This window comes from Pinus tabuliformis, chromosome 7 (assembly GCF_031772625.1).
Source record: "Pinus tabuliformis cultivar Carrire ecotype Pingquan chromosome 7, CPIR1, whole genome shotgun sequence".
Classification (NCBI taxonomy): domain Eukaryota; kingdom Viridiplantae; phylum Streptophyta; class Pinopsida; order Pinales; family Pinaceae; genus Pinus; species Pinus tabuliformis.
The window spans coordinates 1,787,800,000-1,788,376,715 of record NC_142293.1 but is presented as its reverse complement, the minus strand read 5'-3'; the positions used below and the strand labels follow the sequence as shown (position 1 = coordinate 1,788,376,715).

At 39.8% G+C, this 576,716-nt stretch overlaps 1 protein-coding gene across 2 annotated transcripts; it reads right to left on the bottom strand.

Moving 5' to 3' along the window:
- Positions 1-142,798: 142,798 nt before the first annotated feature.
- Positions 142,799-505,390, bottom strand: LOC149255503 (thioredoxin reductase NTRC-like). 2 transcript variants are annotated; one of them, XM_089460503.1, is made up of 10 exons: positions 504,839-505,389; positions 500,580-500,793; positions 500,265-500,370; positions 499,818-500,083; positions 473,498-473,777; positions 418,368-418,475; positions 322,913-322,999; positions 322,627-322,731; positions 176,768-176,898; positions 142,799-143,428 (listed from the first exon to the last, which is right to left on the bottom strand). In XM_089460503.1, the coding sequence occupies exons 1-10, from the start codon at positions 505,173-505,175 to the stop codon at positions 143,368-143,370; spliced, it is 1,695 nt and encodes a 564-aa protein (XP_089316629.1). In that variant the 5' UTR covers positions 505,176-505,389; the 3' UTR covers positions 142,799-143,367. The 2 variants fall into 2 exon arrangements, with proteins under 2 accessions (XP_089316629.1, XP_089316630.1); XM_089460504.1 differs by lacking the exon at positions 142,799-143,428 and adding an exon at positions 148,132-148,279 and having other exon boundaries at positions 504,839-505,390.
- Positions 505,391-576,716: the final 71,326 nt, after the last annotated feature.

The following is a 576,716-nucleotide window of genomic DNA, read 5'->3' as shown; positions in this document are numbered from 1 at the left end:
TTAAATGATTTCAGATGCTTTATCATCGAGTCTCCATCCTTCATTCTTAGGCTATACATATTTTTCTGTAGGACCAGTTTATTCTCCAAAGACTTAGATTCGTACAAAGTCCCTAAATTTCCCAACAAAGCCTTCGTCGAAGCTTCCCATGATACATTCAACAATATTGAATCTGAGATACACAACCATATTGTGCTCTTTTCCTTCCAATCCAACTTCGCCTAGTCTTCAGCTAGAATTTCTGTTGGTTTAGTACTTGGATCTACTACGATTCACTAATATTTATCCACCAGCAAATCCTCCATCTTGAGTTTCCACAACTCAAAACTCTGACCATTAAATTTCTCGATCTTTATCTTTCCACTACTTTCCATCTTCTTTTACCACAAGAATCAATCCCACAGATCTCCCACTGAACAGGGTCTATCACAGGCCTGAGCAAAACCCTTCAGCAACAAAGGCATCCCATTGAAGCCAAAAAAACTTTGATACCAAATGTAGGTTTTAACCCTGTACAAAAATTACTTACATACGAATTCTAAAAAAATAAAATAAATAATGGTGAGAGCATAAAACATAAAACAAATATACACAAAGATTTTTCCCTAGATCCCAAAACCAGGACTACTAGATTGATTTTCATATATTCCTTTAAATGTTACAATACATATATATACATGCCGAAGCATCCATTGACCCCAATCCATTAACCCTGGATTAGAACATAATCGTAGTCCCCTTTATCAGAGCTACAAAAATACCATGGAAAAAAATCATCATGCTCATAACCAAGTGTGAAAACCATGCACAAAAACATAGGTAGGTTTTCCCCCCTAATATAGGGTCCAAAAAAAAATTCCTTGGGGCACTACGCTCGGTGCAACAAATAGGGGGGGATATACGTGGGGCTAGTCATGGAAAGGATATAACACACCCCAAACAAACAAATAATGTGCTAAACTATTAGTAGGAGAATAAACTGCGTCAGTTAGGAAATTACAACCTTTCAAATATGAACTAGCCAATTCATGAGTATACCATGATGTTTTGGGTCTCAGTCCCAACACCATGAAACATGGGCATCCATGAGACTATGCCCATCATTGTGTTTTGTTCAATACTCCTTGACAAAGTACTCCCACCTGCGCTTGTTGAACTACCATAAAACTATGCGCCTAACTGCACACCACTCTAAGTTTGAGCACCCTTTTTCGACCCTCATACAGTCTAAGCAATTCCACTACTGCTAGTATTTCCTCCTCCTTGACTACAATTACCCTCTACACTAGTCATGTTAGTGCGTTGAGTGCTTACCTCCTAGTTTGTAGATGAACAAGGGGTCGTGGGATCGACACCAGACATAGTCTGACTCTGTTGTTCTGGTTCTGAATTTTCTATACTGCATGGACTTAGCTTTTCTCCTTCTCCTTCCTCTATTCATGATGTTCTGAACTGTGTCTCTTCGTAGGTTTGATCACCAAAACTAATCCTTTTCCTTTGGTGGCCTTTCCTAGCCCTTCCCTTCAGGATTCTTCTTCTATTGGTAGGCATTGACGTTGATCACCTCCTCCTGTGTCACCCCATTGAAACCTCCTTCCTATCCAAAGTTCCACCCTCATAACTCTCTTGTTCCTTCCTATCCCTTCTCCCTTCTATGCGCAGTTTTGGTTCCACTGTCAGCTTCCACCATCGTTCTCTACCTCTTCTCCTTCCCTTTCCCTTAGACCATCTCTTGGTTCTCCCCCACGTCTACATTCCCATGAGAAAATCCTGTCACACAACCATCCCAATGTCAACAATGGAACCATTTGTTGAAACACGACATTTTGATGGACCTAGGATTTTCTATGCAGTGGATAAAAAAAACCATGATCAACATCAACCCTTTCAGAAACACCCACAGAGTGGTTAAAGTCTCACCTGAGATGTTAATGGGTGACTTTCAGAACGAGGCTTCACCAGTCTGACATGATTTTTTGTGACTTACAACATTGGACTCCCAACAACAAACACTTTACCATAACCCCAATATTGCATGCTACGTAGATAAGCCCCCCGACTTACCCGAAAGTGCACAAGTCGAGACCGATAGAGCGCGAGAAGTTCTAATGGTTTACACTTTCAAACATTAGGGTTTATACCAACACTTACCCAATATTATTCCCTCTTACAGACAAACAACCTTATCTATTAGCCCAAACTTCGTTACAACCATTCATCCCCTTAAGCACATTAATAAGCATTGAAAATAGTAACATACCAGTCGCCATACAAATGTTTAGACCATTAAGCATAGTTATGAGTGTTCAAAACTAATATAAACTCATTTTAACATATAGTAATCCAATACGCATAAGTAACATTATACATTCAAGCATCGATACAAAACATAGGAGGAAACACATCCATCCATTGGTTTATATTAGCATTAAAGAAAGAGGTGCTCTGTGTTGAGTTATAATCATCAGACCAACAGGCTCACCAACCTTTCAAAGACATGTTGTATACAAACATAAACAAAATTCATATAATAAACTTTAGACACACAACTATAAAAGAACGATAGAATAAGGGTGCTTCATAGCTAATGACTCTAACAAACCCGCCTATAACTCTGGACATGCAAACATTACACGGGCATTACATGTCCATAGAAAAATTCAATAGTTATGCTTCCTCCTTCGTTCAATGTCCAAAATCCAACAACCAACCTACATTCTATCCTCAGCAACCCGCTTTATCCTCATATGGAGGCCCCTTGAACATTCTTGACCCTCTACCTGATTGCTCCAATTGTCTTGCAAACCATTAAGATATTTCCTGATCCATCTTTCAGCTAGCCCAATGTGTGTATTACTGGCCCTTCAAAATATATTTCTTCCTATTATCTGGAAAAATATCGTTCAGTAGATAGAACAAGATCTCCCTAGGTTTAGAAACCAAGCCTAGTAAGAGTCACAAAAATAAATGAAAACATTCCCTAATCTATCATTGAATTACAGATATGGAAACAATGCAAAGCTCATAAATTTTTACGAAATGCTTGTTCATGACCCTCACCATTGTCCTTTTTAGATTTCAACCTTTCTCCCTTGATGCTTCAAGAGGAAACATACAAGGACATAACCAAACAAGAGATCAAAGCATAAAATATATCAAAGATTCAATTGTAAATCATGTAAGAGATCTAGGAGCCTTACATTAAACATTAAAACATATGCATATGGGAAGAAACAAGTATTTTTATTAATCCTAAAGAGCAAGATATTTATAACCATATGCCTTGATGTTGGGATCTCCAATCAACAATCTCCAATCATCCTTTGCACAACAAGGCTTCACTTTCAATCTCAAATGGGAAGCATAAGGGCATAAGTTAAGTGCTAAAAAATTCAACCCCTTCTCCTTTGAGTATCATTATATTTACAGGAGAGAAGAGGAAGGTTGGAGATCAATATCTCATGGGATGAGATACACATAGGGAGGAGTAGGTTCCATGATAGGTGGGATTAGTTCCATGAATCCTAGGATGAGGTCAAAATACGTAGGAGCTCAAGTTTAGGTGGTTGAGGATAAGATTCCTCAACAAGACTTCTAGACTTTACTTTTTATTTTCACCTACTTAAAAAGGATGTCGCACTTTTTAGTGGATAAGAGTGTGACACCCTACACAAGTGATAATGACTGGATTTGTGATTGCACAATTTATTGCTAGGAAAAGTGCGACACTACTTGAAATTAGGGTTTTAAATCAATGTAATCCAAGGTTCTTGTACTTTTGCAAATGGTCTTTTCTTCAACTTTGTAGGGGATTGCTGAGAAGAGTTTTCCAGATAGCGAGAGATCTGGATATAAGTTCTTTTGTCTCAATGCGACAAAATAATGTGTAACACTGCCACACAGCTCCACTTTTCCCTGTCTCTTCCTCCTATAAAATATCTCCAACCTCCAATCTTCCATGACATCCTTAGTCGGCTCCATCCTTTTGCAAAATCCTAACTACCAATATTCCCCTTTATGCATCTCCCATCCTTGGGTGCTACTACTACCTTTCTACGTGTTGTCCACATGCGCCAGGATCATCTTCATGTGCCAACCCTTACTGCGCAACCTTGTACTTGAAAAATTATACAAAAATATTTTGGGCTCTAACAAGAATGACTTTGCATGTGTCAACTTGCTATCTAATCCTCTTTCTAGCACCAAAATGTTAATATGGATGACCCTCATCAACCACATGGGTTACCTAGATAAATGGCCCAATTATCCTTCCTAGTGTTGAAATGGAAATCCCTCTTATTATTGAACAATTGTTGTATGGAATATAATACGTTCTATTATCATATCTAATCTAAACTAATCAATGTATATGGAAGAAATGTAAAGAAAGATGGGGTGGATGTAGAAATGAAATATAATAAATGCAATATGCTAAATTAGTAGATTTCACTAACTAAATTCTAATTAAATGAAAAAGTAGCAATATTTAGAAATGAAATCAATAATAGGGAGAATAATCCAACTCTATAATTAGAAATAAACCCAAACCTAGTCACCTCGACTCCCTTCCAAAATGAAACAATCCAATCACCAAACTCTCTTCCCTGTCAAAAAAGTAGTTAATAATCAAGCTAAAATCAATTTCATTGGATATATGGTTGTAGAGAGAATAGTCCACCCACTAAAGTACATGCATAAAAATAGACTTTGAGAAAGTGAAAATATTCCACAATAATGAAGTAGATCAATGTTTCATATCTAATGTTATCAAGCATAAGATAAATGAGGAAAAGGACTTTAACAAAAAAATAGTCTAGAAGTTGGTATGCTCACACCGGCAAGCACCAAGAGAAGTGGAAGATAAGAAAATAGTCTACAACCAAATATACCTATGCAAAAGTATAAACATAGCTTAACTAAAAAAAATATTTTTATCAACATTTGAAATAACTAGCAATGTCAAAAAGATAACCCTTTGTTGACTACAATGGTAAATTTTTTATAAGTTTTTTGGTGGCTTTTGGCCTTGCAACTTATTGACTCTTTAACTACCCTAGATGACTCTTGAGTTTCTCCATCTTTCAACTCTTTTCAATCTTGTTCATTCTCACTTTGGCTTTTCAAAAAAGTTTGTGCCAATAAACGCTTACTAAAAATAATACATTTGCCATTTATGCCCACACATGTAAGAATATAAAAATCAACTCCAATTCAGTAAAAAGAATCCGTACCACTTAGATATCCACCTCCTTATTATTGATTGCATATTTCCAATACATTAATGCTTAAACATTCCTAACATTTTCATTCGGTTGGAAATTTCATTGTCTTTGCATTCATTCCTTGTCTAGAACTAGTATTTATCATTATCTTCATCATCCCACTTTGTGCATAGATCTTGTTCCAAAATTGGTGTTTTAATATGTGGAAGATTATTATTATGGTCTTAGATGAATGCAAGAGGTGACTACTAAACAACAAACCCAAATAAATCTTCCAATGAAGCTCTCATACAACAAATTTAGCCATTAAGCACACAATAAATGGATATATCTTCAAAGAATGTTAAATGACTACATATGTTAGAATCAAATGATATTGTAAAGGCTCAATTTCACAAGAATTCATTGATGCATCACCAGACAGACTCATGCCTACAACATGAAACATGAATAGCTTTTGTGAGAGAAATTAACATGTCTGAATGCAACAATTTTAGCATTGTTTGACATTGAAACAACCTCTTAAATGACAAGTAGATAAACTATAATTAAAATACATTTGCTTTATTACAAGCATGAATCCTGCTTCCTTGGACTTGAAATACAATATGAAGCACTTGGAAGAGATGATAAAACATAATCAAACCTAGATATTCCTATTTTTGAGCACACATGAAAATCCTAATGAAAATACAAATGTAGAAGAATATATGAGGGAAGGTTGAGCAATATGATTCACAAGATCTTCTGGAAAGGAAAACTTTTCTTTAGCAAAAATCCAAAAAACAACCCTTACTTTTTTAATATCATTTTCCTCCTTTATAATCTTCTCTTCATCCTTACAACTACTTGATTGTTAGTTTTTTATTCTTTGTGTTAAATCAATGAAGGTCCATTTTGAAAATATGAATTTAGGGATTTATCCTCCAAATTATGCCCCACTTTAGATATTCTTGTGTGTGTGTATATCTATAGATATCATTCTAAAAAATTATTTAGTGATGGAGCCAAAATGGTCATGCAATTTTTTGAATGATATCTATAAGGTTAGCCATAGAAACCATTCCCAACATATTCTTCACATTTCCATCTTTCCAATGAGCTCTCATTTGCTCGATTTGGATGTCAGAAGCTCAATTCATGGCTATTGGAAGTTCATGTTTCAACAACCATTGATTTTGTTAAAGGCGGATCATTAGTTGTTGATATACAAGTCCATATTTTAATCCCACATGCATAGTTGTAATATACTTCAACATATTTATCATGGTAACCTCCCCATATTGTTCACGTATTAAGTATAAAGAAGAATAGGACTTTGTGCAATTTGTGGATGGTGTAAACTTTTGTCATTTTTTCGCCTAACTCATCGCCCAGAGAACTAAAAATGAATTAAGTGTTATGATATATGAAAATGAAAGGGTGTGCGGCAAGAGTAAACATATCAATGTATATACATGGGGTGTAGAGGAGTGAATTAAGTGTTATGATATATGCAAATGAAAGGGTGTGCGGCAAGAGTAAACGTATCAATGTATATGCATGGGGTATAGAGGAGTAATGAAGTTGTTAGATACGGAGGCAACTAGCATAAAAATGGTATAAGAAAAAAAATAGGAAAATGGAAAATGGAAAGGCCATAAAAATTGTATAAGAAAAAATAGAAAAATGGAAAATGGAAATTCCAGATATAGAAATATGGAAAATTATAGAATAATATGAATTAATTAGAGGAAATTTTGACCTTCAATTTAATCAAGGAATGTTGATCATCAGAGAACTAAAAATGAATTAAGTGTTATGATATATGCAAATGAAAGGGAGTGCAGCAAGATTAAACGTATCAATGTATATGCATGGGGTGTAGAGGAGTTATGAAGTTGTTAGATGCGGAGGCAACTAGCATAAAAATGGTATAAGAAAAAAAATAGGAAAATGGAAAATGGAAAGGCCATAAAAATGGTATAAGAAAAAAAAATAGAAAAATGGAAAATGGAAATGCCAAAATATAAAAATATGGAAAATTGTAGAATAATATGAATTTAAAAGAGGAAATTTTGACCTTCAATTTAATCAAGGAATGTTGATCATCAATAAGAAATAAAACTTGCATTCTTCCTTTCGTAGTTTTGTTCACTTCAAATGTTTGAAATTCCCTCTCATTTCTTACACTTAGGTGGAATTGCATTGACACTTTGATTTTTTTTTTTATTATTATCCCTCACGTCAACTCATGAATCCTATTCCTTCATCCAACTTTGTACACATAAAACCCTTCACCACTAGTGATATGAACATAACATCATTCCCAATATACGATGCTTATGAAATAAAATATAATACATTATTTCAACATTCATGGTAACTAATTAAACGAATCATAAGAATAAAAACTAAGCATAATTGGTTAAAAACAGAGTTAAATGCCTTATTGACCAAAAAAAAATTAAGCTCGTACAAATAGATTTTATGAATAAAAAGTGTGATATTTCTTTCCCTACCACACATGTACAATGGCTTCTTGGTGACCTTCATTCAGTGATAATAAGGGAAACAATACTTGCCATTTAAAAATGTCTTGTTTTTCTCTTTTTTTGCTTTTTGACTAAAGGAATTGCCATCTAGGTGGGTCGTGTACTCACGTGACACAGCGCTGATTCTCGTCGCTACCACGGTAACCTCTGGCTGGAAGTCAAGTAGGTGGCACACCAATAGGATTTCAGACTAGTGACCATTACACAAGGAGTGCCTTAAGAATGCGCCCATTCATAAATTGTTCTATTCCATGTGGGCCAAAAAATTCTTGTCAATTAACATTATTTTTAATAAATTCTTGTTGAATTTTAATAAAACATAACAATTATGAATTAGCAAACGAATATCCCTTACAAGCAGTGGATTCACATTTAAATGAGTACGAGGAATGTGGTATTACATTAACTTTTTTCCTAACTATCACTTTATATTCCATATTGATTCTCTTACATACACAATTTAATAGAATAAAGTCAACAAAATAAAACTGAACCTATAGAGTATCATATGTAGTAAAAGAAGGTTGTACTGAGCATATGGAGGGATGGACAATAGAGTTATCTTTCTTTGCTGAAATGAGAGAGTTGAAATCGACAACTAATGATGACTTATTCATTTTAACAATTCTAATAATGTCTTTACCACTACCTTAAGAGAGATGAAAGGTGGAGAGAAATCATAGACTTCCCATGAGCCATCTAGAAAGCCAAGAAAGAAAATCTAAGGCTCTATTTAATTTATTGGTAAAATTATGATAATTATAATTATTCCAAGTATGAGATGAAATAATAGCTTTATTCACTCGAGGAGCGAGCCAGTAGAGATGAAAGCTAGAAAGAAAGCACATGTACATGATGTTCCCATGAGCCATTCATAGAGCTTAGCAACCAAAAGCTAAGGCTATATTTAATGATTTGGTGTAATTGTGATAGTTATACTTATGCCAAGTATGAGATGAACCAAGCGATGAAACAATGGCTTAGTTCGCTCGAGAAGCCTAATTGAGATGGAAAGAAACATTTGAGCACAAAAAAATGACAAATTAAGATGTATTGACAATTTCATTGTGTTGAGAGAAAATTGGCAAGAAACACACTCAATCTAGATGGGATGAAAAACGGGATGATTGACAATTAGTGTTAGATTGTTTCACTTAGTATTAAATTGTTGTCATCCAAGGAGATGAATTAAATCTAATCTAAGACAAACTTATAATCAATATCCAAGTGGAGACTCGATATTTTATTTGACCTAGATGTTTAAGGATGAGGAATTTTTTGTTGCCTAATTTGACCATGACAAGGGATTAAGATTTTAAAGGATGAGAAACCTTGGAGACCCACTCAATCATCTTTCTAGGTGTCAGATTGCTCCGGTCCAAAGGTGTTTCAAGGTGTCAGATTGTTCTGAACCAAGGGGCATGAATGAAAGATACTCTATATATACCCAACATAATGCCAAACAGCGAGAGCCAATCTTCAATTCTCTATCAATGCCAACACCCACACCCAGACCAGGTAAATGTCACTCCCTAAGAGGTACATGCGATGAATCTCATATAATAGTGATGACCTTGAAAACCATGAAATATCATAAACTACCAAGTCAATACTCTAGTAGTCTCTCGTTTGTTTGTATCTATACACGTGTGAGACATGCATTACTTATGGCAAAGAGATTAACACGTGCCCATTTGCCTCTCCGTCCTCTCCACACATGCCTTTCATGTCTCATGAAAACTCCTTATCCACCTATCCATTTCCACCTTCCTCTCGAGATTGTACTTCCTGTACATAATTTTATATCCTACATATTTATTTTGTACTTGGGAATACAAACATATTTTCAGCCAAACATAGCTTGAAAAACACTTGGGCAGAAAATTATTTATTTTGAAAGTTGTGAAAGGCATCTTTTTGGGAAAGACAAACGTAAGAAAGTGGGTAGTTATGTTTAGATTCAAATATATATAGCCTTAAACATAAAGTGGGCAGTGATGTTTAGATTCAAACATTAACATATTTAAAAAATATATATGGCCATAAACAACTCATATCCAACGCACTTCAAAGTAGGGATGAACTTTTCACTAAAGCTTTTCATTTTTCAATATCCAATAATTGGTTTGCACCAGAAATTTTATGCTGGGAGAACAGATAAATTCAATTATCGAACATAAATTTTATTAAATTTGGATATAGATTTTATTAAATTTGGATTAATCAATATGATTTAAAGCAATACATTATACTTCCCATTGGGTGATTGATCAATGCATTAATGCTTATGCCACATGGACATCGTGATTCTTACTCTAGACTTCATTCCCTCTTCACACAGTGTGTGCTTGTACAATTGATGGTAATAATACACATAGGAGTTAAAGTCTAGGCTTTACAGTAAAAGATGAAGAGAAACATTTCAATTTCATTGCCTTGTTCTAAATGATGGCTAAAGCATATGAGATATTGAGAGCCTATAAGGATGTCAATATGTAAGAGGAGTGGGAGATTATTTAGGTGGAGGTAACTTTTTCAAGGGTTAAAGAATTGATTGATTAATTATATTTTTTCCAGGTGAAAGAGTTAAGTTTTATCATGTTAGTTCAATTTATTTATTTATTTTATTTTTTTGTAAGTGTGGTTCACAAACACCTTGGTCAGTGAGTGGTCGCTACGTCCATGGAAAAATTTGGGCTAATCGTCCCTCGGCCTACTGGCAAGACCTAACCCCAAGGGCTTTAGGCAGAATCGACCCTATGACCTCCCGATGGCGAGGCACGGTTTTTGACCAACTGAGCTAACCCTTGGGGCTCATGTTAGTTCAATTTTATTGTTAAGTTGGTTTCAATTCTTACTTATTTAGGTGTTTTTTATCTCGACTTTATTCCAATTCTCTATTTTTTCAACTTAGTACCTTTGTGGTGTTGGGTCTTTGTTACCTATGACCTCCCAATGGCGAGGCACGGTTTTTGACCAACTGAGCTAACCCTTGGGGCTCATGTTAGTTCAATTTTATTGTTAAGTTGGTTTCAATTCTTAGTTATTTAGGTGTTTTTTATCTCAACTTTATTTCAATTTTCTATTTTTTCAACTTAGCACCTTTGTGGTGTTGGGTCTTTGTTGTTGATTCTTTTGCATATAGTTGAGGAGTTTCTTGACTAATGGTTGTATTTCATCCCTTGTCTCTAGATTCCTATGATAATAGTGAGTTGGATTACCCTCAACCTTTTGTTTGCTTTCCTCTTTCTCTATCCCAGGCCTTGTAAACATGTAACTCCCCTTTTCAACATCTCATAATTAGTGGTCAATGTCTATTGGTCATATATACAAAGATTATTAGTGTATCTCTCTCATTGGTTTTAATAATCCCTTGCTTTTAGTTTTCCTTTATCATTATGGCAGATAATACAAATAAGGATATTCATAAATCAAGCAATCTTGGTCTAAGGTGAAGGGGTATAACCAAGCCTCCTCCCTTTATAGGAGCACCAATATTCAATCTCGCCACAGAGGGGTGGAGAGACTTTCCAATCATGCTAGGTAGAGCTTTAGCCTTGGCTATTCAAGAAATTATGAATTTGGTTGACGTAATAATTTGCAAACTCCCAAGCAACAAATCAAGAAAAAATTCTAGGAGTAGGTCTTTGATTTTTACTTCTCAAGGTCAAGGGACATGAAGGTTTCTAGAGAAATGGAGTTCTATTAGCTTGCAAAAGCACTCATTAGCTTCTCCATCAAAACAAGGAGTACTAGTAGGCCTAATCTCTAGATTGATGTAAGCAGTTCGAAGCCAAATTTCTTCTCTTATGGTCTTTGGTCTTAACTCCAAGGTGATGTATTGGGAGCCTAACAACAAAGAATAAGTTGTGGAGGTCATTAGCACACTAGTTTCTCATGGAAATGGATACAACTATATCTTTTTGTAGAAGAACAATCTAGACACAAGATGAGTGGTAATTCCAAGCAGTAAGAAACTTCTAGCTATCCAAGTTCATCCAAACTACCTCCTATTTAATCATGTTGTCTTTTGGTTTCCTTTGAAGTTTACTTACCTATCTTTATGTTTCTTCAACTTTATTTTGATAGATTTGAGGTCATGAAGCTCAATAGCTATAATATATGTAAATGGACTAGTTTAGATAATTTGGTGATGCTTTATGAATGTGTTTTGAGGTTTGGCTTCCTCTATGGTAGGCCTCATACAACCATGACTGTAATAATCTATGTACGATATTATAGAAGCATACTAGATTATCCACACAAAAAAGAAAACTATAAAACTTGATTTTGAATGTGTCAATATTAATGTCCCTAAAGAAAAAAGTTGGATTCCAATAATTTGAAAATTGGTTTTCAAAAGAGTGAATTTAATTGTGAAAATATGAATTTCAATTCTGAAAGTGTAAAGTTTGGAATATAAAAATGCTAATTTCAATTATAGAGTTGTGTCAATATTGAATTTCTATATCGTGTATTTGGATTTCAATATTTTGAATTCATTTTGATTGTGCAAATAATATCTAAATGCAAGATTAATGTACATTAATCAACATTTTAGTCTTTTATCTGAATGTATAGTATTTTTTTTTCATGACTCACAAAATTGACAGCTATGCTAAGCCTGTACTTGTGTGACATGGAGTCATTTTTCATTGGTACCACTATAACCTCTAGGCACAACAATGTTGCCTCACATGTAGCATACATGGCTAATCAAGGTTTTAACTAGAAACATCGCAAGAAGTACCTTAACAATGCACCCTATCGCCAATTGACCTATATCTTAGGAGTTGTGCGTGCATATTACTATGAAATGCATTGTTAAATATATCAATATTGAAGAGATGCAATAAATAAAAGAAAGTGATAATGACCATTGCATTCCAAAGCTGTAATTTTTCATAAATATTTAGATAATCATATAATAAGGGTCTATATTAAAAAAAATATGATAATGAATTAATCATTTTTACCAACTTCCTAACTTGAAATATAAACCTTATAACTTGCTTATTATAGAAAATGTACTAACAGGACCTACATCTTGCACCAAGATAGAAGAGGGAAATTAACATTCAATAGTTTTACCTAAAGCAAGAGATATTACTTAAATTTGCATACTAATTTATGAGTTCTTACACGATCCATTAAAAAATGGAAAGTATAATAGTTTTTTTATTCAAATAAAGTCTCATTCATTAGCATCTCATTCTCTCCATTATGTTTACCCTATTCTCATTCTACCTCAACTGCGTCAAATCCTTTTTTATTTATTTGTATTGTCTCTCCCCTCCATCTTGCCTTTGGTTACCATGCCCACATGGTGCTATTCACATTGTTGGGCATCCTTTATTCTATTCCAACAACCCACTATTGAGTGTTTTTTAAACAATTTTTGTACAAAACTTTATTTTCTATTTTTTCTTCTTTTTTTTTGTGAACTTCCACCAGTGAACCCCTTCCTTGTTTGTTTCAATAGAAACATCTAAACCCTTGTAAACATTTCCCTCTTTTATACCCAACTATGTTTCACAATGCAAGTCTTATGATATTAATATGGGCATTTTTCCTTCCATAACATTTTCTCTTGCAAGGAATTCATTCTAGTCTTGTTACAAAGAAGTCCAATGTATTGCTCCTAAATAGTGTGGGAAATATCCCTAAAGTATGCTTCCATGACTTCATATGTGGGTTAAATATGATTTTTTGTTTTTCCTACACTATGGATGACCAAAAATTATTCCTTGAATGCTCATTGTTTAGAAAGGATGTGTCCAAATTGTTTAGATATTATCCCAACAAGTTATCTTGGGATGCCATTATTGTTCCTGTTATGAAACTAGCTCAAGAAAAGTTAGAAAAGATAGATCAATGCCTTAGAATTCAACCTCTTCGAGGGGGCAACCTCCTTTACATTACATAAATGAACAATTCTTGGATGATACAAATGAAAAGACCTCCTTTCTATATATAGGAGTCTAAGGGGTCATAACATAATTAGAGCTGACATAACAATAATAATGTAAGGGCACAATAATAACAATAGTGGGCTTCTATGGGGCACAATAGTAACAATATGGGCACTACATGGGTACATCAATATAATAAGTGGGCTGTACTAATAACAATAAGGGGTTACACTAGTAGTATAGGGGCCTAACATGCCCCTCTCCTTCAAAAAGCATTGTCCTCAATGCTTGAGTAGTTCTTGATGCTTCTGTATAAAATTCTTGTCCTCCCATGTGGAATCTTTAGCGGGTAAGTTCTTCCACTTGATGAGATACTCTGAAATTGATCGATTTCATAGCTGTCAGGTTCGTGTTTCTGTGACTGATCCAGGTTCCAATATGACTTTTCCTTCCTCTTCAATTTCTGGCAATATTATTTGAATTGGGATCTTTTGCAACTTTTGAATAAGTGGCCATACTTCTTCGTCCTTCTTCCATTCATACCTTTCTTCGTTTATCCAATCTGGTTGGATAATAAAAATAGCACAAAACAATGCTTCCACATCCTCATCCTTGAAGAGTCTTCCCATTTGGTAAGGTCACCATTTTTTAAGTGCATGTAGTATTGCCAAAATTTCCTTTTCATAAATAGCTTGCTTGAGATGTAGCAGTAAAAATACCCATTCACCTACATCAAAACATTTTTCACTACGATGTTGATCTACCTGTTGTTTCGTTTGATTTTGCACTGAAGTGGCGTTATCCTTTAAAAGTTGGAGAACTTGTTGTTGATGCTCAATGTGATCTTTCACTGCTTGAACCTTTTTCTTCTTGATATGTCCTTCTATCTCTAGAGTTTGAGGAGTGGTAATTTCTTCCAATCCTTTACAAGATATGGTTGGATTCATTTCTTGATGCTTGATGTGATCTTTCACTTCTTGAACATTTTTCTTCTTGATATGTCCTTCTATCTTGATAGTTTGAGGAGTGGTAATTTCGACTAATGAATTACAAGATATGGTTGGACTCATTTCTTCTTTCTTGATGTGATCTTTCACTTCTTGCACCTTTTTCTTCTTGATATGTCCTTCTATCTTGAGAGTTTGAGGATGGTAATTCTTTCCAATGCCTTACAAGATATGGTCTGATTCATTTCTTCTTTCTCTGGGGTGGGGTCCTGGCGTATATCTTCTTCTTTTGATGTTTCTTGATCCTTTTCTTCCTCCTCTTCATATTCTATGTAAAATAATTTCTTCTCAGTACACTTATGACCTTTAGTGCATTTGCTATCACAATTGTAACAAAGCCCCTTTTCTCTTTTTTCTTCCAATTGTTGTGGTGTAACCCTTGTAGGTTGTGGAAGGCTAGGAGAAACAACACTTCCATATTTATAGTTGTGAGGGGTATGCTTCCTAGTTTCCATAATTTTGCTTTCCACTATGTCACAAAGCCCTTTTACTCTTTCCAATTGTTGTGGTGTTGCTCTAAAGAAGGTGTTGCTCTTTGTATCCTCATAATGTGCTATCATTTCCTCCGTGAAAATTGACCATGTAACAAGTTGTTTACGAGAACAAAGCCCTTCATACCATAAAAATTGATCTGGTTCTAAATGTGAAGATGCAATACATACCTTTTGTAACAGTCGTACACCATGTAGATCAAAATATTGCTCCATCTAAAGTATCCAATTTACCGGATCCTTGCCATCAAACTTCGTCATCTTTCTTTTTCTTGATTTTAGGAGCTTGATATTGCCACTGATGTATCTCTGTACTTTCGGATCATCCAGTTCTGAAATTTCGACCTGCAGTAGCCCTCTGTGTCCTCTTTCCAATGCCACTAGTCTGATCCAAATTGGATTCTCCAAGGAAGAGTTATGTGAAATCTCCCACAGTGACCTGATTATAGACTAGTTCAGTATAGTGAACTTGTATGACATGCCACGCGTCACTGTTTCGACCTTTGGCTCTGAAAAGTATATACAAGAAACTACAGTCCGTCCTCTTTCTGTACCTACTTATGAAATTTCAATCTGATGCTCAGAGAGAAAGTTATGACCATTTTCCCCAGGTCACCTATTCGGAATGTAATTCAGGAGTCTGCAAAAAGACCAACTTCCTCAGATCATATCTCCGCAAATATAGCGCGAAAAACTTTGAAATTCGGACCCGAGGTTCAACACGATTTCTTCTCAAATAGGTTTTTTTTTTAGCTTCTGAGATGTCGCAGAAAAAAAGTTATAGCGAAAATGCCACGATGACCTATTTGGAACAGCGAAACCCTAGAATCCAAAGCTCTGATACCAAATGTTATGAAACCAGCTCAAGAAAAGATAGAAAAGATAGATCAACACCTTAGAATTTAGCCTCTTCGAGGGGGCAACCTCCTTTACATTACATAAATGAAAAATTCTTGGATGATACAAACGAAAAGACCTCCTTTCTATATATAGGAGTCTAAGGTGTCATAGCATGATCAGAGCCGACATAACAATAATAATGTAAGGGCGCAATAATAACAATAGTGGGCTTCTATGGGGCACAATAATAACAATATGGGCACTACATGGGTACATCAATATAATAAGTGGGTTGTACTAATAACAATAAGGGGTTACACTAGTAGTATAGGGGCCTAACAGTTCCCCTCCTTTGTCAATCACATTCTTCCATGATGAAATATATATTTTTAATTCTTTATTTTTTCTTTGTTACAAAAGTATGTTTGCATGTAAGCTTGATAGTTGAGGTCACCTTATTGGACATTTTGGAGGATTATCAACCAATGAGTGCCATAGATTGATAATGTTGAAGAATCAAGGGCAACTAGGTGTAGTGTGATTCTTCTTTGACTTGATAACAATTTGTGGAGTATTTTTACTTTTCTTGTTAGCATAATCTTCTTCTTATTATTATTAATGCATGTTTGTATACTTCATCAAACTACTATAAAACATAAGAACAAGAACACAAGAAGTGGCTCTCTATCAGGGCCAAAACCTCTCTTCTCTTTAGAGGAAAACCCTTTAGTAAGTTTCTCTTATTGAAGCTTATTATTGATCAATGCCAAACCCTAGACCCCTGACAAGAATATCCTCCAAGCACAAGTCAAGTCCTTTCTCCTTTTTGCACTTTGTTCCCCAGCACTTCCTTCTTCTAGCACTTCGTTCCCCAGCACTTCGTCCTCCTCCTTCTGGCACTTCGTTCCTCTTTCAACTATTGGTAAACCTTGTTGCACTTGCTCTAAAAGAGGTAACTTTGATGAGACCCTTTCATTATGATGATACCTTTCTTTTCTTCACCAACCAACGAACTTGTATGACTGTAATGGGAGGGTTGTTATGACAACAAAGACAACCTCTTTACCTTCACACATGTGACTATTTTTCTTGTGATGTTGACCTCTTCCTTCTTTGCTTGAGAGAGTTCCTTCTACGCTTGAGTGAGGGGCCTTATAGGAATACTTAGATTTACCGACCACTGAAGTTATTTGACTGTGATGATATTTTTGTAATGACCATAGGAAGAGGCTCTATTTCTCGCACATGTGACTGTTTTCTACCCTAGAAAATAGTCCTCTTAACTTTGTTATAGAATTCACCTTCTATACTGCACTAGAGGCTCCCTTTCTTGTCACTTGATCACCCTTTACTCATTCCTTTACTTCGCTGATTTCAGAGGTGGATTTCGTTATCTTTGGAGGAGTGTACAACCTCTATATATAGAGGATTGTCCCTCCTTTATGCCGACTTGCTATCTATAGCTCAGATTTCTTCTTTGGAGGTGTCTTTGCTTTGGAGGAGGTTTGACTTTGCTTGGAGGGTTATTCTTTGACTCTTATACAAACATATACATGGAGTAACGTGCCCTTAAGGTCTTCAATCATTTTCTTTTGACTCCTTGACTCACCTATAGCACTTAACATGTGCTAGACCTATTTCAATGAGCAAGAAACTCATTGACATATATTATAAAAACAATATTTCTTTTCTTGAATAAGTACAAATATCAAAAGTACATTTATGAAGACCAAACCTAGATACATTTCCTTCAATAGATAAGAGGCAAGCACTTTTCATCTCAAACAAAGGCTTTATATTGCATAACTGAAATGTCTTCAGTGATTTGGAATTTGAAGTATTGAATCCTTTCCAAGTATCTTGTAGTTTCCATCTAACAAGTGTGGATCCACAAATATTTTGAAGTCAAAGAATTCATCCAATTAGATATGGGACAAAAGAATTGTGCTTCTAAATAACCTATAAGTGTTTGTTATCTCTAATTGACATGGGAAAACCCACAAATGAGTAGACTTCTACACCATACTAAAAATACCAATCTCTTATTACATTTTCATTAGAAGACATAGTATTTTATACCATTGGATCAATAAAGCTAACTCAACAAAATAATGGAGAAAATTTCAACGCGATCCTAAAATCTCAAAATTGAGCACAATGATAGAGATAATTAGAGATAGGATCACCACTCTTTCTCAAGAATAGGAAACTAAGAAGGAATCAACAATAATATCCTATGTTCACACAATAATAAAGTGACACAAATATTTCTATATTAATATAGGTGTCTGTGTCATATGTCAATCATTAAAAAATAAATATCATTTCTCCCAACCATAAAAGCATTGACCTCCATTGATTTTAGGAGAGAAGGAAAACATTGAATCATATGTGTTGAGAAACCCAATCATCCTAATGCAAATTATGACCTTACTTCACAATAATAAAGGGAGAAATAGATCCCTAATGAGTTTGATAAATTTTCATGATGAAAATTTGATTTGCAACAAGTACAAGCTAAAAGTTGAGAACAATATTTATAGGACAACTAGGTAGAATTTTTGTTTCCAATGTTGACTCGTGATATCTATTAATGGCATGGATGCTCAAATGAACCAAAAAATCATGATGGAAAGAATTGTGAACCTAGTGGAAACCTCAGGTGATGAACAGTGTCGAATTGGGTTGTGAACTAGTGAGAAGAGGACTAAATCTAAACTTATAGGTGATGAAAAACTACATAACATGTGAGAATCTTGAATATTTTTATATTATCTTGTTGTAGCAATGTCCCAAGGAAAGAATGGATGATTAGAAAAGAAAGAAAATTCTAAAGGATGAGGTTTAAAATAATTTTATAAAACTATTAAAGGAACCTAGAACTAAAAAATTTGAATAGAGTGATGTAGTGGATAGGGATGCCTAATAAAATATAAAGAATGTTTTATTTATTTATTTTAGGATCAACTTGATGTGGTAGTTAAAGTGTACTACTGAGAAGATAATTGCTGTTATCTTTATGCAACATGAAAGTATTTTTTAATGCATCATATTTGACATGTTAATCACACTAATAAGGTCATTCAACCAATAAAATACAACAATCCCTATTAGTCACATTGTAGATGATTTTATGCATAAAATTTAGACAAAAACACATGAGACAATGCATGTGTACCTAATTTCAGAAGAGTAGCCATGTTCCTTCCATTCAAATTGAAATAAGAAAAGTTCATTTACAAAATAAGAACAATGTTAATTAATTACTAAATATCTAATGCAAAAAGGACATAAATTTAAAATCTATAAATTCCACATTTACCCAAGCTAACTAGTCCATTGGGGTAAACATGTGACAAGAGGCTACTATGATGTTATTCAACTCCCCATGTAAAATCAAGCAAGTGGAATCGAAAAAAAAAAAAACCGTTATGACCTTCCACACATGCTACAGAACCTTTAGGAGACAACCAACCTGTCCAGGTGACCAACCCCTGAGACAACTTGACCTTTCACTAATCTGGATCCTCAACTGCTCCCTAACAATCCATGCATGCGATTGAGGCCTTCCATTCACTCCCACAACAAGGCATGCCAATGATTGTGGACTCTTTCACCAAGTTCTAAGCCAACGACTCTAGATTCGGTGCCACTTTTTCAGGGCCAAGACTCAAGCCACTACTCAAAACTTCATGAAACCTTCAAAAATGATTAAAAACAATGGAATAAGGCTACTGATGCAATCATCGGTACAAGTAATTGATTTGATCCCTACTATCCATCACATTCATTTCATCAAACATGTCACAAATATGTAATATGTACGTCATAACAACAGATTTGAGCATAGGGGTCTCATACTTACATGAGATTCATAGAGAAGCATTGTTTCTCTATCACATCAGCTACATTATCATCTATTATGTAATATATTCATTGTATATTCATTTTCTAATAAAAACATGATGAGAGCCATACATCAAGTCTGTCATAAAACATACTCATAAGCAACATATAATCAACATAAATAACAAGGATATAATGGCCATATGAATCACATGTGAACCAATACATTTACACATGAAATACCAAGGAGAAGTATCTCTTATTAATGAATTCATAAGCCAACCAATTCAGGGACTTCCATGAACCACTTGACCATAGATTGGGTTGAACCAAATCTTTCTTTCAGCCAATCACCCCTATGCCATATTCCAAGCATGAATGTTGGACTCACAACAAAACCAACCAGGTTTTCTCAAGCTTTACCGCAATCCACACCGGATCAATACGCCCTAAAAAGATGGATGCCTCTGTATCTCCCCACCTACACTTTATGACTCCTATTCTCTAGGATTTGTTGTATATCCTTCCATTCACTGGTTGAGGATTCCTAGGCCTAATCGAGACTCTGTCCTCCAATATTTACCATATATCCCACCATTCACCAGTCGAGGATTCCTAGGTTTGATCGAGGGCACACACCTCTAGGCTTTACCATATATCCTTCCATTCACTGGTCGAGGATTCCTAGGCCCAACGAGGTATAGAAAATGGCTTTACCATAGTCCCACCTTCTTAGGTCCAGGGATTCCTAGGCCTTGTGTTCTTCTTCAGAGACCACCTCACTTAGTTTCGAAACCATCCAAAAATCCAACTTAACCAAATAAAAGAGAACCCATCACACCATGGCTATCTGAAAATGGCAAGGCAAGGTGGAAAACCACTATCACACTTAGAAAAACCCATGCCAATGAAAACAAGAGAACCAAATACGCACATGCATGTACCATGCATGCCAAATCTAGCAAGGAAATCACACATGCAAATTGATACCTGCAAGTAATCATGTTGTAGACGCTTGATCCTGCTCTTCCTTGCTTGATCTTTGCTTCCTTTTTCCTTCTTTTCTCTTCCTTTTCCTTTCTTGATTCAATTCTAGTGTGCTCCAAGAACACTCTAAGTTTCCAAGAGTGAGAGAGAGAGAGAGAATAGAGAGAGAGCTCTAAAACTAAACTAACAAAAGGTACCAACTGATCCTCAGAAGCCTTTTTATTAATGAAGCCTCTATTTTCTTCAAATTTTCATTATTTTCCTCCTCACATGAAACCTGTGACCTTTCACTTTCCTTTTCTCCTAATTTCCATTATTTTCATAAATAAAATGCCAATTAATGCATCATGCCTTTCCAAATTCTTTTCCTTTGCCAATTTCCTTTAGCCATGATAACCGAAATGAACACCCACTAGGGTGTTTTTCCCAACATTCATCTTGGAATAGATGTCCCATGACCTTGGTCTTATTTTTCATTTATTAAATTTACTACATGGGTTTTTAACCAAGGCTATTACAGAACCCTCCCCGATGGGGTAACACCATCGTCAATTTTCAATGACACCTATAAACTAGTAAACCGTTGAAAACAAAAACATGCTGCCTATGGAGCTTTATAACACAGCTCATTGTAGCCTTTATAATGACATCCTATTGAAACATGACAAACATACCGTTTACTGGAGCTTTATAATGTTGGGTTGTGTTATATTCTTTCCACGACTAGCCCACGTAGTTAACTGGGGGGTTAGAGCAGGGGGGCGGGGGGGGGAGCCCCACTTGTTGCACTGATTGTGTAGCAAGGGGGGGGGTCACAAAAGGTTTGAGGCATACTCGTAACCCCACTTTATGGGGTCTGGGGCATCACCCTAAAAATTTTGGTTTTGGACCCTATGTTAGGTTGGCAGACCCACCTATGGTTTTGTGCATGATTTTCACACATGTTTTAGGACGCGATGGTTTTTGGTCCATGGTATTAGATGCGATGGTTTTCGGTCCATGGTGTTAGTGTCGGTCATGATGCCCTCCATCAGTGATCAAAAAACTCTTTGCATATGCATAAGTAGGTGTCTCATCAATGTCAGTTTTGCATCCCATTAGGCATGCCATAAAACTGATGGAGGAGCTGGTCCTTGTTCCCTTCTTGGCTTTGCTGGATCAGGTCATATCAGTTAATGAGCTTGTGTCACACTTGTTTTGTTTTGTCTTGAAGTCCAAAGTCTTAGGTCTAGGGTTTCAGTCAAATGTCATTGCAAGATCATGAGTCAGAGGTCCATGAGTCCCCAGCAAGCCAGAAGGAGGTATGTAAATATGTTTCATTGATATTTTTCATCATGTACAACTTATTTATACCTTGGATTTAAAAACCCTGTTTTTAAACCCAAGGTCATGTCAATTTTGTAAGACAATAAGGAAATTTCAAAAATTCTTCAAAATGCCGGCAATAACCCTGGTCTCCTCGCCAGAGTCCATCAGATGGTCTACCTGCAAAAAGAACGGAGCTAAAGCACCCAAAAAGTCAAATTCAGAACAAAAGAAAACTCAAAACAGTGTTAAAAGAAAGTGTCAAGGCAAAACATTAGAAAGTGGGTTTGGTAAGTAAATTTTTTCAAATTGAGCTTATAAAGAGTCAAATTCCCTCTCAATACCCTCATTGTGCATCCAAAGAGCTTGCAAGAAGAAGTGATAGGGCGAAGAGGCGAAAGGAGGCAAAGTGCAGAGAAATTGAACCAGTTTCAGGTGCGCGACCCGTCAGAGGTTGTGCGCGACCTGTTGGGCGGTGCGCGACCCGTCAGGCGCCTCCCAGCAGTGTTAATTTGTAACGGGCGCGACCCGTCGGGCTGTGCGCGACCCGTTGGGTGCCCTGCGCGACCCGTCAAGCTGTTGACACCAAAACCGCCCCAAATTTTGTCCAATCGCCCTCTAAGTTGCAAAATCGACCGAGGTAGGGTCTATACACTTGATGAATTGATGAATGGTGAATGATGAGCTTTCATTTATATGTTTTTATCACTAAGAATGCAAAGAAAATAGATTTTGGTGATTGCTTGTCAATGTAGGCATAATGCTAGTGTTTGGTGTTTTTTTTCAAGGTTTTAATTCCCATTTATGTTCCCTCCATGTTTCCCCATTGATTTCACAATTGTCATCATATGTCTCTATCTTATTTTATTTGCAAAGAATATGAAATTTTCCTCCTTCCAAGTATCAAACCCTATCCCTCCCTAAACACATTCCCAAAACCCTAATACCCTCCATTGTGATATAAAAACACACACAACAAAAAGAACAAAATGCTATGAAAGAAAAACAAAATGATTATGCAAAAAAGAAAGCAATATGATGATAAAATGCCAAAACAAGAGATAAAGAAAATGTGGCTGTGTATATAAACAAAAGCAAAGGAAATATTGCTATGTATATTTGATCAAAAGTAATGTTGCTGTGGTCCTAAAAAGCAAAAACCATGTTTTCCCTTCTATCCCCTAATATCTTTGTCAATGAAACCCCTTTTCCCTTTTGACAAAATGTCAATGAAGCCCTTTTCCCCTAGCATCAAATGTACATGAACCCCTTTGAAAAAACAGAGTGTGCCTTATGATGTACATTGAAAGGCAGAAATCAAATGAGCAAGTTATCTATGCTGTCCCATCCCCCTGTTGAGCATACATGTCATTTCCCTTGGTTATTATTATCCATGTTTCCCTAATAAAAACATTTCTTTGCAAATGATTTCCCGCTGATTAAGATGAGATTATATGTTTGACAGTTTGTGAATTGTCCCTTGAAAATTCCCTGTTTTCATATGTTTCCCTTTCCTTATTAAAAAATCCCCTCCCCTAACATTTCCTTCATGATTTTTTCCCCTTGAAAACAGCATACAACTCAGCATTTTTGCAGGCAAGGGCAGCAGTTTACTTTGTCTATTTTCTCCACTTTGCTCAAAAGCACCATGTCAACCACCGAGACCTATGAGCAAGGTGATGACCAGTCTTCTTCTACAGAGGTTGAGGTACAGCGGAGGCCTCGTAGGGGGGGGAAAGGTGGTCATCATAAGAGAGAGGAGCCCACCTCATTGGCAGAATTGCAGGCCTGTCCTTTGGCAGTGAATTGCTTTCGGTATATGTCATGTTTTCAGTTTTGCGAGAGGCTTGCTCAGATCCAGCACCACAGGGAGTTGGCCCGCTTATTTGTTTTTCACCTTCATGATGGGCAGGTCACTCTGGCAGGAGTGAACTTTGTGTTGTCTCCGGAAGTGATTTCAGAGGCTACCGGGATACCAAATGTGGGTGAGGTGTGGCCCAAGCGCAAAGTGTTGGATTTTGTTCATTTTGAGCCATATGTCATGCCAGCCTTCATGAGACACTTGTCGGGGGTCTTTCCTTTCAGATTTCTCAAGAGGGAGTATGCTCCAATCTTGAAACTCATCATGCATTACTTTACATGTGAGGGCAGGTTTTCACAGGTGTACTCTTATCACATCCGCCTGTTGATGCACTTTACCCGAGTGAGGATGATGAACATCCCGGTTTTCTTCTTCCAGAATATTCAGAGGATGGTGCCTATGTTACAGAGGAAGACCCCAGCCCAGCAGTTTAGGAGTTTATGTCACTATGGTCTCATCCAGCTCATTGTTTCCCATCAGTTGAGTCAGCAGGGCATTCCATGGGAAGAGTTCATTTCCCATGAGTTCTTCACAGCGCCACCACAGCCACAGCCGGAGCCAGAGGTCATTTATGAGGAGGGAGGGCCATCTCACCAGCCCGAGATCATTGTTCCGAGACATGTTGCTTCCTCACCTCAGGTCACTTACCAGAGAGGCCACAGGGCCTTGTTTGCAGCAGCTCGACGAGTACTTTCTCCACAGCAGGTGGAAGGGGTCTCGTCATCATCTTCAGGGCAGCGAGTGTTATCTCCACACCAGGTGGAAGGGGCCTCGCATTCTTCATCAGCAGAGGCAGTGCGGGAGGGCAAGCAGCCCATGGTTGAGGATGAGAGAGCCGGTGATACACATGATGATTTCATTGACCTTGATGCCCGCTCTCCTTCTTCAGATTTTTATGAGATTATCAGACAGAGAGAGGAGGAGAACCTCGTGTTGCAGCAAAAGCTCCAAATGGCTCAATGGACCATCACTTATCTGGAGCAGCACAACAAACAATTAGAAGAGGAAAAAGAACTTGATGAGCTATGGAGGATCCGCAGTGATCGAACTTTGAACCGTAGGAGGCCCGGTGACCCATTGCCTGCTGACCGGGAGTCTTTTCTCATTCAGGAGAATGCTCGCTTGGAGAGGCTGTTGGAGAAGGCCAACCAGGACAAGAGGCTGCTAAGGAACATGAAGAATCATTATTGGGCGAGGATGCATGTTTGCAAGGCGAAGATGAAAATGTTCCAAAGAAGGTTGTCCGAGGCCCGCAGGAGGAAGAAGAAGACCAACCCACTCCGTATCTTGGCCGAGGCTTCTCTCACTCACCATGATACTCATTAGCCTCTTCCTAGCAGCTAGCATAAGAAATTTTGAAAGTTTTGAGGCATTTTTGGCATTTTTGGGAAATTGACAGGTTTTTGCCTTTTAACGGGTCTCACCCTGTGCGCGACCCTACATGGGGGCAACTCAGAACGAGGAAAAATCAACATTTTTGGAATTTTCATGCAAAGTTACACCTACCTGTGGATGGACTTCAGTTTTTATGGAGATTTGGGCCTCCAAAAGGTCAAAATACATGCAAATTTTGACTTTCTGCCCCTATTTTGAGTTGCAGAAAGCTGTCTTGGGAGAATTGAGTTTTGAGGGGTCAAATCAACTCCAAATTCAAAAATTCCGGTGGGGTTGGAAAGTAGACTCGCAGACCTTTCCAATGAGCTATCTTGCACCTAATTTGGACACCGGGAAGGCCCCCAAACAGGCCTCTCAATGTGCGCGACCCGTCAGGCACATGTGCGCGACCCGTCAGGGAATTTTGCCTGTTTTGACCAGTTCGGCCAGAAAAACACTGTTTTCACTTGGTTTAATGTTTTGGGCATGTAAATGATGGATTTTTGTGTAATTTTCATGGCTCTATGATGCTTTTACTCTCCTTGATCACTTCTAGAAGATTCTTGAATGTAAATGGTAAAAATTTAATGCATGGATAGGTTTCCTAAGTTTTAGAGGCAAGTTGTTTTGACTGCCTATTATCTAGTGCTCAGTTTAGAATTAGTTGAAACAGCTCCTAGGAAGCTGAGCTCGACCCCTAGAGGTGGGGAAGGAGTTAGATCATCTATATTATGCCTTCTCTTGCTCATTTTCATGGTTGGACTCTTGAGGGAGAAGCTATCATTGTACTATCACTTGTATCTCTGCAATTTTTGGCTAAGGAAGACCAGGGTTTTGCAGTCATCTTTGGGATTCTTGTGGACTCATGTGTTGATGGTGTGTTTCTTCATGTTATTGTAAGCTTTGTTATGTGATTCATTTCCTTTCTATACTGCTGCATATTAAACAAATGAAGTGATAAAGTCAGAATTCATGTTTGCCATGCTCTGCTTTCAAATTTGTTTAATTTCTATGTTTTCTACTGTCTAAAGAGAATTCAAATCCATTGTTTGCTCTCTTTAGCCTTCTTTTCTTTCTTCTTAATCATCCACTTCAGCTAAAGACATCAATACAGGTTCCTACCTTGCCCCAAAGACCCCCCTGCAGAAACTGTGTCCAATCCCCGCACCCTAAATTGCAGTTCCTCAATTTGCCACCAAAAACCCCAAAAACCCCCAAATCAACCTTCAAATCAGTTTACTAGCCTAATATCAGTGTTACCTTGATTGGTCATCTCTTCCCATTGAAAATTTACCGAGATTGACCGGAGAGAGCCTTCTCCTGCCCCGTAGGGCTAGCTACGAGGCTGAATGGTTTGATGTAGCTTTGAGATTTGCCTTTTCAGCCTGAGGTGAAATTTCAAACGCTAACATACTGGCGACACCACTGGGGAGAACAAACTGATCTTTTGTTCATTGACGTGTTATTTCATAGGTCTTAGACGGAGCCTGAAGTTACGCCAGGTAGCCTTCGAAAACGCTCTTGTTTTACATCAGCGCAAGTAGATAAACGCTGCTTCAGTCAATCTCCGTGAGCTTGTGAATATAGCATTGCTTTGACATCTTATCCCCATGTATTTGTTAACTCTGAGCCGTGGATGATAGGTTGAGAGTTTTCACAGGCTGAAACGCTTTTTCTTTCCTAGTCATTCTGAGAAAACAAGCTGGCTACAGCTCCTAAACCCCTTTTCAGATCTCATTCATGCCCGGCTATTTTTGAGTATCTTGAAGATTTAGAATTTGACGAAAGTTTTGAGTTGTCTCTGTTTAAAACAAAATCTGAAAGTGCACTTGCAACTCTAGTTCCTAATCCTGATTTTGCAGCTGCTATTGAATTTGAGAGGCATAACAAATTAGTTGAAAACTTCATTTTGAGAAATCTTCAGTCACGTGTACAAGCTACTACTCTTGCTGATTTCCTTGAAAATATCTCTGGTCATATTGGATCTTCTATCACGGCGCATGAACAGACAAATCCTCCTTTTATTGTTATCTCTCCCATAGTTACTCATCCTCCATCTACAGTTGTTTCGCCTTCAGCTTCACATACTGCTTCTCCTCCTCTTACTCCTCATACTGCTACACCTACTCCGCCTGCTACTCCAAGACCTACCTTACCTAGAAAAATGGCAGCCCGGTTTGCCCCACTTGCATTGCCTGCTAATCTTCATGATATGCCTGTTGATTACCAAAGTAAAATCCCCATGTTTGATGGCACTCCACAAAGTATTACAGCACAGCAACATATCGATAAAATGTCCACTTTCTTTGATCTATATGAGTTAGATGAAGAAGATGTTACCATGCGGTTGTTCGTGCAAACATTTGCCGGAGAAGTAAGAAAATGGTTCAGAGGGTTGGCAGCTAACAGCATCACTACCTTGGAAGCTCTTCAGAATCAATTCTTGGATCGGTGGGAAATCAGAAAGGATCCGCTTCAAATCAATGCCGAATACAACAACCTCAAGCGTAATCCGGGTGAGTCAGTTCAAGATTATATAATCAGATTCAATTCAGTTTATAATGCTATTCCCGATGATTTGAGGCCATCTAGAAAATCAGCACTTCTCAAATTCCCGGATGGTTTTGACCCGGAGATGGCTTATTCACTGAGAGACCGAGATCCCCCTACCTTGGAGGACATGCAGAAAATTGCTGTCAGCGTTGAGGCAAATTTGAATGACAAAAGAGCAAGGATGAAGGCAGAAAAGCGAGTTACAATCAAGGAGGAAGCATCCACATCAAATCAGGTTCTTCAATCAGTTGAACAGGTGAAGAGGTTACTTGAAAGGGTCACAATTGACAAGCCGGAACCTCAGATTCGTAACCCAAATTTCAGAGGTCAGCAGCAACAATATAGGATCAAGCAGCGTGAAACAAAGGCACAAGAAACAGCAGTTCAGCAGCAAATGAAACCACCTTTTCAGCAGAACTTTGTTAGTCAAGAATCTGAAGATGAGGGTGATAATGTTGGCGAGGAAAATCATTTCTTTACCCCTGATGATATGCCTACATATATCACGGAAGAAGATGAGTTGGTAAGTAATTCCGTCTTTCCACAAGATGAGCATTATATTTTGTCAAATGATATGATACTAGAAGAAGAATCTGAAGAATATCAAAGAGGGTACTTGAATGCATTATCAGCTCAGCAAGGACAGCAAAGGCAATTGAGAGATCGGACTATTCCTATAAACCCTGTGCAGAAGAAGAAAGACATTGCAGCGAAAAATGATTCAGTTTCTTCAAAAGGTAAAGACATAGTTGGTCCCTCAACAATCCCATCATCATTAGCAGCTAAAGTGGACCAGCCATCAAATGCACCAAAGGATAAAGCTGAGAAAAGAGATAATCCTGCAAAGGAAGGTGAGAAGTTTCCAGTTTTCAGTTTGGAGAATGAAATTGCAAAGGTGAAGATATCTATTCCTTTAACGGAAGTCATGAAGAATGCCACTTACCGAAGCCAAATTTCCAAGTTGCTGAATTTTGACCCAATGCTAGACATGGTGAATGTACAAGATGATCATCCGAAGTTAATCTTTGGGCCAGCTTTGAATGGTGAGTCCCCCGAGAGTGACATTCCTCCGTTTTACATTAGTTTGCGATTGCATGAGTTTGTGCTGCACAATGCTATGTTTGACTCGGGAGCTTCACATAATTTGATGCCGAAAACAATCATGGAGAAGCTGGGGCTTGACATCACAAGGAAGTACCATGATTTGTATTCGTTTGATTCTAGCCGAGTAAGATGCATTGGTTTGATCAAAGATTTAGTGGTGAGTCTAGATCAAATTCCAGCAAAGAATGTTTTGATGGATGTGGTGGTGGCGGACATTCCTCCACGATTTGGCATGTTGTTGTCGAGGTCATGGGGAGCCAAACTCAAAGGTACGATTCAGCTTGATTTTTCATATGCTTCAATTCCAGTTTTCGGTCAAATGAGGAAGTTATATCGGGAACAGAAGATGAAATACATGATCACTAGTAAGGAAAAGCCCGTGAATCATCCTGTAAATTATGTACAAACAGATTTAGAATCTTTTGTTTTGTTTGCGGAAAATTTCAATGAGGTAGATAGTCAGTTAGTTCAAGTAGAAGACATACCAGACATTTCAGAAAATTTCAGAGAAGTTTTGAGAAAGGAAAGGGAAGAAAGGTCTGCTGTCATAAGGCCAATTGCAGAAATAAATGGGCAGCAAAATGGGCAGCAAACAGAACATGAAACAAAATCAGATTTTCAGCACCTAGAAGATGATGAAGAAGGTCTTTGGACAATGGATTTTGATGGTGCAGTGGGCAGCGATGGAGCTGGTATAGGTGTGTGGATTCGTAGTCCATTTTTAGTCCCTAACCAAGTTCCAAGCAAGGTACGGGTGTGTTCTTACAAATTGGCTTTTGATTGTTCGAATAATGAAGCGGAATATGAGGCCCTTATTGCTGGTTTGAAAATCCTTCTGAAGTTAAAGGCAAAGAAAATAGCGGTATATGGCGACTCCGAACTAGTTATCAAACAAGTGAAGGGGGAATTTCAAGCCAAACACCCACGTATGCGGGCTTATCGCAATGCTGTTCTAGACATTTTGAAGCGGTTTTCAGAACATACCTTGACATGTGTGCCCCGGATTCAAAATGGTGTTGCGGATGCATTGGGAAAGGCAGCAAGTAATTTGAAAATACCAATGAATTCAAGCAACAAGTTCGAAATCTATGTGAAGCATCGTCCTACAATCCCGGATAATCAAAGGTGTTGGCAAGTCTTCCAAGATGACGAAGAGATCAAAGACTTCTTGCATGGAGAAGGTAAATTTGAAGAAATCTCAATAGATCTGGAGCCTGAAGGAGTGAATCAAATGGATGTTTTGCAGCTGAAAGACAATTATATTCCTAAAGGGCTGATTCCTTTAGAAGAACTTTTTGATCAAGATGATGTGGCCCGCAAGCCAACTTTGATGCCAACAGACGAAGGTGTGGAAGATGTGAACCTTGGGACAGCCGAGAATCCAAAGATGGTGAAGTTATCAAAAGCATTGCCGCCCAAGGTAAAGAATCAATACATTAGATTATTGTCATCGTTTTCTAATGTGTTTGCTTGGGATTATTCAGATTTAAGGACCTATGATACAAGCATTATTCAACACACTATTCCCATAAAGCCAAATCAAAAGCCTTTTCGGCAAAAGTTGCGGAGGATCAATCCCAAGTTGCTGCCTTTGATCGAGAAGGAAGTCAATAGGCTCTACAAGTCTGGAATTATAGTCCCTATTTGCTTTTCTGATTGGATCTCCAATCTAGTGCCTGTGAGAAAGAAGACCGGTGAAATACGCTTTTGCATAGACTTCAGAAATTTGAACAAAGTATCTCTCAAGGAAAACTATCCGCTGCCCAAAATGGACCACATATTGCAGCGGGTAGTGGGCGCTTCAAGGATGTCATTGCTAGATGGATACTCCGGCTACAATCAGATTTTAGTGCACGAAGATGATCGTGATAAGACAACCTTCACTACACCTTGGGGAACATTTCACTATGCCAAAATGCCATTTGGGTTGAAGAACGCGGGTGCCACATTTCAGCGAGCTATGGATATGGCCTTTGCCAATGAAAAGGATATATTCTTAGTTGTTTATCTTGATGATCTAACCGTGTTTTCCAAATCAGATGAAGAGCATTTGTTTCATTTGACTAAAGTGTTCCAAAAATGCAGAAAATATGGCATTTCCTTGAATCCGAAAAAGAGTCTTTTTGCCATGAGTGAAGGCAAGTTGTTGGGACATATCATTTCCAAAGATGGTATTCGAATTGATCCTGCATGGGTGGAGGCAATTCAGCAACTAGAGCAGCCCCGAAACAAGAAGGAAATACAATCTTTTAATGGCAAATTAAATTTTCTGCGCCGCTTCATTCCTAACCTTGTAGAGCACCTTAGAGAGATAACCAATATGCTACGGAAGGACAGCGAGATCAAATGGACCGAGGAGGTGGTCAAATCTTTCAATTTAATCAAGGTAATCTTGTCTTCAGCCCCAACCTTGATCAGCCCCGATTATACTCAGGATTTCATTTTGTTTTCTTTCGCTTCTGAGCATACATTGGCAGCCGTATTGATGCAAAAGAGAGAAGGAGTTGAGAGGCCAATTGCATTTTTCAGCCGAATCATAAGAGACGGGGCGCTGAATTATAATATCATTGAGAAGCAAGCGTTGGCACTGATTAAGGCTTTGAAAGATTTCCGGGTATACATACTCAACTCTCATGTATTGGCATATGTTCCTAGTGCGGCCGTAAAAGATGTCTTGGTACAAACGGAGCCGGAAGGTAGGAGGGGTAAGTGGATTGCTGCTCTTTTGGAATATGATGTTGAAATCAAGCCTACCAAGCTGATTAAAGGCCAAGGTCTCGCAAAGTTGATGGCTGAAACAAACCTTCATGCCCTTGACATCAACTTGATTGCTGCCTTATCCGATGGTGAGGAAGAAAATTCAGCGATTCAGGTATCGGATATTTTTATTACTTCTCCTTGGTATGCTGATATAGTTTATGTGCTTCAAAATGTATCCGCACCTCCTGGAATGTCAAGAAACAAAGCAAGAACATTGAAGCTGAAGGCTGCTAAGTTTTGCATTATGAAATCTGCACTTTATTGGAAAGATCCCGGTGGCATCTTGCTGAATTGTTTGGTTGAAGAGGAAGCAAAGGCAACAGTAGAGGATTTCCATAAAGGCGACTGTGGAGGTCATTTGTTTTGGAAAACTACAGCCAATAAGATCTTGCGGGCTGGTTTCTATTGGCCTTCTCTATTTTCTGATGTGTACAAAGCGGTGAAAAGCTGCAATGAATGCCAAATATTCCAAGGGAAGCAAAGGTTGCAGCCATTGCCTCTCAAACCGGTGGAAATCAGCGCACCATTTCAGCAGTGGGGCTTAGACTTTATTGGCGAAATCCACCCAGCATCATCCGGGCAGCATCGATGGATCTTAACTGCCACCGATTACTTCACAAAGTGGATAGAGGCAATTCCCACTCGGCAGGCCACGGATTCGGTAATCATTTCTTTTCTTGAGAATAATATCTTGTCACGTTTTGGCTGTCCATTCAAATTGATCACAGATAATGCAGTGGCATTTAAGTCCAAGAAGATGGTTGATTTTTGCTATAAGTATAACATCAGCTTGGGGCACTCCACGGCTTATCATCCGCAAGGTAATGGGCTGGCCGAATCGTCAAATAAGTCACTAGTGAACATTATCAAGAAGATGCTGGAAATTAACAAGAAAAGTTGGCACAAGAAGTTGGTAAATGCATTGTGGGCTGATCGGGTAAGTCAAAAGAAGTCAATTGGCATGTCGCCATTTGAAATCGTTTATGGAATTGATTCAGTTTTTCCAACATCACTTAGTGTACCGGTCGCGAGATTGCTTCAAGAGGCGGGTGAAGATCCGGATCCAATGCAAAGGCGAATCAATCAAATGATTCACTTGCAGCAAACAAGGGAAGAGGTTCTCCAAAATTCTTTGAGGTTGCAAGAGCGCATCAAGAAAATCTATGACAAGAAGGCAAAGTCGGAAAACTTTCAGCTGGAAGATGTCGTTTTGAGATGGCATGCCCGAAATGAGGACAAAGGTAAGCACGGTAAATTCGATAATTTGTGGAAAGGTCCTTATAAGATTGCTGCATATCGTGGTCCCAATGCTTTACTTCTCAAAGAGATGAATGGTGATGAATGTCCCGGTGGGTCGGTGAATGGCTGGCTTCTGAAAAGGTATCATGCTTGAGCAATTTCTGCTCCAATCATCCTCATTGTAATTACCGGTTTCCTTTCATATTACAGCAAGTGTGAACTGATCTCTCATCCTTAGTTTGGGGCCCGCGGTGAAGGCTATAATTCTAAGGATGGTGATTAGTTGGTGTGAAGTTTTCAGATTGTTTATTTTCTGCAAAAGTTAGTTTGTTTGTGTCGAAGTCCTTTGAAAATTTCAGTTCATAGTCAAGTCCAATATAGTCATTTCAAGTTTGGTCACGTGTGTACAAGTTGACTCCATTTCCCAATGGACAAGGCACTGGTCTGCTCTCCCAGAGGTCTAAGGTTCTTAGCACCTCCAAGGAGCTACCATCCCCATTGGAGCCAATGTTAGTGTCGGTCATGATGCCCTCCATCAGTGATCAAAAAACTCTTTGCATATGCATAAGTAGGTGTCTCATCAATGTCAGTTTTGCATCCCATTAGGCATGCCATAAAACTGATGGAGGAGCTGGTCATTGTTCCCTTCTTGGCTTTGCTGGATCAGGTCATATCAGTTAATGAGCTTGTGTCACACTTGTTTTGTTTTGTCTTGAAGTCCAAAGTCTTAGGTCTAGGGTTTCAGTCAAATGTCATTGCAAGATCATGAGTCAGAGGTCCATGAGTCCCCAGCAAGCCAGAAGGAGGTATGTAAATATGTTTCATTGATATTTTTCATCATGTACAGCTTATTTATACCTTGGATTTAAAAACCCTGTTTTTAAACCCAAGGTCATGTCAATTTTGTAAGACAATAAGGAAATTTCAAAAATTCTTCAAAATGCCGGCAATAACCCTGGTCTCCTCGCCAGAGTCCATGAGATGGTCTACCTGCAAAAAGAACGAAGCTAAAGCACCCAAAAAGTCAAATTCAGAACAAAAGAAAACTCAAAACAGTTTTAAAAGAAAGTGTCAAGGCAAAACATTAGAAAGTGGGTTTGGTAAGTAAATTTTTTCAAATTGAGCTTATAAAGAGTCAAATTCCCTCTCAATACCCTCATTGTGCATCCAAAGAGCTTGCAAGAAGAAGTGATAGGGCGAAGAGGCGAAAGGAGGCAAAGTGCAGAGAAATTGAACCAGTTTCAGGTGCGCGACCCGTCAGAGGTTGTGCGCGACCCGTCAGGCACCTCCCAGCAGTGTTAATTTGTAACGAGCGTGACCCGTCGGGCTGTGCGCAACCCGTCAAGCTGTTGACACCAAAACCGCCCCAAATTTTGTCCAATCGCCCTCTAAGTTGCAAAATCGACCGAGGTAGGGTCTATACACTTGATGAATTGATGAATGGTGAATGATGAGCTTTCATTTATATGTTTTTATCACTAAGAATGCAAAGAAAATAGATTTTGGTGATTGCTTGTCAATGTAGGCATAATGCTAGGGTTTGGTGTTTTTTTTCAAGGTTTTAATTCCCATTTATGTTCCCTCCATGTTTCCCCATTGATTTCACAATTGTCATCATATGTCTCTATCTTATTTTATTTGCAAAGAATATGAAATTTTCCTCCTTCCAAGTATCAAACCCTATCCCTCCCTAAACACATTCCCAAAACCCTAATACCCTCCATTGTGATATAAAAACACACACAACAAAAAGAACAAAATGCTATGAAAGAAAAACAAAATGATTATGCAAAAAAGAAAGCAATATGATGATAAAATGCCAAAACAAGAGATAAAGAAAATGTGGCTGTGTATATAAACAAAAGCAAAGGAAATATTGCTATGTATATTTGATCAAAAGTAATGTTGCTGTGGTCCTAAAAAGAAAAAACCATGTTTTCCCTTCTATCCCCTAATATCTTTGTCAATGAAACCCCTTTTCCCTTTTGACAAAATGTCAATGAAGCCCTTTTCCCCTAGCATCAAATGTACATGAACCCCTTTGAAAAAACAGAGTGTGCCTTATGATGTACATTGAAAGGAAGAAATCAAATGAGCAAGTTATCTATGCTGTCCCATCCCCCTGTTGAGCATACATGTCATTTCCCTTGGTTATTATTATCCATGTTTCCCTAATAAAAACATTTCTTTGCAAATGATTACCCGCTGATTAAGATGAGATATATGTTTGACAGTTTGTGAATTGTCCCTTGAAAATTCCCTGTTTTCATATGTTTCCCTTTCCTTATTAAAAAATCCCCTCCCCTAACATTTCCTTCATGATTTTTTCCCCTTGAAAACAGCATACAACTCAGCATTTTTGCAGGCAAGGGCAGTAGTTTACTTTGTCTATTTTCTCCACTTTGCTCAAAAGCACCATGTCAACCACCGAGACCTATGAGCAAGGTGATGCCCAGTCTTCTTCTACAGAGGTTGAGGTACAGCGGAGGCCTCGTAGGGGGGGAAAGGTGGTCATCATAAGAGAGAGGAGCCCACCTCATTGGCAGAATTGCAGGCCTGTCCTTTGGCAGTGAATTGCTTTCGGTATATGTCATGTTTTCAGTTTTGCGAGAGGCTTGCTCAGATCCAGCATCACAGGGAGTTGGCCCGCTTATTTGTTTTGCACCTTCATGATGGGCAGGTCACTCTGGCAGGAGTGAACTTTGTGTTGTCTCCGGAAGTGATTTCAGAGGCTACCGGGATACCAAATGTGGGTGAGGTGTGGCCCAAGCGCAAAGTGTTGGATTATGTTCATTTTGAGCCATATGTCATGCCAGCCTTCATGAGACACTTGTCGAGGGTCTTTCCTTTCAGATTTCTCCGGAGGGAGTATGCTCCGATCTTGAAACTCATCATGCATTACTTTACATGTGAGGGCAGGTTTTCACAGGTGTACTCTTATCACATCCGCCTGTTGATGCACTTTACCCGAGTGAGGATGATGAACATCCCGGTTTTCTTCTTCCAGAATATTCAGAGGATGGTGCCTATGTTACAGAGGAAGACCCCAGCCCAGCAGTTTAGGAGTTTATGTCACTATGGTCTCATCCAGCTCATTGTTTCCCATCAGTTGAGTCAGCAGGGCATTCCATGGGAATAGTTCATTTCCCATGAGTTCTTCACAGCGCCACCACAGCCACAGCCGGAGCCAGAGGTCATTTATGAGGAGGGAGGTCCATCTCACCAGCCCGAGATCATTTTTCCGAGACATGTTGCTTCCTCACCTCAGGTCACTTACCAGAGAGGCCACAGGGCCTTGTTTGCAGCAGCTCGATGAGTACTTTCTCCACAGCAGGTGGAAGGGGTCTCGTCATCATCTTCAGGGCAGCGAGTGTTATCTCCACACCAGGTGGAAGGGGCCTCGCATTCTTCATCAGCAGAGGCAGTGCGGGAGGGCAAGCAGCCCATGGTTGAGGATGAGAGAGCCGGTGATACACATGATGATTTCATTGACCTTGATGCCCGCTCTCCTTCTTCAGATTTTTATGAGATTATCAGACAGAGAGAGGAGGAGAACCTCGTGTTGCAGCAAAAGCTCCAAATGGCTCAATGGACCATCACTTATCTGGAGCAACGCAACAAACAATTAGAAGAGGAAAAAGAACTTGATGAGCTATGGAGGATCCGCAGTGATCGAACTTTGAACCGTAGGAGGCCCGGTGACCCATTGCTTGCTGACCGGGAGTCTTTGCTCATTCAGGAGAATGCTCGCTTGGAGAGGCTGTTGGAGAAGGCCAACCAGGACAAGAGGCTGCTAAGGAACATGAAGAATCATTATTGGGCGAGGATGCATGTTTGCAAGGCGAAGATGAAAATGTTCCAAAGAAGGTTGTCCGAGGCCAGCAGGAGGAAGAAGAAGACCAACCCACTCCGTATCTTGGCCGAGGCTTCTCTCACTCACCATGATACTCATTAGCCTCTTCCTAGCAGCTAGCACAAGAAATTTTGAAAGTTTTGAGGCATTTTTGGCATTTTTGGGAAATTGACAGGTTTTGGCCTTTTAACGGGTCTCACCCCGTGCGCGACCCTACATGGGGGCAACTCAGAACGGAGAAAACTCAGCATTTTTGGAATTTTCATGCAAAGTTACACCTACCTGTGGATGGACTTCAGTTTTTATGGAGATTTGGGCCTCCAAAAGGTCAAAATACATGCAAATTTGACTTTCTGCCCCTATTTTGAGTTGCAGAAAGCTGTCTTGGGAGAATTGAGTTTTGAGGGGTCAAATCAAATCCAAATTCAAAAATTCCGGTGGGGTTGGAAAGTAGACTCGCAGACCTTTCCAATGAGCTATCTTGGACCTGATTTGGACACCGGGAAGTCCCCCAAACAGGCCTCTCAATGTGCGCTACCCGTCAGGCACATGTGCGCGACCCGTCAGGGAATTTTGCCTGTTTTGACCAGTTCGGCCAGAAAAACACTGTTTTCACTTGGTTTAATGTTTTGGGCGTGTAAATGATGGATTTTTGTGTAATTTTCATGGCTCTATGATGCTTTTACTCTCCTTGATCACTTCTAGAAGATTCTTGAATGTAAATGGTAAAAATTTAATGCATGGATAGGTTTCCTAAGTTTTAGAGGCAAGTTGTTTTGACTGCCTATTATCTAGTGCTCAGTTTAGAATTAGTTGAAACAGCTCCTAGGAAGCTGAGCTCGACCCCTAGAGGTGGGGAAAGGAGTTAGATCATCTATATTATGCCTTCTCTTGCTCATTTTCATGGTTGGACTCTTGAGGGAGAAGCTATCATTGTATTATTCACTTGTATCTCTGCAATTTTTGGCTAAGGAAGACCAGGGTTTTGCAGTCATCTTTGGGATTCTTGTGGACTCATGTGTTGATGGTGTGTTTCTTCATGTTATTGTAAGCTTTGTTATGTGATTCATTTCCTTTCTATACTACTGCATATTAAACAAATGAAGTGATAAAGTCAGAATTCATGCTTGCCATGCTCTGCTTTCAAATTTGTTTAATTTCTATGTTTTCTACTGTCTAAAGAGAATTCAAATCCATTGTTTGCTCTCTTTAGCCTTCTTTTATTTCTTCTTAATCATCCACTTCAGCTAAAGACATCAATACAGGTTCCTACCTTGCCCCAAAGACCCCCCTGCAGAAACTGTGTCCAATCCCCGCACCCTAAATTGCAGTTCCTCAATTTGCCACCAAAAACCCCAAAAACCCCCAAATCAACCTTCAAATCAGTTTACTAGCATAATATCAGTGTTACCTTGATTGGTCATCTCTTCCCATTGAAAATTTACCGAGATTGACCGGAGAGAGCCTTCTCCTGCCCCGTAGGGCTAGCTACGAGGCTGAATGGTTTGATGTAGCTTTGAGATTTGCCTTTTCAGCCTGAGGTGAAATTTCAAAAGCTAACACATGGTATTGGATGCTTCAGCATGTATAAATATGTATTATAGCATTGAAAGGAACATAATGAAAAATCAAGCTGGTAGTCCCGGTTTTTGGATCCAGGGGAAAGTCTCTATGTATATGTGTTTTATGTGTTATTCTCTCGCATTGTTTATTTAATGTGTTTTAGAATTCGTATGCAGGTAATTTATGTACAGGGTTAAAACCTACATTTAGTATCAAAGCAGTTTTGGCTTCAAGGGGACGCCTTTATTGCTGAGGGGTTTTGCTCGGGCCTGTGGTAGACCTTGTTAAGTGGGAGATCTGCGAGATCGATTCTGGTGGTGAAAGAAGATGGCGAGAAATGGAAAGATAGAGATCAAGAAATTTAATGGTCAGAGTTTCGAGTTGTGGAAACTCAAGATGGAGGATCTGTTGGTGGATAAAGATCAGTGGATCACGGTAGATCCAGGTACTAAACCAACAAGAGTGTCTGATGAAGAATGGAAGAAGTTGGATCGAAAGGCAATGAGCACAATATGATTGTGTGTCTTAGATTCAGTATTGCTGAATGTATCAGGGGAAGCTACGATGAAGGCTTTGTGGGACAAGTTAGGGACTTTGTACCAATCTAAGTCTCTAGTGAACAAATTGTTCCTGCGGAAAAAGCTGTATAACTTGAGGATGAAAGATGGAGACTCGGTGACAGAGCATTTGAACGCATTTAATACTATGGTAAGTTAGTTAGCATCTGTTGATATTAAAATTTTAGATGAAGATAAGTGCATCAATTTGTTGTGTTCTCTACCAGATTCATAGGATAGTTTGGTTATTGCAATAGGTAGCAATGCAACTGCCTTGCAGTTTGATGAAATAGTCTCATCCTTGCTGACGAAGGAGATGAGACGGAAAAATATGGAGATCCAGAATGGTGATGCCTTGTCTGTACGAGGACGATCCCAGAATATAAACAAAACTAAGTCATCGAGTGGGAGATCTAAATCTCCAGGAAAACTTGTAAAGGTGGTGTGCTGGAAATGCGGAAAGGAAGGGCACTGCAAAAGGGATTGTAAATCTAAAGCTCCTGATAAAGGAAAGGGATCTGATGATGCTCCTTTTGCAGAGGTGAAAACCACCTCAGACGAAGGTGGGGATGTGTACTTGGCTTCTTCAAGTACACATGTAGATCATGAGGCATGGTTGATTGACTCAAGTGCATCCTTTCACTTCACTCCCCATAGAGAGTGGTTCTGCGAGTATCAGAAATACGATGGTGGTGATGTCTTCTTAGGGGATGATAGGAAGGCTAGAATCATTGGTCGTGGAAAAATAAAGTTGAAGTTGAACACTTTCGGGTGTTCTGCATATTCCTGCATTGGCCAGAAATCTGATTTCTGTAAGCAAGCTGGATGATGCAGGTGTAAAAACAGTGTTCGAGAAGGATACCTGCAAAATGGTTTGGGTAGCACTGGTATTGATGCGGGGAGTCTGAATTGGAACTCTGTACAAGCTATAAGGTAGCACTGTTATTGATGGGTGCAACAGTTCCATGGTTCCTGAAAGTGGAGCAGAAAATCTAGTGGTCTCTGGAGAGAAGACCATCTTGTGGCATCAAAGGCTTGGACATATTAGAGAGCAAGGCCTTCGAATACTTCATGTTAAAGGTATGGTAGAAGGTATGAGTAACAAATCTCTGGATTTTGATTTCTGTGAAAAATGTGTATATGGGAAGCAGAATCGGGTGAGTTTCCCCTCTGGTAGTAAGAGGGCGAAATAGATATTAGAACTTGTGCACAGTGATGTGTTTGTACCTATGAAGGTTCCATCACTGGGTAAGTCTATGTACTATGTATCATTTATAGATGACTTCTCAAGGAATACATGGATATATTTCCTTAAGAAGAAATCTGAAGCCTTTGACAGGTTTAAATAATTTAAGGCTCTCGTGGAAAATTAGACAGAGAAGAAGATAAAGGTGCTGAGGACAGATAATGGTGGAGAGTTTTGTAGCAAGGAATTTGAAGAATTCTGTAAGAAGTGTGGTATAGCATGATAGAAGACTACTCCATATACACCTCAACAAAATGGAGTTGCAGAAAGAAAGAATAAGACGTTGATGGAAAGGGCAAGAAGCATGTTCAGTGGTATCAGGTTAGGACAGGAATTCTAGGCAGAGGCGATGGATACTGCATGTTACTTGGTCAATAGGTCACCTTCATTAGTGTTGGAGGATAAGACTCCACAAGAGGTATGGACTGGTAAGAAACCCTCTCTTTCACATCTGAGGGTATTTTGATGTGATGCATATGTACATGTTCCAAAGGAGAAACGAACCAAGTTGGATAGTAAATCTGAAAAGTGCATCTTTATTGGGTATAAGGATGGTTTAAAGGGTTATAAGCTTTGGAACCTAGTCACACGGAAGGTTGTGTATAGCTAATATGTGGTGTTCAGAGAGGTGAAAGATGTTATTAAACATGAATTCCAACCAAAGGAACCTGAGAAGATAGAGTTTGAGCTTAAGGAGAAAGAATCAAACTCTACAGCAGAGGATGAATCAGAAGATGAAGAGCCACAAACTCCGGGTGTGAGAAGATCAGTTCAAGAAAGAAGGCAGCCATAAAGGTATAGTCCATCTGCTTTCTATTCAAATTTTGCTTTATATATTACTCACGATGATCCTAGAATTGTGAAGGAAGCAGTAGATTCAGAGGATGGAAAACTTTGGAAAGAGGCCATGGTTGATGAAATTGCATCTTTGCACAAAAATGAGGATTAGGATCTGGTGGAGTTGTCGGCTGGAAGGAAACCCATTGGCAGCAAATGGGTGTTCAAGAAGAAGACAAATATAGAAGGAAAGGTGGAGAAATACAAAGCTCGGTTGGTAGCAAAAGGTTATTCCCAGGTGCCAGAAATTGATTTTGGTGATATATTTTCTCCTGCTGCCAAGGTAACTTCTATTAGATTACTTTTATTTGTTGTTGCTGCTTTTGATTTTGAGGTAGAACAGATGGATTTGAAGACAACATTTCTTCACGGGGATTTGGAAAAGGAAATATACATGATGCAACCTGAAGGCTTTGCAGTGAAGGGTAAGAAAGAACTGGTGTGCAAGTTAAAGAAGTCTCTGTATGGGTTAAAACAATCACCAAGGATGTGGTATCAAAAATTTGATACATTTATACGGGGACTTGGCTTCACCAGAAGCAAAGCAGATCACTGTGTGTATTTTAAATTAATTCGTGACCGTGTTATTTATCTGGTCTTGTATGTGGATGATATGTTGCTGGTTGGAAGTGACAAAGAAATTATCCAGGATTTGAAGACCCAATTTTCCTCCAAATTTGACATGAAAGATCTTGGTGTTGCAAACTATATTTTGGGCATGGAAATTAAAAGAGATCGAGGAAAGAAGAAGCTCTGGTTAAACCAGAGGAAGTATGTTGAGACAATACTGCAGAGGTTTAATATGCAGGATAGTAAACCGGTGAAGGCTCCTATTCCTATAGGTGTGAGGTTATTTGTTGAACAGTGTCCCAAGACACAAGAAGAGGAAGAGGACATGTCTCGTGTTCCATATGCAAGTGCAGTCAGTAGCATGATGTATGCAATGGTCTATACTAGACCAGACATTGCACATGTAGTGAGAGTATTGAGCAGGTTGATGTCAAAACTAGGGAAGGAGCACTGAACAACAGTGAAGCAGGTTTTCAGGTATTTGCATGGCACTAGTGAATGGTTTGTGCTACCAAGGAAGATCAGGATTCGATAATATGTTGGATATTCATGGCTTTGTTGATGCAGACTGGGTTGGAGATCTGGGTCAGAGAAGATCTACAAGTGGGTATGTGTTTAACCTATTTGGAGGTGCAGTCAATTGCATGAGTAAGAAACAATCTGTAGTGGCACTATCAACTACAGAGGCAGAATACATGGCAGCCACTCATGCAAGCAAGGAAGCAGTTTGGTTGCAGAGATTGTGTTCAAGTATGGGGTTAGTACAGGGAGCTATAAGGATAGACTATGACAGCCAAAGTGCAATTTTCTTGGCAAAGAACCTCGCATATCATTCAAAGACAAAGCACATTGATGTTTAGTATCACTTCGTGAGAGATATGATAGAAGACAAAAAGGTGTTGCTGGTAAAGGTGGACACTTTGAAGAATACTGCAGATGCATTTACAAAATCTGTGAGCTCTGAGAAGTTCTCTTGGTGTAGAGAGACAATGGGCGTTTTAGGGCTGGAAAAATGACTAAGCTCTCTTGTGGCCCCCTATGGAAAGAAAACAACAAGTGGGAGAATGTTCGGTTGTGTTATATTCTTTCCACGACTAGCGCATGTAGTTAACCGAGGGGTTAGAGGGAGGGCAGAGCCCCACTTCGTTGCATTGATTGTGTAGCGATGGGGGGGGGGGTTCACCGGGCATTTGAGGCATACCCGTAACCCCACTTTATGGGGTCCGGACCCTATGTTAAGTTGGGTGGACCCACCTATGGTTTTGTGCATGATTTTTGCACATGTTTTTGGACGCGATGGTATTCGGTCCATGGTATTGGATGCTTTGGCATGTATAAATATGTATTATAGCATTGAAAGGAACATAATGAAAAATCAAGCTGGTAGTCTCGGTTTTGGGATCCAGGGGAAAATCTCTGTGTATATGTGTTTTATTTGTTATTCTCTCGCATTGTTTATTTTCTGTGTTTTAGAATTTGTATGCAGGTAATTTCTGTACGGGGTTAAAACCTACATATAACACAACTCACTACAGTGTTTACAATAACCACCACATACACTTATTCACATTTTCTTCAACCAACAAATAATCCTATTGTGTATGGAGATTTATAAATCCAGCTCGATACAGTATTTACAATGATATACACATTTACAAATATGCACATTTTCTCTAACCAACAAATAAAAGGATACGATGCCAACATCTGCAATAAGGGAATCCAGAGGATCACACCTCCACCATCAAAGTAATACCAAGATTCACCTCCTTCCCAGGAAGTTCAGAATCCACTTTCAAAATCAAATCTACATCAAATATCCAACGCCATAATCATGTGCCACTTGTCCTCTCAGTTACCAACTCATTGTTCCACTGCACACTCCAATGTGCATCTGATTCCATCTAGCAATGCTAATGAAGAAAAAAATTCCATTCTTGACATTCCATTCTCTACTACACAATCCCTTGGGAAATCCGGTCACCCCTTCCATATATTCACTCACCTTCCAAGTTCCTCGACATCCCTATACCAAGTGATCCATCCCTCAGCAATGTTTCCTCACATCAGAAGGTCCAAAAACCAAGGCATATCCTTGCCTAAAAACCATCATACCAGTCATAGCATGTTCATGGAAATCAATGGACACTATTGGGTACCATTGCCCCACAATGACCCTACTTCTGAATTCTTTACAACATACTATTTCTTGTTCCAATTCCTTTTTATGCTTCTAGTTCCTTGACATCCAATTCCAACGACCCAAACCAGGCATTTTTCCATGCTTTCCTATACTAAGCACATAATTTCCATTAGACTCAAAATGAATTGAAATAAATCCAAATCATACCCCATTGGTAGCTCGTCAATGAGGTACACTTGCAATTTTGTTTACTTCCTATCACAACAAGACAAACTAACTCTTTGATCAAATCAACATGTATAAACATATCACATATGGTTAGCTCAAAATGCAACCATCATAGTCAAAATCATAGATCACATGTAACCATCATAAACCAGAATCATAAATCATATGCATAATTAAAACTGAAATAAAATACTAATTCTTATATTTTAATCGATCCTTTCCATATACACACCGAATCGGTTGCCAATCCCAACAAACACCCGGTGCCTTTTTTTTTATTCAATCACATACACATACACAATGTACATCACAACACATACATCAACACACAATAGTGTACAACACCACAGAATGCATAAATCTACACCTGAAATACATCACAACACATACACCTACACCAAGTGTACAACACAACACAACACAACACATACTACTACATCTGGTGTACAACACAATACACATAGGTACACATATTACAACACAACAAATACACATGTCACGATGCCATGACTACACAATGCACATAAGTAGTACCACTTGTACACAACACAACATATACAACATGCACACAATACCACATGTGCACCAATACCACATGTACAACATGTATATAGTACCACTTGTACACAATACCACCTGCACAACGTGTACAGAACATTACATGTACATGGCACCATTTGTACAACATTTATGCAATGCCACATGTACACAACACCACATGCACAACATGTACAACACCACATATACATAGCACCACATGCACGACATGTACACAACACCACCTACACACAACACCACACGTACAATATGTACACAACACCACATGTACAATCATACACACAACACCATATATACATAGCACCACATGTACAACATGAACACAACACCATATGTAGATAGCACTGCATATACACCATGTACATAGCACCATATTTACACAACATTGCATATCCAACATGCGCACAACACCACATATCCATCATGCGCACAGTACAATATGTACACAACACCACATATCCAACATATACATAGCAGCATCTATACCCATTACTGCATATGCAATATGCACATAACACCATATATACAACAGGAACACAACACCATAGGTACAATCACTGAATATAAAATATGAATAACATATACACAATAGTACCACTGGAAATCCAAAACCACACTATCTCTACCAAGAAACCTTGCTTCCAGTGCCTCCTTGCCATCCATGCTTATCCTAGCATTACACATATCACATTTTTTTCATTCCACTTATGTATCTCTCAGCATTACTAGTCTATAACATAAACGTAGGTATAGTATAAACACATAATATCAACTCAAATCCACATGATACTGACCTCATAAATTTGTTGAGGTTAATCTTCCCACTTGATTCCCCATAAGACCAAGAACATCTTTCGTGCCATTCATCTACATAAGCAATCATTCCTCCACAAGAATGATCCTTGACAACCCTGTCATATATATATATATATATATATATATATATATATATATATATATAGTAGCATAAAACAATCACAATCTTGTCAGACAATGACATACATACATACATGCATACACTTATACATATAAACATTATGTTAGGTCCCTATAATACTAGTGTATCCCCCATATTGTTATTGTTGTACCATTACATTATTATTGTAGAAAATCTTGTAGATTCACAAGCTCATGCAATTTACTAAAGCACATGACAAGAATCTACTTCTACTCTTTACAGTGGAAGCCCATAAAGATTGATGAAAACAATAATATCAAGAGGAAGACAAATCAATGGCACATAATGTTGGGTGTGGGATCCCCCAAGGTAAGTTTTGGGGCTTAAAGCCCAGATTTTGACCAAATCTAATGTAAAGACTCTGCGTTTTGTGGGCACGGAGCGCGAAGATTGTAAATGAGTCATAGGGTTATCCGCCCTCATTTTTGTAATGTAATGTCGGCTTTAGAAATCTATGCATGGTCCGCGAACCATGGGATTATATAAATAGATTGAGGCTCTAATTTGTAAATAACTGAATGATAGTCATGAATGAAGGATGAAGAATTGAGTCTTATCTAAGTGTAGAGTAGAGTCTTCGGGTCATAGAGTAGGAGAAGGATCTGCAGTTGAGTGCGTAGAGGCCTAGTAGTTCGCAACTGAGTGCGCGGACCCCTGCAGCTGAGTGCGCAGGGTGAGTCGAGTCTGTAAAATTTGGAGAAGTAATAAAGAGAAGTTTTACATCATTTTTGTGTATCTTTTTCCTGTTTTGTGCATTAAATGTATTGGATATAAATTGCAATTTCATTGTTTATATGTTGCACGAACTAATATGATTGTGTTGATAAAGTGAATATAAGATAAAGTATCTGCTTACATGAAGATAACTAACTATTATAAGAAGATAAGTAAGATCTGCAGTGTAACTTGGGAAAGTAGTGCAGATCACTGCTTTAGTAGCGCAAAAGCACCTCAACCCTTGGTTAGGGCTGTGTGAAGGTAATTATAACAGATTGCAAAGGCCTTGTAGGTCAGGATAGTGTGCGAAATGACCTGCTCGAAGGTACTCACAGTTGGACTAAACCAACCCTCAGACATCTCAAGGGTGTGGAAACTTAGTTCTAGTATCCCCCCATATTGCTTCGGGTAAGACCTCAGTTCGCGTTTTGCAAGCTATTGCCAAAAGGTCCAGTAGTGTAGGGATTTGTTTGGCTAATTAACTCTAAACCTGGGTCAGGCCCCCTCAAGCCAACAAATGGTTCCATTACCAGGACTGGAATTTGCATAGAGATATATGATTTCGTATCATTGGAATCCAACTAATAAGGAAATTAAAGGTTGGTTAGATAGAAGAATTCACAAGTTCGCGGCGCAGGAGAACAGGAATCTGTGACTAACAAAAGAAGAGAGGTTAGACTGCTACTCGTACATAAAGATCCACGAAATCTTTTTCACATCTTTCCCTACTAAGTTGTACGAGTGGATTATGAAGCTAGCAGATAGCCAAGGAAGGTGGAAACTCGACAATCCTATTGTGTGGACCCTAGAGTTGGTGTGCAAATTGGAAGCATCAGAGGATAAGATTGCATGTGTTGTTGATCACTGGATTGATCAGATTATAGGAGGATTCATTACTGAGTTCGCGGTAGATACTTTAGTCAGCTATAGCGAGGTAGAGCGACGCTTTCTCAAAGGATCGTGAGGTAAGTATGTAAAGTCTCTGAATACTTGGATTAAAATGTTATTGTGTGAAAAGAGGGTTTTGAAATTACCTTGATGTCTAGAGCTACACAAAGTGGAAAAACCTATGGAAACGAAGGAAGTAAGGGATTAGAGAATAGCCCTTTGATTTCACCTACACGGGGGGATGAGGAAGAGCTCGCAAAGGTCTCGCCGCGAAGTGTGATCCATTTGATAAGGCAAAGGATTCCGCGCATACCACCCCCACCCACATCACCACCAGTTTCACCACCTTCACTTCCATCTTTGCTCGTAACACCTCTGCCACCACTGCGAGTCAATATGGCAAGCGCGATAAAGTTTCCTGTGTTCAAGGGAGTAGGAAATGAAGATCCAAACCAGTTTTGGTTCGTGATAAGAGCCGTATGGGAAGCGCAGGGAGTTACAAATGATAATATAAAGAAAGCGACGCTGGTCAGCGCTCTGCAGGATCGCACGCTGACATGGCATATGAAGCATTCTAATGACAATCCGAATGCGGGAATCACGGATATCCAAATTGCGCTAAATAGAGAATTTAGCAGACTGAAGTCAGAAGCATAGTCGACAATTGGATTCAAAGAGATCACAATACTACCAGGCGAGACTCCTTGGGAGCTGGATCAAAGACTGAAGTGTACGATTCGCGAAGCTAATATGACTTTGATGGATGGACAACACCATGAATGGTTTGTAGCATCACTAACACCGCATTTGAGGAACGCACTATCACAACAAAGGTTAACGACTTAGGTAGAGGCTTTAGAGATCACGATGAGGCTGCATGAAATCCCAATGTAGGACCCTAACTTGGGAGTTCAGTAGATCCATGCACAATTGAAAAACTTATGCCTTGAGATACAGAGTCTGAAACAAGACAGGATAGCTTGACCAGAAGTGCGCGAAGAGGTGTGGTGCGTAAAATGCAAGGGTTAGAGTCATGATAAGGACCATTCCCTGTGTTCACGAATTACCTCATGGGAGGAGGACCGATGTCGTTAAGGCCGGAAGTGCAAGCAATACCTAGCGCGACACCTGCTTTGTGGTGCGTGATTTATCAAATAGGAGGAAAGCATGCTACGGACAACTGCCATTTGTTACAGAAGTACATGCAGAATTCGCAACAATTGTTATATAATTTATGTATATCGGTTGGACATGATGAGCACACTTGTAGAAGCTATGAGATGATGATGGATAGAACTCCCACCTATAGAGTTTAGGCTGAAACTCAACCCCTAGACCAAAACGCAGGAGTGGCGCGAACTAGATTTCAAGGGCGCGGACGAGGTCGAGGTGGAGGAGGACTTGGAAGAGGTCGCGGACAACTGATATGCTACAATTGCAGAGGGTCGAGACATTATGCTCATGATTGTACGAATCTAACGCGCCCATCATGTCTGTATTGTACCTTGTTTGATCATGAGAAGGAGGATTGTCCTACACTGATAGCTAGGATACGTGACAATGGAGCGCTACCACCTCCCCCGACTCGGAACCTGTAGATAATGAGTTTTGAGCCGCACGAGGAAGATCCAAATGTGAACATTGTGCTCTGAAGTGGAATCACGATGAGAGTGATAAAGGGAAACAACCCGAAGATAGTACTTGGGTTTGCAAAGCTCCGACGAAAGAAGCAGAGTTTGATTTGGAGTGTGCTAAGAAAACCTTCATGAAATCTAAGAAGAGCTTCGATGATGCCTCCACTTTAGGAAGCAAAGATAGACCGGAGCTGGAAATGGACCCATATATGCTTACAACATTCTTGGAAACATGTATGAAGCTACAGTGTGATAGTAAGGTTGTAAAAGGATTGCAGGAACTCATTAACAGATGTATTGGGACCGCACCAAGAGAACCGCACATAGTCCGAAAGATTGGAAAACGCAAGACTAGGACAGGGAGAGAGATGAGGCTAACCACGCAGATTGGAGAATATGAGATGGACCAAGTAATTCTAGATTTAGGATCTGACGCAAATGTTCTGCCGAAGCAGACATGGGAGCACATGGGGAGGCCTACGCTGCAATGGTCTCCTATTTAGCTATGAATGGCGAACCAATAGAAGATAATACCCATGGGATGATTACAGGGAATCATTGTGGATATTGAGTGAGCGAGTGCGCTAGAAGACTTTGAAGTAATAGAGATTGTTAATGACAACAATCCCTACTCTGTGCTCGTAGGAATTGATCTGGCCAAGGATATGAATGGGGTGATTAATCTGAAGAAGCGCAAGATGATTTTTGAGAAGAAGTCTTTGACCATAGTTATACCCTTGGACCCTGCAGAAGGATTGTGCTATACAGAGCCAATGCACGACTATGAAAGTGACAATGATTTGGACTGCATCTACAAAATAACTGCGCGAGAGCAAGACTAGGTAAATCCCATCACAGATGGACGAATATCATGGGACCGCGAAAGCTCCTATACTTCACATTCGGATGAGGAGATAGAGCGATGGTTGAATCAGTTACATGAGGTAACCATGCTAAACTATAATATGATGACAAGATCGTTGCGCTGCATATCAACAGAAGTGAGGGATTTGCCTACTTATGATGGGTTAAGTGAGGTAGATACTTTCCTAGACAAGTTTGAAAGGGAAGTGCTAAAAAAGCAACGTTTCTAGGCCTTGAATTGGGTATTGTGTGCTACACCTGCGAGGTGGTGGGGTACGCACAAAGGGAGTTTTGAGGACAGGCGCGAATGCAGAAGAATGATGCACACGTGGTTTAGGAAGCCTAGAGTGCGATTAACAGATAAATGCAATGGGTAGGATAAACCGTGCGCACATCTAGCTAGGTGGATGTCGACATATGGAAAACAACCTACACAGATGCACATGAACTTCGCGTTGGGAGATATGGTCAATAAGCATGTGTTGGGGGGGAAATGCATGAATGGTTCCTCAAGTTGGAATGATAGAGTGTGGAGAGAATGAGTGCATAGAAGGTTATCCATGCGAAAGCATTTAAAGAGGTGTACGAAGCGCTGAACAAGGTATATAATGCGCAACGAAGTGATTGGGACCTGCACGTACCAGTAGTTTTATGGGCTTATAGGGCGATGTGCAAGAAACTGATGGAATAGACACCTTCTAGGTTGGCCTATGGAGCAAACGTTGTAATGCCGATGGAGTCTATCATGCCTAGTTCACGCATAACAGTGCCCATGGATATGATGGATCGCGGAGCCTTGGAAGAAGGGATCACACAGCTGGACAAAGAAGAAAACTTGGGACCTGATGAAGAGATCTAGTAGTGTGATCTTAGGCTCTAAGAACTCATGAAGGAAAAAGTTCGATTGAGGGAGAAAAGTGCCACGGCGGAAGAAGTCAAGAATCTTGAGGAAGGAATAAAGAAGGACTTTCTTGATAAGAAAACTATGGTGATAAAACATGATGCGCATGATTACGTTGACAACTTTGGGGACTACTGCCATGAGTTGATCAGTGTGATGCCTTGGATCGGGCCATATATTACTAAAGGGGTCACCGAAGGGGGCGCGATGCAGATAGTAAAGTTAAAAGGCAGAATTTTCCGAGGAAAAGTGATTGATGGTCATTTGATGCCATATACAGGTGGCCCAGCCACCTGACTAACCGTGGGAAGCACAGTCTTAGCGCTCTAGGCAGTTTAAAGGAGGCGTGGGACTATAAACTACTCTACCCGAGAGCTGCGCAATGACGGGACTACGTGCAAGAGCTAAGTGTCACAAGGTTTGCGATAGCGCAAGGGTAGCTATGCTTCCACATGGGTTGGCTGGAAAGTGACCGTTATAGTCACTATTCATGATGTGATGCTTGGTTTGAGAGAAAATGGAGTGGGTGGTAGGCATTTCAGGTAGGATTTATGGGCTAGATTTGGGAAAATCTACCGCCAAGGGAACGGTTGAATTTGAATTCAAAACGCGCTATAAATTGCAAAGGGCTACCCAACAAACAACACTTGGCCATTTGAGAATTGATCTATTGTGTGCCCAGAGATCGATGAACCCAGATCTGTTTGATTTTTTGAAGTCAAAGGCGTTGTTTGAGCACTTACCTGAGACATTGAGAAATTTGTGGAACAACAGTATGACCACACCAGAGGAAGCCATGGATATCGGTGAAATGACCACTGAAGAGGCTACATAGGACATGACAATAAGAGATGCCCCTAAGAGTGCCAAGATAGTCGTGAAAACCCATAAATCACCATGCATGCCGAGACTCAAGAAAGATAAGCAACCCATGGTTCCAGTGTGCGTGTCCCCTAGAAACCCGCTGCAAACTAGACTAACCATGGAATAAAAGGGGGAAGTAGTTAATGTGGAAAACGATGAGGAGGAGGAAGACCTTGAAGAAATCCTAGTTGAGGAGGAGGAGGGTGAAGAAATGGAGAAAGAAACCCAGGGTACGGAGCCTCTAACCAAGCTACTAGCGTATGTTCCTCCGCGAAAAGGGAAACCAAGTGTACCTAAGGAACTAGATGAGAGCAAGAGCTCTCTGCAGACTCCGCTACTACCTGACGATATCATTTTTGAAGGAGTGCACTTGGGAGGGGTGCCAAGTCTAAATTTTGAAGACTGGGATCTCGAGGACCATGAGAATTTCCCACACTTGGAACTGCATAGATCATGAAGCTGAAGAAAAACACTACGACATAAGTCATAGAGTTGGAGCCGCACAAGTGGTTGCACAGAGTAGAGAAAGTAGGGTTGTTGAACTTGCTCTAGGTGTCGCATAACCATCGTGCCCCAGTAACTATCTTTGTCATCAGGCAGCTACTCTGCTTGGTGCATGATGGATTTTTGTGGTTGGAGGAGCCCATCCCCATCATGGACCACCTGATTCATAGAATTACTCGACTTCCTTGCAAAGGGGGGGACCTAGCATATATTTCGGAGGATAAGAGCAATGACTTGGCCATCGCAGAGGCCATGAAGGCAAAATTCAAGCTAGAGAAGAAGAAGAGAGGGTACACGATCTCCAATATCAACAATAAGTCAGTCAAACTTATGACCCAAATATTGGCTGGCAAGGTTATGCGGAAGTGCCGCCCGGATGAGGTGCCTGCGCTAGTGATAGTACTTTCCACGCAATGTGCAGAAGGGGTCCAGTTTAACTGGTTCGAGTACTTGTGCAAGGAGTTCCTGGAGAATTGTCGCGAGGCACAGGAACAGGGGAAGACCTTCCATTATGCATGGCTTTTGCTGTCCATAGTGCTGGTGGCTTGGGAATTACCTGAGGAGAGCCAGTTCCCCACAATTGCGCGGGATCTTCTGGAGGCAGCGAAGTACACTTTGCTGTGGGCCACTAAAAATGCATGGAGAATCAGAGACAACAAAACATTCTAGGTGTTCATGGAGATGAACATCAGAATGGGGATTAACTACAAGTTGTGGTCATCACCTACTATCTACAATAGTCTGTAGAGCTTCATGGATTTCAAGGCAAACTTCGACCATGAGTATGTCAGGGCGCACAAGGACCTCGCGAAGAAGTGGAATGAGCTCCTGTACCTGGCCACAGAGGATGTTATATTCGCTGTTCTTGAGTCATGGCCACCGGAGTGGCACACCCTAGCCATTTCTTTGATAGAAATATAAAATTATGCTACACAACGAAAGAAGAAGGAGGAAAAACTATGGATGACGTAGTTGTCAAAGAAGAGAAGAAAAGAGGTGTTGCACTAAAAATTGTCACCTTGACATTCTGCAATCTGTGTGAGTCCATTACCACTCATACTTTCCTCCTTTACAAGTCTAAAGCCTCAGTTCTTCATATCAAGCCTTGAAAGTAAGAGAAAAGCCCTAAAAGTCTCTAAAACTCTGGTTCCACACTTTCTCTTAGTCTTACCTACGGTCCCGCACCTAATGGTCATGTTCCCTGCGCACCTGATTGCTATGTCTCAGTGTTATGGGTGCGGACCCCTGTAAAAGGTAAAAGGCGCGAGTATATTCTAAAAAAAACTCACTTTCAGTCATTTCTAGAAGCTTCTGGAAGGAATCTTGAGGTGGCAAGTTTGCTCTCTTAAGGTTCATGCATCCCATACCTTAAGGAGCTAACCCCTTGATGTGAGGAGCTTATCCCTTTGAAGGAGGACTCTATCCCTTCATAGGTGGACCTGTAACGTCCTCCTCTGCACTATAAAATGAAGCATTGGGTTGGTTATTAGGGAGGTTGAAAGCTGAATATTTTTGAGATGAAATGTTACTGGAACTTAGTCTTCTCAGTTGAGTTTTTATGAGGAGAGATTACATATCTCTAAGATCTCATTTGGAGGAGTGCAAGGCTTGTAAAAGTAAAGGAAACTCCTGTTTCGGACCCCAGGAAAAGCTTATTCAACATCAAGGGTGAAAAGGTTGTAAGGTTCTTCTACTTCAAAGTTAATACAAATAAGTTTGTTTTTCTCAATAAGCTGTTCATTAATGGTTTATTTTATGGATTCCTTGATCACCATAATAGACATGATTTGCGATATTTGCTATGCAGGTGCTATTTGATGTTTGCTTGTTTGTGATTGCAGGTCTTTAAAGATAACTCTTTCGGATGATCGAGGGATGACTACAACGAACAAGCGTTGGATCCAAGGTAGGATCGTAACACCTCTATAGTTTTTATTTGTAAATTGCATATGTCTAGAGAAAGATAGATTTGTTTGTCTTTTTGTTGCTAGATTATCTTGTGATACTAGGGAGATTGGTCTTGTCTACAAGAATGATTTATCCAGCCAACAAATTGGCGACTCCGCTAGGGAACTAAATTTGGTTTTTGGTTTTCCTTTGTCTTTGACTTGAGAAACTTGTTTTCGTTTCTGGTTTTTGATTGATGTATGTTGGCTTGGGTAGTTTTTAGAATCTAGATTATTTTTTGTTTTTTTCGAAGTTTTCAGGGGACCGCACTTTCTCTTTACAGACAGTGCGGGCATTTCCACACTTTTCCTTTAGTAAACAAAGCAGTACTACACCTAGTTCTACTGGAAGCCTGCAGACCCTGTAATTTTTTTTGAAAAAACTAAAATGTTTTCTTCCAGTTAAGTTTAGGTTTCATTTAGGGTTTTTAGTGTCTACCTAGATCTGCATTCTTTCTGTCAAAAATCTCTTGTGAGTGAGTTCCGATAGTATTTTTGTTTTGGATGATTTTCTAGAAGTTTTGCATGCTTGGAGTGGTTTTCACTTTGTCTCTGTAGTGACTCAAAGATTAGAAGCTTGAGAAACCTTAGATCACCCTTGTGTCTTTTCATCTTCTTGATGAGTCTGACTTGGTTGTAAAATCTATCCTTTGTGAGAAACAGATTTAGTTTTCTCCTTGAAAATCTTTGAACAAACTTTGTTAAAAGTTTTGAATTTCATTTTCACAAAAGAAAACATATCTGGATGTTTTTTGATTGATTTGTTATTCTGAACAAATGAATCCTTAGTTTACTGAACAACTAAGAAAAATGTCCTAAAAAAGAATTGAAGCTTTTATTTAATTAGATTTTAAAAAGTTTTTAGATCTCAAAATTAGTTTTGTAGTTTTGAGTGTTTTTCTAAAATTGTAGATCTCTTTTGAAGCAAATTGTTTTTTGTAGTTTCGAGTTTTGGAAAAGGAAAGGGATTTATTGTGATCATTAATTAGTAGTCTCGTTTTGAGTTCTTATTGAAAAATACAAAAGTATTTTTTTTTTTTCATGTTGAAAGAAAGAATTGTTTCTTAAAGAATTGCATTCTCGAACTCTTTCTTTTAGCTAGAATTTCATTGAAAGAAAAACAAATTGCTTATCATTTTAGGTGCATTTTTTAGTGTTTTTGGAGTCAAGTCTTCACACCATAAAAGTTTCATTTGCATACCTATTGACTTAAAGAACAACCCATAAAAGCAACGCTTAATTAAAATTGATCTAGTAATCTTTTTTATTTCTAGGGCTCTTATCACCACTATAGCTTAGGCTAGTATCTTGGAGTAGGGAGTAATTAACTCTCCAAGATAGTTAAAACAAACAAGTAGATACATCTTGCGATAGGAAATAAATCCAATTGTAATTGATACATTCTGGGAAGCTTCTCTTAAAGGACTCAATCACAAGATCATGTCCGAACCTTTGAGACAATCAAGTCTGTTTCATTGGGAAAGATAGAAGATTTGCGCGTATTAAAAATGGTAAACCTCGGATTAACCATTGTCGAGGAGCCTGGGGTCACTTGTTGGTAAACCTCGGATTGATCATTGTAGAAATTTTGAATAATTTAACACATATTCAACAGAGATTATCCTGATCATGTACTATTGCGGAATACATACACAATACATAAGCTCCTCTACGTTGATCATCAATATAGCAGCATCAATAACAATAAAACATCAAGAGCATTCACACATTAATACAGTATGTAACCCGGGGAAAGCATCTCGCTAAAAACCCCACACTATCTGTATATTAATGATTGAGACCATGTAACATTACAAAGTACAATGCTTATCACAAGCAATCCAGTACCAGCTCCACCTATTACACACAATACAGCTCAGATCGGATCTCCAAATCTATTCCACTGCTTGCCTGCCTCCACTGCTCAATACCTGCTCAAGAATGAATGAGAATGGTCTACCAAACTCGTATTTCACCTCCAAAGAATCACTCACAATGTGTAAGACGTGAGCATAAGCTACAAACTGGGCAAATACATGAGAAAACTCATTGGCATACTCAATCCTTTGATTGTGCAAGATCTGATGCACAACTATAGTCACAATTGATAGCAATCTGATTCTCTAACACCTATCCCTGTTGAACTGAACATGCACTGACATGCAACTGAGTTAATTGATGTATTCTATAGTTGTATTATGAGTTAATAATTAGTTTAACAACTCATCATTAGTCTATCTGCAGTTAGACTAACTACAACTAGTTTAACCAAGTCAAACTGAACACAACTCCATCAACTCCACAATCAACTCCACCAAACTCAACTGATTGAGTTCTAACTGAAGTCATGCATGCAACAACTCAACTGACTCATAAGAAAAGCGTACTTCCTTCTGACAGCTGCATGGGCCACATCTTCAGCTCAAACTGAAGTGCTCCAAGAGAATAAGATCAAGTTTATAGTCCAAATATTATTATGAGACAATAATATTTGACTTTTCTATTTTTGACAGCCAGTCTAAAAATAGACTTTGATCACCCACACTGTGGTCACCCACACTTTGGTCACCCACATTGTGATCACTCACACTATGGTCAAAAATAGAACTTGCGCCATAATTTGCCTGCAGGCCCACTTAGTGAAGGCGACTCTTTTCACTAAGCTCCATCATGTTGTTTCAATCTCAACACTCCCTCTCGACAAGATATGGATTATCAGCAACCCCTATCCTGCCTCGGTGGTACTCGAATTTGCTCTTGGTGAGAGCCTTCGTCAGAATATCAGCATCCTGATCCTCTGTTGGAATGTATGAAAGAAACATGATCCTCTGCTGCACACAATCTCTGATATGATGGTACCTGATGTCAATATGCTTAGATCTATCATGAAATACAGGATTAGCCGAGAGTTTAATGCAACTCTGGTTATCACAGTAAATCACAGTAGGATCCAAATGAGAACTGAACAAACCAACCAGGATCTTCCTCATCCATATAGCCTCGCATGCAGCCAAACTTGCCACCATATACTCGGCCTCCGCTGAACTGAGTGCCACGGATCTCTGCTTCCTGCTGTACCAAGAAACTGCTGTCGATCCAATACTAAAGACCCCTCCTGATGTGCTCTTTCTGTCCATTGGGCTCCCTGCCCAATTTGCATCCATGAAGCCACATAGCTTCACCTCATCCTCGTGTCTGTACCACAAACCATATCCCGATGTGCCTCTCAAGTAGCGTAATACATGCTTGCCCGCCTTCCAGAAGAGCTTGGTAGGCTTAACCATAGCTTGTGAAAGCTGGTTAACTGCATAGCATATATCAGGTCGCTGTTATAGACATTTTTGTGCCCTACAACTCCAAGCATGAAATGTCCATAAACCAAGGGCTCCTAAGTCCCTAAAAGTGTTGTTCTAACCCCTAAAGGAACAAGGTCAACAGATTACAGCTTCTCCCAGAAGTTCTCCACCAGAAACTGCTCAGAATAAATCAAAACAGGATCATTTCAGCTGCTCCACTGGCTAGGTGCGTTGCATTGCACCTAAATACACTGTGAGGGTGCATTGCATTTCAAAAGTCCCTTCTGTGGGGTGCAATGGGCGAGAAATGACAAATGGCAGTGTCATTCCGCGAGGTGGAGAGACAATGGAAGCTTCCAGAATCTTCTCCTGTGACACTTGCCTCACTGAATTCGACCAAGGATGAGTAAGAGGCCTTCAGTCTCCAAGTGGAAGCAAGAACTGACAGAGAGAAGACACTAATCAAATCACAAGCTGACTCATCCTCCTTATAGATATCTATATATGGATCCCTCATCCCAGAGATCCGGAGGCTGGAATTTTGCATATTGTAAGGAATTGTTGTTGGTTTTTGAGACAAACATCAGAGTATTGGGTGATCTATGCTTTGTTTGAGGTGAAGAGGGGCTTCTTTGCTGGGAGGTTGATGCTGGGTCAGGAACCACCTGTTGTAACTCCTCCTAGATCTTTTCTTATTTATCAATAAAAACTATTTGAGTTTTCCTCCATGCTTTTGTATCATTGATGCTTGTTACATTTGTATGGTTAACTTAAATCTGATCCTAAGTTGTTTATGAATATAGATCCATGTCTTTGTATAGTGTTCTTCTTCTGTGATCTTACAGGTACTTTGTGAAGCTGGGCAAGTAAGGGAGTAGGTAGCTGGAGACTATCAAAGAAGAGAGGGATTGGATCAAAGGATTAGCGCAAGACACAGGTTGGTTCTTTCTATTCCTCTCTATCTATAGTTCATAAAGGAAATACAAAAGTAGTTTTTCTCTGTTTGTTTCTAAGGCAGCTGTCACACCTTAGTGGGATAGAGCAATTCTAAATAGACACTTTTCCCTGTAACAAAATGGCGACTCCACTGGGGATCGAACCCAGAATCTCTGGTTTCGCAGACCAGCGCAGGTACTGGGGATCTAATTAGTTCGTTTGTTTATCATTCTTTGTTTGTTTGTTTCATAAACTTATATGTGGCATTCGAACTGCATTTTCCATAACAAATGCAAAGTAGACATCTGCTGCTTCAATCCATTCACTGGATCTGTTTATGATTTGAACAACTGATTCACAAACTATCTGATTTCCCTTGTGATAGCTCTTAGATCCTCTTTAGATCTACCCCTGATTGTTGAATTACTGATTGCTTTTACTCGGCCAAAAACCAAAGACTGAACTGCAAACTGTGACCCGGAACCCGGACAGATTCTCGTTTCTGGCCCAGCGCTGGTACTGTTAAGAGATCCTGAATTTCAGCGCACTTCCCGAAAGGGCAACCTGCGCTGCATTTCAGATTCTCTGTGTTACAGGTGCGTTGATCAGACTAGCCCCGTGCAGCTGTGGTTCTTGTGCTTCATTCTTTCCAGTTCTATCTCTGAATTTTGCTGCCTGTGATCAATATATGTCTGTTTGAAGCCTCTTTTCCTTGCTGTTATTCCGCCTCCTTTGTACAAAAGAACTATAGATGTTTTTGTGTGTTTGTTGAGTCATTTACAGTTTTCCATTGCAAAAGTAGAATAGTTGTACTGTCGTCCTTTGATTTGGATCTGTCGTAAGTGTCGATTTCGATCATAGGAGAAAGTTTGATTGCTGTTGATGGTCGATTATACTGTTACTATTACCTTTGGTCTGAATTTGTGATTTTCTAGTGTCAAGAACAAGTGTTCATTTCAAAATCGCAAGGTGTCGTAATCATCTCTATTTTTTGATTTCAAAAAAGAGCTTGTTTATATTTGTCGCTTGAAAAGAAATTCAGATTTGTACATCAACTTTCTTTTTAGCATCAATACTAAGAAAGTCGAAAACAAATACATGCATGTGCATTTGCATATAGACAGTCTGTTTGGCTTGATTTAGGAAAGTGCATTTACAGTGTGCTCTTTGCTCTTTGTGAAAAGATTGTGTCTTTGTTTTCCCCTAGTAGCTAGGATTTTCATTGCACAAAAGAGATAAAAGTTTTTTTATCATCTTTAGATTGCATTTTAGGAATTACATCTACATCTCCTGGTGAACCCAAAAGGCAAACTTCATAAGCAAGATCAACTTAAAATAAATTCAATGAATCTAACAACGCTTTGGAACTTAACGCACAACATTTAGAGGTCTAGGCTAGAGACATATTCCGGCGTCGTAAAACCTGGTAACTGTTATGCTCACTGATGGTTGGGTGATTCCTCCACTTTGAGACGATAAGTGCCAGTACGGACTTGTGCTCCCACGTACCGTCGAGTATATTTTGGGAGACCCCTATAGGCTTAAATCCTTTATCCATAGGAAGCCGTGTCTGCTGCCCTATCGATCGCAATGCACTGAACACAGCATTCGGGAAGATTGACTGCCGTACCGTAAAAAGTATCCTGCAGTATTGCAATTGGTTTGGTACTCCCTCTACCTAGACCTCCAGAGCAGTCCCTTTCGTTCCTTTTCAGACTCCTTAATGGAAAAGGTCCATCTAAGCACTTGTCACTTCAGGCTCATTAAAAATCGAAGGAGATTAGAGTCATCTTTTGTTTTTTCTTGACTCTTAAAAACTGAAAAAACAAGCTGTGTCAAAGCATATAAAAATTTATTTTAAACGGAATATTCATTACCCCTTTCCTACGTTGATCTTGGGTTGAGAAAATGGAGTCAACCAACCAAGGAATTCCCCTTGGAGGAAATCCTAGTCCCTTCTCCTCTTGGGGAGATGTTGGTGCACCCCATATGGCCACATTTTCGCTTCCAGGACTGACAATTGGTTTGCCTGTATGGCTCTTCTCAACCTCTGTCGTTCGGAACACCATTATTCCTGAACAATTGAATCAGCAATTAGACAAGTCTAGAGTTGACCACCAGCCTTCTACTTCCTCTAATTCTTCCTCTCCTCCTTCCTCTTCGCTTGATGGGGCTGGTAAAGCCAAAAGTCAAGTTCCTAAGGAGAAGAAGGAAAAGAAGAAGAAAGAGAAGAAGAAGAAGGAGCCAAAAGCGAATGGGGGCAAACGAGTGTCGTCTAACGAAAATCCACACACTGCACCGACCAGGCCTAAATCGCCATGTGTCATTTGCAAAGGAGACCACTTTCACAGAGATTGTCCTTGCATCCCTCGGATCTTAAGGGACTGGTCTCCTCGTTTTCACAACCCAGTGTCGTCAACCTCTGATGATCATGTTGAAAACACACCGTCAACTAGTGAAAGTGAAGCCCCAGGACAAAAAGGAAAATGTAGATTTCCTTGTAAACTGTGTGAAGGCGATCATGTCGTCCACCGTTGTCCCTTCTTAGACGAAGCTAAAAGAGTTTTGGATGATCATCTGGTTTCACCGTTACGACTTCCTCCTGGATATAAAAAACTCTTGCCGAGTCCGTCACTAGTTGAAAATCCGACTGACCCGTTCAGGTGGTCGACCGAAGCATCTGTCATTGAAGATGAACCATCTGAATCCACACCAGACGAAAGTCAAAAGGTCAAGGCGGCAGTTGACCCGGTCTTGCCTTCAGAGATTCCATCTTCAGATAATACAATCACTGAAGAGAACAAGGATGACACCGTCCAAATTCTTTTCATAAGCACAGACTCCAACAAACATGGGGACAATTTACCCGTTCCTTTACCACAGGAAGGAAGTTCGTCAGAGTCGTACCCAGCCGTCTATTCGGTCCCACCTCCAAGCAACCTAGTTGTCTCCTTCGACTGGAATCAACTAGGCAGACCCCGTTTACCAGCTAGCGTACCATTCTGAATTATTGTTCAAATATATAGAATGGTTATGGCTGGTACCATCATAGATGAGGGGGCTTCTGTGAGTATCCTTTCCTCAAATACTTGGAAAGCGCTTGGTTCGCCATCGCTTTTGCCTGAGATGAGAAATCTGAGAGGCTTTGATAAAGGAACCAGTCGACCGTTAGGGATCCTTCCAGATGTGCCCATAACATTGAGAGGGAAAACCGTTCACATGAATGTAATGGTAGTTCAAGGACCCCTGGATTACAATCTACTCCTTGGACGAGACTATATTTATTGCATGGGAGCAATTGTCTCCTCACTCTTTAGAGTAATGTGTTTTCCGTACGAAGGAAGAGTGGTCAAGCTCGTGGACCAGCTTTCATTTCCCGGATCATATAGAGCAAATAGTCATATACCATCCCTGAATGGTCTTTTCACGCAAGAAATGTCTCAATCTCCAGTTCGTCCTCCCGATGAGTGTGAGTGATTCAGAGGGATATGACTGAAACCCAGGGGGCATGCACCCTGGTCTGCTTCGGCAGGAAAACTTCGAGTATAAGGTAGGTTTCTGTGGGAGAATATGACTAGTCTGTACCCCCGTCCGTGATTGGAAGAGGGGGTTATTCTAGAACAAGATTCTCTTGTCAAAGTTATGTGAGTTGGCGGGCATCGCCGCTCACCTTTGTTTATCTCGGTAGACATCGCCGAAGAAGTGTTTTGTTTGCATTGTGAATAGAACAATCTTTGGGTAACCTGTAAGAGGTAGGCCTCTCTCGGTAAAACAAATTTTTTAACGGAATAAAGAAGGGGTAACCTTGAAACTCTGTTTTATACCTGGGGGCATGCAAACCTTTTGGAGTGTAAGCAAAGAGTGATCATTTATCCGTTTTTTGGATTAGTGGTTTCCTAACTTGCATAAAGAAAGGATGTGGGGCGAAACTCTAAAAGTTTCCATTTTTATATGAGACATTCTTATCACAAGACTGGATTAATCGAGCAGTTTTAGCACATAGTTCAAGCTCGTTAAAAAATAAACATAAGACATGAGCAAATGTTTCTACCCGCGTTTAAGCTCGTTAAAAAATGAACTATTCCTCGGTAAATAACCATCGTGAATGTAGTACTTCAGCCATTAAAGCCTTGGTCATGTTTGCACCGTCACCTCCACTTTTTCATTGGTCGATCATTCACCTCCATTTGATTGTTTACCCATTTTGAGGAACAGCTGCGAAGAGTGATTTCACTAGCTATCCTTGTGACACTGCCGTGATTGGAAAATTCCAAACCTTACCTGGAATCAGCTGCTACCCGTTTTATCACTCGTTCCTCAAAAGACGAGTCTCCTTTAAGCTCTTTTCAACTGACTCGTAAAATATGAAAAGATTGCCGAGTCCTTGGCCTTCCAGCTCGTTAAAGGGACAGGAAGTGCTATCCCTCATCTAGATTTTAATCTTTTTGGACCTGAGGGATTATTACACAAAAAGATCGAGCGCTTGTTTTGTTCGGCTCGTTAAAACTATCGAAAATTCATCCCTTCTGTATTGTTTTATACTTTTTCGGACTTAAGGGATTAGATGACGAAAAAGGAATTTTGGAGTTACCTTTACGTTCCTTTTCAGACTCTCTAAAATTGAAAAGGACCGAGTTATCTTTGTCGTTAAACTTGTTAAAAAGATTAATAGCGACAAACTTGTCTTTAGACGAGAACGAGTTTCACTATCGCTAGGCTCGTTAAAACATAGCGATGGGTTTGCCCGAAGGGCAAATTATAGAACAAGCATATGTTATCCTCCTCAAGCTTGACAAAAATAGAGAGGTACTGGTAGCAATGACTGGGAAAAAATTGGGAAGAAAACTCAAAGAAACTTTGTTGGTAGCAAGTCGCTCTTGAACATGACACTTCCACTCCGTGTCCGAGTCGGGTTGGGTTGTTTCATTCACCGGTCACATCACCATGGTCACGCCATAACATCCACATTTGGGGTTAATGCTACCAATCCATCACATCAGTGTCGCCGATATGTTCAAGAGAAGTCATCCAGAGAAGTCACCTGTGTCTCACCCACTACCATACATTATACTCCATTCTTTCATGACCGCCACCCTGAACATTATATCATCAGATCGTTTTCACTTCCATCAAAATCATTTGCTCCGTTCCGTGTCATTGATGTGGGATTCATTAAGGCCCTCCTGTGATGGATCACTTCTTGTCGACATCAGCTCATTATCCAAGAAGTTTGATCTAGGAACACCCCATTCAGTACTTTGAAGCTTGCATGCCTCAATGGCAAGTTTCTCACTTCCGGCGACAGGTTTACATCAATGACCTTCGACCGAAAGATTTTGCGTGGTGTTCGATGCCAAGTCCTTTATTCACACCACGTGAATTGTACTGCAGTACCTTGAGGATCATTATCATTATCGGTGATTCCTCTCACGCTTGTTAACAATTTACATCATTGACTGGTAATCAAGCGATGTCTTTCCATGTTCGACTTCAAAACATTTCTCACATGGATCGACTTGTACTTCGAGTAAATATCGGACGAGATTGAAGACCCCGGATCTAGTTTCATCCATCCGGGCTACGATATATATTCAGGGAAATAAAGACATCAAATGTATAGCATTGCAGCACAGATAATCATCCTACCAAAAGGATGATGGCTCTATCAGAATCATCAGTCTACCCTCAGACGATTGTCTGTCCTATGTACATGAAAATGAATTTATAAAGCTGAGCATGGGAATGCTTGCCTCAGCTAGATCATGAAAATAATATGAAGATAATGTATTGTATTGTATCTTATTACAGGTCTCCTCCCAGCATTGAAAGAACTTCGGATCCTCATAATAAATCATTTCACCCGACACCAAAAGGTTAACGGCCTCATACTTTAGGGGGCAATTGTTATAGAAATTTTTGTGCCCTACAACTCCAAGCATGAAATGTCCATAAACCAAGGGCTCCTAAGTCCCTAAAAGTGTTGTTCTAACCCCTAAAGGAACAATGTCAACAGATTACAGCTTCTCCCAGAAGTTCTCCACCAGAAACTGCTTAGAATAAGTCAAAACAGGATCATTTTAGCTGCTCCACTGGCTAGGTGCGTTGCATTGCACCTAAATACACTGTGAGGGTGCGTTTCATTTCAAAAGTCCCTTCTGTGGGGTGCGATGGGCGAGAAATGACAATTGGCAGTGTCATTCCGCGAGGTGGAGAGACAATGGAAGCTTCCAGAATCTTCTCCTGTGACACTTGCCTCACTGAATTCGACCAAGGATGAGTAAGAGGCCTTCAGTCTCCAAGTGGAAGCAAGAACTGACAGAGAGAAGACCCTAATCAAATCACAAGCTGACTCATCCTCCTTACAGATATCTATATATGGATCCCTCATCCCAGAGATCTGGAGGCTGGAATTTTGCATATTGTAAGGAATTGCTGTTGGTTTTTGAGACAAACATCAGAGTATTGGGTGATCTATGCTTTGTTTGAGGTGAAGAGGGGCTTCTTTGCTGGGAGGTTGATGCTGGGTCAGGAACCACCGGTTGTAACTCCTCCTGGATCTTTTCTTGTTTATCAATAAAAACTATTTGAGTTTTCCTCCATGCTTTTGTATCATTGATGCTTGTTACATTTGTATGGTTAACTTAAATCTGATCCTAAGTTGTTTATGAATATAGATCCATGTCTTTGTATAGTGTTCTTCTTCTGTGATCTTACAGGTACTTTGTGAAGCTGGGCAAGTAAGGGAGCAGGTAGCTAGAGACTATCAAAGAAGAGAGGGATTGGATCAAAGGATTAGCGCAAGACACAGATTGGTTCTTTCTATTCCTCTCTATCTATAGTTCATAAAGGAAATACAAAAGTAGTTTTTCTCTGTTTGTTTCTAAGGCAACTGTCACACCTTAGTGGGATAGAGCAGTTCTAAATAGACACTTTTCCCTGTAACAGTCGTGTATTGACCAAATACATCAACGACCCCACCAACTGTCGATAAACAGTGGCATCCACTTCTTCTCCCGAAGTGGCATCCTCCTTCCTCCAACCTCCAAGAAGAGGAGTATCAATAGGCTTGCAGCCATGCATGTTGAACTTCTCCAGTATCTCCCGAGCATACTTGCCCTGAGAAACAAACAGTCCACCACTGCGCTGCCATATTTCCAATCCTAGGAAATAGTGAAGGAGGCCCAAGTCCTTCATCTCAAACTATGTAGCAAGATCCTTCTTGCATGACAGTATCAACAACTCATCACCCGTTAGAATCAATCATCAACATACAGTACAATGATAAGCAACTTACCCTCCACCACAATCTGGTATAGGTTAGGATCCGCCTTGCTCTTGGAGAATCCAAGTCCTGTGAAATAGCTGTCTATCTATGTGTACCAAGCACGTGGTGCTTGCTTCAACCCATACAACGCTCTCTTGAGCCTGCACACATGCGACTCACTGCTGAAGACCTCAAAACCTTCGGGTTGCTCAATGTACACCTCCTCCTCAATGACTCCATTGAGGAACGCAGTCTTCACATCCATCTGATGAATGTGCCATCCCATCTGCGCTAAGAGAGCAAGAATCGTCCGTATGGAAGAATACCTTGTGATAGGTGCAAAGGTCTCCTCATAATCGATCCCCTCTATCTGTGAAAAGCCTCGGGCAATAAATCTTGCCTTGTACTTCTCCACACTCCCGTCAGTTGCCTGCTTGACCTTGTAGATCCATCTCGAACCCACCACTGATTTCCCTTCCGGTCTAGGAACAATCTCCCATGCACTGTTTCTAACAATAGAATCATACTCTTCCACCATGGCGTCTACCCATGCGGGATCCTCCACAGCTTCCTCGAAAGAGGATGGCTCAGTCACAACACACTTGCTCATCAAAGCCATGTATCCAGTGTACCGATCAGGTGACTGTCTCTGCCTGCGTTGGGCTGTAGGTGGTCCTACAACTTTCTCTGCATCTTGAGCCAGTCGCTCAGCTTCTGTCAAGCGCTTTCGCCCTCTGATGGTTGGCGCTGCATGAGTGGTCTCTTCCACTCCATGAACCTCGTCCTGTGGTTGATCCATGTCCTGAGGCTCATCCTTAGGAACTAATAGCTCCTCATCTGCATGCAAGTGTAGCTCCCTCTCAAGCGAACACTTCATGGCTTTCTCCTCCTGAAATTTTATATCCCGTCGCACAACAGTTTTACCACTGTCTGGCAAATACACACAATAGTTGTGGGGCGTATCAGTGTACCCCACAAATATCCCAACCTCTGCGGTCGGCTCCAACTTCTTCCTGGCATCCTTCGTCACATGCATGTAAACGTTAGCACCAAAAATCCTCAAATGAGAAAGATCAGGCTTCTTACCAGAATAAGTCTCCTCAGGTGTACTCATGCCAAGTATCCTATGAGGACAACGGTTCTGCACATAAACTGCTGTATTGCATGCTTCCGCCCACAAGTGAAGGAGTAGGCCCTGATCATGCAACATTACCCGTGCAGCACCCACAATCGTTCTGTTCTTCCGCTCATCTACCCCGTTCTGCTGTGGGTTATGGGGAGCTATGAGCTGTCTACGAATCCCTTCTGCCTTGCAGAAATCCTTGAACTCATCTGAGATGTATTCACCACCATTATCGCTCCTAAGAGCCTTCACCTTCTTCCCTGAATCCTTCTCGACCAGTGCTTTGAATTCACATAACTTTGAATATGTCTCACTCTTCTTCTGCATGAAGAAGATCCAGCACTTACGAGAGAAATCATCAACAAAAATCACATAATACCTGTGTTTTGCTGTCGAAGCAACTGAGAAAGGTCCACATACGTCTGTGTGAATTCTCTCAAGGATTGTCGTGGCGCGACTATCCTTCTCGTGAAAGGTGGATTTCACAAACTTCCCCAAAGTACACCCCTTGCACTGATCTGTCTGCGCAAGTGTGCCTTTAGGAAGCCCTATAGTGATCTGCTTGCAGTATCTTCAAGGCTCCATGGTGAAGGTGACCCAATCTCCTGTGCCACAACTCACCATCATCCCGGCTCACCAATCCTTTGCCTTGCCTGCCATTGTTGCTCATCCATCTACATGCAACTGATAAAGGTTCCTCACTCGAACCCCTATCTTCCGGGTCTCACCAGTTGTCTTGCTACGCAGGAAAGCCTTTCCCTCGCTGAAAAAACATCATACCCCTTGTCTTCTAACATCGCCACTGAGATGAGATTCTTCGTCAATCCTGGAACATGCATGACTTCCTTCAATACGAAGGGTTTACCAGACTCCCTCTCAAAGGAAATGGTACCGATACCGGTCGCACTGTATCTACCATCATCGCCCATCTCGATGTGCACTCCAAGATCTTTGTCCTCCAGATCAAAGAAAAAATCTCTATCTCCCGTCATGTGAAAAGATGCACCACTGTCCAAGAACCACACTGATCCCATCACACTTGAAACCAAGCATGTGATCAATGAAAAATCAAGCTCAAACTATCAGGCTAGAGCCTCTCTTGTTGAAGATCCAGCAGCCTGCTTGTTCTTCTTCTTCTGCGGACAATTAGTGGCATAGTGTCCGTGCTGGTGACAGTGAAAACACTTCACCTTGGACATATCCTGCTTCTTGCCTTTCGCACCGAAATGAGAAGCTTTCTTGTTCTTCCCCTTCTTTGCTTTGGCAGCCAAAGTGCAATTCTCTTCATCAGATACCTTTGATGAAGATCCATTCTCACCTTTATTGTTTCTGAGTTTATCCTTGAGCGCCAGGTCGCTCTTGCTTTGGAATAAAATTTGCAATCCGTTGAAAGACTTTTTCAACAACACTGCTGCAAATTCGAATTTCCACCAGCTCCAACTCAACCGCTTCCGATCTAGAATTCGTGAGAACACAATATTTCTCGTACAGAGATTGACTGTATGGGCATTCACCAGATATCTCACCTTCCAAAAGAAGGATGAATCCAGAGGCTACCTGGCCCGATTACAGACTCTGCCTGAAGAAATAGAATGTAAACACTTCCTGAATAGTAGATCTGATGATCAATCCTCGCTTGATATCCTGTAAAAATCTCTTCTACAAATCAAGCACCTCTGATACCATGTAGAAATTTTGAATAATTTAACACATATTCAACAAAGATTATCCTGATCATGTACTATTGCGGAATACATACACAATACATAAGCTCCTCTACGTTGATCATCAATATAGTAGCATCAATAACAATAAAACATCAAGAGCATTCACACATTAATACAGTATGTAACCCGGGGAAAGCATCTCGCAAAAAACCCCACACTATCTGTATATTAATGATTGAGACCATGTAACATTACAAAGTACAATGCTTATCACAAGCAATCCAGTACCAGCTCCACCTGTTACACACAATACAGCTCAGATCTGATCTCCAAATCTATTCCACTGCTTGCCTGCCTCCACTGCTCAATACCTGCTCAAGAATGAATGAGAATGGTCTACCAAACTCGTATTTCACCTCCAAAGAATCACTCACAATGTGTAATATGTGAGCAAAAGCTACAAACTGGGCAAATACATGAGCAAACTCATTGGCATACTCAATCCTTTGATTGTGCAAGATCTGATGCACAACTATAGTCACAACTGATAGCAATCTGATTCTCTAACACCTGTCCCTGCTGAACTGAACATGCACTGACATGCAACTGAGTTAACTGATGTATTCTATAGTTGTATTATGAGTTAATAATTAGTTTAACAACTCATCATTAGTCTATCTGCAGTTATACTAACTACAACTAGTTTAACCAAGTCAAACTGAACACAACTCCATCAACTCCACAATCAACTCCACCAAACTCAACTGATTGAGTTCTAACTGAAGTCATGCATGCAGCAACTCAACTGACTCATAAGAAAAGCGTACTTCCTTCTGACAGCTGCATGGGCCACATCTGTAGCTCAAACTGAAGTGCTCCAAGAGAATAAGATCAAGTTTATAGTCCAAATATTATTATGAGACAATAATATTTGACTTTTCTATTTTTGACAGCCAGTCTAAAAATAGACTTTGATCACCCACACTGTGGTCACCCACACTTTGGTCACCCACATTGTGATCACTCACACTGTGGTCAAAAATAGAACTTGCGCCATAATTTTCTTGCAGGCCCACTTAGTGAAGGCGACTCTTTTCACTAAGCTCCATCATGTTGTTGCAATCTCAACAATCATGTCGAGGAGCCTTCAAGGAGATTGAGCTTTGTTACTCTGCCCTTGCGCGTAGATTGGATCATAGACTGTTCCCCCAGTTGTATTTGTTGCTGTTGGTAACCTTAGTGTCCATAAACGTAAGATTATTTCCTAAGGTGACGGTGAAGGACGGGTCTCACTGTACCTGGAGCAAACGTCGACTAGACTCACTTGGACTCTCTGGGGGGTTCTCTTCACTCAAGATGGTTTTGTGAAGAAACTTGTGCCAGTCTGTTTCATTAAGCAGGTTGTCAGGGTAATTGTTCTAACCGCCCTTTCTGTATTAAAATTCTACGACGTTGGATTTCATCACCAACTAGTGTTTTTAGTACGGGAAGTTACTGTTTGTGTGTGGTTTGAACTCTTAGATTTTTTAGATGTGTGGTTCAGTTGTTTGTTTCTTTAGAGACTTTAGGTGCTTTTATTAAAATTTTCTTTGTTTGCTTGTGATTATTTTCATCCTACACCCAGAGGTTATTCTCCTTGGTCGATCATGTCAAGACAGTCATCTATGTTTTCCCAATCACCGAAAACATTTATATATGGCGGTCCTACTGTTCCTTTGGGGTACCAGTCACTTTTTGGTACTTTTTCAGGAGCAAATCCTCGACCGAATGAACATCAGTTATCACCTGGTAATAATGGAACCAAAATGTTGAATGTAGAGAAAATTCTTATGATGTCTGGTAGTATTCCAAATCCTCAACCTCAAGGTCGTCAGTTACCGCCTGGGGGTCAAGGTAGTCAGTTACCGCCTGGGGGGAAACCCCAAGGTAGTCAGTTTCCACCTGGAGGGCTACCTCAAGGTTTTTAACCTTCAGGATAGTACATACCCCAAGGTCAACCCTAGACTCAATGTGTTCCTCAGGAGGCCTATCAACCCCAGATTCACTACATGCCTCAGGGTTATCAACCTCAAGGTCAGTACCCAACTCAAGGTTTCCAACCACCTTCTGGTCAATAATTTTTACAAGGGGCTGGAAATATACTACCTAATTATCAGCCCTACGTTCAACCAGGTTATGGTCCTCCATATGCACAACCTTTTATGTGTCCCAGAATGAACAAGGTGTGGGATCCATCTCAAACTCAACAGACTTTGCACCCTAATGTGCAATTACCTTATCAAGCTGGATAGCCTTTGTTTTCTGGTCCAACCCAGCAACTTGTCCAGCCTACCTTTCAAATCCCTACATCTGGTTTAGTTCAGCAGCCTGAGCCTAGCTCACCTCAAACTTCGCCTCAAACTACTGCTGCAACTACTGCAACTTCTGTTCAACCTACCACACCTATTTCTAGAGTATCTATAGCTCTGATTTCTACTATCCCTGCATCAGTGCAAACTCCTCAAGTCTCTATGCCCCAGTTAGGACCTACTGTTTAGACTTTGATCCAGATGTCTGCAGGACAAGCTAGTCCAAGTATGATTGCCACAATTCAACCGCAGTGCACTTATCAACCGTACCAGGGATAGTATCAATTCGGTCCTATTGTACAAAACCCAATTTATCAAAATCAACCGTATCCTCGCTATACTTATCAACAGCCTCAACAACCCCAATTTGGTCCATTTAATCCTAGTTTTCCAGGAGGTTATAACATTCCTAATGCAAATCCGATTCTAGGTTGTCCTGGATATCCTCCTTCTGGGGCTGGTCTTTCTACTCAAGTTTTTCGCAACCCTAACTGTCAGTTACCATTTATTGCAACTTTGGATTTACCTAATTTGTCACGCCTTACAAACAATATGATTTACTATCTTCTGTATTGGCCACCAATGCCTAATAAGTTGCCCAATGATATCCTGAAATTTGAGGGTAAGTCAAGGGAGGATCCGTCAAATCACGTCATGACTTATCACCTCTGGTGTGCATCTAATTCAATCATTGATGATTCAATTCATTTGCGTCTTTTTCAACGAACTCTCATTGATCTTGCCGCCAAATGGTACATTGAGTTACCATGAGCCTCTTTTAATAATTTCAATAAGTTAGCCACTTCTTTCTTAACTCATTTTCAGTTGCCTGTCAAATACAACAATGGCACAAAACTGTTAAATTCACTAAAACAATCCACGACCACATATATTTCTGATCATATTCATGAATGGCAACGTAGAAGGTGTTTAGTGAAAGTTTTCATTCCGGATCAAATTTTAGTGGAATGGTTCATTAAATCATTATTACCTAAAATCACTGAAGATGTAGCTAAGGCAGGAGTTGTCACTGAAGAGCAAGTCATTGCCCAGGCTCAGTACCTTGACCTTGTTTATACACAGTCAGGTACTTTACATGAAAAAATCCCTGATCTTCCAAAAACTACAACTCCTTCAGGGTCTCATGTTGCTGATGGTATGATTGGTTCAGTTAGTACTAAAAGTAAGAAGAAATCTTCAAAGAATTCTTCTCCTATTATAACTTTACCTGATTCCCTGAAAGGAGATTCTTTCGCTGAAGTTTTTACCGACGTCCATGTCATAGATTCATCTACGACCAAATGCAGTAGTAAAGAGAAGGGGAAGAACAAAAACAATCAAAATTCAAAAGATAAAACAAATAAAAATGAATTTACTGACGAAAAACAAAAACCTTGCTATCCTTGTTTCATTTGCGACGAGGATCATTTTACCAAAGAATGCCCACATCGAGCAGAGTTTTCGAAATTCGTTAAAGGTTCTCAAATGCCTGTTATCTTGAAGGATCCTTCTCCTACTTAAGAAAGTAAGGTGGTTGCTTCTTCCTCAAATACCTCAAAAGAACCCATTATGATGATGTCTCATGTTAGGATTGCGACACGATCTCAAGATTATGGTAGTAAAAATCCTGTTGATGGTAAAGAAGCAGAATCTTCTAATTCAAATACATCAACGACACCTCCTCCTGGTTCCAATCCATTACAGATCGAGAAACCCAACCCTAACTTAGTAATCAAACCGCCTACTAAAGGTATATTTCAAAAATTAGCTTTCAATCCACATGTGAGAGCTGCTCAGAATTATAACATTGTTGAAGACTTAGCCATTGCCCCTTCAACAATGTCGGCTTTGGAAGTGCTGCAATCATGCCCAGCACAATGTAAATTACTATTGTCTGCTATAGGAGCTATTGATATACAAGATTCGAGCCTAATAATCTTCGATTTAGAGAATAGTGCACCCCGTCTTCCTCATCAAATGGCTTTCCAGATTCTAGTGCTAGTTAAAAACAGACCTTGGTTTCAGACTGTGATTGATGAAGGGGCTTCTACGTGTATTATGTCGATCCATTGTTGGAGATCACTTGGTTCTCCCACACTCAATCAGTCTCTGACAATTATAAAAGCTTTTGATGGCCGAGGGTTCCATCCTTTTGGTATTTTGCAAGATTTACCTATAGGGTTTGAAGGCAAAACCGTAAATCTAGATGTGGAAGTGGTTGATGCCCCTCTAGATTACAACCTTCTCTTGGGTCGCAGTTGGTCTTATGCTATGACTGTTATTGTTTCATCGGTCTTTCGGCTTATCAAGTTTCCTCATAACAGAAAGATCGTTACGATAGACCAACTGACTTATTTCTCATCTGACCCAGCCTCTACAGATAGTGTTCAGCACATCAGTAAAACGACTATCCCTTACCAAGATGTTGGTGTAGGTTTGATTAAATATTCTGGTTTACTGGGAACTTTTTCCTTCCCTCCTCCTAGTGTATCACCTTCTATTGCAAATATTCATATGATTTCATCGAAAACTGTTACTTTTGATGATCCTCAAATCGTACCTTCCGATTCTGAGGTGGATTCATTTCATGGCGTGATGCCTATGAGTCCCTTTGAAATTACATATCAAGATTTACAGTGGTTTTCTGATTCCTAACCAATCTCGAGGATAGTTTGTTTCCGTGTCAACCTCGTTAAAAAATGAAACCGGATGTCTCGAGGATAGTTTGTTACCATGTCAACCTTGTTAAAAAATGAAACCGGATGTCTCGAGGGTAGTTTGTTACCGTGTCAACCTTGTTAAAAAATGAAACCGAATGTCCTGAGGATAGTTTGTTCCCATGTCAACCTTGTTAAAAAATGAAACCAGATGTCTCGAGGATAGTTTGATCTTGTGTCAACCTCGTTAAAAAATGAAACCGGATGTCTCGAGGATAGTTTGTTCCCGTGTCAACCTCGTTAAAAAATGAAATCGGATGTCTCGAGGATAGTTTGTTCTTGTCTCAACCTCGTTAAAAAATGAAACAAGGGTTGGAGCATAGTTATTTGTCTTGTGTCAAGCTCATTAAAAAATGAATCAAGGATTCTGGAGCATAGTTCCTTGTCTTGTGTCATGCTCGTTTAAAAAATAAAATAAGGGTTATGAGGATAATTCTTTTACTGTGTCAACCTCATTAAAAAATGAAACAACTCCCTTTCCAAATCGAGTCTTTGAGTCTTTCCAAGAACTCTAATGTGAACTTTCATTCCATCCACCTCATTAAATGCAATGAAGCTTCGGGGGCATGTACCTCGATTTGAGTCATTATGCTGGGGGCATGCGAATTTATAACGAGCATAGTTTTTCGTTTCAAGCTTGTGTAAACATGAAACCGAATCCAAGCAGAGTTCTCTGTGGTTCAAGCTTGTGTAAAAATGAACCCATACTCGATTTACATCTTGTGATTGCCGTTTTTATCCGCTAAATTCTATTAGATGAGCCTTGGTTGTTTCATTCCATCGCCAACATCTCTTTCACTGATCATATGCTTTCACTTGGTTGTTGTTCCTTTCCTAAGGGACCGTAGCAATGCGTGGTTTTGTTAGCCAGCCTTTTAACCATTACATGTTTTGAGCAGTTCCACCATTGCCGGAGCTAGTTGCTACCCTTTATACCACTCGTTCCTCTAGGATGAGTCTTCTTTAAGCTCTTTTCTGACTCGTAAAATATGAAAAGATTGCTGAGTTTTTCCCTTTTAACTCGTTCAAAGGAATTAAAAGGGCGGTCCACTTACAACTCTTTTTTGACCATATAAACATGAAAAGATCACTGGAATTTTGTCATTTCAAGTTCGATATTGGTTGTGAAACGACGTGTCTTCGATCACTTTTTTACTTTTTCGGATCGGAGTCACTAATTATGAAAATTACTCGTTGATCGTAATGGTCAAGCAGTTCTCTCAAGTATTATTTTATACTTTTTCGGGCTTGAGGGACACAAATTTACAAAAAAGGACACCCATGGAGTTTTCTTAAGTTTTTCTCCTGACTCCCTAAAATTGAAAAACACCAAATTTTTCCGATACTAGACTCGTTAAAATTTAACAGTAAAGGACCTGTTCAATTTTAAACAGGAACGAACCACTCCTTCTTGGGGTTCAAATTTTAAACTAAGTTGGACTCATCTAAAGGATGAGCTTATAAACAAGCAAATGTTATCCTCCTCAAGCTTGTCAAAAATAAAGAGGTAATTGCCAGAAATGGTGGGGGAAAAGAGAGAAAAATGAACCTATTTGTTACACTCTGTGTTTTAGAAAAGTCGTTAACCACTCTTGAACACGACACTTTTGTTCACCTAGGTTGGGAAATCCTTTGCCTAACAGTTAATCAAATCATATTGAAAGTCTTTAGCCGGTTTTTGGGCATTAGCTTTGGGTCAATTGTCACCAAACCATATGTAGTGTCATTATGTGTTCAAGAGGTCAGTTCAAATAAACCATTCATTTGCAAAATATCTGTCATCCATTTTTGACCATCCCTGAGTCAGTCCTTGCCAATATATTTCTTCAAAAATTGATCTATGATTTCGTGTTGTGGGCTTGCCTACGAAGAATCACTTTCTATCGACTTCAGCTCATTATCTAGGAAGTTGATCTAGAAATCGTCAGTACCTTGAAATCTGCATGCCCTAATGGCAGTTTTCTCGCCTTCAATGATAGGTTGCATCATTGACCTTCGATCGAATGATTCTATGACATGTTCAACCTCATCTCATTTATCACATTTCATGGATTGTACTGGGTACTTTGAGAGCCATTGACATTACTGGTGGTTTCTCTCACACTTGTTAACAGTTCACATCATTGACTGGTAATCAAGTGGTTTCTACCATGTTCGACTTCGACACATTCATTCACAAGGGTAGAATCGTACTAGTTCGAGAAGCGGAAATCAAGATCCTAGATCTAGTTTCTACCATCCAGGCTACAAGGAATTTTGTTATTCATTATACAGTGGACTATTCATAAACATATGGCTACGTCCATACTGTGTCTACACATGTCTATACTCTTGAAGTATTACAAAATCATTCCTGTATCAGAACAATTTAGTTAGTTTTCTAGTCAGTTTTTATCTGAGTATGGAAATGCCTACCTCAGCGAAGATATGTCTACATATATATATTTTGCATTGAACGTTTTTACAGGTTCTAACTGGGGTGTCCACAGGATGATCCTTGAAATGATAAAGTACTTCACTCTTCATAGATGACAAACTCTATCTTCATCTATTACAAAGTTCACACTTTAGGGGGCAATTTGTTGCACTAAAAATTGTCACCTTGACATTCTACAATCTGTGTGAGTCCATTACCACTCATACTTTCCTCCTTTGCAAGTCTAAAGCCTCAGTTCTTCATATCAAGCCTTGAAAGTAAGAGAAAAGCCCTAAAAGTCTCTAAAACTATGGTTCCACACTTTCTCTTAGTCTTACCTGTGGTCCCGCACCTAATGGTCATGTCCCCTATGCAGCTGACCGCTCTGTCTTGGTGTTATGGGTGCAGACCCCTGTAAAAGTTAAAAGGCACGAGTATATTCTAAAAAAACTCACTTTCAGTCATTTCTAGAAGCTTCTGGCAGGAATCTTGAGGTGGCAAGTTCGCTCTCTTAAGGTTCATGCATCCCATACCTTAAGGAGCTAACCCCTTGATGTGAGGAGATTATCCCTTTGAAGGAGGACTCTATCCCTTCATAGGTGGACCTGTAACCTCCTCCTCTGCACTATAAAATGAAGCATTGGGCTGGTTACTGGGGAGGTTGGAAGCTGAATATTTTTGAGGTGAAATGCTGCTGGAACTTAGTCTTCTTAGTTGAGTTTTTATGAGGAGAGATTACATACCTCTAAGATCTCATTTGGAGAGTGCAAGGCTTGTTAAAGTAAAGGAAACTCCTGTTTTAGACCCCAAGAAGAGCTTGTTCAACATCAAGGCTGAAAAGGTTGTAAGGTTCTTCTACTTCAAAGTTAATACAAATAAGTTTGTTTTTCTCAATAAGCTGTTCATTAATGGTTTATTTTATGGATTCCTTGATCACCATAATAGACATGATTTGCAATATTTTCTATGTAGGTGTTATTTGATGTTTGCTTGTTTTTTATTACAGGTCTTTAAAGATAACTCTTTCGGACAATTGAGGGATGACTACAACGAACAAGTGTTGGATCCAAGGTAGGATCGTAACACCTCTATAGTTTTTTTGTAAATTGCATATGTCTAGAGAAAGATAGATTTCTTTATCTGTTTGTTTCTAGATTATCTTGTGATACTAGGGAGATCGGTCTTGTCCGCAAGAACGATTTATCCGACCAACAAGAGGCAGCAACAGCAAAGGCACAGGATGCGTGGGACGCTGCGAAAGAAGCAACTGAGTAGTAACAGGCAGCAGAGAAGGAGCGTGAAGGCCATAAGTTGCCCTCACTTGAGGAAGAGCCTGAGACAGAGGAAGGTGGCACAGACCCAAAAACAACATCTACACAGTTGAAGCGCCAACGCCTGAGAGACTAGGTGGGGCTGTGAAAGAATTCGAAAGCTTCTAAGACTTCTTTTGACCAGATCACCCTCAACGAAGGAGATCTCCATGATATAGGGGAGACGGTGCATGATGTCACCGCGGAGGCCCTCTGGCAGTTCGCAGAGGAGAATCAGATCGTGTTAGGGGCCCTTCGGGCACAGATACAGGAGTTGCAGGTGTGCACTCCTCAGGTTGGTACTCTCTCGACCAGCCTTGCAGTAGGAATGACTGTGGCTGAGGAAATGTTGCACGCCTGCATGACCAACACCATAGTGCTACCAGAGGGGACATTGGTTATAGAGAATGAGGCCAATAGGCTTATGGTCAGTGTGTCGAAGGGAGTAGGGATCAACATGGTTGTGCTCCCTCGGGAGACACTCTATGTCTTGCAGGACAGAGTGACTGCAAAACTATGGGATAGGGAGGGTCGTGCACTACAGGTGTTGAGTGAGAAGAAAATTAATATGGAACAACTGAGCCTACAGCGTGACGAGGTAGTGGCGCAGAACTGGCAAATGGTGCAGGTGGTTGAGGAGGCCTGCTAGATGGTCCCTGAGTTGGCCATCTCAGTAGAGGTGCATCCAGAGGTTAGCAGTAGGGGTGTGTGAAGTGCTAGAAGAGATGGCTAAGGTTCAGCTGGAGCTGAACCTTCAGATAGTAGAGATGCAGTTGAAGGCACAACCTTCAACTCCTCCAGAGGTGAGGGAACAATGCACCAGCGCCATTACATCAGGGATGGAGGAGACCAACAGTGTAGTGGCGGACTGCACCAAAATGTTGGAAGAGTTGTTCGAGGTCCTCACCAATTTGCAGGAGGACCTGAACATACAATGCTTAGAAACAGAGGCGCGCGAGCTGCAGCAATAGTATGATGATATCAAGGGACCGCGCAGACGGTGGCCCTTACACAGAGGCTCGTGCGGATGCAATAGGCCAAAGAGCTTAAGGAGCAAGTTGACGCAACGTGACATAAAGAATCAATTTTGAAGGCGCGCGTCTAGCATTGGATCGATGAGGCATTCATCATTACAGCCTCGATCGAAGCCAAGCTCGTGTAGATGCAGGTAATGCAGGAAGAGATACAAGGAAGCAGTTCAGATACAATAGTCTTTGAACAACGCATCCAGGAGATACAACAGGCAATCACTCAGTGTGTTGCCAACTTTGCAGTAGTTCATGCAGAGTTTTTCGCACAAAGATCTCCGCACCGAAAGAGTGACTCGAGCGCAAGTCACGATGTTTGTGTTGGGGGCCTGTTGGGTGCGAGATCCCCCAAGGCAAGTTTTGGGGCTTAAAGCCCATATTTTTACCAAATCTGATGTAAGGACTCCACGTTTTGTGGGCATAGAGTGTGAATATTGTAAATGAGTCATAGGTTTGTCCGCCTTCATTTTTGTAATGTAATGTCGGCTTTAAAAATATACCCATGGTCCACGAACCATGGGATTGTATAAATAGAGTGAGCCTCTAAGTTGTAAATAACTGAATGATAGTCATGAATGAAGGATGAAGAATTGAGTCTTATCTAAGTGTAGAGTCGAGTCTTCGGGTTGTAGAGTAGGAGAAGGCTCTACAGTTGAGTGTGCAGAGGCCTAGTAGTCCGTAGCTGAGTGCACGGACTCCTGTAGCTGAGTGCGCAGGCTGAGTCAAGTCTATAACCTTTGGAGAAGTAATAAATATAAGTTTTACATCATTTCCGTGTATCTTTTTCCTGTTTCGTGCATTGAATGTATCAGATATAAATTGAAATTCCAATGTTTATATGTTGCGCGAACTTATATGATTGTGTTGATAAAGTGAATACAAGATAAAGTATATGCTTACACGAAGATAACTAATTGTTATAAGAAGATAAGTAAGATCCGCGGTGTAACTTGAGAAAGTAGCGCATATCGCTTCTTTAGCAGTGTGAAAGCACCTCAACCCTTGGTTAGGGTTGCACAAAGGCCTCGTAGGTCAGGATAGTGTGCCAAGTGACCTATGCAAAGGTACTCATAGTTGGACTAAACCGACCCCTCAGACATCTCAAGGGTGCAAAAACTTGGTTACAGCATCCCCCATACTGCGTCAGGTGAGACCTCAGTCTGCGCTCTAGAGGCTATTGCGAAAGGGCCGGTAGTGTAGGGATTTTTTGGCTAATTAACTCTGAACCTGGGTCAGGCCCCCTCAAGCCAACACATAACACAATAAATATCCGGGGAAAGCCAAAACTCAAAACCCCACTATCTATATTGCATTAATCAGAAATCCAAGATGATAATACAATGCTTGTTCTCACAAGAACAATCCTAGCACTCAATAAAATTAATTTCCAACTCACAAGAAAACTCTTGGCCAACACTTAGCCAATTTGCAACTCTCCAAGTACCTATTTCCTTACACAATTCCTATGGCTAATTAGCCGATCTTAAAGGGAAACCAGTGCATCCAAAACTGTGCAATCCCTTCAAGGTTAAGTTCCTGATTGCATGCACGATTTGTACAACTCAAAAAATTATACAACAAATAGTACATTGTCCCTGCACTCTAGTCTCAAATGGGTCTTTCTTAGAATTGGCATGCATTAGTTTCTGATGAGGGAATCTTCTATTAATTGGAGTAGCACTAGTTGAGTGCACAAATGCATCAACTGACTATTAACTCACTATTAGCTCCTCAAATAGTTTGGAACTAATTTAACTGGACTTAACTCAGTAAACTAAGTTAAATAATTACCACTCATACTTAACTCATCCTGGACCCCTATAATATAAGGAGAATATATACATGACTTCAAAAAGACTTCCAACTCGAAATTCCTAAGTTAACTAAGTCAACTCACTCTAATTAACTATTACAAGTTTCTATGAGAATATAATTTGATTTTAATTCTCAATTTAATTCAAGGACAAATTAAACTGGAATTTTGGATTCTATTTTTATCATTTCTTGCTGCTATTTTCAACACTCCCTCTCAACAAGAAAAGAATTCAACTCGATCCTGATCCTAAACCTTTGGAATGTTCTGCATGCAACACTTCTCTCTAGTGTTGTTTCTCTAGTAACTCCATAAACAAAAAAACATCCAACATGAATCAGAATGATGCCTCTATCATTAAAGTTACTAACTATTATTGCCTTTGTCGACTGAAAACTCTGTGCTTCTACTGACTTTTCCTTTCTTCATTGTTGTCAACCCTTCTCTATGCTTCTTCAATATCTAACTTCTCTAGCCTCTGTCACTTTGATCTCTGACTACATAAATCCCACTGATTCCTCCCGCTACTATGTACTTTGGGCTTCCATAGCAAGGTTTGATCCATGAGATAAAACTACTCAATGGACCCTACCCAATTTTAGCCTTCTTGGGACTATCACTTCACATCGCCCCACCACACACCTAGAGGTGTGGTTGATTGTGATCCATCTACCCACTTGGCTCAAAATTTCCCCCTAATGGAAGTCTCTACATGATTGGATTCCTCCACTCGGTCTCCTCTCGACTTCTCCTCAATTGTCTGAGACTTCTTCTAAGATTGCTTCTTCTCTGCTTAAGTGGATATCTCCACTCGGTCTCCTCTCAGATTATCTAGTCATGGCTACTCATAACTTCTTGAATATGCTTCAAAGGCTTCTTTTGGGGCTGCATGTTGAGAGGTAATTTACTCTCCCTCTCAACCACCAAGTCTCTAACCCTTGCCTTGCTCCTCAAGGATTTTCATGCATCTTGAAACTCAAGAGCATATAGGTTCTTGACCCATGCATGGATCTGTTTCACCTATCCTGTGGTGATGCATATAAGGAAAACCTTACCCTTACTAAAAACCACATCATAGCCACGGTCTTCCAATACTACAACTGAAACAAGATTCTTCTTTTGGTCTAAAAAGGAGCAGATTAGTAATGTTGTAATAATTCCCCATTCAGAATAAAACCCAAGATTCTTATCATTTCCTTATCAAGTGCTTAAGGATTCAATATTTTTTCTTAATTAACTGATTCCCATGAGGGTTTCTTATGTAAATGTTAGAAATAATTTAACATAAAACATATGCTGAACAACAAAAAAATAACAGAAAAGCACATCAAAATACAACACACAACAATCACATGATAAATGATTTCACCCCTCTCGGGCTACATCTCCTTGGTCCAGCTTCCAATGGCTTGGGCCTCTCTATTATGCTCAAATTACAACAAAATTTTGTTTACAATGCTCCAATGCCTCTGAAACCTGTCTCAATGAGTTTAGAATCCTCAAAAATGGCCATCTAGCCTCTTTTTACATCCCATTTGGATAAGAACTGAAGAAGTTATGACTTATCCTAGTTCTCCCACTATTTGTTCCACAAAATGCTCCAATTCTGACCAGAAACCACATTTCCGCTCCAAAATCCGCTGACAGAGCGAGAAATTCTCCACACCGCAGGCCATAACCTATCAGTCGTATCATAAATTGCAATCGGTGAGTGTTTGCAAGTGAAAGGTCTTGTTAACACAACAAAATGTTGCGATTACAATATTAGCAAACCTAACAGGAACTTAAATTGTTACATATAAAATCCCGCGTTCAGGGTCTTATCGTTCATCGCAATCGGAAATCGGCAGGGGAACATAATCGGAATGGTAGACCCGCCTAGACATTAAACTACAACATATGAATTATCACATCCGGGAACCCAATTGCAAATTGAAATTTGCACTTTCAATCGGCGGATACCAAAACTGATACCACTATGATATCAACAGACCCGCCAGGCTATTAAATATAGTGTATAACATATCGTGTCTGGGGAAAAATTGCAATCGATGTTATTGCTGGTGATACACACACACACACATATCGATGGGTACCGGGTGCGATATGAAATTGTGATATTCGCATCGCAACCTTGACTGTGTCGGGGGCCGATTCTTAACATTATGTGATATGCAATTACGATCACATCGCATCGCAACTTGCTCTATGCCGGGGACTGGTTCTTTAACCCAAACCACTTACCACTACGATATGTGATATGCGAGATCCAACGGTGGGATGCCACTTGGAACCTCCTCATTCGCTGAAGACCTTGCCACATGATCCCAATCCTGCCATGTAGACAAGTCAAACGTGAACTTTGACTTGCTCTAAATTCTGCATATGAACCCAAATTGAGTGTCATTCACACCATTGGATTCAGAATGATGAGCTCTTCGATCTAAAGTTGAGTTTGAAAAAAATATGACAGTTTGATTTTTGAGCATAATTCTTAGCACCTGATCACTCCTCCCCACTGGAAGCCTTTTGGAACCCAAAATATTTATATTCATTTATTGAACGAATGAGGGTATTGTTCCCTCACCATCCCTAATTCAATCTATTTGGCCTTTGATGGATGTGTTCCTTTGTGACCCACCCAAAGATAATCAATACCTCCCCTTTTTGTTGTCCTTGTCCTTCTGTCAAGTATAGCTTCTTGCTAAAGCGCATCAAGGAATTCTGGAGAAAAGTCTTCAATAGATGTAATTTGAACATTCTTTCCTTGATCTTCAATCAAAGGAGGCTCATACAATCTCAATTTTTCAACATTAACAACAAAGCAGATTTGCATATATGAAGGTAAATCAAGCTTGAAAGCATTATTACCAATATTTTCCAGAATTTTAAATGGACCATAACAGATTGGTTTCAACATTTTACCTTCACCTTGAAGCTTTTCCTTGCTAATGTGAAGCCAAAATTCATCACCTACTTTAAACTGATGATCCACACGATGCTTATCATGTATTTCCTTATACTTACCTTGACTCTTTTCTGGTTGTTCTTGAACTGTTTGGTGAATCAACTAAATTTTCTCAATGAATTACTTTGCTCTGTCTATGTCACTATGTTCATCTATAGCTACATCTTTCTCGAATGAAATCCAAAGGCGATTTAGGCAAATGGCCAAGACATGCCTCAAAAGGTGAAGTTAGAGTAGAAGAGTGTTTTGCTCAGTTGTAAGCATGTTGAATATAATGCAACTGTTCATCCCACAACTTAGGATGTTTGATGCAATATCCTCTTAGCAAATGAATAATTGTCCTGTTAACCACTTCAGTTTGACCATCTATTTGTAGATGGAAGGTAGTACGTTTATTCAATTTGGTGTCCATCAAGTTCCATAAACTTGACCGAAAATTCCCAACAAATCGAGAATCACGATCACTTACAATAGAAGTAGGAACTCTAAAATGAACCCATACATTTTGAAAGAAAATTTGAGTTGTTTGTTCAACTATAATTTTATTTTTACGAATCATTAATATGCACATCTTGTTGAACCTATCCACAACTACATATAAATAATCATGAAATTTCCTTAATAAAGGAAGACCTCCTACAAAATCCATAGAAACACTCTCCCATGGGCGTGAAGGTACTGGAAGTGGTGTGTACAATCCTAGCTTCCTATTACTAGGTTTACTAATTGCACACAATGAACAACCTCTAACAAAATGTGACACACTTTCAAGCATACGAGGCCAATAAAAATACCTTTGAATATTTGCCAATGTTTTACTTACACCAAAATGTCCAATAATAAGAGAAGTGTGTGCGTCCATTGTGATATTTACCATCTCTCCACGTGGAACACAAAGTTTTCCCAAATGATACAATATATTATCATGCACATGGTAGTCTAATTCCTCAACTTGGTGGCCTTGACTCAAGTTTAAATATACCTCTTGAAAGTCAACATCATGTGCATATACCTCAACATAACTTTCAGGCAAAACATAATGATTCTTGAGTAAAATGGTTGCATTAACAGTCGGTCTAGAAAGCATATCAGCAACTCAGTTATAAATATCTTTCTTGTACCTTATCACCAAGTGGAATTCATGTAAAAATCCCATCCAATGAAAATGCCTTGATCGCTACAATTTTGTTTGAGATTGTAGATATTACAAAGGTTGATGATCGGTGTGAATAATGGTTTCTTTTCCCATCAAGTAATGCTTCCATTTCTTCACACTTTTCACCAATGCATAAAGATCTTTATCATACGTAAGATAATTAATAACAACACCATTAAAATTTTTAGAATGAAATGAAATGGGCTTACCATGCTGTAAGAGAACTGAACCCATGGCGTAGTCACTTGCATCTGTTTGTATTTCAAATGGTTGTTTCAAATCCAACAATGCTAAAACTGGGGTTGAAATGATCTTTTGTTTTAAAGCATAAAATGCATTTTACTGTTTGCCTCCCCACTAGAAGAAAACCTTCACGCAGGTCAAAGCATGTAGTGGAGCTGCTATGGAAGAGAAATTGGCAATGAACTTCCTCCAATATTGCATTGCTCCCAAAAGACTCCTTACTTTTGTGACTGATATGGGTATTGTCCAATAAGAAATGACCGAAACTTTAGAGGGGTTAATCTTTAGCTCACCTCCTCCAACTATATGGCCCAAATACACTAAGGAAGTTTTCCCAAATTCACATTTAGACATCTTCAGAAATAACTGTTCTTTTCTCATGACATCCAAAACTTTCTTCACATGATTGACATGCTCTTCTCGTGATTTGTTGAATATCAAAATATCATCTAAATAGACAATTACAAACTCATCAAGAAAGGATCTTAAAACATCATTGATAACTCTCATGAATGTAGCTAGAGCATCGCAAAGACCGAAAGGCATAACCAACCACTCAAACAATTCCTGTTTGGTTTTAAAAATAGTCTTCCAAATATCCTCCTCGACTATTCTAACTTGATGATATCCACTTCTCAAGTCTAATTTAGTGAAAAAAATTTCGTTCCAAAACTGATCTAGCAAATCATCTTTTCTGGGTAGTGGGTATTCATTCGTTATGTTAATTTTATTCAAAGTTTGATAATCTACACACATGCGCCATGTTCCATCTTTCTTGGGTACCAAAATAATTGGTGAACCACATATCGAAGTAGAGGGACGAATTACACCTTCATCTAACAATTCCTGAACTTTTTTCTTAATGTCTAAACTTTCCAGAATTGACATTCAATACATACCAATATTTTGGAGTGGACAGTCTTGTTGTAGCTGAATTTCATGTTGAATTCCCCTTTTTGGTGGCAATCCCTTTGATTGTTGAAACTTGTCTCCATATTGTTTGACCACATCAACCAATTTATCTTCCAACTTCACATCACAACCTCCAAAGAATTCATGCTCCATGTCATTATTTGCTTAATCATAAGGAGCACGAGATTCTTGCTAGAATTGACCAGCCATTTCATTTGCCCTACGCTTTCCAAAGAAATATTATGCTTTCTGTGATGGGCTTTCACAATATACTCCACTCCATCTTTGAACAAATGATATTTTTTCTCAAATTTATGGAAAGCAACTTTCCTAACATACAAATACGGGCTTCCCAACATAATCCTAGAAATATCTAATGGCACAACGTCTAATTCGACTTCATCAACAAAATTGGTAGTGATTGCAAACCTGAAAATGCATTTCCATGTGACCTGCAAATTGGCATCCTAGGTTATCCAACCCAATAGATAAGGTTTATGATGAGGCACGGTTTCCAGATTCAACTTCTTGACCAAGTCTATAGAAATTAAATTTTCTTGGGATCCACTGTCAAACAGTGTATCAATTTTGGTTTGTTTGGAAATAACTCGGTTATGGAACAAATCTATTCTGTTTTCCTCATTTGAAATTCCATTTGAGTTATTTGCTACGTTTATGCTTACCACAACTTCCTCTTTGCTTGTCTTTGCCACAAATTTCCCTTTAGTGACTGTGGTTGCAATCTTCATTTCATCACCTGAGTCAAAACCCAAGTATTGTTGTGCAACAACGTTTGTCCTTTGCTTCGCTTTATATTTATATTTCTTCGATCATAATTTTGGATGAAGCTTCCAGCAATGCTCTTCATCATGGCTCGCTTTGGAACAATTATTTCACATGGGTTTGTCCCCTTCTTTCCTAACAGAAGCATTATTTTTCTTCTTTCCTTTTAATTTCTTCTCTTTTTCACCACTCTGGAATGGCTTCTTCTTACCTTCTTCTTGTACATTTTTCCCTCTTTCTTTGAGGTGTGTAGCTTGAACATAGACCTCATCAAGGTTCGTGGGACTAAACATAAGAATGGTATGTCGAAGATAGATATAAAACCCTCTTACGTATTTCAACAAGGTATCTTGTGACTGTAAGTCTAGTTCTAGCATAAGAGGTCTTCTCCTAAACTCTTGAGTATACTCTTGCACATTTTGACCTTTGAATTATCTAAAAAATTTCCAATTCATTATATCTTTTTGCATATGAGCTAAAGGGTAGAACTTTCTTTTTATAGCAGTAATGAAATTAGACCAAGTAATAGAGATATTACCATGTTTTTGATCTTGTCTTGAGTCCTTGCTTCCCACCAAATGAGTGTTGCACCCTCCATTCTCAAAGAAGCCAGCTGAATTTTGATATCATCCTCTTGAAGGTTCTGAATTCTATAATACACCTCCAACTAATGAATCCAGTTATCCAACTTATTTGCATTCACTTCACTATTGTACATAGGCAACTTGAATTTAACATCAATCTTTAGAAAAGGTGATTTACCAGTTCCTTTTGCAAAATGATGATGGGTATGAGTATGGGTTGTCGTAGTGGAAGAAGGTGAAGATGCTTGTGTAGTAGAAGATGAATAAGATGGTGGAGAGGGTGGAGGTTTGTCTCCATTCCCATTTCCTCCTTTTCCATTACCTCCTCCTAAAGAGCCTTCTCCTTTGGGAGGTTTGGAACTTTCTCCTTGCAATCTGTTGTTCCTCTCTTCATAGAGGACCTTCACCATCTCTGTCATATCAAAGAAAGCCTTTCTGAAGGTCTTCTCATTCCATGTCATGATAGGTTCTCCTTCATGAGACTTGATCTCTGGAGACTCAACTACAACTTCTGCAACTTGAGGATGTACTGGTGTAGAAGACTTTGGCAACCTTGCTCTTCTTCCACTTGACCCAATTTTAGGGCTTTCAACCATCTTTGCTTCACCTCTTTTGAGCTTTAATTTTGTAAGCATGACATAAACTTGCAAACAATTAAATCCTTCTTTCACAAAGCAAATCTAGCAAGAAAAAACCAGTGCTCTTATACCAACTTGATCTGAAATGGAGCAGATAAGTAATGTTGTGCTAATTCCCCATTCAGAATAAAACCCAAGATTCTTATCATTTTCTTATCAAGTGCTTAAGGATTTAATATTTTTTCTTAATTAACTAATTCCCATGAGAGTTTCTTATGTAAGTGTTAGAAACAAATTAACATAAAACATACGCTGAACAATAGAAAAATAACAACAAAAAAAATCAAAATACAACACACAATAAGCATGTGATAAAGGAGTTCACCCCTCCTCGGCTACGTCTCCTTAGTCCAGCTTCCAATGGCTTGGGCCTCCCTATTATGCTCAAATTACAAGAAAAGTGTGTTTAAAATGCTCCAATGCCTATGAAACCTATCTCAATGAGTTCAAAATCCTCAAAAATGGCCATCTAGCCTCTTTTTGCATCCCATTTGGATAAGAATTGAAGAAGTTATGACTTCACCCAGTTCTCCCACTATTTGTTCCACAAAATGCTCCAAATCCGACCAGAAACCACATTTCCTCTCCAAAGTCCGCTGAAGGAGCGAGAATTCGTTGCACCGTTGGCCATAACTTGTCAGTCGTATCGTAAATCGCAATCAGCAAGTGTTTGTGGGTGGAAGGTCTTGTTAACATGGCAAAACGTTGTGATTGTGACATCGACGGACCTGACGGGAAATTAGACGGTTACATATAAAATCCCACGTCTGAGGTCTTATCGCTCATCGCAATTGGCAATTGACACACGAACATAATCAGCGATATGGTAGACCCACGGGGACATTAAACTGCAACATATGAATTATCACATTCGGGAACCCAATCACAAATCGCAATCAACGCTTTCCATCGGCGGATACCAAAACCCATACCACTGCGATATCAACGGACCTGTCGGGCTAGGAAATACAGTGTATAACATATCGCGTCCAAGGAAAAATCACAATCAGCATTATCGATGGTGACACACACACACATATATATATCAATAGGTATTGGGTGTGATATACGATTGCGATATATCGCATCGCAACCCTGACTGTGTCGGGGGCTAATTCTTGACATTATGCGATATGCGATTGAAATCGGATTGCATCGCAACCTGCTCTACACCCAGGGCCAATTCTTTATCCCAAACCACTTACCGTTGTGAGATACAATATGCGAGGGCCAATGGCGAGCTTCCACTTGGCGCCTCCTCATTCGTTGAAGACCTTGCCACATATTCCCAATCCTGCCTTGTAGACAAGTCAAACTTGAACTTTGACTTGCTCTAACTTCTGCATATGAACTCAGATTTTAATGTCGTTCACACTGTGGAATTTAGAATGACGAGCTCTTCGATCTGAAGCTGAGTTGGACAAAATTATAACACTTTGAATTTTGAGAATAATTCTAAGCACCTAATCATCTTTAGTCCTAGAGCATACATCACATTTGTGATCCTGAGAGGGGAGACAAACTACCTCTGAAAGGTAACTGTACTAATTCCGGTAGCTCTATACCTCTCATCAACTCCAAACCCTATGCTATGCTTGAGGTCTTTCTCCTCAAAATCACTAAAGAGATCTCTATTCTCCTTCATATGGAATGAGGCACCATTTTCAAGATACAACACACCTCCCATGGAAGTATTGCCATGCATGCAATGAGAGTGAAATCAAGTTCGATTTTTGAAGCTAGAGCTTCACCTGCAACTGCTACTATCATCTCCTTCTTGCTTGCTTTCTTCTATGGGTAGTTCTTGGCATAGTGCCCATGCTCATGACAGTGAAAACACTTGAATTTCACCAAGTCCATCTTCATTCTGCCCTCCTCGACTTGGGATTTCTTTCACCTGTCCTTCTTTTCCTTAATTGCTAAGGAAAAATCCTCTTCCACTTCATTGGAATAGGTCCCATCTCTAGTGTTCCTCCTGATCTCCTCCTGCATCAAATCCGACCACAGTCGTTCCCAATCTGGCAGCTTCTCCTGGCCATTGACAGAGTCCTGATAACTATGCCAACTCTTTGGGATTCCTAGAAGAGCAAGACTCACCATATCATCCTCGACAATAGTGATTCTAACATTTCCAAGTTCATCACGACATTGAGTGAACTTGGTCAAGTAATTTTGAATTGAGTCGCTCGCCTCCATCTTGATTTTTTGAAGTTTATCTTTTAGTGCCAAATTCATTTGGTCACTATTGTTCTGGAAAAGGTCCTTCAATGCTTTCCACATAGAATGCGAAGTTTCCTTCCCATGGAGACTTGAGACAATGTGGTCTCGAACTCCCTCAAGGATTATCCGCCTCGCCCTTGCCACACACTTCTTCCATTCGGCCAGATTTTGAGCATCCGATGTTGGTGGCTTAGGAATGTCCTGATCAATGAATTCCTTCAAACCATTTTCTTCGAACACAACCTCCATCTTATCCTTCCAGGCTATATAATTTGAGCTGGCATCTAAGGCATACTTGAGCCGAAAACCGTACAATGCCATTTGTCGATCTTGAAGTATGTATTGCAAATTCAAATTTCACCTATAACCCAGAACTCAAAACTTCAAAATCTCCTCTAGTATATATTGTTCTCAGCTCTGATACCATGTAGAAAATCCTGTAGATTCACAATCTCATGCAATTTACTAAAGCACAAGACAATAATCTACTTCTACTCTTTATAGCAGAAGCCCATAAATATCGATGAAAACAATAATCGCTAGAGGAAGACAAATCAATAGCACATAACACAATAAATATCTAGGGAAAGCCACAACTCAAAACCCCAATATCTATATTGCATTAATTAGAAATCGAAGATGCTAATACAATGCTCGTTCTCACAAGAACAATCTCAACACTCAGCAAAATCAATTTCCAACTCACAAGAAAACTCTTGGCGAACACTTAGCCAATTCTACAGCTCTTCAAGTCCTTATTTCCTTGCGTAATTCCTATTACTAATTAGTTGATCAGGTGCTCAGATTTATGCTCAAAATCAAAGTGTTAGAATTTTTTCAAACTCAGCTTTAGATCGAAGAGATCGTCATTCTGAAACCAATAGTGTGAACGACACTCAAATATGAGTTCATATGCAGAAGTTAGAGCAAGTCAAAGTTCAAGTTTGACTTGTCTACATGGCAGGATTGGGATGATGTGGCAAGGTCTTCAGTGAATGAGGATGCGCCAAGTGGCAGCCTGCCATTAGCCCTCACATATCGCAATGTTAAGTGGTTCGGGTTAAATAGTTGGCCCCCCGTGCAAAGCAAGTTGCGATGTGATGTGATCACAATCCTATATCGCATAATGTTAAGTATCAGCCCCCGACACAGTCAGGGTTGCAATGCTATATATCGCAATTGCATATCACACCCGGTACCTGCCAATGTGTGTGTGTGTGTGTGTGTGTGTCACCACTAATAATGACGATTATGATTTGTCCCTGGAAGCGATATGTTATACACTACATTTCATAGCTTGGCAGGTTTGTCGATATCGCAGTGGTATGGGTTTTGGTATATGCCGATGGAAAGCTCCGATTGTGATTTGCGATTGGGTTCCCAAATGTGATAATTCATATGTTGTAGTTTAATGACCCGGCAGGTCCGCCATATTGCTAATTATGTTCCCGTGCTGATTGTCGATTGCGATGAGCAATAAGACCCCCAACATGGGATTTTATATGCAACAGTTTAATTTCCCATCAGTTCCGCCGATATCACAATCACAACGTTTTTTTGTGTTAACAAAAACTTTCACCCGCAAACACTCATTGATTGTAATTTATGATACGGCCGAAAGGTTATGGCCTGCGGTGCAGTGAATTTCTCACTCCGTTAGTGGATTTTGGAGCAAAAATGTGGTTTCCGGTCGTATTTGGAGCACTTTGTGGAACAAATAGTGGGAGAACTAGGATAATTCATAACTTCTTCAGTTCTTATCCAAATGGGATGCAAAAAGAGGCTAGATGGCGATTTTTAGGATTTTGAACCATTCAGAGGTATTGGAGCATTGTAAACACACTTTTGTTGTAATTTGAGCATAATAGAGAAGCCCAAGCCATTGGAAGCTGGACCAAGGAGACGTAGTCTAGGAGAGGTGAACTCCTTTATCATGTGCTTGCTATGTGTTGTATTTTGATGTTCGTTGTTGTTATTTTGTTGTTGTTCAACATATGTTTTATGTTAAATTATTTCTAACATTTACATAAGAAACTCTCATGGGAATCAATTAATTAAGAAAAAATATTGAATCCTTAAGAACTTGATAAGAAAATGATAAGCATCTTGGGTTTTATTTTGAATGGGGAATTAGTATAGCATTACTAATCTACTCCATTTTAGATCAAGTTGGTATCAGAGCACTGGTTTTTTCTTATATATTTTCTTTGTGAAAGAAGGATTTAATTGTTTGCAAGTTTATGTCATGCTTACAATGCTAAAGCCCAAAAGAGGTGAAGGAAAGCTGGTTGAAAGCCCTGAAATTGGGTCAAGTGGAAGAAGAGCAAGGTTTCCAAAGTATTCTACACCAGTACATCCTCAAGTTGCAGAAGTTGCAGTTGAGTCTCCATAGATCATGTCTCATGAAGGAGAACCTATCATGACAGAGAATGAGAAGACCTTCAGAAAGGATTTGTTTGATATGACAGAGATGGTGAAGGTCCTCTACGAAGAGAGGAACAACAGATTGCAAGGATAAAGTTCCAAAGCTCCCAAAGGAGAAGGTTATTTAGGAGGAGGTAATGGAAAATGAGGCAATGGAAATGGAGACAAACCTCCACCTTCTCCACCATCTTCTTCATCGTCTACTTCACAAGCATATTCACCCTCTTCCACTATGACAACCCATACTCATACTCATCATCATTCTACAAAAGGAACTGGTAAATTACCTTTTCTAAATCTTGATGTTAAATTCGAGTTGCCAATGTACAATGGTGAAGTGAATGTAGAGAAGCTGGATAACTAGATTCGTCAGTTGGAGGTGTATTGTATAATTCATAACCTTCAAGATGATGATATCAAAATTCAGTTGGCTTCATTGAGAATGGAGGGTGCAACACTCATTTGGTGGGAAGCAAGGACTCAAGATGAGATCAAAAAAAGTGGTAAGATCTCTATTACTTGGTCTGATTTCATTGTTGCTATAAAAAGAAATTTTTACACTTTATCTCATATACAAGAAGCTATCATGAATTGGCAAAATTTCAGACAATTAAAAGGTCAAAATGTGTAAGAGTATACTCAAGATTTTAGGAGAAGAGCTCTTATGCTAGGAGTAGACTTATAGTCACAAGATACCTTGCTGAAATACATAGGAGGGTTGCATAACTATCTTCAACATACCATTCTTATGTTTAGATCCACGAATCATGATGAGGTATGTTTTCAAGCTACACACCTGAAAGAAAGAGGGAAAAATGTACAATAAGAAGGTAAGAAGAAGCAATTCCAGAGTGGTGAAAAAGGGAAGAAATTAAAAGGAAAGCAGAAGAAGAATGCTTCTGTTAAGAAAGAATGGGATAAACCTATGTGCAAGAATTGTTCCAAATCAGGCCATGTTGAAGAGCATTGCTGGAAGCTTCATCCAGAATTATGACCAAAGAAATCTAACAACAAAGGGAAACAGAGGACAAAAGTTGATGCACAACAAGACTTGGGTTCTGACTCAGGTGATGAAATGAAGATTGCAGCCACAGTCACTAAAGGGAAAGTCATGGAAAAGACAAGAAAAGAGGAAGACGTGGCAAGCATCAACGTAGCAAATAACTCCAATAACGTTTCATGTGAGGAAAACAGAATAGAGTTGTTCCATATCTGAGTTATTTCCAAACACACCAAAATTGATATGTTGTTTGACAGTGGATGCCAGACAAATTTAATTTCTACAGACTTGGTTAAGAAGTTGAATCTTGAAAGCATGCCTCATCATAAACCGTATCCGTTTGGTTGGATAACCAAGGATTCCAAGTTGCAAGTCACACGGAAATGTGTTTTCAGGTTTGTAATCACTATCAATTTCATTGATGAAGTCGAATTAGCTGTTGTGCCATTGGATATTTCTGGGATTGTGTTGGGAAGATCGTATTTGTATGATAGGAAAGATGTTTTCCATAGATTTGAGAGCAAATATCATTTGTTCAAAGATGGAGTGGAGTATATTGTGAGAGCCCATTGCAGAAAGCTTAATCTATCTTTGGCAAGTGTAAGAAAAATGAAGCAACGAGTCAATTAAAGCAAGAATCATGTGCTCCTTATGGTCAAGTAGAAGAATGATACAGAGCATGTGTTAGGTCCCTATAATACTAGTGATTACCCCACTACTATTGTAGTTGTATCCCTTATTAATATTGTTGTGCCCCTATTTTCCCCATATTGTTATTACTGTGCCCCATAGAATCCCTCTATTGTTATTTTTGTGCCTTTATATTATTATTGTTAGGTCGGCTGGGTTATATTGTGACTCCTTAGACTCCTATATATAGAAAGGAGGTTTTTTCATTTGAATCATCAAAGAATCATTCATTTGTGTAATGTAAAGGAGGTTTCCCCCTTGAAGAGGTTGAATTCTAAGGCGTTGATCTATCTTTTCTATCTTTATGTGAGTTGGTTTCATAACATTTGGTTTCAGAGCTTTGGATTCTAGGGTTTCGCTGCTCAAAATAGGTCATCGTGGAATTTTCGCTATAACGTTTTTTCTACGACATTTCAGAAGTGAAAAAAAAAACCCATTTGAGACGAAATCGCACTGAACCTTGGATCCGAATTTCAGAGCTTTTCGCGCTATATTTGTGGGGATATGATCTAAGGAAGTTGGTCTTTTTACAGACTGCTGAAATACATTCCAAACAGGTGACTTGAGGAAAATCGTCATAAATTTCTCTCTGAGCATCGGATTGAAATTTCGTAAGAAGGTACAGAAAGAGGATGGACTTTAGTTTCTTTTATATATTTTTTAGAGCCAAAGGTTGAAACAGGGACACGTGGCACGTCGTACAAGTTCGCTCTACTGAACTAGTCTATAATCAGGTCATTGTGGGAGATTTGGCATAACTCTTCCTTGGAGAATCCAATTGGGACCAGACTGGTGGCATTGGAAAGAGGACACAGAGGGCTACTGCAGGTCACAATTTTAGAATTGGATGATCTGAAATTACATAGATACATCAGAGGCAATATCAAGCTACAACAAAGTGAAAAAAGGTGTGTAGATTTTTTTAATTTTTTTTTCTAAATCTTAGTTTGAAAAATTATTTTAAAGGAATTCAAAGGGCATAGTATAGCATTATTATCGATAATTGATGCCCCAAGGAAAGAAAATGCAACACCTAGTAAGCAACCTGAAAGCTCTAGCATGACTCATGAAGAAGAGGAAGAAATGCTACATGATATATCAAAATTACAAGACCAAGTGCAACAAATTTCACTCTCACAAAAGCTAACAAAAGCTAAGATAAATGGCATGGAATCTAAGATAAAGGGTGTGGAAGCTAATATTTATGATTTGAAGATAGATTTGAAGACAGATTTGACAAATTTTCCACAAGCAATACTTACTAATGCTGAAAGGGTAGTAAAGGAAACTCATGATGCGAACAAAAGAAATGTTAATAATGATTTCATAGACTCTAATGTTGGATCGAAGACCCACCATATTCCAAAAATTGATATGAGGAAGTTTGATGGCAAGGATCCCGCAACATGGATATTACATATGGAGTAATTTTTCGATCTCAATAATGTGCAAAACACACAAAAGGTACGTATTACAACTTTATATTTCGAACCAAATCAGTTTGTATGGTATCAATGGCTTTACTCTCGTAAACAAATTATCACTTGGGCAATTTTTACAGAAGAATTGATAGCACATTATGAGGATACAAAAAGCAACACTTTTTTTAGCCAATTGATAAGTCTCAAACAAAAGGGTTCAATAATGGAGCACATTGAGGAGTTCCAAAAATTGAACATAAGGGTAAAAATTATTCCAGAGCATAGGATTGATGTGTTCATAGGGACTTTAAAGGATAATATTCAACATGATGTTTGCCTTTGGGAAGCTGATTCATTAGAGAAGGCATTTATGTTAGCAAGAAAAATGGAAAGAAAAATTATGGCAACCAGGAAGCATACCACTCACAACTATAAAGATGGAAGTGTTGTTGCCCCTAGTCTTCCACAACCTATAAGGTTGACACCACAACAATTGGAAGAAAAAAGAGAAAAAGGGCTTTGTTACAGTTGTGATAGCAAATACACTAAAGGTCACAAGTGTGCTGAGAATAAATTATTCTACATAGATTGTGAAGAGGAAGAAGAAAAGGAGCAAGAAAGGTCAAAATAAGAAGATATAATCCAGGAACAAAGCCTAGATAAAGAAGAAATGAATCCGACCATATCTTGTAATGCATTGGATGGAATTACCACTCCTCAAATCATCAAGATAGAAGAACAAATCAAGAAGAAAAAGTTAATAGTGTTGATTGATTCAGGAAGTACCCACAATTTTATTCATTGTAAGGTAGCAAAAGAATTTAATTTCTTCCTATATCCAGCACCAGAGTGTCAAGTGATGGTTGCAAATGGAGGAACAATAAATTTCTCTGGAAAGTGCCATAATATCAAGCTATCCATGGGAGAATATGTATTGACTAGCCCAATTCTTTCCATTCCAATGGGAGGTGTTGATGTTGTACTAGGAGTCCAATGGCTATAATCCTTGGGTACAATAGCTTTTAATTTTCAAGAACTTTTCATTAAATTTTTTGCAGAAGGAAAGGAAGTTAAATTAAGGGGTATTGCAGGGAAAACGGGAAAGATAATCAGCTCTAAAGGTGTGACAAATCTTCTAAAAAAGGAACAAAGAGGTGTAATTGCACAATTATGTTCACTAGATGTTTCCACATCGAAATCATCTATTTCTCCAGATCTCAAAAAAGTCCTAGACAATCATTCCAAGGTATTTGAGACTCCCACAACTCTCCCACCTATTCGTGATCATGAACATGCTATTTATTTGATTCCAGGAAGTGTTCCTCCAAACATCAGGCTATATAGATATCCCTATGCCCAAAAGAGTGAAATTGAACGTATGGTTGCAGAAATGCTAGAGGCTAGTATAATTCAACCTAGTCAAAGTTCTTTCTCTGCTTCAGTAGTATTGATGCACAAGAAGGATGGATCATGGCGCATGTGTCCAGATTATAGGGAGCTCAACAAGATCTCTATTAAAGATTAGTTTCCCATTCCTATCATTGATGAATTACTAGATGAATTGCATGGATCAATTTACTTCACCAATTTGGATCTTCATTCAGGATATCATCAAATCAGAATGAAGACTGAAGACATTCTAAAAACAACATTTAGAACTCATGAGGGTCATTATGAATTTTTGGTCATGCCTTTTGGCCTTACCAATGCACCTTCTACATTTCAAGGTTTGATGAATTCCATTTTCAAACCCTTCCTTAGAAAATTTGATTTAGTATTTTTTGATGATATACTAATCTACAGCAAGTCTTGGAAGGATCATGTTGAACATGTTGACAGGGTGCTACAACTATTGGAGGAGAAACAATTATATGAAAAAAGATCCAAATGTTTCTTTGGAGTACAAGAGGTGGAATATCTGGGTCATATTGTATCTCATGAAGGAGTTAAGGTAGACCTTAGCAAAATTAAAGCCATTAAGGAATGAAAAATCCCCACATCCACAAATAATCTGCAAGGATTTCTCGAGTTGACAGGGTATTATCACAAGTTTGTTAAGAATTATGGGAGAATAGCAGCACCTCTAACAACATTATTGAAGAAAGATGCATTTTCATGGACTCCAAAAGCAACAAAGGCCTTCGAACATCTTAAAGAGGCAATGTGCCAAGCACCGGTCTTAGCTACACCGGACTTCACAAAAACCTTTATTGTGGAATGTGATGCTTCAGGAAATGGAATTGGTATTGTTTTAATGCAAGATGAAAGACCCATTGCTTTTGAAAGTCGTCCAATCAAGGGAAAGCTTTTACACAAAGCTATTTATGAGAAGGAAATGCTGTCAATACTACATGCACTTAAGAAATGGCAACCCTACCTAATGGGAAGACACTTCAAGGTAAAAACAGATCTTGAACGCCTTAAATACTTTTTAGAATAAAGATTATCCTCTGAAGAGCAACAAAAGTGGGTCACAAAGATGTTTGGTTATGACTTTGAAATCATCTACAAAAGAGGGAAGAAAAATGTGGTGGCAGATGCACTCTCAAGAAAGGATGAGGATGTGGAAGCATTGTTGTGTGCCATTTCTATTATCCAACCAGATTGGATAAATGAAGCAAGGGAGGAATGGAAGAATGATGAAGAAGTGTGGGCACTTATTCGAACACTACAACAAGATTCTAGTACATCTCATACATTTAGCTGGAAAAATGATTCATTATGGTATAAAGATCGCTTATACCTCTGTAAGAATTCCCAACTCAAACAAAAGATTCTTATGGAATTGCACACTTCTCCCTTAGGAGGGCACTCAGGATCTTTAAAAACTTACCACAGGGTTAAGAAGTAATTTTTTTGGGATTGCCTTAAATCAGATATTCAAAATTTTGTGGCGGAATGTTTGGTTTGCCAACAAAATAAAGTTGAAACAATTAAGACCCCGGGTCTATTACAACCTTTATCCATTCCAAGCCAACGCTGGGAGGAGGTTTCAATGGATTTTATCATAGGTTTACCCAAGTCTGAGGGAAAGAGTGTCATCATGGTGGTAGTTGATAGACTTACTAAGTATGCACACTTTTGTGCATTATCACATCCTTTTAAAGCCAGTACAATTTCTACTGCATTTATGGAAACAATTCAAAAGCTACATGGAAACCCAAAGATTATTGTAAGTGACAGAGATCCCATTTTCACTAGAAATTTTTGGACAGAATTATTTTCTTGTCTCGGTACTCAGTTAGCTCATAGCTCATCTTATCATCCTCAATCTGATGGGAAAACTGAGATAGTAAACAAATGTTTGGAAGGATATCTTCGTTGCTTTGTATCTGATAAACAGACATAATGGGTCAAATGGTTGCCTCTGGCTGACTGGTGGCATAACACTTCCTTCCATACAGAAACAAAAATGACCCCATTTATGGCACTTTATGGATATTAGCCACCATCCATCACATCATATTTAAGAGAAAATTCTAAGGTTCAAGCAGTGGAACATCACATCGAGCATCAACAACAAGTCCTCCAACTCTTAAAGGATAACCTCGTGTTGGCACAGAATAGAATGAAACAACAAGCAGATCAACATCGCAGCGAAAGAAGTTTTGATGTAGGTGATTTGGTATTCCTACGGCTACAACCATATAAACAATGTCCCTCAAGAAAGCTAAGAAGGATAATAAATTATCACCAAAGTATTATGGTCCGTACAAGGTGTTGCAAAAGATTGGTACTATGGCATACAAATTGGAGCTTCTTGCAGCTTCTCAAGTGCACCCAGTTTTCCACGTTTCATGTTTAAAGAAGGTTATAGGCGACAAGCTCCCAGTTCAAACAATATTGCCAGAACTTGACGAGGAAGGAAAAATTATATTGGAACCGGAAGCAGTCACTGAAACAAGAACTCGACAGCTACGAAATCGATCAATTTCGGAGTATCTCATCAAGTGGAAGAACTTATCCACTGAAGATTCCACATGGGAGGATGAGAATTTTATACAAAAGCATCCAAAACTACTCAAGCGTTGAGGACAACACTTTTTTGAAGGAGAGGGGCATGTTAGGTCCCTATAATACTAGTGATTACCCCACTACTATTGTAGTTGTATCCCTTATTAATATTGTTGTGCCCCTATTGTCCCCATATTGTTATTACTGTGCCCCATAGAATCCCTCTATTGTTATTTTTGTTCCTTTATATTATTATTGTTAGGTCGGTTGGGTTATATTGTGACTCCTTAGACTCCTAAATATAGAAAGGAGGTTTTGTCATTTGAATCATCAAAGAATCATTCATTTGTGTAATGTAAAGGAGGTTTCCCCCTTGAAGAGGCTGAATTCTAAGGTGTTGATCTATCTTTTCTATCTTTATGTGAGCTGGTTTCATAACAGCATGAATCCTTTGCAAGCTGTGACATGAAGTTCAAAGCTGAATTGGTTGATGTGGTCAATCAATATGGAGACATGTTTCAAGAACCAAAGGGATTTCCACCAAAAAGGGGAATTCAACACGAAATTTAGCTAAAGCAAGACTGTCCACTCCCAAATATCGGTATGTATCGAATGTCAATTCTGGAACGTTTGGAATGAAATTTTGGATGTCATGAGAAAAGAACAGTTATTTTTGAAGATGTATAAATGTGAATTCGGGAAAACGTCCTTAGTGTATTTGGGCCATATAGTTGGAGGAGGTGAGATAAAGATTGACCCCTCTAAAGTATCGTCCATTGTGAATTGGCCAATACCCAAATCATTCACAAATGTAAGGAGTTTTCTGGGAGCAGCACAATATTATAGGAAGTTCATTGCCAATTTCTCTTCCATAGCAGCTCCACTACATGCTTTGACCAGCGTGAAGGTTTTCTTCTAGTGGGGAGGCAAACAACAAAAAACATTTGATGCTTTAAAACAAAAGATCAGTTCAGCCCTAGTTTTAGCATTGTTGGATTTGAAACAACCATTTGAAATACAAACAGATGGTCAAACCAAAGTGGTTAACATGACAATTATTCATTTGCTAAGAGGATATTGCAGCAAACATCCTAAGTTGTGGGAAGAACATTTTCATTATATTCATCATGCTTACAATTGAGCAAAACACTCTTATCCTCTAAATTCGCCTTTTGAGGCATGTCTTGGTTATTTTCTTAAATCACCTTTGGATTTCATCTTTGAGAAAGATGTAGTTGTAGATGGACATAGTGAAATATACATAGCAAAGAATTTCATTGAGCAAATTCAGTTGATTCACCAAACAGTTCAAGAACAACTAGAAAAGAGTCAACGCAAGTATAAGGAAAGACATGATAAGCATCGTGTGGTTCATCAATTTCAAGTAGGTGATGAAGTTTGGCTTCACATTAACAAGGAAAGGCTTTAAGGTGAAGGTAAAAAGTTTAAACCAATTCATTATGGTCCATTTAAAATTTTGGAAAAGATTGGTAATAAAGCTTTCAAACTTGATTTACCTTCATATATGCAAATCTATTCCATTGTTAATGTTGAAAAGTTGAGATCTTATGAGCCTCTTTTCATTGAATATCAAGGAGATAATGTTCAAATTCTATCTATCAAAAACTTTTCTCCAGAATTCCTTGATGTGATTCAGCAAGACATTATACTTGACAGAAGGAAAAGGAAAACAAAAAGGGGAAGTATCGATTATCTTCAGGTGAGTCTCAAAGGAACACATCCATCAAAGGCCAAATGGATTGAAGTGGGGAAGGTGAGGGAATAGTACCCTCATCTGTTCAATAACTGAATATAAATATTTTGGGGTCCAAAAGGCTTCCAGTGGGGAGGGTGATTAGGTGCTAAGAATTATGCTCAAAAATCAAACTGTCATAATTTTATCAAACTAAAATTCAAATCAAATATCTCGTCATTCTAAATCCAAAGGTGCAAACGATGCTCAAATTCGAGTTCATATGCATAAGTTAGAGCAAGTCAAAGTTCAAGTTTGACTTATCTACAAGGTAGGACTGCGATGATGTGGCAAGGTCTTCAGCGAATGAGGAGGTGCCAAGTGGCAACCCTCCATTGGCCCTCGCATATCGCATATCGCAATGGTAAGTGGTTTGAGTTAAAGAATCAGCCCCTGACACAGAGCAGGTTGCGATGTGATGCGAAGGCAATTGCATATCGCACTCGGTACCCACCAATATATCTATATATACATATACATATACATATACATATACATATACATATACATATACATATATATACATACATATATATACATATATATGTGTGTGTGTGTGTGTGTGTGTCACTGCTAATAATGCCATTTGAAATTTGTCCACGAACGTGATATGTTATGCACTATATTTCATGGCCCAACGGGTTCATTGATATCACAGTGGTATGGGTTTTGGTATCCACCGATGGAAAGCACCGATTGCAATTTGCGATTGGGTTCCCGGATGCGATAATTCATATGTTGCAGTTTAATGTCCTGGCTGGTCCTCCGTATTTCTGATTATGTTGCCCCGCTGATTGCCCACTACGATGAGTGATAAGGCCCTGGACGTGTGATTTTATATGTAACAGTTTAAGTTCCCGTCGGGTCCGCCAATATCGTAATCGCAACATTTTTCTATGTTAACAAGACCTTCCGCCCGCAAAAACTCACCGATTGCAATTTATGATACGGCCAACAAGTTATGGCCCGCGGTGCAGTGAATTTCTCACCCCGTAAGCGGAATTTGGAGAGAAAATATAGTTTCTGGTCGGATTCGGAGCATTTTGTGGAACAAATAGTGGGAGAACTAAGAGAAGTCATAACTTCTTTAGTTCTTATCCAAATGGGATGCAAAAAGAGGCTTGATGGTCATTTTTGAGGATTATGAACTCTTGAGATAGGTTTCAGAGGTATTGGAGCATTGCAAGCACACTTTTGTTGTAATTTGAGCATAATAGAGAGGCCCAAGCCATTAGAAGTTGGACCAAGGAGACGTAGGCCAGGAGGGTGAACTCCTTTATAATGTGCTTGTTGTGTGTTATATTTTGATGTTGTTTGTTGTTATTTTGATGTTGCTCAACATATGTTTTATGTTAAATTGTTTCTAACATTTACATAAGAAACTCTCATGGGAATCAATTAACTAAGCAAAAATATTGAATCCTTAAGCACTTGATAAGAAAATGATAAGCATATTGGGTTTTATTTTGAATTGGGAATTAGTACAACATTACTAATATGCTAAATTTCATATCATTAGCCCATCTTAAAGGGAAACCAGTGCATCCAAAACTGCACAATACTTTCAAGGTTTTGTTCCTGATTGCATGCACCATCTGTAAAACTCAGAAAATTATACAACAAATAATACACTATCCCTGCACTCTAGTCTCAACTAGGTCTTTCACAGAATCGACATGCATGAGTTTATGATGAGGGAATCTTCAGTTAACTGGAGTAACACTAGTTGAGTGCACTAATGCATCAACTCACTATTAACTCACTATTAGTTCCTCAAACAGTTTGGAGCTATTTTAACTGGACTTAACTCAGTAAACTGAGTTAACTAATTACCACTCATACTTAACTTGTCCTAGACCCCTATAATATAGGGAGAACATATACATGACTTCAGAAAGACATCCAACTCAAAATTCCTAACTTAACTAAGTTAACTCACTCTAGTTAACTATTACAAGTTGCTATGAGAATAGAATTCGATTTTAATTCTCAGTTTAATTCAAGGACAAATTAAACTTGAATTTTTGGATTCTATTTTTATCATTTCTTGTTGCTATTTTCAACAATTATTGTTATGTAGGTTCTAATAATATTGTGACCCCTTAGACTCCTATATATACAAAGGAGGCCTTGTCATTTGTATCATCCAAGAATTGTTCGTTTATGTAATTTAAAGGAGGTTTCCCTCTCGAAGAGGATAATTTTTAAGTTTTTGACCTATCTTTTTGTGAGTTTATTGCATAACATTTGGTATTAAGCTTTGGATTCTAGGGTTTCGCTTCTTCAAAATAGTCATCTTGAAATTTTCACTATAATATTCTTTCTACGAGACTACAAAAGCTGAAATTTTTACCACAAGGAGATAAATCTAGTTCAGATTCGTGCAAAAATTTCATATATTTGTTCGCTATATTTTCAGATATATGATCTGAGGAAAATAGGGTTTTTGCAGGCACCATAATTCTTTCTCAAACAGGTGACCTAGGAAAAATCAGCATAACTTTCATTTCAGGAATCGAATTTCAATTCTGTAAAATGTTTCTAAAATTGAACGAACTGTAGTTTTGCATATATCAATTTCAGAGCAGAAGATTGAAACAGTGACATGTGGCATCCCGTACAACTTTGCTCTACTGAACTAGTCCATAATCATGCCATTATGGGAGATTCGACATAACTCTTTCTTGAAGAATACAATCATGATTAGACTTGTGTCATTGGAAAGAAGACTAAGAGGGATACCACTAGGCTGAATTTCATATACTAGAGATCCAAAATTACAAAGATACAATAGTTTCAATATCAAACTCCTAAAAAGAAAGAAAAATGTGTGTATTTTTTAAAACTTTTTGCGTAACGTTTGTTTGAAAAATCAGTTTGAAGTGATTCAAGGGGCATATTGAAGCATATATATCATTGTTTGATTCCAAAATGCCTCAAAAAAAAAAATGGACACATCTAGTAAGAAACTAGAAAGCTCTTCTATGATGCATGAAGAAGAGGAAGAAATGCAGCATGATATATCAAATTTACGAGACCAAGTGCAACAAATTTTTCTCTCGCAAGAAGTAACAAAAAATGAATTGGGAGCCATGATGAATGTTAATGTAGATGGTATAAAAAGGGACATGGGAGTTAAGATATATGGTATAAAAAGGGATGTGGGAGTTTTAAATGATGGTTTAAAAGCATACATGGAAGCAATGATGAATGTCAAGATAGAGGGGTTGAAGGAAGGTTTGACAAAGCTGCTAGAAGAAAGGAATATTAATTATAATTTTAGACACTCCAATGTAGGGTTTAAGAACCATCACATTCCAAAGATAGAAATGAGGAAGTTTGATGGCAAGGATTTGATAACTTAGATACTACAAAGGGAGCAATATTTTGATCTACAGGATGTGCAACTATCATAAAAGATACGCATTCCATATTTATATTTAGAACCCAATCAGTTTGTATGGTATAGATGGATTTGTTCACATAAACCACTTGCCTCCTGGTCAACTTTTACGGAGAAAATGATAGCACATTATGAAGATACAAAGAGCAACACATTCTTTAGCCAATTGATAAATCTCAAACAAAATGGTTCAATGGCGGAGCACATTGAAGACTTCTAAAACTTGAATATTAGGGTAACCAATATTCTAGAGGAGCATAGGTTCAATGTCTTCATAGTGACTTTAACAAATAACATCCAACATGAGGTTCACCTTTGGTAACCTGATTCATTGGAGAAGGCATTCAGGGTGGCAAGAAAAGTTGAAAGAAAAATTATGGAAACAAGGAAGTCTACCACTCACAACTATAAATATGGAAGTATTGCTACTCTTAGTCTTCCACAACCTACAAGGTTTACACCACAAAAATTGGAGGAAAAAAAAGTAAAAGGGATTTGTTACAATTGTGATAAAAAATACACTAAAGGTCATAAGTGTGCTAAGAAGAAATTATTCTACATAGATTGTGAAGAGGAGGAAGAAAAGGAACAAGGAATATCAAAAGAGGAGGGTATACACCAGGAACCAACCCCAGAGAAAGAAGAAATGTATCTGACTATATCGTGTAGTGCATTGGCAGGAATTACCACTCCTCAAACTCTTAAGATATAAGAATATATCAAGAAGAAAAAGGTAATAGTGTTGATGGATTCAAGTAGTACCCACAATTTTACCCATTGTAAGATATCTAAGGAATTGAATTTCTTCCTATATCCAGCACTAGAGTGTCAAGTGTTGGTTGCAAATGGGGAAACTATAAATTGCTCTGGAAAGTGTCATAATAGCAAGCTAACCATGGGGGAATATGTATTAAATAGTCCAATGCTTTCCATTCCAATGGGTGGTGTTGATGTTGTACTAGGAGCCCAATGGTTACAATCTTTGGGGACGATAGCTTTCAATTTTCAAGAACTTTTCTTGAAATTTTTTTAGGAAGGAAAGGAAGTTGAATTAAGGGGTGTCGGAGGGAAACTAGGAAATATAATTAGCTCTAATGGCATGAAAAACCTTCCGAAGAAAGAACAATGGGACGTAATTTCACAAGTATTCTCACTAGGGGTTCAAACATTGAAATCATCTATTTATCTAGATCTCTAAAAAGTGTTGGACAATTATTCCAAGGTGTTTGAGACTCCCAAAGGCATCCCACCTATTTTTTATCATGATCATGTGATTCAGTTGATTCTAAAAAGTGTTCCTCCAAACATTAGGCCTTATAGATATCATTATGCCTAAAAGAGTGAAATTGAACATATGGTTGCAGAAATGCTAGAGGTTGGTATAATTCAACCTAGTCAAAGTTCTTTCTCTGCTCCAGTAGTATTGGTGCACAAGAAGGATGGATCATGGCATATGTGTCTAGATTATAAGGAGCTCAACAAGCTCACTATTAAAGATAAATGTTCCATTGCGACCATTGATGAATTGTTGGATAAATTACATGGAGCAATTTACTTCACCAAGCTAGATATTCATTTAGGATATCATCAAATTAGAATGAAGACTAAAGACATTCTGAAATCAACATTCAGAACTCATGAGAGTCATTATGAATTTTTGGTCATGCCTTTTGGCCTCACTAATGCACTCTCCACATTTAAAGGTTTGATGAATTCCATTTTCAAACCCTTCCTTGGAAAATTTGTGTTGGTATTTTTTTATGATATACTAATCTACAACAAGTCTTAGAACATGTTCACAGGGTGCTCAAACTATTGGTGAAGAAAAAATTATATGCAAAAACCTCCAGATGTTTCTTTGGAGTACAAGAGGTGGAATATTTGGGTCATATTTTATCTCATGAGGGTGTTAAGGTAGACCCTCACAAAATTAAATCCATTAAGGAATGGAAAATACCCACAACCATAAAGCATCTTCGAGGATTTCTCGAGTTGACAGGGTATTGTCGAAAGTTTGTTAAGTATAGGAGAATAGCAACACATCTAACATCATTACTTAAGAAAGATGCATTTTATTGGACTCCAGAAACAACAAAATCCTTTGAACATCTTAAAGAGACAATGTGCCAAAGCATCAGTCTTAGCTATGCCAGACTTCACAATTTCTTTTATTGTGGAATGTGATGCTTTAGGAAATGGAATTGGTGTTGTTTTAATGTAAGAAGGAAGACCCATTGTTTTTCAAAGTCATCCAATCAAAGGAAATTATTTACACAAACCTATTTATGAGAAGGAAATGTTGGAAATACTACATGCACTAAAGCAATGGCGACCTTACCTAACGGGAATACACTTCAAGGTAAAAAAATATCATGATAGTGTTAAATACTTTTTGGAACAAAGATTGTCTTTAGAAGAGCAACAAAAACAAGTGACAAAGATGTTGAGTTATGACTTTGAAATCATCTACAAAAATAGAAGCAAAATGTTGTTACAGATGCACTCTCAAGAAAGGATGAGGATGTGGAAGCATTGCTTTGTGCCATTTCTATTATCCAACCTGAGTGGATAACCAAAGCAAGGAATGAGTGGAAGAATGATGAAGAGGTGTGGTCACTCATTCAAAAGTTGCAGCAAGATCCTAGTACATCTAATACATGTAGCTACAAAAATTACTCATTATGGTACAAAGATCACTTATATCTTTGTAGGAATTCCCAACTCAAACAAAATATTCTTTTGGAATTGTACACTTCTCCCTTAGGAGGGCACTCAGGATTTTAAAAAACTTACCATAGGGTCAAGACGAATTTTTTTTGGGATGGCCTTAAATCTGATATTTAGAATTTTGTGGCAAAATGTTTGGTTTGCCAACAAAATAAAGTTGAGACAATTAAGACCCCAGGTCTCTTACAACCTTTAGCCATTCCAATTTAGCGTTGGCAGGAGGTATCAATGGATTTTATCACAAGTTTACCCAAGTCTGAAGGAAAGAGTGTCATCATGGTGGCAGTTGATATACTTACCAGGTATGCACAATTTTCTGCATTATCTCATCCTTTTAAAGCCAGTACAGTTGCTACTGCATTTATGAAAACAATTCAAAAGATTCATGGAAATCCAAAGATTATAGTAAGTGACATAGATCCCATTTTCACTGCAAATTTTTGGTCAAAAATATTTTCTTGTCTTGGTACTCAGTTAGCTCATAGCTTATCTTATCATCCTCAATCTAATGGGAAAATTGAGACAGTGAACAAATGTTTGGAAGGATATGTTCATTGCTTTGTATTTGATAAACAAACACAATGGGTCAAGTGGTTACCTCTAACTAAATGTTGGTATAACACTTCCTTCCATACTGCAGCAAAAATGACCCCATTTATGGAACTTTATGGATATCATCCACCATCCATAATCATGTTTAAGAGAAAATTGTAAGGTTCAAGCAGTGTAAGATCACATAGAGCATCAATAACAAGTTCTCCAACTTTTAAAGGATAACCTCACTTTAGCATAGAATCAAATGAAACAACAAGCAGATCAACATCACAGTGAAAGAGGTTTTGATGTAGGTGACTCGGTATTTTTATGGCTACAACCATACAAACAATTGTCTCTCAAGCAAGCTAAGAAGGATAATAAATTATCACCCAAGTACTACAGTGCTTACAAGGTGTTGCAAAAGATTGGTACTATGACATACAAATTGGAGTTGTCTGCATCTTCACGAGTACACCCAATTTTCCATGTATCATGCTTAAAGAAGGTTATAGGTGAGAAGCTTCCAGTTCAAACAATGTTTCAAGAACTTGATGAAGAAGGAAAATTCATATTTGAGCCTGACGCAGTCACAGAAACAAGAACCTGACAGCTACAGAGTCGATCAATTTCAGAGCATATCATTAAGTGGAAGAACTTACCTGTTGAAGATTCCACATGGGAGGATGAGAATTTTATACATAAGTTACCATAACTACTCAAGCATTGAGGACAACACTATTTTGAAAGGAGAGGGGCATGTTAGGTCCCTATAATACTAGTGTATACCCCATATTGTTATTGTTGTGCCCCATAGAAGCCCAATATTGTTATTTTTGTGCCCTTACATTATTATTGTTATGTAAGCTCTAATTATATTGTGACCCCTTAGACTCCTATATATACAAAGGAGGTCTTGTCATTTGTATCATCCAATAATTGTTCATTTATGTAATGTAAAGGAGGTTTCCTCCTTGAAGAGGATAATTTTTAAGTCGTTGATATATATTTTTGTGCGCTGGTTGCATAACACATTAGCATTAAACAATCATGATTTCTGACGACCCTGTTAGACAATGACATACATGCATACATGTATACATATATAGACATCAAGATAATCATGATCACAACATAATTACCAAATAGCATAAGGTCAAGGTTAAGAAAACTCCCTTTATCTGTGCAAAACATGCACAACATTGAGAACAACAGTTCCCAACTTAGCCAACACATCTAACACCTTAAATCCATTTACTTTACCTTTCCTGATTAATTTTATCATGATTTTCCTACCACTATCAATTTAGATCAATGGACCCAACTAATCCAACTGACTATCATACTCTTACCTTCAACTGCCCTTATACATGCACCGAGCATCATCTGGGTGTTACATTCCCTGTTGGGTTTCATTCAGATCTTCCCAAGCTCCATTAACTTCCTCCTTCCCAAACAAATCCCAATACCCTCAAAACATAAAAGGCAAGAACACGAAATCCAATAAGAATAAAACCATGAAAACCAATAGCAATACAACATCACAAATAAAGTGGCAAGGCCTTGCACTAAACACAATCAAGACCGCAAATCAAGCGCAAAAAATCACAAAAGACCAAAAGAAAAAGACTAAAAACAAACACCATGACTCAATCCCCATGGTTCCCAAGGAAATCTCAACTCGAGCCTTCTTCAAGATTTCATGACAATCTCTTTTCCATGCAATCCCCTGCATCATACTTCCATAAACAGATAACTTTCAAGGTATAAATAAAAATAACATCATACTAGTTACCTTACCTTATTGTGCCAAGCACTTTGCCTTATAACTGAACACATCCATGCCATCTCTCAAGGGACTCCAATTCCTTGACGAAGCCAACTATAACTAGAAACTAGCTAATATAACTACCAAATACATGTTCATGGCCATAATACATATTCACATAATGTCAGATGAAATCAAATTTAAGAATATTTTCTGTATACAAAGCACTTATTCATTTGGAATTGTGGTTTCCAAACATAGATAAAGGAATTCTCACCCAATTCCCTTGTTTTACCTTTTACTTTTCTGCAATTGATCTTTACTATATTCTATCACATCACCTAGCTATTAGTTATATAAAAAAATCAACTGTTATCTTGTCATGTTAATACCAAACACGTTTCCCTACAACTGTTCACACATGTCAGTCACAGATTCCAAATATCAATACATCATGTCTATTAATTTGAATTCAACCTTTACCAAGACTGACAACCATGTCATAATTTGATATCAACTTATAGTCATCAATCATAATACTACAACTAGCACCTGCTTGCATTCAAGTGCATATCAACTATCTCAGCACATAATGCGTTAGTACAACCATCTTGAAACAAGATCATTCATTCATGCAATCTTACAGACACATACTCATATCATGCAATTAATCAAACATTCAAGCAACAGATAGACAACATGATAGACACCAAACACTCAAACACCAAATAGATGACATAATTAAACATTCAAACACCAAATAGCCGACATAAGAAAACTCATACCTTAATGTATATCAGGGGAGGATATCTTGTCTACACTATCAATCTAGAATAACACGATATAACTTCACAACACTTCAACTCAAACATAAATAAGGTCACGATATCCATAACAATAACTAGCTAATATGTTCACATCATAAAAACATAAACAATTTCCATTCATGCATAAAATTCACATATGCATAGTCAGTCTAAATTAGTATGACATAATATCACAATATATTAACTCATACTTGAATGTCATAACCATAATCATCTGCATCTATCAATCCAAGTTAGCACAAAACATGATAACATCAAGACCTTAGTGGCAATAACCATAATCATCGAGCATATGACCACAATTCATACAACAATAGGTAACTATCATTCATGACTATCTGACACGTGCATATGACTACATTGATCAACTAGCATTTATCATACTTGTAACCATAACAAAAATAGAATGAAAAGTATATAAGTAACCCTAATTCTTATAAAAACCATTAACCACATACTTGCATGCCAAACATACAAACCTATATGATGATATGCTCTTACTCGAGGTCCAGTGCTACAACCTTGCTTTGATCATCTGCATCTCTTGCTTCATCTCAGCCAACACACTAGCATCATAACATATCAATAACACCATGATGATACAAAACCACAACAATGACCATGAAAATGCATCTCTTACCTAATATACATGCATAATCATGACCATGACAATGCATGCGTAAAACATATAGACATTGACATGCATAACAAATAAATATACAACCGACATGCATTCATGACAAACAAATCCTAACAACAACATCATCAACTCCTACATGTCAACACAACTATAAAAATGACCACTACCATTCATACATAACAAGCGCATATACAACCTACATACATGCATGACAAACACATTCCACCCATCAAGTCCAAGTGTTGAACCATGCTCTGATACCACTATGTAATACCCTCCTCGCACATTTACCCAAGCTACCCAGTCCACTAGGGTAAACATGTGACGAGAGGCTACCATGATGTGATTTAACTCCCCTTGTATAGTTAAGGAAGTGGAACCAACAAAACTAAACCATTATGACCTTCCACACATGATACAAAACCTTTAGGAGCCAACCAACCTTTCTAGGTGACCAACCCATGAGACAACTTGACATTTCACTGATATAGACCCTCAGCCTCTCCCGTGACAATACATGCATGCGAATGAGGCCAATCACTCCCACAACAAGGCATGCCATCGACTGTGGACTTTTTCAGCCAGTTCTAAGCCAACGACCCCAGATTTTGTGCCACTTTTTCAGGGCCAGGACTCAGGCCACTGCCCAGAACTTCATGAAACCTTCAGAAATGATAAATAACAACGGAATAAGTCTACTAATGCACTCATTGGTAAAAGTACTTGATCTAACCCCTAATAGCCATGACAGAAATTTCGTCAAACATGTCACAAATATGTAATCTACAGGTCATAACAACAGATATGAGCATAGGGGTCTCATACTTATATGAGATTCGTAGAGAAGCATTTTTGCTCTATCACAATAATTGCATTATCATCTATTAGGTCATATATTCATTGTACATTAATTTTCTAATCAAAACATGATGAGCTCTATACACCAAGTTTGTCATAAAACATACTCATAACCAACATATAACCAACAAAAATAACAAGGATATAATAGTCATAAGAAATCAATTTACTTTTGGACACATCTCACACTCTTAATATTTTCTAAATTCAGTTTCATGTAATGTGGTCTTGGGATAAATTAACTTTGTTGTGGAGTCACTTGATAAAGAAAAATCTAGAACCTCTCTTAATTTTACATTTTTTTTGGATGGCATTTTCTTATTCATGTTGTATGGTTGACTAAAATTGCTTATAATTCTTCCATACATTCTTGTGAAAGACAAAATCTAAATTCTGGAAATGGCAATGTTGATCACTTTCTTAAAATTTGTTTAACCACAATTGGACAAGTCTACTAACATAATAGCCATGCTAACCTATCTATATCACTTTATCTTTCATCTTTCATTTTCTATGATTTGGATAAATTTGGAGAAATTTACATGGTGTTGTTTCATCTAAAATCCCACACTTTCCTTTCAATAATTGAGCATGGTGTACCAGTATTAATAATTATTGGAGTTATTGCTCATTTTGACATATTGGTAAAAGTTGGCTTACACTCATATTTCCAAATTTGGGATCATTATAATATCAATTTCAATGTTTTATCACACTTTGTTCACATGATTTAAGGAAAATTGATTTGTTCAGATGAATCACACAATCAATCAAGTCAACTAAAGTAATTGCATCCTCCCACATTACCTTTTCTTGTTTTAATTGACCTTTACGTATACCCCCATAGGGTAGGAATCCTTCCCTTAGTTTAAAATGGGAGGTAATGCCACTAAGGTGGAAGAGGGTGATTTGTCTAGTAGTTTCCTTTGGGTCCTCACAAATTGTGCTTGGGACTTTTACACCTAGTAAGAACTTGAGCAATTTGGAGGGGAAAACCATTGCCCAACTTTGGCATGTTCTTTCCATTTTAATTATGAGTAAAAAAAATGAATTGTATGTGAAAATACTTTCCCATCTTGGATAGTCTTTATGTGTGGCATTTGTGTTGAAGTAAACTAAAGTTTGTGAGAAAAACATTTCCTAACTTGAACAATTTTTTTGCATCACATTCATGTTCAAATAAATTTTAAGTGTATGGGCAAATTATTGCCTACCTTAGAAAGTGATTGTGCATTACATTCACGTTGAAGTAAATTTGAGTATGGATCACACAACTTGGGTAAGTCTTTTGCATTGCATTTGAATTTGAGTATCTCAACATACATGGAGAATTCAATGTCCAAAATGGGAAGCCCAATTGCATTATATTTGAACTTATATAAATCAATTTGTATGGGAATTACAATGACCATACTGGGTAAGTCATTTGTGCATTATTTCAATAAAGAGTAAACTGATTGATATGGATAATTTTTTTCATTTCTTGTGTTTAGTAAAATTGATTTCTATGGACAATTTGATGCCAAAATTGGATAGTACTTTTCCATCTCATGGATAGATGAGTAACTTAAATGTTATGGTTAACATATTTGCCATCCCTTTGGAACCATAAATATAGATGAAGGAAACAACTTGTATGGACAAATAATAGTCCATAATTTGACATTCTCTTCCCTTCAATTAATAATGAAGATATCCAGTTGTTTGGTAAAGAAATAGTAGTACTTTGAAGCAACAATGCTAAATTAATTATGGTTTGATGAAGTGGATTCACTGAAACAAAATCACTGCGGTGTTGGGTTTGATTTTTTAATCTTCATGTTAGCATTGAGATAAATAATTATTTGCATAATGTTTGGTTTTGACTTTGAAATGTACATTTTGAATTGATGAGTGATGTATTGAATTGAAGTAAAACAATTGAACCCTATGGGCATAACTCATATGGTATATTAATGACAATGGTTTCCTTTAAAGTTTAGCCATATTAATGATTGCAAGCTTTTAGAATTTATAATTGTTTTTGTAGTGTAATTCCAGCATAATTATCTTATGAGTCAATAAACTTATAAGTATGTTGTAGATAGTGCACTGAAGACAACAAAAAACATATTTCTCAATTCAGGTATGCATTGTGGTTTTCAAATTGTTGACAATCCTGATATGGATTTATCAAACATCTTGTCATGAAATGAATGAACATTTTTTATCTTGCTTGGATAGCTTGAAAATAAGATGAAAAGGTATACTAATGCTTCCAACAATTTGTTGACATGTTGGCTATATGTATATGCATATTGTCCTACTGGACAGAGAATAAAGTTCTGTAAGCATGCTAATGTTCTTAGCATCTTGATGTATGAGTTGATGATGCATGCACATGAGATTGTGAACATCTTGTTGGTAGTATATTGCAAGTACTTATTGTTATGGAAATTAAGAAACATTTCTTGAGGAGTTGAAATATTGATTGATTTGTATAATTTTTTAAAAACTAATTGTTATTTGATGCTTATGATGATAGTTTTGTCCAACCTTACTAATTCATTGTGTTAAGATAGAGAGCTTGAAATCATGTGATTACATGTATTGAGATAAATAAGCATTTAATTATTGTTTTCATGATAAATTCCTTGAGCATCAAATCTGTAAATATTAGTGCTTAAGACTCTTGAATGAAATAAGAATAATTTGAACTATTAAAGCCAATAATTATGATTTGTTATGAATGATATACACCTTCTAATCCTTTGATGTTATTGTTTAATGATATGAATTGGATCATTATACTATTTTCCATCAATTTCAATGATTTTAGAGTGGGAAAAGTGGAGGAATCAACTCATTGGATCATTTTATCGATGGGGTCCAGTTTGGTAAATTGGGGTCTGAAACTTTCCAAAAGCATTTTGAGAGATAAAATGGTGTTTTTTTGGGTAAAACTTTTTCGGTTTTGTGACACACCCTTTTTTTCCTATTCTACACACAATAATTTTCCAACAACACACGAATCACCTCAATTAGAGTCAGTATGCAAAAGCTACGCCACTTAAAAGTTGACCTTCCTATTTTAGCCACCATAATTCAAGAGGATGCCACATCAACCCCCATTATTCATGGGAAAGGGGCTAGCCACATGATCATGATGAAGAATAATTTAGAAAAGACCATATTGTAACTCTAGTTAAGAGTTGAGGGAGTCAAACCTAACTTCTAGTATGCTACCAGTCTATGTTATAACCGAGCCACTAGGAGAAAAAGGGGTTCCATTCTTTTTTAGTGCATGTGTTCCATAGACGAGTATAGCAGGCAAGAGGGTGTTGTTATGAGTACAACAACCTCCTCATTTGATTGTTTTGTTTGTTTAAAAGAAAGAAAACAAAATGAAGACCCTATCTAAAAACACTTCATTATCTTTTATTAAAATAAATTCCTTAAAAAATGATTAAAAAAACAAGAAAAAATTAATTAAAAATAAAGCTTTCCTTAAATAAGAAAAAAGTTAGAGGTTGTACCTATTTATTTCTTTGAAAATAAAAAGACTCAACTGCTCGACCTCCCGACTGCTCGTCCATCCTGACCTATCTTAGGTCAGGAGTCATAACTTCTTTTATTTTATTTCTATATTTTTCCTCTTGACTTCGTCAAAGTCCCAACCTTGGTCCAATTCAGGGTCAAAGCAAGTAATGTTAAGGTAAATTATGATAGAGACTCTTGAATACTCAACATTCGACTATCTCGGCTATGAATAAAGTTTTTATTACTTTATACTCTTTCTTGATTCAAGTGTTTTTCTTGTTTTTATTCATTTTTTATATATTTTTACGAATAAAGCTATAAGTCGTAGGTCGTGATTTCTTTGTAAATTTCGGTTTTGAATAATTTTTCTCTTTGAATCTCACCTCCCCGGCCTTGTCTCATATTGTGAGAAACGGTTACAATCATGTTGCATTTATGAGAAAATTTGTTCACTTGTTATTAAATTTAAGTTGTGCATTTTACAAAGATTTACCCAAATTTCCCCTTTTTTCCTTCAAAATTTTACAAGTTTTGTTTAACCCTATGACTTAATATTTCACTGAAGTTGTAATATGAAACTATAAAATTTAGCCAAAAACAATAAAATTGTGATTCATAGTGTCTTAGTCGTGGTTATTATTTATGGCTCAAAAGCTTGTGATCATTAAATTAATTGTTTTATGGTAAAATTCTCAGTTTTTCTTGTAAATTCTTCATACAGGTCACATAATGGCTAAAATGAAAAAGTTTTTGCATCTAGACAAGTTGTTTAAGAAATTAAGGAGAAGCTAAAAGCAGTGGATATTCCAGGACGCAGGTAATCCTAAACCTGTTCGCAGAACTCCATTTTCAAAACCTATAGATCAGTTGTGCACTGCATAGCCGCCTGTTGTACTTCCTTGATGAGCTTCTCTGTAGTGGGGCCTTCCACTACGAGGCCCATTGTTCTTTCTATCTGTTGGATGCCCTTCAATTTGTTCTGCACTGACAGAGTGAGCTGGTTTGCATCCTTCATCTAAGGTTGTGTTCTGGTCCTTAGAATGGCCTCTTTTCGATGCAGCTCCTCAATTTTTGTCTGTAACTGTTTGTCTTCTTGTAAGCGCGTGAACTGCTAGTCTGGAACCAAAGTGCATGCAGTCGACCTTATTTTGTCAAACTGTTGCTGCTTCTCCCTAAGGTCCATGCCAATCTTCTACAGGGTGGGGTCCTCTTGCAAAGATGTCCAGAGCTCCATGGCCTGCTCAAATAAATCTGTGCAGTCCTTGACTGTCACATCCAATGTGGCCATACTTTCCTTGATCGTTGCTTTGTGATAATCCCGAACTTCTGGCGGAGTTATCAACTGTAGCTTCAACTGCAGCTCCAGAATCTGCAGCTATAATTCAAATCGAACTCAGCCGATTTCATCCTTGGATTCCCTTACTGCTGCAACCAAATTCTGTATCTTCTCTGCTAATTCTTCTTCTGCAGAAATATTGAGTTCAGGAAGCACATTACATGCTTGTGTAATCGTTGCTTCTAATTGTTGGTTGTGCATAGCAAGTTCCTCCTTTTCTTCAACGCTTGTGTCTTTTCCGCAAATATTTGCTGGTTTTTGGTTTTGACTTCGTTGATCACCAACAGTGTGCATTGTTCCCTTACCCTCAGTTCATCAGAGACACCTTGGTGCAATTTTTATAGCATCTGGATAGGGAATGTCGCGAGATTGACACCCATATCCTTGATCTGTGACAGTTGGGTGTTTGCTTCCTCTTGATTCTATGGTTCAGACATATGGTTCAGCTCTTGGTGCAACACAATGCCGATAAACTTAGTTTCAATTCTCAAGATGCAAAGTGTTCTAATGTTGGCCATCCTGCCAGATTTATAGGCAAATTCAAATTCAAATCCAACCACTCCCTTCAAATTTCTATCATTAATGCATCTTTGGCGGAAAATTTCCAAAGATTTCCCCATAAATGCGCCCTCCTCACTCATTCTAACGGAAATTTGGTCATCCAATGATCTACAGTGCACCCAACGACTACTTTTTGACCCGACTGCATAACAGAAACCTCCATGGCGTAGCTCTCCTCGACACCCTATTTTCTTCCATCGTGCAACCCCCTTACTTTGTCTTTCCAACTTTCAGGCAGTGTAAATTATAGTCCTGTACCTCCTTGCAGCTGCCTGGAGTACTACAACTATCCCGCCATCATATAGTCATTGCAAAGGGGCAGGGTCCCCCTTATACAACTTCAATCGAATGCCATTAACTCTTTCCAGAAATAATTCTCCATTTAGCTTCGCGAGATGAATTGCACCACCATCTGTAATTTCCTTGACCACATATGGTCCCAGCCAATGCATTTGAAACTTTCTAGGGAATTTTGTAAACTTTTTGTTATATAACAAGACCAAATCATTAACCTGAAAGGTGCACTGCCTATATGTCGATCATACCATGCCTTTTCGCGCTCTTTTTGCACCTGTTGGTGAAAGCCTACCAAAAACTGATCCTCTTCAAACTCCATCAGCTGCGTGAGACGCTCCTCCATAGTCTCACGATCAGCCATATCGGTCAACGCTGTTGTTGAGGATTAGAGAAGGTATGTAATTTCCACTTATTTTGTTATATTTTCCTTTAATTTATAACTTCTTTACATTATGAAATGGGCATATGATGAAGGATTATGATAAAGTTTAAGAGATTTGTAAGTAACGAAAAAATGACTAATTATCACCTTTTTTATGCAGAAAATGAAGAAAATGGAAGATCGCCATTTCAGAGGAAAAGAAAAGGCAAAACCAACTGTTTTCCCTTTGACAGGGAATTGCATCCAGACGAGGCAATCCAGATAGGAGCGCATGAGCCGGGAAAAGGAAGAAGAAATACAAAATCGGTGCAAAAGGACGAAGAGATAACTGAAGGACAACGATATGGTGAATCCCTCAAGATCCTTTGATCCTGAGGGATCACTACCTTAAGAATATCTCTATCTTTGGTATTTTCACCTAACCGGTATAAAAAGGGATAGCGCTGCTAGCCCACGGGAAGGATTATTGCGGTTTTATAGAATTTACTGTTACAAACTTAACTTTGATCATCGACTCTCTTTAAAGAGCGATTACTATAACTCTGTTTTCATGATTAATACATAAACTTTGTTGCTGTTCCATCTTTGATTCTGGAGTAACCGCAGCAGTGCATCCCTGGAGGCTAAGGGCTCAACCCTAGTGGATCACTTACTTTCTGTACATTATTTTCCAATCCCAAGTCGTGTGTGGTTTGATTTCTTTTACTTGCCTCATTTCAGTAATCTATTGTTCCTTGTCATTTCATTTACTGGCTCTGTTATATTTAATTCATACTCGAATAGTAAGGTTATCTCCTGCAACTGAAATGTTATGTTGTTCATTCTGAGGTCGTATCGCATTACTGTTCCTTTATAGATTGACATTACTGTGTAACATTGTTGTTCTTTTACAGATTAACATTACTGTTCATTTATAGCGTAACATTCTTGTGCATTTACAGATCGGTATTATTGTTTATTTAGCTACGATTTACCTCTAAGTGTGACTGTTGTTCATTTGGATTGTCATTCCATTGTAACTACAATTTTGGTTTCTTCATAACTGTGATTAATATTTATTGTGCCGAAACTCATATTACTGATTCCATCATTATAGATTCATTGTGTGTTAACATTTGATTTAGTTAGCTATGTGTTTACACTTGATTTAGTTTGTTGTTCAATATTTCGTAGACTTACCTTAGTTTGTTGTTCCATTCTTGGGTTGCTATTCAAATCATTTTTTAGTTAAAGATTGTTGCTTAATTCCTTTAGATTACGATTGCTGTTTAATTCATCCCTGTAGATTAAAGCTTTGTTTTTTAATATTTTCAATAGCTTAGTTGTTGTTCTCTTTTCTGTTAATTGAATTATCATTTCAAGTAATTGCTTTGGTGTGAACAGAACGATCTGCCACTGTACTGAACATTGACTATTGCTGTCTAGTTCCCAGATTGGAGATCTTCTTTTTTATTTCTTTTCATTTGCATCAGTTTACAAAGGGAAGAGTTATCATTACTGCACCCTTGACTGATGAAGTGTTGTAGTTTCTTAAATGAATGACTTAGTTACAAAGCATTTCAATTTCTTACCAATACATCTAGAGTTTGTTTCTAGCATTTATTTACTATTGCAAAAAGCACTATACTACTAGCATTACTCTTGACAAGTGACCACCTCAGACTAAGTACACTCTTTGAGGTAACAAATCATACCTGGATTGATAATTAATGTAGGGTAAATAGAGGTTAAAAAGACCCTTTTTACTACTCGACATTTTGGAGCCGTTACCGGGGAAGAGTGTAGCCATTTGTTTCTTTTGAGAGTAGTGTAAGTACCTGCTAGGAGAGAATTGGGTTTTAAAAACGGAAGGTAAGAACTTGCGTATGGAGCATGTAACAGCCCTGCTCCCCTGCCCGCTTTCCTGCAGATTTTTGTTATTTTGGGTAGAAATCAACATTTGATTTCTGTGCATGACTAAGTAGAAAAAGCCTGAAAAGAATCCTAAACCACTACCCAAGCCTGATAAAGCTAAGGGTTCGGTGACCCTTGGCCGATCGACCTTTATAGATGAAATTTTTAAAAAAGCATACTCTCAGCCTTTAGTAGGACCTAGCAAAGTTGCTTCTAGACAACCTACTAGTTCCCTTCAGGCCACAGGATCACCATCTGTAGCCTTTTCTGAGGTGCACAACCAAATTGAGGAGCAAGATTTTCAAGAAATTGAGAATTCTAGCCTAAAAACATTGCAAGAAGGGAACCTTAGTAATCTCTGCGAAGGGAGAGGAGAAATAGGGAAAACTAAAGAACCAAGATCTCCTCTTGGAATAATTCAGCCATTAAGCAGCCCAGATAAGGGAAGTGCTATAAAAATCATCCAAAACGAAGTTGAAGAACCTCAAGAGCAAAAACCCCCCCAAATATTAGGAACTCTCATCATCCTAGACAAAGGGAGTGATGTGAAGGCCATTCCTGTTAAAGCCATTCCTGTTCCGTCTAACCAGCCTAAAAATACCCTCCTAGAAATCTTGGAAGGTTATTGGCACATCTTTGACCAAATGGCCCAGAACCAGAAAACCCCCAAAACCTCTGCACTGCAATATCCCATTGTAGATACTGCAGTCAATGCACCTATGAAGGCAATTCCTCTCCAGCATATCCCTATATTTCATGGCCTAACATCAGAAGACCGAATGCATTTTTGTTTGAATTCGATGTGTTGCGCAAGGGATATGACTATACCACTGATCCTCAAAAGCTGAATTATTTCCCTCTACATTAAAAGGGGTTGCTTTACGATGGTTCATGGGATTAGGTGGAGGTGTCATAAACAACTGGGATCGGATGAAAGGTGCTTTCTTAAAAAAATATCAGGATTATTGTAGGTCTAGAGAGTTAAAAGACGAATTATTTTAGATGGTAGCTAGACCTAATGAGACACTAGAAGAATATGTTGAATGTTTTCAGTATAATCTTCAAAGATCTCCTTATGCATCATTACCCTTACCTGACAATGTGCTAAAAACAACATTAATTAAAGGCATGAAGGAACAATGAATTAAAACACTGAATATTATGGGAAAAGGAGACATCTATCAAGAAGATTTTGCTAACATCATTGATTTATGTATCAGGAGCTCACGAGGCAACATAAGGCTAAGATCAGCAGAATATGATAGGTTTACAAGGGACAACAAGATCCCTGGAGAAGGAGTAACTTGCACAAAAATTGGAAATTTACTAGAAAATTTCAAAACTAATATATTGGGGACTCTGACAACGCAGCTCAATATTATGCAAGTGAAACAGAAACAAGCAGAAGTAGAGAAAAATCTGGCAATATTCTATCCCAGATGCAGAAAGAAACACAGCCACAAAGAGTGCCCATTAGATGCAGTTCAAGTTTGCGCCATTTGTACAAAAGACCACTCTACGGAGAGTTGCCCCTCACTTCCTGGTTTGAAAGCAGTATATAAAGAAGCGGAAGAAGAACTAGAACTGGTGTACCTACTTAATCAACGCCATTAATGGTAGTCGCGACAATCAGGTATGTTCCCCGATCCATCTTCTTCTTTCCAACCTCCATCATATCATGCTCAGCAATACAATACAATGTGGCAAAATCAACCTCCCTTCTCAAATTGGTCACAACAACCATTTCCTTCATCATCTCCATGGCCAAACCAAACAAGCCAATCTAATTGGCCTAATTTTCCCTACGCTCCACCATATTGGCAAAACAATGCATATCCAACACGATGGTCCCCTCCCACTTGGTAGATTCAAGCCTGGCAGAAAAACTGGCAAAGACCGATGAATCAGCTAGTAGGAACCATTCCACTCCCTCAACCTACACTGCCAGCACTACAACAAAACCCCCAGTCCAACTTAATACCGCAACTCCCAGCCCAACCCAACCTGAACCCAAATAAAGACCAGTTCAATCCGTTCAAATAATCGAAACACCAGAACTAGAAACCGATCTAAGGGAGTGCAACGACCTTTAATTAAGGTTTGGGCACATTATAGAAACCGAGGGAGACAAACAGGCCCAAGTTGAAAATCAGTTACCTGCAAAACAACCATTACAAGAAGAAGATGTAGTCAGACAACATACTCATGACCAAGCAAACACATCTTCTCCCCCATTCCCAAAACGATTAATCATACCGTGCCATATAGAACATCCTGACTTTGATATTCTGGGAGAACTAAAGAATTTGTACATAAAAATCCCACTCGTCCAAGCTATCCAAGATATCCATATATGCGAAGACCATCAAAGAACTATGTATAAAAAAACCAAGGAGGAGAATAACAAATAACCCAACAGTTCAAGTAGTTGGCACCCTATCTGATCTGTTATCAAGAAGAGAAGCACCCGTCAAATACGAAGACCCAGGAAATCCAATAGTGACAGTGAAAATCAATGGACAAACCTTTTCAAATGCCTTAGTTGATTTAGGGGCTACAATTAATATTTTAACAACCACCACTTGTCAAAAACTGGGCATTACATCAGTAGAACCAACTTCCACCTTATTAGAACTGGCTGACCGATCAGTGGTTAGGCCAGAAGGCACACTACATGATATCATGGTATTCATTGATTCCTAGGAATATCCCGCTAACTTTCTGATAATAAACCCCAAAAACCAACTCAATGGACATCCATTAATTTTAGGCAGACCGTGGCTTGCGACCACTAATGCTTACATTGGCTTTCGACAAGCCAGTATGACCATAACTAGAGGAAGGAACATCAAGAATCTAGCCCTATACCCTCCAACCCAGCCAAGTGTAGTAATAATAAAAACTAACAAACATCATGTATCATACCTTACCGAAAACATTAGATCCCCATTAACCATAGAAGATGCCCTGGATTTTAAAGATCAAACAGAGGATGATGTTATTAACAACTTCATTAACCAAGCTGAATCCAGATCCCACATACAATGTCACATTTTAGAGGCAGCATTTGAAAATTAATTGGAAGAAGATCCTCTCAAAGACACTCATGATCAAACAATACCTACTACGTCTGTTTCAAATAGTAAAACTATAGAGATTGAGCTAGGGAAAACCTTAAACACAATAATAACCTGACTCTTGAACAAGAAGAAAAGCTGGTCCAACTACTGAGAAAATATAAGGAAGCTTTTGCATGGGATTATCCGAACATGAAAGGAATCGATCCCCAGCTATGTACGCACCACATTTATACAGAAAAGGATGCGAGACCTATTCTCCAACCCCAACAAAGACTTAACCCTCACCTGAAAGACATTGTGAAAGCTGAATTACAAAAAAATTTGGATGTAAACTTTATTTATCCGATCTCCGATAGAAAATGGGTCTCTCCACTAGTAGTGGTGCCAAAGAAGAATGGATAGTGGAGGATTTGTGTAGATTATAGAGAATTAAACAAAGAAACCCAGAAATACCACTTCCCCCTTCCATTCATCGACCAGGAATTAGATACATTAGCATGAAAGAAATTTTTTTCTTTCTTGGATGGCTTCAGTGGGTACAATCAGATTCAGATTGCCCCTGAAGACTAGGACAAAACTACTTTTACCTGTCCTTGGGGAATGTTTGCCTACATAGTCCTACCCTTTGGCCTATGCAATGCCCCTGCCACATTTCAAAGGTTTATCCTCAGCATCTTTTCAGATTTAATAAATGAAGGGCTTGAAGTATACATGGATGATTTTGACCCAGCACTAGACACATTGGAAAAGGTGCTGCAACGATGCATCGCCACCAAGCTCTGCTTGAGCCATGAAAAGTGCTATATGATGATGACTAAAGGACTCATCCTAGGTCATTATATCTCAACAGATGGAATATAGGTAGATCCGGCCAAAATTCAAATAATTTTGTTAATACCTACTCCTACCACACAAACAGAGGTACGCAGTTTTCTTGGATTTCTTGGTTATTATAGGAGATTTATAGAACACTTTTCTCAAATAGTTGCACCTCTATACGCACTAGCAGGAAATGTTAATTTTGTTTGGAAATATAAATGCAACCGTGCTTTTGAGGATCTGAAAAATCTTATGTCAACAGCCCCAGTTCTTAGAGGCCCAAATTGGGACCTGCCATTTCAAATTTCAGTAGATGCTTCAGACACAGCTATTGGAGTAGTCCTTGGGCAGGAAGAAGACAAAAAACCATATGCAATCTATTATATTAGCAAGAATTTGTCTCCTGCTAAGCTAAACTATACTGTTATTGAAAAAGAATTTTTAGCTGTAATACATGCTGTAAATAAATTTAGGCATTATATCACTGGATATCCTGTTGTTTTATATACAGATCACTGTCATAAAATATTTAGCAAATAAACCAATTACAAAAGGTAGAGTAACAAGATGGTTTATTTTATTGCAAGAATTCGACATCACAATAAAAGATCGACCTGGGAAAGAGAATCGTGTAGCTGATTTTCTCTCACGAATGCCGAAGCCAGTGGACGCAGCAGCAGTCGAAGATCAATTTCTAGATGAACATTTATTCACTATTATTGTCAAAACACCCTGGTATGCTGATGTTGCAAATTATTTAGCAGTAGGAAAATTACCAAAGCATCTGACCCCCAATGAATGAAAACAGATTATGCAGTGTAGTACTCGATTTTCTTGGATTAGGGGCTACCTATTTCATATAGGGGCAGACATGCACATCAGAAAATGCATCCATGAAGATGAAATATTTGATATTCTGAAAGCCTGTCACGATGAACCATGTGGCGGACATTTCACAGATCGAAGAACTAGTCACAAATTTCTGCAAACAGGGTATTACTGGCCCACAATCTTCAAAGACGCAAAGAAATTTGTTCAAGCCTGTGATAGTTGCCAAAGAGCAGGATGCCTTGGACAATCCGACGAAATTCCTTTGAACCCACAACTAGTCATCAAACCATTTGAGCGTTGGGTGCTCGATTTTGTTGGTCTGATCAACCCATCATCAAACCAGAAAACATATATTTTCGTAGCAACTAAGTATGTGACCAAATGGGTTGAAGCAGAGGCACTTCCAAGAGCTACATAAGACTTTGTCATTCATTTCTTGTTCCAAATATTTGTGCGATATGGCCTCCTAAGAGACAATCACGGATGGAGGACCACAGTTTGCACGTAATAAAATTGTTGCAACATTAAAAAACTATCATATTCAACACAAGATTACCACTCCATACCACCCACAGGCAAATGGCTAAGCAGAGAGCACGAACAAAGTAATAGAAGCAATATTAATAAAAACCATTGCGTCACACAAATGCGATTGGGCTACAAGATTGTCGGAAGCCTTGTGGGCATACCAAACAATGTGGAGAAACACCACCGGTTATTCACCATATCAACTAGTATTTGGAAAGGAACCCATCTTTCTAATAGAGTTCGAAATATAAACATTGAGAACAGCACAAGAAGTCGGTCTAGATTTAAGTGAGGCCCAGATTAATAGAATACAGCAAATCAACGAGCTAGATGAAATGAGGCTCTCCGCGATTCAACACACTTCATTAATCCAACAATAGAGAGAAAAATGGCACGAAGCCCACATCAAAAGAAAGTCTTCTGTGAAGGAGATTGGGCACTCCTATACGATCCTAGGTTTTAAGATTTTCCGAGGAAACTTCAAACTCGCTCGCTGGGACCGTATGAAATCTAGAAATTGCATGATAATGGTACCATTACTTTGGCTACCATTGACGGATTTGAACATACCTTAAAGAAAATGGCCACCGAGTTCGACTGTACCACAAAACGCTTACTCAGGAATCCTTCTACCAGTGACTCTGGGAAGACTCTGACATGCAGATTCTAGCTGAGGAAGAGAACACTTCCTTGCCTTCGGTTCACTAAGTAATTTGATTGCTTTTAAATCTTGTACATAACTTTTTCTGTTCTATTTGTGTAAATTTCTTTTTGTATAGATTTCTGCATTTCTGGAATTTTTTTGCATTTTGTTGTTCCTTTCCGAAGGAACAACACTTTCGCCGTTTCGCTCTTCCTTTTTGAAGGAACAACACTTTTGCATTTTACTGTTCCTTTTCGAAGGAACAACATTTTCGCCGTTTTGCTGTTCCTTTTCAAAGGAACAACACTTTTGCATTTTGTTGTTCCTTTTCGAAGGAACAACACTTTTGCATTTTGCTGTTCCTTTCCGAAGGAACAACACTTTTGCATTTTGTTGTTCCTTTCCGAAGGAACAACATTTTCATTGTTTTGTTGTTCCTTTTCGAAGGAACAACACTTTTGCATTTTGTTGTTCCTTTCCGAAAGAACAACATTTCCGCCTTTTTGCTGTTCCTTTCTGAAGGAACAACACTTTCATGTTTTACTATTCCTTTCCGAAGGAACAACACTCCTGCACTTTTGCTATTCCTTTCCGAAGGAACAATGCTTTCATTTTTTGTTGTTCCTTTCCGGAGGAACAGCTCACCTGCATTTTTGTTGTTCCTTTCCGAAGGAACAACACTTTCATTTTTTTGGTGTTCCTTTCCGAAGGAACAACATTTCCGCATTTTTGTTTCGCGCTTGCTTTATTTGTTGTTTCGATTAAGGAATAGCTATTGTTCCTCTCAAGGAACAGCTGTTGTTCCTCTCAAGGAATAGCAGTTTCAAGTATGTTTTTCTTTTGCTTGTTGTTCCTCTTAAAGGAACTGCGGTTTGTATGTGAAAATATTCTTTTGCTGTCCCTCTAAAGAAACAATAGTTGTTCTATCTAAAGAACACCTTTTGAGTGCATTTTTCTTCTCTTTTTGTATGTGTGTTTCACCACTTAGAGGATTTTTTTGTGAGTGATGGTCATTTAAGGCACAACGATACATTTATGCAAGAATACAAAAACTAGAGGATATTGAAATCAGCAAATCAAAGAAAAATTGTTATCTTTAAAGAAATTTCTTTGAATTGATCAGAGAAAAGAGGAAAGGGCACAACTATTTATATCACTTTGCTGTCATTATTTTCAATAATACCAATGTGATTGATTACTTTTATCATGATGGTTTTTCTCCCATAATTCTCTTTGATCATTATTATTGAATAAGAATAAGGGCATATTTTTCTCTATTGAGATGTTTAGACTTCTTCCACAATCCCTACTCTTAAGGAGTGTTGAGCCACCCTCTTTATATAAATAGGAAAAGTGCTATGTATAAAAACAAAAAAGGGAGAGAAGAAAAGAAAAGAAAATGTATATCTATATGATTACTAACATCATTTTTCAGATGAAGGATAGGGGGTCTCATCAAGAGCCATCCTACCATAATCATAAGAAAGAAAGTGAAGTGGCATTCCCACAATGTCTACCACATCAGGGATATGATCCAAGAGGCACATCAGAAAAATAAAAAAGTCCTTGGAACAGGAGGTCTCATCACGAGCCGGCCTACCCACCTTTCACTCCTTCCTGGTGAATGGAATTGTGATTCATCTGGTTACCAAGCCATCACAATGGCCTTCATTCTGACATTACGCAACACTTTCCTAGGCATACACAAAGGATTATGGTTCCAAGGGTGAAATAAGCAACTCTGTCAAGGTTATGGACACCTGTGGGCAACAAAGCTCTATTGATGGTATTGAAGTCATATTTCTTACACACCAATAGTCATTATAAAACCCTTCTTCTTATATCTTTATAGTGATTCCAAATGAGATTATGTATATAACCCCTTCGAACCTTTGATACATGAAAATAATTTACAAATCAATCATGACGGTAAAAGTCGATAATGACTGCCTAAGAACTTTTATTCATGTTAACTGTCCTATTCTCCATTTTTCGCATCATATCACGGCATTTCCATATTTATTAGCGATTCTATCATACGCCTCGATTTCGGTAATCTGCTTATTTTTGTAAACATGTCATATATCTATACGTTGTTCCTTTATTCCACTGTATGATTGTAGTTCAGTGTGTTGCTCCTTTATTTGACGGCCAAGGATGACCTCTCACATTACAGGGGGGGGCAGGTGATCTCCATAATTCGTTGGCATACGTGTCAACCCATTATTCGAAGGTATAATGACTTCACCAAAACTTGGGAATAGCAAGTCTAATGGTATTTCGTTTCCCAATATGCATGGCTTGTTGTTCCAATGCCATTTTTGTGTTTTACTCTACAAAAATTAGCAATAAGTTAAAAATTTGAACAGCTTGTTGTTCCATCATCTTCTATGTGTTTTCTTAACTGTGAGCTAAAAATTTGAACAGCATGTTGTTCCATCGTCGTCTCTATGTTTTTACAATGTGCTAAGCATGAATAAGATGGGAGGAAGATCAATTCGCAGTGAGCCATAGGTGTTAATGGTCTCTGATGCTGCACGAGAAATCCTAGCAAGGGCAGAGGGATAGCTTACCTTAACCGTCTACAACAATCTAGCGAGACAGTGGAAATCGAGTTTCTACAAAATTTGCAGGAAAATCATTCCATCATGAGAGGGAGATAGATAGCAGTCACAGATGACATAATTGCTGAAGTTTCAGGATTGCCAACCGTTGTACCTGTGTGGACTCTTAAAAAGGTGAGACTGCGAGACGCCATAACCATCTTCCAGGACAAAGGGCAGAACCTTACTGTCAAAGGGAAAGGAGTCCTACCGGCAACCCTGGGAGAGCTGTGGGCAGAATTGGCGAGAATTATTCAAAGCTACATCACTTGCGATGGCAGGAAAGACGTGGTAAGACCACGCCATCTCAAACTTTTAGCAGTGTTAAAGCAAAAATGTGCTATGAATTTGCCTGTGTTCTTAAATTTTTTATTACATGATGTTGCACGAAGCATGAGAAAATCTCGCCATGTAGAGTCAGTGGTAAGCCATCATGGGTTAATTCGATTGATAGTTAGTTAAAGTTTTTCCCAATAGTAGAGTAGTTGGGAAGAATTGATTTTTTTGATAGATGGGGGACTGGCTTTGCCAACCCCAAAATGAAAACATATTGCCAGCACATCGAGCAGACCACTGAAACGAAGACAACCGGTCAGATTGGTAAGGAGCAGAGGAATACTGGGAAATTCCCAGGGAAACATTAGCCATCCCGTGGAAATACAGGATTCAAAAGATGAACAACCCCCACAACTTGAAGGTGGGGAGAATGAAGAAGAATTGTAGGAAAACGATGAAGAAGAACCAGAGGAAGAGACGGAGCAATCCGGCCAGGAAGAAGGGGAGGAAATAGAGCAACGCAGTGAAAGTCCACTACAAAACCCTCTGCAAGAAGATGAATTGGCCCAAATTTTGGCCAATATGGGCAAGTATGCCCAACCTCACAGCCCACTCAACCCCCATACGAAAGAAGGGCCGCAGAAGCACTCTGTTCATGATAAAAGTGCATCTGAGGAAATGTATGACGAGGAAGAAGAAGAAGAGGATCACTCTGCTCATGATGAGAGTGTATCTGGGGAGAAGAGTGTCGAAGAGGAGGAAGAAGAAAAATTTGTTCCTAGTTAGAATACACCTGAAGAATTGCATGACGAAGAAGAGGCAGAAGAAGAAGCTTCCCAGGAAACAGCAGAACAAATCAGGGTTTCTACCTTTGAAAAATCTGACAGAACACTGAGGAGGTGTTCCAAGAAGGAAACATGGAAATTGGCCAAGGCGAAGGTACAATGCCTGAAGTACAAAGCCCAGGCCTGAGAAAAGAAATGGTTGTTCCTTCTAAGAAAACAGATGAAATTAAAAAATTGCGAAAGGAACAACAGAGATTGCTTAACGTAATTAAGCAACTTCGACAACAAATAAGAGTCTTAAAAATGGGGAAGAACTCAAAAGGAACCTCTGGGGCAAAATGTGCAACCACCCAGGAAAAACCCCATAAGAAAAAGACCAAGAGGACTCAAGTCAAACCTGTTATTTAGAATCGCAAGGAACAACATTTGGTTGTTGCAAATGCAGAAGCACAAACGGACAACGCACCGGCCTGTGATAAGGAAATCCAGACAGAGGCACTGTCCTCTAGTGAGAAGGAAACTCAAACCATAAAGACTAGATGTCACAATAAGGAGATCCAAGTAGATCTCTAGCCCAAAATTGTCATGTTGGATAATGACCCGAGGATAGTAACTCTGCGAAAAGATTTGGCACAAGCCCAACAAACGATAGAGAAATTCACAGAGGAAACTGTTCCTCAAGAAAAATATCAGAAGTTACAACGGCAGCTAAAGAACATCAATGCATCGAAGAGCCAAGCCTTCGATGAATGGTGAAAGGCAGAGGAAAGAGTCAAAAAGGTAACCCATAGACTAGACATAGTTATAAATCAAATGGATACCTTATGTTCTCTGTATACTGATGTTCTAGCGTGTAGGGCACCCGCCAAAAACTATGCTTTGTTTTTTATGGAAAGATATTTGCAATTAAAAATTAAGGTTGTCAAGGCAGGAGTGCTTATAGAGATAAAAACCATTGATGACTTCATAAACTATTGTAAGCATTACGGGGTGAAAGTTCAACGATTGTTATGTGAATTTTATTTGCACAATCTTGTGTTAGATGGAGAAACAGAACAGAACCCTAGCCCTTTGTGGGTGATGTCCAACTTCAGGCATTTATTTCTTTTGGTGTTAATCAGATAAAGCGGCTTAAAGCCTACAATGTCTCCCAAAGACAGGAGAATGGATTAGATCTATGGGTAAGGGGTGAACCTAGACACCCATTGCAATTATGGAATAAACATAGGAACCTAATGAGAACTCATGGTGTGATCTAGACATTGGGACCTATTCACATAGCAGTCATCCAGCAAGGGGTAGAATACTTCTTAACCATCAAAGACCTTTCCATAGTAGCAGCCAAATTCTAATACCAGACTTCAAATCGGAATATCCAAAACAGAGAACCATTCAATTATGAGAACTTTAAGCTAGCTACTGACCACTTGGGTATCTATGGTGACCTCATTTTGAGAGAAGGCCCGTCTTGGTTAGGCTATAGGTTTCGAAGTCCAATCATTTGGTACCCTGCACTAGGATATAGAGCCTTATATGAATTGCCTGAAGGTCAGACGGGGCATATTTTTGAAATCTTAGCTAGGAATCATGGTTGTAGCCCACCAACTGAGAACCCTTCTCCAGCCTATTCCCTAACCGCCTTGCATGTCAATTACAATGTTTTCATGAGGGCATGAAAAAGGGTAAGCAGGGGGGGTGTGTTGAGCATTAGAGAAGGTATGTAGTTGCCACTTATTTCGTTATCTTTTCCTTTAATTCATAACTTCTTTACATTATGAAATGGGCATATGATGAAGGATTATGATAAAGTTTAAGAGATTTGTAAGTAACGAAAAATGACTAATTATTACCTTTTTCTATGCAGAAAATGAAGAAAATGGAAGATCGCCATTTCAGAGGAAAAGACAAGGCAAAACCAACTGTTGTACCTTTGACAGGGAACTGCATCCAGACGAGGCAATCCAGATCAGAGTGCATGAGCCAGGAAAAGGAAGAATAAATACCAAATCGGTGCAAAAGGATGAAGAGATAACTGAAGGATAACGATATGGCGAATCCCTCAGGTTCTTTTGATCCTGAGGGATCTCTACGTTAAGAATAGTTTTATCTTTGGCATTTTCGCCTGACCACTATAAAAATGGACAACGCTGCTAGCTCAGGGGGTGGATTATTGTGGTTTTATAGAATTTACTATTACAAACTGAACTTCAATCATCGACACTCTTTAAAGAGCGATTACTGTAACTCTGTTTTCATGATTAATACATAAACTTTGTTGTTGTTCTATCTTTGATTCTGGAGTAACTGTAGCAGTGCGTCCCAGGAGGCTAAGGGCCCAACCCTAGTGGATCACTTGCTTTCTGTACCATTATTTTCCAATGCCAAGTCATGTGTGGTTTGATTTATTTTACTTGCCTCATTTCAGTAATCTGTTGTTCCTTGTCATTTCGTTTACTGGCTCTATTATATTCAATTCATACTTGAATAGTAAGGTTATCTCCTGCAACTGAAATGTTATGCTGTTCATTATGAGATTGTATCGCATTACTGTTCCCTTACAAATTGACATTACTGTGTAACATTTTTGTTCCTTTACAAATTAACATTATTGTTCGTTTATAGCGTAACATTGTTGTGCATTTACAGATCAGTTATATTGTTTATTTAGCTACGGTTTACCTCTAAGTGTGATTGTTGTTCATTTGGATTGTCGTTCCATTGTAACCGCAATTGTTGTTTCTTCATAACCGTGATTAATATTTATTGTGCCGAAACTCAGATTACTGATTCCATCATTATAGATTCATTGTGTGTTAACATTTGATTTAGTTAGCTGTGCATTTACACTTGATTTAGTTTGTTGTTCAATATTTCATAGACTTACCTTAGTTTGTTGTTCCATTCTTGGGTTGTTGTTCAAATCATTTCCGAGTTAAAGATTGCTACTTAATTCCTTTAGATTACAATTGCTGCTTAATTCATCCCTATAGATTAAAGCTTTGCTGTTCAATCTTTTCAATAGCTTAGTTGTTGTTCCCTTTTCTGTTAATTGAATTATCATTTCAAGTAATTGCTTTGGTGTGAACAGAACGATCTGCAACTGCAGTGAACATTGACTATTGTTGTCTAGTTCCCAGATTGGAGATCTTCTCTTTGATTGCTTTTCATTTGCATCAATTTACAAAGGGAAGAGTTATCATTACTGCACCCTTGACTGATGAAGTGTTGTAGTTTCTTAAATGAATGACTTAGTTACAAAGCATTTCAATTTCTTGCCAATACATCTAGAGTTTGTTTCCAGCATTTATTTACTGTTGCAAAAAGCACTATACTACTAGCATTACTCTTGACAAGTGACCGCCTCAGGCTGAGTACACTCTTTGAGATAACAAATCGTACCTGGATTGAAAATTAATGTAGGGTAAATAGAGGTTAAAAAGACCCTTTTTACTACTCGATAGCTGCAATCCACATACTGAACACAATATATTCCATGGGCATCATAGCCTCTCGCCCATAAACCAACCTAAACGGGATTTGGCCCGTCAGCTTTTTACAAGTAGTTCTATATGTCCACAGGACTGCTGGTATGTGTAAATCTCAGTCATTTCGTTTCGCATTGCAAACCTTCATTAGAGCGCTCTATAGAATTATGTTGAAGGCTTCAACCATACCATTAGCTTGAGGATGATAGGGTGTACTCTTCTGAGGATAGATCTGGAATTCTTAATATCTTAGGACAACCAAATCTGGACATGATATACTCAAAAATAAACTTTGCAGCGGTGGTTGTGCTACAGTCCTTTGCCGGTTGTGCTTCTGCCGATCGCATTAAGTATTCAGTTGTTGTAATAATATATCGCACTCCAGTCTTCTTCCCTGGTGACTAGATCAAACCCACAAAATCAATCGCCCACTTATCAAATGCCTGCTAAGTGATCTGTGGATTCAAAGGAAATTCATCCCTTCGCGATGGTCTCCATGTCCTTTGGCAAATATCGCATGCCTTACAGTACGCTTTTGCATCCTTATGTACCGTTGGCCACCAAATTCCTTGGCGTAAGATTTTTTGTGCGGTCGCTCTTCCTACATAGTGCCCCATGCCACTCCTCCATGTGCCTCTGCAAGGATGCTTGTTCGTTCAAACTTCAAGACATATCGGCGTAGTATCTCATCGCAACCCATTTTATATAGGTCTCCAGCAATCACAGAAAATTCAATCGCGCGAACCACCAATTCTTTATTTTGTTGCATAGAATATCCCTCTGGGGCTGTTCTAGTTGTTAAAAACTAGATTATATTAGAAAAGTGATCGTCTGTGACATGAACAAAAAAGATCTGCACATCAGGCAATCCTTCTTCCAAACTAGTAGGCTCTTCTCCAAACTCAGTCCGGGAGAGATGATCAGGACCAACATTTAATCGTCGAGGCTTCACAATGACTTCAAAATCATACTCCTAAAAGAGAAACAACCATCTGCATATCTTGTCCCCCAACACAGGCTTATTGACCAAGTATTTGAGAGCAGAATGGTTAGTATACATTTTGATATGTGCTCCTAATAGATAGTGCCAGAATTTTTGTAGCGTGTACACCATAGCTAGTCCTTTGCGCTCTGTAGTTGAATAGGTCTTTTCCGCCTTAGACAACTTCCTACTTGGAAATGCTATAGGATGATCAATATCGACTTCTCCAATTTGGGTCAGCACCATACCTAGCGTAATACAAGAAGCGTTCACATGCACATGAAACTCCTTCCAATCCAGGAATACTAGAATGGGAGTGGTGACCATTTTGTCCTTCAGAATATCTAAACTGTTTTGACACTCTTCATCCCAACAAAATGTCGCGTCTTTCTTCAACAGTTTCTCCATGGGCGCAGTGATTTGCGCATATGCCTTAATAAACTTTCTATAATACCCCGTATGGCCTAGTGTCGCACGTAGCTGTTTTACATTCTTTGAGGCCTCCAAATTGACAATAACTGTTATCTTTGCAAGGTATACCATCAACCCCTGCTTGCAAACCACATGGCCTAGAAATATTCCATAAGGGACACAGAAAATGCATTTCTTCAAATTTAGGGCTATCTGATGTCTGCGACAGGTATCCAACATAAGGCGCAGACTTGCAACATGGCGCTTTACCAACCCAAATACAGTTGAATCATCAAAGTATACTTCAAGAAACTTTTGGATGAATTCCTTAAAAGCTACAATTACTACTCGTGAGAAGGTCGCAGGTGCATTCTTTAATCCAAAAGGCATTACCGTATATTGAAAACATCCCCACTCTATCACGAAAGTGGTCTTGTTGCGGTGCGATCTTAATCTAATGGTACCCCGAAAACCCATTAGTGAATGAATAGGCTTCCTACCCTCCAACGTTCTCCAAGACTTCATCTATAAATGGCGTTGGGAACGGGTCATGAATGCACGCATCATTGAGCTTCCTTAGATTGACACATATCTTGATTTCATCCCATTGCTTCTTTTCCTAGACTACCATAGGACTTACCTAGTCTGATTCTTCCACTGGCTCAAGGATCCCAGCTTCTAGCATTTTGTCCATCTCCTTGCACACGTTTTCCTTATATTTGGGATTCAAGCAGTAAGGTCACTATTTTACAGGCTTTGCGTCAGGCTTCAAAGTAATCTTCATTACTCCCAGGTCCCCTACTATCCCCTTCAGGTCTAAGAACTTGATGGGAAATAAGTCCTACTATTTGCATAGCAATTCCGCGACCTTATCAACTGTATCCTCATCCTAATAGTCGCCTATTTTAGCAAACTTCGGCTGCGCTTCTGACCTAATGTTTACCTGTCTAGTCTTCAGAGGTTCTACTATGTCTGGGATTGTTTCTTTGGGTCCTTCAACTTCGCGTTGTCCCTCAGATTCTGGAATGCTAATATTTCTTGTATCTTCTTCTTCTTCTTCCATAGTCACATTATAGCATTCCAGCGCATGGCGTAGCTGCGTATTCCAATCTGGTTGAACCCATTTTATCGGTTCCTTAGGAATTCTAAAGATCGCAACCTTAATTTCTTGGAGCGCTTCATCAATACATTCAAATCCATCCTCAAAGCTGAAGGTTAACAAGAAACTCTCCTTGAGGATATCCCATTCAGTTGTTCCATGGCGTAGCTCTGTTTCCAGGTACCAATTCATTGAAATGGTATCCAAACTATGACAAAAAAATGTGCACCCATTCAGGCTGAGGTTCCTCCCCACAAGATTTAGTCCAATGCGGCACAAATTGCCTTTTCTAGTATATTTCTCCACCATACGAGTATTGGCGTACCCAAACCTCAACTTCATCATTCTCTGGTATTCTTTCCAATCAACGAAGCTATCCTTATGTGTATCCCACCAACGAGCAGGCGTAGCGCGCAACATTAGATATAGTGCTTGGAATTGATGCTCTTCTGGCACCTCCCTTTCAAACTTATCCAGAAACAAATTAAAATCATCTAAACCATCATAATGAGGAATATTTCTTACCTCCGTGGATACACATCGAAGCGATTTGGTCAACATGTTGCAGTGCAGCGAAGAGACTTCATGTAATCTGTTCTCCCAATGCTCAAGCTCTTCATCAGAATCTGTGCAGGAGCTATCTCTATCCCATGTAATTCGTCCATTAGTTGCAGGATTGATAAAGTCCTCATCGCGCGCAGTGATCTTATATATCTGATCCATATCGCCCTCCTCTTCATAATCGCGGACTAGTTCTGTGTATCGTGCACCTTCATATTGATATAAGGGAACAATTACCTGGAGTTCTTCCCTCTCAAATCTCATTCTGCGCTTCTTAAGTTTAATTATTGCATCCATTCGAGGGCCCAATCAATGCCCAATAGCACAGGGTAAGGATTACTATCATCCACTATCTCTATCACGTAAAAATCGACCAAAGTGCTTGCTGGGTCTCTAGCATAGTCCCAGTAGGCCTATCTGTGCAGAACTTGATGTACCAACTCAGTGCTCTACCTTGTAGTGTTGTGACTAGATGAGCTTTCTTCATATTGTCATCAGTGATTTGTTGGGTCATCCATACAACATCTGTGACAAACCAGAATTGTTCGGGGTCTTCGGTTCCCACACCCTTAAACACAAGTAACTTCATTGTATTCGCCATATTAAATGATGAAGGTGGGGGTGGAGGCAGGGGTGGAGTGGATGGATGAGGTATTCCTACGATACCCTGACTTACAAGTTGTAGTGCACTTCGCGATGTTCTTAGCATATTACCTTCTTCGTCATTATCAGAAGATCCTAATATCGGACTGTATTCAGAGCCTGCTTCTTCATTTCTTTTGAATTCTCTTCTACTTCGCATAGTCCTAAACATCAATTTAAAGGCATAACCCGCTTTTCGCATAATAAAATCTTAATCACAGTCTTCAGAGATTTCAGGTACTTACCTCTTGGGCCCTTGAAGAACCTGTGCTCTGCTTCACTATAGCTGACGAATGTGTCAATTGTGAATTCAATGATGAATCCTCCCAGAATACGATCGATCCAATGGTCGACGACCCGTGCAATTTTATTTTCTGAAGCTTCCAAGTGCTTCACCAGTTCTGGGGTCCACACAATAAGGTCATCAAGCTTCCACGTACCCTAACTATCCGCTAATTTGGACAGCCACTCATGCAATTCACAGGGGAAAGAGAAAAATAATATTTCGTGTTTATCTGTATATAGGTATCTATTCAGCCACTCTTCCTTCAACAAGCGCGGATTTCTGTTCTCCTGGTCTGCAAACGCGTGCAGTTTTTTATCGATCCACTTCTCAATTTCTTTCTTAGTGGGGAACCACTTATCACACATCCCTTTAGCAAGATTCTAATCCTGGCAATGAAACCATTTGTTATCTTGATGGGACCTGACCCAAGTTCACCTTTAATTGTGCCAACCAACAAAACCCTAAATGCTAGCCATTTTGGCAACAACTCACATAGCGCAGGCTGTAGTCTCACCCGAAGCACTATTGGGGGTTGACAAAATTAGGTTTCTGCATACAAAGGTCAATGTGATAGGTTCCTAGGGCTTATTTCTATCTTCATGAACCCTAACCCTTCCGAAACAGATAATTACAATAATCTACTTAAACAACTTCCAGATCTTTGTGAAGGCCTTTAATCATTCATAACATGCATAAATAGTATTGATCTATTATTTTCGCGCACCACATACTCATTAATTCATATAAATTGCATCATAGAGCGGACATATAGAAACTTGCAGAAGTAAGAAATAATACACAGATGCACAAGAATTGGCTCAAAATTGTCTTTATTAATTATAATCTTTCAAGTACATACTTTTTTCCCTACACACTTAGCTACAGGGGCCTGCGCACTTAGCCTGCGGACTTGCCAAGGTCTCTGCACACTCAGCGGCAAGAGCCTACCCCTTCGCCTAAGTACAGGAAGTAGACCTTTCCTGCCTTAGCTTTCTTGCCCTTACAATGATTTCTATCTATTAGATCTCCCTTTAGACTTGCTATGACTCTTCTATTTATAGCCTTGCTTTTACAATACCATGGTCTGTAGACCATGGGCGGGTCTCAAAACCTTCCTAGCGCCTACCCACCTAACGGACTCAAGCTCCTTTGACTCTGACTATCTTCGCACTCTGCTTCTAGATTTCGCAGAGACTTTACATCTTTACAAAAATAAATTACAAAATTTACCCCAGGGACCCCATCCCAACAAAAGGATCTTTAAGGTTTTGCAATCTAGGGTTTGTAGGTTGGTATTTAAGGTTTCTAAACCCTAGATTAAATTAACCTTAGGAACAAAAACCCTAACCCTAACTATTTGTTCCCTTTAAAGAATCCCTACTTCTTGCGCAGATATCTAGGGATTGCAAGGAGAATCTGGGGTATGTGGTAAAAGCCTAGCAAAGGTTGAATTGAATAAACTCTAGGGATGATGTTTCTGCTAAAAACCCTATTAAGGCTTAGATCAAGAAATATAGAGTTTGTAACTAAAACCCTAGAATTATACCCTTCTAAGAAACCATAAAAACCCTAGATTGACATAATTGACTTCATGCTCTTATCTTTGTATATTTTGCTTGGTTGTACTTGTGTAAATTGCAGGCACATAATGAAGAAGCAAGATGAGAAGGATGGAAGAACAAATCAAAGAAGCACTCATGACTCCTTGAAAATGATGAGCATGATGGAAAGAGGGAACTGTAAGGACCCTAATGGACATGATATTGAAACTTCCAGCTGATGAGTTCATTCCAGGAACACATTGATCATTGAAAGATAAAGTGTGCAAAGAGATGATGACTTTAGAGGGAGAAAATATCAGAATTTGACAATTCTAATATTGATGATCTGCTTGGGATATGACTTGGTTCCCTAGTGGAGAGTTAGTTTGATGATACTGATCAACACCATATATGGTCTCCTGAAGAAAGAGAGTTGATAATGACAACCCCAAGGAAGAAGATATTGTAGTATGTTGATTAGTTCATTCCATGGGCACTTTGATTGAAAAGTGAAAGGCATGGAGAAGGACTTTTGTACAATATGTGGAAAGATGTTGATCTCAACGGAAACAAGCATAATCTGATATCTTGACAAAAGGCCATCATGTTGAGGTAATTATAATATTTATATTTTGGTATTGGTTATTTTGTTGGTATATGGTTTTACTACCTAGAAGAATGTTGCAGAAATGCATAATGGCAGCTGAGACAAGTGCATCAACAACTACTTGTTTTGAACTCAATTCATTGAATACATGCATTGAGTGGATGGCTTTGATAATCCTTGGAGGATTATGTAGTCAAGATGTCTACATCATCTTGAGATCGAAAGGTAGAAATACAAGAAGATAACTTGATGTGTGTGTTTCGATGACATGAAGATCACTTTCATTAGGGAGCTACAACTAGCTCTACTTTGATTGGCTCAGTATAATGCCTCTATTGATGATGACTAGAGGAAAGTGATATGAAAGATTGATGGCCTGAATCATATCACAAATTGGCTCCAGAAAGATAAAAGCTTTGTATGATGAGACATAAAGGAAAGGAGGAGCCATGCAGCTATTCGAAGATCTACATAAAGAACTAGTAGTTGATGTATTGATGAATACACGCTAAAGGAACTTTTGGTTATGACTTCCCAATTGAAAGGAAGTAAGAAATCCTCCATATGCTTGAGAGGGAGTAAGAAGTCTCCTTAAATATTTGAAAGGGAGAAAGGATCTATTCCTTGATCAAGAGGGATTGAGGATCTCCTCTCTGGTTGAAAGGGAGTGATGATGGACATTATATTCTCTTCTTCATGTGTCATGCAATAGGTCAGGACTAACAACTGTACCTCTAGTGAAGGCCATGGAGGGAGAAGGGGGATCAAAGGATTGGATAAGCATTTAAGATTGATATTCCTTGAGGACAAAGAATCCAAGATAGGAAGTTGACTGACACTCTTTGAGGATCGAACAGGTATCCAAGACAAGAGTGGTCTAAGAGGATTGGAATTCTTTGAGGATAGGTAATCCAAGATAATAATAGTCCTAAAAGGATATACCTAGTGAACACCCTAATGGGGTATGTTCTTTAAGAGATAGTGTGGTGTCTCACGTAAAACCTCCCAGCTTTATGCTATGATATAAGTAGAGCTTGTCAGTTAAAGACCTTACTATGTTGACAATGTTAGTTATGATGTTGATGCTTAAAGATGGCTTATCAATACGACTCTTCTAGAATATTTTAATTTGAAAGGTACCGGGGTTACAATTATGAATACCTCATAGTTGAGAGGGAATGTTGGAAAACGTAACTAGTTTCGGTCTTCCTAATTTGTACCATTATGTATTTTAAGTAAAAAACAAAAGAGAAAAAAGATATTATTATTTTTCTAGACAAGCATGTTCTTCATGCTTCTATGTTTTTGAGTCAAAAGAGTCAAAGTCCTATTTGGACCTATTGTAAAGAAACAGGTAAAATATGTTTTAATATGTAGTTTAGGGTCAAAAACCCCTCTAGGTGCCAAGCTAGCCTACATGTCAAATCAGCCTTACCCCAATGGACATGTTTATTCACACCCCTTTGAACTATATAATAAAGGGAAGATGGAGCTCATTTGGACACACACTTGATGGATTATGGTTTGAAATATCGCAAAGAAGGGCGGAGAAGAAGTGAAGCTCTGAATTCTAAAAGAAAGGATTTCTTCTTGAGCTAGGATTTGTGGAAGATGTGCCTTAATACATTTCTTCTTGTTGGTCTCTTGCTAATGTATCTATTGGAAAGGAGGAAGGCTTGACTTGGCATCTAGAGGTGGAAGTTTTATGTGGTTATGGGTCTTGGATATCCCATTTGATCTTATTAAATAAGGAGATTTTTTTTGGGATTTCCCCTTGGAGGGGTTTTGCCTTGGCTTGTAGCCTATATCTTATATTCTTTTTGTTTTTGTGATCTTTGTGTTCATGTTATGGTAATTGTTTGACGAAAGAATCATACGAAAGATTAATAAAGAAGCAAAATAAATTCACAAGTCATTATAGAAAGGAAAATCTAAATTAAACTATAGGGCTCCCTATTTTCCAACAAAATAAATCCTCATAGTGTAGATTTCAGATTTTTAAGTATAGTTTTATCAGATCTATTGTGATTAATTGTCCAATGGATATCATGAAAGTTTACAAATTATTTAACATGGTCGTGTTGGGTAAACACAAGATTATGACATTGAATATATATATATATATATATATGGTTTGGTAAAGGTTTTTTTGTCTCCATTTGTTTGTTGCATTAGTATGAGTATGCAATTTGAACTTCCATAACAAGGCAATTGGCTTGTAAAGCAGTGGACTTGTGTGAATCTTTTCTCTATGGCATTGTCTTAGGGAAATATATTCATGCTCAATGCTTGGTATTGATGTTGGTTTATGAATGAGAATATGCATGGATTGCTTTGTTCATGAATTGTGGACATGGTCAAAGGTGGGGTTGAACTCTTGAGGCATGATTAAAAACTTATTATTGGGTTAAAAGTGGTAGCCTTGTGTCAGGCTCTATATGTTGTGAAGTGGAATCTTGTTGATTAATTGTTTCTCTAAGCCTAGATTATGTTTTAGCTTTGCTTTAAAAACATTTTATTATGTTTGGTATGATTTATTTGTTGGCACAACAAGAGTGTGCACAACAAGGGTGTGCTACACTTAAACAAATAATCTAGATGACTAATTGCTAAAGCAAAAAGTGGATACTCATGGGCCTATTTGGAATGATTATAAATGGTTTTATGAGAAGCCATTTATAAACTAAACCAAAGAGCTTTATGCTAAGACTCTTAACATATTTAATGACAGATCATCTTGACAAGAAGTGTTTGAAGACAACAAAATATGATCAATTAGGAGTTGTCAACATATATGTCTCATCCTTCCTTCTCTTGAGACTCAATAACCCTTTCAATTGGTCTATCATAATATTTTTGTCGCAAAGGCTTCATTGCATCGCATTACTCTTACAACTAGATGTGTGCTTTCTCATAATATTGAATAGTTGCATGTTATCTCAAAGCACAAAATATGCTTTTTGTTTCTCATCTGCGTTGAAAATGGACCATTTTTGAAGATAAATGGATGGTTTGGTAAGCAAGCAGGAGAATGTAGACCATGAATACATCAATAAGCATTTTTCTTTCTTATAAGTGCAAAAGTCGTGAGCAACCTTGCTTATTTTTCTTTCTTATAAGTGCAAAAGTCGTGAGCAACCTTTCATGAGGTGAATAACTTTAACATTAAAGGTGGTCTTATCTTTTAATACGAAAAACTCAACCAAAGATTTTAACTTTCGATTCTTTCATGTAACAAGCTTGGTGGAGATACATTGATTTAACGTAACACATTGATGCATTGAAAAGAAAAAGGGGAAAAAATAAAAGCAAGTGTCATTGCTAGGTTTGAACTAGAATATGCATTCTTGCATCAGAAAATTTTAATAGGCTTTCTATTTCACTCTGGAGAAAAGTATAACTTCTAGTGGCACAATAGAGATTTAAATATAGTAAAATTTTGAAAATATATGTTATATAGTACTATGTTTCCTTAATGTTATTATGGCAAAAAAAAATTCGAATTATAAATTTTAGTCATTTAACCCATATTCCCTGCGAGACCAATTCTAAGTCATTAAGAGAACAAAAGATTGGCTTTGATTCCAAAAAATAAGAGTTAATGCTAGCGCTTACTATTTTTCTACTACAATTTCCAATTCCAGTCTCCTGTACCACTACCAATTTTCACTCTTAGCATTCTCCTCTATGATTGTGACTCGTGACTTGCTTGCTTGCATTTTATGGGGATCATAATTTCACACAATCAACACTAGCAAGAGCACAATGATATTTCAATGCCATTTATCATTTTTACACAGCATTTTAATTTAATTTTAATATGTATACAATTTACACTTGTTATGATCCATCTTGGAGTTTGGCTATAAGTTTGTTTGGGTGGATGAACAAATGTGTAGATGGTCATATATACCCCTACAACAGGGAAACCATTCCAGGGCATCATATGTCCAAAAAGCAAGAAATGGCATATTCCCCAAGGTAAGAAAAAAACATAAAAGAGAGGATTCGTATGACTGATATATGTTTAAATAAATGCTAAAAATTAAATAAATAAAGCTTAAACTGAGACAACAGAGACACAGCTTTTAAAGTCATGGATTTTTTTTGTATTTTTTGTTTTTACATTTTTAACAAATATTTTAAAATATGTCGTTTCAGCATATTCTAAAATTTATGAAAAGTGTCATTTGTGACTTAAACTTTGGCCTACACTATAATCAAACAAGAAATCAAACAGGCATGCGTATGGTCATCCATCCAACAATTGGAGATGGTTTACCACAAAATTCAGAATTTAAGCTCCAAAGCAATCATCATATACACCTAAATTTAAGATCAATGAGGCAGACATTGCTTATGCATTTTTCACATCATGAAAATTTCATGATAGTCTAACACATCTCATCTCTTTAACATAGCCTATATCATTCAAATAGTTATCACAATGATTTCTTCATCTTGTAACCGATGTTCTTTCTTATAAGTACCCTGGAAATAAGAGAAAAATGAGCATCTGAATGTGCTGCCAATGGTAAACATTGGAGACACATTTTACACAACGGAAGAAAGCAATTTTCTTATAAGACTAGAATTTTGAGTCATTTTGTGACAAAGCTTGCCAGTAATAAACCTTGAACTAATCTACAAGAAACTTCAAAATCCTGTACCGAATCTTGTCCAGCTCTGTGCATCATCACTTATTGGCTTCGATGGATTCTCAGTGTTTTGTCTATGTTGCCATCTAAGGTACCATTGGCAGAATCTTAAACTTGAGGAGAGAATCCTCCGTAAGAAATTGGGAATATTGAGTCATTTTGTGACAAAAGCTTGCCATAATCATAATCTTAAGCAACCAATATATAGTGAAATTAAAAAAATCTATGTACATACTTTCCTAGCATTGTGCAACATCACTTATTCGCTGCAATGAATTCCCGGTACTCCCTCTTCATTTTAACTCCTGCAATTTGCCTGTATTACAATAGATAAGATACGACATATTAATTGCTACACATGCAACATTTTGAAATCCCATGGTGATGTAAACATACAATGTTGCCATTGACCATTTTCAATGTTACTTGTTGCTGAAAGAGTACACAAAATAATGGACAAAACATATTAAAAGCAAATATCAAAATTCGAACGTGCAAAATTGATTTTATTGTCTCCCTCGTAAGTTTCGTACTAAACTCTATACAGTCATTGCTGAGTAATAAACAAAAAAATTTACAGGTGAATTATAGCATGAGCATGTGTCATTTTTGTTAGTTTTTAAAAGAGTCTGCGTACATACTAATTAAACAGAGTATGAGGCCATATTGTACTTTTGAATCAATAATAAAACTGACCGCTAATAAATCTTACGGTTAGTGTGAGGTGGGCTGCCACAGGCTTTTGGAGCACACCCTCTCAAATATATAAACATTTGTTCCATCATGTATAGCACCTTAATACAATAACGCTGATTTAACCATTTGACACCAACATTAACTGCATGTGGGGCACATGTTATTGACATGTAATGTACAATCCACGTTGTTAATTTTTGTGTAGCATCGGGAGATATTCCTGCATGGCTAAAAGGTCTTGAAGTCGCCCTAGAAGAATTATATAAATTTTATTATTATTAAATCAGGTAGACCATGGGGTTGACCAAGGGCCGAAGTTTGACCACACACTGACTGTTTGACTAGCATTGACTTATGTGTATTTTGGCTAGTTTTCCCAGCATTGACTTGCTGAAGTTTTTGACCAGGTTTGACTAGCATTTGACTTGGATTATTGACACAGATTTCTAGACAAATTGCTGATTTGTAAACCTTGCTGAAGAATAATTTCTCCTAAGAAAAGTTGTTGGGTTTTCTCCCAAGGCTGGGTTTCCAAGGTAAAATTATTGTTTCTCTTGTGTATGGCTATCTTTCTGTCATCTTTACTGTTTCCACTGCATTTACTATTGAGATTTTCTGAAATGTAATTATTCAATGATAGCAGTGGCATAAAATACTAGTTGAAAATCATTAGGAAGTAATTACCTGGCAGAAAATTGTATTCTACTGCACTTGCCATAGAATTTCAACATGGTATTAGAGCTTTGTTGAAAGAGCAGCCATTAAAGTAAGCCTAAGAGACAGTAATCAACAACTTGATTGGATTTTAGATCTCTTGTCAAAATGGTGCCAAGTCTCAAAGTAGAAGACAAGTTGGATGGTGCTACTAATTTCAGATCTTGGAAGACCAGGATACTTCTTATCTTGGAAGAAAATGACCTTCAGGATCATGTGAAGGAAGTCATTCCAGAGCTAGAGGGAACTAAGAGGAAAGCCAAACATAAGAAGAAAGAAGCCAAAGCTAAGAGAATTTCGATAGATTCTATAAAGGACCACTTGATTCCACATGTTGCTGAGGTGGAAACTGCCAAAGAAGTGTATGATGCATTGGTGGGATTGTTCCAAAGTGACAACACTAGCAAGAAGTTAGCCTTGACGCATCAGCAATGTAGTATCATGATGTCCAGATCAGATTACGTTTCTCTTATCTTATGAAAGTCTCTTAGTTGAGAGATGAACTTGGAGCTGTTGGAGATACCATTGATGATGCAGAGTTTGTTTCATTGACTCTCAATGGATTTCCTTCCTCAAGGGATTCATTTCTTCAAGGAATTTGTGCACAAGAAAAGTTGCCCAAGTTTGATCAACTATGGACTAATTGTATCCAAGAGGGGGCCAGATTGTTGTCCAAGGATAGCTTGTAGAGACCTTAGGATGAAGAAACTCAAGCACTTTCAGCTCATGCAAAGAAAGGAAAAGGAAGAAGAAATTTTGGAAAGTTTTATAAGAAGATTACAGGTATAAGGCCTGCTCTAGTTCAGGATCAGAATAAGAAGGATATGTCAAAAATCAAGTGCTTCAATTGGCGAGATTTTGGACACTATGTCCCCCAGTATCCTCAGAAGAAAAGAAAGGAAAAGCAGCATGTATCAACAACCGATGTTGATGATGATGATGATCATCACCCTCAAAAGAAGACAAAGGAATCCAAGCTTGATAAGATTGTAGATGGACTTTGGAAAGAATACTTCTTTTGACATTCATTAATGATTTTTTTTTCTCATGAAGGTCAAGGATGAGGTCTTCAATGGGATCCAAGAATTCTGGGCTCAGGTTGAAAACTTAACAGGGAAGAAGATCAAGGTTTTGAAGTCAGATAATGAAGGGGAGTATACTTCCAAGGACTTCATAATTTTCTGCAAGGAGGCAAGGACTAAGAGGGAGTTGACAGTTCCCTACAACCCTTAGCAATTTCTTCCTTGATCAAGAGATATGTACTTCTAATAATATTTTTTTTCTCCTTTGATCTTTTTGTCAGCAGCTTGTCCTTTCATTTTGTATGCTTTAGATACCAGAAATGATTGCTTGCTTATGATTTTTTTCCCTTTTCTATGGCCTCCTGAATGGGGTTTGTGGAAAGTAAGAACAAGTCCATTGTGGAGGCTGCCAAGGCGATGATAGCATTACAAAGCGAAGTTTGTGGCAAAAGGGTTCTCCTAAAAAGAGGGAGTGGACTACAAGGAGACTTTTTGCTCTAGTTGCTAGATGGCCAGGTTCTTGTATGGCCTAAGGGCTCGAGCATAGAGTGATTAGTGTTCAAGAGGAAGGATTGTATAGAACGTTAGGACATCTTGGATTGTGCCAAACGACGGAAGGAGCTTCCAGTTCAGAGGGAGCGGACAATCAGGCAAAGTGGAACGAGAAACCTCCCAAGAGGATGTCATGGGTTGAGATTGCCAGATTAGATGCTTAGAGATGGGAGGTCACGGGGAGCAGTATGCCTTCTATGAGGGGACCATGCCAAACAACAGGGTATGCTTTAATAATAGAGGAGCAATAGTGGAAAGAGGATTTGTTTCTGTGACAAAGGGAGCAGCCAGGATTGCCACAGAAAGATTTGCTTCAATGTCAGATCGAGCACCCAGTTAGGGTGACCAGAAAATAGTTGTGGTGATGGATCCAGTGAAGGAAGCTAGCTAGTTTATGGTTGAGCCGAGACATGTGGCAAAGCATGTGTTGAGGTACCTGCATGATATAGTTGGACATGGTGCAAAAGGAAGCAGTGAAGCTCCAATACATATCCATAGACGAGCAAATTATGAACATTCTCACCAAGTATATGTCTAGAGCGAAGTTTGTATACATCATAGACAAGCTAGGTGTGATGCAGAATGCCTCCCTTATTGAGAGGCAGTGTTGATGTTTTTGTAGCTTGCAGAATAGGGAATACATTCTCCCATAAGTTCATGCTAAATTTGACTAGGGGAGAATGATACATTCACCTATTCAGCCATGCTAATTTGGCTAGGGGTGAATGGCCCAAAGTGTTGATACTTGCGGGATTGGAGCAAACTTTCTCCCATACAGCCATGTTGATTTGGCTAAGGTCATTGTTGATTTGACTAGGTGAGATTGGTACATTCACCCATTGGAGCCATACTAATTGTCTTGGGGTGAATGGCCTTAGGCAATTGCGGCATAGGGCAGACATTCTTCCATTGAAGCCATGATGATTTGGCATCGATAGTGTCATGCTAATTTGACTAGGGAAGAATGATACATTCACCTAAGAAGCCATGTTGATTTGGCCAGGGGTGAATGGCCCAGGGGCAAAATTTCTTCTAAGAAGCCATGCTAATTTGGCTGAGTCATGCTGATTTGACCAGGGGAGAATGATACATTTACCCATGGGGCCATGCTGATTTGGCTAGGGGTAAATGGCCTAGGATACTCACATTTCCTAGTTCGAAATGGAGTGATTTATATCTATAAACTTGCATGTGAGGAGACACTACATCAACATAGCAAGCTCATGAACTTTTTTTGTGTAGAAGAAATTTCAACTAAGGAGAAACTTGTTTTTAGCTAAGGAGAATACCTCCCTCGCTAAGAGGGAGTGTTGATTTTTGTGTAGCATCGAGAGGTATTCTTGCATGGCTAAAAGGTCTTCAAGTCAGCCTAAAAGAATTATGTAACTTTTTTTATTAAATCAAGCTGGCCCAAGAAAATCAAGTCACCCCAGGAAAATCAAGTCACCCCAGGAAAATCAAGTCGGCCAACCAGTAAAGGGATGTGTCCCTTGGGTTGTGACACCCCATACAACTTGTATAAATAGACAATGTGACATCTCATTTGATGACCATGCAAGAGCAGGCTTTCTCTGTCCTCATCATTATTTCAATGTTGCATTAATCGTTATCGAGATAATATCGGCACGAGGAAAAAATCGGAAAAAATCGTAATTATCGGGAAATAATCGGAAATAATTAGGAAAAAATCGTTTGGTACAAAAATATTCATTTTTTTCATTTTTTTTCAATTTTTTTAGTATCTAAACCATCTACAACATAAAATAAATACATTGACACATAAATATGATAAAAGAACTAATATATAAGATGTTTAATATCATTTCTAGTGCTAAAATCACACATAACATTGAATCATGTCCTCAATAGTAAGTCCTAACTCTTGAGTCCCAACTCAACCTCAAAATATCAACAAAAAATATAATAATGTATCTCATCATGTCATAATGTCATATACAATAAAATGAAGAAAATAACTAAAGTCTAATCCTATTGATTTCCTCTGCCCCTCTTGCGAGAAAATGCCATAGCTTTCACTTTCCCTCTAGATGTAGATGCTGGTGCTGGTGGAGTTGGCAGTGGAGTGTGCTATGCTCAGAAGCTGAAGAACTAGAAGTAGGAGCTATAGGAGGTAGACCACATCCTCTACTGGTGGCAGGGGTAGCCCGGGCAGGTGGTGTCACCTGGAAACATTACAATCTCCCAATCTTGAAATCCTGAAAAGCTGATAAGTCTGCTGCATTTTGAATGAAATCTAAAATTCTACTTTCTCCATATGAAATCCAATGAGGCTGGAACCACTCTCAAACATCCTGAGTCATTTCATGTTAATGTTAAAAATTTAAGTAAAAGAATGAAAATGAAGATTAAGGAGAACATATCAATACTAGGGCCTAGACTTGATCATTAAGTTGCCCCACTCAAAAATTATTTGTTTCTTTAAAAAAAATTGCATTTCGAACATTTAGCATCCCTTATAAAACCTCGCTGCCCCGACTATGCAAATGATTTCATAAAAAAACAAAAAAACATTACAAAACCTCACTGTCGGAGACCCGCACGATAATTTCGATTGTTATCGCGATAATTTCATAAAAATCGTGCAAAAAAAATTACCCGTGATAAATTCGTATAAAAATCGCGATAAAATCGTTTTATCGAAAAAATTGCGATAAAACAATAAAATCGCGATTTTCACAACACTGCATTATTTTATCTCTCTTGGACAGCTGCACGTGTGAGAAGAAGGCCGCAATGACCAAATCTTTGATTGAATTTGATTGCAGAGATTGACTGGATTTCACTGCAGGGTGTACCGAATTTGACCATAGGCAAACTGCAGGATTGACCACAAAAGGACCACACATGCAGGTAGTTGACCACAAGAATTTGACAACAAGGCCAAAGTTTGATCATATGATCATTGTTTGACCAGTGTTGACTTATGTGTATTTTGGCTAGTTTGACCAATGTTGACTTGCTAAAGTTTTTTTACCAAGTTTGACTAGTATTTGACTTGGATTATTGGCACAAATTTCTAGACAGATTGTTGATTTGTAAACCTTGCTGAAGAATAATTTCTCATAGGAAAAGTTAGGTTTTCTCCCAAAGTTGGGTTTCCCAAAGTAAAATTATTGTCTCTTTTGTGCGTGGTTGTCTTTCTGTGATCTTTACTATTTCCGTTGCATTCACTGTTGAGATTTTATGAAGTGTAATTATTCAATGATAACAGTGGCATGGCATAAAATACTAGTTGAAAATCATTAGGAAGTAATTATTTGGAAAAAATTGTATTCTACTACACTAGCCATAGAATTTCAAAACACATAACTATGCAAGATAAGTATACCATCATACCCATGTATATTTATTTATGTGACAGTTGACATTATTCTAACATTTCCCTACCATCAACACAAAAATCTTTTAGCACATTATTCTAAAAAGCCCCTCAACACAAAAACAACAAACTTTGTTGAAGAACAATTTGGAATTGACTACACCTGCTCTCTTGTCATTCTAGAATGATTTGCAGAATTGCCACCACACTTATTTAGAAAATAGAAATTGCAACTTAACGACAAAATCACCTAGATAACAATCATTGGTTTTCCCTCTACAAGTTTGTGCTCACTCTCATATTGAATGTAAAACTCACGTCTTGGCCAAGGCTACAAATTCCCCTCGACGAACACCAATAAGCACCCCATAAATGCTCCCTATACTATGAGGCCTATTACCCACTAACATGTAGGGGTAACAAGAGAAAAAATTTCCCCTATGATCCTTATCACAGACAACAGTTCCACAGACAAAATTCAGGGTTCTCCACAAAGAATTGAGTGATGATGCTCCCCACAGCTTGCCGAGCTCACACACGTGATTATTATGCTGCTTCAACTACACAAGGTACACTATTTCATTGCTTCATATAAGTGTTAACGCATTATGTATTTGTCACAAAAGTGGCAATCATCTATTGAGTCAAATAATGAGATCATGATGCTCTAAATTTGTGACTTTTGCCTTGTTTCACCTTAGCAGTTACCATTGTCTCCTAGATAAGTGTTTTCTATTGAATTATTTAGCTTGGGAGTTACTCCACAAGCCCAGGAGTTGGGGTATGTGAGGATTTTGGTCACAAAAGGCTTTGTGGGAAAAGAACCCAAGTAGAGGGGTTTTAGACCCAAGTTGGGGTTTAAAACCTAAAAGGAAATTAAAAAGAACATTAATATTTCCTAAGGTTTAAGTGGACAAAACCCCTAAGATCTAGAGGGTTCCTAGGAGGCCTAGGAAGGGTTATTTAAAGAGGCCTAAGGGAAGGCTAAAGGCTTCAAGTGGGAGGAGCTCATTTGATCGAGAGGCTAGGAGAGATGTAGACCAAGAATAGGTCAAAGCTAGGAGGCCGAGTAGGGCTAAATAAGGTCGAGTTTGATCATGTCAAGGGCATTCGTCAAGAGGAGTGCAAGTCTCAAATGCCACAGAATTAAGGTGCCAAGCCTAGCATGGATCAAGCATAGGGATGGTTTTATCTCCCTAGATCTAGCTTGGCTGAGGAGGAATTGTAGGCTAAGCTTACAAGAGACGTTTTGTGCATAAGGAGGTGCGAAACCCTCACAGATCTAGCCACAGATATAGTGATCATTAGATTAGGGTCAAGACCTTGCAATGTGTGATTTAGCACTGTCTTAGGAGGCCAAGAATTCTGATATGTTGCAAGAGATGAGCCGCATGAGTTAAGGTACAAGCGCAGAAGGATTCTGAGATGGGTTTTGTACATGTACCATTGAAGAATGTAACTAGGTTCGGTCTTCATAATTGTATTTGAGTCATAATGAAAAGTATTTATCAAAAGAAAGAAAAAGGAGATTTTATATTATTATTATGACTTATTAAAGCATGGGTTTCATGCTTGGGTCATCATTTTATAGGTCAAAGTCCCCATTGAGGACTTCTAGGTTTTATATTGAGTCATTAGAGTCATTCTCCATTTTATGAGACCCTTCTTGGGCTTTTGAATCATGTAAAAAGAATTTTTATTGAGTCAAATAAGTCATTTGTCACCTCCACACCAAGTCGGCCCTTACCTGATCAAGTCGGCCTACATGAGGGTAATTCGAACTCCAAAAAAGGGTATATATACAGTGCAATTCGATTCCTTTGGAAGACACACTCTCACATGTTTGAAATAGAAGGAGCAGAAAAAGTGTGAAATTCCAAGAGAAGGAGGAGAATTGTTGGAGAAGGATAAAAGTCAAAGTTTCTGGGTTGTCTCTCTCTCACATGTGTGAATTTGTTGGGATATTGTTGGAAGTTCAAAAACCTGCATTAGGATCGAAGTTCTTCTGCTGTTGGGTCGAAGTTCTGTTGGGTCGAAGTTTTGTTGCTAGGGAGGTTGAAATTTTGTTGCTGCAAGATCGAAGTGCTAGGTCAAAGTTGTTGTTGGAAGGTCATCATCTGCAAAAGTAAGGGCCGACTTGGTGATTGGAGGAAGTTTGTGTCTAGGTCAAGGAGTCTTGGATCATCTCGTGAAACTAATAAAGGAAGAGTTGTTGACTAGGTTTTCCCTAGATAGGGGTTTCTGCCTGGATGCCCACCTACATCTAGTGTCTTTTATCTTCGTGTTATAGTTATTGATAATTGCTTGATGAACTAAGTTAAAAGAAGAACAAAAGAAAGTTAATAAGTATTAAGAACATAAGAATATCACAAGTAATTATCAGCATAAAGAAAATATTTCTGCCTTTCTGATTTTCCAACATGGTATTAGAGCTAAGGTGAAGAAGAAGGAAAAAGGTAGCTTGGAGATCTATTGAAAGGAGTTTTAAGAAATTTGAATAAGGGTCATTAGGGAAAAGGATCATATAAGAAGTCAAGCCTACTATCTTCAAGATCAATGTCTAACTCAATGAAGAGAGAAAACAAATTAGAAGGAGCATCCAATTATAGGGCATGGAAAAAGAGGATAGATCTCATCAGAGGGAGTTGCCATACGAATGCAGCAGTGGCAGTAGCAGAGCCATGGGCAACAGTACTATTGATTTGGGGTAGCATCAGATGTGCTCTAGCCATGAAATTTGGTGGAGAGGCTAAGGCACATGAGATCTCCAATACCCAGAAAGGGTTTGGGCAGATTCTAAACAGTTTGAGAGATATTAAAATAAGAATTAATATAAAATTGTGTTAGAATGGTCCAAAAGTCATGGATCAAGCCAGATCTAATCTTAGCCTTTGATTAGGGACTTAATCTCGACCGTTGATTTGTCAACGAGAAAAGTATAAGAGGAGGCTTGAGGGTCACTTGGAGAACACACCAAGAGATCAAGATTTCGACTTTCTGAGGTTGGGTTTGCTGAGAAAGTTGAAAAAGTGATCTGGAGTTGCAGCTGAGGGGCAGTGAATACAGAAGCGAAGAGGCAGAGACAGTGTCGGGAGGATCAGCGTAGCAGCCAGGAAAGTTGACGCAGAGGGCAGAAGTCGGAATTGCCAGGGACAGCCAGAACAGCCGGAACTGCCGGGAACAGCAAGGACTGCCGAGAACTGCCGAAACAGTTGGGAAAGATGACGCAGAGGGCAGAAGCCGGAACTGCTGGGAACAGTCGGAACTGCCAGAACTTCCGAGAAAGCTGACGTAGAGGGCAGAAGTTGGAACTACCGGGAACAGTTGAACTGTCGGGAAAGCTGACGTAGAGGGCAGAAGCCGGAACTGCCGGGAACAGCCGGAACTACCAAGAACTGCCAGAATTGCCAGGAAAGCTGACGCGGAGGGCAAAAGCCGGAACTGCCGAGAACTGTCGGGAACTTCTGGAACTATCAGGAAAGGTAATGCAGAGGGCAGAAGAAGCTGACATAGTTCCTAGAGGCTGACGCTGGGTTTTTTGTGGGGCAGATTGGAGCTGAGGAGTTGTCGAAGTGTTTATCTGGGGTTTCAGCCGGAACATCTGTTTCCGAAGGAGAGGTACTACTGCTAAGATTTTTCTCTATTGGGTGAGTCGAATTTGGCACCCAGATTGTATTCTGAAATTGCTTAATAAATCAAACCCTCAGATAGCTGCATCGGTTTTCCTACATTGGGTTTTTCTGGGGACATTAGTCCAAAAATAATGATGTCATTTGTGTGCTTGTTTCTGTTTCCTTCAGTTGATGATATGTAATGTGTTGAGCATGTACTTGTGTTTATTTTTAGTATTTACATGGTAAATAACTTGTTAATTAATCAGAACAAGTAGGAAGGGATAAATCAGAAAGTACATGGAGGGTTTCTAACTGTTAGACATAGAAACTTCAACATGGTATCAGAGCGTGGTTGCAGATCACAAGAGAACTGAGGACATCGGCCGAGCAGAGCAGCAGCAGCAGAAATCAATTGTCCTGAGTGACAGAGCTGATCCTTGCAGAAGGCAACAAAGGAAGGAGTGACGCAGAGGGACTGTGTCATCATTCTAGGCCAGAGAAAGACAACGCAGAGGCTAAGGGAGGCAGAATGAGGCTCACGCAGAGCCAAGCAGAGGCCAAGAGGGCTGACGTAGTTGATTGGGGGCTCTAATTTGTCGGTGTCGGGATTGCGCAGAGCCAAGTGGCTCAATCCTTCAGTTGTTGGGGTATAGGAGGCTATGGGTAAGTTGCAGAGTGAAGCTGGTGGGGTACTATAGTCATAACAGTACCTAACAAGGCAAGACCAAGGGGAGGGAGTTGCTGTCGAGGCGGATTTCTAGCCAAGGAATCCAGATCAGTGGTGCAATTGCACAGACGATCGGAGAGGGGAAACTTGATGGTTGGTAGAAGGATTTCTAGGAGGGAAATCGGGACTCAGAGGGAGTCTAGAAGAGAACTTTTAGACGGGAAGTAGAGAGACTCGAAGGAGTCAAACAGAGAACTTCCAGAGGGGAAGTAGAGAGACTCAGTAGGAGTCGAACCAAGAACTTCTAGGCAGGAAGTAGAGAGACTCGGAGGAGTTGATAGAGAAGAGTAGAGAGAAGGCCATGAATGGGATGAGGGATTAGGATAGGTTGGACAGAGCGCCCAACTTTGTGGTCTGGAAGGCCAGGATCCTGTCCATTCTAGATAAACATTGTATCAATGCCTTCGCCTTGAGGGATGACAATTGTGCCATGAGTACTCATGTGCCACTTGAAAAGAAGTGGGGAGACATCGAGCTGTAGTCAAGCAGACTACAGGCGATGAGGGGCAGAATCCTCGAGGTACCCAACCACTTGGATTATACCTTGCTACAGGAGCCCCGATGAGGAGTAGCAATACTGGCAGATGTCGGTAGAGACGAATGAGGATGGAGTAGCAGAGGGAGCGATAGTAAAGGATTCCCAGGACAACACGAGGCTAGCAGGCTACAACAGTGCGAGAGGCACGGGAGTGTTGCACCAGTGCAGGATGGCATAGAGAGGTGTGAAATGGTGCGAGATGCAGGGAGTTGTTGCAGCAGCGCAGAGGTCAGAGAGGGAGCACTTGTCAGCGACAGAGGGAGCTTCAGCATCGGGAGTGTCTCTAGCTTGATAGAGATGTCAGAGTTGGGAGATCAGTTACTTACTTCTCAGTAACTGAGTTGCAATGCAGCAGTTAGCAGTGGCGGTGCTATGGGAAGCACGATGTAGCATGATGAGAGGGGATGTAGTGCAGACGCATCAGTGGCAGTGGCAGGGCCATGGGCAGTAGCACGAATGCAGAGGGAGTTGTCGTACAAATGCAGCAGTGGCAGTGGCAGTGGCAGGGCCATGGCCAGTGGCACGAATGCAGAGGGACCGATGTCGGATGATCAGAGTAATACTCAGTAAGGAGTATTGCTAGAGCACAGTCATTGCCAAGAGGGAGTGTTGATTTGAGGTAGCATCGGATGTGCTCTAGCAACGAAATTTGGTGGAGAGGCTAAGGCATATGAGATCTCCAATACCCAGAACGGGTTTGGGGAGATTCTAAGTAGTTTGGGAGATATTAAAATAATTAATATTTTTAATGGAGTCCCTAAGTCTAAACTTAAGGAAATTAAAATATTAATGTGAACTAATATAAAACTGTGTTAGAATGGTCCAAAAGTCATGCATCAAGCCAGATCTAATCTTAGCCATTGATTAGGGACTTAATCTCGGTCGTTGATTTGTCAACGAGAAAAGTATAAGAGGAGGCTTGAGGGTCACTTGAAGAACACACCAAGAGATCAAGATTTCGACTTTCTGGGGTTGGGTTTACTGATAAGGTTGAGAGAGTGATCTGGAGTTGTAGCTGAGGGGCAATGAATACAGAAGCAGAGAGGCAGAGATAGTGTTGGGAGGATCAACGCAGCAACCGGGAAAGCTGACGCAGAGGGCAGAAGCCAGAACTGTCGGAAACAACCAGAATTTCCGGGAACTGCTAGAACAGTCGGGTAAGCTGACGCAGAGGACAGAAGCCAGAACTATCGGGAACAACCGGAACTATCGAAACAGCCGGGAAAGTTGACATAGAGGGCAGAAGTTGGAACTGCCAGGAACAGTCGGAACTATTGGGAATTGCCGGAACAACCGGGAAAGCTGATGCAAAGGGCAGAAGCCGAAACTGTCGGGAACAGCCAGAACTATCGAGAACTGCTGAAACTGCAGGGAAAGCTGACGCCAAGGGAAGAAGTCGGAACTACCGGGAACAACCAGAACTGCCGAGAACTGCCAAAACTGTTGGGAAAGCTGACACAGAGGAAAGAAGAGGCTAACGCAGTCCCTAGAGGCTGACATTGGGGTTTTTCATGGGGCAGATTGGAACTAAGGAGTTGCCAGAGTGTTTATTCGGGGTTTCAGCCGGAGCATGTGTCTCCGAAGGAGAGGTACTACTGCCGAGATTTTTCTTTGTTGGGTGAGCCAGATTTGGCACCCAGATTGTATTCTGAAACTGCTTAATAAATCAAAACCTCAGATAGTTGCACCAGTTTTCCCGCATTGGGTTTTTCCGGGGACATTAGTCCAAAACTAACGGTGTCATTTGTGTGCTTGTTTCTGTTTGCTTAATTTGATGGTTTGTAATGTGTTGAGCATGTATTTGTGCTTATTTTTAGTATTTACATGGTAAATAACTTGTTAATTAATCAAAACAAGTAGGAAGGAATAAATTAGAAAGTACATGGAGGGTTTCTAATTGTTAGACTTAGAAACTTCAACAAGTACAAGATGCAGCAGTGCAAAGGATGTTGGGCGGGGAGGCCAAGCATCAACACAAGTACCGGTGCCATATAATCAGAGTAATGCTCAGTGTGGGGTATTACTAGAGCACATTCCTCATTAAGAGGGAGTGTTGATTTGGGGTAGCATCGGATGTGCTCTAGCGATCAAAATTGGTGGAGAGGCTAAAGCACATGAAATCTGCAAAACCCAGAAATTGTTTTGGAAAAATCCATCCGGATGAAGAGATATTAAAATAATTAATATTTTTTAATGAGTTCTTAAGTCCAAACATAGGGAAATAAAAATATTAATGGGTATTAATAAAGATAAGAATGAGAAGCTTCCAAAAGATAAGGATCAAGTCTATTTTAATCTTAGCCATTGATTAGGAACTTAATCTCGGTCATTGATTCATCAACTGGAAAAGTATAAGAGGGGACTTGAGGGTCAGTTGGAGACACACTGAGGGAGACCAGTGAATTTGATTTCTGGAGCGGGGTTTGCTGAGAAATTCGAACTAGAAGACTGGATTGCAACAAGAGGTAGCGAATACAGAATAAAGAGGTAGGAACAGTACCAGAAGATCAGCGCAGAGATCAGAGAGGCAAACGCAGAGCCTCTCAGGCAGACGCAGAGGCAGCACGACTGCGTAGTCACTAGAGGGCATACGTGGGTGACGCAGAGGGTTTGGGCATTGTTCAGAGGCCAGCAAGGCTGATGCTGAGTCTGAGGGAGGTGCTGGAGAATTTATCTCTATTGGGTGAGCCTGTTTGGCACCTAGTTGTACTCATGAAAAGCTGATTAATAAAATCCTCCTCTGCTGCACCAGTTTTCCCGCATTGGGTTTTTCCGGGGACATTCGTCCAAAAATAACTGTGTTGATGTGTTTGATTTTTGTGCATGTTTTGTTTCTATTCTATGGTGTGATATCTGCAGTAGAGTTTATTTTAATATTTACTAAAGCGATTTCGTAAATAACTTATTGAAGAATAAGTAGGAAAAATAAATCAGTTGCTGCAGTAATAGAATTTTCATAAGGTTGGTCCCTCCAACTCGACTACATGGCATCACTGCAACATATACCGTGTATGGCCTCATCATGTATCATCATCATGTGAATCACTGCATAATACTCCATCCAAAACAACATCTCAGTCGTAACCAAGACATCTATCTAACACAAACTCGGTGCACTACATGCCCCCATATCATCGAACTAGTTGGGTAGCTAATCCAATTGTAGCGCTCAACTCATGAGAATGAACCTCCTCAGGTCATCATTGGTTGTTTCTCAGCATCTTGTCACAATCCCAACTCGATCAAGAATCCATCCAAGTGTAAAATAAGCCATGCTTAGGTCCATGACATAGTCCATCATCTCATCTGCAACATGTTTCCCATGATGTTAATGCCAATGTGTTGTCATACAGTCACATTCATCCAAGCATCATCAACCTATCAAGAAAAGAAGCCTCATCTCCAAGGCCCCTTGTAAGGGTGGTGCAGTCCTCCTAGATATCAAGGACCTGCACACACCTATCTCCAAGGTCTATCTATCAAGAAGGAAGGCCAAGAAGTTTCCTCCCTGACTCTCATCCACCCATGTATTCGATTGATACTACATCCTCAAATACTTGTGCACAGCTTCAACCTCCTCATGTGTACAGCCAAGCTTCTCAAGCTTGTCTTTCGTCAACTGAAAGTCATATATGCCCATGGCATACCTGCAAAAATCCACTATGCCAGCCGGATCTCTACCTGCATAATCTTCCCCAACCACTGCCTTTGAAGAAGTACTCGAACTTCCTTCATCAGCAACTCCATGGTGAAGATCCTCCGTAGAAGATGCACCTGTCAAGTGTCTCAAGATGTGTGAAACTGTCTTTCCACCTTCATCTTTCCTTCTAGCTCTCGCAACAAAATCAATTATCTTCCTTTCCTTCATTGTCTGAGTCATACATCCAAGTCCCCTTTGCTCCACATAATCATGCTTCACATTTGGATCCTTTGGATAGAAAGTCATCGAAGCCATCCTTGGTCTATATCCAAAGCAACTCCTTATAGTCATTGAAACCAGAATAGTTTGTCCTCCAGCTATAATCAAGAGAATGTATCGGTCCACCATTGGTATGGCTTGTGCATCTTTCAGAAAGTCCTACCCTAGCACCATAGTATGATCATCCAAGTCAATCACCCTTAAGTCCAACTTCCCAAACCATGAACCCACTCTCACCTGAGTGTCCTTCAAAATACCTGTTACGGATTTCATGGTAGAGGTCACTGCTTTAAAAGCACTCGACTCTCTCCCCACTTTAGCTTTCTTCCCAAAAGATGTTGTTTCTTTCTTGCTAAGGAAGTTGTGAGTAGCCCCCGTATCCACCAATGCAGCAAACTTCTTGCCATGTATGGTTACCTGCACAAAACTCAGCCTTAAGGCATCACCATCCTCTCTAGGCTTGATCTTGCATCTTATCTTTGCAACCTTTTTCAACAACTCAACCTCAGAAGAGTCTTTCAACTTATGTTTCGATCTGACTTCCTTCTTAAGGTACTTTAGTTCTCTGTTTGGTTCATCTAAGCAACTCGATCCTTGTCTAGCTTGAGCTCCATCAAGCTTTTCCTCCATTCTTTCTGCTTAAGTGCACCTACTTGGCACACATTGACTTCTTCTATTCGAAGTGACCCAATCTTCCGAACATCTTCCTTCATGGTTTGGTGATAGTCCCCAAGTTTGTCAATGTAATCAAGCTCATCTTGCTCTATCACAACAGGCTTTCGACCAAGAAAGTCCCTCTTGATTTCGTCCTCAAGTCCCTTGACTTTTGCCTGTGCCATGGTGCTTTTCTCCCTTAGTCGAACTCGCTCATCCATGAGTTCTTGGAGTCTTTGATCACCCTGTCGTATCTTCTCATCAAGTTCATTGAGTTCAACAGTCCTTCCATGAAGATTACTCAAGTCCTTCCGCATGTCCACTATCTTGTCTCCCATGTGTATCAAGAGTTCCCACTCTTGCACAAGAGCTTCATAACATTTTTGCGTCTCGTCTTTCCAATAATCTGTCATGTCTTCAAGCTTTTGAAATGCTCTTTCAACCATCTTCATTTGTTCGGCAAGTTTTCAATACCTGCTTTACCCTCAACGGTCATCAACTTCAAAACCCAATACCAACTGCTACCAACAGATATCAACTGTCACGAAGTTTTCACTTCAATCTTCAAATCTCAATTCATCTGAATCAAACCTCTGATACCAACTGTCACGCCCCTATCTTGGCGGTGGTCTTTCAACCGCACATAGGCAGGTGCGGCATCGCTACCCACTTTCTTTTCACCAATACTAATGAGTACGAGCTATGCCTAACATTCAACACTTAGTTATTTTCCTTCAATTCTACTAAGCTTTCATCATTTTACATAGTAGAATTAACATTCATCATCATCATATAAATATGCACAGCGGAAATACTTTCTTTTAATGGGAGGGGCAACTCCCAAATTAGAGTCTGTGCAATAATAATAAAACAGTCTTTTACAAATATTTTTACATGTACAGCCTTTGCCAAGAAACCCCAAGATTCACCTTAGCAAATCTGCCAAAATACAACAACTTGGCCTGCTCGTGTTGGGTCGCCCACCTCACCGGGTCGGGTCACCCTTCCGTTCAGCAGCACCCACATTTTGTCATTCAGGGTGGCCCACACCCCTGTTGTGTCGTGCATCTCACCCTTGGGCAGAGGCGCCCACCCCACCGGGTTGGGTCACTCTCCGCAGCTCATCTGAGCAGAGGTGCCCACCCTGGGTCGTCCTCCACGGCTCAGCGCACTTCAGTACCCGTCCGCAGCTCATCGCACCGACAGCTTGCCTACAACTCGTTGCACCGGCAACTCACCCTCAGCTCGTTCGCACCGAAGTTTTCCGCAACTCGTCGCCGAGCAGGAGCGCCCACCCCGCCGAGTTAGGTCACCATCCGCAACTCACCGGGCAGGTGTGCCTGCCTGCAGCTCGTCCGCTAGGCAGGAGCACCCACCTGCAACTCATCCGCCAAAATAGTCCACTCGAACTATGTGTTTTTCTATTTCCTTGGCGCAATACTACGGCCTTTGGTCTGCCTACACCTCGCCCTCTTCTTTCGCTCTTTCCTTTACTCGCCTAAGTGCTTAACCCAATGCTTGTTCACTTGAACTTGGTTGCTCTTCCTCCATCAAGTTGCCACCAATATACATGAACTCATTATGTTTCAAGGTGGGTTGGCCTACCCAAGCCGACCACATAATCCACCCATGAAAAATACCAAAGAGTGCATCGGCCAACCGACTCTACCACTTTCCGCACGCCGGCCCGCCAACTCATCCGTTCCGCACGTCGACCCACCAACTCGCTGGTTTTTCGACACCTCCTATAACTCGTCGCACGCGCTCCCCATACTTAGCCAATTTTCCAAATCTCGCTTTTTCGACTCTCCAAGTAGCTTGTCGCACTATTGCAACTCATCGTCGCACAACTCACCATCGCACAACTCGTCGTCGCACACTTGTCAGAGCACGTTTAACCGAATGCACCCGCTTGTCGTCGCAAACTTGGCTCGTCGCATTTAACCGAAGTTATATCTCCACCATCACTCATCGCACATGCTCAGCTCATGGTCGTGACACCTAGACTCACACACAGCATGATGCCTCCACATGTATGGTTGGTTTAATAATACATCACAAACTTCAAGAGGAGCAAAATCACACAATACCTCATTTGTGAAGGCCTTGATGTTGTAGGGAAGGCGACACTGTTGGCTGACGCGGAGATGTTGTCCTTGGTGAGGCCACCCGATGATGTACAGTTGTGGGTGTGGTGTGGTCGGTAGACCCAACCACTTCACGACCTCTACTGAAATGAGGTTCTTTTGGCTTCCGCTATCGATAATGAATTGCAGCGGATAAACCTTCACCCACATCTGTGAGTGGAAGAGTCACTCCCCCTCCTCTGGATCTTCGAGCTCAATCTTCTGGATCTTGGTGGTGGCAACGATGACACTGGGCTCCGGATCAATAATCTGCTTCCTTTCATCATTCCTCTTGTTGGGTTCTGACTCAGAGTCTAAACATACAATTGATTTGAAAGCCTTCAACTCAACCACAAGTGACTGTTTGGCTCAACACTCACTTGTGTTGTGAGTGGGGCTCTTATGGACCTCATACCATTTCTCTGTGTCCCTCTTTGTCTTCGTGGTGTTGTATTTTGCTTGCGGCTTTGGCGAGTTGTCCTAGGTCACCCCACCTTGGCTTTGTCCTTTGTTCTGCAGTTTGGGGGCACCTTTTCCTTGCTTCGGATTCGCAGATCCAAAGTCTTACTTCTTCTATTTAAATTTTTGCTCGATCTTGACAACGTATCGATAGGTGGCGCCAAGCAATGAGATGTCCAGGAACTCCATCTCGTCCTGGATGTACTTGTGTAGACAGTCACGGTACTTGAGTACCAAATGTCACTCACCTTGATACCCAACTTCGTGCAAAGGGTATGAAAAATATTTGTGAACTCTGCACATCTTGGTCCCTTCCCTATCGTAGCATGGTCCACTTTATGTATTTATCTTCATAGCTCCCGATCGGGTAATATTGTTCCTTGATGGCGTCTCAGAAAGAATTCCAACTGATTGTCGCTGAAAACAATGAGGTTTCCCTCTTGTCCTTTTGTTCACAGTAGGTTTGCCACTAGTCCATGACATGTGGGGCGGCTTTGAGGAGTACAAAAGTAATCATTTTGCAATTGGAAAAGTCATGAACCGAAAAATATCCTTCCAATAGATTTAACCATCTATCTACAGTGTTTGCATCTATTTGGCCTTCAAATATGGGAGTGTCAAAATTGACTTGTACCTTAAAGGGAGTGGCACCACCAAAGTGGTTGTTGGATGAAGATGTGTCACTTGTGGGTAGACGTCCAAGGATCTGGGAAAATTTATCCATCATCGCATTCCTCTGTCGCTCGAGGGCTTCCTCGAGCAATATTTTGAAAGGATCTCCTGCACCCTCGTCTTTCTTTCCTTTCGCCATGGGAGGTCATTGAGGTTTGTGAGACTGGTCTTGCAAAGGTTCAACCAGTTCGAGCCCTAACTCCTAATACCATGACCTCATTGGGGACATGCAAAGAAAAACAAAGAAAGAGCAGACCGCTCGAATACCACGTATCCAGACTTATGTAGGAACGCAACATAATACAGATATAAACATAAACACAAATATGTAGCAGAAATAAATCTTCATTTCATTAATATCAAAGAATTGAAAGGTGTTTATAAGCAGAATGGAAATAAACTAGCTCGGGCGATGGTAGTTTATCTCTAAGAAAACTTGTGGCGGCTACATCAATATGAACTATGTTACAATGAGGCTTAAGGGAATTTTTATTATTGAACAACAAAGGGAAACCCTAACCCCAAGAGATGGAACGCGAAGAGTTTGTGGGCCCCGTTGGGGTTAGTTGGGCAACCAACTTCCCAGGGCCATAACTTGGTCATATGGTCTCCATTTGGCGCATACAATACCTCGTTGGAAAGATCTCTCTGAGTACTACAGGATTTGCGGCAGGCCCCTCCCTATTGCTATGTGCCTGCTGCGAACCTAAAAAAAAATGACATTTAGGGGGTCAAAATAGCGTCGAAAGTTGAGGACCCAAAAAACTGCTAAAAATAGTAAATGTTGCTATAATCAAGGAAATTGAAGAAACCGACTAGAGGTTTAGGTGGAATAGGTGGGTGGCCACAAATATCCACTTAGATCAACATGTCATGGTACAAGGGTAGCTATAATGAGGGAAGCCTACACTTGGGTACATGAGTGTAGGAGGGAGCAAATTGTGGTACATGAGTTACCATAGCCTTTGTTTTTCCACCCTTCTTCATATGCTTTTTGCTTTGATTGATTTTTCTTCATAACTACTCAGGCCTCCAAAGGATGAGAGCATGACATGTAGGATATAGCAGTAGGCGCCCCATTTTAAGGTGGGGCATTTCATTTCCCACCAGGGGTTGGGACAATCATGGTTCCTTCATGTGGAGGGGGCTCATCTGAGGCCCATGGGAACTAAGGCGATGGCCATAAATAAGGGGTAGACCTCATGTTTGGCTTTTGTCCATGTGCTAAATTTATATGTCCCGTTTTTTCCACGTGCTAAATTTGTATGTCCCGAACATATTTTGCATTTTGTGGTACATTTCTTGTTGAGAGTAGCCAAATTATGCTTTTTCTTTTCTTTTTAGCTGCATCAACTTCTAGGGCATCATTCTAGGCCCGACCCAAAGTGTGGACAAAGGGAGGGGGAGGCTAACTCTATGTGGACCCGATGGAAAAGTGATGAATGAGGTTAAAATGAGTGGAGGGAGTGATGTATATGGTGTTGGGAACAAGGTTACTTGGGAGTGGGAGTGAAAGCGGGGAGCGGGAGCAGGAGCAAGGAGCAACATTTTCAAAAGATCCCGGTTCGGGAGCGAATTTTTATATAATATATATTTTTATATATTTTGATGCATATATGTCAACAAAAGCATGTAGAATGATGAATTAGATATAAAAAGCATAAAAACATAGATTGAACCATATAACATCAATCATCTAGAAGTTATAATCTTCATCAACCACGTCCACAAGTTAGTAACATACAACATATCGAGTCTCATGATTCATCAATTTTAAAGTTTCAAGCTTTCAAAATTCAATACATAACATTTATCATTGATCACCAAAACTATATAAAAATTCTAACATGAAAATGAAATGATATGAAACGACTTTCAACTCTCATGAAGCATCATATTCATAATTCATTACCAATGAGTTATAATTGCCAACTTCAAACTTCAAACTTAAATTGTCATATATTGTTTACAAAAAATATCATAATAAATATGAAAGAGTCAACAGTTATAAAAACTACTAGAAACTAGAAAAGACAAGTAAATCTATTATCTATTGTTAATGCTTGGGCCTCCTGCCGCCACGAGAAATGTCTAATTTCTAAGTCTTATTGGAAAATTAGGATCTTTGTCATTAATATCACCCTCTCAGAATTAACATAAGATAGAAAAAACATAGCATGTCAAGTCAAGATTTTGTTTGAGTGATGCGTACATTTTTAGTAGGGTCATGATAGAGGAGTTCGACAACCAATGTCACTAACATCAAGGTACATAGAGGGATTGGTGCTCTTGATTAAATACGAGAACCCTAGTACATGACAAAATCCAATAGAAACATTGCAATCCCCCCAATCCTGAAATCCTGAAAAATTGATACGTCTGCTGGATTTTGAATGAGATCTAAAATTCTACTTTCTCCATATGAAATCCAATGAGGTCGGAACCACTATCAAACATCTTGAGTCATTTCATGGTAATGTTAACAATTTAAGTAGAAGGATGAAAATGAAGATTAAGGAGAATGTCACTTATGAAGATCAAGGAGAATGTCACTTTTACTTTAAGAATTTAACATTACCATGAATCGCATATCAATACTAGGGCCATAGGCTTGATCATTAGGCTGCCCCAATAAAAAATTATTGTTTCTTTGAAAAAAATTGTGTTTGAAATTTTTTTGCAAAAAGAAAATTGCAAAACAGGCTAGGGAGCGAATTTTTTTTAGGGTGCGCACTCCCGAAATTCGCTCCTTGCAAGAGCAATTTCAAGAGTGTGCTCTGAGAGCAGGTTCAAGGGAAGGGAGTCACTCCCCCGCAACCTTGGTCAAGAAACGGGACCACGCTACCCAAATCGGAATTTCCCAAATAGTGTTAGCCCTAAAACTAATGGCCAATAAAGGAGATCCCATGGGACTAGGATACAAGGCTAACCAACAAATCAAGCAGAGGAGACAAGAGTACAGATCTAGCCCACTCTTTTTGTCGAATCCCCCCCACCAATCCATGCCCAAAAGTGTACATGATAAGTAAGCAAAATCACTCAACTGCACCAATGAAAAGCCATACCTTCGAGGTCGGGAGGCCCACCTTCAAACATATGATCATAACAGATGGGTGAGGGACCACATAACAGGCTCAGGTGGCAGAGATAATGGCACATCAAGCTATCTGGTGGCTGTAAGGGGCTGTTGGCTGCCAGCTGAGGACCATCTAGAAGAAAAAAATCCTATCACCCACAAAGTGGTGGGTAACAGACCTACGCAAAAGTACCTTCCCAATCTAGAAAATTCAACAATCCTTATTATAATGGATGTATAACTAAAGAAAGTACTTAACTAAAATCATCCCAAACCTTATACAATTAAATGCATATGCATTAAAAGGGTACTTGCAAAGAAAAACAAAGAATATATAGAAATGGGTGGAAAGACACAGTGTCAAGGAAAGGGTAACTCAATGCATGAAGAACTCCCTCTATAAACACACCCATGGAGATTATCATTACGTGTAGCCTTGCATGTCAAAGACACCATTCCAATGAAGTAAACCCTAAGTCATACCATAGTCACTTATGCTCACACCTTTATTGGCTTCTTGGGAAATACTCTAATCCTTGGGTATTGTTACCCACCACCCATGGGTAGTGTATATAGGAGAGAAATTTTCTCCTAAATGTTCCTCAATCGACAGCCACTAGATAGCTTGATGTACCATTATCTCCGCCACCTGAGCCAACGATGTGGTCCCTCACTCGCTATGATTGCATGTTCGAAGGATGGCCCTCTGACCTCAAAGGTATGGCTTTTCATTCGTATAGTTGAGTAATTTTCCTTACTTTTCATGGGCACTTTTGGGTATGGATTGGTGGTGGGATTCGGCAGAAAGAGTGAGCTAGGTCTATACTCTTGTCTCCATTGCCCGATTTTGTGGTTAGACTTATATTCTAGAGTCTAGACTAGTGGGATCTCCTTTGTTGGCCATTAGCTTTAGGGTTGGCACTACATGGAAAATCCCAATTTCGGTTGCTTGGTCCCGCTCCCCGATAGCATATACATCACTCCCTTCCACTTATTTTAGCCCCATTCATCTCTTTTCCCATCTGGGTCGACATGTGTTCACTGTGTCCACATAGAGTTAGCCTCCCACTCCCCTTGTCCACACCTTGGGTCAGGCTTGGAACGATGCCCGAAGTTTTATGCAACTAAAAAGAAAAGAAAAAGCATAATTCAGGCCATTCTCAACAGGAGATGTACCACAAAATGCAAAATATGGTAGGGACATACAAATTTAGCACATGGGCAAAATCCAAGCATGAGCCCTACCCCTTATCCATGGCTCACCCTGGTTCCTATGGGCCCTAGATGAGCCCCCTCCATCATTAAGGAACACGTGATTGCCCCACCTCAAAAAGGGGTACCTACTACTTCATCCTACACATCATGCTCTCATCCCCTGGAGCCCCGAGCCGTTATGAAGAAAAATCAATCAAGGGAAAAAGGCATATGAAAAAGGTTGGAAAAACAAAGGCGGGGTAGGTAATGTACCATGATTTTCTCCCTCCTTCACTCATATACCTAGGTGTGGGCTTCCTTTATTATAACTAACCTTGTACCATGGCATGTGGCTTGGAGCATTCCCCTGATTCCCACTCTATTCCATCACTATATCATTTGCCACCTACCACTTGATGGATGTACCATGGACATGTTACCCCCTTTAAAGGTTGAAACCACCTAATAGGGTCCTTGATTAACCCCTCATTGAGCTTGGAGACACTTGTGCATGCCAAAGGCCACTATGGAAGGGCATGCCACCATGAAGTGCTCCAATGATTCCATGACTTGTAAGATCTTTTACTTGATTATTCTAATGATTTGTTGTATTGGAGGGCAAGGGGACGCATTGAATCTTATGCAGGATTGCAAGTAGGTCTCCATTTAGGGTTTGATCTCCCTATACAGGGTCCTAACCCACCGAAGGGCCACATTGGCACTTGTAGGGTGAGTTTTGCGATCCATGGGCTTCCACCATAGTAGAGAGTACTTCATAGATCCCCAACACCACTCATTGATTGCTTGCATTCCACCTTTTGGATGAGGATGATGCACCTGGTTCACCATGTCCATCCAGCTCCACACTTGCACCATACATTTGGCAAATGTTCTAGAGTCCAAATGAGGATGTGTCTCACTGTAGGAGACAAAGAGAGGGCTTATGTCATCATCCTGGCCCTTACAGATAGTTTATAGGCATTATCGATCCACTTGGAGACCCATGAGGATGTCCTTGTGCCCCCACACCCACTTGGGAGCACCACAGTTGCTTGGAAAACAAGGGGCCAACCCCTTGTCCACTATGTTGGGAGTCCATTTCTCACCATGGCACACTTTAGACTTCATTAGGCCTTCTCAGTCGCCCAACGACTCATCCTATTGATCATTTTTCCCTCTTGAGAGGCTTATTTTTATGTTATTGAGCTATCTTGGTGGGCTTGTCACCAAGGGATGTTATTATTACACATTAATTATTATTTGGGGCTTAATTAGACCAATTAGGCAAATTGAACTCATTAGAGATGGTATAAATAGATGGGAGGTGATTCATTTCTCTCATCATCACTTAGATTGGATTAGTATCTCTTATGAGATTTTCGCAATTTTTGCTAGGATGAATTTTTGGAGCTTTTCTTGATGCATTATGATGTTCAAATTTCACTATTGTCTTTGGAGCTTCTCTAATGCAAAGTTGATAAATGGATATACTCTCTCTCTCATGTAAGTCGAAATTTTGACGCTATTCTTGTTATCTTACTGGTTAACTGCATGTATGTTGTTATCTTTATTCTTGTATGGGTTAAATGTAGTGCGAAATTCTTTTGGGAGCATGAATAAGTGATTAAATGCATGCATTCACCTTTGAGAGATTGGGCAAATGTTCCTACAGGCACCTCTTAGGTTAAAAACCTCAAAACTGTCTCCTTTCCAAATTTGATTTATAAATCTCTATTAATCTAATTGTTGCCCTTGGAGAGGCTAGCAAAGATCAGTTACGGCTCCTTAGCTCACGAAATTTCATGATCTATGTGTATCTTAACTCCATTAAGCCCAAGCAATAAGGCATTGATCCTTGTATCCCTTTGGTAGTGAAAATAACATTTACTTTCTTCATTTCTTCCAATTCTAGGCCTAACCCAAGAAGGTCTCCTAGGGCATCACACGAAATCATTTGTAGCCATCCAAAACCCTTGAAAATTGGTCCACTATTGCATTGTAGTTTTCTCAAGAGGTCCTCCAAATTTCAAGCAATTCCGACGGTAGAATCCCGAGATATAGTAAGCCCTAGCCACAAGGCCATTTCTTGCCCTAGGTTGATTCTGGGTTAGTGACCTCATTAGGATCATTGCATATAAATCTCAAAAGAAAATTTGTCCTTTGATCCTCTTCTCTTCCCTAATTAGGTCAAGCCCCTCCTTGGTTGATCAATTCCACTTCCTTGACCTGATTCTGGTCCACTTGGTCTCGTGTGGTCCCACAACTTTACGACTTCAACTTGGTGATTTGGGGTAGCATCGGATGTGCTCTAATCACGAAATTTGGTGGAGAGGCCAAGGCACATGAGATCTCCAATACCCATAAAGGGTTTGGGCAGATTCTAAACAGTTTGGGAGATATTAAAATAATTAATATTTTTAATGGAGTCCCTAAGTCTAAACATAGGGAAATTAAAATATTAATGTGAATTAATATAAAATTGTGTTAGAATGGTCCAAAAGTCATGGATCAAGCCAGAATTAATCTTAGTCGTTGATTAGGGACTTAATCTCGGTCGTTGATTTGTCAACGAGAAAAGTATAAGAGGAGGCTTAAGGGTCACTTGGAGAACACACTGAGGGAGACCAGTCAGTTCAATTTCTAGAGAGGGGTCAGCTGAGAAATTGAACCAGTGGTCTAAAGAACAGTCAGGAGGCAGCAAATACAGAACAAAGAGACGGGAGATCAGCATGGGCAGAAAAGGAAAACGCAGGGCCAGAGGGAGCCACGCAGAGGTAGCAGAGACAGTGCAGAGCCAACAAGGCCTGCGTCATCCACGCAGAGGCTGCAGGAGTGACGCAGAAGGCCAGAGAGGCTGCACAGAGTCTCAATAGGCTAACGCAGGGGATTTCAGGTCATGCAGAGGTCAGTAGGGCTGACGTTGGGTTCAAAAGAAGTGTTGAAAATTTGTCTATCTGTGGGTAAGCCAGTTTGGCAACCTATTGTACTAGAAAATTGCTGAATAATAAAATCCTCCCTTGTTGCAACCGGTTTTCCCACATTGGTTTTTTCCAGGGACATTAGTCCAAAATAACTTTGTCATTGTGTTGATTCTTATGCATATGGTTGTTTCTGTATCACGGTGTGATATCTGCAGCAAGTATTTATTTTAATGTTTATTGAAATAATTCCATGAATAACTTATGGTGAAATAAGTAGGAAAAGTAAATCAGTTGCTGCAGCGATAGAATTTTCACATGGTATCAGAGCAAGTAATCAAGACAGAAAGGGAAAATCAGTCATGGGTCGAGACCACGATGCAGAGGCATCCACCTCAGGGGACTCATGCAGATTTTCAGAAGATTGCACAAGAAAAAGAGATTTTGATTTCTCTATGTTGGCTTTCAGGCTGGAAGAAGAAACGGCGTGCATGACTAGTGTTACATCATCAGAAGTATGGTATATAGACAGTGGAGCCTCGTGGCATATGACGGGAATCAGGGAGTGTTTCTCAGAATATCGAGAAGAGAAGATGAACTTTCAAATCACCATGGGGAACAAGGCAAAGTGTACTCTAGTAGGTAAGGGTACCATAGTTTTTCAGATAGAATTGGGGGAGCGGTTCCATGTCACAAATGTGTTGCATGTACTAGGATTGGGGATGAACTTACTTTCCGTGTCACAATTACAAGGCACGGACTATGACGTCTACTTCATCAAGGAAACGGTATACATCAAACACTCAAGCTAGAAAAGGAAAGCACAGATCGGGATCAAAAGTAATTGGTTGTACAGATTACAACTAGAATCACCAATGGCACTAATAGCCAGTCATGGAGACAAGGACATGAACGAACTATGGCATAGAAGGATGGGTCACTTGCACCATGGAGCTCTGAGAATTCTCAGGAGCAATGTAACAAGAGTTTCGGATCTGAGTACAGAACGAGATGATATATGTAGGGGATGCGCTCTAGGAAAATATGCCAAGGCGGCATTTCCTAGGAGCAAACACAGGGCCAAGAGTGTACTAGGATTGATACACTCAGATATCTGCGGACCTATGCTCGTCAAAGCTCTCAGTGGTATCGAGTCTTTCCTTACCTTCATTGATGACCACTCGAGGAAAACTTGGATTTATTTTCTAAAAACCAAAGATGAGGTTTTCTGTCGATTCAAGGAGTTCAAGGCTCTGGTGGAGAATTTGATTGAGAAGAAAATAGAAGTTTTGCGCTCAGATAATCGTGGAGAGTATGTCAATAAGGACTTCACTGATTATTGCGCTAAGGAGGGCATCAGAAGAGAGCGGACAACTCTGTACAATCCGGAGCAAAATGGGGTGGTAGAAAGGAAAAACAGGACTATTGTAGAAGCGCTAGGGCCATGCTATGATCAGGACATGCCAAAATTCTTGTGGGCAAAAGCATGCACATAGTTGTCTACGTTCAGAACAGGACTCCTCATCGGGCATTGGGCAAGATTATTCCAGAGAAAGTCTTCACTAAGAAGAGGCCTAAGATCAGTCATTTCAAGATATTTGGGAGTTTAGCATATTGCCGCATACCCGAAGAAAAGAGGAAGACGCTGGATCAAACTGCAGAAAAGGGATATCTAGTGGGATATAGCGAGAACGCTAAGGCATACATAATCTATCTTCCAGGGAGAAGGAAGGTAGTAGTATGACGAGATGTAAAGTTCATGGAGGATAGAGCTTTCAGAAGATCTCGCGAAATGCCTTCCGAGGAGCAGTCGAAAGAGGATCTGTTGGCCATGCCTCTTCAACCAACAGAAGTGAAGAATACTTCCTTAGGACAAGAAGATTCTAAGGATGATGAGGAGGAGCAAACAGAACCACCTGCTGGCAGAGGAAGAACTAGCAGGGAACTTCGTCAGATTCTGCGTGATGTAGAGAACTTCATCGGTGAGCTAAGGAATAGTAAGAGGGAGCGAAAATAGCGAGACAAATATTAGGCGTTAGTAGCTCAGGATGGAGAGTTTGCCAATTTCAAGGAGGCAGCGCAACATCAGGTCTGACTAGATGCGATGGTAGAGGAGTATAACTCCATAATGGTGAATGATGTCTGGGAGGTGGTGTCAAGGCCTCAAGACAGATCTGTGGGAGTTTCAAGATGGATCTACAAGATCAAATATGCTGCGGACGGCAGTGTTGAGAAATACAAGACCAGGTTTGTGGCTAAGGGGTATGCTCAAAAGGAAGGGATTGACTATGAGGAAACCTTCGCCCCGGTAGCCAGGTATACATCTATTAGGACCGTGATATCTCTTGTAGCCCAGATAGGATGGGAGATCCATCAGATGGATGTCAAGATAACATTTCTGAATGGGGTAATAAAAGAAGAGATATACATTGGACAACCAGAGGGCTTTGAAACTCATGAGAAGAAGTCTCATGTATGCAGACTGAAGAAAGCCTTGTATGGGCTGAAGCAGGCACCGAGAGTGTGGTATGGTCGAATAGATGGCTAGTTGCAGAAGATGGGGTTTGTCAAGAGTGACGCGGATCCAAATCTCTACTATTTGATCATAGAGAACGAGCCGCTTATCATAGTATTATATGTGGATGATCTCTTTTTGACAGGATCATCCAAACTCATTGAGGACTGCAAGAAGAATCTAGCCACAGCGTTCGTATGAAGGATCTAAGACGAATGCACTACTTCCTAGGGTTGGAAGTTTGGTAAAAGAAAGGAGAAATCTTCCTTGGGCAAGGGAGGTATGCTACAGATATCCTGAAAAGGTTCAGGATGGGAGACTATAGACCTATGGCTATGCCAATGATCACCAACTGGAAGAAGATTGATGCATCAGAAGGCAAGGATGTCGATCCCACCTATATCAGCAGCTCATAGGGTCCCTGATGTATCTGGTCAATACCAGGTCCGATATTTGCTACGCTGTCAACACCCTCAGTCAATTCATGGTGGAACCAAAGAGGTCACACTGGGCAGTAGCCAAACACATTCTCAGGCATTTACAGGAACAATTGATTATGGGCTCTTATACACCAAGGGGAAGGATATCAGTTTGAGCGGATTTACTGATGGAGATTGGGCAAGAAGTTCAATGGATTGGAAAAGTACCTCTGGGTACTGTTTCAATATTGGATCAGGAATGACCTCATGGTGCAGTAGGAAACAAAAGTCCGTGGGTCTGAGCTCATCTGAGGTAGAATATATCGCAGAAAGCACATCTTCGTGTGAGGCCATATGGCTTAGAAAACTGTTGGTGAACCTATTCAGAAGAAATATGGAGGCGACCAGGATCATGTGTGATAATCAGAGTTGCATCAAACTCTCTGAGAATCTAGTGTTTCATGATAGGTTGAAGCATATTGATATCCAGTGTCACTTTGTCAAAGACTGTGTCCAATGAGGAGCTGTACAGTTGAGCTACACTCCTACAGGAGAACAGGTGGCAGATATCCTCACCAAGGCCCTTGGAAAGTCAAAATTTGACTACTTCAGGGAAAGGATGGGGATGGTAAAGAACCCCTTTCAAAAGTAGAAATGAGTTGTTAGCAACACGAATGAAGAGGGAGTTGCAATGCAAATGCAATGTTGAGAGAAAGGACCAACAACAGCACAGATGCAGAGGGACTTGCAGTGCAGATGCAGTGTTGGGAGAAAGGACCAACAGCAAAACGGATGCAGAGGGAGTTGCAGTACGGATGCAGCAGTGGCAGTGGAAGGGCCATGGATAGCAGTACAGGATGCAGCAATGCAAAGGATGTTGGGCGGGGAGGCCTAGCATCAGCACAGGTACCGGTGTCGTATAATCAGTGTGATGCTCAGTGTGGAGTATTACTAGACCACAGTCCTCGATAAGAGGGAGTGTTGATTTGGGGTAGCATCGGATATGCTCTAGCCACGAAATTTGGTGGAGAGGCTAAGGCACATGAGATCTCCAATACCCAGAAAGGGTTTGGGCATATTCTAAACAGTTTGGGAAATATTAAAATAATTAATATTTTTAATGGAGTCCCTAAGTCTAAACTCAGGGAATTAAAATTTAATGTGAATTAATATAAAACTGTTTTAGAATGGTCCAAAAGTCGTGGATCAAGCCATATCTAATCTTAGTCGTTGATTAGGGACTTAATCTCAATCGTTGATTTGTCAACGTGAAAAGTATAAAAGGAGGCTTGAGGGTCACTTGGAGAACACACTGAGGGAGACTAGTCAGTTCAATTTCTGGAGCGAGGTTAGCTGAGAAATTGAACCAGTGGTCTGGAGAGCAGTCAAGAGGTAGCAAGTACGGAACAAAGAGACAGGAGATCAGCACAGAGGCAGAAAAGGCAGACGCAGGGCCAGAGGGAGCCATGCAAAGGCAGCAGAGACTGTGCAGAGCCAGCAGGGCCTACGTCATCCACGCAGAGGCTGCAAGAGTGACGTAGAAGGCCAGAGAGGCTGCGCAGAGTCTCAACAGGCTGACGCAGAGGGTTTCAGGTCACGCAGAGGTTAGTAGGTCTAATGCTAGGTTCAGAAGAAGTGTTGGAAATTTGTCTATCTGTTGGTAAGCGAGTTTGGCACCTTGTTCTATTAGAAAATTGTTGAATAATAAAATCCTCCCTTGCTGCACCGGTTTTCTCACATTGGTTTTTTCCGAGGACATTAGTCCAAAATAACTGTGTCAATGTGTTGATTCTTGTGCTTATGGTTGTTTCTGTATAACGGTGTGATATCTGCAGCAGTGTTTATTTTAATGTTTATTGAAATAATTTCATGAATAACTTATGGTGAAATAAGTAGGAAAAGTAAATCAATTGTTGCTGCCTGCAGTGATAGAATTTTCACACAACTCTACAAAAATCACACAAAGACCAAGTCTCCATAAGGATTTCTAGTCCTAGGAATCATCTTTACAAGATACATTCCCAAACCCTAGCCTCGAGAATCCTCTTAGCACTTCCTAGAGAGCCTACCACCTTGCTTTCCAAGCATGAAAGCCACACAATTGAGTCTCTCTTACAAATAGGCCTTGGGAATCACCCTTTATCCTCTCATTGACACATCCATTATTTTGATTCCTCTTATACCAGGTCTCCTCCCATCGGTGAATGTCCATAAAGAGCAGAGAGCCTTAGCTGAGGTGACAGTTGGCTATGGCTCCATTGTTTCCCTTGGCTTAGTAGTTGCCCTATAGGATCCCCTCCTAAGACCCCTACTAGTTTGAGCGGTAACAGGGACCATTACGACTAATAACGTTCTATGATGGTCCTTCCATATCTAAATTGGAAAATTGCAAAAAGCCATAAGCTAATATGAAGTTTGCAGATGATACCTAATGTGATCTACTTACGTGGCTTTTACATTAAACATGGCCAACTTTTTATGTTACAATGACTCTTGTATACATGTTGGTTGGTCTCACTTGATTCTTGTAGCCCCTACATGTTGATGATGGCACAGACATGACCCTTTGCAGGACACTGATGATCTTCTCCCACACTTCATTTAGGACATCACTTACCCTTTGGAGGGTGTTGGGGCCTTGAGATTACACGATAAGTTGTTAAGATGCCCCATCTTTAATGATGGATTTTAAACTCCCTCATGATGATGTTGCACTTGATGATGATGATTTGACGCTTTATGATGATAAGAGATGACTCTTGAGCGAGACATTGCACTTCTTGGAGAGGAGACATGATTCTTCGAGCATCATTACCCTATTTTGGAGGAGGCATCACCTTTAATAGCTTTACTCACGTGTGACCTTTATGGAGCATTTATTGAGGACAACTTGGTGATTAAGCATTTATTCTTCATTGTAGAGGCATTTTTGGGGGTCAGCCTAGACCTATCCACCTTGTATCATAGATTTTCCATATGTTTTAGGGGATTTTAGTAGATATTAGCTATTGTAGAGGCATAGTGCTTGGTTTCCTCAAATAAATAGAACAAGTGCTACCCTCATTTGGATCACTGCCACTTGTGGAGAGTCGAGAAACACTACTACTTGTCTACTTTTATATTGTTATCTTAGCTATGGCCGAATGGCTTATGTGACTTTTTGGAAAGATGAACTATAATTTTTCAAGCTTTATGGATGGTTCATGGCTAAAATTTATGGATGAACAATGATTTATTTAGTAAATGTGTTTTTAAGTCCTTGTGGAATTATTTGTTGAGTGTATTAAGCGCAGATGTACTTATCTAGTGGTGAGGGTGCATGCCCTTTTATTATGCTTGGATGGATCCTATCGTGTAAACCCTAGGATGAGTTTGAGTAGAGAACATTTCCTTTATTGTTTTAAAAGCTTGTAAAAGCCATAAGAGGATCATCTAGGGTTAGTAGTGGACAAACCTAGTTATAACCCTGTAGGAGGATCTTCTAAGGTTAGTCGTGGACATTCTTAGTTATCATCCTTATTCCATGCTTTAACTTTTTCAAGAGAATCATTGGTTTGACTCCATTAGCCCAAAAAACTAGTGGTGATGAGTCTGTCCCCATAGTCAATAATTAAAATTAACTTTTAACTTTTTCTTTATGCTTTAGGGTTAGATTAGGGTTTGTGACAGTTATACCTTAGTTTTCGGCCATAGTTAGGTAGATTTATAGGGTTTGTGAGCATTTTCATGGTTAGAAATAGATCTTATCATCATTATTGCATTGCTGATTTAAATTTCAGTCCTTCAGGGCTTGCTGTCTTGCATCTTAAGGCCTTTATGTGCTCTTTAAAATTTCAGAAATAGTTGGTTGCTAACTAGTTTCCATTGGCTATTTAATTGTCAAAGGGCTGATTTGTTTTGCTACTGTTCTAACTTGATATATTGCTGAATTATACTATCTTTCACACAAGTTTTACAACAGTCATATCCTTTTCTTCTTTTGATAGTGTTTGGGGTACCCTCTTGACCTATTTTAACTCGATATCTTTAATTGTCTTGTAAATTTCTCACAATCAAATCCAGAAATTGCTTTGAATGAACCACCTTGTTCTCACCTTGAACATCTAATCTTACTGGTGGTCTTGTGAGTAGTTAGCATAGCAGGCCTGTACTAGATTATAACTTGCATAAGGATTTCTTGAAGTTTCTAGGGAAGCCTAGCTTGTGCTGGATCCATCCTTCACCAAAGAGAGGGAAGTGATCACCTAGGTGACAATGGTAACACTTCCATGTTACACTTAGCCTTTTGTGAGAGGCTTTGAACTAAGATGTTAGATTTTGTGATAAAAGGAGGCCTGAAGAAACAAAGTTGAGCTCAAACCTATGTAAACAGATACTTGAAATGAGAAATCATAACATTTTACAAGATACATTTCCTGAAAATTTGCATAATTTTGTAGCAACAAATCCAACTAAGACTCAAGAAAAATAATATAAAACACCATTTGCTCCTTCACTTACTTCAGTTTTTCTTTATTCTTGAAAAATTGGATGCAGGGAGTTCCCATTATCCCGGCAGCCTCAGCAATTTCTGGATCCTCTTCTATGTCAATTTCAACAATATGTACTTCACTGTCGAATTCATCAATCACCTGCCATGAAATGTAATGTCAGAAATATTATTGAATATTCTGAACTAAATCTCTGTTTCACACTTTTTTTAATGCTTCATATGTTACTCAATCAAACAAATAATTACAAAATTGAAGAGAGAGTTATTTCAGACAAACAACAGGAGAAACAAGGAATTCCAGCCATAAAGGCCAAAAAAGCAAGCATATCAGCTGGAACCCACAATAGGAAGGGACTCAACATCTCTACAGAAGATACTAAGCTTGACTTTAACCAGTTTAGCTAATTCCTGCTTAAGAGGCAGAATTCCCCTAGGCCAAGGTAGATGGTTATGCACTAAGTCACCTAGTTCAAGTTCAAGTTGAAGTTCAGTAACCTTGAAGCTCAACAAAAGTTCAATAGTGAAAATTTTGGTAATAAAATTTGGCACTAAATTCGACGAACAGTAAAATTTGGCAATTAAAAAATATATGTTATAAAATTTAATACACTAATCAAACATATATGATATAAATAAAAGTAGCATGCCAATAATATGAAATGGAAATGAAATTAGAAATATAAATGAAAATAAAAATAAATTTTGAAATTTACAAAATATGCATAATAAAATTCGATACATTAATTAAACACATGATAAAAATGAAATTAGCATCGCAATAGTATGAAAATAGAAATGAAAATAGCATGAAAATACAAACAAAATAGTGGCTGCCATCAAAATCTAACTGACGAGCCCCGGAAATGGGTAACTATATGGGCTCATTTTGCCTATTATTCTCATTTAATCCACCATTCTCCATAGTTTTATGCATGCTTTTGAATGTATTTATGTTAATTGAATGAATGGGAATAGTCACTTTACCACAAAGTCTAATACGTGTTTATTGCAGATTTTTGGATATTTTTGGACCAAACCCAAGCATTTATGAGCAGATTGGCAGCCAAATTCGAAGAAACAAGGCTGAGGATTTATAGGAGGGGTGTCTCCTGCACTAAATGGCCCCTTCCTCGAGTTCTCCACCAACAGCTCGGAGTTCAACAGGCCACCAAAGATGATTTCAAGGGGAAGCCGAGCAGGTCTAGGAAAGTGGTTGTTATCTGCAGTTTTGGGCAGCCAAGTTCCTAAAGTTTAGGAGAACTGTTGGGAGTCCTCACTTGCATAAATAGGAAGGCTTCAACCTTAGTAGGTTAGCCATTTGATAGTCTATTTTCGCACTTTAGTGCAGCCTTGTAATCAGCTCATTTTCGAGCTTCTTCTTGCAGACAATTTTGTGATGTAACTATTATTTTTTGGTCAATGAAGATGAATCCAACTTTGAACTAGTTCTGATCTTTCCTAGGGGGCTATAGCTCTTGGGGTTGGGACCAACCCAAGTGCCCAGTACCTCCTTTGTGTACTTATATTGTTTTTATTGCATTCATAGAATAATTTCTGTTATTTAGGTTAAATCTTGCTTCGTTACTTAGACTGTTTTTGATGATTAAGATAGTTGTTCTTGCTTCAGGTTGATTTGATAGTTTGGTATCAGGAAAGATCCACAAAAAGGCTACCAAGCAGTCCTTGATCTCCTTTCTCCCTCCTTGGGACCATGAATTTAGACCAAGGCACACTTGCTGCCACAAAAACATTGTTTTTGTCTTCTAATGCAATTGCAGTGTTAGAGTTTGAGATGGAAAAGTTGATATCAGTTGTGTTTTCATGCTTAGATCTGTTCTTACTCAGTTTCCATAGCTTTCTTGCATTTTTATAAAGTTTTGTTCATCACTTTTCTGGTTTCTAGGTCAGAATTAGATCAAAATAGATAAAACTTTGTTTTCTTAGTCTTTGCTTGGGTTAGTTTTGGAAAGTAGTGTGCAGAACACCTGTAGGACACTCCAACCTATCCTTCCTCTATCATACAACTTGCTCCAGTCCCTCTCTCAAGATTTCCTTCACTCATTCGCCATACTTTCCCAACTTGCCCTAATTTCTACATTTTGTGCAACATTGCTTCCTTCACCTTTGAACAAATCCAAACATCTTCATCATGCCTGAGCTTCATTTACTAGGTCCTAGACCCCTTAACATCCCTATCCATCCTTCATTTCCACTTTCCCACTGTTTTTCCACCTTTAACCCTCTAAAAATCACTTTCAACCTGTTCCTGTAGAACTTCCTGTAGAATTTCCTATAGATCCCCTGCAGCCTCTTGTAGAAGTTCATGCAAGAGACTTTTCGAAATATGAGCGCAGTGGAAATCTCCAGAAGGGTGCTAGGGACCCCTTAGGTCCTCTCCATACCTTTCCAACCTCTTGCAAACGCCCACTCCATTTCCTTTCACCTCTAAACCTCTGCACAATCACAAATAGTTAAAACACAAGCATAATAATTCTGTATAAAATTGCTCAAAAATACAAAACGATGATTTCTCCATATTTTCCTTCAGAAGTAGCTTAAACACATGCATTTTAACTTTTCAAGAGTCAATGGCATCCAGTTCAGTAGTTTACATCTCTTTTCTTGCACAAGTAGGGTTAGTCGGTAAAACTAGGGTTTGCTAGAGTTTGCGTTTCCTTTCAGCTTTCATCTTCTTTCTGTAAGTAGACTAGCCTCTTTTGAGTTAGCTCTCTTCCATCACAGCTAAAAGCTTCTTCTGAGAGCTCATAGAAGTTGGCTTAAGCTCCTAGCGAACTTGTGCCAGCTGATCAAGTGATAGCCTGCAGTAAGAGCTAGTACTTGTGCATATAGCATCGTTGCTTCCAAGTTTGTTACGAACTACTGGGTTGATAAAAGTAAAGTAGGGAGTCCCAAAAGTTGCAGCATCATTGCTGCAATACTGGAGCTCACCATCTTTTTGGCACCATTGCTGGGGAAGCATCAAAGTATTTTGTGATTACTGCTTTTCTTCTATTTTCTACTACAACCTTCTGCTAAAGTAGTTTATTTCAGCAAGAGTAGAGTAGTCGTTTCATTTCAATTCTGCAAAAGTAAATTAGACCATTTCCTGCTTTCATTTCAATTCTGCAATTTCATTTTAGCAAGCGTAGATTAGCATTTACTGCTTTCATTTCAATTCCGCAATTTCATTTCTGCGAACGTAGATTAGCATTTCCTACTTTCATTTCAATTCTGCAATCTCATTTCAGCAACATAGACTAGTCATTTTCTGCTTTCATTTCAATTCTGCATTTTCATTTCAGCGAGATAGATTTTAGTTAGTTGCAGTTCAATTTATTTCAGTTTTTGCAAGTACAAGCAGAAAAAAGAAACAAAAATCACCCAAAAAAGAGATTTCCTTTCATGCCTCGTAGGAACAGAGACAATTCAGGAAAATTCCTACGCAACACCCCCACCACATCACTGAATCACCCTTCTCTCTTCTTTGGTGGCAGTGATCTAGAAGAACTTATAGGTGAACCTCTAGAGATATACGAAAATCCTATAACAGAAGAAGAGCAAGAAACCATTCCTCCTGAGACCCTGGCTGAAAATAGAAACGGTAGAAGAAATGGGGAGAGAATGGAAGGTGCCTTTCCCATTCGAGAGACCAATGGGGACACAAAAATGAAAAACATAAGTCCCTTAGCCTTACCTTACTTCCATGGATTGACTATTGAAGACCCTGATACATTCTTGTTTGAGTTTGTTGTCTTTTGCCGAACTTATGACTATGCAGAAGACGAGCAAAAGTTGAAACTTTCCCTCTACCCTCAAGGATGCAGCACAGTCACTATGCTGGTTCATGGGGCTACCTGGAAACAGTATCACAACTTGGGCTCAGATGCAGCAAACCTTTAACAACAAATACCGGGACTACTGTAGGTCAAAGGATACAAAAGAAGAAATCTTTCGAATGATCATGGGAAGTGATGAATCTTTAGAAGACTATTAAGAGAGGTTTCAACTCAATTATAAAAGGGCCAGGTGCACACTTGACCCCGAATCTCTGAAGTTGGTTATGCGCAGAGGAGCCCCTGAAGACCTTCTAGATACCCTCCATTTGCTAGCCGGGGGAGACATCTATCAGCTACCTTATGATGACATAAAGACTGTGTTTAGAAACCATTCTAGGGCAGCCAAAAAGAGAGGTAGGGGAAGTCAACTCTTAGCCAGTACCCCCTTATCTAGTTCATTCCTTAAAAATGAATTTGCAAGTCAGATAGAGGATTTCAAAATGGAGATGAGACAGACTATTGCCATGCAAATGGATACCTTGCAAATCCAAAAGAAGCAAGAGGAAGCCAACAGGGCTTTGGCCATCTTTTGTCCCAGGTGCACTAGAAAGTATCCTAGGAACGAATGACCATTGCACTCTGTAGAAGTGTGTTTTGTCTGTGATGAAGACCATCTTACAAATCAGTGCCCTTCTTTGCCCAGATTTAAAGCTATGTACCAAGGGGCTGAAGGAGCCACTGAACCACTCTACTTCATGAACCAAAGGAGGCCACATGGACCCAGACCTTACCAGCAAGGAATGCAAGGGACATCCCAGACTTATTACAACCCCAATCAAGCCACTTCCATGCCTTCTTGGGGTCCCCCTGCTCATCCTTCCTGGTCCACACCCCCTCCTTGGTCGTATCCATCTCAATACCATACTCAACCAGCTGCTCACTCGTTTCATTCTCATGCTCAGCCACAACCTCAGTGGAATGCACCTCATCAGGGGTGGAGGCCCCAATACAACTCTCCTCCCGCTCTTTTGCCTCCACCACCTGCTCAACCACAACCATTACCTCCTGCTCCTCCAAGACAACCCCAGATACCTGCTCAACTGAACCTGAACCCCAATAACAGACAGGCCCAACAGGTATATACTGGAGAAACAACATGCCCTACCTATGCTATGGAGATTCAGGAGATCAACCTACGATCTGGGAAGGTCCTCCCAGATAGCCAACCTCCTCCTAAGGAGGATGAGGAAGAGAAACAAGAAAGTGAACCCAAAGCCATTCCACCCTTTCCTGAGAGACTAACTGGAACCATGCAACCAACCTCAGAAGAAACTGAACTTCTGGGAGAACTTAAACAGTTATGTGTGAAAATACCACTTCTCCAGGCCATAAAAGATGTACCAATCTACAATAAGTTGATCAAAGAGAAGTGTTTCAGGCACCCAGGCAGGCGCAAGAGAGATGCCCCAACTATCAATGTCATAGGACAACTGTCTGACCTGATGTTGGGACAGGTAATCTGTCCAAAATATCTAGACCCTGGGAGTCCTGTAGTCGATGTCCACATCAATGGCACCATAATCCCCCACATCTTGATTGATCTAGGGGCTACCATTAACGTAATGACCAGGGACAATATGCTCAAACTCAACCTTCAGAATTCCTTAAGAAAGACCTCAACAATACTGCAGTTGGCAGACTGCTCCACTGTGACTCCTGAGGGGATTGTGGAAGGTGTCATGGTCCCCATTGATTCCTGGGAGTACCCTGCTGACTTCTTGATTCTTCAGCCAAAGGCAAAGCTCACTGGGTATCCCCTCATCTTGGGAAGGCCTTGGTTAGCTATTGCAGATGCTTACATCAGTTGTCGAGCTGGGAGCATGACCATCAAGAATGGGCATATGTCCAAACAGCTATTCCTATATCCTCCTGCCCAACCTCTGCTAGAACATGACTTATCTCTCTGGTTGGAGGAGGAAGATGAGGATGAAATCTACTCTGCACCATTGTGCATAGTGGAAGCCACCAAGGGAGGTCCTCAAACCGAGGATGATCTTATTGAAAATTTGATTCAAAATCCACCCCCCAGTGTGTTGCCATTAGAAGAGTTGGTGGAAGAAACCCAAGCCAATGCTTTAGTTGATCTCTGTGTGGCTGATTCGACCTCTCTCCAAGTTAAGAATGTGGAATTTGGCCCTGAAAGAACCTTGAAGATCAACTCATCCCTATCCACCTCTAAGGAGAAAGAGCTGTGTAGCTTATTGAACAACCATTTGGATGCTTTTGCTTGGAGCTATAAGGAGATGAAAAGAGTCCACCCTTCAGTCTAGACTCTATACTCATCACATTTACATTAAAGAGGATTGTAAACCAGTGAGGCAGCCTCAAAGGAGGATGAACCCAGCCCTTAAGAACATTGTTAAAGAAGAACTGCAAAAGTTGCTGGATGCAAGGTTCATCTACCCCATCTTCGACAATGAATGGGCTTCTCCTTTGGTGCTTGTGCCCAAGAAAAACGGGAAGTGGAGAATCTATGTAGATTCTCGAGAACTTAACAAAGCCACCAAGAAGGACCATTTCCCTTTGTCTTTCATAGCTCAAGTGTTGGATGGCCTGGCAGGGAAAAAGTTCTTTTCCTTCCTAGATGGGTTTAGCAGGTACAATCAGATCCAAATTAGCCCGGAAGACCAAGATAAGACCACTTTCACTTGTCCATGGGGTACCTTTACCTACTGGGTCCTTCCCTTTGAGTTGTGCAACGCTCCTGCCACTTTCCAGAGAGCAGTACTGAGTATATTCGCTAAACTAGTTCATGATTCAGTGGAAATCTATATGGATGACTTTACCCCTTATGGTTCTAACTTCCAAGAAGCTCTGACTAACCTGAGGAAAGTTTTAGCCAAGTGTATTGAAATGAACCTGTCCCTCAGTCCTGATAAATGTGAATTCCTAATCATTGAAGGGACCGTGCTAGGTCATAAAATTTCTCAGCAAGGTTTACAGGTGGATCCCAACAAGATTGTTATCATCCAAAGGGTCCCGCCTCCTCAAAAGGTAAGAGATGTTCAGAGTTTTCTAGGCTTAGCAGGATATTATAGAATATTCATTAAAGATTTCAGTAAGCTAGCCTCTCCATTGTTTGGTCTTTTGGGAAAAGATGTTGAGTTCATATGGACAGACAACTATCAAAAGGCGTTGGATGCTTTGAAAGGTAAGCTAATAACTGCCCCAGTTTTGAGAAGTCCAAACTGGGCCCTACCTTTCGACATTCACACAAATGCCTCAAACAAAGCTATAGGAGCAACCTTAGGACAAGTTGAAGAGAAACTACCATATGCCATATATTTTGTCAGTGAAAACCAGTCCAAAGCAGAGTTAAACTACACTGTAACCGAAAAAGAGCTCCTGGTTGTAGTCCACTCCCTAAACAAGTTCAGACACTACATCACTGACTATCAAACATTCGTGCATACTGATCATGCTGCAATTAGGTATTTGATGAATAAACCTGATGTAAACGCTCACATCATTAGATGGTTACTTTTATTGCAGCAATTTGATTTGACCATTGTTGATAAGCCAGGTAAGGAAAATGTTGTTGTTGATTTTCTATCTAGATTAGAACTACCTGTAGGTGAAAAAGGGATGGTGGATGATCAAATGCCAAATGAACGCCTATTTGCTATTTCAGTACTCTCTCCATGGTTTGCTGATATAGCAAATTATTTGGTTTCAGCACAGTTTCCGCCATACCTATCCTCAAAAGAGAAGAGCAAGATCGTGAGGAAAAGTGCCCCATTCACATGGATTGGGGGCAATCTTTTTAAACTTGGCCCAAATCAAATTTTGAGGCGATGTGTCAAGGAGAAGGAAGTTTTTGACATCCTCCTAACCTGTCATGATGGGCCCTGTGGGAGCCACTTTGCAGCAAAGAGAACCGCCTTCAAAATTTTGCAAGCAGGGTACTATTGGCCCACTCTTCATCAAGATGTCAGGAGATACATCAACCAATGTGACCAATGTCAAAGGATGGGGAAACCTACTCCAAAGGATGAGATGCCCTTGCAGCCTCAAGTGACTTTCGAGCCATTTGAGAAGTGGGGCAGGGACTTTGTTGGTCCTATCAACCCTCCTTCAAAACAGAAGTCCTACATCATTGTGTGCACGGATTACCTGACAAAGTGGGCGGAAACAAAGGCAATCAAAGTAGCAACAGAAGAAAAAGTAGCTGAGTTTTTGAGGAAAAATATCTTCTACAGGTTTGGCTACCTAAGAGAATTAGTCACAGATCAAGGAAGTCAGTTTACCTCTAACCTGATTGAAGACCTGCTCACTCATCATAAGATTAAGCATAGAACTTCCACCCCTTATCATCCGCAAACAAATGGGCAGGTGGAAGTTACTAACAGAGCCTTGGAAGGGATTTTGACTAAGGTAGTGAGCAGCAGCAGAAAAGATTGGGCAGATCGCTTGGTTGAGGCCACCTGGGCCTATAACACTACTTGGAAAACTACAACAGGTTTCACATCCTATGAGCTGGTATACGGGAAGAAGGCTTTGTTGTCCATAGAATTTGAATATAACACATTGAGGATGGCAGCTCAGCTGGACTTAGATCTCAGCCATGCACAACAAGAAAGATTGCTTCAGCTGAATGGATTAGATGAACAGAGAATGCAGGCCCTTCTCCACTCAGAGGTAGTCCAACTTCAAAGAAAGATATGGCATGACCGGCACCTCAAAGAAAAGCAATTTCAGGTAGGAGATTGGGCATTGCTACATGATTCAAGATACAAGGATTTCAAGGGCAAGCTGAGGACAAGATCGCTGGGACCATGTACAGTAGAAACATGCAATGACAATGGTTCAGTCCTTATTTGGACCATTGATGAAGAAGCCATCCCCATGCTCGTCAATGGGCATAGATTGAAGATCTACAAGAAGCCCCTTTGCAAGCAAGAGTTCATTGAGACTCTGGGTAAATCAGTATTAGTAGTGGAGTAGGTCCCTGTCTCCACTCCACCTACACGATGAGAAAAACAAAAAAAAACAAAAAAACAAAAAAGAAGAAAAAATAGAAAAAAAACACAGAAAAATGAAAAATGAATAAAAGATCCCTAGGTGAAAACCTCTTGGAGGCGCCCAGGGCAGACAGTGAGGGTGAAAACCTCCTAGAGGTGCCCCAGCTGTCTCAGACTAAAAAAAAATAAAAATAAACCTAATTTCTTTTGAATAAATTGCAGGTTGCAGGAAGGTCATTGCAGGTTTTAGGAGGATCGCACAAGACAAAGACAAAGGACATGACCAGGCTGCATGCATCCCTCACAGTCCATTCCTCCATCACCATTACCCTTTCCCAAGATTTGGTCTCATTTGGTATGAAATTTCACATCCTACAGGAAACTCTGTATCTTCTACAGGAGGATCCTGTAGAAACCACAGAAAACCCAAAATCAATTTCAGAAGAGGACCTGAAGGTTGGAAATTTGTCTATGAGGCCTGTGAACCTCCCTGCCACCATCCATCGCCCTATGTCACCTTTTCCATCTCTGTACACCTTCATTGCACTCGTTTTTATGTCCCTGCACAGTCACACACAAAAACTCTGTTTCCTTCATGCTGCAAACAAAACAAAATTTTTAATGACAAATAAAAGCAACAGCGTTTTCACTCACCCCTACCTGATACCTTCTATCTATGATTCTTTGTCAGCCGAGACCTTCTTCAGCAATTGTAGCCCTACTCAGATATTAGCTTGAATTTCAGAAGGAGAAGCAGTTACAGGAAATCCTACAGGATTCCTATAGCAGCTGATCCCTCTGAAAAGCATACTCCAGAGACAGGGTTAGCAAAGTAGGGCGTATGAATCATGCAAGGAGCTCTGTTTGAACGTGAGATCATCAGCAAAAGCCCGAGGCCGAGCATGCAGAGCGCAAGCAGCAACAGCAGTGAAGAAATGGGTTCCAAAATCCGAAATATGCATAACACGGCCGCGACTGAGCAGGTAAGTGCCTAAACCTATTCCTCGGTTGCATGAATCATATTTCAAGGCTGCATGACTATGGGAATGGTTACGATTGAATGGAATCGGTGGCTAGTTAACTGGCCACCCTCGTTCAGTTACACATCCTCGTGGAATTCAAACGAGCCCTGTCAAATTCAAAACTGCCGATCAGATACGCAGCCAGCACGTGTGGTATGTCCATTCAGGAGAAAACATTTGGGACTGGTAGTGGTGGCAGCGGATAACGGGAGTAAGGGAGGTGATGGTGGTTAGACGACATGCAGAAACATTATGACATGACATAGGACCAACGGTCCGAATGGGGATAACGTACCCATCCGGCCACCTCATCTCCTCACCATGGATCACGCCAACAGTTAAAAGACAGCTCAGTTGAAACCTTCGCCACCCTTTGTTCATTTTGCATTCACGACATTCTCGACTGTAGTACGCACCTACCACTTCCAGAGCAACTAACCAGTGATCCTTCGCCAGTTTTTTGCCATTTTTTTTAAAACCTCCTGCCTATCGGGCTCTACAGGAGCACAGTTTCATTCTACAGGAGCTGGGAGATTTCTACAGGAAAGGCAGAGAACAACTCTACAGAAGGAAAACCCTGGATTTTCGTCGAAATTCAAGCTCAAAATGAGGTAGGCTCATGAAAACCTCTCTGCATATGACTTGTCTGAGTAAGGTGGTGAATTAGACACGACATTAGATTTAAAAGAGAAAGTGAAAGTCTGCCTGCACATTGAAAAAAGTGAAAGTCTGCCTGCACATTTTCGCTGAGTCTACACAATTTTCTGTTTTCTTCTCTGCATTCGAAATCTCCTCATCCTTTTTCAAATTCTACTGTAAGGAAGATGCATGCAACAGTAGAGGCCAGCCTGTGTGTGTGAAAGAAAAAACGAATTTGCATATCTATCTACTTGCTGAAAAGAACTTGTATCATTATCCTTTGTTCTGTAGAAAAAAAAAATTATTTTCAAAAATAGAAAGCCAAATTTAGGATAACAGCAGTTTAAAAACAGGGGAATTATTGCAATTTGATGTTATAAGGAGAAGCACACGGGAAATTCCTTCTTTGATCTCAGAAAAACACAAAATTCAGCTATCCTTTGTTTCAGTGTTGACTGTTTTTCTCACCTGAGCATATTTTTTCTCTGATTAAAACACATAAAAGAAGCACTCAACACCATGCCAGGGGGATTCATGATAAAAGAACCTTTAAACTCTAGCAAATTACATGAGCACCTTGAGGTGGTGGCCCTCTTCACCAAGGCAAACTAGATATCCTTCTTTGACAAAATTCAGGGATATGATGAGGAGGTGACTGAAGAATTTTTGATGTCCCTAAGATCACATTCGAAGACACATGCCACAGTTAGTTTTAGGGGTTTGACCTTAGAACTTACACCTGATTTCATCAGTAGAATTACCAGTCTCCCACCGGGGCTCCCTTGGAGCAAAGAAGAGAAATCATTGGGACAAGTTGCTAAGAAGACATTTTTTCTGTCTGAGAAGCATCCTGTAGAAGATAAAAACGGGGTCAGAAGGACAAGCTTGCCTCCTCTCTGGAGTGAAGTCAGTTACCAAATAATGAAGTATATCACATGTGAAGGGAGGTTCAACATCATTTATGGTTATCATTTCAGGTTGTTACATGAATTGAGGTATGGGATGGACTTGCCTGCAGCGAGAAAACTGAGCATCTCATATTTCCTCCTTCACTCTTTAATTGAATGTGGTACAAAGCTAAATGCAGGGGTCCTAGATCAGTTGGCCCACCATGGGCTCATCAAACTGTTGGTGGAAGATGCCTTACACACCTATACTATCCCCATAGCTTGGGAAATCTTCAGAAATATGTCTAGGGATGATGACATCAGAACTTTGACTGAGGACATTAGCCCATCCAGCAGTGATGAGGAGGAGCAAACTGAAGAAATTGAGAAGAACAATGATGAGGGAGCACAAGACATTCAAGCAAAGGGAAAAACAGAGGAAGAACAGGAAGAAAAAGAGGAATTTGACAAGACTACTGAGCCTAAGGCAGAAAAGGAGACAACATCAAAAACAGAGAAGGGAAAAAGGACAAAGGTTGGGAAGAAAAAGGCCAAGAAAGCCCAAAAGAAAACTACCACAGCCAAGGCAGGTGTTATAGACATTTTTGTGCCTTACAGCTATAAGCATGAAATGTCCATAATCTAAGGGATCCAAAGTCCCTAAACATGTTGTTCCTACCCCTAGAGGAACAAGGCTAACAAATCACAGCAATTCACAGAAGTTCTCCACCAGAAACTGCTCAAAAACAAGTCAATTCAGGATCAATTCAGAGGCTCCACTAGCTGTCTGCGCTGAAATGCAGAGATTACAATGGCTAGGTGCACTGCAACGCAGGTAGAAGCACTACCAGGGTGCGCTGAGCGGGAAGTGACAAATGGCAAGTTCATTCAACGAGGTGGAAAAGACCCTGGAAGCTTCCAGAATCTTCTCCAATGACACTTGCCTCAATGAATTCGACTAGTGATGAGTAAGAGGCTCTTAGTCTCCAAGTGGAAGCAAGCACTGACAGAGGGAGAGGACACTAGTCAGATCTCACGCTGACTCATCCTCTCTCCAAACATCTATATATGGATCTCTCTTCCATGAGGTCCAGGAGGCTGGAATTTTGTTGTTGCAAAGAATTGTTGTTGGTTTGAGACTGGAATCAGTGGGTGCTTAATGCTTTGAAGGGAGGTGAAGATAGGAATTTCATTTGCTGGGAAGGAGATGCTGGATTGGAACTCTCTTGGTTGTATCTCCTCCTGAACCTTGTTATTCATCAATAAAGCTATCTTGGTTTCTCCTATATACTGATGTATCTTTGATGTATGATTGCATTAGTATGTTTAGTTTATTTCTAATCCTGAACTAGTTATGAATATGAATCTATGTCTTTGTGTAGTGTTCTCTTCTTGTGATCTTGCAGGGACCTGTTGAAGCTGGGCGAGCGAGAAGGCAAGTAGCTGGGAACTCTCAAAGAGAAGAGAAACCGGATCGAGGGACAAACGGAAGACACCGGTTAGTCCATCCATCTCTCTTCATTCTTAATTCATAAAGGAAGAATACTAGAATAGCTGTGTCTGTTTGTTGCTAAGGCACTGTCACACCTTAGGTGGATAGGATCGACCTGCATAGGCATTTTTCCCCACAACAAATTGGCGACTCCGCTGGGGAGATCTGTTTAGTCATTTTACTTGTGTCTCTATCATTGTTTGTTTCATAGACTCAACAGCAACAATCGAACTGCATCTGCTATTCTCAGATGCAAAGTAGACAGCTGCTGCTTTGATCCAATCACTGGATTTGTCTATGATCTGAACAATGGACTCACAAATGATTTGATGATCCTTTGTGATAGATCTTAGTCCTCCCTCAAAGCATCCCTTTGATTGTACCTTGCTTGTTGCTTTTATTTGGCCTGAAACCGTAGATTAATCAGCAAACTGTGACCCAGAACCCAGTGAGGAACTCTCGTTTCTCCTTCAGCGCAGACCCTATGAAGAGGTTCTGCATTTCAACGCAGGTCCCGTGAAGGCTACCTGCGCTGAATGTCAAAACCTCTGTGTTGAGGGTGCGTTGATCCAGTTAGGCCTTGTGCAACTGGGGTTCTCTGCTCTGTTTTGCCTTGTTTTGATCTCTGATTTTTGCAGCCTGTAACCAGCATAGGTACCTGTCTGATAACTCATTTTCTCTGCTTAAATTCCGCCTCCTTTTGTACAAAAAAACTGAGTGTTTTTATGTGTTTGTGGCGTCATTTACAGTTTTCCTTTGCAAGAGTGAAATAATCATCCTGTAGCCCTTGATTCAGATCTGTTGATTGTGATCTTAGGAGAGAGTTCATTGGCTGTTTACGGTTGATTATACATTTACTTTTGCTTTTGGTTTGAGTTTGTCTCTTTTAAGTGTCGAAACAAGTGTTCATTTCGAAAGTCGTAAAGTGTTGTATTCTCTTCTACCCTTTCTGATTTCGAAAAAGTAAACTTGTTTGTATTTGTCATTTAGAAGCAAATTCAAAGTTGTACAAAGAGCTTTCTTTTTAGGCATCAATATTAAGAAAGCGGAAAACAAACACCTGCATTGTGCATTTGCATCTTGATAGTTTGCATGCTTGATTTAGGAAAAGTGCATTAGAGTGTGCTGATTGCTCTTTGAGAAAAGATGGTGTCTTTCTTTTCCCTTTGTAGCTAGGATTTTCATTGTTGAAAAGATATAAAAGCTTGCTTATCATCTTTAGACTGCATTTAGGAATTGTATCATACATCCCGTGGTGATCCAAAAAGGCAAACTTCTAAAAAGATCAACCTAAAATAAATTGAATGAACTTAACAACGCTTTGTAACTTAATGCACAACATAGAGGTCTAGGCTAGAGACGTGTTCCGGCGTCGTAAAGCCTGGTGACTGTCGATCTCGCTGATGGTGGGTGATTCCTCCTGAGGGACGATAGCGCCAGTACGGATTGTGCTCCCACGTACCGTCGAGTATATATTGGGAGACCCCTATAGGCATAAAACCTTTATCCTTAGGAAGCCGTGTCGGCCGCCCTACTGATCGCAATGCACTGAACACAGCATTCAGGAAGATTGACCGCCCGTACGTTAAAAAGTATTCTGCGGTTTTGCGAAAAGTTTGGCACACCCTCTACCTAGAACTCCAGAGCAGTTCCTTTTGGCCTTTTTCAGACTCTATAACGGAAAAAGTCCATCCGAGCATTTGTCACTTCGGGCTCGTTAAAACATCGAAGGAGACTAGAGTCATCTTTAGCTTTTTCTCGACTCTTTAAATTTGAAAAAGCAAGTTGTGTCTAAAGCGTCGTTAAAATTTATTTTAAACGGAACAATCACCCCTTCTTCCTGCATTGATCTTTAGGTTGAGAAAATGGAGCACACCAACCAAGGAATTCCCCTTGGAGGAAATCCTAGTCCCTTCTCCTCTTGGGGAGATGTTGGTGCGCCCCATATGGCCACATTGTCGCTTCCAGGACTGACAATTGGCTTGCCTGTCTGGCTTTTTTCAACCAATGTTGTTCAGAACACCACTATTCCTGAACAGTCGAATCAACAGTTAGACCAGACCAGAGTTACCCACCAGCCTTCTACTTCATCTAATTTTTCCTCTCCTCCTTCCTCTTCGCTTGACGGAACTGGTAAAACGAAAAACCAAGTTCCTAAGGAGAAGAAGGAAAAGAAGAAGAAAGAGAAGAAGAAGAAGGAGCCAAAAGCGACTGGGGGCAAACAAGTGTCGTCTGACAAAAATCCACACACAGCACTGACTAGGCCTAAATCGCCATGTGTCATATGCAAGGGAGACCACTTCCACAGAGATTGTCCCTGCATCCCTCGGATACTAAGGGACTGGTCTCCTCGTTTGCACAATTCGGTGGCGTCAACCTCTGATAGCCATGTTGACAGCACACCGTCAACTAGTGAAAGTGAAGCCACATGACAGAGAGGGAAAGCTAGATTTCCCTGCAAACTGTGTGAAGGCGACCATGCCATCCACCGTTATCCCTTCTTAGACGAGGCTAAAAGAGTTTTGGAAGATCGCCCGGTTTTACCAGCGCGACTTCCTCCTGGATATCAAAAACTCCTGCCAAGTCCTTCACCAGTTGAGAACCCGGCTGGCCCGCTCAGGTGGTCAGCCGAAGCACCTATCATTGAGGATGAACCGTCCGAATCCATACCTGACGAAAGTCAAAAGGTCAAGGCGGCAGTTGACCCGGTCTTGCCTTCAGAGGTTCTATCTTCGAATGATACCATCACAGAAGAGAATAAAGACGACACCGTCCAAATTCTCTTCATCAACACAGACTCCAACGAACAAGGGGGCAATTTTCCCATTCCTTTATCGCAGGAAGGAACTTCGTCAGAGTCATACCCGGCCGTCTATTCGGTCCCACCACCAAGCAACCTAGTTGTATCCTTCGACTGGAATCAACTAGGCAGACCCTGGTTGCCAGCAAGCATACCATTCAGAATTATCGTTCAAATATACAGAATGGTAATGGCTGGCACCATCATTGATGAGGGGGCATCTGTGAGTATCCTTTCCTCTATTGCTTGGAAAGCGCTTGGTTCGCCAACGCTTTTGCCTGAAATGAGAAATCTGACAGGCTTTGATAAAGGAACCAGTCGACCTTTAGGGATTCTTCCCAATGTGCCAATCACATTGAAAAGGAAGACCGTTCAAATGAACGTGATGGTCGTTCAAGGACCCTTGGATTATAACCTACTCCTTGGACGAGACTATATATATTGCATGGGAGCCATCGTCTCCTCACTCTTTAGAGTAATGTGTTTTCTGCACGAAGGAAGAGTGGTCAAGCTCGTGGACCAACTTTCATTTCCCGGATCACGCATCGCAAATAGTCATACACCATCCCTAAATGGTCTCTTCACGCAAGAAATGTCTCAACCCACGGTCCGTCCTCCCGATGAACGCGAGTGATTCGGAAGGATATGACTGGAACCCAGGGGGCATGCGTCCTGGTCTGCTTCGGCAGGAAAAACTTTGGGTATAGGGTAGGTTTCCGCGGGAGAATATGACTAGTCCGTACCTCGTCCGGCATGGAAGAGGTGTTGTTCTAGAATAAGATTCTTTTGTCAAAGTTATGTGAGTTGACAGACGGAGTCTCTCACCTTTGTCTATTTCGGTAGACATCGCTGAAGAAGTGTCTTGTTTGTTGTGCAAATGAAACAATCTTTGGGTAACCTGAAAGAGGTAGGCCTTTCCTGGTAGAACAAATGTTTTATCTGCAAATTGAGGGGTAACCTTGAAATCGTACTTTATACCTGGAGGCATGCAAACCTTTTGGAGTGCAAGCAAGGGGCGGCTATTTATTTTTTAAAATTTTTAGGTCCTCCCTTTAAACCTGTAGGTCTAACCCTTTAAACTCGTAGGATTAGTCGTTTCCGAACTTGCATAACGAAAGGATCCAGAGCAAAGCTTTGTAAGATCTAAGCTCCATAAAAAATAGCATCTTCAATGAGACATTCTTATCATATGACTGGATTAATCGAGCAGTTTTAGCACACAGTTCATGCTCGTTAAAAAATAAACGCAAGATCCGAGCAGTTTTAGCGCATAGTTCATGCTCGTTAAAAAATAAACATAAGACTGAGCAGTGTTTTTCCGCGTTTAAGCTCGTTAAAAAATGAACTATCTTCCGGTAAATAACCACTGTGAATGTAACATTATCAGCCATTAAAGCCTTGGTCGTGTTTGCACCGTCACCTCCACTTTTCCATTGGCCGATCGTTCACCTCCATATGATTGTTTACCCATTTTGAGGAACAGCTGCGAAGAGTGATTTCATTAGCCATCCTTGTGACACTGCCGTGATTGGAAAATTCCATCCCGTACCTAGAATCAGCTGCTAACCCGTTTTATCACTCGTTCCTCAAAAGACGAGTCTTCTTTAAGCTCTTTTCATCTGACTCGTAAAATATGAAAAGATTGCCGAGTTTTGGCCTTCCAGCTCGTTAAAGCGACCGGAAGTGCTATCCCTCCTCTAGATTTTAATCTTTTTGGACCTGAGGGATTATTGCACAAAAAGATCGAGCGCTTGTTTTTGTTCGGCTCGTTAAAACTATCGAAAACTCATCCCTTCTGTATTGTTTTATACTTTTTCGGACTTAAGGGATTAGATGACGAAAAAGGACTTTCGGAGTTGACTTTACGTACCTTTTCAGACTCTCTAAAAATGAAAAGGACCGAGTTATCTTTGTCGTTAGACTCGTTAAAATCATTAAATAGCGACAAACTTGTCTTTAGACGAGAACGAGTTTCACTATCGCTAGGCTCGTTAAAACATAGCGATGGGCTTGCCCGAAGGGCAAGTTATAGAACAAGCATATGTTATCCTCCTCAAGCTTGACAAAAATAAAGAGGTACTGGTCAGCAATGACTGGGGAAAATTGGGAGAAACTCAAGAAAACTTTGATGGTAGCAAGTCGCTCGTGAACATGACACTTTTCCTCCGTACCACAATCGGGTTGGGTTGTTTCATTCACCGGCCACATCACCATGGTCTCACCATACCATCCATATTTGGGGTAATGCTGCCGATCTATCGCATAAGTGTCGCCATATGTTCAAGAGAAGTCGTTCAGAGAAATCAACCGTGTCCCATCCACTGCCGTACATTATCCTTCATCCTTTCATGACCGCCACCCTGAATCATATGTCCTCAGATCGTTTTCACCTCCATCAAAATCATTAGCTCCGTTCCGTGTCATTGATGTGGGATTCATTAAGGCCTTCCTTTGACGGATCGCTTCTTGTCGACATCAGCTCATTATCCAAGAAGTTGATCTAGGAACACCCCCTTCAGTACTTTGAAGCTTGCATGCCTCAATGGCAAGTTTCTCACTTCCGGCGACAGGTATACATCAATGACCTTCGACCGAAAGATTTTGCGTGGTGTTCGACGCCAAGTCCTTTATTCACACCACGTGAATTGTACTGCAGTACCTTGAGGGTCATTATCATTATCGGTGATTCCTCTCGCTCTTGTTAACGGTTTACCTCATTGACCGGTAATCAAACGATGTCTTTCCATGTTCGACCTCAGAACATTTCTCACATGGATCGACTTGTACTTAGAGTGAAGATCGAACGAGTTTGAAGACCCCGGATCTAGTTTCATCCATCCGGGCTGCGATATATATTCAGGAAAGATAAAGACATTGACATGTACATCATTGCAGCAGATAATCATCCTACCCAAAGGATGATAATTTCATCAAAATTATCAGTGTACCATCAGACGATTGTCTATTCTATGTACAGAAAAATGAATTTATAAAGCTGAGCGTGGGAATGCCCGCCTCAGCTAAATCATGAAAGCAGTATGAAAAATAATGTATTGTATTGTATCTTATTACAGGTCTCCTCCCAGCATTGGATGAACTTCGGATCCTCCTAATAAAGCATTTCACCCGATAAACGGCCTCATACTTTAGGGGGCAACTGTTATAGACATTTTTGTGCCTTACAGCTATAAGCATGAAATGTCCATAATCTAAGGGATCCAAAGTCCCTAAACATGTTGTTCCTACCCCTAGAGGAACAAGGCTAACAAATCACAGCAATTCACAGAAGTTCTCCACTAGAAACTGCTCAAAAACAAGTCAATTCAGGATCAATTCAGAGGCTCCACTAGCTGTCTGCGCTGAAATGCAGAGATTACACTGGCTAGGTGCACTGCAACGCAGGTAGAAGCACTACCAGGGTGCGCTGAGCGGGAAGTGACAAATGGCAAGTTCATTCAACGAGGTGGAAAAGACCCTGGAAGCTTCCAGAATCTTCTCCAATGACACTTGCCTCAATGAATTCGACTAGTGATGAGTAAGAGGCTCTTAGTCTCCAAGTGGAAGCAAGAACTGACAGAGGGAGAGGACACTAGTCAGATCTCAAGCTGACTCATCCTCTCTCCAAACATCTATATATGGATCTCTCTTCCATGAGGTCCAGGAGGCTGGAATTTTGTTGTTGCAAAGAATTGCTGTTGGTTTGAGACTGGAATCATTGGGTGCTTAATGCTTTGAAGGGAGGTGAAGATAGGAATTTCATTTGTTGGGAAGGAGATGCTGGATTGGAACTCTCTTGGTTGTATCTCCTCCTGAACCTTGTTATTCATCAATAAAGCTATCTTGGTTTCTCCTATATACTGATGTATCTTTGATGTATGATTGCATTAGTATGTTTAGTTTATTTCTAGTCCTGAACTAGTTATGAATATGAATCTATGTCTTTGTGTAGTGTTCTCTTCTTGTGATCTTGCAGGGACCTGTTGAAGCTGGGCGAGCGAGAAGGCAAGTAGCTGGGAACTCTCAAAGAGAAGAGAAACCGGATCGAGGGACAAACGGAAGACACCGGTTAGTCCATCCATCTCTCTTCATTCTTAATTCATAAAGGAAGAATACTAGAATAGCTGTGTCTGTTTGTTGCTAAGGCACTGTCACACCTTAGGTGGATAGGATCGACCTGCATAGGCATTTTTCCCCACAACAGCAGGGACCCAGCAAGAAAAAGAAAAGACACACCCTGAGATATCAGTGACACAAGTAGAAACAGTGGACATAGACAAGGCTACAGGAAGTGAAGGAAAAGAACAGCAGAAAGAAACATACCTGAAATGTTGGCAAGGGAAGCAGCAGCTGTGCTTGCTGCCTTAAGCGCACCTACAAAACATAAGGGAAAAAGAAAAAGGCAAACCTTCATGTATTTTAAAGCCAGAAGAAGCACAAGGATCAAAGTGGGCAAACCCCAACCACCATCAAAGGAACCAATTGTCATTGAGGACACACCCACTAAAAAGAAGGAAGAGTCTCCTTCCAAGATATCCATCACCTATGAAAGAGGAAGCCCCAAAACCTCCACCTAGAAAGAGAAAATCAATTTGATGGACTCAAAGGCAGTTCTACAGGAAGCTGAAACATCTCTACAGGAAACTCTAACCAAGTTAAAAGAAACTGAGAAATTGGAGGAGAAGGCAGCCAAACAGTCACAGGAGGAGAGCAAGGCCAAAGAAATACCTGAACCAAGCCCTCAGCCTAATTTGGGCTCCTTTTACAATCTGCTAGAGGGTGGGAAAATCATCCCACAGAAATTTGTTGTACCTTTATTCTTCGAATTAGAAAAAGAGAGGGTCAGAACCCACACATGGATGCAAATCACCAAATCTAAAGGAGTTGAGGACATAGGCCACATGGAGGACAAGCTAAAGGAATTAAGAGGGGAGTTGGCCATGGTAAGGCACATAGAAAGCAATAAAAGAGCCCAGCTACAGGAAGAGAATGAATTGCTGAAAAAGCAGTTGCAGCTACAGGAAGTTCATAAGGGAGATAGGCTGTCCATTTTGGGAGGGCAGCAGCAGCAAGAAAGTCCTCCAATAGACAAAGAAACAAACGAGAAATAGCAGAAAGAGGGAGAGCCACAAGCTGATGTTGAGATGCTAACGAAACTGCTACAAGAAAAAGAGTCTCAGGCAGCAGAAGAAGTGCAGGTTTTAAAACAGCAGTTACAAGAAAAAGAAGCCCAAATGGCCTGCATGGCTAGCTGGGCAATAGAAGCCTTGCAATGTAGGCAACCTGCTAAATCCTATGCATTATATCTTAAAGACCAATGGTTGCAATTTCAAATTAAAACATTGGCCCAAAGGGGCACCATCCCATTCCAGAATTACAATCAGTTTATGCATTTGTGTGACAGTAGCTCAGCTGAAGATAAGGCCAAGTTAGCAGAATTCTATTTACACAACCTGGCACTTCCTAACATGAATCTATGGGACCCAAACACTGCATTAGGAGACCTACAACTCATGGCCATGGTTTTTTGGTTAAGCCATGAGGAAAAGAGAGCAGTAGAGATTCAGAAGATTATGACCAGGGAGCTAAGTGAGCCACTCATGATAAGGGCAGAACCAGAAGATCCCTCAAGTCTCATATATGCCCATCGGCACCTTGTAGACAACTCTCACATTGCACCTGACTATGTTGAAAGGCAAGCACATGCCATTGCTCACTTTGAAGATATGGAAAGACTGTTTGGTGATAACTGCTTTCATGCTTGCACAAGAAGATGGAATACATTGTCCCATAGTCTGAAAATAAGAGAGTATCACTCCCCAACCAGAATGAGGGAGGCTATGAGAAGAGTACCCCTATACAAACAATCAATGCAGAACTTGAAAGTCAACTGGATTGGCCTTAAGTTCAGCACTCCACAACTGCTAGGGCTATTAGAAGGGGTTAAGGAAGAAGAGGAACAAAAGCAATGGGAGGAAGTGGACAAAAAGACAGGTTTTCATGATAGAGAAGAGGACATCACCTTAGAAGCCTGGGATGTCAGAGAGACACTCAAAGCAATCAAAGATGATGAACTGAATTAGCTGCTCAGAGGATGAGCAAAACATTCAGCAAGGGGTGATGATGAGCCCTGGAAATGGGTAACTATATAGGCTCATTATGCCTATTATTCTCATTTAATCCACCATTTTCCATAGTTTTATGCATTCTTTTGAATATATTTATGTTAATTGAGTGAATGGGAATAGTCACTTTACCACAAAGTCTAATACATGTTTATTACAGATTTTTTGACATTTTTGGACCAAAACCAGGCATTTATGAGCAAATTGGCAGCCAAATTCGAAGAAACAAGGCTAAAGATTTATAGGAGGGGTGTCTCCTGCACTAAATGAACCCTTTCTCGGGTTCTCCACCAACAGCTCGAAGTTCAACAGCCCATCAAAGATGATTTCAAGAGGCAGCCGTGCGGGTCTAGGAAAGTGGATGTTATCTGCAGTTTTGGGCAGCCAAGTTCCTAAAGTTTAGGGGGACTGTTGGAAGTCCTCACTTGCATAAATAGGAAGGCTTCAAGCCTTAGTAGGTTAGCCATCTGATAGTCTATTTTCGCACTTTAGTGCAGCGTTGTAATCAGCGCATTTTCGAGCTTCTTCTTGCAGACAGTTTTGTGATGTAACTATTATTTTTTGGTCAATGAAGATGAATCCAGCTTTGAACTAGTTCTGATCTTTCCTAGGGGGTTGTAGCTCTTGGGGTTGGGCCCAACCCAAGTGCCCAGTACCTCCTTTATGTACTTCTATGTGTTTTAATTGCATTCATAGAATAATTTCTGTTATTTAGATTAAATCTTGCTTTTTTACTTATGTTGTTTTTGATGATTAAGATAGTTGTTCTTGCTTCAGGTTGATTTGATAGTTTGGTATCAGGAAAGATCCACAAAAAGGCTACCAAGCAGTCCTTAATCTCATTTCTCCCTCCTTGGGACCATGAATTGAGACCAAGGCACACTTGCTGCCACAAAAACACTGTTTTTGCCTTCCAATGCAATTGCTAGTGTTAGAGTTTGAGTTGGAAAAGTTGATATCAGTTGTGTTTTCATGCTTAGATCTATTCTTACTCAATTTCCATAGCTTTCTTGCATTTTTATAAAGTTCTGTTCATCACTTTTCTGGTTTCTAGGTCAGAATTAGGTCAAAATAGATAAAACTCTGTTTTCTTAGTCTTTGCTTGGGTCAGTTTTGGAAAGTAGTGTGCAGAACACCTGTAAGACACTCCAACCTATCCTTCCTCCATCATACAACTTGCTCCAGTCCCTCTCTCAAGATTTCCTTCACTCATTCGCCATACTTTCCCAACTTGCCCTAATTTCTACATTTTTGTGCAACATTGCTTCCTTCACCTTTGAACAAATCCAACCATATTCATCACTCCTGAGCTTCATTTACCAGGTCCTAGACCCCTTAACATCCTTATCCATCCTTCATTTCCACTTTCCCACCATTTTTCCACCTTTAACCCCTAAAAACCACTTTCAACATGTTCCTATAGAACTTCCTGTAGAATTTCCTGTAGATCCCCTGCAGCCACCTATAGAAGTTCATGCGAGCGATTTTTCGAAATCTGAGTGTGGTGGAAATCTCCAAAAGGGTGTTAAGGACCCCTTAGGTCCTCTTCACACCTTCCCAACCTCTTGCAAACGCCCACTCCATTTCCTTTCACCTCTAAACCTTTGCACAGTCACAAATAGTTAAAACACATGCATAATAATTCTATATAAAATTGGTCAAAAATACAAAAAGATGATTTTTCCATATTTTCCTTCAGAAGTAGCTTAAACACATGCATTTTACCTTTTCAAGAGTCAATGGCATCTAGTTCAGTAGTTTACATCTCTTTTCTTGCACAAGTAGGGTTAGTCGGTAAAACTAGGGTTTGCGTTTCCTTTCAGCTTTCATCTTCTTTCTGCAAGTAGACTAGCCTCTTTTGAGTTAGCTCTCTTCCATCACAGCTAAAAGCTTCTTCTGAGAGCTCATAGAAGTTAGCTTAAGCTCCTAGCGAACTTGTGCCAGCTGATCAAGTGACAGCATACAATAAGAGCTAGTACTTGTGCATATAGCACCGTCGCTTCCAAGTTTGTTACGAATTACCGGGTTGATAAAAGTAAAGTAGGGAGTCCCAGGAGTTGCAGTATCATTGCTACAATACTGGAGCTCACCACTAACCCTGGGCTCTCACCTGTGAAATTGATGGCGAACCTGTAGACTGTCACACTGAATGAACCTTGGTCCTTAAAACCTATCAGTGTGTCACCTATGGACTCGATGTCAAGTTTGTAGATAGTAGGATGTCTCACTCAAATTCCAAATTTGGCCTTTAGGAATGAAATCGCTTGCCACTTGCTCAAAGGATGGTATGGTAATATGGTGAGTAACTGGGTTTGGAGTGCAACACCAAGCTAGAGGAATGATACCATAAATGGAGGAAGGAGGAAATCTACACCATGATCAATTAGTATTAGGGTTTGTTTTTTATAATAATTTTTAATCACAAAAAATAAACTCCAATTCGAATTTGAAAAATAAACCTCAACAAATGCAAACAAATTTCGTCAAATTCAAATGCATTTACGCCGAATTTACTCAACATTGGATTCGAATTCAGATTAGTTTTCCAAAACTACACAATTTTATTCAATTTGTCTTGAATTCTATGAATTTCAAATTTCTGCCTTGAAATTCTTCAAACCCAATGACTTAGGTTACACATTGAAAGTAATTTTAACCAATGCTTCCACAAAAATCCAATTGCAATAAACCAAATTGTTTGAAATGAAGATTTCCAATTGACCTTAACCATTCAAGTATTCCCTTAGGAGAGGACCTTTTGATAGGAGAGACATAGTAAAGAAGAAAAAAATTCAACTTGAAACTGTGCCAAAAGGTCTTGGCAAACTTGTGTTTCCAACATGCTCAACCATTTCATCCATACCACAAAGGGTGTAAGCAACTTTTTCAACCTAAAGTTTAGGAAGCCCAATCTTAATAGCCAACCATTGTTGAAGAAGAAGCCATACCCATATTTTTTGTTTGAGAGAAGAATCGGATTTTAAAATGGATCAACACCTCCTCAACCAACACGCTTTAGGGTCCCACAACCCCCACCTTTTGTTCAAATGGGGAACAAGATCAAATGGGTGATGTACCCGTTACCCACCAAAAGTGGGCGACCCTTAGGAGAAACTTTTCTCCTATTCATCTCTTCTGACCAGTAGCGAGCAGCCCATGAGAACCACTGGTAGTCGATGTGACGTGCCATTCATATCTCTACCACCTACATCAGTGATATTTTTCCTCCCTCATTTACCAAGAGCACATGTTGGAAGGTAGGCTTCTGATCAAAAGATACTTTATTCATTTTACAATCGGGTGGTTATGCTTGTTTGTATTTGGGAATTTTGACATGGATTATCGGGTAACTTGGAAGAAAGAAACGGTCTTGGTTGTGATCTTGTTCCCTCACCTTAATATGGAGGGATAATTTTCAATCCTAGTCCAGTGGGACCTAAGGGGCAATACTTGGGAAGCCACGATTGATATAGCATAGCCCCATCTTTCCCTATTCCATACTTACCACTTTCCATCTTACATTACAAGCCCTTATTCCACCTCCATCATTTGGGTTCCACTGACCACTGGTTCATTCGGATTTGGCACCCACACATTCTCATACCTAGGTAGGGCCTGGAAATGTACCCTCGGAGGTTGATGCCACTAAAAGAAACATAAAGAGAATATGTTGGCCACCAAAAAAACAAAAGAAAAATCACAATGCAAAAGATGGTTGGGACATTCAAATTAACATGTGGGCAAAAGCCATGCATGAGCTCTACCTGATTCATATGGCCATCACCCAATTCCTGGGCCAATGTTGCCCTATCTCATAAAAGACAACGAACCCTTGCATGTCCCAACCCCTGGTGGAAGATGAAATGCCCCATCCTAAAGGGAGTAATAATTGTTATACACCATACAAAGCAAGCTTTCATTCCTTGAGCTACAAGCAGTAATGCAAAGAAGAATTAAGAAAAAATAGAAGGCAATAAGAGGGTTGGAAAAACAAAGTTCAAGGTAACTCATGCATCCACGATTGCTCCCCCCTCACATCTATATAGCCAGAATGAGTTACTCCATCATAATCAATCCTGTTAGTTTTTGTAGCATCGGACAAGTGTTCTAGCCTCAATTTATGTCTAAGAGACTACATAACACAAGATCTCCAAAACCCAGAAAAGGTTTCACGAGATAAGCTTGTGAAATGCCTTAATTAAATTAATTAACCGTCATTTAAATTTTCCTAAGTCTAACTTAGGAAAATTGGTTAATTAATAGGACTTAATTAAGGAAAGTTGAGAAATCTCTAGAAACTCACACGAATCGAGTTTGAAATGATCCTAGCCATTTAAGAATTTCGAAGAATATGATTGAAGCGCAGTTGCGGGGAAGAAATGGTTAGATTGGCCAAAAGCAGCCACCGGAAATTGGGAAGCGACAGAGAAGTGAAGAATCATATATGTTGGGATTTGCAAAGCCGCAAAAGAAGGAAGCGCGGGCCATATTTTGAAAATATCAAAGTTGATAAGGAAAAAAGCACCAAAACTCATCAAAGTGGACCCGATCGAGACTGGGATCAAGGAAGCTACATGCAAGACCAAGGTTATTTGGAAGCAAGAGCAAAAACAGGGAGTGGGAGCAGGAGCGACATTTTCAAAAGCTCCCGGTTTGGGAGGCTATATATATATCGATGCATATATGTCAACAAAAGCATGTAGAATGATGAATTAGCTATAAAAAACATAGATTGAACCATATAACAACAATTATCTAAAAGTTACAATCTTCATCAACCACGTCCACAAGTTAGTAACATAGTAACATACAACATTTTGAGTCTCATGATTCATCAATCTTAAAGTTTCAAGCTTTTCTAAATTCAATATATAACATTTATCATCATTGATCACCAAAGTTGATCAAGCTAAGTGTAACCATTACAACAAATAATATCTAACATAAAATGAGATGTTATAAAATGAAATGAAATGAAACAACTTTCAACTTTCACGAAGCATCATATTCATAATTCATTACCAATGAGTTATAATTGCCAACTTCAAACTTCAAACTTAAATTGTCATATATTGTTTACAAAAAATGTCATAATAAATATGAAAGAGTCAACAGTTATAAAAACTACTAGCAACTAGAAAAGACAAGTAAATCTATTATCTATTGCTAATGCTTGGACCTCTTTCCACCACGAGATATGTCTAATTTTTTAGTCTTGTTGGAAAATCAGGACCTTTGTCATTAATATCACCCTCTAAGCATTAATATCCAGAGGTATCTTTGTCATTACCTCTGAATCTGTATAGGGATCTTTGTCATTAATATCACCCTCTAAGCATTAACATAAAATAGAAAAAAAATAGCATGTCAAGTCAAGATTTTGTTTGAGTGATGGGTACATTTTTAGTAGGGTCATGATAGAGGAGTTCAACAACCAATGTCACTAACAGCAAGGTACATAGAGGGATTGGTGCTCTTGATTAAATACGAGTCTCATACCCTAATACATGACAAAATCTAATGGAAACATTGCAATCCCCCCAGTTCTAAAATCTTGAAAAACTGATAAGTCTGTTGGATTTTGAATGAGATCTAAAATTATACTTTCTCCATATGAAATCCAATGAGGTCAAAACCACTCTCAAACATCCTGAGTCATTTCATGGTAATGTTAAAAATTTAAGTAAAAGGATGAAAATGAAGATTAAAGAAAATGTCGCTTTTACTTTAAGAATTTAACATTACCATGAATCACATATCAATACTAGGGTCATAGGCTTGATCATTAGGTTGCCCCACTCAAAAATTATTTCTTTCATTGAAAACAAATTGCATTTGGAATGTTACTGCAAAAAAAGAGAGCTCCCCTAAACGCTCACTAAAAACCAGGGAGCATTTTTTTTCAAAGAGAGCGCGCTCCCGACTAGTTCCCGAGTAGCTCCCGAGCGGATTGCGAATTGGGAGCGGGTTCATGGGGGGAGGGGCGCTCCCCCGCAACCCTGTGCGAGACCAGATCACGCAAGCGTAATCTATAAGTGTTGAAATGTGTAACTAGGTATGGTCTTCATAAATGTGAAATGTATCCTTGATTCTTGTATATTGTAAAAAGAAAGAAAATTTATTATTGTTATTTTCGTAGCATGGGTTTCATGCTCAAGGATGTTTTGTCTAGACTCTAGAGGTCTTGGAATTCATCATTTGAAGAATCTATAAGAAGAGGAGATTTGTGGGTTTTCCTCTCAGATGGAGAGGTTTCGGCCCTGCCTTGCAGCCTACATCCTATGTTATTGTGTATTGTTGATCTTTTTGTTTTGGTAGTTATTTGATGATAAGAACAACATAATAATAAGGGAAGAAGTTAATAATCAAGAAAAAATAAAACTACATCACAAACAGTTATCATGTTTAAGAAAAATCAAACTAATTGCAGCCCTATAGATTTCTCAACATGGTATCAGAGCTAAGGTTGACTAAGGGCATGTTGAAGATCACTACATCTTTGAAGAAGTCATTGAAGTGGTTTTCTATTGCAGCAAGTCATCTCAAGCAAGGCATCAAAGCATTTTGAAATCTCTTATCATCTATCAAGAATCGCATGAACAAAACTTCTACAAAGGACAAAGGGTTATTCTCAGCAGTTACAGGTACGTTTGAAGATGAAAATATATGGGTAATTAACAATAGAGCATCCAGACATATGACAGGTGAGCACAAACAACTAAAGACCCTATCAAGAGGAAAATCTTCCTACTTTGTTGAACTTGGTGACAAGAAGAGCTATCCTATAAGAGGAATTGGATCAACCTCGCTAGAGCTGGAGAATGGAGGAAACATTCATCTCAACAACATTCTATTCATACCAAGTTTGCAAAAGAATTTACTTTCTATTACATGTCTAGAAGAAAAGGGAGATAGAGATGGAAAGGTTATGATATGGGATAAAGGCTCTAGCAACAACAATGCAAAAGTCATTGGGATTCATGAAGAAAGTGTTGACACCTCTCTCTCAAGCTTTGGTTCACATTGAAGTAAGTCCATGTGAATTTTGGCATAGAAGGTTTGGACACCTTTAGTACAAAATCTTACCAACTCTAAATTCAATGTTGAATGGCATCCCTGAACTTAAGGAGGATCATGAAGGAGTGTGCAAGGGATGTGCATTAGGTAAAAATGCTAAGAAACCATTTGGAAGCTGTGCTTAACGATCAAAAGAAATCCTAGATCTTATTCACTCTGATGTTTGTGGTCTTATGTCTAAAATGTCTCTTGGAGGTCATCTATATTATGTAACTTCCATTGATGACCACTCAAGGAAAACACGGATTTTTTTGCTGAAGTCCAAGGATGAAGTATTCGAAAATTTTCAAGAATTCAAACCAGGAGTAGAAAATCTTACAAAAAGAAGGATAAAGGTACTGAGATCTGATAATAGAGGAGAATACACTTCAAAGGAGTTCATAGCTTTCTGTAAGGAGGTTGGAACCATAGTTTTAAAACTTGGAACCGGTTATCGGACCGGTCCACCTAATAAACCAGGTTTCAAACCGGAACCGGTCAAATCGGTACTGGTCAGATCTCAATGAACTAGTTTTTAAAAAAATACATTAAACAATTAACTTTTAACGAAAAAAACTATTTTTAAGATTTAAAACCATGATTCCAAGCTAATAGAGACAAAATATGCAAATTTTGTTCATCTATATACCATGTAAAGGTGAATATATCAAAATGGCACCGAGTGCAGTACATATCATCGACAAAATACATAAGCAATGAGGCTCTAATGGCCTATAAAGTCCAAAAACAATGCTACAAGCTATGAGGTCATTGGCCTACTACAAGTCTACACATGATCAATCATCAAATTCATCACCACTACTAGACACGGGCTCATCAACAGGAGCTACATAGACATCATCTAGATCAAAGTTTGAGGATGCCTCAACCTCATCAGCAACCTCAGCAGTAACACTGCCACCAATAAAAATAGAAGTGGACCTAATGGAAGCACAAGTTGGTCGAGTTGCACGACTAGTGCCTTCCATTGGTTGTTTGTCGTTGCTTGATGTGGCTACTAATCCTAGTTCTGATGGCACTACCAAATCTGTTTCATCCCCCCTAATGCCATGTCAATATCAAAATCAGCATCACATTCAGGATCTTCTGTCTCCTCCACCCATTCTAATGTTGGATCAATATCTTCCAACACAATGGGATCTAGATCAACTCTTTTGTTCAACATTTGGTTGCGCCTTAGTCGAAGGTTGTATTGCACGAAGACACAATCATTTAACCGTTTTTGTTCCAAACAGTTTCTCTTCTTCGTGTTTATGTGCTCAAAAACAGACCAATTGTGCTCACAACCTGAAGCACTACAAGTTTGGCTAAGGACTCTAATTGCGAACTTTTGAGGACATTGGGCGCCAAAATGACTCCCACCAATATGCTGCAAAGAAAAAGATATTAATTAGTAACTTAGTTCATTTCATTACTTATTTACAAATTACAAGTATTTATAGATAATTTGAATTGTAAATATGTAAACAATTTAACTTGAAAAGAAAAACAAATTGGAATTGCTTACCTGGTTCAACCACATCTCTTGCCATCTTTGCCAAGTTTTTGCCAAAGGTACTGACTATGATACTAAAAAGAGTAAGTTGTTTATGTATTTCCAACTGATCTGCATGGCTAGGGACCATGCACTCCAAGCAATCAATCAATCCATCTCTGACCTCCCCAACCTGCAGATCTCATAGCCGAACTTTATAATGATACTTTGGGTTCAAAAAATACCCCGCTACATGTATAGGATGATGGAGTTGATTGTTCCATTCGTTATCAATGATCTCCCATATTCGGCCATATTTAGCTAACTTATCCTTGTAAGTTGCCCGTATCTGCTCCTTTCTCTGATCCATAGCCTCATAAATGTAGCCCATGACCAATTTTTCCCCATCCATCATCCTTAGCACCTTAACAAGGGGCTCGGTAATTTTCACAAGCTCTGCAAACCTTTTCCAAAAATAATTGTCAAAAACTTTATTTTTGGTGTCTTTGTCATCTTGTTTATGAGCCCACCATGATTCAATCAAATCATTAGAAGAAAAAAATTTCTGCAAGTTTTTTTGTTGAGAATTGAGACAATGTAGCATCAGGAAGTGAGTTGCAAATCCCGTAATTGCAGGCTTAACAAGCTCTTTGCCCCTAGTGTTTTTCCTCATTAGGCTCAATACCCACAAGTGGTTGTAGATGGATTTTGTAATGCACTTGGCATGCTCTACAGTGTTTTTTACCCACTCCACTTTGCCTATTTCAGCACATGGAGTCCAAAATATGGTCTTATATTTGGACTCAAGCATCTTTCCAGCAAGAACATAGTTTGAGGCATTATTTATGATGACCTACACAACATTCTGCTCCCCCACTTCCTGAATAATCTCATCCAAAAGCTCAAATAGAAGGGTTGCATCCTTCACCTTATCAGATGCATCAACTGATCTCAAAAACATGGTTCCTTGAGGGCAAGAAACAAGGAAATTAATGATAGTGCGGTTCTTTCCATCGGTCCATCCATCTGACATGATGGAACAACCTATTTTGAGCCATGACTCTCTATACTTAGCCAAATACTCATCAATGGAAGAAATCTCTTTTTGCAAAAGAGCTCCCCTCAAGTCATGCATAGTAGGGCCTTTGAAGCCCTTTCCTGCAACTATAACAGAGTCCCACATAGCTTGGTAATAAGGTGAGCGAGCAGCATTAAATGGGATATTTGCATCATACCACCATCTAGCAATGTATTGATAAGAAGATTCTTTGCATTGTTTTTTCCAATGTTCATCCAAAGTGGGTTGACGACTTGGCTGGGAGGAAGTGGGATTAGCAGAGGTAGTGGTGGCAGAGGATGAGAAATAACTTTGGATGTTTGTTCTCTTTGTTCCTTTAGATTGTTGGCCAAGAGCAGGAGGAACATAGTGAAAGGGGTCATTGGTGGAAGGGATAGAAGAGGAGTCTTGAATCTCATAATCATCATACCCACTCTCTTTCATGGCTTGTAATAATTCCCTCTTCCTTGAAATTTCTTCTTGGATGGCCTTCTCCCTAGCCTTATTCTCCTCAAACTTTTCAAACTTGGCAAGATATTATGCCCTAACAGGACCTAACACTTCCTTTGGTGCTTCACATGGCTTTACTTGGCTTCTTATCCCAGCCAAGTGTTGTTTTAGTCTGAGAATACCGCCACCTCCAATAGATTTATTGAAAATTTTGTGTATCATTTTTTCATCAATCACATCGCAATGAGCCTATGCAATGTCCTTGGATTTTGGAGCCATGTTGGCTTGAAATAATTAAAATTTGCAAAGAAATCTGCCATTAAAAAGAAAAATTGCAGCTAAGAAAAATGGAAAACCTTGGATAAATTTAGGAAAGAAAATGCATATGTAGCCTACAAAATTTGATAGCGTAGAACTAGAGATTTGATAGCATAGAACACATAAAAATATTTAATACACGGACATCAGTGAAATGAGGAATCCTAAACTAGAAATGCAAACTAGCTTCCAAAATAGCTCCAAGTCCAACTCCAAACCTCCAAAATGACTACTCAAGCAAAAACTCAACACTCTCCAAGCTCCCAATCAAACTCACAAAAACTCCAAACGAGATGTGTGAGGCAAATGAGGGGGGTGAGCTCCTTTTAAAGGCTTGGAGGGGGTGTTTTTGGAGTGAAACAACCCTTATATTCCCCCTCAAAACGCCTAGGAAGCTTTCAAAAAGAGTTTGTGTGGGTCCGTTATCGTCCATCGCGACCTTGGCAATGAACCAGCCGGTTTATGACAAAATCAACCGGTTTGATAATAAATCGATCGGTCGCATCATAAACCAGCCGATTTGGTCTGGTTTTTGTGATTTTTTGGCGAAGTCAGCGCCTAAACCGAGATTTTTGCCTGATTCGACCTGATTGCCTAATGAACCGGTCGGTTTGACCAGATTTCTGTTCATGCCAGCCGGTTTTTAAAACTATGGTCATGATAAAGGAGCTCGACAACCAATGCCACTAACATCAAAGTACATAGAGGTCTTGGTGCTCTTTATTAAATACTAATTCCATACCCTCATACATGACAAAATCCAATGGAAACGTTGCAATCCCCCCAATCTTGAAATCCTAAAAAGTTGTTAAGTCCGTTGGATTTTGAGTGAAATCTAAAATTCTACTTTCACCATATGAAATCCAATGAGGTTGGAACCACTTTCAAACATCCTGAGTCATTTCATGGAAATTTTAAAAATTGAAGTAAAAGGATGAAAATAAAAGATAAAGGAGAATGTCACTTTTACTCTAAGAATTTAACTTTACCATGAATTGCATAGCAATACTCGAGCCATAAGCTTGATTATTAGGGCCATAGAGTTGAATATTAGGCTAGTCTAGGGGGGAATTAGAAGTGGGCCAACCAACTGAAGAAAAAAAAAAGTATATATATATAAAGTATAAAAAAAGGGCATTTTTTTTACGTTGGCTTGCATAGGTACTGTTGACCTCTACTGGTCAACTACCCATGCAGTGCACCCCGTTTTTCTTGACAGAAAGAAGCAGCACCTGATCAGCATGTCTGTGCCATCCTGCCATCATCAGCAGCTTGATCTTTTTGATTGTAAACCCAGTCTGCATGTATTAATTGTAAATAATCTTAGCAGACATGAGTCATGTATGTATTTTGCCTAGGTGGACCTAACTTTCTGATGATAATCTCCGTCCCGGAAGGTTTTTCGTCTCACCGATCCACGGATCGGCAGAGTTTTCCTTCAAACCTGACCCCAAAGCCGGGATTGATTTTGTCATTAGAACTTTAGGAGGATCCTAGTGTGTTGATCTGCTAGATTATCGTGGTGTCGCAGAGCTGGGTGATTTATGAGGGTCTGTATTAAGTGGGCTTGTCCCCTTGAGATGTAAATTGTAAAAGTCATGATGTAATGTGTCCTGAGGGTCGAGAAATGTTTTAAATCCCCTCATGAGTCCTAAGTCCTAGGTCCTAGGTGATGTTTCCGAAAGCTTAGTTCAGTGATCCATGTTAAAGGAATTAAAAATTAAAAAAAATGAATAAAAATAATAAATTAATAAAAAATTAAAAAATGAGGCAAAAACCCTAACTAATAAAATAATAATATTTTAAGTTAATAAATCGACGGATGAGATCAAGAGATGTCTTGATCCTCATCAACGGTCGAGATCATTTCTACATGGATCACTCGAACTAGCCCTTAGGATCATTTCCTTTATATAGGGTCTTAGGGGGTCATTTCAAAATATCTGACCTGTGAGTTGGTACTGAAAAAGCTCTCTTGTAATCTGGTTTTCTGATTAATAAAGAAGACTTTGGGGTTCAAAACCGGCTGGTGTTACTCTCTGGAATTGCTGTGAGATTTTTAGTTTTCTACATATTTCAGTTTTCAGCAGTTAATAATAGCTTGTTTTCAGAGTATTGTGAGTACAGGTATCTTGCTCACGTACTAGGGTTTGAATGCTGTAGGGTTTCTGGAATAATGGCAGGTATCTCCATTATTTCTTGAAATCTAGCAGCATCTCTTGCCCTCTTTACTGATGTTTGCTTGAGGTGTGCAGGAAATCTCTAGGTGAAGGGTATTTGTGGGCGTTTGGGGAAGTTCTGGGCTGAACCAGCCGACTCCCACAGGTTTTTCTTTGCAGAGCCTAGCTGATTTTGGCCCTGGGTTAATCATTAAGAGTTTATTTTCTGTTTTACATGAGAGAATTTTCTTTCTGTTCACAGTAAAGTTCAAATATTATCTGATGTTCGAAAATATTACTGATGTTATAGCTAAATCTGGCATTTCAGGGGCCATAATCTGTAAATTATTAGGCTGATTTAGGGTTTTAAATGTTTGTTTTATTCAGTTTTCACTAGGGTTTTGATTTTGTTCACTGCAAATATTTTTTTTTTTTTTTTTTTTTGATTTTAGGTTAGTTTTGAAGGGTTTTACTTTAAAATTTTGTGTATATCTGTCGGGTTTTGTTTTCTTCTTGCAGGTTACAGACTTGAGACAAGATCTGGAGTTTTCTCGGTCCTTTGGGTGCTGCGTTGATTTATTGACTATTTGTTTGGCTGGCCGTGGAAGCATTAAGGCCCAGAAATCACGTATTGAAGGGAACATATTTCGATTCAAGGGTTCTGCTGTTCTGTTACCCACGTAAAAAACGTCAGGCTGCCTGCAAAATCTGCAAATGCTCAGAATCGACCCGCATGCACTTCGATTTGAATAGCAACGGTGGCCTCAAAACATATCCACGCATTTTATTGATCACCGCTGGAGAAACGTGAATGCAAAGGCGTTTTTTGCTGCTATCTGGTGTTAGAAACCCCCTTCAATTCCTTCAGATCACCAAAATACTCTGCAGCGGCAGCGATAATCTGCGGTTTGAAGGTTAAAGGCATTCAGCGCATTGATAAATCTGGCGAATTCTTTGTTCCCATATCACCATTCATAAATCAATCTGAGCGTGATTTTCTGGGCGGACTAACCGGTCTTCAATCCCATTTATCGACGGTTCGTTTTCAAAATCGTGCCCAAATCTCCAGTTTCGGTGGCCAGACTCGGTGATCGTCCAGCGAAATCCCATTTCACGCCATTTCATTCACGCATAGTATCAGAGCCGCAGACTATTGCTCAGCGTAAAAAGACTCGGACGATTGCTCTGCGTTTTCCCTTTAAATACCTCCTTCTGGTGCCGGAAACCACGAATTTGCAGACTTGGATATCGAAAATCGTGAGAAGATATCAGTGTTTTCTCGAGGGTAAGAACTTCTTCTCTGCGGTACCTCGGTTGCAGTCTTCCTCATGATCCGCGGCGTATGGTAAGGGCTCGTCAGGTATCATAATGTGTTTTCGATTTGAAACCCGCAGTTACTTTTTGGTTAGGGTAGTCACGTCTTTTTTTTTTGATTTCTTCCTTAGGATTTTTTTTTATTTGTATTTTAAATAAATTTTAGAAGCGTTTAGCATAGTTACGATTTTAACTTTAGATTTTTTTTAATTTTTTTATAATCGTTTTCTTTTTTATAGATTTTTTTTATGAAAATTAAAAAAGGATTTATTTGAATTAATTTAGGTTTAGTTTATGTTTTAGATTTTTGTTTAGTTAGATTTTATTTTATTAATTTAGATTTGTTTTAATTAACTTTTAATGTGTTAGTTTTATAGCTAGAATTTAGAATGTTTTAAATTAGATTTGTACATACTTTAATATTAAATTTTTTGAGGGTTAGATTTTTATTTTTATTTTTCATTTTCATAAAGTATATAAAAAATAAAAAGGGTTTTAGTTTAGATTTAGAATTTTTGTTTTAGTATAAAAAAAAAAAAAAAAAAAAATTTCGAAAAAAGTATAAAAAACAAAAATTTCGTGGAAAATTTATTTTTTCCTGATTCAGTTGTTTTCATGTTATATCTTTCATGCTGAATTCTCAAGTCGAGATGCGAAATTGATATCTGGTTAATGGTTTACGATTCGTGGTGGTTTAGAGCATTCATTCTTTCAGTTGCTAGATATCGTTTTGGTCATTCTAAGAGCATTGTGAATTAGCTGATGATAGATGATTGCTGTTCATGGTCCATATTTTTATATCATCTAAACAAGTAATCGTTTTAACCATAATCTCTTAAGGCACTGGTCTGCTCAATTAATCAAATCATTTTAGTGCTTATCTTAATCGTGTCTCGTGTCTCCCAACCAACTGGTTGACAATTGTTCTTCATCATCTCTCAGGGTCTACCCCCCTTAGCCGCGAGAGACAGGCTTAAACGGAGGGATCGGGGATCAGAGTGACAGCCCCCGGTCTGAGCGTTGTCGTGTCAATTCGCGTGACAACATTTTTTGGCGTCGTTGCCGGGGACAGAGTTTTTCTGTTCTTGGGGTTTCATCGACATTCAGCTTCTCATCTTCTCATCTCTCATTTGAGCTAGCAGATTCAAATATTTTATATCAGCAGCATCTCTTCGGTTTTGTTTCTTGTTTGGGTGGCGACTCCATTTTTTCTCATTTTTCCCAGACAAGAAGCTTCCCTCATATCTGCTTGTGTTTACTTTTTGGATCTTAGAATCAGAGTCATTGTTCAAGTGGCGACTCCACTTCTTTCATCTTTTGATTTTCTTGAGCAAAGAGCTAGTTCTATCATCCATCTGATCCCTTATTATTTATCATGGATTATTCATTTAAACAATGTCGTTTTATTCACCATCTCCATGATTTTCCAGAAGAGGCCATTTTTAAATTACCTATTTTTTCAGGTGGTGGTCCAATCGCTGTTAGAAGGCATCTAGGCTTGTTTGATCGCATCATGATCATATATTGCAGATCCCCTCAATTTAATCATGAAGATATCAAAATGCGTCTATTTGTCCTTTCTTTAGAAGATGATGCTTTGAATTGGTTTAACAGTTTTCCTAAGGAATCTTTCACTTCTTTAGAAGACATTATTGATGCTTTTAAAGATAAATATGGTCATCCAAACAGCTTGCCTTCTGCCTCTAAAATTGTGCAGCAAAATGAAAGTAATTTAATAAGAGGTCCAGCTGAAAGATCCCAAGACGATTCATCATGTCAGAATGTGTCATCCACCGGAAATATTGCAGTTCATGATAGTGAAAAATCAGGGACAAATAATAGTGAAAGGGAAGAACAAAAGCAAATTATACAAGATCTAATGATGCTGGTAAGAAACATGGAAAGCAATCAAACTAGTCTTATCAATGATGTTAAAACTTTAGGCACCCACCTGGAAAAACGTAATAGGGAGTTGGAGGTTACGCAAAATCAGCATGCTAAGGAAATTGAGGCCATGAAAATTAAATATGAAACAGAAATTAGAAGCATGCAAAGCAAGATGTCAGTCTTAGAGGAGAATATGGTGACCATGAAAGCTGATCATCATAGGGAAATTGACTCTATGACATTCAATCATAACAATCAGTTGGCTGACATGCAAGCGAATCATAAAGAAGAAATAAATTTCATGCAACATTGCTTGATGGACATAGAGGAAAAGAATGATAAAGTAATAAAACACATGCAAGAGCACCATGCCATGCAAATCAGTGCTATAAGGGATGAATGCTCTAGTCAGATGGATGCCATTAGAATACAAGTTCAAAAGATTCAACAATGGTCGGATGATAAGAGAAACCAGGAGCCTTCTCATTTGCCGCAACAAGTTCCATCTTACTATGAGGAGGTCATTAGGTGGATAATTGAAGGTGATCCAGATAAGCGTAAAAACGATAAAAATCAGATGCAGGACACAAAAAGACTTAGCATGCATATCTTACACACTTCATCTGATAGTTTCGAGACAGAAAGTTCCAGCTCATCAGTAATTCATCCTGCCAGAAAGAAAAAGCGCAAGAGGAAGAAAATGAGAAGAAGATTTGACGCATCAGACGGCCGCGAGCTGCTTGATTTTCGGATAGGAAAAAGTCCTACCATATGCAAAATTGGACATGGCACATCCGACAAGCAGCCGACAGATTTGCCTGAAAGCAGGCAAATGCTCAGTATGCACTATATTGAACACATCTGATGCCGTGGGGCATTTTTTGTATTGTATTTCTAACTCTACTCCTCGTCTTTTCAGCGTTTCATTTCTGTTTTAGGATTAGATTTACTTTTCATGTTATTAGATAGTTAATAAATGAGGAGCTTTTATGTGCTTAATGTATATGCTGATTTTTTGGATGGACGCTACTTATTTTTTGTGTTGTATGGATGCAGATTTTGGATTCTCACATTCCTGCAAGCAGCAAAGTGTCCCCAAGTAGAGCCAGATGTTGACCTCTACTGGTCAACTACCCATGCAGTGCACCCCGTTTTTCTTGACAGAAAGAAGCAGCACCTGATCAGCATGTCTGTGCCATCCTGCCATCATCAGCAGCTTGATCTTTTTGATTGTAAACCCAGTCTGCATGTATTAATTGTAAATAATCTTAGCAGACATGAGTCATGTATGTATTTTGCAGTGTTGATAATATCGGTATCGGGAAAATATCGGCGAGGGCCCGGAAAATATCTTATCGGAAATATCGGCGAAAATATCGGCAAAATATCGGCAAATATCGGCAAGCATAAAAAATGCATAATATATTCATTTTTTTCAGATTTCTAAACATATAAAGCAATAACAACATGAACTAAACACATTGGCACATAAATATGAAGAAGGCATTGATATATATGATGTCAAATAGAAATGATACATCAAACTTCAAAGGCGATACCAAATCCTGCTGATCCCTGATAATTGTCCAATCAAGGACTCAAACAAAATAACATCACATATCCTGCTGATCCCTGATAGTGATAATTGTCCAATCAAGGACTCAAACAAAACAACATCACATATATAAAACTTTAAAAGTATTTCATCATCATGAGTTATAAACTTATATGTAGCAAAAGTTGCAAAACAAATAAAACTAGCAGCTATCTATCTGAGACCATTGGCCTCTCCCTAGCAGCTTTCTTTCTGTCTTGTTCAGCAATTGCTTCACGAGCTTTTTGTATAACCTCTGCACTAGAAACCATACAAGGCATCACATCTGCATCATATGCAGAGAGTTTAGCCAGATGGTATTTCAATCGTGTAATCCCTCCTGACATCTTGGTCCCACACAAGTTGCATGATATATATGCCTGATTTGCCCCACCAACAGCCTCCCATACTCCCAAAATGGGTCCAAGGCTTTTGGCATATTTGACATTTGTAGTGAACTAATTCAAACCTAGGGCACAAAAAAAACAAAAAATTGGCATTAAATGAGTATAACTATACAGTGCCCAGCAAACACTCAAGAAACTATTTTAATTTTTAAAGCAGGCTATTGACAAAGGACATAGACATCTGAAATTTGAATTTGATATATCATATTAGTACTAGTTTTAAGTTAAAACTTTTAACTTTTGATTGACAAAGGAGATAAACACCTAGAAGCATCATATATTAGCACTTAGATTGAGGTTATAACTTATAAGGAAGGTGATTGGAGGTGATATTAGTAATTTAGTACTAGTTTGAGGTCACAAGCAAGGGGATTGACAAAATTCAAACACCTGGAAGCTATCCCTGGTATCAGATTGAGGGAAGATAAGGCAATTCTTAAGCACAAGCAATAAGCTCTATGCAGATTTTCTGCTCAGAACCTTCATTTGACAGGCTGGGCATATGGATAATCATTTATATGGTGGTTATACTCTTTCAAGGTTTGATCTATGTCTGAGTTTTTGGCCCTCTGTGCTCAGCCCTGAAGCCAAGATAGACCTGAGTTTCAGCCCCTCTAAAGGCCTCAGTCTCGGCCTTCTGTAAGGTCTGTTATAGACCTGAGTTTCTGCCTCTGTGGAAAGCTGTTAGAGACCTTACTTTCGGCCTCTGTGAAGCATGACCAGACCTCTGTTTCGGCCCTGAAATAACACATAATTACAGCCTATACCTGTGACACTGCTTGACATTCGGACAGGTAGATAATTGATGGAACACCTTGTCTTTTAAGCAGACTTTTGAAGGTATGCTTGGTTTAGTTTGAAGATATTCTTGGGAGCATTTTTAAGGTATAGCAATATATTACCAAGTTACCAACACTGGAGCATTACCAATACTGGAGCATTCGGTATGAGAGAGCCGCATTTATAATATATATTACCAAGTTATATATATATGGAAGAAAATCATTTACGTTCACATGTTTTACCCTTAAAGAAGTTGGATTCTCTCTTTCCGAAACGTAATGAATGGTGCACAATGTAAATGAAAGTGCTTCTACGGTTCTACCTCGAAATTTCTTTGGCAAAAGAGTTGAGGATTCAGATAAATCCCTCTTGCTGTAATACATGAAGTTTGAACATACCGAATCCACTGAAGTTTGAACATTAAGATAGCAATAGCATACCTGTAAACCGGAACCCTCCTTCGCAGCCAAAGTTCAAACCCTCGGGCCTCCTTCGCAGCGTCTCCAGCAGCCAGCTCTCACGAAAACGAAATCGCATTGACGTGAAACAAAATGTCAAAAACCAAAAACCCAATTTATAAAGCCCGCCGGCGATATTTACCATCGTCGCGCGATATTTATGAAAATATCGCCGAAATCTCGCAAATATCGCGCGATATTCAAAACAGGCAAATATCGCGATTTTTTCGGGGCGATATTTCGGCTCGCCGAAAATATCGCGATATTTACGAAATATCGGCGATATTATCAACACTGGTATTTTGCCTAGGTGGACCTAACTTTCTGATGATAATCTCCGTCCCAGAAGGTTTTTCGTCTCACCGATCCACGGAACGGCAGAGTTTTCCTTCAAACCTGACCCCAAAGCCGGGATTGATTTTGTCATTAGAACTTTAGGAGGATCCTAGTGTGTTGATCTGCTAGATTATCGTGGTGTCGCAGAGCTGGGTGATTTATGAGGGTCTGTATTAAGTGGGCTTGTCCCCTTGAGATGTAAATTGTAAAAGTCATGATGTAATGTGTCCTGAGGGTCGAGAAATGTTTTAAATCCCCTCATGAGTCCTAAGTCCTAGGTCCTAGGTGATGTTTCCGAAAGCTTAGTTCAGTGATCCATGTTAAATGAATTAAAAATTAAAAAAAATGAATAAAAATAATAAAATAATAAAAAATTAAAAATGAGGCAAAAACCCTAACTAATAAAATAATAATATTTTAAGTTAATAAATCGACGGATGAGATCAAGAGATGTCTTGATCCTCATCAACGGTCGAGATCATTTCTACATGGATCACTCGAACTAGCCCTTAGGATCATTTCCTTTATATAGGGTCTTAGGGGGTCATTTCAAAATATCTGACCTGTGAGTCTGTACTGAAAAAGCTCTCTTGTAATCTGATTTTCTGATTAATAAAGAAGACTTTGGGGTTCAAAACTGGCTGGTGTTACTCTCTGGAATTGCTGTGAGATTTTTAGTTTTCTGCATATTTCAGTTTTCAGCAGTTAATAATAGCTTGTTTTCAGAGTATTGTGAGTACAGGTATCTTGCTCACGTACTAGGGTTTGAATGTTGTAGGGTTTCTGGAATAATGGCAGGTATCTCCATTATTTCTTGAAATCTAGCAGCATTTCTTGCCCTCTTTACTGATGTTTGCTTGAGGTGTGCAGGAAATCTTTAGGTGAAGGGTATTTGTGGGCGTTTGGGGAAGTTCTGGGCTGAACCAGCCGACTCCCACAGGCTTTTCTTTGCAGAGCCTAGCTGATTTTGGCCCTGGGTTAATCATTAAGAGTTTATTTTCTGTTTTACATGAGAGAATTTTCTTTCTATTCACAGTAAAGTTCAAATATTATCTGATGTTCGAAAATATTACTGATGTTATAGCTAAATCTGGCATTTCAGGGGCCATAATCTGTAAATTATTAGGCTGATTTAGGGTTTTAAATGTTTGTTTTATTCAGTTTTCACTAGGGTTTTGATTTTGTTTACTGCAATTTTTTTTTATTTTTTTTTTTCGATTTTAGGTTAGTTTTGAAGGGTTTTACTTTAAAATTTTGTGTATATCTGTCGGGTTTTGTTTTCTTCTTGCAGGTTACAGACTTGAGACAAGATCTGGAGTTTTCTCGGTCCTTTGGGTGCTGCGTTGATTTATTGACTATTTGTTTGGCTGGCCGTGGAAGCATTAAGGCCCAGAAATCACGTATTGAAGGGAACATATTTCGATTCAAGGGTTCTGCTGTTCTGTTACCCACGTAAAAAACGTCAGGCTGCCTGCAAAATCTGCAAATGCTCAAAATCGACCCGCATGCACTTCGATTTGAATAGCAACGGTGACCTCAAAACATATCCACGCATTTTATTGATCATCGCTGGATAAACGTGAATGCAAAGGCGTTTTTTGCTGCTATCTGGTGTTAGAAACCCCCTTCAATTCCTTCAGATCACCAAAATACTCTGCAGCGGCAGCGATAATCTGCGGTGTGAAGGTTAAAGGCATTCAGCGCATTGATAAATCTGGCGAATCCTTTGTTCCCATATCACCATTCATAAATCAATCTGAGCGTGATTTTCTGGGCGGACTAACCGGTCTTCAATCCCATTTATCGACGGTTCGTTTTCAAAATCGTGCCCAAATCTCCAGTTTCGGTGGCCAGACTCGGTGATCGTCCAGCGAAATCCCATTTCACGCCATTTCATTCACGCATAGTATCAGAGCCGCAGACTATTACTCAGCGTAATAAGACTCGGACGATTGCTCTGCGTTTTCCCTTTAAATACCTCCTTCTGGTTCCGGAAACCACGAATTTGCAGACTTGGGTATCGAAAATCGTGAGAAGATATCAGTGTTTTCTCGAGGGTAAGAACTTCTTCTCTGCGGTACCTCGGTTGCAGTCTTCCTCATGATCCGCGGCGTATGGTAAGGGCTCGTCAGGTATCATAATGTGTTTTCGATTTGAAACCCACAGTTACGTTTTGGTTAGGGTAGTCACGTCTTTTTTTTTTTATTTCTTCCTTAGGATTTTTTTTTTTATTTGTATTTTAAATAAATTTTAGAAGCGTTTAGCATAGTTACGATTTTAACTTTAGATTTTTTTAATTTTTTTATAATCGTTTTCTTTTTTATAGATTTTTTTTTATGAAAATTAAAAAAGGATTTATTTGAATTAATTTAGGTTTAGTTTATGTTTTAGATTTTTGTTTAGTTAGATTTTATTTTGTTAATTTAGATTTGTTTTAATTAACTTTTAATGTGTTAGTTTTATAGCTAGAATTTAGAATGTTTTAAATTAGATTTGTACATACTTTAATATTAAATTTTTTGAGGGTTAGATTTTTATTTTTATTTTTCATTTTCATAAAGTATATAAAAAATAAAAAGGGTTTTAGTTTAGATTTAGAATTTTTGTTTTAGTATAAAAAAAAAAAAAAAAAAAATTCGAAAAAAGTATAAAAAATAAAAATTTCGTGGAAAATTTATTTTTTCCTGATTCAGTTGTTTTCATGTTATATCTTTCATGCTGAATTCTCAAGTCGAGATGCGAAATTGATATCTGGTTAATGGTTTACGATTCGTGGTGGTTTAGAGCATTCATTCTTTCAGTTGCTGGATATCGTTTTGGTCATTCTAAGAGCATTGTGAATTAGCTGATGATAGATGATTGCTGTTCATGGTCCATATTTTTATATCATCTAAACAAGTAATCGTTTTAACCATAATCTCTTAAGGCACTAGTCTGCTCAATTAATCAAATCATTTTAGTGCTTATCTTAATCGTGTCTCGTGTCTCCCAACCAACTGGTCGACAGTTGTTCTTCATCATCTCTCAGGGTCTACCCCCCTTAGCCGCGGGAGACAGGCTTAAACGGAGGGATCGGGGATCAGAGTGACAGCCCCCGGTCTGAGCGTTGTCGTGTCAATTCGCTCGACAACATTTTTTGGCGCCGTTGCCGGGGACAGAGTTTTTCTGTTCTTGGGGTTTCATCGACATTCAGCTTCTCATCTTCTCATCTCTCATTTGAGCTGGCAGATTCAAATATTTTATATCAGCAGCATCTCTTCGGTTTTGTTTCTTGTTTGGGTGGCGACTCCATTTTTTCTCATTTTTCCCAGACAAGAAGCTTCCCTCATATCTGCTTGTGTTTACTTTTTGGATCTTAGAATCAGAGTCATTGTTCAAGTGGCGACTCCACTTCTTTCATCTTTTGATTTTCTTGAGCAAAGAGCTAGTTCTATCATCCATCTGATCCCTTATTATTTATCATGGATTATTCATTTAAACAATGTCGTTTTATTCACCATCTCCATGATTTTCCAGAAGAGGCCATTTCTAAATTACCTATTTTTTCAGGTGGTGGTCCAATCGCTGTTAGAAGGCATCTAGGCTTGTTCGATCGCATCATGATCATATATTGCAGATCCCCTCAATTTAATCATGAAGATATCAAAATGTGTCTATTTGTCCTTTCTTTAGAAGATGATGCTTTGAATTGGTTTAACAGTTTTCCTAAGGAATCTTTCACTTCTTTAGAAGACATTATTGATGCTTTTAAAGATAAATATGGTCATCCAAACAGCTTGCCTTCTGCCTCTAAAATTGTGCAGCAGAATGAAAGTAATTTAATAAGAGGTCCAGCTGAAAGATCCCAAGACGATTCATCATGTCAGAATGTGTCATCCACCGGAAATATTGCAGTTCATGATAGTGAAAAATCAGGGACAAATAATAGTGAAAGGGAAGAACAAAAGCAAATTATACAAGATCTAATGATGTTGGTAAGAAACATGGAAAGCAATCAAACTAGTCTTATCAATGATGTTAAAACTTTAGGCACCCACCTGGAAAAACGTAATAGGGAGTTGGAGGTTACGCAAAATCAGCATGCTAAGGAAATTGAGGCCATGAAAATTAAATATGAAACAGAAATTAGAAGCATGCAAAGCAAGATGTCAGTCTTAGAGGAGAATATGGTGACCATGAAAGCTGATCATCATAGGGAAATTGACTCTATGACATTCAATCATAACAATCAGTTGGCTGACATGCAAGCGAATCATAAAGAAGAAATAAATTTCATGCAACATTGCTTGATGGACATAGAGGAAAAGAATGATAAAGTAATAAAACACATGCAAGAACACCATGCCATGCAAATCAGTGCTATAAGGGATGAATGCTCTAGTCAGATGGATGCCATTAGAATACAAGTTCAAAAGATTCAACAATGGTCGGATGATAAGAGAAACCAGGAGCCTTCTCATTTGCCGCAACAAGTTCCATCTTACTATGAGGAGGTCATTAGGTGGATAATTGAAGGTGATCCAGATAAGCGTAAAAACGATAAAAATCAGATGCAAGACACAAAAAGACTTAGCATGCATATCTTACACACTTCATCTGATAGTTTCGAGACAGAAAGTTCCAGCTCATCAGTAATTCATCCTGCCAGAAAGAAAAAGCGCAAGAGGAAGAAAATGAGAAGAAGATTTGACGCATCAGACGGCTGCGAGCTGCTTGATTTTCGGATAGGAAAAAGTCCTACCATATGCAAAATTGGACATGGCACATCCGACAAGCAGCCGACAGATTTGCCTGAAAGCAGGCAAATGCTCAGTATGCACTATATTGAACACATCTGATGCCGTGGGGCATTTTTTGTATTGTATTTCTAACTCTACTCCTCGTCTTTTCAGCGTTTCATTTCTGTTTTAGGATTAGATTTACTTTTCATGTTATTAGATAGTTAATAAATGAGGAGCTTTTATGTGCTTAATGTATATGCTGATTTTTTGGATGGACGCTACTTATTTTTTGTGTTGTATGGATGCAGATTTTGGATTCTCACATTCCTGCAAGCAGCAAAGTGTCCCCAAGTAGAGCCAGATGTTGACCTCTACTGGTCAACTACCCATGCAGTGCACCCCGTTTTTCTTGACAGAAAGAAGCAGCACCTGATCAGCATGTCTGTGCCATCCTGCCATCATCAGCAGCTTGATCTTTTTGATTGTAAACCCAGTCTGCATGTATTAATTGTAAATAATCTTAGCAGACATGAGTCATGTATGTATTTTGCCTAGGTGGACCTAACTTTCTGATGATAATCTCCGTCCCGGAAGGTTTTTCGTCTCACCGATCCACGGATCGGCAAAGTTTTCCTTCAAACCTGACCCCAAAGCCGGGATTGATTTTGTCATTAGAACTTTAGGAGGATCCTAGTGTGTTGATCTGCTAGATTATCGTGGTGTCGCAGAGCTGGGTGATTTACGAGGGTCTGTATTAAGTGGGCTTGTCCCCTTGAGATGTAAATTGTAAAAGTCATGATGTAATGTGTCCTGAGGGTCGAGAAATGTTTTAAATCCCCTCATGAGTCCTAAGTCCTAGGTCCTAGGTGATGTTTCCGAAAGCTTAGTTCAGTGATCCATGTTAAATGAATTAAAAATTAAAAAATGAATAAAAATAATAAAATAATAAAAAATTAAAAAATGAGGCAAAAACCCTAACTAATAAAATAATAATATTTTAAGTTAATAAATCGACGGATGAGATCAAGAGATGTCTTGATCCTCATCAACGGTCGAGATCATTTCTACATGGATCACTCGAACTAGCCCTTAGGATCATTTCCTTTATATAGGGTCTTAGGGGGTCATTTCAAAATATCTGACCTGTGAGTTGGTACTGAAAAAGCTCTCTTGTAATCTGGTTTTCTGATTAATAAAGAAGACTTTGGGGTTCAAAACCGGCTGGTGTTACTCTCTGGAATTGCTGTGAGATTTTTAGTTTTCTGCATATTTCAGTTTTCAGCAGTTAATAATAGCTTGTTTTCAGAGTATTGTGAGTACAGGTATCTTGCTCACGTACTAGGGTTTGAATGCTGTAGGGTTTCTGGAATAATGGTAGGTATCTCCATTATTTCTTGAAATCTAGCAACATCTCTTGCCCTCTTTACTGATGTTTGCTTGAGGTGTGCAGGAAATCTTTAGGTGAAGGGTATTTGTGGGCGTTTGGGGAAGTTCTAGGCTGAACCAGCCGACTCCCATAGGCTTTTCTTTGCAGAGCCTAGCTGATTTTGGCCCTGGGTTAATCATTAAGAGTTTATTTTCTGTTTTACATGAGAGAATTTTCTTTCTGTTCACAGTAAAGTTCAAATATTATCTGATGTTCGAAAATATTACTGATGTTATAGCTAAATCTGGCATTTCAGGGGCCATAATCTGTAAATTATTAGGCTGATTTAGGGTTTTAAATGTTTGTTTTATTCAGTTTTCACTAGGGTTTTGATTTTGTTTACTGCAAATTTTTTTTTTTTTTTTTTTTTTTTTTTTTTTTTTTTTTTTTTTTTTATTTTAGGTTAGTTTTGAAGGGTTTTACTTTAAAATTTTGTGTATATCTGTCGGGTTTTGTTTTCTTCTTGCAGGTTACAGACTTGAGACAAGATCTGGAGTTTTCTCGGTCCTTTGGGTGCTGCGTTGATTTATTGACTATTTGTTTGGCTGGCAGTGGAAGCATTAAGGCCCAGAAATCACGTATTGAAGGGAACATATTTCGATTCAAGGGTTCTGTTGTTCTGTTACCCACGTAAAAAACGTCAGGCTGCCTGCAAAATCTGCAAATGCTCAAAATCGACCCGCATGCACTTCGATTTGAATAGCAACGGTGGCCTCAAAACATATCCACGCATTTTATTGATCACCGCTGGAGAAACGTGAATGCAAAGGCGTTTTTTGCTGCTATCTGGTGTTAGAAACCCCCTTCAATTCCTTCAGATCACCAAAATACTCTGCAGCGGCAGCGATAATCTGCGGTGTGAAGGTTAAAGGCATTCAGCGCATTGATAAATCTGGCGAATCCTTTGTTCCCATATCACCATTCATAAATCAATCTGAGCGTGATTTTCTGGGCGGACTAACCGGTCTTCAATCCCATTTATCGACGGTTCGTTTTCAAAATCGTGCCCAAATCTCCAGTTTCGATGGCCAGACTCGGTGATCGTCCAGCGAAATCCCATTTCACGCCATTTCATTCACGCATAGTATCAGAGCTGCAGACTATTGCTCAGCGTAATAAGACTCGGACGATTGCTCTGCGTTTTCCCTTTAAATACCTCCTTCTGGTGCCGGAAACCACGAATATGCAGACTTGGGTATCGAAAATCGTGAGAAGATATCAGTGTTTTCTCGAGGGTAAGAACTTCTTCTCTGCGATACCTCGGTTGCAGTCTTCCTCATGATCCGCGGCGTATGGTAAGGGCTCGTCAGGTATCATAATGTGTTTTCGATTTGAAACCCGCAGTTACGTTTTGGTTAGGGTAGTCACGTCTTTTTTTTTTGATTTCTTCCTTAGGATTTTTTTTTTTATTTGTATTTTAAATAAATTTTAGAAGCGTTTAGCATAGTTACGATTTTAACTTTAGATTTTTTTTAATTTTTTTATAATCGTTTTCTTTTTTATAGATTTTTTTTTATGAAAATTAAAAAAGGATTTATTTGAATTAATTTAGGTTTAGTTTATGTTTTAGATTTTTGTTTAGTTAGATTTTATTTTGTTAATTTAGATTTGTTTTAATTAACTTTTAATGTGTTAGTTTTATAGTTAGAATTTAGAATGTTTTAAATTAGATTTGTACATACTTTAATATTAAATTTTTTGAGGGTTAGATTTTTATTTTTATTTTTCATTTTCATAAAGTATATAAAAAATAAAAAGGGTTTTAGTTTAGATTTAGAATTTTTGATTTAGTATAAAAAAAAAAAAAAAAAAAAAAAAATTCGAAAAAAGTATAAAAAATAAAAATTTCGTGGAAAATTTATTTTTGCTTGATTCAGTTGTTTTCATGTTATATCTTTCATGCTGAATTTTCAAGTCGAGATGCGAAATTGATATCTGGTTAATGGTTTACGATTCATGGTGGTTTAGAGCATTCATTCTTTCAGTTGCTGGATATCGTTTTTGGTCATTCTAAGAGCATTGTGAATTAGCTGATGATAGATGATTGCTGTTCATGGTCCATATTTTTATATCATCTAACAAGTAATCGTTTTAACCATAATCTCTTAAGGCACTGGTCTGCTCAATTAATCAAATCATTTTAGTGCTTATCTTAATCGTGTCTCGTGTCTCCCAACCAACTGGTCGACAGTTGGTCTTCATCATCTCTCAGGGTCTACCCCCCTTAGCCGCGGGAGACAGGCTTAAACGGAGGGATCGGGGATCAGAGTGACAGCCCCCGGTCTGAGCGTTGTCGTGTCAATTCGCGCGACAACAGGTACAAACTGCACGGAACCAGTACTAAAACGGTCAATTTCGTTACAAAACTGGTCGGTTTGGTACCAACTTGGTCTATTCCGGTTCGGACTGATTTTTGGCCAAAGACGGTTAGTTCCATTACAGAACTGACCGGTTTGGTACCAAATTGGCCTTTTCCAGTTTGGACCGATTTTTGGCCAAAAATAGTCAGACCGGCCAATTCCACTGGTTTCGGTCCAGTTCTGATAACACTAATTTGAAAATATCATTAATAGATTTGGTTGTCCTAAAAGTCTCAACAGTGACCAGGGCTCACATTTTATCAATGAGATAGTTAGTTCGTTGCTCCATAATTTTATGATTCAACACCACAAAAGCAGCCCTTATCACTCGCAAGCGAATGGAACTATTGAAGCCTTTAATAAAATCCTCGAGAATGATCTCACTAAAGTTTGCTCCACGAATAGGGACAGTTGGGATGAGCGGGTTCCAGCAACTTTATGGGCTTATCACACTATAGTTAAGTGATTGCACAAGTATACACCATTTCAACTTGTTTATGGATGGGAAGCAGTGGTTCCAGTAGAATTCATAGTCCCCAATCTTTTCATTGCTCAAGCCACCAAAATGAAAGATGATGAGTCCATTTATGAACGATTACAGGAGTTATGGCAATTGGATGAGCATTGGTTCCTTGCAAACTTTCATCACATTGTTGAAAAGAAAGGAAAAAAGCTTGACATGACAAGCACATTAAGAAGAAATCATTTTCAGTTGGAGACCAAGTACTACTTTATGACAGCAAATATCTTAAGCATCTAGGTAAATTACAAATGCATTGGCTTGGACCATTTTATGTTGCGGAGATTCGAGACTCTGGAGCTATCAAGCTTCCTCAACTGGTTGGTATCCTTTTACCTAGTTGGGTGAATGGCGCAGCGATGCATGCTTGAATCCCTACTATGGTTTGTAAAATTATTTTGATTTTGAATGCTCTTTGAAAGTGCAGTATTAATTAATTTAGAGTTCAGTCAGTTGCGTCAGTCTTAGTCAGAGTCTATGTATTCTTTGGTCTTGTGTTTAGTTGCGTCAATAAAATTATTTCCACTTAGTTGCGCCCCACGACAACTCATTGTGGTCGGGGAGGTGTCATCGTGTCCTCTCTGTCAAATCATTAGTCATAAATATGCATCTATTCTGCCATTTAAGTCTCGTCCTTCCCTTAATAGTTGTATGTTACATTTAGTAACATTTCCAATATAATTTAGTTAATATCCCAATCTTGTCAGTCAATGATTTAAATTCTATGGGCAAGTTGAGTGATTTTATTGGTCTTTGTGCAGATTTTCAGATTCCCATTGATTTGCTCACGTATTGCTTCCATTGGGTAATAGTCCAATCTTTTCGAAGTCCCGCCATGTGTTTTATATAGCCCCTGCCTCTTGCTATTTCTTTAGCATTGCACTTGTGTTTTCATCGAGTTTCCATCTTGGCTCCTGTTTCTTCTGCATCTAAGTCTCCACCTTGTTGTCGACCCCCTGTTTATCTTGTCTACACCCGTCACTCGTCCTCAATGGGTCATTCTACAAAACTCGTCATTATCCTGTTCCCTTTTGACCCTCACATTCACACCACAGACGACCTTTTGGGGAAATATGAGAAGGCTACCCTGGTCGACCATGATTTGTCTAACCTCTTTCCTGCACTCTGTTTTGATGCCTTCATGCAACTAAATTCGCGACCCCATACCCAAGCCTCTCATAAGATTAAGCAAGACTTTCGCACTCTAAACTTATCAGCCTTGATGACACTCCGGGACCTGCCTGTCTTTGGCACTAGATGTGAGGTTATGCATTGTACCAAATTCCTGATCAGTAGACTTCATAAGGGTTCCTTATGGCTGGATAGGGAATACCCAATTCATGTTGATGATATCTATAGGCTCACAGGCTTATTGGTCTATGCTAAGGATGTTTCTACAGCGTTTCAGAGGGTTTCCAAGCGTAGCAAGAAGGCAGTTGATTAAAATCTCTATACAAAATATGGCACCCAGCACAAGGGGTGTGGCACAGTAATTGATTTGATTAATAACGAGCAAATTAAGTTTTCCTACTATATTATTTTCGAGAAGCTTATGCGACATTACACAAAAGGGGAATGTTCCTTGGATGCTATCTTTGTCATCGAGGTCTGCAACAATGGCATACAACTCAATTGGTCAAGTTTCCTGTTAAATGAGCTCTTCGAGGCCTGCGAAGATGTTCATAAGCGTGCCACATATTTTATCTTTGGCTACTTAGCTATCCCCTTGGCTATGATGAAATGGCGTCCCCCAGAAGGCCAAGCCTTTGCTGAAGTTGCAGATGGAGAGCCATATGCTTATGCATATGCTCCTTGGAGAACTGTCGTCGACTTTGCTAATATGGAATAGAATGAACAAGATTTTGCAAAGTGGTACAATAAGATGGTCGAGGTCACACACTATATACCTAGGGTGTCATTTCCTATGATGACTGAGGGTGAACGCATCTACTCTTTCGAGGGGATGATGCCACGCAAGACTGTAGATGACACTTCGTTATCCTCTAAGAAATGTCACACGGATTTTGAGCAAGACCTCCAGTCGTTGCTAAAGAAAGCCCAGGAGTATGTTTCATTAGTGTACAACACTATGTCTGAGGTAGGTTCTATGGTCTATTCCGATACACCAATCTCTGTAGTTAATCATGTTTTTGTTGCTCCACCTACCATGGTCGAAACCTTTCCCATGTCCACGACTTCAGCTGCGATTTCCCCTGGGTCGTGTCATCCAAATCCCCAGCCTACATCCTCTGGTGTCATTGATCTTACTAACAAAGGCGCCCCTAAGACCCATGAATCTGATCCCATTCATGAAGAACAACAAACCCCCTCCAATCCTCACTCCACTCATTCGTCACCTCACACTACCTCGAAAGCCACTATTTTTTATTGTCTCGATCACAGAACTACCCTCGACAATACTAGAACTGCTGCTATGGGAACTGATTCTTTCTTTGTATACCCCGTTATTGTCCCTAAGACTACCGCCACTACACAGACTTAGGCAGAGGAAGTCATAATCTCGGCGATACCTTCACCTATTGTCCCTCCACTAGAGCCCACTCCAGTATTTTCAATTGAGCAAGTCACCACATTTGCTACTGACCCTGCAAATTGTCGCGAAGTTCTTTCCTTGGTTACCCAGCAATAGGATCTCATTCCTCTACTAATTAGACCAATTCTTGCTCAATTGTGCATGGAAATCCGGAAAGAACAAAGACAAGACCAAGAATCCTCACACCACGGCCATTCTGAAAAGTCGGTTGCCAACAGACAAACCCTGCAAGCTTGATTCCCACCCTCTAATACTCTTTCCATTGATGACCTCCAGAACTGGTCAACATCTCACATGTTTCAATTTATTAGAGCTTCGGCCACATAGTTAGAAGACCGCCTTGCTCTTGCTGACTCTAGGTATAGTGAACTTTTTTTGACTTACGAGCAATAGCGACAACAAATCGCTTTGGTTATGTTACCGCTCAAACTAGCAGGGATCCTAGAGGGGGCACTTGCTAGGTCAAGAGCAACAATGAAGCTAAATCCCACCGTCACCACAACTAAAGCTTCCTACTCTTTACGGAATTTCACCAATGGGAGGAGACACAATATATAAAGAATCACTTATGAAGGATAGATCAACTAAGATGGATGATGACCCTTTCCTAGGAGAGACTCAAGAGTAGGACTTGCTTGCCTTTTAAGCAAGGTACAAGGTTCTCTAAGATAGGGGAATAGGGATTTGAGGGCTTGGCTTAGCGAATGTGACTTGTAAAGGAGTTTCCTAAACCCTAAAATCCTTATGGAGCTTGGTTTCCCAAGTGGTTTTTGAAGAGTTGACTTTGATAAGACGTGGGACCACACGAGACCAAGTGTACCCAGGTTAGGTCAAGAGGATACAATTTACCAACCAATGATATGCTTGACCTAATAAGGGAGGGGAAAGGGATCAAGGAATGAATTTTTAATGGAAGGCAATGCAAGGATCCTAGTGAGGTTTCTAGCCTAAGGGAAACCAACAGCAAGAATTGGTCTTCAAGCTACAACTTGCGATATCTCAAGATCCCACCATCGGAATCTCATGAAATTTGGAGGGCTTCTTAAGGACACACCAACGCAGTTGTGGACCCAAAATCGAAGTATTTGGATGTATAGATCATGAGATAATTGATGCCCTAGGTGACCTAGAGGACTAGACCTAAAGGAGGAAATGGGAGATGGAAAATAGGTTTAAGGTGATCACCTTTGGGTGGACCAATACCTAATACTTTGGGGAGATTGGAGTCAGGTAGAATTATGACTATGGACCTTTGAATTTTCTAGGTCAAGGAGGCCTCAAAGACAACTTCGTTTTGCACTAGGGAAGCAACAAAAGGAGTTCCAAAGACGTTATACTTTGTTTTGCAAGATAAATGGTTTGTTAAGATGAATTTCAGTAATGAAACATCCCTAGGAACATTCATTGATTATACATGGCCCACACATGAAACATTCACTATCCAAAAACAAAATTTCTGCAACTTCGCATGAGAGATGCAACAAATAAGCCCTAGTATAGCAAAATCTCAGCAACAATGTACGTGACAAAATTAGAAGGAAAGAATAACATTTAAAATTTACTTACATGTAAAAGAATATATCCAGCCATCCAAAAAATTGCCATCAAGAAGCTCCAAGACATGAAAATTATCCAAACATCAAAATTCATTCCATGCTCCAAAAATTCGTCCTCCAAGAAAAACAGCGAAAATCTCTCAAGCGATATTAGTTCCAAATCCAAGGGACGATGCTAAAATGAATCCTCGTCACTTCTATTTATACACTTCTAATGAGTTCGATTTAGCTACTTGGGCTTACATTAGACCCAAAAATAAAATAATGTGCAAAACAACTAACTTTTGGTGATAAGCCCACCAAACTAGCTCATAAACAAAAGAATAAGTCTCTCAAGAGATCGAATGATCAATAATACATGTTGTTGGGCCTTCTAAGAAGCTTGATGAAGTCCATAAGTGCCATAATGATGAATAGGACTCCCAAAAGTAGTGGACAAGGGGTTGGTCCCTTGCTCTCCAAATCAGTGTTGAAAATATCGGTATCGGCAAAATATCAGCGAGGGTCCAGAAAATATCTTATCGGCAAATATCGGGAAGCATAAAAAATGCATAATATATTCATTTTTTTCAAATTTTTAAACATATAAAGCAATAACAACATGAAATAAACACATTGGCACATATATATGAAGAAAGCACTAATATATATGATGTCAAATAGAAATGATACATCAAAGGCAATACCAAATCCTGCTGATCCCTAATAATTGTCCATTCAAGGACTCAAATGTGGAGAACCAATACAAAATAACATCACATATATAAAAGTATCTCATCATCATGAGTTATATGTAGCATAACAAATAAAATTAGCAGCTATCTATCTAAAATCACTGCCCTCTCCCTATTTTACGGGAAAACATGATAGGTTGTTTGCCAGGCTTGCCCCTAGTAGTAGAAGGCCCTGACCCTGCTTTTGCAGCTAATGTCAAATAATGAGTGCTAGGTATGGAGTTGTGCTCTCCTATATCTATAGCAGATGGTGTTGATGTTGATGCTCCCACAGTGTCCTCCTCCTCCTCATCCTCCTGCTCCTTCGAGTGCTGCTCCTCCTTCGAGTCCTCCTCCTCTTGCTGCCCCTGCTCTAATGGATCATCTAGCTCTAACCATGAAGGTGACTCCTCCAAGATGGGCTCCTCAGACTCCATCCTCCACTGAAACAATACATCAATATTGTCTAAGAAAATGGCATCTGGATCCATTGGTGCTTCTATTTGCCTCACTCGAAGTCGGATGTTGTAATGCACATACACTAAATCATTAAGGCGTGCGAACTCCAACCTGTAAGAGTGTCAAAAAACTAATGAGTCTTGACTCTTGACACTTGAAGGTCATAAATTAAAAATTAAAAATTACAATAAGTGTAATTGCTCAACTGAACGTTGGAGCTCAAAGTTATACCTGTTGTACTTTTTTGTGTGTATTTTTTCAAAGTTTAAAACATAATTAAACTTTCAAATAAAAATTACATAATTGAATTTAAAAAAAATAGAATTATAAGTAAGGAAATTCTAAATTGAAAATTCTAATTTCTAATGAGTGATGACTTGTCACTTATGTGGCATGAAGAGGGTCCTTTCCCTAATAGCATCATCAAAGCCAAATAGGCCAACACAACCCCGATAATACTGTATCTTGTGATTGATTTTGCTATGAAGCTCAGGATCAAGTACCATCCTATGAATACAGGAATGGAGCCCTTCCATCACCTCGCCATCAAAATCAAAGCCGCATTTGTATGAAAATGCGGGGTTGAAGAAGAGTGCTACTGCATGAATGGGTCGATGAAGCATCCCTGTCCACCGACTATCAATCATATCCCATAACATCATATGCCTATCAAGGCCAGCAGAACCCTTGTCAACATAATAAGAAAGAATGGCCTCCTTGGCCCTATCCATGGCCTCATACAAATAAGCCATTGCAGGCTTCTCCCCATCTACTAATCTGAGAACTTTTACTATAGGTTCACTAACTGAGCATGCTTCTTCTACTCCACGCCAAAACGTCTTAGAGTACACCATTTTTGCAATGGCTTTCCCGTCCTGTCTCCTGCTGTATCTACAATTACGCCAGTCATCAGACACAAACATTTGCTTCAACTCGAACTGACATCGAAGCAAAGACTGAAGAGTAATAAAGTTTGTGGCAAAACATGTGATCGCAGGATGCTGCAAGTTGCAACTCCTTATTTCTAGTGAACTTCCTCATGAGGCTAAGAACAAAAGCATGATTATAAATAAACTTGGGGACGCTCCTAGCCATATCAACCGCCTCTTTGATGAAAGAGAGATTCCGCATATCCTCAAGCAACAAATCGAGACAATGTGATGCACATGGAGTCCAGAACAATGTGTGATGCCTCTCCATAAGAATCTTGCCAGCAGACACATAATTAGCTGCATTGTCTGTTATGACTTGCACCACATTCTGCACACTAATCTCCCGAATGAACCCATCTAACAACTCACATATCATTGCTACATCTTTGATATGTTCTGATGCATCCACCAATTTAATAAACATTGTACCTTTAGGACAATGTACCAAGAAATTTAGAAGGGTCCTATCGTTCCTATCTGTTCAACCATCAAACATCACTGTGCATCCAGTGACTTCCCATGTTTTTTTCAACTCCGCCAATCTAGAGTTGATGTCCTGCTTTTCTGCTTGAAGAATTGGCCCCTGCAACTCCTCATATGTAGCACTTTTGTACCCTGGGCCCACAGCGGCAATAGCATCACTCATTGGCTGCCAAAATGGAATGGTTTTGGTGATGCTAAGAGGTAAGTCACTCCAGAAAAGACACCTACCCATGACTCTATCTGCTTCTTGTTTCTTTTTTTTAACAGGCAATTTTATGCCAGGTTGTGATCCATGTCCTGTTCGTGGAACAAAAAATGATGACCTTGCACTAGCAGTATCAAGTGATGATGTGCTAGCTGTGGAGCCCCTCTCACTACCCTCGACATCAAAATCAGGAGAAGATATCTCGAAAGATCTACCTGCACGTTCAGCCTTGTTTCTTTCTGTCTCTTCCTTGTTTCTGAGTTTTTCATCAATTGCCTCAAGAGCTTTTTGTATAAGCTTCGAACTAAAAATTGTACAAATCCCAACATCATGTCTAGTAAGTCTAGCCAGATGGTATTTCAATGATGTAACCTCTCCTGTCATCCTGGTCCCACACAATTTGCATGTAAGATATTCCTGATTTGTCCCACCATCAGGGTTCCCATACTTCCAAAATGGGTCCAAGGCTTTTGGCATATTTGAATTTTGTAGTGAGTTAACTCAAACCTAGGGCACAAAAAAAAAAATTGGAATTAATAAGTAATAACCACATCATTTTACAAAATAATTTTTTTGCTACATTATTTGCAACGTGAATTCAATGAAAAACCATAAATGACAATAAGAGGGTGTATTTGAAAGTTTAAAAAAAAAAATGGAGTTTGCTCTCCAAATATGGAGAAAACCCTTGCATTTGCTCATGGGCATGAAAATCTAGCAAATGGAAAAGAAAAAACAAGAAAAATGATTGTAGGCAAATAGGCAAGCAAGAATAATCCTAAAACTATCAAAAAATTCATTAACATAGGGGTTTATTTGAACATACCTATTAATGGAAGAAATGAAATTGTCTCACTATTCTTCAAGCTTAGATCAACAAAATCTTCATTGTTGGTGGCGATAATAGCTATTAAACACTCAAACCCTCTTTGGCAGCAAGCACATAGCTCTCCCCTTCCTTTTCCAGCAATCAGAAATGAAAATGATTGGAAAAAAAAAAACAAAATTGGACTTTTATAGCCGCGGCGACAATTTTTGCTGTCTCCCGGCGATATTTTAGGTTGTAGCGTGATATTTCCCCGAGATATTGTTGATATTTCAGAAATATCGCAATATTTTCGAGGAGACAAAATATCGCGATATTTTCAAGGCGATATTTCATCTCCCCGAAAAATATCGCGATATTTCCGAAAATCAGCAATATTTCGGTGATATTATATACACTGCTCCAAATAATAAACCTGTGGCATTGCCAATGGGTGTGAGGGCACACAAGTAACCTCATAGGTCTCCAAGTAGATCGAAGATGCCTATAGACCATCTGTAAGGGCTCAAATGATGGTGTAAGTGATGCCAAATAAACATACAAGTCCTGGGTCATCTGCCAAGTGCATGGTACAACTGTGGGGTCCGCTGGGCATCGTGAACTAGGTTCAACTTCCTCGTGCAATAGGTGAATCTCGAGCAATCTCTGAATGTCTCCGGGGATCCATGGACTGTTGCCTACTATTGTGGAGGCCCATGGCTCTCAACACATACCCTACATGTGCCAATGTAGCCCTCTACGGGGTTAGGACCCCGTATAGGGAGACCAAACCCAGAATGGAGACCATCTGCAATTCTACATAAGATCCAATGTGTCCCCTAGCTTTCTAATACAACAAGTCATTAAAGGAAATCAAATTAAAAATCTTACAAACCATGGACAACAGGGGGCACTTCATAATGGCATGCCCTTCCACAGTGGGCTTTGGCATGTGCTAATGTTTTTAAGCTACAAATGGGGTTAACCAAGTATCCTATTAGGTGGTTTCTACTTTCAAATGGGATAGTATGTCCAAGGTACATCCTTCAAAGGGTGGTGGCATGTGATTAAGAGATGAATGGAGTAAGGAATGAAAAGGATAACCCTAGGCCAATTGCTGGGGTACAAGGGTAGCTAATAAAAAGGAAACCCACACTTGGGTATATAATGTATAGGAGGGAGCAATCATGGTCAATGAGGTGCCCCGGCCTTGATGTTTCCACCCTTCTCTATATGCCTTTTGCCTTTTATGACTTTTCTTTAATTTAACTATTCGGGGCTTAAAGGATAAGAGCATGATGTGTAAGGTATAGCAGTGGATACCACCTTTAAGATAGGGTGGTTCATTGCCCACCATGGGTTGGAACAATCATGGGTTTCTGAATGATAAAGGAGGCTCATCTAGGGCCTATAGGAACCAGGGTGATGGCCATGATGGTGGGGTACAGCTCATGTATTGGCTTATGTCCGCATGTAAATGTGATTGTCCTGACCATCTTTTGCATTTTGTGGTACATCTTCCTATTGAATGTGGCCAATTATGCTTTTACTTTTGTTTTTCATTACATCAACCTCCGGGGCATCATTCCAGGCCAGACCGAAGGTGTGGAAAAGGGGAGGGGGAAGGCTAACCCTATGTGGACCTAGTGGAGGAATGTGGATCCAGGCGAGAGAAATGATGAATAGGGTTATAATGAGTGGAAAATAAGTGATATATGCGAATGAGGGAGCAGGACCACACAACCAAAATCAAGGTTTCTCATGTAATACCATTCCTAAAACCCAAAGGTCAGTAAAAGAGATTCCACGGGACTAGGTTCCAAGGTTAACATCCAAAAGAGGTATAGGGGACAAGAGCACAGACCTAGCCCATTCTTTCGGCCAAATCTCCCCTTTAATCCATGCCCAGAAGTATCCATGATAAGCAAACTACAATACTCAATTACCAAATGAGAAGGCATATCTTTAGGTTCGAGAGGCCCATCTTCAAACATACGATCATGACAGATGGGTGAGGGACCACATGGCTGGCTTAGGTGGCAGAGAAACGGCACAACGAGCTAGTTGGTGGTTGCAAGGGGCTGTTGGCTGCCAGCTAAGGACCATTTTGGAGAAAAAATTTCTCCTAGGGATATCACCCACAAAATGGTGGGTCACATCTAGCTCCAACGGGGATGTGATGTCTCGAAAAGTGGACGAAGCTACTCGAATGGAAGGTCATGAGAACTCCAGCAATTTCTTGGTTACCGCAAACCTGTTACCTGCACATATAATAGATGAAAGATAAGTGGCAGCATACTTTCAAGGTGTCTTATGATCGCACATGCTTGGATTAGACCCATAAAATCGACCAATAGAAGTAAATCTAAATGCAGCTAATCCATCATGAGAGGCAATGCATCCTACTCTAACATGCATAACATGCAATGCCAAGTGCTAGGTATAATCATAGACCCAATGCAACCAACAAGTAAATTGATCAATACAAGAATGCATGCTTCCATGATTATTGTTATAATGGACTCGACAATATAAACGGGAATAATGGTATGAGGGGTCACGAGGGCAAGGGGTGGGAAAACAAGAGACCCATATGCCATAGAAAGGAACCCTAGAAGAAGGAAAAGACACCAACCGAAAGGATTGAACTTGTTCCTCTAACCAAGAGATAGAAATGTCAGTGATCTAGTATATGAGTCTTTGATAAAGAACTATCTCGGGCCTATTATCCTCAGGGTAAGGAGTAAATGACTTAGACATACTTAGGTCATTGGGAAAACAAAAAGTGGACTCATCATTGTATTTGGGGAAAAACCATGATTCTTGTTTCTTCGTAGGGGAAAGTAGCTCTTCATCAAGGCTAGGGGAATGAACATCATCACAAACATCTATTTCCAGGGCAGGGGCATAACAAGGGGAGGAATGCTCAAACATGAAGAAAAACCCTGTGACGGTGGCATTTCCTAAGGAAGCATCTTCCTCAATTTTTTCTATATTAGAGTCATCAGAATTTCCCACAATTTTGGAAGGCTCTTCTTTGATTGAATCATCCTAGAACATAAGAAGAGACCTTTCCAATTACTAGGGAGGGCTTCATAAGGGCCAACATTGTTATTCAGAAGGGGCAGAGCATTTTCTTCTTCCCTGAGCTCATTATTATGGATTTGAGAAACTATGGGGTCTTCATTTCTATAATCATACCTAATTCCCCAATCAATAGCCCAAAAGTCACTATAGATTCTTTGTTTATTTGACTATCATGATCTTCCTCAGAATCCTCCCATTCTTCACTATATATTTGGTGTTGGTTAGGATGCCATTCATTCTCTTCTTTAGACAGGGAGGACTTTTCCTCCTTCATTTGTTCCCGAAGAATGATCTCCAAGGTATTTACTACATGATTTTGATAAAATGCCCAAAGAAGGTCATCGGTAGGACTCATTTTATATTCACTCTTCGTGTTACAGAGCCTTTTTGATTGCTCACAATAGTGGGAAAAAATCTCTTGGGAGTTATATGTGGCCATTAATTGCCTACAAGACTTTTCATATTCCATCATCCATTCTTGCAATGCCTGAAGGCTCTCGGGGTTGAGATCTTCTTCATTATCCTTAGAGGACATGCTTTCCAATTCATGAGTCTCTCCTTTGGCACTATCCTTAACGTATGCATCAATCACTTGATCTTGATGATTTGGAGAAGGATCAAGACACTCTTCCTAAGGCATAAAACCATATTCAATAACTTCCTCCTCTCTAAGGGCCACATCCAACATTTGGCATATGTCTTCATGAGATTGGAAACCCAACCCTTCATGTAACAAGAAGTGTGTAGTCAACATTGGAAGAGAAAGAATGATTTTAAGTTCACATGACTCAAGCCAATCGGTATTTGGGGAAATGGATAGGACAAATAATTCCATTTGGTCACAACGTTGATTTATATTTTGCTTTGAAAGATACCTCATGAACCTTACAATGTGATTGGCTGCAGAATGTGGATCCCCATCGAACATTGGCATATTCTTCATGCATTCCGATGAGGGATACAGCACGATCCCTATCACTTTTACGGCGGGAATATATGTGGTCAACATGTTGCTGGGTCCTTAATGACATGGGAGTTGTCGGGGTGAATGAAATTGCCTTGACAAATACTTGCTTCACCCTACAAGCATTGAATTTAGAGATCAATGAAGAACTAGGGCTTCGTTCTTCCAATGGAGTCGCCAATAATGATATGTCAATATGTCATACGGGAAATATACACATGTTTCATGTCCCCGGCAACGGCGCTAAAATGTTACCGCTCAAATTAGCAAGGATCCTAGAGGGGCACTTGCTAGGTCAAGAGCAACAATGAAGCTAAAGCCCACTATCACCAAAGCTAAAACTTCCTACTCTTTACGGACTTTCACTGATTGGAGGAGACCCGATATATAGAGAATCAGTTATGAAGGATAGATCAACTAAGATGGATGATGACCCTTTCCTAGGAGAGACTCAAGAGTAGGATTTGCTTGCCTTTTAAGCAAGGTACAAAGTGTTGAGAAATCTAGGGCATAACAATTAAGTGATTTCTATTCTATTAGTAATTTCTTATGAGTGCTTTTTACTTCTTTAGATTAGGATCTTCTTTTACTTAGGTTATTAGTGTTCTTCTTCATCAAATAGCTAACAATGCATAAATCATAAAGAGACGAGACACAAAATATAGGCTATCAACCAGGGCCAAAACCTCTCACTTTTGAGAGGAAAACCAGAACAAATTCTTCTTCTTATAGAGATTCCAATTGATGAATTCCAAGACCAAGACCTTTGATCTATTTGCCTCTCCAAGACCAAGACACAAGTCCTCTTATACTGCTTCTCTTCTGAGCCCAAGTCAACACTAGTCAAGCTTCTGTTCCTTCCTTTTTTTAGCTACCCTTCAACTTCGGCTTCCTAGTCCTTCATTAGTTTCGGCCTCCTTGAATTAGGCCTTCTTTGCATAGGGACTCTTTCTGGCTTGCCTTGGCTTCCTCTTAGACCTATTCTTCTTCCAATTCAGCGATATAAGAGGATTGTGATTCCCTTCAAACTTACTGCAACAGATGACCTCCTTCTACACATATGTGACAGCAAAATTACCCTAAAACAGATCCAAGAAAATGAAGCTAAGAGCTTCGCTTTCTTCCTTCTCCCCTCGCTAATAATTAAGCTCCCTTCGCACTGTTTTACTTCAGACTTGACCAATTTACAGTTCTGGAATTTCACTCTGAAATGGGATCTGAATTGGGATATTTATAGTTGTTAGCCCATGTATATAAGTCGACATGTCAGTAGAAGAGATGATTAGTTCCATTTGAAGTCAACTTGAAGAGGGATGCCTTATGCTTGGCTTGGAGGGCTTTCAACCTTATCTAATGACTCATACAAAATATAACATGCCCAAGAAGGGTCCTTCATACATGACATTGACTCAATATGACTTTATGACCAATCCTAAGGACTCACAATGGGAGTGAAACTAAAAATAAAATTCCTTGCTCATGAAACCCATGAGACAAGCATTACAATAATAATTTTATTTTTCTTCTTTTTATCAATTACATAAAATCACAATTACACATGTCATTATGAAGACCGAATCTAGTTACTTTTCAACACTCCCTCTTAACTAGGGAGGTATTCATAATGGTACTTGGTCATTCTCAATCTGAAGAATTTCTCATGAGAAAAGCCAGATTGGTAACCCATCTATATAGTATCATATAAACCAACATTGTCACATAGCAAGGCCTTGACTAACAACTCTATCTCTCCAGGAGATCCGAGCACAATGCTGGCGAGATCAATGATGTATAGACACCCTCATCATTGTCTCTCTCCGAACATACCCCACTCGGGTTCTCAAGGTGTGTTCCACCAGGACTATTCTTATCTTGGATTCCTAGTGCACAAAGAATATTGGTCCTCAACGACTATTCTTTTCTTGGATGCCCTAATACATTTTCGAAGAGCATCAGATGCCAGATGCTTACCCAATCCTCCATTCTATCTTCCCAAGTGATGACAAGAATGATGTGTCTATCTCTCCCTCTTAATTAGGGAGGACATAACTATTCCTATAAAGGAATGTACTCATTCCTACGGAAGGAATGTACCCATTCCTACGGAAGGAATGTACCTAAGCTCCCTCTTGGCTTAAGGAATTTCCAAGTTTCTTCCAAGTAAGAAACTTGTTTCTAGGCTCCCTCTTAATTAGGGACCTACAACATCTCCTCGGTGGAGATAATGGGACAACCAGCGGCTTGAAGAACTCCTCCTCACGATGTCATGAACTTCTTTTCATTATGTAGGAGTCTTCATATTTGGGACTTCTACATAGGGCACTGACCATCCATCACTTCCATCCATGAGTCAGCCATGTCATCATCAGAAAGTGATCCATCAATCCATATTTGGCCTTCCTATATGCCATGTTGCTTTCTTCATGCCATGTTTACTTAAGGATCTTTCATCCTACTACATATGCATCGGTGGTGGACGACATCCATAGATCTTCCCTTGGAAGCCCTGCATAAACCCATCCAAATATTCAAAAATAAAGGAATGAACATTAAAATCAACATTACCTTCGCGATGATATTTCATCATGACATCTTCTAGTTTGCATTAGCATCCTGCATACATATCGACACATCCCCCAAAGATATATATATTGTCAAGGGTCTCTTTCTTTTTCAGACTCCATCACAGTCTTCATATCTTCCATGGAGATATCCTAGTCAAGTTTTCTTGGTCTTTCGGATGTTGATTGCCTTTACCATGGTTGCATATTCCATGATATCTTCCTTCCTTTCTTCACACATTGCATTCCCAAGAGCTTCCAATCAGAGTTCCTCAATTGTAGTCAACCACCTCATACTTCATATGAGGACATATTATGTTGATTTCATCTAGTGAATGTGTGATCCATGCATTCCTGCATCCCTTTGAGGGAGGATATCATTTCTTTTTATCATGCTCTTAAGATAGAGCATTGGTTCATGATACCTGCAACCATATGACATGACTTCCATAATATCAAATGTAAGCATACATACCTCATTTTTCCTTTGGGTCATCCAGACTTCCTGCAACAACTTCCTTGATTGAAAGAGCTTCAATCCCTTGATTTGCTTCACTTTTATGTCATCATATCATCATCCCATGAATTCCACAAGTTTGGAGTTCTTGATGAAACACTTGCTTTTCCTCATGATCGGTGAACCTTTCAATGAAGATTCCATCAAAGAATCTTGAGGATCTAAAGTATCCCCATTAGCAGATGTTTCCTTTTGACAGATGTATGATGAACCTTGTACTAGATGACCTTGCCACTTATGTTTCCAATGAGATTCCCAAGAGCTATATCCTTGAATTCCATAGATTCTAACCATCTTTCTCTATGATGATGTACCGAGCTCTTTCTTTCAATGCTTCTATGATGCCTTGATGCATCCCATTTAGTGAATCATGATAGCCATATCTTACAACAGAAAACTTAGGTGAGGAAGACTATCTCAATAATAGAGATCTCTTACTTCCTCTTTCTTGGACTTCTTTTTTTCAGCTTCCTCTACTTCTTTGGTGATATGGATTTCTTCTCTTCCTATTTTGTTGTCCTTCTTGATCTAGGACAATCTCTTTTGTAGTGCCCATATTCCAGACACAAATAGCATTGAATTTAGACATGTTCCTTTTCTTTTTCCAAGAACCAGACTTTCCAAATTTTCCCTTTCTTCTTGTCATTGCAACATAACCTTGATTTTGCTCACCTACTCCTACATCAGATTTGACCTTTAGTCTAGATTCTTCAATTTTGCATAGTGACCATAAATCCTGGAATGGAGTAGCTTCTCTCTTCCCATAAATACTTGAAGTGAAGTTACCCCACTCCTCTGGTAGTGCATTTAATACAACTGTAATCATTTCGCTATCAGAAATGAGTTTTCCTAGATCTTGTAGTTGATCCCAGATCTCAAATATCCTCACAAAGTATGAGGCTATTCCGTCTTCCCTAGACATCTTTAGCTTGTAGAGTTTTTGCCTTAATGAGATGACTTCTCCAGCAGTGCTTACGAAATACAACTCTGCCAGTTTGTCATAGATTTCTTTTGAAGTTTCGAGTTTAGATACATATGGGATGAAGGGATCCTTGATGGATTCTATAAGAATCCTTTGAGCCCTAACTTCTCCTTTCATATACTTGGCAAGAGCTTGAGCATCTTCCTCTCCTGGTTTTGTGATAGATCCTTTGACATGTTCCATCACCTCATTTTCAATGAGATTTAGATCTGTCCTTTTCTTCCATGCAAGATAGTTTGAAGCCCCAACCAATTTATTACTTTCCTTGCAAAGAGACATTTTGACAGATATACTTACTTGATAGAATGCTCCTTCTTCTTGTTGCTTCCTTGATGTTGATGATGATATAGAGGATAGAAAACTTCCTTTTGATGAAGATAGTTTTCTTCAATAATGATCCTTGATCCCACAGAGAGGGAGATCCCTTGGATCTTTTGATGATGATGATGTCTTCAATGGTAGGGATCTTGTTTGAGAGAGATCGCCTTAGAATCTTGATGACAACGCCTCTAGCTTCCTTTGGATGAATCGATTTCAAAACATTTTGAGTAGATGTAGGGTTTTGGCCTTCTTCTTCTTGATGATTATCCCAATACTTGTTTGATTTCGGGTTATGATGCTTTCTTTGACTTCAAGATGATTTTTGCTTTGATGCCTTCCTTGAGATTTGATCCTTGATTGTCCCTTGATAAGATGCCCTTCCTTGACTTATTCACCTTAGCTATGAAACCATGTTGGGAAATATAGGGCATAGCAATTAAGTAATTTCTCTTCTATTAGTAACTGCTTGTGAGTGCTTTCTACTTCTTTAGATTAGGATCTTCTTTTACTTAGGTTATTAGTGTTTTTCTTCATCAAACAGCTACGAATGCATAAATCTTAAAGAGACAAGAGACACAAAACATAGGCTATCAACCAGGGCCAAAACCTCTCACTCTTGAGAGGAAAACCCAAACAAATTCTTCTTCTTGTAGAGATTCCAATTGATGAATACCAAGACCAAGACCCAAACCCTTAACCTATTTGCCTCTCCAAGATCAAGACACAAGTCCTCTTATACTGCTTCTCTTCCGAACCCAAGTCAACACTAGTCAAGCTTCTGTGCCTTCCTTTTTTCGGCTACCCTTCAACTTCAGCTTCCTAGTCCTTCATTAGTTTCAGCCTCCTTGAATTAGGCCTTCTTTGCATAGGGACTCTTTCTGGCTTGCCTCGGCTTCCTCTTAGACTTGTTCTTCTTCCAATTCATCTATATAAGAGGATTGTGATTCCCTTCAAACTTACTTCAACAGATGACCTCCTTCTACGCATATGTGACAGCAAAATTACCCTAACAGACCCAAGAAGATGAAGCTAAGAGCTTCACTTTTCTTCCTTCTCCCCTCGCTGATAATTAAGCTCCCATCGCATTGTTTTACTTTAGACTTGACCGAATTACAGTTCTGCAATTTCACTCTAAAATGGGATCCGAACTGGGCTATTTATAGTTGTTAGCCCATGTATATAAGCCAACATGACATCAAATTGAGCTGACATGTCAATTGGAGAGATGATTAATTCCGTTTGAAGGCGACTTGAAGAGGGATGCCTTATGCTTGTCTTGGAGGGCTTTCAACCTTATCTAATGACTCTTACAAAATGTAACATGCCCAAGAAGGGTCCTTCATACATGACATTGACTCAATTTGACTTTATAACCAATCCTAAGGACTCATTATGGGAGTCAAACTAAAAATAAAATTCCTTGCTCATGAAACCCACGAGACAAGCATTACAATAATAATTTTATTTTTCTTCTTTTTATCAATTACATAAAATCACAATTACACGTCATTATGAAGACCAAACCTAGTTACTTTTCAACATAAGGTTCTCTAGGATAGGGGAATAGGGATTTCAGGGCTTGGCTTAGGGAATGTGACTTGTAAAGGAGCTTCCTAAACCCCAAAATCCTTGTGGATCTTGATTTCCCAAGTGGTTTTTGAAGAGTTGACCTTGACACGACATGGTGTGAAAACTTCTAAATAGAAATCCAACTGCAATGATTAATATTATTTCTTCTACTTATTATCTCAGAAATAAGTTATTCACAGTGTTCTTACGGCAAATATCGAAATATATTCTACTGCAACCTTCACATTTAAAATATTGCAAAAAGTAAATGAAAAGAAAAATACTGACACAAATATAATCACAATGACACTTATTTTTGGACAATCGTCCCCAGAAAAACCCAATGTGGAAAAACTGGTGCAGCAAATAAGGGTTTATTTATTATTCTTCAACAAAATCTCATGTACAAGTAACAACCAGCAAAACAAAAGTGAGAAAATTTACAGACGCTTCCTGACAAATCTATGATCCAGGTGAAATATTCCTCTTCCCTCTGAATCTTTTTATGTCCCTCTGCATTAATTTCCCCACACTGGCCTAGCGTCAAGCTGCCCATGCAGTCCCAACGTCAACCTGCCTTTGCGCTGCCTCTTTCTGAGTCAACCTGCGTTTGCGCTGTCTCTACCTACTTTGCATCTTCTTGCCTTACACTCTCGAAATATGTTGATGCCCTCTCTTCCTTTCTCACCTACAACTCTCCCTCTGATTCGATTTTCTCTTGCTGAACTTCGACCAGTGAGAAAATCGATCTTACTCAGGTAACTGAGTATCTGCCTCTGGTGTGTTCTTCAAGTGCCCATTAAGCCTTCTCTTATAAACCTCTCGCTGATCAATCAACAACCCAGATTAGATCCTAATCAATGGCTAGGATCATACTCAGTTGATCTCTGCCTTCTTCTAGAAATTTCACCCACAATTTACATTAATGCCCATTAATTATTTTAATTTCCTAAGTTTAGACTTAGGGTCCTATTAAAAATAATTAATCAATTTAATAACACTGTCTCCGGGTGGAATTTCCCAAAACGATTTATGGGTATTGGAGAATGCATGTGTCTAAGCCGCCTTGCAAAATTTGAGACTTAGAGAACATCCGATGCTACCAAAAATCAACACATGGGATCACACGAGACCAAGTGGACCCAAGTTAGGTCAAGAGGATAGGATTTAGCAACCAATGATATGCTTGACCTAATTAAGGAGGGAAAAGGGATTAAGTAATGAATTATCAATGGAAGGCAATGCAAGAATCCCAGTGTGGTTTCTAGCCTAAGGGAAACCAAGGGCAAGAATTGGTCTTCGAGCTAGGGCTTGCGATATCTCAAGATCCCACCGTCGAAATCTCATGAAATTTGGAGGGCTTCTTAAGGACACACCAGAGCAATTGTCAACCAAAAATTGAAGTATTTGGATGGCTAGATCGTGAGATAATTGATGACATAGGTGACCTGGGGGACTAGACCTAGAGAAGAGGAAATGGGAGAAGGAAAATAGGTTTAAGGTGATTACCTTTGGCTTGACTAGTGCCTAATCCTTTGGGGAGATTGGAGTCAAGTAGAATTATGACTAAGGACCTTTGAATTTTCTAGGTCAAGGAGGCCTCAAAGACAACTTCACTTTACACGAGGGCAGTAGCAAAAGCAGCTCCAAAGACTTTATACTTCATTTTGCAAGATAAAAGGCTTGCCAAGATGAATTTTAGTAATGAAACATTCCTAGGAACATTCATTCACTATACATGGCCCATACATGAAACATTCACTATCCAAAAACAAAATTTCCACAACTTCGCATGAGAGATGCAACAAATAAGCCCTAGTATAGCGAAATCCCAGCAACAATGTATGCGACAAAATTAGAAATAAAGAATAGCATTTAAAATGTACTTACATGTATAAGAATATATCCAACCATCCAAAAAATCGTCATCAAGAAGCTCCACGACATGAAAATTATCCAAACATCAAAATTCATTCCATGCTCCAAAAATCCGTCCTCCAAGAAGGATAGTGAAAATCTCTCAAGAGATACTAGTTCCAAATCCAATTGATGATGTTAAAATGAATGCTCATCGCTTCTATTTATACACTTCTAATGAGTTCGATTTAGCTACTTGGGCTTATATTAGCCCCTAAAATAAAATAATGTGCAAAACAACTAACTTTTGGTGACAAGCCCACCAAACTAGCTCATAAACAAAAGAATAAGCCTCTCAAGAGGTCAAATGATCAATAATACATGTTGTTGGGCCTTCTAAGAACCCTGATGAAGTCCATAAGTGCCATAATGATGAATAGGACTCCCAAAAGTAGTGGACAAGGGGTTGGCCCCTTGTTCTCCAAATAATAAACTTGTGGTGCTCCCAATGGGTGTGAGGGCACACAAGTAACCTCATGGGTCTCCAAGTGGATCGAGGATGCTTGTAAACCATCTGTAAAGGTTCAGATGATGGTGTAAGTGATGCCACATCAGCATACAAGTCCTGGGTCATCTGCCAAGTGCATGGTACAACTGTGGGGTCAGCTGGGCATGGTGAACCAGGTGCATCTTCCTCATCCAATAGGTGAATCTTGAGCAATCTCTGAACATCTCTGGGGATCCATGGAATGTTTTCTACTGCTGTGGAAGCCCATGGCTCTCAACACACACCCTACATGTGCCAATGTAGCCCTCTAGGGGTTAGGATTCCATATAGGGAGATCAAACCCAGAATGGAAACCATCTGCAATCCTGCATAAAATCCAAAGCGTCCCCTAACCTTCCAATACAACAAGTCATTAAAGGAAATCGAGTTAAAGAGCTTACAAACCATGGACAACAAGTGGGCATTTCATAATGGCATGCCCTTCCATAATGGGCTTTGGCATGTGCTAATGTCTCTAAGCTCCAAATGGGGTTAACCAAGTATCCTATTAGGTGGTTTCTACTTTTAAAGGGGATAGTATGTCCAAGGTACATCCTTCAAAGGATGGTGGCATTTGATAAAGAGATGAATGGAGTAAGGAATGAAAGTGGCAACCCTAGGCCACATGTTGGGGTACAAGGGTAGCTAATAAAAGGGAAGCCCACATTTGGGTATATAATGTATAGGAGGGAGAAATCATAGTGCATGAGGTGCCCCAACCTTGACTTTTCCACCTTTCTTTATATGCCTTTTGCCTTTTATGATTTTTCTTTAATTAACCATTCGAGGCTCAAGGGATAAGAGCATGATGTGTAAGGTATAGCAGTGGATACCCCCTTTAAGGTAGGGCGATTCATTGCCCACCAAGGGTTGGGAAAATCATGGGTTCCTAAATAATAAAGGAGGCTCATCTAAGGCCTATAAGAACTAGGGTGATGGCCATTATGGTGGGGTAGAGCTCATGTATTGGATTTTTCCCATGTGCTAAATGTGTTTGTCCTGGCCATCTTTTGCATTTTGTGGTACATCTTCCTGTTGAATGTGGCCAATTATGCTTTTACTTTTCTTTTTAGCTACATCAACCTCTAGGGCATCATTCTAGGCCCAACCCAAGGTGTGGGAAAGGGGAGGAGGAAGGCTAACCCTATGTGGACCGATTGGAGGAATGTGGACCCTGGTGGAAGAAATGATGAATGGGGTTATAATGAGCGGAAAGGAAGTGATATATGTGGATGAGGAAGCGGGCCACACAACCAAAATCAGAGTTTCTCATGTAATACCATTCCTAAAACCCAACGGTCAGTAAAAAGGATCCCACGGGACTAGGGTCCAAGGTTAACATCCAAAAGAGGTCTAAGGGACAAGAGCACAGACCTAGCCCATTCTTTCCGCTGAATCCCCCCATTAAATCATGCCCAAAAGTATCCATGATAAGCAAACTACAATACTCAATTACCAAATGACAAGGCATACCTTTAGGTTTGGGAGGCCCATCTTCAAACATACAATCATTACAGATGGGTGAGGGACCACATGGCTGGCTCATGTGGTGGAGAAATGGCACAAAGATCTAGGTGGTGGATGCAAGGGGAGACCATCCTTGAGAAAAAATTTCTCCTAGGGATATCACCCACGAAATGGTGGGTAACAAGTTATATCTGAGCGAGATCAGTTGCGCAGAGATAAAGAGCAGTTGGAGAAGCAGCTTTCAGATTTAGGCTCGAGGTTTCAGAAGATGTGGCCCACCATTGCTGAGTTTGTTCCTGAGTCGCCTGAAGACGCTTTGTATGTTCCCCTGCCAAATGTTGTGACTATGTTGAGTCTGCATGTCTCAGACTTGTTGCAATGCATCAAGAATTGTAGGGTATTGTTGCCGAACTCCGCTAAGCACTTCCAAACCCCTCCCTGCAGTATTGGGAGCAGATTATTATGGAAATTTCTGTAGCATCATCAGTCTAAGATTCCCTCAAGCAAGTCATGGATGACTTCCAGGCAAGTTTAGTCAAGTTTAAGATTGGAGTGGTGTTTTTGCGAAGAAGAATCAACCGGTGTATCCGCTCCGTGAAACTATAAAGAAGTTATTCACTCAAGCAATGCTGAATCATGACTTGCATCAACAGAAGAGTCTCCTCAAGCAACCGGATACTTTGGACGCCCAGATTCACCAAATCAAGGAGGCATCACAAGATACCAAGCGTGTCTTATGGGACCTCTGACCTATCGCATAGAATCACTTTGTCACTCTGTGGGTTTTAAATGTTTCAGTTGATGGTCAACTTCAAGAAGTTCTTCAATCCCAACCCGCTGAGCCTACTACAGAGGTTGTTGAGCAGTTTGTTAGAAAGGTCGTTGTTATTTTGGGTAATTGGAAGGTTGTTGCTCACGCATATACCAATTTCAAGGAGAATGTGCTACGCAATATGCCAGGGTTGGGTCCTTCGTTTGAAGGTGAGTCAGCAATGCAAACAGATGCAGCCACAAGTGAAGAAATGCAAACAAAGGCAAGATTAGATGCACCAACAGCAAATTCACTGGAGTGTGAGTCAATAGTTTGTGGTCGAGGCATGTTCGGTCTTTCGTTTTCTGAAGAATTTAAAAGAATATGATTGAAGCGCAGTAGCAGGGAAGAAATGGCTAGATTGACCGAAAGCAACCACCGGAAATTGGGAAGCTCTAGAAAAGTGAAGAATCAATTATGTTGGGATTTGTGAAGCCGCGAAAGAAGGAAGCGTGGACCATATTTTGAAAATATCAAAGCTAATAAGGACAAAAGCATCAGAACTCGTCAAAGTGGACCCGATCGAGATTGGGATCAAGGAAGTTGCATGCGAGACCAGATCAAGCGAGCATGATCTATAAGAAGGGCCAAAGATGAAAAAACTGGGTTGTTGTTGGTTGGTTAACTGTGAATTGTTAGTTGTAGATTGAGTTGTAGTTAGTGGAAGAGTCGAAGATCTGTTAGCTCTCTGTTGTGTAATAGCTCGTTAGAGTTTGAGTCTACTATTCTCTGAAGTTTTGTTATGTGTCTATAATGAAATGCAATCCACAGTATTAATATCTCGCAGTATGCGCGAGCTTCTAGTGAAATGATTTACCCAATGAATAAAGGAGTTGTCGCGAGAAAGAATTGTGAATCGATGATTGATGATTGCATGCTCCCTTTAAAATTTTCATAGTCTTTGCATGTTTATTCTATTGTGTTTTAGCTATGACTGTTTAAATTGCATGTCGGCTTTGTTGCACTGGTTCATGGAATGTTTAGAATGCATGTATAGTATAATGAATAAAACGTCTTGACCACTACTCTAGATCCCTTATGTTTTGTTGTTCTACCACGCCTCGGGTGAGACGCTCCTTTTTCCCCAAAGAGGAGTGAAAATATTGGCGATAAGCTAGACTATGACAGTGCTTTTTGTTGGCAACCTAAGGTTGAACCCTGAGTCTCTGATAATTAAATTCTACGCCAATAGTCATTGGTGATCCAACAAGAGATTATAAGAGCAGGTTGATGGGGTTGGAGATGAAACAATTATGAGATATAGGGAGAGTGAGTTCCTTGGCAGATCAAGTTATCCAGTGCAGTGATTTACAGGGAGAAGAGCTCGAGCCAGAGCAACAGTGATTGAGGGAGCAGCAGCAGTGATTCCCAGTTGAGTTCCAAAGTCAGAGAGTCAGCAACAGGAGGGTTGCATTATTTCCTCAGTGAGGCTGCACAGGGACAGCAGAGAAGCTTCAAAGGGCAGTTTGATTCAGCTGAAGAGGAGGTCAATTCCGGTGCTAGAGATCGAGAAAGTTTCTAGGAGACCAAACGACTCATTTCCTAAAGTTGAGTCAGACAAAACGACAACTTCCAGGCAACTCCATAAGAAGTGTGAGTGGGGCCTACACAAGGCTTGCGCAGAGGCTTATGCAGGGGCAATTCGTGTGGCCCAATCTAAGCCAAATTTGGAGCGAGATTAGTTGTGAAGTGAGACAAATCGTCTCACAAATTATTTGGCTAGATTTTGTTGGAGGATTGCCAGTCATGCATCCATATTATTGTAGTCAAATTTTGCTGCTACATAATAGTAAAATAAACCCTCATTTATTGCATCAGTTTTCCCTTCAATGTTTTTCCGGGGACGTTAGTCCAAAAATATTAGTGTCACTTTTATTGTGTGTGTGCATCTAGCTTCTCAGTTCCAGTTTATTTTCACTAGCATTATTTTATTGTGAAGAATTGCAATGTGATGTATCCGTTATTTTTCGTAACAAATACACTGCTAATTAATCAGTTAGAAGAATAAATTTCTAGTTGCTGCAATTTAAGGAAAATTTCACATGGTACAGAGCAACATTAAGGATTAGATCAAAGGCTCAGTAGCGAGGAGAAATTGTGCAAGTCCAGAGGGAGCACAAATTTCTCAGATTTGCGCAGGCCACCAGGAAGTGCGAATTTGCAGAGGTAGAGAGTTCAATTTCCAGTTCCAGGCAAGAGGAAAATTCGATCAACCTCAGAAGCAGAGATTTACAAGTTGTGGACTTGTCGGATAGAGAGTTCCTTTGAGAAAATCAGTCAGTTCGTTGAGATGAACTGGCCACAGTAGGTTTGCAGCTAGTTTTGTACCAGTAGATCAACGCTAGGTGGAAGAGAAAAGCACACAGAGGAGAATACTTCCAATTTTCTCAGAGGGTTTCCAGATCTAGTTTGCAAGAGGAAATTTTTATTCTCTAGAGGCAGAAGGTTGTAGCAGTTTTTCCAGTTAGCCAGTGTGAGCATTAGGAGTAGCAAATTGTGTGCCAGATTCTAGAGGACTTCCAGAAGGTTGAGCAAGTTGTCTAGTTGAGAACATGAGGTAGCAAGTAGAGTGAGAGCTGGAGAAGGTCTTTCAGAGGCAAACAAGATCAAATCTACGCATTCCTCAAGGAGTGCAAGTAGCAGCAACAAGGCCACAGGAAAGAGATGAAGTTTCCTAGTTCATTTTCCCAGTTTTTGAGTTTCACAGATATGGTCACAACAGGTCTCAGAGATCAAGATAGACTTGACTGAGCCTCAAACTTTGGTATCTGGACGGCTAGGATGCTATTCCTATTAGATGAGCATGGCTTGCAGGAGTTCGTGACAGCAGTTGTAGCTGTATTGGCAGACCCTACCCAATTCCACGAGTATAGGAAGAATATGGCCAAAGCAAAGAGGATGGTCTTGGACGGAGTTCGAGATCATATTGTTTCGCATGTTGCAAAGAATGCAACAATAAAGGACATGTGAGATGTTGTGAAGCTATATCAGGATCCATCTAAGAATCAGAAAATGGTTCTCAAGGAGAAGTTGAGGACCACAAAGATGATGAAAGGTGAAGGCGTAATTTCGTATCTCAGCAGAATTTGGGATGTTTGAGATGAGCTAGCAATTATAGGAGAGAAACCAGAGGACAGTGAACTTGTGTGAATAGCACTAAATGGGTTTACCAAGCAATGTTCAAGGAATTTCTGGACGAGACAGAATGCCTGATTGGGAACACCCATGAAGTGATTTCACACAAATGGAGCTAAGGCTCAATCTTGTCCAGGGTACTACTAGTAGCAGCAGCAAAGGGCGAAGGTTGAGAAGGAGGAGAATGTAGTTGTTGCCAATAAGGTAAGGTGAAAAAGGGTCCCAGTCAAGGACAAAGCTCAAAGGGAAGCAAAAAGAAGAAGAAGGATATGTCGAAGATCAAATGCTTCAGGGGTGGTAAGTGGGGTTACTACAACACTCAGTGTCCCAAGAAAAAGGATAAGAAGGGGGAGCAGCAGACTGCTGCTTCGGTAGATATAGATGAGTTAACCTCTAGGTTGGAGGAATTTGCATTGATAGCGACTATACCACCAAAAGGAGGTGGAGCCTTATATTTTAGAGTTGCAAGATTGCGCAAGGTCCAAGGAGGACAATGTCAGACAAATGTTTCCTCATAGATCATCACCTTGGCTACAGAGGCCCACAGTTTTCAGTAGCAGGAGAATCAGTGTCAATAAGCACAGTCAAATCTTAAGGGATAGTTGCAGAACTAGTTGGAGTCAGTTACTAGAGGTGCACAGAGACAGTTGGCCACAAACAGTTACTCAGTAGACAGTTGCAAAAACTAGTTGTAGTGAGAGGCTCGGGAGACAGTTGCAAAGCCAGTACAAGGAAACAATGGATCTGTAGATCATTCTCAATTGCAGTAGTTGCAGAAGCAATAGCAACATGAGATCAGATGCAATGCAGGCAGTGTTGGCAGTAGTGTCGGGTGGCACAGTGCAATGTTAGCAGCAATGTAGATGCAAGATGCTTCAGCTATAGGGTAACCTGATGAATCAAAGCACAGTAGCTTGATGGACAGTGACAAGTTGTTGTAGGTGTCAGACATCAGCATCATGAGGGAAGATGTTACGGGAGAGAACACCTTCATCGCTAAGACGGAGTGTTAATTTTTGTAGCATCGAATAGGTGTTCTAGTCTCGGTTCATGTCTAAGAGACTAAGGAACATGAGATCTTCAAAACCTAGAAAAGGTTTCGTGAGATAAGCTTGTGAAATCCCTTAATTAGATTAATTAACCATCATTGAAATTTTTCCTAAATCTAACTTAAGAAAACTGGTTAATTAATAAGAATTAATTAAGGAAAGTTGAGAAAGCTCTAGAAAATCACACGGACCAAGTTTGTGATAATCTTGGCCATTGATAACGAATTAATCATGGTCGTTGGTGATCCAACGAGATATTATAAGAGCAGGCCGATGGGGTTGGAGATGAAATAGTTGTGAGACATGGGGAGAGCGAGTTCCTTGCCAGATCAAGTTATCCAGTGCAGTGATTTAGCAAGAAGAAGAGCTCGAGCCAGAGCAACAGTGATTAAGGGAGAAACAACAGTGATTTCCTGTGTATTTCTTGTGTCAGAGAGTCAGCAGCAGGAGAGCCGCATTATTTCCTCAGTGAGGTTGTGCAAGGACAGCACAGAAGCTTTAGAGGGCAACTGAAGAGGAGGTCGATTCAGGTGCTAGAGGCCGGGAAAATTTCCAGGAGACCAAGCGAGGCATTTCCAACAACCCTTCTATGCAATAACCATAAAAAAATATTCAACATATAAAATACTTGCAAGAAATGCATGAACCAATCCTTTATCATCCCAAAATGATTTATCCACAACAAGAGAAAGTCTCCCAAAGCAAGATCTCCATAATAGATCACATCTCCACAAGAATACAAGACTATTTCAGCTAGGCCAAAATCCTCTAAGGGGGGGGGAATTCTCCACAAGTGATGATGAAAAATGAATGTGAGGTGACCTATATTTATATGAGGTCTACCTCAATGAATTTTAACAAATGAAATCCCTTAAAACAAGTTTGACATGAATTAAACCTTGGATTACAAGCCAACCCACTAGCTCAATGCTAAAATAGACCATAAATGCCCACACGTGAGTCATAGCCCAAAAAATGCTAACATCATGCCCTTTGAGGGCTCCAAATGTCATGCCATGGTGAAGGTCTGAAAATTTGTCATAGTGCCAAAATCACCCAAGATTTGAGGACTATCCCTCAAATCCACCACAGATCCTCCTTTGGGGTCCCAAACCTAACTGGGATTGTCTCCATGTCATCTCCATGGGTCTCCAACAGTCAAAACAACGCCTCCTCTCTCTAACATTAGGGCTCCTTCAAGTGCAACAAGCCCTCCCTAGTCTCTCAATGGAAGACCATCCTCATCTGAACTCTGAATCATGGCCTGCCCATCAGGTAGTGTCAAGGCTAGCTTGGGGACATGATGGACCTAGTGTTACCATCATCAAGAATCTTTTATGCTAGGTCAAAGTAGACCAACATTCTAGGTCCCGGAGGTGCTCTGGGACATGTAACATCTGCTCAAGCCATCAGGAGGCCCAACTCTCTCAACATTGCATCTGCTAAGCCATCTATCTCTCTTGAAAGGCTTGGATACCTTGAGTGGGTGCCCTCAAGCCCTAGCCTATTGTGGACCACCTAACAAAACAAAAATGAACTCAAGTGAAAGCAACAATCCACTAGAGACTAAGATCATATGAGCATCTAAGTGGACCAAACATGGATGTTAAGGGCATATTAATACTTCAAACAAGGATTACCTTCCAATATCTAACTAGACCAAGACCCGTAAAAGTGTTCCCCACCTTGATAGATGTGGCTAATGGTCAACCTATTAGGTACTTCCAACCCTCAAGGGGAAGTAGCATTTCCCAGGTCAACCCCTAAATCAACAGGTGTTAGTGTGAATGTATGGCAATGAAGGGGAAGTGGCGTTTCCCAAATCAACCCCTAAATCAACAGGTTTTAGTGTGAATGTATGGCAATGAAGGGGAAAGGCTTCATTGCCAAGTTCCATGGTCAAAGGGACCAGTTGCTAGTCCACATACTAAGTGTATGAATACAAAGGAGGGAGCAATCGTGGAGGCATGAGTTACCCTACTTAGCCTGCCTTTTTCACCCCACTAATGCGCCTTTTACTTTTTCTTGATAATGCTTTGTATTACGGTGCATAGCTCAAGGGTTAGAACTCGCTCTTTATGATGTAGCATTTTATATTACCCCTTAAGACGACACAGTTCATTGCTCACTAAGGTTGGGATATGCAAAAGTTCCTTTTTATGTAAAGAAGCATCATGTGCTTAGGAATCGAGAGATGGCTAATGAGAAGGGTAGAGCTCATGCTAGGCTTTTGCTCATGTGTTAACTTGTGTCCCAACCATCTTTTGAATTTTGATTTTCTTCCTTTCCTTTTGTTGTGGTCATGATATGCTTTTTCATTCTTTTAGCTACACCATACTCTAGGGCAATCTTTTTCGGCTCTACTCAAGGAATGTGGACATGAGGGTGCCAAATCCCCATGAACCAATGACAAGTTAGACACGAAAAATGGAGGTCGTATATTGGGCTTATAATGTGGCAAGGAAAGTGTTGTTAATTATGGTGTAGGGAATAATGAACACGTTATCTCAATCTGAGTTTTCCAAGTAGTGCCCCTCCTATAACTCTAAGACCTCAAGGGACATCCCACTAGACTAGGGCTAAAGATTAGCCCCCCTAGTAAGGTGAGAGAACAAATTTATAGTCAAGATTGGTCAATCTTCGAAATCACCCCTTTATCCATACTAAATACCCAAAACAAACAAGCAATTGTTAAATTTCTAATACCAACGAAATTTATTTTCTCATGGCAATTTAATTTATCCCTAGTTTATTATGTATTTACACAAATAATAATTGAATCACCAAAAAATAAAATCACTGGTAACTTTAACTTCAAGAATTAAAACTATGTAGTCAAAATAAACCATAAAATTAAATCACACTTTGCAAAACTAATTAACCCACAAACAATTCTCCATCATTTCATTATCTGAAAAAACTGGGTTTTTCGACCAACAGAGATACAAGGAAGAACACAATTTGGAACCTACAACTCGGCTCCCTCTAAAATAATTTGGCCTAGGTAAATCTACCTCTAGATGATATATATCTGGCATACTGTGCGTGTGGAGCTTGCTTCAACCAATAAAGGGACTTCTTCAACCTACATACATGGGAATCTCGCCCATGCACCTCAATCCTAAGGCTGCTCAATATACGCCTCTTCCTCAATCACTTTGTTGAGGAAAGAAATCTTCACATCCATCTAATGTATCCTCCAGACCATCTCTGAAGCAATGGACATAACTGCTCTAATAGATGCAAATCTAGCAATGGATGTGAATGTCTCCTCGTAATCCACTCCCTCCTTCTAGGAGAACCCTCTCACCATGAACCCCGCTTTATATTTCTCGATATTGCCATTTGTTGCATGTTTGATCTTGTAGATCCATCGAGAAGTGACCACAAACTTCCCCTATGGTCTTAGCAATATATCCCAAACATCATTGCTCATGATGGAGCTATCATCCTCTACCAAGGCATCCCTCTAGACCTTATGGCCTATAGCCTCCTCAAAAATGGATGGCTCATACTCTCAGGTGCGGCTCGATAGTGCCAAATAATTGGAATATCTGGTTAGTGATCTGCTTTGCCTAAAAGTGCTACTAGGAGCCTGAACATGCTCCTTAGCATCCCTCAATGTTTGTTCAGCCCATCTTAGCATCCTCCTAGTAGAACTTGAAGGAATATCTAACTCCGAATCTACTAGCTATGTCCCAGCTAGTATTGTTGGTCCCTACTCAGCCTGAGGAGCCTCATGCTCCTTCTCCTCTACCACTACGGGATCTCACTCATGAGATCTCCTAAAGGTTCTATCCTCATCAAATCTGACATCCTGACTCAAGATCACCTTTCTTTGTCCTATAATGTAGATTCAGTAAGCCTTCGAGACCTCATTATAACCAACAAACACACCCTTCTCATATAAGGGTTCCAACGTATTCCTCTTCTCTCTAGGTACATGGACATAAACTGGACTATTGGATATGCACAAGTGACTCACATCTAATTTCATTCCTATAAACAACTCCTCAAGAGTCAAGTCATCCAAGATCCTGCGAAAACCCTTGTTTTGCACATACACAGTTGTATTGTAGGCCTCTGGCCACCAAAACATAGGAAACTCCTGATCATATATCATTGCCCTCGCTGCCTCCATGATGGTCCTACCTTTCCTCTCAACAACCCCATTCTACTGACGATTATAAGGTACTGTGAGCTCCTTCTTGATTCCTACCTGCCTGCAAAATTATAGGAACTCATTGGAGGTGTACTCACCCCCATTATTTGATCTCGGTATCTTAATCTTCCTTCTTGTTTGGTTCTCCACAAGAGCCTTAAACTCTTGAAACCGATTGAAGACCTCATCCTTGGTCTTCAAGAAGTAGATCCAAGTCTTCCTGGAATAATCATCTATGAACATCGCAAAATATAAGGACCCTATGATCGACGTCACAGACATAGGACCACATATATCATAATGCACCAAGTCTAGCACACCCTTAGACCTGGTCTCACTATGAGGATATGCATTCTTGGCCTACTTGCCAAGCACACACCCTTTACACACTCCATCTCACTCCACCCACATCTCTAGAAAACCAGTAACCATCCTCTGCACCATCAGAAGAGCTATGTAGGGTAGGTGCCCCATCCTCCTATGCCAAATATTGCTCTAACTGTCACTGTCATGGATGAGAGCCTTCACCGGTTGTCCTCTCAACAGATATAGATCTCTCTCCCTCCTACTGATCACCCGCTTCTTGTTAAAATCAGTCCCATTCAACCCAATAACCACTTCACCTATCGTAAATCTGACCTCCAGTGCTTTGTCTTCCATGGTCGAAACTGAAAGGAGATTCTTCTCCAAACCCGGTACATATAGCACTTCATTCACCTCCATGATGCCACCTGAGTCCATCTAGAACTCGATACTCCCAGTGCCCTCGACTGCATACATGGCCTTGTCACCAAGCTCCACATTTACATTTCTGGGCCCCCTGGTCATGCTAGTGAAAAAGTCTTGTGATCCTGTCATATGACGAGATGTGTTGAGAAATCTAGGGCAGCATAGTTAGGGCTTGTCATTAATTTGATTTCTCTTTTACTTGACAATTTCTTGTGATTAGTTATTATTTCGTCTTCGTTATTATATTTTCATCATCAAGACAATTGCCAAAACTTCAAAGACAATAAGAGAGCATAAGACATAGGCACTCAGCCAGGGAAAAACCCCTATGAAAACTTCAAAGACAATAAGAGAGCACAAGACATAGGCACTCAGCCAGGGAAAAACCCCTATGAAAGGGAAAACCCAGTCAAACTCTTCCACTAGTAGATTCAAATCAGATTGATACACTCCAAGACCTTAGACCAAGACATATGACCTCCTTTAATCAATGTTGTTAAAAGCGCGAGCGGGATTAAATCGGCGCCGGGAATGAAGCGGAAAAAATCGGAAAAAGCGGGAAAAAAGCGTTTGGTACAAAAATATTCATTTTTTTTCATTTTTTTTCAATTTTTTTAATATCTAAACCATCTACAACATAAAATAAATACATTGACACATAAATATGATAAGAAAACTAATATATAAGATGTTTAATATCATTTCTAGCGCTAAAATCACACATAACATTGAATCATGTCTTGAATAGTAAGTCCTGACTCCTGAGTCCCAGCTCAGCCTCAAAATATCAACAAAAAATATGATAATGTATCTCATCATGTCATAATGTCATAGACTCATATACAATAAAATGAAAGTCTAATCCTATTGATTTCCTCTGCCCCTCTTGCGAGAAAATGTCACAGCTTTCTCTTTCCCTCTAGATGTAGACGCTGGTGCCTGTGCTGGTGGAAATGGCAATGGAGTCTGATGTGCTCTAGAAGCTGAAGAACTAGAAGTATGAGCTACAGGAGGTAGACCACGTCCTCTACTGGTCCTAGTGGTAGCCCGGGTAGGCGGTGTCACCTCCTCCTCCTGCTCCTCCTCCTCCTCCTCCTCCCCCTCATCCTGCACTAACCAATCATCAATAGAATCCATGAGAGGCCTCTCGGCCTCAACCCTCCATGCAGCAGTGGTGTCAATCCCATCCAATGAGATGGCATCCACATCAGGTGTCCTCTCAAGTTGCCTCACCCACAATCGAAGATTGTAGTAGACGTAGACCATGTCATTAAGTCGCTGGGACTCCAACCTGTACAAAGATCATGAAATAATAATTAATAATTAATATTATAAAAAAAATATTGTTTAATGAATTCAAAAATTTATTTGGAAATTTGCAATATTTTAAATGTTTAAGTGTTAACCTGTTGCGCTTCTTGTTGTGTATTTTTTCAAATACATTCCAGTTGCGCTCACATCCTGAGGAGCTGCATGTTTGGCTGAGGATGCGTACGGCAAGCTTTTGCAAAAGGGGTACTCTGCCACCATACATCTTCCACCATGCATCTACAACAAAATTACAAATAAAATTTTAAATAAACATAAGAAAAAAATGGAATTTGAAGAGACAATGAAATTTGAAACAAAGTTACAAACTGAAAAATACCTGGCATTTTAATCGTCCTATCAGTGACAGCCATCTCAAAGCCAAATGTGCCACCTGCCATCTTATATGTCTCAATTTGTTTAGAGATCTCTATACGTTGTTCTGGAGATCGCACCATCTTCTGGACACAGGATAAGAATCCATCCATGATCTCACCATCAAAATCAAACCCACATGCATAAGAAAATGCAGGGTTAAGGAAAAGCCCAGCAGCATGAATGGGACGATGGAGTGTGTTGTTCCATCGCTCATCAATCACTCCCCATAGAAGGAGTTGTTTCTGAAACCCATCATCTCCCTTATCATCATAGTAGGCCCGAATGGCTTCTTTGGCCCTGTCCATGGCTTCATACAAATAGCCCATTGTGGGCTTCTCACCATCAACCAACCGAAGAACCTTTACCAAAGATTCAGTAACCGCGCACACCTCCTGCATTCCTGCCCATAAGTCTTCCTGGTATGAAACTAGTCTGCATACGGCCTCTCCTTCTGGTTTGCGGCTCATTGGCAAAGCACGCCACTCCTCTGAAAGAAACATTCTCTTCACATCCCACATAGAATTCAAGAGGGATTGAAGAGATATGAAACTCGTGACAAACCGTGTAATGGCGGGGCGCACCAACTCTTTGTTGTTGGTGCATTTTCTCATCAAGCTAAGCACAAATGTATGATTATATATAAATTTTGTGATGCTTTTTGATGAGTCAACAATATCTTTGACAAAGGGAATTTTCCCTATGTCCTCTAACATCAAATCAATACAATGGACAGCACAAGGTGTCCAAAATAAAGTAGGATGCCTGTCCATCAGCATTCTACCAGCAGCAACATAATTTGCAGCATTGTCCGTTATGACTTGGACAACATGTTGTTCACCCACCTCCAAAATAAACACATCCAGCAAATCACATAAAGTTTTTTCATCTTTGATTTGATGAGATGCATCAACAGATTTGATAAACATAGTCCCCTTGGGACAACTAACCAAGAAGTTTATAAGGGTTCTCCCCTTTTGGTCAGTCCAACCATCTGACATAACAGTGCATCCTGTTTGTGCCCATGATGCCCTAAAATCCTCCAATCTTTGGGTGCAGTCACGCTTTTCATCTTGAAGAAGCCGGCCTCTGAAATCATGATAAGAAGGGATTTTGTACCCCGGGCCAACACTGGCAATAGCATCAACAGTAGGTTGGAAAAATGGATTATTCCTTGCAATGCTGAAAGGAATATCACTCCAGAGGAGAAATTTTGCCATCAACCTGTCAGCTTGTTCTTTTTCAGTTCTTTTTAGCATTGAACCGATAGATGGTTGTGAACCAGGTGTGGTTCGAGGAACAAAAAATGATGATGCAGCTACCGAATTGACTAATGCTGCAGTAGAACCAGTGCCACTTGGCCCACTTCCTTCAGCTGACCTTTTTAGTTGCCTTTTGAGTTCTTCTTTGGCCTCTCTAGTGTGCTCTAATTCTCCCAATGCTCTCATGGCTCTTTGGATAATTTCAGGATTTGTATTTATACAGGGCCCCACATCATGTCCAGGGATTTGTGCAAGGTGAAACTTCAACCTGTACACCCCCCCGCGTATCTCCTTTCCACACAACTTCCAATTCAAGTTTTGTCTATCATTCGGAGCATGAGGTTCACCATATTCCCAGAAAGGATCCAATTTCCTTGGCATGTTTGTTTTTGAATTTTGAATTTGCAAACCTATGGGAAAATATTAAATAAGGATTAGGAAATAGGAATTTAGGATTACAATTTAGCATTTACAAAATTTAAATTACAAGTTACAAATTTCCAGAATCCAAAGTTCCAAACCCAAGTTACCCAACCAAATGGCAAATGTCAAAAACAATGAAAAAACATAAACAATGTTTAAAAAAAAATGAAAAAAAAAATAAAAAATTGGTTCCCATAGTCATACCAATTTACCCATCCCAAATCAATGAAAAAATACAGGAAATTCTTTAAAAACAATGAAAACAAAAGGAAAATGGTGCCCATATGAAGTTTCCCCACAAAAAACAATGAAAAACAAAGTTTTTAAACAAGGAAAACAAAAAAAAATTAATCTACATACCGTTTTTATGGTGAAATTGGTGGTCTCCTCTTGAATTTGTCCTACAAGCACTTAGATTTGCTCACAAACCCTCACAAACCATCCAGCTCCTTTCTCCAACACCTTCTCCTCCTTCCGCGCGCGCCCACTGTCCAAATGACCAAAAAAAATCCAAATTTTCATTATAAATCGCGCTGCCAGGGACCCCCGAGCTTTTTTACGAAAAAAGCATGCTTTTAAAAAGCGGCAAAAAAAAATTTAGGCGCTTTTTTCCCATAAAAAGCGCGATTAAATCGGCTTAGGGAAAAAAGTGCGATTTAATCGCGCTTTTAACAACACTGCCTTTAATCAACCAAGTCAGCCCTTGATAAAATCATTGAAACCATCAAAATTTTGGTTCTTCCTTTATACAACTCCTGCAATTCATCCATCATCTTTGGCCCCTGCAACTAGCTTCAAATTCACAAGTGTGGCAAAAACATAAAGAATTTCGTTCAGACTTCTTCTTTGATCTTTTTTCTTGAAAGGTCTCAGCCTTCTCTTCATATTCACATCCTTTTTCTTGATTCTTCAATAGTAGATTGAATGGGTATTCACTCCTCAATAAGTCGAATGCAAGGGTGTATATAGAGTCTTCTTAGGCCGGTCATATCCCTTCATGAGGCCGACTTGATCTCTCTTTGGAGCTGACTTGATCTCTCTTTGAGGCCGACTTGGTGGAGAAGGCAAGAATGACATTTATGACTCAATAATAAATTTCTTTCTTTGACACAATGAGCCCAAGAAGGGTCTTATACATCATGATATTGACTTTTGACACAAGACACAAACCCTAGAGCACACAATGGGTGCTTTTGACCTATTGACCACTGACCCAAGCATGAAACCCATGCTTTAATAAGTCAATTTCTTTTTACAATAAAAATTTATTTTTCTTTCTTTTGACAAATATAATTATGAAGACTGACACTAGGTACATTCTTCAACACTCACTCTTAACTAGGGAGGTATTCATAATTACATATATACATAGGTACATGGACATATCAATGAAGAGTCACGACACATGCAATGTTACAAATTAGACACTTTACCAAGGTATCTAATCGAGTGGGATTAAGGTGTGTTCCAAGCTTTAGCCACTATAGGTATCATTAGGCTCTAGCTCTAACACCAACCCACGGATCTAGGTATCGTATCCAAGGTCGGAGCTCCACAAGACCATTGATACCCTCCCTACTTCGGGATCTAGACAATATCATAGGTCAGTCAAATGTCCTCCCAAGCATCTTGTCACCCCAAGATGCTTCATATCTCCTTATCAACTAAATCAGATATATCCACCAGTCCAAGCATGCTTCAAAATGTTCAACCTTCTTATGGAGAGATCTTGCACAAACACAACCCCAATTAATAATAAACTTTCAATATATATATAAGTTAACTAAAACCTCTAGGGTTCTCAAATATACTAATGTTTCTTAGGTCATCATTGTATCATCCAAACGCATCTTCATTGGAAGCTTTCTTCTTTAACTTATACAGCAGCAATAATTTTAGCCTTAGCGCTTCTTCCAGAACATCCAAGTCTTGTTTACAACTTTACCACTCACAAATATCTATCTGTAACGATTTAGCCATGATCTTTATTGTTTCTTCAAGGTTTTTATCATAGTTGTCACATCATGCCCTCCCTCTCAACTAGGGAGATCAACAGCTTCATTCTTACAAGTTCTTTATCATATCATCAGAGAAACTTCAAAGCTTCATTTCTTCAGGAACATCATTCTTTTTTATGGCAACAAGGTCATCTATTCATCTTTTATGTCATCATCATTCTTATAGCTCCCTTTATCCATCATGATCATCATTATTATCAAGTCATCTTTAATTATGAGCATCTTCAACATTTTGAAGATTATGTACCTACAAATCTTCAACAAGTACAACCAAGTACAAATATACAAAAGCATGAAGTCAACTATAGGGTTAGCAAGTTATCATAAAGGGAGCATTTAATACTTTGAAAAAGAAATATTTTAGACATGTCAAACCTAAACCTAGTCAAGTTCACAATCAACAAGAGTTGCACCTTTTATATCCTAGAATTTAACAACTTTGCTAGGGTTTTGTCACAAACCCTAGATTCTATCATCGAGACTTAAAGCCTTTAGATATCAGCAGCTCTAGCATTTTACATTTGGGGTTTCAATATTATGCCCTAGAATTTCATGTCAAACTCTACGAGGGTTTTGTTACAAACCCTAGATTTCATCAATAAAATTAAATCATGTATATCAACAATCAAGTTAGCATTTTATATTTAGGGTTTCATTATTGTTTCCTTATATCAATCTCTTACTAGGGCTTTTATCGTAAACAGTAGATATACACATCAAACTTCAACAATTTCACCAGATTAGGGTTTCAATTATATGCAAGCACATAAACCTAGGGTTTCATTCCAAGGGTTTTATTCATAAACCCTAATTTACCAAACCCTAAGAATCTAGGGTTTCATTATATATTCTAAACATTAATAACAAATCCTAAATATCTAGGGTTATGACATTACCAAAACCCTAAACATTGGGATTTTATCATGTGATCTAAATTTTACAATGTTCCACCTAGTTTCCGGGACGGGGGAAACGCAGGAGCAGGGATACACACAAGGGGTACGTATATAAGAAACCCCAAAATTTAGGGAATTTTTGCGGAAACAGGGGACTTCATAGTCATAAAAATTATAAAATTATAAATTATTAAAAATTTAATATATATAAAAATAAAATAAAATCCCAAAAATATGTCAATAACTAAATAGAAAATCTTAATAATTATGAAATGTACATTTGAAGACTAAATATGATCATCATTACTTATTAGACTATTATCATTTATGAATTATCATTTGACATTATGCAATGTTCCTTCTAAATTCATCATTTGGCATGATGCAAAGCACACCTAATTAAATTAATAAATTCATCATTTGACAATTGAAATTATGCAATGTGCATCAAATTTTCAAAAGCGATAAAAAGTGAATTCATCATATAACAATGACATTGACATTATGTTGAAGTCTAAAAGAGCCATAGAATACTAAACTAAAAGTAAACATAGAAACCACTGAGCAATGAAATACTAGTAAATTTCTCAAAAAGTACTAAATAATATTAATAAATACTAATTATGAAGTTTTAATATACTTTAAGTTTTCTATTTTTGTTATTGTTTTTATTTTATTTTTTAAGATTTAAATTTTAATATAATTTTTTTTTATTTAAAAAAAAAATTAAGTTTTAACTAGTTTTAAGTTTTAATATAGTTTCATTTTTCCATTTTTTGCTATTTTTTTCATATATTTAAATTTGTATTTTTTTAATTTTTATAAAAAATATTAGACAAAAAAATGGGGGGATGCATATGCGTCCCCCCAACGTCCCCCCGACATCCCCCTTGCGTCCCCCCTACGAAGGAGTCGTGTTTCGTCGCCTGAAAAATGTCCCCCCCCCCCCCCCCCCGGAGTTTCCTCGAGTTTCCCCAAGAAGGGGACGTGGGGGAAACATTTCCCAGGAGTTTCCCCGTCCTCGGAGCATGGGGGAGTGTCAGGGCGTGTCCCCCACCCTGGGGGACATGTCCCCGTGGAACACTGAAATTTTATCAACAAACCGTAAGTATACTAGGGTTTCATTTATATTTTCAACATCAAAAAGGTAGGGTTTTGTAGTGAACCCTAAAGGTTAGGGTTTTACTAAAGTAACAAAAGATAGAGAATATAACAAGGTTGATTTAATCTAAAGATTAATCACCTTAAACAAGAATCTTAATGATTCAAAACCCTAGACATGAAAGAGTTAGTAATTAGAACAAATTTCAAAATGATTGTACTTTGTAATATGAAGAAGATCTACTATAAATTTTTATACATACCTTGAGTTACTCCTTTTACAAACCTGGTAAGGTTTCCTTAATGAAGGGCTCCCTCTAAATTATGATAGCATCTTCATGGTTCATCTCCTTATGAGTCAACTTGTGCTTAAGGATCTAACTTGATTTACCAAGTCACCATTCTTAATATATACCTACAATATTTATTGACAAGCACAACCAAAATATATAAGTACAATAGTCTGATAATTATCTATAATTTCCATTACTTTTAAGAGAGTGAGTTCCTAGCGATTTGAATTACAAAATCTAGACATCATTTAATTTCATTCTAGCCAAGAATTGTCATATATCACGAACTATTTATAAACCCTAGACAATTGTGAGATAGGGTTTCTAAGACGGAACAAGTGAATGAGAGAGAGACTATCGTATATACTATCCCTAGACATTAACAATCTTTAATGAGAATTTGCCATTCCTAGAATCATACTAGAAAGTAAGCAAGTTATACATACCTCAAAACTTACATACCTTTGTTTTTCATGCTTGAAAGATTGATATTCTATTGAGCTTGTTGCTTTTTCTTGCAAACTGCATACACATTGTTAGATGACTAAAAACATAAAGAGTAGTAACAATACTTACTTGACGTTACAGGTTGTTCCAAAATGTTAGATGCTTTCTCTTGACTATAGTAAAATGAGCTTGCTTCATGTCTCCAAATAGACTTCATTCATACTAATATATACCCCTTCTGCTTGCTTAATAATAGAATATGCAGCACCTATTTCATAACATATGTAGACTTTGACCCTTTTGCAATGATCCATAAATTACAAGATTAATGGTCTTCAAGATTTTTATATCAAGCACTGAGGTCCTTTCAAGTCGGCTTTTATGTTGCTTTAGAAGTTTGGACCTTATATTTATATGCCCAGATTCTTGTCCTTTTAACCACAAGGATCTCAACTTCTTTGATGATTGTAGTCTCATAATGGGTCTTTCAAATGGTCTTTTCTCTTTGCCAAAAGGAGACACCATGGACTTTAATTTGGTCATCCACAGAGTTTCGAATTTCTAATATGTGCCCAAGTTCTTCGTTCCACATGAGTCTCGACTTCTTCAAAGACTATGGTGACTGAGGCCTTTATAATAGGCCCACAATGCTTCTAAACAATTTGATTTATGTCGTCCTTTCTTTGTTGGTTTTCAAGGACTACCTTTTAGTCCTCAAAATATATGACTTGGTTATCTTGATTTCACACAGAACCTGAGGTAACTACATATGCATAGAACATGGTGATTTCAGATTTCTGAGTTGATTTTAGATCCTAAACTTCATGTATAGAATTTCGCTCTCGTTTTCAGGGACACTGCTCTTGACTACGCTTGTAGCCTAGCTTCTTGGATTCAACAAAAAGATGGTATTTGACGCCTTTGCTTCACTAGCCTAGGTCTGCGGCCTTATTGCAAATGTAAAGTCTAATGATCATGCCCATAAATGTACCATATCAATTTGGTTCTTCTTCTAGATGATTCAACCTTCAAAGATGGATTTAAAAACCCTTTTCTCTTAGCACAGAAGTTATCTATTAGCTACCTTCTTCCACTAACCTTAGCATTGATACCATGTTGAGAAATCTGGGGCAACACAGTTAGGGCTTCTCATTAATTTGATTTCTCTTTTACTTGACAATTTCTTGTGATTAGTTATTACTTCTTCTTTGTTATTGTATCTTCACCATCAAGACAATTCCCAAAACTTCAAAGATAACAAGAGAACACATGATATAGGCACTCAGCAAGGGAAAAACACCTATGAAGGGGAAAACCCAGTCAAACTCTTCCACTAGTATATTCAAATGAAATTGAGAAACTCCAAGACATATGACCTCCTTCACTCCACCAAGTCGGTGCTTGATAAAACCATTGAAACCATCAAAATTTTGATTCCTCATTTATGTAACTTCTGTAATTCGTCCATCATCTTCGGTCGCTGCAACTACCTTCAAATTCACACGTGTGGCAGAAAACATAAAGAATTTCGTTCAGACTTCTTCTTTGACCTTTTTCCCTGAAATGTCTCACCCTTCTTTATCTTTGCATCATTTTTCTTGATTCTTCAATAGCAGATCAAATGTGTGTGTTCTCTCCTTAATAGGTCGAATGGTCTTCTTAGGTTGGTCGTATCCCTTCATGAAGCCGACTCGATCTCTCTTTGGGGCCAACCTAGTGGAGAAGGCAAGAATTACATATATGACTCAATAATAAATTTATTTCTTTGACACAATGAGCCCAAGAAGGCTCTTATACATCATGACATTGACTTTCGACCCAAGACACAAACCCTAGAGCACACAATGGGTGCTTTTGACCTATTGACCATTGACTCAAGCATGAAACCCATGCTTTAACAACTCAATTTCCTTTTACAACAAAAATTCATTTTTCTTTCTTTTGACAAATATAATTATGATGACCGACACTAGTCACATTCTTCAACAAGATGCTCCGCTGTCCATGAACCAGACACCTTTGGTGACAGTTCCAGAAAGGCAAGATACTAGAGCAAATTTTTTATCAAACTTCTCTACCATCTCCCCCATCTGTGTAGTAGTTATCGTAGCAGTCTTACCCTAGCCGTTCTTTTTGTTAGGACACTCACTGGAAAAATGCCTGAACTTATGAAAAGCAAAGCATTCAACTTTGCACATCCTTTTGCTTCTTACTCTCTGAAGATGCTTCTCCACTCTGGTTCTGCTTGGCCTTCGCTTTGCCTTTTTCGCTTAGGCATCAAGAGCAACCTTCTCCTCACCGCCCTTTTGCTATCCTTCGATTAATGAATTTTCCCAAATCTCCTTTTGGGTGAAATCATCCCATAGCCAGCTCCAATCAAGAAATTGTTGATGAGCAAGAATCCTATCCACAAAAGTGGACCATTGCTTCACACACCCCTTCAAAGCAACTTTGATGAGCTCTCAATCATGGACAGTTTCCCCTACAGCTGCAAGCTCATCATGAGCTTGTTAGAACCTCGTGAGATAGGAAGTCACGGTCTCAAATTTGCCCATTTTAACACTGTTTAACTTTTTCCATGGCGCCATTTTTCTGTTCTCATTTGTAATGTGATAAAGACCAGTCAGAGCTACCCACATTTGTCTACTGGTATCCTTCCTTAATATGTGAGGAATTATATGATCCCCCACACCATCCAGAATTATGCATCTCACCTTCATATCCTTGGTTCTATGTTCAATTGCTTGTACCAGATCCAAAGGAACCTGCACATCTCTGCTTACTAAATCCCAGAGATCATTCATCTTCAAAATCCAGGGAATTCATGTTGGAAATACTGAGAGGAGGGTGAATCAGTGTTTCTCTTCAATTACTTAATTTTAACTTCACAAAGCGTTAATTATTATTAGCATCAAATAAACATAAAGCAATCATCAACACCATTCAGCAATTTGCAACAATAAAGACACTACACCAGATATTTTTAGGTGGAAACCCTTTTAGGAGAAAAAACACCAAACGCTTCTTAATATTTGTCTTCAATAATTTACATCAATTAGGAAGCACCAACTTCCAACATTTTCAACTTCAACTGAAGAAGGCTCTGTTGAGAAATCAATGGGCAACATAATTAGATGATTTCTCTAACTTTGATAACTACTTGTGATGTATTTTTACTTAACTTTATTAGCTTCTTCTTTCACTTGATTATTATTGTGCTTTTCTATCATCAAATAGCTACCAAACAATGAAGAACAATGAGACAAGAGGGCACAAGATATAGGCTATAAGTCAGGGCCAAAACCTCTCCTCTTGACAGGAAAACCCACAAGAACTCTTATCTTCTTATAGAACTTCAAATGCGAATTCCAAGACATATAACCCTTCACAAAGACCCCTCCAAGACCTTTGAAGGAACCAGATTTGAAAAAGCTTATTTGATTTGGTCAAGATGTGTTAATTTTGGCAACTAGGGCCAAAATTCACCTTGGACAGCTCATATGAGGCAGCTGATATGTTTATTGGATTCCTCTCTCCGAGAGGTGTAGGATTGATCTAAAGATCATCCCATTCTGACATGCACAAATGGAATTATGAATTTATTTTGATTATGGACAAATTGTCAAGGTTGGCCAGCAAACTCATGTAGGCTCAGAAGCCCAACAATCACGTTTATTCATCCTCAACATTTGCATATAAATACATGGTGCCTCCTCCTCATTTGGACACTTCATTCACTCACACATCTCTCTTGATTGGGTACGGATTTCTGAGGCTTCTCTCTCTCCACACGTGCGAAGAAGGGACTGTTCTTTTGTTGTCCCTGCGTTGACCAGAATTGACCGAAAATTGCAGAAGGCTGATTTGACTTGCGTTGACCAACATTGACCTATTTTGAGTGCGGTTTTGGGTGGAGGATTTTTGTTAGGCCGCAGTTTTGGGCATGAAATCTGAGGTAGTTTGACCTATGTTTGACCAGTGTTGACTGTGCTAGGGCTTGTTGCTGCGTTGACTTTTGTTGACCAGGTTTGACTGGACTTTTTCATAATGTTCTTGGGCTGATTTTACTTGTTGTTGGAGGCCAAGTTGACTAGGTTTGACCGAGCTGAATTGGAGGAAGAATTATGCCCTATTGACCAGCGTTGACTTTCTAGTTAGGGCTTGTTGTTACTGCAGTTTGACTGATCAAATTTCACTTTGATTGGGCAAGTGAAAATTATATATTGTACTCTCTCTCTTTGTTGAACTCTTGAAGAATTATAAGAAGAATTGATCAAGGGTTTCCCCACATTGGGGTTTGTCCCTTGTTGGTGCCATATCTTGTGTCCTCTTGTCTTGGATTGTCTTCTACTATTATTGTCTATGTTCTATCATCATTTTACTATCATGATGATGTGATTGCTAAACTGGATATTGATATTGGACTAATAAAGAAATTGAAGTAAAATTGCTCTAAGCATAGAACATACCATTGTTATCCTAAAATTAACATGGTATCAGAGCAGAGGTGAAGACAAAGCCCAAGCAAGAGTGAGAAGACCAATCACTAAGAGGAGCAATCACTGATCAAAGACAAGATTCAATGGCCTCCACATCCTTCTTCAAGTCTGATGATAAACTTCATGATAAGTTTGATTATCATGGATGGAAGATGTCTCTTGATTTGACATTAGAAGAGCAAGATGTTATGGATTATGTGTTGGGAAAGATTTCGTAACCTCCTTCAAATGCACAGGTTGCTGCTAAGACAAAGTACAAGAAGAGTGAAGTAAAAGCCAAGAAGATCATCAGGGATTCTATTCATAAGCATTTAGTTGCTTACATCTCTGATTTGAACACATCAAAAGAGATATATGACAGGTTGGTTGGCATGTTCAAATCCAGCAATGCAAACCAAATTCTTTTTCTCAAGAACAAGTTGAAGGATATAAAGAAGGGAAGGAATGAAGATATTTTAGGCAACAATGGTATGTTCTATGCTTAAAAGCAATTTTACTTCAATCTATTTACTAGCCCAATATCAATATCCAATTTAGCAATCACATCAACATGATAGTAAAATGTATATAGAACATAAGCATAAATAGTAGAAGACAAGCCAAGACAAGAGGACACAAGATGTGGCACCAGCCAAGGACAAACCCCAATGTGGGGAAACCCTTGACCAATTCCTCTTATAGTCTTCAATAGTTCAGCAGAGAGAGATAGTACAACTTACAAATCTGATAATTTACAACAATAGCAAAACAGCCCTAACCAAAAAAATCAACTCTGTTCAACAGGGCAAATTTGACCCTCAACAATTCTGTCAAACTTCAGTCAACTTCGGCCTCCAAACAGCGAGATGAATCAACCCTCAAAACAGTGTGAAATCAACCCAGTCAAAATATGGTCAAACAGTCAACCTGCGGTCAACCTTAGCTGCAGTTAATGCTGGTCAAAGTCAACGGATTGCCTCAATTTCTGTGCCCATAAATGCGGCTTGCTGGGACAGAATTTCTCCACCAAAAATCGTAGTCAAAGAGGTCAACGCTTGGTCAAACTGTCCCAGAAATTCGGTCAACGCAGTCAACACCCAAAACAAAAAATTCACCTTCTTTCCTTCGCAAGTGTGGAGAGAGATGCTGCCCAGAAATGTGTACCCAATCAATGAGGAGAGAGAGAGAGATGTGTGAATATGAGTGTGTCCAAATGAGGATGAGGCATCATGTATTTATAGCAAATGTTGAGGATGAATAGACATGATTGTTGGGCTTCTGAGCCTACATAAATTTGTTGGTCGACCTTGACAATTTGTCCATAATCAAAAATAATTCATACTTCATTTGTACATGTCAGAATTGAATATCTATAGATCAATCCTACACATCTCGGAGAGAAGAATCCAAGAAAAATATCCGTTGTCATAAATAAGATGACCCATGTGGAGTTTGGCCCTAGTTGCCAATTTTAACACTCCCTCTCAACTAGGCAGGACTCCACCTGCTAATCCATCTGCCAATCTGTATTATCTCTACCATCAACGCACTACTCTGCTCTACTGAACTATGAAGAAGAGAAAGTGATCGAGAATATATCATACCATTCTCCACTGGCCCGAAATCAATCCCAATCAAAAGAGAGTGTCGCATACCACTCTTACTGACCCAAAGTCAGTTCCAATCAAAAGAGAGTCTCATACTTCTCTTACTGACCCGAAGTCAGTTCCCATTGATCCGAGAACAATATCGGTCATCCTAGCATAGGGAGTACGATAGTACATGATGCGTCCATCCGTAGTACTATGGTCCCTATCTTCATTTCCCTACTCATCAGCCAGATGAGAGGTACTTCCCGTGAGTCCCAAACTGCATGGGGTAGGATGTCTCAACAAGAGAAGGATGAACCACTCATCCTGCCTACATGTCACCAAGGGGTATCACAAGGGAAGCCTAAACCACTCACCCTGTACACAGCAAACCACTAGGGGAAGGTTGAACCACTTACCCTATGGTTGCTCACCACTCTAAGAAGTACCCCAAGCCCCCTGGAGCTCCCAGACCTCAGTGTCCATCTCATACAGGACCCTCATAAGAGGGTCTCTCCACAACTCCAAGTCATTCTCGGAAGGCCAAGAATTTGACCTTCCCTAGGGGCTTTGTCAAAATATCTATGACTCGCTCAACAGTCCCAATGTGATGGAGCCTTATTGCTCCTCCTTGTACCATATCCCGAATAAAGTGGTACATGATATCTATATGCTTGGAGCGATCATGAAACACAGGATTCTCTGATAATCAAATCCCACTCTGGTTGTCGCAGAAGATCAAGTTGGTATCCAGCACATGTCCAAACAGCTCACTGAAGAGCTTCCTCAACCAGACAGCTTTACAAGAGGCCATACTAGCAACTATGTATTCGGCCTCAGCAGTGCTCAAGGCAACCGATTTCTGCTTCCTGCTCATCCAGGATATTGAAACAGAACCCAAAGAAAAGCAGCATCCAGAAGTGCTCTTGCGATCCACCACACTGCCAGCCCAATCAGCATTAAAATAACCATGCAACCTTACATTTCCGGCAGTGTATCTTAGTCCATGAGTGATTGTGCCCCGAAGATATCTCAGAAGATTCTTGGCAGCAATCCAATGTATATGATGAGGCTCAACCATGTATTGGCTCAATGTGTTAACTGCAAAACATATGTCCGGACGGGAGTTCACCAAGAACATCAATGCTCCTATGAGTTGACAATACTCAGAAGCATTTCCCAATTCAGGTCCAGTAGCACTACCACATAACTTCTTAAAGTTAAGTTCCATCGGAGTAGTCACAAGCTTGCAGTCCACCATCCCAAATCTTTTCAATATCTTCACAACATATTTTCCTTCAGAGAGGAAAATTTCACCTGGCTTTTGCCAGACCTCCAACCCTAGGAAATAGTGCATCGGTCCTAGGTCCTTCATCTCAAATTCAGAAGCCAACTCCCTCTTACATTTGTGAATGATAGGGTCTGCACCTGTCAAAAAGAGGTCGTCCATATAAAGTACCAGTATAAGAGGTTTATCATTTTCAACCTTAAAGTAAAGGTTCGGATTGGCTTCACTTCTAGTGAATCCCAGCTTCATCAGATAGTTATCGATCCTCTCATACCAAGCCCGGGGTGGTTGCTTCAATCCATAGAGAGCTTTCTTCAACCTGCATACATGAGATTCTCGATCATGAACCTCAAACCCCTTGGGTTGTTCCACATAGACCTCCTCTTTAATTGAAACATGCAAGAAGGCGGTTTTGACATCCATCTGATGTAGGTCCCATCCTTGCAAGGTAGCAAGGGCTATGATCGAGCGGATGGTGGTGTATTGGGAAACAAGTACAAATATCTCATCATAATCTACACCTTTTGAGAGAAGCCTCAGACAACAATGCGAGCCTTGAACTTTTCATCACTTCCATCAGCTCCATGCATGATTTTGTAGAGCCACTTGGAGGTGACAACCGACTTGTCCTGGAGTCTAGGAACCACATCCCAAACATCATTCTTCATAATTAACTCATATTCTTCATTCATAGCATCCTTCCATACTTGTTGCTTCACGGCTTCTTCGAATAATGAAGGCTCGTTTTGAATGATAGTGCTCATGGCAGTCAAATATCCTTGATACCTGTTCGGCTTCTTACTTTCACGGAAAGTCCCCCTTGGTGCAACGTGTCTCTTGGCATCTTCGAGAGTCTCCCTAAGCCATGAGGGTCTCCTCTTAGAGGAGGAAGGCTCGTGAGGAGGAGGATCAATAAGATCCATAGGTTCATCAATATCAGGCATCGTTTCGTCCTCTTTTCCACCCTAATTTCCGGTGTCGGCTTCTTTGTCCTTCCTTAGGATAGGAAGGTTGTTGATCTTCCTAAGAGCCATATATTTGTCGAAGGTGACATCGTAACTTATCTCAACTTCCTTTTGACCAGCCACATAAATTCTATATCCCTTAGAATTTTCACTATAGCCCACAAAGATTCCTTTCTTCCCAGATGCACCCAATTTGCTTCTTTTCTCTTTCGACACATGAAAATATATGGGGCTTCCAAAAATTCTAAAATGAGAGACACTGGGTTTCTTACCAGTGAACATTTCTTTGGGAGTCTTGGAGTCCAATGCTTGATGAGGGCTTCAGTTTTGAACATAGACGGCAGTATTGGCAACTTCAGCCCATAGAAACTTCGGAAGGCTTTGATCATGATGCATGGCATGAATAGCTTCTACAATAGAGCGATTCTTCCTTTCAGCCACACCATTCTGCTCGGGAGTATATGGCATTGTAGTCTCCCTTTTAATGCTAGCTTCTCTGCAATAATCTTGGAATTCATTGGATTCGTACTCAGTCCCATTATCAGTCCTCAATATCTTGATTTTCTTCTCGAATTGGTTTTCGATCAAGCCTTTTAAGTGTCAGAACCAAGGGAACACTCCATCCTTCTTCAAGAAGTAGATCCAGGTCTTGCGAGAATAATCATCCACAAAAGTGAGATTATATAAGTATCCTCCCAAGGAGTTTACGGGCATCATACCAGATATGTCGGAGTGGATCAATTGCAATATGTTTGTGGTCTTGCTATTACCTGAGGGGAATGGTCTCCTTGTAAGTTTTCCTTCGGAACATCCCGGACATACACCTTCATGCTCTACTTTGAACTCAGGCATACCTGTCACCATTTGTCTCACATCGAATAGGGCCTTGTAATGAAGATGGGCAAACCTCCGGTGCCATAGTTTAGATTGTAGAGATGTGTCGCAAGACATGGCTCCTAATGGACTTGCTCCAACTTGATATAAAGTGTCAACCCTAAACCCAAGAGTAAAAGCACATTTAAAATTTCTTTTCCAAACACGTACCTTTCCATCGATAAAAGCCACTTTGAATCCTTTGTCTTCCATTGCCGAAATGGACACCAGGTTCTTGTTGAGATCGAGTACATATAGTACTTCTTGCAAATGAATAGTGTTACCTTTATTCAATTGAAGGGTAACATTCCCTACTCCCTTCACGGGATAGGTGGCATCGTCTCCAAGGATGATCTCCAAGTTTGACTCCTTGTCTATTAGATTAGAGAGGGCTTCCTTGTATCCGATGAAGTGCCTTGAGGCACCACTATCAATCAACCAATTTCCCCAAAGTGTCTGGAGGAGAGGCAGTGGAGAGGCCGATATAAGATAGTACTCTTTTTTCTCATTGTTAACAACATTGGATTCTTCATACTTGGAGTTCCTTGATTTCTTGGAGGGTCGACCATTTCCTTGCTGTACCGCATTCCTTTTTCCCTTGCCATTGGACATGCCATTCCTTTGATCGTTGTTGTTAAAGTTGCCCCTGCAATGATAGTCATCATCTTGAGGTGTGTCCCTTCTATTAGGACACTCCCTTGCATAGTGCCCAAACTTATTGCAAACAAAGCATCTTCCCTTTCTTCCATTTTTGAATCCCGATCTTCCTTGACTTTGCTTCTTTGAACCTGCATTGTTCTTCCTCTTGGCATGAGCGGAGAATGCAATGGGGTTCCTTTAGAAGGCATTTCTTGCTCCACCATTCTTGTTTCTTCTTGAATGCATCTCGACATCAATTCTTCAAACCCTGGAATTCGATCATTGTTGAGTATAGTGGTTCTAAATACATACCACTCAGGTGGGAGTCCTCTAAGGGTGGTGAGAGTAAGTTCCCTGTCAAGAATGACTTCTCCAATCGAGAGTAGATCATTCTTGATCTCAGTAATCCTCAAGAAATAGAATTGAATGTCCTCGTCCTTGCCCTTCTTAATATCCTTCAATTTATTTGAGAAAGAGAATTTGATTAGCATTACTAACCTTGAACATGTCGGCCAACCTGTCGTAGACCTCCTTGGGGGTCTTCAATTCGAAGATATAGGCTACCAGATGTTTGTCAATGGAATCCCTGATAATCTTCTTCGCTTTGACTTCATCCCTATTTTACTTGGTCTTTGCAACAGCTGGTGCATTTGAGGGAGGTTCAAGAATTTTACCCTGTGCATAATCCATCACTTCTTTTTCTTCCAAGGTCAAATCAAGAGACATCTTCCATCCATGATAGTCAGATTTATCATGGAGTTTGTATTCAACCGGGAAGTAGGATGAGGAACCCATTGAACGGTTTGTTCTTGTGCAATTGTCTTTGGTGATTGCTCTTTCACTCTTGCTTGGGCTTTGTCTTCACCTCAGCTCTGATACCATGTTAATTGTAGGCAACAATGGTATGTTCTATGCTTAAGAGCAATTTTACTTCAATTTCTTTATTAGACCAATATCAATATCCAGTTTAGCAATCACATCAACATGATAGTAAAATGCAGATAGAACATAAACATAGATAGTAGAAGACAAGCCAAGACAAGAGGACACAAGATGTGGCACCATTGAGGGACAAACCCCAATGTGGGGAAAGCCTTGATCAATTCTTCTTATAGTCTTCAATACTTCAGCAGAGAGAGATAGTACAATTTATAAATATGATAATTTATAACAGCAGCTAAAGAGCCCTAACCAGAAAAGTCAACGCTAGTAAACAGGGCAGATTTGACCCTCAACAATTCGGTCAAACTTCAGTGAACTTTGGCCTCCAAATAGCAAGATGAATCAGCCCTCAAAATAGTATGAAATCAGCCCAGTCAAAATCTGGTCAAACAGTCAACCCTAGCCGATGTCAACATTGGTCAAAGTCAACGTATTGCCTCGATTTCTATGCCCATAAATGCGGCCTGTTGGGACAGAATTTCTCCACCAAAAATCATAGTCAAAGAGGTCAATGCTTGGTAAAACTATCCCAGAAATTCAGTCAACACAATCAACACCCAAAACAGAAAATTCACCTTCTTTCCTTCGCGCATGGGGAGAGAGATGCTGCCCAAAAATGCGTACCCAATCAATGAGGAGAGAGAGAGAAATATGTGAAGATGATTGTGTCCAAATGAGGATGAGCGTCATGTATTTATAGCAAACGTTGAGGATGAATAGACGTGACTATTGGGCTTCTGAGCCTACATAAGTTTGTTGGCTGACCTTGACAATTTGTTCATAATCAAAATAAATTCATAACTTCATTTGTACATGTCAGAATCGGATGATCTCTAGATCAATCCTACACCTCTCAAAGAGAGGAATCTAAGAAAAATATCACTTTCATAAATAAGATGACCCATGTGGAATTTGGCCCTAGTTGCCAATTTTAACAAAGATGTTATGGATTATGTGCAGGGAAAGATTTCGTAACCTCCTTCAAATGCACCGGTTGCTGCTAAGACAAAGTACAAGAAGGGTGAAGTAAAAGCCAAGAAGATCATCAGGGATTCTATTCATAAGCATTTAGTTGCTTACAGCTCTGATTTGAACACATCAAAGGAGATATGTGACAGGTTGGTTGGCATGTTCAAATCTAGCAATGCAAACCAAATTCTTTTTCTCAAGAACAAGCTGAAGGATATAAAGAAGGGAAGAAATGAAGATATTCAATCCTACTTCATGAGGATCACTGAGATCTAAAATGATCTTCTTTTGATTGGAGAAGCTATTGTTGATAGGGAGCTTACTCGCATTGCCCTTGGAGGACTCCCTCGTGAATGGCACGTGTTCAACACTACGGTTCCTCACAACGACAAGATTCCAGGTTTTACGGAATTGTTGACTAGATGTTCTCAAGAAGAAACAAGGATGATGGAACTAGATATGCCTTCAATAGGAATGATCATACTGCATTCTTCGCTCATGCTAAAAAGAAGAACAATGCAGGTTCAAAGAAGCCATGTCAAGGAAGGTCGGGTTTCAAAAATGGAAGGAAGGGAAGATGCTTCATTTGCAACAAGTTTGGTCACTATGCTAGGGAGTGTCTAACAGAAGGAATACTCCTCATGATGATGACAACCACAACAACAACAATTTAGGGACAACAACAATCAAAGGAATGGTAGATTCAACAACCAAGGAAAAATGAATGCTCCCGCTGCTCATCAAGGAAATGGTCGCCCTCCCGAGAGATCAAGAAACACCAGGTATGATGAATCTAATGTTGTTGATAACAAGCGAAAAGAAATATATCTGCCCTTTCTACAGCATCTCCTCCGGACACTTTGGGAAATTGGTTGATTGATAGTGGTGCCTCAAGGCACTTCACCGAGTATAAGGAAGCTCTGTAAACGCTGATTGAAAAGGATACAAATTTGGAAATTATCCTTGGAGACAATGCCACCTATCCCGTGAAGGGAGTTGGGAATGTTACTCTTCAATGAAATCAAGGTAACACCATATATCTACAAGAAGTACTATATGTACCCGATCTAAAGAAGAACTTGGTATCTATCTCGACAATGAAGGATAAAGGATTCAAGGTGGCATTCATCGATGGAAAGGTACATTTGTGGAATAAAAATTTCAAAGATGCATTTACACTTGGCTTCAGGGTTGATACCCTATATCAAGTTGGAGGAAGCCCATTGGGAGCTATGTCTTGCGACACATCACTTCAATCCGAATTATGGCACCGGAGGTTTGCTCATCTACATTATAAGACTCTACCCGATGTAAGGAAGATCGTGATAGGTATGCCCGAATTTAAAGTAGAACATGAAGGTGTTTGTCAGGGGTGTGCTAAAGGAAAACATACAAAGGAACCATTCCACTCAAGTGATAGCAAGACTACTGACATATTGCAATTGATTCATTCTGATCTATCTAGTGCAATGCCCATGAACTCATTAGGAGGATACTTATATTATGTTATCTTTATGGATGATTTCTCTCGCAAGACTTGGATATATTTCTTGAAGAAGAAGGACAAAGTATTCTCATGGTTCCGTTCTTTCAAATGTTTGGTCGAAAATCAAACCGGGAAGAAGATCAAAATAATGAGGACCAATAATGGAACCGAATATGAATCAAACGAGTTCAAAAATTATTGTAGAGAAGCTAGCATTAAGAGGGAGACTACTACAGCATATACTCCTAAGAAAAATGGTGTTGCTGAAAGGAAGAATTGTTCTATCGTAGAAGCCACTCGTGCCATGCTTCATGATTAAAGTCTTCCGAAGTTCTTATGGGCCGAAGCTGCAAACACCATCGTGTATGTTCAAAATATATGCCCTCATCAAGCATTGGACTCCAAAACTCCCGACAAAGTTTTCACCAGTAAGAAACCTGATGTTTCTCACTTTAGAATTTTTGGTAGTCCCATACATTTTCATGTGCCGAAGGAAAAGAGAAGCAAATTGGATGCTTCTAGGAAGGAAGGAACATTTGTGGGCTGCAGTGAAACTTCTAAGACATATACAATATATCAAAGAGAAGTGGAGATAAGTCATGATGTCACCTTCGATGAGGATGTTGCGCTTGGGAAAATTAGTAACCTTCCTCTCCCAAGGAAGGGCAAAGAAGCAGATTCAGGAACGCAAGGAGAATCGCAGGATGAGCCGATGCCCGATGCTGAAGGACCAATGGATCCCATTAATCCACCCCCTCATGAGCCCTTCTCCTAAAAAAAAAGACCCTCATGGCTTAGGGAGACTCTCGAAGATGCCGAGAGACATGTTGGACCTAGGGGGCCTTTTCATGAAAGCAAGAAGCCGAATAAGTACCAAGGATACTTAACTGCAATGTGCACCATTGTTCAATCATAGTTTTTAAAATCGTCCTAGCTAACTGGTTACCAGTCTAACCAGCCGGTCAACAGGCCCACCGGTTGGAACCGGAGAAAAAACTCAGTTAAGCAGGCTAGATGGCGAGAAATGGGCCCTAACCGATCCTACCCGGCCAGTTTCGGACAGAACCGGCCAGTTTGTAGCAAACCGGCCAGTTCCATCCTAAATCAACCGGTTACCAGCCATGCCCACCGAGGCCCCACACAGCGGCTTTCTCAATGAGGTTTAGGGGTTTTGGAGGGAAACTAAGGGTGCTTTCCCTCCAAAAACACCCTCTCCAAGCCTTTAAGAGGCCCCTCTCCCTCTCATTTGTCTCACACATCTGATTTGGAGTGTTTATGAGTGTTTGTGAGTTTGTTTGGGAGCTTGGAGAGTGTTGAGTTTTTGTTGTAGTCATCTTGGAGTTGGAGCTATTTTGGAGATAATTTGTAGCTGTCAGTGGAGTTGGCATCTTCAAGAGGAGGCTAAGGGAGCTAGTTTGCATTTCCAGGTAAGGATTTTCACTTGAAAATTCCTCATTTGACTGTTGTCCATGAATTAATTTTTTTTTTGTGTTATAAATTTATAAACTTCTCACTTCTATCATCTATGCTATAAAATCTCTAGTTCTATGCTATCAAATTTTGTAGCTTGCATGTGCATTTGTTTTCCTAAACATAGCTTTGGTTTTCCATGTTGCTCAGCTGCAATTTTTTTTAAATGGCAGATTTCTTTGCAAATTGTAATTATTTCAAACAAACATGGCTCCAAAAGGAAAGGACAGTGCATGGACTCATTGTGATGTAATTGATGGAAAAATGATATGCAAATTATGCCATAAATCTATTGGAGGTGGGGGGATTCTTAGATTGAAACAACACTTGGCTGGGGTAAGAGGCCAAGTAAAGCCATGTGATGCACCAAATGTAGTGTTAGGTCCTATTAGGGCAGAATACATTTCCAAGCTTGAAAAGTTTTATGAGGATAAGGCTAGGGAGAAGGCCATCCAAGATGACATTGCAAGGAAGAGGGAATTATTAGAAGCCATGAAAGAGAGTGGGTATGATGATTATGAGATTCAAGACTCAACTTCTATCCCTTCCACCAATGACCCCTTTCACTATCTTCATCCTTCTTGTGGCCAACCATCAAAAGGAACAAAGAGAACAAACATCCAAAGTTTTTTCTCATCTTTTACGAACATTGCCTCTTCTAATCCCACTTCCTCCCAGCCAAGTCGTCAACCCACTTTGGATCAACATTGGAAAAAACAATGCAAAGAAACTTCTCATCAATACATTGCTAGATGGTGGTATGATTCAGATATCCCATTTAATGTTGCTCGCTCACCTTATTACCAAGCTATGTGGGACTCTGTTATAGCTGCAGGAAAAGGCTTCAAAGGCCCTAGTATGCATGACTTGAGGGGAGCTCTTTTGCAAAAAGAGATATCTTCCATTTATGAACATTTGGTTGAGTTTAAAGATTCATGGCTCAAAACAGGTTGTTCCATCATGTCAGATGGATGGACCGATGCAAAGCACTGCACTATCATTAGTTTCCTTGTTTCTTGCCCTCAAGGAACCATGTTTTTGAGATCAGTTGATGCATCTTATAAGGTGAAGGATGCAGCCCTTCTATTTGAGCTTTTGGATGACATTATTCAGGAAGTTGGGGAGCAGCATGTTGTGCAGGTCATCACCGATAATGCCTCAAACTATGTTCTTGCTGGAAAGATGCTTGAGTCCAAATATAAGACCATATTTTGGACTCCATGTGCTGCACATTGCATAGACCTCATGCTTGAGGACATAGGCAAAGTGGAGTGGGTAAAAAACATTATACAGCATGCCAAATGCATTACAAAATACATTTACAACCACTCATGGGTATTGAGCCTAATGAGGAAAAACACTGGGGGAAAAGAGCTTGTTAGGCCTGCAATTATGAGATTTGCAACTCACTTCCCCATGTTGCAATGTCTCAATGGTCAACATAAAAGCTGACAGAAAATGTTTTCTTCTGAAGAATGGTCTAAATCTCGATGGGCTCGTAAACAAGATGGAAAAGACACCAAAAAGAAAGTGTTAGACAATTATTTTTGGAAAAGGTCTATAGAGCTTGTGAAAATTACCAAGCCCCTTGTTAAGGTGCTAAGGATGGTGGATGGGGAAAAATAGGCCATGGGCTACATTTACGAGGCTATGAATCATGCAAAGGAGCAGATATGGGCAGCTTACAAGGACAGGTTAGCTAAATATGGCCGTATATGGGAAATCATTGATAACAGATGGAACAATCAACTCCATCATCCTATACATGCAGCTGGGTATTTTTTGAACCCAAAGTATCATTATAAAAATTGGATAGGAGATCTGCATGATGGGGAGGACAAAGCTGGATTGATTGATTGGTTGGAGCGCATGGTCCCTACCCATGCAGAGCAGTTGGAAATACATAGACAACTTACTGTTTTCACTATGGCAGGTGGTGCCTTTGACAAAAACTTGGCAAATATGGCAAGAGATGTGGACCAACCAAGTAAGCAATTCCAATTTCCAATTTGTTCTTCTTTTCAAGTTAAAATTGTTTATGTTCTTTACAATTCAAATTACAAACTAAGTTACTAATTAATGTCTTATTCTTTGCAGCACATTGGTGGGAGTCATTTGGTGGCCAGTGTCCTCAATTGCAAAGGTTTGCAATTAGAGTCCTTAGTCAAACTTGCAGCGCTTTAGGTTGTGAGCGCAATTGGTCTGTTTTTGAGTGTGTTGACCTCTACTGGTCAACTACCCATGCAGTACACCCCCTTCTTTGCAAGAAGGGGCAGCACCTGATCAACGTTTCCGTGCCATCCTGCAGTCATCAGCAGCTTGATCATTTTGATTGTAAACCCAGTCTGCATGTATGAATTGTAAATAATCTTAGCAGACATGAGTCGTGTATGTGTATTGCCTAGGTGGACCTAATTTTCTAGTGGTAATCTACGTCCCGGAAGGTTTTTCGTCTCACCGATCCATGGATCGGCAGAGTTTTCCTTCAAACCTGACCCCAAAGCCGGGATGGATTTTGTCATTAGAACTTTAGGAGAATCCTAGTGTGTTAATATGCTAGATTATAGTTGTGTCGCAGAACTGGGTGATTTATGAGGGTCTGTGTTAAGTGGGCTTGTCCCTTGAGATGTAAGTTGTAAAAGTCATCATGAAATGTGTCTTGAGGGTTGAAAATGTTTTAAATCCCCTCGTGAGTCCTAAGTCCTAGGTCCTGGGTGATGTTTCCAATGGTTTAGTTCGATGATCCATTTAAAAAATGAAATAAAATAATAAAATAAATAAAAATTAAGAAATTTAAAAAAATTTAAAAAATAAAAAAATTTTAAAAAATTTAAAAATTTAAAAAATAAAATAAATAAAAAAAAAATTTAAAAATTTAATAAAAAATAATAAAAAATTAAAAATTTAAAAATTTTAAAAATGAAATAAATAAAAAATAATAAAAAATTTAAAAATTTAAAAATTTAAAAAATAATAATATTTTAAGTGAATAAATCGACGGATGAGATCAAGAGATGTCTTGATCCTCATCAACGGTTGAGATCATTTCTACATGGATCATTCGAACTAGCCGTTGGGATCATTTCCTTTATATAGAGTCTTAGGTGGTCATTTCAGATTCATTCGATCTGTGAGTCTAAGACTGAAGAAGCTCTCTTGTAAATCTGTTTCTGGTTAATAAAGGAAGACTTTGGGGTCCATATCTTGCTGGTGTTACTCTCTTGGAATGCTGTGAGATCATTTCATTTTTTGCATATGTTATTTTCAGCCATTAATATTAGCTTCTTATAAAGTATTGTGAGCACAGGTATCTTGTTCACTTGCTGGGGTTTGGGTGCTGTTAGGGTTTCTGAAGTAATGGCAGGTATCTCCATTACTGTTTGAGATCTAGCAGCATTTTTGCCCTCTTTGTTGACGGTTGTTTTGAGCTGTGCAGAAAACATTTTCTGAAGGAATTTTGTGGGCGTTCGGGGAAGTTCTCGGCTGAACCAGCCAACTCCCGCAAGCATTTTTTGTTGAGCCCAGTTGGATTTGATCCTGGGTCTATCATTCGGTTTATTTATTTGATTTGCACGAGAAATTTTCTGAAGTTCTTCACAGTGACAAATCTGAAATTTTCGTTTCGTTAAAATATTTCCGTTCTTATTGCTTAATCTGGCTGTTAAGGGGCCAAATCTGTAAATTAATCAGTTGTCTTAGGGTTTCAATTTTCTCTGATCTAGGGTTTCAAATTTTTTGCTTTATGCAGTTTTTATCAGGGTTTAGGGTTTTTAGGTTTCATTTTATCACATAAAAAATTTGGAAAATCATTTTTGCCAGTTTCAGTTGTTTTTCATGTTATATCTTAAGATCTGAATTTTTCAAGTCAAGATGCGAATATGATATCTAGTTAATGGTCTAGGATTCTCATGGTGGTTTAAAGCATTTATCTTTTTTCAAAAATTCTCAGTCGCTGGATATCGTTTGGTTATGTGATTTCGCTGATACCTTTTGATGACAAATGATTGTTGTTCACGGTTTATTTTTCTATATCTAACAAGTAATCATTTTAACAATAATCTCTTAAGGCACTGGTCTGCTCAATTAATCAAATCATTTTAGTGCTTTTTATATCGTATCTCGTGTCTCCCAACCAACTGGTCGACAGTTGGTCTCATCACCTCACAGGGACTACCCCCCTTAGCCACGGGAGACAAGCTTAAACGGAGGGATCGGGGATCAGAGTGACAGCCCCCGGTCTGAGCGTTGTCGTGTCAATCCGTGCGACAACATTTTTTGGCGCCGTTGCCGGGGATACTTTTTCTCGGTATTTCAAACGACAAATCATTTTTCTCATTTCTTATCTCTTCATCTGGCCCGGCAACGCCAACATTTTTTGGCGCCGTTGCCGGGGAAATTGTTTTCTCGGCGTTTCAAACGAAAAATCATCCTTCTCATTTTTATCTTTTCATCTGGCCCGGCAACGCCAACATTTTTTGGCGCCGTTGCCGGGGAAAGAGTTTTTCTATTCCTGGAGTTTCATCGACATTCATCTTCTCATCTCTCAGTTTGAGCTGGCATATTCAATATTTTGGCATCTTTTCATCACGTATCAGTAGCGTCTCTTCGGTTTGTTTCTTGTTTGGGTGGCGACTCCACTTTCTCATTTTTCCCAGACAAGAAGATTTCCCGCATATCTGTTTGCTGATTACTTCTTGGATCTTAGAATCAGATTTATTGTTCAAGTGGTGACTCCATTTCTTTCATCTTTTGATTTTCTTGAGCATAGATCTAGTTCTATCATCCATCTCATCCTTTATTATTCATCATGGATTATTCATGTAAACCATGTCGTTTTACTCACCGTCTCCATGATTTTCCGGAGGAGGCCCTTCCTGAATTACCTATTTTTTCAGATGGTGATCCAATCGCTGCTAAAAGGCATATTGACTTGTTTATTCGCATCATGATCATATATTGTAGATCCCCTCAGTTTAATCATGACGATATCAAAATGCGTCTATTTGTCCTTTCTTTAGAAGATGATGCTTTGAATTGGTTTAACAATTTTCCTAAGGATTCTTTCACTTCTTTGGTTGATATTATCAATGCTTTTGAAGATAGATATTGTTATCCGAACAGCTTGCCTTCTACCTCTAAAATTGTTGAACAGAAAGAAGGTAATTCCGCTGTTGAAGAAAGATTTCAAAGTCAGAATGTGTCATCAACCGAAAATACTGCAGATCAAGTTCATGATAATGAAAAATCAGGGGCAAATGACAATGAAAGGGAAGAGCAAAAGAAAATTTTGTTAGATCTAATGATGCTGGTGAGAAATATGGAAAACAATCAAACTAATTATGTCAATGATGTGAAAACTTTATGCACTCATCTGGAAAAACGTATTAGGGAGATTGAGGTCACGCAAAGTCACCATGCTAAAGAAATTGAGGCCATAAAAACTAAGTATGAAACAGAAATTGGAGACATGCGAAGTAAGATCTCAGGATTAGAGGAAAATATGGTGACTATGAAAGCTGATCATGATAGAGAAAATAATTCTATGCAAAACAAGTTATTAACTATGGATGAGGAAATGACTATCATGATGTTCAATCATAATAATCAAGTGGCTGACATGCAAGCGAATCATAAAGAAGAAATAAATTTTATGCAGCATTGCTTGATGGACATAAAGGAAAAGAATGTTAAAGTAATAAAAGACATGCAAGAACACCATGCCAGACAAATCAGTGCTACAAAGGTTGAACACTCTAGTCAGATGGATGCCATTAGAATACAGGTTCAAAGTTTTCAGCAATTGGAAGATGAAAGAAACCAGGTGACACCAACAAATCAGGAGCCTTCTCATTTGCTGCAACAAGCTCCATCTTATTATGAGGAGGTTATTGATTCGATTGAAAGATGGTTGATTGAAGGTGATCCAGACAGACTTAAGAATGATAAAGATCAGATGCGGGCTAAAGAAAGACATATCACGCATACTTCATCTGATAGTTTTGAAACAGAAAGTTCCAGGTCATCAGTAATTCAACCTGCCAGAAAGAAAAAACGTAAGAGAAAGAAAATAAGAAGAAGATTTGATGCATCAGACGGCCGTGAGCAGCTTGATTTTCGGATAGGAAAGAGTCCTACCATATGCAAAATTGGACATGGCACATCCGACAAGCAGCCGACAGATTTGCCTGAAAGCAGGCAAATGCTCAGTATGCACTATATTGAACACATCTGATGCCGTAGGGCATCCTTTGTATCGTATTTCTAACCCTACTCCTTGTTTTTTTCCGCATTTTCGTTTCTGCTTTAGATAGTTAATAAATGAAGAGCTTTTATCTTTCTTGTGCTTAATGTATATGCTGATTTTTGGATGGACGCTACTTATATTTTGTTGTGTGTTGTATGGATGCAGATTCTGGATTCTCACATTCCTACAGAGCAGCAACGTGTCCCCAAGTAGAGCCAGATGTTGACCTCTACTGGTCAACTACCCATGCAGTACACCCCCTTCTTTGCAAGAAGGGGCAGCACCTGATCAACGTTTCCGTGCCATCCTGCAGTCATCAGCAGCTTGATCATTTTGATTGTAAACCCAGTCTGCATGTATGAATTGTAAATAATCTTAGCAGACATGAGTCGTGTATGTGTATTGCCTAGGTGGACCTAATTTTCTAGTGGTAATCTACGTCCCGGAAGGTTTTTCGTCTCACCGATCCATGGATCGGCAGAGTTTTCCTTCAAACCTGACCCCAAAGCCGGGATGGATTTTGTCATTAGAACTTTAGGAGAATCCTAGTGTGTTAATATGCTAGATTATAGTTGTGTCGCAGAACTGGGTGATTTATGAGGGTCTGTGTTAAGTGGGCTTGTCCCCTTGAGATGTAAGTTGTAAAAGTCATCATGAAATGTGTCTTGAGGGTTGAAAATGTTTTAAATCCCCTCGTGAGTCCTAAGTCCTAGGTCCTGGGTGATGTTTCCAATGGTTTAGTTCGATGATCCATTTAAAAAATGAAATAAAATAATAAAATAAATAAAAATTAAGAAATTTAAAAAAATTTAAAAAATAAAAAAATTTTAAAAAATTTAAAAATTTAAAAAATAAAATAAATAAAAAAAAAATTTAAAAATTTAATAAAAAATAATAAAAAATTTAAAATTTAAAAATTTAAAAAAATGAAATAAATAATAAATAATAAAAAAATTTAAAAATTTAAAAAATAAAATAAAATAATAAATAATAAAAAATTTAAAAATTTAATAAAAAATAATAAAAAATTTTAAAATTTTAAAATTTTAAAAATGAAATAAATAAAAAATAATAAAAAATTTAAAAATTTAAAAATTTAAAAAATAATAATATTTTAAGTGAATAAATCGACGGATGAGATCAAGAGATGTCTTGATCCTCATCAACGGTCGAGATCATTTCTACATGGATCATTCGAACTAGCCGTTGGGATCATTTCCTTTATATAGAGTCTTAGGTGGTCATTTCAGATTCATTCGATCTGTGAGTCTAAGACTGAAGAAGCTCTCTTGTAAATCTGTTTCTGGTTAATAAAGGAAGACTTTGGGGTCCATATCTTGCTGGTGTTACTCTCTTGGAATGCTGTGAGATCATTTCATTTTTTGCATATGTTATTTTCAGCCATTAATATTAGCTTCTTATAAAGTATTGTGAGCACAGGTATCTTGTTCACTTGCTGGGGTTTGGGTGCTGTTAGGGTTTCTGAAGTAATGGCAGGTATCTCCATTACTGTTTGAGATCTAGCAGCATTTTTGCCCTCTTTGTTGACGGTTGTTTTGAGCTGTGCAGAAAACATTTTCTGAAGGAATTTTGTGGGCGTTCGGGGAAGTTCTCGGCTGAACCAGCCAACTCCCGCAAGCATTTTTTGTTGAGCCCAGTTGGATTTGATCCTGGGTCTATCATTCGGTTTATTTATTTGATTTGCATGAGAAATTTTCTGAAGTTCTTCACAGTGACAAATCTGAAATTTTCGTTTCGTTAAAATATTTCCGTTCTTATTGCTTAATCTGGCTGTTAAGGGGCCAAATCTGTAAATTAATCAGTTGTCTTAGGGTTTCAATTTTCTCTGATCTAGGGTTTCAAATTTTTTGCTTTATGCAGTTTTTATCAGGGTTTAGGGTTTTTAGGTTTCATTTTATCACATAAAAAATTTGGAAAATCATTTTTGCCAGTTTCAGTTGTTTTTCATGTTATATCTTAAGATCTGAATTTTTCAAGTCAAGATGCGAATATGATATCTAGTTAATGGTCTAGGATTCTCATGGTGGTTTAAAGCATTTATCTTTTTTCAAAAATTCTCAGTCGCTGGATATCGTTTGGTTATGTGATTTCGCTGATACCTTTTGATGACAAATGATTGTTGTTCACGGTTTATTTTTCTATATCTAACAAGTAATCATTTTAACAATAATCTCTTAAGGCACTGGTCTGCTCAATTAATCAAATCATTTTAGTGCTTTTTATATCGTATCTCGTGTCTCCCAACCAACTGGTCGACAGTTGGTCTCATCACCTCACAGGGACTACCCCCCTTAGCCACGGGAGACAAGCTTAAACGGAGGGATCGGGGATCAGAGTGACAGCCCCCGGTCTGAGCGTTGTCGTGTCAATCCGTGCGACAACAGAGTGCATACACACAAAGAAGAGAAACCGTTTGGAACAAAAACGGTTAAATGATCTTGTTTTCGTGCAATACAACCTTCGACCGAGGAGGAACCAAATGATGAGCAAAACACCCGATCTAGATCCCATTGTGTTAAAATTGGCAACCAGGGAAAAACTTCATGTGGGTCATCTTATTCATGGCTGATAATATTTTTATTAGATTCCTCTTGTCGAGAGGTGTAGGATTGATATAAAGATCATCCGATTCCGATAAGTATTCATGGAGATATGAATTTATTTTGATTATGGAATTATTATCAAGCCAACCTACAACTCATGTAGGCTCATAAGCCAACAGTCGCATCTATTCAAACACCAACGTTGTGTATAAATATAAGAGGACTTTTTCCTCATTTTCACTCACTCTTCTCATCACATATCTCTCTCTCTCTATTGCGCAGAAATGGGTCTCTTCTCTACTGCGCAGAAATGGGTCTCTCTCTCACACATGTGAAGCCGGAAGCTATTGAAACTGAAGCTGCAACTGCAGAAGTAAAGATTGACCTGCGTGGCGTAGAAGATCTCCTCATCTGAACTGCACTATAGGTTCATTTGAAACTCCTCTGAAAGCCACAACTTTTGGTGGTGGAATGAAGTCAATCCGACGAACGGTTTGCAAGATATCAACTGCCCTAGTTTGAAACCGGAAACTGTTGAAACTGAAGTTGCAACTGCAGAAGTAAAGATTGACTTGTGTGACCTAGAAGATCTCCTCTTTGGAACTGCGTTGTAGGTCCATCTAGATCTCCTCTGAAAGCCGCACTTTTGGTGGTGGAATGAAGTCAATCCGACGAACGGTTTGCAAGATATCAACTGCCCTAGTTTGAAGCCGGAAACTGCTGAAACTGAAGCTGCAACTGCAGAAATAAAGATTGACCTGCGTGGCCTAAAAGATCTCCTCATCTGAATTGCGCTGTAGGTTCATCTGAACCTCCTCTGGAAGCCGCAACTTTTGGTGGTGGAATGAAGTCAATCCGACGGTCAGTTTGTGACATATCGTCTGCCCTAGTTTGATAATGAAGCCGCTAATGCTGATGCCGCTGATCTAGGGTTTGGTACTACTGATATGAATCAGATTTATTGTACTATTTCTCTCTGCTGAATTATTGAAGATAAAAGAAGATTTGATCGAAGGGTTTCCCCACACATTGTGGGGTTTGTCCGTGGCTAGCCGCCACATCTTGTGTCTCTTGTCTTGGCTTGTTTTCTGTCGATCGTTTAATGTTCAATCTGCACTTTACTTTATATACATGTGATTGCTAATCTGTGGAATATAATAAGAAAAAGAAGTAAACTGTTATAAGCATAGAACATACCATAACCTAACACATTGTGTTGAACGATATTAATCCAACATTAGAATGGGTGGAGGAGACTGAAGATCCTATGTTTGAGGCTGATTTTGATATCGACATGGTTTTAGCGGGGGATGAAGCAGATTATGTGGCGGTATCAGAACCAAGATCAGTAGCGGCATCAAGGAAAGGCAAAGAACCAATGGAAGGCACTAATCGTGCAGGTTAACAAACTCGTGCTTCCATTAGGTCCACTTCTATTATTATCGGTGGCATTGCTACTGAGGTTGGAGATCAGGCTGAGGCATCCTCAAACTCTGAACCAGATGATGTCTATTTAGCTCCTGATGATGATCCTGTGGCTAGTAGTGGTGATGAACTTGATAATTGATCATGTGTACACTGTAGACTTGTAGTGGGCCAATGGCCTCATAGCTTACCGCATTGTTTTTGGACTTTATAGGCCATTTAGAGCCTCATTGCTTATGTCTTTTGCTATTTTGTCGATGATATGTATTGCACTTGGTGCCATTTTGATATATTCACCTTTACATGGTATATAAATGAGCAAACTTTGCGTATTTTGTCTCTATTGGCTTGGAATCATGGTTTTAAATCTTATAAATAGTTTTGTTTCATTAAAAATTAATTATTTAATGTATTTTTTTAAAACCAGTTCGTTTAGACCAAACCAGTTCCGGTCGGTAAACCGATTCATTAGGTCGACTGGTCTGGTCACCGGTTCCAGTTTTAAAAACATTGTGTTCAATCTGAGCCTTGCACATTCGAAGAAGCTATAAAGCACCAAGTTTGGAAGGATGCAATGAACGAAGAGTATGAGTCGATTATGAAGAATGATGTCTGGGATGTGGTTCCTAGACCTAATGACAAATCCGTTGTCACCTCGAAATGGCTCTTCAAGATCAAGCATGGAGTTAATGGAAGCGTTGAAAAGTTCAAGGCCAAATTCGTTGCTCGAGGCTTCTCTGAATAGGAAGGTGTAGATTATGATGAGATATTTGCACCACTTGCCCACTACACCACCATTCTTTCGATTATAGCCTTTATCACCTTGCAAGGATGGAATCTACACCAAATGGATGTCAATACTGCCTTCTTGCATGGTTCACTTAAGGACAAAGTCTATGTAGAACAACCTGAGGGGTTCGAAGTTCAAGGTCGTCAAACACATGTATGCAAGTTAAAGAAATCCCTTTATGGGTTGAAGCAAGTGTTGAAGTTTCTAAGTTTACTTAGTTAGAAACCCTTCATGCACTTTATCTGATTTATTCCCACCTACTTGTTATTTTTCCTTCACAAGTTATTTACAAAGTAAATACTGAAAATAAACACCAGTGCATGCTCAACATATTACAGATCAACAACTAAAAGAAACAAGAACAAACACACCATATGACACCATTATTTTTGGACTAATGTCCCCAGAAAAACCCAATGTGGGAAAACCGGTGTAGCTATCTGAGGGTTTTCTTATTTAGCAATATCAGAGTACAATCTGGGTGCCGAAACTGGCCTACCCAACAGAGAATTTCCTTAGCAGTAATACGTCTCAATTTCTGATAAATATAATGGCTGAAACCCCGGATAATCCTTCTGGTAGCTACTCAACACCAATCTACCCCAGAAACCCTAGCATCTGCCCAATCTAGACTGCATCAACCTCTCCTAGCCTAGCGTTGGCCCTACGTCAGCCTATCTTGGCCTACGTCAGCCCCAGGAGGCCTACGTCAGCCCCAGGAGGCCCTGCGTCAACTCTCTAAGCCTCTGCATCAGCTACGCTAGCCTCTTTGGTGCTCTGTGCAGCACTTAGCTGCCTCTACGTGGCCTTGCGTGAGCACTGGCTACTACTGCGTCTCACTCTCTGGCTGCTCTGATGCTCTCCCACCACTATCTCTACCTCTATGTCTCTCTGTACTCAATGCCCCTCAACTTCTCTCCCGATCACTGATTTTATCTCTCTTAGCAAACCCCGCTCTAGAGAATAGAATGACTGATCACTCTCTGGTGTATTTTCTAAGTGACCCTCAAGCCTCCTCTTATACTTTTCCTGTTGACATATCAACAACCGAGATTAAGTCCCTAATCAATGGCTAAGATTAGATCTGGCTTGATCCATGTCTTTTGGACCACTCTAACATAGATTCATATTAATACACATTAATATTTTATTTTCCCTAAGTTTAGACTTAGGGACTCCATTAAAAATATTAATTATTTTAATATCTCCTGCTCTGTTTAGAATCTGCCCAAACCCCTTTTGGGTATTGCAAATCTCATGTGCCCCAACCTCTCCACCAAATTTCGTGGCTAGAGCACATCCGATGCTACCCCAAATCAACAGCAAGCACCCCAGGCTTGGTATGAGAGGATCGATAGCTATCTAATGAAGCTGGGATTTATGAGAAGTGAAGTTGATCCAAACCTTTATTTTAAGGTTGAGAATGATAGACCTCTCATCTTGGTACTCTATGTCGACAATTTCTATCTGACTGGTGTAGACCCTCTTATTCATCAATGTAAGAGGGAGTTGGCTACTGAATTCGAGATGAAGGACCTAGGAATGATGCATTACTTCCTAGGGTTGGAGGTCTGGCAAAAGCCAGGTGAGATTTTCCTTTCTCAAGGAAAATATATTGTGAAGATACTTGAAAGATTTGGGACGGTGGACTGCAAGTCCGTGACTACTCCGATGGAACTTAACTTCAAGAAGTTATGCAGAAGTGTTGTTGGGCCCGATTTGGGAAATCTTTTTGAGTATCTTCAACTCGTGGGGGCCCAGATGTTCTTGGTGAACTCCTGTCCAGGCATATGTTTGCAGTGGATACATTGAGTCAGTTTATGGTCGAGCCTGATCACATACATTGGATTGCTGCCAAGAATCTCTTGAGATATCTTCAGGGCACAATCACTTACAGACTGAGATACACTGCCGGAATGTGAGGCTTTATGGTTACTCTGATGCAAACTAGGCTGGCAGTGTGGTGGATCGTAAAAGCACATCTGGATGTTGCTTCTCTCTAGGTTCTGCTTCGATATCATGGATGAGAAGGAAGCAGAAGTCGGTTGCCTTGAGCACCGCTGAGGCTGAATACATTGTTGCTAGTTTGGCCTCCTGTGAAGCTGTTTGGTTGAGGAAGCTCTTTAGTGAGTTGTTTGGACGTGTTGGATACCACCGTGATCTTCTGTGACAACCAGAGTGGTATTCGTCTTTCAGAGAATCTCGTGTTTCATGACTGCTCCAAGCATATTGATATCAAGTACCACTTTATCCGAGATGGTACAACGGAGAGCAATCAAGCTCCAACACATTGGGACTAATGATCAGGTCGTCGATGTTCTTACGAAACCCTTGGGGAAGGTCAAATTCTTAACCTTCCATGAACGAATTGGAGTTGTGGAGAGACCCTCTTATGAGGGTCCCATATGAGATGGATGTTGAGCTGTGGGAGCTCCACGGGGCTTGGGTACTTCTTGGAGCGATGAGTGACCATAGGGTGAGTGGTTCACCTTCCCCTAATGGTGCGTGATGTATAGGGTGAGTGGTTCACCTTCCCCTTTGATACCCCATGGTGACATATGCAAAGGATGAGTGGTTCACCTTCTCCTATGGCATATGAGCAAGATGAGTGGTTCACCTTCTCCTGTCGGCACATCCTACCCATGCAGTCTAGGATTCATGGGAGGTACCTCTCATCTAGCCAATGAGTAGGGAAATGAGGATAGGGACCATAGTACAACCTAGGATGTTGATAATAGATATTGATATGGGATCAATGGAAACTAACTTCGGGTCGGTTAAGAGTGGTATGACACACTCTCTATTATTGGAGATTGACTTCGAGTCGATTAAGAGTGGTATGACACACTCTCTATTATTGGAGACTGACTTCGGGTCAGTGGAGAATGGTATGATACATTCTTGATCATTTCTTCTTTCTTCATGGTTCAACAGAGCAGAGCATAGACAGTGATGGTACAGATTGTCAAACAATTTGGCAGGTGAAGTACTCCCTAGTTGAGAGGGTGTGTTAATTTTGGCAACTAAGGCCAAACTTCACTTTGGGCAGCTCATATGAGGCAGCTAATATTTTTATTGGATTCCTCTCTCTGAGAGGTGTAGGAATGATCTAAAGATCATCCCATTCTGACATGTACAAATGGAATTATGAATTTATTTTGATTATGAACAAATTGTCAAGGTCGGCCAGCGAACTCATGTAGGCTCAGAAGCCCAACAGTCACGTCGATTCATCCTCAACGTTTGCATATAAATACATGGTGCCTCCTCATTTGGACACTTTATTCACTCACACATCTCTCTTGATTGGGTACAGATTTCTTGTTGAAGTTTCTAAGTTTACTTAGTTTGAAACCCTCCATGCACTTTATCTTATTTATTCCTACCTACTTGTTATTTTCCTTAACAAGTTATTTACAATGTAGATATTGAAAATAAACACTAGTGCATACTCAACATATTACAGATCAGCAACTAAAAGAAACAAAAACAAACACACGATATGACACCATTATTTTTTGACCAATGTCCCCGGAAAAACCCAATGTGGGAAAACCAGTGCAGCTATCTGAGGGTTTTCTTATTAAGCAATATCAAAGTACAATCTGGGTGCCAAAAGTGGCCTACCCAACAAATAATTTCCTTGGCAACAATACCTCTTGGTTTCTGACAAATCTCCTCGCTGAAACCCCAGATAATCCTTCTGGCAAGTCCTCAGCACAAAACTGCTCAGAAACCCCAGCGTCTACCCACTGCGTTGACCTCTCCTAGCCCAGCGTTAGCCCTGCGTCAGCCTATCTTGGCCCGCATCAACCCTAGAAGACCCTGCATTAGCTCTCTGAGCCTCTGGGTCAGCTACACTGGCCTCTCTAGTGCTCTGCGCAGCACTTAACTACCTCTGCGTGGCCCTACGTGAGCACTGGTTGCTCTTGCATCACTCTCTCTGGCTGCTCTGCTGCTCTCCCGGCACTATCTCTGCCTCTCTGTCTCTTTGTACTCAATGCCCCTCAGCTGCTCTCCGATCACTGATTCTATCTCTCTTAGCAAACCCCGCTCTAGAGAATAGAATCACTGATCACTCTGGTGTTTTCTCCAAGTGACCCTCAAGCCTCCTCTTATACTTTTCCTATTGACATATCAATGGCCGAGATTAAGTCCCTAATCAATGGCTAAGATTAGATATGGTTTGATCCATGTCTTTTGGACCATTTTAACACGGATTCATATTAATACACATTAATATTTTATTTTCCCTAAGTCTAGACTTAGGGACTCCATTAAAAATATTAATTATTTTAATATCTCCTGATCTGTTTAAAATCTGCCCAAACCCTTTCTGGGTATTGGAGATCTCATGTTGCCCAACCTCCACCAAATTTTGTGGCTAGAGCACATCCGATGCTACCCCAAATCAACACTCCCTCTTAGTGAGGACTGTGCCCTAGCAATACTCCTCACTGAGTATTATTCTGATCATTCGGCATCGGTACCTGTGTTGATGCTAGGCCTTCCTGCCCAACATCCTCTGCACTGCTGCCCATGGTTCTGCCACTGCCACTGCTGCATCTATATGATAGCTCCCTCTGCATCTGTGTTGTTGCTGGTCCTTTCTCCCAGCACTACATCCGCACTGCACCTCCTCTCACCATGTTGCCCACTGCTGCACTGCAACTCAGTTACTGAGAAGTAAGTAATTGATCTCCCAACTAACCTCCTTGTTGGGCTAGAGACACTCACTGATGCTGAAGATCCATCTATCGCTGACAAGTGCTCCCTCTCTGGCATCTGCGCTGCTGCAACAACTCCCTGCCTCTCGCACCGTTGCACACCTCTCTGTGCCATCCTGCACTGGTGCAACACTCCTGTGCCTCTCGCACTGTTGCAACCTACTAGCCTCGCGCTGTCTCGGGACTCCTGCACTGTAGCTCTCTCTGCCGCTCCATCCTCATCCGTCTCTACCCACTCAGCCAATCCTACTACTCCTCGTCGAGGCTCCCATAGCAAGGTCTAATCCAAGAGGCTAGGTACCTCAAGGATCCTGCCCCTCATCGCCTGTAGTCCGTCTGACTACAACTCGATGTCTCCCCACTTCCGCTCAAGTGGCGTGTGTGCACTCATGGCACAGTCATCGTCTGTCAAAACTTCCATCTCTGCCCGTGTTGGCGTTGCCTAAGTCTCGGAAGTCTCTCCCTTACTCTTCTTCCTTGGACACTGGGTCGCATAATGACCCAGCTCCCCACAGTGGAATCACTTGATCTTGGAGAGATCTTTGTTCTTCCGCTTTTCCTGCTTTCCCTCAGATGCTAGGGCCACGTCTTCCTCCTCCTGCTTGACTTTGATCTCCTTGCTACTGATACTCGTCTTCAACTGCCGTCTGATCTCTTCCTAGCGAAGAGTTGCCCACATCTCGTCCCAAGGCGAAAGTGTCCCTCTGCCCAGTATACTCTAGACAAATACTTCCCAGTCTTTTGAGAGAGCATTCAAGGCTGTCGTCACCATTAGCTCTGGTGTCGCCCCTATAGCAATCAACTCATCTCGGATCTCATTCAGTCCTCCGAGGAAGGTGTCAATCGATTTTCCCTTCTTCATCTAATACGACCTCATCTGATTCTCGAGCAGCATTCTTCTCTGCACAAAAGTATGTTGGTACAACGTCTTGAGAGCCTCCCACATCTCAAATGTTTTTTCCTTCTCGGTTATGTGTGGTACTACATGATCCTTGACCCCGTCAAGGATAATGCTCTTGGCCCTCGCCATCGCCTCCTCGTACTTATCATTATCACTGGGGTCGACTAGGACAGCTATTACCTTCAAGGGGAAGTTCTTGGCACGATTCTTGTCAAGTATGGATAAGATTCTAGCCTTCCAGACTGTGAAGTTCGACGCTCCGTCTAGTCTATCCTGGTCTCTTACTCCGTGTAGTGCCGTGATGCTCCTCTACTTCCCTCCTAGAAGTTCTTTCATCGACTCCTCTGAGTCTCTACTTCCCATTTGGAAGTTCTCTTCTGGACTCCCTCTGAGTCCTAATTTCCCTCCTGAAAATCCTTCTATCGCTTGTCGAGATGCCCCCTACTCTGATCATCTTGTGCAACCGGACCACTGATCCGGGTTCCTCGGCTGGAAACCCTCGATAGCAACTCCTCTGGCCTTGCTTTGTCAAGTATTGTTCTGACTACATTACCTCACCAGCTCCACTCTGCAATATTCCTGCAGCCTTCTAAACCCCAGCAACTGCCTATCTGTGGACTGCGTCAGCCCCTCTCTGCCTCACGCTGGCCTTGCATCACTCCGAATGGGTCTGCGTCAGCCCTAGGAGGCCCTGCGTCAACCCTTTGGCCCTTCTGCATCAGCAACGCTGGCCTCTCTGAGGCTCTACGCAGTTTTCGGTTGCCTCTGCATGGCCCTGCGTGAGCCCTGGCTGGCTCTGCGTCACACTCCTTGACTTCTACACTGCTAGAAACAGCGTTTGTCACCTTGGGACAGTTGTTCTCTGCTGCTATTGCTCCGCTCAGTTGATATCTTTTAGTCTTCCTGTTATCTGCAATCACGCTTTGATACCATGTTGAAGTTTCTAAGTTTACTTAGTTAGAAACCCTCCATGCACTTTATCTGATTTATTCCTACCTACTTGTTATTTTCCTTAACAAGTTATTTACAATGTAAATACTGAAAATAAACGCTAGTGCATGCTCAATATATTACAAATCAATAACTAAAAGAAATAGAAACAAACACACCATATGACACCATTATTTTTGGACCAATGTCCCCGAAAAAACCCAATGTGGGAAACCGGTGTAGCTATCTGAGGGTTTTCTTATTAAGCAATATCAGAGTACAATCTAGATGCCAAAACTGGCCTACCCAACAAAGAATTTCCTTGGCAATCATACCCCTTGGTTTCTGACAAATCTCCTAGCTAAAACCCTAGATAATCCTTCTGGCAACTCCTCAGCACAAAACTGCTCAGAAACCCCAGCGTCTGCCCAATCTGGACTGCGTCAGCCTCTCCTAGCCCAACGTTGGCCCTGCGTCAGCCTATCTTGGCCTGCATCAGCTCTTTGAGCCTCTACATCAGCTACACTGTCCTCTCTAGTGCTCTGCGTAGCACTTAGCTGCCTCTGCGTGGCCCTGCGTGAGCACTGGCTGCTCCTGCGTCACTCTCTCTAGCTGCTCTACTGCTTTCCCGGCACTATCTCTGCCTCTCTATCTCTCTGTACTCAATGCCCCTCAACTGCTCTCCGATCACTGATTCTATCTTTCTTAGCAAACCCCGCTCTAGAGAATAGAATCACTGATCACTCTGGTGTTTTCTCCAAGTGACCCTCAAGCCTCCTCTTATACTTTTCTTGTTGACATATCAACGGCCGAGATTAAGTCCCTAATCAACGGCTAAGATTAGATCTGGCTTGATCCATGTATTTTGGACCATTCTAACACAGATTCATATTAATACACATTAATATTTTATTTTCTCTAAGTTTAGACTTAGGAACTCCATTAAAAATATTAATTATTTTAATATCTCCTGATTTGTTTAGAATCTGCCCAAACCCTTTTTGGGTATTGGAGATCTCATGTGCCCCAACCTCTCCACCAAATTACATGGCTAAAGCACATCTGATGCTACCCCAAATCAACATTTCTAAGGCTTCTCTCTCTCCACACGTGGAAAGAAAGGGACTGTTATTTTGTTGTCCCTGCATTGACCAGAATTGACCAAAAATTGCAGAAGGCTTCTTTGACTTGCGTTGTCCAGCGTTGTTAATTTTAGGTATGTTCTATGCTTAGAGCAATTTATTTCAATTTTCACAGTTAGCTCAATATCTTTTCTAGATTAGCAATCACATCAGCATTAAAGTAAATTGCAGATAGAACATAAACATAAATCACAGAAAACAAGCCAAGACAAGAGGACACAAGATGTGGCGCTAGCCAGGGACAAACCCTAATGTGGGGAAACCCTTGATCAATTCTTCTTATATGTTCTTCAATAGTTCAGCAGAGAGAGAGAGATAGTACATTTACAACAGAAGTCGACACTTTGACTTATCTAGATAAGAGCATAGATCATCTCTAAGAATATGATACATGAGATCAGTTGAAGACATGCTGCTTCAACTGATTCTCCAAGGTGACTCCTTCACCTATCGTTGTGTTGCATTTCGTCATCATGTTGCACCTCACCGCGTTGCACCATGTCGCACCCATCATCACTATGTTGCATCTCATCACACTTCATTAATCATGACTGTACCCATCACTATATTGCATTATGTGCCATTGTTGCACCATGTTGCCATACTGACCTATATGTTGGCTGCATCTTGCTTGCTTGTTGTCCCTAGATGCTAGTTGTCCCTTGCATGTTAGCTGTAACATTGCATGCTTGGTGTATTTGCTACTAAGTACCATACAATTGTCCCAATGTTAGTTAGTTGTCTCTTGCATGCTGCTCTCCTTCGGAGACAGATGCTCTGGCTGTTCCAGCAATTCCAACAATTCCGGCTGTTCCTGGCAATTCTGGCAGTTTCGGTTGTTCTCAGCAGTTCCGACAGTTCCAGCAATTCTGGTTGTTCCCGACAGTTCCAACTTCTACCCTCTGCGTCGGCTTTCCCACCTGTTCCGGCAATTCCGGCTGTTCCCGAGAGTTCCGGCAGTTCCCGACAGTTCTGGCAGTTCCCGGCAGTTCCCGCAGTTCTGGTAATTCCGGCAATTCCGGCTGTTCCCGGCAGTTCCGGCAATTCTGGTTGTTCCCAGCAATTCCAGCTTCTGCCCTCTGCGTCGGCTTTCCCGCCTATTCTGGCAGTTCCCAGCAATTCCAGCAATTCCGACAATTCTGACTGTTCCGGCTATTCCCGGTAGTTCCGACAATTCTGGCTATTCCCGGCAATTTCGGCTTCTACCCTTTGCGTCAACTTTCCAGGCTATTCCAGCTTCTGCGTCAACTTCCCTGACTATTTCGGTAGTTCCCGGCAGTTCTAGCTATTCCCGACAATTCCAGCAATTCCGACTTTTCCTGGCAGTTTCGGCAGTTCCAGCTTCTGCCCTCTAGATTAGGACAGCGTTATCCCTTAGGATCTCTCCTCCTACTAAAACCCAAAGACAAGTAGAGAGGAAGAGATTCCAAGTGTGTTGAAATGACTTGAAGGCCACCTCTATTTATACTAAAACGTTGAGCACAAGTGGGGTTTATTTGGTTGCTGGTCGACATTGACGAATTGTCCCATAACACAAATAAATTCATATCTCCATGAATACTTATCGGAATCGGATGATCTTTAGATCAATCCTACACCTCTCGATGACAGGGATCCAAGAAAAATATCAGCGTCCATTAATAAGATGACCCATATGGAGTTTGGCCCTAGTTGCCAATTTTAACAAGTGCTAACCTGTTTTGAGTGCAGTTTTGGGTGGAGGATTTTTGTTTAGGCAAGCCGCAGTTCTGGGAATGAAATCCGAGGCAGTTTGACCTCTTTTTTACCAGCATTGACTGTGTTATGGATTGCTACTGCATTGACTTTTGTTGACCAAGTTTGACTGGACTTTTTCAAACTTTTCTTGGGCTGATTTGACTTGTTGTTGGAGGCCAAGTTGACTGGGTTTGACCGAGCTGAATTGGAGGAAGAATTCTGCCCTGTTGACCAGCGTTGACTTTCTGGTTAGGGCTTGTTGTTACTACTGTTTGACTGATCAGATTTCACTTTGATTGGGCAAGTGAAAATTGTATATTGTACTCTCTCTCTCTGTTGAACTTTTGAAGAATTATAAGAAGAATTGATCAAGGGTTTCCCCACATTGGGGTTTGTCCCTGGCTAGTGCCATATCTTGTGTCCTCTTGTCTTGGATTGTCTTCTATTGTTATTGTCTATGTTATATCTGCATTTACTATCATGATGATGTGATTGCTAAATTGGATATTGATATTGGGCTAATAAAGAAATTGAAGTAAAATTGCTCTAAACATAGAACATACCATTGTTATCCTAAAATTAACAAGATGTCTACCTCATACTTCAATATTGAAGAGAAGCTTAATGACTCATCTAACTATGCAGTTTGGAGAACCACATTGAATGTGACTTTGGATGAAATTGATGTCTTGGAACTATGTTGCGGGGGAGCGCTCCCCACCGGCTCCCGCTCCCAATCCGCGCTCCGGGCGGGAGCGACTCGGGAGCGGGTCGGGAGCGCGCTCCCTAAAAAAAATTTCACTCCCTGCCTTTTCGGGAGCGATTTCGGGAGCGTTTTGCCTTTTTTGCAATTTTTTTTTGTAGTAATGTTTGAAATGCAATTTTTTTTTAAAGAAACAAATAATTTTTGAGTGGGGCAATTTAATGATCAAGTCTAGGCCCTAGTATTGATATGCTATTCATGGTAATGTTAAATTCTTAAAGTAAAAGTGACATTCTCCTTAATATTCATTTTCATCCTTTTACTTAAATTTTTAACATTACCATGAAATGACTCAAGATGTTTGAGAGTGGTTCCGGCCTCATTGGATTTCATATGGAGAAAGTAGAATTTTAGATTTCATTCAAAATCCAGCAGACTTATCAGTGTTTCAGGATTTCAGGATTGAGGGATTGCAATGTTTCCATTGAATTTTGTCATGTATTAGGATATGGAACTCGTATTTAATCAAGAGCACCAATCCCTCTATGTACCTTGATGTTAGTGACATTGGTTGTCGAACTCCTCTATCATGACCCTCCTAAAAATGTACGCATCACTCAAACAAAATCTTGACTTGACATGCTATGCTTTTTCTATCTTATGTTAATGCTTAGAGGGTGATATTAATGACAAAGACCCTGGTTTTCCAACAAGACTAAAAAATTAGACATTTCTTGTGGTGGCAAGAGGCCCAAGCATAAGAAATAGATAATAGATTTACTTCTCTTTTCTAGTTTCTAGTAACTTTTATAACCACTGACTCTTTCATATTTATTATGATATTTTTTTAAACAATATATGACAATTTAAGTTTGAAGTTGGCAATTATAACTCATTAGTAATGAATTATGAATATGATGTTTCATGAAAGTTGAAAGTTGTTTCATTTCATTTCATTTTATAACATTTCATTTCATGTTAGATATTATTTGTTGTAATGGTTACACTTAGCTTACAAGTACAACTTTGGTGATCAATGATGATAAATGTTATATATTGAATTTTGAAAGCTTAAAACTTTATGATTGATGAATCATGAGACTCAATATGTTGTATGTTACTATGTAACTAACTTGTGGACGTGGTTGATGAAGATTATAACTTCTAGATGATTGTTGTTGTATGGTTCAATCTATGTTTTTTTATGTTTTTTATATCTAATTCATTATTCTACATGTTTTTGTTGACATATATGTATCAAAATATAAAAAACGCTCCAGGATTCGCTCCCAAACCGGGAGCTTCTGAAAATGTCGCTCCCACTCCCCGCTTTCGCTCCCGCTCCCAAGTAACATTGTCTTGGAATATGTTAAAGGAAAGGTACATGAGCATCCTAAAAATGCTTTTGTTGCCGTCAAAGCTAAGTACAAGAAAGGTGAGATCAAAGCAAAGAAGATTATTATTGATTCATTAAGAGATCATTTGATTGTTTATGTCTTAAAGTTGAAGAAGTCCAAGGAAATGTATGACAAGCTTGTTGGGACGTACAAAGTTTGTTAGTTTTTGTAGCGTCGGATGTGTTCTAGCCACGAAACTTTGTCGAGAAACTAGAATGAATGAGTTCTCCAAAACCCATAAATCATTTCTGGAAATTCCACCCATAAGTGTCTCAATTAGATTATTAACCAATTTTTTGATTATTTCCTAAGTCTAAACTTAGAGAATATGGTTAATTAATCAGTATTAATTGAGATGTGGTGAGAATCATCTAGAAACTCACATGTATCAACAGGGAATTAATCTGGGCCATCAATTATGTTTTAATCTTGGTCATTGGTGCTCCAACATAAGATTATAAAAAGAAGACGATGGGTAGATGTAGAACACACCATGGCAGATACTCAGTTACTCAAGCAGATCGATTTTCTAAGTGGCTGAAGTTCGGCAAGAGAAAATCAAGTCAGAGAGGGAGTTGCAGGTGGGAGAGAGGGCATCAATAATAGTTTGAGAGTGCAGGACAAATTTGGAAGGGGCAACACAGAGGAGGGACACAATTCATCAGCACAGAGGAGTGATGCAGGCACTACGCAGTCACTGCACAAGGGGTGACCCAGTGAGGCCAGTGAAAGGGCAGAAGGTCCTCTTCAGGGTTAGAAAAACGCTGTGAAGTGTGAGAAATCATCATTAAATTTCTTTCAATAATTCTTCCTCTATTTTGGTTGTCTGTATCTTGTACAGAAATTATTGATAAAGATTAATAAAAGAAACCCTCATCTGCTATACCGGTTTTCCCAAATTGGGTTTTTCCGGGGACGATTGTCCAAAAATAACAGTCATTGTGGTTACATATGTGCTACTATTTTTCCTTGTATTTATTTTTCCACAAAATTTTATTTGTGTAGGCTGCAATGTATATGTTTCGATATTTGCCGTAGAAAACTGCAAATAATTTGTTTAATCAATTTAACAAATAGAAGAAATAATATCAGTTGCTGCAATAAAATTCAAGACAACGAATTTTCACATGGTATTAGAGCAACAGGTAAAGCATGAAGAGCTCAGTTGCAAATGAAAGGATTTTGAAAGCACTGCGTAGGCAGCAGTTCGAAACCCCAGAGGTTGCGCAGTCCATTGGCTAGGTGGGCAAATTTTCGTAGAAAATCAATTCTTTGAGTCAACAGAGTAAAATTTTCCAAATCGAGATTTGTCAAACGTAGAGGGAGCAACGTAGCAGTTTCCCCACAAAGCAGGACGTGTATTTTGCTGCTCAGAATTCAGTATTGATAAGGAAAAATAACAAAGAAAAATAAATAGTCAAGAAGTCTCAACATTATCTTCCAAATTGGAAGATGAGTTTGTGTATCTGTCAAGATCGGCATCAGCTGGTCTCTAGTATATTAATAGCGGAGCTTCAGCTCACATGACTGGAGTAAGGGAATATTTCTCAAGCTATCAAGAGGAGCAAATGGACTTCCAGATCACTATGGGCAACAGAACTAAGTGTACTCCAGTAAGGAGAGGCACCATAGGATATCAAATGGAAGCAGGACCCAGCACTAGTGCCACTAATGTATTGCATATGCCAGGATTGTGTATGAATCTAATTTCAGTATCCCAGTTGCAGGACAAGGGGTACGGTGTATACTTTGTGGGAAAGAAAGTATATGTCAAGCATCCCAGCTAGAAGAAGGTGAGACAAATTGGAGCTCGAAGCAATAGGCTGTATAGATTGCAAATCGATTCTCCAATGGCATTGATAGGCAATGATATAATAGTAGGAAGGAGTTGAACGAACTATGGCATAGAAGGATGGGACACTTGCACCATGGAGCACTCAGGATGCTCAGAGAGACTGTAACGGGAGTTCCAGCTTTCAGCACCGAGCATGATGATCTATGCCGAAGACGTGTACTTCGGAAGTACGCAAAAGCAGAATTTCCCAGAAATGACAACAGAACCAATGGCGTGTTGGGAACTTGGGATTGATACACTCAGATATTTGCGGCCCTATGTCCACTAGAGCTCTTAGCGGTGGTGAGTATTTTGTCACCTTTATTAATGACCATTCTATAAAAAACTGGATCTACTTCTTAAAGACCAAGGATGAGGTCTTTGATCAGTTTCAAGAGTTCAAGGCTCTCATAGAAAACTTGACAGGGAAAGATATCAAGGTACTACGTTCAGATAATGGTGGAGAATACACGGATAAAGACTTCACAGATTTCTACACAAAGGAAGGTATCAAAAGAGAGTGGACAGCTCCCTACAATCCACAGCAAAATGGAGTAGTAGAACGGAAGAACAGAACTATAGTTGGGGTAGCAAAGGCCATGTTGTATGATCAGGATTTGCCTAGATTTCTATGGGTAGAGGCATGCAACACAGCGATGTACATTCAAAATAGGACACCTCACAGAGCTTTTGGGAAGAAAACGCCAGAGGGAGTCTTCACCGGGAAGAAACCTAAGGTAAGTCATTTGAGGATATTCAGGAGTGTGGCCTATTGTCACATTCCAGATGAGAAGCGCAATAAGTTGGATCAAACTACAGAAAAGGGGTATCTCGTAGGATATAGCGAGACCTCAAAGGCATACAGAATCTACATTCTTAGCAGCAAGAAGATTGCAATGAGGCGAGATGCAAAGTTCATGGAAGACAGAGCTTTCAGAAGATCTAGAGAGATGCCTGTAGGAGATCAGTCATCAGATGTTCCGTTAGCCCAACAGCAGCTGGGACCGCAAGGTAGAACAAGCAGGGGGACAATCACAAGATTTGAGTACAGTGACTAGTACCATCATCTCCTCAGTAGTAGGAGATCCAGGAGTTCTCAGCAGACATAGCAACAAGAACAGGTGGAGGAACAGATTGAACCTCCTACCACCAGTGCTAGGCCCAGTAGGGAAGTGCGTCAAACATTGAAGGATGCATAAGAGTTTGTCGGAGCTCCTAGAATCGAAAAAAGGCAGCGCAAGCAGCCTGACAAATACTAGGCCTTGGAGGCTCAGGTTGCAGAAAACTCCAGTTTTTAGGAAGCCGCACAACATCAGGTGTGGGTGGATGCCATGGTAGAAGAGTACAGTTCTATCATGACAAATGATGTTTGGGAGGTAGTGCCTAGACCTGAAGATAGATCATTTGTGGATTCCAGATGGATCTACAAGATCAAATACGCTATAGATGGCAGTGTAGAGAAGTATAAGGCTAGATTCGTGGCAAAGGGGTATGTACAAAAAGAAGGAATAGAATATGAGGAGAACTTCACCCCAGTTGCCAGATATACTTCTATCTGATCCATCATATACCTAACAGCGCAGGTGGGATGGGAAATTCACCAGATGGTCATCAAGACAGCATTCTTCAACAGGGTGATAGAAGAAGATGTGTACATAGAGCAGCCTGAAGGCTTCGAAACTCGTGAGAAGTGCACTCATGTATGCAGATTGAAGAAAGCCTTGTGTGGGCTCAAGCAGGCACCTAGGTCATGGTATGGCCGGATTGGTAGTTACTTGCAGCAGTTGGAGATCGCAATCTCAACTATCTGATGGTGGAGAATGAGCCTCTCATTTTGGTTTTATATGTAGATGATTTGTTTTTGATAGGATCATCAAGGCTCATAAAGGATTGCAAAAGGAACCTTGCAACAGAATTCGACATGAAGGATATGAGGTTGATGCACTATTTTCTAGGGTTGGAAGTATGGCAGAAAAATCGAGAGATCTTCCTTGGGCGAAGGAGATATGCTACAGAAATTTTGAAGAGATTCAGAATGCAGGATTGCAGACCCATGGCAACACCCATGATTACCAAATGGAAAAAGATAGATGCATAAGGGGACAAGGAAGTCAACCCCACCTTGTACAGACAGCTAATTGCGTCACTCATGTATCTGGTCAACACCAGGCCAGACATTTGTTTCGTTGTCAATACCCTTAGTCAATTCATGGTGGAACCGAAAAGGGTACATTTGGGAAGCAGTTAGGCACATTCTCAGATATGTGCATGGAATAGTCAAACTCGGGTTGAAATATACTCGAGGAGATGACGTCAGGTTGAGCGGATTCACAGATGCAGATTGGGCAGGTAGTTCAGTGGACAGGAAAAGTACCTCTGGGTACTGCTTCAGCGTTGGATCAGGGATGATCTCTTGGTGCAACAGGAAGCAGAAGTCAGCAGCACTGAGCTCAGCAAAAGAAAAATACATGGCGGCTAGCATGGCTACGTGCAAAGCCATATGGCTTAGGAAATTGCTAGTGAGTTTGTTCAGGAAGAAAATGGGAGCGACCAATGTTAACTGTGATAATCAGAGTTGCATAAAACTCTCTAAGAATCTAGTATTTCATGATAAGTCGAAGCACATTGACATCGAATGTCATTCCATCAGAGATTGTGTTCAACGTTGGGCAATCCAGCTGCAATATGTCCCCACAGGTGATCAGGGAGCAGACATACTCACAAAAGCCCTAGGGAGAGCTAAGTTCATTCATTTTAGAGAACAGATAGGTATGGTGTAGAATTTGTTTCAATAGATTCTCAGCAGCAATAGTTGAGAGGGAGTTGCAGTGCAGATGCAGTGGTTGACAGTAGTTCAGCAGGGTCAGCAGCAGCACAAATGCAACACATATCAGAGTTGCGCAGTAGTTGGTGGGCAGCAGCAGCGTGACAAAAGATGATGCAGAGACAGGATGTTGCTACAAGGGGCAGCAACACTAGAACACATTCCTCGCTAAGAGGGAGTGTTAGTTTTTGAAGCATCGGATGTGTTCTAGCCATGAAACTTTGTGGAGAGGCTAAAATGAATGAGTTCTCCAAAACCCAAAAATCATTTCTAGAAATTCCACCCAGAAGTATCTCAATTTGATTAGTAACCAATTCTTTAATTATTTCCTAAGTCTAAACTTAGGGAATATGGTTAATTAATCAGTATTAATTGAGATGTGGTGAGAATCATCTAGAAACTCACACAGATCAACAGGGAATTTCTAAGCCATCGATTATGTTTTAATCTTGGCCATTGGTGCTCCAATAGAGGATTATAAGAAGAAATCGATGGGTAGATGGAGAACACACTAGGGAAAATACTCAGTTGCTCAAGCAGATCGATTTTCTCAATGGCTAAAGTTTGGCAAGAGAAAATCGAGTTAGAGAGAGTTGCATGTGGGAGAGAGAGAGCATCAACAATAGTCTGAGAGTGCATGACAAATCTGGAAGGGGCAGCACAAAGGAGGGATACAGTTCATCAGCGCAAAGGAGTGACGCAATCACTGCACAGGGGGTGACGCAGTAAGGCCAGCAAAAGGGCAGAAGGTCCTCTTCAGGGTCAAAAAAAGGTTGTGAAGTGTGAGAAATTCATCAATAAATTTCTCTCAGTAATTCTTCCTCTATTTTGGCTGTCCATATCTTGTACAAAAATTATTGCTGAAGATTAATAAAAGAAATGCTCATTTGTTGCACCGGTTTTCCCACATTGGGTTTTTCCGGGGACGACTGTCCAAAAATAACTGTCATTGTGGTTACATATGTGCTAGTATATTCCTTCTATTTATTTTCCATGGAATTTTATTTGTGTAGGTTTCAGTGTATATGTTTCGATATTTGCCGTAGAAAAATGCAAATAATTTGTTTGATCAATTTAACAAATAGAAGAAATAATATCAATTGCTGCAGTAAAATTTAAGACAACGAATTTTCACAAAGTCAACAACTTGAGTCACATTCTTTCTTTGAAGAATCAACTCAAGGACATCAAGATTAATAAGTGAGAGATTGTGCAGTCATACTTCATGAGGATATCCCAACTCAAGGATCAATTGTTGTTTGTCATAGAAGCTTCTTCTAAAAGATAGCTGGTACTAATTGCACTTGGAGGTCTTCCACCTATTTGGGAGACATTTATTACAACTATTAGCAATAATGACAGTTTCTTGACATTTGGCAAGTGCACTCAAGAAGAGACTAGGATGATATTTAGAGGGAGAATTCAAAAGCATGAAAAAGGGGAGCCCACTACATTTGTTGCTCAAGACAAGAAGAGGAAAGGAAGAGGAAGATCATCTAATTCAAGAAGGCGTGCACCAACACCCAGGGAATCTAATAGAAGAATTAAAAGGGATGTGTCAAAAATTGAATGCTACAATTGTCACAAGCTTGTTCACCTTGCCCGAGATTGTCCAGAGAAGAGAAGTGCCCCCAAGTCCAATTACAACAACTACAGGTCTAATGATTGAAGAAGAAGAAGAAGTGCTCCTAATGATCATGATGAAGGCCATCGTCCTCAAAAAAGACCAAGGAACTCAAGGTATGGAAATAATGCAACTACTACTCAATCTAAATATTTTCTTATTTCTTCTCTTTCTAGTTCCTCCCCTCCAAATTCGCTTGATAGTTGGTTGGTAGATAGTGGGACCTCTCGACACTTCATGGGTTATCATGAAGTCCTCTCAAACTTGGTAGAGAGGGAGACAAATTTGAAGATTATTCTTGGGGAGTATTGCACTCAAATTGTCAAAGTTCCAAGGAAGAGGAAGCGCCAATTTTTCAATCGATCTGATCACTATCAGCGGTCCATGTGTCATGATCTCCCCATTCTGCAAGTTATATGATGTAAATGATCCTAGTAAGGCCTTGAGTATATGTAACAACCCAGGTAAGCCTATAATTTTGATGACGAGTTCCATCCTAGGAAGTTTTTTAACCTCGCTGATTACCTATGTTTCTAGACACGGATAATCAAAAGAGTTTTTTTCCCTTCAGCTTAAACCCCAAAGCTAGGACGAAATTTATTGTCGAAATCTTAGGCGAGGCCTAGTATTTTTAGTAGAGTCTGATGTAAAAGTGATTTGGAAATAATTTAAGCTAGTTTGTTTAATTATTTTATTACAAATCATTTGGTTTACTAGATCATATTGTGTCGCAGATGGGTTATGTGTCTTAAGGGTCTAAGCCAAATGTGTATTCCCTCTTTGAGTCTTGTAAATGTTAAATCTTATGTATTAGAGGGTCGGAAAAATACTAAGTCCCCTCATGTGTAAATTAATTAATTTTTCTAGAAAAATAAAATTAAATCCTAAGCCAAAAAATAAATTAATTAGAGTCAAAATTAAATTGTCTTAAGAAAAATAATTTTCCAAGTGGAAAAATTCGTGGGTCCTAAAGGAATCAATTTTTAAAGTCCTCTACCAAGAGAATATTGTATATATCAAGAAAATTTGGACCCTTGGACTTTGGTGGTTAAGTCAAAGTCAAATTTTTGAAAAAATTAACCCAAAATAATTAATTTTGAGCTAATTAAAATGGAATTAAATGATAAATTCGAAAATTTTTCAAAAATAAAAAATCAAGGGCCAAGATTAAAAGATCTTGAAGTGTTTACTCAAAACAAACATCCCAAATACCAAATTAGTTGTAGAAAACATGAAAACATGCATATTTTTGCATAAATCAAGATAGATATGGCATCCATGATTCCATTGTAGTTACTAGTATATACATCAATGATTAATTATTCGAACATCAACCATCTATATTCTAGCAATTACAAACATACATCAAATTTTTAAGCATATTATAAAACATAAAACATAAAACATTTAAGCATATTATAAAACATAAAACATAGAGCATATTATGATTTATCTAGCAAGTGAGCAACTGTCAACATTTGTCATGTCCAAAAATCAAATAATAATGTTTACAAAATATGTCACTTGGTCACCGCCAAAACAAAAAGGTTCAAATTCACAAGCCTACAAGTCTACTGATTAATTTATGACAAAAGTAGTAAATATTGAATATATCTACTAATCTCTCCTCCTTCCACCACGAAGAGGACGTGGCGGCAGGCCTCCACGTGGTAGCAATGAAGAAGATGGTGCCTATGGAAGTTGTGGCACTGAAACTGATGAAGACGAACCCCCTGCTATTGGTGTTGAACCATGGAACCTAGGAACCAAGGGACCAGATGGGGGTGGCATCTCAACACGATCATCATCATCCTGGAATCGCTCAAAAAATTCATACAAAAAAAAACACTAGTTAACAAAAAAAATTTAAAACATGAATTAGAGAAATGCTTTATAAGCAAAATGCATACCACAATGGCAATACCTAAATAAGGGCATCCTCTAATTGCTCTAATCGCAACACTCCATCCTCCAAATTGGGCTCCTCTGGATTCCTGTCCCAAATCTTAAGGTCTTTATTAGTCTTTGCATCATCACAGTAATGGGACAACAATCGCAAGTTGTAATGAACATAAACCAAGCTCTCTGCCCAGTCTAAACTCAACCTGTTCCTTTTAACACTGTGGATGAAAGAATAAGAGCTCCAACACCTCTCTGCAGAAGAAGTGTTTACCACCTGTGATAGCACCCGCAATGCCAAAGTTTGTAGAAGTGGAGTAGCCCCTCCATGCATGTTCCACCACTCAAGAGAAGAAAAAGTCTCTCGATCTCTAATTGCATGCATGCTCCCAAATGGACCAGTGTTAAGCGTATAGTTGCTCAACTGTCTCCATACCATGGCAACCTCCTCCTCGTCAAGGACTAATTTACTCAATGCAATCATACATTTTTTGTGAACCTCTTGATCTTGGTGTGGTTTTCTCCTGCTTCCCCCCCCCCCCCCCCCCCCCCCCCCCCCAAGTGCTAGTGTTGAAAGCCATGATGGATGATAGTATTTAGGTGTCAAAACATATGCTAATGCATGCAATGGAACATTTAGCATTTCCCATTGCTTTTCCACCTCTGCACGAATATAATTGTACAAGGTGATATCTCTAGGCTCAACAATGTCTTTAACCTGCCCCAACATGCTATCCATTTGCTCATACACCTCCCCAATTATTGGTCGATCTGAATCTCCAAACTTGATCATGTAATAAGTTGGTTTGGTGAATTGCAAAACATATTTAACCTGTGACCAAAAGAACATGTCAAGAATAGTGTCCTTGGCTGCATTAGCACCATCTCTATTAGTGTTAATTTCATTCCATGTTTCAGCACACACCATATTAGTTAAAGCTTGTCTCACCTTCACTAGCCACCTAAAGGTGAGGTAATAACTGGCAAATCTTGTCTTTGCAAGTTTAAGCAACTGCAACTTGGAGTAAGTGCCATAGAGGTAGTTTACCCTTGTATGCCCTGTGATGAATTTAATGAGTTGCTTCCCTCTCCTGTAAAGCTTATTAATCCGCCCACATTCTTTATGCTTCACAATATCATGCATCAAAAGGTTCAATGTGTGAACCAGGCACCCAAACCAAAAGATGCATGGATGAGTACGCTCAATAATTATTCCTGCTGCCTTACAATTTGTTGCATTATCTTTGATCACTTGAACCACATTATTCAAACCAACATCTTTGATTGATTGCAATAGGAGATCTGCAATGTTTTGGGAAGATGCACTGATGGAGGAGGAGACATGACATGTAATAAATACTGCACCACTAGCAGAAACACCAAGAACATTTATCAAATGTTGGTTTCTAATATTTGTCCACCCATCTGATACAATGGATACCCCACAAGCTACCCACTCATTTGTAAAACGTGTCAAAGCTCTTTGAACCTTTGCTTTTTCTCTTTCTAATAACACTGTTATAGCTTTCTCATAGTTGGGGGACTTGTATCATTTTGGGGCTTCATTGATGGCCTTTACCATTTCATGCCAATAGGGAGAGCAAAGCACATTGAATGGTACACCACAAGCACAAAAAAATCGGACTATCTTTCCATCCACATCATCCCTCCCAGCAACATTAAGGAAATCCCCTATTGTTCTTTTACCTCCAGAGCTTCCAGAAGTACCATGAGGAGATTAGCTACCAAATCTAGAGGTTGCACTTGATTCAGAATGAGTTTTTTGTTTCTTGCTTTTTTGTTGTGCAGCCTACTCTATTTGGATGTATTTTCTTCTTTGTTCAGCTGAAATGTTTGGGCAAATTTGTATCCCCACAACACCCTTTTTATCATCACTGTCCATCACCTCACAAAGATGCCTCCTCACACGGGTATATGAACCACTAAATGGTTTTCCACCATGACAACCATGAGGGCACAAAAATTTGTAGCTTCCACCACCCTTTCCCCTTTCAAGTTTGGTCACATAGTTCCACAAGGGTGTTAATGCAACTTTCCCCTTTAGTGTTTCAAGTTCAACTTCATCCCCTTCCTCCTCATCATACATTGGGTCACTCATATTGGGACCACTATCCTCTTGTGCTTCTTCCCTTCTATTCCTACTCCCCCTTGCCATCATTAAAACCAAAAGTGGAATGATACATAGAAGCCAAAAGAACACCATCTTGGAATATGGATATAGGTGGTGGACAACCTGCAATTAAATGAGCAAGTAGAAACAATGGGAAAGAGTAGGAGAGGGAGGAGAAAAATACAAAAAAAAAATGTCAAAAAAATAAGGGAGTTTGGGGTTTGCACTTACCTCTTTAGCTCTTGTAGATGGAAGTCCTCCAAGCTCCTCCTCCTTCACTCCTCCAAGCTCTCCTCTCTTCTCCTCTCTTCTCTTCTCCTCTCCTCTCTTCTCTTCTCCAACTCTCATAAACTAATAGTGAGAAAATGAGAGATGAAGGGGGGGTTAAATCCCTTCATTCCTTACCCTAACCCAAGGTGGACCCACCCCCAACAATCCAAAATGCCAAAAAATAAAAAATAAAATTAAAAAAACAGCGCCTTTTTGGCCGCGCGGCGGAAATGGAGGAAGCTGTACAGAATCACTCGCGATCCGTACGCTTTGTACTCCGAAGCGCGACGCTTCGTACAGCCGAAGTGTCGTACGAAGCGCGTTTCGAAAAAACCGAAACACGTTCCGGTCACACGCTTCCGAAATTTCCAGGAAGCGTATTTATCAATCCGAAAGTATGGCGCTTCCCCCACGCATCCGTACGGATCACGGATCAGGTTTTTGATCCGGGGGGGCGTTCATGCAACACTAGCCGAAGGCATTGGGTGATAGGAGCACAACGGAAGGTATCGTTAATCAGGGCTTAGCCTGCTTCCTATTGGCCTCCTTCCCACAACCTACCTTGGAGTCCAGCTTCAAAATAGTTAAGGGAAGACCATACTTAGACTAAGCATATAATTAAAATAGACCAAGATCATTGCATCTCGATCCTAGGAATTGCACATCATATAGGATAGTTAATCATTCAAGCGGCAAGTGTCCATCTAGTCACTTGGTTTCAAATTACCATAAGCAAGAATTGTGACTTCATTAAGGCACTGGTCTCATACTTAAAATCTAATCTGATCATTGATCTTGCTAAATTTAACCAAGTAACTAGGCCACTCATCCGTGTCTTTCCTTCACCTCATTCCATAGGGACTACCCCCCATAGCCTGTTGTTGGGAGACAGCTAGAATGGAGTGGGCAGGGATCAGAGTGACAACCCCCGCCCTGAGCAGTGGTCGCGGTGCCTATACAATCTAAGCGACAACGGGGACAACTCTACTTATCCAGTGAAAGGGTTTGGATATGCTTCTTTTAATTTGAACTATGGTCAGATCATACATCTTCATGATGTCTTATATGTCAGGATTGTAAAAGAACCTTGTCTCAATTTTTTCCATGGCGGACAAGGGTTTCAAGATTGCATTCATCAATGGAAATGTTCTTGCATGGCCAATGAGATCTATTATGAGAGATGCTTTCACTCTTGGGTCTAGGAATGAAGGCCTATGTAGAGTTTGTGGGAGCTCTATGCAAGCCCTAGTACATGATGCCTCTCATCAATGTGAATTATGGCACCGAAGATTCGCACATCTACACTATGATGCCTTTCTAAGGTAAGGAAGTTGGTCTCTGGGATGCATGAATTTCAATCAAATCATGATGGGGTTTGTCCAAGATGTGCAAGTGGAAAGAAGTCAAGGAGACCATTCCCTTCTAGTAGAAGCAAGACAAATGGGATACTACAACTCATACATTTTGATCTATGTGAACCCATGCCTATGTCATCTCTTGGTGGCTATTTATACTACATAATATTTGTGGATGATTTCTCTCGCAAGTCATGGATATTCTTCTTGAAGCACAAGGACGAGACATTTGATATGTTCAAGACTTCAAGGCACTAATAGAAAATCAAACAGGGAAAAGAATCGAAGTCATCAGGTCTGATAATGGTGGAGAATTCATTTCAAATGAGTTCATTGACTTTTGCAAGAGAGAGGGAATCAAGAAGGAGACTAACATACCTTACAACCCCGAGCAAAATGGAGCAGCTAAAAGGAAGAACATGACCATTATGAAAGTTGCACGGGCCATGTTGCAAGATCAAAAGTTGTTGAAGTTTCTATGGGGTGAAGTTGCAAACACAGTCGTTTTATGTGTTGGCATTATGATTCAGGTTTGGCGCTATGGCACAGGTGTTGTACTTGATGGCAACTCACTCAAGTGGCAAATCTTTGTTCAGGCTCTCAAAATGATGGAAAATAAGGGGTTCGCAGGTACACCGTTCAAAAGGTGCGGGCCCGCAGGCACGCCGTTCACAAAGTGCGGTCATGTCCGCAGGTTATCCGAACAGAAGGTGCGGACCCCAGTTCACTCACTCCAATGCAGAGAAGCGCGCACACATGGGAATTCTTATGTTTGGCCCATGGTATTTAGCCCGACGTTCATGATCCTATGGTTTTGGTCCGTGGTATAGGATCTAAATTATTGAACCCCGGTTTGGATCCCTTGTATTGGTTTTCGATGGTTTTGTCCCATGGTTTGAATAAGGGCTTGCCTATAAAAAGGAAAGGAGATCACTTGGCTAGTCACTTGTGAAATTTGAATATCTTAAGATCTGAAATTTTGGGTGATCGGTTTGAAAAGCTAGATCTAAATCAAGGTGAAATTTAAGGCGAATCTATTGATAGGTCGTGATCTCTCGGGCGCATGATCAAATCTGTGGATCTGACTGTCTATGGCACATTGGAGGACTGTTAATTTGGCTCTATTCAGAGGTCCGCAGGTGATCCACAGCGCAGGTGCGGGGGTCCGCAGCACAGCAGAAGGCGCAGGTGCGGGGGTCCGCAGCGAAGCAGAAGGCGCTGGTGCGGAGGTACGCAGCGCAACAGAAGGTACAATGCGGAGGTACGCAGCGCAACAGAAGGACCAGGTGTGGAGGTTCGCTGTCAAGCAGACAGTGCAGGTGCGGATCTGCGCAGAGGTACGCAGTGCAGCAGAAGGAGTAGGTGCGGAGGTACACAGAGCAGAAGAAGGACCAGGTGCGGATCTGCGCAGTTTAGACACAGAAGAGCTGCGGATATTCGCAGGTTTCTATTGGTGAAGTTGCGGACTTTTCTTGAAATATTTGTTGGCTGCCTTTTATCTATTGTTGAAGAGTTCTGGGTTTAGATTACTGTTATTGTTGTTCTGGTTACTGCGTTCTGAGAAGTTATTGGTTGATTCATTGGTTGATTGAAAAAGGAGATTGGTTGATTCACATGTACTTGATGATTATTTGATGTTTATGGATCCAATTTGAAAATTTATGAAAAGTGGTCCTTGGTAGAAAAGAAGTAGGTCAGCACCTACGTACTAGTAGATTAGCTAAGGGGGTTGTAGCTCCCTTCCAGGAGAGACTAGAAAACGAGAGAGGGTTGTAGCTCTCGGCAAGTTGTAGCCTGCGTACTGGTAAAGGACTGCACCAGTACAAAATCATTGTAAAAGAAGTTTCTAATTGAAAGAAGATAAAGACATATTGCAGCAGGTGGTTTTCACCCACATTGGGTTTCCACCTTATATCTAGTGTTCTTTGGTGTGATTATTTGTTTTTCTTGTTCTTGCTCATTATTATATGGTACTGACATACAAACTAATGATCAATATCTGAAGAATAAATTAAAGTATAAATCTGGAAGATATATTGAAAAGAATTTGATAATACTGATTCACCCCCCCTCTCAATGTTATTTCCAACATTATGTTCAAAACAGGACTCCTCATCAAGCCTTAGGTGACAGGACTCCGGAAAAAGTTTTCACATGTGTAAAACCCGATGTTGGACATTTGAGGATCTTTGGTTGCCTCGTCTACTTCCATGTACAGAAGGACAAAAAGAACAATCAAGAAGCTTCTGGAAAAAGAAAGGTATGTTTGTTGGCTACTGTGAAAATTCTAAATCTTATTGAATATACGTGCCTGGTCAAAGCAATATAGAGTTTAGGAAGGATGCGACATTTGACGAAGATGCAGCGCTTGGGAAAGTAAGGGATACTCCTCCCCCTGCCAATGTTGAGAGGGATGATGATGCCATGGATATTCTAAAAGGCCCTTCTGTGCCTGGGCATGAGCCTGACATTGTTGACGATCCCATGGAACCCATGGACCCCTTGGATCCCCCTTCGTGTGATCCTCCTACCAATAAGAGACCACTTTGGCTCTGTGACACTTTATAGGATGCTAAGAGGCATGTTGTTGCCAAAGGAACCTTCAGGGAAATCAAGAAGCCATGACGATATCAAGGATATGTTGTGGCTATAAGCAACATCATATAAGTTGAACCCTATGTTGCAGGAAACGTGGGGTAGGAGGGCGTTTCCGTACGGAAACAAGTACGAAACGCTGAAACGCATTTGGTACGGCCCTGAAACGCGTTTCAGGGCCGTACGACCCACGTTTCAGCATTTACTTGTGTTTTTTTAATTTTTTTTTTATTATTTGTTTTCTAATCTATTCTTACGTTAGCCTAGTGACTTCTAGTTGCCTCCAGATGCCTGTCTAAAGTTATAAAAGTGAACTTTTGCCCTAGTGTTGATATGCAGTTCATGATAATGTTAAATTCTTAAAATAAAAGTGATATTCTCCTTTATTTTTCATTTTCATCCTTTTACTTAAATTTTTAACATTACCATGAAATGACTCAAGATGTTTGAGAGTGGTTTCGCCCTCATTGGATTTCATATGGAGAAAGTAGAATTTTAGATCTCACTCAAAATCCAGCAGACTTATCTGTTTTTCAGGATTTCAGGATTGGGGGGATTGCAATGTTTCCATTGGATTTTATCATGTACTAAGGTATGGAACTTGTATTTAATCGAGAGAACAAAGCCCTCTATGCAGGGGAGACTCCCAATAATCAAGAGAATGTAGGGTACTAGGGTATGAAACTTGTATTTAATCAAGAGCACTAAGGTCATTCAACTATGTAGGAGGAGACTCCCAATCAAGCACGAGACAAAAAATTAGAAATTTCTCGTGGCTGATTTTGGATATTTCTATTTTCATTATGTGATTATTCATGAGTAAATGTGATGTAAATTTAGATACTTATAGTTTATGCATTGACAATTGACAATTTTATCATAATGTAATAAATTAGAATATATCATATATGCTTTATGATTGCACATATTTCTTAAATGTCCTAATATATATATATATATATATATATATATATATATTTGTGTTTCCCCGTTTCCAAAATTTGGGGAGGTCGTGTTTCGTATCGCTTCCCGTTTCCCCGTTTCGTGCAACCTTGGTTGAACCTCACACCTTTGAAAAAGCAGTGAAAGAGCAAGTATGGAAGGACGCTATGACATGTTGATTTGTGGTAGCATCAAATGTGCTCTAGCCATGAAAATGTTGATTTGGGGTAGCATCAGATGTGCTCTAGCCATGAAAATTGGTGGAGGCCAAAGCACATGAGATCTCCAAGATCAAGAAATGGTTTGGATAGATTGTACCCGGTTTGGGAGATATTAAAAAAATTAATATTTTTAATGGAGTTCCTAAGTCTAAACTTAGGAAAAATAAAAATATTAATGGGTATTAATATAAAACTGGGTTAGAAGGTTCCAAAAGTCATGGATCACGCCAAATCTAATCTTAGTCGTTGATTAGAGATTTAATCTCGATCGTTGAAGGACCAACGAGAAAATTATAAAAGGAAGCTTGAGGGTCAGTTGGAAAACACACCAGAGTGATCAGTCATTCATTTTGCTAGAGAGGGGTTGCTAAGCAAAGTTGAATCAGTGATCAGCAGCGAGGGGTAGTGAGTACGAGGTAGAGAGGCAAAGACAGTACTGGGAGACCAGCGCAAAAACAGAGGGAGCGAGAGCAGCAGCCAGTCCAGGCTACGCAAAGCCCAGCAAAGACAGTGCAGAGGCTGAGGGACTGCGTCATCCATGCAGAGGTTGTTGGAGTGACGCAAAGGGTCCCAGAGGCTGCACAGTGCCTCAGAGGGCTGACACAGAGGGTCTTGGGGCTGACGCAGGTCAGTAGGAGGCTGCGCAGAGGCCAGAAGGGCCAGTGCTGAGCTTTAGTTATGCCGGAGAGGGTTTTGTGGGACAGGTTTTCTGAATACCTGTTTCCAAATATAGAGGTATTGTTGCTGTGTATTATTTCTCTGTCGGGTGAGCCGGTTAGGCACCCTGTTGTACTTAGAAGACTGCTTAATAATATAACCCTTAGAATAGTTGCATCGGTTTTCCTGCATTGGGTTTTTCCGGGGACATTTGTCCAAAAATAACGATGTCACTTGTGTTCTTGTTTTCTTTCAGTCGATGATCTGTAGATGTTGTGACTATATTGTGTTTATTTCGATATTTAAATGTATTAAATAACTTCTTAGATTTAAACAAGTAGAAGAAATAAACAAACAAAATACAAATTAATTTTCTAATGGATAGACTTAGAAAATTCAATAGAAAATTGGTGGAGAGGCTAAAGCACATGAGATCTCCAAAACCCAGAAATGGTTTGGGCAAATTCTAACCAGTTTGGAGATATTAAAATAATTAATATTTTAAATGGAGTTCCTAAGTCTAAACTTAGGAAAAATAAAATATTAATGGAAATTAATATAAAACTGGGTTAGAAGGTTCCAAAACTCATGGATCAAGCCAAATCTAATCTTAGCTGTTGATTAGAGATTTAATCTCGGCCGTTGAAGGACCAATAGGAAAAGTATAAGAGGAGGCTTGAGGGTCAGCTGGAAGATACACAAGAGTGATCAGTGATTCGATTTGCTAGAGTTGGGTTGCTAAGCAAAGTCGGATCAATGATCAGCAACAAGGGCCAGTGAGTACTAGACAGAGAGGCAGGGATAGTGCCGAGAGACCAGTGCAGAGGCAGAGAGCAAGACGTAGCAGCGAGAGCAGGTCACGCAGAGCCCAACACAGACAACGCAGAGGCCAGAGGGCTTGCATCATCAACGTAGAGGGCAGAGAGAGTGACGCAGAGGATCCCAGAGGCTACGCAGTGCCTCAAAGGGCTGACGCAGAGCAGCAGAGGGCTGACGCAATGCTTTAGAGTTGCTAGAGAGGGTTTCATGGGACAGGTTTTCTGAATACCTGTTTCCGAATAGAGAGGCATTATTGCCGGTTATTTTTCTCTGTCGGGTGAGCCAGTTTGACACCCAGTTGTACTCAAGGAAATACTACAGAATAACATACCCTCAAAATAGCTGCAACGGTTTTCCCGCATTGGGTTTTTCCGGGGACATTTGTCCAAAAACAACAGTGTAAGTATTATCTAATAGAAGGTTTTTCCGGTGCAAGATTTATCTCCCCTATGATGATTCTTCTTGCACTGGAAAAACCCATACCATAAAAACCCACACCGTAAATGTGCAAGATTTATCTCAAATGTGTGTTTTTCCGGTGCAAGATTGTATCATATCATATCTCGTCTCTTCTCATCTCTGCGCATCTGCTGAAAACTCTTGAATCTAAAGAAGAAGAAGAATCATAGGGGAGATAAATCTTGCACCGGAAAAACCCACACCGTAAAAACATTTGGACATTTGAACATTTGATGACAATCTAATAGAAGAAGAATTTGGAAAGGCTTTTCCCCCATGTAGGGTTTTTCCCTGGTCTTTGACCAAATTGTTGTGTCTCTATTGTTCTTGGCTGTCTTTTATTGTGCATTTGGTTCACTGTTCTATCTACAATTGCATATTGTTGTTGAAAGACTGAATTTATTGGATAAAGTGATTGCTAATTGAAGAAGAATTGTAACAAGTGATTGTGTCAAGCATAGAACACTGGAAAATTAACAGTTGGTATGTACTTCATGCTTTATTAGAATGTTATAAGACTACTTCCTGCGAGAGCAACAATGTGCTTTGCTAGAGACATAAAGGCAGTGTAAATTGAATGGTTTGACGAGCCCAAAAATGATTTCACTACAGGGGCTGGGTATACTCGATTACACCATGCATGCAGAGGAGATGTGTGTGATGGTAAACCTAGTGAGGATATCATATAATCCTAATTAGACTTTGTTTAATTCCTTGGCTGGTTCAATTGTCCATCCTAAGTAACTTCACATGCCACAGTCCAATAATATTTTGACAGATATACTTGGCCAGTGCTAGTCAGGATTATCTACCAGAGTGTACTATGCAGCAGTACTTTTGTGAATGAAACAAATTAACATTGTGGTGTACTATTTTGAAATGCAAGTATGTTCTCTTTCAGTTTATTCAGGACACACTGGTCTCACCAAAAGATTCAATCTTACATGGCTAAACACTTCTGTGAATCATCTCTGAGAATTTGAGATGCGTTTTCTTATATCGTGCATATGTCGGCAACAGCTTACTTGTTTCCATGTGCTGGTCTTAATATTTGTTTCTTATGAATTTATGTCTTCCTAACCAGTTTGTACTCCATAATAATGTTTACTATATGTCAAAATTTAAAATATGCAAAATGATAAGCATCGTATGCATTTAGTTTTTGGACCAAATGACATTAATATGATATTAATCAAATTCAAATAGAAAATATAATATAAGCACTTATCATGTGACAATAACAAATTACAATAAGGAGAACAATAACATGTATGTTTAGCAATTTGTCTGGCAGCCAGGAGTCAATCTTACCTTGCTGAGAATGGGTTTAAGAGTTCTGCAAGGTCCACATGTCGGGGAGGTGTAAAGCACACAGATAAGCCGCGGACTCTCATGATATAGCTTTCGAAGAGCATACTGCAGAGATAATATTAGACCAGTGAAGAGAAAATAAAACTGAAAAAAAGCTTAGGGTTTAGAAATATCTATTAACAATCAATTTGAAAATCAGCAAACCAATTTGTCTTGACTTCAGTAAGAGTATAATATGAACTAACAAAAAATTTCAGACAGCATTGCCAATAAGAATTTCCATTACCTGACCCTTATGCTTGCCTTGAGAGATATCAAAGCCCATCTGAACATCTTTGTCAGTGAGATCTTCCTTAGCCTCTTGAGTCTTGGGCTATTGTCAGAACCACAACAAAGAAAAATGCTAAGAAATACACACATGAAGATAAAAATGCTGGTGACATAAAATTTGTTTTTGTCCTTATTTTGTCTATGCTGTAACAATGAAACAAAATTCTTAAAAGTCTGTTTGTAGTACTTACAATTTAGTTACAACTAATGTTATTATGTCAGATAATGCTGTTAAGCTATGTCACATGGTTCAGGTTCAAATTCGAGTTCGACAATGATTAAGTTTGATTTGAATTCGAATTTTCTGATGAGGTTTGTATGAGGTTTGGCATTAAGATCGACTATACATATTTTTCAATACATATTTTATATATATATATATATATATATATGTGAATGTGACATAAAATAATAATAAATCAAAATCAATCAATAAAAACATCTGAATAAGAATTCTCACTAGTAAACATACATGAATAACTTTATCATAGTAACATCTAATTATCAATCACATTAGTTAAATATAAGCACTTATACACCATAGTAGTTTGCAAACGCAAAAAGATGGCATAATTTTCAATCTTCAAAATTTAAAAGAATGTGAATAATGTCAAATACTTGTAATCTCTGAAAAATCACAGATTTAAAACATAAAAAAAATCTAAACATACAAATTACAATACAACTATATTGCAAAATCATGGAGAACATATTCAAATTTCAAAATTTTAAAAAGGAAGTCAATAATGTCAAGTAGTTCAGTTTTAGGTTCGAATTCGATCAGGTTCAACTTGATGTTCGAATTCGATCAAGTTTGACCTTTGGGTTCGGATTTCAGTTCAGTGAACCTGAAGGAATTTGAAAAAAAAATTGGGGTTTGCCGAATTTTGAACCTCAAAGTTCAAAATCGGCGAACCCTGTGACATTGTTGTTAAGAACACTCACTACATTATATATTAGGCTTTAGCATATGGTGAAGACCAAATTCTCCACATTATACAATGAGAAGAATCTCAAAATAATCCATTCCCAGGTCCTTCCCTACAAGCACAAAGTTGAATCTCTTACTCCAGCTTGCATGCCATTAAAATTTGATATATGATAATTTAGCTTGTTACCCCTCCTTTTAGCAGGGTGCCCATAGTAAAACTTTTGCATTATCACTTGTTTTCTGATGAGTGGGGCAGATTTGTTAACATAGAGTAGCCTTCCTTGATGGGATGGCTGCATTTTGATTTTTGGGTACTTTCACATTTCCGAAGGAAGTTCACGATGTTGGAAGCACTCCATGTATATTGAGGCATGCATCACACCTCCTGAGGCAGTTTTGGGGCCATTTGTGAACACTTGGAACTCCCCTATGCATGCCATGTGGAAATAATTGGAGCGCTGTCCTCATTGGTCAACTATTTGCTGGTCTTCACATGGTTTGATGGCTGATTTGCATTTATGACAGCATTGGGGTACTTTCGATGACTTGGGAGCATTACGTGGATGATGTGTTATTATCTTGATGCCTTAGATGATGTGGACATGATTTGGTTGAAGACTTGAAGTATCTTGGAGAACAAGTGGGCTGGAATAAGAATTAATTGGATTATGTTTTGAGGTCACTTAGCTGGATGGGAGTTTTATGACCAAAATTTTGACATGTAGAAGCATCTTCCATGCTTCATGGGATGCCTTGAACCAAGGGACGACCATGGGCCTTCATTTTGAGCATTATTCGGAGGTGTTTGACCACTATATCACTTAGTTGATGGAGTTGTTATGATAATGCTTCCCTTTGATGGGATCTTCATGAGGTCATTCCACTAAAGAGGAAAGGATGTTGAAGACTTTTTGACTTGAAGGCACTCCACAATGCTCTAAGGATTGACCATAGAACATTCTTGGGGCATTTTCAAGCCAGCATTGACCACTTGCACCATTCAAAGAGCTTTGGATGTTGGGCATTGGTATCTTGGACCAATTGTTCTCTTCTTGTGTGGATTAACCCCTCTTTTGAGGGTTTTATTCATCAAATCATCTTACATGTAGTTTGACCACTTTATTTTTATGCAGTGATAGTTAACTAGATTTTAGGAGTTAGATTTAATTTTAGGAGCATCTCTATCTCTCTTTCTCTCTCTCTTGCGAGTTTTCTAGGGTTTCTGGGCAAGTTGTAGGGGACGAAATTTTTGAAGTAGCTGCAGGTCCGAAATTTTGTATTGAAGCTGCATTTGTGAAGTTGAAACTTGGAGACTTTGGTAGAGTTCATCTACTTGATGGAAGGGCTGACTTGGTGATTGGAGAAGGTCTTTGTCTAGGTCAAAAGGGTCTTGGATTGTCTCATTTGAATCTACTAGTGGAAGAGTTTGACCGGGTTTCCCCTTAATAGGGGTTTTCCCTAGCTGAGTGTCTATATCTTGTGTTCCTTGTTCTTCTGATCCTCATGCACTTTTCATTTGGTAATTGCTTGATGAAAGATAACATAATAGAAAAAGAAAAAGAATCCAACACACATCACAAGTAATTATCAAGAAAAGAGGAATCAAACCCTAATATCTACATGCCTTGATTTCTCAACATGTTATCAGAGCTAAGGTGAAGGAACCACTATTTGAAGATCACTTTGTTGGCTATCATTTGAAGTAAGGAAAGTAATCTTGGAAGAAAATATCACTCTCTCAACGGCAAGCTATTTGAAGATGGGGCTCAATCTCTTGAAAATTGGAGGAAGTTTTGTTGCAAGGATCATCTACAATCTATCTCGGAGAGTCAAGAGTGGAGGATTCTTGGTTGCACTTACAAGTACACTTGACGATGACAATGCATGGATTATTGATAGCGGAGCCTCAAGACACATGAAGGGCATCCCCAACATTAAGGAGATCATGAAGCAATATGCAACGGATGTGACCTAGGAAAGAATTCCAGGAAACCCTTTTCAAGCAGTGATACAAGGTCTAAAGAAATACTAGATGTCATTCATTCTGCTGTATGTGGGCCCATGTCTAATAAATCACTTGGAGGCCACCTATACTATGTGACCTTCATTGATGATCACTCTAGAAAAACATGGATTTATCTTCTCAAGACAGAAGATGAAGTATTTGAAAATTTCAAGGAGTTCAAATCCGAAGTTGAGACCCTAATAGAAAGAAAGATAAAAACTCTTAGATCCGACAATGGGGGTGAAGGAAGTGATAGCTTATTGCAAAGAAGCAAGCATTAAGAGGGGGCTCATAGTTCCCTACAATCTTGAACAAAATGGAGTAGCAGAAAGGAAGAATAGAACCATTGAAGAATGCATAAGAACTATGATATTTGATCAAGACCTACCAAAATTCCTATGGGGAGAAGCAACCATGACAGCAGTATACATACAAAATAGAAGTCCTCATAGAATTCTTGATAATATGACACCAGAAAAAGCATTCTCAGGGAAGAAGCCATGCATATATCATCTTTGAATCATTGGATGTCCTACATACATTCATGTTCCAAAAGACAAGCAAAAGAAGTTAGACTCTACAAGGTATCTTCATTGGTTATAGCCTTTTATCAAAGGCTTATAGAATCTACATAAAAGAAGGAGGGAGAATTGAAGTTAGCAGAGATGTCATATTTGACAAAATCATGCCTACAAAAGATCCAAGGATATACCTATTGAATCCAATGAAGAAGTTGTGCCACTGTTTGAAGAAGAAGAGCAACATAACAAGTCACCTACAAATCAAGAAGAAGAAGGACCAAGTGAACCTCTTCAACCTACTACCATTCCCGAAGCAAAGAAAAGACCAACAGAGACCAGCGTGGTTGAGAGCAGTGTTGTGAAAATCGCAATAAAATCGCGATTTTATCGTTTTATCGTGATTTTTTCGATAAAACGATTTTATCGCGATTTTTATACGAATTTATCGTGGGTAATTTTTTTTGCACGATTTTTATGAAATTATCGCGATAAATTATAACAATCGAAATTATCGTGGGGGTCTCTGGCAGCGAGGTTTTATAATGTTTTTTTTTGTTTTTTTATGAAATCATTTGCACAGTCGGGGCAGCGAGGTTTTATAAGGGATGCTAAATGTTCGAAATGCAATTTTTTTTTAAAGAAACAAATAATTTCTGAGTGGGGCAGCTTAATGATCAAGTCTAGGCCCTAGTATTGATATGCTATTCATGGTAATGTTAAATTCTTAAAGTAAAAGGATGAAAATGAAGATTAAGGTCATCCTTTTACTTAAATTTTGAATATTACCATGAAATGACTCAGAATGTTTGAGAGTGGTTCCGGCCTCATTGGATTTCATTCAAAATGCAGTAGACTTATCAGTTTTTCAGGATTTCAAGATTGGGAGATTGTAATTTTTCCAGGTGACACCACCTGCCCGAGCTACCCCTTCCACCAGTAGAGGATGTGGTCTACCTCCTATAGCTCCTACTTCTAGTTCTTCAGCTTCTAGAGCATAGCAGACTCCACTGCCAACTCCACCAGCTACATCTAGAGGGAAAGGGAAAGCTATGGCATTTTCTCGCAAGAGGGGCAGAGGAAATCAATAGGATTAGACTTTAGTTATTTTCTTCATTTTATTGTATATGACATTATGACATGATGAGATACATTATTATATTTTTTGTTGATATTTTGAGGCTGAGTTGGGACTCAGGAGTCAAGACTTACTATTGAGGACATGATTCAATGTTAGGTGTGATTTTAGCACTAGAAATGATATTAAACATCTTATATATTAGTTATTTTATCATATTTATGTGTCAATGTATTTATTTTATGTTGTAGATGGTTTAGATATTAAAAATTTTGAAAAAAAATGAATATTTTTGTACAAAACGATTTTTTCCTGATTATTTCCGATTATTTCCCAATAATTACGATTTTTTCCGATTTTTTTCCTCGTGCCGATATTATCCCGATAACGATTAATGCAACATTGGTTGAGAGCTACACTTGAAGAAGAAGAAGGACACAAAGCAGCAAAGGACACATTCAAAGAAAGCAAGAAGCCTAAAAGATACTCAAGATATGCAGCATACATGACGAAGTTAATTGAAGCAAAACCAACTAAGTTTGAAGAAGTTGCTCATCAAGAAGAATGGAAGAAAGCAATGCAGGAAGAATATCATTCTATCATGAAGAATGGGATTTGGGAAACTGTTCCTAGACCTAGTGACAAATTTGTTGTCACTTCTAAATGGATTTACAAGATCAAACATGTCATTGATGGAAGCATAGACAAATACAAAGCAAGATTTGTTGCAAGAGGTTTCTCTCAAAAGGAAGGAATAGACTATGAAGAAACGTTTGCTCCTACTGCTAGGTACACTACTATTAGATCTTTGGTTTCTTTAGCAGCCACTATGGGATGGAATATCCATCAAATGGATGTCAAAACAGCGTTCCTAAATCAAACCATAGATGAAGAAGTATATATTGAAAAACCGGAAGGCTTTGAGATAAATAGAAGGGAAATTCACGTTTGCAGATTAAAGAAAGCTCTATATGGCTTGAAGCAAGCTCCTAGGGCTTGGTATGCAAGAATGGATGCCTATCTTCAAAGTATTGGCTTTGTTAAAAGCTCGATAGATGCAAACGTCTAAATCAAGATAGTGAAGAATGAACCAGTAATCATACTTCTATATTTGGATGATGTTGAAGAAAATGTAACTAGGTTCGATCTTCATAATGACATGATCTTTGTAAATGATGAAATGAAAGAAATAAAATTATTTTTATATGCCTTGCTGCATGGGTTTCATGAGCAAGAGGTTTATTTGGTAGTGGCTCCCATTGAGAGCCTTAGGATTTATTAATAAGTCAAAGAGTCAATGTCATGTATGAAGAAGCTCTTCTTGAGCCTATGTTTAAGGTATACAAGTCTATAGGAAAGTCTAGAAGCCCTCCAAAGACAAGCACAATCCCTCTTGAAGAAGTTAGCCAGCAAATCGAATTAAATACACTCATGTTAGCTCACTTAAAATGACACATCTCTTCATGAATACAAGTCGGCTTAATATGTGAGGCAAACCACTATAAATACCTAGCTAGGGTCTGTGCAAAAGAAAGGTACAGGAACTCGGACTCTCTGCAATTTTCGGATGGGTACAGCGGTCTGAAATCCGCATTATAAGAGGGCAGAACAATCTCGGATGCCTCTGCAATTTTGGAGTAATTATAGTGAGTAATTACAGTCTCAATCTCCTCGGTGGTGACAGTCTCAGCATATCCATGATGATGATCTTGGTGCAAGGAAAGAACACAGTCATTGTCTCGGTATAGATCTCAGTATTGATCACTGTCTCGGCATATTTATGATGAAGAAGATTGAGGTGATACACTCTCGACATACTCTCTAGACATTGATCATTGTCTCGGCATAATTGTGATCCCACAGTAATACACTCTCCGCATACTAGACGCAGTCATGATATCGGCATAATCGAAACCTTGGTCTCAGTCATAATCTTAATGAAGACAAGGTCATGATGAAGATCTCAGTGCATCAATGAAGGCATGGAATCAAGGTCATGATGAAGATCTCAATGAAGACAAGGTCAGTATAGAGACCTCGTTGACATGGTGATGATCTCAGTGAGAGTGCAGCAATGATCTAGGTGAAGGTACAACAATGGTGCAACAGTAATGACCTTTGCAGTGCAATAATGATGACCTCAGTGAAGCAATAGTGATGATGATGAACTCAATAGTGACAAAGACGAGGATTGGTGTCTTGGTTTTGGAGTGGCTAAAGAGGTCAAGGGCCATGGTCTTGGTATTCGTCAATTGGAATCTTTATAAGAAGAATCTTGTGCAGGTTTTCCTCTCAAAGAGTGAGAGGTTTTGGCCCTGGCAGAAAGCCAACATCTTGAGTTCTTGTCTCTTTTGTTTTTGGTAACTATTTGATGAATCAAGAAGACACACTCTAATAATAATAAGTGAAGATTGTGCTAAGAAGAAAAAGTTAAAATTGCCTCACAAATAGTTATCATGGTGAGAAGAATCTTATTAACCTTAATTTCCCTAGATTCTTCAACATGGTATCAGAGCTAAGGCGCTGAAGTCAAAGGAAGGGCAACAAAAAGAGACATTCAAGGATCAGTTTTCAAGAAGGGCATCAAAGCAAGTTGAAGGGCTTTGTGTTTCAAATCCTACATCAAAGATTGAAGGACTAGTCTACAACAGTAGTATACAATGGCAAGGGATTTTGTCTATATAATCAAGGAGACAGTCTACAACAGCAAGACAATTTAGTCCCACAGCAAGACTGATTTGGATCCTTATCTGAAGTTCTCGTATAATTTCATAGTCTCATACTACCCACAGTTTTGGAGCTATGCTATTAACATCTCGGTGCCTCAATATGATTAAGTAATCTCAGTCAAAAAAAGAGAAGGCAGTTCTTCGATATCTCTCACAGTCTCGGTGCTAAGTCAGTCCCTCTATTTAGTCTTGAAATAACCACAGTGCCAGCCACAAATTTAGTGGCATTACAATCTTTGTCATACCACAATCATCTCAATAACCTATAGTTTGCAGCAGTTTCGGTGCTTGGTGTTGAACAGTGCAAGAAGATCTCAAAGATCTTTAAAAGGAATTTCAGTTGTTCATGCTAGGCAACTCAAGCAAGGATCAACAATAAAATCACATCAACTCGAAGATCACCCGGAGGAAGCATCAGTGCATCTTCAACGTGATCAAGGTGAAGATTTTATCTTCTCTTGCCAAGTATTTTTCATTAATCAATTTGGTAAAATGACTTCATGATTGCAAGGAGATCTATAGGTTGGATGGGTCATCAAACGTTCTTGCATGGAATAAGGAGGATTGTCATAATCCTCATAGATAAGAGAATTCAATGAACACATCAAGGAAAAAGGTCTCCTTTGAATTCATGGGAGGGAACTCTTAAGATCCTCTCATCCCTATGTAGCAAGAAAGGAGACATAAAAGAGATATATGAAATGATAGAAGATATACTCTCTGAAATGCAATGAAGAAGGTCATATCACTTAAACCTGATTGAAGGTATCAAAAAATGAAGGAATATCTTCATAAGATCTCAATTGGGAGACTTGGGAGAGATGATAAGAAGATGATCATCATTGATACACTCACTGATAAGCAAGGTAACAAATGTCCATAGACAAGGAAGTTACCTCTTTCGACAACTTGTGGTCTCTATGTTAGATAGAAAAAGACAAGTTGAGGGCAAGGGCGTTGAAGGTTAAAGGACTCAAACATGTGCAGAAAGGAAAGGGAAGTTTGGTCCTCAAACAAAGACAGAATAGTATAGCTAAGATTCAATGATATGGAAAGATTATGGAAAGAAGCTCATATCACTAGAAAGATGGAGGAAGCAAAAGAAAATGCCCAAGGAAAGAGGGAGTAACAAACATCTACTATGATTGAGATGGTATCCCTCACCAAAGGGTCCTATCATAAGCTCCTAAATCTTTTGTTATAGATATGACCATGATAATAAGATAAATTGTGGCTTCATGGAAGCATTACAAACAAGAACTCGTGTCATCACCATGGGAACCATGAACGACAAAATCCATGGCAGTCAAACATGAAGGATATAGCTCTTGGGAACCTCATTGTACATTGAAGGAAAGGAAGAAGTCATCTAGGACAAGGCTCATCATACATCAAGTCAAAAAGGAAACATCTACCAAATAGGGATATACAAACTCCTCAAGGTTCTATGATGGAATCCTCATCGGAGGGTTCACTAATCTAGAGAGGAAGGAAGTGTTTCATCAGGAACTCCAACTTATGGAATTCATGGGATGATAGTGTGATGACATGAAGCAGATGAAGGGATTGAAGATATTTTCAATCAAGGAAGTTGTTGGAAGAAGTCTAGATGACCTAAAGGTAAAATGAGGTATGTATGCTTGTGTTTAATGTTGATTTGGGGTAGCATCGGATGTGCTCTAGCCACGAAATTTGGTGGAGGGGTTGGGCCACATGAGATCTCCAATACCCAGAAAGGGTTTGGGCAGATTCTAAATAGATCAGGAGATATTAAAATAATTAATATTTTTAATGGAGTCCCTAAGTCTAAACTTAGGGAAAATAAAATATTAATGTGTATTAATATGAATCTGTGTTAGAATGGTCCAAAAGACATGGATCAAGCCAGATCTAATCTTAGCCGTTGATTAGAGAGTTAATCTCGACCGTTGAGATGTCAACAGAAAAAGTATAAAAGGAGGCTTGATGGTCACTTGGAGGAGCACACTAGAGTGATCAGTGATTCTATTCTCCAAAGCGGGGTTTGCTAAGAGAGATAGAATCATTGATCGGGAGAGCAGCTGAGGGGCATTGAGTACAGAGAAACAAAGAAGGCAGAGATTGTGCCAAGAGAGCAGCGCAGCAGCCAAGGAGAGTGACGCAGAGCCAACAAGGGCTGACGCAGGGCCACACAGAGGCAGCCAAGTGCTGCGCAGAGCACCAGAGAGGCCAGCATGTCTGATGCAAAGGCCTAGAAAGCTGACAGAGAGTCTCCTGGGGCTGACGCAGGCTAGCGTGAGACAGAGAGGGCTGACGCAGGCCAGATTGGGCAGACGCTGGGGTTGCAGAGCAGTTTTGTGCCAAGGAGCTACCGAAAGGATTTTCTGGGTTTTCAGCCAAGAGATTTCTCTCAAACTGTGAGGTATAGTTGCTAAGGAAATTCTCTGTTGGGTTGGCCAGTTTCGGCACCCAGATTGTACTTTGATATTGCTTAATAAGAAAACCCTCAAATAGCTACGTTGGTTTTCCCGCATTGGGTTTTTTCGAGGACATTGGTCCAAAAATAATGGTGTCATGTGGTGTGTTTGTTCTTGTTCCTTTTAGTTGTTGATCAGTAATATGTTGAGCATGCACTGGTGTTTATTTTTAGTATTTACTTTGTAAATAACTTGTTAAAGAAAAAATAACAAGTAGGTAGGAATATATCAGAAAAAGTTCATGAAGGGTTTCTAAACTAAGTAAATTTAGAAACTTCAACATGGTATCAGAGCGTGATTGCAGATCACAGGAGGACTAAAAGACATCAGCCGAGCAGAGCAATAGCAGCAGAAAACAATTGTCCCGAGGTGACAGACGCTGTTTTTAGTAGCGCAGAAGCCAAGAAGTGTGACGCAGAGCCAGCCATAGCCACGCAAAAGAAGCCGGGAGCTGCACAAAGCTTCAAAGAGGCCAGCGTTGCTGACACAGAGGGCTGACGCAGGGCATCCCAAGGTTGACGTAGACCCATCTGGGGTGACGCAGAGCCAGCGTGAGGCAGAGAGGGGTTGACGCAGTTCACAGAGAGGCAGTGGTTGGAATCTAGAAGGCTGCAAAAATATTGCAGAGTGGAGTTGGTGAGGTACTATAGTCAGAACAGTAACTGACAAAGGAGGGCCAGAGAAGTTGTTACTGAGGGTTTCTAGCCGAGGAACCTAGATCAGCAGTGCAGTTGCACAAGACGATCAAAGTAGGGGGCATCTCAACAAGCAGCAGAAGGATTTCCGAGAGGGAAATCAGGAATCAGAGGGAGTCTAGAAGAGAACTTCCAAACAGGAAGTAGAGACTCAGAGGAGTTGAACAGAGAACTTCCAGGAGGGAAGTAAAGGAGTGTCATGGCACTACACGGAGTAAGAGACCAGGATAGACTGGACGGAGCATCGAACTTCGTAGTCTAGAAGGCCAGAATCTTATCCGTACTTGACAGGAATCGTGTCAAGAACTTCGCCTTCAAGGTAATAGGCTAATAGCTATCCCAGTTGACCCCAATGATAATGATAGGTACGAGGAGGCGATGGCGAGGGCCAAGTGTATTATCCTTGATGGCGTCAAGGATCATGTGGTACCATATATAGCCGAGAAGGAAATGGCAGTTGAGATGTGAGAGGCTCTCAAGAACCTGTACCAACATACTTCTATGCAGAGAAGAATGTTGCTCGAGAACCAGATGAGGTCATATCAGATGAAGAAGGGTCAATCGATTGACACCTTCGTCGAAGGACTTAATGAGATCCGAGACCAATTGACTACTATAGGAGCGACACCGGATTAGGAGCTTATGGTGAGGACAACCCTGAATGTTGTCTCAGAAGATTGGGAAGTGTTTGTCCAGAGTATCTTGGGCAGAGGGACTCTCCCACCTTGGGACGAGATGTGGGTAGCTCTTTGCCAGGAAGAGATCAAACGACAGTCAAAGACAGGTAGCAACAGCAAAGGGATCAAGGTCAAGCAGGAGGAGGAGGATGTGGCCCTAGCATCTGAGGGAAAGCAGGAGAAGCGGAAGAAGAAAGATCTCTCCAAGATCAAGTGCTTCCACTGTGGGGAGATGGGTCATTATGCGACCCAGTGCCCAAGGAAGAAGAGTAAGGGAGAGTCTTCCGAGACTAAGGCAGCACCAGCATGGGCAGAGAAGGAAGTTTTGACAGATGATGACTGTGCCATGAGTGCACACGTACCACTTGAGCGGAAGTGGGGAGACATCGAGCTGTAGTCAGGAGGACTACAAGCGATGAGGGGCAGGATCCTTGAGGTACCCAACCTCTTGGATTAGACCTTGCTACGGGGGCCCCGACGAGGAGTAGCAGGATTGGTTGGGTGGGTAGAGATGGATGCGGATGGAGTGGCAAAGAGAGCTACAGTGCAGGAGTCCCGAGATAGCGCGAGGCTAGCAGGCTGCAACAGTGCGAGAGGCACAGGAGTGTTGCACCAGTGCAGGATGGCACAGAGAGGTGTGCAACGGTGCGAGATGCAAGGAGTTGTTGCAGCAGCACAGAGGTCAGAGAGGGAGCACTTGTCAGCGGCAGAGCAAGCTTCAGCATCAGTGGGTGTCTCTAGCCCAACAGGGAGGTCAGTTGGGGAGATCATTTACTTACTTCTCAGTAACTGAGTTGCAGTGCAGCAGTGGGCAGCACGATGCAGCTTGATGAGAGAAGGTGCAGTGCAGATGCAGTGCTGGGAGAAAGGACCAACAGCAGCACAGATGCAGAGGGAGCTGTCGTACAGATGCAGCAGTGGCAGTGGCAGAACCATGGGTGGCAGTACAGGAGGCAGCAGTGCAGAGGATGTTGGGCAGGAAGGCCTAGCATCACCACAGGTACTGATGCCGAATGATTAGAGTAATACTCAGTGAGTATTGTTAGAGCACAGTCCTCGCTAAGAGGGAGTGTTAATTTGGGCTAGCATCGGATGTGCTCTAGCCACGAAATTTGGTGGAGAGGTTGGGGCACATGATATCTCCAATACCCAGAAACGGTTTGGGCAGATTCTAAACAGATCAGGAGATATTAAAATAATTAATATTTTTAATGGAGTCTCTAAGTCTAAAATTAGGGAAAATAAAATATTAATGTGTATTAATATGAATCTATGTTAGAATGGTCCAAAAGACATGGATCAAGCCAGATCTAATCTTAGCCATTGATTAGGGACTTAATCTCGGCTGTTGAGATGTCAACAGGAAAAGTATAAGAGGAGGCTTGAGGATCACTTGGAGGAGCACACTAGAGTGATCAGTGATTCTATTCTCTAGAGCAAGGTTTGCTAAGAGAGATAGAATTAGTGATCGGGAGAGCAGCTAAGGGGCATTTAGTACAGAGAAACAGAGAAGGCAGAGATTGTGCTGGGAGAGCAGCGCAACAGCCAAGGAGAGTGATGCAAAGCCAGCAAGGGCTCACGCAGAGGCAGTCAAGTGCTGCGCAAAGCACCAGAGAGGCCAGCGTGTCTAACACAAAGGCCCAGAAAGCTGACGCATGGCCTCCTGGGGCTGACACAAGGCCAGCGTGAGACAGAGAGGGACAAATGCAATCCAGATTGGGCAGATGCTGAGGTTGTAGAGCAGTTTTATGCTGAGGAGCTGCCGAAAGGATTTTCTGGGGTTTCAACCAGGGGATTTCTCTCAAACTGTGAGGTATAGCTGCTAAGGAAATTCTCTGTTGGGTAGGCCAGTTTCAGCACCCAGATTGTACTCTGATATTGCTTAATAAGAAAACCCTCAGATAGTTGCACCGATTTTCCCGCATTGTGTTTTTCCAGGGACATTGGTCCAAAAATAATGGTGTCATGTGGTGTGTTTGTTCTTGTTTCTTTTAGTTGCTGATTTGTAATATGTTGAGCATGCACTGGTGTTTATTTTCAGTATTTACTTTGTAAATAACTTGTTAAAGAAAAAATAACAAGTAGGTAGGAATAAATCAGAAAAAATGCATGAAGGGTTTCTAAACTAAGTAAATTTAGAAACTTCAACATTTAATATAGTAATGTCATGTCATATGTTTGCATGTAACATGGATCATTACTTCTATCTTAAGAAGCATGATCAAGAGAAAAAGGATCTCCTCCTCCGAAAGAATTCAGGAAGGCATAAGTCTCACTAGATGAAATCAACATAATATGTCCTCATATGAAGTATGAGGCGGTTGACTACAATTAAAAAACTCTGATTGAAAACTTTTGGGAATGGAATGTGTGAGGAAGGAAGAGATCATGAGATATGCAACCATGATCAACCAAACTCTATTGGTTGAGTCTCCACTACCCAATCTGAGGATGGGTCAATATCTTCCAACACAATGGGATTCGTATTAGGTCTTTTGTTCAACAATTGGTTGTGTCTTAGTCGGAGGTTGTATTGGACGAAGAATAGATCATTTAAAGGTTTTTGTTATAAACGGTTTCTCTTCTTCATGTGAATCCTCTCAAAGACAGAGCAATTGCACTCACACCCAGAAGCACTGCAAGTTTCACTCAGAATACGTATTGCAAACTTCTGCAATTGAGGACACTTACTACAAAATGCCTCCCACCAGTGTTGTAAAAAACATAGTTGTGTAATGAGTTAGTTCAACAAATTATATCCAACTTTCAAATTATAAAAAAATCAACAAAATAAGAATTTGAAAATTGAAATTGTTTACTTGGCTCATCTGCTTCCCTTGCAATCCTTGCTAGGTTTTTGCCAAAGGTACCTATGGCTCTACTAAAACAAGTGATTTGTCAACGTATCTCCAGCTGATCTCCAGCTACTCACTCTCATCAAGGACCTTGTGCTCAAGGCACTCATACAATCCATCTTTCACCTCCCCAATGAAATCTTCTCCCACAAGAGCTTTATAATGATACCTTAGGTTCAGAAAACACTCAACTACATGTATAGTGCGATGGGCCCATACTTAGCCACTTTATCCTTGTATGTTGCCTTTATTTGCTCCTTTTCCTAGTCCATAGCCCCATAAATGAAACCCATAGCCAATTTTTCCCCATCTACCAACTGCAATGTGAAAATTTCTAAACTGAAATTCTACTGCAGCAACTAATTTATTTCACCTACGTATTATTCACAATAAGTTATTTACGAAATTCCTTCAGCAAATATTAAAATAAATTCAACTGCAGTTATCACACAATTACCCAGAGAAAAATACATGTACAAGAACCAATCACATCAAAACAGTTTTTTTGGACAATTGTCCCCGGAAAAACCCAATGCGGGAAAACCGGTGCAGCAGATGAGGGCTTTATTAATCTTCAGCAGCAATTTCTTTTACAAGGAATGATTATTAATTTATGGTATGTTCTATGCTTAGTGCAGTTTACTTCGGTTTCTTTTTATTAGCCACGATTTAGCAATCACATAAACATAAAGTAAAATGCTGATAAAACATTAATAGATAGACAAAAAACAAGCCAAGACAAGAGACACAGGATGTGGCAACTAGCCGGGGACAAACCCCAATGCAAGGAAACCCTTTGATTAATTCTTCTTTAATCTTCAATAGTTCAGCAAAGAGAAATAGTACAAATTCATAAATTTGTAAGTTTATGACAACAGCAAACCCTAAATCAGCAAAGTCAAACTTAGTCAAACAGCCCCGGATTGACCTCTAGTCAACCTTCAAGAACTCAGTCTTCAACATCCAACTTCAGCAGCCCAAAACAGCCCTTGGTCAACAGTCAAAACAGCAGTCAAAGATCAGCAATTTGCGGTCAACCCTAACCAGTCAACGTTGGTCAATGCTTTGGTCAACACTGGTCAATGCAACACCCAAACAGCCTGTGCAGGTCAGCCCTTAGTCAACGCTTCACAAAACAGCCCAACACTTGGTCAATACATCCCTAGAAAAGTCAACGTTGCCCAGAAAGTCAACACTGCCCTAAAAATAGTCAATGTTGCCCTAAACAGAAAATGTGTCCTTCTTCTTGCACGTGTGAGAGAAGTTGCTCCTTTGCTGGCCCAATGAGATGAGGAGAGAGAAGATGAGTTGAGATGAGATGAGTTAATAATGAGTCAACCTCACTTGTACTTATATGATGTGCTGGGCATGTGTGCCACACATTTAGCTATTGGCCGACCTTGACAATTTGTCAAGTAAATACAAATAAATTCATATCTCCATAAATACTTGTCGGAATCAGATGATCGTTAGATCAATCCTACACCTCTCGACGAGAGGAATCATGGAAAAATATCAACTGCCATAAATAAGATGACCCACATGGAGTTTGGCCCTAGTTTCCAATTTTAACACTCACTCTCAACTAGGGAGAACTCCATCTGCTATTCTGTCTGACCTTCGGTACTATCTCTACCATCAAATGCATTGTCCTGCACTACTCGGCTCTGCTCTGTTGAACTATGAAGAAGAAGAAATGATCGAGGATGTATCATACCATCCTCCACTAACCCAAAGTCAGTCTCAGAGTGTGTCATACCACTCCCACTGATCCCAGATCAATGGAGGTCATCCTAGCATAGGGAGTACAGTAGATACAACGATGCATCCATCGATGCATCCATCGATAGCACTACTAATGGTCCCTAACCCCATTTCCCTACTCATTGATCAGATGAGAGGTACCTCCCATGAGTCCCAGATTGCATGGGTAGAATGCCTCGATAGGAGAACTAATCATCCTGTCCCAAAGTCACCACGGGGTATCACAGGAGAAGTTTGAACCTTTCACCCTGTACATAGCGCACCACTAGGGGAGGGTGAGTCGCCCTGTGGTCGCATGTCGCTCCAAGAAGTACCCCAAGGCCCCCGGAGCTCCCAGAGGTCAATGTATGCATCATACACGACCCTCATAGGAGGGTCTCTCAACGACACCAAGTCATTCTCAGAAAGTCAAGAATTTGACCTTTCCCAGGGGCTTCGTCAAAATGTCAACGACCTGCTCATCTGTACCGATATGTTGGAGCCTTATTTTTCCCCGTTGCACCGTATCCCAGATATAGTGGTACCTGATATCGATATGCTTGGAGCGATCATGAAATACGGGATTCTCTGATAAATGAATCCCACTCTGGTTGTCACACAAGATCACGGTAGTATCCAATGTAAATCCAAACAACTCACTGAAGAGCTTCCACAACCAGACCGCCCCACAAGAGGCCATGCTCACAACAATGTATTCTGCCTCAACGGTGCTCAAAGCCACCGACTTCTGCTTCCTGCTCATCCAGGATATCGAGGCAAATCCCAAAGAGAAACAGCACCCGGAAGTTCCCTTTCGGTCCACCACACTACCTACCCAATCAAAATCGGTATATCCATGTAATCTCACATCTCCAGCAGTGTATCTCAACCCATGAGTGATTGTGCCACGAAGGTATCTCAACAGATTCTTAGCACCAATCCAATGTGTGTGGTGAGGCTCAACCATATGTTGACTCAACATGTTGACTGCAAAGCATATATCCCGATGGGAGTTCACCAAGAACATCAATGCTCCAATGAGTTGACAATACTCGATAGCATTTTGTAAAACAGGTCCGGCAGCACTACCACTTAACTTATTGAAATCAAGCTCCATCGGGGTAGTCACGGGCTTGCAATCCACCATACCGAATCTCTCCAATATCTTCACCACATATTTTCCTTGAGATAGGAAAATCTACCCTGGCTTTTGCCAGACTTCCAGTCCTAGGACATAGTGCATCAGTCCTAGGTCCTTCATCTCAAACTTAGAAGCCAACTCCCTCTTACATTTGTGAATGAGAGGGTCTGCACCTGTCAGAAAGAGGTCGTCAATGTACAGCACCAGTATGAGAGGTTTATCATCTTCAACCTTAAAGTAAAGGTTAGGGTCGGCTTCACTCCTAGTGAATCCCAACTTCATCAAGTAGTTATCGATCCTCTCATACCACACTCGAGGTGCTTGCTTCAACCCATAGAGGGCTTTCTTCAACCTACACACATGAGATTCCCGATCATGAATCTCAAATCCTTCGGGTTGTTCCACATAGACTTCCTCTTTGATCGAACCATGTAATAATGCGATCTTGACATCCATCTGATGTAGGTTCCATCCCTGCGAAGTGGCAAGGGCTATGATTGAGCGGATGGTGATATATCGAGCAACAGGTGCAAATATCTCGTCATAGTCTATACCTTCCTTCTAAGAGAAGCCACGAGCGACAAAACGAGCCTTATACTTTTCAGCACTTCCATCAGCTCCATGCTTTATCTTGTAAAGCCATTTCGAAGTGACAACTGCTTTGTCCTGGGGTCTGGGGACCACATCCCAGACATCGTTCTTCATGATGGACTCATATTCCTCAGTCATAGCATCCTTCCATACTTGATGCTTGACAGCTTCTGCGAATGACGAAGGCTCATTTTGAATGATCGTGCTCATGATGGTCAAGTATCCCTGATACCTAGCTGGCTTCTTACTTTCACGGAAAGTCCCTCTGGGTGCAATGTGTCCTTCGGCATCATCAAGTGTCCCCCTGAGCCATGAAGGCCTCTTCCTAGAAGAGGAAGGCTCTTGTGGAGGGGGATCAATAGGATCCATAGGTTCTTCCACATCGGGCATCGTCTCATCTTCCTTTTCCTTCGGTTTCCTGGTGTCAGCTTCTTTAGATTCCCTTAGAGTAGGAAGATTGTCAACTTTGCTAAGAGCCATATCTTCGTCAAAGGTGACATCATGGCTAATCTCAACTTCCCTTTGACCAGCCACATAGATTCTATAGCCCTTAGTATTTTCGCTATAGCCCATGAAGATTCCTTTCTTTCCAGATGCACCTAATTTATTCCTTTTCTCTTTCTCCACATGAAAATATACAAGACTTCCAAAAATTCTAAGATGAGATACATCAGGTTTCTTGCTAGTGAAAATTTCTTCAGGAGTCTTGGAACCCAATGCTGGATGAGGGCATCGGTTTTGCACATATACGGCGGTATTCGCAGCTTCGGCCCATAGAAACTTCGAAAGCCTTTGATCATGGAGCATAGCACAGACAGCTTCCACAATCGTACGATTCTTCCTTTCCGCCACACCATTCTGCTCAAGAGTATATGGTGTTGTAGTCTCCCTTTTAATGCTAACCTCTTTGCAAAAGTCATGGAACTCATTAGATTTGTTGACCTCTACTGGTCAACTACCCATGCAGTACATCCCCCTTTTCATGGCAAAAAGGGGTAGCACCTGATCAGCATGTCCGTGCCATCCTGCCATCATCAGCAGCTTGATCTTTTTGATTGTAAACCCAGTCTGCATGTATTGATTGTAAATAATCTTAGCAGACATGAGTCATGTATGTAATTTGCCTAGGTGGACCTAACTTTCTGATGATAATCTACGTCCCGGAAGGTTTTTCGTCTCACCGATCCACGGATCGGCAGAGTTTTCCTTCAAACCTGACCCCAAAGCCGGGATTGATTTTGTCATTGGAATTTTAGGAGAATCCTAGTGTGTTGATCTGCTAGATTATAGTTGTGTCGCAGAACTGGGTGATTTGTGAGGGTCTATGTTAAAGGGGTTTTCTCCCTTAAGATGTAAATTGTAAAAGTCATGATGTAATGTGTCCTGAGGGTCGAAAAATGTTTTAAATCCCCTCATGAGTCCTAAGTCCTAGGTCCTAGGTGATGTTTCCGAAGGCTTAGTTCGATGATCCATTTTAAAATGAATTAAGAAATTAAAAAATGAATAAAAATAATAAAATAATAAAATAAATAAAAATTAAAAAATGAAATAAATAAAAAATAATAAAAAATTAAAAAATAAAGCAAAAACCCTAACTAATAAAATAATAATATTTTAAGTGAATAAATCGACGGATGAGATCAAGAGATGTCTTGATCCTCATCAACGGTCGAAATCATTTCAACATGGATCACTCGAACTAGCCGTTGGAGACATTTCCTTTAAATAGGGTGCTAGGGGTCATTTCAAAAGCACTGATCTGTGAGTCTGTACTGAAAAAGCTCTCTTGTAAATTTGATTTTCTGGTTAATAAAAAGACTTTGGGGTTCAAAACTGGCTGGTGTTACTCTCTGGAATTGCTGTGAGATGTTTATTTTTCTGCATATTTCAGTTTTCAGCAGTTAATAATAACTTGTTTTCAGAGTATTGTGAGTACAGGTATCTTGCTCACGTGCTAGGGTTTGAATGTTGTAGGGTTTCTGGAATAATGGCAGGTATCTCCATTATTTCTTGAAATCTAGCAGCATTTCTTGCCCTCTTTACTGATGGTTGCTTGAGGTGTGCAGGAAATCTTTAGGTGAAGGATATTTGTGGGCGTTTGGGGAAGTTCTGGGCTGAACCAGCCGACTCCCACAGGCTTTTCTTTGCAGAGCCTAGCTGATTTTGGCCCTGGGTTTATCATTAAGAGTTTATTTCATGTTTTACATTGAGAGATTTTCTTTCTGTTCACAGCAAAGTTCAAGTTTCTGATATTTCAAAAAATATTACTGCAGTTATCGTAAATCTGGCTGAAAATGGGCCAAAATCTGCAATTTTGTTAAACTGATCTGGGAAATTTCAAATTTTGTTTATGTACACGTTCTACTTGTATCAAACTTTCTTTTGCAGGTTTTCTGAGAAGTTTTAAGTGTTTATCAAAGTCTTCATTAGGGCTCCAAGTTTGGCATTATACACATTTCTTGTTGGGGTTTCCTTGCAATTGCAGTGCATAGGTTATTGTTCCCAGAAGCAGCAGAACTTCATTCCAGCATTTCGACCTGAAATAGCAGCGCACCTCAAAGCTGTTGACTGTTTTCCAAACCGCCGGCTGCATACTTCCAAAAGGGGGCACAAAATTTTATCAATCAAAACATCGGTTCACTCTGCCCTCTGCCGTCAAATTTCTTGAGGATCGAAGAAAGCAATCTGATTACCAAGCGTTAGCTGGGGAAAGAAGGCTGTGGCTCCTTGCTGTAAGACAGAGGAAAAAAGACGTCCTTATGCGCAACTGATCGCCATCACGAGTGTCTGCAGGTAACCTTCAATCGTCGCAGGTATGCTTTGAAACCCCACTGTTCTCCTTAATCTGCGAGCGTTTGATCAAAACGAATTTGTCTTTGAATTTTCTGCGTGGTTCGTTTGGGAAACCCATTGCCCGTTTCTTTTTTTTTTTTTTTTTTTTAAAACGATTCCCTTTCAAAGCCGCAGCATTCAGCTGACCCCTTCCACGCATCTGGTCGCTCCTTCCTTCGTTTCGCCCTCGTATTGTCACGCAAACCCTTCTTGCCTCCGTTTCCGCGTGCTGGTTCGACTGTCGTTTCCATACCTTCGTTTTTTTGTTGGGCGTAAACGTTTATGTGGTCACGTATGCTAGCTTTGACCCACGATTAGAGCTTGTTTGGTTTTGATTCGTTTCAATTAGACTTTTAACTATACGATTTGGGCTTTGGAAATATTTTTAATAAAGTTTCATTTTATTTTCTTTTAATTTTTTTTTTAGAATTTAGAGTTAGCTTTGTAAAATTTAAATTTTCTTTTTTTAGGGTTTGTTTAATAAAAAAAAAAAAAAAGAGGTTAGCATAGATGGTATTTAGATTTTAATTTATTCTTTAAGCTAGGTTGTATTTTATTTAGATTTAAATATAGTTTTAAATTTTTTGCTTAGTTTAGATTTTTAGTTTTCATTTTCATGAAAAATAAAAATAAAAAATAAAAAAAAAATTTATAAATTTTTAGATTTAGTTATCTTTTAAAAATAGTTTAGTTTTAGATTAATAATTTATAGATTTTCATTTTTTGGCTTTTGTCTTAAAAAAAAAAAAAAAAAAAAAAAAAAATTGAAATTTTCTCTTTTGCCAAAATCCAGCTGTTTCCAGGAAATTATCAGGCTAAGATTCGAATTTATAAATGCGGAATGAAGGTTTTACCTGTACATGACTGATTATCTTAAAAATGGTGTCTGATAAATGATTTGTGATTGCATTAGTATTTTCTTATCTCCTGGATATCAATATTGAGATTTGGTCATTTTGGGACTTCGTGGTTTTACTGAACATTTAAGCAGTCCTAGTTATCTGATGATAGATGATTACTTTTCATGGTTTACGTTCTTACATCATCTAGCAGGTATTCATTTAAAAGGTCAATCTCATAAGGCACTGGTCCACCAAATTAACAAAATCATTTTAGTGCATCGTGTCTCCCAGCCCAATTGCTTGGCATTTGGCTTTCATCATCTCACAGGGTCTACCCCCCTTAGCCGTGGGAGACAGGCTTAAACGGAGGGATCGGGGATCAGAGTGACAGCCCCCGATCTGAGCGTTGTCGTGTCAATCCGCGCGACAACAAGATTCATACTCAGTCCCATTATCAGTCATTAAGATCTTGATCTTCTTTTCAGTTTGATTCTCGATCAAGGCTTTCAAGTGACGAAACCAGGGGAACACTTCATCCTTCTATTTCATGAAGTATATCCAAGACTTGCGAGAATAATCATCTGTAAAAGTGAGGTAATATAAATATCCTCCCAAGGAGTTCACAGACATCATGCCAGATATGTCTGAGTGAACCAACTGCAATATATCGGAGGTCTTGCTATGGCTTGAGGGGAATGGTCGCCTATTAAGCCTTCCTTCGGCACATCCCAGACATACACCTTCTTGCTCTATTTTGAACTCGGGCATCCTTGTCACCATTTGTCTCACATCAGGTAGAGCTTTATAATGAAGGTGAGCAAAGCTTCGATGCCATAGTTCGAACTCAAGGGATGTGTCACAAGACATGACACCCAGCGAACTTCCTCCGACCTGATATAATGAATCAACTCGAAACCAAAGAGTGAAAGCATCTTTAAAATTCTTTTTCCATACATGTAACTTGCCATCAATGAAGGCCACCTTGTAGCCTTTGTCTTCCATTGCCGAAATGGACACCAAGTTCTTTTAGAGATCAGGTACATATAGGACTTCTTGTAAATGAATTGTATTACCCTGATTCAATTGAAGAGTGACATTCCCTACGCCTTTCGCAGGATATTTTGAGTTATCCCCAACAACAATTTCCAGGTTGGTCTCCTTCTCTATTAAGTTAGAGAAAGCTTCTTTGTAACCAGTGAAGTACCTTGAGGCACCACTATCAATAACCCAATTTCCTAGCGAGTCCGGGGAGAAGTAGTAGAGAGGGCCGCTGGTAGATAATATTCATCTTGCTTATTGTTAACAATGTTAGATCTTGGAATTTCATACCTTCTTGGAGGGTTGACCACTTCCTTGATTTTCGGCATTCCTTTTGCCATTGAACCTCCCATTCCTTTGATTGCCTCGGGAGTGATTTTGATCATCGTCATGATGTGAGTCCTTTTTATCAAGGCGTTCCCTTGCATAGTGGCCCATTTTGTTGCAATTGTAACATCTTCCTTTTCTTCCACCCTTCGATCCAACCTTTCATTTAGATTTAGCCCCGGAATTGTTTCTCCTTTTAGCATGAGAGGAGAATGCATTGGGATTGCCTCTAAGTGAAAGCATTTCATGCTCTTCCAGGAGAATGCATCGGGATTGCCTCTAAGTGCAGGCATTTCATGCTCTTCCATCCTTGTTTCTTCTTGAATGCATCTCACCATCAGTTCCTCAAATCCTAGGATTACATTATTGTTGAGAAGAGTGGTTTTGAATATATACCATTCAGATGGGAGCCCTCTGAGAGTTGTGATAGTCATTTCCCTATCAAGAACAACTTCCCCAATTGATAGGAGATCATTCTTGATCTCAATGATCCTTAAGAAATATGCTTGCATACTCTCATCTTTGCCCTTCTTAATTTCCTTCAGCTTATTTCTAAGGAACAAAATTTGATTTGCATCATTAACTTTAAATAAGCTTACCAGCCTATCGTAGATTTCCTTGGAGGTGGTCAGCTAAGAAACAGGCCACCAGACGCTTGTCGATAGAGTCCTGGATGATCTTCTTTGCTTTGACTTCTCCCCTGGTCCACTTGTTCCTAGCAGCAGCAGATGCATTTGATGGAGGCTCAACGATTCTGCCTCTCACATGGTCCAACACTTCCTGCTCTTCTAATGTCAGATCAAGAGACATCTTCCATCCATGATAGTCAGACTTCTCATGGAGCTTGTCTTCAGCGCGGAAGTGTGATGAGGACCCCATGAAGTCTTTCAGATTGCTTCAACAGCCTTCGGTGATTACTCTTGCTCTTGCTCTTGCTTGGCTGTCTTCACCTCACCCCTGATACCATGTTAATTTATGGTATGTTCTATGCTTAGTGCAATTTACTTCGATTTCTTCTTATTAGCCACGGTTTAGCAATCACATAAACATAAAGTAAAATGTTGATAGAACATTAATAGATCAATAGAAAACAAGCCAAGACAAGAGACACAAGATGTGGCGGCTAGCCAGGGACAAACCCCAATGTGAGGAAACCCTTTGATCAATTCTTCTTTAATATTCAATAGTTCAGCAGAGAGAAATAGTACAAATTCATAAATCTGTAATTTTATGACGGCAGCAGCAAACCCTCAATCAGAAAAGTCAAACTTAGTCAAACAACCCCGAATTGACCTCTAGTCAACCTTGAAGAACTCAGTCTTCAACAGCAAACTTCAGCAGCCCAAAACAGCCCTTGGTCAACGAGAAAAACAGCAGTCAAAGATCAGCAATCTACGGTCAACCCTAACCAGTCAACGCTGGTCAACACTTTGGTCAATGTTGGTCAACGCAACACCTAAACAGCCTACACAGGTCAGCCCTTGGTCAACGCTTCACAAAACAGCCCAGCACTTGGTCAACACATCCCTAGAAAAGTCAGCGTTGCCCAGAAAGTCAACACTGCCCTAAAAATAGTCAACGCAGCCTTAAACAGAAAATGCATCCTTCTTCTTGCACGTGTGAAAGAAGTTGCTCCTTCGTTGGCCCAATGAGACGAGGAGAGAGAAGATGAGTTGAGATGAGATGAGTTAATAATGACTCAACCTCACTTGTACTCATATGATGCGTTGGGCATGTGTGCCACACATTTAGCTATTGGCCGACCTTGACAATTTGTCAAGTAAATACAAATAAATTCATATTTCCATAAATACTTATCAGAATCAGATGATCATTAGATCAATCCTACACCTCTCGACGAGAGGAATCAAGGAAAAATATCAGCTGCCATAAATAAGATGACCCACATGGAGTTTGGCCCTAGTTGCCAATTTTAACAATGATTTTACAGAGAAATTGAAAGAAAACACCTAAGACTTTCCCTTTGAGACTTTCGGACACTTTGGAGACCCTGCTCCCACTGCTACGTCACCTCTGCGTCACTCTGCGTGGCTCTGAGTGGCTCTGTGTCCCTCTGCATCACCCTGCAAGAGGGTTGCGTCTCTCCTCTGGACTACATCTCTCTCTGCGTTGTCTCTCACTATCCCTGCGTCTCCTCCTCCTCTCACTGCCTATTGCCGATGCCCTCCTCTTCCTCCACCCTGCAACTCTCCCTCTGAAATCGATCTCCTTTACTTGAGAATCGATTTTCCTAGAGATACCGAGTATCTGTCGGTGTGTCTCCAAATGATCCTCAAGTCTTCTCTTATACTTTTCATGTTGATGAATCAATGGCCGAGATTAAGTCTCTAATCAACGGCTAAAATTAAAACACACTTGATCCTCGTCTCTTAGAATCTTCTCACCCTTATCTTTATTAATACCCATTAATAATTTTATTTTCCTAAGTTTAGACTTAGGAACCCATTAAAAATATTAATTATTTTAATAACTCCTCTTCCGGGTGGAATTTCTCAAAACGATTTCTATGTCTTGGAGATCTCACGTGCCTTAGCCTCTCCTCCAAATTTCAAGGCTAGAACACATATGATGCTACCAAAAATCAACACTCCCTCTTAGCAAGGAATGTGCTCTAGCAATGCCTCACTATAGAAACATCACATTGATCTTCCGCACCGATACCTGTGTTGATGCTTGGCATGTTGCCTCACATCCCCTTCACTGCTGCTTCTTATACTGTTGCCCATGACACTGCCACTGCCACTGTTGCATCTGTACTGCAGCTCCCTCTCAACATGTTGCATCATGTTGCCCATAGCACTACCAGTGCTAACTGTTGCATTGCAACTCCTGACACTTATCCATTTCTGCTACTAAAATGGATTCTTTACCATCCCCATCTTTTCCCTGAAATAAACAAACTTTATTCTTCCTAGAGCCTTGGTGAGGGTGTTTGCCACCTGTTCTCCTGTAGGAGTGTACCTCAATTGTACTGCTCCTCGTTGGACACAGTCTCTGACAAAGTGACACTTGATATCAATGTGCTTCGACCAATCATTAAATATTGGATTCTCGGAGAGCTTGATACAACTTTGATTATCACACATGATCCTGGTTGCTTCCATCCTTCTCTTGAATAGATTCACACGCAATTTCCTAAGCCATATGGCTTCGCAAAAATTTGTGCTAGCTGCCATATATTCTTCTTCAGCTGAGCTCAAAGCCATGGATTTTTGTTTCCTACTACACCAGGAGGTCATTCCCGATCTAATGTTGAAATAGTATCCAATTGTATTTTTCCAATCTACTGAACTTACAGCCCAATCTGCGTCAGTAAACCCACTCAACCTGATGCCATTGCCTCCGTTGTACAATAGTCCATGCTCCACTGTTCCTTGTATATACTTGAGAACATGTTTGGTTGTTGCCCAATGCGCCCTCTTAGGTTCCACCATGAACTGACTAAGGGTGTTGACAGCATAACAAATGTATGGCCTGGTATTGACCAGATACATCAGGGACCCTATAAGCTGCCTGAACAAGGTGAGATCAACGTCTTTATCTTCTGATGCATCAATCTTCTTCTAGTTGGTAATCATTGGAGTAGCGATAGGTCTACAGTCCTGCATCCTGAATCTCTTCAAGATCTCTGTAGCATATCTCCTTTGTCCAAGGAAGATCTCACCCTTCTTCTACCAAACTTCCAACCCCAGGAAATAATGCATCTGTCCCAAATCCTTCATGTCGAATTCTGCGGCTAGGTTCTTCTTGCAGTCTTTGATGAGCCTGGATGATCCTGTCAGGAAGAGATCATCCACATATAACAGTGTGATTAGAGGCTCATTCTCTACGACAATATAGTAGAGATTAGGGTCTGCATCACTCTTGACGAACCCCATCTTCTGCAAGAAGCCATCAATTCGACCGTACCATGCTCTAGGTGCCTGTTTAAACCCATACAAGGCTTTCTTTAATCTGCATACATGAGATTTCTTCTCATGTGTCTCAAAACTTTCTGGTTGTTCAATGTATACTTCCTCTTCTATTACCCCGTTCAAGAATGTCGTCTTGACATCCATCTGATGAATCTCCCACCCCATCTGTGCTACAAGAGATATCACGATTCTAATAGAAGTATACCTGGCTACTGCCGTGAAGGTTTCTTCGTAGTCTATCCCTTCCTTTTGAGCATACCCCTTAGCCACAAACCTGGCTTTGTATTTCTCCACACTGTCGTCTGCAACATATTTGACCTTGTAGATCCATCTCAAACCTACCACTGATCTATCCTAAGGCCTAGGTACCACTTCCCAGACATCATTAACCATTATAGAGTTGTATCCCTCCACCATATCATCTACCCATACTTGATGCTGAACGACCTCTTGAAAAAGAGAAGGTTCCCCAACCTGAGCTACTGAGGCTTGGTATCTATTTGGTTGTCTTCGCTCCCTTTTATTATTCCTGAGTGCACCAATGAAGTCCTCTGCATCCCGTAGAATCTGTCGGAGTTCCCGACTCATTCTTCCACTAGTAGTAGGCACATCTATATCCTCTTCCTCTTCCTGAGATTCCTCTTGTTCTGAAGCTTTGTCTTCAGGAGAATTTCTGGTACTAGTTTCTGTTGGTCAGAGTGGTTTGACCAACGGCTCGTCTTTCGACTGCTCCTCGAAAGACTTTTCTCGGGGTTTCCTGGAAGCATTGTCCTCCATGAACTTTACATCCCGCCAAACTACTACCTTCCTGCTCCCTGGAAGATAGACTCTATATGCCTTAGCATCTCGCTATATCCCACAAGATATCCTTTCTCAACAGTTTCATCTAATTTCTTTCTCTTTTCTTTGAGTGTATGGCAATACACTAAACTCCCAAATATCCTGAAATGACTGACTTCAGGTGTCTTCCCTGTGAAGACCTTCTCCGGAGTGTTTTTGCCTAATGCCTTGTGTGGAGTCCTATTCTAGACATAAACTGTCGTGTTGCATGCTTCTTCCCACAGAAATTTAGGCATATCCTGATCATACAGCATTTCCCTAGCTGCTTCCACAATAGCCCTATTTTTCCTTTATGTTACTCCATTCTGCTCCGGATTGTAGGGAGTTGTCCACCCTCTTTGCATGCCTTCCTTAACGCAAAAATCGGTAAAGTCCTTGTCAATATACTCTCCACCATTGTCTAAGCGCAACACTTTTATCTTTTTTCCTGTCAGATTCTCCACTAGAGCCTTGAATTCTTTGAATCGACCAAAAACCTCATCCTTGGTTTTCAGAAAGTAGATCCAATTCTTTTTGGAATGGTCATCAATGAAGGTGATGAAGTATTCGGCACCACTAAGAGATTTTTTGGACATCGGTCCGCAGATATCTGAGTGTATCAATCCTAGCACACTCTTAGCCCTATTGTTACTTCTGGAAAACGTTGCTTTGACATACTTGCCCAGAGCGCACCCTGTGCATAAATCATCTCGTTCGGTACTTAGTTTTGGAACTCGTGATACTGTTTTCCTGAGAATTCTCAGAGCCCCATGGTGTAAGTGTCCCATCCTCCTGTGCCATAGTTCATTCAAATCTTTGTCTCCATTACAGCCTATCAGTGCCACTGGTGATTATCACTGCAACCTATACAACTTGTTACTTCTGATTCCAATCTGGGCCTTCTTTTCCAACTCGGGTGTTTGATATATACTTTCTCCTTAATGAAGAAAATGTCATAGCCTTTGTTTTGAAGTTGAGCCTTTGTTTTGAAGTTGAGATATGGAGAGCAAGTTCATCCCCAATCCTGGCACATGCAATGCATTGCTTGCTCGACGCTGCTCTCCTGCTACGGTTTGAAAGACCATAGTACCTCTTCCTACTAGAGTACACTTTGCCTTATTTCCCATGGTGATCTGAAAATTCATTCTTTTTTCCTAATAGTCAGAAAAACATTCTCGAATTCTTGTCATATGCCAAGAAGCTCCACTATCGATATACCAAACCTCAAAGGAGGCAGAGCTTGCTAAGCAAGCGACTTCTTCTTCCAATCTGGAAGCTAACATAGAATAATCGTAATTCATGTCCCTTCTGCATTCTTCTGGAAATCCACACGAGTCCCCTTAAGTAGATGCCTCTACATCATGCTCTTGACCCATAGTTGATTTTCCTCTTGTGTTGTCGGATCTCTGCTCCGATACCATGTGAAAAATTCTAAACTGAAATTCTACTGTAGCCACTGATTTATTTCACCTACTTATTATTCACAATAAGTTATTTACGAAATCCCTTCAGCAAATATTAAAATAAATTCTACTGTAGTTATCACATAGTTACCCAGAGAAAAATACATGCACAAGAACCAATCACATCAACACAATTGTTTTTGGACAATTGTCCCTGGAAAAACCCAATGCAGGAAAACTGGTGCAGCAGATGAGGTCTTTATTAATCTTCAGTAAAAATTTCTTTTACAAGGAATGATTTTACAGAGAAACTGAAAGAAAACACCTGAGACTTCCCCTTTGAGATTTTCTGACACTTTGGAGACCCTTCTCCCACTCTTACGTCACCTTTGCGTCACTCTGCGTGGCTCTGAGTGGCTCTACGTCCCTCTGCGTCAGCCTGCGTGAGGGTTGCGTCTCTCCTCTGGACTACGTCTCTCTCTGTGTTGTCTCTCACTATCCCTGCGTCACCTCCTCCTCAATCACTGCCTATTGTTGATGCCTTCCTCTTCCTCCACAATGCAACTCTCCCTCTGAAATCGATCTCCTTTACTTAAGAATCGATTTTCCTAGAGATAATGAGTATCTGTCGGTGTGTCTCCAAATGATCCTCAAGTCTTCTCTTATACTTTTCCTGTTGATGAATCAACGGCCGAGATTAAGTCTCTAATCAACGGCTAAGATTAAAACAGACTTGATCCTTGTCTCTTAGAAGCTTTTCACCCTTATCTTTATTAATACTCATTATTATTTTTCTTTTCCTAAGTTTAGACATAGGAACCCATTAAAAATATTAATTATTTTAATAACTCCTCATCTAGGCGGAATTTCTCAAAAAGATTTCTGGGTCTTGGAGATCTCATGTGCCTTAGCCTTTCCTCCAAATCTCAAGGCTAGAGCACATCCGATGCTACCAAAAATCAACACGCGACACCTTAACTAGTGGCTCAACAACTTTCACAATCTTTGCTGCCTGTTTCCAAAATGTGTCTTCATCAACTTTCTTTCTAACATCTTTGCCATCTTGTTTGCGAGCCCATTGACATCCATTCCATTCATCGTTCGAAAACATCTTCTACAAGTTTCTATGTTGGGAAAGCATAGATTGCAATGTCAAAAAAGAGATGCAAATCTCGTGATGGCTAGCCTTACAAGTGTTGAAGAAAATGTAACTAGGTTCGATTTTCATTATGACTTGTAATTATAATATTATGAAGAAAATTATTATTCCTTGCATCATGGGTTTCATGAGCAAGATGTGATTACCATAGGTCAAAGACTTCTTCTTGATGTCTTTAGGTTTTCATGTTTCATCATAAGTATTATAATAGTCATAAGATCAAAGGTTTACACTCCAAGAACAAGTGTCACTATCCTCATGCAAATCCGCTCTACAAAAATGTTATAATCTCCTTGATGATATGTTGGCCTAAATTCAAGGCACTCATGTCGACTCAAAGTACTATCATTGACCCATATATATAAGGTGTGACGTGAAGTCTAAAGCAACAAGTTTCGGATCATCCATTACAATCAACGAAGATTGCATGCATACACAGGGATATCTCAGTGAAGTGATCAAGGGTAATATCAAACTCTCGGAATTCTACCTCGAAGGTCTATATCTATACAGTGATAACTCTCGGAAGTATGCAGATCAGTTCACGTTACGGTCAATGAAGAACAAAACGCATACACAATGGAGGATCTCAGAAGTCTGTAATATATATATATATATATATATATATATATATATATATATATATATATAGTATCTCTAGAATCTCGGAAATCCGGAATATATATCGAAGGTCTCTCTAAAATCGATACGATGCGATTACTCCCAGAAGGTATCAAAGGGTTGTATATGTATAGATATACAGTGACTGTTTTTCGCAGTATCATGTGTATATATATGTAGCTACAGTTCTCGGTGATGGCATATAACGTGACTACAATCTCGGTGGAGGCTGCAGTTCTCAGCGGTGGCATGTAACGTGATTACAACTCTCGGTGGAGGCTACAGTTCTCGATGGTAGCACATGTACTATGACTACAGCTCTCGGTGGTGACTGCAGCTCTTAGTGGTAGATTTAGTTCTCGATGGTGGCACATCTAAACAGTATCATAACTCAATGAGGAGTATGCAAGTCTGTCTCAATATAAACAACATAAACAAAGCATTGTTGCAACTGAGAAAAGGAGGAATCGAAGGCAGTAATTGGACAACTTAGACATAGGGAAAAGCAAGGACATAGGGAGAAGAAGAGCAGGGAACTATGAACTAAACAGAGCAGAGGATAGTGACAATTGTCTTGCAGGGAACTTGGTGTTTATCTTGTCAAGGGTCTTGGTATTCATAATCTAAATATCTATAAGAAGAGATTGAAGGGTTTTCCTCTCAAAAGGAGAGGTTTTGGCCCTGGCAGAGAGTCAACAGCTTGTGTCCTTGTTCTTATGTTTTGATAGCGGTTTGATGAAGTACATACACATGCATTAATAAGAAAAAGAAGAAGATTAAGCTAACAAGAAAAGTAAAAAAACTCCACACTACCCCTGATTGCCCTAGATTCTTCAACAGGGTATCAGAGCTAAGGTGACACATCTAGGAAAGGGCAACTCAAGAACACTCATCAAGGAAGGACATCTACAAGATTGAAGCATCAAGCCTAGAAGTCTCAATCACTTCAAGGACAAGAAGGTCTACAGTCCATCATTCATCAAGGAAGTCTACAAAGCTAGAAGACGAGCCTTACATAAAGGCGCCTACAAAGAAGAACAGTTTGAAGCAGGACTTACATCAAGCTACAAGTCATCAAGCAAATTTCATCATCAAGCTAGTCCTCTTGGATAAGGCAACTTGAAGAACATCAAGATCCAAGGAAGGCAAGTCATCAAGTCTTCAATGAGGAAGCAAATCCATTACATCTCAAAATCTATCAAGTAAGTACATGTCCCCTTCTGAATATACATCAATGTCTTTTTGCAAGGAAGGCGATAAATTGGTAGGTACCAATAACTTTCTTGCATGGAAGAAAAGGACTGATTTACTTCTCAAGGAGAATGAACTCCTAGAACATGTCAAAGGTAATATCACTATCCCTACTAAGGAACAAACTCAAGCCTTAGCTAAGTACAATGAGGATGAGACAAGAGCTCAAAGGACTCTGATAGAATCAATCAAAGACTCTAACATTCCTTATGTCTCCAAATTTGACACATCAAAAGAAATTTATGATAAGCTAGTAGAGTTATTCTCGGTATCCACAACCGGAGAAGTAATATCTCTAAGAAATGAATTGTACAAGATGAAGATAACAAAGGAAGGAATAGCTCCCTACTTCATGAAAATCACTGAAATGAAAGATCAACTTCAAGAGTTTGGGGAAGCCATGTTTGACAGAAAGATGACAACTGTAGTACTCAATGCTCTACCTGGGGATTGGGGCAACTTCACATCAAGCATATATGCCAAGAAGGAAGCAACCACTCTCAGTAAAATGTGGTCTCTATGCAAGACAGAGGAAACCATGCTTAAAGCAAGGGAAGATGTGGGATCAAAGGAGCAAGCATTTGCTACCATGGCCAAGAGAAAAGGAAAATTTGGCAAATTTGGTCCACGAAGGACAAACAACAGACATGTCCAAAATCCAATGTTTTGGATGCCAAGAATATGGATACTACAAAAGGAATTGTCCTAAGCTTAAGAAGGACAACAACAACAAAAGAAAGAGGGAAGAAGCTCACATAACTCAAGAGGTAAAAGAAGAAGGAAAGAAGCAAAAGAAGGAAGATCCTCTGGATCTCTACTATGACTAAATCAAACTATTTACTTCAAGTCTTCTTTCAAGTTTTTTAGTATAGGAGCATGTAGGAATAGAATAAAATTGCATGGCTAGAAACATCCTCTAGAATCTAGAAGCATGATGTACATAGAGTTCTAGATACTCGTGAAGATGTAGCATTTATAATGAGAATAAAAATGCATGGGTCAAAATATCTTCCAAAATATAGGAGCATGGTAGATATAACTCAAGATATTCATGTAGAAGGAGCATACCCGGTATAGGACCTCATCCACAATGAAAGAAAATTGATCATGATTAAGAAATCTTAGAAGACTTCCATCATCAAAAGAAAAGAAACCTTTGCAAGGCAAGGGTCTTTAAGATCCTATGATGGAATCTTCAAAAGAAGGTTCATGAACCTAAGCAAATGTCTCATTGGGAACCCCATTCATGGAATTCAAGAAAAGGATGATATGCAGGCAAGCTATGATGAAGCAAGATGGGCCACACCAAGGACAACCAAATGAAGCTAAGATGATCAAAGGAGAATCAAGATGACGTGTGTATGCATCAAAGTTTAGTCATGTTATCATTTGTATATTATTGAGTCATGGGAATAGTTCTATAACATGATCAAGTATGAAAGAATCTCTTTCACCAAGAACATGCTTGAAGGCATGTACTACAATGCAAAGAAGGTCAACAAAAGAATATGCTCACATAAGGAGTATAAGATTGTTGACTACGAAGCAAGAAAAAATGTTGACTAGTCCAGGAAACAAGCAAGGAAGAAATGTTCTCACAAGAAGCATAAGATGGTTGACCTATCTACCTAAGAAGGAGCAAATGAAGAAATAGATCAAGCATGTGAGGAACACCATGATCACCGAGAATCACTATCTGATAAAATACTTTGAGGATATCTCCAAAAAGAAGGCGGGACCACTCTGACAAAGGAAGGAAGGGCCCTTGACACCTATGAAGGCCTTGGAGATATAAAAGATGCAGATAATTGATTCTACTCTACGAAGATGTCGTGATAAAGAAGCTATCCAGCAAAAGAAAAAGCAATGTTGAAGCAATATCAGGATGAAGTCATGATGGGCTATTAGGACGAAGCATGTGAACAAACAAGTACAACGAAGCATCCATGAGAAGATTATTCTGAAGCATGGACAAATGACAAAGGAGTAGCCAGATGACAAGAAACCCTGATGTATGGCAAGAAATACAATTTCCATGAAGGAAGCAATGACATGACAAACCAGGAAGGAAGGTGATCGATGGATGGTGCTCTACCTAGAAGAAGTTCTCATGGACAAATGACAAAGGAGTAGCCAGATGACAAGAAAACCTAATGTATGGCAAGAAATACAATTTCCACGAAGGAAGCAATGACATGACAAACCAGGAAGGAAGGTGATCGATGGATGGTGCCCTACCTAGAAGAAGTTTGAATAAAGACTTCATGACATCAAGGAAAGGAAGGAGATCAAGCAGCTGAAGGACCCACGAAGAAGAAGCTATTGATGAATGAAAGAGTCCCTAATTAAGAGGGAGCTCTGACAAGTTCCTGATCAAGAGGGAGTTTTGGATCACCCCTAATTACAAAGGAGTGACATTTGTGTTTTTCCATCTCATGGGTCATGCACTAGACCAGGACTAACAACCGTAAGTCTAGATGAAGGCCATGAATGGAAATGTATACACAAGATAGACACAACATTCTTGTCTTCACTTGGGAAGAAAGAATGGGAGGATTGGGTAATCATCTGGCATATGATACTCTTTGAGGATGTGTAAGGCATCCAAGATAAGAGTAGGCAAGAGGATCGATATTCTTTGAGGGCTGGGAACCCAAGACAAGAATAGTCCTAGAAGGTCATACTCGGTGAACACCTGGGTGGGCATGTACCTTGAGAGAAAATGATGAAGGTGTCTATAATCATTGGTCTCACCAACATTGTGCTCTGATCTATTGAGAGATAGAGTTGTTGGTCAAGGCCTTGCTATGTGACAATGTTGGTTATAATGATGCCATATAGATGGATTACTAGTTTTACTCTTCTTATGAGATCTCTTTAGTATTGAGAATAGCCTTGTACCATTTAATGAATACCTCCCTAGTTAAGAGGGAGTGTTGAAGAAAATGTAACTAGGTTCGGTTTTCATTATGACTTGTAATTATAATATTATGAAGAAAATTATTATTCCTTGCATCATGGGTTTCATGAGCAAGATGTGATTACCATAGGTCAAAGACTTCTTCTTGATGTCTTTAGGTTTTTATGTTTCATCATAAGTATTATAATAGTCATAAGATCAAAGGTTTACACTCCAAGAACAAGTGTCACTATCCTCATGCAAATCTGCTCTACAAAAATGCTATAATCTCCTTGATGATATGTCAGCCTAAATTCAAGGCACTCCTGTCGGCTCAAGGTACTATCGTTGACCCATATATATAAGGTGTGACGTGAAGTCTAAAGCAACAAGTTTCGGATCATCCATTACAATCAACGAAGATTGTATGCATACACAGGGATATCTTAGTGAAGTGATCGAGGGTAATATCAAACTCTCGGAAGTTTATCTCGGAGGTCTATTACTATATCTATACAGTGATAACTCTTGGAAGTCTATGGATCAATTCACGTTACGGTCAATGAAGAACAGAACGCATACACAATGGAGGATTTCAGAAGTCTGTAATATATATATATATATATATATACAGTATCTCTAGAATCTCGGAAATCCGAAATATATATTGAAGGTCTCTCTGAAATCGATACGACGTGATTACTCCTAGAAGGTATCAAAGGGTTGTATATATATAGATATATAGTGACTGCTCTTCGTAATATCCAATGTATATATATGTAGCCACAGTTCTCGGTGATGGCATATAATGTGACTACAATCTCGGTGGAGGCTACAGTTCTCAGTGATGGCATATAACATGACTACAACTCTCGGTGGAGGCTATAGTTCTCAGTGGGAGCACATGTACTATGACTACAACTCTCGGTGGTGACTGCAGCTCTCGGTGGTAGATTCAGTTCTCGATGGTGGCACATCTAAACAGTATCATAACTTAACAAGGAGTATGCAAGTCTATCTCAATATAAACAACATAAACAAAGGATTGTGGCAACCGAGAAAAGGAGGAATCGAAGACAATAACTGGATAGCTTGGACATAGGGAAAAGCAAGGACATAGGAAGAAGAAGAGCAGGGAACTGTGAACTAAACAGAGCAGAGGATAGTGACAATTGTCTTGTAGGGAACTTGGTGTCTATCTTGTCAAGGGTCTTGGTATTCATAATCTAGACATCTATAAGAAGAGATTGAAGGGTTTTCCTCTCAAGAGGAGAGGTTTTGGCCCTATCAAAGAGCCAACAGCTTGTGTCCTTGTTCTTATGTTTTGATAGCAGTTTGATGAAATACATACACATGCATTAATAAGAAGAAGAAGAAGATTAATCTAACAAGAAAAGGTAAAAAGACTCCACAAATTGTTATCAAGTAACAAAGAATCACTCTACCCCTGATTGCTCTAGATTCTTCAACAACAAGATCCTTGCCCCCTGTGTTTTCCATCATCAGGTTCAAAATCTATGAGTGATTGTAGATATACTTTGTTATGCTTTTGGCATGCTCTATAGTGTTCTTCATCCAATCTATTTTACCAATATCCTCAAGTAAGAGGTCTATGCAACGTGCAGCACATGGGGTCCAAAAGATGGTTTTGTGTTTTTCCTCTAACATTTTACCAGCTAGAAAATAGTTAGAGGCATTATCTGTGATGATTTGAACAACATTAGCCACCCCCACCTCTTCAACAACCTCATCCAAACGGTGAAACAACAAGTGTGCATCTTTCACCTTATCAGACGCATCAACTGATTTTAGGTTCCCTGTGGGGAAACTATAAGAAAAATTATAATGGTACGGTTATTTTGATCAGTCCATCCATCTGACATGATGGTACATCGTGTTTTCACCCATGAGCTTTTGAAATCGTTCAATATTCCTCAATTGAAATAACATCTTTATGCAAAAGAGATCACCTTAATTCATGCATAGTAGGGCCATTGAAGCCCTTACCAACAGCAATTATGGCATCAAACACAAGTTCATAATACAATGAATGCGGAGCATTGAAGGGAATATCAGCATCATACAACCATCTAGCTATGTAATCACAAGCAGTTTCTCTCAATTCTTTCTTCCAATGGTCATCTAAAGTAGGTTGGATTTGACTTATATTAGTTTGAGAACCATGTGAATTATCATAGGGAGAGAAGGGTGAGAAATAACTTTTGATATCACCCTTCTTTTAAATTTTACCCTTACCCTTTTCTTGAATAGACTCCAAAGAGGGAGGAACATAGTGAAAGGGGTTGGAATTGTTGGATGCATTAGTACAAGGGACAGATGAAGAGCCCTCATAATCAAAATTGGGGTTGGCAACCATCATCCATTTTAGACTCCTCTTCCTCCCTATTTCAGCCTCTATTTCTTTTTTCCTAGCTTTTTCTTCCTAAAACTTCTCAAATTTTTCTAGCGACTCCATCCTGTTTTCCCCAATTTGCTCTGATGGTAATGCACATGGGACAATTTGGTCTCTAATACCAGCCAAGTGTTGTTTCAACCTCTGAAGACCCCCTCCACCTCCTTTAATTCTTTTATGACAAAATTTACAATACATTTGATTGCCAATCATCTCAGCATATGCCCAAGCAACATCTTTCACTCTAGGAGCCATTTTATAATATTTGGAATTGGAAATGAAAGGACAAAAGTCTAAAAATGAAAAGAGAGAAAAAAAACAACTCTTCATTTCTTCTAGAAAAATTACTCTCTTCAATTTTCAGATTTGCAAAACAAAACAAAAAACAAGGGTAGATTTGAGAAGTGAAAAAAAAATAAAAAAATTACCTATAGCCTCTTAAATGTTACTCCAAAAACTAACTCCTCAATGGAAAATGCTGCTCCAAAAACAAACTCCTCAATTTTTCTCCAATGATTGCCCAAGAACCTCCTCACTGTTGGTCCAAAAACCAACTCCAACTCTTCACAAACACCTCACAAATGCTCACACAAATGCAATGAGATAGTTGTGAGGAAATGTGAGGGGGTTGGGTCATTTTTATAGCCTTGGAAGAGCGGTACAAGTGTTAGGGAAAAAAAAAACCAAATTTGAAGTTTGCCCTCCTGCCACCCAGGCTAGCTGGTTTAAGTCAGGTTCGGCTGAGTCAACCGGTCCGAGTTGAGAAATCTAGGGCATTAGCAATAAGTGATTTCTCTTTTATTAGTGACTGCTTGTGAATGTTTTTTACTTGTTTATATTAGGATCTTCTTCATATTAGATTATTAGTGTTCTTCCTCATCAAACAGTAACCAATGCATGAACATAAATAAACAAGAGACACAGCGCGTAGGCTATGAGCCAGGGCCAAAATCTCTCCATCTTGCAAGGAAAACCCACACAAATTCTTCTTATAGAGATTCCAATTGACGAATACCAAGTCCAAGACCCAAGACCTATTAGCCACTCCAAGACCAGGACACCAATTCTTTGTTCTTCTTCTCGACTCCTCTTCCTTTTTGACCTTCTTCATACTGAGATCATCTCTTCAACGAATTGTAGATATACTCGTCACGACACCGAAACATGTCAAAGTAATGTCACCAAAATGTGACCTCTGCAACAGCACCTAAACACAATGATAGATCTCAGAATGATAACTTCTTCATACCACATAGTGGTCTCCAAGATAGCATTGAGTTGTAGCCTTGTCAAAGGACAGAGATGTAGTATATATGCTTCTATCAGGTGGTGTTGTTCTACTGTAGCACCGAAACCCTTATCTAATTATATCCGAACTGTTATACCTAGACAATACTTCTCTGGCCCTTCATTACTCCTTGTTGTCCCTTCGTTGTTCCATCCGAGTTGTCTTCACTGAACTAGAGATCTGAACATCTCTCTGTTCTGCCCATCCGAAATTATGACTATGATTGCCCAGAGATCCAAACTTGACTATAACCCCATCCAAAATTCAAAGGGAGATATCTGAATTACTTCATTGTGTAAATGTGAAGAGTCTTCCCACGTATTTATAGTGGTTTGTCCCATAAATAAGCCAACGTGAGTTTGTCGAATAGGCGTGTCTATTTGAGGTGAGCTGACATGAGTTCTTCTAGTTGTTTGGAGGCCGACTTCAAGAGGATGGCTAGAGCTTGTCGTTGGAGGGCATTTAGACATTTTGTAGACTCCTATACAATCTTCATAAATGACATTGACTCTATATGACAAATCCTAAAACTCTCAATGGGAGCTTATCTAAAAATAAAACCTCTTGCTCATGAAACCCATGAAGCAAGGCATAATAATTTTATTTTTCTTCTTTACATCATTTACAAAAATCACAATTACATGTCATTATGAAGACCGAACCTAATTACACTTTTCAACGCTCCCTCTTAACTAGGGAGGTATTCATAATCGTACTTGGTCATTCTCAATCTGAAGAATTTCTCATTAGAAGAATCGGATTGGTAACCCATTTGTTTAGCATCATATTCATCAACATTGTTATATAGCAAGGCCTTGACTAACAGCTCTATCCACATGATCAGAGCACAATGCTAGCGAGACCAATGATTTATAGACACTCTCATCATTGTCTCTCTCAAAACATACCCTACTCGGGTACTCAAGATATCTCCCATGAGGATTGTTCTTATCTTGGACTTCCCAGCCGTTGAAGAATATTGGTCCTCCACGACTACTCTTTTATTGGATGCCCTATCTCATCCTCAAAGAGTATCGAATGCCAAATGATTACCAGAATGATGTGTCTATCTCTCCCTCTCAATTAGGGAGGACATATCTATTCCATTAAAGGAATTTACTCATTCCTACACAAGGAATGTACCTAAGCTCCCTCTTGGCTTAGGAATTTCCAAGTTTCTTCCAAGTAAGAAACTTTCCAAGCTCCCTCTCAAAATAGGGACCTTCAGTAGCTCCTTAGGTGGAGATGATGGGACAACCAGCTGCTTGAAGAACTCCTTTCTTCGATGTCATGAATTTCTTCTTTGTTGTGGAGTCTTCATCTTTTGGGGACTTCTTCATAGGGCACATACCATCCATCACTTTCATCCATTAGTCATGTCATCATTCCTTTCATTGAAAAGTGATCCATCAGTCTTCATCTAGCATTGCTTCATGTTATGCTACCTTCATTAGGCTTTCTTTTCCGGAAGGTTCTTGCATCCTTCTACATGGTTCTTCATGGAAGACATTCATAGTTCTTCCCTTCGGTAGCCCTGCATAAGCCCATCCAGATATTTGTTCAAAAATAAGAAATGAACACTTAAATCAAAATTACCTTTGTGATGGTCTTTTATCATGACATCTTCCTATAGGTATCAACATCCTGCAAACATGTTGACACCTCCCAAAGATATCCATTGTCAAGGGTCTCCATCTTTTCCAAACTTCCATCAAAATCTTCATATCTTTCCGGGAGATTTCCTAGTCAAATCTTCTTGGTCTTTTGGATGTTGATTGCCTTTACCATGGTTGCACATCTCACAATCTCTTCCTTCCTTTCTTCACATGTTTCTTTCCCAGGAGCTTCCAATTAGAGTTCCTCAATTGTAGACAACCACCTCATACTTCATATGAGGACATATTATGTTGATTTCATCATGTCTTCTGGCATCCTTTCATAGGAGGAGATTCCTTTCCTTTGATCATGCTTCTCAAGATAGAGCAGTGATCCAAGTTACCTGCAACCATACAACATGACTTTATAAAATCAAATATAAGCATACATACCTCATTTACCTTTAGGTCATCTAGCTTCTTTTGGCAACTTCCTTGATTGAAAAGGGCTTCAACCCCTTAATCTGCTTCATATGCTATGTCATCATCCCATCATCCCATGAATTCCACATGTTGGAGTTCATGATGAAACTCTTGCTTCCACTCTAGATCGGTGAATCATCCGATGAGGATTCCATCAGAGAATCTTGAGGATCTAGCATATCCCTATCCAGCAGATGTTTCCCTTTCACTAATGTATGATAAGACTTGTCCTGGATGACTTCTTCCTTTGATCTTTCAATGATGTAACCAAGAGCTATATCCTTCAAAGTTGATTGTCATAGATTTTGTTCCATCTGTCCTTCATGTTTTTCCTACCAGCTCTTGCTTCTAATGCTTTTCCTCTTTCAGCGTCCTTCATTTCTTTGGTGAAATGGACTTGTTTTCTATCTTCCTTGTTATTGCTCTTAAATGCATTTGCCATCAACCTGTCTTCTTCTATGTTGCATAGAACCCATAAGTTGTTGAATAGGATAGCTTCCTTATCTTCATAGACATTTGTTATCATGTTCATCAGTCAGTGCATTTAGAACAATGAGGATTATCTCTCCCAGATCTTGCAATTTAGATCTTAACCTTTTATCCTTTGATACCTTCAATTTGTGTAGATCAGATCTAAGTGATATGACTTGCTTTATCGCATCTTTAAAGAATAGCTCTACAAGTTCATCATATACATCTCTTTCATGTCTCCAATATTGCTATATGAGGGGAGACACCCAGCTTATAGATCTCCTTGCAAAACAAAGTCATTTTACCAAATTTTATTATAGAATGGAAGATACTTACTTGACAAGTGAAGATGAAATCTTCAACTTGATTGCTTTGATGGTGGTTGAAGAAGATGTACTAATGCTTCCTCGGATGATCTTCTTTAAGCATAAGGAGGGGATCCTTGCTTCAATGATAGGGAGCTTGCCTTATAGCTTTTTAAGATGATGATAATGCCTTCTCGCTTTCAAGATACTTCGACTTCTTTTGTAGTGCAGATCAGAAATGCTTCTAGGATTTTGACCTTCTCCAAGATGATGTGATCTTTGACTTTCAAGTACTTCGAGCTACCTTGCTTTGTAGATTGTTGAAATTTGGTACCGGAGGACAGGTGGTTCCCTTAGGTTTTGATCTTTGGCCTAGGGAAAAGTGTCCAAAAGAATTTAATTTTTCTCCTAAAGTGACTTTATAATTTTATAAAGTTAAATCTAATTTAAAAGTGACTTTAAGTGATAAAGTTATTAAGTCTAATTTTAAAGTGACTTTTATAAAGTCAATGAAAAATTAGAAAGGAAAAGTGACTTTGGAAATAAATGACTAAGTGGGTCTTTATTAAAGTAGGGTGAATTAAAAAATAGAAAGTGAGATTTAAATGAGCATTTAATCTCAACCATTGATCTAAATCTATTTCAGCCATTGGATTTAGAGATCACCCAAAAGTCACTTGGATCACCCAAAAGTCACTTGGAGTTATATTAAAGGAGGAAAAGGTCATTCATTCTTTCATGAGCAGATTGGGAGAAGGAGAGCAAGAGAGATTTCTGAGCAGGAAGGAGAAGGAGACAGCAGCTTGGCACACATTCCAATGCAGCAGTTGAGCAGATTTGTACAGCTGATTCAGCACATAGTGAAAGGCAGATTTTTGCACAAAAATCGAGGAGCAGTTTGCTGATTTTTCTGCACACAAAACGGAGGTCGTACAGCATTTATTGCTGTCCTGTTTGCTGTAATTTCCAGATTGCTGTGAGGCACGGGAAAGGAGATAAGTTGTAAATTTGCTTGCTGATTTTTTGCTGAATAATTCTCACTGTAAAAAGACAATTTTCAGAAATAAAGAAGAGCTCTCAAACTGGTTTTCCCCAAGAGTTGTAGGGGGTTTTTCCAGGGTCAAGTTGACCAAAAATATCAGTGTTTTAATGTGTTTTAATGGCTGTTTTTAATTGCTGATTTTTAATTCTGCAATTTCCAGCATTCTGAAAAATTTCCAGAATTTGTGTTTTCAATATTTATTTTTTTCAGTCTGTTAAATGTATGGTTATGGGAATGGGCATTTAACTACATGGGAGAAATAAGGTGAAACTGAAAACCGGGGTGGGAAAACAGAAATTTTTACATGGTATCAGAGCTTGAGTGCTGAAGGGCAGTTTGGGACAGCAAAAGGAAAAATTACAGTTGCTGATTTTTCACTCAGAAAATTCCAGCAAGCTGATTTTTTCATAAACAGCAGTTTTATCTTTACTACAGCAGTGCTATTTTTCAGTTTTAGGACAGCAGGATGTCATTGGGATTGAGGGTGGAGGATAGGCTGGATGGGCATATAAATTACAGCGTTTGGAAGGAGAGAATGCAGAGTATCTTTGAGGAGGCAGAAGTCTGGGATATCATAGTGCATACCGCACAGAACCCTGTTGTTGTGCCCACTGATGTTACTCAGTTGGCTGAGTATAAAAAGAAGAACAATAAGGGTAAGAGGCTGATTCTAGACGGAATCAAAGACCATTGCATTCCTCATGTGAGAGGAAAGAGCAATGCCCATGAGATGTGGACAGCATTGTCCAATCTCTACCAGAGTACCAATGAGAACCGGAAGATGGTCCTGAAGGAGAAGCTGAAGAACATTAAGATGGGTAATGATAGTGCAGCTGGATATCTCACAAAGATTACCAATGTGAGAGATGAGTTGGCAGCGATTAGAGAGGCCATTCCATCCACTGAGTTGGTGCGTATTGCAGTGAATGGCCTCCCCCGTTCATGGTTGAACTTTGCTGATGGGGTTTGTGCACGTGAGACCCTTCCCACATGGGAGAGGTTTTGGGATGATTGCATTCAGACAGAGATCAGGAAAGGACAGCTTGGGGCAGCCAAGCCAGTTGAGCAGGATGAGGATGTAGCACTGGTGGCAGGAGGCAAGAAAGGCAAAGGTAAAGGTAAACAGGGGAACACACAGAAGGACTATTCCAAGGTGAATTGTTGGAATTGTCAAAAGATGGGACACTGTGCAGTTGTGTGTCCGGAGAAGAAGAAGAAGAAGGGGAAGAACCAGGACGTGGCAGCTTCAGCAGAGATTGAAGACTTTGCTGGTCGTTTTGACCGAGAGTTTGCGTTCACTACGTGTGAGTCCTCTAGTGCAGGATCCCCTGCCACACAGGTTCAGAGGGAGCATGCTTTTCCCTCGATTAGCGGAGCATCTACAGGTATTTGGTATGTGGACAGTGGGGCTTCACGTCACATGACAGGAGTCCGTGAGTACTTCTCAGAGCTTTCAGAGAGTGGCACTGATATTGAGGTAGTACTCGGTGATGACAGAGTTGTTAGAGCAGTCGGGGTGGGGACAGTGACATTTCAGAGGGAGTCCAAACCTCCCTTGAAGGTGTCAGAGGTTCTTTATGTGCCAGGGATGAGGAAGAACCTCATATCCGTCTCAGCTTTGGAGGACAGAGGATATGAGGTACTGTTCAGGGGAGGACAGGTGTTGATGTATCCCAGGGGCGCTCCAGCTGATTCAGCTAGAGTGATAGGTGTACGCCATGCAAAGGTGTACAAGTTTGCATTTCAGCCCCTTTTGGCATTGAGCAGTAGTACCAACAGCAGAGCTAGCAGTTCTGAGCTGTGTGAGATTTGGCACCGCAGGATGGGACATATGTATCATGGAGCCTTGAGGACATTGCGGGAGATCACTACAGGTGTGCCAGATTTCAGTACTGATCACTTTGATACTTGCAGAGGTTGTGCGAAGGGCAAATTTGCCAAATCCCCTTTTCCCAGCAGTGACAGCAGAGCGACGGGGATACTTGATTTGATTCATTCCGATGTGAGCGGTCGGATGTCTCATGTTTCCTTGAGTGGGTATGAGTACTATGTTTTATTCATTGATGATCACTCCAGGAGGACCTGGATTTATTTCTTGAAGACCAAGAGTGAGGTCTTCAAGCGGTTTCAGGAGTTCAGAGCTCTTGTGGAGACACAGACAGGCCGAAAGATCAAGTCCTTGAGGTCGGACAATGGAGGAGAGTACACCCTTGGAGAGTTTGTTGACTATTGTGCGGAGGCAGGCATTAGGAGGGAGTTCACTGTTCCTTACAACCCCCAGCAGAACGGGGTTGCGGAGAGGAAGAACAGATCCATCATAGAGGCTGCCAAAGCTATGTTACATGATCAGGGGTTGCCATTGTTCTTGTGGGCAGAGGCCTGCAACACAGCTGTTTACTTGCAGAACAGGAGTCCGCATCGTGCCTTGGGGTACATGACTCCGGAGGAGGCTTTCTCTGGGAAGAAGCCTGATCTTGGTCATCTTCATATCTTTGGATGCATTACATACTCCTATATACCCAAGGAGAAGAGGACCAAACTAGAGCCCACCGCAGAGAAGGGTATCTTTGTGGGCTACAGTGAGACCTCAAAGGCCTTTCGGATTTACATTCCTGCACAGAGGAGAGTTGTTGTCAGACGGGATGTGAAGTTCGAGGAGGACAGGGCCTTTAGGAGGTCACGGGAGTTAGAGTATCTGGATCAGCCAGACCCTCAGCAGCAGTTGAGTCAGTCGCAGGGATCCAGTGGGCAGGGATCAGGAGGATCCGGAGGTACATCTATGAGGATGTCAGGTCCGTCAGTGAGCAGTGGCTCATCGAGCCAGAGGGGTGGTGCTCCGGGCAGCATGCAGAGCAGTTCACAGAGCAGTTCACTAGGGAGTCCACTGATGGACAGTTCACACGGTACCTCAGCTTCTACAGGTTCAGGTGCAGGCAGGAGGACAGTAGACAGACAGTCAGGAGTTCAGGCTACTGATGATGATGAGGAGGAGGAGTTTCATTCTCCGGTGGAAGAAGTGCGCTCAGGGAAGAGGAAGCCCAAGTGGCTTCAGGACACCTTGAGAGATGCCACATCTGTTGCTGAGCCGAAGAGGCCGGTCAGAGAGAGTAGACCACCTGAGAGGTTTTGTAGTTATATGGCGATGGTTACCAGCATCCTTGACTCTGAGCCTTCTAGCTATGAGGAGGCAGCTAGCCAGCAGGTCTGGAGAGAGGCCATGCAAGAGGAGTATTCTTCTATCATGAAGAATGATGTTTGGGAGGTGGTGCCGAGGCCTGAGGGCAAATCCGTGGTTACTTCCAGATGGCTTTACAAGGTAAAGCATGCTGCAGATGGCAGCATTGAGAAATTCAAAGCGAGGTTTGTGGCTAGAGGGTTCTCCCAGGTAGAGGGAGTTGATTATGAGGAGACCTTCGCTCCCGTGGCTCGATATACTTCGATCCGCTCCATTATATCGATAGCAGCAGAGATGGGTTGGAAGATCCACCACATGGATGTGAAGACCGCATTTCTCAATGGCTTCATACAGGAGGAGGTGTACATTGAGCAGCCACAGGGCTTTGAGGTGCATGGGAAGGAGTCCCATGTGTGCAGATTGAAGAAGGCCCTTTATGGCCTGAAGCAAGCTCCCAGAGCTTGGTACTCCAGGATAGATGCATACTTGCAGGGGATGGGTTTCACAAAGAGTGAGGCAGATCCGAACCTTTACTTTATTGTGATTGGTGAGGAGCCTCTCATTCTGGTGCTGTATGTGGATGACTTGATCATTACAGGTGCAGAGAGACTCATAGAGCACTGCAAGAGAGATCTTGCGGCGGAGTTTGAGATGAAGGACATCGGCTTGATGCATTACTTTTTGGGTTTGGAGGTGTGGCAGGAGGAGGGGCATTTCTTCCTGGGGCAGGGGAAGTATATTGTGGACATCCTTAGCAGATTCCACATGGAGGATTGTAGACCCATGTCGACACCGATGATCACCAACTGGAAGAAGCTTCATGCTTCGGATTCCGAGTTGGTGGATCCCACATTGTACAGGCAGCTGATTGGTTCCTTGATGTATTTGGTCAACACTAGACCAGATATCTGTTTTGCAGTCAACACGATGAGTCAGTTTATGTGTGAGCCTAGGAAGGTTCACTGGGTGGCTGCAAAACACATTTTGCGGTACTTGCAGGGGACAGTGGATTATGGTCTGGACTACAGGCAGGGAGATGGAGTGAGATTGGCAGGATACACTGATTCTGATTGGGCAGGTTGTGCTTCTGATAGGAAGAGCACTTCAGGGTGTTGTTTTGGGTTGGGTTCAGCAGTAGTGTCATGGTTCAGCCGGAAGCAGCAGTCAATAGCACTGAGTTCAGCGGAAGCAGAGTATATGGCAGCCAGTCTAGCTAGTTGTGAGGCCATCTGGCTTCGCAAGATGTTGTTTGGCTTATTTGGTCAGCCGTTGAGACCTTCAGTGATTTACTGTGATAATCAGAGTTGCATTAAACTCACGGAGAATCCAGTATTTCATGACAGGTCAAAGCATATCGGGATCAGATATCATTTCATCAGAGACTATGTTCAGAAGGGAGCTGTGAAGCTTGAGTATATTTCCACTGATGAGCAGGTTGCAGATATCCTTACCAAAGCCTTACCACGGGGCAAGCATGTCTACTTCAGAGACAAGATGGGTGTGGTGAGGAACACCTTCCTCGGTAAGAGGGAGTGTTGAAATTTGGTACCGGAGGACAGGTGGTTCCCTTAGGCTTTGATCTTTGGCCTAGGGAAAAGTGTCCAAAAGAATTTAATTTTTCTCCTAAAGTGACTTTATAATTTTATAAAGTTAAATCTAATTTAAAAGTGACTTTAAGTGATAAAGTTATTAAGTCTAATTTTAAAGTGACTTTTATAAAGTCAATGAAAAATTAGAAAGGAAAAGTGACTTTGGAAATAAATGACTAAGTGGGTCTTTATTAAAGTGGGGTGAATTAAAAAATAGAAAGTGAGATTTAAATGAGCATTTAATCTCAACCATTGATCTAAATCTATTTCAGCCATTGGATTTAGAGATCACCCAAAAGTCACTTGGATCACCCAAAAGTCACTTGGAGTTATATTAAAGGAGGAAAAGGTCATTCATTCTTTCATGAGCAGATTGGGAGAAGGAGAGCAAGAGAGCAAGAGAGATTTCTGAGCAGGAAGGAGAAGGAGACAGCAGCTTGGCACACATTCCAAGGCAGCAGTTGAGCAGATTTGTACAACTGATTCAGCACATAGTGAAAGGCAGATTTTTGCACAAAAATCGAGGAGCAGTTTGTTGATTTTTCTGCACACAAAACGGAGGTCGTACAGCATTTATTGCTGTCCTGTTTGCTGTAATTTCCAGATTGCTGTGAGGCACGGGAAAGGAGATAAGTTGTAAATTTGCTTGCTGATTTTTTGCTGAATAATTCTCACTGTAAAAAGACAATTTTCAGAAATAAAGAAGAGCTCTCAAACTGGTTTTCCCCAAGAGTTGTAGGGGGTTTTTCCAGGGTCAAGTTGACCAAAAATATCAGTGTTTTAATGTGTTTTAATGGCTGTTTTTAATCGCTGATTTTTAATTCTGCAATTTCCAGCATTCTGAAAAATTTCCAGAATTTGTGTTTTCAGCAATATTTATTTTTTTCAGTCTGTTAAATGTATGGTTATGGGAATGGGCATTTAACTACATGGGAGAAATAAGGTGAAACTGAAAACCGGGGTGGGAAAACAGAAATTTTTACATAGATAACTTGATGAGGGTCTTTGTGGTCTTTTGGTAAGGACTATAAGATCCAACACTCTTGCTAGTGTAGACTTTTACTTGCTTTGATTTGTAGATCTATTCGCCTTCATGATCCCAAGACTTCCTAAGTAAACTTCATTCTTTGATCTAGGGTTTGATTTTAATGTAGATCCTTCACTTTTCTTTGATGCCTTTCTTGAAACTCGATCCTTGAGTGTTTCTTTGATTAGATTACCTTCCTTGACTGTCACCTTAGCTCTGATACCATGTTGAGAAATCTAGGGCATTAGCATTAGGTGATTTCTCTTTGATTAGTGACTGCTTGTGAATGATTTTTACTTGTTTAGATTAGGATCTTCTTCATGTTAGATTATTAGTGTTCTTCTTCATCAAACAGTAACCAATGCATGAACATAAATAGACAAGAGACACAGCATGTAGGCTATGAGCCAGGGCCAAAACCTCTCCATCTTGAGAGGAAAACCTGCACAAATTCTTCTTATAGAGATTCCAATTGACGAATACCAAGACCAAGACCCAAGACCTATTATCCACTCCAAGACCAAGACACTAGTTCTCTGTTCTTCTTCTTGACTCCTCTTCCTTTTCGACCTTCTTCATACTGAGATCATCTCTTCAACGAACTGTAGATATACTCGTCATGGCACCGAAACATGTCAAAGTAATGTCACCAAAATGTGACCTCTGCAACAGCACCAAAACACAGTGATAGATCTCAAAATGATAACTTCTTCATACCACACAGTGGTCTCCAAGATAGCACCAAGTTGTGGCCTTTTCAAAGGACAGAGATGTAGTATATATGCTTCTATCAAGTGGTGTTCTTCTGTTGTAGCACCGAAACCCTTATCTCATGATATCCGAACTGTTATACCTAGACAATACTTCGTTGGCCTTTCATTACTCCTTGTTGTCCCTTCGTTGTTCCATCCAAGTTGTCTTCACTGAACTAGAGATCCGAACCTCTCTCTGTTCTGCCCATCCGAAATTCTGACTGTGATTTCCCACCCGAATTCAGAGATCTGAACTAGTCTATAACCGCATCCAAAATTCAAATAGATATATCCAAATTACTTCACTGTGTAAATGCGAAGAGTATTCCCACGTATTTATAGTGGTTTGCCCCATAAATAAGCCGACCTGAGTTTGTTGAATAGGTGTGTCTATTTGAGGTGCGCCGACATGAGTTCTTCTAGCTATTTGGAGGCCGAATTCAAGAGGATGGCTAGAGCTTGTCATTGGAGGACATTTAGACATTTTGTAGACTCCTATACAATCTTCATAAATGACATTGACTCTATATGACAAATCCTAAAGCTCTCAATTGAAGCTTATCTAAAAATAAAACCTCTTACTCATGAAACCCATGAAGCAAGGCATAATAATTTTATTTTTCTTCTTTACATCATTTACAAAAATCATAATTACATGTCATTATGAAGATCGAACCTAGTTACACTTTTCAACAGTCCGTTACCGAACTGATGATGTCGGTGACCAACTCAGTCGGTTCAGTAACAGACCAGCCGCCAGACTGGTTAATTGACCAAGCCGGCCCGAGTAGAGATTTGGCTCGGTCAACCAGACCGAATTCAAGTTGGGCTGACCTAGTTTTAAAACTATGCATGCACCTCAAAGCCCTATGGATGCTCAATAAACACTTACTCCTTTATAATTCCATTCAGAAAAGTTGTCTTTACATCCATCTGATGTATCCTCCAACCCATCTGTACTACAATTGAACTGATTGCCATGATCGAAGTGTATCTCACAATTAGTGCGAAGGTCTCGTCATAGTCCAATCCCTCTATCTGTGAGAACCCCCATGCCACAAACCGTGCTTCATACTTCACAATGTCACCATTCGCAACATACTTGATTTTGTAGCGCCACCTAAAAGTCACCATTGACTTCCCCTCAGGTCTCGATACAACCTCCCAAACATCATTCTTCATGATGGAATTGTACTCTTCCACCATGGCATCCCTCCAGACTTGGTCTACTACCTCCTCAAAAGTAGAAGGCTTGGACTCAGTGATGTTGCTCACCAAAGCCATATAGCTACAAAACCTCTTTGGTGCCTTACTCTCCCTAACAACCATGTTGGGACTCCCCACAAAGTCGTGGGCTTCCTTCAAAGCCTGTTGAATCCATCCTGGCTTGCTCTTCCTTGAAGTAACCTCTTGTGAAGTGAAATCCTCCTACTCATCCCTCTCATTTGAAGACTATGTACTCGAAGACTATGCATTAGTGGTCTGTGAACCTATCACCTGGGAACCTGTAAATCTTGAAACTTATGAACCTATACTCTGTGAACCTATCCCCTGGGAACCTGTAAATCCTTAAACTTATGAACCTATACTATGTGATCCTGTAACTTGTTGTATATCCACCTAAGACTTAGGAGCTTGTTGCTCCCCCTTTTCTGACTCATATGACTTCCTAAAGGCTCGATCCTCCTCAAATCTCACATCACACCTAACCATTGTTATCCTGAAAACAAGAATTTATATGCGGTAAGCCTTTGAAGTTGCGCTATACCCAACAAGAATTCCATTTTCTCTTGTGGGTTCTAGCTTTGTCCTCTTCTCTGAAGGGAAATGTGAGTAAGTCAAGCACCCAAACATCCTCAAGTGCCCAACTTCAGGCTTCTTCCCTGTAATAGCCTCCTTAGGATTTTTACTCCCCAGCACGTTATCAAGACTTCTATTCTGGATATAAATAGTTGCATTGCATGCCTCAGCGCAAAGGAAAAATGGTAGACCCTGATCATGTAACATGGCTCTTGCAACCCCAACAATGGCCTTCTTCTTCCTCTCAGCAACCCCATTCTGTTGTGGGTTATACGAAATTGTCAACTCTCTTTTAATGCCCTCTTGTGCATAGAAATTCTTGAAGTCATTAGAGGTATACTCACCCCCATTAACTAACCTCAAAACTCAAATTTTCCTCCTTGTCTAGTTCTCCACAAGAGCTTTGAACTCTTGGAACCAGCTAAGACCTGATTCTTGGTCTTCATGAAGTAAATCCAAGTCTTCCAAGAGAATTCATCAATAAAGGTAAAATAATACACATACCCACTCAAAGAGACTGATGACATCAAACCACAAACATCAGAGTGTCACTATTGCTCTATTGTCACTACTTGCAAAAGCAATCTTGGTGTACTTTTCAAGTGCACACATCACGATGCTTTGTATTGAACTCTAGTACTCCTATAACAATCTCCCTCAATACTCTCAGATCTCTATGTCGCAAATGAGCCCTCCTCCTATGCCATAACTCGCACAAATAAATATTGCAACTATTGTGTATCTAGGCATGAGCTGGTTGAAACATGATCATGTATAGTTTCCCTTTTCTGATCCCAATTACTTTTGTTGTTGTGACACTTGATCCCTTAGGATGGATGAGTACTTCTCCATCTCAAAACATCACCTCATACTCCCTATTCTCTATGGTAGAAACTGATATCTAGTTCTTAATCAACCCAAGAACATATTATACAACCCTCACTACCATAGATGCCTGAAACTCCCTCTGAAAGGATATTATCCCATGCCCAACTGCTTTGACCTTAGATTTGTTTTCCAACTACACCTCTTGATCCACACCACTCTCTATAATCTCTTTAAAGTGCTCACACCAACTTGTCATATGGCTAGTGGCCCCACTATCTGTATACCAAACACTGGTAGATACTACACTCATGGAAATCACAACAATATCCATAGTCATCATTTTGTCTGAGTATGTTGCTAGGAAAACCTATAAATCTTTAATTAGCCCACACATTTCTATTCTATTTTAATCCATTGAACATATGTTGTGATAGGGCCTAGACACCCTTAAGTTCAGTGGCTCCATGTCTTTCTTCATCATGACATTGGATGAAGCCCCTGAATCTAGCATGTAGTTATGTAAAATGTGATCATTCACCATCAAAGAAACAAAGAACAGTTGATGATCTTCGTTCCCTAAATAACAATTCATATTCTTTAGTATAATTTCCGCAACTTCTGGTACATCATTAGGCAATTCTTCCCTTTGAGTAGCTTCAGTAGCACTTAGTAACTTTGCCCTCTGAGATGGTATCTTCAAAAGCTTTGACACTGGGATGGAAACCTTCGCATTATTCACCCAATCGCCCAAGTAAAACTTTGATTCTGAAGTAGGAGGAGAATTTTTTTTGTAATTGCTCTGATTTTGAATATCCCTTCTTTGATAAGTCATCCCTTTATGCTTTTCCATGGCAAGAATTTGTCCAGATGTAGGCTTTTCCCCAAAAATCTTAGTGACATTATCAAAATTTGCAATCATATTATCAACCCCACAAGCATTAGGCCAATGATAAATCTCTTGATTTCTTTCAATGGTCTTAACTTGATCTTCCATGGAGAACATATTGATTTGACCACTTGTTCCTGTTACCGCTCAAACTAGCAGGGTACCTAAAGGGGATCCCTAAAGGGAAAATGCTAGACCAAGGGAAACAAATGGAGACTTAGCCCACTGTCACCTCAGCTAAGGCTCCCTACTATTTACGGACTTTCATCGATGGGAGGAGACTCGGTATATTATGGAGTCACCAATGAAGGATAAATCAATGAGTGGATGTGGAGTGACCCAAATGATCCCTTTCCAAAAGAGTTTGAAGGATAGAGCTTGCTTGCTTTCTAAGCAAGGTACAATGTCTTCTAGGAGAAGGATGGGAGGATTTGAGGGTTAGGTTTAGGGAATATGACTTGTGAAAGAGTTTCCCAATCCCTAAAATCCTTATTGAAATTGGTATCCCAGATGGTTCTTGAAGAATTGTCTTTTCAAAGGAACGGGACCACACGGGACCAAGTGGACCCAGCCTAGGTTAGGAGGTAAGAGTTTAGCAACCAATGATGTTCTTAACCCAGACAAGGAGGGGGAAAGGATCAAAGAAAGAATATTCACTTAAAGGTGTTGAATTGATCCTATGAGGCACTAGCCTTGGGGATACTAGGGAAAAGTTTGATCTTGGAGCTAGGGCTTGGCTTTTCTCACAACTCCACCATCAAAATGGCTTCAAAATTGGAGGAGGCCTTGAGGAGACACTAACACGGGAGAGGCTAGGAGATCGAACTTTTTGAAGGGCTATTTTGTCGGGAAATGATACCCTAGGTGATCCAACTTGGCTAGACCTAGGAAAAGGTGAAAAGAGTTGATTTTAGGTGACCACCTCTTGGTAGATCAACGTCTTAGTCTTGGGAGAATGGAGCCTATGATATATATGAATGAGGACCTTTGGTTCTTAGTCAAGGAAGCCTCAAGACTACTTCGCTAGCCTTTTGGGTAAAAGAGAAGCAATCTTGTAGGTTTTATACTTCGATGTGCAAAAGGTGATGGCTTATCAACATGAATTCGTTGATATAATTATCCCTAGGAGATTTCATTCAAATTACATGGCCCATAGATTGAGAGATGCTATATAGAGACAAAATTCCACAATTTAAGCAGTAAATGCATGCCTTAAAAATAGCGAAAATCCCAATCCAATGTATATGACAAAGTAAAACAAGAATAGCATTAAAAGCATGTACTTACATGTAATAGAACATATCCAACCATCCACCATATGACAATAAAGAAGCTCCAAGATAAGATAAACCAAATCCACACATCAAAATTCATCCATAAAGTTCAAATTCATCCTCCAAGAAAAAGTGTGAATTCTCGAGAGAGATAGAAGAGATCCAATCCAAAGTGATGAAGAGAGAATGAGCTCATCTCACTTGTATGTATACACTAATGAGGAGTTTGAATTAGCCTCCTTGACCTACATAAGCCCCAAAAATAAAATAATCTATTAATATTCTAACTTTTGGTGACAAGTCCACCCAACTAGCTCACAAATGAAACAATATGCCTCTTAAGAGGTCAAATGATGAATAATACATGTCGTATAGCCCTCTAATAGGCCTGATGAGGTCCATGGGTGCCATAATGAAGAGTAGGACCCTCAAAAGTGATGGGCAAGGGATTGGCCCCTTGTTCTCCAAACAATAAACCTGTGGTGCTCCCAATGGTTGTGGGGGCACAATAATAACTTCATGGGTCTCCAAATGGGTCGAAGATGCTTGTAGATCGTCTGCAAGCGCTTTGATGATGGTGTAGGGGATGCCACGTCAACCTACAAGTCCTAGGTCAGGTTCCAAGCACATGGTACATCTGTGGGTACATCTGTGGGGTCGGCCAAGCAAAGGTGAACCAGATGCATCTTCCTCATCTAATGGGAGTATCTCGAGCATCTCTGACCATCCTTGGGGATCCATGGAGTGTTGTCTACTGCTATGGAGGCCCATGGCTCTCAAAACACACCCTACATGTGTCAATGTAGCCCTCTGAAGGATTAGGACCCCATATAGGAAGACCAAACCCAAGATGTAGACCATCAGCAGTCTTGCATAAGATCTAAAGCCTCCCCCAGCCTTCGAGTACAACAAGTCATTAGAGAAATCAAGTAAATGAGATTACCAAACATGGACCATAGGTGGGAAGTTCATAATGGTCTACTCTTCCATAATGGGCTTCGGGGTGTGCCAATGTCTCCTAAATCCAAATGCGGTTAAAAAAGTATCCTATTAGGTGGTTTCTACTTCTAAAGGGGATAATATGTTCAAGGTTCATCCTTCAAAAGGTGGTGGCATGTGAAAGATAGGTGAATGAAGTAGGGGATGAGAAGGGGCAGCCCTAGGCCACATGCTGGGTACAAGGGTAGCTAATAAAAAGGAAGCCCACACTTGGGTTTATAATGTATTTAAGGGAGCAATCGTGGTACATGAGGTGCTTTGGCTTTGATTTTTCCACCCTTCTTTAGATGTCTTTTGCCTTTTTATGATTTTCTTTGATTAACTGCTCAGGACTCAAGGGGTAAGAGCATAATACATAAGATATACCAGTGAATACCCCCTTTTAAGGTAGGGCGATTCATTGCCCACCAGGGGTTGGGACAATCATGGGTTCCTATATGATGAAGGAGGCTCATAGAACCTGTAGGAACCAGGGTGATGGCCATGATGATGGAGTAGAGCTCATGTATTAGTTTTTGCCCACATGCTAAATGTGTTTGTCCCGGCCATCTTTTGCATTTTGTGGTACATTTTCCTGTTGAATGTGGCCAAATATGTTTTTGTCTTTCTTTTTAGCTACATCAACCTCCAAGCATCATTCCAGGCTTGACCCAAGGTGTGGGCGAGGGGAAGGGGCAAGCTAACCCTATGTTTTAATGATCCTTCTTGAACTTATTGATAATGTTTATGATGTCTTTCTCTTCTTCTTCGTTATGTTGGTGTATTCTTCAAACAGTTATCAAAAGAAAATCAATAGTAGAACAAGTACACAGTATGTTGACTCCAAGCCAGGGCAAAACCTCTCCTCTTGAGAGTAAAACCCTTGAATCTCTTCTTATAGATGTTTAGTGAATGAATACCAACACCCTTGACAAAACTTTGACTAAATATTACCTCCAATTTGGTTGTCACTATCTCTTGCACTATTCGGTCTTCGTTTCACAATCACTGGTCTTTATAACACTGCACTCCTTACTGTTTCGGCCTCCTTATACCTTCGCCTTCTTCCCACAATTCACTACTCCTCGGCTAACCCACATCTTCACTTTAGCTTGAATGACATATTGTTTTACACAGTGTATTGAGTACTCCACTATACTGGCAATGATGGGGTTGTCTTATGCAAGAGAGGGTAGAACATTTGAGCTTCACCAAGAGACAAAGTGAACAGTCTTCACCATGAAATAGCTTATGTTTTGGGCTTCTTTGAGAGACAGACTTCACCGGGTCTGCATTATGAGCTTCACTAAGAGGAAGGTATGTCACTGTATTTCTTCTTTGTTGCTTCTTTAGAGATTGATCCGAAGTTCTACCTTTTTAATGCCACTTCATGCATTATATATATGGGTCAGCGTCAAACATTAGTTCGACATGTGAACCATAAGTTGGGCCAACATATCAAGGAGATCCTTGTCTTTATGAAGCCAACTTGCAAGGGATAGTGACACTTGTTTGGAGCATAGATCTGTCGACAACATGACTTTGACAATACTTATGTTAAGACACCAAATCCTAAAGACATCAAGAAAATGTCTTTGACCTATGGTAAGCATATCTTGCTCATGAAACCCATGATGCAAGAAATAATAATTGTTTCTTTTCTTTACATAATATTTACAAGTCATAACGAAAACAAAACCTAGTTACATTTTCTTCAACATGGAGGAATGTGGACCTAAGCGGGAGAAATGATGAATGGGGTAGTAATGCGTGGAAAGGGGGTAATATAAGCGGATAAGGGAGCGGGACCACGCAACCAAAATCAGGATTTCCCGTGAAATACCATCCCTAAAGCCAAATGGTCAGTAAAAGAGATCCTACGAGACTAAAATCTAAGGTTAATATCCAAAAGGGGTCTAGAGGAAAAGAGCACAAACCTAACCCATTCATTCCGCCGAATCCCCCCATTAATCCATGCCCAGATGTGTCCATGATAAGCAAACTACAATACTCAATTACCAAATAACAGGCATACCTTTAGGTTCGGGAGGCCCACCTTCAAACATACGATCATGGCAGATGAGCGAGGAACCACATGGTTGCCTCAAGTGTCGGAAAAATGGCACAGTGAGCTACCTAGTGGTTGCAAGGTGTTGTTGGTTGCTGGATGAGGACCATCTTGGAGAAAAAAAATCTCCTAGGGATATCACCCACAAAATGGTGGGTAACAATTCCAACATGTTCACCTCCCATCATGCCACTTTCCATGATTCTCCTTACAATGGGGCATGTGGCCTCTTCATGAAACTCGTCACATGGCCTACAATATGGGGGAACTTGATCTAACATGTTGGAGGATTCCAATGGATTGGGAGGCCTATAATCTTGTGAGGGGAGCTTATTATTTTGCCATTTATCATTGGGCCTATGTTGGAACTTTTGTATTTGTGATCTTTCCTATTAAAATCTGAAAGTTCTATGCAAAAACTTAAAAATTCTTTGCAAAAACTTGAAAGTTCTACGCAGAAAATTGAATGTACTTCGCAAAAAGTTGAATGTACTTTGCAGGAAATTGAATGTACTTTGCAAAAAACTAAATGTTTTATGCTGGGACTTGAAAGTACTTTACAGAAAACTAAATGTTCTATGTTGTTACAATTACTTAGAATGCAGATTTCTTCTTCAAAAATTTTCAGATCAGCGATTGTAGATAGAACATAAACTTAAGGATCATATGAAGACAGCGAAGCACAAATATGAGACACTAAGATTTAGGTCCAATGACCAGGGCAAAATCCCTCGAGGGGGAAAACCCAAATGATTTTTCTTCTATTAGATTTCTTCAATTGTTCAACAAAGTACATAGAGAGAGAGCATGAAAATGAATCAAATCATCAATGTCTGATCAACTTGCAGCTGAAATGCTCTTGCTCTTTGCTTGAAGATCTCCTCCTTCTCTTGCACACACTCAACACTTGCTCTCCTTTTTCACAATGAACATGCTATACTCAACTCTCACTTGCAATTGCTTAAATAGATGAGAAAGGAGAGGAGTCACAAAATGAATTCATGCCTTGAGCCAACAATAGGAGAATTCAATTCCATGAGGGACGAGCTATTTGAGGAAAAGTGTAACTCATCCCAAGAATAGAGAGAGAGGTACACTTGTCTTGAGGAGTTACAATTCGAATTAGGGAGAGAGAAAGTTACACATAGATATGAGAAAATATTGGTGAGAATTACAAATAAAATTGAGTGAGGGAGTTACAAGTTCGTTTAATGAGGAGGAGTTATATTTTTACCATACATCGAATTAGTGAGGGAGAGTTACTTTCTCTTGAGTGTGGAGTTACTATTTTATTCCAAGAGAGAGGTTCGATTTGTCGAGTAAGAGATTCTCAATTTAATTGACTTATTCCATGAGACTATTGATAATTTGTTTTTATTAATCCATTAAAGGTGAATGACTTTAGACTATTTTATCAATAATAGTATTGTAGTAATAATAATACTAGTAAGGATAAAATATTAATTATTGACTTGTAAAATCATGATTGATTTGATTTTAAAGTGGATTCCATATGTTGAGATCATCCTTGACCATTTGGACATGACTTTATATTTTTGGAAAGTCACTTCCAAATTGAGATGTGACTTACTATTTTTGGAAAGTCATATTAGAATTATCATAAATGAAATTTTATTATAGATGGTTCAAACAGAACTAAAAGATATGATTTCTTCTAGCAGAAATCCATCTCTGAGCTGCCAAATTTTAACATTTCCATGGTGACCAACCTATTTTGCATGGCATTCCTTTCTTTTGCATGATTCATCTCCATGCTCTTGATTAATTGGGTTAACTCCTTAATAAGATACTTGTCAACCTCCTTTGATCCATGGGACTTTGAAGGTCCTATGTTAAAACCCGGAATTTCTGACTTCCCATAATCCTTTCTAGCCTTTTCTATTTTTAAGGCTTCCATTTGAGTTGCAGCGAAATTTGCAAGCTCCATTCTTCTCATCTCATAGGATGTATCAACACCAAAAGCATCAATGTAATAGATCAAAAGAAACTTTTCAGGAGGTTTCATACTCAAGTTTGAGTCGAAAGCATGTTCTTCGTGTTTTTAGGTCATCTAGGTCTTTCTAGGATAAAGAATAAGTTTTGTCATGTATCATAGTCCCATTTGGACTCATTGTAATAAAGAAAAATATTTATTCTATCAAGAAAAAGCCACTTATAAGCCCAAGACCAAGTCGGCCCAAGGAGCAAATCAAGTCGACCTAAAGGGAGGGAATTCGACCCTCAAGAAAGGTTATATAAAGAAAAGGAGCTCGACTCATTTGGACACACAACAAGCAAGAGTTCGATCTGCAATAGCGAAGAAGAAGAAGAGTATCCGGAGGATGAAGAAGAGGAGCCGAAGTCGAAGTTTGAAGTCTATATTTTCTTGTATCGCTATTAGGGTTTGTGAAGTTGCTAGTGAAGCTGCCAGTTGCAGGAGCCGAAGTTGCAGGGCTCGAAGTTGTAGGGCCAAAGTTCTGTGAAGCAATTGCAGGGGCTGAAGTTGCAGTATCAAAGTTTTGAAATTTGTCTTGAAGGAGATCTCGTTGGGGGTTGACTTGGGGCTTGGATGGTTTGTTGGCTTTGGTCTTTGGATCTTGGAAGTCTCTTTGTAAGAAGATTCTATAAGAAGAGAAGCATTTATTTATGGGTTGTCCCCTTGGGGGAGTTTTGCCCTGGCTTGGAGCCTATATCCTGTGTACTTTGTCTCTTTGTGATCTTCATTGTTTTTGGTAATTGCTTGATGAACAAAATTAAATAAGTAATTAAAAGCCAACTAACATCACAAGTAATTATCAAGATAAGGAAAAGCATTTATAATCTACAAGTCTCCAGACTTTCCAACATGGTATCAGAGCTAAGGTGCAAGAAGGAGACTGAAGATCACATCTTAGTTGGCACTATGGCAAGGGTTATAAGGAAGGGTTTCAAGTTTCTTGGAAATTTGCTACATCTATCAAGGATTGTCTATTGAAGATCATCTCCAAGCTTGCAAAGGAAGCAGTAAAAGGAAGCAGTAGATGGAAGTTTGTTCTCCGCTTTATCTAGCACTTTCAGGGATGAGAATGTATGGGTTATCGACAGTGGTGCCTCCAAACATATGACGGGAGAATGCAGTCAACTTCAAACTCTATCTAAAGGAAATTCCTCTCATTCAATTGAACTTGGAGACAAGAAGAGCTATCCAGTGAAAGGGATTGGATCTACTTCGTTGGAACTCAAGTCTAGTGGAAGCATTCACCTCAACAACATTTTATATGTTCCAGATTTGAAGAAAAACTTACTTTCTATTTTGTGTCTAGAGGATAAGGGTGATAGAGTTGTTTTTGTTGATGGCAATGTTTTGGTTTGGGGTAAGGGCTCTAATACTGATGATGCTAGGGTGATTGGGATTCATGAGGGGACATTGTATAGACTCTATACACCTCTATCTCAAGCCCTAGTTCACTTAGAGGTGAGTCTTTCCGAACTATGGCATAGAAGGTATGGACACCTTCATTATATGATTTTTCCATCTCTAAGTCAAATGGTCAATGGCATCCCCGAATTGAAGGAAGGACATGAAGGGACCTATAAAGAATGTGCTCTAGGCAAGAACGTAAAGAAACCATTTGGAAGAAGAGACACTAGATCTAAGGAAGTGCTAGATCTCATACATTAAGATGCATGTGGACCTATGGCAGTTAAGTCTCTTGGTGGGCTACTATGGGATGGAATATCCATCAAACGGATGTCAAGACAGCTTTCTTGAATGGGACCATTGATGAGGAGGTTTACATTGAGCGGCCTCAAGGATTTGAAATAAATCAAAGGGAGACTCATGCCTGTAGGTTAAAGAAAGCTCTATATGGCTTAAAGGAAGCATCTAGAGCTTGGTATGCAAGAATGGATGCATACCTATTGAGACTTGGTTTTACAGTTTACCAAAACTACTGCAGACCCTAACCTATATATCAAGGTGGTCCAGGGTGAACCAATTATCATACCCCTATATGTGGATGATCTATTAGTCACAAGTCTAGAACATCAGATTCAGGAATGCAAGAAGTAGTTAGCTATTGAGTTCAATATGAAGGACCTTGGGATCATGCATTATTGCTCGGGACTAGAAGTATGGTTGAAGCCAGGGTAGATATATCTTGGTCAAGGTAAATATGTGATCAAGATACTTCAGAATTTTGGCATGATCGATAGCAAGCCTATGATAACTCCTATGATAACCAATGTAAAGAAGTTGGGGAGTTTGAAGTCTAGTCCAGTGGATCCTACTTGCTACATACAGTTGATTGGGTTCTTGATGTATCTACTAAATACAAGACTGGACATTTGTTTTGCAGTTAATGTCCTCAGTCAGTTTCAGATGGAGCCAAAACATGATCATTGGATTGCAGCCAAGCATATCCTAAGATACTTGTGTGGAATCATACATCACTGCCTGTGGTATACTAATAATAAAATCTAACTCATGGGATATAGATTCAGATTGGGGTGGCAGTGAGATAGACGGGCGAAGCACAACAGGCGGATGCTTCAGCCTAGGGTCTTCCATATGTGAATTACTTTGAAATGCAACAACTGGAAATATTCCTTCTAATTGATAAATTATTGTGCAGTGTGTTTCGTTTACAACAAATTATAAAATATTCACACTGCAATTTCTTCACCATAAAAATTCATTGCGGAAGCAAAAATAGGAACTAAGAAAAACACTGGCACACACACAAAATTATAACACTGTTACTTTTAGACAAAAGTCAACAGAAAAAACTAATGCGGGAAAATCGATGCAGCAGCTTAGGGTTTATTTTATTATGCAGCAGTGAATTCTGAGTACAATCTTTGGAAGCCCAACTGGCTATCCAATTAGCAAGATCTGATAGAAAATATTTGGAGAGAAGATTCTCTCCCTCCACAAGCAAACCCTAGCCTCTGAAAACTAGTCGTCCAACCTCTACATAGGCCCTTACGGCTTCTAATCGATCTGTGTGGTTGTGCTAGGAAAACCCGCATGATCTTGCAGTTGTACTAGGAAAACTCGCGTGACCGTAACTGCGACCCGTCAGGAAATTTAGTGCGACCCTTTCAGCTAATCTGGGTTAGTTGCAACGTAGAATACTTCAGTCACTCGCGTTTGCCTCTTCTAGATCTAGAAATCCTCCACTGCATCACTGTCTCTGCCCCTCTAACATTTTGCTACTCGATCTCTGACTTGATCACTCCTGTTGAATCACTTGCACTGTGTTAGTTTTTGTAGCATCGGTTGTGTTCTAACCACGAAATTTTGTGGAGAGGCTAAAATACATGTATTCTCCAAAACCCAGAAATCGTTTCTGGAAATTCCACCTAGAGACGACTTAATTAAAATAATTAATCTTTTTTTAATGGTCTTTAAGTCTAAACTTAGGAAAACTAATTAATTAAAGGGTATTAACTAAGTCATGGTGAGAATCTTCTAGAAGAAGGCATGGATCGAGTTCTAGTTAATCTTAGCCATCGATTATGTTTTAATCTTGGTCGTTGATGTCTCAACGAGAGATTATAAGAAGAAATTCGATGGGGGTTGTATTAGAATAATGTTATTTAGTGATTAATGTTGATTCTTAATTAGTTGTTTCTAGTTTTATCTTTTTAGCAGTTTCTTAGAAGAAACTGGTTGTTTCTATTTCCTAATAGAAACTTGATGTTTCTATTTTTGTAAATATCTCTGTATTACTTATTGAGCTTCATTTGCTCATGTAAATCAATTCAATTCATTCATTGATTATGGTATCAGAGCTAAGTTAGCTTTTCGAAATAATTTTTCAGTGTGTGAAAAATTCTGTGTTTCATTTCGAAACTGCTTTCTAGGGGTCTGCATCTGAGTGTTTGTTTTCACACTAGTTGACGTTGTTCAAACTTGAGAGCGATGCTCTGTTTTACCTGACGTTGTCGCTTGTTGAGTCGAGGACGGGCTCTGTTTGGGGTTTCACTATTACCTTGCTCGTTCCTTAGTTGTATTTGGACTCAAGTCGCTAGATTTATCAGCCGAGGAGATATTCGATAGCCTATCCTATCTCGAACGCGCTTCAAAGCTTCCGGTTGCTGCTGCTGCTGCCACAGAACGACTGCTAGTTTATGAAGCGGAAAGCATTTTTTTCTCCACGCTTCCTCCGCCCCGCGCCCGCGCTAGAGAACACATCGCTTGGTCGATTCTCGTGAACCGTCCAACTTGACGCAAGCATAGCACTGGGCCCGCTATTCGGGACATCCGGGCCTAACCGAGGGTCGTGAAAACGATCCCTTCGAAGCTCGTTTCTCTCCGCTCGAAGTCGGGAAAGCTGTGCGCTGGTGTTGTTTGAAGCCGAGTCCACAGTTGGAAGGGCCGTGTTCATTGATCGCTGTTAGGGTCTTTCATCGGGGCAGTATCACGTAAACACGTCCGACACTTCACACAGGCTCTACAGCGAGCTCCACGTGAATTTTTTTTCCGCACATCGATTTGGTTGGCGTCTCAGACACAGCAATCTCCACGCTTATCCATTCGACACACCTTCCATATTTCAGGAGAAGACTGTGTTCATTTGCAGAGGATAGTTCCAATTTATTGTCAGAACTTCGAATGAGACTATTTCGACTCGGTCTAGTTCTTCCGATACAGCTCTTTTGAGGGGTACGGGAATCAATCGTGGATTTTGTACAGTCTTCGTAGGTTTCTCCTGGCGGTTTGCATTCGAAACCCAGTGTCCGACTTTCTCCTAGCAGTTGTGCTATATGCCCTTAGTCACCAGGTTAAGCGAATTTGAACGAATAAGTTCGAAATTCGCCGAACTTCAAAAGAATACGAACTTATTCGTTCAAGTTCGTCGAATTTTATGGCGAACTCGAATTTAATAACGAACTCGAATTTAATGCCGAACAAAATCGATTAAGTTCGTTTTTGGTTCGAAGAAAATCGTTTTGGTTCGAATTTTTTTGTTGTTTTAAAAAAAATTCCAAATCAATTGCGGGCAGGATCGTTACCTCACAAAAAATCGACTGATCAAAGAGTTCCTTAGTGCATTCGTCAAAATGACCAGGTAAAAAACGGCATTTGCCGTTAATGTTCAGAAATACATACCGTGATGTGTTTACGACGGCATTGGCTCGATCAAAACCGGTAGTCTGATTCAAACGATTACCGTTTTAACAAAAATTAACTGCTCACGATGCGCAGTCTAACACGAGGAGAAAACCTTCAGAGTAACAGTCAAAGCGGAGAGACAGAGACGAACAACTTTGCAAACGCCGCCCTTGGATTTACAAAATTCGCCCAAATTCTCTCACGCTTCTCACACTCCCCTACCAGCACAAAGAGATTGGTGGACGTATGTACAAGAACGAGAATACGCTGCTCTTTTAAGCGTATATATGTATGGCAGTACGGTTGGTAGCAGGTAGGTTGCTCCAGTCAAATGGGAGTTGGGAAGCGGTGGAACGGTGGATACTGCGATTTTGTTTTTGTCCCCGATATCCAAGTGGCGTTTTCATTTGGACAAGTGTAGAATATTCTTTTCACCTGAACACAATATACTTGAAGCTAATAAGCACTGTTTTATTAAAATTTTGAAATATTACGAAGGTTTGTTGAGTTGAGTAATTATTAATTGTTGTTGTTGAATTTAGGCCAATTCATTATTGTCATTTAATGAAAATTAAGCTACTCAAAAGGGAGAGACCTTCACTTTTATCATTTGCTTTTCAATCCCGGGTATAATCTGTTTCTTTGTATTTATGAAAATGAGTTTTTAACGAAGAAAAAGTTGTTCTAAGTTATATTTTAGGATCAATATTGTTATTTTAAGATATTTTACGATCAAAAATTTTTTTAAATGTATTTTTTCATGTGAAGTCATAAGTTCAAGTCTAAAAAATGGTATAATTGAATGATATTTTAATGTTTATGAGACTAAAATTAGTTTATAAGACTAAAAAAATGGTTATTTAAACTATAAAGTAAAAATCAGTAACATCTAATTTAACTCCCAAGACATAATCACATCGTGTCATATCACCATAAACATCAACCTTCCCACCACACTTTTGTATACTTTAACAATTAAATCGTCAGATGGAGGTGGGTCTCTTGTGCCACAAACAAGATAATCACATACACTAATTTGATATTTGATTTGGCCATAATCTTAATATTTAATTATTATTATTATTAATTATATAATAAAAATGTTAAATTGTTAGAGGAAGATGAATTTCTTGATATATATATACATTTTTTTTCGAATTTCTATATGTCAAACTTTATCAACAAAATTTTAGTTGCCGAAATTTATTCGAATTTCAAGGTTGCCGAACTCGAACTCAAACACGAACCTGGTGACTTAGTATATGCCTTGAGGCAATAAAACCAGGAATTCCTGTATCGTTAGAAGTTGTTCGTTGTGCTGCAGCAGCAGTAAATACCTCCGCAACATTAACCACGACCATCCTTCGTGGCTCAATTTTTATCGACCAAGGTATTTTAAAAAAAATATATTTGTAGAAAACTTCTTCCGATTACAGATTTGATGTGGGTTTTGTGATATTTCAACTGGGTAGTCGTCAGAATTTTCTGGGTGCAATTAGCGCTTTAATGGCACCAATTATAACATCTGGAAACAGAGAATGTTGACCATTTTTGAATATAGGAGTCTTGATCAGCTCGTTCTGAACAAAGAGCTTCGTCTTGGTACAGTTGGCACCGATCAAGATAAGTTTGATGATCGAAATTGAGAGGTCGTTATGCTTCTCAAGCTCTTTGTGACTGATGATCAGCAACCGCAGATTCCTTCTGGCAAGACAACTGCCGAGATCTGGCAACATTTGAAGGAACTGCACGAGACGTCTGACAAGAGCAGAGCTTTCTTTCTCAAGAATCAGTTGTTCTCCATCATGATGGACGAACATATGTCTTTACAGGAACATCTTATCAAGATTAAAGACATTTGAGATCAGCTCGAAGCCATTGGTCGAACCATGGAGGAAGAAGATATGGTAGTCATCACTCTGAAAAGTCTACCAAAATCTTATGAGCACTTCATAGAAACACTCAACATTACCTCCACTAATGTTGATCTGAAGTTTCCGGAGTTATGCACCAAACTCACGCAGCAGGACTGTTGGAAACAACAGTTTGGTAGTGGTGCCTCATCAGCCTCCTCAGAAAATGCTTTTGTTGCCAAATATCAGTCCTCTCAGTGCCTTCAACAGAAAGGTTCTTCTCAGTTTTTTTATCCTACTAGGAAGAAAAATGTGCATTGTAATTACTATCACAAATTCGGCCACATGAAGAAAGATTGCCGACAGAGGATTGCTTATGAACAGAAGAAACAGGGAGGGCCCCATCAAATAGCGAATGTTGCAGAACATTCCAAGCAGACAGAATCTGCCTTTTACGCCTTTATGGCTAAAAGGCCTTCAGATCATGTCCCGTCTTCGGCCTGGTACATTGACTCTGGTGCATCACGCCATTTCTCTCAAAGGCATGACTGGTTTATTGACTTCTCACCTTTCAATGATTCAGTAGTATTCGGCGGAGGTGAAGAGTACACAGTGGTTGGCAAAGGTACAATTCAGATCCAGTCTAGTGGGCGCACACTCATTTTCCTGAATGTGTACTATGTTCTTGGTATGGAAATTAATCTGTTGTCTGTCAACCAGATTATGAGGAACTCTCCTCAACTTGATGTAGTGTTCAGTGCGCACAAGTGCTCCATTATCGACAGGGACACTAGTCTTACGGTTGTTGTTGGCCTAGAGGATCATGGTCTATACAGGCTTCTTGACACTGGAGATTCTCCAGAAGTAGCTCTAGCAGCTCGTGTTTCTCCCATCAGCACTCTATGGCGTCAGTGATATGGGCATCTAAACATGCAAAATCTCTCTCAGCTCTCTTGGGAGGTACTTGTGTCAGGGTTACCTGATATTCAAACTCAGCAATTGGGAGTATGCAGTGCCTGTCAAGCTGGCAAGCAACATCGGTCTTCATTCAAGGATGGAGAATCTTGGCGCGCATCTAAGGTACTCCAGTTAATTCATGCTGATACTTGTGGTCCTATGCATACATCTTCTATTACTGGTTGCAAATATTTTTTGCTTATTGTCGATGATTTCAGTTGAAAGATGTGGGTGTATTTTCTAAAATATATTATTTGATGTATTTAGTATCTTTCAGAAGTTTAAATCCTTAGTTGAAAAAGAGTCTGGTTGTAATATCATAACTCTTAGGACAGATAACAAGGGGGAATTTTGTTATTCTGCTTTCTCCAACTTCTGTGATACTCATGGCATCAAACGTTAGTTAACTACACCCTACACTCCTCAGCAGAACAATGTTGTCGAACGCCGCAACCATACGGTTGTTGAAATGGCTCGTTCCATGTTACAACACAAGAATGTTACGAACAAATTTTGGGCTAAAGCAGTATTTACTGTTGTCTATCTTCTTAACCGATCACCTACTCACGCTGTTAAGGGGAAGCAGGTTTGGTCTGGTCATAAGCCTAAGATCAGTCACCTCAAAGTATTTGGCTCAGTTTCATATCTTTCGATTCCAACTGCTAAGCGCTCTAAGTTGGATTGCAAAAGCCAGAAACTCATGATGACAGGGTACAGTGATCATCACAAGGCCTATAGGTTGATAGATATAGCCACTGGTCGTCTTAGCTTCAGTTGGGATGTAGTATTTGATGAAGACAGAGGATTCTTTCAGTCTCCTCCTTCTGAGCAGTGTTCTGAGGATCAGCCTCATAGTGTTCTTCTTCTGGTAGGTCTACCTGATGGGAGGGATGACGCAGCTTTAGTATTTGATGATACTCTACCAGAGCTTCCTCCAGAAAATAACCCTCCTCCTGCTGCTCCTATTGTTCCTGAGCCTTCTCCACCTCCTCTTGTTCCTCTACTCTCCGGCCTAAATGGTGGGCTAAAACCATTAGTGATCTCCGGGATAATGAGCTCCTTGAAGGTAGAACTTCTAGACATAAGAGCAAACAACAATCTACAGTAAATTTTGCTCTTATGGCTAACCTGCACAGTATTTTTGAGCCTCAAACCTATTCAGAGGCTAAGGGTACACCTGAGTGGGAACAGGCTATGGAAGCTAAATTCCAAAGTCTTCAGAAGAATCACACTTGAACCCTTTCTGATCTTCCTGCAGGGAAAAAGCCCATTAGCTGCAAATGGGTGTATAAAGTGAAAGACAAAGCAAACAGAATCCTAGACAAGTATAAAGCTCGCCTTGTTGCTCGAGGGTTCTCACAAAAGGAAGGCATTGACTACGAGGAGACCTTGGCTCCTACAACCAAGATGAGTACCATACAGTGTGTCCTTGCCTTAGCAGCTCAGTTCAATTGGAAAGTCCATCAGATGGATGTAAAGAATGCTTTTCGGAATGGTGACTTACAGGAAGAAGTCTACATGACACAGCGTCCAGGGTTCAAGGTTGTCGGTCAAGAACAGAAAGTCTGTAGATTAGTCAAAGCACTCTATGGTCTAAAACAAGCTCCTCGGGCTTGGTACATGAAAATTGATCAGTACCTCACAGATCATGGTTTTCAGCGGAGTCCATCTGATGCAAACCTGTATATCAAGCATACTAGTGATGATATTATGTTTGTGGTTATGTATGTGGATGACCTTATCATTACTAGCAGCTCAACACATTTGATCCATGGGATCAAACAGGATTTGTGCAGCACTTTTGATATGACAGATTTAGGACTTCTTCATTACTATTTGGGGGTTGAAGTCTGGCAGACTGAGAACAACATCTTTCTCTCTTAGTCCAAATATGCCAGAAATCTTGTGGACAGATTCCGAATGCAAGATTGCAAACCTGCCACAACTCCTATGGAACCAGGGCTCAAACTTTCAGCTCAGTCATCCTCACCCCTTATGGATGAAACTTTATTTAGGCAATTAGTGGGCAACCTCATCTACCTTACCGCCACTAGACCTGACATCAATTTTGCAGTGAGCTACATTTCCCGCTTCATGTCATCTCCTAAGGCTGATCATTGGATGGCAGCGAAGGGTGTGCTACATTATGTGCGTGGCACTCCTGATTATGGACTTCTGTATACTCGAAGATCCGATCCTATACTCAGTGGTTACACAGATTTTGACTGGGCCAGTTTGGTTGACGACTGTAAATCTACAGCTGGGTATGTGTTTAGTCTAGGATCTGGTGCTGTCACCTGGATTAGTAAGAAGCAGCAGGCAGGGGCTCTTTCCTCAACAGAAGCAGAGTATCGGGGAGTAGTTAAGGCATCTTGTGAGGCAGTTTGGGTTCGACATATGCTTGCGGATATGCATGTTTTCCAGACAGGTCCTACTCCCTTGTTCTGTGATAATCAGGGAGTGCTCAAACTTGCCAAGAATCTAGTCTTTCATGAATGAAGAAAGCATGTAGAAACCCATTGTCACTACATTCGCCAGCTTGTTGAAGATGGATCCATTCAGTTGCGATATGTTCCCACAACGGAGCAGCCGGCCGACATCTTCACTAAGCCTCTTTGTCCTAATAAGTTTGTAAAATTCAGAGGGTCTATCGGTATTGTAAATAGATTGAGCATTAAGGGAGGGTATTAGAATAATGTTATTTAGTGATTAATGCTCATTCTTAATTAGTTGTTTCTACTTTTATCTTTTTAGCAGTTTCTTAGAAGAAACTGGTTGTTTCTATTTCCTAATAGAAACTTGATGTTTCTATTTCTGTAATATCTCTGTATTACTTATTGAGCTTCATTTGCTCATGTAAATCAATTCAATTCATTCATTGATTAGGTTGGAGTACACACTTGTGCAGTTCAATATTGCTGGGAAATTGATTTCCAGAGTAGCAGTTGTGTGTTGCCGGAAGTGATTCAGTGAAGTCGAAGCAGTGAGAGAGGGGCAGGGATAGTAAGGTCATGAGGAAGTTTCTCCAGTCCGGTGAGTGCATAGCGGAGAGGCAGTGAGTGCCATAGAGAGGCAGTGCAGAGCTTCGGAGGGAGATTCGTATTTTACTGAGGAGAAGTTGAAATTCAGAGCCAGAAGTTGAAGTAGGAGCCTGGAGGCCAAGAGGATCGATTTTCCAGATAGCAATTGATCATTTAGTGAGAGAGACGTCGTTCGAAGCTGGGTGATGCATATCTGTGTAGGCCGACACAGAGGCAACAAGAGGCAATTCATCTTGAGCCAAGCTTAGTGTCGGATCATCGATGGGAGTGATATTTTTCTCACTAGATCTCCTGTCAGTTATTTCTCTGTATGGAAAGCTAGATTTGAGCTTCCATAGATTTGTACTCAGATTTACTACTGCATAATAAATAAAACCCTTAGTTGTTGCACCGATTTTCCCAAGTTGGGTTTTTTCAGGGACATTGGTCCAAAAATAACAGTGTTATTTATGTATGTGTGCTTCTATTCTTCCAGGATTATTTTTCTTCCACAATATTGTATTTGTGAAGGTTGCAGTGTATTAGTTTCGATATTTACTGTAAAATGCAGTAAATAATTTATTCAAATTATTTAACAAATAGAAGAAACTTAATCAGTTGTTGCAGTAGGATTCGAGGTTTCCGAATTTTCACATGGTATCAGAGGACAGATCGTAAGTCAGAGAGCTTAGTAATAGAAGGGAGGAGGACTTTCGAATCTCTGCAGAGGCAGCACTTCAAAACCCTCAAGAGGCAGCGTAGTCCTTGGGCCAGGAGGGTCAGTTTCTAAGGAAAATTTATTTCTCTAAGAGAGTCAACAAAGAATACATTTTCCATATCAGAGGTTACCAGAGGCAAAGGGAGACGCAGTATTTTTCCTTGCAGAGCAGATCTTCAACTGGGACACAGTTATTTGGCAGCAATTTGCTAGTGCAAAATAGCGTTAGCAGGAAGGAAGAGCACAACGCACTGAAAGAATTCTTTCCTCAGGGGACTTCTAGCCCAGAAGTTCGAATTTTCCTAGCAGAGCAGCAGTAGTTGTGAGCAGATTTGCCCACTCCAGCAGGGAGTGCATAGAACCAGTCAACAGTTGCGCAGAGGAATTCAACATTTTTGCAAAGATGGCATCAATAGGGCTGAGAGATCAGGATCGGTTGGACGGAGCCTCCAACTACGTGATCTGGAAGGCAAGAATTTCCTGTCTTCTAGATGAGTACGATCTCAAAGCTTATATCAATGGCATGGTAGTTATACCCGCAGATGCAGATCCGCTTAAGGCCTACAAGAAGGAGATGGTGAAGGTAAAGAGGTTGATTCTCGATGGGGTTTGAGATCATGTGATGTCTCACATAGTTGGCAAAGGTACTGCCTAGCAGATGTGGGAAGCACTTGCTACGCTATACACAGGTTCTTCCGAGATGAGGAAGATGTATCTTGAGGAGAAGTTGAGATGCACAAGGATGTAGAAAGGGGAGCACATAGACCAATTCCTTACTAAGCTTCAGGATATCCGAGATCAACTATCTGCAGTAGGGTCAGTGCCTCAACCTACTGAGTTGGTGCGGCGTTCTCTAAACAATATTTCCGAAGAGTGGCAGGTCTTCGTCCAAAGTATTCTAGGCAAAGAAAAGTTGCCAAACTGGGATCGTATGTGGGTTGATCTGCAAAAGCAGGAGATGAGGCAAGATTTGGTGAAGACCACCATCACTAGCAGCAACAGCAGTGGGACGAAGCAAGTAAAGGAAAAGGAAGATGTGGCCCTCGCATCAAAGGGGCAGTAGAAGCGGCGCAGGTGGAAGAAGGACATTTCCAAAGTGAAATGCTTCAGATGTGGTGAGCTTGGCCACTACAGCGCTCAATGTCCTCTCAAAAAGAAGGACAAGGAGGAGAAGCAGGATCAGTAGGTTGCATCTACAAAGATTGACAAGTTGTCCTCTAGATTGGAGGAAGAGTTTGCCATGATCACTGAGATACCTCCAAGAGTGAGGTGGGGTGATTTGGTTTTGTAGCCCCAAAGAGCTACAAGATGGACAAGATTCTTGAGGAGGTCCACCTCATGAATCAATACCTTACTACGGGAGCCCAAAACATGCAGTAGCAAGATGGATCAGTGGCAGTTGGTGCTGTCAGGAGCCAGAGTGACAGATGCAATAGCTAGTAGCACGTCAAATACTGGGCAACGTGAAGCAGAGTTGGCAGCAGTGCAGTTGGCACAGAGCAGAGTCAGCAGCAGCGCATAGGCTTCAATGACAACGCAGAGGCTTCAGTGACAGCGCAGAGTCTAGCAGCAGTCAGAACTCAGGTGACAGATGCATCATACTAACCACAATTCGTTCAATAATTTTGGATGCTTTTCTGTTGCAGTTGTTGCAGTTGCAACAGCAGCAAATGGAGAGGGAGTTGCAGTGCAGATGCAATGTTGCCAGCAATTCAGCAGGGCCAGCAGCAGCACGGATGCAGCGTTTATCAGAGTTGCGTAGTAGTTGGTGGGCAGCAGCTGTCGGACATCAGCAGCGTAACATGAGGTGGTGCAGAGATGGGATGTTGCTTCAGTGGGTTGTAGCGCTAGAACACTTTCCTCTCTAAGAGGGAGTGTTAGTTTTTGTAGCATCGGTTGTGTTCTAGCCATGAAATTTGGTGGAGAGGCTAGAATACATGTATTCTCCAAAACCCAGAAATCATTTCTGGAAATTCCACCTAGAGACGACTTAATTAAAATAATTAATCTTTTTTTAATGGTACCCGTTGTCGCACAGATTGTCACAACAACACTCAGACCGGGGGCTATCACCCTGATCCCCGATCTCTCCATTTAAGCCGTCTCCCGAGGCTAAGGGGGTAGACCAAAGGAAGACCAACTGTGGACCAGTTGGGTTGGGAGACACAGCAAGGAAATCTAGCACTTGATTGATTTTAGAAATTAATAGACCAGTACCTTATGGAGTTAATGATTAAATGATTATTTATCAAATGTTACAGAAATATGAACTCATTAACAATCGTTTATCATCAAATAACTCAAACAAAGATTAACTTTTACCAAATGCGAAGTAATCGATAAATGCTCAATGCCTTAACAATATTCCAGCAATTAAAATTTAAAAAGATCAAATGCTTTAACACGCAAATTGTAAATGCTAACCAGTTATTACTTTCATATAGCTAATTTCCAAATGAGCATTTGAGCACATTTAACCACATAAAAATGATAAATATTAATCCCACATCAAAATCTTAGCCTTAGCGGAAAAGATACATCAAAATCGCAAATATGACAAATCCTTGACCCAAGACTGAATCTGACAAAATATTTCCAATTTTTTTATTGTATTTTTATATTCTCAAATAAAACAAAACTGAACTAAGCAAAAAACTAAAGTCTAAATAAATGAAACCTAAATCTATATAAAAATCTAAACTATAGAACAAAATAAAAAGGCCTAAAGAATATTTTTCATGCTTTTTGGGATTTTTATATCTTTTTATATTTTTTAAATATTATTAAAGTCAAAATTCAAACAAAAACCAAATAAATCTACAATCTAAATAAAACTAAAATCTAATCTAAATTAAAAGAAAACTTTTTATGCCTTTTATGAATTTTTTTTAATGAGATTTTTTATATTTTTAAAATCAAACTTCAAAAATTAAATTAAATCTAAATCTAAATCTAAAACTAAAACTAAAACTAAGATTTAATAAGTCTAAACAAAAAAAAAAGGAACTGACATCTAATATATACAACAAAATGAAAATCGAATTCTTTTAAATTTTATTTTTATTTTCTGAAGTTCTAAATTCAAAATTTAAATAAACAAAACTAAAAGGAAATAGATCTAAAACTAAAACAAAAAATACAATTCTAACCAAATGAAACTGAAAAAAATATACGTTACCCTAACTTATATGCATAAACCATAAGATCAAAACACAACGCATAGAAAAATCGAAATTTTTATTTTTTTTCTTGTTTTGCGTGACTGGTGTGTGCAGGTCCTGAGGATTTCGACAGTGCTCTGGGAGGATGAAGAGATGCGTGGGGAACGCGGAGAGGTTTTTACAGGACAAGCAGCGTTGGAGAATGCTGGAGCAGATCGAGGAGGATTCGGGGGAAATGGATGCGATGGAGCCAAGGAAGAGACTGCGTGGAAGGGTGAACGAATTTGCTGCGTGAGGGGTCAATGAAGCTCGGACCAGGTAGCACGCAGGAAGGAAAGTGTGATTGATGGCAGAAAGGCAGAGATGCAGGTCGAGTGAGGGAGGGTTTTGCAGCGTTTTGGAGAAATAAATCTGCAAAGGAATGAAGTTGCGTGAGGGCTAGCAATGAGGGGAGCGAATAGTATGATGGCAGCGTGCAGCAAGGCTTTGAAATGATGCAGGATGAGGAGCTGCATATAAGGAGAAAAGGGCAACGAATATGGATATGCGGGCAGCAGAATGGAGGGTGTAAAGCTAGCGTGGGGATGACGTCGGTTTTCAAAGGCTGCTATGGCAGCAAATGAATCACTAAATCTACGTGGAAAAGCAAAGGGATGTGTGGAGGAGGTAGCGAGGGAGAAGGTTGCGTGAAACTGCTTGAAAGGAGCAGCGATGAAATGCGACGGAAAGGATAGCAGAATGGAGGCTGCGTGGAGGGTTGGAAGGGCTTGCGGCAGCACGCAAGGAGGACTATGTGTAATGAATGGTAGCAGTCGAGGAGCAAGGATGGAGCCACGATGGGAAATGGAATTGCATGGAGAGGAAAAGTAGAGCTGAAGGGAGCAGCAATGACTGCAGCCTCTAAAAAAAAAATTTAAAATTTTTTGCAGCAGTAAAACCCAGGCGGCAGTGAAAATTGAAAACGCAGGTAGCAGACCCGTAGTCCAGAAAATTGATTAAACTTTTAAACCCTTCCTGCTTCAGATTGCATAATGGAAACCCTGATTGCCTGATGGAAAACCTAATGGCAAAAACAGAGCACCAAGAAGTAAAATGTGCAAGAAACAAAACTGAAAACCCTAAAACCAGCTAAAAATTTACAATATTCATAGTTTAAAGGCTCTAAATAGCCAGATTTGTCAATATGCCACAAAAGTATTTTCAGAATTTTAAATTTAATGTAAGGTGCTTCAGAAAACCCTTCATGCATTCATAAAAATAAAAAACAAAAAAAAATTCAAATGATAAGCCCGGGATCAAAACTGGCTGGGCTCTTTCAAAAAACGCAATCCGGGAGTTAGCTGGTTCAGCCGAGAACTTCCCCTAACGCCCGGTAAACTCAAAACTAAGATTTCCTGCACAGCTTAAAATCAACCACTGACATTGAAGGAGAAAACAATAGGGAAATCCAGATCAAATGGAGATACCTGCCATTATGTTTCAGAATCTAAACTATCATTCAAACCCCAAAGATCAGACAAGATACCTATGCCTGAATCAATCTTCATCAAGCTATCATCAATGGCTAAAAATAAAATTATGCAGAAAAATAAAACATCTTACAGCATTTCCAAAAGAGTAACACCAGCAAGATTTTCAACCCCAAAGTCTTTCTTTATTGCACAAAAAATGACTACAAGAGAGCTTTCTTTAGCACCGGACTCGCAGGTCCAATCTGATCTCAAATGACCCCTAACACCCTATTTAAAGGAAAATTTCCCAACGGCTAGTTCGAGTGATCCATGTCAAACTAATCTCGACTGTCGATGAGGATCAAAATCCCTTTTAATCTCATCCGTCGAAATTTTAAATGCATTTTAATATATTAAAAATTTAAATTTTGCATTTATTTTCTCAAAAATTTTGACTTATTATTATTTTATTATTTTATTTTATTTTTCAATTTTTATTTATTATTATTATTATTTTTATTTTTATTTATTTATTTACTTATTTATTTATTTTTATTTTATTTTATTTTATTTTTTTATTTTTCAGTTATTTTTTAATTTTAATTTTTTATATCTTTTATTTTTTATTGTTTTTTTATTTTTTATTTTTGGATCCTCAAACTTAGCCCTTTGGAAAAATCACCTAGGACCTAGGACTTAGGACTTATGAGGGGATTAAAACATTTTCTAACCCTCAAGACACTTTACATCATGACTTTTACAATTTTACATCTCAAGGGGGAAAACCCATTTGACATAGACCCTCATAGACCACCCAATTCTATGACACAACTATAATCTAGCAGATCAAGCAAATTGTAATAACCTAACTAAATAGCTAGAGTTACTTCCAAATTACTTTTACATAGACTCTAAGCACACTAGTATTCCCCTAAGATTCTAATGACAAAATTCATTCCGGCTTGGGGTTAGGCTGAAGGAAAACTCTGCCGATCATGGATCGATGAGACAAAAAACCTTCCGGAATGTAGATCATCACTAGAAAATTAGGGTTGCCTAGGCAGTTTACATACATGACTCAGATCTGCTAAGATTATTTACAATTTACACATGCAGACTGGGTTTACAACATAACATAATCGGGCATATGATGACAATCGAATGGCACGGACATATCGATCAAGCACTATCCCTTTTGCGCAAAAGGGGGTGTACTGCTATGGGTAGTTGACACGTAGTGATCAACAATACCTAATTCTAAACTTAGGAACTGATTAATTAAAGGGTATTAATTAAGTCATGGTGAGAATCATCTAGAAGAAGAAATGGATCGAGTTCTAGTTAATCTTAGCCATCGATTATGTTTTAATCTTGGTCGTTGATGTCCTAACAAGAGATTATAAGAAGAAATTCGATGAGGGTTGGAGAACACACTTGTGCAGTTCGATTTTTCTAGGAAATCGATTTCCAGAGTAGCAGCTGTGTCTTGTCGGTAGTGATTCAGTGAAGTCAAAGCAGTGAGAGGGGCAGGGATAGTAAGGCCAGAAGGAAGTTTCTCCAGTCTGGTGGGTGCATAGCAGAGAGGCAGCGCAGAGCTTCAGAGAGAGATCTGTATTTTGCTAAGGAGAAGTCGAAATTCAGAGCCAGACGCTGGAGTGGGAGCCCAGAGGCCAGGAGGATCGACTTTCCAGATAGCAGCTGATCAGTTAGCAAGAGAGACATTGGTCCAAGCTGGGTAACGCAGATCTGCGTGGCTAACGCAGAGGCAGCGTAGAGACAGCAAGAGGCAACTCATCTTGAGCCAAGGTTAGTGTTGGATCACCGGTGTGAGTGAGATTTTTCTCACTAAATCTCTTGTTAGTTATTTCTCTGTATGGAAAGCTAGATTTGAGCTTCCATAGATTTGTACTCAAATTCACTACTACATAATAATTAAAACCCTCAGTTGTTGCACTGTTTCCCAAGTTGGATTTTTCTGGGGACATTGGTCCAAAAAATAACAATGTTATTTGCGTTTGTGTGCATCTATTCTTCCAAGGTTATTTTTTTCCATAGTATTGTATTTGTGAAGGCTGCAGAGTATTAGTTTCGATATTTACTGTAGAATGCAGTAAATAATTTGTTCAAGTTATTTAACAAATAGAAGAAACTTAATCAGTTGTTGCAGTAGGATTCGGGGTTTCCGAATTTTCACACACTGGAGAATCAATCTGTCTAGATCACTAAGCATCTGCAACTGGTCTCACACTCTCAAATGCTTCTCACCTTCAAGTGTTCTCCAAAGTGTGTCCTCCATCTACCCATTGACTTCTTCTTATAATCTCCAGTTGAGACTTCAACGGCCATAATTAAAACTTAATCAATGGTTGAGATTATCTCTATGTCAATTCGTGTGAGCTTCTAGATAATTCATGCCTTTCTCAATTGATTTCTATTAATTAACCCCTTTTTTCTAAGTTAGACTTAGGAAATTTTTAATTGTGGTCAATTAATTTAATTAAGCAATCTCTAGGTGTAATTTCCAAAAACGATTTATGGGTTTTGGAGAACTTAGGTATTTTAGCCTCTCCATCAAGTCTCGAGACAAAAACACCATCGATGCTACAAAAACTAATACTCCCTCATAGCAAGGAAGGTGTTCTAGTGTTGAACTGCTACAACACCATGTCTCTACATCATTCTCTATATGTTGCTGATGTCTAGCCACTGTGAATGCTTGCCACTGCCCACCAACTACTGTGCAACTCTGATGTTGCATCTGTGTTGTTGCTGACACTGTTATGCCTCCTTTGGAAATCTCATATAGTCATCCCTTCAAAGCTACAAAATCTGTGAAACTCAAAACAGGAGAAAGTAAACATGGAAGCTCCCTCTCTTCCTTGTTCAGTTGCTAGCACTGTTATGCGCACTCCTTTCTGGAGTGAGAAAATCTGGCTGGTGCTACAGCCATCTGCAATTGGAAGTTTGGATTTTTGAAGCTAGAAACCCTCTAAGAGAAACTCCCATCTATGTGTGCACTTTCTCTTCCACCCGGCATTGAATATGCTCTAGCCAACTACTATGAATCCTATATGCTCGAACCAAGAGTCTGCTTTGCAAAAACCTGAGCTACGACTCCCTCTGCCTTGCAGTTATCTTTTCTGTACTTGTTCAGTCTGTGTGGTTGTACAGAGAAATCTCATGCAGCTCTCGCGGCTGTCTAGAAATGACCCGCACGGCCCTCGAAAAATTCGTACTGTGACTCCCTTTGAGCCACGAATTTTCCTCTTCGCTTTTGAGCTTCTAATCCGTTAAATATGCTCTAATGCCATGTGAAAATTCCTTTGAAATACAGCAACTGGAAATATTCCTTCAAACTGATAAATTAATTATGCAGTTTATTTTGTTTACAGCGAAATAATGAAATATTCATACTGCAGTTTATTCGCCATAAAAATTAACTATGGAAGCAAAAATAAGAACTGAGAAAATACTGTCGCACACAAAATTATAACACTGTGATTTTTGGATTAATGTTCTTAGAAAAACCTAATGTGGGAAAACCAGTGCAATAGTTGAGGGTTTATTTTTTTATGAAACAGTGAATTTTGAGTACAATCTTTGGAAGCCTAGTTGGCTATCCAATCAGAAAGATGTGACAGAAAAATATTTGGAGAGAAGGTTCTCTCCCTCCATAAGCAAACCCCAACCTTTGAAAACTGGTCATCCAACCTCTGAGCAGACCTTGTGGCTCTGATCAATCTGCGCGATTATGCTGGAAAAACTTGTGTAATCCTCGCGGCTATACTAAGAAAACCCGCGCGACGGAAACTGCAACCCGTCAGGAAATTCTGCGCAACCTTTGCGTTGAAGAAAGTGTAACTAGGTTAGATCTTCATAAATGTACTTTTGATATTTGTATTTATTCAAGAAAAGAAATATTATTTTTGTTATATTTATCAATGAGTTTCTTACTCATTGAAGTAGGTCAAACACATATTTACGTGATTCTAGGAAGTCAAAGAGTTAATGTATTTTTGAACACCCTAAAGAGCATGTTACACTATGTATAAACTTGTATAAGAGTCAAAGGAAATATCTCCAAGAAAAGTCAAGTCCTCTTCATGCAATGACATCCTCCTAGCAGCAAAAATGATGAAGAAACACCAAGTCGGCCTCAAGTCTACCTAAAGGAGGGACAGTGCTCTATATATAGAGGATTTCCACTCCCTCATAACAACCAATACTCACCTCTGAAATCAACGAGCAAGAGAAGTCAAGGAAAAGTCAAGAAGGACGAAGTTTAAGGGGTCTCCAAGTGCAGCAAAGAAAGAAGGAAGAAAAGTGAAGTTTTGGGATTGTTTCTAGGGCAAAGTACAGTCACACGTGCGAGAAAAAGGAGGGCAGTCTGTGGTTATATCAGCAGCAAAATCACAATCATATATTCATCTTGGTTTGGGCTTAAAACTTAGGCCTACAAGGCCTCCCACTAGAGTGAAGAAGAGACTCTCTCATACGAAGGAGAAAGGAACCAAATACACTACTAAACCTCCCACACGTGCGAGAATTTAGGGCTGCAAAATTGTCATATCAAGTCTGTACCTACACATTGAAGAAGGAGCTCGGTTGGTCAAGAAGAAGGAAGAAATCATCATTAGTGAAGGGATTCACTAGAGACCAAGGATAAGTGTCTCTTCTAGGGCAAGTACAACAAGGACTACCAACAATTGTAAGAAGAGAAAAGTGTCGGAAGAAGGAGAATGAAGTGCTGGAAGAAGGAGGACTAAGTGTCGGGGAACAAAGTGCAGGAAGGAGGAAGGACTTGACTTGTGCTTGGAGGATTTTCTAGTCAAGGGTCTAGGGTTTGGCATTGATCAATAAGAAGCTTCAATAAGAGAAATTTATGAAAGTTTTCCTCTTGAAGAGAGAGAGGTTTTGGCCCTGGCAAAGAGCCAATATCTTGTGTTCTTGTTTCTTATGTTTTGGTAGCAGTTTAATGAAGTAAACACATACACTAATGATAAGAAGAAGAACAAGCTAAGATAAATTGGAAAAGTGCTTCACAAACTGTTATCAAGTTTAGAAGAATCCTATTATACATAACTTCCCTTGATTCTTCAACATGGTTTCAGAGCTTAGGTGACACATCAAGAAAAGGGCATCTCAAGAACACTCATCAAGGAAGGACATCTACAAAAGATGAAGCATCAAGCCAAGAAGTCTCAATCTCATCGAGGACAAGAAAGGACTACAAGAAAACTACAAAGCAAAAGGAGAAGCCTTTTGTATAAAGGCACCTACAAGAAGAGCAAATCAAGGAAGGACCTACATCAAGCCACACCATCTTCAAAAGGAAAAGCACTACAAGCCAAGTCATCAAGCAATCAATCAAGTCCATTTGAAGAAAGCAACTTGAAGAACATCAAGATCCAAGGAAGGCAAGCCATCAAGTCTTCAAGAAGAAAGCAAGTCCACTACATCTCAAACTCTATCAAGTAAGTATATGTCCCCTTCTGATTATACATCAATATCTTTTTGCAAGGAAAGCAATAAATTGGTTGGGGCCACTAACTTCCTTGCATGGAAGAAGAGGACTAATTTACTTCTCAAGGAGAATGAACTTCTAGAACACATCAAAGGGAATATCACTATCCCTGCTAAGGAACAAACTCAAGCCTTAGCCAAGTACAATAAGGATGAGACAAGAGCTCAAAGGATTCTAATAGAATCCATCAAAGACTCTCTCATTCCTTATGTCTCCAAACTTGAAACATCAAAAGAAATCTATGACAAGCTAATAGAGCTATTCTCGGTAAGCACAGTTGGAGAAGTGATATCTCTTCGAAATGATTTGTATAAGATGAAGATATCAAAGGAAGGAATAGCTCCATATTTCATGAAGATCTCTGAGATGAGGGATCAACTTCAAGAGCTGGGAGAAGTCATGTCTGACAAAGAAATGACAACCGTAGTACTCAATGCTCTACCTGAGGATTGGGGCAACTTCACATCAAGCATATATGCCAAGAAGGAAGCTACCCCACTAAGTGAATTATGGTCTCTATGCAAGATAGAGGAAACTAGACTCAAAGCAAAAGAGGATGTGGGATCAAAGGAGCAAGCATTTGCAACCATGGCCAAGAAAAAGGGAAAATTTGGCAAATTTGGTCCACGAAGAACAAACAATAGAGATATGTCCAAAATCCAATGCTTTGGATGCCAAGAATATGGACACTACAAAAGGAATTGTCCAAAACTTAAGAAGGACAACAACAACAAAAGAAAAAGGGAAGAAGCTCACATGACTCAAGAGGTGAAAGAAGAAGACAAGAAGCAAAAGAAGGAAGATCCTCCGGATCTCTACTATGACTAAGTCTACTTCTTTACTTAAAGTCTTCTTTCAAAGTTTTGAGTAGTATAGGAGCATGTAGGAATAGAATAAAAAATGCATGGCTAGAAACATCTTCTAGAATCTAGAAGCATGATGTACATAGAGTTCAAAATACTCATGTAGAAGGAGCATTTAGAAATAGAACAAAATGCATGGTTAGAAATATCTTCTAGAATATAGGAGCATAGTGTACATATAGCTCAAGATATTCATATAGAAGGAGCATACCTATTATAAGACCTCATCCATGATAAAAGAATAAGTGATCATGATTGTAAATCCTAGAAGGCCACCATCATCAAAAGAAAGAGACATTTGCAAGATGAGGATCTACAAGATCCTATGACAAGAATCTTCAAAAGAAGGTTCATAAATAAGAGCAGATGTGTCAACAAGAATTCCATTCATGGAATACAAGGAAGAATGATGTGCAGGCAAGAATGGATGAAGCAAAGAAGGGCTACATCAATCAAGAAGGACCATCAAATGAAGTCAAGATGATCAAAGCAGAATCAAGATGAGGTATGTATGCACTAAAAGGTAAAGTCATGTCATCTTATATATTATTAAAGTCATGGGAATAGATCTAAGACATGATCAAGTACAAAAAGATCTCTTTCACCGAAGACATATGTTATGAAACCAGCTCAAGAAAAGATAGAAAAGAAAGATCAACGCCTTAGAATTCAGCCTCTTCGAGGGGGCAACCTCCTTTACATTACATAAATGAACAATTCCTGGATGATACAAATGACAAAACCTCCTTTCTATATATAGGAGTCTAAGGAGTCACAATATAATCCAGCCGACCTAACAATAATAATATAAAGCCACAAAAATAACAATAGAGGGATTCTATGGGGCACAGAAATAACAATATGGGGGTAATAGGGGCACAACAATATAAATAAGGGGTATAACTACAATAGTAATTGGGTAATCACTAGTATTATAGGGACCCCACATGCCCCTCTCCTTCAAAAAAGTGTTGTCCTCAACGCTTGAGCAGTTCTGGATACTTCTGCATAAAATTCTCATCCTCCCATGTGGAATCTTCAGCGGATAAGTTCTTCCACTTGATAAGATACTCTGAAATTGATCGATTTCGTAGCTGTCGAGTTCTTGTTTCTGCGACTGCTTCCGGTTCCAATATAATTTTTCCTTCCTCGTCAAGTTCTGGCAATATTGTTTGAACTGGGAGCTTGTCGCCTATAACCTTCTTTAAACATGAAACATGGAAAACTGGGTGCAATCGAGAAGCTGCAGGAAGCTCCAATTTGTATGCCATAGTACCAATCTTTTCCAACACCTTGTACGGACCATAATACTTTGGTGATAATTTATTATCCTTCTTAGCTTGCTTTAGGGACATTTGCTTATATGGTTGTAGCCGTAGGAATACCCAATCACCTACATCAAAACTTCTTTCACTGCGATGTTGATCTGCCTGTTGTTTCATTCTATTTTGTGCCAACACGAGGTTATCCTTTAAGAGTTGGAGGACTTGTTGTTGATGTTCGATGTGATGTTCCACTGCCTGAACCTTAGAATTTTCTCTTAAATATGATGTGATTGATGGTGGTTGGTACCCATAAAGTGCCATAAATGGGGTCATTTTTGTTGTTGTATGGAAGGAAGTGTTATACCACCATTCAGCCAGAGGCAACCATTTGACCCATTGTGTCTGTTTATCAGATACAAAGCAACGAAGATATCCTTCCAAACATTTGTTTACTATCTCAGTTTGCCCATCAGATTGAGGATGATAAGATGAGCTATGAGCTAACTGAGTACCAAGACAAGAAAATAATTATGTCCAAAAATTTCCAGTGAAAATGGGATCTTTGTCACTTACAATAATCTTTGGATTTCCATGTAGCTTTTGAACTGTTTCCATAAATGCAGTAGAAACTGTACTGGCTTTAAATGGATGTGATAATGCACAAAAGTGTGCATACTTGGTAAGTCTGTCAACTACCACCATGATGACACTCTTTCCCTCAGACCTGGGTAAACCTGTGATAAAATCCATTGAAACCTCCTCCCAACGTTGGCTTGGAATGGATAAAGGTTGTAATAGACCCGGTGTCTTAATTGTTTCAACTTTATTTTGTTGGCAAACCAAACATTCCGCCACAAACTTTTGAATATCTGATTTAAGGCCATCCCAAAAAAATTCCTTCTTAACCCTGTGGTAAGTTTTTAAAAATCCTGAGTGCCCTCCTAAGGGAGAAGTGTGCAATTCCATAAGAATCTTTTGTTTTAGCTGGGAATTCTTACAGAGGTATAAGCGATCTTTGTACCATAACGAATCATTTTTCCAGCTAAATGTATCAGAAGTACTGAAATCTTGTTGTAGCTTTCGAATAAGTGCCCACACTTCTTCGTCATTCTTCCATTCCTCCTTTGCTTCATTTATCCAATCTGGTTGGATAATAGAAATGGCACACAACAATGCTTCCACATCCTCATCTTTTCTTGAGAGTGCATCTGCCACCACATTTTGCTTCCCTTTTTTGTAGATGATTTCAAAGTCATAACCCAACATCTTTGTGACCCACTTTTGTTGCTCTTCAGAGGATAATCTTTGTTCTAAAAAGTATTTAAGGCTATCATGATCCGTTTTTACCTTGAAGTGTCTTCCCATTAGGTAGGGTCGCCATTTCTTAAGTGCATGGAGTATTGCCAACATTTCCTTCTCATAAATAGCTTTGCTTAAAAACTTTCCCTTGATTGGACGACTTTCAAAAGCAATGGGTCTTTCATCTTGCATTAGAACAGCACCAATTCCATTTCCTGAAGCATCACATTCCACAATAAAGGTTTTTGTGAAGTCCGGTGTAGCTAAGACCGGTGCTTGGCACATTGCCTCTTTAAGATGTTTAAAGGCCTTTGTTGCTTCCGGAGTCCATGAAAATGAATCTTTCTTCAATAATGTTGTTAGAGGTGCTGCTATTCTCCCATAATTCTTAACGAACTTGCGATAATACCCTGTCAACCCAAGAAATCCTCGCAGATGCTTTATGGATGTGGGGATTTTCCATTCCTTAATGGCTTTAATTTTGCTAGGGTCTACCTTAACTCCTTCATGAGATACAATATGACCCAAATATTCCACCTCCTGGACTCCAAAGAAACATTTGGATCTTTTTGCATATAATTGTTTCTCCTCCAATAGTTGTAGCACCTTGTCAACATGTTCAACATGATCCTTCCAAGACTTGCTGTAGATTAGTATATCATCAAAAAATACTAACACAAATTTTCTAAGGAATGGTTTGAAAATTGAATTCATCAAACCTTGAAATGTTGAAGGTGCATTGGTAAGGCCAAAAGGCATGACCAAAAATTCATAATGACCCTCATGAGTTCTAAATGTCGTTTTCGGAATGTCTTCAATCTTCATTCTGATTTGATGATATCCCGAACGAAGATCCAACTTGGTGAAGTAAATTGATCCATGCAATTCATCCAGTAATTCATCAATGACAGGAATGGGGAACTTATCTTTAATAGTGAGCTTGTTGAGCTCCCTATAATCTGGACACATGCGCCATGATCCATCCTTCTTGTGCACCAATACTACTGGAGCTGAGAAAGAACTTTGACTCGGTTGAATTATACCAGCCTCTAGCATTTCTGCAACCATACGTTCAATTTCACTTTTTTGGACATATGGATATCTGTACGGCCTGATGTTTGGAGGAACACTTCCTGGAATCAGATGAATAGCATGATCATGATCACGCATAGGTGGGAGACCTTTGGGAGTCTCAAATACCTTGGAATGATTGTCCAGGACTTTTTGGAGATCTGGAGAAATAGATGATTCCAATGTGGAAACATCTAGCGAACATAATTGTGCAATTACACCTCTTTGCTCCTTTTTTAGAAGCTTTGTCATGCCATTAGAGCTGATTATCTTTCCTGGTTTCCCTGCAATACCCCTTAATTCAACTTCCTTTCCTTCCACAGAAAATTTCATGAAAAGTTCTTGAAAATTAAAAGCTATTGTACCCAAGGATTGTAGCCATTGAACTCCTAGTACAACATCAGCACCTCCCATTGGAATGGAAAGCATTGGGCTAGTCAATACATATTCTCCCATGGATAGCTTGATATTATGGCACTTTCCAGAACAATTTATTGTTCCTCCATTTGCAATCATCACTTGACACTCTGGTGCTGGATATAGGAAGCAATTCAATTCTTTTGCTACCCTACAATGAATAAAATTGTGGGTGCTTCCTGAATCAATCAACACTATTACCTTTTTCTTCTTGATTTGTCCTTCTATCTTGATGGTTTGAGGAGTGTAATTCCCGCCAATGCATTACAAGATATGGTTGGATTTATTTGTTTTTCATCTAGGCTTTGTTCCTAGAATATATCCTCTTCTTTTGACCTTTCTTGCTCCTTTTCTTCTTCCTCTTCACAATCTATGTAGAATAATTTCTTCTCAGCACACTTATGACCTTTTGTGTATTTGCTATCACAATTGTAACAAAGCCCTTTTGCTCTTTTTTCTTCCAATTGTTGTGGTGTCAACCTTGTAGGTTGTGGAAGACTATGGGCAACAACACTTCCGTCTTTATAGTTGTGAATGGTATGCTTCCTAGTTGCCATAATTTTGCTTTCCATTTTTCTTGCTAACCTGAATGCCTTCTCTAATGAATCAGGTTCCCAAAGGCGCACATCATGTTGGATATTATCCTTTAAAGACCCTATGAACACATCAATCCTATGCTCCTCTGGAATATCTTTTACCCTTATGTTCAATTTTTGGAACTCCTCAATGTGCTCCATTATTGAACCCTTTTGTTTGAGACTTATCAATTGGCTAAAAAAAGTGTTGCTTTTTGTATCCTCATAATGTGCTATCAATTCTTCCGTAAAAATTGCCCAAGTGATAAATTGTTTACGAGAACAAAGCCATTGATACCATACAAACTGATTTGGTTCCAAATATAAAGTTGCCATACGTACCTTTTGTGTGTTTTGCACATTATTGAGATCGAAGAATTGCTCCATCTGTAATATCCATGTGGCGGGATCCTTGCCATCAAACTTCCTCATATCGATTTTTGGAATATGGTGGGTCTTCGATCCAACATTAGAGTCTATGGAATCATGATTAACATTTCTTTTGTTCACATCATGAGTTTCCTTTACAACCTTTTCACCATTAGTAAGTATTTCTTGTAGAAAATTTGTCAAATCTGTCTTCAAATCTACCATGTCTGTCTTCAAATCTGTCCTCAAATCTGTCTTCAGATCATCCATCTTAGCTTCCATGCCCCTTTATCTTAGATTCCACGCCATTTATCTTAGATTCCACGCCATTTATCTTAGCATCTGTTAGCTTTTGTGAGCGTGGCATTTGTTGCACTTGTTCTTGTAATTTTGATATATCATGTAGCATTTATTCCTCTTCTTCATGAGTCATGCTAGAGCTTTCAGGTTCCTTACTAGGTGTTTGCATTTTCTTTCCTCGAGGCATCAGTTACCGATAATAATGCTTTACTATGCCCTTTGAATTCCTTCAAACCAAGCTTATGCAAAAATTTAAAAAAAAACTACACACCTTTTTTTACTTTGTAGAAGCCTGATATTGAATCTGATGTATCTCTGTAATTTCGAATCATCCAGTTCTGAAATTGTGACCTGTAGTAGCCTTGTATGTCCTCTTTCCAATGCCACTAGTTTGATCCAAATTGGATTCTCCAAGAAAGAGTTATGCACAATCTCCCGCAGTGACCTGATTATAGACTATTTCAGTAGAGCGAACTTGTATGAAGTGCCACGTGTCACTGCTTCAACCTTTGACTCTAAAAAATATATAAAAGAAAACTACAGTCCGTCCTCTTTCTGTACCTTCTTACAAAATTTCAATCCGATTCTCAGAAAGAAAGTTATGACGATTTTCCCCAGGTCACCTGTTTTGAGTGTAATTCAGGAGTCTGCAAAAAGACCAACTTCCTCAGATCATATCTCCGAAAATATCGCGCGAAAAGCTCTGAAATTCGGACCCAAGGTTCAGCGCGATTTCTTCTCAAATGGGTTTTTTTTGCGATTTCTGAAACATCACAGAAAAAAGTTATAACGAAAATGCCACGATGACCTGTTTGGAGCAGCGAAACCCTAGAATCCAAAGCTCTGATACCAAATGTTATGAAACCAGCTCAAGAAAAGATAGAAAAGAAAGATCAACGCCTTAGAATTCAGCCTCTTCGAGGGGCAACCTCCTTTACATTACATAAATGAACAATTCTTGGATGATACAAATAACAAAACCTCCTTTCTATATATAGGAGTCTAAGGAGTCACAATATAATCCAGCCGACCTAACAATAATAATATAAAGCCACAAAAATAACAATAGAGGGATTCTATGGGGCACAGAAATAACAATATGGGGGTAATAGGGGCACAACAATATAAATAAGGGGTATAACTACAATAGTAATGGGGTAATCACTAGTATTATAGGGACCCAACAACATACTCAAGGGCATGTACAAGTCAACAAGAGAAGTGCTCACATAAGGAGCATAAGGTTGTTGACTACTCCATGAAGCAAGTGAAAATACTCTCCTAAGGAGTACAAGATTGCTAACTAAAAGACATGTGAAGAAGAAATGCTAACTAGTTCAAGTAAGCAAGAAAAGAAGAAAGTGCTCTCATGGGGAAGTATAAGGTTGTTATCTAAACAACTCAAGAAGAAGCAAATGAAGAAAGAGATCAAGCATGTGAAGAACACCATGGTCATAAGGAATCACTATCCGACAAGATCCATTAAAGACATCTCCCAAAAGAAGGCATGACAACTCTGACAAAGGAAGAAAAAGATCAAAGGACCCTTGACACCTATGAAGGCCTTGGAGATATTAAGGTGCAAATAGTTGATTCAACTCTACGAAGATGTCATGATGAAGAGGCCATCCAACAAAAGCACTATCTAATGTTGAAGCAAGTCAGGATGAAGTCATGAAGGGCTACCAAATCAAAGCATGGAAACAAGCAAGTACAACTAAGCATCTATGTGATAAGTATTCTAAAAGCATAGACAGATGACAAAGGAGTAGCCAGATGATGAAAGAACCTGACACACATCTAGAAGGACACTTTCCACGAAGAAGCAATGACATGACAATCCAAGAAGGAAAGTGATCGATGGCCGGTGCCCTACCAAGAAGAAGTTAGAACAAAGAATTCATGACATCAAAGAAGGAGATCAAGCAGCTGAAGGACCCACGAAAAAGAAGTTGCTGATGAATGGACAAGTCTCTAGCTAAGAGGGAGATATAAAAAGTTCCCAATTACAAAGGAACTTGGACAAGTACCTTATCAGAGGATACTTGGGCATATCTTCCTCAATTGAGAGGAAGAGATAGACACAACATTCTTGTCTTCACTTGGGAAGAAAGAATGGGAGGATTGGGTAATCATCTAGCATCTGATACTCTTTGAGAATGTGTAGGGCATCTAAGACAAGAGTAGGCAAGAGAACTGATATTCTTTGAGGGTTTGGAACCCAAGACAAAAATAGTCCTAGAAGGTCATACTCAGTGAACACCCGTGTGGGTAGGTACCTTGAGAGACAATGACTAAGGTGTCTATAAGTCATTGGTCTCGTCAACATTGTGCTCTGATCTAATGAGAGATAGAGTTGTTAGTCAAGGCCTTGCTATGGACAATGTTGGTTACTATGATTCTATAACAAATGGATTGCCAATTCGATTTCTCTTATGCGCATTCTTCAAGATTTAAAAATAGCCAAACACCTTGAAAAGATTTATGAATACCTCCCTAGTTAAGAGGGAGTTTTGAAGAAAGTGTAACTAGGTTAGGTCTTCATAAATGTACTTTTGATATTTGTATTTATTCAAGAAAAGAAATATTATTTTTGTTATATTTATCAATGAGTTTCTTTCTCATTGAAATAGGTCAAACACATATTTAAGTGCTTCTAGGAAGTTAAAGAGTCAATGTATTTATTGAAGACCCTTAAGGGCATGTTACACTATGTATAAACTTGTATAAGAGTCAAAGGAAATATCTCCAAGCAAAGTCAAGTCCTCTCCATGCAACGACATCCTCCTAGCAGCAAAAATGATGAAGAAACACCAAGTCGGCCTAAAGGAGGGATAGTCCTCTATATATAGAGGTTGTCCACTCCCTCATAACGACCAATACTCACCTCTGAAATCAGCGAGCAAGAGAAGTCAAGGAAAAGTGAAGAAGGATGAAGTTTAAGGGGTCTCCAAGTGCAGTGAAGAAAGAAGGAAGAAAAGCGAAGTTTTGGGACTGTTTCTAGGGCAAAGTACAGTCACACATGTGAGAAAAAGGAGGGCAGTCTGCGGTTATATCAACAGCAAAATCACAGTCATATATTCATCTTGGTTTAGGCTTAAAACTTAGGCCTACAAGACCTCCCACTAGAGTGAAGAAGAGACTCTCTCATACGAAGGAGAAAGGAACCAAATACACTACTAAGCCTCCCACACGTGCGAGAATTTAGGGATGCAGAACTGTCATATCAAGTCTAAACCTACACATTCAAGAAGGAGCTCGGTTAGTCAAGAAGAAGGAAGAAATCATCATTAGTGAAGGGCTTCACTAGAGACCAAAGATAAGTGTCTCTTCTACGGCAAGTACAACAAGGACTACCAACAATTGTAAGAAGAGCAAAGTGTCGGAAGAAGGAGAACGAAGTGCCGGAAGAAGGAGGACTAAGTATCGGGGAACAAAGTGTGGGAAGGAGTAAAGACTTTACTTGTGCTTGGAGGATTTTCTAGTCAAGAATCTAGGGTTTGGCATTGATCAATAAGAAGCTTCAATAAGAGAAATTTACGAAAGGGTTTTCCTCTCTCAGAGAGAGAGGTTTTGGCCCTGGCAGAGAGCCAATATCTTGTGTTCTTGTTTCTTATGTTTTGGTATCAATTTGATGAAGTAAACACACACACTAATAATAAGAAGAAGATCAAGCTAAGATAAATTGGAAAAGTGCCTCACAAATTGTTATCAAGTTTAGAAGAATCCTATTAGACATAACATCCCTTGATTCTTCAACACCTTGTAGCTGATTTAGATTAGTTGCATCATGGAATACTTTAGTCACTCGCTTCTGCCTCTTCCGGATCTGGAAATCCTCCTCTGGATCACTGTCTCTGCCCCTCTGACACTTTGCTACTTGATCTCTGACTTGATCACTCCTGTTGAATCACCTACACTAGAGAATCAATTTGTCTAGATCACTGAGTATCTGCAACTAGTCTCACACCCTCAAGTGCTTCTCACCTTCAAGTGTTCTCCAAAGTGTGTCCTCCATCTACCCATCAACTTCTTGTTATAATCCCCAATTGAGACTTCAATGGCCATTATTAAAACTTAATCAATGGTTCAGATTATCTCTAAGTTGATATGTGTGAGTTTCTAGATAGTTCACACCTTTCTCAATTAATTTCTATTAATTAACCCATTTTTCCTAAGATTTAGGAAATTTTTAATTGTGATCAATTAATTTGATTGAGCCATCTCTAGATGGAATTTCCATAAACGAATTTTGGGTTTTGGATAACTCATGTGTTTTAGCCTCTCCACCAGGTCTCGGGACTAGAACACCATCCGATGCTACAAAAACTAACATTTCATGATTTCATAGATGAGCAGAAAGCAGGATACAGTTGCTTTGAGTAGTGTTGAAGCAGAATATGTTACTGCAAGCGAGGTCTGTCGAGAAGCAGTTTAGCTCGGGAAGTTATTCTCAGACTTGTTTGAAACAATGTTATCAGAACCAAACCGGTCATCGAACCGGAAAACCTTGTGGACTGGGAACTAGTCGAAACAAGAAAAAAACCATATTAAAATCAAAACAAAACAAACGTTTACCAAAAACACATAAAATATTCATATTTTAAAGAAAAAACAAATATATTCATGTGCATCCATATGAATCCAAACCATTTATACACAAATATGCAAAAAATTTCATTTATATTGCAAGTAATAGTGCATATAACCAAAATAGCACTTAGTACGAAACATCGTTGAACCAAAAATGTTACAAACATCAAAAAGCAGGCTCTAAAAGACCTGTATAGTCCAAAATGACATGATAGATCATAGTATTATACCACAGCCTACAATACTACAAGCTACAGCTACAGCAAATCAATGATCAAATCATCAATCATCATCAGAATCATCATCTAATTCTTGATCATCCTCCTCATCCTCATTTGAAGAATGAGTAGCATCCAAATCTACAATGGGATTATGTCTTGATTACCCTAGCCCTGAAGCTGCTACTGGTGCTTCTGATATATTTGCCTTTGCATCCTATGGAGGTGGGTCCAAGTCCAACCAAGAAAGGTCTTCATTGTCAAATGTTGGTGCTTGACTCTCCACAACCCATCCTGATATTAGATCAAAGTCACCAAAGACAATGTTGCTTGATTTAGGGGTTTTATTCAACGATTGGTTGCACCTCAACCTAAGGTTGTACTGAATAAAAACCATGTCATTCAACCGCTTTTGCTTCAATTGGTTCCCTCTTCTTAGTGTGTATACGCTCAAACACACTCCAATTCCGCTCACACCTTGAAGCCCTACATGTCTGGCTTAAAATTCGAATTGCAAATTTTTGCAATTGAGGGTATTCACTACCAAATTGTTGCCACCAATAGGCCACAAAAAAGGTGGAAGGAAAAAAAGTATTTTGCAAAATTCAAATTGAAATGAGTAAATTATTAATATAAGAATTTGCAAATTTTGGCAGTTCTTACCTAGGGGACTCTTTGTTCTATTTCTTACAGCCATAGAAATTCCAAAGGTACCAATACTCTCAATGAAATTCAAGAGCTTGTTATGAATTTGATCTTGAGTCTTGGAATATGGGACCATACGCTCAATGCATTTATACAACCCCCCTAAAACCTCCCCATCGGCCTCAAAATTTGTAGTGCAAAAAATCTCCCTCAAAACAACCCTGCAAAAAACTCTCTGAATTTTCCTCACCAAACTCAGCTCAAGAATTGCAAGAGACTTGAATGAATAGTGTCGGTGAAATTGAGGGGGTGGGGGTGTTTAAATAGCTTTGGGAGGGCTAGAGCAGGTTAGAAACTAGGAAAATAATTTAAAAATATATAAAAAAGTGGTTTTCTTATGCCTAGGCCATGCAATCGTGGGCCCAACGGAACTAGTCACCGAATCAGTCTGGACAGGTTAAAACTGATTTTGCCTCCAAACCAATCGGACCAGTCGGTTTTTGCCATAACTGGTTCGGTTCCAATAACATTGGTTTGAAGGACTGCTTAGCCCTACACGAATACATTGTGATAATGAAAGTTGCATAACACTGACAGAAGACCTAGTGTTTCATGCTTCTACGAAGCATGTAAACAACAAGTACCACTATGTCAGATGTCTGGTACAATATGGGGTCATAGAGCTACACTATCTACCTACAGATGAACAAGTAGCAGATATTTTGACTAAAGCGTTACCAAACAAGAAGCTTGAGTACCTAAGGGGTAAGCTTGGTTTGGTGGATATCTCTTCCCTAATTGAGAGGGAGTGTTATTGGATAGTTCTTGTCTTTATGGGTCAGGCACTAGACTAAGACTAACAGTCGTAAGTCTTAATGAAGGCCATAAAAAAAGAATGGAGTCTGGAGGGTTGAATAAGCATCTAAAGATTGGAACTTCTTATGGATTAGAGAATCCAGGAAAAATAAGTTGTTGACTGATACTCTTTGAGGATGAGGTAGGGCATCCAAGATGAGAGTAGTCAAAGAGGACCGATATTCTTTGAGGATTCAGAACTAGAAATCAAAGATTACAATAGTCCTAAAAGGGCATACCTCGTGAACAGCCGGATGGGGTATGTGCCTTAGAGGTAGTGTGGCAGTTGATGTAAAGCTTCCTAGCATAATGCTCTCAAATAAGGATGAGCTTGTCTAGTTAAGGCCTTCAGGGACAGTGTTGGTTATGATTGAAGATGCTTGACAAAGATGACTTATCAATCTGACTCTTCTTATGAGAATGCTTCAAGATTGAGATTCCTTGTACCATGTAATGGGATTATGAATACCTCGCTAGTTAAGAGGGAGTGTTGAAAATTGTAACTAGGTTCGGTCTTCATAATGACCTAATTGTAATCATGACAATGTATATTCTTTATAAAGAAAGAAAAAGAAATTATATTTTATTTTTGGAGTATGGTTTTCATAATCAAGTTTGAGTCAAAAGCATGTTCTTCGTGCTTTTAGGTCTTCTAGGCCTTTCTAGGTCTTTCTAGGATAAAGAATAAGTTTTGTCATGTGCCATAGTCCCATTTGGACTCATTGTAATAAAGAAAAATATTTATTCTATCAAGAAAAAGCCACTTATAAGCCCAAGACCAAGTTGGCCCAAGGAGCAGATCACGTCGGCCTAAAGGGAGGGAATTCAACCCTCAAGAAAGGCTATATAAAGAAGAGGAGCTCGACTCATTTGGACACACAATAAGCAAGAGTTCGGTCTGCAATAATGAAGAAGAAGAAGAGTAGTTGGGAGGACGAAGAAGAGGAGCTCAAGTCAAAGTTTGGAATCTATCTTTTCTTGTCTCGCCTTTAGGGTTTGTGAAGTTACCAATGAATCTGCCAGTTGCAGGGGCCGAAGTTGCAGGGTTGAAATTTTGTGAGGTAGTTGCAAGGGCCGAAGTTGCAGTATCAAAGTTTTGGAAGCTACCTTGAAAGAGACCTTGTTGGGGGATGACTTGGGGCTTGGAGGGTTTGTTGGCTTTGGTCTTTGGGTCTTGGAAGTCTCTCTGTAAGAAGATTCTATAAGAAGAGAAGCATTTATTTCTAGGTTTTCTCCTTGGAGGGGTTTTGCCCTAGCTTAGAGCATATATCTTGTCTACTTTGTTTCTTTGTGATCTTCATTTTTTTGGTAATTGTTTGATGAACAGAATTAAAGAAGTAATTAAAAGCCAACTAACATCACAAGTAATTATCAAGATAAGGAAAATCATTTATAATCTACAAGTCTCCAGACTTTCCAACACTATGTTTGCAAGAAAATTAACAATTGGTTCAAGGAGAAGTTAAAAGCATTCAGAGATTTACATTGTTTAGTGTTGTGGGGAATATGGCTCGCCCATAATGAATACATACTTAATGATAATGAGAAACCTACTTTCCAAGTGTACCCACAGATGTATGGTTTATTCCAAAGATGCAAGATGGAGGTGAAGGGAAAAGTCCCAAGGCAAATAGGAGAGTTATTGATTGAAAGATCATATCCATGGGGCAATTTTGATGGAGCCAAACAGGGGCCACAACTTCTGTAGTGCTGGTGGGATTTCGTATTTCTCTAATAGTCATTTCATCAAACTCAAAGTAGGTTTCTTCACAGAAATGAATTGTTTTCTTTAAGAAGTCTCCTAAACCTGGCCATAGAGAATGGGATAGAAAAAAAACATGTATTTGTTGATTCTTTACTTGTTATCAACCAGATGAGAGGTGATAGCCATATTCAAAATGTTACTCTCAGACCACTAAGCAGATCAATTGCAAGTAGTCAGAGCTATACCAATATATTACATAGTGTCATAGACACTTATACAGTAAGAACTTAACACAGTAATCAATGGGCTCTCAAAGGAAGGCCAACAGGTTCATGCAGGTGTTGACGCTCAAAGAATCCCAGGATGGAGTTCTGTCTCAGACTACACAGTCAATAATAAATATAGTTATGACTTTATCTAAAAAATGCCAGTGTCAACCTTTTGCTTGTTCTGTTAAGTGTTGCCAATAGTGTTATCTGTTTGATTTTTAATTTTTCTGTGTATGTATAAAGTCTAGCTGTTGGACTGAACTTTCGAGAACTTATGCATGGAGTCTGTTTTATCCTGAAACTAGTGTAGCAGTCAGTCCTGACTCTAAGAAGACAAAGTTTTTAAATGTCTTTTTTCACTGGTGTCAAGGGAACCTGAAGAATGTAATTATCATTCAGCTACAAATAAAAATTATACCTTTTTCTCTGGAAAAAATAAAATGAAAACAATAAAATGTGGTGATGTAACCAATGAGTCCTTTCAGTAAACCTTACCAACTATATAATGGTTTATTTACATCTCCTAACAAAACTATTACATGGGAAACATGATAGAATACAATTAAAACAATTGATAGAAAAAATAAAATGTTTCCATATACAATATCGATAGAGATGAACAATATCCATAGCTTTACATGCATCACTGAAATGACACATGATACCTGATGGAATTCAATGAGAAGATTGCTTTTCACAAGATAACGTTCAGCAGACAATGCTGCCATACAGCCAGATCCAGCTGCCGTTACTGCCTGTCTCCACTCTGGGTCCTGTCAAAGAATTGACCCAATTTGCAAAGTATATCAGTGTGCAGTGTCATTAAAATCAAGAAAAATACAAAATATTGAAATAAAGTGGATATTGCTAACAAGTAAAATGGGACAAAGTAATGAGCATATTCTCTGAAGGTTTTATTCAAACTCTAGACAAGAAAATTTTCAAACAAATGAGAACTTTCAATCTAGAAAATAATAGAGTGAGAATATCTCAAATTTTAAAATTGTTCTTGCAAGGAGATCTGCATCAGTTGGTTTATCAGATTCCCTAGAGTGTTGAACTTCAAGTTAAAATCACAAATACTGATATCAAGGCATTCAAAAGGATGCACTTCAATCACTTGTTAGATTGACTAGTGGATGCTGGATTATAGTACTTCATGACTAAATCAAGAAAGGATCATTGTAAACTCACTAAAGCTTTAGATAAACAGATTTTAGCCAATAATATACACAAAAGAAGCAGTCCAGAAGCCTTGAGACATATTAGACAATTGGAAAATGTCTTGAGCAGAATGCATTTTGTCAAATTCCTCAATCGATGATCCCAGTCAGATCTAGAAGCTAAAAAAGAAACACCTGCAGCAAACTTGCAGAAGCAAGAATATTGCAATTACTATAAAGGCTCCAAGGAATCCACATAGGAAAAAGTTGCAATCTCAACTTATTGCAGGTGCCATGATGTAATGTCCCTGACCACTTAGGAAGCATATCACGGGGTCGGCTAGCCTAACATGGTTCCCGTAGGCTAAAGAGGGGAAAATTTAATAGAAGTACTTAATTCACCCAGGGAAACATTATAACAATCAAAGGAGTGAAAAATGAGACACTTCCTAGGCAAGTGAAAAGTCACTTTAATTTTATAAAGTGAAGATATTATAAAATGACTTTATAAAAGTTAAAAGGGTAAAATGGAGGAAAAAGTGGCCACAAGTTTATAAAAGAAAAAAAGTGAGGAAACTCTCCTCATTCATTCACTTGCATTTTGAGAAAAAAAGATCTTTGAGAGTTTTGGAGAAGAAGCTTAGGGTTTGAAGAACACTAGTTGCCATAATTGGTTTCGGTGTGAAACTATACACCCTAACTTGTTAAATGAATGGAATAACTCAGATTTCACCATGGAAATCCATTGCAAAAGATGATTTGCAAAAAAAACTGAAGCAAAGAGGTTTTATCAATTGATTTTACCTTCCCAAATAGTGTTTTCTATATCATTTTCACAGGCTGGAGAAGACACACAAGAGCATCAAACTTCCAAGTCATTTTGGGATCGATCTGCTCAGTAAAAGAGTATCAAGGAAGCTGGACCATATTCCCTACTGCTGAGTTTCATGGGTCGAGTTTTCTGAACAAACAAGAACAAGTTCTGAAAAGAGCATGAGTTCTCAATTCTATTTGCTGGATGGTTTTCCATACTCTGGACGAGATTCCCCGAGGAAAAAAGGGTAACGACCCTCCTTATCTCTATTGCTGGTTGGGCCATTAAATTTCTGGGTCGATTTTCTACCATTAAGGGACGAGATTTACTTTTGTTTTGAGGCCATATTAATGATTGTGCATTGTGGCTGAAGATACTCCTTAAAGGGCCGAGTTTTTGGAGTTTTTTGTTGGCTATGGGGAACGTGAATCAATGTTGGTGATTTCCACACTCATCAAAGCAGCATAGGTATATACTCACTATACTCACTGCTACTGACTATTTCACAAGGTGGGTGGAAGCCATTCCATTACGGCAAATCAACGACGAAGAGGTAATATATTTTGTCAATCAGTACATCGTGGCAAGGTTCAGCGTTCCAACCTCTCTTGTTTTTGATAATGCTATTTATTTCTCGTCTTTAAAGCTATATGATTTTGCTTTCGAAATTAGCATTGTTTTGAAACATTCAACTAACTATTACCCCCAAGGAAATGGCCTAGCAGAATTCGCCAACAAGAACCTAATCCACATTATCAAGAAGACCTTACTATCACACCAAAGAAACTGGCACAATGCCCTAAGCAATGCCTTGTGGGTCGACCGAGTCACCCCAAAACCATCTCTCAGGACATTCCCCTATTTTCTGGTATATGGGAAAGAAGCCATCTTACCTTCCAACTTGTACCTTCCCGCTCTCTAGTTGTCGCAAGAGTAGCGAGGCACCCCTTGCCCTACCGTGCAAAACCGAATCGACACCCTCCTCAAACTGGAAGAGGAAAGACAAAAGGCTAGGGAAAAGTTTTTCATTTATCAACGTCGAATCAAGAGATGTTTGATAAGAAATCAGCAGGGAGCAATGAGTTCAATGTGGGTGACCTAGTCCTCAAATGGGACAAGGCTCATGAGGACAAAGGTAAACACACCAAATTTCAAGCCTTGTGGATTGGTCCCTTCTAGGTCAAGGAAAAGATTGGCCAACATACCTACAGTCTACAAACTTTAAAAGGGAGGGTTGAACCCCTTCCCGTCAATGGCCAAGAACTTAAATTTTATTTCGCCTAGCAGCTCTCGCAGCTGCTTATCCACCCCTGTACTATACTTTTCCTCTTGTCATTTTCCATTTTTTTTAGTTTAGCCTTTCGTGTTGCCTTTACCCTTTCACCTTCTTTATGCCTTTTATTTTGTATCCTTTAATAATGGTTTGACACCCTAGGGTTGAGGTAGCCTCTACACCGATGGTTGAGTTGTGTTACTTTCTATGCCTACACTTGATCGGACCTAAAGTCGCGACCAGGGTAGAGTGTTGAAATCCATTGTAGTGGGGAACTCGAGTCAACCATGGTACCCTATCCTTCAATAGTTAGTCCTTGCTATTGACCCGGCTGTAAGTTTTGAATGAATCGGTTATCCGATTGGCTCAAGAATGGGAAAGGAAAAACTTTAATGAGCATACATATTTCAAGAAAATAATAAGGTCTCCGAAAAACCAGAAACAACCTCTCTTGCAAGTAAAATAAGTCAAGATCCCTCATCTGCCCAGGCTAATAAATGCCATCTGAATAAGTGCTAATAAGCACATGTGAATAAGTGCCAATGAGCACAAGAATAAAATCAAATAAGGGCAAAAGGATTGAGAAAGGCTTCCTGCGCAAAGAGGTGATGCAACGACTCCACTGGGGTACTGTCCAGGCTCGCTAGTAGTGAAGCAACGTTTGCAATTTCTAGGTAGTGACTCCGTTGGGGCACTGTTCAGGCTCGCTAGTAGGGAAGCAACACCAAAGATCTATAACTACTATAATGAAAACCATTACAGCTCATATCATTATTCGGACCCCTATGTCAAGACAGCAGGAAGGTCTTTACTCTGTGTGATAACAAGCCAAGTCTTAGTAGCTAAGGATTGCTGATCAATACCAAGGGAAAACCTAGAGACGTCAGTGGGACCTGCAACCTTGAAACAAATCACTCATGAAAGTCCGCTTTACCCAAGGCCAAATGCAAGTAGAGAAACTGAGGTTCTACCAGCGAATCACCAATTGTTGTAGTTGCTGCAACAACCCTCCAAAATTCCTGACTTTTCAAAATTTTCAAGCCCCTGTACAATGTCCGTGACTATTTCCTTTTCTCGAGACCTCATTGGCCGACCAAAGCCCTTCTAATCCTGTCGCAAGACTAACTCTCGGAGACTTGAAGGCTTATTTTTCTGCACAAGTCGCAAGTCGCATCAAATCAACTCCCATGAGCCTAAAAGTTGCGACCATGTGACCTACTTCAGTTTTTGGCTAAGTTAAGTCGCTAAGTCGCAAGGAAGATTTTGCGACCTATAACCCGCGTGCGACCTTGCGACCTTGCTAGGTCGTAAGGTCGCAAACCTATCTAAATGAACACCTTGTGACCCATGCAACCATGCGACTTTGCAACCTCCTTAGTCGCATAGGTTGCATAGGTCGCGAGGTCGCAAAAACAGAAAAAGCACCCTAGTGCGACCTTGCGACCTATGTGACCCCCGCACGTGCAACCATTTTATAAATAATAGAACCTGTCGATGATTTGAAAAAGTTATTTTGGTCACTCGCAAGACGAAGAGGCTCAGCAACTTGAAGCAAGCGCGTGACCCCGCCAAGTAAGTGACCCTTTTGCATCCTTGTTATCATTACCTCATGTCATTTGGCCCATTCTTTTGCCTTGACCCTGCATATTCCAAATCTGGGTCGGTTTTTATCCAAGCTAATGGTTCATTTTTGCCCAGAAACCCTTGGCCATTTTATTTTTCTCGCAAGAGCATTTTTGCCCAGTCACTCAGCCCCATATTCTTCCCAAGCAAGCTTGCACTCCTCAGGGACCAAGTCATCTAGTCTAGGGGGTCCCTAAGGACCCATTCTAAGCCTCATTTCCTTTGTCGAGTCGCCCTAAGGAACAGGTCGCATGGCTACAAGCCACAATAAGCAGAAGGATATGACCCTACGACCCTTGCAACTATTCGACCATTGCGACCTATCCATGATTGTGACCCTCCCTGTTTTGTAACCCGCGACCTCTGTGACCTAGTCTACCAGTTGCCAAGTTAAACAGTTCATCTTCGCGACCCTTGCGACCCCCCCTGATTGTGAAAATATTTTAATCGAACAAGTCAAAAATCCTACTACAGAAAACTGATTTACATCACCTACTTGTATTCTTCATTTAACAAGTTATTTTCATAAATGTTCAGAAAATATTAATGTAAATACACTGCAGCCAACACCATTATATAGACCAAGAACTGAAAAATAAAAGAGACAATCATGCAAAGGACACACTTATTTTTGGACTAAATATCCCCGGAAAAACCCAATGCGAGAAAACCAATGCAGCAGCTCTGAGGGTTTTCGATTATTAAGCAGAAGTTCTGAATACAAATGTTGGTTGCCCTCCCCGTAAACCAGTAACACAGAAATACAATGGTGGAGAATCTAAGTGAGTTTTACCTCACTACACCCGCCATAATCCGGTTGATCCGGCAACAGAACTGGCTGGCCCCGACTACAACTTCGTTGCCCCTTCACAGTAATTGTGTGGGCCTGTGTGGAGCTCTTTGAGGCTCTACGTCAGCACTACTGCCCATTGCGGCAATTTCCGGCAACTCCCCATCTTTCTGCGTGGAAGGCAGCTCTTTCTCTGCGCTGGCCCTCCTGGCTCTGTGTCAAGGCTGCATGGGCCCGGCATTAGCTCTCCAGGCTACTGCGTTGCCTCCACAACTTTCTCTCTGCCTCTTTGTCAGCATTCCCGAACTATCACTGCCCCTCAGCTGCAAGATCTCCCCAATTGATTTTCCTCCTAAGAACTTCTCACCTCAGAAAATTGATTTCCTCAATCTCTCTGTGTGTCTTCTCCAACTGAACCCAAGCCTCCATTTATACTTTTCTTGCTGAGAAATCAACGGCTAAGATTAAATTAGACTTGATCCTCGTCTCTTAGAAGCTTCTCACCCATATTTTCATTAATACCCATTAATATTTTAATTTTCCTAAGTTTAGACTTAGGAACCCCATTAAAAATATTAATTATTTTAATAAAATACAATCTAGGTGGAATTTCACCAAACGATTTCTAGGTCTTGGAGATCTCATGTGTTCTAGCCCCTCCACAAAATTTCTGGGCTAGAGCACGTTCGATGCTAGCCAAAAATCAACACTCCCTCTTATAAAGGAATGTGCTCTAGCAATACTTCCCAGTAGAAGTATCACACTGATCCACGGCATCGGTCCTCTACGCTACTGATGCTTGGCCTGCTGCCCTTCATCCATTGTGTTGTTGCAATCTGTACTGCTATCTATGACACTGCCAGTGTCACCGCTACATCTGTATTGCAACTCCCTCTCAATATGCTGCATCGTGCTGCCCATAGCACTGCCACTGGTAATTGCTGCACTACAACCCAGTTGCTGAGAAGTAAGCAACTGAAAACCCACCCAAAAGTTGACATGCTGGTCAGTCTGGATGCCCCTTGACGTTGAAGCTACCTCTGCTACTAATTTGTGTTGACCCTCTGATGCTATTGCGCTGCTGTTGTATTTGCTCTGTGCCTTCCATATTGCTACAACACTCCACTGCGCTGCTTTAGACTTTGGCACTCTAGCTTTGCCACTGTTGCTCCATTACCCCTCACACTGACTGACTCTCGTCATTCTGCTACTGTCATTAAGGGCTCCTGTAGCCGTATGTGATCCAAGAGTTTGGGCACCTCAAGGATCTTGCCCTTTGTCTGTAGTCCTCTCGACTACAGCTCAATATCGCCCCACCTCTTTTCTAGAGGTGCATGAGCACTCATGGCGCAATCCTCATCATCATCCTCTTTGTCAGCTTTCGTTGGAGCAGCCTTTGAGTCAAACTTCTCTTCTTTGCCCTTCTTTCGAGGACACTATGTGGCGAGATGACCCATTTCTCCACATCTGAAGCATTTAACTTTGGATATGTCCTTTTTTTCCTCTTCTGTTGCCCTTGTTGTCCCGCTGATACGAGAGTTGCATCCTCCTCTTCCTCCTTCTTGGCTTTGATCCCTTTGTCGTTGATTCCCGCCTTGGTCAACCGTTTGATCTTTTCCTGTCGAAGAGTTGCACACATCTCCTCCCAACTGGGGAGAGAAGCTCTACCCAAGATGCTCTGGAAAAAGGTTTCCCAGTCTTCAGTAACTGCATTCAAGGCAGTCCTGACCATGAATTCAGGATCTAGTGTAGACCCTACAGAAGTTAGCTGATCTCGGATCCCTTGTAACCTGAGAAGGAAGGGATCGATTTCTTCTCCCTTCTGCATCTGATACTGTCTCAGCTGACTCTCAAGCAACATCATCCGTTAAACGGAAGTTCCCTCGTACAAAGTGGTCAAGGCCTCCCACATTTCCCTTGTTGTGTCATTCTCAGCAATATGTGGGATCACATGATCCTTGACCTCGTCCAAGGTCATGCGCTTCACTTTTGCCTGAGCGTCCTCGTACTTCTTGAGAGGATCAGCATCAACCGAAACAGCAACCATCTTCAAGGCATAATCCTTGAAGCGATTTTTGTCCAAAACTACCAAGATCCTGGCCTTTCAGATGACAAAGTTGGATGCTCCATCCAACTTGTTATGATCCCTCAGTCCATTAATTCCGATCCCTTCTCAAATGAGTGTCGAACAGGTTCTCTTCTCCCTCTTTCACTGCTGCCCTAGCAAAACTTGGATCTAGATTTCTTTGGCGCTAGAAATCCTCTAAGGAACAAGCTCCCTTTGAAATTCGATTTCCTTCACGAAAATCCTTCTGCCAACAATTGTCGAACTACCCCTCTGATCTCTCTTTGTTGCTGCTCAACACTGGATCTATATTTCTTGGCAAGAAATCTTCTGAGGCACTGATTCCCTCTACTTTGCTTCTGCCCCACTAGATATTGTTCTGCACCAACAAAATCAGCAACCCACCAACAACTCTAGATGAAATCTGTGTTGCACCTCTAGCCCCGGCAACTGGAAAACTGAGACTCAACAGTGTCTGTGTTGACCCAGCAATCACTGAGCTGCCCTCTACAGCAATAGCGTCACACAAACAGGCTAATGCGGGCTCTACGTGAGCCTCCCTTGGTGACTATGTCACCCCTCCTCTGCTCTCTCGGCCAGAAACTGCATTGTCACTTGGGACAACTTCCTTCGCACACAGATTTTCTTTTGTTCTTTCGTCGATGGCTTCAGTCCTCCTTGATCTACAATCGCTCTAATACCATGTGAAAATTTCTGAATCGAACAAGTCAAAAATCCTAACGCAGAAAATTGATTTACATCACCTACTTGTATTTTTTATTTAACAAGTTATTTTTAGAAATGTTCAGAAAATATTAATGAAAATACACTGCAGCCTACACCACTATACAGATCAAGAACTGAAAAATAAATGATACAATCATGCAAAGGGCTCACTTATTTTTGGATTAAACGTCCCCAGAAAAACCCAGTGCAGGAAAGTCGGTGCAGCAGCTCTGAGGGTTTTCTATTATTAAGCAGAAGTTCTGAATACAAATGTTGGTTCCCTCCCGCAAACCAGTGATAGAGAAATACAATGGCGAAGAACCTGAGTGAGTTTTACCTCACTACACTCGGCAGAATCTGGCTGATCCGGCAACAAAACTGGTTGGCCTTAGCTACAACTTCGTTGCACCTTCACAGTAACTACGTGGGCCTGCATGGAGCTCTCTAAGGCTCTACGTCAGCACTTCTACTCACTATGTCAGCTTTCCCAGCTGTTCCGGCAGTTCCCCAGCTTTCTGCGTGGAAGGCAGCGCTTCCTCTGTGTTGGCCCTCTTGGCTTTGCATCAACGCTACGTGGGCCCAGACTGGCCCAGCGTCAGCTCTCCCGGCTACTGTGTTGCCTCCACAAGTTTCTCTCTGCCTCTCTGTCAGTATTCCCAAACTATCATTGCCCCTCAAGTGCAAGATCTCCCCAATCGATTTTCCTCTTCTGAGAATTTTTGCACCTCAGAAAATCAATTTCCTCAATCTCTTTGTGTGTGTCTTCTCCAACTGACCCCAAGCCTCCATTTATACTTTTCCTGTTGAGAAATCAACAGTCGTGATCTAATCTCTAATCAACAGCTAAGATTAAATTAGACTTGATCCTCGTCTCTTAGAAGCTTCTCACCCATATTTTCATTAATACCCATTAATATTTTAATTTTCCTAAGTTTAGACTTAGGAACCCCATTAAAAATATTAATTATTTGAATAAAATACAATCTAGGTGGAATTTCACTAAACGATTTATGGGTCTTGGAGATCTCATGTGTTCTAGCCCCTCCACAAAATTTTGGAGCTAGAGCACATTTGATGCTACCCAAAAATCAACATTGATCCCTGCGACATTGCGACTTGTTAGGCACATTTTTCTCTCGGGGATTTGCCAAGAACTCTGGAACTCTGATTTGTGTTTTCTCCTAGGTTTTATGCTATCTCTCTCATCGTGGGACTGTTTGTTTGACATGCCAAGTGAAGTTGATCTTGAGTGCATCTCGATTTCCTCCTTCCCTAACGAGATGGAACCTTTAGTAGTGAAGTCTTCCCGCAAAAGCTTTGAAAGCAGTGTACAGGAAGTTCACCAGGTCCCACCACCCCCCATCTAACGGGACACCGCGTGCAACCTCAATAAGAGCACCAAGCTTTCCTGATTCGATATCTACGCAGAGTTTTCTATACAGGACATCCCTGAAGACCATGAGGAATTCTAGGTATATATTAATGTCAAGAGGTCAAGGCTCCACAAGGTGGCCTCACATCCCCTAGTCTTTCCTCGTGCCGAAACCATTGACTGGATCATACAGAATACAGATACGGATTGGTGGGTGGTGAGGGATCACACAGGTGCAGCATTCACAACTATCTCTTCAGCAGACATCGTTGCTTACTACAGATTGTCGAAAAAGGAGGAGGCATTTAACACCTGATGGCTCTCGGGTTTTATAGTCCCAACCAAGGACATTTTGAGGGATTGGTGGCAAGACCCGTCCAAGTTAAATATTAAGAGTGATCAAAAATACAGGACAGACGATCTGAAAAAGGTTTATCAACTTATTGTCACTATGATGAACCAGTTGTATGGCAGGGCCAACATTGACATTTTCCATGGGACGTGGGTCCCTATCATGTACGTCGTTGCCACTAGAGGTACAGTTTCAACTGGGCCAGTGTCCTAGCTTTTTGATTGAGGACGAATATGGTTGCAGCTAAGCAGCCTGAGGTGGACCAGCCATCAGAGTTTTATATGACCTATATGACCACGTACCTGCTGGATGCGATTTGCGTGAGGTGCCATTTCAATCACAGGAGCTACAACTGGACCTCAGTTGTGGTAGAGCCCATACATCAGCACTACAAGATCTTCTGGAACCCAAGCTACAAGGGTATACTTGACTCCATCTCTGAATTGTTCATCGCCCCATTATACCAGTTGCTTTTCGGGGAAGAGCCCCCTTGCATGTCGAGAAGGACCTTAGAGACTCTCACAAAAGTGGCACATTGGTTCCCAACTCAGGAGGGCACATTTATCAGGATCTTTGGCTCATATAAGACCCCTCACGCACTTCCTCGATTTGCTACAGATAAAGTGCTCATGCAAGAAGTATGCTATCAAACGACCAAAGGTGTCTCAAAGACATTGAGCAAAGGGAAGAAGAAGCCCTGTCCCACCTTTCCTCTTACTATCAGGGCTTACACAGTTGAAAATTTCAAAGAAGTGGAGGCGGAAGCTGAAGAGATAAAGGGGTACCATTTTGTGACTCTAAACCACCGCACCTATGACTCAAAAAGAGTAGTGGCGGCTCACTATAAGAAAGCCAATTTCAGATGGTCATACCTGCACTCCAGGCACATTCACAAAGACAGAATCAGAAATTGGTACAATGCCACCAGAGAGTTCAACCCCAGTGAACAACAAGAAAGAGATGATGAGCAAGTCAGGCATTCCCAAGAAAATGTGAGCTTACAAGAGAGATCAACTTCACTGAAGAGGAAGAAAGAACAGCAAAAGGTAACCAAGAAGCTCACAAAACACAATGGTAAAGAGGCGGAAGATCCCCTGAGCGACCAAGGTGAAGGGGAAGATGACGAAGCATTGGAGCAGAGAAATGCGACCTTAGCAAGGAAGAAGCAAGAGCTCAAAAGAAAAAGAGAAGAAGAACTCAGATGGTCGGAGGAGCCGGGTGACTAGCAACCCCAAGATTAGCATGAGAAGAGGCGACTTGCGAATGAAAGAAGAAAGAAACAACTAGAAGAGGAACAGCTGAGAAAGCAAGAAGAGCAGAGGGTCCAAGAAGAAGAAGAGAGGAAGTGACTAGAAAAGGAAAAGGAATAGAAAGAGCAAGAGGAGATGCGTAGACAAGCAAAGGAGCTCAGGAAGAAACAGGAACAAGAAGAACAAGAAAGGAAAAGACTGGAAGAGGAACAAAGGAGAAAGGCAGAGGAAGAAAAGAAAAAAGAAGAAGAAGAGGAATTAAGAAAACGACAAGAAGAGGCCGACAAGAAAGCTCAACAGGAATCCGAACAGCAACAGCAATCTAGTGAGAAAGTCAAGTTGCCTCCGCTACATGTTCCCCCATCCATTCTCATCACCGAGGACATCTTCCTCTCAAAGAACTAGGCATTCCTAATGAGGCAGAAGATGAAATGTTGGACCTTACCAAGATCACTTTTGATTAGGTCAATTTCAAGGTCATGCAGGAAAGAAGGAAGTATTATTCTAGGAACCCTGCAAAGCCTTTGTTCGTGACCACGGAGAAGGAGATTGTCCTAGATACGACAGTTAATCCTGAGATGATCGCCTCGGCCGGGACCACTTTTGTGACCGCGATTGAGCTAAATGTTGGCAGAATGAGCAAGCAAATTGCGGAACTCTAAAACAAGCTCTACGCATCCGAGGAAAGGGCCGCAAGAGCAGAAGGAAGATGGAAGAAGAGAACACAACACTTTGTTTGATCCAATCCAGCACGAAGGAGTTACAGGCCGCAATCAAGGATGAAGCTGAAACCCTAAGAGGGGCCATGGCAATGGTTAATGAGGAGATGTCAAAATTGCACCATACTATGACCCCAATCCTATCCATACAGGCCAACACAAAAGAAAAGTCCTCCATGCTAAAGAGGTCGTTAAACCTCTGGATAACATTCATGAGTGGACAACAAAGTATCCAAATGCACCGGTTGTTCTCCCAAGAAAAGTTTCGATCACTACATAGAACGATAAAGTCCAGCTTCGCATCAAGATCCAATCACGAGACAAGCTAGCCAGAGATGTGGATAAAGTTCTTGCTTCTTACAGGCATCTTCTGAGTGGTTTGGAGTCAGTGATTGAGAACCATGGGGTTCCTTCTATTGGGTCAGTTGGACAAGGGAGGAAGCAGGAGGACATCTTACAGGAGGTTTAAGCATTTGTTGACACTTATAGGCAAGCTTCCAACTCAGATGATCTGCAGGTTACAAAGGAAAACATCATGCAGTACGTAGTGGAACCGGTGAGGATGTACACAAAGCTGATGACTCTTGCCAATCAGATCAATGTCAAAAGAAGCACCCTCATCTCAAATGCCCTCGAATGTCGGCATAGGCATGACAAGGAACAACTAAAGTTAGCTCCTATAGCTGTGAAATACAAGCTTTATCACACTTACCTTGTGGAGCAACTACACTTAGATGTTCTAGAATTGTCCATTGTCAAATTGATAGGATAGAATTCACTTATTTTGTTGATAATAGCAGCCTAGGATAGAGTAGAGCAAAACAGGAATCCGAAGAGTCATGAGGAAGTCTAAAGGTCATAAGGAAGTCAAAAGGTCATGAGGAAGTCCAAGAGTCAAGGGCAAACCAAAAGTCACCCTCTTTTCTATAAATAAACCCTCATGGCATATTGCAATAACATTTTTAGCTTTGCACTTATTTTGGTACATATTGTTTTGAGAACTTGTGCTCTTCTAATAAATGCAAGGAGTAATAGTTGTTTTCCACTACTGGATTGGATGAAAACTTTGTATTGTGATGCCATGAATATTACTAGCTCGATGAATTGTAAGGTCTCCTCGTGTATCTTCCTGTGTTATGAATTTCCTTTGCAACATATGGATGGTATATGATATGCTAACCTAGTGCTTATGTTGATAAATTGCTTTATTGATATTGGCATGATACTATTGTAGACATGCACTCACTTGTGTTTGTTAATGCTTAACCATCTTGAACTCATTCTTGGTTGTTAAGTTTATCCTTTAGATATGCGTGGTCTTATTTGAAGTTTTGCTAACAATGTTTTACTTAAGATTCATGCTTTGAAGTTCTAATGTTGCTATTTATGGTATTTGTTTTATGGAGCATTCATTAGTTACTCACTTGTGTTTGTTGAAGTTTATACATTTTGTTTATTCAATATTCCCTTTCTCGTCTAAAGCAAACTTCAACCAACTATACGGCAACCGAGCCTACATACTGGACGAGATCCCTAAACCAAACAGTGGAGTCTAGTTGTGATTCTGCACCAGGGAGATCCCCTAGCTGTTGGCGGTAAATTCCAACCCGTCAACAGATTTGGCACTAGGAGGGCCAGATGGTCGGCATCAACACACGCCCTCGCACAGAAACTTCCTATCAAGCTAGTAATCAACCCCGTCCTGCTTCCCCTGAAATGCCTCTCCATTCCGCCTTTCAGGAATCTCCAGCTCGGGGACTCCCAACCTCCCCCACTTGAGGACACCTCAGTAAGAGAGGAAGCTCCTCTCTATGAAGTTACACATGATCAATTGAGAGCTTTATGCCCTATTACTCGTCAATTCGCTAGAGGTCTGAAGTGCATCCCCGCCACTAGCTCCCTGCCTAATCCATGCACCTCCAAGCCTCACCATACCCATCAAGGTGTCCTAGTTAATTCGATATTGCATCTGATTGGGATGATTTTGGATGATTACGTGGAAGTATCATCAGACATCGTCGAAAGACTCTCGATTGAAGGATTGGAGAACCCCCCAACATTCGAAAGAGAAGGCCCAAGAAGCACAGTCACGAGGGGTAATAATCAACGAAGGCAGGAAGAAACACGAGAAAATAATCAACCACCGTTAGAGAATACTCGGGTCAACAATCAACCACTGAGGGGAAACATTGGGGGCAGGGAAATGAGGAGAATATTAGAAACTGCATTAATTTTTACAATGTTGACCCTCCCCGTAACGACCAACCCTTCAAGTTCCTCAAGAACTTGGGAAACTTCAGAAATATCAGGAACTTCTGGGACTTGGGACATTTGAGAGTTCCCCAAGGGAATGGCAGACAACCACCCCACACCAATGAAGGGTCGAGCACTGAAAGTGATTCTGAGGGAAATGCCAACCATGTCCTATTTCCTCTGCCACCAAGAGCCAACCATAGACAACGTTTAGCATGGATGGCTTAGTCCCCTTTAGGCATCTGAGACCCCCTTCACGATATGCCTCGTCACCCCGAGAAACACCTTCCGAAGTTTGACCCTGAAAAGGGAACCACGACTAAGGACCATATCAACAATTTTACCTAGCCCTGCAAATTACAAAAGTGCAAAACAACGATGTGGCTTGCAGGCTTTTTCCTCATACCTTTGAAAATAAGGCTGCAACCTAGTATTGCTCCCTGCCTGTGGCATCAATCCAAACTTGGGAGGAGTTCCAGAAAACATTTCTTTAGAAGTTCTCCGAAGCCAAGACCCCCTTCCGTGCTCCTAACTAAATTGAGCACATTGAAGTGCCAAAAGAAGGAAAAGGTCAAAGATTTTAACCAGCGATTCACTACCATCTTGAATAAGTGTCTAACGAATGTGACTCTTAATGATTCTATCAGTGTCGACTATTATACTAGGGCCCTCCCACGGGAAATTGATCTGTTTGTCAAGCGTGAAGCCAAAGCCACCTTAGTGGAGAACTTTGCAGAAGCTCTTGCGGTGGAGAAAAATTTGTTGTCTATAGGAGCCCTTGAGCACGACACCCAGGAAGAGTAAAGCCAACGAACAAGAAAGCCCAAGCCTCAACTAGCAAATCTAGTGATAAGGACAAGGATTCCTTCGATTTCGAGGGGTTAGCCAAATCCTTGAAGCAATTAACGAATGAGGTCTCTGAATTGAAAAGGAAGACTAGCGAGACCTCTTCAGGCAGTAAACCGGCAAAACCTTTCTTCCGAAAGAGCAATAATCCCCCCGCGAAGTCATCTCAGGGCTCTAATACAAATTTCAATGTGGAAGAGCTGGGAAGGAGAATTTTTGCACTTTTCACCAAGCCTCTCATTCCAAGAAAACCTGTCCATAATGGATACACAACATGACTGCGGTAGTAACCCAGCTCTTGGAGGATCAGGCTATGGGAGAGGATGAGGAAGAGTCTAACGATCCGGAGGAAGAAACCACACCTCCAGATGAAAATGTTGGTTCCGTTGTCCTAGCCTTCGAAGTCATCTGTGGGGGAGAGGTCCAATCCCTCCAAGAAGCTAACATAGGCGACACTCCCCTCCCTAGACCTCCAAAGACCTATAATCTCAGGAGCAAGGGGCCAATACCAGATTCTACTCTGGAAGAGAAGAAGAAGGCATTACTGAGGAGGATCCTTCCTCCTAACAACTCAAGTCATCCATCAACCCCTACTCCTAAGGGTTCGTCTGGCCAAAGTTTGACAGATGCCTTTGCAAGTGGTAAGGGAAACTCATATGCTCCCGGAACCTTGACAAAGTCTGCTCTATCCCCTTCACTCCCTCAATCATCCTCAGAAGGCAATGCACCTTCGGAAAGTCTGATGGATGCCTTCGCAAGTGGTAAGGGAAACTCATATGCTCCCGGAACCTTGACAAAGTCTGCTCTATCCCCTTCACTCCCTCAATCATCATCAGAAGGCAATGCACCTTCGAACTTGGGGTATAACATCATCGAAGATATGAAGAAGATGCGGGCCAACATTTCACTTTATGAACTCACCAAGCTAGCCAGCCAACGTGAACTAATTGTTAAAGCTTTCGCTACCTCATCTTCAACCAGCAAAGCTACCTTTTCTATAAAGACAAGCTCTCCCAGTCAATCCCGGGCCTCAGTCGACCTCCAAGCTATTGTTAACGCCGCAAATGCAAATTCGAGAGGTTCGACTCCCCTGTTCATTTTGTTGATTTGGGGTAGCATCGGATGTGCTCTAGCCATGAAAATTGGTGGAGAGGCTAAAGCACATGAGATCTCCAAGCCCCAGAAATGGTTTGGATAGATTGTACTCGGTTTGGGAGATATTAAAATAATTAATATTTTTAATGGAGTTCCTAAGTCTAAACTTTGGAAAAATAAAATATTAATGGGTATTAATATAAAACTAGATTAGAAGGTTCCAAAAGTCATGGATCAAGCCAAATCTAATCTTAGCCATTAATTAGAGATTTAATCTCGGTTGTTGAAGGACCAACAAGAAAAGTATAAGAGGAGGCTTGAGGGTCAATTGGAAGATACACCAGAGTGATCAGTCATTTGTTTTGCTAGAGCGGGGTTGCTAAGCAAAGTCGAATCAGTGATCAGCAGTGAGGGGCAGTGAGTACTGGACAGAGAGGCAGAGACAATGCCGAGAAACCAACGCAGAGGCAAAGAGCGAGAAGCAGCAGCCAAAGCAGGCCAAGCAAAGCCCAGCAGAGAGCGCAAAGGCCAGAGGGAATGTGTCATCCACACAAAGGGCAGGTGGAATGACGCAGAGGGTCCCAAAGGTTGCACAATGCCTCAGAGGGCTGACGCAAAGGCCAGAAGGGCCAGCACAATGCTTCAGAGAGGCTGAAGAGGGTTTCATGGGACAGGTTTTCTAAATACCTATTTCCGAATAGAGAGGTATTGCTACCGGTTATTTTTCTTTGTCGGGTGAGCCAATTTGGCCCCCAGTTGTACTCAAGGAAACACTGCATAATAATATACCCTCATAATAGCTTCATTGGTTTTCCCGCATTAGGTTTTTTCGAGGACATTTGTCCAAAAATAACGGTGTCATTTGTGTGTTTGTCTTCTTTTAGTTGTTGATCTGTAGATGTTGTGACTGTATTGTGTTTATTTCGTTATTTAAATGTTTTAAATTACTTGTTCGAATTTAACAAGTAGAATAAATAAACCATAAGAACACAGATTGAATTTCTAACGGATAGACATAGAAATTTCAACACCTTTTAACTTTCGAAATCTTCAACTACAACATACACAATTGCCTTGTCGACTCCGATGCGTCAACTAATGTCATGCCTTTGTCGATGTGCAAAAAGTTAAACATTCAACATGAGAAGACAGATGCCAAGATCATCCAATTGGATAGGTCTCAAGTCCCCGCCGTAGGTGAGCTAAACAATGTGATAATCAGGTTGTCCTCCGACTCTAGGGTGCATCAATGCATCGACATAATTGTTGTTGACATCCCGGAAGCATATGGTTTGCTGCTTAGCAGGGACTTGTCGAGTAAACTCCAAGGGTAATTTTCCACGGATTGGTCCCACTTATGACTGCCTTACAAAGGCAAGAACAATCAGATCAGATTTAACAACGAACCCTACATGAAGCATATCGCCACGGACCTTGAGGGCTCGAATGAACCCATTAGTTTTGCTTAGGAAAAGTTGGGAATGTGTTTTTTGGAAGCCGATATTGGGTGCTATCAAGCCTTGCCATCGCCCATCCCACCTGATACACAGCTGGAACTCCTTCCTTGCCCTCCAACTGATCCTAATGAAACTTGTACTATAGATGTAAATACTCTAAGCGTAGATGTGACTAACAATGAAATCTGGACTTTATATTATGATGGGTCCAAGACTCACGATGGAGTCAGTGCAAGCTGTATCCTCATGGACCCCAAAAAAAACAAATTCTTAACTTCTTGTAGGTTAGAATTCCAATGCATTAACAACACTACGGAGTATGAGGTGTTGATCCTTGGGCTCAAGAAAGCTATTGACCTAAAGGCTGAATGTTTGAAGATGATTGGTGATTCTGAAATCATTACAAGGCAGGTATGAAACACAATGCATTATTTATCACCACATCTAAAGAATTATCAGCAAGAGGTGCAGCGTTTAATCTATTCTTTCAAAGTTTTCAGTATTAATTCTATTCCTAAGATTAATAATGTAGTCGATGATACTTTAGCTAATGTTGCAACTAGGTTTTTAAGGGATGGCTTTTCAATTGAGATTGTTTATAAACCTGTTGTCCCAGATAACGTAACTAATTTACGTGTTTTCAATAATGATCAATAGATATTGGATTTTATGGCAAACGCTGAGGTGTTTAAAGATGCGACGATAGAAGAGGAAGAGCGTGAAAGGGGCCTGCAAGAGGAAGCAAACGAGTGCAAGGGAAACCCTATGCCCAAAGGTGTCGTTACGCTGGAAAGATTATTTGACCTGCCAAACCGTTTTCGGGGCCCACTGAATATCAAGACACAAAGTTCCACACTCTCACACGAGCAAATTAATCTCGAGACTGAGACCGATCCCAAATTCATCAACCTGGGTGTCAAATGTTCTCCTGATGAAAGGCAGTGCCTTATCAGCTTATTCAAGAGGTATTAGGATGTATTTGCGTAGACGTATGATGACCTGAAGACATATGACACTCGGATCATTCAACATGTTATTCCTACAAAAGAAGAGGCCAAACCATTCCAGCAGAAACTAAGGAAGGTGCACCCTACGTTAGAACCCCTGATTCAAAAGGAGCTGAAGAAATTGTTGGATGCGCGTATTATTTTCAAAGTCAGGCACTCTACGTGGGTCTCGAACCTGGTTCCTGTATGGAAGAAGTCCGGTGAAATTTTATTGTGTGTCGACTTTCGGAATCTCAACCGAGTTTCGAACAAAGACAACTATCCAATTCCCTCCACCGAACAGATTCTTTAAACAGTATCTGGTTCGGAAATGTTTTCCTTTCTCGATGGTTTCTCCCAGTATAACCAGGTGCTGGTGGCCAAACCGAATCGGTTAAAGATGACCTTCAGAACGAAGTGGGCAACTTTTCCATTTCGACGCATGCCCTTTGGCCTTATCAATGTCGGAGCAACATTCCAGAGGGCGATGGACATCGCTTTTAGAGGATTAATGGGACAAAGTATGGTCGTTTATCTAGATGATGTCACAGTGTTTTCAAAGAAGAGATCCAACCACCTTCATCACCTCAAGCAGATCTTTGAGCGGTGCCAGAAATATGGGATTTCGCTCAACCCCAAGAAGAGTATATTCGCGGTATCAGAAGGCAATCTCCTTGGGCATATCATAACCAAGGACGGAATCACTATCGATCCTAATCGCATAAAAGCTATCGCACAAATCCCTTTTCCTAGTGGCAAAAAAGGTATGCAATCTTTCCTAGGTAAAATCAACTTTCTTTGCAAATTTATCTCAGATTTTTCCCAGATCGTTAAGCCCTTGCAGAATATGATAAAGAAGGACTCGGTTTTCAAGTGGAACCAAGAAGAGAAGGAAGCATTTGATCATATCAAGAAAGCTATCGCAAAAGCCCCTTCTCTCTACAGCCCCGATTTCAGCAAGGACTTCATTCTATACACTTTTGCCTCAAATTCGTCCTTAGTTGTCGTGCTTACACAGAAGGATAGTAACAACGATGAGCGGCCCATATCCTTTATGAGCACAGGACTACAAGGCGCAGAACTCAACTACCTAGACATAGATAAGCAGGCGTATGCGGTCTACAAAGCAGTGAAACATTTCAGACCCTACATTCTCAAGAACCGTGTGACGGTGTTTGTCCCTCACCCTGCTATTAGGTCACTATTCGTTCAACAAGAGCTGGGCAAGAGGAGGGCCAACTGGATGACTTGCCTCCAAGAATATGACTTGGAGTTCAAGCCCGCTCACACAGTTAAAGGGCATGGGCTATGTAAACTAACCATTGAAGCCGTAGACCAACAAAATGAAGAATCAAAAGGTTGGGATCACGAGATCGAGATGTACCAAAACGAACTCACCGCCACTCATGACTCTTCACTGTCATACGCCAATCTGAAGCAGTATTTAGGGCAAGGGACCTTACCTCCTACCTTGTTCACGAAACAGAAAAGGGCAATGAGACTCAAAGCCACATCCTACCAATTAATACAAGGAAATTTGTTTCGTAAGCACCACCACGACGTGTTACTCAGATGTTTGGAATATGACAAAGCCCAGCGAGTGCTAAAGGAGCTACATGATGGGTCGGCAAGAGGCCATTATGCCAACGACACTACTTCACATAAGATCATGAGGACAAGATTTTACTAGCCCACCCTTTTTAAAGACGCACACGCTTATGATCGAAAAAGCCCCATTTGTCAAAAGCATGCTGGAAGACAACCTCGGTCGGCTGCTCCTCTCCAGTCTATAACAGTAGAGGAACCTTTTCAACAATGGAGACTGGATGTCATCGAGGAGATCATGCCACACTCATCAAAGCAACATAGGTATATACTCACGACTACAAACTATTTCACAAGGTGGGTGGAAGCCATTCCATTATGACAAATCAACAATGAAGAGGTAATATCTTTTGTCAATCAGCGCATCATGGCCAGGTTTGGCGTTCCAACCTCCCTTGTTTTTGATAATGCTATTTATTTCTCGTGTTTAAAGCTATATGATTTTGCTTTGGAAATTAGCATTGCTTTGAAACATTCGACTAACTATTACCCCCAGGGAAATGGCCTAGCAGAATTCGCCAACAAGAACCTAATCCGCATTATCAAAAAGACCTTACTATCACACCAAAGAAACTGGCATAATGCCCTGAGCAATGCCTTGTGGGTCGACCGAGTCACTCCAAAACCATCTCTAGGGACATCCCCCTATTTTCTAGTCTATGGGAAAGAAGCCATCTTACCTTCCAACTTGTACCTTCCCACTCTCTGATTGTCGCAAGAGTAGCGAGGCACCCCTTGCCCTACCGTGCAAAACCGAATCGACACCCTCCTCAAACTGGAAGAGGAAAGACAAAAGGCTAGGGAAAATTTTGTTGTTCACCAAAGCCAAATCAAGAGATGGTTTGATAAGAAATCCGCAGGGAGTAATGAGTTCAATGTGGGTGACCTAGTCCTCAAATGGGACAAGGCTCATGAGGACAAAGGTAAACACATCAAATTTCAAGCCTTGTGGATTAGTCCCTTCTAGGTCAAGGAAAAGATTGGCCAGCATACCTACAGTGTACAAACTTTAAAAGGGAGGGTTGAACCCCTTCCCGTCAATGGCCAAGACCTTAAAATTTATTTCACCTAGTAGCTCTCGCATCTGCTTATCCACCCTTGTACTATAGTTTCCCTCTTGTCATTTTCCATATTTTATTAGTTTAGCCTTTCCTGTTGCCTTTACCCTTTCACCTTCTTTATGCCTTTTATTTTGTGTCCTTTAATAATGTTTTTGCCTTAAATAAAACTTCTAGAACATTACTCTGGTTTGACACCCTAGGGTTGAGGTAGCCTCTACATTAATGGCTGAGTTGTGTTTCTTTCTATGCCTGCACTTGATCAAACCTAAAGTCGCAACCAGGGTAGAGTGTTGAAATACATTGTAGTGGGGAACTCGAGTCATCCATGGTACCCTATCCTTCAATAGTTAGTCCTTGCTATTGACTTGGCTATAAGTTTTGAATGAATCGGTTACCCGGCTGACTCAAGAAGGGGAAAGGAAAAACTTTAATGAGCATACATATTTCAAGAAAATAATAAGGTCTCTGAAAAACCAGAAAAAACCTCTCTTGCAAGTAAAATAAGTTGGGATCTCTCATCTGCCCAGATTAATAAATGCCATCTGAATAAGTGCTAATAAGCACATGTGAATAAGTGTCAATGAGCACAAGAATAAAATCAAATAAGGGCAAAAGGATTGAGAAAGGCTTCTTGCACAGAACGGTGATGCAACGACTCCGCCAGGGTATTGTCCAGGCTCGCTGGTAGAAGAGCAACATTTGCAATTTCTAGGTAGTGACTTCGTCGAGTACCGTTAGGGCTCACTAGCAGCGGAGCAACACCAAAGATTTTTAACTACTATAATGAAAACCTTTACAGCTCATATCATTATCAGGACCACTATGTCGAGCCAGCGGGAAGGTCTTTACTCTGTGTGATAACAAGACAAGTCTTAGTAGTTAGGTATTGTTGATCAATACCAAGGGAAAACCTGGAGACATTAGTGGACCCACAACCTTGAAACAAAGCACTCATGAAATTCCGCTTTACCCTAGACTAAGTGCAAGCAAAGATACTAAGGTTCTACCAGCGAAACGCCAATTGTTGTAGTCGCTGCAACAACCCTCCAAAATTCCAGACTTTTCAAAATTTTGGAGTCCCTATACTATGTCCGTGAATATTTCCTTTTCAAAAGACCTCATCGGCTGACCAAAGCCCTTCTAATCCCGTCGCAAGCCTAACTCTCAGAGACTCAAAGGCTTGTTTTTCTACACAAGTCGCAAGTCACATCAAATCAACTCCCACGAGCCTAAACATTGCGACCATGCGACCTACTTCAGTCCTTGGATAAGTTAAGTCACAAGGAAGATTTTGTGACCTATAACCCTCGTGCGACTTTGCGACCTCGCTAGGTCGCAAGGTCACAAACCTATCGAAACGAACACCTTGCGACCCATGCGACTTCAAGACCTCCTTAGTCGCATAGGTCGCATAAGTCGCGAGGTCGCAAAAGCAGAAAAATCACCCTAGTGAGACCTTGCAACCCCCATACGTGCGACCATTTTTATAAATAATAGAACACGCCAATCATTTGAACAAGTTATTTGGTTGCTCGTGGGACGAAGAGGCTCAACGACTTGAAGAAAGCGTGCGACCCCGCCAAGTAAGTGACCCTTCCGCTTCCTTATTATCATTAACTCATGCCATTTGGCCCATTCTTCTACCTTGACCCTGCATATTCCAAATTTGGGGGGTTTTTATCCAAGTTAATGGCTCATTTTTGCCCAGAAACCCTTGGCCATTTTATTTTTCTCCCAAGAGCATTTCTACCCAGTCACTCAGCCCCATATTCTTCCCAAGCAAGCTTGCACCCCTCAGGGACCAAGTCATCTAGTCTAGGGGGTCCCCAAGGACCCATTCTGAGCCTCATTCCCTTCGTCGAGCCACCCTGAGAAATAGGTCGCATGGCTAAAAGCTGCGTTAGGCATAAGGATGCGACCTTACGACCCTTGCGACTATGTGACCCTTGCGACCTATCCATGATTGCGACCCTTGCGACTATGCAACCCTTACAACCTATCCATGATTGCAACCCTACGACCCTGCCTGTTCTGCGACCTCTATGACCTAGCCTGATTTGCGACCTAGTCTACCAATTGCCAAGTCACACAGTTCATCTTCGCAACCCTTGTGACCCCCTCTGATCCTTGCAACCTTGCGACCTATTAGGCACATTTTTCTCCTGAGGATTTGCCAAGAACTCTGGAACTGTGATTATTGTTTTCTCCTACATTTTATGTCGTCTCTCTCATCGTGGGACTGTTTGTTTGGCATGCCAAGTGAAGTTGATCTTGAGTGCATCTCGATTTCCTCCTTCCCTAACAAGATGGAACCTCTAGTAGTGAAGTCTTCCCACAAAAGCTTTGAAAACAGTGTACAGGAAGTTCACCAGGTCCCGCCAACAGCGTCAATGGGGACACCACATGCAACCTCAATAAGAGCACCAAGCTCTCCTGGTTCGATATCTACGCAAAGTTTTCTAAACAAGACATCCCTGAAGACCAGGAGGATTTCTAGGTATATATTAATGTCAAGAGATCAAGGCTCCACAAGGTGGCCTCGCATCCCTGTTAAAATTGGCAACTAGGGCAAAACTTCATGTGGGTCATCTTATTCATGGCTAATAATATTTTTATTAGATTCCTCTCGTCAAGAGGTGTAGGATTGATATAAAGATCATCCGATTCTGATAAGTATTCATGGAGATATGAATTTATTTTGATTATGGAATTATTATCAAGCCGACCTACAACTCATGTAGGCTCAGAAACCCAACAGTCGCATCTATTCAAACACCAACGTTGTGTATAAATATAGGAGGACTTTTCCTCATTTGGACTCACTCATCTCATCACATCTCTCTCTCTCTACTGCGCAGAAAAGAGTCTCTTCTCTACTGCGCAGAAAAGGGTCTCTCCCTCACTTGTGAAGCCAGAAGCTGTTGAAACTGAAGCTGCAACTGTAGAAGTAAAGATTGACCTGCGTGGACTAGAAGATCTCCTCATCTGAACTGCGTTATAGGTTCATCTGAACCTCCTCTGAAAGCCGCAACTTTTGGTGGTGGAATCAAGTCAATCCGACGGACGGTTTGCAAGATATCGACTGCCCTAGTTTGAAGGACGCTGTTGAAACTGAAGCTGCAACTGCAGAAGTAAAGATTAACCTACGTGGACTAGAAGATCTCCTCATCTGAACTGCGTTGTAGGTTCATCTGAACCTCCTCTGAAAGCTGCAACTTTTGGTGGTGGAATCAAGTCAATCCGACGGACAATTTGCAAGAAATCGACTGCCCTAGTTTGAAGGAAGCTATTGAAACTGAAGCTGCAACTACAGAAGTAAAGATTGACCTACGTGGACTAGAAGATCTCCTCATCTGAACTGCATTGTAGGTTCATCTGAACCTCCTCTGGAAGCCGCAACTTTTGGTGGTGGAATCAAGTCAATCCGACAGACAGTTTGCAAGATATCGACTGCCCTAGTTTGAAGGAAGCCGCTGAAACTGAAGCTGCAACTGCAGAAGTAAAGATTGACCTGCGTATACTAGAAGATCTCCTCATCGGAACTGCGTTGTAGGTTCATCTGAACCTCCTCTGGAAGGCACAACTTTTGGTGGTGGAATCAAGCCGATCCGACGGTTGGTTTGTGAGATATCGTCTGCCCTAGTTTGATGATAAAGTTGTTAATGTTGATGTCACTGATATAGGGTTTGCTACTGCTGATATGAATCAGATTTATTGTACTATTTCTCTCTACTGAATTATTGAAGATAAAAGAAGATTTGATCAAAGGGTTTCCCCACACATTGTGGGGTTTATCCCTGGCTAGCAGCCACATCTTGTGTCTCTTGTCTTGGCTTGTTTTCTATCGATCGTTTAATGTTCTATCTGCACTTTACTTTATGTACATGTAATTGCTAATCGTGGAATATAATAAGAAAAAGAAGTAAACTGTTATAAGCATAGAACATACCATAACTTAACATGGTATCGGAGTTGAGGTGAAGACAAAGCCCGAGCAAGAGCAAGAGCAATCACTGAAGAGAAGATTGGCAAGGCTATCCTAAAAGAACTATGAGTTCCTCAACACTCTTTCCTGCCGAAGACAAGCTCCGTGAGAAAGCAGACTATCACGGATAGAAGATGCCTATCGATCTAACCCTAAAAGATCAAGGAGTGTTGGACCATGTGAGAGGCAATATTGTTGAGCCTCCATCAAATGCATCCGCTGCTGCCTGGAACAAATGGAAAAACGGAGAATTCAAAACAAGGCCTCGAAGACAGCTTCGGTTATCATTAGGGCAACGGCAAAAGCAGCTTTAAGAGCTTTATACTTCGTTTTGCAAAATAGATGGCTTATCAAGATGAATTTCAATGATGAAGCATCTCTAGGAACATTCACTCATAATACATGGCCCATACATGAAGCATCACTATCTAGAAACAAAATTTCCACAACTTCGCATAAATGGATGCAGTAAATTAGCCCTAGTATAGCAAAATCCCAGCAACAATGTATGTGACAAAATAGAAAGAAAGAATAGCATTAAATTGCACTTACATGTATTAAGAGTATATCCAACCATCAAAACTTTGCCAATCAAGAAGCTCCAAGACAAGAGAAAATGATCCAAACATCAAAATTCATTCCATGCTCCAAAAATTCGTCCTCCAAGAAGGATAGCAAAGTTCTCTAAAGAGATACAAGTCCAATCCAAGTGATGATGCTAAAATGAATTCACATCACTTGTATTTATACACTTCTAATGAGTTCGATTTAGCTAATTAGGCCTACATTAGCCCCCAAATTAGTAAAATAACTTACTTTTGATAGCAAGCCCATCAAACTAGCTCATAAACAAAAGAATAAGCCTCTCAAGAGGTCGAATGATCAATAATACATGTCGTTGGGCCTTCTAAGAAGCCTGATGAAGTCCATAAGTGCCATAATGATGAATTGGACTCCCAAAAGTAGTGGACAATTCATCAAACTCCCAAGAGTAGTGGACAAGGGGTTGGCCCCTTGTTCTCCAAATAATAAACCTGCAGTGCTCCCAATGGGTGTGGGGGCAAACAAGTAACCTCATGGGTCTCCAAATAGATCAAAGATACATGTAGACTATCTGCAAGAGATCAGATGATGGTGTAAGTGATGCCACATCAGCGTACAGGTGCTAGGTCATCTGCTAAATGCATGGTACAACTGTGGGGCCAGCTGGGCATGGTGAACCAAGTGCATCTTCCTCGTTCAATAGGTGAATCTCGAGCAATCTCTAAACATCTCTGGGGATCCATGGAATGTTGTCTATTGTTGTGGAGGCCCATGGGTCTCTACACACCCTACATGTGCCAATGTAGCCCTCTAGAGGGTTAGGACGCTGTACAAGAAGACCAGACCCAAAATGGAGACCATTTGCAATCCTGCATAAAATCCAATGTGTCCCCTAGCCTTCCAGTACAACCAGTTATTTAAAGGAATCGAGTTAAAGAGCTTACAAACCATAGACAACATGTGGGCACTTCATAATGGCATGCCCTTCCATAGTGGGCTTTGGCATGTGCTAATTTCTCCAAGCTCCAAAAGGGGTTAACCAAGTATCTTATTAGGTGGTTTCCACCTTTAGAGGGGATAGTATGTCCAAAGTACATCCTTCAAATGGTGGGGGCATGTGATAAAGGGATAAATGGAATAAGGAATGAAAGGGGCAATCCTGGGCCACATGTCAGGGTACAAGGATAGTTAATAAAGGGAACCCCACACTTGGGTATATAATGTATAAGAGGGAGCAATCGTGGTGCACGAGATACCTTGGCCTTGATTTTTCCACCCTTCTTTATATGCCTTTTGTCTTTTATGATTTTTCTTTGATTAATTGCTCAGGGCTCAAAGGATAAGAGCATGATGTGTAAGGTATAACAGTGGATACCCCTTTTAAGGTAGGGCGGTTCATTGCCCACCAGGGGTTGGGACAATCATGGGTTCCAAAATGATAAAGGAGGCTCATCTAGGGCCTATAGGAACCAGGGTGATGGCCATGGGTATGGGGTAGAGCTCATGCATTTGGCTTTTTCCCACGTGCTAAATGTGTTTGTCCCGGCCATCTTTTGCATTTTGTGGTACATTTTCCTGTTGAATGTGGCCAATTATGCTTTTACTTTTCTTTTTAGCTGCATCAACCTCTGGGGCATCGTTTCAAGCCCGACCCAAGGTGTGGGCAAGGGGAAGGGGAGGCCAACCCTATGTGGACCCAATGGGGAAATGTGGACCTAGGTGGGAAGAATAATGAATGGGGCTATAATGAATGGAAGGGGAGTAATGTATGTGGATGAGGGAGCGGGACCACACAACCAAAATCAAGGTTTCCCATGTAGTACCACCCTAAAACCCAAAGGTCAGTAAAAGAGATCCCACAGGACTAAGATCCAAGGGTAACATCCAAAAGAGGTCTAGGGGACAGAAGCACAGACCTAGCCCACTCTTTCTGCCAAATCCCCCCATTAATCCATGCCCAAAAGTGTCCATGATAAGCAAACTATAATACTCAATTACCAAATGACAAGGCATACTTTTAGGTTCGAGAGGCCCACCTTCAAACATACGATCATGATAGATGGGTGAGGGACCACATGGTTAACTCAGGTGGCGGAGAAATGGCACAACAAGTTAATTGGTGGCTACAAGGGGCTACTGGCTGCCGGCTAAGGACCATCTTGGAGAAAGTTTTCTCCTAGAGATATCACCCACAAAATAGTGGGTAACAGTGTGAACAGGTATTTTTATCATGCCATGAACAGGTATATTTATTGGTGGTTTTGGTGTGTGTAGAGTTCGAAGATTGTCTTACCATGACATTCCCTTTTGCCTAATATTCCTCCCTTTTTCTATATATTTAACACCTAAATAAAGCCATATCCACCAGGTTTTGATGAAGGTATGCAATAATATGTCTTCTTATTCATGTTTGACTTTATACCCTATTGTTTTGTTAAAGAATGCAATTGGCTACCGAATCGGTCTGTTTCCGCAGCTAATCCAGATTTTTTAGTTGTCTCCATTGTTTGCAAGGTTCAGAAGCTCTAGGTCAGCAGCGAAGGATGCGGATGGATAGGGAATGGTTTCCTCGTGGATCCCTTCCTATCCCCTTGAAACTGTTCATTAATATAAGCGCAGGAGATCACGGTCAAACCCCAAGTCAACTACAGGATTGTCGCCGAAACGAAATCCAAGTTCAATCAAAATCTTATCGATTTTCTTTCAGAATAGCAAATCGAAGATTTAGCGATATAGTTTAGCTAAGATAAAGATATTAGGCTTAAATTACTCATGTTGTTATGCCAGAGACCTGTTATAAAACTTATGGCCGCACTGTGATTTGGTGCGCGCCAGATGATGTAATTTTGAAATAGTTTGTGAATTTTGTTTGCCAACAATAGAATTGGTTTTGTGTGTATGCGTTGCGTTGATTGAAGATTGTGAACTGATCTGTGGAGGGCCCCTACGAACAGTGACAGGTCTTAATCAATTGCAATTCAATTCCTTTTCATTCCTTGAATACTCTGTTTTGTGTGAAAATGCAGCATAATGAATTCACCAATGAATCGTTATTTGCATAAGTACTTTCATCTGCTTCATACCTAGTTTAGCCTGTCATTTGAATTGCTTTATACCTGGTACAGCATGGTTACTTCATTTGCTTATTATCTAGCATAGTTCAAGTGTGTTTACTTCATAGTATAGATGTTGTTTGAAATATCTTGTTTGAATGAAAATTGAATAAGTAAAAGTGTGAGAGTTTTCTCCTAAACAATTGAGTTCAGACAATATTTCTTCACAATTGATAGAATAGATTTCTTTTTGCACTTAGTGAATTAGAAGCTGCAGCATAAAGATTCAAGACCAAAAATCTCAAAACAATCTAATACAAATAGGATCACTCTCATATCATCCATAAACTAATTAGATAGAGAATAACTCCCAAGAAATTAGCTAACAACTCTAAGGATTGCAACTCTAATATACTTAACAAACACCACCTCCATATTCATCTTAAGTTTAGATTCTAACAAATACATAACGACATATCGAATAACTTCTAGCACATAGTGTGCACCTGTACTTCAATAGTCTACGCACCGTGGTTGACAATTTAAAGACATTAAATTGGCCAAACATTTTGGTGCTGTTGCTAAGGAAGTACGAAAAGAAGTTATACAATTAAAGAAAAAAAAAATCGAAACATGATATGCGTGGGGATAGAGACTCTAGAGGTAGATTTGTAGGTAAAGGAAGAAGTTTAATTCCCACAAATCCACTCACTTCACCTAGACTTCGAGAATCCACACTACCTACTCAAACCCGAATTCCTTTTAGAGGTTGACAAAGGCTTCCTGAAATCTCAAGATCAGAAATCCAATCTAGAACTTCACCCACTTCTTCTACTGAAGCTGTAATTGAAGAAAATCCTACATCCCCAACTACAGGAGTAATTGTAACGACCTATTTATAAAAATAACATTAAATAAATTATATTAATCAAATTAATAAAATAATAAAAATATAACTAATGATAAAGTATTTTAATGTAAGTCTAACCTTTATATTAAAATAAAATCAGAAAAAGGAAAGTTAATTAAAAATCAATATATTTTTAAAAGAAATATACATGACACGACATGGGAAGGGTGTCGTGAGGAAATGAAGTGGTGGGTGTTGGAGGAAGGACGGCCACCGCCAAGAATCAGTTTATAAACCAGAAGGAATAATTTGACAAGGAAGAAAAGAACGGAAGCACTGAAGGAGGAAGAGGATCATAAACTAAAATTATCCACAGGAAGGAAGAGCGCAGATTGTTCTGAGATTCTGGGCACGAGGGAACAGTCTACCTCAACTGAGAAGCTTACTGGACTGAGCAGCAAGGTTCTACTCAGTTTGGCTGGGTGGTTTCGGTCTTTTGGTAACGCAGCAAGATCAGGAGTCGCGACAGAGCAGACAGGGTGGTACTCAATAGAAGAATAGATAATTTGTATTAAAATTTTATAGTTGTGAGTAGAAATATTGTTAAATACTTAAATACTGTTAAATATCGAATTGAAAGGCTTCACAGTTTACTGAACATGAATTTGTTAGACCTTGTTAAATTCTGAATTTACAGTTCTTACAGTAATCTTTCTATCCTCCATTGGTGAGCAAATTTTGGGAGAAAAATTAGAAGTTCCTAGTGAAGAAGAGGAATTGGAAACTTATTCTGAGCAACCATTGATAGAGGAACCAGAAAGATTAGAAGAGCACTATATTAGTTCCGAAGACTCTATCACAGTTGAAGAAGGGGAAGGAGAAGTACACAATGTCCATGGCGAAGAAGATAGGATTGGAGAAAGAGGGAGAGGAAGAGGTAGAGGTAGAGGAGGGGGTAGAGGCAGAGGAAACCAAGATCCTTCTGGATTCCATATTCTTGATGAAGATACAACCCTCACAATGAAAAATATATCACCCTCGATTCTTCCTAATTTCCACGAGAAAAGAAACGAAGATCTAGAGACATTTCTCTTCAAATTTGAAGTATTATGCAAATCATATGACTATCTGCATGATACTCAAAAGTTAAAATATTTCCCTGTCACATTAAAAGACTCAGCATTAAAATGGTTCATGAGTCTAGGAGTGCATTCTATAACAACATGGGGACAAATGAAAGAGGCTTTCTTAGGCAAATATAGAGATTATTGTATGCCTAGTAACCTTAAAGATGAAGTCTTCAAAATGACACAAAAAGAAGATGAAAATCTTGAAGACTTGGTAGAAAGGTTTGTTTATAATGTTAAAAGAGAAAAAATGGATAATTTGGATGAAGAAACCTTAAAAGCTCTCTTACTCAGAGCTATTAAAGATGAATGGATCGATCTCCTTAACCTAACTGGGAAAGGAGATATTTCCCAACTACCATTTGCAGATATTTGTGATTTATGTGTACATATCTCAAGGGGTAAAGCACGAGTTGGAAGGAGTCCTAGAGACCCTCTCTTGTCAAGAATCAACAAATCCGCAGTTGGGACAGTTAGCAGGGTAGAAATAGGAAAATTGCTTGACACCTTCAAAACAGATATCTTAGGAAGCTTAAGTGAGCAGATAGACACCCTTCAAATACAAAAAAAGCAAAATTCCGAAAATGCTGCATTATTTATCTTCTGTCCCAAATGTCGGAAGAAACATGCTCTAAGAGAGTGTCCCTCAGACTCAAAAGCCATAGAAACCTGTGTCATATGTGCAGATAATCATGATACAAAGGAATGTCCATCCTTACATGGTCTTAAGGTTGTATTCAATGATGAAGGAATCTCAAAACCAATAGACCCTCTCTACTTTATAGCCAAAAGACCATGGAAAAACCCCCAACCAAATCAATCACAAGGATTTAGACCACAACAATTTGCCCAGTCTTCACAAAATAATTGGAATTCAACCTAGCAGCCTTGGGCTCTGCCACAGTCACAACCTTGGAATCAAGGATGGAAAAATCCTTATGGAGCCTATGCTCAATATCAACAATACTCGCCATCTTACCTTCCACCACAATTTTTACCCCCATCTAATCAAATTCCTCAAGCTAATCAATTACCACAAGTTCCAGTTCAGAATCAAAACCCACAACTTTCCCTACCATTTCCACAAAAATCAAATCAACTACCCGCTCAACCACTTCCGAATCCTAATAATAAAATACCACAACAACCAATGTACAACATGGAGGGTCAGAATCCTCAAACTTATGTAATAACTCCACTAGACCTAAACAATGTCCAATTAAGGTCTGGAAGAGTATTACCAAGAAAACCTCCTGTTGTCATTCAAGAAACAAGATCTGATCTTCAAAAACACAAAAATCAATCAGAAGAAGGGGAGACTTCTCTCCCTCAAAAAGAAAATAAACAAACAGAAGAAATTCCAATAAATACTCCTATCATAGAACAACCCTCGATATCAGTTAGACCACCTTTCCCAGAAAGGTTGAAAATCGATGAAGGAGTAGAGAAACAAATTGTCTTGCCTGATTACAATATGATGGATGAATTGAGAAATGTTTGTATTAAGATTCCTTTATTACAAGCCATAAAAGAAATACCAATTTTTGCAAAAACAATTAAGGAATTAAGTACACAAAGATCAGGGAGAAGAAGAAAATATATAAAAAGAATTCAGTTAGTCGGAAAAATTGTAGACATTATGATGGGGAAGACGACAATTCAAAAATATTTAGATCCAGGAAGCCCCATTGTAAAAATTCACATCAATGGAACTGAAATACCAAACACATTAATTGATCTAGGAGTAGCCATAAACATAATGAGTAAACAAGTTATGGACACACTTAGGCTTCCTAACCTTCAGTACACACCAACCTTGTTGCAATTAGCAGATAGGTTTGTTATTAAACCAGATGGTGTGTTGGAAGATGTTTGTGTATCCTTAGATTCTTGGGAATATCCTGTTGATTTCATGGTCTTAACACCCAAGAATAATTTAGGAGGACATCCATTAATTCTAGGAAGGCCTTGGTTGGCTACAGCTGATGCTTTCATTGGCTGTAGATTAGGCGATATGTTTATCTCAGATGGAAATTCTACAAAGAAATTTACATTATATCCCCCTGCAAGAACAACAATAGATACAGAAACTAAAGAATGGATAGAAGATGAAGAAGATATACAACCTATTTTTGTTACTGAACAAGTAAAGGAGGAAGACCAACTTTTAAATTTACTGGAAAATAATGAATCTTCCTCACATTATGATCGTAATCGAAATGAGTATCTCTCATCTAAACAAGTATCATTGCTCTCCATGGAAAAATTTGGGAATTCCTCAATGGAAATCTTTCCAGGAAAAACCTTGAATGTCAATAAAAACTGGAAGAAATGCAAAAGAATCAATTGATCGAAATTTTACAGAAGCATTATTTTGCTTTTGCATGGGAATACACTGACATGAGAGGGATTGATCCTAAAACTTGCATACATCATATCTACATTGAACAAAATGCAAGACCAGTTAGACAACCTTAGCGGAGAATGAACCCAAACCTAAAAGAAATTGTTAAGGAAGAGTTGTAGAAACTATTAAATGTAAATTTCATCTATCCAATATCTGATAGTCAATGGGTTTCACCCCTAGTAATCATTCCTAAGAAGAATGGAAAATGGAGAGTATGCATCGATTATAGGGAATTAAACAAAGCAACATTAAAAGACCACTTTCCGTTACCTTTCATAGACCAGGTCTTAGACACATTAGCAGGAAAAAAATATTTTTCCTTCTTGGACGGGTTCAGTGGATATAACCAGATTCAGGTAGCCCCTGAAGATCAAGATAAAACCATGTTCACTTGTCCATGGGGAACTTATGCTTATCGGGTACTTCCCTTTGGGTTACGTAATGCTTCAGCAACATTCCAAAGAGCAGTCTTCGACATTTTCTCTAACCTTATTCATGATTGTGTGGAAGTGTACATGGATGATTTCACAGTCTATGGGGATTCTTTCAATGAAGCACTAGAAAATTTAGAAAAAGTCTTAATAAGATGTAAAGAAACAAATCTCTCATTAAGCCATGAAAAATGCTTCATGATGTTTAACGAAGGAATTGTTTTAGGTCATCATATTTCAGGAGATGGAATCAAAGTAGACTCATCTAAAGTTGAAGTCATTTCTAAGTTATCAGTGCCAAGTTGTCAAAAGGATGTTAGAAGTTTTCTCGGTTTTACTGGATACTATAGAAGATTTATAGAAAACTTCACAAAAATTGCATCCCCACTCTTTAAACTACTCACCAAAGACTGTGAATTCAGTTGGGACTCCGAATATCAAGCTGCCTCTGAAACTTTGAGAAATAGAATTTCTGAAGCACCCATCTTAAAAGGACCTAACTAGAAATTGCCTTTCCATATCTCATCAGATGCTTCAGATTTAGCCTTATGGGCTGTGTTAGGGCAAAAAGATCTTACTCCTTATGCAATCTATTATACCAGTAAAAATCTAACTCCTGCAGAGTTAAATTATACTGTAACCGAAAAGGAGTTTTTAGCTGTAATTCATGCCATTAACAAATTCATACATTATATAACCAACTATGAAACCTTTGTTCACACAGACCATTCTGCCATTAGATACTTAATGAATAAACTAGTGACTAATGGAAGAATAACTAGATGGCTCCTACTTTTACAAGAATTCAACATAACCATTCTAGATAGGCCAGGAAAACAGAACACAATTGCCGATTTTCTATCTAGAATACAAAATGAAAATAATGATCAACCCGTAGAAGATAAATTTCCTGATGAATATCTTTTTGCAATATCTACTAAATCACTTTGGTATGCAGATATTGCTAACTATTTGGATGCCATTTCATTTATCCCCTAGAGAAAAGAGAAGAATAGTCCACAATAGCACATCCTATTCATGGATAAATGAAGAATTATACAAGACAGGACCAGATCTCATCATCAAAAGATGTGTTCAGGAGGATGAAATACTGGAGATACTTAAAGCTTGTCACAATGAGCCATGTGGAGGACATTTTTCTGACAAGAGAACTGCTTACAAAATCTTGCTTTTAGGATATTATTGGCCTTCCATTTTCAAGGACACCAAGGAATATGTTAAAAGATGCGACAGTTGTCAGAGAATGGGCAAACCTACTCTTTCAAATGAAATGCCACTGCAACCACAGGTACTCATCGAACCATTTGAAAAATGGGCACTAGATTTTGTTGGACCAATCAACCCACCTTCAAAGCAAAAGAAGTATATTCTGGTATGTACTGATTATGTCACTAAATGGGTAGAGGCTAAAGCACTTCCTTTTGCTACTGAAAATGTTGTAGTTTCATTTCTTTTTGAGGATATTTTTACTCATTTTGGTGTCCCAAGAGAAATTGTAACAGATCAAGGAACACAATTCACATCTAGACTAGTGCAGAAGCTTGTGGACCAATACAAGATAAAACATCGAAAGTCCACTCCATACCATCCACAAGCCAATGGACAAGTTGAGTCCACAAATAAGGTGATTGAGGCTATCCTTACCAAGACTGTACATCTACACATGAAAGACTAGGTGGAAAAGCTTCTAGAAGCCTTATGGGCCTACAAAACTACATGGAGGAATACTACAGGGCATACTCCCTATGAACTTGTTTATGGGAAGCAAGTCTTACTTCCGATAGAGTTCCAGATCCAGACCTATAAGACAGCAGTCTAGTTAGATCTTGACTTGTCAGAAGCCCAAAAGCAAAGGATGACACAACTAAATGAGCTCGATGAAATCAGACAAGAGGCCTTCCAGAGAACTAGCCTAGTTCAACAACAAAGGTCAAGATGGCATGATAAGTACATTAAAGAAAGGAAATTTCATCTGGGAGATTGGGCATTGCTCTTTGATTCAAAATTCAAAAATTTTCAAGGAAAATTCCAAACCCATTGGCTTGGACCTTATGAAGTTGAAAATGTCTTTGACAATGGTGCAGTCAGAATCAGGACTATTGATGAAGAGAAAACTCCTCTATTAGTAAATGGACATCGACTCAGGCTTTACCAAAAGCCATTAACAAAAGAGGAATTTGTTAAAATGTTTCAAGATAATTCAGAACTAAAGATGGTCAAGAAGAATTCTTCTTCTTTTCCACCTTAGAAATTTTTACTCAGTTTACTCTTTAAAAAAAAAATAATAATAATAATAATAAGTAAATTATATGTATATATGCATATACATATAATAATATGTAAAAAAAAAAAGGTATAAACATGAAAACCAACATGCTGTTGGCAGGTTTATACAGAAAATTTAGAGTGAAAACCAATTTCTGTTGGCACTTCAAATTTTCCTTTCAAAAAAAAATAATAAAGTCCCTTTATTAAAAGTTTTTCTTTCACAGCTGCAGAATCAGCAACTTTCCGCAGCTTGGACAACTTTCCGTAGCTACGACAAGTTTCTGCAGCCTAATAAATTTTTGGAGCCTACAAGGACACTTGGTGATTTGGATTAAAGGACAGCTGACAGAGCAAAGTACCTGCAGGAGATCAAAGGACAACAAATAAGGTTAGCAAAAGAGATCAAAGGTACGTGCTACTTTAATTTAACAATAGGGAAGGTTATATTGTATATATGATTAAGAAGATATAGTACTGTCGGAAATTAAAATGCAATCATTATAACCTAAGGGTGATGGCCGCCTAACAAAAATATCATATGCCACCACTTAAAAAGTCATGTCACGTCCCCATTCCAAATCTGCCGAAGTAATTACCAAATCATCACTTTAAATGCGCCTAATGGTCGGATTCATTCCTATAACCCTTATGATAATTCACCTATTCTTCCCTATTCTTACACTCCTCTGAACTTTCATAGCTACTCCATCTTTCCGCCACTTAGCAAACCCTACCAGCTCCATTTTCTTGTCAAGGTAACCAGTCTTCGAGGCAAAGCATCCTTCAGAATGGGGATAATTGTTCGAACTGAGCCAGCAGGAAAGCAATTCTTGGAGGGGTACCCACAGACTAAGGAGTTGCTGCAAAAGAAACAATGGTTGTGGTTCATTGAAAAATTCAATGGTTTTCACAGGGAAGTGACCAAGACATTTGCGCGCTCATTTGATGGGACTGAAGTCGAAATAGGAGACATTAAGCTCACCATAACAGAGTCCATGATCGTGGAGGCTACTAAGGAGTGGGGAAAAATGGTTTAAGAACAGGGGAATTGATGGCAAGGATTGGAAGGTCTTCCTCAAAAATCCAAACATGGACACTACTGTCTACAAGAAAGGTATTCCCAGCACTGCTCTTAAGAATAAATGGAGAAACTTATTACTTGTGCTTCAAAATTTTGTCACTTGTGAGGGTAGGTTTGGGCAAATGTATTTTTATCATGTTAGGATGATGATGCATTTCCTTGAAGATCACCAGATGAACCTTCCCTACTTCCTCTTAAATAGTCTCAAGAAAATGTCTACAAATGTTCAAAAGAAAATTCAGTGTATAGAAAACACCATGTATCATCATGGCCTGATAAAAATATTGGTCGAATTTCATCTCCAAAGTATAGGGGATAACTAGGAGAGTTTCCTGGTGAGGAACCACTTTGAAGAAAAATCCCCAGAAAAAGCAAGCAACAGCAGGGCCCCTAGAGGAAGAAAGAGAACCATAGAAATCATAAAGGAGCAGGCACCTCAGACTCAGACAGAAGTATCAGAAGAAGAGTTGCCTATAGTGAAGATTTTGCAGAGAATGAAGAGGGGAAACCCTAGAAGAAAGAAAGCCAACAAAAGTAAAGAAGAATTCTCACAAACTAAGCCCCCTCCTCAAGAAGAAAAATCAGAGACTAAAAGAAGGAAAGTACAGGAAATACAAACCTCAGGATTGAGGAGGAGTACAAGGCTGAGCACAGTCCCACAGACAATCTCAAAAATTACAGAGTACATTGACCTTGAGGGCAATGAGCCAACGGAGAACGAGCCAACAAAGAACGAACCAACAGAGGATGAGCCAATCGAAAACCCTGGAAGTTCTCCAAAAGGGTCACCGAGAGTATCACCACAACCATACAGCTCACCTCTAAGAAGCCCAGTGCATAGTCTGGGTATTGACCCTGTTCAGCAGGAAATATATGACTATATAGAGTCACTGGAAAGGAAAGAGACAGCAACCAAAGAAACAATTCAGAGTCCTGGAGAAGGGAGCAACCAGGTAAATGAATAATCAACCTCAAACATCTTAAAGTAGGAGATCTTTGAATTAGAAATGTTGAACCAGTATCTCAAGAATGAGAATCAAGCATTGAAGACACAAAGTGAGATCTAGATTGCAAAAAGTGACAATCTCATCCTTCATCTGAGCTTGTGGTATAAGAAAAACAAAAAGTTGAAGAAGGAAAACAGAATTATGCAAAGAGAGATTATCAGCTTAAAATACAAAATTCTCATGAGAAAACCTAGAATGCCAATAACTGCCAAAAAGAAGAAAACAGTGAAACTTGGAGGTGATAAGCAGGAGGCACAAGTGACTGACAAGGAAGAAGTGTATGAGGACATACAAAATCTCCAGTCTGGGGGAATGTAGAGTCCAAAGATTGTCTTACCATGACATCCCTTTTTGCCTAATATTCCTCTCTTTTCCTATATATTTACCACCTAAATAAAGCCATATCCACCAGGTTTTGATGAAGGTATGCAATAATATGTCTTCTTATTCATGTTTGACTTTATACCCTATTGTTTTGTTAAAGAATGCAATTGGCTACCGAATCGGTCTGTTTCTGCAACTAATCCAGATTTCTGTAGCTGTCTCCATTGTTTGCAAGGTTCAGAAGCTCCAGGTCAACAACGAAGGATGCAGATGGATAGGGAATGGTTTCCTCGTGGATCCCTTCCTATCCCCTTGAAACTGTTCGTTAAGATAAGTGTAGGAGATCACGGTCAAACCCCAAGTCAACTACAGGATTGTCGTCGAAACGAAATCTGAGTTCAATCGAAATCTTATCGATTTGCTTTCGGAATAGCAAATCAAAGATTTAGCGATATAGTTTAGCTAAGATAAAGATATTAGGCTTAAATTACTCATGTTGTTATGCCAGAGACCTGTTATAAAACTTATGGCTGCACTGTGATTTGGTGCACGCCGGATGATGTAATTTTGAAACAGTTTGTGAATTTCGTTTGCCAACAATAGAATTGGTTTTGTGTGTATGCGTTGCGTTGATTGAAGATTGTGAACTAATCTGTGGAGGGCCCCTACAAACAGTGATAGGTCTTAATCAATTGCAATTCGATTCCTTTTCATTCCTTGAATACTCTATTTTGTGTGAAAATGCAGCAATGAATTCGCCAATGAACCGTTATTTGCATAAGTAATTTCATCTACTTCATACCTAGTTTAGCCTGTCATTGAATTACTTTATACCTGGTACAGCATGGTTACTTCATTTGCTTATTATCTAGCATAGTTCAAGTGTGTTTACTTCATAGTATAGATGTTGTTTGAAATATCTTGTTTGAATGAAAATTGAATAAGTAAAAGTGTGAGAGTTTTCTCCTAAACAATTGAGTTCAGACAATATTTCTTCACAATTGATAGAATAGATTTCTTTTTGCACTTAGTGAATTAGAAGCTGCAGCATAAAGATTCAAGACCAAAAATCTCAAAACAATCTAATACAAGTAGGATCACTCTCATATCATCCATAAACTAATTAGATAGAGAATAACTCCCAAGAAATTAGCTAACAACTCTAAGGATTGCAACTCTAATATAATTAACAAACACCACCTCCATATTCATCTTAAGTTTAGATCCTAACAAATACATAATGACATATCGAATAACTTCTAGCACATATTGTGCACCTGTACTTCAACAGTCTACGCACCCTGGTTGACAATTTATGATTGACAATTTAAAGACATTAAATTGGCCAAACAGTGTGTTAGACAAGCTCGAAGGTATATTTATTTGTGGGTTTGGTGTGTTAGATGTGTTGATAAATCTAGGGGTAGCAACATTGGATGATTTCGATTTCGTTGGTAATAGCTTGTGGTATATTTTTACTTAGCTTGATTAGATTCTTCTTTCACTTGTTTATTATTAGTGTTTTCTTCATCAAACAACTACTATACCATAAAGAACAATAAGACAAAGGACGCAAGATATAGGTGATCGGCCAAGGCCAAAACCTCTCCAATTGAGAGGAAAATCCGCAAGAATTCTTCTTCTTATAGAATCTTCGATTGATGAATTCCAAGACCTAGACCCTTGACCAAGACTCCTCCAAGACCAAGTCAAACCTTGTCCCTTTCTTGTCAAGTCAAACAAGTCAACCTTGACTTATAATTGCTGCAACTTCTACTTCGTTCTTGAATTTGGTCCTGCAACACTAGTTTGCTTCTCTTCCTATAATTCTTGGCCTCCTGTAGCTTCCTGCAACTTTCGAACGTGTGAAGTGATTATGGCAATTTTAGCCCTTATTCTCCTTTGCTTGACTAGATCCCTTCTTTTCAAGACTTCGACCTTCAAATTAGACTACTTTTGCATTGAATTTAGGCTCTTAGGTATGACTGTCATTTGATCTATATTCTGCAGCGGATGCCCTAGCTTCAGCCTACACGTGTGAGAGTTTTTACCCAAAACAGATCTTAAAGTATACTTCTTCGTTCTGTCTCCTTCTTTCTTCGCTATCTTCTTTTCTCTTTGGATTGAGTTTCTTGTGTGATTGATGCTCCCAAAGGTGCTCGACTAGTCTTGTATATATAGGCTTCTAGGCACTTCAAAAAAGGTCGACTTGTCACTATCTCTAGGCTGACTTGACACTGTTTGGAAGGCCGACTTGTTGCTTGCATCTTAACTTGGCCTTGGAGGGGCTTTTGACTCTATTTGACTTAAATAATTTTCTTTACAATATTTAACATGCTTAAGAAGGGTCATTCATACATGACAAAGACTCTTATTACTTGTAAACTTAATGACAACCCCTAGAAGCTCTCAATGGGAGCTTGACCTATAAAATAAATTTCCTTGAGCATGAAACCCATGCCTCAAGAACAACAATAATAAATTTATTTTTCTCTTTACGTTAAATACATAAAATCATGATTACATATGTCATTATGAAGATCGAACCTAGTTACATATTTCAATACTCCCTCTTAACTAGGGAGGTATTCATAATCCAAACAAGGTACTTGGACATTCTCAATCTGAAGAATTCTCATAAGAGTTGGATTGGTAACCCATCTGTTTAGCATCATACCAACCAACATTGTCACATAGCAAGGCCTTGACTAACAGCTCTATCTCTCCACAATATCATAGCACAATGGTGGCGAGGCCAATGACTTATAGACACCGTCATCATTGTCTCTCAAGGCACATACCCCACCCGGGTGTTGACAGGGTATGTCCTCTCAGGACTATTCTTGTCTTGGATTCCCAGTCCTCAAAGAATATCGGTCCTACACAACTACTCTTATCTTGGATGCCCTATCTGATCCTCAAAGAGTATCGGATGCCAGATGCTTACTCAATCCTCCATTCTTTCTTCCAAAGTGAAGACAATAATGATGTGTCTATCTCTCCCTATTATATTATATAAAGTGAAAGTTCCATCCATACATACAACCATGACATCCACTAGCCCAATAGTGGAACATTACAGTCAACACCGCCTGCTCCTACAAAGAGATGTGCTCGCTCTGCACTGTGGAGAAGCCAATGCTCGTCACAATACTCTCCAAGCCCTCTCTAAGCAATGCCTAGAAAAAGCAGCAAGCGGAAATGTTGGCAGTGCTGGACCCACCAACATGTCAGGGGATCTCCCCGGTAAGAAGTCCCAACTAGACCTCATGTTGTTTGGAGTAGGAGTGGCAGCAGTGGGTAGTAAAGTTATGCCTTCACTGCGATAGCGCACAGAGGTAAGCAAGATATCCTTGTCAAAAGCAAGTGTGTGACCTTGCAACAAGTCAAGGGAGATGCATGGGGAGGTTCTAACACATGGAGGGGGAAAAGAAGTGTGTCCCTTAGAAGTCTGTAATAGTACACAACTTGAAAGGAACACATGAGCTGAAAGACATCACAAGCTGGAAAGTAGAGTAGTCGACAATCCAAAGTGATGAGTTAAACCAAAAACATGCTTCAATAAGATTAATACAATCACATACGGAATAGTCCATACATCAATGCGTAAGGAAAACTACATACATTGCTAAAGTAACCAAAGTAGTCGAACTACAATAACAACATATGTGTGAAACGTGTTCGCTCTGTTATATTATATAAAGTGAAAGTTCCATCCATACATACAACCATGACAGCCACTAGCCCCAATAGTGGAACGTTACAATCAACACCACCTGCTCCTCCAAAGAGATGTGCTCGCTCTGCACTGTGGAGAAGCCAAGGCTCGTCATAATACTCTTATCTTGGATTCCCTATCTCATCCTCAAAGAGTATCGGATGCCAGATGCTTACCCAATCCTCCATTCTTTCTTCCAAAGTGAAGACAAGAATGATGTGTCTATCTCTCTCTCTCAACTAGGGAGGATATACCCATTCCTATGAAGAAATGTACCCATTCTTATAAAAGAAATGTACCCAAGCTCCCTCTTATCCAGGGACTTGTCCAAGCTCCCCCTTAACCAAGGACTTGCTTCTAGCAACTTTCTGCTCTAGGTGGAGATCATGGAACTATCAGCTACTTGTGGGGCTCCTTTTTTTGATGTCACGAAATTCATCTTTAACATTATGGAGCCTTCATCTTTGGGACATCTTCGTTGGGCATCGGCCATCCATCATTGTCCTTCAAGAACTGTGTCAGTCATGTCATACTTTTCTTCAATGGAAAGTGATCTTCTAATCCACATTTGCCTTTTCTTCATACAGCTACCTCTTCCACGTCATGCTTCCTGTAGGATTTTTCATCCAACCACATGAGTGCTAGTAGTAGGTGACATCTGCAATTCTCTTTTAGTAGCTCTGTATCAACCCTTCCAGATGTTGTTCAAAAATCAAAAATGAACATCAAAGTTACCTTTGTGATCGCCTCTCATCATGACATCTTGCTTGCAACATCAACATCCTGCACACTCATAAGCACATCTCCAATAATTTCAATGTCAAGGGTCTCCTTTCTTTGCAAACCTTACCAAGGTCTTCATGCCTTCTTCATGGAGATATCATGGCCAATTCTTATAGTCATCAGATGTTGATTTCCATAGTTGCACTTCTCACGATCTCTTCTTTCTTTCTTCACATATTGTTCCTAGGAATTTCCATACATAGATCCTTCATATTTTTCAACCACCTCATATTCCATATGAGGACATATTATGTTGATTTCATCTTGTCAATATGTGAACTATGCCTTCATGCATCTTTTCCAAGGAAGAGATTCTTCTTCTTCGATCATGCTTATGATGTAGAGCATTTACCCATGCAACCATATAATGACATGACTCAATCAAATACATGTATACATACCTCTTTCCTTCTTTTGGCCATCTAGACTTCAACAACTTTTTTGAGAGTACCTCAACCATCTTGGCATGTTGCATTCCTTAGTCATCATACCATCATTCTTTCAAACAATGAATCCCATACAAGGTGGAATTCTCAGTGAGACACTTGCTTCTTTCAAGAGAGGTGAACCTTCTATGAAGATTCCAATGGAGGATCTTGACTATCCTCATCCTGCAAATTCTCCTTCCCAATGATGATGTATGATGAACTCTACACTAGATGACTTTCTTCTATTGATAAGTACTACTTATGCCTTTAATGAGGTTACCAAGAGCTACTTCCTTTCTCTGATGACTACTACATCCATGTAGAATTCTACTTCAGCTATCGTTTCAAGCTGATATAATTATCTCATGAGCTCTTGCTTTGATCGTATGCTTCTAATATGATGCATCCTATCATACTTACAATGCTTTCTACCATGGTAGTTGTCTAAAACTAAAAAGAACTCGGTGAAGGAAATTATCTCAGTCATAATAGAGATCTCACTTCCTCCTTCTTTGATTTCTTCTTCTTAGGTTCTTCCACTTCTTCGATGATATGGGCTTCTTCCCTTCCTCTTTTGTTGTTGTCCTTCTTGAGTTTAGGACAATTTCTCTTGTAGTGCCCATATTCATGATAGCCATAGCATTGGATTTTCGACATATCCTTCTTGTTCTTTTTCTGAGGACCAAACCTTCCAAACTTTCCTTTCCTCTTAGCCATGGCAGCAAATGCTTGTACTTGTTCGTTTGATCCTACATCACTTTTTGCCTTCAATCTGGTTTCTTCAATTTTACATAATGACCAAAGTTCATTGAATGGGGTAGCTTCCTTCTTTCCATAGATGCTTGATGTAAAGTTGCCCCATTCCTCTGGTAGTGCATTGAGCACTATGGTGGTCATTTCTTTATCGGACATTATTTCTCCCAATTCTTGTAGTTGGTCTCTTATTTCTGATACCCTCATAAAGTATGAGGCTATTCCATCTTCCTTTGATATCTTCATCTTGTAGAGTGTAATATCCCTTATCAGGAATATACCCAAACATAAGCAAACTCCAACCAGAGATGGACTAGGAGGGCATTTACCAGATGTGTCGCCTCTTAAAAGAGGACGAGATCTGGAGGCTACTTGGCCCTTTCCAAACTCTGTCTAAGAGTATAATAAAAACACACAAGTGGTATAATAGCCGAGAATGCTCAAAGAAATATGAATAACAGTGATATGATATATGTCAAATAAACCATAAGCAGATACACAAGAAATGCAGAGAGAATGCTAAGCCATTTTATTATACTGAGTAATAAAATGAGTATAGGAGGTGATCAAGTAGATGGCACATCTACTTGCACAAGGCAAGTGAAGAAATACACTCATAATAGCAAAGGAATGGCCCTTCTCTGATCTGCGTCCAAGCTGCTAGGAAACTGTTGTGCTGTTGCTGCTACTAGGAATCAAATGAGGATTTGGGGCTGCTCCCCTCCTCGGAAAAAAGCTGGAACTCTGGAATCAGACTCTACTCGAGAAACCAGAAAAACCCAGAAAGCTCTTGTGGAATGGCCGACCCCCGAAAATCACCCCCTTGGGGTTCTGCGCAGTTCCTCACTGCTCTGCGCTACCATTGAGTGAGATACTCCAAAAACCTGCCTGAAACCCCCGCCAAAACTCCTCAATATGCAAGGGTTGATACCCTGCTCTATCTCAATCCCAAGGCTCACCTCTTCCTGTGTGATTCCCCCTTGCCACGTGTCCTTTCCCTCCTACGCAGCTCCCCCATGTGTCTGCGTGGGCTCCATTTCTACGTCCCCCTTTGGCCCCCTTGGCTCCCCTTTAAGTCACAACGTTGTGCTACCTAGGAAGTGACTTTTATTCTAAAAGTGAGTTATGTCCCCCTTCCTCACTTTTATTTACAAATAACTATAGAAGGCAAAAATTTAGACAAATCGAATATTCCAATTAGCCATAGCTAATTAGGAATATTATAGTCTCCCCCAGCAAAATGTTGCTTGTCCTCAAGCAACTGAAGTGATGGGTGTTGTAAGATCTTCTCACTCTCCCAAGTGGCATCCTCATCCAGCAAATTCTTCCACCTCACCAAGAATTCCCGGACCGTCCTGCTCCGCAGCTGCCTCTCCCTGGTATCAATGATAGCCTTTGGCTACAATACCAAATGCCCCTCGTCATCCATGGGTGGTAGCTCATCTGTCACCATCACCTGCTGCCCCAATGCCTTTTTCAAGCACGATACATGAAAAATGTTATGAATCTTGCTGCCTTGGGGCAGCTCCAAGTCATGTGCAACTTGTCCAATCCTGCGTATCACCCTGTATGGCCCATAAAAGTGGGGCTTGAGCTTCTCAGCCCCCTTCTGCTTCAGTGTTGACTGTCGATATGGCCGTAATCGTAGGTAGACCATGTCCCCTACCTCGAACTGTCTCTCCACCCAACCCCTGTCGGCATACAGCTTCTGTTGATTCTGCACTGTAGCCATGTTTTCCTTAAGAGCTCGGAGGATATCCTGACTTTCTTGGATCCAAATCTTGGCTCCAGGAGCCCTGTTGTCACCAAACATCACGTCAACAAAAGATAAAGGATGATACCCATACAAGGCATAGAAGGGTGACATACCAATGGGCATGTGATGTGAAGTATTGTAGCAGTACTCCCCCAGATGCAGCAACTTCAGCCATGCTCGCTGCTACCCGCTGACATAGTTACACAAGTAACCCTCCAGCCACTTGTTAACTATCTCTGTCTGCCCGTCCGTCTGTGGGTGATAACTAGTACTCGGTGTCAACTCCGTCCCCACCAATCGAAAAAGCTCCTGCCAAAACCCGCCCATAAAACGGCTGTCCCTATCACTGACGATGGTCTTAGGAAGACCATGTAGCCTGAAGATCTCTCTGAAGAACAGCTCGGCCACCTATGCTGCTATATAGTGTGCGGATATGGCAAAAAAAATGTGCGTACTTCGTCGGTCGATCAACAACGACAAAGATACAATCCTTGCCCTGTACCATGGGCAACCCTGTGATGAAGTCCATTGAAATACTCTCCCATTTCCCCTCCGAAATGGGAAGAGGCTGCAATAAACCCGCGGGATGGTTCATCTCTCCCTTGTTCCTCTGGCAAACATCACACTCCCGGATGTGCTGGATTACGTCCTCCTTGAGGCCCTTCCATGAGAACCTCTCTCTAATGGCCCTATAGGTTTTGGTAAACCCCTGATGTCCTGCCAAAGGTGAATCATGTGATGCCTGGAGTATCTTCTTCTTGAGCTGAGACCCCTCAGTCAAGAAGATCCGGTCCCTGTAATAGATGATCTCATCGACCACCCTGTACCTGTCATCTGCCACCTGTCCATCCAGAACCTCACATGCAAACCTGTCCTTGGAGTACTCTACTAAGAGTCGAGCCCTCCAGTCTGTATCCAAGCTCATAAGAGACAACGTGGCTGGTCTACGTGAAAGGGCATCTGCTACCACGTTGTTCTTACCCTTGACATACTCAATGTCAAAGTCATATGCTTGGATCTTACTGATCCACTTCTGCTGCCTCTCCTGTAGCTTCTTCTGCTCCAAAAAGAACTTGAGGCTGTTGTGATCAGTCCTCACCCTAAACCTGTTACCCACCAAATACTGCCGATACTTAGCCAATGCATGCATGATGGCCAGCATCTCCTTGTCGTATATAGAATACAACCTCTCGTGCGGAAGGAGCTTCCGGCTCTCAAAGGCTATAGGGTGACCTCCCTGCATCAATACTACGCCGATCCCCTCTCCTAACGCATCACACTCCAAAACAAATCGCTGTGTAAAATCTGGCAATGCAAGCACTGGGCAGCTGCTCATAACCTCCTTGAGCCTGTCAAAGGCTCGTTGCGCTGTGTCCGACCAACTGAATGCCCCCTTCCTCGTCAAATCTGTCAGGGGTGCAGCAAGCTGTGAGAAACCTTTGACGAACTTCCGGTAGTAAGTACAAATGCCAATGAATCCTCGAAGTTTCGTCACGTTTCTCGGCTTCGGCCATTCTCTAATGGCCGTGATCTTCTCCTCGTGGACCCTCACTCCGTCCACCCCTATGATGTGTCCCAGATATAACATCTCCGTCAACCCAAACTCACACTTGGAGAGTTTGGCATAGAACTGCTGCTCCTGTAAGATACGCAATACTGTCTCAATGTGCTGGAGATGCTCCTCCCAAGTCCTGCTGTAAATGAGAATATCATCGAAGAATACCAACACAAACTTCCTCAAGTGACTACGGAAGATGTGATTCATGCAGGACTGAAATGTAGCCGGGGCGTTTGTTAGCCCAAAAGGCATCACCAAGAACTCAAAGTGCCCATAGTGACACCTAAAGGCGGTCTTGGGAATGTCCTGCTCCCTCACGCGAATTTGATGGTACCCAGATCTCAAATCAATCTTTGAGAAGAACCGTGCTCCTCTCAACTCGTCCATCAACTCATCGATCCTAGGTATGGGGTACCTTTTCTTCAGGGTCTTCTTGTTCAGGGCCCTGTAGTCGATGCACATCCTCAATGTACCGTCCTTCTTCTTCACCAACACCACAGAAGAAGCAAAAGGACTCGTGCTCGGTCGAATGTGCCCAAGAGCCAACAACTCCTGGATAGCCCGCTCAATCTCGTCCCGATAGGCCTTGGGGTGCCTATAGGGAGTGGTGATCATTGCCTGTATACCCTGCTCAAGCTCGATGGTGTGCTCAAACCCCCGATCTGGTGGCTGTCCTGGTGGAATCTCCCCAAACACTATGGCATACCGATCAAGGATGGACTGTATCTCTGGATGCACCGTCTGCCCTGTAGTCCCTGCCTCTAATGCACGCAGCTCCACTGCCCATTCTATGTCTCCCTTCCAGAAGACTGCCTCCATCCGATGAGCTGAAACAGTCTGAGGCGGATATGTGTGCTGTCCCTGAATCTTCTCATGCTTCCCTGTCTTCTCATCATCCCACTCCATCTCTAGGGTCTTCCAATCTGTCGTGACCTCCCCTAGAGTGATAAGCCATTGAACACCCAATATCATGTTGGTGTCCGGAATATCGAACACGAAAAAGTGGTCAGTCAAGGTGTAGGTGCCCATCGTCACTGAAAGCTCTGGAACATAACGAGCACACGTCATGGTTTGATCTCCTGGGACCAAGACTGAAAACCCATCGAAGCTCTCTGTCTGTATACCTCTCCGCTCAACCATCTGTGCATTGATGAAGTTGTGGGTCGCCCCACTGTCGACCAAAACTGATACCTGCTGGCCACGCACTGTCCCTCGTACGCGTAGCGTCAGATACTTGGGAACTCCTCGCAATGCTGCAAGGGCCCCTCCGGTGGGTGCAAATGATGCACCTCCTGCTGCTGGTGGTGGAGGTGGTAAAGGTCCCTGTACGACATGGCTATCTCCTGCCTCCCCATCATCCTCGTCATCCTCTTCTCCACTGCTCTCAGAGAAGACCTCAATAAAATGTGCTTTGCCAGCAGCACATCTATGTCCCGGTGCCCACGGCTCCTGACATGTGAAGCACAACCGCTTCTTCTTCAGCTCCCTCCTGGCATCATCATCAAGCTGTACTTGCCCTGGATTCCCCTTTGGAGGTGGAATCCTCACGTCCTTCCCCTTAGACTGGAAAGTCCATCTCTGGGGTTAACGTGTCCGAGTCCTGGGTAAGACATCCTGTAAGTCCCGGGTCCTGCTGATAGCGTCCTGGAGTGTGGCTAGTCTAGTGGATCGGACTAGACCCCGACGTGGCTCTACTAGCCCCTCAACATACATATAGACTGTTCATGTCGTGGATAGGTCTGGCACCATCACGGAGACTCAAGAAATCTGCAATGTAGGTCTCTAGGCTCCCTGTATGTTTGAGCCTCATCAGCTCAACAAAATGCTGCTCTAGATCCCTCCGATCAAATCGCTCCATCAATCTCCTAGTAAACTCAGCATATGTCGTCACTGTAGAGTGCCCAAGTGTAACCATCCCATGAAACCACCAATCCTGGGCCTCGCCATCCAAATGCAATGTTGCCACCTTGATGGCCTCTGTCTCCGACATCTGGTTAAGCTGGAAATAAATGTCCAGCTTCTCCACCCAAGACTTTGCCGAACTGTTTGATGAACCATCAAACGTAGGCAAGTGGAATCTACTCGCTGCACAGTGGGTGTCACCATCATGGTAATGCCGGTACCCTCTGTGATGGTCGCGGGGTCTGCTATCCTGCTGGAGTTGAACAAAATCTCTGAATGAGAGGGCTTCCCTGAACTCCTACCCATAGGCCTGGTACTCTGCAAAATAATCGCCCATATGTCCGGGCTCTGCCTCCTGCTGGGCTACGGCCCCCGTGTCTGCTCCTAAGAAGGTGGGCATGGTAGAGCGTGTAGGGGCATGTGAGGCCACCTGCTACGTAGTATCACGCTGCTCTAGCAAATGGTGGGATGCACCCGATCCCTCACCAACCTGGAAAACCTGTGGGCTCTCACGCTATCTAGCCTCTACTGCCGTGAATCTCTGCCCCATCACCTCAATCTGCCTCGATAGATCCTGCACTGATTTGAGGAGCATATCCGCAAATCTCTTCCCGTCATCATCTGCCATCGGGGCCCCTTGCTCTGCGTCTACCACAGGCTCCCTTTGCTCTGTGTCCACTACAGGCTCTTCCTGTTCTACATCTACTACCGGAACACAGTCTCCCTCTCCGTAAGTGTTCTCCAACCTACACCCAGAGTCTTTGTACCTCTGACCTCTGTAACAAATATAGGGTTTTCCCCTCGTGTCATAGATTGCTAACTCCACAAGCTGAGCCAGATCTATGCTTTGATACCACTGTAATATCTCTTATCAGGAATATACCCAAACACAAGAAAACTCCAACCAGAGATGGACTAGGAGGGCATTTACCAGATATGTCGCCTCTAAAAAGAGGACGAGATCTGGAGGCTACCTGGCCCTTTCCAGACTCTGTCTAAGAGTATAATAAAAACACACAAGTGGTATAATAGCCGAGAATGCTCAAAGAAATACGAATAACAGTGATACGATATATGTCAAATAAACCATAAGCAGATACATAAGAAATGCAGAGAGAATGCTAAGCCATTTTACTATACTGAGTAATAAAATGAGTACAGGAGGTGATCAGGTAGATGGCACCTCTACTTGCACAAGGCAAGTGAAGAAATACACTCAGAATAGCAAAGGAATGACCCTTCTCTGATCTGCGTCCAAGCTGCTGGGAAACTGTTGTGCTGCTACTGCTGCTAGGAATCAAATGAGGATTTGGGGCTGCTCCCCTCCTCGAAAAAAGCTGAAACTCTGGAATCGGATTCTACTAGAGAAACCCAGATAACCCCAGAAAGCTCTCGTGGAATGGCCGACCCCCGAAAATCACCCCCTTGGGGTTCTGCGCAGTTCCTCACTGCTCTGCACTGCCACTGAGTGATATACTCCAAAAACCTGCCTGAAACCCCCGCCAAAACTCCTCAATATGCAAGGGTTGATACCCTACTCTATCTCTCAACACCAAACCTCCTACAAACCCTCAATCCAGAACTGCATCCCTCTCACAGTACTGCGCAGTCTTTCAGAGCTGCGTCCCTCTCCTAGTGCTGCGCAGTCCTCCAAAACGTTGCCACTACTGCTGCAAAAAGACTGATGAAACTACTGCTGAAATGCGAATGGGAATACCTTGCCCAAGCAGGCACTCGAAGTCCCCCAGGGCTAAGGGTGAGATCTTCGAATGGAGACACTCAATGCACTAAACAGTGCTGCAAACTAGCTAAACAGCCAGCGTGCTCCAAGTTGAAATGACTATCACAAATGCTCATAACAAAATGATCCAAATGAGGGGGTTCCTCTCTCTTTTATAACCCTTGCCTCTCTCAATCCCAAGGCTCACCTCTTCCTGTGTGATTCCCCTCTTGCCACGTGTCCTTTCCCTCCTGCGCAGCTCCCCCATGTGTCTGCGTGGGCTCCATTTCTGCGTCCCCCTTTGGCCCCCTTGGCTCCCCTTTAAGTCACAACGTTGTGCTACCTAGGAAGTGACTTTTATTCTAAAAGTGAGTTATGTCCCACTTCCTCACTTTTATTTACAAATAACTATAGAAGGCAAAAATTTGGACAAAATCAAATATTCCAATTAGCCATGGCTAATTAGGAATATTACATAGAGTTCTTGTCTTAATGATATCATTTCTCCAGCAATACTTACGGAGAATAATTCTACTAGCTTATCGTATATTTCTTTTGATGTCTCCAATTTTGATACATAGGGTATGAGGGGATCTTTGATGGAATCATGGATTCTATAAGGATGCTTTGAGCCCTTACTTCCCCTTTCATGTACTTTGCAAGAGCTTGAGCTTCTTCCTTTGGAGATTTCATGATTGAACGACTTCATTTTCTATGAGGATCAAATTAGTGCTCTTCTTCCATGCAAGAAAGTTTGATGACCTAACCAATTTATTGCTTTCCCTGCAAAATGAAGTCATTTTGATAGATTCAAATGTGGACATAAAGATACTTACTTGTGAAGATACTCTTTGATGACAATATCTTCAACTTGATGTCTTCTTGATTTTGATGATGATGTTGATAATAGAAGTTGTCTTCTTGATGAAGATGTCTTCCTTCAAAAGTGATCCTTCAAAGAGAAGGAGATCACTTTGATTCCTTGATGATGATGACAATGCTTCTACCTGCTTTCCTTGGATGTAGGGACTTCAAGATGCTTCAATTTGTAGTCCTTCTTTCTTTGAGTAGAGGTAGGGTCTTTGAGGTCTCCTTTTTCCTTGAGGTGACGATTGTGCAAGGTTCCCAAGAATGTTGAACAAACTAGGGTTTTGAGGTCTTCTTTAGTAACTTCCTTCGAGATGATAATGTAATATTTATCTTTGTGGTGCCTTTGAGATGAGTGATCCTTCTTGATGATTGAAACTTTTGATGATCCTTTAGTGCTTCGGCCCTTGAGTGTCCTTATTTAAGTTGCCTTTCCTTGTCTTGTCACCTTAGCTCTGATACCATGTTGAGAAATCTAGGGGCAGCAACATTGGATGATTTCTCTTCTATTGGTAACTGCTTGTGGTATATTTTTACTTTGCTTGATTTGCTTCTTCTTTCACTTGTTTATTATTAGTGTTTTCTTCATCAAACAGTTATCAAACCATAAAGAACAATAAGACAAAGGACACAAGATATAGGCGATCAGCTAGGGCCAAAACCTCTCCACTTGAGAGGAAAACCCACAAGAATTCTTCTTCTTATAGAATCTTCAATTGACGAATTCCAAGACCTAGACCCTTGACCAAGACTCCTCCAAGACCAAGTCAAACCTTGCCCTTTTCTTGTCAAGTCAAACAAAGTCAACCTTGACTTAAAATTGCTGCAACTTCTACTTCGTTTTTGACTTTGGTCCTGCAACACTAGTTTGCTTCTCTTCCTGCAATTCTCGGCCTCCTGTAGCTTCCTACAACTTTCGCACGTGTGAAGTGATTAGGGCAATTTTAGCCCTTCTTCTCCTTCGCTTGACTAGACTCCTTCTCTTCAAGACTTCAGCCTTCAAATTAGACTACTTTGGCACTGAATTTAGGCTCTTAGGTATGACTGTAATTTGGTCTATATTCTGCAGTGGATGCCCTAGCTTCAGCCCGCACGTGTGAGAGTTTTTACCCAAAAACAGACCTTAAAGTATACTTCTTCTTCATTCTGTCTCCTTATTTCTTTGCTCTCTTCTTTTCTTTTTGGATCGAGTTTCTTGTGTGATTGATGCTCCCAAAGGTGGTCGACTAGTCTTGTATATATAGGCTTCTAGTCACTTCAAAATAGGCTGACTTGTCACTGTCTCTAGGCTGACTTGACACTGTTTGGAAGGCCGACTTGTTGCTTGCATCTTGACTTGGTATTGGAGGGTCCTTTGACTCTATTTGACTTAAATAATTTTCTTTACAATATGTAACATGCCCAATAAGGATCATTCATACATGACAATGACTCTTATGACTTGTAAACTTAATGACAAGCCCTAGAAGCTCTCAATGGGGGCTTGACCTATAAAATAAATTTCCTTGAGCATGAAACCAATGCCTCAAGAACAACAATAATAAATTTATTTTTCTCTTTACAGTAAATACATAAAATCGTGATTACATATGTCATTATGAAGACCGAATCTAGTTACATATTTCAACAAGATGGGTTCAGAGGGTTCAAAGCATTTGAAGGATTTTGCTATGGAATGGCTGTTTTTGAGACTTGACAAAATTTGTAATGAGATCCTTCAACTCAGTGTAATGGTCTTTTAATTCAGCATGTTTTATATCGACCTTGGCACTTAAATTTGTTTGTTCTTGTTGTAAGGTGATATGATTCTGATAGATCAGTATATCTAAGAGATCGTGCTTCTCTTTTAACTCATTATGTAGTGTCACAACTCACGACTCAAGTGTTTCTTCATTCTTCTTTTGCTATTACTCTAGTGTGCCCAACCTTGTATTGAATTTGTTCATGGTCATTTCCTAGTCAACAGTGGGGTTTTCCAATCAATTTTGACGAAACTTTAATTATGGATTTGCAGGGCCAATGATTAAATTTGTTGCACAAATCCTCACTTTAACCTGTATGGTTCTCTAATTGATTGTTCAAGTTTAAGAAGTGTAAAGTCTTTGATGAATCCTAATCATACAAATGAGTTTAATTAATTAATCTGTATGGGGATGTCACCATCCAATTTGTACAGGCACTACAACTGTATGGGAAATAAATTCAGTGGCTGTACAAAATTTGAATTGGTAGCTGTAAGGGATGTCTCTACAGAATTAACAGTGCAACCGAGAAAAGGGGCAGCTGAAGTATCATATGGCAGCAACAAGGATCGGCGGCAATGGTATGGACAGTGGCAGCTGCGATGATGAAAGCTATGTGTGGATGGAAGTAGTGGTACAGACACATCAACGGCTGTAGAGATAGGCGGCAGGTGGCAGAAATCGGATGTACGGATCGGTTGGCCTGATGCTAACTGGGCTCTGATACCAGATGATGCAAGAAAATTTGTAATTGCTTGAAGGCATTAAAAAATAACATATAATATATAAAAATAAATATTAATGAGATGATTTTTACAATGAGGGGCTGCTTCAATATAACCAAAGGTGCCCTTTTACAAAGTGTTGTGACCTCTTATAATTAATATTTATTATACTTAATTTACCAATTTTAGTTTTATTAGAGCCAGTTAGGAGGTAGTTAGAAGCTAGCCTCAGGAGTCTAGTGAGTCAATTTCCCAAGGTTGCAGAGTCAATTTCCCAAGGTTGCAAATGGAAAAGTTGTGGCAAATTTTGTACAAACCTTAAAATAAAAACATTGTTTACAAATCCTTGGTGTAATGCTATCAGTATATGCATCATATATTTGTTTATGTTCTGTTTTTCAATCTGATTTCGCATAATGAAGCTCAGTTCCGAAGCACATCACAAAACCCCACCACAGACTAAGAATATTTGTTGGAAAAAAACCTGTGAATATAAAGACCACAGGGCCCAGGCACATCAAATCCCCAGAGTATTTGATATTAAAGCCCCCAAATGAACTCCACAGGACATACACATCTTTGGTCATTAGGTCATAGGATATAATGTGGTATTAGAAGAATTCTGGTCTCTGTATTTTAAAAAATATTGATCATTTCGTATCAGATCTGAGAGCCATATTTGAAAGACTGCAGGATGCGTATACCAAAGTTTTTAATTTTACATTGATGGATTTTGGAAGGCTTTGTTGGCGACCTAAAAGAGAAGTTCAATCACAATGCAATGCATAGTTACCTTTCAAAAGAACAGGTCAGAAGTTAGGGTAAGAAGAGGAAAGATCAGTGATCACCCTTATCAAAGTCGTTGGTATGAGATTGGGGAAATGAGCAGCATTTTCAATTGACACACAAAAGAAGCTATCCAAACTCCATGAATCATCCAAACAACAAAGAATAGAAATAAAGAAAAGGCAAGAAAGCTTCAACCTTTGAAGTTTCAACAGGAGCTAGAAGATAGCTTCTCAAGGTAGAGTCTAAATGTTAGCCTAATATTCTCTCCACTTTCTAAGAATAGGATATTTACTATTATTATCATTTCAAAAGGAAAGAATAAGCCAGTGACATTCCCCGTACAGCATTTGTTTCTTTTCCAATATGTTCCCACAATTACTTCTTTTGACAAACTTGAATAGGGGCATCATAGAAAGAAGATTGGGAATGCAGGAAAAACATTATAATATAAATAGGATATAAACATATTACTCAGAAATCAATTATAAAGATATCTGCTAATCTAACCTGCAAATCACCTGCTGCAAAAACCCCTTCAACAGAAGTATTAGCTCCACTGCTTTTCACAACCACATAACCAGCACTATCAAGTTCAACCTGGCCTTCAAGAATCTGGCTGTTTGGCATATGCCCAATGCCATAAAAGAGACCCCTGACATCTAGAATCCACTGTTTACCAGTATTCAAATCTTCCAGTAAAACCCCAGACATCTGGCCCCTGTTGTTGCTTACAACATCAATAACTCCGGTACTGAAGTGTAAAGTAACAGAGGGATTGTTGAGAATTCTGTAAATAACGTCATAACGAACATGTTATCAAGTATTCAAGAAGCTTCAATTTTATCCTCCATATTCTTAACAAGTTTATCCAAAAATACAAAAGATACCAGCATGAGCTCTTCATCAAGATTTAAAATAGAACAAATGCAATAAAATTCAATAACAGGTGCAAATTATATATACTGACACCAAAACTAATTACAGCTTATGAAAAACATTTTATCTTATGCATGTAAAATTCTAAATCCTTACTTACCTTTCATATCTGCATATCAGTAACACAACAGAAGAATGTGAACCATATTAAACTATTGGATATTCCAATTTCAGCATTGACATCAGGAAGCCCATGTGGAATGCTATCCAGTTGTATTACTTGAATTTCGAATGACATGGCAAAATTTTATGGCTCCTCAAGGAGTCGGTCTCAGAAGTAGTTAGATGGAAAGGCACACACAGCATCTAAGGAAAGACACTCACATTTTTAGATGGAAAGTATCTATTTTAAAAATGATGCTCATATAATTAATATACTTCCTAGGGCCTACAAAATAGTTAAAACAAATGGGGGTCAAAAGCAAAAGACCACAAATACTACATTTAAGATAATATATATTATACAGACAAACTATCAGCCAACATACCCAGCGCTGTTATATTCTATCAATTTCAAATCGAAAAATACAAGCCAAGCCCCCTTAGCCCCAAATACTCGTCAGACAACATCATCATCAAGCATTGCATTGGCCCTCTCACAGTGATCGAGAGCCGTCCTCTCTCTCTCCCTTCCCACTCTGCTTCTCACTCCAGCGCACACTGACAACAGCTTTATATGCTTACCATGGTTTTGTTCTAGGTTTTGTATCTGCACTACTACTTCTTGTGTATCTCTTTCGAGAATGCCACTCATATAATTAATATACTTCCAAGTACCTGCAAGATAGTGTTGTCCACAGATTTGCAGACCTAGGAATGTGGGAAAAATCCTTGACCCCGCAAGCTTTGTTTTGTGGTAACGGTTAAAGAAGGGCCATCACCTATTCCCAACTCTCTCCATTTAAGCTCTCTCCTAGTTAAGCTAAGGGGGGTGGTCTCTAAGGAAGATTCTAAAGGATAACTCGTTAGAGATAACAAGTTCTAGGAAACGGTTAGTAAGGCTATCACCATTCAATATAACTTGAAATAAAATTAGAGATTGATTTAACAATATAGATCCAATAAATTTCAAAAGATATCCTGCAAGACAAATCGTAAGAGACCAGTGCCTTTAAATATAACTTCCAGGAGATATATACTCAAAAAGAAATCACACTACTTGTAAATGAGATATGATTTTCAAAGTACAAAAATAGCAAGCTGCAAGACAAGTGTTAGTGAATTAAAACCAAAATAGATTAGACACCAATTTGAAATATAAGCAGCAAGATTGAAATAGAACTTGCAATAGGATAATACTAGGTACTTAAATGAAAGATGCTCAATTATGATATCAAAGAACAATGAGCATATAAATGAAACAAACAAGTACAAGAATATTAAATTAAGTTCTTGCAAGTGAATGAGATGCTCACAATCTAAAGTGTACAATAACCAATTGATTCAAGATGAAACAAAGTTATGGTGAAGCGTGTGAAGTAAATGTGATCTTGGTATATTTTATTATATGCCTATTCTAAGGTGTGACTTCCGCTCAATCCCTTCAATTTGGTAAGGACTAGTAGGTGGTTGCAAGAAGGCTGGGATGAGGAAGCAATGGCTTCATTAACGATACCAACCTAGGACTTCAATACAACCGGCATGCCTTCGTTCCTACAAGGGACCTAGCCACGCAAGAGAACTACGAGGTCGTGCGTTTTAACCATTCATCCAAACTCAAATTTAGGGAGATTGAATGATATTTGAGGAAGTATAGTAAATGTTTATCAACCAAGCTTATGCTTGGAGGTAAATTTTAGAGAATCTAAAAAAAGTGCAATTTAGATGATAAATTAATACAATTGTTTCAAATGAGATTAACAATTAAAAAGAGATGCCTCAAATGTGAAATGTCTTATGACTATCAATAGAGAATACCATACCACTTTGATGATCAGATTAACAATTAATAATTTAAGCACAAATTATGATATCAATGTGAGATTAGCTTATGCTAATGATCAATGAAGCAAGTGAAAATTAATCAATGAAGCAAATGCGAGTTAGATCAAGAAAATAGCGTGATTACTTCAATGAAAAATGCAATTTAGATCAAGTAACCAATGAAAGTACGCAATGAAACAAATGTGAATTATTTCAAGAATGATGAAAGCTACTTGCAAAAATGAAGTTTGAAGATTAGATCTAGAAATTAGATCATGCAATGAACAAGAAACTAAGCTACACTAACACTGCAAAGTGAACTAGGAAACTAGTTAAATGCAAAACAAGAAGCAATCATCCAAAGGATCCTCCTACCTAATGAGGAGACGGGATACCAAGGGGAAAAACCCCAAGCTCCTTTCAAGAAAAATTCTCTTTTATTATAATTACAAGTGAAACCCTCTTTGAGAGAAGTGAGGGCTTAGGATCTAGAGAAAGGTTTACAAAAATAGAGCTTCAAGAGCCAATACCCTTCCTTAAGATATCAGAAATGCAAATGAGAAATATTTACAATGATTATGGCCAAATTTACAATGGAAGATCACCCCCAATAAGCAATTTGTTTTCCTCCAAGAGATTTTCGCTTAGAAAAGATGGACATGCAAACTTCAAGCGGAAATTATGTGCATAAGAGAGGGAGAGGCTCTCTTTTTGTTAGCGGCCAAGGATGTGAAGGCTTCAAACGTGTAGATCTGCTTGATTCCTCAAACCTCCTTCAACAAATTCCTATAGATCTTAAAACCCTAGCCGTCTATAACCTCTTCAAGGATTTGCACAATAAAGAAAATGGAAAAGGATTTTGATCCACGAACAAGGATAGCATATGCTCCAAAAAGGTAGATCACTTGATTTTCAAGCCTCCTTGTAGGTTTCCTTGAAGACATCATCCCCAAAAATCCCTTCTCAAACCTCCACAAAGAACTGTGCAAGCTAAGAGAGATAGATCAAATCTAAAACAAGAAAAAACTAGATCAAAAAATAAATGAAAAAAATATGCATAAAAATACAATGGCTAGCCATTACAGTATGAGGACACCTCCACTCTTAGGCAAGCCAGAAAGGGAAAACCCTTTAAATAAGCTCTAAATAGCTAGATCGAACCAGTTAAAGCACATAGAATAAATAGATCTGAAGTTAAAATTAATAATATTTCCAAGTTATAGTAGAGAAACTACCTCTTCAGAAATCATTTGATAAGCCCTTGAGGAAAATCGATATGGGTTCTTCAACCTTTATTTGCTTGAGAGTTGGTTGGTTCAATCAAAAACTTCCCCAAAGGCTCAAGATCTATTTCAGAAAATTACATAACTATGTTACTATACACACTTCAAAATATTTTGTTAGATCCACAAGGGATTGGACTACACAATGAAAAAGAAGACTAGGGGTTCAACCAAAATCCCACTAGTGCTTCTAGATCTAGAGTGGTCCTCCAATCCAGAAAATTACACAAGATACCTTGTATAAATTAATCCAAAAAAATGGCAAATGAAACTAACAAATTATGGATCAAATAGTGTAGAGCATTAAGCACAAATAAATCTGAAAAATATTACAATAAAGAGTTGAAGAATAACACCATAAAAATGTGCCCCAAAGACATTCTTTATTACTCAAAAAGAATATTCAGTACAAAAATACAGCAAAACTTCGCTGGCCAAGTAGCTCGATTTTTCCATGATGATACAATGAGGAGCTCTAAGGCTCAATTATAGAAAAATATGAGAGGATCCCTCTCCAAGTGAAAATGGCTAGAAATCCCTCCAACAAATCGTAACCTTTAATGAGCCTGCGCAGATCTTGAGAGAGGGAGATGTTAGGCCTGTTACCCACCATTTTGTGGGTAATATCCCTAGGAGAAATTTTTTTCTCCAAGATGGTCCTCAGTCGGCAGCCACCAGCTAGCTCATTGTGCCATCTTCTCTGCCACGTGAGTCAGCCATGTGGTCCCTCACCCATCTGCCATGATCGTATGTTTGAAGGTGGGCCTCCCGAATCTAAAGGTATGCCTTGTCATTTGGAAATTGAGTATTGTAGTTTGCTTATCATGGACACTTCTGGGCATGGATTAATGGGGGGATTCGGCGGAAAGAATGAACTAGGTCTGTGCTTTTGTCCCTTTGACCCCTTTTAGGAATTAACCTTAGATTCTAGTCTCGGGGGTTCTCTTTTATTGACCATTTGGTTCCAGGGATGGTATTTCACGAGAAACCCTGATTTTGGTTGTGTGGTCTCGCTCCCTTATCTGCTTATATTACCCACTTTCCATCCATTATTGCCCCATCCATCATTTTACCGCATGGGTCCACGTCCCTCTATCGGGTCCACATAGGGTTACCTTGCCCCTTCCCCTTGCCCACACCTTCGGTCATGGCCTGGAATGAGGCCCGAAGGTTGATGCAGTTGAAAAGAAAGATAAAAGCATATATGGCCACATTCAACAAGAAAAAGTACCACAAAATGCAAAATATGGTAGGAACAAAAACATTTTAGCACATGGGAAAAAGCCAATACATGAGCTCTACCCCATCATCATGGCCATCACCCTGGTTCCTACAGGTTCTATGAGTGTTCTTCATCATATAGGAACCCATGATTGTCCTAACCCCTGGTGGGCGATGAACCACTGCTATATCTTACACACCATGCTCTAACCCCTTGAGCCCCAAGCAGTCAATCAAAGAAAATCATAAAAAAGAGAGAAAAGGCATAAAAGAAGGGTGGAAAAATCAAGGCCGGAGCACCTCATGTACCACGATTGCTCCCTCCATTACATTATAAACCCAAGTGTGGGCTTCCCTCTTATCAACTACCCTTGTACCCCAACATGTGACCCAGGGTTGCCCCTTCTCATTCCCTACTTCATTCACCTATCTGCCACGTGCCACCACCTTTTGAAGGATGTTCCTTGACTATATTATCTCCTTTAGAAGTAGAAACCACCTAATAGGGCACTTGGCTAACCCCATTTGGAGTTTAGGAGACATTGGCATATCCTGAAGCCCATTATGGAAGGACAAGCCATTATGAAGTCCCCACCTGTAGTCCATGGTTAGGTAAGCTCATTACTCAATTTCTCTGATGACTTGTTGTACTGGAAGGCTAGGGAACGCATTGGATCTTATGCAGGATTGCAGATGGTTTCCATTCGGGTTTGGTCTCCCTATATGGGGTCCTAATCCTCCAGAGGGCTACATTGGCACATGTAGGGTGAGCATTGAGAGCCATGGGCCTCCACAGCAGCAGACTGCACTCCATGGATCCCCACAGCCATTCAGAGATTGCTCATGGTTCACTTATTGGACGAGGAGGATGCACTTGATCCATCATGCCCAACTGGCCCCAGATCTACACCATACACTTGGCAGATGATCTAGGACTTACACAATGATGTGGCATCACCTACACCATCATCCTAGCCCTTGCAGGCGATCTACAAGCATCTTCGATTTGTTTGGAGACCCATGAGGACACTTGTGTGCCCCCACATGTCATTTGGAGCACCACAAGTTATTACAAGGGGCCACCCCCTTGTCCACTGCTTTTGAGGGTCCTATTCTTCATTATGGCACCCATGGACCTCATTAGGCCTCTTAGAGGGCCCTACGACATGCATAGATTATTATTTGACCTCTTGAGAGGCTTACTTTTTCATTTATGAGCTAGTTTGGTGGACTTGTCACCAAAAGTTGTATTATTAGCAAATTATTTTATTTTTGGGGCTGATGTAGGCCAAAGAGGCTAATTCGAACTCCTAAGTTGTGTATAAATAGGAGTGAGATAAGTTCATTTTTGGATCATCACTTTGGTTTAGGATCTCTTAGCTCTCTTGAGATTTTCGCACTTTTTCTAAGGATGAATTGGAGATTTATGGATGAGTTTTGATGTATGGATATTGGTCTATCTTCTCTTGGAGCCTCTTTATTGTCAATTGTGAATGGTTGGATATACTCTATTACATGTAAGTACGTTATTTTGATGTTATTCTTGTTTACTTTTGTGATATATGTTGTACTAGGATTTTCGTTGTTCTAGGGCATAATTGCTGCATGCATTTACTGCTTAATATTGTAGAATTTGTCTCTACTATAGCATTTCCTTTAATGTATGGGCCATGTAATAGGATTGAAATCTCCTAGGGGTAAAATTTGACCTTGACATGCCATTTCTCTTGCACATCTAAGTATAAAAGCTGCAAGGTTGTTTCTTCTTGACCTATAAGGCAAACGAAGTAATCTTGAGGCCTCCTTGACTGGAAACCAAGAAATCCTACTCTTACTCAACATAGACCCCATTCTCCCAAAGATTAAGGCACTGATCTACCATGGGTGGTCACTAAAATCCATATTTTCTCACATCCTTCTGGAACTAGCCACATTGGGGTACCTAGGGCATCAATTTCCCAACAAATTAGCCATCAAAAGAATTCAATCTCCTAGGGTCTCCTGCGTTGGCCTTTCCTCTAGCTCTCCTCCAATTTTGAAGCCATTTCGACGGTGGAGTTGGGAGAAAAGTCAAGCCCTAGCTTCGGGATCAAAACTTGCCCTGCCATCCCCAAGGCTAGTGCCTCATAGGGTCAAGACAACATCTTCAAGTGAAATTCTTCTCTTGATCCTTTCCCCCACCTTGTCTAGGGTAAGAATATCATTGGTTGCTTCATACCTTCCTCATATCCTAGACCAGGTCCACTTGGCCCCATGTGGTCCCGCTCCTTCAAAAGACCATTCTTCAAGAACCATCCGGGATACCAATTCTAACAAGGATTTTAGGGATTGGGGAACTCCTTTACAAGCCTATTCCCATAAACCTAACCCTCAAAATCCTCTTCCTTTCCCTAGAAATACATAGTACCTTGCTTAGAAAGCAAGCAAGCTCCATCCTTCAAACTTTTCTAGGAAAGGGTTTGGGTCACTCATATCCATTGACTTATCATTCATTAGTGACTCCATATATATCGGGTCTCCTCCCATCGGTGAAAGTCCGTAAATAGAAGGGAGCCTTAGCTGAGGTGACAATGGGCTAAGTCTCCATTTGTTGCCCTTTGCTTAGCATTTGCCCTTTAGGGATACCCCTTAGGTCCCCTACTAGTTTGAACGGTAAAAAGGCCCAAAGGGATACTAGGTTGAGTGAATAATTGATGTTGGAGTGGTTCTCTTGCTTGATTTGTTGAGATTCCATCACCTTTTGACTTGACTTTATTTCTTGGGAAGGTCCACTTCATTTTTATCATTTTCCACTTGGAGAGAATTTTTATTTTCTTCCCATTTTTATTTTCCAGCTAAGTATTTGCCAGTTTTTGCCAGAAATTGGAAAAAATGGGTTTTGAGGGGAAAATACATATTTTTCCACCCTCAAAGTGTGTCTAAATAAAAAGTTGAGGTGTAGAGGTCTAATTTTGATTACTCATATCCCCTACAACTTCTATAGACAACACTCATTACATTTTACATCAAGATTTACATAAAAATCTCATCCAATGGGGAAATTTTTACAACAAAAAATTGACTCTTAGACTCAACAAAATTTCGCGGAACTTTAGAGATGATTTAGTATGGTAATATACATTAACTCTAGACACTAGGGCTCACTTAAGACTCTACCATTCAAGTTGCACTCTAGCTTTGGGGTATAACTAGGAGAAAAACTCAATTGATTATAAATGTTGAAAAACACAAATAATGGGTTGGGGAAAAAACTCCCTGGAGTGAACTCACTTATTAGTAAAGTCCTAAGCTAACTAGGCTTTTTACATGACTCTTTTTTCATCATACTATAATCATTTTTGCAGTATCCCCGTAAGGTTGTGGAATCTATACAACATACTAAAGAGAAGAAGCAGATGAAATTCTGACATGATCTGATGATGCTGGAATGCTTCAATTGTACTTTGACAATGGAGTCTTTGACAAATATTCAAGTGCAACTTGAGTGGTTAACATCTGGCTCCACGCGGGGACGCGTACTTTCATGAAAGCATGCGAGGACCTAGAATCTGCATCCAAGTCAAACAAAGTACATCAGTAGTATCCATTCACATATATATCCGAAAATCATCATATAAAATCAAAACTAAAATGGAAACATTGCTCTATCAGACTAAAATAAAAACTATTGAAATAAAAATCTAAACTAAAAGCATAAAAGGAAATCTATTTAACAACGAAATGAAATCTAATCTAAGAGAATAGGGTTAAAGATACAATATATAGGATGCCCCATGGCATCAGACGTCTTCTTTGTAGAACAGTTTAAGCATTTGGCCATTTGCATGTAAGTCAAGTGGCTCTCCATTTAGCATGCACAAGTGAAAGGAATTAAGTCCAGCTGATCTTGTGACAATGTAAGGTCCAAGCCATAAGTTGTCGAACTTTCCATGGTTACCTAGCTTCTCGTTCCTGCAATTCCACAGAAGTACCATATCTCCCTATTGAAAAGGCCTAACTCTAGAGGATTTATCAAAATTCTTCTTAAGTTTTGATTGATTTTTACAATTATGCTCAAAAGCCCTTATTCTGGTTTCATCCAACTCCGTTATTTGATCAATCCTATGTTGAACAGCATCCTTCTAAGAAGTAAAATTTTGAAGGAGTCGATACGTTGGAAGCCTAAGATGCACAAGCAAAGTAACATCCAAGCCATATACAAATTCAAAGGGACTCTTTTCAGTAGAGCTCTTCTTCGTAAACCTATCTTCCCACAACACATACTTGATTTTATTATCCCAAGCCCGCTTATCATCCCCTACTATCTTTTTGATAATGGTTATCAATTTTTTATTATTAGATTCTGCAAGACCATTACACTGAGGATAGTATTTTGATGAATGGGACAAAATAATGCCATACTTAAAACAAAAAGATGAAAAATCTGAAGAACTAAAAGCCTTGGCACTATAGATGGTAATCTTGGCTGGATCCCCAAATCGAGTAATAATCTTACCTTCAATGAAATCCATAACAACTTTTTCAGTGGGGTTTTTCGTGGGAATGGCTTCTCCCCATTTAGTAAAATAATCAATAGCAGCCAAAATACAAGAGTAGCCATTAATAGAATTCATTGTAAAATTTCGTATGAAATCAAGACCCTGATGTTGAAAAGGAGCCTCCACAACCACTGGTTGTAAAAGCAGGGCAGCTAACTTCTACTTCCCAGTGAACAATTGACATGCTTGGAAACTTCTAACATATTTGTGCACATCAGAAAATGTCGAAGGCCAATAATAACTAGCTCTTAAGATTTTGTGGGTTGTTGTCTTTGCGGCATAATGCCCACCACAAAATCCTACCATGAAACTCATAAATAAGTCTCTTAGCCTCAACTTCATCTACACATCTAAGTATTACCCCCTCCAGATTTCTCCATCCAAGACCATCTTTCATAATGCAATACTTAGTTTCCTTCAACCTTAAAGCTCTTCTCTTATGACCAGTTAAGTGGCTAGGACATGAAAGATTTTACAAATAATAAATAATGTCGCTATACCACTCAATCTCTCTTAATCATTGAAGCTCTGGTGAAGTTGAGACCTTCGATGAAGCATTTTGACAAATAAGACCTAAAGCTTTCACATTTCCTTCAGTCAAAATCCTAGCCAACCCCTAGCCCTTAACAAGCCTAGTGGGTCTGATTTCCAAATCTACTCTTGAACCTTCGTGACCCCTCTAGCTCTTGTGCCTAAGCAATCAGTCTGAGTTAATATATCCTTTACTGCAGAATGTGGGACGAAAGCAATCACTTTAGAATATCCCACATAAGTTCTGAAATGCTTAAGAGATTTGACCAAGGCATATGCTTGCTTTTCCATAGTACTATACTTCAATTTAGAACACTGAAGCGACCTACTCATGAAAGCAATTGGCTGCTCATATCCTTCATTATTCTTTTGGGCAGCATACCCGCAATGGTATCCTCCGAAGCGAAAGAAAAGATCATCAATTCGTTAGAATAGTTTGGGCTAACAAGAACATGAGCCTTTGCAATAGAACCTTTAATCTCCTGAAAAGCTTTCCTACCCTCGTCTCCCCATACAAATTTTGCATCTTTCTTTAAAAGACTTTGGATAGGCTTAGCAATCTTCGCATAGTTCAGAATAAACCTTCTAAAAAAATTAATATTTCCTAAGAAGGACTGGAGGGATTTAATATTATGAGGCAACAAAATCTTCTAAATTGCCTCAACTCTCTCATGATCAATCTTGATCCCATATTTAGAAATTATGTGACCAAGTAACTTTCCCTCAATTACTCCAAACACAAACATAGCAGTATTCAAGGAAATTCCATACTCTCTGCACCTGTCAAAAATTTTTCTTAGATGATCAATACGAGAAATTCCATCCTTAGAAAAAACTGTAAGATCATCCTAATATATTTCAATGATTTTTCCAATTAAACCCTTAAAGGCATAATCCATAGCCCTTTGAAAAGTTGCCCCAGCATTGGTCAACCCAAAAGGCATCCTTATATACTCAAAAGTCCCCCATGGTGTGGTGAAAGTTGTCTTATGTCTATCTTCTTTCTTAACCCATATTTGGTTGTAACCTGAAAAACCATCTAACAATGACATCATGCCTAATCCAGTTACCTTTTGCAACAAAGTCTCCATAATTATCACCACATACTCTACTTGAAGCATTCTTCTTCATAACTATCACCAAATTTGAACACCATATAGAATGACAAGTATGCGCAATAATCCTAGTTGCGAGCATCTTCTAAATCTCTTTTTGAACCAAGGGGGGCAGCTTAGGATTAATCTGTCTAAGCTTTTGACAAAAAGGTTTAGCATTTTCATCTTTCAAGGGATAGTATGTTCCATAACATCTTCCCTATAACCTTTTAACTCATCATAAGAAAATGCTAACACATCTCTATATTCACGAAGTAAATTGACCAATTTCTTTCTTTCTTATTCACTAGTACCTTTACCAATCTTAACCATCTTAGGCTCATCCAAGGTACCAATATTTACTTTAATGAACTCCCCTAGATCAATCTTCGTTTCTTCTTTCCTCTTTGTGGCATCATGCCTATCAAAGAGTCGCTAAGCCTACAAGACCCTGGGAGTGGGATTTGTCACATCTTCACATTCCATATAATTGCATCCTTCCTCCTTGTAGCCAATCTTAAAATCCTCGAATTCCTCTATATTATTGAGAAAACGAATCACTTGACTTTTGTCGTTAAAAACTTGCCATCGCTCAACATTATCATGAACTGATGGTCTAAAGATCACTTCCATTTTAACTTTATTATGAACCAATCCATTAGAAAGCTGCAAAGTGGATGTTTCTACCGCAAGCTCATCATGGCTTTTCTTCTCTCTAGGGACAGTGTCAATATTAAGTGCATCAAAAGTTCCATAATGTCCCAAACAGCATTTCAATATTTCCTAAGCCTATCATTCTTACAAGCAAATTTGTTTTTGACATGTAGAATGGCAAGATCGGAATCCCCCTTGATACTAAGCAACTTAACCCTCAAACACTTTGCCAACTCAAGACCCAACAAAAGGGCTTCATACTCCGCCACATTGTTGGTTGCTTCAAATTCCAATCTATAGGCAAATCTAAAAATATGACCAAGGGGGGGATTTAAGCACAACTCCAGCACCCTTATCATACTTGGAAGATGGACCATTGAAATACATATGCCATATTCAATTATTCAAACCATCAGCCTTTTCATCCATAGGAACTATAGAATTAGATAAGATAGAATAGTTCCCAATACTTTCATATATAATTTCATTGTTGGGCATCTTGGGGTCCTCCACATGAAATCTCCTCTCAAGCTCTCTATCAAGTCTAACAAAACCACTACCTCTAGGTGAGGGAATAGTAGCATAAGACAGATCCATCTAAATACTCCCTCCTAGATCTGCAACCCATTTCCTTGATAGCAGCATACCCCAAGCATCAAGTACATCAATCACAACAATGTCCATAACAATCATTATATTCGGGTAAGTGGATAAATGAACTTGTAAATCCTTAATCAATCCATGAACTTCAATTCTCTTGGAATCCATGGCACAAATGTTGTGATATGGCCTAGATATTCTTAAGTTAAGTTGTTCCATGACCCTCTTGGTCATGACACTCGTTGATGCACCTGAATCCAACATGCAATTATATAAGCGAAAACCATTGACCAGCAAGGTGATGAAGAATGGTTGATGATCCTTATTACCTTTACCTCTATCCATACTCTAAAGAATCACCAAAGCATCCTGATGGGGATCTTCAAGCTTCCTTCCGAGAGAAGCATCAATGGCTTTCAATAACTTTGACTTTTGAGAGGGAATATTTAAATTCTTCATTACAGGAACCAATATCTTTGCATTATTTATCCATCCTCCCAAGTCAATATTCAAACTAGAATTAAAGGGCCTAGGGGCACCTTGAGTCTTACTTTTCTCTTTATTCTTTTGCTGATAAGTCAATCCTTTATCCTTTGCAATCTCCAAAATTTGATCTGGAGAAGGCTTTTCTCCATACAACTCAGTGACCATGTCCCTTTCATCATTAAAATTATTCACACTATAAGAAGATTGGAGTGTCTTCACACTTTGACTTTTCTCCACAACCTCCATCCAATTTTCCATAGACAAGTGATGCTCCTTACCAACAACATTAATCTAATCAGTTTTCCCCGCCATTCCACTTTCAATGATCCTCTTCACAATGGGGACCCTAGCCTCATCATGAAGATCATCACAATGTCTACAATAAGGTGGAGCTTGATCAACAAGGTTTGTAGACTCAAGTGGGATTTTTGGCCTATGCTCATTAGAAGGGCCCCTCTTCTGCCATCTATCATTACCTCTATTATTCAGAAAATTATTTCCTTGGACTCCATGGCAGCCAAATGATTTTGAAGGGCGGTCATTCGATAAAATGATTAACTTTTGTGGTCTTTATAAGTTGTGTTAATTCCTTAATAGGATCACTTTTAGCTTATTTAACTTCCTTTCCTCTAGACTTATTACCACTCAAACTAGCAGGGCACCTAAGGGGGATCCCTAAAGGGAAAATGCTAGGCTAAGGGCAACAAATGGAGACTTAGCCCACTGTCACCTCAGCTAAGGCTCCCTTCTATTTACGGACTTTCACCGATGGGAGGAGACCCAGTATATTATGGAGTCACTGATGAAGGATAAGTCAATGAAGTGATGTGGAGCGACCAAACAATCCCTTTCCCGGAAGAGTTAGAAGGATAAGACTTGCTTGCTTCCTAAGCAAAGTACAATGTCTTCAAGGGAAAGGAAAAGAGAATTCAAGGGTTAGGTTTATGGGATGTGACTTATAAAGTAACTTCCCAATCCCTAAAATCCTTATTGTAATTGGTATCCCGGATGGTTCTTGAAGAATTGTCTTTTCAAAGGAATGGGACCACACAGGACCAAGTGGACCCGGTCTAGGATAGGGGGAATGAGTATAGCAACCAATGATGTTCTTACCCTAGACAAGGTGGGGAAAGGATCAAAGAAAGAATTTTCACTTGAAGGTGTTGATTTGATCCTATGAGGTACTAGCCTTGGGGATGCTAAGGCAAAGTTTGATCCTGGAGCTAGGGCTTGGCTTTTCTCCCAACTCCACCGTCGAAATGGCTTCAAAATTGGAGGAGACCTTGAGGAAACACCAACACAGGAGACCCTAGGAGATCGAACTTTTTGGAGGGCTAGCTTGTCGAGAAATTGATGCCCTAGGTGCCCCAACTTGGCTAGACCTGGAAGAAAGTGAAGAAATGTGACTTTTGGTGACCACCTTTTGGTAGATCAGTGCCTTAGTCTTTGGGAGAATGGAGTCTATGATGAATATGAGTTGGATTTCTTGGTTCCTGGTCAAGGAGGCCTCAAGACCACTTCGCTTGCCTTCTAGGTCAAGGAGAAGCAATCTTGCAGCTTTTATACTTCAATGCGCAGAGGGAATGTGTTGGAATTGGCAACTAGGGCCAAACTCCACATGGGTCATCTTATTTATGACAGTTGATATTTTTCTTGGATTCCTCTCTCTGAGAAGCATAGGATTGATCTAGAGATCATCCGATTCCGACATGTACAAATGAAGCTATGAATTTATTTTGATTATGAACAAATTGCCAAAGTCGGCCAGCAAATTATGTAGGCTTAGAAGCCCAACAGTCACGTCTATTCATCCTCAACGTGTGCTATAAATACATGATGCCTTAGCCTCATTTGGACACACTCATCTTCACACTTCTCTCTCTCTCTCAATGATTGGGTGCGGATTTCTGGGCCTCTCTCTCTCCACGCGTCCGAAATTTCAGGAAGCCGAAATTTCAAGAGAGCGAAATTTTAGGAGAGCGAAATTTCAGGAGGGCGAAATTTCAGGAGACTGAATTTTGGGACAGTTTGACCATGCGTTGACCAGCAGCGTTGACATGTTTGACTGCGTTTTTGGGTGAGATATTTTTATTTGGGAAGATCGCATTTCTGGACACATAAATCGAGGTCAAACGTTGACTTTGACCAGTGTTGACTACAGCTAGGGTTGACCGCAGAGTTGGTTGTTTGACCAGGTTTGACTGGATTGTTTTGGGTTGTTTTGAGGGTTGATTCATCTCGCTATTTGGAGGCCGAAGTTGACTAAAGTTGACCAAATTGTTGAGGGTCAAATCTGCTTTGTTGACCAACATTGACTTTTCTGGTTAGGGCTCTTTTACTGTTGTTACAAAATTCGCTATCTCTCTGCTGAAATATTGAAGAATATAAGAAGAATTGATCAAGGGTTTCCCCACATTGGAGTTGTCCCTGGCTGGTGCCACATCTTGTGTCCTCTTGTCTTGGCTTGTCTTCTATTGTTTATGTTTATGTTCTATCTGCATTTCACTGTCATGCTGATATGATTGTTAAATTGGATATTGATATTGGGCTAATAAAGAAATTGAAGTAAAATTGCTCTTAAGCATAGAGCATACCATTATTACCTAAAATTAACAGAATGGCATACCAAGGTCAAATTCTTTGATAGAATTACCCCTAGGAGATTTCGCTCATATTACATGACCCACACATTGAGAGATGCTATAATAGAGACAAAATTCCACAATTTTAAGCAGTAAATGCATGCAGCAATTAGCCCTAGAACAACGAAAATCTCAGTCTAATGTATAAGACAAAGTAAAACTAGAATAACATTAAAAGCATGCACTTACATGTAACAGAATATATCCAACCATTCACAATTGACAAGAGAGAAGCTCCAAGAGAAGATAGACCAATATCCACACATCAAAATTCATCCATAAAGCTCCAATTCATCCTCTAGAAAAAGTGTGAAAATCTCAAGAGAGAGAAAAGATCCAATCCAAAGTGATGATGAGAAAATGAGCTCATCTCACTTGTATTTATACACAACTTAGGAGTTCGAATTAGCCTCCTTGGCCTACATAAGCCCCAAAAATAAAATAATGTTCTAATAATTCAACTTTTGGTGACAAACCCAACAAACTAGCTCATAAATGAAAAAATAAGCCTCTCAAGAGGTCAAATAATAATCTATGCATGTCATAGGACCCTCTAAGAGGCCTAATGAGGTCCATGGGTGCCACAATGAAGAGTAAGACCCTCAAAAGCAATGGACAAGGGGTTGGCCCCTTGTAATAACCTATGGTGCTCCAAATGACATGTGGGAGCACACAAGTGTCCTCATGGGTCTCCAAACAAATCGAAGATGCCTGTAGATCGTTTGCAAGGGCTAGGATGATGGTGTAGGTGGTGCCACATTAGCGTGCAAGGACTCGATCATCTACCAAGTGTATGGTGTAAATCTGGGGCCAGCTGGGCATGATGGATCAAGTGCATCTTCCTTGTCCAATAAATGAACCACAAACAATCTCTGAATGGCTTTGGGAATCCATGGAGTGTTGTCCGCTGCTGTGGAGGCCCATGGCTCTCAACGCACACCCTACAAGTGCCAATGTAGCCCTCTAAAGGATTAGGACCCCGTATAGGGAGACCAAACACAAAATGAAGACCATCTGCAATCTTGCATAAGATCCAATGCGTCCCTAACCTTCCAATACAACAAGTCATTAGAGAAATCGAGTAAATGAGCTTACCAAATCATGACTTCATAGTGGTCTGCCCTTCCATAATGGGCTTCGGAATATGCCAATGTCTCCTAAACTCCAAACGGGGCTAACTAATAATCCTATGAGGTGGTTTCTACTTCTAAAGGGGATGATATAGTCAGGGTACATCCTTCAAAAGGTGGTGGCATGTGACAGATAGGTGAATGTAGTAGGGGATGAGAAGGGGCAGCCCTGGGTCACATGCTTGGGTACAAGGGTAGCTAATAAGAGAGAAACCCACACTTGGGTTTATAATGTATAGGAGGGAGCAATCGTGGTACATGAGGTGCCCTGGCCTTGATTTTTCCAACCTTCTTTATATCCCTTTTGCCTTTTTATGATTCTCTTTGATTAACAGCTCGGGGCTCAAGGTGTGAGAGCATGATTTATAAGAAATAGCAGTGAATAGCCCCTTTTAAGGTGGGGTGGTTCATTTCCCACCAAGGGTTGGGACAATCATGGGTTCCTATATGATGAAGGAGGTTCATAGAACCTGTAGGAACCAGGGTGATGGCCATGACAATGGGGTAGAGCTCATGTATTGGCTTTTGCCCACATGCTAAATGTGTTTGTCCCAACCATCTTTTACATTGTGTGGTACATTTTCTTGTTGAATGTGGCCATGTATGCTTTTATCTTCCTTTTTAGCTGCATCAACCTCTGGGGTTCATTCCAGGTCATGACCCAAGGTGTGGGCAAGGGGAAGGGGCATGCTAACCCTATGTGGACCCAGTGGAGAAACGTGGACCCAAGTGGGAGAAATGATGAATGGGGTAATAATGAATGGAAAGAGGGTAATATAAGCAGATAAGGGAGCAGGACCACACAACCAAAATCGGTGTTTCCCATGAAATACCATACCTAGAGCCAAATGGTCAGTAAAAGAGATCCCATCGGACTAGAATCCAAGGTTAATACCTAAAAGGGGTCTAGGAGACAAGAGCATAGACCTAGCCCATTCTTTCCGCCGAGTCCCCCCATTAATCCATGCACAGAAGTGTCCATGATCATCAAACTACAATACTCAATTTCCAAATGACAAGCCATACCTTTAGGTTCGGGAGGCCCACCTTCAAACATACGATCATGGCAGATGGGTAAGGGACCACATGGCTAGCTCAGGTGGCAAAGAAATGGCACAATGAGCTAGCTGGTCGCTACAAGGGGTTGTTGGCTGTCGGCTGAAGACCATCTTGGAGAAAAAAAAATCTCCTAGGGATATTACTTACAAAATGGTGGGTAACAGGACTCATTCTTAAGGTGGCCACTAGTGAATCCCAGAATCTTAGACTTTCCAGATGTTTTTCTACATTTCTCCAATTCTTCAGCTAAAGTATGAGCATCCTTTAAATCATTTGGATTAGCACGTCTTAGCTCATAAGAAGTGTGAACTCCATATGCATCAACATAATATATCAAAAGAAACTTTTCTGGAGGTTTAAAATCTTGAGGCAAACTTTTAACAATATCATTAAACTTCTTATTAAATTCCTCCACAATCTCATTCTCATTCTTTTTAATATGGATAATAGTGTTATGCAAATACCTTTCTTCTCTTTTATCTCCATATTTCCATTAAAGGCATCAATGATGGACTTGTTTCCCATTTGAATCTGGAAGCCTATCTCCTCTGCTTTGTAGATGGAGAAATATTCTCTAACCCATGTCATGTAACATGACAGCCCACTGTCAATATACCAGACTCATGTGGTGGTTGAGCTAGATTGGAAAGCTATAAGAACGAACTCATCTTCTAGTCTTTAAGACCGTTCATCAATATCTGCTAAAGTTGTTGCCCACTGCTTCTTCTTCTTATCACCCTTCTTTTTGTTCGAACATTGACTGACATAGTGTCCCTGTTGACCACATCCAAAACACTTGATTTTACTCAAGTCTTTCTTTTTCTTCTCTCCCTTGGAGTTAGGCCCTTTGCTTGAGCCTTTCTTGGCTTTGCCCTTTCCTACAAGAGCAACATTTTCGTCATCCTCACACTTTTGGCTTTTACTATTGCTACCACTACACGGCTCAACCTAGGCTCTTCTTGAGTGAACAAAAACAATTCCAGTAAAGCAAGTCTTGTCATCCATTAATCACTTGGACAAACACATCCCGCTGCTTTAAGAACCAATTTAAAGCAGTTCTCACAAGCTCATCATCATCTATCCTTTCTCCAATAGTTGTTAACTCGTCCATGACTAATCTAAGCCTAGTGAGATCACTGACAACGCCTTCTTCTTTGTTTTGTCTGGCGTTTCTTAGCTTCTCTTTGAGGATCAATTTCTTGTTTGCAATAGCATTTTGGAACAACTTCAGGATGGCATCCCACATCTTTTTGCACATATCCAATTCTACAATACGAGGAATGATGTGATCTTTAACCTCGTCTTGGATAATACGCCTAGCTTTGGTATCCTCCTTGCGGTATCGCTAACTGTGTCGGATCTGTCGGTATGGCAACAACTTTCGTAGCATACTCCTCCAACAATAATAAAATTCTAGATTTCCAATACCAAAGTTCAATGCACCATCAGGGCTATTTTGATCCCTCAATCCAACTAAAGCCATTTCTGAAACCCTAAAACAATAAACTGCAATAAATTTGAAGAGATCTATCTGTGTCAAAACCTTTGATTTCTCCTTCGAAACCCTCGCGCTCAGATAACCAATAATCTCAGTGCTTCAATACTCTAATACCATGTGAAATTTCTAGCTACCCAGAAGGTGCTATTAACCTAGTTAATTATTTCCTCTTACTTGTTCACTGCGAATTAATTCTTCTGTTGGAAGTAATGAATAATAACACGAATAGCACCATTCACAAGATAAAAATTGCAGCGAAATATACCAGAAACCAATCACACAATTGACACAAGTATTTTTGGACAAATGTCCCTAGGAAAACCGCAATGTGGGGAAAACCAATTTTCAAATCTGAGGGTTTATTTTATTATCTTCAGCAAAAATTGCTCTTGTGAAATTACAACTACTTAACTAATGCTGGCAAAGCTTCGGCAATATTTTATCTTCACTTTTGTTATTTGAATCAACCTAAAGAAGCCCCACGCTTCCTCTTATGCAATTCACACAGCCTCCAGCAACTCGCACTTGTCTTCCAGCAATTCACACTGTCTCCTCGAAAACTCACACTACCTTCTGGAAACTTGAACTACCTCCTGGAAAACTCAATCTGCCTTCCTAGCAATTCGCACCTCCTTTGTTAAACTCACATTGGCCTCTGGAAGACTCCCACTAGATCTCAAAAATAATCTCGACCTCTACTCCTGTGAATTTACTAAGCAACTCGGCCTCCTAAGCTCATGGACTCACTGGAAAAACACGATCTCCTGCAAAGAATAACTGATAGCAAAAATCTCTGGAAATTCTTCTTCCAATTACTATTGTTGAAACCCTTCTGGTGTCTCACTGAAAATCACCCACTCGATATGTCTCCAAAGTTGCCCATTGATTCCTTTTATAATCTCTCATTCACAAATGAATGGCCACGATTAGAAGTTCACTTGATCCAATCGATGGCTAAGATCATCTTAGAAACTTTCCACAAGCTTCTAGAGGTAAATCAATCTTATCCCAACTAATGTCAATTAATTATCCACTTTCCCTAAGTTTATACTTAGGAAATATTTAAAAAATCACTAATTGACATAATTAAGATATTTTCCATAGGTGAAACTTAGGAAAAATTACATAGGCTTGGAGATAATTAATTCCTTTGTGTTCCTAGCCTCAATGACACCTCTCAAGGCTAGAACACCTATCTGAGCTACAATATTTAATAGGATTTATCAATCTGTACATGCAATCCTATCTTGCCTACTACACCAACAAAAGTGCAAAGCAAGTTTGGGATTCCTTCCACACCCTATTTGGCACAATGAACACCACTCAAATTAATAGACTTGAAACAAAGCTCTCTAACCTCGAAATGGTGGATTTTACAACAATTGAGGAATACATTTCCAAGTTCAAGAATCTAAAAGCAGACATTCTTAAAAGCAATAGCAAAGGTAAAATGGACCTTGAATATATCAATATTGCTCTTAAAAACCGCACTCCTACATTCAAAAATTTTGTGACCATTTTATTGCATTCCTCTTTCTATTCCAAACTCAACTTCCACTATTTGGAAGATCTGAGGGTTTATTTTATTATCTTCAGCGAAAACTGCTCTTGTGAAATTACAACTACTTACCTAATACTGGCAAAGCTTCTGCAGTATTTTATCTTCACTTTTGTTATTCAAAGCAACCTAAAGAAGCCCCACACTTCCTCTTATGCAATTCGCACAGCCTCCAACAACTCGCACTGGTCTTCCGGCAATTCACACTATCTCCTAGAAAACTCGCACTACCTTTGGAAACTTGTACTGCCTCCTGGAAAACTCGATCTACCCTCCTAGCAATTCGCACCTCCTCTGGTAAACTCACATTGGCCTCTAGAAGACTTGCACTGGATCTCAAAAATAATCTCGACCTCTACTCCTATGAATTTACTGAGCAACTTGGCCTCCTAAGCTCACAGACTCACTGGAAAAACTCAATCTCCTGCAAAGAATAACTGATAGCAAAAACCTCTGGAAATTCTTCTCCCAATTACTGTTGTTGAAACCCTCCTAGTGTCTCACTGAAAATCACCCACTCGATGTGTCTCCAAATGTTAAAATTGGCAACTAGGGCTAAACTCCATGTGGGTCACCTCATTTATGGCAACTGATATTTTTCTTGGATTCCTCTCATCAAGAGGTGTAGGATTGATCTAACGATCATCCGATTCCGACATGTATTCATGGAGATATGAATTTATTTGTATTTCTTGACAATTTTTCAAGGTCGGCCAGCAAGTAAAATAGTGTTTTACACCCCCAGCTTATCCTCAACGTGGTATATAAGAAGAGGAGACCTTGAGGCATTATGACACTCATCTCACCATCTCATTCCTCTCTCTCCTAGTCTCTTGGGTACGCGTAGGAGGAGGAAGACACACATGGGAGAAGGAAGGACGCAGGTTTGTTTTAGGGCAGCGTTGACCTAGGGCTGACTGTGGAGCAGCAGGGCTATATTATGCATGCGTTGACCAGCGAAGAGGAGGTTTGACTGGGCAGCCAAACGTTGGCCTGTTTGACCACGGATTTGACCAGCGTTGACTGGTTGGGGCTGACCGCAGAGCTGCAGTTACATTGACTGTTGTTTGACCATATTTTGTAGACTGTTTTGGGCTGCTTACTATTGTTGTTGAAGGCCGAGTTCTCCTAGGTTGACTTGAGGTCATTTGGGAGCTGTTTGACTAGCTTTGACCTTGCTGATTAGGATTGTATTGTTGCTATTGTAAAATCACAAATTTGCGATATTGTACTCTCTCTCTCTCTCTGTTGAATTATTGAAGAATATAGAAGAATTGATCAAAGGGTTTCCCCGCACTGGGGTTTGTCCCTAGCTGGTGCCACATCTTATCTCTTGTCTTGGCTTGTCTTCTGTTGTTTACATTTATGTTCTATCTGCATTTTACTATCATGTTGATGTGATTACAATACTGGAAATTGATATTGGGCTAATAAGAAGATTTGAAGTAAATTTCTCTTAAGCATAGAACATACCATAATTTAACATCAAAGTTGCCCATCGATTCCTATTAAGTTTTATAATCTCTCATTCACAAATGAATGGCCACGATTAGAAGTTCACTTGATCCAATCGATGGCTAAGATCATCTTAGAAACTTTCCACGAGCTTCTAGAGGTAAATCAATCTTATCTCAACTATAGTCAATTAAGATATTTTCCATGGGTGAAACTTAGGAAAAATTACATGGGCTTGGAGATAATTAATTCCTTTGTGTTCCTAACCTCAATGACACCTCTCAAGGCTAGAACACTTATCTGAGCTACAATATTTAATAGGATTTATCAATCTATACATGCAATTCTATCTTGCCTGCTACACCAACAAAAGTGCAAAGCAAGTTTGGGATTCCTTCCACACCCTATTTGGCATAGTGAACACCACTCAAATTAATAGACTTGAAACAAAGCTCTCTAACCTTGAAATGGTGGATTTTACAACAATTGAGGAATACATTTCCAAGTTCAAGAATCTGAAAGCAGACATTCTTAAAAGCAATAGAAAAGGTAAAATGGACCTTGAATATATAAATATTGCTCTTAAAAACCGCACTCCTACATTCAAAAATTTTGTGACCATTTTATTGCATTCCTCATTCTATTCCAAACTCGACTTCCACTATTTGGAAGACATATTTTGGAATCTTATCCATCAAGTCAACTTGAGAAACTTGGATGAACTATATCCCCATAAGGATGCTCGCACTAAGGCTTCTCCCTCCTCATGTATGAATCAATCTCTAGGGGACACTAGGATTTCCAGAAAGATTAAAGATATTGTTTAGTAAACAACCGGAAATAACTCTCTCTTTGAAGACAAGGCTAGTGACTCCACATACTTCAAGGTGAACACTACTATATAGTCCCTTCTACTCAAGAATGGATTGCAAATTCTAGACGGGTACCAGAGTCCCGACACATGACAAATCACTGACACCCACACCCCCTCTTTGATTACAATGACCAACACAAAGGTGAGTTGGTAACTATTAGTGATGACTCTATTGATTTGGGGTAGCATCGGATGTGCTCTAGCCATGAAAATTGGTAGAGAGGCTAAAGCACATGAGATCTCCAAAACCCAAAAATGGCAGATTCTAACCGGTTTGGGAGATATTAAAATAATTAATATTTTTAATGAAGTTCCTAAGTCTAAACTTGGGAAAAATAAAATATTAATGGGTATTAATATAAAACTGGGTTAGAAGGATCCAAAAGTCATGGATCAAGCCAAATCTAATCTTAGCCATTGATTAGAGATTTAATATCGACCATTGATGAACAAATGAGAAAAGTATAAGAAGAGGCTTGAGGGTCAATTAGAGAACACACTAAGGGAGACCAGTCAGCTTGATTTCTGGAGCGGGGTTAGCTGAGAAATTCGAACTAGTGGTCTGGAGAGCAACAGGAAGCAACAAGTATGGAACAGAGAGTCAAGAACAGCGCCAGAAGACCAGCGCAGACGTTGGAGAGGTAGACGCCGAGCCTCTCAGGCAGACGCAAAGGCAGCAGTAAACTGCGCAGTCACTAGAGGGCCTGCGTGGGTGACGCAGAGAGGTCCAGTGCTGACGCAAAGAGGCAGGGGCTGACGCAGAGTGTCTGGGAGCTACGCAGAGGTCATCCAAGCTGACACAGAGTGTCTGGGAGCTACGCAGAGTTCAGCAAGGCTGACGCAGAGACTGGGAGAAGTGCTGGAGAATTTTCTCTCTGTTGAGTAAGCCAGTTTGGCACCCTGTTGTACTGAAGAATTGTTGAATAATAAAATCCTCCCTTGCTGCACCAGTTTTCCCACATTGGGTAATTCCGGGGACCGTTGTCCAAAATATCTGTGTCAATGTGTTGATTCTTGTGCATGTGTTTGTTTCTGTATTATGGTGTGATATCTACAGCAAAATTTATTGAAGGAATTTTATAAATAACTTATTGGAAAATAAGTAGGTAAAGTAAATCAGTTGTTGCAGTGATAGAATTTTCACAGACTCAACTCTCCTAGTCTCTAGTTGCAGTACTGTACAAATTGATAATGTTCAATACAAAGATGTTATCCATTTTCCTAGAGTGGGACCAAATATTTTATCTATTTACCACATTACTCACACCAATGAAAAGGTGGAATTTTGGCCAAATAGATGGGTTGTTAAAAACACTAATGACAACTTCCAAAATTGATGCTTTTGAATATTGTGATATATCCCAACGTGTGTACAAGCTAGGGAAGTCTTCTCCACCTTCAGCGTCGAATAAATTCATTGCAATGGTGGCCAACACAAAGGATGACAATAAGCTATGGCACTTTCAACCAAGTCACACCAACTATGGGTTATTGATGTTAGTTTTCTAACCCCAGCAACTTGGTTAATTTTTTCCTGGCAGATTTCTTGAGTAAATTTAATTATTACGCAAATCTACTACATAAAAAGCACAGCTAAGATTTAACCTGTAAATAGAATAGATAAAAGGGGTAACAAACATTAACCAATCTCAAATACATGCACACATAATTTCTACCTTTCAAAATCTATTATTTTATTAACAATAATCTACAGCATACAAGGGCCCCCTTCCTGGGATAATGGCCCTCTGAAGAAAACACAAATACAACAAATCCTAGAAATGATCCAGCTGATCAAAACCTATGCAGATATTACTTGCATGATCTTGATCCTTCTCCCTTGCTGCCCCTTGCACTCATCCTCAAACCCTGCACACTTGGATGAAATTCCTTCACCACCCAATCACCGAGATCTCACTATGTCTTCTGCACAAAGATATGCCTTCTCCCTTAGCCTAGCCTTCCATTTATAAGTTTGAGTTATTTATCGAATCCACAACCCTAATTTCCAAAGTGATTGACTGTTGAGATTAAATCTCAACATCACTTGAGATCACCGGTTGAGATTCATCTGATTCACTAATACAAATAACCTTTGTATTCCATTAGATTAACTTATTTTATCTTATAAAAGTCAATTACTTTAATGAGTAAAGTAATTGCTAAGGTCAAGGGTCCTTTTGGATGACTTCCACGTGTCTAGACACTTAGACCTGTGTACAAGTACCTGTTCTATGTTACTATCATCAACACTCCCTCTTAGCTAGGAAAGCCATCGTGAAGTATGATACAAGGGACATTGTGCCAAGACCAGAGGGGAATCCAGTTCCAGGTGATTCTTTAGAAGTACCTTATTCACTAAGAGGGGCTGTTGATGATACTAGCATCAAACATGTACTTGTACACAGGTCTAAGTGTCTCTACTCTAGACATGTGAAAGTCATCCAAAATTAAGGGTTGTATGAGTCTCTCATCTCCCTCTTGACCCCTCCGTCCTTTGCAGAAATCCTTGAAGTCGTTGGAGATGTACTCTCCCCCATTATCTGACCTCAAGGCCTTGATCTTCTTGCCTGTCTGGTTCTAAATATACATATAAATACATCACAAAAACAGAAAATTTAATAACCCTTAGCTACAGGTTTTGGCAAACAGAAAATACAAAGAAGTGTGGTTGTACCGGAAAATACCTTGTACAAGGATTCATGGAGGAATGGAAAAAATGATTTTTAAAATCAAATGAGCCATGGAAATATACAATTAGAAATTGGAAAACAACCATGGAAGTACCCCCAGTTCAGGATTAATTATCATTGACTACCGATACCAAAGATATGAAAACAATATGTATATTGACATAGTAAAAGAACCAAAAAATGCATCTGTCCTTTCAAAATATGCCCATACTTGTTAACTATGATGATCCTATATCAGCATTTAACTGGAAGGCCTGTGAAAGATTTTGGCTTCCACTCTCTCATTGAATGCTGACTGGTATATGATACTATAAATGCTGATCTAGAGAGTTGGGAAGTAGGAAATTTGTTTCATTAAATGATGGCACTGTTAGAATATTGGATTTGATATTAGAATTGAACTTTTAGGTCTTTCAGTGACCAGAAATGGACCCTAGGAGTCTGGGACTAAGACATCAACAGATAAGGTAAAAGCACAAAGAGATTGCCTAAATTGTCTCCTATGGTCAATGTATCTGAACTGAGCATAATGATCAAACAAGGTAAGATGAAATATCTATTTAAAAGCTTAAATCCCAAGAGCTTTGATTGAGTTGTTTGCAATTGAACTTGCAAAGCATGCAAAAAAAAGTTTTGTAGTCTGAAATCACACCTGTCCTGCATTGCTTTGGATGCTCTCAATATGTCTTTTCGCACTAACAAATGTACATGTCGGGCATATTTAGTGAGGTATATTGCTTCTTCTGTGGCTGTGTCACCACCTCCAACAACTGCGAGCTCTTGACCTTTAAATAAAGGGGATGCACCATCACAAATTGCACAGGCACTTATTCCTCTGCTCCAAAATTCTTTTTCACGAGGAAACCCTAACCTTCTGGCTGTGGCTCCTGTTGCTACTATTAAACTGTGACACTTGACCTGGAAATGATAGCCATGTTCAGACAGTATCAGCAAACTTGATGTCTCCCAGGGAGGCACCATGAGATTTTAGAACTTAATATAAATAGGAATCTCATATTTTAATTGTACCTAATATAAATAGGAATCTCATATTTTAATTGTACCTAATATAAATAGGAATCTCGTATTTTAATTGTACCTCACGCTCACTGCTTCGGATTGTAAAAGGCCTGTTCTTCAGATCAACATGCTCTACATCTTCTTGGAACAGTTCAGCACCCCATCGTTCTGCTTGTCGCCGCATCCTATGTGAAGGTTGAGTATGTCAAAAACATGATTACTAGCATTCTTTCTCCAACAGAACTATAAGCATAGAAGAATGTAGATGCAGGCAGTTTCACCGCAACTCTGCAATGGCATAAATCGAAGAAATGTTTCTATCTGGACCATTCAAAATGCCAAATATGCATGTCAAAAAGCTGACTATATTTATCACAGTAGAAAATAGACTAACCTATCCATCAAATCAGGCCCTGTGATGCCATCAGGAAATCCAGGGAAGTTTTCTACCTCTGTTGTAGTCATCAACTGACCTCCTGGCACTCCACCTGCTTGATACCCTTCAAATATTAACGGTTTCAAGTTTGCACGAGCTGCATATATTGCTGCTGTATAACCAGCGGGACCTGAGCCTATTATGACTAAATTTTCAACACCCTTTAGAGACACTGCAAGATAACAGAATCCAGGCTGTTTAATTACAGAAGATAGCCTTAGGACTAACTAAAAGTCAAGTTCAGAAAAGTAGTAGGAACCTTTCTATATATTCTTGAAAGTTGAAACAACAATACTTTAAATGTACAGGACACCATAGTCCTGCTATTTACTACAAATATGCTTTTATAGCTACACCCATTGTTAGACATAATGGCTATTGTAATCATCTCGTATGATAAATGTTCACAGCTGCAAATTCTCAATTAAGAAAGCTTTTATCAGTACCATTATCAACATCTAAGAAATTAAGAATACATGAGAACTTTGTAAAAATCATAATCCAAGCTGCTAAAATTTAATGAAGAAGGAAGTTCTGGATACTAATTGATTTTGCAAACATCATTATGTAAGAGATGAAGTAGAGATTAACCCACTCATGGAACAATTGTGAGCTGTATAATAAAGGTATTATCGAATGGAATATAAAGTCTAGACTCTAAACAGGCTTAAGAAGTATGTTTTTCTACAGCCAGGTCATTGTGGAGAGCTACTTTCAAGTTTCAACTCACATCAATGCTTATGTCAAATAATCTCAAGTTTATTGCTTTACCTGTTTTAGTTATCAACATTTGAAGTGATAAACTTGTGAAAACTAATAGCACTGTGGAATCGGAATAGGTGTTCATGTATAACCATCATTCAAAAACAGAGATGCAAGCTTGAGAAGAGATGAAGTGAATAAACCTTAACATAGAAACTGAGAGTAGTTTGCATCAGAAGGATAACCGCAACATTTAAAAATTCCAGTGAATTATGTGCAAAACGAAAGGATGGCAGATGGTAATAAAGTCACTCCACTATTATCTCCAAGTATGTATCTCCAAGACACTCCACTATTATCTCCTGGTATTATTGGATAGAATATAAAGTTTAGACTCTAAACAGGCTTAAGCAGTATGTTTTTCTACAGCCAGGCCATTGTGGAGAGCTTCTTTCGACTCATGTCGATGCTTATGTCAAGTAATTTCAAAGTTATTGCTTTACCTGTTTTAGTTATCAACATTTGAAGTGATGAGCTTGTGAAACTTAACAGCACAGTGGAATCTGAATAGGTGCTCATGTATAACCAACATTCAAAAACAGAGATGCCAGCTTGAGAAGAGATTAAGTGAATAAACCTTAATATTAGAAACTGAAAATAGTTTGCATCAGAAGGATAACTGCAACATCTAAAAATTCCAGTGAATTCTGTGTAAATCAAAAGGATGGCAGATGGTAATAGAGTCACTTCACGATTATCTCCAAGTTGAAAAGCCATGGAGTTTCCACATATAACTGAAACTTGAGTTTGATTTAAATTTTCCTTCAATTGCTGAATTAATAGGCAGGGTTGTGCTGCCCATCAACAACTGCAAGCACATTGATATTGAGAATAAAATAGAATAGACAATTTTATTAAACCATCTTTGAGGCAGGCTGGCCTATGGGGAAAGGGAGTTTACATATAAGGCTATCTTCTTAGACAGTTCCATAAAGCCAAACTATATTAAAAGATTATAGCAAAAAAATTCAGCGAAAAAGAGTTGGAAAAAGTGAAGGTGTAATCTAAGATCATGGTGCAAAGAAGTTTTGGTATTATCTGGGCTTTGCCTCCTCTACCTGTCTTGAACACTAGTTATCCTTGTGCTGCCGGTTACGAATCTTGTCTCTGGCCCAATTCACTCTTACAAGCATGGTCACCTTGCCTCCCACTTTGCCTGCTAAAATAGTGCCAGCACAACCCGCTTCTTCCAAACGAGCCTCTCACTGGCAATGTAAATGCTAAAAAGGGTAGGGGACAAGGGACATCCTTGCTAAACTCTTATATTACAATTAATTTCTTTTGACCAACCCTCAGTGTTCTGAGCTTATCATAACCTTCTCATACGACCTTATCACAACAGCTCTCAACTCAAATGGACCCCTGCTCTTCTAATCTATTTCAAAAATTGATTCTAGGAACCATGTCAAATACTTTAAAGTCACTGAAGCAACATAGGAGATTTGTTTTATTGTTATGACATTCCTTTGTGACGATCCTAAGCACAACTAGATGATCCACAATGGAATGATAGATTCTAAAAGCAGCCCAGTCTTTAGCCCTTTTTTCTAACTTTCTAATCTTATCTAAAATAATTCCATACAATTTGGCTAGAAGAGGGCTTATCATTATGGTAGTGTAGTTTTATCCCCAATTGATTTTAAAAATAAGAATAATGAGGCTTCAAGTCCCAGGTTTAGGGATTCAAGAGCTTGTAAATGTGAGTTTTGAACTTCAACTTGATAGCCTTCGAATTCCTTAGCTTTCCCTTTTGCAAGTCAGTTAAATCCAAATCTATGTCTTCCTAAATAAAAACTTCTTCCTTTATACTAAGGGTTTGAATGTTTTCCACAAAGTTAGGGGATGCATAAAGCTTCTTAAGGTATGAATTCCAATCCCTCGGTGGAATCATATTGTTTTAGTTTCATATGTTAAAATTTGCCTCCAAAATTTGTTATCAACTTCAGAAACATGTAAAAGCTTCTCTTACTTTCTATTTACATAAAACCCTTTTTTTCTGTTTTGCTTTTAATTAGGGCTTTGTAATGCCTTGCATAGAGCAGACCCATACGGGCACACTGTTTTCAGAAACAAAACCCCAAAAGCGAAATGCAAAGCAAGCTGTCACACCTTCCTCCTAAAAGCAATCCTTCCCATTTTGGATGGTTGTTTCTAGATTTACCCGTGGCTGAACTCATATACCACAATCGCCAAAACTGAATTAACCTGATCTGGTTTACAATACAAATAGAACCAAATAACGATAACTCTTGTAGGTAAAGGCAACTCACAACACTCATTGCCCCGTAGGAATAGATCCATAAAAATGGCATTGCCATTTTTTAATCAGACAGCCCAACATGACATGAATGCAGTTACGGCACTTCAACTGTGAGGTAAAAATACGATCTGACTATGCAAACCTTTTGGTTTTTACATATATTATGCCCCAACTGTTAGTGAACTGTGAAATCCCTTATACCTGATTGCCGATCAGCAGTCAATACTTCTTGTTTTCAGAGTTACCCGCAGATTAACATGAAACCTTAATGTCATAAGATTTACTCCTACTGCGTTTTCTAGTCAACGTTTCATTGAGATCACTTAGGGTTTTTTTTCTCTTTTCTTTGAGCTGGTAAATCTCAAGGCTCAAACGCAACAGGCAACCACGTTTTGACTGTGGCTTGGAAAGACTCCAAGAGAGTTAAAAACAATTGATAAGCAAGGCCGCACGCAATTACCATGGGACAAGCATACATAGCAGGTAACATCAATAACATTAAACAGACTTATGAAACAAACAACTGGTCAAGGAACAAGCAAATGACACCAGAGGCGATGAGACTCATGTAGCTTAGTTGGCCACGTTGATTCCATGTTGTACATCAATCCTACTCACCTGCTATCGGCAGATGGCACACTCGTCAATAATATAGTTCTCGCTTCTAATGTTTGACTCGGCCTGTGGTTTCCAGCCCATAGTTTTGGGCCAACCAGAGTTTTGTAGTGCGGGTTCTATGTGGCCTAAGCCTTTTTTAAGGCATGAAATGTTGCATACATAGTTCTGGCATCACTTGTGTCTTCCTGTGTTGCTCTCTTCCATTCCCCTGTTCTCATTGGAATCTATACTCTTATCAAGAGGAGCACATATATTTAGTATATTTAGCCAATTATGCATAATTGGCAAACTTCACATGAATACCATTCAGATTGCCCAGTTCACACCTGTAATTAAGAGGCTGGATTCCAGGAGGTGGGTATTCAAGCTAAATTGCCCACAAAACTATCACCGAAATTAACATCATACTGATCACCCATTATGAGGGTTGGAATTAATCCAAATTACTCCAACATAAACACCAACAGGATCCACACTAGTAGAAATATATGAGAGATGAGTTTATAGGATATGACAAATGGAGTTACAAAAACTGAAAAATGCTTAACATGAGCTACAATGAGAAGAGAGAACCCACCTGATGTTTCCTGCAGCTCTTCGGTTTCGGTTCCAACTGCTGCTCTTGCCACATAACGCCTGCCAAGCACTTCCTGGGTTGGTTTTTCCACTGTCCAAGCCCTCCATTGGCTTGAAGAACTCTCGTATTGAACAGGAATACATCGTCCTATCAACTTCAATCCGTAACACAATGATGACGAAAGAGAATGAGATGAAGATGGCGAAGTGGGTAGCTGTGACGATAAAAATATAACAGAGGATGAACAATTTGAAATGCTGCTACCGATATTATCTGCATTGGGTTTAGCAGGCCTTGCGAGACCTCTGTATGGAGATGCTGCAGAGGCCATTGCCATTGCTTCTCCTTATCTATGTGAGTGACCCAACACTACTCATGCCTCCCAACTCCAACCAGCAATAGAAGTGATCATTTTTCTTGCGTTGGTTTTTTTATTAATAATTAATATTCTTGTTCCACGGGGAACCCCCAACTACCCTACCCATTTGGACATATATATGCTGTCTGTAACGTTTCTTAATATTCAAGAAATATATAGCTTGATGTTGTTAGGTGTGGTTGAAAAATGAAATGGTCTTCGCTTAAAAAGCTTTTTATCTTTATCATTTTGGCTGTCTGAGTTCTGTACCACCCAAAATCTCAACCAATAAACTGGATTCCAGAAAATCTACTCAACGCTCAACACTGTAAAGTTCATGTATTCGGGATGTTTTTACAAATTACTATTTCACCAGAATCTTGAACGTACACTATTATAATCTCAGTCAGCGATGACATGTCAAAAATTACAACAAATTGATAAGAACTACCTATTCACTCAACTGCCAATGGCATATCATATGGTGGCACGAATTAATTTTATTGACTTTGGCAACACTCCGTTATGAATTCATTCATTCACATGGAGTGATGAATTGACTAATATTTCAAGAATACAGATAAAAGAAGATAACCAAGGATTTGTGCATCAGTAGATTGTAGTGATGTGTTTTGCAGGTTAGTCCGGAGGAGGAGTTGTTACGAGCAGACGAAAGAATATAATATTATATTCAAAATTAAAAATTTATAAGAGTTTCATTTTAAAATTATAGTTTTATTTATTTAATATATAATTGTTGGAAGATCTGATCCCCCAATTTAACCTGTAGTTGTGATCTGGTTTTTCAACTTGCCCTGACCATAAACCACACTCGTTGGTTCGAAAAGCGTAGACAAAAATACTATAATGTGATTTCCCTGGAAAAATCTTCTTATTAAATTTGATATGGATCACAGAAGCTTAAATTCAACAAGGTATATATAGTTTTGAGAAAATTTATTTGAAATTAAATGCTATGGATCAGAAAAACTTAAATTCAATAAAGTATATATAGTTTTTGAGAAAATTTATTTGAAATTGAATGTTGACTCGATTAATATATCACAAGTTTGAGTTGTGAATTTTGCATTATTCTATAATTTTGGGTTTCATGATCTTATTAAAAATAGTTTAAATTCAGATTTATTAAATAAAAATAACAAGAGAGACCAAATTTATTAATGTGTAATTTTTTTAATATGAAAAAAATTATATATATAGTATGAAATTAAATAATAAAAAATGGAGTTGTTTAATTATTATAAATTTTGGAGTATTTTACTAGAATCTCGAAGAAAAAAATTGTAAAATCTTGTTTTTTGTTGTTGTCACGCACCTACATGCTTTAACATACACGTAAAAAAAAATTTATATATATATATCTAACGCATACATACTTTGGTTAGCATCTGCACATTATTTAAGTATGGGTTATGTTTTATGGCCACCACCGCTGTGTATACATGCCTAACCCGAGGCATCGTATATGTGACAGGCAATGAATATGTGGCCAGCCATGTTTGACATAACGTTAATTATTCGGCAATTAATACATACCTATGTTTATTTGCTAACTATATGGTATGACACTCTTATGTTTACTCCTCGAGTTTATCGAAGCTGTACTGAGCTCTTCTGTTGGCGCCTCCTGCGCTGGACATCTGGCGAGGGCATTGAATCTTGCCGGACAGACCACGTGAACAGGGCATGGTTACTGTGCTTGGGATCTTTCCGCGCCGGGCTTTTGGGTAAGGTCGCCTCCATCCACGGTGCACATTTGTTAGGTGAGATCAAGGGTTGGAAAGACTCCACGTTTCACCGCTGGAAGTCCTGGTTTATATATGGCGCTCTCCGGATTATTCGAGATTTTCCTCTTGTCATTCCATACTCTCTCGCTCTCTGCTCTTCGCTGCATGGACTTGTTTCACAGCTCCGCGCCACGACCTCCGCGATTCCAGTCACCGGCGCCATCCGGAAGATCTTCAACTTCACAGGCTTCATTATCGAAGCAACCAGGTGCCTTACTCCTCAGCTAAAGATCTATAGTTATTATTTGATTTCAATGTTTTGCACAGAAGTCTAATTCCTATCGTTGGCATGACAGGTTGCGAGCAAATGGCTTCCGGCTTCTACAGTTTAGAGGAGAGTCAATCCCGTTGAAGCCCGCCGAGTTTTTCCCAGGTATTTATCTGGCTCAAAGGCTTACTTCTCGGTTGGTCCCCCTCTGTCTTGGTTTCAGTTTGCCAGAGGTTTCCTCTGTGCTAGAAAAGAGACCCCAACCTTATTGTTGCTCGGTTGGCCGCAGGTCTTGATGGACCAACGCTCTTAACTGATCAAGAGTTCTGGGACTGTTTTAAGAGTTGGGTCTTTCCTCATCTACGGTGATTTGGGTCCTTACCCGTATTTCTCCGAGGCTGGAGTTTTTATATACAGCTATCTGTATTTTTGTTTGGTTAATCTGTCGTGACTATAGCCATAATTTATGACTGTCTTCAAACCCTGGTTGGGACCAGCGGCTTATTTATTTTTGTACTCATATGGCTCGAGGGCTAATGGTTTACTGTATCTTTCTGTTACAGTTATATAATGACTTGATTTTTCTCTTATGGATACGAATGACTTATGTATAGAATCATTCTGCCGTGCCAACATCTGAATTCCATAGATGTATGGCCGACTGGTTAATGTTTTGAATGAATATGAACAGAGTCACTCTGTCGCGTCATCATCTGTTTCCATAGATGCATGGCCGACGGGTTAATGGCTCTTCGTGAATCGAACCCTGAGGTCTGTAACATATATATATAACCATATACATTCGGTTAATCATATAGTTGGAGTTCTGGTTCATTATTGGCAGTCTTTACATTCGCGGCCTCGGTGAATGCATGTTTCCATACTTTCCTTAATGCATACAAATGGTCTCACTGTGTTTTAAGAAATATCGTTTGGTTCTGTTGCATTGTTCTATGCTCGTCCCTGTATGGTTTTACACAGTTGATATTGTATTCTTCAGTTACCCACAGCATGGGTCTTTAATCTTGGACAATATCTCAGCTCTTCTTCGTCACTTGGATTTGCAAGAACCCCATTCGCTACGGCTATGCCGAGTTCGGGTTCAGCGCCGTTTATGCCTTTCTTTATTTGTTAATACCACTGTTGGCATTTTATTTAGAAGTGTTATGGTTTCTATATGGCCGTCTACGACCATTAGGGTCTTGATATCATATCGACCCAGGTTATTGGTTGCATGAAGATTTCAGTTTCCATGATTCGGTTTTCTCCAGACTATGTAATCATTTATTTGATAAAGACAGACTTATATTATTAATAGTCCGCTTCGTTTGTTTCAAAGGTTCAGCTGTTCTCAGCTCTTGAAGTTTCAACTATTCTGTATACGTTTCTTTCTTCGCACAGAATGTTACAGCTATATTATCCTTTGGCCTTACGAATATACTGATGTTTTCAGTCCTCTGGTTTTTACATCTAGGTTGACTGTACTTTATACAGATACTTCTTAGTTACACAGATACAATGTCTTTAAATCTTGCAACTAAGCTGTCTATAGTTATGCATAGTCATGCTATCTCTTGATTTTACAGCTAGGCTGTCTATCAACATAGTTTACTCTATAAGCTATATATAATTATTGCTCAGATAATCACAGCTGTTCTATCAGTTACTCAGATAACCAGGCATGTGAGGGTTCCGTTACTTACCTGTTCCCCTCTGGTAAGATGAATCTGGAACACTTCTCCTGCCAAATCGCTGTGTATCGCTTGTTTTCCACCCAACCGTGAGACCAGTCCTTTCAGACCTGAGTCTCCCCCCAAGCTTACGCTTACCGGATCACTATCCTCGGTAAGCCAGCACTCTCTGTGCCTGACTATCTGGTCCTTACCAGACTTAGTCCATCCAGGATTTTTCCTCCCCTTTTCTCCCTCTGCCTGTCACTACAGCCCAGAGTTTCTCAACCAACCTCCCTTTTTCCTGGAAACCCTTCCAGTTGGGAAAGGTGGTTATTTCTAGTTATATTAACTAACCTTTCTTTTCCAATTCCCTTTTTTGGGAAGTCAGATATCTTTATGATTAATTCCTTTAATCATCAATTTAGTGCACATGAAAAATTAACATAATATCCTCCAAAGAAAATAAATTCTTCATATTATTTCAATTCAGTGTTTTACTGTAGTAACTTTTAAATAATTACATTTTTACGGGGTCATCACATCTCCCCCTCCTGAGATTGGACATCGTCCCGATGTCTAGTGTCTCCAAACAATTCCGGATAAGCTTTTCGAAACAGCTCTTCGTCCTCCCAAGTAGCCTCTTCAGGCCCATAGTGCTGCCATTGCACTTTAATTTGGGTAATAACCCGCTTCCGCAACTGCACTTCTCTCCGGTCGAGAATGCTCAGCGGCTCGACCCGAACTTCTCCTTCCGGTTCGACCTGCAATCAATAACAGTATCAGTCTTTTGTTACAGATACATTTTCAACTAGTTCAGATAAAACAATCCTTACCCTTATATCTTGCCACTTGATCACATGCTTAGGGTCATAGATATACTTCTTAAGCATGGATACATGAAAGACATTATGAATTCTAATGTGGCTTGGTAAGGCTAGCTGATAAGCTACTGGCCCAACCCTTGCCAAGACCTGAAAAGGTCCGAAATATCGGGGTGCAAGTTTAGCGCAACTGCTCCACTGCAGAGTACTTTTCCTTGCCTGAATTCTGATATAAACGTGGTCGCCCACCTGATACTCTTTGAACCTTCTTTTCCGATCTGCAAAGTTTTTCTGCCGATCTTGAGCGGCCTTCAGGTTGGCTCGCACCTTTTTGACCATGTCCTCCATCTCCTTGAGCATTTCTGGTCCCAATCTTAATTTGTCCTCCGGGCCACTCCAATTTGAGGGTGTCCGACATTTCCATCCATACAAGACTTCAAATGGAGACATCTGAATTGATGTGTGATATCCATTGTTGTAAGCGAATTCCACTAAGTGTAAATAGTCCTCCCATTGTGTCGGTTTTTGCATGACACATGCCCTCAACATGTCCTCCACCATCTGATTTACTCTCTCCGTCTGCCCATCAGTCTGGGGATGGTAAGCAGTGCTAAAATTCAGCTGTGTACCCAATTCTGCAAATAGCGCTCTCCAGAAGGCGGATGTAAACTTCACATCCCGATCTGATATTATGGTTTTTGGGAGTCCATGAAGTCTGAACACATTTTGCATAAAGACGTGTGCAATTTGCACTGCCCGGTAGGTGGATTGTACTGGTATGAAGTGTGCTGCCTTACTTAACTTGTCCACCACTACCATGATAGAGTCATTGTTCCTCTTTGTTTTAGGCAGCCCAGTTATAAAGTCCATTGATATAATTTCCCATTTCCATTCTGGGATGGGCAGGGGTTGCAATAATCCAGCCGGATGCTGGTGCTCCGTCTTGATCTGCTGACACTCCAAACATCGCGCTAAATATTCAGCCACATGCTTTTTCATTCCCGGCCAGTAATATTCCTTCCGAAGCGCAGTCAGCATTTTCTGGTACCCGGGATGACCAGCGTAGTGACTGGTATGAAACTCATTCAATATTAAATTTTTGAGGCTGTTGTCATTTGGTACAAACAATCTCTTTTTGTAAAGCAGCATTCCATCCCTGCTAACCTCATAGTCTTGCGGACTTCCCTCGCTGGAAAGTGGCATTTGCCGCTTCATCTGTTGGTATTCAGCATCTTGACTTGCTGCTGTTTTCATCATTTCCAGCAAGGAATTTTCCCACCTACTGAATGTGACTTCATACAAACATTGCACCTTTCGACTCAATGCGTCAGCTACCCGATTTTCCTTTCCCTTCAGATGTCTGATGTCAAAGTCGAACCCACTTAAGAAATCTGCCCAACGAGCTTGTCTTGCGTTTAGTGTGGGCTGACTAAAATAATTTGTTAAGCTGTGATGATCTGTGAGTAGCAAAAATTTCCTTCCCAGAAGGTAGTGTCGCCACATCTTAAGCGCATGTATGACAGCTGCTAATTCCAGATCATAGGCAGAATACTTCTGCTCATGTTCCTTCAATTTTCTTGATTCATAGGCGATTACTTTCCCTTCTTGCATTAGCACACCTCCAACGCCTTCTCTGCTAGCATCGGTACATACCACATAGTCCTTGTTCGGATCAGCTATACTTAAAACAGGAGCAGATGTGAGTAATTGCTTAAGCCTCTCAAAACTTTGTTGACATTCGGAACTCCATCTGAATGTCCTCCCTTTCTTTTGCAAGGACGTGATGGGATATGCCACCCTTGAAAAACCTTCCACGAATCTTCTGTAATATCCCGCCAATCCCATGAAGGATCTGATATCCGCCACGTCTTTTGGCACAGGCCAATCCAGTATGGTTTTTATTTTCTCAGGATCAACGACAATCCCTTCCTTTGAAATCACATGACCCAAATAATGGATTTCCTCTTTATAGAAATCACATTTGCTGAGCTTAGCATACAACTGATGTTCTCGCAAAGTTTGTAGTACCATCCGAAGATGTTCCTCATGCTCCTTCTTAGAGCGAGAATAAATCAGAATATCATCAATGAATATTAGTACAAATTTGTCTAGAAATTGATGGAACACACTGTTCATTAAACACATGAACGTGGCAGGTGCATTAGTCAATCCAAAAGGCAGCACTACAAACTCGTAGTGTCCATACCGGGTTCGGAAGGCTGTTTTAGCGATATCTTCTTCTTTAATCCTGATCTGATGGTATCCAGATCGCAGATCAATTTTAGAAAATACTGTCGCTCCCTTGACTTGATCAAAAAGTTCATCGATCCGCGGCAAAGGGTATTTATTTTTAATTGTGAGCTTGTTTAATTGTCGGTAATCAATACACATTCTAAGAGTTCCATCCTTCTTTCTGACGAATAACACCGGAGCTCCCCATGGAGATACACTGGGGCGGATATAATTTTTATCCAGCAATTCTTGTAGTTGCATTTTCAATTCAGTCAACTCTGGCACACTCAATCTATAAGGTGTCCGCGAAACTGGAGCAGCTCCTGGTATTAACTCAATGGTAAAGTCTATGTCCCTCTTTGGAGGTAATCCAGGAATTTCTTCTGGGAATACATCTGCAAACTCTTTTATAACTGGGAGGTGTTCTAGCGGGTTCTCCTTATTCTTGGTTTCTGCATAGCCCACCTGAATCGCATACACTTGGCATCTATTCCGGATGCATTTTGCCAGCTGAGATGCAGTGATTGGTCGGACCTGAACTGGTCGTTTAATTCCCTGCATTTCTTGTTCTATTCCAGCATCATCCTTGTACCGTATAACCTTTGTTTTGCAGTTCACTAAAGCCCAATGCTTTTCTAGCCAGTCCATCCCAATTAGGACATCATAGGACCCGAGGGGAAGTATATTCAGGTCTGCCACTACTGGCTGTCCTGCTACCACTATAGGGCAGCTTTTTACCTTTGCCATTACTCGTCTTTTGGTCCCTGTAGCTAGCTGTACCAGCCAAGGATTCCTGAATTTTTCAGGCTGCAATTTACACTGTTCAACTATCTTTGGACTAATGTAACTTAAAGTAGCTCCAGGATCTATTAGAACAGAGATGGAAAGGTTTAAAATTTTACCTTCAAACTCTACCATGGTGGGCTGGTATTCTGCCTGGCGGTCGTCCAAGGCTGCGTTAATTCTTGGCATACTTCGTCCCACGTCACCCACGGTTGATGCCTCATGAATCTGGGATATCTGGTCAGTTCCCTTCCTTTGCGGACAATTTTTGACATAGTGCGGTCCACCACAACCCCAGCACTGCACTGGGGGTCTGGTTGTTCCCTCAGTGTCCATCTTGGCGGGTTGTTCACTCATTCTGGTTTCACCGATGGACTTGGACCTGAATGCACTTCTTGGTGCTGCTCTACTATTCTGGCCCTTGCTGCTTCCTTTGATTCCGCCGCTTCGACTCCCCTTAATATTTCCAACAGCTTTATTATTCTTTTTCTCATTCCATTTTCTGTTGGAACTATCCCCTTTCTGTTTGCTCTGTTGATAGCAGATTCTGGCCTTGCGAATCGCCTCATCCATGGTTCTAGGATTGTCAAATTCAATCCTTTCCCTCATATACATAGGTAGACTGCTGACAAACCGCTGCACCTTGGCTTTTTCTTCTTTAAGGTAGGGTACATAGCGGAGCAAGGATGTGAAACGATTGATGAACTCATCCATAGTCTGCTGTCCCAACCGCAGATCATGGAATTCCTTCGCCTTTTCATCATAAAACCGTTCTGTCAAGTATCTCTCTTTAAAATATTTCTGGAATTTTTCCCATGTTATGGTTCGTTCAGTTACGCCTTTAACGATTTTCACTTCCTCCCACCACAATGTCGCCTTCCCTTGTAACTGGAAGATGGCCAACCGTGCCTTCAAGTTATGATCATATTCATATAACTGAAAATATTTATTCATGTTGATTAGCCATGCCTCAGCTGCTTCTTCTTGTTCCCCATCGTAATGTGGGGGTTTAATCTTTCGAAATTCTCCTTGCAATTCCACCTTTTGACGCTTTGAGGTCTGCTGTTCTGATGCATTATCAGATTGGTCCTCTCCTTCTTCAGGAATTTCAGATTCTGCGTGATAATGTTCCTCCTCCGTCATTTTCTGTTGTTCTGCGCTGGGGTTAGCTAGTGGCGGGTTCTGTTTGTCAGACAAACTTTTCAAAATCCTTTCTTGTTCCATTGTCAATCGTGCATTATCCTCCCGGAGCCGAGCCATTTCATTTTTCAGCTCTTGAACTGTTTCTAGTATGGCCAGATTCGTGTTGCGGGTCTCCTCACCCAGCTGCACCCACAATTCTGGGTTGTCTCCAAAATTTGTTGCAGGCCCCCAATTGGCTGCAGACCTGTGCGGTGCGCTGCCCGACCCCTGCATGCTAACTATTACGTGTGATACCTTTGTTGCTCTTTCCTTCGTCTTGACTAGCCTGTACCTGGCCTGGTCTGATCATGAAACATATAACATTGTGAGCTACCTGCACAATTTTGTTACCCCAAAAAGATTATTATTGTCATAATGACCTTCTCATATTTTAATACTTATTCATATCCCAGAGGCCACAGTATGGGTAATCTGGGCTCTGATACCAATTTGTCACGCACCTACATGCTTTAACATACACGTAATTTTTTTTTTTTTATATATATATCTAACGCATACATACTTTGGTTAGCATCTGCACATTATTTAAGTATGGGTTATGTTTTATGGCCACCACCACTGTGTATACATGCCTACCCGAGGCATCGTATATGTGACAGGCAATGAATATGTGGCCAGCCATGTTTGACATAACGTTAACTATTCGGCAATTAATACATACCTATGTTTATTTGCTAACTATATGGTATGACACTCTTATGTTTACTCCTCGAGTTTATCGAAGCTGTACTGAGCTCTTCTGTTGGCGCCTCCTGCGCTGGACATCTGGCGAGGGCATTGAATCTTGCCGGACAGACCACGTGAACAGGGCATGGTTACTGTGCTTGGGATCTTTCCGCGCCGGGCTTTTGGGTAAGGTCGCCTCCATCCACGGTGCACATTTGTTAGGTGAGATCAAGGGTTGGAAAGACTCCACGTTTCACCGCTGGAAGTCCTGGTTTATATATGGCGCTCTCCGGATTATTCGAGATTTTCCTCTTGTCATTCCATACTCTCTCGCTCTCTGCTCTTCGCTGCATGGACTTGTTTCACAGCTCCGCGCCACGACCTCCGCGATTCCAGTCACCGGCGCCATCCGGAAGATCTTCAACTTCACAGGCTTCATTATCGAAGCAACCAGGTGCCTTACTCCTCAGCTAAAGATCTGTAGTTATTATTTGATTTCAATGTTTTGCACAGAAGTCTAATTCCTATCGTTGGCATGACAGGTTGCGAGCAAATGGCTTCCGGCTTCTACAGTTTAGAGGAGAGTCAATCCCGTTGAAGCCCGCCGAGTTTTTCCCAGGTATTTATCTGGCTCGAAGGCTTACTTCTCAGTTGGTCCCCCTCTGTCTTGGTTTCAGTTTGCCAGAGGTTTCCTCTGTGCTAGAAAAGAGACCCCAACCTTATTGTTGCTCGGTTGGCCGCAGGTCTTGATGGACCAACGCTCTTAACTGATCAAGAGTTCTGGGACTGTTTTAAGAGTTGGGTCTTTCCTCATCTACGGTGATTTGGGTCCTTACCCGTATTTCTCCGAGGCTGGAGTTTTTATATACAGCTATCTGTATTTTTGTTTGGTTAATCTGTCGTGACTATAGCCATAATTTATGACTGTCTTCAAACCCTGGTTGGGACCAGCGGCTTATTTATTTTTGTACTCATATGGCTCGAGGGTTAATGGTTTACTGTATCTTTCTGTTACAGTTATATAATGACTTGATTTTTCTCTTATGGATACGAATGACTTATGTATAGAATCACTCTGCCGTGCCAACATCTGAATTCCATAGATGTATGGCCGACTGGTTAATGTTTTGAATGAATATGAACAGAGTGACTCTGTCGCGTCATCATCTGTTTCCATAGATGCATGGCCGACGGGTTAATGGCTCTTCGTGAATCGAACCCTGAGGTCTGTAACATATATATATAACCATATACATTCGGTTAATCATATAGTTGGAGTTCTGGTTCATTATTGGCAGTCTTTACATTCGCGGCCTCGGTGATTGCATGTTTCCATACTTTCCTTAATGCATACAAATGGTCTCACTGTGTTTTAAGAAATATCGTTTGGTTTTGTTGCATTGTTCTATGCTCGTCCCTGTATGGTTTTACACAGTTGATATTGTATTCTTCAGTTACCCACAGCATGGGTCTTTAATCTTGGACAATATCTCAGCGCTTCTTCGTCACTTGGATTTGCAAGAACCCCATTCGCTACGGCTATGCCGAGTTCGGGTTCAGCGCCGTTTATGCCTTTCTTTATTTGTTAATACCACTGTTGGCATTTTATTTAGAAGTGTTATGGTTTCTATATGGCCGTCTACGACCATTAGGGTCTTGATATCATATCGACCCAGGTTATTGGTTGCATGAAGATTTCAGTTTCCATGATTCGGTTTTCTCCAGACTATGTAATCATTTATTTGATAAAGACAGACTTATATTATTAATAGTCCGCTTCGTTTGTTTCAAAGGTTCAGCTGTTCTCAGCTCTTGAAGTTTCAACTATTCTGTATACGTTTCTTTCTTCGCACAGAATGTTACAGCTATATTATCCTTTGGCCTTACGAATATACTGATGTTTTCAGTCCTCTGGTTTTTACATCTAGGTTGACTGTACTTTATACAGATACTTCTTAGTTACACAGATACAATGTCTTTAAATCTTGCAACTAAGCTGTCTATAGTTATGCATAGTCATGCTATCTCTTGATTTTACAGCTAGGCTGTCTATCAACATAGTTTACTCTATAAGCTATATATAATTATTGCTCAGATAATCACAGTTGTTCTATCAGTTACTCAGATAACCAGGCATGTGAGGGTTCCGTTACTTACCTGTTCCCCTCTGGTAAGATGAATCTGGAACACTTCTCCTGCCAAATCGCTGTGTATCGCTTGTTTTCCACCCAACCGTGAGACCAGTCCTTTCAGACCTGAGTCTCCCCCCAAGCTTACGCTTACCGGATCACTATCCTCAGTAAGCCAACACTCTCTGTGCCTGACTATCTGGTCCTTACCAGACTTAGTCCATCCAGGGTTTTTCCTCCCCTTTTCTCCCTCTGCCTGTCACTACAGCCCAGAGTTTCTCAACCAACCTCCCTTTTTCCTGGAAACCCTTCCAGTTGGGAAAGGTGGTTATTTCTAGTTATATTAACTAACCTTTCTTTTCCAATTCCCTTTTTTGGGAAGTCAGATATCTTTATGATTAATTCCTTTAATCATCAATTTAGTGCACATGAAAAATTAACATAATATCCTCAAAAGAAAATAAATTCTTCATATTATTTCAATTCAGTGTTTTACTGCAGTAACTTTTAAATAATTACATTTTTACGGGGTCATCACAGTTGTTTAAAATAGATTTTTGACTGCATAATGGATTCCACACCTTGAAAATCCCCTCAGGCACTCGGATTATGGAGAGCTCATAACTTAAATTTATAATTCCAACAAAACTTTATTGAATTTTGGGCAAATTAGACCCAAAAATATACTAAAAAACTCTCCAAAATGTAGACATAAAAAATTTATATGACAAGAAATTTGATTGATAAAAAATCTTTATGTAAAACTATTTATATATTGAAGAATAATTTATTTAAATAAATATATTTAATATTTTTATTATTATTAACTAATATATAAAAAAGAGAAATATATGCCATCATTATAATGAATTCAATAGTATTTATAGATAATACATAAATATATTTAATATTATTATTATTATTATATATAAAAATAGAAATATATCCCATCATTATAGTGAGTTCAATACTATTTATGGATAATACATTTATAACTAAGTAAACCTATAAGTTTACTTTAAAAAAAAATTGGTGTAGTGTGAACATTGATGATGGATGATTTAAGTTGGTATGTAAACAAATAAAGATTTCTTACAAAAATATATAATTACACTAGAGGTGTTTTTAAGGGGAGGGTTCACTGTGCGTTTCTAGTTGCATATTCACATGGCTCCTCTTTGGGTGGTTTTCAGTTTTAGGAGTTTTTATTTTGAAAATGTAGGAGGTTTTTTCTTAAAGTTGGGGAAATTAAGATTTATCACTTGTAAGTAAAGTGTATCTAGTTAAAGCATTAACTACCATAATGATTTGAAGTTGAAGTCATGGTTGTAATTACAAATAATTCATATATTGATATGCTACAGTGTCATGTTTGTAATTGAAAATAATTTATAAAGTTATGCGTTTCCATTACCGAATTTATAAAGTTATGTGTTACGATTATCAAAGTTATGTGTTATATTACGATCACTAAAGCCTCCTGATCATGGATTTTCCTACTAAACTTATGTGATTTGAGAAAAAAAGAGCGACCACTTGTATTTGTTTTATGAAAATAGTAAATTTTGTAGTATATTATTTCTAAGAGTCTTTCTAATTAAAAAAAAAATCAAATTATTTATAAAAAAAATCATTTTTAAATTATCTACATTTTTTTATTTTGAAATCCCAAAAAATAGCTTTTATCAATGAAATTAATAAATGTAGTTATTTATGTAAAATATTAATAAAATTTCTATTAAATAATCGGTTAACTTAAATTTTTCAATATTTTATTATATCACCTTTTGATCAAATATATAATTATTTTATAACTCTTCATTGTTATTAATTATTTATATATTTTTTCATTATTAAAAATTAAAGGTTGATAGCTCACAGGGTAGAATAGATGGTGATACAAGGTGTACTTTTAAGGCACTTTGTGGTGTTAAGGTCACAATCCAATCATGTTAATGGTTGATGTAGCCCAGACTGAGTGATCCCAGGTGATTTTGATGGTTTAGATACCCTTGAGTCATAGTTTCTCAAACCAAAAATTAAGCCTATAGTCATATCACAACTCACACAACTTAACAAACAATTTTATTTTTTAAGTTGATAATATATATCTTTCGAATTAAATTAAATTACTCAATAATTTAAATTTTGATTTAAAAATAATTTCAATATTTTTTTTTTTGAAAAAATTTAAATGCAAGTATGTTAATTAGATAAACATGTGCTCATACTTAATAGATATATAATTTATTTTTTAATGTATAATTTTTCCACTTCTTAATAGATAATTATAAACATTAAGGCAAATCCACTAAGTTATTATGAACAAAAACTAAATTAATATAAATTTCCAAATTAATTAATAGGTATAATGAAATTTAAAAAATATACAAACTTAATAGATATAAATATTAAAGAATATGTACAAACACTTGTATATATATATATATTCTAACTAAAAGACGAAATGACTTTTTTTTGTGAGAATTGATAATAGTAAGATTGTGACTTTTTAATATTGAAATAATGAAATATAGAATAGAAATAAATAAATAAAAAGCCTACAGTTCAATATCATTAAGTTTTATTTACTTTTTACTTTCCTTGCTACTAAAATCTTTCCATTTTCATTTTGTTAAACTTTTTACATTACTCACACACATATTTGGGAATTGTTCTCACATCTATGTGTACAAGTTTAATATTGTCCATAACCGCATTTTCAGTGCAATCAATAAACCCATATGTACATGTTTAATATTGTATGGATAAATATATACAATGAATTTTAATTTGAAATTATGAGATTTTGTGACTTATAATAATATAAGTTTGACGGACTACATATTTTCAAACTACAATTTACAATAATTACTCTTACTCTTTTTTAATATGATTGTCATATTTTTTAATTTCATCTTTTATTTTGGTTTTTTAATTAGTTTTTGTTACTTATCTTATTTATTAGACATTGGTTAAAAATAATAAAAATCATATAAATTCAAATTATATTTTATGATTATTTTAATAATTTCAAATCAAATGGATTCGTCTGTAGAACACTTGAGCTAACGAATGGCGGACGCTAAGGCCGTTACAGTCAGAACTCGCAAGATCATGACTAACAGGCTTTTATCAAGGAAGCAATTTGTGACTGATGTTCTTCATCCTGGCAGGCCAAATGTATCTAAGGCCGAACTGAAGGAGAAGCTCGCGAAGCTGTATGAGGTCAGAGATCCGCAGACAATATTTGTCTTTGGGCTCAGAACCCAATTCGGAGGTGGAAAATCGTCAGGTTTCGGCTTGATTTATGACAGCTTGGAGCACGCCAAGAAATATGAACCCAAGTACAGGCTTATCAGGGCACTGGAAGGTGGCCGTCTCCATCGCCAGTCTGCTGTTCATCAGGCTTACGCTCACGCCAACACTGCCCGTCTACCCCCGCCTCCTGCATGCAAAGATGGGGGACTGCATGTTGCAGATCTGCTCCATCACACAATAGCATGGCCCAAACTCTGCAGATCCGGGCCGGATCTATCCGATCTGATCAAGATTCAAGAATACCCAGAACCCAGGCAGCAGATCGGTGGAAATATGCATCGATTGAGCAGAGGGTACGCAGACCGTGACATGCAAATGGAAGAACGACCCAATAAGAGGTCAGATCTGGAAGATTGCTTACAGCCAGAACACATGGCAATCAGCAGTGACACTGGTTTAGGCAGATCAGGAACTCAGCCAAAACGCAGACATCAGGTAACAACAACTCGATTTCAGATTTTCATTAAAACCCCTGAGGGGAAATCCTTTTTAGTATGGGTACATGCAGAAAGCACTATTTTGCAGCTAAAACAACAAATTTGGGCATTGACCGGATATCCTGGTCAGATCCAACATTTAGTCAGTGGCAGGTGGTCTCTCCAGGACAACAGAACCTTGGGAAGTTATGAGATTAGTCCAGGAAAAACCATTGTTTTAAACCTCAGGCTGAGAGGAGGGGCCCTACCTCAGGGACAACCAAGCAGCTCAGGGGGAGACAAGGGGAAAAAGACAGCACCTCAGCATCAACCCAAGGGAGGTTCCTCCTACAAAAACATTCTTCAAGGTAACAGAGATTCAGGGTCCTCTCCAGATCAAGGTGGATATACACCCAGGCCATACATAGTAGATCAGCTAGGGCAAACTCCAGCCCTTAACTTTGACTCTACAGGGCTCGATGATTTTGTTAAGTCCTATGAAACGCAGGCCCTAATATGTCGTTTCAACAGTTTTTGGCCAAAACCAATGGATCTATTTCATTGGATTTTCACCACTTGGACCATGGAATGTGATATACATTTATGCTCCAAAGGGTTTTTCATAGTTAGATTTGCATCCAGGGAAGTCAGAGATACAATCATCAGTGCTGGGCCTTGGTTCTGGGGAACGTCGGGGTTGTTCATGACTCCATGGTTTCCAGATTTCGATCCAAACAAAATGACTGTATCCAAAGTGCCGGTCTGGGTTCGTCTATATAACCTTCCCCTTCACTTTTGGAGTGAACGAGTCTTGGAAGGAATTGGGAACAACATAGGGAAATACATCAAAACAGATCTGGAAAGGATTGATGAAAGGGTCTACACTTTTGCACGCATTTGTGTGGAAGTAGATCTAAGTAAAGGGCTGCCAGACAACATAAGGCTGATCTACAAACAACAAAATTGGTTGCAAGCACTAGACTATGAAAATACTGCTTTCAGATGCAGGCTCTGCAGACAAACAGGACACTTGCAAAGCACATGTCCAGAAGCCAAGAAAGCAAACAGTAAAAGAAAGCAGAAAGGGAAGCAGAGGAAAGGATGGCAATTCCCCCCTCCTAACTCAGAGGATGAAGAATCAGAAGCAGAAGAGGAAGATACCCCCACAGAGAATGTTGCGGTATCCCAAGAAATGGGGACCCAGAAGGAAACCACATCAGACAACAAGGCTTCACAGCTTCACCCAAATCAGGCAGAGAAGACAAACGAGGATCAGAGCATGGGAGGGATCAAACGGCACCACCAATCAGATACTTCAGATTCAGACAAGGAAATAGGCTTGCAGAAAGCAGAAACACAGTTAGTCATAGCTTCGATCGAGCCCACCCAAGGAGAGTGGCGCAAGGTCGAAAAGAAAAAGGGAAGAAAAACTTGAAGTGTGAGTTTTACTCACTACTGAAACTCAGTTTTTCTTGCCTCCTCCTTTCTTCTCTCTTTCCCTTTCTTTTTCTTCAAATTGCACGTTAGTTTTGTAACGTTGCGAGGGGTGCGAAAGCACTCGTGCCCAATGGGCAGCTTATGGAAATGCTTCAATGCATCTGCAATGTGTAACTTTTCATTTTTTAAATAAAAGGTTACCGATTTTTCCACTGGAAAAAAAATAATTTCAAATCAAATTAAATAAGAATGTATATCCAGGTTGTTTAATTAATAGATGAAATGATGAGTTTCCAGGTACTTTCTCTGGTCAATTTTGTCCAAAATTCTAGAGATTTTTAAGAATCATATATTGTAATATTAAGTTGTTTAATCTGCAAAGTTGAGTGGTTTTTTAGGGTGTTGAATCCATTTATGCATTTAAAAGTGCATTTGAAATAATAAGAAATAACAATCTTGCTCAAAATTGCGTTGCAAAATTCCGGCAAAAAAAAAGCGTGTATTAGTTAGACATGTCATATAAATTAAAATTGATATGAATCATGCAATATTTCAAATTATATTTTATGATATTTTTTTCCATTGTTTTAATAAATTGCAAATACAATTAAATGAAAATAATAGTGAGTATTCTCATTCTTTTAATATGATTATCATTTTCTTTTAATTTTTATTTTTCTCTCTGCTAAGTCATTCGGTGATAGGAAGGTCAAGGTTTGAAACTCTACCCTAAAAAATTTAGCCATGTTAAGGGCTTGTGTGGCTAGGGTGCAATCCCCTAGTGATTTTGATGGCTTAGATGCCTCTTGGTCACGGTTTCTCAAGCCAAAGGTTAAGCTTGTAAAGGCTTAGATGTCTCTTGGTCGTGATTTCTCAAGCCAAAGGTTAAGCTTGTAAAGTCCATGGTCATGTGCATTGTTAAGGCACTCCTAGATGTTAAGCCATTTGTTAAATTCCCAACTCTATTTGAGTGTTATTCTCAACATGACCATGACCATGATGTAGCCTCAACTTACAAGAAAATATACATATTTAATTCATTAAATGTTTATTGTATATTTCATTTACTAGAGATTAATTAAATATTGTAGGAATCATATAACTTCAAATTATATTGTTTCATTCATTAAATGAAAACAATAATTGATATTCTTGTTTTTTTTACTATTATTATCATTTTTTTAATTCTTCATTTTTTATCTTTATTTTATCTAATTTATTAAATGTTCACCTTCTATTTCATTTATCAAAGATTAGATAAAAGTGGTAGAAATCATACAACATCAAATTATACCATTTTATTCACTCACTCATAAATGACCATGTGTTATACTTTTACATGGTTAAAATAACATGATGTGTGTGTGGGGATCCTTAATTTTTGTGGCTATTTTATGGAAATCTAGTATTTGAAGAAAGCACATGGCTTCTTGGGAGAGTGGTCACTCGATGCATACATTTCATGCAAATGCCAAAATAAGTTAAGTCGTAAATACAATGTGACTTCAAAATGAAAGAATCCATATCCATCTTTTTGAAGTCTCTCTACATCTAATAAAAAAAAACAATATCCAATGTTTTGTTTTGTTTTTACCATGGTGAGTTGGTAACTTGTTGTAGTAATCTGGGCTAGGCCCAAGATCAAACCTAGAGTATATCCAACAACTTATAAGCTAGATATACTAGGAATTTATGACTTAGCAAGAGTTGAGACTCCATGAGGGTGGTCGAGCATTCTCCTTAAGCCTTAGCACAACCGACCAAAGATGTCCCCCTATGAGATTTGAAACCGAGTGGAGGGGATAACATCCCATTGTGTCAATCACTTAATCGTCCACTGTTAAAAAACTAATGCCTCGAGATATAAGGCCTACCAAAGTATAAATACTCATTATAGTGATACTCTTTATGAAGACGTGATACATGTGAAGCTTCTACGAATATACCATTTTTAAGTAAGAACTATGGCTTTTGGTAGATTTAAAGATTTCTATCAGTTGAAAATATGATGAATCCTTTACATCTAAGTAGATTTCAAAAAAATAAGCTCCAAGGCATCCACTAAGTTCAAAGGCATTTTCTATTTGGTATTATTTCAATATAAAATACTTGAACCAAGCTATCTTTTTTCCTTTAACAATACGATTTTAGCATAGTTGGCAGGCAAAAAGAGTGTATCATTATTTTATTGTAGTTGGCATATCAATTTTTTGATTCGTAAGTGATAAACAACTTACTACAAAGTATTAAATTCTTTGCATGCAAACTTATATTGGATCCAAAGTCAGTTTTGATTCAGTGGTGCATGCCCCAATATGCAAAGCATCTAGTTATAATAGGGATGGGCCAATAATGTCTATTCTTATATGTTTTGAACATTATTTTGTACACAATAGCAGAAGGAAAAATTGATAACTTAATAAAAATGTACACGTAAATTAGTAATCATGGCTTTGTTGTAAGGTTGCAAGTTGTACATGAATGGGGTTGCTTAAAGTTTAATGGTTCTCTTGCAGTGTTTTTTCCTCTACTTTACAAATAACTAGAGCAAAAAAGAAGTATTAAAGTGAGAAAATTCATTAAGTTAGGAAACCATAAATAAAAGGTATATATGTGAAATATTTAGATTTCAAAATGTTTGTGGAACATAATTGAATTACAACTCTTTGTGGAAACCAAAATGTTAGTAGAATATAATAGACCACAATTCACTACCCGAGAAAAAAATATACTATCTTTTTGCAACATATCCAACTAATATACCCGGATGCGGGTGACACGTTAAGTCTTTAATGAACACCTTGATGGATGGCGGCGAGGGGACAGGCCACTTGGCTGATGGCGCCCCTCCCCGTACCACCCCGAGGCGACTTCAAGACACTTTGCAAGTTTCATTCATTGCAGGTACGGATCGGCAAAAAGTTATTCATTGTTTGGTTATGGAGGTACCTTGGTTCATTCTCACTCAGTCTCCCCTGCTCCGCTGCAATTATCTGCCTCAGGCCTATGAGCCCAGCCTTCGCACTGCAACTGGTCGTCGCTGCTGGATTGTTTGTTGCATGGACTTTGGTAATGGGTTTCACCATTCTCATTTGGGTCTATGCATTTTAACCTCAGCTCAGAACGACCCTGTTTTGCCTCGCAACTCCTCTGCTAGAGCTCCCTCTGACATTGTCCCTCCTGTCATTGCTACCTCTGAACACTCAGCCAGCGATAACAACATGGTGAGACACCGTATGAGAAGTCGTAGGGGAGGAACCCGGGGTGGAAGTTCTCGCCCTCCGACTGAGCAGTACCCTGAGCGCGCCACCTCCTCTCCTTCCCTGGAACTGCATCATCCTCCAATTCATAGGGCGGGTAGATATCCTAGCACTAGAAGTAGGCGGGGTCTGGCTCGTTCTTCAGAGGCTATTCATGGTGACTTTGCTGTCCACTCTGCTATTCTTCCGTGGCCCCTTCAACCCGCTCCCCACACTGCCCAATTCAGGTTCTGTAGCTCCCTGAATAGACCTGTCATCGCGGCTAATATTTCCATCTACTTCATTGAAGAAAACTCTTAGACGACCTCTCTGGAAGACAATTTCGACTTGCCGCAGGAGGACGCTCTCAGAGGCAGTAATTGCAGAGATACTGGCAAGAAGGAGATGGACGAGAGCCTCTTCACCTTGCATGAACAGAATTTGGGTGGCAATCAGCATGGTGGGGGGAGGGGGGGGGGGGGGTGGCAGCTCTGCGGCCACGCGCCCTGCTGGTGGTTCGAATCAAGACAGGTCTGCTCTGCGAGTTGCATTTGGCGATGGGGAAAAGACTTATGGAGGAGTTGGAGAGCCACTCGGCAGCATTCCCTAGGACGCGGCAGATGAGTGGGCATGCCCAATCATCGAGGAACCCATCCCGGATGACTTCATCTAGGCTGACGTGGCTTCCAGGTGGCTGGACGTGGCAGCCAGAGAAATGGACGAGGTTGTCAGGGGTTCGAACGTGGCTGCCTGGTGGTAGGATGTGGCTGAACGTGGCTGCCCAGGTGTTTTCTATCTGGTTTTTATGTTTGTTTTTGCTAGTTTTGGATGGAATCTGGTTTCCTAGTTGGACTATTTGTCAGGGCATCATCTTACTGTTTCTTTTGTGGGTTCTGGACTCAAGAATTGATACCATTTTTGGTTTTTATGCTCTCGGTGGACTGGTTTCCCCAATGTTGGGGCAGTCCAGATTTTGCTGGTACTCTATGCTAAACTTGGTCGAGGTTTAGTCCTCTCTGTATTTTTCTGTACATATTAATAGATTACCTTTACTTAGAAAAAAAAAACATATCCAACTAATATTATATTCAGTGTTCCCTTCCCTGTTTCAGGGGTATGCTAGTTTTTGTATAATGCATTTATATTGATATGCAATTTCACTACTAAGTAAACATATAAGTTTCCCAAAAAAACTTGATGTGAGTGTTAACATTGGTGATGGATGATTTAAGTTTGCATGTAAACAAATAAAGGTTTCTTACAAAATATTGTAGTTTAGCGACTACCATGATTATTTCAAATGGTTGAATTTGTGTGATTTGTATGAGTACCTTAATTTGTTATTTTTTATTTTTATCATTAATGTGATTGAAAATTAAGTCATTGAATTTGTCTCTTTGTATGAGTCTATTAATTTGTTATATTTTATTTTATATTATTAATGTGAATGAAAATTAATATGTTATTGCATGAGTAAATTTATATTTATAGTTATGATTAAGGATGTAATAATTAAAAGCCATAATTTCAAATTACAGTTATATTTGCTATTATCTTATCATAAAAATGTATAGGTAATCAATGTTGAATTTGGAGTTTACTGATGCAAAGGTTACTGCTATTCATTATAAATCATGATTGGTAGTGGAATATCAATTAGGTAGAATTTGTGTTCTCAACTCTTTAAGGACTTCAAATGAGTAAGGTATCACTCATCCTCTCTCTAATTATAACATTTTAGGTTCTTGTTCTTGGATTTTGGTGGCACCTTCTTACATTATCATCACTCGCTTGGTATGCATATATCATTGATATAATATGTTGCTATGTTCTCTATTGTCTTGAAAAAAAATGGGATTTATATGGGTTGTGAGTTTATGTTTGCTTTGTTTTTAGGCTTCTAGATAGTGTTATATGTGTTTTGCTTTGGTAACTTTGAATGTCTCTACAATGTTGGTACACTTGTCCTATCCCCTTTAAACAATCTTTTGTGCCTCTATATCCTTTTTAGGGACCCAAATATCTTGATACTTTCACAATGTTCAGCCACATTTTGTGCCCTGTCTACTTTGGATATTTGGGGTTGGTCACATTTGTTTTATACCTTATAATTTTCAGTAACATTGTTTACTATATATATATATATATATATATATATATATATATTATTTCTATCCATATTAACATATGTTAAAATAATAGGTCATTTCATTCCTCAATTTTAATGGCCCCACCATAACTTGGTTTCCATCTCTATCCTTTCCCTTCTCACTTTCAGGCTTAAATAGTTGGATTTTTCTTCCATGGTGATGAATGTAATATATTAATGGTCTAGAATGGATTATTATATAATTTTTCAACTATCATAGTACTTTCTTGAAGGAAAATTTAGAGTAATTGACTCGTAAGGCCCATTTTAGTGGTAGGTTCTAGTTTGGAAATTTGGGGTCTAGAACCTTCCAGGGCTATTTTTAGGCATCAAATGATACTTTTTGGAGTCAAATCATTGTGGCCATAACTTCTAACCCCTCAACTTTGCTCTACACATCTGAGCTTGTATCCAAAAGTTATGCATCTCGCAAGTTGACCTAGCCTATTGACCACCATGGTACCAAATGGATGCCACATCAACCCCCATTACTCACACGTGGTACTAACCATGTGTGGAATTTTAAGAAGATTCTACAAGATACAAAACCTAAAACCAATTAAGGGTCGAGGTATGTTAAAACCCTAACCTTAGATAGCTATCAAGTTATATTAAATATTGGGTTGCTAAAAGGAGAGGGTGCTCCATTATTTTAGCATTGTACTTATTCCATGGTTGAGCAAAGCATTTAGGAGAAGGATTTGAGAACATAAAAGAGGAGGAAGAAGATATTTTAGCATCCATTCAAGTCATAATGTCACAAGCAAATCCATAGTTAGTGCCCCTATCTTTGTAAGATCTGCTCTCCCAATTTAACCTGTAGCTATGATCTGGTTTTTCAACTTGCCCTGACCATAAACCACACTGGTTGGTTCGAAAAGCGTAGACAAAAATACTATAATGTGATTTCCCCGGAAAATTCTTCTCATTAAACTTGATATGGATCACAGAAGCTTAAATTCAACAAGGTATATATAGTTTTGAGAAAATTTATTTGAAATTGAATGTTATGGATCAGAGAAACTTAAATTCAATAAAGTATATATAGTTTTTGAGAATTTTTTTTTGAAATTGAATGTTGACTCGATTAATATATATCACAAGTTTGAGTTGTGAATTTTGCATTATTCTATAATTCTGGGTTTCATGATCTTATTAAAAATAGTTTAAATTCAGATTTATTAAATAACAAGAAAGACCAAATTTATTAATGTGTAATTTTTTTAATATGAAAAAAATTATATATATAGTATGAAATTAAATAATAAAAAATGGGGTTGTTTAATTATTATAAATTTTGGAGTATTTTACTAGAATCTCGAAGAAAAAAATTATAAAATCTTGATTTTTGTTGTTTAAAATAGATTTTTGACTGAATAATCGATTCCACACCTTGAAAATCCCCTCAGGCACTCGGATTATGGAGAGCTCATAACTTAAATTTATAGTTCCAACAAAACTTTATTGAATTTTGGGCAAATTAGACCAAAAAATATACTAAAAAACTCTCCGAAATGTAGACATAAAAAATTTATATGACAAGAAATTTGATTGATAAAAAATCTTTTTGTAAAACTATTTATATATTGAAAAATAATCTATTTAAATAAATATATTTAATATTTTTATTATTATTAACCAATATATAAAAAATAGAAATATATGTCATCATTATAGTGAGTTCACTAATATTTATGGATAATACATAAATATATTTAATATTTTTATTATTATTAATATATATATATATAAATAGAAATATATCCCATCATTATAGTGAGTTCAATACTATTTATGGATAATACATTTATAACTAAGTAAACCTATAAGTTTACTTTTAAAAAAAATTGGTGTAGTGTGAACATTGATGATGGATGATTTAAGTTGGTATGTAAACAAATAAAGATTTCTTACAAAAATATATAATTACACCAGAAGTGTTTTTAAGGGGAGGGTTCACTATGCGCTTCTAGTTGCATATTCACATGGATCCTCTCTGGGTGGTTTTCAGTTTTAGGAGTTTTTATTTTGAAAATGTAGGAGGTTTTTTCTTAAAGTTGGGGAAATTAAGATTTATCACTTATAAGTAAAGTGTATCTAGTTAAAGCATTAACTACCATAATGATTTGAAGTTGAAGTCAAGGTTGTAATTACAAATAATTCATATATTGATATGCTACAATTGAAAATAATTTATAAAGTTATGTGTTCCCATTACCGAATTTATAAAGTTATGTGTTACGATTATCATCGAAGTTATGTGTTATGATTACGATCACTAAAGCCTGTTGCTCATGGATTTTCCTACTAAACTTATATTATTTATGAAAAAAGAGTGACTACTTGTATTTGTTTTATAAAAATGGTAAATTTTGTAATATATTATTTTTAAAAGTCTTTTTAATTAAAAAAAAATATTCAAATTATTTAAAAAAAAATCATTTTTAAATTATCTACATTTTTTTATTTTGAAATCCCATAAAATAGCTTTTATCAATGAAATTAATAAATGTATTTATTTATTTAAAATATTAATAGAATTTCAAATAATCGGTTAACTTAAAGTTTTCAATATTTTATTATATTACCTTTTGATCAAATATATAATAATTTTATAACTCTTCATTGTTATTAATTATTTGTATATTTTTTCATTATTAAAAATTAAAGATGGATAACTCACAGGGTAGAATAGATGGCGATACAAGGTGTACTTTTAAGGCACTTTGTGGTGTTAAAGTCACAATCCAATCATGTTAATGGTTGATGTAAGCTATACTAATCATGTTAATGGTTGATGTAACCCAGACTGAGTGATCCCAGGTGATTTTGATGGTTTAGATACCCTTGGGTCATAGTTTCTCAAACTAAAAATTAAGCCGATAGTCATATCACAACTCACACAACTTAACAAAAAAATTTATTTTTTAAGTTGATAATATATATCTTTCAAATTAAATTAAATTACTCAATAATTTAAATTTTGATTTAAAAATAATTTCAATATTTTTTTTTTGAAAAAATTTAAATGCAAGTATGTTAATTAGATAAACATATGCTCATACTTAATAGATACATAATTTATTTTCTAATGTATAATTTTTCCACTTTTTAATAGATAATTATAAACATTAAGGCAAATCCACTAAGTTATTATGAACAAAAACTAAATTAATATAAATTTCCAAATTAATTAATAGGTATAATGAAATTTTAAAAATATACAAACTTAATAGATATAAATATTAAAGAATATGTACAAATACTTGTATATATATATATATATATATATTCTAACTAAAAGACGAAATGACTTTTTTTTTGGTGAGAATTGATAATAGTAAGATTGTGACTTTTTAATATTGAAAAAATGAAATATAGAATAAAAATAAATAAATAAAAAGCCTACAGTTCTATATCATTAAGTTTTATTAACTTTTTACTTTCCTTGCTATTAAAATCTTTCCATTTTCATTTTGTTAAACTTTTTACATTACTCACACACATATTTGGGAATTGTTCTCACATCCATGTGTACAAGTTTAATATTGTCCATAGCCACATTTTTAGTTCAATCAATAAACCCATATGTACATGTTTAATATTGTATGGATAAATATGTACAATGAATTTAATTTGAAATTATGAGATTTTGTGACTTATAATAATATAAGTTTGACGGACTACATATTTTCAAACTACAATTTACAATAATTACTCTTACTTTTTTAATATGATTGTCATATTTTTTAATTTTATCTTTCATTTTGGTTTTTTAATTAGTTTTGTTACTTATCTTATTTATTAGACATTGGTTAAAAATAATAAAAATCATATAAATTCAAATTATATTTTATGATTATTTTAATAATTTCAAATCAAATTAAATAAGAATGTATATCTAGGTTGTTTAATTAATAGATGAAATGATGAGTTTCCAGGTACTTTCTCTGGTCAATTTAGTCCAAAATTGAGATTTTTAAGAATAATATATTGTAATATTAAGTTGTTTAATCTGCAAAGTTGAGTGGTTTTTTAGGGTGTTGAATCCATTTATGCATTTAAAAGTGCATTTGAAATAATAAGAAATCACAATCTTGCTCAAAATTGTATTGCAAAATTCCGGCAAAAAAAGAAGCGTGTATTAGTTAGACTATGTCATATAAGTTAAAATTCATATGAATCATGCAACTTCAAATTATATTTTATGGTATTTTTCTATTGTTTTAATAAATTGCAAATAAAATTAAATGAAAATAATAGTGAGTATTCTCATTCTTTTAATATGATTATCATTTTCTTTTAATTTTTATTTTTCTCTCTGTTAAGTCACTCTGTGATATGAAGGTCACAGGTTTGAAACTCTACACTAAAAAATCTAGCCATGTTAAGGGCTTGTGTGGCTCAGGTCGGGTGCAATCCCCTAGTGATTTTGATGGCTTAGATGCCTCTTGGTCACTGTTTCTCAAGCCAAAGGTTAAGCTTGTAAAGGCTTAGATGTCTGCTTAGATGTCTCTTGGTGGCCATTTCTCAAGCCAAAGGTTAAGCTTGCAAAGTCCAAGGTGTCTTGTGCATTGTTAAGGCACTCCTAGATGTTAAGCCATTTGTTCAATTCCCAACTCTATTTGAGTGTTATTCTCAACATGACCATGACCATGATGTAGCCTCAACTTACAAGAAAATATATATATTTAATTCATTAAATGTTTATTGTATATTTCATTTACTAGAGATTAATTAAATATTGTAGGAATCATACAACTTCAAATTATATTGTTTCATTCATTAAATGAAAATAATAATTAATATTCTTATTTTTTTACTATTATTATCATTTTTTAAATTCTTCATTTTTTATCTTTATTTTATCTAATTTATTAAATGTTCACCTTCTATTTCATTTATCAAAGATTAGATAAAAGTGGTAGAAATCATACAACATCAAATTATATTATTTTATTCACTGGCCCATGAATGACCATGTGTTATACTTTTACATGGTTAAAATAACATGATGTGTGTGTGGGGATCCTTAATTTTGTGGCTATTTTATGGAAATCTAGTATTTGAAGAAAGCACATGGCTTGTTGGGAGAGTGATCACTCGATGCATACATTTCATGCAAATGCCAAAATAAGTTAAGTCATAAATACAATGTGGCTTCAAAATGAAAGAATCCATATCCATCTTTTTGAAGGCTCTCTACATCTAAATAAAAAAACAATGTCCAATGTTTTGTTTTGTTTTTACCATGATGAGTTGGTAACTTGTTGTAGTAATCTGGGTTAGGCCCAAAATCAAACCTAGAGTATATCCAACAACACCAAGAGTATATCCAACAACTTATAAGCTAGATATACTAGGAATTTATGACTTAGCAAGAGTTGAGACTCCATGAGGGTGGTCGAGCATTCTCCTTAAGCCTTAGCACAACCGACCAAAGATGTCCCCCTGTGAGATTTGAAACCGAGTGGAGGGGATAACATCCCATTGTGCCAATCACTTAATCGTCAACTATTAAAAAACTAATGCCTCGAGATGTAAGGTCTACCAAGGTATAAATACTCACTATAGTGATACTCTTTGTGAAGACATGATACTTGTGAAGCTTCTACGAATATACCATTTTCAAGTAAGAACTGTGGCTTTTGGTAGATTTAAAGATTTCTATCAGTTGAAAATATGATGAATCCTTTACATCTAAGTAGATTTCAAGAAAATAAGCTCTAAGGCATCCACTAAGTTCAAAGGCATTTTCTATTAGGTATTATTTCAATATAAAATACTTGAACCAAGTTATCTTTTTTCCTTTAACAAAATAATTTTAGCATAGTTGGCAAGCAAAAAGAGTGTATCACTATTTTCTTGTAGTTGGCATATCAATTTTTTGATTGGTAAGTAATAAACAACTTACTACAAAGTATTAAATTCTTTGCATGCAAGCTTATATTGGATCCAAAGTTAGTTTTTGATTCAGTGGTGCATGCCCCAACATGCAAAGCATCTAGTTATAATAGGGAGGGGCCAATAATGTCTCTTCTTATATGTTTTGAACATTATTTTATACACAATAGTAGAAGGAAAAATTGATAACATAATAAAAATTTACACGTAAATTAGTAATCATGGCTTTGTTGTAAGGTTGCAAGTTGTACATGCATGGGGTTGCTTAAAGTTTAATGGTTCTCTTGTAGTGTCTTTTCCTCTACTTTACAAATAACTAGAGCTAAAAAGAAGTATTAAAGTGAGAAAATTCATTAAGTTAGGAAACCATAAATAAAAGGTATATATGTGAAATATTTAGATTTCAAAAATGTTTGTGGAACATAATTGAATTACAACTCTTTGTGGAAACCAAAATGTTAGTAGAATATAATAGACCACAATTCACTACCCGAGAAAAAAATATACTATCTTTTTGCAACATATCCAACTAATATACCCGGATGCGGGTGACACGTTAAGTCTTTAATGAACACCTTGATGGATGGCGGTGAGGGGACAGGCCACTTGGCTGATGGCGCCCCTCCCCATACCACCCCGAGGCAACTTCAAGACACTCTGCAGGTTTCATTCATTGCAGGTCCGGATCGGCAAAAAGTTATTCATTGTTTGGTTATGGAGGTACCTTGGTTCATTCTCACTCAGTCTCCCCTGCTCTGCTGCAATTGTCCGCCTCAGGCCTATGAGCCCAGCCTTCGCACTGCAATTGGCCGTCGCTGCTGGATTGTTTGTTGCATGGACTTTGGTAATGGGTTTCACCATTCTCATTCAGGTCTATGCATTTTAACCTCAGCTCAGAACGACCCTGTTTCGCCTCGCAACTCCTCTGCTAGAGCTCCCTCTGACATTGTCCCTCCTGTCATTGCTACCTCTGAATGCTCAGCCAGCGATAACAGCATGGTGAGACACCGTATGAGAAGTTGTAGGGGAGGAACCTAGGGTGGAAGTTCTTGCCCTCCGACTGAGCAGTACCCTAAGCGTGCCACCTCCTCTCCTTCCTTGGAACTGCATCATCCTCCAATTCATAGGGCGGGTAGATATCCTAGCACTAGAAGCAGGCGGGGTCTGGCTCGTTCTTCAGAGGCTGTTCATGGCGACTTTGCTGTCCACTCTGCTATTCTTTCGTGGCCCCTTCAACCCGCTCCCCACACTGCCCAATTCAGGTTCTGTAGCTCCCTGAACAGGCCTATCATCACCGCTAATATTTCCATCTTCTTCACTGAAGAAAACTCTCAAACGGCCTCTCAGGAAGACAATTCCAACTTGCCGCAGGAGGACGCTCTTAGAGGCAGTAATTGCAGAGATACTGGCAAGAAGGAGATGGACGAGAGCCTCTTCACCTCACATGAACAGAATTTGGGTGGCAATCAGCATGGCGGGGGGGGGCAGCTCTGCGGCCATGCGCCCTGCTGGTGGTTCGAGTCAGGATGGGTCTGCTCTGCGAGTTGCATCTGGCGACGGGGAAAAGACTTATGGAGGAGTTGGAGAGCCACTCGGCAGCATTCCCTGGGACGCAGCGGATGAGTGGGCGTGCCCAATCATCGAGGAACCCATCCCGGATGACTTCATTTATGCTGACGTAGCTTCCAAGTGGCTGGACGTGGCAGCTAGAGAAATGGACGAGGTTGTGAGGGGTTCGGTCGTGGCTACCTGGTGGTAGGATGTGGTTGAATGTGGCTACCCAGGTGTTTTCTATCTGGTTTTTATGTTTGTTTTTGCTAGTTTTGGATGGAATCTGGTTTCCTAGCTGGACTATTTGTCAGGGCATCATCTTACTGTTTCTTTTGTGGGTTCTGGACTCAAGAATTGATACCATTTTTGGTTTTTATGCTCTCGGTGCACTGGTTTCCCCAATGTTGGGGCAGTCCAGATTTTGCTGGTACTCTATGCTAAACTTGGTCAAGGCTTAGTCCTCTCTGTATTTTTTTGTACATATTAATATATTACCTTTACTTAGAAAAAAAAAAAAAAACATATCCAACTAATATTATATTTGGTGTTCCCTTCCCTGTTTCAGGGGTATGCTAGTTTTTGTATAATGCATTTATATTGATATGCAATTTCACTACTAAGTAAACATATAAGTTTCCCAAAAAAACTTGATGTCAGTGTTAACATTGGTGATGGATGATTTAAGTTGGCATGTAAACAAATAAAGGTTTCTTACAAAATATTGTAGTTTAACGACTACCATGATTATTTCAAATGGTTGAATTTGTGTGATTTGTATGAGTACCTTAATTTGTTATTTTTTATTTTTATCATTAATGTGATTGAAAATTAAGTCATTGAATTTGTCTCTTTGTATGAGTCTATTAATTTGTTATATTTTATTTTATATTATTAATGTGAATGAAAATTAATATGTTATTGCATGAGTAAATTTATATTTATAGTTATGATTAAGGATGTAATAATTAAAAGCCATAATTTCAAATTGCAGTTATATTTTCTATTATCTTATCATAAAAATGTATAGGTAATCAATGTTGAATTTAGAGTTTACTGATGCAAAGGTTACTGCTGTTCATTATAAATCATGGTTGGTAGTGGAATATCAATTAGGTAGAATTTGTGTTCTCAACTCTTTAAGGACTTCAAATGAGTAAGGTATCACTCATCCTCTCTCTAATTATAACATTTTAGGTTCTTGTTCTTGGATTTTGGTGGAACCTTCTTACATTATCATCACGTGCTTAGTATGCATATATCATTGATATAATATGTTGCTATGTTCTCTATTGTCTTGAAAAAAAAAGGGATTTATATGGGTTGTGAGTTTATGTTTGCTTTGTTTTTAGGCTTCTAGATAGTGTTATATGTGTTTTGCTTTGGTAACTTTGAATGTCTCTACAATGTTGGTACACTTGTCCTATCCCCTTTAAACAATCTTTTGTGCCTCTATATCCTTTTTAAGGACCCAAATATCTTGATACTTTCACAATGTTCAGCCACATTTTGTGCCCTGTCTACTTTGGATATTTGGGGTTGGTCACATTTGTTTTATACCTTATAATTTTCAGTAACATTGTTTACTATATTTTTTTTATTTCTATCCATATTAACATATGTTAAAATAATAGGTCATTTCATTCCTCAATTTTAATGGCCCCTCCATAACCTGGTTTCCATCTCTATCCTTTCCCTTCTCACTTTCAGGCTTAAATAGTTGGATTTCTCTTCCATGGTGATGAATGTAATATACTAATGGTCTAGAATGGATTATTATATAATTTTTCAACTATCATAGTACTTTCTTGAAGGAAAATTTAGAGTAATTGGCTTGTAAGGCCCATTTTAGTGGTAGGTTCTAGTTTGGAAATTTGGGGTCTAGAACCTTCCAGGGCTATTTTTAGGCATCAAATGATACTTTTTGGAGTCAAATCTTTGTGGCCATAACTTCCAACCCCTCAACTTTGCTCTACACATCTAGAGGAGCTTTCAAATGGGAAAAAATCACCTCAATCTGAGCTTGTATCCAAAAGTTATGCATCTCGCAAGTTGACCTAGCCTATTGACCACCATGGTACCAAATGGATGCCACATCAACCCCCATTACTCACACATGTGGTACTAACCATGTGTGGAATTTTACGAAGATTCTACAAGATACAAAACCTAAAACCAATTAAGGGTTGAGGTATGTTAAAACCCTAACCTTAGATAGCTATCAAGTTATATTAAATATCGGGTTGCTAAAAGGAGAGGGTGCTCCATTATTTTAGCATTGTACTTATTCCATGGTTGAGCAAAGCATTTAGGAGAAGGATTTGAGAACATAAAAGAGGAGGAAGAAGATCTTTTAGCATCCATCAAGTCATAATGTCATAAGCAAATCCATAGTTAGTGCCCCTATCTTTGTATTTGCACATTTTCGTAGCCAAAGAAAAGAGAGTGGAGAATGGGCCTCACCTTCTAGTTCAATTTTATCCCACTTTGGGTTTCCTATTATACATCTTGTGTTAATATGTATGGATTATTTGTTCATTTACTTATTCTTTATTTTTCATATTTTAGTTATTTTCACAAGTTTGAGCAATAAGCTAATGATAATAAATCTAAGATCTAAGGAAATAAACATGCATAGTAAAAAAAAATCAAAATAATACAAGATATTTTGTGATGAGTTGTTGTGAGAAGTGACAGTATATAGGAATTGCTTAAGAAGGAAGTTGCAAAACCCCAGTCATGGTGGATGAGTCCAATCATAACAACCCTTAGGATATAATATAGGAGAGGTTTAGGTTGAAGAGCAAGTCTCTAGTATCTCTCGCAATATGGCCCTCCTCATGGTAGATCTAGTGAAACAAGTTTGGGCCTTTGAAGGAGGTCGATGACTCTAATGCAAAAGTTGGATTGGATGAGAAACTTGAAGGCAATGAAGACCCATAAAAGAAGTTGAAAAAAATCCCAAGAAAGAGCAACCAAGTTGTAGTGCAATCGCTCCTTCACAACCTTTATTTAAAATGGAAGTGAAATTGGACATTAATCCCTACCAGAGTGAGATTTATGTTATTAAGCTAAATCATGAGTTACAATAGTTAGAAGTGTATTCCAATGTTCGTAATATAGATGAAGAGCAAAACATTTCATTTTCCCAACTAAAACTAAAGGGCCATGCACTAAGATGGTGGGAAAGTCATATGGAGACACTCTAGTTGGAGAGTAACCCACCTATAAGTAAGTAGGAGGTGTTTAAAATCCTCATAAATTCCCAATTTTATGTCATTGGGTATGTAGAGGACTAGTGGATCCATTGCCATTACTTTAGGCAAAGGCAAGGGTAGAATGTTTAAGAGTGTTGAAGTTTCTAATTTTACTTAGTTAGAAACTCTCCATGCACTTTATCTTATTTATTCCTACCTACTTGTTATTTTCCTTAATAAGTTATTTACAATGTAAATACTAAAAATAAACACTAGTGCATGCTCAACATATTACAGATCAGCAACTAAAAGAAACAAAAACAAACACACCATATGACACCATTATTTTTGGACTAATGTCCCTGGAAAAACTCAATGTGGGAAAATCGGTGCAACTATCTAAGGGTTTTCTTATTAAGCAATATCAGAGTACAATTTGGGTGCCGAAACTGGCCTACCCAACAGAGAATTTCCTTGGTAGTAATACCCCTCTGTTTCTGACAAATCTATTGGCTGAAACCCTGGATAATCCTTCCGGTAGCTACTTAGCACCAATCTGCCCCAGAAAACCCAGCGTCTACCGAATCTAGACTGCGACAACCTCTCCTATCCCAGCACTGGCATTGTGTCAACCTATCTTGGCTTGCGTCAGCCTTAGGAGGCCCTGTGTTAGCTCTTTAAGCCTTTGCGTTAGCTACGCTGGCCCCTCTGGTGCTCTGTGTAGCACTTGGCTGCCTCTGCGTGGCCCTGCGTGAGCACTGGCTGCCCTTGTGTCTCTCTCTCTAGCTGCTCTGCTGCTATCCCGATACTATCTCTACCTCTCTGTCTCTCTGTACTCAATGCCCCTCAGCTGCCTTCCTGATCATTGATTCTATCTCTCTAAGCAAACCCCGCTCTAGAGAATAGAATGACTGATCACTCTAGTGTTCTCTCCAAGTGACCCTCAAGCCTCCTCTTATACTTTTCTAGTTGACATATCAACAGTCGAGATTAAGTCCCTAGTCAATGGCTAAGATTAGACCTAGCTTGATCCATTTCTTTTGGACCACTCTACCACATATTCATATTAATACACATTAATATTTTATTTTCCCTAAGTTTAGACTTAGGGACTCCATTAAAAATATTAATTATTTAATATCTCCTGATCTGTTTAGAATCTGCCCAAACCCTTTCTGGGTATTGGAAATATCATGTGCCCCAACCTCTCCACAAAATTTCATGGCTAGAGCACATCCGATGCTACCCCAAATCAACACTCCCTCTTAGTGAGGATTGTGCTCTAGCAATACCCCTCATTGAGTATTACTTTGATCATCCGTCATCGGTACCTGCGTTGATGCTAGGTCTTCTTGCCCACCATCCTATGCATTGTTGCCTCCTGTACTGTTGCCCATGGTTCTGCCATTGCCACTACTGCATCTGTACAACAGCTCCCTATGCATCCGTGCTGCTGCTGGTCCTTTCTCCCAACACTACATCCGCACTGCACCTCCTCTCATCATGCTACATTGTGTTGCCCACTACTGCACTACAACTCAGTTACTGAGAAGTAAGTAACTGATCTCCCAACTGACCTCCCTGTTGGGCTAGAAACACCCACTGATGCTGAAACTCCCTCTGTCGTTGACAAGTGCTCCCTATCTTTGACCTCTGCACTGCTGCAACAACTCCCTGCATCTCACACCGTTACACATTTCTCTGTACCTTCCTGCACTGGTGCAATGCTCATGTGCATCTCACATTGCTGCAACCTGCTAGCTCTGCATTGTCTCAGGACTCCTGCATTGTAGCTCTCTCTGCCACTCCATCTGCATCTGTCTCTGCCCACTTAGCCAGACCTGCTACTCCTCGTCGGGGCTCCCGTAGCAAGGTCTAATCCAAGAGGCTGGGTACCTCAAGGATCCTGCCCCTCATCGCCTATAGTCCATCTAACTACAGCTCGATGTCTCCCCACTTCCGCTCTAGTGGCATGTGTGCACTCATGGCACATTCATTGTCTGTCAAAACCTCCTTCTATGCCCGTGTTGGCACTGCCTTAGTCTCGGAAGACTCTCCCTTACTCTTCTTCCTTGGACAATGGGTCACATAATGACCCAGCTCCCCACAATGGAAGCACTTGATCTTGGAGAGATCTTTCTTCTTTCACTTCTCCTACTTTCCCTCAGATGTTAGGGCCACATCCTCCTCCTCCTGCTTGACCTTGATCCCTTTGTTGCTGCTACCTATCTTTGACCGTCGTCTAATCTCTTCCTGGCGAAGAGTTGCCCACATCTCATACCAAGGTAGGAGAGTCCCTCTGCCTAGGATGCTCTGGACAAACACTTCCCACTCTTCTGAGACAACATTCAGGGCTGTCCTTACCATAAGCTCCTAATCCGGTGTCACTCCTATAGCAGTCAATTGATCTCGGATCTCATTCAGTCCTCCAAGGAAGGAGTCAATCGTTTAACCCTTCTTCATCTAATACGACCTCATCTGGTTCTCGAGCAGCATTCTTCTCTGCACATAAGTATGCTGGTACAGGTTCTTGAGAGCCTCCCACATCTCAACTACCATTTCCTTCTCAGCTATAAGTGGTACCACATGATCCTTGACCCCTTCAAGGATAATGCACTTGGCCCTCGCCATCGCCTCTTCGTACTTGTCATTATCATTTGGATCGACTGGGATAGCTATCGTCTGCAAGGTGAAGTTCTTGACACGATTCCTATCAAGCACTGATAAGATTCTGGCCTTCCAAACTACGAAGTTCGATGCTCTGTCCAGTCTATCTTGGTCTCTTACCTCGTGTAGTGCCATGATGCTCTTCTACTTCCCTCTTGGAAGTTCTCTATTCGAATCCTCTGAGTCTCTACTTCTTGTCTGGAATTTCTCTTCTAGACTCCCTCTGAGTCCTGATTTCCCTCCTGGAAATCCTTTTGCCGCTTGTCGAGATGCCCCCTACTCTGATCGCCTTGTGCAACTGCACTTTTGATCTGGGTTCCCCGGCTAGAAACCCTCGGTAACAACTCCTCTGGCCCTGCTCTGTCAAGTATTGTTCTGACTACAGTACCTCACTGTTATAGACATTTTTGGGCACTGCAACCCCAATCATACATGTCCATAAACTAAGGGCTCCTAAGTCCCTAAAAGTGTTGTTCCATACCCTAAAAGAACAAGGTCAGCTGATTACATCATCTCCCAAAAGTTCTCCATGAAAAACTGCTTAGAACTGGTCAAAACTGGACCATCTCACCTGCTCCATGGTCAAAGTGCGATGCATCCCACCTAATGCACACCGGAGGTGTGATGCATACTGAAAAGCCCTTCTATGGGGTGCGATGGGTGAGAGTGGACAAACGTCAGAGACAGTTTGCAAGGTGGATGATCATGGAATCTTCCAGAAACTTCTCCAGTGACACTTGCCTCTCTGAATTCGCCCAAGGATGAGTAAGAGATCATCAATCTCCAAGTGGAATCAAGAACTATCAGAGAGAGGACACTAATCAGAATCCCATAAGCTAACTCACCCCCCTGCAATCATCTATATATGGATCCCTCATCCCAGAGATCCAGAGGCTGTAATTTTGTATCTTGTAAGGAAGTGCTGTTAGTTTCTTGTTGGAATATCATAATGTTGGGTGATCTAAGCTTTTCATGAGGTGAAAGAAGGGCTTTCATGCTGGAGGGTGACGCTGGGTCAGAACAATTGGTTGTAATCCTCTTTGCTTATTCTTGATATTAATAAAGCTATTCAAGTTTTCCTCCACATTCTTGTATGTTTGATGATATATGCATTTGTGTGGTCAATATACATCTGGTCCTATATTGTTTATGATTGTAGATCTCTGTTCTTCGATAGTATTATGCTGCTTTGATTCCACAGGTGCTCTTTGAAGCTGGGTAGACGAAGGAGAAGCGGCAAGGATCTGTCAGAAGGGAGAGGAATTGAGCAAGGAACCAAGCGCAAGACTGAGGTTGGTGTCCTTCATTCCACTCTTATCTACTTCTCATAAAGGAAAACGAAAGTAGTTTTAGTTTGTTTGTTTCTAAGATAGCTACCAGTCTTAGTGGGACTAGCAGCTCCGAGTGGACATTAGATTTCCCGATAACAAAATGGCGACTCCAGTGGGGAGCGAATAGATTGTTTGTTTGTCTATATTTGTTTGTTTTATAAACTTACAGATGGACCTTGAAGTCAAGCCAACTAGCCTTCGAATTGCATTTGCTATGAAAGTGCAAAGTAGATCAATGCTGCTTCAGTCTATCTTTGGGTTTTGTTTATAAACTGAACAATTGATTTGCAAACCTTCTAATTGCCCTAGTGGTGGCTCTAGTAACCTCATTATATCAACCTCTGTGATTTCTATTTATTGTACATCGTTTGCTCGGCCTAAATCCCTGAACTGAGTTGCAAACTGTGACCAAGAGCCAAGTAAAGTCTCGTCCTGGTACCATCGCACCCTCTCTTCAAGGAAACCAATATGCATCGCACCTCCCATGTGCAGTAGGTGGGATGCATCCCTGTTTCCCTGTGTTACAGGTGAGATGATCAGAATAGGATAATTTTTCCTCCAGGTTTTGGTTTTTCTTCACTCTTTTCAGCTCTATTCTGGAGTTTTGCTGTCTATGATCAATATACCACTTTGGAAACCCCCTTCCTTTCCATTATTCTACCTCCATTGTGCAAAGAACTGTGAATGTTTTTATGTATTTTCCGCCATTTTCAGTTCTCTTTTACAAAGTAGTAGCATAGTCGAACTGTCGTCTTTTGATTTGAAAGTGTCGCAAGTGTCGTTTTTAGTCAAAGAAAAGAATTCCATTGTTCTTGATGGTCGATTATACTGTTGCTCTTGTATTTTATTTGAATTAGTAGTTTTTCAAGTGTCGAAAGCAGTTTTCAATTCAAAATAGTAAAGTTTCGTCATTATCTTCCTTTCGTTTTTGAAGAGAAATCTGTTAGTACTGTCGCTTTGAAAAGATAATTCAGATTTGTACTTAGCATTCTTCTTGTCATTCACACATTAAGAAAGCTGAAAACAAATACATGCATGTGCATTTGCATTTAGACTTCTTGTTGGTTTGATTTAGGACAGTGCATCTAGTGTGTGCTCTCTGTTCTATGTTGAAAGAATATCATCTTTCTTTCTTTAGTAGCTAGGATTTTCATTGCAAAAAGAAGATTAAACGATTGTTTATCATCTTAGATTGCATTTTAGGAATTGTACATCTACATCACGCGGTGAACCTGAAAGGCAAATTTCTTAAGAAAGATCAACTGTAAAATAAATTTAATGAACCTAAAAACGCTTTAGAACCTAACGCACAACATTTAGAAGTCTAGGCTAGAGACGTATTCCGGCGTTGTAAAGCCTGGTAACTGTCGCTTTCACTGTTGGTTGGGTGATTCCTCCTCTTTGAGACGACAAGTGCCAGTACGGACTTGTGCTCCCACGTACCGTCGAGTATATATTGGGAGACCACAATAGGCTATATCCTTTACCCATAGGAAGCCGTGTCTACTGCCCTATCGATCACAATGCACTGAACACAACATTCGGGAAGATTGACTGCCGTACCGTAAAAAGTATTCTGCAGTTTTGCGATTATTTTGGTAATCCCTCTGTCTAGAATTCCAAAGTAGTCTCTTTCATTCCTTTTTAGACTCCTTAAAGGAAAAGGTCCATCTGAGCACTTGTCACTTCAGGCTCATTAAAAATCGAAGGCGACTAGAGTCATCTTTTGTTTTTTCTCGACTCTTAAAAATTAAAAAAAAAGTTGTGTCAAAGCGTCTAAAATTCATTTAATTTGGAAACATTTTCCCCTTTATTTTTAGTTGATTGAGTAATCCACAATCGTGGAAGAAAGTCAATTGAAACCCCGTCGTTCGCGGAGGCTCACGAGTCAATTGTCTTTGTCCCCAAAATCAAAACTTTTCCGGACAAAGCGAACTCGTTTAACCGGCTCAAAGTCCCCTGGTCGGGTTGGAGCAAGTGTTCTGACACCCTTGGAGACTCCGGTTACTCCAAACATTTCTAGTACCCCTGCCTTTACAGAAGAAGTTCTGCAGCCACAAGAGGATAGTAGAACTGATCCTAGTGTGAGGGTAAACACTTCTACATCTGAACCGACTCCATCCATAGCTGATTTTGAAGGTGTTGTCCCCCAAACATTAGTTGCTGCAGAATCTATACCTTCTTCGACACCGGAAATATTTTACGGACCTGACGGTCTACCTCTTCCACCCGGTTTGATTGCTATAGAAGAGATTGTGGAGGATCCACCATCTAGTACTCCATCGCAATTTGGAATAGGGATCACTCTATATCCTTTTTCATCAGAAATTAGTCCACAGTTATCGGAAGTTCCTGTAGAATCGCTAGGAAACCTTTTTGATAGACTAGATATGTCTGAACAACTGTCAACATCTAGGACTGCGTCATCTGACACAACAGCAGCAGAACTTCCTGATGCTACTCCAATAATGTTTGCCAGCGTATCATTTGTCGCAACTAGCTCTCAATCACTGGATGGGATCCATCCAGGGGCTATTTCGACGGTATGGTCTGTTCCCGTTTGTTTGTCCGGAATAATATCTGGAATCTCTTATGTTGAGTCTCAGAAAATTGATCCTTCGCAATGTCAATTTGGGCAGTTTGGTACTCAAAGGCAAATAATTCCCTTAAGCACCGGATTACCGCCGTATGGGGGGCAATATGCCCTTTCATTGTCTCCTCCAGGAGGTCAAACATACGAGAGTTCCCAACAGAATTCAGGTTATGCTGGGATTACATCTAGTGGTTGGATACCAATACTACCTCAACAACCGAGAGTTGTATACTCAATGCAACAAAGTGTGCGTATGTCAAATATCCCCACTACACCGGCTATTGTGACGGTGTCGCAAGTACAAGCGTTACCTATTGTATGCCAACCTCAACTCTCTCAAGTCGCAATCCAACAGCCCCTTGTCCCTGCGACGCCGCCACAATCATCGGTTAGTGGTTCCTTAACTGGAGTGACCCAGGCTCAAATGGGTACCATTACCCCTCATCTCGGTCAAACAGCTAGTATTGGGCAACAACACATGGTCTCACAACCATGGTTGGTGCAATATCAACAACCACAATTCCAACAAGTTTACCAAGGATCTGAGCACCAAGTCTTTGCAAGTAATGGGCAGCCGTATATTCAAAACGGACAACATCAACCATTTCATAATGGTTATGCCCATCAACCTTATCAAAGTTATCAGCATCAAATGCACTATGCTGGTATGCAAAGACCCACTGCTCAGGCAATCCCATCTTATCCTGGGTATGCTTCGCCGAACCTGAATCAACAGTTGCCCTTCGTGGCAACTTTAGAGTTACCAGATTTAAACTGGCTAACAAACGATCCAACCGCTTACGCCCCTTGGTGGCCAGAGATTCCTCATAAGCTTTCGTTAGATATTCTTAAATTTAATGGAAATCCAGGTGAAGACCCATCGAATCATGTGATGACCTTTCACCTGTGGTGTTCATCTAACACCCTAAACGATGATTCGATCAGGGTTCGCCTTTTTCAGCGAACGTTAACTGGTCTGGCAGCAAAATGGTATATCGAATTGCCTAGAGCTTCGTTTGATAAATTCAGCAACCTAGCCACAACCTTTTTAACCCATTTTTAGTTACCTATAAGGTACGAAACGGGAACAGAGCTTCTTACCAATTTCAAGCAAACGACGGCCACTCACATATCTGATCATATTCATGAGTGGCGACGTCGTCGTAGAATGGTAAAAACATATGTTCCTGATCAGCTATTGGCTGAATGGTTTATTAAGTCATTGTTACCTTCTATCATGGAAGATGTGGCAAAGGGAGGAGTCGTCATTGAAGAGCAAGTAATTGCTCGTGCGCAATATCTAGACTTGAGTTATACTTAGTCTGGCACGCTCTACGATAAAATCCTTGATGCTCCTAGACCGGAATTTTCCGTTCCTCCATCTCCTAAATCAAACAAAGACTCTCATGTCGGGGACGGTGTGATAGGAACGACCAGCATGAAAACTGCAAAGGGTAAGTCAAAGAAAGCCCGTACGGTTTCAAGTCAAAATGAAAATGAAGAACTTCTCACCTCGGAAGTAAATGCCGTATTGACTGACAAAGGCAAAGAAACCAAGCAACTAGGAGGCAAGAAGAAAAATAAAGGGAAGAAGAAAAAACAAGAAGAGTCATCCCCTGAAAAATCTTCTGCAAACCGTTCTGGAGAAAGGAAACCAAATCGTCCATGCCTAATATGTGATGAGGATCATTGGACAAGAGAATGTTCGTATAAAGCTGAGCTTAGAAAATTCTTCAAGAATTCAAAAACCTCGGCAGTATTGACTGATCCGTTTCCAAATCCAGGAACAAATCTGGTTGCTAGTGACAATGCTTCCCCATCCCAAGTGCTAATGTTGTCGGTTTCAAAGCAACAAAATGATGCTTTGATATCAACAAGGAATAAAGATTACGGGAATCCACAGCTATCAGACAACAAGGCCAATGATCAACCTAGTAGTTCGACAACAACTTCGACCGAAGTTGTGCCACCCATCATTCCTGAACTAACGATAAAGCCACCAAAGGGAGTAGTACACAAATCGACATTTAATCCTCATGCCAGAGCAGCACAACATTATAATATAGTGGAAGATTTGGCCCAATCGCCATCCGCTATGTCGACACTTGAGGTACTGCAAAATTGCCACTCCCAAAAGCAGGCTTTATTATTAGCAATAGGTGGGATTGACCCAACGGATTCCAATCTTGTGTCCTTTAATCACAAAGGATATGACCCTCAGTTACCAGCTCAACTAGCTTTCCTCATTCAAGTGAAAGCCCTCAACAAAACTGTTCATCGAACAATTATTGATGAGGGGGCATCTACATGTATTATGTCGACGAGTTGCTGGAAAACTTTAGGATCTCCACCCTTGTCGCGATCATCAACAACATTAAAAGCATTTGATGGACGAACATACACCCCATATGGGATTTTAAGTAACTTGCAAGTCGAACTGGGGGGAAAAATAGTAGAAATATATGTTGAAGTAATTGACGGAAACCTCGATTACAACATCCTACTGGGAAGGCCCTAGATATATGCTATGGCAGCCGTTGTGTCGACCTACTTCAGGAAGATTGCATTTCCCTTTCAAGGAGGAGTTATAATCGTCGACCAACAGATGTTTCTCCCCAACAATTCACAAGTTACGGGAAGCGTTCCGATGATCCACGGAAGCCCTAACTCGCTTCAAAATATCGGATTAGGCCTATTAAAAGACCCTATATTAATGGGGACTTTTGCCCTACCGCCTCCAATCAATATGGCGGAAGTGGCAACAGTGCGAACCTGCAATATGATATCTTCTATTCAAAAGATCTCTGAAAACGATATTAAAACCGATCATCTGCAGGTATTGCCTCCAAGCCCAATAGAAATCTTGTAGCAATCAATGTTTTCGGCATGGGAGGCAAACCCAAATCAATGCTCATCAAGCATTTGGATAGATAGGTCTAAGGAATATGGTATCCCTTCAGATCCTTGGTCGCAAGTACATTATACAGACGAAGGAATTGTTCAGTCAATGATGATTGACGGGGCACCATGGGAAGATTACCACCATTGTTCCCATCTTCTAGATTACAAAGAAGATACTCCTAGTGACCTTCATCATCCCTCAGTTTTTGATTTTCTATCAAACACTGTAAACACGGTGGATTCTGAGCGAAACTTGTCCAATATTGAAGAGACTATCGCCATAAATATCTTGACCAAAACAGATGTTGTAGAGAATATTCATGTCGACAAATCTTGTTCTCCTTCAGAACTGGAAATATATAATGCTCTTTTTCGCGAATTCAGAGATATCTTTGCTTGGTCGTATGATGAAATGCCAGGCATTGACTCGAGCATAGTTGAACACGAAATTAAGATGTATCCAGATGTCAAACCAGTACGACAATGGCTACGGCAGGTGCACCCCAAGAAAGCCGCTGCCATCAAGGCAGAAGTTGAAAAACTTCTCCATGCTGGTTTTATTTACCCGGTTCCTCTAACCGATTGGGTATCGAATATTGTTCCTATAATGAAAAACAAGGAACAATTAGAGTGTGCGTTGATTATAGGGATGTAAATCAAGGTTGTCCGAAAGACAACTACCCTACACCCTTCATTGACCAGATAATTGATGAATCCGCCGGATGTGAAATCTTCTCATTTATGGATGGTTTTTCTGGGTATAATCAAATAAATATCCTCCCACAAGACCAGTCAAAGACTACATTTATTTGTTCGTGGGGCACATTTGCATATCACAAGCTACCCTTTGGTTCAAAGAATGTAGGGAAAACATTTCAGAGGGCAATGAATTATGCCTTCCATGACATCAAAAACATCATTCAACCATATCTCGACGATATTCTGGCTCATTCGCGTAAGCGGACCGATCATCCGCAGCATTTGAGAGCGATATTTCTACGTTGCCGACACTACAAGATACGACTCAATCCACACAAATATGTATTCTGTGTCAGTTCTGGTCGTTTACTTGGCTTTATGGTCTCAAAGGACAGGATTCGTCTCGACCCATGTAAGGTTCAGGCAATCGTTAATTTGCCTCCACCTTCAAATTTGCTTCAGATTCAGAAACTCCAAGGGAAAGCAAACTTTCTGAGGAGGTTCATTCCAAATTACGCCGAACTTGCTAAACGTTATACTCGTCTATTGAAAAAAGAAATACCCTTCGTCTGGGATCAGGTCGCACAAGCTTCCTTCGATGCTTTAAAAGAATCCCTAATAAAAGCATCATTAATGTACACTCCTGATTATCAAAAAGACTTTAACCTGTATCTAGCTGCAGTGGATACAACCATCGCAATGGTTTTAGTTCAAGAAGACAATGGAATTGAACATCCTATATATTATTTAAGTAGAAACTTAAATGATACAAAAATCAAGTACTCCTACATTGAAAAGCTAGCTCTCGCAGCGGTTCAAGCGATACAGATATTTCAACACTATATCCTCTTTCGAAAAACTACCATTTTGTCAGATTGCAACCCCATGACTTATATATTGTCGCGACAGTTGTTGGTGGGAAAATATTCAAAATGGATAGCAATTCTACAAGAGTTTGATCTGGAATTTATAAAATCCAAATCGAAGAAATCCCTGGTTTTCGTGAAGTTGCTATGCAATCTCCCATTGTCGTCCAACGATGTTACATCAGAAGAAGCAATCATGGACGAATCTTTGTTTCTGATATCTTCAAGCAATCTGTGGTATGGAGACATAATAATCTATCTCCAAACCCAAACATATAGGTCTAATACCTCCCGCTCGGAACAACGACACATTCGATACCAAGCAAAAGACTACATGATCGTCGGTGATACACTTTACCGTCGTGGTGTCGATACAGTTCTGAGGAGGTGCCTCACCCACGAGGAGGCCGAAAAAGTCCTGAATGATTGCCATTCAGGTGTGTGTGGGGGGCATCAATCTGGTTACGCTACGGCGCAAAATATTTTACGAGCAGGATACTTCTAGCCAACAATGTTTAAAGATTGCATAACCATAGTCAGAAGTTGCCATGCATGTCAAATCTTTGATCGAAAAACCAGAATACCACCCGCACCTCTGCAACCAGTAGTTGCTGTTGGGCCATTTGCCAAATGGGGCATAGATTTCATGACATGTAACCCCACCTCAGCTGGGGGGCATGGGTATATCATAGTCACAGTAGACTATTTTACCAAATGGGCCGAGGCGATGCCTACATTAAACAACAGCGGCGAAACGGCTGCCCTCTTCTTTTTCAATCATGTAGTCTCCAGATTCGGCGTTCCACAGGCCATAGTCACAGATCATGGATTGCACTTTCGCAATCACATGATGGTTGAGTTGGCTGCCAAGTTAGGGTTGTCCCATGATAGCTCTACTCTGTATTATCCATAGGCTAATGGACAAGTTGAGGTAATCAACAAGGTCCTGAAGCGGATGCTGCAAAGGATGATTGGAGTCCACAAAAGGAGTTGGCACCTGATCCTATACTTAGCCTTGTGGGCATACCGGACATCGGTGAGGAATGTGACCGGGTTTACACCCTTTCAATTGGTGTATGGCCTGGAAGCAATCTTACTGGTTCAGTGTGAAATCTCGTCCCTCAAACTCGCAGTCGACCTTCTCCCCGGAACTTCTGAAGAAGAGGCTCGTTTCTTGGAACTAATCCAATTGGATGAAACCCGTCATGATGCCGCTTTGGCTAACGAAGCCCATAAGAAACGAGTCAAGGCGCAGTTCGACAAGAATGTCAAACCCTATGTCTTCTCAGAAGGCAACCTGGTCTTACTTTACGACCAGGAATCCGACAAATTTAGAGCAGGTAAGTTCAAATCCTTATGGATGGGCCCCTATATTGTTAAATGTGTATTAGCAAAAGGAGCCTACGAGTTAGTAGATTATGATGGGATTCCATTGGCGCAACCTCGCAACGGATTGTACCTTAAGCGTTACTATGCTTAACTTAAGATAGTAACCCCTATTCTTTTGTTACATTTTTGTTTTCGCTAAGGGTAATGGTTTTGGTTAAGTGATCCACTTTTACATTTGTTGCAGATGTCAGACCTATCGGGATCATTTGTTGGATATGCCGACAGAGCGAGTCGTAGTTCGCGGAACCTATCTTCTGCGGCCTGGGCCATCTTCAATCCAAGTGGCGAGTTAGTGAGTTTCAGAGGGGTATGTATTGGTTGGTCAACAAACAATATTGTTGAATATAGCGCGTTGATAGAGCTCCTCTCTGATTCCATTACGCGTGGCATACGCCGACTAGTCGTCAGGCTAGAGTCACAACTCGTCATCCTACAGCTCACTGGTATCTACTCCGTATAGAATCCAGCTATCTATCGCATGTTCCTAAGGGTCAAGATTTTGGAAAGGCAGTTTGATTCTATCCAATATCAGTATATTTCCAGAAACTTAAACACATTAACAGACTCATTGGCAAATTATGTGTTAGATAGACATTTGCAACATTTGTAAAAGAACCATTTCATCAAATATTTGCATCAAGATCACGTAACTCAACCAAAATAAAGCTCCGAAAATCAAAAATATATATATAACTGTTTATGGTTCATACATAATGTTCTGTAACCAGGAAAAAATCGGTCAAATGACCCAAAACTCAAAATGCTAGGGGGCACCCTAGTCTAATGATGCTGGTGATAACAAGTCACCGCCTGTGAAATCATGCATAAAATCCTAGTACATCGACTCAGCACGCCAGTAGTATGTCGGCTCAACCTCAGGGGCAGCTCGTCGGTCCTCACATCTGGAATACCAAGAGTGAGGCCCTCGACCTGATCCTGCAATGCTGAAAGAGTCTCGGCCACATCAAGGTTGCAAAGGATAGCCCTCCCCACAGCCTCTCCTGTTGGAGCGGCAATTGGTACTCTCAGACGTACTACCGGTCGAACTGGTCCAACATCTGCATGAGCACATGAGTTTTGATTAGTCCTGATAGAAGAAAGCACAAGAACATTATAAAAAGAAACGATGAACAGAGATATGGTCAGAGAATTTACCGATAACACCCCACTGCTCACCAGCCGGCAGCACCAAATCCGGGTCACCTCGGAAATCCATACCAGCATATGGATACTCGGAAAAAACCATCTCCTGACGGTTGAACCACTCGAAAAAGGTATCAGAAAAGGAAACCTGGGACTGACCAGCATGTCGGGCCATAAGGTCGACCCATCTTTGCATCCGTGGCTCAGTCGGTAGAGGTAAGCCAAGTGAGATGTACTGCGGCTGCATCAGTGGGATCTTTTCCAAGGCGAAAGTGGTCAAAATAGAACCATAGCTGAAGTTCTTCAATTTTCCATTTTTTACCTTGGTCAGTTGTTCTTTCATCACAGGGAGTACCGTGTCACACCAGTTGAACACCTTTGGTTCAAGGCATTCCAAGTCTTACTACATATAGGACCTATTAGCCACGTGGGGAGCCGCACTACTAGCCAGTCTAGTAAAAGTGAACAGAATGGTCCTCAAGGACTGGTCATCAACATCTCGGATGTTGATCTTGCTGTCCCTACTCGGCTGAGATCTCTCTTTACAAAACCGACGAATATAATCTCTCACGCATTCGCCCCCATGGGCGGAACTTGATAGTGAAAGAGGGGCACCACGCCTCGATAAACCGGTCAAAAAATAGATTTCCACGATAGTCAAGGGGATAGATTTGCCTCTGATCTGAAACAGGATCCCATGCATCGAGAAAATATTGCAACAAGTTGATTTGTTGCCTCATGCTAGAAATGCGGGAGAACTTGAACATGCCACAGTTCCGCAGTGCAGTTACCGTAACCGGATCATGCAGAGCAAGCATGTCCTCTTCTTCATGCTCGCATTCTCGCCATGTAACAACCATTTTGCTCCGATAAATCTCTGCAAAACAAGCAAGGGAAGAGTCAGGATCCTGATTTGGCAAAAAAAAGGCAAAAATTCCATGAGAAAATAGTGCAAAAACTTCCCTTCTCACGCCCATCGCACCCCCAGCAGTGTACTGGGTGGGATGCATCCTGACTGGCCAATGGCCAAGCCAGGATGCATCGCACCTTTCGATATAGAAAGGGTGCGATGGAGCCAAGGCAAATTTTTCAAACCCCAGAGGCTCAGAAAACAGGGAAACATGCACATAATTCAAAAAGGAAGGAATGCAACTGAAGAGCTCAAGTTTAGCTCCTACCTGGTCTAGACGGTGCCAAGAATTGTCCATAGAATCTCCCGAAATTAGCTGGTGAAAATCAAGGGGGAAAAGCACCTCCAGAGCTCCAACAAACCAAAGTTCAAATGAAATGGTAAAATGAGGGGTAAAAACCACTTTTAAATTACTTTTCACATAATTCGAGTAAAATATTAGTGTTTTAACTCATTTTGAAACATATATTGTTCATTTCTAATTAGTTTGATGAAGCAATTGAACAGGCGGTACAACCTTCGAAGGAACAAAGTGATTAACAATGAAATTAATTCAATGACCATTATCACGAGCAGTTTTTATGTGGAGTTCAAGCTCGTTAAAAATTAAACATAAGCAGTGAGCAAACGTTCCCCCAGAGTTTAAGCTCATTAATAAATGAACCAATTTCCTGTAAATAACCATTGTGAATGCATTATCATCAGCTTTTGAGCCCTGGTCGTGTTCTTATCATCACCTCCGCTCTGTTTTAGCCGATCATTCACCTCCATTTGATTGTTTACCCCTTTTGAGGAATAGCTACGAAGAGTGATCCTGTTAGCCATCCTTGTGACACTGCCGTGACTGGAAAATTCCAAACCTTACCTGGAATCAACTGCTACCCGATATTATCACTCGTTCCTTAAAAAACCAGTCTCCTTTAAGCTATTTTCAACTGACTCGTAAAATATGAAAAGATTGCCGAGCAATTGGCCTCTCCAGCTCGTTAAAGCGACCGAAAGTGCTATCCCTCCTCTAGATTTTAATCTTTTTGGACTTGAGGGATTATTACACAAAAAGATCAAGCACTTGTTTTGTTTGGCTTGTTAAAATTACCTAAAATTCATCCCTTTTGTATTATTTTATACTTTTTTGGGCTTAAGGGATTATATGATGAAAAAGGATTATTGGAGTTTCCTTTACGTCTCTTTTCAGACTCTCTAAAATTGAAAAGGACCGAGTTATCTTTGTCGTTAAACTCGTTAAAACCGAATAGCGACAAACTTGTCCATATAGACAAGAATAAGTTTCACTGTCGCTAGGCTCGTTAAAATATAGCGACGGGTTTTCCCAAAGGGAAAATTATAGAACAAGCATATGTTATCCTCCTCAAGCTTGACAAAAATAAAGAGGTACTGGTCAGCAATGACTGGGGAAAAATTGGGAAGAAAACTTGAAGAAACTTTATTAGTAGCAAGTCGCTCTTGAACATGACACTTTCACTCCGCATCTGAGTCGGGTTGGGTTGTTCCGTTCACTGGTCATATCACCATTGGTCCATCACACCATCCACATTTGAGGTTAATGCTACCAATCCATCATGTCAGTGTCGCCGGTATGTTCAAGAGAAGTTGCTCAGAGAATTCACCTGTGTCTCATCCGTTGCAATACATTCACGCTCCATTCTTTCATGACCGCCACCCTGAACCCTGTATCATCAGATCATTTTCACCTCCAAAATCATTTACTCTGTTCCGTGTCGTAGATGTGGGATTCATTAAGGCCCTCCTATAGCAGGTCGCTTCTTGTCGACAACAGCTCATTATCCAAGAAGTCGATTTAGGGACAACCCTTTGAGTACTTTGAAGCTTGCATGCCTCAATGGCAAGTTTCTCACTTCCGGCGACAGGTTTACATCAATGGCCTTGGACCGAAATATTTTGCGTGGTGTTCGACGCCAAGTCTCTTATTCACACCACGCGAATTGTACTGTAGTACCTTGAGGGTCATCATCATTATTGATGATCCCTCTCGCGCCTGTTAACAACATACATCATTAGCTGGTAATCAGGCAATGTCTTTCCATGTTCGACTCTAGAACATCTTTCACATGGATCGACTTGTACTCCGAGTGAAGATTGAACGAGTTTGAAGACCCTGGATCTAGTTTCATCCATCCGGGCTGCGATATATTCAGGAAAATAAAGACATCAAATGTACATTGTTGCTGCACAGATGATCATCCGAATCAAAGGATGATGGCTCTATTAGAATCATCAGTCTCCCGCATAGACGGTTGTCTGTCTTATGTACATGAAAATGAATTTATAAAGCTGAGCATGGGAATGCCCGACTCAGCTAGATCATGAAAAAATTATGAAGATAATTTATTGTATTGTATCTTATTACAGGTCACCTTCCAACTCGAAAAAAACTTTGGATCCTCATGATAAAGCATTTCACCCGACATCAAAAGATTAACGACCTCATGCTTTAGGGGGCAACTGTTATAGACATTTTTGGGCACTGCAACCCCAATCATACATGTCCATAAACCAAGGGCTCTTAAGTCCCTAAAAGTGTTGTTCCATACCCTAAAAGAACAAGGTCAGCTGATTACATCATCTCCCAGAAGTTCTCCATGAAAAAATGCTCAGAATTGGTCAAAACTGGACCATCTCACCTACTCCATGGTCAAAGTGCGATGCATCCCACCTAATGCACACAGGAGGTGCGATGCATACTAAAAAGCCCTTCTATGGGGTGCGATGGGCGAGAGTGGACAAATGGCAGAGACAGTTTGCGAGGTGGATGATCATGGAATCTTCCAGAAACTTCTCCTATGACACTTGCCTCTCTGAATTCGCCTAGGGATGAGTAAGAGATCATCAATCTCCAAGTGGAATCAAGAACTATCAGAGAGAGGACACTAATCAGAATCCCAAAAGCTGACTCACCCCCCTGCAATCATCTATTTATGGATCCCTCATCCCAGAGATCCAAAGGCTGGAATTTTGTATCTTGTAAGGAAGTGTTGTTGGTTTCTTGTTGGAATATCATAGTGTTGGGTGATCTAAGCTTTTCATGAGGTGAAAGAAGGGCTTTCATGCTGGAGCGTGACGCTGGGTCAGAATGATTGGTTGTAATCCTCTTTGCTTATTCTTGATATTAATAAAGCTATTCAAGTTTTCCTCCACATTCTTGTATGTTTGATGATATATGCATTTGTGTGGTCAATATACATCTGGTCCTATATTGTTTATGATTGTAGATCTCTATTCTTCGATAGTATTATGCTGCTTTGATTCCACAGGTGCTTTTTGAAGCTGGGTAGACGAAGGAGAAGTGGCAAGGATCTGTCAGAAGGGAGAGGAATCGAGCAAGGAACCAAGCGCAAGATTGAGGTTGGTGTCCTTCATTCCACTCTTATCTACTTCTCATAAGGGAAAACGAAAGTAGTTTTAGTTTGTTTGTTTCTAAGATAGCTACCAGTCTTAGTGGGACTAGCAGCTCCGAGTGGACACTAGATTTCCCGATAACACTCACCAACTCCACTCTGCAATATTCCTACAGCCTTCTACACTCCAACAATTTCCTCTTTGTGAACTGTGTTAGCCCCTCTCTAACTCATGCTGGCTCTACATCACCCCAGATGGGTCTATGTCAGCCCTTTGGTCCTCTACGTCAGCAACGCTGGCCTTTCTGGGGCTCTGCGTAGCTCCTGGCTTCCTCTGCATGGCCCTGGCTGGCTCTGCAACACACTCCTTGGCTTCTGCGTTGCTAGAAACAACTTTTGTCACCTCAGGACAGATGTTTTCTACTGCTATTGCTCTGCTCGGCTGATGTCTTTTAGTCCTCCTGTGATCTGCAATCACGCTCTGATACCATGTTGAAGTTTCTAATTTTACTTAGTTAGAAACTCTCCATTCACTTTTTCTGATTTATTCCTACCTAGTTATTTTCATTAACAAGTTATTTACAATGTAAATACTGAAAATGAACACTAGTGCATGCTCAGCATATTACAGATTAGCAACTAAAAGAAACATAAACAAACACACCATATGCCACCATTTTTTTTGGACTAATGTCCCCAGAAAAACCCAATGTGGGAAAATCGATGCAGCTATCTAAGGGTTTTCTTATTAAGTAATATTAGAGTACAATCTGGGTGTCAAAATTGGCCTAACCAACAGAGAATTTCCTTGGCAGTAATACCTCTCGGTTGACAAATCTACTAGCTGAAACCTCGGATAATCCTTCTGGTAGCTACTCAGCACCAATCTTCCCCAGAAACCCCAGCGTCTGTTGAATCTGGGTTGCGTCAGCCTCTCCTGGCCCAGCGCTGGCACTGTGTCAGCCTATATTGGCATGCGTCAGCCCCAGGAGGCCCTGCATCAACTCTATGAGCCTCTACGTCAACTACGCTGGCCCCTTTGGTGCTCTGCGCAGCACTTAGCTGCCTCTGCGTGGCCCTGCGTGAGCACTGGCTGCTCCTATGTCTCTCTCTCTGGTTGCTCTGCTGCTATCTCAACACTATCTCTACCTCTCTGTCTCTCTGTACTCAATGCCCCTCAGCTACTCTCCTGATCATTGATTCTATCTCTCTTAGCAGACCCCACTCTAGAGAATAGAATGATTGATCACTTTGGTGTGCTCTCTAAGTGACCCTAAGCCTCCTCTTATACTTTTCTCGTTGACATATCAACGGCTGAGATTAAGTCCCTAATCAATGGCTAAGATTAGATTTGGCTTGATCCATGTCTTTTGGACCACTCTAACACAGATTCATATTAATACACATTAATATTTTATTTTCCCTAAGTTTAGACTTAGGGACTCCATTAAAAATATTAATTATTTTAATATCTCATGATCTGTTTAGAATCTTCCCAAACCCTTTCTGGGTATTGGAGATCTCATTTGCCCCAACCTCTGCACCAAATTTCGTGGCTAGAGCACATCCGATGCTACACCAAATCAATAAAGAGTACATCATTAAGTTAAAGAAAATGATGATCATGTCGAGTATCTATCCCAAGAACTCAGTGATACTCATTAAGTATTTAGATGGTCTACATATCCATTTGTTGAAGAAAGTGATGATTTTTAAAATAGGGACCATTAATGAGCATGTGTGTAGGTACAATACCCAAAGAACATAGGCCATAAGAAGGGGTAGCTAAGTGGTTCTAAATAGAAAGACCACCAAGATGCTTCCGAGGAGGGGCAGAAGAAGTGGAAAAGAAAATACAAGAAAATTATAACTATTACACATCAATTTATGGATCTAAACAACCACTGCAACAATTGTAATATCAATGTTCACACTAAAGATAAGTGTTGGAAGCTACATCGAAAGTTGAATCCAAAGAGTTATAAGAATGATGCTAAGAGGAAGAACACGATAGCCATGGATTCAGGCAGAGAGTAGCTTAGAGGTGAATGAGAGGGTTTCATACACCTCAGTATAGAAGGATATGAGTCTAAGGAGCTTTCATTACAAGGAAGAGAAGGAGATAACTAAATTCTCCTACATTGAAATCTAGGTCAAAAAAACAATTGTGGGTGCCTTATTATATTTTAATTCATAATCCAACATCATAACAGATGATTTGGTCAATGGACTTGGGTTACAAATTCATGATCATTTGAGTGCATATCCATTAGGATGGGTGAATAAGGATGCAAAGCTCAAAGTCACTAAATAGTGTAAGATCAAGTTTGCTATAATTACAAATTTTATTAATGAAGCGAAGTTATATGTCCTTTGACATGTGAGGAATGCAATATTCATAAGGAGAGAAAACCAATCCCACTTAATCAAGGATGGGAAATCTTGCACACAAAGGTAAATCAAATACCTTTCTAATTAGTGTTGACTAGGACAAATAGTTGATTAGTTCTAGTAGAAATATTTATTACTTTTCTTGAGAGAGAATCAACTAGGGGTTGAATGGAAAAGAGTAAAGACATCCCTAGAGGGATGTACCAAAGAAAATAAACAACATTTGGAGGATTGCAAGCATACAAAGGGGTGTTTCAAGAGCCTAAAGGATTACCACCTAAGAGGGAAGTGGAGCAAAAAATATAATTGTTGTTTAACTCCCTATTACCAAATATGGGGCCATATAAACAATATGTTTTGAAAGTATATGAAGTGAAGAAAAAGTTGCAACAACTACTAGAGTAGGAATTAATTTGACAAGGCACCTCACCTTTTGGGTCATTGTTGATAGTACTGGACCCGCCAAGATGTTAGGGGATCTCCCCGGTAAGAAGTCCCAACTAGACCTCAGACTGTTTGGTGTAGGAGTCCCAGCAGTGGGTCGTACGGTATCGCCTTGACTGCGGTTGTGCGCAGAGGTAAGTAGGATGTCCTTGTTGGTAGCAAGGGTGTGACATGCGCAACAAGCTAAGGAAGGTGCATGAATGGTTCTAACACATAGAAAGTGGAGTGAGTGCGCCCCTTGGAAACCTGTGGAAACACGCAGCTTGGAAGGGAACACACGAGCAAAGATGCATCACGAATTGGAAGGTAGGTGAACCAACAATCCAAAGTGATGGTTAAACCAACAACACGTCTCAGTAAGATTCATACATAAATATATAGAAAAGAGTCTATACATACATGCGTAAGCAAACAGAGACATATATCATTAGAGTAACCAAGGTAACTGAGACGTATTGGCTCTGTTATATTAAGAAGTGAAAGTTCCAATAATACAGTACAACCATGACCAACCACTAGTCCTGATAACATAACGTTACAGTCACTGTCACCTACTCCTCCAAAGAGTTGTACTAGCTCTACATGTGGAGAAGCCAAGGCTCGTTACAATACTCTCCAAGTTTTTTCTAAGATACTCCTATTGGAAGCTTGGCTAACCAAAAGCCTCTAAAATGAGTTATGAGGTTCTATAAATAGCAAAGGGTGGGGTGACCCTTGACATTCCCCTTTGTGACTCTTCACTTATCCTCATGACTCTTCACATACTATATGACTGTTACATTCAACTATCGACACTTGGACTTTCACTTTACAAGATGTTACATACAATCTACACATCTACCCATGTGAGACAAAATAGGCTTGAGCAAGCCATGCAAGACATCACTAAGACTCAGATTATTGTGGGAAGACAACCTCTTCGACATCCTTGCGATGATTGACGGTGATGAACTGATGCCAAGCTTGGCCATCCGTGATGGTGTCTGCATGCTCAATGGTGACATCTTGCTGAAAGTGAACTCTTGCCTCCGTTGCATCTGGGTACACCGATATGGCTCCTCTGTCCAACTCATCTAGCAACATGTGCATCATCATCTTGAGTGTTGCTGGACTAGCAACATATTGATGCATAGTGTTTGTGCTAGTGACCATGCGCATCAACTTGTCGAAATACATGTTCAGCTCCAGTCGGACTTGCTTCTTGTCTTCACCTCGGTGAGTGTGCCAATGGGTGGGATCACATGTGTGCGCATTATGACATCCATGCTCCTGAACACCCTTGCATGCGATCGACAACACTGCTCACACTATCTTCTCCATTCTAGCTTTTGGGATGGGTTTATAACCTGTATGGGTTCCTTTTCACCAGTCTGTGGATGTTGTGCCTCCTACTGTACATGTTCCTGTTGCAACTCCGCCTCTAATTTGTGCATCTCTTGATCTTCCTTGAGTTGCCGCTTCAGCACCTACAACTCCTTCTTTTTTTCTCTCTCTTCCTTCGTGCAATCCTGTTGTTGCGTCGTTGCCTCATAGCCTTAGTATCCAAAGTTGCTTTCATCACAAGTGGATTTGCTTGAACTTGCGACTTTTCTTCACCTCTGCGTTGTCAACAACCTTCCTCTTGCATTTGTCGCATGCAGGTCTGCTACCTTATGTTGTTTCCGATGGTGTTGCTCATTGTGATGTCACTGCCATTTCATCTTGATATCCTTGTCCACGAACAACTCGATGTCATCATAAACATGTAATTTCATAGACACTTGATTGATTGCATCCCTAGTTATGCTCTCAATGGTGTCTTTGACTCTACTCTCCTGGCAGCCATTATACCTATACTAATGAGAGGCAGACGAACACTTGTGATACCTGGAGTCATAGAAACACTCATGGCAATAAATCTATTAGTTGAAAACCCAAAAAAACTGGATGACTAACATGCAACATACCCATGTGACTGTTTGTGAAGATTGCGTAATTTTCACTGGGAGGCTGGGAGATCGACTGCCAAAATTGTGCAAGGAACAGTCCAGGCTATCGGTAGGCTGACTGACTACTGGAACTGCGCAATGCACAGTCTAACCTAGCATGTTGAGGACTGAAACTGTGCAATGCGCAATTTCAGTCAGCAGTGACATGAAAACCAGCAAATTGTGTTGTGTAGTTTCTGGGGCTAGAAAGGAATTGCTGCCTAGAATTGCACAATGTAAGCCTGGAGGTTAGTGTTGGGCTAGACTTGCACATTTTCTGAAGGGAAGGCGGAGCCTTGACTTCCAGAAATGCGCAATGCTAGCCAGGCAAGTCAAGGTTCGGGCTAAGGCAGCCCAGACCCATCGACGAGCAACTGAAAACATGAGAAGGTCGAATGCATGGTGAAACTGAGTGTAAACAAGAGTGAATGATCATGCATGCAAACAATAAGTGCAGGATTCAGAAAATGGGAAAACATGCATGTGTGTGAAGTGGGTCGCCGCAACAGCAACTGTTGGTGCAAAAATAGTGTCGTGCATGTGACAATAGTGAGATGCAAATGAAAAATGAAACGGTGCTTCTACAAGCTAACATACATTAAAATGATAGCAAGTGCTCATTGAAATCAAGCAGACAACACTTACACAAAGAGAAACGCAAAAAGTGACAGAAATGCAGTGCAAGACATGAGAAACAAACACATCTAGGCTAAAAGTTCCGAATACTCTTGGATGTGATGTGGGATGTTAGAGATGCAAGATCGATGTGAGGAATGAGATCTGCAGCGTCCGATTCATAATTTTTGATAAGATCGAGGTTATGATGCACATGCCACAAATCTAGGAACACGTGACACTTAGCGAGATCTTTCTAAAATGATCTTTACATGTAACCTCCAACTGCTAAAAATAGATCCCTAAGATCTAGGGATGCCTTTTGCATGCTGTCTTTTGTTGTTTCAGGAAAAGCAATCCGTGCATGAAAATTAGATTTTCTCAGTCCCAAAGGGAACCGGTCAAACTAAAGGCACATGCATCAGTCTGCGAGCCTGGGATGAAAATTTGTGTAGCTTCTAGGCTAAGTAGAGTTGGCTGCCTGACAGACATTGAGCAATTTCTTGGCTGAGCAGGTGACTGCCTCCTAAAATTGCGCAATTTCTGGGCGGAGGCCCAATGCTAAGTCAGATTGTGTATTTTTCTAAAGGAGGATAGCCTGACTGTTCTGCACAATTCTAGAGCCCAGCAGGCTGCCCAACTGATTTGCACAATTTCTGGAAGGAAGGCTGGTTCCCCTCCAGAATTGTGTAATTCTCTGGGGGAGTGTCTCAGCCAACAAATAGTCTAAGTTCGGAACATCGGCATGCGGGAGGGAGACAAAAAAGCTAACATGCACAGGCCGATATGCCATTGAAACTCAGCTAAAGCCTATGTACTTGACAGTGTAGGACATGCTGCTAAGGATGGTTGGTAGGGAGGCTCCAAAGCAAAGCTAAGGGAAAATTTTGGAGGGTGGTTGTAGCCGCTACAACACTTGGTGACACACTGGTAGATCTCCAGCTCTCTACATGGACCTTGTTAATGAAAAGCAAGTCTAACACTTCTGGAAGTATTGTTCAGTTCTCTGATCGTCTCGACTTCCACACTTGCTTGATTGTAAGATGTGGTATCTAACATGCTCTTGATCGGTCAGCAGACATTCCAAGCCAAGCCAACATAGTTGTTTCGATTGGGATGAGGGGTATATTGGTGCACAAGCCATATGATAATGAGATTTTAAGTTTTCATCTTTGGTGTTGCTCTACTGCCACCAGGCCTGGACAATACCACGGTGGAGTCAAACAGGAACACAAGTATCACTCCATTGCCAACAAGTCTGGTCAATACCCCAGCGGAGTTACTTGTATCACCTCTCTGCGCAGGAAGCCTTTCTCTTCTTTCGCCTTTTTTTTCACATTTTCATTTTCATAACTGTGCATAACACCTATTCATTTTAGAGGTGTAAGAGGGATCCCAACTTATTGAAAGCATAAGAGGTTGTTCCTTCAAAGAATTAGTTTGTATTTACCTCTGACGTGCATGTTGAGGTTTCCCCCTTCAGCTTACTCTACTTGAATAAGCTGACAAGGGTTAACCCAAAACAACTGACTAGAGTAGGTGACACTAGTTAGCGCGCAAGCATTATGTTTTCACCAAGGCTCACTTTGATCATAACACATTTTCCATTGATGTAACATGGACTGAAGACAACAAGTTCTTCATATAGAGGCAGGACAATAGATAACCAAGTATTGATAACTGCACAAATGCTCTTGTACTTTACCCAGCTTGTTTCAAGAGTCGCACATAGTTTCATGTGAAACTAACCTACGAATGTAAACAAGCAAACAAATGACAAAACAAAGAAAAATCATAAGTAAATGTGTAAGAAAAGTGAGTAAGCAAACAAGTAAGAAAAGAAATATGTAGACAAACAAACATGCAAAGTAAGAAGGAAACATGCATGTAATCAAACAAACCAAAAGCAAACACTACTCTTACTCCTAAGCTAATGGTGCATGGGTCTAATCACGTGAAGTGATACTTCCAATGCAGCCACTGGTGCATTGGTTGACCTATGTTGGTGAAGGCATGGTTCGCGAATAGCACAGCAGTGCGAACCAACAAACATGAAAGATATAACAATGAAGACAAACACACTCTGGGTTTAAGTGCGTCCACAAAAAAGAAGTGAGTGAAAGCGCATGACATGTACTCTGTGGACTTTCCATGGTGTTGTGATATACTACGTGCAGATGTTAAGTGTACGCATTCTCTTGACTATGACATGAAAGCAAACGTGAGAAAGGTAGACCACTTATGTTTCACAAGTTTGCTTGCTGTGTAAGATTCCTCCAATGCATGAGTGATGGGATCGTGTAGTTCAAGTGGAGGAAGCAAAATCTAAGTGTTATATTGATCTTCAGTTCATGAGATGAGTGATGAGGAGCCTTGGGTGTTTCAACAATTTCCAGATCAGAAGTGAAACCAACCTCATGACTGCAAGGGCTTGACATAACCATCAGCTCGGGCTAAAGTTCCTCGTCAGTCTGCGGGGTTTCAACTTCGTCGACAGATAGATCATCATAGATCAGTGTCTTAGACAGTTAACAATGATTGAATCAACATCATGATTGGATGAAGAAGTAGAGAGATCAGGACAACCAAGATCATAAAATTCAGGATGTTTGTCGGCATCCTCATGATTTGATGAATCACACAGAGGGGTAGATGAGAAGCAAGAATGTTCACCCTCTATGTTTTCGAAAAAACAGATGAAGAATCAATTGGATTTTCAAAGAATGATTTATCCTCTTCATTGTTGGATGATGGACTGACATCGGGTCTGTTTTGTGAATGATCAACAATGGGTGCATCCGCAGATGGAGATACACATACGAAATCAAGGATGGCATAATCATTGCAGGCGTTAGGAAAAAATGGAGGATGCGTGGATAAAAGGGAATCATCCTTCACCGTGGGTTGATGCTTAGGTTCTCAGCCATATTCTTTATGAATGACAATGCAATTTGGTTGTGGAACACCAACTTCGTCGATTGCTTGATCCTCGTTCACAAAAGTTGTAGAGTCCAGAATGGAAGAACACAAGATAGAGCAATCCGGAGGATCAACAGAACATGAAGACGAAGGTTGAGGTAAGAAATGCATGTGACAACCCATGGGCTTCTCAACCAAATCTACGCGAAAATTGAGAGAAGTGATGTTGGGAGGATGTGACAGTTGAACGGATGTGTGTGCATGTTCTCCCACATCACCCTGTGGTGGTGGAGCTTTTTTATGAGGGGACGATAGATAGTCACTTGTGACTGCAACTGTTTCCGTCTGTGATTACGCAGCTCCATCACTAAAGTATGCTGAGCAGGGTTTGAGCTTAATTTTGTTCTTGGGATTAACAGATTTGGTAAGACAATATTAAAATCTGTCCATCAGATACTAGAATTTCATCTAAATTTTCAGAGCTTGAAACTGCAATACACGGAAGCACTCTGAAAAATCCTAATGCAATTCTTAAGGAGTCTTCTATTGTTTTAAAATTTTTTTTCAAGAGGTTCTAGATCAAAATGATGGAAAGTAGATTCAATGAGATCATAGAACTGCTCAAGTGAGTGCACGCTGCCAAGTGGCAAACTCCAGCACCACCGTTGTGGGGATTCATGAAGTTTGTATGCAAGCAACACATTGGCATCTTCTACATAGAACTCCTCTGCAAGAAATGCATGGAAGTCTTTTGAATACTCAGGTCATGCTACTTCACCTTCACTATCATACGTGAATTCTGACAACATATCGAAAAACTCCCTTGTGATGTCGAGAGGTTCGGCATGCGAAAAACATTCTGTAGGGATGAGCTTGACAGTATCCATGAAAGATGTGCAAATATTTAAAACAGGATGAGAGGACACAACTTGTCTTCAATCCCTCCTTCTAGCACCAAAATGTTGATGGTGTTGGACTCGCTAACATGTCAAGGGATCTCCCCGGTAAGAAGTCACAACTAGTCCTTAGACCGTTTGGTGTAGGAGTCCCAACAGTGGGTCATATGGTATCACCTTAATCGCGGTTGCGCACAGAGGTAAGTAGGATATCCTTGTTGGTAGTAAGGGTGTGACATGCGCATCAAGCCAAGGAAACACATAGAAAATGGAGTGAGTGCACCCCTTGGGAACCTGTGGAAACACGCAACTTGAAAGGGAACACATAAGCAAATATGCATCACGAACTAGAAGGCAGGCGAACCAACAATCTAGAGTGATGGTTAAACCAACATCACATCTCAGTAATATTCATACATACATATATATAAAAGATTCTATACACACATGCGTAAGAAAACAAATACATGTATCATTAGAGTAACCAAGGTAACTAAAATACAATAACAACATATGCATGAAACATGTTGGCTCTGTTATATTAAGAAGTGAAAGTTCCAATCATACAGTACAACCATGAACAACCACTAGTATTGATATGGAATGTTACAGTCACTGCCACCTGCTCCTCTAAAGAGATGTACTAGCTCTGCACCGTGGAGAAGCCAAGGCTCGTTACAATACTCTCCAAGCTTTTTCTAAGATACTCCTATCAGAAGCTTGATTGCCCAAAAGCCTCTACAATGAGTTATCAGGTTCTATAAATAGAAAAGGGTGAGGTGACCCTTGACATTCCCCTTTGTGACTCTTCACCTATCCTCATGTTCCTTCACCTACTATATGACTGTTACATTCAACTATCGACACTTGGACTTTCACTTTACAAGATGTTACATACAATCTACACATGTACCCATGTGAGACAAAATAAGCTTGAGCAAGCCATGCAAGGCATCACTAAGACTCATATCGTTGTGGGAAGACCAACTCTTCGACATCCTTGTGATGATTGATGGTGGTGAACTGATGCCAAGCTTGGTCATTCATGATGGTGTTTGTGCGCTCAATGGTGACATCTTGCTGAAAGTGAACTCTTGCCTTCGTTGCATCTGGGTACCCCGATATGGCTCCTTTGTCCAACTCATCTAATAACATGTGCATGATCATCTTGAGTGCAATTGGACCAACAACATACTGGTGCATAGTGTCTATGCGAATATCCAAGTGTGTGTTGGTGACCATGCACATCAACTTGTCGAAATACATGTTCAAATCTTGTCAGACTTGCTTCTTGTCTTCGCCTCGGTGAGTGTGCAATGGGTGGGATCGCATGTGTGCACATAATGACATCCATGCTCCTGAACACCCTTACATGTGATTAACGACTTCTCACCTTGTCTGTGTTGTGCCAGCTGTTGGGTTGGGTCTATTACCTGTATGGGCGCAGTTTCATCAGTCTGTGGATGTTGCACCTTTTGTTGTACCTGTTCTTGCTTCAATTCCATCTCTCATTTGTGCAACTCCTGTTCTTCCTTGAGTTGCAACTTCAACACTTGCAACTCCTTCTCTGTTTCTCTCTTTGCTTTCGTGTGATCCTCTTGTCATGTCATCACCTCATAGCCTCAGTCTCCAAAGCTGCTTTCATCACAAGTGGATCTGACTTTCCTCCGCTTGTGTGCTATCAACAACCTTCCTCTTGCATTTTTCGCATGCAGGTCTGCTACCTTCTGCTGCTGTTGATGGTGCTGCTCGTTTTGATGTTGCTTCCATTTCATCTTAATATCCTTGTCCATGAACAACTTGATGTCTTCATAGACAGGCAAGTTCATAGACACTTGATCGACTGCATCCCCATTTGCACTATCAATGGTGTCTTTGACTTTTCTCTCCTAGAAGCCATCATACCTATACTGCTGAGAGGCAGACAAACACCTGTGATACTTGGAGTCATAACAACACTCATGGCAAGCAATCTGCCAGTTGAAAACCAAAACAAACTAGAGGACTGACATGCAACATACCTGTGTGACTGTTTGTGAAGATTGCGTAATTTTCATCATAAGGCTGGGAGACTGATTGCCAAAATTGCACAAGGCACAGTCCGGGATGTCAGGAGGCTGACTTCCTATTGGAACTGTGCAATGCATAGTCCATCTTGGCCTGTTTAGGATTGAAACTACGCAATGCGCAATTTCATTCAACTATGACATGCAAACCAGCAAACTGTATTGCGCAGTTTATGGGACCAACAAGGAATTGCCTCCTAGAATTGCTCAATGCAAGCCTCGAGGTCAGTGTTGGGCTAGAATTTTGCAGTTTCTGGAGGGAAGGCAGAGCCTTCACTTCGAGAAATGTGCAATGCTAGCCGGGCAAGGCAAGGTCCGGGCGACTGAAAACATGAGAAGTTTGAATGGATGGTGAAACTGAGTGTAAACAAGAGTGAATGATAATGCATGCAAACAGTAAGTGCAGGATTCAGAAAACGGGAAAACATGCATGTGTGTGAAGCGGGTTGCCGCAACGATGATTATGGGTGCAAAAACAGTGCCATGCATGCGACAACAGTGAGATGTAAACAAAATATTAAATGATTCTTATACAAGCTAACATACATTAAAATGACAGTAAGCGCTCATTGAAATGAAGGAGACAACACTTACACAAAGCGAAACTCAAAAAGCAACACAAATGCAGTGCAAGACATAAGAAGTAGACTTACCCTGAAACAACTAGGCTGAAAGCGCCAAAGACTCCTAGATGCGATGTGGGAAGTTAGAGCTGCAAGATTGATGTGAGGAATGAGCTCTGCAGCATCCGGTTCATAAGTTTTGATAAGATCAAGGTTATGACGTGCATGCCATAAATCTAGGAAAAAGTCACACTTAGCGAGAGGTTTCTAAAATGATCTATTCATGTAACCTATAGATGCTAAAAATAGATCCCTCAAATCTAGGGATACCTTTTGCATGTTTCCTTTTGCTATTTTGAGAAGAGTAACCCATGCATGCAAATCATTTTCTCTCTGTCCCAGAGGGAACTAGTCAACCTGAAGGAAAATGCATTGGTCTGTGAGCCTGGGATGAAAATTTGTGCAAGTTCTAAGCTAAGTAGAGTTGGTTGCCTGATAGACATTTCATAATTTCTGGGTTGAGTAGGTCACTGCCTCCCAGAATTGTGCAATTTCTGGGTTGAGGCCCAATGCTGGGTCAGATTGCACAGTTTTCTGAAGGAGGATTGCCTGACTGTTCTGTGTAATTCTGGAGCCCAACAAGCTGCCCAGCTGATTTGCAAAATTTCTGGAGGGAAGGCTGGTTCCCCTCCAGAATTGTGCAATTCTCTAGAGAAGTGTCTCAACGAGAAAATAGTATAAGTCTGGAATGTTGGCCTACGGGACATAGATAAACAAGCTAACATGCACAGGCTAGCAGACCACTGAAACTCAGTTGAAGCCTATGTACTTGATAGTGCAAGACATGCTGCTAAGGATGGTTGGTAGGGAGGCTCCAAAACAAAGCTGAGGCAAAATTTTGGAGGGTGGTTGTAGCCGCTACAATAGTGACCTATCATCATAGTACCTAAGAAGGTTAAGACTTAGGGAATATGTATTGACTATAGAGATTTGAACATGATCACATCAAAGATTTGATTATTTGATAGATCAATTGTAGCATGCCAATTAGTTCGCTAAGTTAGATCTCAAATTAGGATACCACCAGGTACATGTTAAATAAGAAGTTACTTGGAAGACCTCCTTCAAGAAAATGCAAGGTCGGTATGATTTTCTAGTCATGCCTTTTGGTTTATCTAATACACTAGCTACATTTATGTCACTAATGAATGATGTATTGTATCCTTCTTTAGATTCGTTTGTAATAATGCATTTGGATGACATATTGGTTTATAACTTTACTTGGGTATAGAACATCTCACATCTTATTAGATGTTATAGTCTATGAAAAAGCATCAATTATTGGCTAACCCTAAGGAATGTGAGTTTTCTCAATGATCATTGGCGTATTTGGGGTATGTGATTGGTGGATACGAAATTAAGATGGATCTTGTGAAGATGAAGGTCATCCTTAAGTGGGAAGTTTCTACTAATGTCACTAAAGTTGGGAATTTTGTTGGGGCATCACAGTACTATGAAATTTTATAACACCATTTTCAATAATGGTTGTGCAACTCCATGCCATAATAGCTAGTGGAAAGAGTTTTCAATGGAGAAATAATCAACATAAAGCTTTCAGTGAGTTGAAAAGCACTGGTTCTTTGAAGTGAAGACTTCTTGCTCACGAGTGTTTACCGATTGAAGATACATTAATGTGTAAATTCTGTGTAAGTAAGTATTTATTAATATTCATAAAAATCTGAGTGTGTAAAATACCCTCATGGCAGTTTGCCTATATAGGCAATGACTGACCATGAGGAATGAATAGTCACGTCCTTTGACTATTTTACCTCTTCACAATAATGTATTTATAGTTATGTAATTATTTATTTAATTTTAATATTGTTATGAACATTTTATTCATAACATTTCCACCCCCTCTAGAGATGTTTTGTCCTCAAAGCATAACCAGAAGGGGTTCTTCTAATTGAACATGTTGCTATGGAGTGACATCTTTGCGTTGGTTGGTGAAATATTTATAAGTATTTGTACCTTCCTTGAAGCTGGGAGTGTTAACACCATTTAATTTATAACGTCGTCCTTATCAATTACACTCCATGAATTGTTCTTCAAGGCTTGTAGTATAGCTCCCTAGTTGTATTAACCATTATGCACCTAAAACTACGTCCATTTCTTTGAGTGGTAGGGCAAATAGATCTATTTGTAGCTCCAGTTCTTGTAATTGTATTGAAACTTTGTGACATTCTCCTATTTCCTTGAGTTTTTTTCTAGTAGCGAAAGACATGGTCAGGTCCTTGATTGGGCATATACAAAGATCAAGTTGTTTAGCAAGATCGATGTTTATACAATTGTGAGTACTACCCAAATCTATAAGTATGTTGACATTTCTACCTCTTATGGGTCCCTTGAACTTTAGGGTTTTAGGACATAATCTCCTCCTCATGTTTGTTGATGGAGTAGTAAGCTTAATGTTCCTTCTTGGAGATTGATTCCTCTTCCTTCGAAGATGTGGTGGAACATATTTTGTAGTTGCTTGTTGTTCTTGATCTCTGGGAGAGTTACTATTTTCATCGAGGTTTTTCCAATCACATGAGATTGCAGCTAATGATGGTTCCCCATAATTTGAATCTTAACTATGTGTGATAACGATTCCTTCATCACATTCTTGTACTTCACTTTGCTTCCCATATACTATTTTATAGTAGCGCAAGGATGCGTCTTCACATTTATGTCATGGTGTCCAATTTTCTCCACATTTGCAACAATTATTTTTATTTTTTATCATTTTTTCTGGCTCATTACTTGAAGCATCCAATTCCTTCTTGACTTCATAAGTATATAATTTCTTGTTAAGGCATTTGTGTCCTGATGTCCATTTGTCTACACAATACCTACATTTGTTAATTTCTTTTTTTCCTGAGTGTTGTTGTTGGTCTTCATCTTCCTTGAATGACGACATTCTGAGCTTATGTTTTCTCTCAATAATTATTGTTGCATGTCTTGCTTATTCAATGGTTTTGGGTTTATATAGTTTTAATTCTTCTCGAATATACTCTTTAAGGCCACATCTATACATTTTTAGCAGCTCTTCATCGGAAAACCCTCTTTGTCTTATAACTAATACTTCCCATTCATGGGTGTATTCGCTTACAGTTCCTTTTTGTTTGAGGTGAACAAATATTTCGTAAACATTGTCTTCTTCTTCGTCATGGAACCTTTTGATTGAGCAGAGCTTCCACAAAAAATTTCCAATTAAACGCACGATCTTCACATCTATTGGACCACCACATGAACCAATCATATCCTTCAACTTCCACTTTATTGGATGTGGTCATGACCTTATCTCGTTCGCTTATTGGCGGGTTTGCTCTAAAGATGGCGTCCATTTTATTCACCCACACAATGGTGCCTTTATGGTATTTACCATCATACTTAGGTAATTCCCTTTAAATTATGTGGAATTCTCTTTTGGGAAACTTTCTATAATACTGACTTCCTTGAAACTGTATATGCAGTACTCGTGGGGCTCCGTGCATTGACGCAAACTCATGACTTGGAAAAACTTTGCCTTCTAGCATCTTGGAGCTCTGTGGTGACTCTTGTGAGCTTAAGGGATTAAAGGGTGGATTAATTCCTCCCATAAATTGGCTCATCGTGCTCTTAAATTTGTTGATATCATTTGCCATTTTTTCTTGACTACTAATTAACCTATCTTCGTCTTTTCCTTGTTCATCCTGCTTCCTTTTGACGTCATCAAGGTGTTGGCGCATTCTGTCGATTTCTTCCTGGATTCTCCTTGAGTTCGTATCATCATTGTTGCTTCCCATTTTGTTCCTCTTTTTCTTTATAGACCTTTTTTTAAAATAATTAATTAAATAATAATATTGTTATTATTAATATTTTTAGATAATTAAATTAATTTTATTATATAACTTTAATGTTATACTTATGACTATAAAATTCTTGATGTAATGTCACCTATGTTGACTATTTGATTCGATTGACCCTCGACATCATAAAAAGGAGACGTACAGCCTGTCGAAAGGTGTCAGTTGTCCTGTAAAAGATGGCTACAACGCAGTGGCCAGTACGCACCAGCGTGGATGGGAAGAATGCCACTGTGGACGCGGTTAGTTAGCGGTCCGTTGACGCAACTTGATGGGGGTGGAAGATCAGCGGTTTAGACAGGTTATCGCTCCGATGGCAGTTGGGGATGATAGAAGCAGAGATATAGCGGAGAGCGCAACAGTGTGGATGGGAAGACCGCTGTTGTGGACGCGGTTAGTCAGTGCCTGTTTCGGTGGGTTGACAGGGGTGAAATATTGGCGGTTTAGACGAGGGCGAAATATTGGCGATTTAGACAGGCTATCAATTTGGTGGTAGTTGGGGATGACAGAAGCACAACGGCGAGAGTAGAGACGGAAGGCAGAATGATGAGGGGTGAGGGAAGGGCGTGGGGATGCAAAAGGGTTTGGATGAGCGACGGGAAACATAGACTATGGATGCAAGGCGTAAAGAACAAGGCAGTTAAAAACAACAGAATCACCGCATAGCCTCAATCTCCAAAGTTTCTTTCATCACAAGTGGATCTGCTTGAACTTGCAACTTTGCTCCGCCTTTGTGCTGTCAACAACCTTCCTCTTGCATTTGTCGCATGCAGGTCTACTACCTTCTGCTATTATTGATAGTGCTGCTCACTATGATGCCACTGCCATTTCATCTTGATATCCTTGTCTATGAACAACTTAATGTCTTCATAGATAGGCAAGTTCATAGACACTTGATCGACTCCATCCCCAGTTGCGCTCTCAACGATGTCTTTGACTTTGCTCTCCTGGAAGCCATTGTACTTGTGCTCCTGAGAGGTAGATGAACACATGTGATACCTGGAGACATATAAAAATCATGGCAAGAAATATGTTAGTTGAAAATCCAAAACAAACTTGAGGACTGACATGAAACATACATGTGTCAGTGCGTATGAAGATTGCGCAATTTTCACTCGGAAGCTGGGAGATTGACTGCCAAAACTACGCAAGCCACAGTTTGGGCTGTCGGGAGGCTGACTGACTGTTGGAACTACGCAATGGATAGTCCAACCTGGCCTGCTGAGGACTAAAACTACGTAATGTGCAATTTTAGTCAGCAGTGAGATGCAAAACAGCAAACTGCATTGCGCAGTTTCTAGGGCCAGCAAGGCATTGCCTCCCAAAATTGCTCAATGCAAACCTGAAGGTCAGTGCTGGGCTATACTTGTGAAATTTTTGGAGGGAATACAGAGTCTTCATTTCCAGAAATTCGCAAAGCTAGCCGGGCAAGGCACGGTTCGGGCCAAGGTAGCCCAGACGCGTCGACGGATGATTGAAAACATGAGAAATCTGAATGCATGGTGAAACTAAGTGTAAACATGAGTGAATGATTATGCATGAAAACAATAAGTGCATGATTCATAAAATAGGAAAGCATGCATGTGTGTGAAGTGGGTTGCCGCAATGGCAACCATCGGTGCAAAAAAAATGTCATGCATGCAACAACAATGAGATGTAAATGAAAATTGAAATGGTGCTTCTACAAGCTAACATACATTAAAATGACAACAAGCACTCATTGAAATCAAGCAGACAACACTTAGACAAAGAGAAACACAAAAAGTGACAGAAATGCAGCGTAAGACATGAGAAGTAGACTTACCTTGAAACACCTAAGCTGAAAGTACCGAAGACTCTTGGATGCGATGTGCGATGTCAGAGCTGTAAGATCAATGTGAAGAATGAGCTCTATAGTGTTTGGTTCATAAGTTTTGATAAGATCGAGGTTATGACGCACATGCCACAAATCTCTGAAAAAGCGACACTTGGTGAGAGGTTTCTAAAATGATATTTTCATGTAACCTCCAACTACTAAAAATAGATCCCTAAAATCTAGGGATGCATTTTTCATGCTACCTTTTGTTTTTTTCAGGAAAAGCAACCCATGCATGCAAATCAGTTTTGCTCCATCGCGGAGAGAACCGGTGAACCCTAAAGGTACATGCATCAGTCTGCAAGCCTGGGATGAAAATTTGTGTAGTTTCTAGGCTGAGTAGAGTTGGTTATCTGTCAGGCATTGCGCAATTTCTAGGATGAGCAGGTCACTGCCTCTCAGAATTGCGCAATTTCTGGGCTGAGGCCTAGTGCCGGGTCAGATTATGTAGTTTTCTGAGGGAGGACTGCCTGACTGTTCTTTGAAATTATGGAGGCCAGCGGGTTGCCTAGCTGATTTGTGCAATTTCTAGAGGGAATGTTGGTTCCCCTCTAGAATTATGCAATTTTCTGGGGGAGCCTCTCAGTCAGCAAATAGTCTAAGTCTGAAAGGCTGGTCTACGGGAGGGAGACAAACAAGATAACATGCACAGGCGGCAGGCCACTAAAACTCCGCTGAAGCCTATGTACCTGACAGTGTAAGACATGTTGCTAAGGATGGTTGGTAGGGAGGCTCCAAAACAAAGCTAAGGCAAAATTTTGGAGGGTGGTTGTAGCCACTACAACACTTGGCCACACATTGGTAGATCTCTAGTTCTCTACATGGACCTTGTTCATGAAAAGAAAGTCTAACACCTCAAAAAGTATTGTTTAGTTCTCTGATCATCATGGCTTTCATACTTGCTTGATTGTAAGATGAAGCATTTTCCATGCTCTTGATCGATGGCACGCATTCCAAGCCAAGCCAACACAGTTGTTTCAATTGGGATGAGGGGTATATTGCTTCACAAGCCATATGATAGTCAGAGTTTAAGTTTTCATCTTTGGCGTTGCTTCGTTGCCAGCAGCCCTAGACAGTACCCTGACATAGTCACACAAGAACATAAGCATCGCTCCATTGCGAGTGAGCTTGGTCAGTACCCCGACAGAGTTACTTGTATCACCTCTCTATGTAGGAAGCCTTTCTCTTCTTTAGCCTTATTCATTTTCATTTTTTCAATTTTTTTCACATTTTCATTTTTTTTCATTTTCATTTTCATAACTTTGCATAACACTTATTGATTTCAGAGGTAGAAGAGGGATCCCGACTTATTGAGAGCAGAAGAGGTTGTTCCTTCAAAGAACTAGTTTGTATATACCTCTGACGTTCTTATTAAAATTCCCCCCCTCACCTTTCTCTACTTGACTGAGCTGACAAGGGTTAACCCAAAACAAATGACTAGGGTAGGTGACACTAGTTAGCGCGCAAGCGTTGTGTTTTCACCAAGGTTCAATTTGATCAAAACGTATTTTCCACTGATGTATCATGGGATGAAGATGACAAGTTCTTCATATAGAGGAAAGATGATACATAACCAAGTATTGATATATGCACAAGTCCTCTTTTACTTTACCCATCTTGTCTCAAGAGTCGCACACAATTTCATGTGAAACTAACATACGCACGTAAACAATCAAACAAACAACAGAACAAAGAAAAAGCAAAAGTAAATGCATAAGCAAAGCAAGTAAGCAAACAAGCAGGTAAACAAACAAATATGCAAAGTAAGAAGGAAACATGCATGCAAGTAAAGAAACCAAAAGAAAACACTACTCCTACTCCTAAGCTAACGATGCTTGGGCCTTCTCACGTAAAGTGATACTTCCAATGCAACCAATTACACATTGGTTGACCCATGTTGGTCAGGGCATGGTTCGTGAACAACACAGCCGTGTGGACCAACAAACATGAAAGATATAACAATGAAGACAAACACACTCCGAGTTTAGGTGCGTCCATAGAAAAGAAGTGAGTGAAAGCGCATGAGATGTACTCTTTGGACTTGCCATGGTGCTGTGCTATTTAGCATGTGGATGTTAAGCATACACATTCTCTTGACTATGACATGTAAGAAAATGTGAGAAAGGTAGACCACTTATGTTTCGCAAGTGTTCTTGTTGTGTAAGATTCCTCCAATGCAAAGGCAATGGGATCATGTAATTCGAGTGGAGGAAGCGAAATCTGGGTGTTTGGTTGATCTTCAATGCAAAGTAGAGAGTAATGAGGAGCCTTGCATGTTTCAAAAATTTCCTTATCAAAAGGGAAATGAAACTCAGGATAGCGAGGGCATGAGATAACCATCAACTCGGGCTGAAGTGCCTTGTCAACCTACTAGGTTTCAATTTCGTCGATAGGTAGATCATTGAGACCAGTGGCTTAGACAGATTAATAGTGAGTGAATCAACATCGTGATCAAATGAAGAAGTGCAGAGATTACGACAACCATGATTAGAAAATTCGGGATGTTCGTTGGCATCCTCATGATTTGATGAATTGTGCAGAGGGGTAGATGAGAAGTAGAAAAATTCACCCTCTGCGTTTTCGGAAAAGGTAGATGAAAAATCAAGTGGATTTTCAAAGAATGATTTGTCCTCTCCATTGTCGGATGATGGACTGACATCTGGTGTGTTCTGTGAATGATCAATAATGGGTGCATCTGTAGATGGAGATACACACGCAAAATCAGGGATGACAGAATCACCAAAGATGTCAAGGAAAAATGGAGGAGGTGCAGACAAAAGGGAATCATCCTTCGCCACGGGTTGATGTTTAGTATCCCAGTCATACTCTTCGTGAATGACAACACATGTTGGTTATGCGACACCAACTACATCAATAGCTTGATCCTCATTCACAATGGGTGTAGAGTGCGGAATGGATGAACACAAGACAATGCAATCCTGAGGATCAACTGAACATGAAGATGGAGGTTGAGGTAAGACGTGCATGTGACAACCCATGGGCTTCACAACCAAATCTGCGTGAAAATTGAGAGAAGTGATGTTGGGAGGATGTGAAAGTTGAACGGATGTCTGTGCATGTTCCCCACATCACTCTGCGGCGATGAAGCTATTTGATGAGAGGACGATGGACAATCACTTGTGACAGCGACCATGTCTGTCTGTGATTGCACAACTCCATCACCGAAGTATGGTGAGCGGGGTTTGAACTTGAACTTCTTCTTGGGATTGATAGATTTGGTAAGGCAATATTCAAATCTATCCATGAGATATTGGAATTTCATCTGACTTTTTGGACCATCAAATTG

Coding starts and splice junctions, on each gene's coding strand:
- LOC149255503 (XM_089460503.1), bottom strand. CDS start 505,175: ATGGCAATGGCCTCTGCAGCATCTCCATACAGAGGTCTCGCAAGGCCT. Junction 500,084..500,264: donor TCCGAAGCAGTGAGCGTGAG/GTACAATTAAAA, acceptor TATCATTTCCAG/GTCAAGTGTCACAGTTTAAT. Junction 473,778..499,817: donor TCCAAAGCAATGCAGGACAG/GTGTGATTTCAG, acceptor CGTTATTTACAG/AATTCTCAACAATCCCTCTG.